Source organism: Pinus tabuliformis, chromosome 6, assembly GCF_031772625.1.
Source record: "Pinus tabuliformis cultivar Carrire ecotype Pingquan chromosome 6, CPIR1, whole genome shotgun sequence".
Classification (NCBI taxonomy): Eukaryota; Viridiplantae; Streptophyta; class Pinopsida; order Pinales; family Pinaceae; genus Pinus; species Pinus tabuliformis.
The window spans coordinates 120026556-120601861 of NC_142292.1; the positions used below are offsets into that span (position 1 = coordinate 120026556).

The window sequence follows — 575306 nt, forward strand, 5'->3', positions numbered from 1 at the left end:
AAAAGTATAAGAGGAGGCTTGAGGGTCACTTGGAGAACACACCAAGTTGATCAAGATTTCGATTTTCTGGGGCAGGGTTTGCTAAGGAAGTTGAAAGAGTGATCATAGATTGCAGCGAAGGGGCAATGAATACAGAAGCAGAGAGGCAAAGATAATACTGGGAGGATCAGCGCAGAAGCCGAGAGAGAGAGATGCAGAGCCAGCCAAAGGTTCACACAGAGCCATCCAGGGCTCACGCAGAGCCAGCCAGGAGCTGTGCAGCGCCTCGGAGAGCTAGCGTGGTTGACGTAGAGGCTCTAAGGGCTAACGCAGGGCAAGACAGGGTGACATTGGGCCAGAAAGGGCTGACGCAGTCCCTAGAGGCTAACGCTGGGGGTTTCCGTGGGGCAGATTGGCACTGGCAGCAATCAGAGTGTTTATCCGGGGTTTCAGCTGGAATATCTACTTCTGAGTAGAGAGGTACTACTGCCGAGATTATTCTCTGTTGGGTGAGCTAGTTTTGGCACCCAGATTGTAATCAGAAACTGCATAATAATAAAACCCTCAGATAGTTGCACCGGATTTCCTGCATTGGGTTTTTCCGGGGACATTGGTCCAAAAACAACAGTCACTTGTGTGCTTGTTTTTGTTTCCTTCAATTGATGATTTGTAATGTTTTGAGCATGTACTTGTATTTATTTTTGGTATTTACATGGTAATTAACATGTTAATTAATCAGAACAACTAGGCATAAATAAATCAGAAAAGTACATGAAGGGTGTCTAACAGTTAGACTTAGAAATTCCAACATGGTATCAAAGTGTGGTTACAGATCACACGAGAACTAAGGATATCAGCCGAGCAGAGCAGCAGCAGCAGCAAAAAACAGTTATCCTGAGTGACAGAAGTTGTTCCTAGCAAAGAAGCAGCAAGGAAGGGGTGACGCAGTGCCTACGTCATCAAGGTTGAGCCAAGAAGAGGATCACTGCAGTGGCAAAGGGGAGCAGATTCGACCTAAGCAGTGCACGGTCATCTTTCTCAGTCAGGAAGGATTGACGCCTGTGGCCAGGAGGTGCATATTTTGCTGGTGTCAAGATTGCGCAGAGCCTAGAAGCTCTAACCTTCAGTTTGTTGGAGCTTAGGAGGCTGTGGGTAAGTTGCAGAGTGAAGTTGGTGGGGTACTGTAGTCATAATAGTACCTAACAGGGCAAGACCAAGGAGGAGGGAGTTTCTACCGAGGATTTCTAGCCAAGAAGTCTGGATCAGTGGTGCAGTTGCACTAATGACCGGAGTGGGGGCATCTCGACATTGGCAGAAGGGTTTCCAGGAGGGAAATCGAGGCTCAAAGGGAGTCACACCAAGAACTTCCAGGAGGGAAGTAGAGGAGCAGCGAGATGGCAGTGAACGAGGTAAGAGACTAGGACAGACTGCACGAAGCCTCAAACTTCGTAGTCTGGAAGACCAGAATCTTATCCGTTCTAGACAAGAACCATCTCAAGCAATTTGCCTTGAGGACAATAGAGGTCCCAGTTGACCCGACTGATAACGATAACTACGACCATGTAGTACCACACATTGCCGAGAAGAATATGACAATTGAGATGTGGAAGGCCCTAAAGAAGTTGTATCAGCATACTTCCATGCAGAGGAAGATGCTACTAGAAATTAGTTGTGGTCATACCAGATGCAGAAGGGAGAATAGATTGACACCTTCCTCGGTCGATTGAAGGAGATCCGGGATCAGCTGACTTCCATAGGGGCCACGCCGGATCAAGAATTGATGGTGAGAATAGCCCTGAACGCAGTCTCAAAAGACTGGGAGGTGTTTGTCCAGAGCATACTGGGCAGGGCAACCATTCCATATTGGGAGGAAATGTGGGCGGCTCTTCACCAAGAAGAGATCAGAAGGCTAAGCAAGGCGAGAAGCAGCGGAAAGGGGGTCAGAATCAAGAAGGAGGAGGAGGTGGATGTTGCCCTAGCATCTGAGGGAAAGCAGGCGACACAGAAGAAGAAGGACCTCTCCAAGGTCAAATGCTTCCACTGTGAGGAACTAGGCCATTATGCGACCTAGTGTCCAAGGAAGAAGAGCAAGGGAGAGGCTTCCGAGACCAAGGCGGCACCAACAAAGCGAAAAAGGAACTAGAGACAGATGATGATTGTGCCATGAGTGCTCACATGCCACTTAAGCAGAAGTGGGGAGACATCGAGTTGTAGTCAGACGGACTGCAGGCGTTGAATGGCAGGATCCTTGAGGTACCCAACCTCTTGGATTATAACTTGCTACGGGAGCTCCGAAGAGGAGTAGTAGGACTGGCGGATGTTGGTAGAGACGGATGCGGATGTAGCAACAGAGGGAGCTACAGTGCAAGAGTCCTAGGACAGCATGAGGCAGCAGTGCAAGATGCATAGAGTTGATGCAACAACGCAGAGGTCAAAGAGAGAGCACTTGTCAGTGATAGAGGGAGCTTCAGCATTGGGAGTGTTTCTAGCCTGACGGAGATGTCAAAGTTGGGAGATCAGTTACTTACTTCTCAGTAACAGAGTTGCAGTGCAGCAGTTAGCAGTGGTAGTGCTATGGGCAGCATGATGAGAGGGGTTGCAGTGCAAATGCAACAGTGGCAGTGGCAGGGCCATGGGCAGTAGCACGGATGTAGAGGGAGTTGCCGTACAGATGCAACAGTGGCAGTGGCAGGGCCAATACATGATGCAGCAGTGCAGAGGATGTTGTGTAGTAGGCCTAGCATCAGCGCCAAGACCGATGCCAAATGATCAGGGTGATACTCAATGAGGAGTATTACTAGAGCACAGTCCTCGCTAAGAGGGAGTGATGATTTGGGGTAGCATCGAATGTGCTCTAGCCACGGAAATTAGTGGAGAGGCTAAAGCACATGAGATCTCCAATACCCAGAAATGGTTTGGGCAGATTCTAAACAGTTTGGGAGATATTAAAATAATTAATATTTTAATGGAGTCCCTAAGTCTAAACTTAGGGAAAAGAAAATATTAATGTGAATTAATATAAAACTGTGCTAGAAGGGTCCAAAAGTCATTGATCAAGGCAGATCTAATCTTAACCGTTGGTTATGAACTTAATCTCGGTCGTTGAATTGTCAATGAGAAAAGTATAAGAGGAGGCTTGAGGGTCACTTGGAGAACACACTGAGTTGATCAAGATTTCGATTTTCTGGGGCAGGGTTTGCTGAAGAAGTCGAAAGAGTGATCATAGATTGCAGCTGAGGAGCAGTGAATACAAAAGCAGAGAGGCAAAGATAATACCGGGAGGATCAGTGCAGAAGTCGAGAGAGGGGAGCGTAGAGCCAGCTAGAGGTTCACGCAGAGCTAGCTAGGAGCTCCGCAGTGCCTCGGAGAGCTAGCGTGGGTGACGCAGAGGCTCTAAGGGCTCACGCAAAGCAGGCCAGGGTGATGCTAGGCAGACGCTAGGCCAGAAAGGGCTGACACATTCCCTAGAGGCTGACGCTAGGGTTTTCGTGGGGTAGATTGGAGCTGGGAGCTGTCGGAGTGTTTATCTGGGGTTTTAGCAGGAATATCTGCTTCCAAGTAGAGAGGTACTACTACCGAGATTATTCTCTGTTGGGTGAGCCGGTTTTGGCACCTAGATTGTATTCAGAAACTGCATAATAATAAAACCCTCAAATAGCTGTGCCGGTTTTCCCGCATGGAGTTTTTCCAAGGACAATGGTCCAAAAACAACAGCATCACTTGTGTGCTTATTTTTGTTTCCTTCAGTTGATGATCTATAATGTGTTGAGCATGTACTTGTATTTATTTTCAATATTTACATGGTAAATAACTTGTTAATTAATCACAAGAAGTAGGCAAAAATAAATCAGAAAAGTACATGAAGGGTTTCTAACAGTTAGACTTAGAAATTCCAACAATATAGTGGTTTGTCTGAATATGTAAGCCAACAAGAATTTATGAACCGGTGTGTCTCCATAATGTGAGTCAACATGAGTCCCTTCATTTATCTTGAAGCTGACATAGGAAGAGGAGGATTGTGCTCGTCTTTGGAGGGCTATTTTACTAGGATACATTTGACATGACATTGACTCTTTGACAAATCCTAAGGCTCTCAATGGGAGCCATCTAAAATAAACCTCTTGCTCATGAAACCCATGAAGCAAGGCATTACAAAAATAATTTTATTTACTTCTTTTCATCATTTACAAAGATCATAATTACATGTCAATATGAAGACCGAACCTAGTTACATTTTACAACAGTTTGTACTAGTAAATAGACGGGCTTTATTTGTTGAGCATCCTTCTTGACTAGCCATTTTACTGACTTAGGACCTCCTTGCAGTTGTTAGACTGCGATTGAAGTAAGCCGCTCTAACACCAATTTATATTTATGTTTGGAAATCACTGAGGGGGAGAGTGAATTAGTAATTTAAAAACTTTACTTTTTGCTCAACTTAATTTTCTTCTTATGCAGTTGATGGTTTATGTATATGCTCTATTATTATTGGACTCCTTTTGCAGGTGTTAGAGAGATAAATTTGCAGATATACTTATCCAGAATTCAAGAACATTCACACAACATTCAAGAACCAACTAATGAAGACACACGATATAAGTGGAGACCTCAAAAGGAGAAAAACGCGAATTTTAGTCTGAAAGTGATGTGAAGGCAAGTTGCTACTCTTTATTACATCATATTTTTGTAAGCTCCAACCTACAAGAGGCTCCTACCTCAAAGGAAGCTCCAACTCTCACAAATTTTCTGCAAGCTACAACCCACAGGAGGCTCCTACCTCAACAGGCTACAACCTACAAGAGGCTCCTACCTCAACAAGCTACTGCATGTTCTTTATCAAGCTATAATATAGAAAGGGACAACAATCTCTCAATCACGATATCAAGTCAAAAACGTTGGACACCTAATATACAATTTTGTTATCAGGTCTTCTGCAAATCTTCACTGCTTCTCCTTTTCACCTTTGTGCCTATTCTGTTGTTGTTCATCAACTTTCTCATGCAGACTGTGTTAGCGCTTGAGATTTCACCCTAGGCTGAGGAAGGTAAACCTTCAAGGCAACATCAAACCATTTCACCTCGTAGCTAGCCCTACGGGGTATGAGAAGGCTCTCTCGGGTCAGATTCGGTAGATATTTCAATATGATAAGCTGACCAATTAGGAATATTGATATTAGGCTAGTAAACTGATAAGGAAGTTTGATTTGGGGTTTTTAATTAAATGACGAGGCTTTTCTGGGCTGCATGGGCAAAATCACAGCTTGAACAGAGAAATATAATGACTACACAGATTATCAACTAAGGCAAGGTAGGCAAGCAATTTAACACCAAATCTAGATTTTAAATGAGATGGCAAGACTGGTGAGGAGCTGACAAGGGCAAACAATAACTTTGAATCCTTGTCAAACAGAGGAAAACATTGAACATGAGCAAATTTATAGGAGGAGCATACAATACTATGAATTCCTACCTAATCACTTCATTTGCTCAAATAGATATGATCATGAGGTGAATGAAACATAACAGTTTACATATGAGACAAAGGGAAAAACTTATGCTAAATCAACATACCACATGAATCTCAGCAAACAGAGCTGTGAAATCCATTAAATTCTCTGCCAAAAACTGTACAATGAAAGCTCTGTTCCAGCACTCAGCACTCAGAAAAAATCTCTCTCTTTCTCTCTCCTTACAAATGACATTTTTAATACAATAAAAATAAAACTGCTGCCCAAAACAGGGGCGCTGTTTTAACTAACATCACAAAAATATGAAACAAAATACAGCTGGGGGAAAACCAATCAACCCCAAGACCTTTGCGCTATTTCCACTACAATTATTAAAATTAGAAAGGAGAGTTACATCATCCTAAAATAATGCAGCGTCCCTCTTCCTCTAAATCTGCTGATGATTGGCCAAAATTGGAGCGCAGATCTCCATAGGACCAAGATTGGAATCAAATCGCATTCTCTGGCTGTAATGGATAATCTTCACTTTAGTTTGGTTTTCCACGTTGCATAACCTTCAAGCTAATAGTCCACCGATTCAGCTTATGGTGACAACTAAACCGAGAGCAGTTTACATGGCTGCATTCAAAAGCTCCACCTTCTAAGCGCCACATCGCCCTCGATCCCACAAAATCTCCAAAGATCGCACCGTGATCTGGAACCTGTGCACTGCAAAGCCATGCCGAAGGAATGAACTACCAGCTCCACATATAGTGAACAGTCCATCAATGAAATTTGTTTTCGTATCTGGAATGTTGAAAGGATTCCAACGCAATTGTGTTGGTGTTGATGAGCTTGATGACTGATTGAACTCACTTATCAGATAATCATGTGATGGAACCCGAGGATGAAAAGGTTCATGTGTTATTGATGGCTTGATACGGTATAGCCAATTTTTGAGCAGCCGGCCATAGTCATCGTTTTCTCCATAGGGACATGATTCAACATCCCAACTTAAGTAAAATGGTTTATACATCAACTATACACTGCAACTGCAACTTATTATATCTAGTGGTCCTCTACAGCACAGTAGTTTTTATACACACGGAATAGAAATTGAGTTTACAAACAATGCGCACAACTCCTCAAAACGACACTTTAATTCCCAATGATGCCATGACCTGAGAGATAAATTGTGGGTGTGCAGGCCAAGCTGCTGCTGTCACTAAATTCCATCTCTAAACACGTAGTTATAGTTTCTGGCTCTAACCATTCATCGCCAGAAAGCAATACATCAAGCTTTACAGCTGGATACGCAGTACATGTTTTCTCTTTCAATATACCTGCACCAACAAGAATCAATTGCCCACGACAGATAGAAGCAATGGGCTTATTTGAATCAGAAAACCGCTTGACCAATTTAAGAACAGATTCATTTAGAGCTAGGTACTCGGGTGCCCTTTGTCTCAACCATTCGGCACTCTTCTTCGTCGGATCGCGCCCTGTGCAAACACCCACAGGATAAGGGCCGCCCGCTTTTGCATCTTTTTTCTCAAACAGCACCTCCCAAGGCTTTGCATTTGCTGTAGACACAGACAGCTCATTATTCTCGACATCTATAGCTTCTGCGTTTACTTTTACTGTAAAAAACAGAGGAGATCTCACAGAAGACCTCCGGCTACCATGGATATTAATTGAAGGAATGCTAAGAAAGCCTAAAGAGGAGGAAGCCATCGCCATTGCCAATGGTAGTCCGTAGAGTTCTACAGCTTGATTATGAGACCTTCAATTGTTATGATGACTTGTGAGCAATTGAATTTGAACAATAACGTGGTGAGCAGACGGGGGATTGAGCTATACACTATATTTTCCAATGCCGAAGAGTGGGCAAAGGTTTGTTTTTGCTATTTCAATTTGTCTGTGTGCGACTCCCTTCGTGCTGTAGTCATGATCATCATCATGTGTGTTCGTTGTGGTTGCTGGACGTTGGTAACTTGTAATCAATGATTTATGGGGCCAGAGGCTGCCCCCAAACCAGTTCTAAGACAGAACGTATACTTGTCCAAGGCCCTTCCGGGCTACACCCAACCATCAAACCAATTTCACCATTGCCATATCTATTCAGAGAGTCCACTGTCAGACTCTTATCTCATTCCCGGCATCATTTGCACAATTTTTCTTTAACGGTTGTAAGCCAAATGTATCACACTTTTTAGAGCTTAGGTGAACTTTCATCCATGGCATGATCATAAATATGTGAGGGAGGCATACCCTGAAAGATCCACGAGCAAATTCGAAGAATTGGCGAAGTTTGGGTGAGTTTTGGTTAACACAGGACGAGTGGTCGCGCCCCTCGATGGAGTGGTCGCGCACCCTTGGAATGGTCGCGCGCGAGCAATTTAACACAGGATTTTGGCGCTGGAGTGGTCGCGCCCCTCCCAGGTGGTCGCGCACCCTTGTGGAGTGGTCGCGCACCCTCCAAAAGACTGAAACTGCTGCAAATTTGCTAAAATCGCCTTTCAATCTCTCTTACTCGTATTCTCTTGCCTTTAAATGCATTATGATGACCTCCAAGGAGGGAATTTACCTTTATAAGCTCATATTTAAACAAATTTAACTCAAAAACTCACTTTATAATGTCTTGACTTTTGCATTCTCTTTTAACACTGTTTTGGAGTCTTTTGTCCTGAAATTAACTTTTTGATGCTTTTGACTCCGTTCTTTTTGCAGGTTGACCATCTGATGGACTGTGGCGAAGGAACCAGGGCTGTTGCCGGCACTTTTGCAAACTTTTGAAAATTTCTTTATTTTTACAAATTTGACATGACCTTGGACTTAAAAACAGGGTTTTTAAATCCAAGGCATAAAATGAGTTGTAGCTGATGAAAATAATAATGAAACATATGTACATACCTCCTTCTGGCTTGCTGGACACTCACTGACTTTGAACTCATGACCTTGCAGAGATTTTGACTCAGAATCCTAGACCTAAGACCTGGGACCTCAAGACAAAAAATAAAAACAAACATGACTCAATTTCATTGTGGTATGACCTGATCCAGCAAAGCCAAGAAGGGAACAAAGACTAGCCCTCCATTCAGTTTTATGGCATGCCTAGCGGGATGCAAAACTGACACTAATGAGACACCTACCTATGCATATGCAAAGAGCTATTGATCACCGATGGAGGGCTCAAGACCGACACTAACAGACTGCTTCACTTCAAAAGTTTTGCTTTCATTCCACATTGTATATTTTTTATAAGCAAGCCTTATTGGTTGTTTGTATTCTTTGCAGAAATATGAAATGAGGCATTGTCTCTTGGTCTTCTAAAATTGTTCACACCCTGTCTCTTCATTTTCAGATCTAAAACATTGAATTTGTAATAAAAATAGAATTGAAATAAAATAGCCCAACCACAATGATTACAAGAGACAAATCAGATTTGTATTATCTACATTTTTCTATTCAACGAAAGCATATATTTTACAGCTTTTGTTTCAATATTTTATGATCCATTTTAATAATGTTCAGCCTTCACATTTAATATCATAGCCATTGCACTTCACATCACTTTCAACCTTTGTATTTCAAGCACTCTTGCAACAATGGCATACACCATGAATTAATGTCAATACATCCACCAGTTATGATAATTTGACATCAATGCCAACATTACCAACAATAGCTGCCACTGGGAAGGCCGAAAATTTCAAACCTGTGGTAGAGGCCGAAATTCTGAAGTTGGGGATCGAATTTGTGTTGTTGGAAGAGATTTGACTTGGTTTGACTTGGACAAAGGAAGCACATCATCCGAAAGGGTTGGACTTGGTCTTGAAGGGTATTGGTCTTGATCTAGAGGTCTTGGAATTCGTCAATTGAATAATCTATGAGAGAAGAGATTTGCGGGTTTTCCTCTCAAGTGGAGAGGTTTTGGCTCTGGCTTGCAACGTACATTTTGTGTTCTTGTTTACTATTGCTCTTCTTATTTTGGTAGTTGTTTGATGATACACAAACATAATAATAAGTGAAGAAGCTAATAACAAAAAGTAGAAAGATATCACAAGCAGTTATCAAGAAAAGGGAAATCATCCTAACTATTGCCCTATAGATTTTCAGCGTGGTATCAAAGCTAAGGTTGGCTAAGGGCATAATGAAGATCTCCTCTACATTGAAGAATTCCTAAAGAAGCATTCAAAGGTGGCAAGTCAACTCAAGAAGGGCATCTAAGAAGTATGGGATATCCTATTTTTCTCTAAGAAGAAAGTGACCAAGACATCTACAAAGGATGAAGAATTATTCTCAACACTCATTGGCACATTTGAAGATGAGAATATTTGGGTAATCGACAATGGAGCATCAAGGCATATGAATAATCAACATAAGCAATTGAAAACATTATCAAAAGGGAAGTCCTCTTACTCCGTAGAACTTGGTGATAATAAAAGCTACCCTGTGAGAGGAATTGGATCAACTTCGATTGAGCTGGAAAATGGAGGAAACATTCATCTCAACAATATCTTATTTGTTCCAGGTTTGCACAAAAATTTACTTTCCATTTCATGCTTAGAAGACAAGGGTGATCGAGTTGCATTCATTGATGGAAAGGTTGTAGTATGGGGTAAAAACTCAAACATAGAAGATGCTACAATGATTGGGATTTGTGATGGAAGACTCTATAGATTGATAACTCCCCTCGCTCAAGCTTTGGTTCAAATTGAAGTTAGCCCATGTGAACTTTGGCATAGAATATTTGGTCATCCCCATTACAAAATCCTTCCAACCATAAATACCATAGTAAATGGCATCCTTGAATTGAAAGAAGATCATGAAGGAGTTTGCAAGGGATGTGCATTGGGTAAGAACACCAAACGAACATTTGGAAGCAGTGCTCCAAGGTCAAAGAAATCTTGGATCTTATCCAATCCGATCTTTGTGGTCCTATGACTCCAAAATCTCTTCGAGGTCATCTATACTATGTCACATTCATAGATGATCATTCAAGGAAAACTTGGGTTTACTTAATGAAATCCAAGGATGAAGTCTTTACCAAATTTCAAGAATTCAAAGTTGAAGTAGAGAACCTTATAGAAAGGAGAATCAAGATATTAAGATCTGATAATGGATGGGAATATACTTCGATAGAACTTATAGCCTTCTGTAAGGAGTCTGGGATTAAGAGGGAGTTGACAATCCCATATAATCCCGAGCAAAATGGAGTTGTAGAATGAAAGAATCGGTCCATTGTGTGAAAGAAATGCTACATGATCAAGATTTGCTGAAATTCCTATGGGGTGAAGCAACAAAAGCAGTTGTATACATACAAAATCAAAGTCCCAACTTGGTCACTAAGTAACTTGACTCTTGATGAAGTATACGCAGGGAAGAAACCAAGCGGTAGATCATCTCCGAATTTTTGGTTGTCATGTTTATATTCATATACCAAAGGATAAGAGAAAGAAGTTGAATCCATCAGGCATGAAGGGAACTTTCCTTGTCTGCAGTAATTATTCTAAGGCCTATAGGATCTACATAAAAGGAGGACACTGAATAGAAGTCAGTCGAGATGTAATATTTAATGAAAATATTACATTCAAGAATTCAAAGGATCTCCCTATGGACTCTAATGATGAAGAACTTCTGATATTTGAAGAATAAGTCACTAGGGAGGAAGAAGAATCAAACCATGAAGATCAAGGTCCCAGTGAACATACACAACATGTGGTAATCCTCAAGACTAGAAAGAGACCTAACTAGTTAAAATCTACTCTATTGGATGCTGAGGGACATGGATCTGCTAAGCGCACATTCAAGGAAAGCAAGAAACCAAAGAGGTATTCAGTGTATGTAGTGTTGATTTTGGGTAGCATCGGATGTGTTCTAGCTCCGAAATTTTGTGGAGGGGCTAGAACACATGAGATCTTCAAGACCCAGAAATAGTTTGGTGAAATTCCACCCGGATTATAATTTATTAAAATAATTAATATTTTTAATGGGGTTCCTAAGTCTAAACTTAGGAAAATAAAAATATTAATCGGTATTAATGAAAATATGGGTGAGAAGCTTCTAAGAGACGAAGATCAAGTCTAATTTAATCTTAGTCGTTGATTAGAGACATAATCTCGGCCATTGATTAGAGACTTAATCTCGGTCATTGATTCATCAACAGGAAAAGTATAAGAGGAGGCTTGAGAGTCAGTTAGAGATACACCAGGAAAATACTCAGTAACCCAAGGGAAATCGATTCTCAAGGAGTAAGAATTTGATTTCAGAGGGAGAGTTGCAGGGTGAAGGAAGAGGAGGGCATTAGCATCAATCAGAGACTGAGGAGGAGGTGACGCAGTGTATCAAGGAGACAATGCAAAGGAAGAGCTCCGAGGGACAGTGCAGCGAGGGACGCAGTCCTCATGCAGAGATGATGCAGAGGTGACACAGTGAAGGCTGGAGGGTCTCTGGGGTGTCAAAATTTCTCCGAAGTGAGGAGGAAAATTATCTCAGGTGTTTTCTCAGAAGTTTCTCTTTGTTCTGCAGAATCATTCCTTGTAAAGAGATTGTTGCTGAAGAATAATAAATAAACCCTCATCTGCTGCACCGGTTTTCTCGCATTGGGTTTCGTAGGACGATTGTCCAAAAATAATTGTGTTGATGTGATTGATTCTTGTGTTGGTATTTCTCTGTTCTTTTCTCTATGCTATTATGTGACAACTACAATAGAATTTACTTTGATGTTTACTGAAGGGTTTTTGTAAATAACTTATTGTGGAAAATAAGTAGGAGAAATAAATCAGTTACTGCAGTACAATTTCGTGTTTGGAATTTTCACATGGTATTAAAGCTGAGATTGGGCAATAGGATTAGAGAATCTACAATGAGTCAGGAGCATGATGATAGAGCAGCAACTCAAAAGGACTCACGCAGTTCTCCTGGGAAAGAGGAAAGCATGAAGATATGGATCACGACTATTCTAATGTTAGCTTCAAGACTAGAAAAAGAAGTTGCTTGCTTGGCAAGTTCTGCTTCCTCTAAGGTTTGGTATATTGATAGTGGAGCTTCTGGCACATGACAGGAATAAGAGAATGTTTCTCGAGCTATCAAGAAGAATAGATGAATTTCCAAAACACCATGGGAAATAAGTCAAAATGTACCCCCATAGGAAGAGGTACAATAGATTTTCAAATAGAAGCAGGGGATCGGCTTCAAGCTACTAATGTGCTGCATGTGCCTGGATTGGGGATGAACTTACTCTTTGTATCTCAGTTACAAAACAAAGGCTATCCTGTTTTCTTCATTGGGAAGAAAGTATATGTCAAACATTCGAGTTGGAAGAAGGAGGCCCAAATTGGAGTCAGAAGTAACAGACTGTATAAGTTACCGCTAAATCTCCAATGGCACTAATAGGCAGCAGTGGAGAAAAAGATTTGAATGAACTATGGCACAAGAGGATGGGGCACTTACACCATGGGGCCATAAAAATTCTCAAAAGAACCGTCACAAGAGTTCCAAAATTAAAAACCAAACGAGACGATGAACGCAGAGGGTGCATCCTAGGCAAGTATGCCAAAGCAGCTTATTCCAGAAGTAACAGTAGGGCTAAGAGTGTTCTGGGATTGATAGACTCAGATATCTACGGACCCATGTCCACAAAAGCTCTTAGTGGTGCCGAATACTTTGTTTTCTAAAAACCAAGGATGAGGTTTTGATCGATTCAAGGAGTTTAAGGCTCTAGTTGAGAATCTGACAGGGAAGAGGATAAAAGTGTTGCACTCAAACAATGGTGGAGATTACATTGATAAGGACTTCACTAATTTCTGCGCAAGGGAAGGCATTAGAAGAGAATGGACAGGTCCAAATAATCCAGAGCAAAATGGAGTAGCAGAGAGGAAGAACAGAACTATTGTTGAAGCAGCAAGGATAATGTTGTATGATTAGGATATGCCCAAATTTCTATGGGCAGAAGCATGTAGCACAGCAATATATGTCCAGAACATGACTCCTCACAAGGCATTAGATAAGATTACTCCAGAGTGTCTTCACTGGTAAGAAGCTTGAGGTGCGTCATTTCAGAAAATTTGGGAGTTTAGCGTACTGCAATATACCAAAGAAAAGAGAAAGATGTTGGATCAAACTGCAGAAAAAGGATATCTTGTGGGATATAGCGAGAATGTTAAGGCATATAGAATCTATCTTCCGGGAAATAGGAAGATCGTAGTACGAAGGGATGTAAAGCTCATGGAGGACAGAGCTTTTAGGAAATATTGAGAAATGCCTTCTGAAGAGCAGCGAAAAGATGATCCATTGGTCCAGCCACTTCGACCAACAGAAATCAACACCAGTATTTCAACAAAAGACAAGAATCTAGAGGTATGTCAACAGGTGGAGTCTCAGGAGGAGGAGCAAATAGATCTACCCACTACCATTGGATGAACAAGGCAGGAACTTTGATAGATACTACGGGATGCAGAGCATTTCGTTGGAGCTCCTAGGAATGAGAAAAGGGAGCGCAGAAAACTAGATAGACACCAAGCTTTGGTGGCTCAGGTTGGAGAACCCTCTAGTTTTTAGGAGGTCGTTCAGCATCAAGTATGGGTAGATGCTATGGTGGAGGAATACAGTTCCATAATGGTCAATGATGTCTAAGAAGTGGTGCCTAGACCTCAAGACAAATCAGCTGTAGGTTCAAGATGGATCTACAAGGTCAAATATGTTGTAAATAGCAATGTGGAAATATGCAAAGTCAGGTTCGTGGCTAAGGGGTATGCTCAGAGGGAAGGAATAGGCTACGAAGAAACCTTCGCCCCAGTAGCCAGGTATACTTCTATTAGATCTGTGATATCCCTTGCAGCACAGATGGGGTGGGAGATGATGGAATTTCTAATTCTATCTGTTAGAAACCCTTCATGTACTTTTCTGATTTATTTCTACCTACTTGTTCTGATTAATTAACAGGTTATTTACCATGTAAATACTAAAAATAAATAAAAGTACATGCTCAACACATTATAAATCAACTGAAGGAAACAAAACAAGCACACAAGTGACATAATTGATTTTGGACCAATGTCCTGGAAAAAACCAATGCGGGAAAACCAGTGCAGCTATCTTAGGGTTTTAATTATTAAGCAGTTTCAGAATACAATCTGGGTGCCAAAACTGGCTCACCCAACAGAGAATAATCTCGGCAGTAGTACCTCTCAATCGAAGACAGATGTTCCGGCTGAAACCCCGAATAAACAGTCTGATAGCTCCAAACTCCAATCTGCCCCATGAAAACCCCAGCATCAGACTCTAGGGACTGCGTCAGCGCTTTTTGGCCCATCGTCACCCTAGCTTGCCCTGCATCAGCGTCTGGAGGCACTGCATCATCCCTTAGAGCCTCTGCATCACCCACGCTAGCTCTCCAAGGCACTGTGCAGCTCTTGGCTGCCTCTACGTGAGCCCTAGCTGGCTCTGTGTGAAACTCTGGCTGGCTCTGCGTCCCTCTCTCCCGACTTCTGTGTTGATCCTCCTGGTACTATCTTTGCCTCTCTGCTTCTGTATTCACTGGCCCTTAACTACAACTCTGATCACTCTTTCGACTTCCTTAGCAAACCCTGCCCCAGAAAATCGAAATCTTGATCAACTTGGTGTATTCTCCAAGTGACCCTCAAGCCTCCTCTTATACTTTTCTCGTTGATAATTCAACAGCCGAGATTAAGTCCCTAATCAACGGCTAAGATTAATGTTGGCTTGATCCATGACTTTTGGACCCTTCTAACACAATTTTATATCAATTCACATTAATATTTTATTTTCCCTAAGTTTAGACTTAGGGACTCCATTAAAAATATTAATTATTTTAATATCTCCCAAACTGTTTAGAATCTGCCCAAACCATTTCTGAGTATTGGAGATCTCATGTGCTTTAGCCTCTCCACCAATTTTCGTGGCTAGAGCACATCATATGCTACCCCAAATCAACACTTCCTCTTAGCGAGGATTGTGCTCTAGTAATACTCCTCACTGAGCATCACCCTGATCATCCGGCACCGGTCCCTGTTTTGATGCTAAGCTAGCTGCCCAACATCCACTACGCTACTGCATCATGTACTGCTACCCATGGCCTTGCAACTGCCACTATTGCATTTGTACAACAACTCCCTCTACATTTGTGCTGCTGCCCATGGCCCTGCCACTGTCATTGTTGCATCTGCACTGCAACCCCTCTCATCATGTTGCATCGTGCTGCCCATAGCACTGCCACTGCTAACTACTGCACTGCAACCCAGTTACTGAGAAGTAAGTAACTGATCTCCCAACTCTGACATCTCCGTCAGGCTAGAAACACTCTCGATGCTGAAGCTCCCTCTGTCACTAACAAGTGCTCCCTCTCTAACCTCTGCGCTGTTGCAACAACTTTGTGCATCTCGCATTCCTACCTCACGTTGTTTTGGGACTCCTGCACTGTAGCTCCCTCTATTGCTCCATCTGCATCCATCTCTACTGACATCTGCCAATACTGCTACTCCTCTTCGGGGCTCCCGTAGCCAGGTATAATCCGAGAGGTTGGGTACCTCAAGGATCCTGCCCCTCATCGCCTGTAGTCCATCTAACCACAGCTCGATGTCTCCCCACTTCCACTTAAGTGGCATGTGAGCACTCATGGTAGAGTCATCATCTGTCTCCACTTCCTTCTTCGCCCTTGTTGGCACTGCCTTGGTCTCAGAAGTCTCTCCTTTGCTCTTCTTCCTCGGACACTGGCTCGCATAGTGACCCAGTCACCACAATTGAAGCATTTGACCTTGGAGAGGTCCTTCTTCTTCCCTTTCTCTTTCTTTCCCTCAAACGCTAGGGCGGTATCCTCCTCTTCCTCCTTGATTATGATCCCCTTGTCATTGCTTCCCGCCTTGCTTAGCCTTCTAATCTCTTCTTGGTGAAGAGCAGCCCACATTTCCTCCCAATCAGGAAGGGTCCCCCTGCCCAGTATCCTCTGGACAAACACCTCCCAGTCTTCTGAGACTGCGTTCAATGTTGTTCTCACCATCAATTCTTGATGTGACGTGGCCCCTATGGAAGTCAGTTGATCCCGGATCTCCTTCAATCAACTGAGGAAGGTGTCGATCTATTCTCCCTTCTGCATCTGGTATGACCGCAACTGATTTTCTAGCAGCATCTTCCTCTACACGAAAGTATGCTAATACAACTTCTTTAGGGCCTCCCACATCTCATTTTCCATATTCTTCTTCGCAATGTGTGGTACTACATGGTCCTTGACCCCGTCAAGGATGATGCTCTTGGCCCTCACCATTGGATCCTCGTACTTATCGTTATCAGCCAGGTCAACTAGGACTGCTATTTTCCTCAAGTCGAAGTGCTTGAGACGTTTCCTGTCTAGAACAGATAAGATTCTAGCCTTCCAGACTACGAAGTTAGAGCATCTAAGCTCTACGCGATCCCGGCACCAACAAAATCCGCACCTCCTTGCCACGGGCGTCAATCCTTCCTGATTGAGAAAGATGACCGGGCACTGCATAGGTCGAGTCTGCTCCCCTCTACCACTGCGTTGATCCTCTTCTCGGCTCAAACTTGATGACGCAGGCACTGCGTCACCCCTTCCTCGCTGCTTCTCTACTAGGAACAACTTCTGTCACTTGGGACAACTCTTTTCTGCTACTGCTACTCTGCTTGGCTGATGTCCTCAGTTCTCCTGTGATCTACAACCACGCTCTGATACCATGTTCAAATTTCTAATTCTATCTGTTAGAAACCCTTCATGTACTTTTCTGATTTATTTCTGCCTACTTGTTATGATTAATTAACAAGTTATTTACCATGTAAATACTAAAAATAAATACAAATACATGCTTAACACATTACAGATCATCAACTGAAGGAAACAGAACAAGCACACAAGTGACACCGTTGTTTTTGGACCAATGTCCCCAGAAAAACCCAATGCAGGGAAACCAGTGCATCTATCTGAGGGTTTTAATTATTAAGCAGTTTCAGAATATAATCTGAGTGTCAAAACCGGCTCACCCAACAGAGAATAATCTCGGCAATAGTACCTCTCAGTCGGAGACGGATGTTCTGGCTAAAACCCCAGATAAACACTCCGACAGCTCCCAGCGCCAATCCGCCCCACGAAAACCCCAGCATCAGCCTCTAGGGACTGCGTCAACCCTTTTTGGCCCAACGTCACCCTAGCTCGCCTTGTGTCAGCCCCTAGATCCTCTGTGTCACCCACGCTGGCTCTCCGAGGCACTGCGCAGCTCCTGGCTACCTCTGCGTGAGCCCTGGTTGGCTCTGCGTGAACCTCTAGCTGGCTCTACATCCCTCTCTCCCGACTTCTACGTTGATCCTCCTGGTACTGTCTCTGCCTCTCTGCTTCTATACTCACTGCCCCTCAGCTGCAACTCTGATCACTCTTTCGACTTCCTCAGCAAACTTTGCCCTAGAAAATTGAAATCTTGATCAACTCGGTGTATTCTCCAAGTTACTCTCAAGCCTCCTCTTATACTTTTCTCGTTGACAATTCAACGGCCGAGATTAAGTCCCTAATCAACGGCTAAGATTAATTTTGGCCTGATCCATGACTTTTGGACCCTTCTAACACAATTTTATATTAATTCACATTAATATTTTATTTTCCCTAAGTTTAGACTTAGGAACTCCATTAAAAATATTAATTATTTTAATATCTCCCAAACTGTTTAGAATCTGCCCAAACCATTTCTGGGTATTGGAGATCTCATGTGCTTTAGTCTCTCCACCAATTTTCGTGGCTAGAGCACATCAGATGCTACCCGAAATCAACAGGGGATTCACCAGATGGACTTCTAGACTACGTTCTTGAATGAGGTGATAGAAGAAGAAGTATATATTGAACAACCAGAGGGTTTTGAGACACACGAGAAGAAAGCTCATGTGTGCAGGTTGAAGAAAGCCTTGTATGGGCTTAAACAAGCGCCTAGGGCATGGTACGGTCGAATGGATGGTTACTTGCAGAAGATGGGATTCGTCAAGAGTGACGCAAATCCCAACTTCTACTATCTGATTGTAGAGAATGAGCCTCTAATTCTGGTGTTATATTTGGATGACCTTTTTCTAACTGGTTCATCCAGGCTCATCAAAGATTGCAAGGAAAACCTAGCGCATTATTTTTTGGTGTTGGAGGTTTGGCAGGAGAAGGGTTGAATTTTCCTTGGACAGGGAAGATATGCTACAGAAATTTTGAAAATGTTCAAAATGCAAGACTGTAGACCTATGGCTACTCCAATGATTACTGATTGGAGGAAGATTGATTCGTCTGAAGATAAAGAAGTCGATCCAACCTTGTACAGGTAGCTCATAGGGTCCCTAATGTATCTAGTCAATACCAGGCCAGACATTTGTTACACTGTCAACACCCTCAGTCAATTCATGGTGAAACCAAAGAGGGCACACTGGGCAGCAACCAAGCATGTTCTCAGATATGTACGAGGAACAGACGAGCATGGATTAATGTACACCCAAGGCAATGGGATCAGGCTGAGTGGGTTCATTGACACAGATTGGGCTGGAAGTTCAGTTGATCAGAAAAGTACCACTGGGTATTGTTTCAACATTGGATCAGGAATGACCTCCTGGTGTGGTAGGAAATAGAAATCTGTAGTCGTGAGCTCAGCTGAAGCTGAATATATGGCAGCTAGCACAACATCGTGTGAAGTTGTATGGCTTAGAAAGTTGCTTGTGAATCTACTCAGGAGAAGGATGGAAGCGACCAATATTTTGTGCGATAATCAGAGTTGCATCAAGCTCTCTGAGAATCCAGTTTTCCATGATCGGTCGAAGCACATTGACATTAAGTGTCACTTTATCAGAGATTGTGTCCAACAAGGGGAAATACAGTTATAGTACACTTCAACAGGAGAACAGGTGGCAGACCTTCTCACCAAGGCTCTAGGAAGAACAAAGTTTGTTTATTTCAGGAAGAATATGGGGATGAATAATAATCTGTTTCAGTAGCAGAAGCGGATAGTGCAGGGTAGTTGTAGTGCAAAAATAGCAGTGGCAGTGCTATGGGCAGCATGATGCAGCGTATTGAGAGGGAGATATAGTACAGATGCAGCACTGACAGTGGCAATGTCATGGGCAGTAGTACAGGTTGCAACAACGCAGTGGATGAAGAGCAGCTGGCCGAGTATCAGCAGCGCAGAAGACCGATGCAGTGGATCAGTGTGATACTTCTACTGGGAAGTATTGCTAGAGCACATTCCTCGCTAAGAGAGTGTTGATTTTGGGTAGCATCAGATGTGCTCTAGCTCCGAAATTTTGTGGAGGGCTAGAACACATGAGATCTCCAAGACCCAGAAATCGTTTGGTGAAATTCCACCCGGATTATATTTTATAAAAATAATTAATATTTTTAATGGGGTTCCTAATTCTAAACTTAGGAAAATAAAAATATTAATGGGTATTAATGAAAATATGGGTGAGAAGCTTCTAAGAGACGAGAATCAAGTCTAATTTAATCTTAGTTGTTGATTAGAGACTTAATCTCGGTCGTTGATTCATCAACAGGAAAAGTATAAGAGCAGGCTTGAGGGTCAGTTAGAGATATACCAGGCAAATACTCAATAACCCGAGGGAAATCGATTCTCTAGGAGTAAGAATTCGATTTCAAAGGGAGAGTTGCATGGTGAAGGAAGAGGAGGGCATCAACATCAGTCAAAGACTGAGGAGGAGGTGACGCAGCGTATCAGAGAGATCACAAAGGGAGAGCTCTGAAAGACAGTGCAACTAGGGACGCAGTTCTCACGTAGTCCTCACACAGAGATGACGCAGAGGTGACGCAGTGAAGTTTGGAGGGTCTCTGGGGTGTCAGAATTTCTCCAAAGTGAGGAGGAAAATCATCCCAAGTGTTTTCTCAGAAGTTTCTCTCTGTTTTGCATAATCATTCATTGTAAAGAGATTGTTGTTGAAGAAAAATAAACAAACCCTCATCTGCTGCATCGGTTTTCCCGCATTGCGTTTTTCTATGGACGATTGTCCAAAAATAACAGTGCTGATGTGATTGACTCTTGTTCTTGTATTTCTCTGTTCTTTTCCCTATGCTATTATGTGACAACAGTAGTAGAATTTACTTTGATGTTTACTGAAGGGTTTTTGTAAATAACTTACTGTGGAAAATAAGTAGGAGAAATAAATCAGTTACTGCAGTAGAATTCCGTGTTTGGAATTTTCACATGTAGCATATATGTCAAAGTTAATAGAAGTAGAACCATTTACTTTTGAAGAAGTTGTCAATCATCAAGAATGGAAAGATGCTATGAACAAAGAATATCAATCGATAATGAAGAATGGGGTATGGGAGATCATAACTAGGCCTAAAGACAAGTTTGTGGTAACTTCCAAGTGGATGTACAAGATTAAACATGCAGTAGATGAAAGTATTAACAAGTATAAAGCAAGATTGTCGCTAGGGGCTTCTCTCAACAAGAAAGCATTGATTATGAAGAGACATTTGCTCCAACAGCAAGGTAAGAACTATTCGATCATTGGTCTCTTTAGCATCATCGATGGGATGGAATATACATCAAATGGATGTTAAAAATGCCTTCCTGAGTGGCACAATTGATGAAGAAGTCTATATAGAGCAATCCTTGGGATTTGAAGTCAAAGATAGAGAGCCATGTGTTTGCAGATTGAAGAAAGCATTCTATGGCCTTAAGCAGGAACCAAGGGCATGGTATGTAAGGATGGATGCATACCTTCAAAGATTGTGCTTCACAAAAAATTTTGTTGATCTGAACCTTTACTTCAAGGTTGTAAAGGGTGAGCATGTAATCATTCTTCTATATGTGGATGATCTTCTCTTGACAGGTGTGGAAGGTCGAATTGAAGAATGCAAGAAGCAACTAGCAGCAGAATTCGATATGAAGGATCTTAGGCTCATGCACTATTATTTGGGACTAGAAGTCTAGCAGGGACCTAATGAGATCTACCTAGGTCAAGGGAAGTATGTGATCGAGATGTTGAAGAAGTTTGACATGATGGATTGCAAACCAATGACAACCCCGATGATCACAAACTTGAAGAGACTAAGGAGTTTTGAATCTAGCCCAGTGGATCCTACCAGGTATAAACAATTGATTGGCTCACTAATGTACTTGGTGAATACTCAACCAAACATATGTTTTGCAGTGAATGTTCTCAGTTAGTTCCAAGTGGAGCCGAAGCATGATCATTGGATAGCAGCCAAGCACATACTCAGATATCTGCAAGGAACAAACCATTGCTACCTGAAATATGATAGGAGGAATGATGTCCACTTGATTGGTATATAGAGTCCAACTAGGGAGTCAGTCAGCAAGATGGAAGAAGCACTATAGGAGGATGTTTTAGGTTGGGATCCTCCATGATCTCATGGATGAGCAGAAAGCAAGATATGGTTGCTTTGAGTAGTGCTGAGGCTGAGTATATTGTAGCCTGTGAAGTAAGCAGAGAAGTTGTATGGTTGAGGAATTTGTTGTCTAACTTATTTTAAGCACCAATGGACCTTACAGTGATACATTGTGATAACACCAATTGTATAAGATTGTTTGAAGACCCAATGTTTCATGGAAAGACAAAGCATATCAACAACAAGTATCACTGCATTCGGAAGCTAGTACAAGATGATATGTTGCAGCTACCATATATCTCCACCGATGAGCAAGTAGCTGACATATTGACAAAATCTCTTCCTAATAAGAAACTTGTGTATTTGAGAGACAAGCTTCGTTTGGCTAATATATCCTCCCTTGTTGAGAGGGAGACATAGGCACATCATTCTTGTCTTCATTTGGGAGGACAAAATGGAGGATTGGGTAAGCATCTGGCATCTGATACTCTTTAAGGATGAAGTATGGCATCCAAGATAAGAATAGTCAAGGACCGATATTCTTTGAGGACTAGCTATCCAAGATAAGAATAGTCCACGGAAGGGCATACTTTGTGAACACCCAAGTGGGGTATGTACTTTGAGAGACAATGATGATGGTGTCTATAAATCATTGGTCTCACCAGCATTGTGCTCTGATCTTGTGGAGAGATAGAGTTGTTAGTCAAGGCCTTGCTATGTGACAATGTTTGTTGATATGATGCTAAACAGATGGGTTACCAATCCGACTCTTCTTATGAGATCTCTTCAGATTGAGAATGTCCATGTACCATTTATGAATACCTCCCTAGTTAAAAGGGAGTGTTGAAAAATGTGTAACTAGGTTCGGTCTTCATAAATATGAAATGTACTTTTGATTCTTGTATATTGTAAAATGAAAGAAAAAATATTATTATTATTTTTGGAGCATGGGTTTCATGCTCAAGGTCTTTTATTTAATAGGTTAAGCACCCGTCGTGTGATTCTAGGATTTGTCCTAAGTCAAGAAGTCAAAAGAGTCATTGTCATAAGTTGAAGACCCTATCGGGCACAATTGTAACTCGTAAAGAAAATTATTTTTGTCATTAAAAGTGTCAAATACCCTTCAAGACCAAGTCGACTTGGCAACTGTGAATTCAGCTTATTTTGAGGAGCCACATCCACCTTTAGAAGCCTATAAAAAGGAAGGAACTCGACCTCCTTGGAAGACATTCATTCAATCACTCATCCAAGTGAAGAAGAAGAGCAAGAAGGCAGTGAAGAAGGAAGAAGACAAAGAAAACTTGTTTCTGGGTTATTTCTCTCTCACCCTTGCAAAGGAATGCTAGGGTCTCTGCTGCTAGACTAGGGTTTTTCTTCCGCAAGTTCGATCTTGAAGAAAGAAGAGAAAGAAGGTCAGTGAAGGTCACATTAGGTCATCCTCAAGCACCAGAAGCAGGGGAAAACCAAGCAAAGGTTTGAAAAAGCCTTGGGAGGCCAGAATAAGCTCACACATGTAGCAGCAGCTGCTGCTAGGAAGGCCGAAAATTTCAAACTTGCAGTAGAGGCTGAAATTCTGAAGTTGGGGATCGAAGTTGTGCTACTAGAAGAGATTTGACTGGGTTTGACTTGGACAAAGGAAGCACATCATCCAAAAACATTGGACTTGGTCTTTGAGGGTATTGGTCTTGGTCTAGAGGTCTTGGAATTCGTCAATTGAAGAATCTATAAGAAGAGAAGAGATTTGCGGGTTTTCCTCTCAAGTGGAGAGGTTTTGGCCCTAGCTTGCAGCGTACATTTTGTGTTCTTGTCTACTATTGTTCTTCTTGTTTTGGTAGTTGTTTGATGATACACAAACATAATAATAAGTAAAGAAGCTAATATGTAAGAAAAAGTAAAAAGATATCACAAGCAGTTATCAAGAAAATAGAAATCATCCTAACTATTGCCCTATAGATTTCTCAACAGACAGCAGTGCCCCTCATAGGGATCTACTCTAGTGGCTTATATTAGCTTTCTCGTGGACTTAGTCCACTCTCTGTTGTTTGTCTCTATTACCTATCTTGTATAAAGGGAGGCAGGTGTCTTTGTATTAACAATCTAGTCACTAGATCATTTGTATCTTCTTGTTGTACTTGTCTTGTAGTTGCTTGTGTGATGCAAGAATTGTAAGGCTTAGGTAAAGAATTTGAGTGCTAGGGTTCAGTCTTTGTGTGGATAAGACCTAGGGTTTGCAGCTTGAAAACCTAGGGAAGACTTGGAGCACTTGATGCTAGTGGAGCTTGTGAATCTACTGGAAGACTTGTGTGATACTAGTGAGAGATTGAAGGGTGGACTTGCTGGTGTGATTCTAGCTTGTTGTGTAGCCTTTGCTATGGCTAGAACAGCTTGGTGAGAACCTTGCTAGGCTGTGGTACTGTTGGTTGGGTTTGTTTTAAATAGTGGATGCCTTATCTAGGGTTTGGTAGCAACTGGACTGTCCTTGCTTACATGAGCTGAAAGGACATGTACCATCTTGGAATGAGCTGAGGTATTGTATTGACTCTTCATTTATGCTGTAATCTGCACTGTTCCATTGCTGTCCAAAGTTGTGCATTGCAGATCTGAAAATCAGACTTGTGTTTTCAATGTTTATGAGTACTTTCTTGGCTGTTTCTATATTCTGATTAATCAGAACAGCTTGGCTGATATGCTATGTGATTTACCATGCTATGAAGAAACTAGAAATCAGATTTATTGCTGAAATAAATCTACTTTAACTGAAGTATTTTTCAGAGCTGGTTGATAGAGATTGTGCCCTAAGGGCTGTGAATCTTCTCTCCTTCAACTAAATATTTTCGATGTCTATTTATTGAGGTTGCCAAGTGATTTGCTTGGACAGAAGAAGTATATTGCTAATGCAATGTTTATTTGAAATTCAGCTATAATGCTGAAAGTTTTATGAAATAGATCCAAGGAACCTCATGTAAATGAGGTGAAATTTCTTGAGTGTTACAAAGTGTATATTTTAGAAATTTCCATGGAAATGTAATTGCTGGAACATTCACCTCCCCGCATAGGAATGAAATTTCTAAGTACGGAAACAGTACTCAGGCCCTTATTGGATTTTCATGTGGTAAGGTCAACGCCCGCAATTTTGACTTAATTCAAATACCTGTTTCAATTATAGAAGCTAAACTAAGCTTTCAATCATTACATGCAATCCCATATAGTACTATAGGCTTGGCATTTGAGGGATGGAACTCTCTTGCTAATCAAAATCGGTACAACGTCCCAGTTAAAGAAAACATTGCTCATTCTATCAATCATAACAAGACCTGTATAACATAATCCAGATTCAAGAGAACTCGAAAGCAGAAAACATTTAATAGGAAAGCTGATAATACTCCAGAGTCCAAACAAGAACTCATAGTACCAGCAATACTACTACAAGCTGTCTCCTACCTTCTCACTTACAGATTCCCTTGTAGCTAATCTGACCTATGAAAAAGTTTGATAGTGAAAAGACAGCATCAACAACTGACGGTTTTCCAAAAAATGTGACTTGCCTATACCTGTTCACACTGTTATACTGCCTCAGTTACCTAAGTAAATAACCTTTCTTTGAAGCTGTAAAGAATTTGGAGCCTCCTTTCACACCAACAATGTTAATAATATTAACTCGGACAGGTGCTTCTGCATAGGCTTGGTACCTTAGCATGCAGATGATGTCAGATTGCCTCTTTAGGTGTCTTCTTATGAGGAGTAAGTATTATTATGATTTCTTTCCTAAATTTTACATACGAAAAGCACATAACTGATTAAAATTGGCTATTGGGCTAAGTTTCAAAGGATAAATAATTTAATTATTTAAGTGACTTAGGTCTAATCTCTACCATTAATCTAAGTGGGTTAGGAATTAATCCTAACCATCTATCACTTTGGAGATTGAGGGTGATTTAGCCCAAGATGAAATTATAAAATAAGCCCAAGGGAGAGGTGAAGACAAATTGCAATTGAGGAAGTGATTTTCTCAAGGAGTGAGAGGCTCAAGTGACTGAAGAGAGAGGAAGGTGTGCTGCAGGTTTTTCCACAGAGAAAAAACTCTGGAGACTGAGAATCTAAGTGATCGGGACAAGACTTGTAGAAGGGGAGGCTGAAAATATGCACAGGCTGAGACTCTGAGAGAGGAGGCCAAGTTCCAGCTGATCATGAGAGGCCAACGCTTGGAGGCCAAATTTACCAGGTAGACCGAGAATTCCAGGGCACAGCTATACAGCCAGAAAGAGGCTGAGAATTGCAGTTACAGGCCAAGAATTTGCCAGGGCTGAGCTGTTCTTCAGGCAGCCAATTTCCAAAAGTCGGTTTTTCTCTAGGCCGAAAAAACACTGCGCCATTTTCAGGTTCAAACAATTGCTGTGTATTTTCGCTATGGGTCAAGGCCCTAAATTTTCCAGATTAATAAAAATGAAGGGAGATTTGTGGGCAAAATACTTCTGCTGCTCTTGTGTTGATTTTCCTATTTATTTCCACAGCATAATTTTTATTTTCTTAAGTTAAAATTACCAGTGTGATTATTTCCAGCAATTTCAGAATTATTTGAAATAAATAATTTTCTGGGCATAAAACAATTGCTGGGTTAAAAATAAATCAGATCTTGTATTTAAATTCTAACAAACAAATTACAATCCATAATAAATAATATTTATTTAGAGAGCATATCAGACAATTCCATCAATCCTGACTGTTATTAACATACTCCATAACCACATCAGGCTTGGGTTTAGCAAAAGCACTAAGACATAACCATACAAGGACACAACTAGACTCGTAGTCAGATTGCATTGACAGCAACATTAAATTTTCTATGGAAAAAACATCAGGTAATGGATATATGAAAAAAGTTTATGACAAATAACAAAGGATACCTTCTCCGGTTGAAGATCTATTCCTAAATTACCCCGTGAAAGAATAATACCATCTGCCTCTTGCAAGATCTCATCAAAATGCTGCAGACCCTGCAACACAAGTTGTATATATCAAGATTAGAATAATCAACTGCTTCTTGTGCAGTGTCCTATTTAAGATGGTTTAAACATGAAAAGAAAAGATTAAGACACAATTCATTCAGTGATACAGAAAATACCTCTATAGTCTCAATCTTAGCAAATATCTGTGTCTGTCGAAGATTCCCAAGCTCATCAAGATAAGCACGGGTCTATACAAGACAAAAGGAAGAAACACATTTGATATCAATTCGATATCAGCATCAAGCAAATGATTTTCTAGGTGGTCTTAAATACATCTAATATAGTACGTTAATCTACAGTTTAACTGTCAGTATAAAGTCCTTATCATATGTGGAGTTACGTCCCATGTCACAGAAAGAAAACAAACAATTTTTTAATGTCATTTAATAATGAAGCCTGCCGTATAAAAAGTTGCCTCATTGTTTCATTGTCAAATCAGAATGAGTTTCAGAAGTAATTATGATAATGCATTCATATTTGATGTTTATTGTAATGCATCTACTTGAAATTTGTCAAATGATAAGAAGAAACAAGCACCATAGAAACAGATCAGCCTAAAAATTAAAAGTGATACTGTTAGCATTACAAATTTGCCTCCAGAAACACAGCTTGATAGATATTTGTATAAGTGAGATCCATCATAGTAGCTAGAAGTAATAGTACAAGCTCAGAAAACAATCAAGAATGTAGTTTTTATATCATCATTCTTACTTGTCTAATGTCTTCAGCATGTCGTGTGTATGACAAAGAAAGAAAGTCAATGTTGTTGCGAACTCCCCAAGTTGCAATAACCTACAAACAACAGTAAGAAATCAAATTAGAAACCTTGTCAGAATCAAGTCACAACAAGCGAAATAAAACATAACACGAAAATAGACGAGCGCTCTTCATTTTGAAAAGTACATTAACACTTCCAGATCCAAGCTTGCACTATCTAGTAATTAAAGCCTTCGAAGTGACAAGGCTAGCACAATAAATGGTAAATGCACAAATTAGTTTATCGGTCACTTTAAATTCATGTCAGCTACAGACCGCATACTTTCAGTTTATAAGGTCTATCCTAAGGGCCTTGACGAAAGCCAATATTCTCTCCTCAGTCCTGCCACAGCTTCATGAACATTTGAGGTCAGGTGTGTATAATCCAGATCATCCATTAATATAGGCATCCATGGCCTATACTGCACAAGTCACCAGTAACCTGACATGTGTGCTGTACTTCTGTTTGATCAATATCAATTCTGAGTTGAAGGAAAAATTGAGGTAGTTGAAATTCAAATAATAAATAAAAAATCTTTTTATATAGGGGAAACTTTAACTGACCATAAATCTAGTTCAAAGATATGCTGTCCTCAATATTAATATTCATTACGTTGGGGACAAATAGAAAATTAGCACTAGGTTTCTACCTTCCAGATGTTCTCACAATTGTTTAAATCAAGCATTTCTAGTGATAACAAGCTGAAAATATTGTTAAAAAATGGGTTCTCTGAGCTTCTAGAGGCATTATGCTGTCAAAATTTGGAGATGCCCCCAGATGAGAATGAACCAGGCGAATGATACCTAAAAAAATTCCAATGGATTTAATAAACTACAAGTAAAGCTTGCGCTACATGAAACATCCATTTACAATTACAAGCATAAATAACCTAGCTAGCTGATCGAGAGACAGTGAGTAAACTTCAGCCCAATATGTCAAATATGTATGGTAAAAGTTTATTACGAAGTGATCATTTGCCACTGTTTGGGATGTGAAAAGCTAACTAGTATTCAAATCAGTAATGTCCAAGTCCTAGATGGCTAGCTTATAAAAAGAAAATCTAGTAAGAAAAGAGCAGGGTAATGTCATCCATCTGTTACTATGATAACCTCTTTAGAGAGTCCCAAAACTCTCTTTCAGTATTTTTCCTGTACCCAGATCAGTGATGTTTGGCTTTGTTTATGACAGTGTTGCGCGGAAGCGCCCCCCCCCTCGAACCCGCTCCCGAATCGCGCTCCGGGCGGGAGCGGCTCGGGAGCGCGCTCCCAAAATCGCTCCTGGACGGGAGCAATTTTCGGGAGCGCGCTCCCTTAAAAAAATTTGCGCTCCCTGGTCTATTAGGGAGCGATTCGAGCCGGGCCAGGAGCGGTTCGGCGGAAAAAAAAATCCGCCGGACCCGAAAATAAAAAAAAAAAAAAATTTAGAAATTTTTTTTAGTTTTATAAGCCCAATGGGCCAAAAAAAATTCATTATAACTTCATTGAGCTTGAGTTTGGAGCTGGAGCAAGAGCAAAGGAGCAAAGAGCAAGTGCTGAGGAGCAAGGAGCAAGTGCCAAGGAGCGAGGAGCAAGCCTGCAGAGGTAAGTAACTTAGTAATTTAGTTAGTTTAGCTGGTTAGGTAGTTAATTTAGTTAATTTAATTTAGTTGTTTGAGTTTAAAGATCATGTATTTAAATTAAATTAATTAATCCCAATAAATTAAATTAATTTGCAGATTCAAGAATCAAAACCCTACAAACATCAAACACCATGGACCTGGCTATATTTATTGGCATTTTCCTCTTCCTGGTCCCTTTTATGGTTATTATGGTGCTGGAGAGTAGGAAACGGAGGGGGCCCCAAACTGAAGAGGGGGATGAAGAAGCCGGAGAAAGTCAAATGGGTGAAAACCCCAGTGAGGAGGAGCTGGAGGAGGGTGAACATGACCCTCAAAAAACTAAACAAGACCAAACTCCATTGTGGAAATATGTTCACAGGGCTGAAACAGGGAGAGGGGGTGGAACCACTAAATTTCATTGCCCCCATTGCAACACTGATTACACAGGTTCATACACCCGTGCTAGAAGACACCTCTGCGGGAAAAGGCCATGGGATGGAGAGAAACAAATAGGAATCAAAACTTGTACAGCGGTGTCAACATCAGATAGAGCCAAATACATAAGGGAAGAGGAGGAAGCCCAATACAGAACAAAAAAATCAAGGAGTTTCTTTGAACCAAGCTCACAATCACAAAGAACTCCTTCAGCATCCTCCCAAGGCAGTGGATATGGACATGGAGGCACAGGGTCATCATCTTTAAGGCGTAGAACCATATCAGATTTCCTTGATGAGGGGTGTAGGAATGATGTGGATTCAAAAGTTTACAGGTTTCTCTATGCATGTGGGATACCATTCAATGTTCTACGCTCACCTTATTGGCACGAAATGGTTTCTGCCATAAATGATGGCCCTAAAGGATACAAGAGCCCTGGGTATGACAAGGCAAGAACCGTTGGCCTTGATCATGAAAAAGCAAAAATATCACATTCTTTGAATAAAATGACAAGTTCTTGGACTAACCATGGGGTGTCCATTGTATCTGATGGATGGACAAATGTAAAAGGCAAGCCATTGATAAGTGTTCTTGCTGTGTCTGTTAGTGGTCCCATCTTTCTAGCTGCACATGATTACTCAGACAAGTTCAAGACCGCCATCAACATTGTAGAAGCATTACTTGAAACAATTGAGCGTATTAGCCCATACAATGTCATCCAAGTCATCACTGATAATGCTCCTAATTGTAAGGCAGCGGGAGCAATTATTGAGGATAAATACCCGAACATATTTTGGTCTGGATGTTTGGTTCACACATTGAACCTTCTGTTGCATGATATTGTCAAAAACAAAAATGAACAATACCAATGGATTGGTAATTTGTACAAGAAAGGAAAACAAACGATAAAATTTATTACAAATCATAGCAATACCCATGGCCTTTTCCGCAGTCACTCGAGATTGGAGTTGCTGAAGATTGCGAGGACTAGATTTGGTAGCTATTACCTCACCTTCAGGCGCCTTTTGAAGGTAAGAGAGGCATTAGCTAGCATGGTATCAAGTCCACATTGGCAGGTGTTAAAGGAAAGGGCTACAAATGTAGCTGACATGGCAGGTTTTGAAATGGTGGAGGAGGCCGCTCTTGATGGGCAGTTTTGGACAAGTGTGAGGCAGGTATTGGATTTCACCAAGCCAATTTATCACATGATTCGGTTTGCAGATACAGACAAACCAGTGATTGGCGAGGTGTATGAGCAAATGGATACCATGTTGGGGGAAATAAAAGACATTGTTCATAATAGAGATCCCAACTTGTACAAACTAATTCATGATTGTGTGTGTGAACGGTGGAATAGGCTTAACCTTCCACTACATTGCTTGGCGTATATCCTTACGCCAAAATACTACTCTACATCTTGGTTGGGCCAACCTGCAGCAGGGGGTGGGGTTAGGACCAAACCCCATTTAGATCAAGAGGTAACTAAAGGATATTTGGAAGCATTAGAAAATTTGGTACCTGACAGGGAGGAATGTGCAGCTGTGCGCCTTGAAATAGGCAGATACTTCAATGGCACTGGTTTGTATGGTAACTTCCATGCAATGGACGACAAAGATAAATTTGAATCTCTCACATGGTGGGAAACATATGGCGGCCACGGACTTTTGCCAAAATTGGCAAAAAAAGTTCTTTCACAGGTTGTAAATTCTTCTTCTGCAGAGAGGTGTTGGAGCACCTACAGTTATATACATAATGTGAAAAGAAACAGACTCAATGAAAACCGAGCAAAAAGCTTGGTTTATGTGCACTACAACTTGAGGTTGTTGAGTCATTACTGTGATCGATCATCGGGCTAATGAGGATCCCACATATAAAATTTGGGACAATCACGCAGAGGATGACAATTTGGAGGATGGCATTGTACATATTGAAGAACTAGAAGAGGAACTTGTAAGGGATGAAAATGAAGCAGCAGCCATGCCACCTCCACCTCCACCTCCACCATCCAGTAGCAGTGCTCGAGGTCCGAGTCTTGTTCCTTTGCTGTCGCCACCTCCATCTACACCCTCGCGTGGAGGTTCTAGTTCTGGTCGTCGGTCTGTGCGGGAGACTCCTAGAAGACCACCACGACCTGCTTATACTCCTGGAGACTCTCGTGGCAAGGGCCACATGTAGATTTACAGTTTACTTGTCTTTTTTAGTTTCTATTAGACTTTAGTTTTCATAACTGTTGAGTTTTGAGTCCTTGACTCTTGACTCTTGACTCTTTCATATCACAATGATATTTTTTGTAAACATTATATCACTGTGACAATGAAAATTTGAAGTTTGAAGTTGGGCCTTGGCAATTATAACTCATTGGTAATGATTGTGAATTATGAATATGATGCTTTGTGAAAGACTAAAGTTGTTTCATTTCATCTCATTATTCATGTTTCATTTTATAAATTTTTAACATTTCATATCATGTTAACAGTTAGAAGTTAGGACTTAGAAATATCTTCGATATTACTTCTTGTAATGGTTAAACTTAGCTTACAAGTACAACTTTGGTGATCAATGATGATAAATGTTATTGAATTTTCAATTCTGAAAGCTTGAAGTTGAAACTTTAATATTGAATTTGATTAATCATGATTTATAAGACTCAATATGTTGCGGTTGTAATATGTATTTTACTAACTTGTGGACATGGTTGATGACGATTATAATTTCTAGATGATTGATGTGATATGGTTCAATGATCAATTTTTTATTTTTATTGTTTTTTATGTCGAATTCATCATTCTACATGTTTTTGTTGACACATATGTATCAAAAATTAAAAAATATAAAAAATATATATATTTTAAAAAAATCGCTCCCGGATTCGCTCCCAAACCGGGAGCTTCTGAAAATGGTCGCTCCCGCTCCCGCTCCCACGTAACATGGGTTTATGATAGAGACTTTGGGTCTCCACAATTCCATGTTTACGACAATCACCATCTGCACCACCCCCACAAAACCCCCCTGGCCAGTTCCAAGCAGCACTCAGATTATTACATTTTTCTTTCAGTCCTACCAGCTAACAGGGACACCAGCAGCACCATTCCAGCAGAGCCTAGACCCGTGAGATCCCAGGTGGGAGGGGTCTTCTGCAAAACCCCCCCCCGCCCCCATCCCCAACCCAACAACATTGTCAGATTTTAAACAAACCCAGCACCTAGTGTTTAATTCCAAGCAATAAATTACTGAACAAACACACATCTAGATTCCTAACGAAAATATTTAGTGGAAGCAATTAATGATCTGAATCACATGAATAACAAACAGATTTTTGCCCAACAAATCAATTCATCATTAAATAAACTCGGAACTTTCTTGGGATCCCATCTTGGGATAATGGCCCAACTAAGAAAATATATATTACAAAACTCAGCAGATCTGCTCTCTCTTGCAGATCTGGATTTCTAGCCCCTCTGAACTCTCTCAGACTTAGCACACACTCATTGAGATACCACTCTCAACCTTGCGCTGTTGTTGTGTCTTTGCCTCAATCCTTAAGCTCAATTTATAACTTTTCTAAGCTAAGATTGACAGCCAAAATTAGCTCGTCAAGTTTACTGAAGATAAGTTACTTAGCTTTATTTAACTTTCTTATCTTTAGCTTTCTTTACTCTAACTCAAGTACCAGTCATAAATTTAGCTTGCATTACAAGCATATCTCATGCATGTCACATGCAACTAATCCGCCTGCATGCAACTCACTTACTGCTCCTAAGCAGAAGGCAACAGAGAAGGAGTTATGCAGAGGGCCTGCGTCATCATTTCGAGCCGCCAACGCAGAGGTAGAGAGAGGCAGAAGAGGCTCACGAAGAGCCACGTCATCCTACTCAGTGAGGTAGGCTTCACACAGTTGGCCATAGGAGTGATTCAGCCTTGTCGGGATTACACAGAGCTGGAAGGCTTAGTTTCTTTCATTGTCGAGGCCTAGAGAGTTGCGGGCAGATTGTGATTGGGAAGCTGGTGGGGTGTTGTTTTTATCGCAGCAGAGCAGTACCTAATAGGACAGAACCAAGGTAAAGGGAGTCGCTTCCTTGACGAATTTCTAGCCAAGAAATCCAGATCCGAGTTGCAATTGCAAGGAGGATTGGAGAGGAGCGGTTCAACAGTTGGTGGGAAGATTTTCCGCAGGGATATCAGGACTCAGAGGGAGTCTAAGAGAAAACTTCCAAGAGGGAAGTCGAAGACTCAGAGGCAGTCCAAAAGAAGAGCAGAGATGGCGGTGAACGGACTAAGGAATCAAGACAAGTTGGACGGGGCTTCCAACTTTGTCATCTGGAAGGCTAGGATCCTATCAGTGTTGAATTGACATCGCATCAAGGGCTTTGCCTTGAGAACCTTGGCTATCCCAATCGACCCAACCGATAATGAGAAGTATGAGGATGCAATGGTGAGGGAAATGTGCATAATCCTTAATGGGGTCAAGGATCATGTTGTATCACATATTGTTGAAAAGAACACAGCAAAGGAGATGTGGGATACTTTGACGACATTGTATCATGGCACTTCCATGTAGTGGAAGATGCTATTGGAGAATCAGCTGCGGTCGTATCAGATGCAGAAGGGGGATCAGATAGATCTATACCTCCTCAGATTGCAGGAGATTTGGGAACAACTTACTTCCATAAGGGCCACTTTGAATCAGGAGTTTATGGTGAGGACCGACCTTAATGTAGTCTCCGAGGAGTGGGAGACATTTGTCTAAAGCATTTTGGCAGAGCTACTCTTCCAGGATGGGAAGAGCTGTGGGCAACTCTTCACCAAGAAGAGATTAGACGATTAACCAAGGTGGGGAGTAGTGGCAAAGGAGGTCGAATCAAGAAAGAGGAGGAGGATGCGGCTCTGGCATCTACGGGACAACAGAGGAAGAGGAAGAAGAAGGACATCTCCAAGGTAAAGTAATTCCATTGTGAGAAAATAAATCATTATGCAAACCAGTGTCCCAAGAAGAAGAATAAGGGAGAGGTTTCTGACTCCAAGGCAGCTCCGGCTAAGGCAGAGAAATAAGTCGACACTGATGACGACTATGCCATGAGTGCTCATTCACCTCTAGAGAAGAGGTGGGGTGACATCGAGCTATAGTCAGGAGGACTACAGAAGATGAGGGGCAGGATCCTTGAGGTACCCAAACGCTTGAATCATATACGACTAAGGGAGCCCCGAGTGACTGTAGAAGGATGATGGATGTCAATAAAAGCAAGATGTGATGGAGCGATAAGGCAATGCTAAAGTGCAAAGGTCTGTAGCAGCACAAAGGTGGTTGTAGCAGTGGGAGAGGCACAAAGTTGTTGCAACAGCGCAGAGGTAGCAGAGGGAGCACAGGATAGCAACAGAGGTAGCTTCAGCATTAGGAGGCTTTCGGACTAACAAGGATGTTAGTGATTGGGTAGATTAGTTACTTACTTCTCAGTAACTGAGTTGCAGTGCAGCAGTTAGCAGTGGTAGTGCTATGGGCAGCATGATGCAGCATGTTGATAGGGAGCTACAGTACAGATGTAGCAGTGGCAGTGGCAGTGGCAGAGCCATGGGCAGCAGTACAGGAAGCAGCAGTGCAGTGGATGTAGGGCAACAGGGCCAACATCAGCACAAGTACCAATGCATAAGGATCAGAGTGATATTCAATGGTCGAGCATTACTAGAGCACATTCCTCGCTAAGAGGGAGTGTTGATTTGTGGTAGCATCGGATGTGCTCTAGCCATGAAAATTGGTGGAGGCTAAAGCACATGAGATCTCCAAGATCCGAAAATGGTTTGGGGAAATTCCACCCGGTTACAGAGATAATAAAATAATTAATATTTTTAATGGGTTTCCTAAGTCTAAACTTAGGAAAATTAAAATATTAATGGGTATTAATATAAAACTAGGTGAGAATGTTCTAAATGACATGGATCAAGTCAAATCTAATCTTAGTTGTTGATTAGAGACTTAATCTCGATAGTTGAAGACTCAATAGGAAAAGTATAACAGGAGACTTGAGGGTCAGTTGGAGATACACCAAAATTGATCAATCAATTCGATTTTCTAGAGCAGGGTTCACTGAGAAAATTCGAACAAGTGATCTGTTGTAGCGAGGGGCAGTGAGTACATAGCAGAGAGGCAGAGATAGTGCCTAAGGGTCAGCGCAGTGACTAGAGAGGCTGACGCAGAGGCAACCATAGCTACGCAAAGACAACAGGAGCCACGCAGAGGCAGCTAGAGATTGCGCAGAGGCTGAGGCGTCTGTGTGGGTGACACAAAAGGCCAGAGAGCTGACGCAGAGGGTTCCAGAGCTACGTAGAGGCTAGCAGGGCTGACACAGAGCCTTGGAGAAGCGCCGAAAGGATTTCCGTGGGGCAGACTAGTGCTGAGAAGCTGAATATCTGTCTCCGAGAAGAGGTATTACCACTGTGTAGAAATCTCTATTGGGTGAGCCAGTTTGGCACCCTAGTTGTACTCAAGAAATCTGCATAATAATAAAACCCTCAAAACTGTTGCACCAGTTTTCTCGCATTGGGTTTTTCCGGGGACGTGTTGTCCAAAAATAACGGTGTCCCTTGTGTGTTTGTCTAGTATTTCAGTTGTTGATTTGTATGAGTTAACGCTGCATTGTGTTTATTTTCAGTATTTATATGTATAAATAGCTTGTTAAGGAATAAACAAGTAGGTGAAATAAAACAAATAATGCAGTAGGGATTTCAGATGTGTTAAATTCAAAAATTTCAACACTAACCCCAAAATCCTCTTCCTTTCCCTAGAAGCACACAGTACCTTACTTAGAAGGCAAGCAAGCTCCATCCTTCAATCCTTCTGGGAAAGGGCCTGCGTCACTCATATCCATTGACTTATCATTCATTAGTGACTCCATACATATTAGGCATTCTCCCATCGATGAAAGTTTGTAAATAGAAGGGAGCTTTAACTGAGGTGACAGTGGGCTAAGACTCCATTTGCTGCCCTTGGCCTAGCACTTTCCCTTTCGGGATTCCCCTTAGGTCCCATGCTAGTTTGACCGCTAACGTTTTGGTGTCGTTGTCGGGAACACGAGACGTGTTTTGTTCCTCGTACGACATATCAACTTATCATTATTAGTGACTCCATTGGAAGAACGAAGCCCTAGTTCTTCATTGAACTTTAAAGTTAATGCTTGTAGGGTGAAGCAAGCATCTATCAAGGCACTTTAATTCACCCTGGCAACTCCATTATAATATTAACCTGCAAAATCATAGAAAATGGAGATTCTCTTGGTCCTATATTTGAAAAACTCAATAACCAAGAGATTCAACAGCTGCAGAAGAAAGCATTGGAATATGCAGAAACTTTTCAAAATATGTTGGAGGACATGGATATGGAATCCATGCTCAGGTTTTACAGGTCGCAAGAAGTACAACTCGACATAGTAAGGTGTGCTTGCGAAGAGGATCCTAGTCGTCTCCTTGACCTTGCTCACATAACTTGTGTGGTGAATATTCTGGATAACCTCATCAATAACAAGGTGAAAGAGAATATTTCCTCTCAGGATGACAAAAGAATTGGATCCCATAAGCCTCCAAGTCACGCAAGAAAGAATGGATGAATTTAGTAGGTCATGCAGGGAGGTAGTAAGGGAATATAATTCTAATGAAGTTTTCTCCTACTTATATGATGAAGAAGTGAAGCTTCATAAGATGAAATGTGAATATAAAGAGAACCCCACTAATGCTCACCTCCTAGAAGCATACTACTAGAATCATGTAACAAATCCCTTAGCCATTGTTCTTCAAGAGAAGAGAGAAGAAGAGAGGTCCGTTTGGTCAACCAACCAAGATGAAGATGACCTTGAAGACATCGATGATGAGCAAGAAGATGAGTCCCCGTTGGGGCTGCAAGATGGGCAGGATGATTTTGAGAGCACGTGTTGAGGAAGGGTTATGGAAAGTGAGGCCGAGACTGACCTTACCTTTCTCAAGGATATCACCCCTGATGACTCTCCCTTTGAAAACCTTGAGGAAGGTGATCCCATGAGCTCCTTATAGAATGACATTGGAGATTATTTCCGCATTCAAAAGGAGAAATGGGAGATTATTGGGCCCCAATTTGATTGTGCTCCCATTTATGATACTGAAAAGGAAGATGAAATTGAGATTGGTTCTTCCTTTATCCCAGACATTAATTGTTATGACATATCCACCGATGCATTTGGGAACGAGAATTATTATTTTCCCTTGCATGACAAAGGACAGTTGGAAGTGATTGATTCTCCTTTTAACAAAAGCCCAATCTTTGATGCCCATAATGAGGAAAGAAATGAGGCTCCCACCTACCCACCTTATGTATTCAAAGCACTTGAGCATTTGGATTGTGGGGAGGGAAATCTCGTTGAATATGATACTTCACCCTCCGCTTTGCCTTTCCTGCTTGTTCACCACCTTGAGTCTTCCTTGTGAAAATTTCGAGACCCAAATTCCCTACTGCAGCAAATTGATATTACTTCTCCTACTTGTTAATTCATGCAAGTTATTTACTGTGTTAGACTATAAATATCGAAGTAAAAACAACCGCATCCTTCACTAATTAAATTATATGCGGAAACAAGTATTGAGCGAGAAAGAAATAGCACACACAAGTGACACCGTTTTTTTTGGACAAATGTCCCTGGACAAACCCAATGCCGGAAAACTAGTGCAACAGCTGAGGGTTTGTATTATTATGCAGTAGTTTCAAAAATACAATTCTTCGAATGCCCAAACTGGCAATCCTATACAAAGATCAAACTGGACAAAAAGATAGTGAGATGATCTCACCCTGTCACTAGAAAATCTGGCACTGATCTGCACAAGAGATGAGCCTCTGCACTGTCTTTGCGCAGTCACTATGCAGCATTGCATCACACCTACGCAACTACTGCGTCATTGCCGTCGGGACTGGGTTGCACCTCCTCTTGATCTTCTACTCACTAGAAACTTCGGCCTCACACCTTGGCTTCGGCACTTGATCCCGATTGTTCCCCAGTAGAAATACGAACACCATCTGAAGCTCTACGTTGCAACAACATAGCTCTCTGTGGCACTACATTGCCTCTCCGGACTACTCTCTGCCCTCTCTGCCTTGCATTGTCCAGATCAAGAGAACATCCTCCGGAAAAACTATCCCTACCCCTTACTGCAAGAAATCTCCTTGATGACCTCTCCTGCAACTACTGCATTGCTCTCTTGGGAAAATCGATCTTCGATCTCTCACTTGATGTGTTTTCCAGATGCTCATCGAAGTCCTTCTTATAATCTTCTCGTTGAATAATCAATGGCCCAGATTAGATTCCAATCAATGGCTCAGATCATTTTGACTTGATCATTGTCTTCTTCTAGAAGTTTCGCCCCCAGTTTAATTAATACCCTTTAATTATTTTAATTTCCTAAGTTTAGACTTAGGCATCCATTAAAAATAATTAATTCTCTTAATAAAACTGCCACCAAGTGGAATTTCCCAAAACGATTTCCGGGCATTCTGGAATACATGTGTCCTAGCCTCCCTGCAAATTTTGAGGCTTAGAGCACATCCGATGCTACCAGAAATCAACACTCCCTCTTAGCGAGGAATGTGCTCTAGTAATGCAACATGCTGAAGCATCACCCTGACTTTGTAACATCTCACTTTGCATTGTTGATGTATGACATCACTGCCCACCAACTATTGCGCAAATGTTGCATCTGTGTTGTTATTGACTCTGCATGTTGCTGCTTGTTAGTTTTTGGTAGCATCGGAAGTGCTCTAGCCTTGAAAATTGGTGGAGAGGCTAAGGCACATGAGTTCTAAAGAACCCAAAAACCGTTTGGTGAAATTCCACCTCGATCGTATTTTATTAAAATAATTAATATTTTTAACGGGGTTACTAAGTCTAGACTTAGGAAAATTAAAATATTAAGGGGTATTAATCAAAATATGGGTGAGAATGATCTAGAAGGTGGATCAAGTCATTTTTTAATCTTAACTGTTGATTAGAGACTTAATATCGGTCATTGAAGACTCAACAAGAAAAGTATAAAATGGAGGCTTGGGGTTCATTTGGAAACACATATGGAGAGAACGAATCGATCAAGAATTTGATCCCTAGAGTGGGGTTAGCTAAGGATTTCAAATTAAGTGATCATTCTGCAGCAGAAGGGCAGTGAGAATGCGGGCAAAGGACTTTCCGGAGAATACAGACAGAGAGGCGGAGAGAGACAGCAGAGCAGAAAACCTACCTATTACGTAGAAGCCGAAACTGCCAAGAACAACCGAAACTGCCAGGAACTACCGAAACAGTCGGGAACGCTGACGCAAAGGGCAGAAGCTGGAACTGCCGAAACAACAGGGAAAGTTGAAGCAGAGTGTAGAAGTTGGAACTGTCGGGAACAGCCGAAACTACTTGAACAGCAGGGAAAGCTGATGCAGAGGACAAAAACTGGAACTGTCAGGAACAAAAGGAACTGCAGGGAAATGACGGAACAGCTGACGCAGAGGGTAGAGAAGATGACGCAGGGCTAACGTAGAGCCAATGCAAAAATAGTTGGGGTTAGTGTCGGATCAGCGAAAATTTGTCGAGTGTAGTGAGGTAAAACTCACTCAGATTTTCCGCTAGTATTTTCTCTGTAAAGGATTGCTAGATGAGCATCCTAGATTTGTATTCAGATATTTCTCCTGCATAATAATAAAACTCTCAAATTTGTTGCACCAGTTTTCCCGCATTGGGTTTTTCCGAGAACTATTGTGTCCAAAAATAAGTGTGTCATATGTATCTTGTTCTTTGCTCTATTTTATGTTTCATGAGATCAAATATTTAATTAGTGTAGGCTGCAGAAGTAACTTGCTTCAGTATTCAGAAGAATAAACTGGTTAATGTATATTAAAAATCAAGTAGGTGAAGTAGATTCAGATTTGCTGCAGCAGGGGTTCCTTCAGAGTGTAGGAATCTTCACATGGTATCAGAGCATTGATTTTGAAATAAGAAGAGCAGATCCATTACTGACTAGCGAGGCCAAAAACTGCACTTGGAGGCAATTCGAATCCCCTTGAAGGGATTGCGCAGTGCTTGCCGGGACGCAGATCCGAGGAAATCTCTCTCTGAGTGAGACGACAAAGAGGTACGATTTCCAGTTCATAAGTTTGTAGAGGTAGAGGGAGTGACACAGAGCCTCAACGCAGTGCTTGAAGGGCGCAGTTTCTGCTAGGGTAGAAATTCCCTAGAAAAGAACGAAGACATGTAGAAGGGAGCTTTTCTCCTCAGAGAGATTTCCACGAGAAAGTTCAAATTTCACACTTGCTGAGCAACTGAGCAGTGCTAAGCAGTGACTAGAGGATTCAGTTCAACAGTTGGGTGAAATGGCATCGCATGGGCTGAGAGATCAAGACAGGTTGGAAGATGCTTCCAACTATGTCATATGGAAGACCATAATCTTAGTTGTTTTAGAGGAATATGATCTCGAGGCCTACGTCAAAAGTGTTGTCGTTGTTCCTGCTGACAACGATCAAAAGAAGAAGTACAAGGCCAAGTAGGGGAAGGCAAAGAGGCTCATTCTCAATGGAGTTCGAGATCATATGGTCTCACTTGCAGGGCAAGGATACAACGCGGGAGATATGGGAAGCCTTGTCTTCTCTATATGAAGGCTCTTCCGAACAGCGGAAGATGTACCTAGAGTAGAAGTTGCAGTGGCAGTCTCATGGGTAGTAGAAATGACAATGAGAGGCAGGGCGTATGGAATCCGATGATAGCAAGGGGATAGCAGCAGAACAAGGCAGAGGATGTAGATTTGATGGATGTGTGATGGTGGAGCAATAAGAGGTCACGTTTTTGCAAGTTGAGGGCAACGTTTGAGAGCCGCGGAAGAGATGAGGAGCATAGGGAGAAGTATGGCTATGCAAGGGGTGTGAGGAATGCGGATGAAGAGCTGCAACAATGCAGCGGAAAAACGCAGAAGAAAGAATATGGCAACAAATGGAAAACCACAGCAGGAGGATGCAAAATCGAGCAGCAGAGAAAAGGGAAGGGCTTAAAAAAAAATCGAAATTTTGCAGCGAAACGAAAAACCAACCAGCAGATCGAAAAACTTAGACAAATCGTAACCAAAAAACCCCAGAAATTCTGGTTAAAATGCTAAAATCCTCTGCCTCAGATTTATTAATGAAACCCTTAAAAAGTTCTGCAGATTTACAAAAAAATAAAAAATAATTAAACTCTGGATTGCAAAATCTTTTGAATAATCTCGCTACAAAATTATGCAAATAAAACCCCAGAGATCCATATCTTACCCTCTAGGGCCTAGATCTGGACTCCACATAGATTTTTTTCCTCAAATCTGTAGCTGCACGGCAACAAGAAAACACCCAAACGATATATACAATGATAAAACTAAAACCCCAAAAAAAAACCCAAGCTAGAAAACCAAAAATAATTTATAGATCTATGTACAAGAATGGCAGAGATATCAGATCTGAGGAGTGTGAGTCTAACTCCACTCCCAGATCTGATAATCTAAGGCTCTCAACAGCCACATCTACCAATTTCCCGCATAATAAAATATTTTTTTCTAATTTTAAAGGAGGTGCTTAGCTCGAAGCCCTTCATGTATCACAAATAAAAATCTTATGATAAGCTCGGGATCAAATTAAGTTGGGCTCTTCAGAAAAAACGGATCGGGAATTGGCTGGTTCAACCGAAAACTTCCCCGAACGCCCGGTTATCTAAAAATAAAGACTTTCTTGCAAAACCCAATCCAACCATCAAAATAGAGCGAGAAAATCATAATAAAATTCAAATAAATAAAGATACCTGCTATTACATTCAAATTTAAATTATCACTTAGACCCCAGCGACTGAGCAAGATACCTATACTCAAATCACTCTATAGAAGCTATCATCAATGGCTAAAAAATATTTATGCATGAAAAACGACACATCTTATAGTATTTCCATGAAGAGTAACACCGCAAAAATTAACCCCAAAGTCCTTCTTTATTATCCAAAAAATATTACAAGAGCTTTTCGCTTAGCACACGACTCAAATGTCGGATAAATGGACTAACAAATGACTTCCCATTTAAAGATAAATCCTCCAACAGCTAGTTCGAGTGATCCTCGTCAAAGCAATCTCGACCGTTGATGACGGAACTGCAGGGAAATGACGGAACAGCTGACGCAGAGGGCAGAGAAGGTGACGCAGGGCTGATGTAGAGCCAACGCAAAAATAGTTGGGGTTAGTGTCAGATCAGCCAGAATTTGTTGAGTGTAGTGAGTTAAAACTCACTCAAATTTTCCGCTAGTATTTTCTCTGTAAAGGATTGCTAGATGAGCATCCTAGATTTGTATTCAGATATTTCTCCTGCATAATAATAAAACTCTCAAATTTGTTGCACCAGTTTTCCCGCATTGGGTTTTTCCGAGAACTATTGTGTCCAAAAATAAGTGTGTCATATGTATCTTGTTCTTTGCTCTATTTTATGTTTCATGAGATCAAATATTTAATTAGTGTAGGCTGCAGAAGTAACTTGCTTCAGTATTCAGAAGAATAAATTGGTTAATGTATATTAAAAATCAAGTAGGTGAAGTAGATTCAGATTTGCTGCAGCAGGGGTTCCTTCAGAGTGTAGGAATCTTCACATGGTATCAGAGCATTGATTTTGAAATAAGAAGAGCAGATCCATTACTGACTAGCAAGGCCAAAAACTGCACTTGGAGGCAATTCGAATCCCCTTGAAGGGATTGCGCAGTGCTTGCCGGGACGCAGATCCGAGGAAATCTCTCTCTGAGTGAGACGACAAAGAGGTACGATTTCCAGTTCATAAGTTTGTAGAGGTAGAGGGAGTGACACAGAGCCTCAACGCAGTGCTTGAAGGGCGCAGTTTCTGCTAGGGTAGAAATTCCCTAGAAAAGAACGAAGACATGTAGAAGGGAAATTTTCTCCTCAGAGAGATTTCCACGAGAAAGTTCAAATTTCACACTTGCTGAGCAACTGAGCAGTGCTAAGCAGTGACTAGAGGATTTAGTTCAACAGTTGGGTGAAATGGCATCGCATGGGCTCAGAGATCAAGACAGGTTGGAAGGTGCTTCCAACTATGTCATATGGAAGACCAGAATCTTAGTTGTTTTAGAGGAATATGATCTCGAGGCCTACGTCAAAAGTGTTGTCGTTGTTCCTGCTGACAACGATCAAAAGAAGAAGTACAAGGCCAAGCAGGGGAAGGCAAAGAGGCTCATTCTCAATGGAGTTCGAGATCATATGGTCTCACTTGCAGGGCAAGGATACAACGCGGGAGATATGGGAAGCCTTGTCTTCTCTATATGAAGGCTCTTCCGAACAGCGGAACATGTACCTAGAGCAGAAGTTGCAGTGGTAGTGTCATGGGTAGCAGTACAGTAGTAGCAGCAACACAATGTTGGTGATAGCAACAGTGCAGAAAGGAGGTGCTTCAGAGACAGAGCAGCATGTAGTTGAGCATTGTTGCTAAAGCACTTTCCTCGCTAAGAGAAAGTGTTAGTTTTTGGTAGCATCGGAAATGCTCTAGCCTTGAAAATTGGTGGAGAGGCTAAGGCACATGAGTTCTAAAGAACCCAAAAACTGTTTGGTGAAATTCCACCTGGATTGTATTTTATTAAAATAATCAATATTTCTAATGGGGTTCCTAAGTCTAAAATTAGGAAATTAAAATATTAATGGGTATTAATCAAAATATGGGTGAGAATGATCTACAAGGTGGATCAAGTCATGTTTTAATTTTAGTCGTTGATTAGAGACTTAATCTCGATCATCGAAGACTCAAGAGGAAAAGTATAAAATGGAGGTTTCGGATTCATTTGGAGACACACATTGTTAAAATTGGCAATCAGGGCAAAACTTCATGTGGGTCATCTTATTCAGGGCTAATAATATTTTTATTAGATTCCTCTCGTCGAGAGGTGTAGGATTGATATAAAGATCATCCAATTCCGATAAGTATTCATGGAGATATGAATTTATTTTGATTATGGAATTATTATCAAGCCGACCTACAACTCATGTAGGCTCAGAAGCCCAACAGTCGCATCTATTCACCCACCAACGTTGTGTATAAATATAAGAGGACTTTTCCTCATTTAGACTCACTCATCTCATCACATCTCTCTCTCTCTACTGCGCAGATATGAGTCTCTTCTCTACTGCGCTGAAATGGGTCTCTCTCTCTCACACATGTTGAAGCCGGAAACTGCTGAAACTGAAGCTGCAACTGCAGAAGTAAAGATTGACTTACGTGGCCTAGAAGATCTCCTCTTTGGAACTGCGTTGTAGGTTCATTTGAACCTCCTTTGAAAGCCGCAACTTTTGGTGGTGGAATGAAGTCAATCCGACGAACGGTTTGCAAGATATCGACTGCCCTAGTTTGAAGCCGGAAACTGCTGAAACTGAAGCTGCAACTGCAAAAGTAAAGATTGACTTGCGTGGCCTAGAAGATCTCCTCTTTGGAACTGCGTTGTAGGTTCATCTGAACCTCCCTTGAAAGCCGCAACTTTTGGTGATGGAATGAAGTCAATCCGACGAACGGTTTGCAAGATATCGACTGCCCTAGTTTGAAGACGGAAACCGCTGAAACTAAAGCTGCAACAGTAGAAGTAAAGATTGACTTGTGTGGCCTAGAAGATCTCCTCATCTGAACTGCACTATAGGTTCATCTGAACCTCCTCTGAAAGCCGAAACTTTTGGTGGTGGAATGAAGTCAATCCGACTGTCGGTTTGTGAGATATGGTCTGCCCTAGTTTGATAATGAAGCGGCTAATGCTGATGCTACTGATCTAGAGTTTGCTACTGCTGATATGAATCAGATTTATTGTACTATTTCTCTCTGCTGAATTATTGAAGATAAAAGAAGATTTGATCAAAGGGTTTCCCCACACATTGTGGGGTTTGTCCCTGGCTAGCCGCCACATCTTGTGTCTCTTGTCTTGGCTTGTTTTCTGTCGATCGTTTAATGTTCTATCTGCACTTTACTTTATGTACATGTGATTGCTAATCGGTGGAATATAATAAGAAAAAGAAGTAAACTGTTATAAGCATAGAACATACCATAATTTAACATGGTATCAGAGCTGAGGTGAAGACAAAGCCCGAGCAAGAGCAAGAGCAATCATTGAAGAGAAGATTGGCAAGGCTATCCTAAAAGAACTATGGGGTCCTCAACACTCTTTCCTGCCGAAGACAAGCTCCGTGAGAAAGCTGACTATCACGGATGGAAGATGTCTATCGATCTAACCCTTGAAGATCAAGGAGTGCTGGACCATGTAAGAGGCAATATTGTTGAGCCTTCATCAAATGCATCTGCTGTTGCCTGGAACAAATGGAAAAATGGAGAAGTCAAAACAAAGAAGATCATCCGGGACTCTATCGACAAGCGCTTGGTGGCCTACATCTCTGATCTAGACACCTCCAAGGAAATCTACGACAGACTGGTGAGTTTATTTAAAATTAATGATGCAAATCAAGTTTTGTTTCTTAGAAATAAGTTGAGGGAAATCAAGAAGGGTAAAGATGAAAGTATGCAAGCATACTTCTTAAGAATCACCGAGATCAAGAACGATCTCCTATCTATTGGGGAAACCATTACTGACAGAGAAATGGCACTCACAACTCTTGAAGGATTACCATCTGAATGGTATGTGTTCAGAACTACTCTTCTGAACTATAATGTAATTCCTGGTTTCGAGGAATTAATGGCTAGATGCATTCAAGAAGAAACAAGGGAAGAAGTCTAAGAAATGCCCATGCCTAAAGGTCCTCCTGCTGCCTTTTCTTTTCATGCAAAGAAAAGAAATAATTCCGGGACTAAATCAAAAGGAAAGGCTGGACCTAAGGCTAGAAGAAAATGACGATGTTACATTTGCGATAAAGCAAGTCACTATGCAAGGGAGTGCCCAGATAGAAAGGACTCACTCTAGGACGATGATCAAAATCCCTCTGATGGCAATCAAAGGAATGACAAATTCAACAGCAAAGGTAAGAGGAAAGCTGGGAATCAAGGAAGAGGACAAGCATTCAAGAAGGCCAGAAATTCCAGGATGTATTAAAATTTTAAATACACCTGACCTCAAAAAGAACCTAGTGTCCATCTCGGAAACGGAAGACAAAGGCTACAAGGTAACCTTCAGCGATGGCAAGGTATGTATATGGAAAAATAATGTTAAAGATGCCTTTACTCTTGGGTTTAGTGTTGATTCATTATATCAGGTCGATGGAAGTCTGCTAGGTGTCATGTCTTATGACACATCTCTTCAGTCTGAACTTTGGCATTAGAGGTTTTCCCCCCTTCATTATAAAGCTATACTCGGTGTAAGACAAATGGTGATAGGGATGCCCGAATTCTGAATAGAGAATGAAGGTGTATGTCCAGGATGTGCTGAAAGAAAGCTCAAAAGAGGACCATTTCCCTCAAGCCAAAGCAAGACCTCTGATATATTACAATTGGTTCACTCAGGCATACCTGAGGTTGGCATTAAGAGGGAGACTACTACACCACATACTCCTGAGCAGAATGGTGTGGTGGGAAGGAAGAACCGCACGATGATCGAAGCTGTCTGGGCCAAGCTACATGATCAAAGACTTCCGATGTTTCTATGGGTTGAAACTACAATCACCGTCGTATATGTACAAAATTGATGCCCTCATCAAGCATTGGGTTCCAAGACTCCTAAAGAAACGTTCACCGCAAGGTGAACAATCTTTCGACTTTGAGGAGCTCTCAAGAAGCCAACACCAAGGAACCGAAAGAAAAGGATGATGAATCAATGCCTGATGTAGAAGAACCCATGGATCTGATAGATTCTCATCCACATGAGCCTTCCTCTTCTAGGAAGAGGCCTTCATGGCTTAGGGGGATACTTGATGATGCTAAAGGACATGCTGCACCCTGAGGAACCTTCCGTCAAAGTAAGAAACTTAATAGGTATTAAGGATACCTAACCATCATGAGCACGATCATACAAAATGAGCCTTCGTCATTCTCAGATGCCATCAAGCATCAAGTATGGAAGGATGCTATGACCGTAGAATATGAGTCTATTACGGAGAATGATGTCTGGGAAGTAGTTCCCAGACCCTGGACAAGACAATTGTTACTTCAAAATGGCTTTACAAGATAAAGCATGCAGCAGATGGAAGCACGGAAAAGTATAAGGCTCGTTGCTCGAGGTTTCTCCCGAAAGGAAGGTATAGACTATGATGAGATATTTGCACCTGTTGCCAGATATACGACCATCCGCTTGATCATAGCCCTTGTGGCTTCACAAGGATGGAACCTACATCAGATGGATGTTAAGACCGTGTTCTTGCATGGTTCTATCAAAGAACTATGTGGAGCAACCTGAAGGATTTGAGATTTATGATTGAAAATCTCATGTATGCAGGTTGAAGAAGGCTCTCTATGGGCTGAAGCAAGCACCCCGAGCATGGTATAAGAGGATCGATAGCTACTTGATGAAGTTGGGATTCACTAGGAGTGAAACTGATCCTAACCTTTACTTTAAGGTTGAAGATGACAAGCCTCTCATACTGGTGTTTTATGTGGATGACCTCTTTCTAACAGGTGCAAACCCTCTCATTCACAAATGTAAGAGGGAGATGGCTTCTGAATTTGAAATGAAGGACCAAGGACTTGAAGTGTGGCAGAAGCCAAGGGAAATTTTCCTATCTCAAGGAAAATATGTGGTAAATATATTGGAAAGATTCGGTATGATGGACTGCAAGCCTGTGACTACCTCGAGGATCTTAACTTTTAGAAGTTATATGGTAGTGATGTCGGACCAGACTTGGGAAATGCCTCTAAGTTTCAAAAACTCATTTGCATTGATGTTTTTGGTGAACCTCCGTCCGAACATATGTTTTGTAGTTAGCATTGTGAGCTCATATTTGTTTGAGCCTCACTGGATTGATGCCAGGAATCTTCTAAGATGTCTTCAGGACACAATCTCTCATGGATTAAGATACACTGTCGGAGATGTGAGACTACTTGGATATACTGATGTTGATTGGGCAGGCAGTGTGGTGGACCGTAAGAGCACTTCCGGGTACTGTTTCACCTTGGGATCTGCTTCGATATCCTGGATGAGCAGGAAGCAGAAGTCGGTGGCTTTGAGCACCGCCGAAGCAGGATATATTGTTGCTAGCATAACCTCGTGTGAGGCACTCTGGTTGTGAAAGCTCTTCAGTGAGCTATTTGGATTTACATTGGATACCACTGTGATTCTCTATAACAACCAGAGGTGGGATTCGATTATTGAGGAATCCCGTATTCGTCAATTGCTCCAGCAGATAGACATCATCTGGGATATGGTAAGTTGAGCAAGGAAGCTCCATCACATTAAGATGATGTACAAGTTGATACACCTTGTCAAATCCCCGAGGAAAGATCTAATCTGTGATTTTCCCAAACGACTTGGAGTCGGCAAGAAACCTTTGTACAAGGGTCCTGCATGTTACATACATTGAGCTCTGGGAGCTCTGAGGGCTGGTGGTGCACACTGGAACAAGATGATTCGCTCTCTTGTAGGACAAGATGATTCTCTCTCTTGTGGAACAGGATGATTCGCTCTCCTGTGTAGCAGGATGATTAGTTCTCCTATGAGGCCTGGATTGATGTGTTCTCCATGGCGATTGTAGCAGGATTGATGTGTTCTCCTGTGAGGCCTGGATTGATGTGTTCTCCATGGCGGCCTGGATTGATGTGTTCTCCATGGCAATTGTAGTAGGATTGATGTGTTCTCCTGTGAGGCCTGGATTGATGTGTTCTCCATGGCAATTGTAGCAGGATTGATGTGTTCTCCTGTGAGGACAGGATTGATTAGTTCTCCTGTCGAGGCATCCTACCCATGCAGTCTAGGACTCATGGGAAGTACCTCTCATCTGATCAATGAGCAGGGAAATGAAGTTAGGGACCATAGTAGTACCGATGGACGCATCGTTGTAACTACCGTACTCCCTACGCTAGGATGACCTCCATTGATCTGGGATCAATGATACTGGTCTGGGACCAGTGGTAGGAGTTGTACCATACTATGACGCTGACTTCGGGTCGGTTGAGACTGGTCTAGGATTAGTGGTACATACTCTGAGACTGACTTTGAGTCAGTGGAGGATGATATTGGTCTGGGACCATTGGAGTTGTACTCACTATGATGCTGACTTTGGGTTGGTTGAGACTGGTTTGGGACCAGTGGTACATACTCTGAGACTGACCTTGAGTCAGTATGATACATCCTCGATCATTTCTTCTTCTTCATAATTCGGACAAAAGCAGAGTAGAACAGAACAATGCAAGAGCAGAGCACAACAGAGCAAAACAGTACAGATCAGTGCAGGGCAGAACAAGACAAAGCAAAATAGGCAGAATAGAGCAGAGCAGGGCAAGGGTCAGGCTGTACAGGGCAGTGCATTTGATGGATGAATAGTAACGACCGATGGACAGATTGCAGATGAAGTTCTCCATGGTTGAGAGGGAGTGTTAAAATTGGCAACCAGGGCAAAACTTCATGTGGGTCATCTTATTCATGGCTAATAATATTTTTATTAGATTCCTCTCGTCGAGAGGCATAGGATTGATATAAAGATCATCCAATTCCGATAAGTATTCATGGAGATATGAATTTATTTTGATTATGGAATTATTATCAAGCCGACCTACAACTCATGTAGGCTCAGAAGCCCAACAGTCGCATCTATTCACCCACCAACGTTGTGTATAAATATAAGAGGACTTTTCCTCATTTAGACTCACTCACCTCATCACATCTCTCTCTCTCTACTGCGCAGATATGAGTCTCCTCTCTACTGCGCTGAAATGGGTCTCTCTCTCTCACACATGTTGAAGCCGGAAACTGCTGAAACTGAAGCTGCAACTGCAGAAGTAAAGATTGACTTGCATGGCCTAGAAGATCTCCTCTTTGGAACTGCGTTGTAGGTTCATCTGAACCTCCTTTGAAAGCCGCAATTTTTGGTGGTGGAATGAAGTCAATCCGACGAACAGTTTGCAAGATATCGACTGCCCTAGTTTGAAGCCGGAAACTGCTGAAACTGACGTTGCAACTGCAGAAGTAAAGATTGACTTGCGTGGCCTAGAAGATCTCCTCTTTGGAACTGCGCTGTAGGTTCATCTGAACCTCCTTTGAAAGCCGCAACTTTTGGTGGTGGAATGAAGTCAATCCGACAAACGGTTTGCAAGATATCGACTGCCCTAGTTTGAAGCCGGAAACTGCTGAAACTGAAGCTGCAACAGCAAAAGTAAAGATTGACTTGCGTGGCCTAGAAGATCTCCTCATCTGAACTACACTGTAGGTTCATCTGAACCTCGTCTGGAAGCCGAAACTTGTGGTGGTGGAATGAAGTCAATCCGACTGTCGGTTTGTGAGATATGGTCTGTCCTAGTTTGATAATGAAGCCGTTAATGCTGATGCTACTGATCTAGAGTTTGCTACCGCTGATATGAATCAGATTTATTGTACTATTTCTCTCTGCTGAATTATTGAAGATAAAAGAAGATTTGATCAAAGGGTTTCCCCACACATTGTGGGGTTTGTCCCTGGCTAGCCGCCACATCTTGTGTCTCTTGTCTTGGCTTGTTTTCTGTCGATCGTTTAATGTTCTATCTGCACTTTACTTTATGTACATGTGATTGCTAATCGGTGGAATATAATAAGAAAAAGAAGTAAAATGTTATAAGCATAGAACATACCATAATTTAACACACACGAAGAGAACGAATTGATCAAGAATTTGATTCCTAAGGAAAGGTTTGCTAAGGATTTCGAATTAAGTGATCATTCTGCAGTAGGAGTGAGAATCCGGGAGGACTTTCCAGAGAATACAGACAGAGAGGCGGAGAGAGCCAGCAGAGCAGAAAAGCTACCTATCACGCAGACGCCGAAACTGCCAGGAACAGCCGAAACTTTCAGGAACTGCCGGAACAGCCGGGAAAGCTGACACAGAGGGTAGAAGCCAGAACCGCTGCAACAACTGAGAGAGATGAAGCAGAGGGCAGAAGTCGGAACTGTCGAGAACAACCGGGAACTGCCGAAACTATCGGGAAGGCTAACGCGGAGGGCAGAAACCGGAACTGTCGGGAACAGCCAAAACTGTTGGGAACTGCCAGAACAACCGGTAGAGCTAACGCAAAGGGCAGAGAAAGTTTATGTAGAGCCAACGCAGAAATCGCCGGGGTTAGTGCCAGATCAGCCAGAATTCTACCAGGTGAAGTGAGGTAAAACTCACTCATATTTTCCGCCAGTATTTTCTCTATAAAGGATTGCTAGATGAGCATCCTATATGTGTATTCAGATATTTCTCCTGCATAATAATAAAACCATCATAATTGTTGCATTGGTTTTCCCGCATTGGGTTTTTCTGGGGACTATTGTGTCCAAAAATAAGTGTGTCCTATGTATCTTGTTCGTTGCTATGTTTTCTGTTTCATGAGATCAAATATTTAATTAGTGTAGGTTGCAGAAGTAATTTGCTTTAGTATTCAGAAGAATAACTTGGTTAATGTATATTAAAATCAAGCAAGTGAAGTAGATTCAGATTTGCTACAGTAGGGGTTCCTTCAGAGTGTAGGATTTTTCACACTGCTGTCAACTGCATCTACATTGCAACTCTATTGTTGTTGCAATAGAAAAACATCCAAAATATTGAACCAAAGGTGTTAAGCATGATGCATGTGTTGTTGGAGTTCTGACTATTGTTAGTCTCTGCGTCGTTGTTGACTCTACACTGTGCCAACTGCACTGCTGCCAACTCTGCTCTGCGCTGCTCAGTCTTGGTGCTCCTAGCCACTGCAATTGTCACTCTGACATCTTTTGCACCAATTGACACTAGTCCATCATGCTACTTTTGCTATGGGCTCCCGTAGCAAGGTATTGATCCATGAGGTGGACTCCTCAATGGACCCTGCCCGTCTGTAGTTCTTTCGAACTACAGTACTAGATCACCCTACCTCTCCCTTGGAGGTATCTAGGCAATCATGGCAAACTCCTCCTTGATCTTTGCGGTTGCAGCCTACGGATCATGTTTCTCATCCTTGTCCTTCTTCTTGAGAGGACATTGTGTAGCGTAGTGACCAAATTCACCACACTGGAAACATTTGACTTTAGAAACGTCCTTCTTTCGCTGCCCCTGCTGCCCCCTTGATGGAAGGGTTGCATTCTCCTCCTCCTCCTTGAGCTTCATCCCACTATTGTTGTTTCCATCAAGTTTGCACTTGACTAAGTCTCACCTCATCTCTTCCTCTTGAAGAGCAGCCCACATTCCTTCCCAATCTGGCAATTTCTCTCTGCCCAGGATACTCTAGAAAAATAATTTTCATTTTTCTAACACTGAATTTAGGGCCAACCTCACCATCTATGTAGGCTGAGGTGATGATCCTACAGCTGCCAACTGATCTCGAACTTCCTGAAGCTTTGATAAGAATAGATCAATATGTTCCCCTTTTTGCATCCTCGTTGATCTCATCTTCTCCTCCAAGTATATCTTCCACTGCTCGAAAGATCCTTGATATAACGTAGCCAAGGCATCCCACATCTCTTTGGTCATCCTTTTGGCAACAATGTGACATACAACGTGATCCCTCACTCCGTCGAGAATCAACCGCTTGGCCTTCGCCATCTCAACCTTGTACTTCTTGAGCGGATCTGCATCAGCGGGTACAACTACCACACTACCGACATAGGTCTTGAGATCATGCTCATTTAAAAGGCATGAGATCCTAGCCTTCTAGATCACATAGTCGGATGCTTTGTCTAACCGATCTTGATCTCTCAACCCATTAGCTGCCATTTCTGCCAAAAAAAAGTTGAATTGCTCCCCCTCTCCTCCACTCAACTGCTAGGCTAGCCTACACACTCCCTATTGGTGTTAGTAGATCTGCTCCTCACTACTATTGCTCAGCAACTGAGAAATATAATTCCTTGGCTCAGAATTCACTGAGGAAGAAATTCCCTCAAAAAGTGTCTTCTTCCCTCTTTTGACGTTTTTCTGCCTTAGCAACTACTGCAGAAAACTGCGTCCCACCTAAAGACTGCTCAGCGTTGGATCCGTTGTTGCGCTGCTCCCTCTGCCAGTGACAAATCATGAACAGGAAATCTTACCTCTCTGCCAACTCACTCAGAGAGAGATTTTACTCGAGAATCTTGCCCTCCTGGCTTGGACTGCACAATCCCTCTCAGCATTTGATCTATTGACTACGCAGCATTTCGATTTCCCTCCTATTCAATGCTGAGCTCTATTGGTCTACTCTCTTGCTTCATCTGCACTCTAATACCATGTGAAAATTTGGAGACCCAAATTCCCTACTGCAGCAAACTGATATTACTTCTCCTACTTGTTAATTCATGTAAAGTTATTGACTGTGTTATACTATAAATATCGAAGTAAATACCACTGCAGCCATCACTAATTAAATTATATGTGGAAACAAGTACTGAGAAAGAAAGAAATAGCACACACAAGTGACACCATTGTTTTTGGACAAATGTCCCTAGAAAAACCCAATGTGGGAAAACCAGTGCAGTAGCTGAGGGTTTGTATTATTATGTAGTAGTTTCTAAATATAATTCTTCGGATGCCCAAATTGGCAATCCTATACAAAGATCAAACTGGACAAAAAGATAGTGAGATGATCTCACCCTATCACTGGAAAACTCAGCACTGATATGCACTGGAGATGAGCCTTTGTGCTATCTCTACACAGTCATTATGCAGCATTGCTTCACACCTACACAAATACTGTGTCACTGCTGCTGAGGCTACGTTGCACCTCCTCTTGATCTTCTGCTCGCTGGAAACTTCAGCCCTCTCTCCTCCCAGGCTCTGGCACTTGATCCCAACTATTCCCCAGTAGAAATACAGAGTTCCTCTGAAGCTCTGCGCTGCCACAACGTAGTTCTGCGTGGTACTACTCTCTACCCTCTCTGCCTTGCACTCTCTGGATCAGGAAAATTTCCTCTGGAAAAACTATCCCTGCCCCTCATTGCAAGAAATCTCCTTTATGACCTATCTGCCCACTGTTGCATTGTTCTCTTAAGAAAATCAATCTCTGATATCTCACTCGATGTGTTTTCCAAATGCCCATCGAAGTCCTAATAATCTTCCCATTGAGTAATCAACGGGCTAGATTAGATTCTAATCAGTGGCTAAAATCATTTTGACTTGATCCTCGTCTTCTTCTAGAAGTTTCACCCCCAGTTTAATTAATACCCTTTAATTATTTTAATTTCATAAGTTTAGACTTAGGCATCCATTAAAAATAATTAATTATTTTAATAAAACTGTCTCCAGGTGGAATTTCCCAAAACGATTTTGGGTATTCTGGACACATGTGTCCAGCCTCCCTGCAAATTTTGAGGCTTTGAGCACATCTGATGCTACCAGATATCAACATTCCCCAAGTAATTCCCTCATCTTTTTTTTATAACCTCGAATGACCATGCCCCTTTTCCCCTTTCTGAATATGGTGTCAAGAAAGAACTCTTCATTGAATATACTTTATCCCCTTTGACCCATCCTTAGGATTATGATCACTTCGTGACCTCCCCTCTCTGATGTGACCATCACATTGAGCGACCTATTTGTTGCACTCCTTTCTCTCACCCTTTGTTCCCCTCTCATCACAACTGTATGACATCCTCAAAGCATAATATTACAAACAGTGATCGTGATGAGAAGTTCTTGAGGGTGATCATTCATTCCACCATATTGTACCTAGAAGGAAAGCACAGAACCTCTAGATTGACTGGTATTATTCCTCCTAGGACTTCCCTTTACCTTGAATGGAGATCATACTTTCACGCCTCCCACCCGCTTCATTTTCTGAGTGATTATGTCCACATTCGGTTTGGGGGTTGCTACATGAGTAGTCATAATGGCAAGCATATGTATATTGATGTGATCATATGTTGGTTGCACTAGCTTTATGATTACACTTAGTATTAGCCTTACTATAGGCATGTTAGGGTAGGATGCATTGCATGCTAATTTTTGCATTAGAAATATTGTCATATGATATTTCTCATGGTAGATTAGTTGCACTTAGACTAAAATTTGCATGTCTTTATTTTCGGTTGATTTTATGGCCTAACATGTTAGCATGTGCGATCATGAGATGTCGTGAAAGCATGTTGTCCCATGTTTTTCCATCTATTATATGTGCAGGTGACAGGTCTACGGTAACCAAGAGATTTTTGGAGTTCTCACGACCTCCCGTTCGATTTAGCTTCGCCCATGTCTTCAAGAGATCATGTCCCAGTTGGAGCTAGATGTTACCCACCATTTTATGGGTAATATCCCTAGGAGAAAAAATTTCTCCAAGATGGTCCTCAGCCGGCAACCAGTAGCCCCTTGCAACCATCAAGCTAGCTCATTGTGCCATTTCTACGCCACCTAAGCCAGCCATGTGGTCCCTCGCCCATCTGCCATGATCGTATGTTTGAAGGTGGGCCTCCTGAATCTAAAGGTATGCCTTGTCATTTTGAAATTGAGTTTTGTAGTTTGCTTATCATGGACACTTTTGGGCATGGATTAATGGGGGGATTCGGCGGAAAGAATGGGCTAGGTCTGTGCTTCTGTCCCCTAGACCCCTTTTAGGAATTAACCTTGGATTCTAGTCCCGTGGGATCTCTTATGCCGACCATTTGGTTTCAAGGACGGTACTTCACGAGAAACCCCGATTTTGGTTGCGTGGTCCTGCTCCCTTATGCGCTCATATTACCCTCTTTCCACTCATTATTATCTCATCCATCATTTTTCCCGCCTGTGTCTACATAGGGTTAGCCTGCCCCTTCCCCTTGCCCACACCTTGGGTCATGGCCTGGAATGAAGCCCGGAGGTTGATGCAGCAGAAAAGAAAGTTAAAAGCATATATGACCACATTCAACATGAAAAGTACCACAAAATGCAAAAGATGGTCGGGACAAAAACATTTTAGCACGTGTTGAATTTCCACAACCTTGGGTTTAGGTTAAAGTCTCAAAATCACTAACGCTACCAAACCAAGAATCTCAACCATAAGCCACTTTGCACAGTGGAAATATAACGCAATAAATCACATATGCACAAATATAAACGGTTTTTAACAAAATTGTACAATAATGTACAATCACTAATCTTCGTTATATTAAACCAAATCTGAATAATACAACAATTATGGTATACAAGATATAATGACAAACTTTGTTGCAGCTTCAATGTTGTATCTTGTCATGTCGGTCCTTCGCTCCCGTACTACTCACTCGTTGCCCCTTAGTCCTTCAAAGTACAACACATTGAGACTCCCGGAGGGCTGCCACCTATCACTATTGCAAGTCGCTTTTGCTTCAATGAACACGGGCTCATCAAACTACTCTCTAGGTAGGCCAAATTCTCGAGCTCCAATCTGCCTTCTAGTAGCCTCTTTTGTCCATCAAAGAGCTACTCTTTAGGCTGCAATACTTCACCCAATCACACACCAACAACGTCCTTCTTGTCTATTGCTCTAGGGCTACTTTGGGTAGCCAACACACTGCCCTCCAATCAGATCAATGGTACCCAATCACATCACTACAAGATCTGCTCCTAGTTGGAGTTTCTTCACATCCAAGACAACTCCAACGCTTGGCTCCCACAGGTTGCTAGAATGATCCAAACTGGTCAACACCTTTGACCCAACATCCTCATACTTATACTTGAGTACTGGTGCACTATTGCAGTCCTTCACTTCTGGTTAGGGCATCAACATATACCCTAACAGCCACCTCTAAACGCTGCAATAGTCGTCAATAAGAGTGTGGCTTTCCTCCCTTGTAATGTTGTTGTCCTACATTGTCTGTACCGAGGATCTGTTGTAGGAGTATGGCTTTATGGCCCTCCACAACTATCCCAAAATAGTCTTGCATACCGCTGTAATTTACCACAGAGATTTGCGGCCTACAAAATCATGAGGTAATCTATGCTGCAGGAAACATGGGGTAGGAGGGCGTTTCCGTATGGAAACAAGTACGAAACGCTGAAACGCGTTTGGTATGGCCCTGAAACGCGTTTCAAGCCGTACTGCCACGTTTCACAAAACTAAAACGTGGCCAATACGGCCTGAAACGCGTTTCAGGGCCATACGACCCATGTTTCAGCATTTACTTGTGTTTTATTTTATTTTATTTGTTTTCTAATCTATTCTTACGTTAGCCTAGTGACTTCTAGTTGCTTCCAGATGCCTGTCTAAAGTTATAAAAGTGAACTTTTGCCCTAGTGTTGATATGCAGTTCATGGTAATGTTAAATTCTTAAAGTAAAAGTGATATTCTCCTTTATTTTTCATTTTCATCCTTTTACTTAAATTTTTAACATTACCATGAAATGACTCAGAATGTTTGAGAGTGGTTTCGCCCTCATTGGATTTCATATGGAGAAAGTAGAATTTTAGATCTCACTCAAAATCCAGCAGACTTATCTGTTTTTCAAGATTTCAGGATTGGGGGGATTGCAATGTTTCCATTGGATTTTATCATGTACTAGGGTATGGAACTTGTATTTAATCGAGAGAACCAAGCCCTCTATGCAAGGGAGACTCCCAATAATCAAGAGAATGTAGGGTACTAGGGTATGAAACTTGTATTTAATCAAGAGCACTAAGGTCATTCGACTATGTAGGAGTAGATTCCCAATCAAGCACGAGACAAAAAATTAGAAATTTCTCGTGGCTGATTTTGGATATTTCTATTTTCATTATGTGATTATTCAGGAGTAAATGTGATGTAAATTTAGATACTTATAGTTTATGCATTGACAATTGACAATTTTATCATAATTTAATAAATTAGAATGTATCATATATGCTTTATGATTGCACATATTTCTTAAATGTCCATATATATATATATATATATATATATATATATATATATATATATATTTGCGTTTCCCCGTTTCCAAAATTTGGGGAGGTCGTGTTTCGTATCGCTTCCCATTTCGGAAACTCGTACCCGTTTCCCCGTTTCGTGCAACCTTGGAGGTAATCCACCCTAAACTGCACCAAAACAACCCAAAATTTACGCTAATCTATGGCCTTGTTCCCTGCTCAAATTCAGACCCAAAACAGTGAAGAATAACACCTTAAATCATGCTCAGACTTGCTTTTAGGCCTACATCCTACCTCTTGTAGCAGCTCGGCCTTATCACAAATGTATTCTTGCCCAAACGAGCCGTTAACTCCTTCGTCCTCCTTCTCTTGAGCTCGATCAAATTTCAAAGAGATATCTATGAGATGTTGCACACTTGGATACTTCAAATGACATGTCTTCACCCTCTTTTTATAGTTTAAAGAGGGGCTCCAACGAATTAGTGAAGAGACCCTTCTATTGGAGTAATTTACATCAAGCCTACATGACTTGAAAACCAATAATTAATTTTTCAACTTCAAAAATTCATTTCTCCACTTCTACAACTCAGAATTCGACGATTCTCGAAGCGTTAGATTCGTCTTTCTGCCCGCTATCGTCTCATGCAATCACATATACAAATGTGCCTTCGGAAATGTGTTATGAACATAAGTTATGTAAAAATAGATAAAATAGATAATAAATAGTTAAATAATAATTAGTTAAACAAAGAGGCATGTCTCTACAGACATGACTCTTCGTGAAAGGGTACTTACCTGGCTATATATACAGGACCCTCATTCTCATTTGAATCATCCTACATCAATTCTTAATACAATATACATTTTACAATTACTATCCTCCGATGGATGTCATTGTCTACGAAATATTTTAATATTGCCACTACATATACGACTAGTGGTTGTTACATTGGTATCAAAGGAACCATAATGAGAAACTTCTTGCACAAGTCAGAAAGTATAAAACTAAGAAGCACAAGTTAGAACAAGAAAAAGAAAGTTGTGACAAAAAATTCAACAAAAGTCTATCAAAGAAAGAAGAGGAAAATTTATGCTTAAAAGACCTTAACAAAAATTATTAGAATGGATCAAGTTTTTAAAAGACGAGAAGCTTGAAGGCCAAAATAAAGTTGACTCAAAAAATGAGGAACACTTACATCTCAAAAATCATAACCAAAATCTACTCAAACAAATTAAAAAACTTAAGGACGATAAGAAATCATTGATGAATAGGTTCAAAGAAATTGTCGCAAAAGAAGCACCAAAATCGCTAGATGTAGTAAGCCAAGTTGTTGATTTGGGGTAGCATTGGATGTGCTCTAGCCACGAAAATTGGTGGAAAGGCTAAAGCGCATGAGATCTCCAATACACATAAATGGTTTGGGAATATTCTAAACAGTTTGAGAGATATTAAAATAATTAATATTTTTAATGGAGTCCCTAAGTCTAAACTTAGGGAAAATAAAATATTAATGTGAATTAATATAAAACTGTGTTATAAGGGTCCAAAAGTCATGGATCAAAAGCCAGAATTAATCTTAGCCATTGATTAGGGACTTAATCTCGGTCATTGAATTGTCAACAAGAAAAGTATAAAGGAGGCTTGAGAGTCATTTGGAGAACACACCGAGTTGATCAAGATTTCGATTTTCTTGGGCAAGGTTTGTTGAGGAAGTCGAAAGAGTGATCAAAGTTGCAGCTGAGGGGCAGCGAATACAGAAGCAAAAAGGCAGAGATAGTACCAGGAGGATCAGTGCAAAGAGCAGGAGAGAGGGACACAGAGCCAGCGAGGAGCTGCGCAGTGCCTTAGAGAGCCAACGTGGGTGACCCAGAGCCTCTAAGGGTTGACGCAATACCTCTAGAGGCTGACGCAGGGCAAGCCAGGGTGATGTTGGGCAGACGTTGGGCCAGAAAGGGCTGACGCAGTCCCTAGAGGCTGACATTGGGGTTTTCATGGGGGCAGATTGGAGCTCGGAGCTGTCGGAGTGTTTACCGGGGTTTTAGCTGGAATATCTGCTTTCGAGTAGAGGGGTACTACTGCCGAGATTATTCTTTGTTGCGTGAGCCGGTTTTGGCACCCAGATTGTATTCTGAAACTGCTTAATAATTAAAACCCTCAGATAGCCGCATCGGTTTTCCCACATTGGGTTTTTCCGGGGACATTGTTCCAAAAACAACGATGTCACTTGTGTGCTTGTTTTGTTTCCTTTAGTTGATGATCTGTAATGTGTTGAGTATGTACTTGTATTTATTTTCAGTATTCACATGGTAAATAACTTGTTAATTAACCAGAACAAGTAGGCAGAAATAAATCAGAAAAGTACATAAGAGTTTCTAACAGTTAGACTTAGAAATTCCAACACAAGTTGGGAAGAAGAAACAAACATCGATTCCACTAATCTCACAGTTCAGGAAAATCCAAATCCTACTGAAGTAAAGACGTACTCAGAGGTTGTCGTTCAAATGACAAACATTCCAAGTGAAGATTCAATCACCAACTCAACAACAACAGCGCCTGAAGAAAATCAGGAATCAACCACTAACATGATAAGGGGAAGTCCAACCAAAAGAACTATGTACCGACATCCGAATCACAAGAGTAGACTTTCCCATCAATCTACGTACCAGTATCACTCAGAAAATAAATGACAAGTTTATGTTTCCAAGGATACTGAGGCTCTCAAAATCCAGTCCCACGATAACGATTCATCACAAAATTTGATTCCACAGAAGATCAATCTAGGATGGTCTGATCCGTTCTCAGTACAACAATTTTATATATCTCTCCAAGGATCATACCAACTTGTATCGACAAAGATAATTGTCCTGAGATGAGGAGACACTCAAAGCAAACAAAGAGAGCAAGCCCCTTTCATCTACAAGCTTTGAGGACAAAGCTTTTTGAACGGGAGGGCAATGTTATGAACATAAATTATGTAAAAATAGATAATAAATAATTAATTATTAATTAGTTAAACAAAGAGGCATGTCTCTACAGACCAGTGTTGTTAAAATCGCGATAAAATCGCGATTTTATCGGAAAATCGCGATTTTTTCCTCTGCCCGATCAAATCGCGATTTTTATCCGTAAAAATCGCCACTTTTTTTTATACCGATTTTTATCGAAAAAATCGCGATTTTTAATGAAAAAATCGGCAGAGGCGCGGGCAGCGGGCTTTTTATATGCAAAATCGATTTTTTTTTTTATTCATTGTGCTGTCCGCGCGGAGGAGGAGGAGAAGAGGTGAGGGAGAGGAGCTGAAGGGTTTCCGTCGGATTTGGGAGCGAATCCAAGCGTTTTTAGGAGGAATCCAAGCCAAGATCACCAATTTGTCCATAAAAGAGGTATGTAGATTAATTTTTTTTGGTTTTGCTTCTATAAAAACTTTGGTTTTCATTGTTTTTAAAGAATTTTTTGAAATTTTTCATTGATTTGGGATGGGTAATTTGTTATGACTATGAGAACCAATTTTTTATTTTTATTTTCTCATTTTTTTTAAACATTGTTTATTTTTTTTGAATTTTCATTGTTTTTTGGCATTTGCCATTGGCATTTGGTTGGGTAACTTGGGTTTAGAAATTGGGATTTTGGAAATAATTAACTTGTAATTTTGTAAATGCTAAATTGTAATTTGTATTATGTAATCCTAAATTCCTATTTCCTAATCCTTATTTTTCCATAGGTTTGCAAATTCAAAATTCAAAAACAAACATGCCAAGGAAATTGGATCCTTTCTGGGAATATGGTGACCCTAAAACTCCGAATGATAGACAAAACTTGTATTGCAAGTTGTGTGGAAAGGAAATATTCGGGGGGGTGTACAGGTTGAAGTTCCACCTTGCACAAATCCCTGGACATGATGTGGGGCCCTGTCTAAATACAAATGCTGAAATTATCCAAAAAGCCATGAGAGCATTGGGAGAATTAGAGCACACTAGAGAGGCCAAAGAAGAACTCAAAAGGCAACTAAAAAGGTCAGTTGAAGGAAGTGGGCCAAGTGGCACTGGTTCTACTGCAGCGTCAGTCAATCCGGTAGTTGCATCATCATATTTTGTTCCTCGAACCACACCTGGTTCACAACCAACTATTGGTTCAATGCTAAAAAGAACTGAAAAAGAACAAGCTGACAAGTTGATGACAAAATTTCTCCTCTGGAGTGATATTCCTTTCAGCATTATAAGGAATAATCCATTTTTCCAACCTACTGTTGATGCTATTGCCAGTGTTGGCCCGGGGTACAAAATCCCTTCTCTTCATGATTTCAGAGGCCGGCTTCTTCAAGATGAAAAGCGTGACTGCACCCAAAGATTGGAGGATTTTAGGGCATCATGGGCACAAACAGGATGCACTGTTATGTCAGATGGTTGGACTGACCAAAAGGGGAGAACCCTTATAAACTTCTTGGTTAGTTGTCCCAAGGGGACTATGTTTATCAAATCTGTTGATGCAACTCATCAAATCAAAGATGCAAGGACTTTATGTGATTTGCTGGATGTGTTTATTTTGGAGGTGGGTGCAGAAAATGTTGTCCAAGTCATAACGGACAATGCTGCAAATTATGTTGCTGCTGGTAGAATGCTTATGGACAGGCATCCTGCTTTATTTTGGACACCTTGTGCTGCCCATTGTATTGATTTGATGTTAGAGGACATAGGGAAAATTCCCTTTGTCAAAGAGGTTGTTGACTCATCAAAAAGCATCACAAAATTTATTTACAATCACACATCTGTGCTTAGCTTGATGAGAAAATGCACCAACAACAAAGAGTTGGTGCGCCCCGCCATTACACGGTTTGCGACGAGTTTCATATCTCTTCAATCCCTCTTGAATTCTATGTGGGATTTGAAGAGAATGTTTCTTTCAGAGGAGTGGCGTGCTTCGTCAATGAGCCGCAAACCAGAAGGAGAGGCCATCTGCAGACTAGTTTCATACCAAGAAGACTTCTGGGCGGGAGTGCAGGAGGTGTGCGCTGTTACAGAACCTTTGGTAAAGGTTCTTCGGTTGGTTGATGGTGAGAAGCCCGCAATGGGCTATTTGTATGAAGCCATGGACAGGGCCAAAGAAGCCATTCGGTCCTACTATGATGATAAGGGAGATGATGGGTTTCAGAGACAACTCCTTCTATGGGAAGTCATTGATGAGCGATGGAACAACACACTCCATCGTCCCATTCATGCTGTTGGGCTTTTCCTGAACCCTGCATTTTCTTATGCATGTGGGTTTAATTTTGATGTTGAGGTCGTGGAAGGATTATTAACCTGTGTCCAGAAGATGGTGAGATCTCCAGAAGAACGTATGGAGATCTCTAGACAAATTGAGCAATATAAGTTGTCAGGTGGCACATTTGGCTTTGAGATGGCTGTCATTGATAGGACGATTAAAATGCCAGGTATTTTTTAGTTTGTAGTATGTACTTTGTAACTTTGTTTCAAATTTCATTGTTTCTTCAAATTCCATTTTTTTCTTATGTTTATTTAAAATTTTATTTGTAATTTTGTTGTAGACGCATGGTGGAAGATGTATGGTGGCAGAGTACCCCTTTTGCAAAATCTTGCCGTACGCATCCTCAGCCAAACATGCAGCTCCTCGGGATGTGAGCGCAATTGGAGTGTATTTGAAAAAATACACAACAAGAAGCGCAATAGGTTAACACTTAAACATTTAAAATATTGCAAATTTCCAAATAAATTTTTGAATTCATTAAAGTTTTAAACAATATTTTTTTTATAATATTAATTATTAATTATTAATTTATTATTTCATGAACTTTGTACAGGTTGGAGTCCCATAGACTTAATGACATGGTCTATGTCTACTACAATCTTCGATTGTGGGTGAAACAACTAGAGAAGACACCTGATACGGAAGCCATCTCATTGGATGGGATTGACACCACTGCTGAATGGAGGGTTGAGACCGAGAGGCCTCTCATGGATCCCACTGAGGATTGGTTAGTGCAGGATGAGGGGGAGGAGGAGGGGGAGGAGGAGGAGGAGGAGGAGCAGGAGCAGGAGGAGGAGGAGTTGGAGGAGCAGGAGGAGGAGGTGACACCGCCTACCCGGGCTACCCGGGCTACCACTACCACCAGTAGAGGATGTGGTCTCCGTCCACCTCAGCCTCCTGTAGCTGCTACTACTAGTTCTTCAGCTTCTAGAGCACGTCAGACTCCACTGCCATTTCCACCAGCACAGGCACCAGCTTCTACATCTAGAGGGAAAGAGAAAGCTGTGCCATTTTCTCGCAAGAGGGGCAGAGGAAATCAATAGGATTAGACTTTCATTTTATTGTATATGACATTATGACATGATGAGATACATTATCATATTTTTTGTTGATATTTTGAGGTTGAGTTGGACTTGGGACTCAGGACTTACTATTCAGGACATGATTCAATGTTATGTGTGATTTTAGCGCTAGAAATGATATTAAACATCTTATATATTAGTTTTTTTATCATATTTATGTGTCAATGTATTTATTTTATGTTGTAGATGGTTTAGATATTAAAAAAATTGAAAAAAAATGAAAAAAAATGAATATTTTTGTGCCAAACGCTTTTTTCCCGCTTTTTTCCGCTTTTTTCCCGCTTTTGTCGATTTTTTCCGCTTTTTTCCCGGCGCCGATTAAATCCCGATCGCGCTTTGTGCAACATTGCTACAGACATGACTCTTCATGAAAGGGTACTTACCTAGCTATATATACAGGACCCTCATTCTCATTTGAATCATCCTACATCAATTCTCAATACAATATACATTTTACAATTACTATCCTACGATTGATGTCTTTGTCTACGAAGTATTTTAATATTTTCGTTGCATATACGACTAGTGATCGTTACAAATTGCCCCAAACATGATTGGGTGCAAAACCCCATAGTTGGGTTCTAAGCCCACAAGTGACCCTTGTGGCGCTTTGCCCTCCAAACCCTAAACCATAGGGCTTGGAGTACCTCCCAAGCTACACAAATCAACACTCCCTCTTAGCGAGAGAGGTACTTCCAAGACTAGGAAGTATCTCATCATGATCATTACTGCTTGCAACACTTGCCCAACTTGTGGCACTCACAATCGCAGCAAGCCCTATACAGTGAATTATGCCCTTCTCAAAAGTGTCGTTGTCACTGTTGGAAGCACCCTGCTTCTTCTTCCTATCCTGTAACGTCTTCCACTCTCTCCACGATTCCTTCTTGGCAGTTGTAGGAGCACCCTTGCTCCTCACTGACCACGCGCTCTTCTTGGACTGTAGAGTCTCCCTTTGAATCTGTAAGCTTCCTCTCGAACTAGACTCCCTTTGAGTCTCTAGAACCTGGACCTTCTCTGGAGATGTACCTTCTTCTCGAGAACCTGTACTTGCTCCTCTAAAACCTGCACTTGTACTTGCACATGCACCTTCTCTTGCTGAACCTGCACCTGCTCCACCTGCGTCTTTCCATGATCCACAGGCTTGCCCATAAACCTATAGAGACCATGCTCTCTAATTCCAAGTACAATCCCATTGGACTTAGAGCCTCAGGCTTGAGCCTTGCCCTCCCATCATGGAACAAGACCTCAAACCCCTTCCTCTCGATCATCGAGATGGAAATCACGCTATATCTGAGTCTTGGTACAAACAGTACATCCTGGACCCACATCACATGTTTTGTCTCCATCCTGAATGGCACAACTCCCAATCCTCGGATCTCCAACTAACTCTTGTCGCCCAACACCATGTGCAACGTCAAGTCCCATTTAGCTAGAGTCTCAAAAACCTCCTGTGACCCTGTCATATGCTTTGTCGCACCATTGTCCGCGTACCATCCATCCTCATTGACGGTACCCTGCGGGAAATGAGAAATCATAGCAAAGCCCTCTTACAATCTCCTGGAGAGATCATCTATCTAAGCTGAAGTGGCAACACTGATGGCCTGCTTCCCTTTCCTTTTCTCATCATCCCCCTTCTTCTTCATCGGACATCTCGACGAATACTGACCCATCTTGCCACAATTAAAACACTTGCCTTTACTCAAGTCCTTCTTTTGCTTACCCTTCATTTGTGCTGCAAGTGCCATGTCATCATCTGAAGCCTTCTTCTTCGAATGAAGATCCTCGTCTTGCAACTCTTCCTGAATGAAGTTATCCCACAGCCTATCCCAGTCTGGCAGCTTCTCCCCGGCAATGATTCCTTTGATAAAGGGCTTCCAATCCTCGGTGAACCCTTGCAAGGCAATCCTAACCATATCTCCATTTGAGCTAGACACACTAATTGTAGCAAGCTCATCTTTGACCTAAGTCAGATACGAGGTCACACTTTCACCCTTTATCATCTTGGTGGACTTCAAATTATCCTCCAATACCAATACCTGATTCTCGTTCTTATTCTGGTACAAATTCTGAAGAGCCATCCACATCTCATGTGCATTGTTCTTCCCAGACAAATTGTTGAAGAATCTAGGTCATTGATGTATAGTAGGATTCTTCTAGACTTTATAACAATTTGCGAAGCACTTTTACAATTTATCTTGTTAGCTTAATCTTCTTCTCTTCTTATTAATGCATGTGTGTTTACTTCATCAAATTGCTACCAAAAACATAAGAACAAGAACACAAGATGTTGGTTCTCTGCCAGGGCAAAACCTCTCCCAATTGATCAATGCCAAAAACTAGACCCTTGACAAGAATATCCTCCAAGCACAAGTCAAGTCCTTCCCTCTTCTTGCACTTTGTTTCCAGGCACTTCGTCCTCCTCCTTCCGGCACTTCATCCTCCTTCCTTCTTCAACTGGAGATAGACCTTGTTTATGTGAGCTCTAGAAGAGATACTTCTCTTTTATAGTTAGTGAGATCCTTCACCTATGGAGACACTTTCCTTTTCTTGACAAACCGAGTTTCTTCTTGATGTGTAGTTGTAGGCTTGATGTGACAGCACAGCAGCCCTAGTTTCTCGCACGTGTGGGTGGTTTCCTTGAATATTTGACTCCTATCTTCGCTTGGGAGAACCTCTTCTTCGCTCTAGCGAGAGGCCTTATAGGCCTAAGTTACTAGCCTAAACAATGAGAGATATGGGACTGATATGTTGTTGCTGTTATAACTTATGACTGCAGAGAGGAGGCCTCTTTTTCTCTCAGGTGTGACTGTGTTTGACCCTTAGAACAGCCCCTTAAACTTCGGTCTTGTCTTCTCCTTCTTCGTTGCACTAGAGGCTCCTTATACTCGGCTTCTTTCACTCTTTTCTCGACTTCTCTTGCTCGCTGATTTCAGAGGTGAGTTACCTTTTGTTGGAGGAGTGGACAGCCTCTATATATAGAGGATTGTCCCTCCCTTAGGCCGACTTGAGTTTTCTTCATCGTTTTTGCTCCTTTTGGTGATGTCGTTGCATGGAGAGGACTTGTCTTTGCTTGGAGGGATATTCTTTGACTCTTATACAAATATATACATGGTGTAACATGCCCTTAAGGGTCTTCAAACTTTCTGACTCTTTGACTCGCCTATAGCACTTTATCTTGTGCTAGACCTATTTCAATGAGCAAGAAACTCATTAGTAAATAGAACAAAAATAATATTTCTTTTTTTAAATAAATACAAATATCAAAAGTACATTTATGAAGACCAAACCTAGTTACACTTTCTTCAACACTCCCTCTTAACTAGGGAGGTATTCGTAAATCATTACAAGGTGTTTGGCTATTTTTCAATCTTGAAGAATTCACATAAGAGAAACTGGATTGGCAATCCATCTGTTATAGCATCATAGTAACCAACATTGTTCATAGCAAGGCCTTTGACTAACAGCGCTATCTCTCATAAGATTAGAGCACAATGTTAGCAAGACCAATGACTTATAGACACCTTAGTCATTGTCTCTCAAGGTACATACCCACCCGGGTGTTCACTGAGTGTGCCGAGAGAATCAGCGCAGAAGCCGGGACAGAGCGACGCAGATCCAGCTAAACGCCACGCAGAGGCAGTCAGGAGCTGTGCAGTGCCTCAGAGAGCCAGCGTGGGTGACGCAGAGACTCTAGAGGTTGACGCAGTGCCTCCAGAGGCTGACGCAAGGGTTATTGGCCGATGTTGGGCCAGGAAGGGCTGACGTAGTCCTTAGAGGTAAACGTCGGGGTTTTCGTGGGGCAGATTGGCGCTGGGAAATGTCAGAGTGTTTATTCGAGGTTTCAGTTGGAACATCTACTTCCAAGTAGAGAGGTACTACTACCGAGATTATTCTTTATTGGGTGAGCCGGTTTTGGCACCTAGATTGTATTCAAAAACTACATAATAATAAAACCCTCAGATAGCTGCACCGTTTTCTCGCATTGGGCTTTCCCGGGGACATTGGTCCAAAAGCAACGGTGTCATGCTTGTTTTGTTTCCTTCAGTTGATGATCTGTAATGTGTTGAGCATGTACTTGTATTTATTTTCAGTATTTACATGGTAAATAACTTGTTAATTAATCAGAACAATTAGGCAGAAATAAATCAGAGAACTACATGAAGGGTTTCTAACAGTTAGATTTAGAAATTCCAACATGGTATCAGAGCATGGTTGCAGATCCCAAGAGAACTGAGGACATCAGCCGAAGCAGAGAAGCAGCAGCAAAAAACAGTTGTCCCCAGTGACAAAAGTTGTTACTAGCAGAGAACTAGCAAGGAAGGGGTGACGCAGTGCCTGCGTTGTTGATTTGGGGTAGCATCAGATGTGTTCTAGCCTTGAAAATTGGTGGAGAGGCTAAAGCACATGAGATCTCCAAGACCTAGAAATGTTTTGGGCAGAATCTAACTAGTTTGGGAGATATTAAAATTTAAAATAATTAATATTTTTAATGGAGTTCCTAAGTCTAAACTTAGGAAAAATAAAATATTAATATGAATTAATATAAAAGTGGGTTGGAATGGTCCAAAAGTCATGGATCAAGCCAAATCCAATCTTAGTCGTTGATTAGAGAATTAATCTCGGTCGTTGATGGACCAACGAGAAAAGTATAAGAGGAGGCTTGAGGGTCAATTGGAGAACACACCAAGAGAGATCAAGAACTCAATATTTTGGGGCAGGGTTTGCTGAGGAAATAGAGTGAAGTGATCTGAATTACAGCTCAAGAGCAGTGAATACATAGCAGAGAGGCAAAGTTAGTACCGGGAGGATCAGCACAGAAGCTGGGATAGGTTGACGCAGAGCCAGCTAGAGGCCACGCAGAAGCAGCCAGAGGCCACACAGAGCCAGCCAAGAGCTGTGTAGAACTAGAGAGGGACAGCGTGTGAGACGCAGAGGCTCCAGAGGCTGACGCAAAGCCTCGAGAGGCTGATGCTGGGCCAGATAAGCTGACGCTGGGCCAGAGAGGCTGACACAGGTCCTAGAGGCAACACTGGGAAATTTTCGTGGGACAGATTGGAGTTGGAAAGCTGGATAGGGTGACACAGTCTCTATCAGGGTGACACAGAGGGGCAGAAGTTGTATTGTTGCTGAGGGATCGTTCATCCGGTGATTCAACCAGAATATCTGTCTTCGACCGAGAGGCACTACTGCCGAGGGCATTCTCTGTTGGGTGAGCCATTTCTGGCACCCTGGTTGTATTCTGAAACTACATAATAATAAAACCCTCTGAATAGTTGCACCAGTTTTCCCGCATTGGGATTTTCCGGGGACATTATTCCAAAAAAAACAGTGTCACTTGTGTGCTTGTTTCTTTCAATTGATGATCAGTATGTGTTGATATTGTACTAGTATTTATTTTCAATATTTACATGGTAAATAACTTGTTAAGTAATGGAACAAGTAGGAAGAAATAAATCAAATAGTATAAGAAGAATTTGTAACGGTTAGACTTAGAAATTCCAACATGCGTAATCTAGTTTGAGCCAAGAAGAGGATCAGCATAGTGGCAGAAGGGAGCAGACTCGACCTACGTAGTGCCCAGTCATCTTTTTCAATTAGGAATGATTAACACCTGTGGCCAGGAGGTGCAGATGTTGCTAGTGTCGGGATTGCACAGAGCCTAGAAGCTTTGACCTTCAGTTTGTTGGGGCTTAGGAGGCTGTGGGTAAGTTGCAGAGTGAAGCTGGTGGGGTACTATAGTCAGAACAGTACCTAACAGGGCAAGACCAAGGAGAAGGGAGTTGCTACCAAGGCAGATTTCCAGCCAAGGAATCTGGATCAGTGGTGCAATTGCACAGACGATCAGAGTGGGGCAACTCAATGTTGGCAGAAGGATTTCCAAGAGGGAAATCGAGGCTCAGAGGGAGTCACAGACTCACACCGAGAAATTCCAGAAGGGAAGTAGAGGAACAGCGAGATGGCATTGAATGGGGTAAGAGACCAGGACAGAAGGACAGAGCCTCAAACTTCGTAGTCTGGAAGGCCAGAATCTTATCTGTTCTAGACAGGAATCGTCTCAAGCAATTCGCCTTGAGGACAATAGCGGTCCTAGTTGACCCAATTGATAACAACAAGTACGAGGATGCAATGGCGAGGGCCAAGAGCATCATCCTTGACAAGGTCAAGGATCATGTAGTACCACACATTGCCGAGAAGAATACGGCATATGAGATGTGGGAGGCCCTAAAGAAGTTGTATCGGCATACTTCCATGCGGAGGAAGATGCTACGAGAAAATCAGTTGTGGTCATACTAGATGCAAAAGGGAGAACAGATCGACCCCTTCCTCGGTCGCTTGAAGGAGATCCGGGATCTCCGATCAACTGACTTCCATAGGAGCCACGCCGAATCAAGAATTGATGGTGAGAACAACCCAGAATGTAGTCTCAAAAGACTGGGAGGTGTTTGTCCAGAGCATACTGGGTAGGGCGACCCTTCCAAGTTGGGAGGAAATGTGGGTGGCTCTTCGCCAAGAAGAGATCAAAAGGGTAAGCCAGGCAGGAAGCAGCGGCAAGGGGATCAGAATCAAGGAGGAAGAGGAGGATGTTACCCTAGCATCTGAGGAAAAGTGGGAGAAACAGAAGAAGGACCTCTCCAAGGTCAAATGCTTCAACAATGGGGAACTGGGTCACTATGCGAGCCAGTGTCCGAGGAATAAAAGCAAAGGAGAGGCTTCCGAGACCAATGTTGCGCCAGCAAGGGCAGAGAAGGAATTGGAGACAGATGATGACTGTGCCATGAGTGCTCACACGCCACTTGAACGGAAGTGGGGAGGCATCAAGCTATAGTCAGACTAACTACAGGCGATGAGGGGCAGGATCCTTGAGGTACCCAACCTCTTGGATTATACCTGGCTACAAAGGCCCCAAAGAGGAGTAGCAATGTTGGCGAATGTCAGTAGAGATGGATGAGGATGAAGCGACAGAGGGAGCTACATTGCAGGATTCTCGGAACAGCGCGAGGCTAGCAGGCTGCAACAGTGCGAGAGGCATGGGAGTGTTGCACCAGTGCAGGATGGCACAGAGAGGTGTGCAACGATGCGAGATGCAGGAAGTTGTTGCAACAGCGCAGAGGTCAGAGAGGGAGCACTTGTCAGCAACAGAGGGAGTTTCAACTTCGTGGGTGTCTCTACCCTTAAGATGTCAGAGTTGGGAGATCAGTTACTTAGGTCAGAGAGGGATCACTTGTCAGCAACAGAGGGAGTTTCAACTTCGTGGGTGTCTCTACCCTTAAGATGTCAGAGTTGGGAGATCAGTTACTTAATTCTCAGTAACTGAGTTGCAGTGCAGCAGTTAGCAGTGGCAGTGCTATGGGCAGCACGATGCAGCATGATGGAGGGGTTGTTGTACGGATGCAGCAGTGGCAGTGGCAAGGTCATGGGTAGGAGTACATGATGCAGAAATGCAGAGGATGTTGGGTAGCAGGCCTAGCATCAGCACAGGGACCGATGCCGGATGATCAGGGTGATGCTCAATGATGAGTATTACTAGAGCACAGTCCTCGCTAAGAGGGAGTGTTGATTTGGAGTAGCATCAGATGTGCTCTAGCCACGAAAAATTGGTGGAGAGGCTAAAGCACATGAGATCTCCAATACCCAAAAATGGTTTGGGCAGATTGTAAACAGTTTGGGAGATATTAAAATAATTTATATTTTTAATGGAGTCCCTAAGTCTAGACTTTAAACTTAGGGAAAATAAAATATTAATGTGAATTGATATAAAACTATGTTAGAAGGGTCCAAAACTCATGGATCAAGCCAGAGGTAATCTTCGTCGTTGATTAGGGACTTAATCTCGGTCGTTGATTTGTCAGCGAGAAAAGTATATAAGGAGGCTTGAGGGTCACTTGGAGAACACACCGAGTTGATCAAGATTTCAATTTTCTATGGTAGGGTTTGCTAAGGAAGTTGAAAGAGTGATCAGAGTTGTAGCTAAGGGGCAATGAATACAGAAGCAGAGAGGCAGAGAGTGTACCGAGAGAATCAGCGTAGAAGCTGGGAGAGAAGGACACAGAGCCAGCTAGAGGCCACGCAGAGGCAGCTAGGGCCCATGCAGAGGCAGTCAAGAGTTGCGCAGTGCCTCAGAGAGCCAGCGTGGGTGATGCAGACGCTCTAGAGGCTGACACATGCCTCCAGTGGCTGACGTAGTGCCTCCAGAGGCTGACGCAGGAGTTATTGGGCTGACGTTGGGCCAGGAAGGGCTGACGCAATCCTTAGAGGCAGACGCTATGGTTTTCGTGGGGCGGATTCGAGCTAGGAGCTGTCGGAGTGTTTATCCGGGGTTTCAGTCGGAACATCTGCTTCCGAGTAGATAGGTACTACTGCCGAGATTATTCTCTATTGGGTGAGTCAGTTTTGGCACCCAGATTGTATTCAGAAACTGCATAATAATAAAACCCTCAGATAGTTGCACCAGTTTTCCCACATTGGGTTTTTCCGAGGACATTGGTCCCAAAAAAACGATGTCACTTGTGTGCTTATTTTGTTTCCTTCAGTTGATGATCTGTAATGTGTTGAGCATGTACTTGTATTTATTTTCAGTATTTACATGGTAAATAACTTGTTAATTAATCAGAACAAGTAGGCAAAAATAAATCAGAGAAGTACATGAAGGGTTTCTAACAGTTAGACTTAGAAATTCCAACGGTAAATGCCTTCGCGCATATCATTGGTGAAAGAGATCCTTTTATTCTTGATCATGTTTCTAGCACTTTTCCCATGACCCAACGTATATGATGATATGACTTAAACTTTGATGCATACATACCTCATCTTGATTCTGCTTTGATCATCTCGGCTTCATTTGATAGTTCTCCTCGATTGGTGCAACCTTTCTTGCTTCATCTTCTCTTGCCTGCATATCATCCTTTATTGAATCCCATAAATGGGACTCCCAATGAGACATCTGCCCTTATGTATGAACCTTCTTACGAAGATTCTATCAGAGGATCTTGAAGACCCTTATCTTACAAATGTTTCTTCCCTTGATAATGGAGGCCTTCTAAGAATTTTAATCATGATCAATTATTCTTTCATTGTGGATGAGGTCCTATAATAGGTATGCTCCTTCTATATGAATATCTTGAGCTATATCTACACCATGCTCCTATATTCTAGAAGATATCTTTAACCATGCAATCTATTCTATTTCTATATGCTCCTATACTACTCAAAACTTTGAAAGAAGACTTTAAGTAAAGAGGTTGACTTAGTCATAGTAGAGATCTGGAGGATCTTCCTTTTTCTACTTCTTGTCTTCTTCTTTCACTTCTTGAGTTACATGAGCTTCTTCCCTTTTTCTCTTGTTGTTGTTGTCCTTCTTAAGTTTAGGACAATCCCTTTTGTAGTGTCCATATTCTTGGCATCCAAAGCATTGGACTTTGGACATATCTCTATTGCTTGATCTTCGTGGACCAAATTTTCCAAATTTTCCCTTTCTCTTGGCCATGGTAGCAAATGCTTGCTCCTTTGATCCCACGTCATCTTTTGCTTTGAGTCTAGTTTCCTCTATCTTGCATAGAGACCATAGTTCACTTAGTGGGGTAGCTTCCTTCTTGGCATATATGCTTGATGTGAAGTTGCCCCAATCCTTAAGTAGAGCATTGAGTACTACAGTTGTCATTTCTCTGTCAGACATGACTTCACCTAGCTCTTAAAGTTGATCCCTCATCTCAGATATCTTCATGAAGTATGGAGCTATTCCTTCCCTTGATATCTTCATCTTGTACAAATCATTTCGTAGAGATATCACTTCTCCACCTATGCTTACCGAGAATAGCTCTATTAGCTTGTCATATATCTCTTTTGAGGTTTCAAATTTGGAGACATAAGGAATGAGAGAGTCTTTGATGGATTCTATTAGAATCCTTTGAGCTCTTGTCTCATCCTTATTGTTCTTGGCTAAGGCTTGAGTTTGTTCCTTAATGGGGATAGTGATGTTCCCTTTGATGTGATCTAGAAGTTCATTCTCTTTGAGAAGTAAATCAGTCCTTGTTTTCCATGCAAGGAATTTATTGGTCCCAACCAATTTGTTGTTTTCCTTACGAAAAGACATTAATGTATATTCAAAAATGGGACATATACTTACTTGAGAGAGTTTGAGATGTAGTGGACTTGCTTTCTTCTTGAAGAATTGATGGCTTGCCTTCCTTCGATCTTGATGTTCTTCAAGTTGCTTTCTCCAAATGGACTTGCTTGATGGTGAGATTTGCTTGATGACTTGTAGCTTGATGTAGGTCACTCTTTGTTTTTTCTTCTTGTAGGTGCCTTTATATAAGGCTTTTCTTCTTGTTTTGTAGTCTTCCTTGATGAATGATAGATGGTAGACCATTCTTGTCCTTGATGTGATTGAGACTTCTTGGCTTGATGCTTCAAGCTTGTAGATGTTCTTGAGATGTTCTTCCTTGATGAGTCACCTTATGAGTGTTCTTGAGATGCCCTTTCCTTGATATGACACCTTAGCTCCGATACCATGTTGAAGAATCTAGGGCATTGATGTATAGTAGGATTCTTCTAGAATTGATAACAATTTGTGAAGCACTTTTATCTTCTTAGCTTAATTTTCTTCTCTTCTTATTAATGCATGTGTGTTTACTTCATCAAACTGCTACCAAAAACATAAGAACAAGAACACAAGATGTTGGCTCTCTACCAGGGCAAAACTTCTCTCTCTTAGAGAGGAAAACCCTTCCGTAAATTTCTCTTATTGAAGCTTCTTATTGATCAATGCCAAACCCTAGACCCTTGACAAGAATATCCTCCAAGCACAAGTCAAGTCCTTCCTTCTTCCTGCACTTTGTTTCCTGGCACTTCGTCCTCCTTCTGCTGACACTTCGTTCCCCGGCACCTCGACTGGAGATAGACCTTGTTTATGTGAGCTATAGAAGAGATACTTGTCTTTTATACTTAGTGAGATCCTTCACCTATGGAGACACCTTCCTTTTCTTGACTAATCGAGTTTCTTCTTGATGTGTAGTTGTAGGCTTGATGTGACAGCACAGCAGTCCTAGTTCCCTTGAATATTTGACTCCTATCTTCTCTTGGGAGAGCCTCTTCTTCGCTCTAGTGGGAGGCCTTATAGGCCTAAGTTACTAGCCCAAACAATGAGAGATATGGGACTGATATGCTGCTCTTGTTATGACTGCAGAGAGGCCTCTTTTTCTCGCATGTGTGACTGTGTTTGACCCTTAGAACAACCCCTTAAACTTCGATCTTGTCTTCTCCTACTTCGCTGCACTAGAGGCTCCTTATACCCCACTTCTTTCACTCTTTTCTCAACTTCTCTTGCTTGTTGATTTCAGAGATGAGTTACTTTTCATTGGAGGAGTGGACAGCCTCTATATATAGAGGACTCTCCCTCCCTTAGGCTGACTTGAGGCCGACTTGAGAACAGTAGGCCGACTTGAGTTTTCTTCATCGTTTTTGCTCCTTTTGGTGATGTCATTGCATGAAGAGGACTTGTCTTTGCTTGGGGGGATATTCTTTGACTCCTATACAAATATATACATGGTGTAACATGCCCTTAAGGGTCTTCAAACTTTCTTTTGACTCTTTGACTCACCTATAGCACTTTAACAGGAGCTACAGCAAGTTACATCAAGGACAAAGAGCACAGAAAGGGCTGCTTGCAAAGGACAGCAGAGAGCAAGTCAAGTTGTTATGCATTTATGTTTTGTGGGCAGATGAGGGCCTGAAGGATTAGACTAATAAGAACAAGTTTTAGGCCTATATATATATCTTGTGTACAGTTATTGATTTCACTGCTGATATATTCCGCTTGTGCAAAGCTGTTCATTGTTGAGCACTGTTAGTGTCTTTATGTGCTAGTCTAATCATAGACCAGACCAAGAGTGCAAGGGAGTTTCAACACACACCTAAACAAAAGCAAAGAAAACTGTGTCAATTCACAAATAAAGCATGAAATCTTAAGTTTATAGGCCAAAGGGAGAAAAAAACTACCCTGTAATTAGTGACAATCTATGCCCATGCAAACTACAAAATTTGTATGTGCTTCATATCCACAAATTCTATACCAATTGGACTTCACACAGACAACTTTGTCAACACATACTTGGGTAACTCTTACATTTCTGAAACCTCCATGAGTGAGGCAGCCCTAACCAGTATTTATAATTATCTGACTTGAAAACCCTGAACATTAATTTTGACACAACGGCTGCCAGAAACAGTGGCAGCATTTCACCTTACACATTTGTAATTCTCTTTCCTAAACATGAAATTCCAGCTTTAAAACAATTCCGCAGTCAATCATGACCATGGACTCGCTGCCTAAAAGCATTATAATTTATAACTTTATTGGCAACTAACAAAGTAAACCCCAAGTTTGTGATTACTTACATGCTTATCTGTATCACTTAGTGTTGGAAGATCAATATGTACTTGAGAGACGTGCATTGTAAACAATGAACCAGCAAGAGTTGCACTGTTTTTGACACAACAAACTACATCTTGATCTTTAATTTCAGCAACCTGCACTCAGATCAGTTAGCACATATTTTAACAATGGAGCTCTCCATATGTCAAGATAAGATGCACAAATGTTCCTCTCCTTGAATAATCACAATTACAGTGTCAGAAGAGCCATAACCTCAAGCCAGACAGAAGTGGTCTCACTTCCTGTAAAGAGATATTGACCAACAAATATCGTATCCCCTTTCGTCACAGTCTGTTGTATAAAGAGGAAAAATACAATTCAATGTTAGTCTATCAGAAACGTTATCTCAAACCAATAAAAAAAGACAACGAAAGCAGTACATACAAACATGATACTCTAATCTCTATCTATTTGCAGCAATGGGCATACAGTGAAAAGGAAACATAATGAGAAATTGAGAATAGCTAATAGATGGTATGTATCCATCTACAGGACATATTTTTTGCAGCTATAAGAATGCAATGTTGAATGATTAACATTTCCAGTCCACATTAATTTTCTTTAACTGCAGAGTAATATAATGTATATCCTCTCAGAAAACAAGTATATTAAGTTTTAACCATGAAAACTAGACAGAGAACAAGTATGGCAATTTGTTTGTGCTTTTTTTGGGAAAAATCTGCTGTCAGACAAATTCTTCCATGTTAAACTGGATTTTGGCAGTCATTTTGCTCATCCAGACATTTTGATTGCATTTGCACCCTTGAGAATTTCATTCCAACATGCTATTAGAGGGAAAACTTGGTGTTTATTTCATGGCCATGAATTGTTTGTGGGCTGGGCAACGGTTTTCCACTGTTCTTTTCTTATCCAAAATATGTTCTGATCTTTTTCTCCAGATTTCTGCAACAAAAATAGGATTTTATTTTTGTGAATTTCTACAGTGTTTGTGGCTTTATTGTCAGAGATTTGTGCAATAGTTTTACAGTGGTTAGCTTAGTTTATAATTAAATTTCAAGCTCTGATTTTTTTTCAAACAACACATCATATGATTTGGCCCTAGGTTGCATTTATCTTCCACCAATATACCAAACCAATTGTATGCATTTTGGGCACATGGAATGTAATATTCTAGGGAAATTTGTTCTGGGTTTTATTTAGGCAACTAGGGTTTTCAACAAACTTTTCTTTTACTGTTCAAACAAACAATTCTTCCAGCCATAAATTAACCTCTAGTAAACAGCATTGCTCTTTCAACAATACACGAAACCATACAGTTTAAGATTATAATTTTGATCATCCAATAATTCAACAGTATTGAAATAGTCCAAATTTATCTATCCAGGTGAATCCAACCAGTTCCAGTGCAATTGCAAAGAATTCTAAGCTAATTCTGGATTCAACAAAACTAGATAACTGATCAATGATTTCTATCAACTGACCCGAGCTACACTGTTTTGGTTCTAACGGTTAAAAATAATAAGGGTACCAATGAGGTGTTTCCTAGTGCACTAGACTTTTTGCCTACGAAGACACTTCAATTACCTTTTTGGCATGTGAATTTATGGGCTATATTAACGTCATGGTGAAAAGTCACTTTATGTGGTACTTGTACTAGGTACTTTACATTAATGTCACTTAATGTCTTAAAGTGACTTTATGAGGAAAAGTAATAAAGTACCTTTTAATATTTTAGTTACTTTCTATTATTAATTAATTTATGTGGAAAAGAAGGTACATGGTACAAATCACTAAAGTGACTAGAAAATTCATTAAATGAGAGGGACCACATGACAGAAGGGGTCAAGTGAGGGAAATGATCTCCACCATTGATCTCATGGGCTGAGATCTAATCTCAGCCCTTGATCAATAGGATTAGGGTTTTATCTAACGAAAAACAAAAAGGGAGAAAAGGCAAGAGATCTCTCTCATTCTTCATGTGCATTTGCAGAGGAGGAGAGAAAAGCTGAAGGAGGAGAATAGCTAAGGGAGAATGGTTTCCATACCTGAGAAAACCATTGCTACAGCAGGCTTGAGTTCCAAAGTGGCTGAGTTCAAGCTCAAGGAAGACAGCACGAAATTCTAGGAGACAGCCACAGCTGTTCTGCACAAATTTCGAGGTAGGAACAGAGATCTGATTGAAGGAATTTCATGGCAGAGGCTGAGGAAAAGGCTGCACACATTTTGAGGCAGCAGTCTGCCCAATTTTCAGGGTCACTCCTGTAGCAGTCAGTGAGAAATTTGGGACAGTGGCAGCGAGACAGGGGTCACGAAAATCAAGGATATGATAGCTGGCCTGTCAGCACAGGTTTCTAGCATATCTGTGCATTAAATGAAGGTTGGCTGACATGCATTTCTTAGCAGTCAAAGTCTGTGTTAAAGCCCGAATTTCCAGGGAGAGAACAGCAGCCAGAGGTCCGAATTTCTAGTTTTTGAAAGCTGAACAGAAGTCAGATAAAAAAGCATAGTCTGTGGTTCAGAAATCAAGGAGAAAGTGGACTGACTGAGGCACTCTTCCGAAGGGAGCACTAAGTACACCTTGTTGTTACTATCTCTGTAATAATTTTCCTAAGAAGCTAATATATTCCTCTGCTTAGAAATGTTTTCCCCATTGTGGGGTTTTTCCAGGGTCATTGTTGACCAAAAATCACTGTGTAAAAAGTGTGTGAAAATCTATGTATTCTTGTGTTTATTTCTCTTCTCAGCTGGAAAGATAAACGTAGTAGAGTAGTCCTAAATGTTTCATAAGAATTAGTATTATAAGTTTACATATCAGGTAACTCTTTGGGGCTGTGGGCATTAAACATTATGCTAAAACCTTGAAACAAGGAGGGCTACAGAACTCAGAAAATTTCTACACTAGCCAGAGTAGACCACCAATACTAGCTTCAGGATGAACCCTTGTCCTGTTTCAGAGACTGTCTGCAAGGTGACTGTAACTCAGAATTGGAGTGCGAGTTATCTCAAGAAGATAGCGTAATATGATATATCTAAAGGCTTATGCAAATTCTGATATGTTCAAAATCTATCTGCGTTAGCTTCAGGGCCTTCAGCCTGCTTCATATATCCGTCCAGGCTTAGTGAGGCCTCGAACCTGTTCTTTCACTCCCATACAAATCTCAGGTGGCCACAGAAAGTTAATCATTGAACCCCATCTTACAATTCAGCCTCAGAAAAGAGGCGTTTAACTTCAGAAGGGTTTCGGCCTGCTTCAGATAATTACTCCTGCCACAAGGTGGTTTGCAAGGGAATGGACCTTAGAAAAGTTCAACCCTACTCCAAGAACACTTCGTTATCTCGGGACTACGATCTGCTCATGAATTTAGCATCGGAAGCTTCGTCTAGCTTCAGGTTATCTTGCTGCGTTAGGAACTTCAAACTGACCATGAATTAACCTCAGAGATTTCATCCAGCTTCAGGAAGCTTGATTTGACTTGCTGCTCCTTAGCCAAAGAATTCCCTATGACAAAACAAAGTAGAAAAAATAGAAAATAGAACTAACTATGGTAGAATCTTTCACTACCGAAATTAGTAAGAGAGATGGGGTCTTAAAACCCTCAAAGCTCTAGCTCAAGAAAATAGATGATTTGATCCACAATTGATGATGTTTGATTTGATCTCAACTCTTCTCTATTTATAGATCTTTCCATGGGCTCCACAATGTGAGGGATTGTGGGTGTTGTTGCCACACAATCTAGCAGGGGTCCTAGGAAGGGTACCTATGGGGCAACTACTAGACCAAGCAACAACAATGGGGCAAAGACCCACTATCACCTCACTCAGTGTCCCCTGCTCCTTACGGACTTTCACCGATGGGAGGAGTCCCGGTATGAGGGAAATCACTTGAATGATAGGATCAATGGCAAGGTATGATGTGATTTCCAAGGCCCATTCAAATGAGAGGCTCAACTAAGAGCTCAATGCTTCAAAAACAAGCTAATACCTCTCCAAGAACACCTATGAAGAGACTTGGACCTAGGGCTAATGATACTCAATGATGATAAGGATTCCTAAGGTCAAGGCTCCTAAGATGTTTAGGAACTCTCAAGAAGCTTTAGATGATGTTTATATGCCTTTAAATAGACTTTCGCTGCCATTGAGAAGCCTAGAGTGGAACCACACGAGACCTAGGATTTGTGAATAACCATGTGACGAGACCCTCCAAGGAGCTCACTAAGTCAAGGTAGTGTAGAAAAAGGGTTTTAAATGATTTATTCCACCGAATACTATGTGCAAAAACCCTCAAGAAGACCTCACACCTAAACATTCAAGTTGAGTTTCCAAGGTCTGAGCTAGGGCTTCCGGTTTCTTGCAAATGAGCCATGGAAATTTAGTAAAACCTTGAGGAATCCTAGGGGAAACACTAGTGCAATTCTTTATCCAAGTGGATGAGAAAAATTCCTCCCCTAATGAATTTCACAGGAAGCCCTAGCTAGGCCGTCTACGTTTTGGAGGCCAAAAAATTGGGAGAAAACACGAAAGAGAAGAGAAGAAAGAGTGATCACCAAATTTACTCGATCAGTGCTTGTCCTTGGGCTATGGAGTCTATGTGAATCGAAATTTGGTCGAAATCGTCTTCCAAGGACACTAGAAAATGATGCCCTAGCAAGCACTCTCTAGCATTTACCCACCCAAGATTTCTTGACTTTCATGGAAAGAAAACGAGTTCTACTCCACTAATAACATTCATCTACTTGTTATCAATGAGTAACATGCACAAATTTGCAATCTAACAATCCTTTACAATGATATTCAATAATTACAGCACAAAAGAAAGAGCTAGTTACAAAATTTCCACACACTATACATTTTTCATGCAAAAATCTTCCACAAGATTACTTACAAGACAACAAGAGATATATCCAAATGCAATATCAAGAAAATGGCTCCAAGAGTGTTGAACAGGTTGTCATTGATGTCAAAGCGGGTGTAGTTATAAGATGATTAAGCAGGTGTGCAGCAGGTCATTGATCAAAGAAGGAGCCGGTGCATGTATCAGATAGATAAGAGGTTGCAAGAACAAAACCCTAGCCCTAGGATTTGAGTTCCTTGGATTATGAAGATACCATGTCCTTGTTGCCATTTTTGGAGCAGCAGATTAATGTGCTTGCCTCAGAAATTCTCACCAGCATATTATACTCATGAAACCGACTCGAATGGTATGTGGAGCGTCTCGTGGGCCCTCCCGGTTTGTGAGATATGCTTCGTCAAACTCTGTAATCCAACTTCTGGACCAAAACCCCAAAGGGGTGCTAAGGTGGGTGCTAAGGTGGCACCATATGGTTGACTAATAATGTGGCAGCCATTGATGATGATGATGATGTGGCAAAATTGGACGATTGTTGAAAATTCTCTCAAGGATAAATATGTGGCAGCATTTTAAGAAGCAACATATATCTATGAAGGTTGGCCCAAAATCATGGGATCAAATTAAAATCCCAAAAAGAATTATTTATATGGAGGATATCTTAATGGGATAAATTTAATTATATGGTCCAAATTTAAAAGTAACATTTGTGACCCATATTAATTAATATAATCCTAAGTATCTACCTTACGCTATTTTTGGTCCAAGGCATAAAGGAGTTTTCTTTTTAGCATCAAAAATTAAAAGTAAAAATAAAGTTTTCTACAAAACCCTAAGTTAACTTTGGGATGGAATTTAAAATTTAAAAACAAATTAATTTTACCTCCAAAGCCATGGTGTCGGCCCATTCTAGAAGGATCTTCATAAGATTATATAAACACATTATTTGGATCTTTAAAGATAAGCGAGAAAAAGGTGTGAAGTCTCTCTCTACGACCAGACGTACTAAAGAAAGTGGGTGTCTTCTAAAATAAACAGATCAGATAATTTCTTGTGGCCAAAAAGGGTTTTTCATTGGATATTTTTGAAAGGTGATTTCTGTTGGTTATCTATTGAAGGAATTTTATTTTTTGGGGCTTAGAATTATGATTTGGGTCTGTGAAGCGAAGTCATTTTGTTTTCAAGAAGAAGGCTTTCTGAATTGAAGTTTTTTTTGAAACAATTCGCTCATTATTTGTGGCCAGTTTTTGCGGAAGGATGATGACAGGCCTAATCTCTCATTTCTCTCTGCGTCCTTCGTTAATCGTGTGAAATTGGAGCGAAGATCGATTGATGACAAGGTTGCACGAAACGGGGAAACGGGTACAAGTTTCCGAAACGGGAAGCGATACGAAACGCAACCTCCCCAAATTTTGGAAACGGGGAAACGCGAATATATATATAGATATATATATATATATATATATATATATTAGGACATTTAAGAAATATGTGCAATCATAAAGCATATATGATACATTCTAATTTATTACATTATGATAAAACTGTCAATTGTTAATGCATAAACTATAAGTATCTAAATTTGCATCACATTTGCTCATGTAATCACATAATGAAAATAGAAATATCCAAAATCAGCCACGAGAAATTTCTAATTTCTTGTCTCGTGCTTGATTGGGAGTCTCCTCCTACATAGTCGAACAACTTTAATGCTCTTGATTAAATACAAGTTTCATACCCTAGTACCCTACATTCTCTTGATTATTGGGAGTCTCCCCTGCATAGAGGGCTTGGTTCTCTTGATTAAATACAAGTTCCATACCCTAGTACATGATAAAATCCAATGGAAACATTGCAATCCCCCCAATCCTGAAAAACAGATAAGTCTGCTCCCCCAATCCTGAAATCCTGAAAAACAGATAAGTCTGCTGGATTTTGAGTGAGATCTAAAATTCTACTTTCTCCATATGAAATCCAATGAGGGCGAAACCACTCTCAAACATCCTGAGTCATTTCATGGTAATGTTAAAAATTTAAGTAAAAGGATGAAAATGAAAAATAAAGGAGAATATTTAAACATTACCATGAACTGCATATCAACACTAGGGCAAAACTTCACTTTTATAACTTTAGACAGGCATCTGGAAGCAACTAGAAGTCACTAGGCTAGAATAGATTAGAAAACAAATAAAATAAAATAAAACACAAGTAAATGCTGAAACGTGGGTCATACGGCCCTGAAACGTGTTTCAGGCCGTACTGGCCACGTTTCAGTTTCGTGAAATGTGGCAGTATGGCCTGAAACGCGTTTCAGGGCCGTACCAAACACGTTTTAGCGTTTCATACCTGTTTCCGTACGGAAACGCCCTTCTGCCCCACGTTTCCTGCAACACAGATTGATGATTTTGTGCGTCTGAAGCTGCAGTTAAATGTCGAGAAGATTTTGGCATAATATATTTTTGGGGTATATTGTGTTTCGTTAGGCTCTTATATCGCTTTCATTAAGACATAAACCTCTGGGGCAGATCAATACATGCAAAGATTCTCAGTGTCTCTGATCAGAGGAATACTATTGGTCCAGTCAACAAAGATCAAATGTTAGCAAAAGATTCTTTGATGAACAATCATTAGCAAATACCGTGTTGATAATAATATGCAGTTTTATGGAACACGGCCCCATGGCTCGTTACTAATTGTCGTAACTCACACTTGTTCTCTGATCCATCCGAAGTGAAAGCAATTCTGACAGGACTCACACCTTATATGGAAGCAATATATATATATATATATAGAAGACTCTGTTGATCGCTATCCTCAGAAACATGAACGACCTTGGTATATTTGTAAATGGACAAAGTTGTTACATACAGTAAGTTAAGAGGTTGATCATATACAAGTGTGTTTGTATCCTGTGTGAATAGATGCGATGGCAACCAATTGTGTTATAAATCCCAGGGTATGGAGCAGACAGTTTTGTTGTAGATGGATGTCCTGTCAGATGAGTTGTGCATTAGTGGATTCCGTTGAGCATTAATCTAGAGCAATGCTGATTACAAAACCCTTATCTCTAAGCTCTGTAGGCAACATTTGAGATACTGAAACAACAAGTGATGACCATATGATCAAGTTGAAGCAACATTGTCTGAGTTTTGGCAGCAATATACTTGTGCACAACATGATTGATAGTCAGCAGTCTTATAATGAAAATTGTTGAGGTCCAATGATAGAAGTTGATAGAAGTTAGCATATGGAGAAGATTTGTGGTTTGCAGCTTTAAGAATGTGTATTTCAGTGATTGCATGCACCTGATAATATTACTGTGAATGTTGAAAATCAGTGGAAGCCTTGATGTTATGTAGGGACAGAGCTACATATGCAGTGTACAGTGCGACTAGGAGCAGAACATGCATAATTCTTGTATGCTACAACATAACAATAGAAGCAGTGACAGTGATAATGTATATTAGTGACCTTGAGGGCTTCATTTGAATTTGTTATATTCACAGTGATATTATAGAGAGCTTGCATAGCTAGACATCCAACCTTGACCTGTGATATTGTTTTGTGAATACATGACAAATTGGTTTTGATGGGAGTAAACATTGATAATTCCTTATATGTGACAGTGACCTTATTGTATTTGAGGAACAGCAAAAAGAGCAAGGGTGGCAGCAGAAGAAGCAGTTTTGGGCAGGTTGGAGCAATAGCAGAAGCACCAGTTGCAGCAGTGTGAAGTAACAGCAGTAGAGCTTGAGTTGTAGCGGCAGCTGGTATAGCAGTACGGTAAAGGAAGTAGTTGGAGCAGAGACAAATGTGGAGCAGCAATAAGATAATTAGATTAGTGAAGGTAGTAAAGAGTGTTACAGCAGAAGTTGCAGTAATGAGTATTACCGTGGAAGCAGTAAGTAGTGGAGTAATAGATAGTACGTGCAGTAAAAGCAGCATGCCGTGGGGGCAGCATACAGAGAGGCAGCAGTGGAAATTAATGTGGCAACAACAAAAGCAATGGAAGTTGTAGTGGCAGTAGTGATTGTACTTGGGCCATTATCCCTGGCACGGGAGCCCAACTTTTTGGAAGCATTTTGCTTCTTTCCAGATTGTTGGAAACTCTTGGGAGTCTCAAACTTCCTTCCAGGTCTTCTTGGTAAAGTATTGTATGTACATTGTACACAACATAATACAGTGCTTGTTAACGCTAAATCCCTTGTACTGCTCTGCATGTGATATATTTTACAGTCTTGTAATGATGCTCTGAATTGTCTTAAATTAAGATTTAATCAGTTGCGAAAAATAATAGGAAATATTGATTCACCCCTCACAGTATTTCCAACAATTGATATCAGAGCGGATCCTTCAATGGAAGTCTAACAGCTTAAAGGAAGATCCATAGCATACATTATTTTTGACAAGATGGTTAATGATTCTAAAGAAGATGTCCAAACACTCAAAGAGAAGGTTCGAATTCTAACACGTGACTGAGATAGGTCCAGATACATGTATATGATATACTTCACAACGAACATGGAAAACTAAAGGATGAAAAGAAAAAGATTGATGATAGTGATCATTGTACCTATGCTGACAACATCTAGCTTAGAGCTCAAATCAATGAGATGCAATTGTCCGGAAAGGATAAGGAACTTGATGAAGCCAAGAAGGAAGTTGAGGATCTCAAAGGCAAACTACTAGAGGCAAACGACAGGGAAAGAACCTTGACAAACCAGCTCAAGGAAAAGGAAAAAGAAAAGTCAAACAAATGGAACAAGCAGAATAAAGAAAAGCAGATCAACTCTTTGAATTGGGAACTTGAAGAAGCCAAAAGGGTCGACGATGTCTTAAAAGGTTAGATAGAGCAGAAGGAAGAAGATTGCATAAACCATGAGCATGAAATCGTCGCCTTGAGAGCTGAAGTAAACAAGCTGAAACAGAAACTCAGAAGTTCACAGGTGTTGGAAAACATTATCAATTGCCAAAGATCTCCATTCATCAAAGACAAGTCTTGGATATATTGGTGAAACCTCACATACAAATGATAATGAGCAACCACAAGTCAAAGAATATGAAGAACAACCACAAGAAGAGAACCCTCATCCGAATGATGAAGAACAACAACATGAAGAGAAGCCTCCTCTGAATAATGAAGAACAACCCCAAGAAGAGAAGAAGTCTTTTGTAAGGAAGTCCTATCCCAAAACTGAAGAACAACCACTTGTCAAGAAGTCCTATCCCAAGAATGAAGAGAAGCCCAATGTCAAGGTCCTATACAAATCAATCAACAAAGAGAGTTGGAAGACCAATGCTTCCAATCAAGATGACGCATTCATGACACCAACTCAAGATAGAGCACTCATGTATCGAGAGCAACAAAAAAAATTTCAGGGACAAGACAACTTCAGTAGATCTTCACCCCATAGAGCCAGGTATGCAGAGACATTTCATGGTTATTGTTACACATGTTCTGACTATGGACATAGAGCTCGATATTGCAGGGGACATAGTAGGAGCATTGACAAAGGGTTTTATCAAAGACCTTGGAGTAGATTTTCTAGAAGACGAGACAAAATCCTAGACACCTATAACAGCGGCAACTACAACTTTTTTACTCCATTATTGAGATAAAATGTAGAGTGTTATTTGTGCCATAATCTTGGCCATTTTGCACGAGATTGTAAAAGTGGATTGAAACAGACCCTGCAGATGCAGGAAGGAAGGAATGTTGAATGTTATCTATGTCACAACATTAGCCATTTTGCACGAGATTGTAGAAGCGGTTTGACGTGGACCCACAAAATCATGAAGATAGGTCATTCACTGGGCAGGAAGACAAGACCTCTAGGATCTGGCAGAGAAAGCAAGTATTCCCATGATCTCTCACATGATTGATAGATACAAAAACATAGGGGTATTTTGCAAAAGCATATTGTTCAGACAGGACATCAACGCGGGATCCTATGCAACAAGAAAGCATGTTGATGGGGATAGTTTATGCAAAGGTATGTGGCACAAGTATACAATTGACAAATAGTTAACATGGATAGAATATAAGACAGATATGTAAAAATCATAACAGGTTCAGGGGGAGAAAAAGAGTTAAAGATTACAGGTCCATAGGATCAAGCATATTATCAGGGGGAGCTTGCAGAGATGATGCAGAGAGCAGGTTGTCAAGAGGACCCATATCATTTGATGTGTCGGTTACTCTTTGCCATTGATGTCAAAGGGGGAGAGAAACTTGGGGGAGTCTAGGAGGAGAGAGAGAGAGATGCAATATGCAACATACCTTGTATGCTTGGTGTGTTGGTATCAATGACAAAGGGGGAGATTGTTGAACAAGTTGTCATTGATGTCAAAGCGGGAGTAGTTGTAAGATAATTGAGTAGATGTGCAGCAAGTCATTGATGTCAAAGAAGGAGCAGGTGCATGTATCAGATAGATAAGAGGTTGCAAGAACGAAACCCTAGCCCTAGGGTTTGAGTTCCTTGGATGATGAAGATACCATGTCTTTGTTGACGTTTTTGGAGTAGCAAATTAATGTGCTTGCCTCAGAAATCCTCACCAGCATATTCTACTCATGAAACTAACTCCAGTGGTATGTGGAGCATCTCGTGGGCCCTCCCGGTTTGTGAGATATGCTTTGTCAAAATTTGTAATCCAACCTCTGGACCAAAACCCCAAAGGGGTGCTAAGGTGGCACCATATGGTTCAACTAATAATGTGGCACCCATTAATGATGATGATGATGTGGCAAAATTGGATGATTGTTGAAAATTCTCTCAATGATAAATATGTGGCAGCATTTTAAGAAGCAACATATATCTATGAAGGTTGGCCCAAATCATGGGATCAAATTAAAATCTCAAAAAAAAATATTTATATGGAGGATATCTTAATGGGATAAATTTAATTATATGGTCCAAATTTAAAAGTAACATTTGGGACCCATATTAATTAATGTAATCCTAAGTATTTGCCTTACGTTGTTTTTTGGTCCAAGGCATAAAGGAGTTTTCTTTTTAGCATCAGAAATTAAAAGTAAAAATAAAGTTTTCTACAAAACCTTAAGTTAATTTTGGGATGGAATTTAAAAATTTAAAAACAAATTAATTTTACCTCCAAAGCCATGGTGCCGGCCCATTCTAGAAGGATCTTCGTAAGATTATATAAACACATTATTTGGCTCTTTAAAGACAAGCGAGAAAAAGGTGCAAAGTCTCTCTCTACGACCAGACGTACTGAAGAAAGTGGGTGTCTTCTGAAATAAAAAGATCAAATAATTTATTGCAGCCAAGAGGGTTTTTCATTGGATATTTGTGAAAGGCGATTTCTGTTGGTTTTCGCTGGAGTTTTGTATCTATTGCAGGAAGTTATTTTTTTAGGCTTAGGATTATGATTTGGGTCTGTGAAGCAAAGTCATTGTAGGAATTTACAGGGTAAGTTCCTCAGAAAGAACACCAAAAGGACACCGCTCACAACCAGATCACAGATCAATACACCAGTATTTTTGACGTGGTTAAAACCCTCAAAGAGGGAAACAGTCCACGGCCTGCGCCAACGTGGCTACTACAGGCAATTTATTAATCAAAGAATGAAAATTTACATAAGCTTCTCTCATGCACGGATTACCCGAACAATGACCCTCCATGCGCTTTAAATAGAACTCATGGACCAATCGAGTGTCAAGCCAAGGATCAAGTGTCGGTAATACCGGGGAGAGAATGAACCGTCGAATCACTACATATCGTGACCGTCGGATTGTAAGTTACAAAATGTACAACGCTAAAGAAACACACTTTACCTAACTCTATACCTAACTCTAAACTAGACCAAGTTGTACTTAACTATTTCCTATGTGTCGGAATATCCTAACATCCCCCCTTAAGAACAACTTGGGATAGGATTGAAGGATTTACAAATATGACACAATAGGAGAAGGAAGGAGGCACTAGAGCCTATCCCCCCTTAGTGACAACTTCCTGAACTCCAAGCATATATCGAAGTTTAGTGAACTTCGCCTCTGTGAGAGCCTTTGTGAAGATGTCTGCAACCTGATCATCTGTTGAACAATATTGCACTTCAAGAACATGGTCATGAATGAGCTTTCTGATGAAGTGCATGTGTAGTTCAATGTGTTTGCTGCGCTGATGCTGGACTGGATCTTTGCATAGCTGAATGGCACTTTGATTATCACACCAAAGTGTGGTTGGATGCTGTTGCTCAAAGCCAAACTCTGATAGGATCTGACGAAGCCACAAGGCTTCCTTACTAGCTTCCACAGCACCACGATACTCTGCTTCTGCTGACGAAAAAGAAATGGCAGCCTGTTTCTTACAAGCCCATGTAATAGGTCCTGAACCAAGAGTGAAGACATAACCGGTAGTAGACTTCCGATCATCAGGGTCACCAGCCCAATCAGAATCAGTGAAACCAACTAATAGAGGAGCTGCTTTGGCACTGTAATGAATCCCAAACTGTACTGTACCTCGAACATAACGAAGTATTCTTTTAGCTGCTTTCCAATGACTTTCACGGGGGTTTTGCATAAAACGAGCAACAAGGCCAACAGCAAAGGAAAGGTCAGGACGAGTATGGGTTAAATACAAGAGTTTTCCTACAAGTTGACGGTATAAGGTAGCATCAACTTCAGGAGAAGTACAAGAGACTGAAAGTTTGACTCCAGACTGAAAGGGAGAAGGGGCTGGCTTACAGTCTTCCATGTGAAAATGACGAAGAATATCACAAGCATACTTGGACTGGGAAAGGAAAATACCCTCCTTGGATTGCAAGACTTGAAGACCGAGAAAATAGTGTAAGTGTCCTAAGTCTGTCATTTCAAATTTCTTTTTAAGGCTGGACTTCACATGGTTTATAAGGTTGGGATCACTACCAGTAAGAATAAGATCATCAACATAAAGAACAAGGATGATAAGAGAGTTGCCCACTTTCTTGGTGTAGACAGTATTGTCAGAATAACACCTAGAAAAGCCAGATTCTAAAAGAAAGCTATCCATTTTGGCATACCAAGCCCGAGGAGCTTGCTTGAGACCATAAAGGGATTTCTTAAGTCGACAAACAAGGCTGGAGTCTGTTTGTATGAAGCCAATGGGTTGTTCCATATAGATTTCTTCCTGCAAGTCCCCATGCAAGAAGGCAGATTTAACATCCATCTGATGGACTTCCCATTTTAAAGAGGCAGCAAGGGAAAGAACAAGGCGGATAGAGTTCATTTTGGCAACAGGGGAGAAGGTTTCAGTGTAGTCAATGCCTTCAACCTGTGAAAAGCCCTTAGCAACAAGACGAGCTTTATGTTTATCAACTTTCCCATCTGGTCCATACTTGGTTCTGTAAACCCATTTACATCTAACAAGTTTGCGTCCCTTTGGTAGAGGAACAAGATCCCATGTATCATTTGCCAACAATGAATGATATTCTTCATTCATAGCTGCTTCCCAATGTGGATGGCCTGAAGCTTCTGCAAAAGTGTCAGGATCATGATTTACTGGAGCTTGAGCCAGTAAAGAAGAGGCTCTTTCAAACTGAGAACGTGTACGTCGCTGATCTGTAGGATCACCGGCAAGATCACCTGCTGCATCCCGAGTAGCACGGACCCATCTTGGAAGTTGAGGATCCTGAGAAGGTGGGGGAGGATTATCATCCTCACTTTCATCATCTGAAGAAGAAATGTTTTCAAAAGTAGAAGAGATAGGAAGAGGTGGCACATCCGCCGGACTAGGCTCGCAGGCCGATTTATTTTCATCAAATTTTACATCTCTTCTAATGATAACATTTTTGGACTTAAATGGAATAAGTCTATAACCTTTTACATCTTCAGAATATCCAACAAAAGTACATTTCTCACTCTTAGGTTCTAAAGCTTTATGCTTTTCATCTGGAATATGGGCCCATGCTTCACTTCCAAAAACACGAAAGTGACTTACATCTGGTTTAATGGAACTCCAAGCTTCTTCTGGAGTGATATTCTCTAGAACCTTAGTAGGAGTGCGATTGATTATATAATTTGCACAATTAATTGCTTCAGCCCAAAAACTAAGACTGAGTCCTTTAGATTGCAGCATACAATTAGCCATTTCCTTTAAGGTGCGATTTTTCCTTTCAGCTACACCATTTTGTTGTGGAGTGTATGGAACAGTATGTTGCATTTGAATTCCATTTTCGGTGCAAAAGTTGATGAATGTGTTTTTAACATATTCTCCACCATTATCAGTTCTTAGCTTAAGAATTTGATGTCCAGATTGTTTTTCAACAAAGGCTTTGAAGGCCAAAAATGTGTTAAATACTTCGCTCTTGAGTTTTAAGAAGTATACCCAAGTGCGTCTGGAGAAATCATCAATGAAAGTTAAGAAATACTTGCAGCCAGAGAATGAAGCAACAGGAAGTGGACCACATAAATCACTGTGCACAAGCTGTAAAGGGGCTGAGGCGTGCCAAGAGGCACGTTTGTCAAAACTGTCCCGATGATGTTTTCCGAGTACACATCCGGAACAAACACCATCTCTGCAAGATACCATAGGAAGACCTGTCACCATATTTTCTTTACATAGATGCTGAAGGGAGCGATAGTTTAAGTGACCAAATCGCTCATGCCAAAGTTTGCTCACTTCATCATTATGAGCAACAAATACTGAGGGAAGATTTGATGACCCAAAGTTGTGAAACTTATACAACCTTGTGGAATCATCAGCAATACCAGTAGCTAGAATCTGTTTAGGATCTCTTAGATCCTTGATTACAACATCATGAGGTGAAAATTCAACAATTTTACCTTCACCTGAATGAGTTATCTGATATACAGATAGAAGGTTGCAGGATAAGGTTGGAACACATAATACATCATTAAACTGACCATTGTCTAGATGAACAGTTCCAGTCCCTACAACATTAAGAGATCTATCATCACCAACATATATATTTTTGGTGTTACAATTATTTAAAGAAGAAAACATGGCTTGGTTTTTGGCCATGTGATAAGAGGCTCCAGAATCAATGAGCCACTCATGAGAAGGAGAGGAAGAAGATACATTTAATGCATAACCAGACTGAGATGATTGACAAAGACATGCAGAAAGTGCCATTCCGGAAGTTGAAGTTGAAGTATGCTCCACATGGATGTTATGTTTCTTCATTGCGGCTTCCAAGGCTTCCATCTTCTTAAAGCATTTAGATTCTAAGTGGCCATCTCGATTACAAAAGTTACAATGTCTATCAGTCTTCTTCCATTTGTTTTTATTGGTCTTATCATTTTGAGGCTGAGTTGGTTTAGGACCATTCTTTTGAGGATATGACTTCTTAGGATTCTTTGAATTTGGTTGCTGCTGGGCGGCTAACGCTTTCGTGGAAGAGTTTCCAAGATTAAGAAGACCAAGGTGTAAGAGTTTTTCTTGTTCTCTTATTAAAGAATCACAAAAAGAGTCAAAGGAAGGGGCCTTGTAGTCTTTTCTTTGACAAATGAAAGCTTCCCTTGTAGAATGGAAGGTGGAAACAAATACAGAGTAGGCTGGTCCCAACTTAGTAAGGATGGAATAAATAAGGTTACTATCTTCTTTCTTAACCTTAACACCTTCCAAAAGATATCTAAGGGTCTTGAATTTGGACAAGAAATCTTCAATGCAAGAAAAATTATTAGGATCCAATGTAAGCAACTCATTTTCAAGTTGATGGGCTCTAATTTCATTTTTAATCCCAAAAACTTTAGTGAGTTTTTCCAATGCTTCATGAGGAGTCTCAAGTTCTGCAATATGGAATCTAAGATCAGGAGAAATAGACATCCCTATCAAACCACGTGCTTGATCTTGTCTATTTTCCCATTTTGCAGCCTTGTCTTCATCTTTTGGTTTCTTCTCTTGGTCTGTGGCTATTCTGTAGAGACCTTTACTTCTAAGTAAATCTTCCATGTAGGCTATCCATTGGAAGTAGTTAGTGCTGTCAAGAATGACTTGGCATGGACTTTCCATTTTAAAAAAAAAAAAAACTGAAGCTGAAGATGCTGAAAGTAAGTGTTCCAATGGATAGATCTCGAAAAATTAGGCTGTTTTAAAAAAAACGGCTCTGAAAAAGGCTTCTGGATGAAGAAGTTATGGCTTTTTGAAAAAAAATTGTTGAAGTTGCCGGCAAAGTGCGCGAATGTGCGGGAATGAAAAAATCCGCCCCCACAAAATGGAGACTTGAACCCAAGACCTCTACTCTCTTAAAATAGCTTTGAACCAATTGATCTATACAAAAAATTTGAGAGAGAGAGAGAGAGAGAGGGGGGGGGCCTTGGTTTGCGTGCTTGCCTTGAGAAAGCTCTTTTTCCCTACAAAACACAAAATACAAAACCCAACACGAATATGCAAAGAAAAACGAACCTTGCGGCTCGAAGTTAGCTTTAGCCAAAAAACTAGATATATTAAAAAAATGAACCTTGCGGCTCAAAGTTAGCTTTAGCCGAAAAACTAAATATTTTTCTCAATGTTTCTGATTTTCCGAGATCACACTAAGGTGCAGGGAAAAGAGCATACGCATGAGAAAAATCCTTCCTTTCTGTTTCTGATTTGCCCAGATCGCACAGAGTCGCAAGGCAAAGAGCATACGCAGAAATGAAAGGTATAGATCCGGTTAAAAAAAGGCTAAATAAACCGAAACCGAAATAAGCAGAGAGAAAATAACAGTAAACTGCAAATAAACACTGTATACCTCCCGATCTGAAAAATGACGCAGCTAGGGCTACCGGAAACCTTTTCGCGTGAAACGAAAGAGGTTCCTCACTGGAACAGATGCTCCGAACGCAACAGAGCAGTCCTCTCGGCCCGAAAGCAGTCAGAAACAGCAGATCTAGGAAACGACAGTCGGATGCAGTTCTACCGGCTTCAGATTTGGATCACCAACGGACGCGGCCCTCAAATAGCTCTGATACCATGTAGGAATTTACAGGGTAAGTTCCTCAGAAAGAACACCAAAAGGACACCGCTCACAACCAGATCACAGATCAATACACCAGTATTTTTGACGTGGTTAAAACCCTCAAAGAGGGAAACAGTCCACGGCCTGCGCCAACGTGGCTACTACAGGCAATTTATTAATCAAAGAATGAAAATTTACATAAGCTTCTCTCATGCACGGATTACCCGAACAATGACCCTCCATGCGCTTTAAATAGAACTCATGGACCAATCGGGTGTCAAGCCACGGATCAATTGTCGGTAATACCGAGGAGAGAATGAACCGTCGGATCACTACATGTCGTGACCATCGGATTGTAAGTTACAAAATGTACAACGGTAAAGAAACACACTTTACCTAACTCTATACCTAACTCTAAACTAGACCAAGTTGTACTTAACTATTTCCTATGTGTCGGAATATCCTAACAGTCATTTTGTTTTCAAGAAGAAGGCTTTCTGAATTGGAGTTTTTTTCTGAAACAATTCGCTCATTATTTGTGGCCAGTTTTTGCTGAAGGATGATGACAGGCCTAATCCCTCATTTCTCTCTGCGTCCTTGGTTAATCATGTGAAACTGGAGCGAAGATTGATTGATGATTTTATGCGTCTCAAGCTGCAGTTAAATGTCAAGAAGATTTTGGCATAATATATTTTTGGGGTATATTGTGTTTCGTTGGGCTCTTATATCGCTTTCATTAAGACATAAACCTCTGGGGCAGATCAATACATGTGAAGATTCTCAGTGTCTCTGATCGGAGGAATACTATTGGTTCAGTCAACGAAGATCAAATGTTAGCAAAAGATTCTTTGATAAACAATCATTAGCAAATACCGTGTTGATAATAATATGCATTTTTGTGGCACACGAGTCACGACCCAATGGCTCGTTACTAATTCCCGTAACTCACACTTGTTTTCTGATCCATCTGAAGTGAAAGCAATTCTGACGGGACTCATGCCTTGTATGGAAGCAATATCCATATATATATATATATATAGAAGACTGTCTTGATCGCTATCCTCGGAAGCATGAACAGCCTTGGTATATTTTGTAAATGGACAAAGTTGTTACATACTGTACGTTAAGAGGTTGATCATATACAAGTGTGTTTGTATCCTGTGTGAATAGATGCGATGGCAACCAATTGTGTTATAAATCCCAGCGTATGGAGTAGATAGTTTTGTTGTAGATGGATGCCCTGTCAGATGAGTTGTGCATTAGTGGATTCCGTTAAGCATTAATTTGGAGCAATGCTGATTACAAAACCCTTATCTCTAAGCTCTGTAGGCAACATTTGAGATACTGAAACAACAAGTGATGACCATATGATCAAGTTGAAGCAACCTTGTCTGAGTGTTGGCAGCAATATACTTGTGCACAACATGATTGATAGCCAACAGTCTTATAATGAAAATTGTTGAGGTTTGATGATAGAGGTTGATAGAAATTAGCATCTGGAGAAGATTTGTGGTTTGCAACAATAAGGATGTGCATTTCAGTGATTGCATGCACCTGTGAATGGATAATTGTTGATAATATCACTGTGAATGTTGAAAATCAATGGAAGCCTTGATGCTATGTAGGGACAGAGCTACATATGCAGTGTACAGTGCGACAAGGAGCAGAACATGCATAATTCCTGTGTCCTACAACATATTAATAGAAGCAGTGACAATGATAATGTATATTAGTGACCTAGAGAGCTTCATTTGAATTTGCTATATTCACAGTGATAATATAGAGAGCTTGCATAGCAAGACATCCAACCTTGACCTGTGATACGGTTGTGCGAATACATGACAAATTGGTTTTCAAGGGAGTAAACATTGATAATTCCTTATATGTGACAGTGACCTTATTGTATTTTAGTAACAACAAAAGGAGCAAGGGTGGCAGCAGAAGAAGCAGTTTTGGGCAGGTTGGAGCAATAGCAGGAGCACCAGTAACAGCAGTAGAGCTTGAGTTGTAGTGGCAGCTGGTATAGCAGTATGGTACAGGAAGTAGTTGGAGCAGAGACAAATGTGGAGCATCAATAAGCTAATTAGATAGTGAAGGCAGTAAAGAGTGTTGCAGCAGAAGTTGCAGTAATGAGTGTTACAGTGGCAGCAGTAAGTAGTGGAGAAGTAGATAGTAGGTGCAGTAGAAGCAGCATGCAATAGCGGCAGCATTCAGAGAGGCAGCAGTGGAAATTAATGTGGCAACAACAGAAGCAATGGAAGTAGTAGTGGCAGTAGTGATTGTACTTGGGCCATTATCCCTTGTACGGGAGCCCAATTTTCTAGAAGCATTTTGCTTCTTTCCAGATTGTTGGAAACTCTTGGGAGTGTCAAACTTCCTTCCAGGTCTTCCTAGTAAAGTATTGTATGTACATTGTACACAACATAATACAACACTTGTTAAAGCTAAATCCCTTGTACTGCTCTTCATGTGATATATTTTATGGTCTTGTAATGATGCTCTGAATTGTCTTATATTAAGATTTAATCAATTGCGAAAAATAATAGGAAACACTGATTCACACCCCTCTCAGTATTTTCAACAATTGATATCAGAGTGGGTCCTTCAATGGAAGTCTAACAGCTTGAAGGCAGATCCATAACATACATTATTTTTGACAAGATGGTTGATGATTCTGAAGAAGATGTCCAAACACTCAAAGTGAAGGTTCGAATTCTAACACGTGACTGGGAGAGGTCCAGATACATGTATGATATACTTTACAATGAACATGAAAAACTAAAGGATGAAAAGAAGAAGATTGATGATAGTGAGCATTTTACCTATGCTGACTATATCTAGCTTAGAGCTCAAATCAATAAGATGTAATCATCCGGAAAGGATAAGGAACTTGATGAAGCCAAGAAGGAAGTTGAGGATCTAAAAGGCAAACTACTAGAGGCAAACGACAGGAAAAGAACCTTGACAAACCAGCTCAAGGAAAAGGAAAAAGAAAAGTCAAACAAATGGAACAAGCAGAATAAAGAAAAGCAGATCACCTCTTTGAAGAGGGAACTTAAAGAAGCCAAAAGGGTCTAGGATGTCTTAAAAGGTCAGATAAAGCAGAAGGTAGAAGACTGCATAAACCATGAGCTGGAAATCGTCACCTTGAGAGCTGAAGTAAACAAACTGAAATAGAGACTCAGAAGTTCACAGGAGTTGGAAATTGTCGATTTGGGGTAGCATCGGATGTGCTCTCGCCACGAAATATGGTGGAGAGGTTAGGGCACACGAGATCTCCAATACCCAGAAAGGGTTTGGGCAGATTCTAAACAGTTTAGGAGATATTAAAATAATTAATATTTTTAATGGAATCCCTCAGTCTAAACTCGGGGAAATTAAAATATTAATGTGAATTAACATAACATTGTGTTAGACCCGGATGCGGGTGATTATCTGGCTAATTAAGTTGACAAGACGGACGGGCGGCGGATGGGCTGGCCAAATGGCCGCCTGCATCCTTCCCCAAGCCCGCCTGAGGTACATTCAAGGCACCTTGCAGGTGCCATTAAATGCGCCCCAAGGCCGAGACCACTCCACCTCCTTCATAGCAATGGAGTCTGCAGAAAATTATGGTATCCCTCCCCCCTTGCTCCACTGTGTCTGCCCCCCGCAAGCCTCTGAGCCATGCTCTCGCACTGTCACAGATTGCCACTACTGGCTGCTTTGCTGCATTGACTTAGGTAATGGATTTCATTATTCACAAACCAGGCTCTGCAACCTAGCTCTGGCTCAGCCCTCCCCAGTCCATCCTCTGCACAATCACTCCACCACCTCCCCGACTGCTAATCGTCCCTTCAATCCCGCCATGGTTCGTCATAGAATGAGAAGTAGGAGGGGAGGCACGCGAGGCGGAAGCGTCCGCCCTCCTGCAACTCCCAGCCCTGCTTCGTCTTCCCCTGATTCTTCAGCAGACAACCCCAACCCTCTCGGCTTTTTCCCTAGTCGATATCCAGACACCCGAAGCAGAAGGGGTAGAACCTGTTTTCAAGGTTCTAAACAACGGAACGCTGCAGTTCACTTAGCAAATTCCCCCCTCCCCCCGCATCCAGCACCCCATACCACTCAATTTCATTTTCGTAGCACTCTGAATCGGCCCGTCATCACCGCTACTGTCACAATTACTTTCACTAAAGACCTGGACCAGTCGGAACCTCTGGGTGCACACAGAGAAGAGCTGAATAGGGCAGCTCCAAGCGATAGAGGAGTTTGCAGCCTAGGCGAAATGCATCCTGACGTTGATAGAGCCACCATGCATGGCAAAGCACTGGCTGGCAATCAGCAAACTGTAGACAACATGCTTGGCGACACTCAGGAATCTGGTAGCCAACGAGGCGACACGTCTGGCCTGCATGCGGGCATGGGGAGCATTGAAAGGGCCCATCCAACTCAAGGAGCAAACACGTCAGCTGAAGAGGATGACTGGTACAATTATGCATGCAGGATTGAAGAGGAGTCGGCACCGGACAACCTTTAGCCTTGACACGTGGCTGCCAGGTGGCGCTTCTTTTGCCAGGTTGATACTCATGCTGACTGGGAGTTTTCGATTAATTTCATGTTTTATGATTAGATCAATGCACTGTCTGACATGTTATTTTGTTTTCTAGTCAAAACTGTCAACACATGTGGTTTTTTGGATTTCCTGGACTGGTTTCCCCTCTGTTGGAGCAGTCACAGCTAAACTAAACTATTTTGTGATGGTTGTTGCTCCGTACTTTGGAGGCTAGACCTCTCTGTAATTACTTTTTGTACTATATCAATAGATCAATCTTATTTAGAAAAAAAATATAAAACTGTGTTAGAATGGTCCAAAAAACATGAAGCAAGCCAGATCTAATCTTAGTCGTTGATTAGGGACTTAATCTCAGTCGTTGATATGTCAACGAGAAAAGTATAAGAGGAGGCTTGAGGGTCACTTGGAGAACACACCAGATGATCAGTTATTCTATTCTCTAGAGTGGGGTTTGCTAAGAGAGAAAGAATCAATGATCGAAGCTGCAGTTGAGGGGTAGTGAGTACAGAGAGACAGAGAGGCAGATATAGTGTCGGGAGATCAGCGCAGGAGCCAGAGAGAGTGACGCAGTAGAAGCTAGGGCTCACACAAGACCACGCAGAGGCAGCAAGAAACTATGTAGTGCTTTAGAGAGGCCAACGTTGCTAACGCAAAGGGCTAAAAGGCTGACACAGGGCCTCCTGAAGTTGACGAAGCCCATTCAGGGTGACACAGGGCCAACGCTGGGCAGAGAGAGGTTGACACAGTCCAGAAAGGCAGACGTTGGGGTTTCTAGGGCAGATTGGAGCTGAGGAGCTGTCGGAGGGTTTATCCGGGGTTTCAGCCGAGACATTTGTGTAATATCCCTAACCCAGAATATTCCTCAAACCCCAGCAAAACTCTAACCAAATACTTGCAAATGATATAATAACCAGGAAGCTCAAAATGACAAAATAACAGTTGTACAGCATATAATAGTGTAAACAGGAATATAAGCAGATACTCAAGAAATGCAGCGAGAAATGCTAAGCCATTTTATTATACTGGTAACTGAGCAATAAAATGAGTACATGAGGTGATCAGAAAGATGGCACCTCGACTTGCACAAGGCAAGTGAAGAAATACACTCAGAATAGCAAAGAATGGCCTCTCTCAGAACTGTGTGGATGTTGTTGGAGAACTGTCGTGCTACTGCTACTGCTAGAAAACAAATGATGATTCGGGGCTGCTCCCCTCCTCGGAAAATGTTGAAACTCTGGAGTCGGGCTCTACTCAAGAAACCCAGAAAAACCCAAAAAGCTCTCCTGGAATAGCCGACCCCCGAAAATCACCCGCCTTGGGGTTCTGTGCAGTTCCTCAAAGCTCTGCGCTGCCACTGAAGGAAACCCCTCTAAACTATGCCTGAAACTCTGCCAAAATCCTCCAATAGACAAGGGCTGGTCCCCTGCTCAATCACCCAGCATAAATCCTCCTGCAAAACCCCAATCCAACACTACTGCCAGAAAGAATTGCGTCCCTCTCAGTGCTGCGCAGTCCTCCAAAACATTGATGAAACTGTTGTTGAAATGCTAATAAAACTATTGCCGAAATGCCAATGGAAATACCTTGCTCGAGCAGGCACTCAAAGTCCCCCGTGGCTAAGGGTGAGATCTCCGAACGGAGACATTCAATGCACTAAACAGTGCTGCAGACTAGCTAAACAGCGAGCGTGCTCAGAAGTCGAAACAACTAGCTCAAAATGCACATAACTGAATGATCAAAATGAGGGGGCTCCTCTCTCTGTTACAGCCCTCGCCTCTCTCAATCCCAAGGCTCACCTCCTCATGCGTGGTTCCCCTCTTGCCACGTGTTCCTTCCCTCCTGCACAGTCTCCATATGTCTGCATGGGCTCCATTTCTGAATCCCCCTTTGGCTCCCTTGGCTCCCCTTTAAGTCACAACGTTGTGCTACTAGGAAGTGACTTTTTATTTTAAAAGTGATTTATGACCACCGTCCTCACTTTTTTTATTTACAAATAACTATAGAAGGCAAAAACTGAACAAAATTGAATATTCCAATTAGCCATGGCTAATTAGGAATATTACAGTCTCCCCCGGCAAAATGTTGCTTGTCCTCAAGCAACTGAAGTGATGGATGTTGCAAGATCTTCTCACTCTCCCAAGTGGCATCCTCATCTGGAAAATTCTTCCACCTCACCAAGAATTCCCGGACCGTCCTGTTCCGTAGTTGCCTCTCCCTGGTATTAATGATAGCCTCCGGCTGCAATACCAAATGCCCCTCGTCATCCATGGGTGGTAGCTCATCTGTCACTGTCACCTGCTGCCCCAATGCCTTTTTCAGGCATGATACATGAAAACCGTTATGAATCTTGCTGCCTTGGGGCAGCGCCAACTCACATGCAACCTGTCCAATCCTGCGTATCACCCTGTACGGCCCATAAAAGCGGGGCCTGAGCTTCTCAGCCCCCTTCTACTTTAGTGACCACTGTCGGTATGGCTGTAATCGTAGGTAGACCATGTCCCCACCTCGAACTGTCTCTCCACCCAACCCCTGTCGGCATACAGCTTCTGCTGGTTCTGTGTTGTAGCCATGTTATCCTTGAGAGCTCGGAGAATATCATGACTCTCTTGGATCCAAATCTTGGCTCTAGGAGCCTTGCTATCACCAAACATCACGTCAACAAAAGATAAAGGATGATACCCATATAAGGCATAGAATGGTGACATACCAATGGACATGTGGTGTGAAGTATTGTAGCAGTACTCCCCTAGATGCAGCCACCTCAACCATGATCGTTGCTGCCCACTGACATAGTTACGCAAGTAGCCCTCTAACCACTTGTTAACTATCTCTGTCTGCCCATCCATCTGTGGGTGATAATTGGTACTCAATGTCAACTCCATCCCCCACCAGCCGGAAAAGCTCCTGCCAAAACCCGCCCATGAAACGGTTGTCCCTATCACTGACGATGTTCTTAGGAAGACCATGTAGCCTGAAGATCTCTCTGAAGAACAGCTCGACCACTCGTGCTGTTGTATAGTGTGCGGATATGGCAAAAAAGTGTGCGTACTTCGTGAGTCGATCAACGACGACAAATATACAATCCTTGCCCTATACCATGGGCAACCCTATGATGAAGTCCATCGAAATACTCTCCCATTTCCCCTCCGGAATGGGAAGAGGCTGCAATAATCCCGCGGGATGGCTCATCTCTCCCTTGTTCCTCTAGCAAACATAGCACTCCTGGATGTGCTGGAGTACGTCCTCCTTGAGGCCCTTCCACGAGAACCTCTCCCTAATGGCCCTGTAGGTTTTGGTAAACCCCTAATGTCCTGCCAAGGGTGAATCATGTGATGCCTGGAGTATCTTCTTCTTGAGCTGAGACCCCTCAGTCAAGAAGATCTGGTCCCTGTAATAGATGATCTCATCGATCACCCTGTACCTGTCATCTGCCACCTGCCCATCCAGAACTTCACATGCAAACCTGTCCTTGGAGTACTCTACTAAGAGTCGAGCCCTTCAGTCTGTATCCAAGCTCATAAGAGACAACGTGGCTGGTCTACGTGAAAGGGCATCTGCTACCACATTGTTCTTACCCTTGACATATTCAATGTCAAAGTCATATGCTTGGATCTTGCTAATCCACTTCTGCTGCCTCTCCTGTAGCTGCTTCTGCTCCAAAAAGAACTTGAGGCTGTTGTGATCAGTCCTCACCCTGAAACTGTTACCCACCAAATACTGTCAGTACTTAACCAATGCATGCATGATGGCCAGCATCTCCTTGTCGTATATAGAATACAACCTCTCGTGCGGAAGGAGCTTCCGGCTCTCAAAGGCTATAGGGTGACCTCCCTGCATCAACACTGCGCCAATCCCCTCTCCCGACGCATCACACTCCAAAACAAATGGCTACGTAAAATCTGGCAATGCAAGCACTAGGCAGTTGCTCATAACCTCCTTGAGCCTGTCAAAGGCTCGCTGCACTGTATATGACCAACCGAATGCCCCCTTCCTCGTCAAATCTGTTAGGGGTGCAGTAAGCTGCGAGAAACCTTTGACGAACTTCCGGTAGTAAGTACAAATGCCAATGAATCCTCAAAGATTTGTCACATTTCTCGGCTCCGGCCATTCTGTGATGGCCCTGATCTTCTCCTTGTGGACCCTCACTCCATCCACTCCTATGATGTGTCCCAGATACAACATCCCCGTCAACCCAAACTCACACTTGGAGAGTTTGGAATAGAACTGCTGCTCCTGTAAGATACTCAATACCGTCTCAATGTGCTGGAGATGCTCCTCCCAAGTCCTGTTGTAAATGAGAATGTCATCGAAGAATACCAACACAAACTTCCTCAAGTGACTACGGAAGATGTGATTCATATAGGACTAAAATGTAGCGGGGGCATTGGTTAGCCCAAAAGGCATCACCAAGAACTCAAAGTACCGATAGTGACACTTGAAGGCGGTCTTGGGAATGTCCTGCTACCTCACGCAAATCTGATGGTACCCAGATCTCAAATGAATCTTTGAGAAGAATCGTGCTCCCCTCAACTCATCCATCAATTCATCGATCCTGGGTATCGGGTACCTGTTCTTTAGGGTCTTCTTGTTCAGGGCCCTATAGTCAATGCACATCCTCAATGTACCATCCTTCTTCTTCACCAACACTACAGAAGAAGTAAAAGGACTCGTGCTCAGTCAAATGTGCCCAAGAGCCAGCAACTCCTGAATAGCTCGCTCAATCTCATCCCGATAGGCCTTGGGGTGCCTATAGGGAGTTGTGACCACTGCCTATATGCCCTGCTCAAGCTCGATGGTGTGCTCAAACCCCCGATCCGGTGGCTATCCTGGTGGAATCTCCCCAAACACTATGGCATACTGATCAAGGATGGACTGTATCCCTGAATGTACCGTTTGTCTTGTAGTCCCTGCCTCTGAAGCACGCAGCTCCACTGCCCACTCTGTCTCCCTTCCGGAAGACTGCCTCCATCCAATGAGTCGACACAGTCTGAGGCGGATATGTGTGTTGTCCCCGTATCTTCTCATGCCTCCCTGTCTTCTCATCATCCCACTCCATCTCTAGGGTCTTCCAATCCGTCGTGACCTTCCCTAGAGTGATAAGCCACTGAACGCCCAGTATCATGTTGGTGTCCGGGATATCGACCATGAAAAAGTGGTCAGTCAATGTGTAGGTGCCCATCGTCACTGAAAGCTCTGGAACATAACAAGCACACGTCATGGTCTGATCTCTTGGGACCAAGACTGAAAACCCATCGAAGCTCTCTGTCTGAATACCCCTCTGCTCAACCATCTGTGCATCGATGAAGTTGTGGGTCGCCCCACTGTCAACCAAAACTGATACTCGCTGGCCATGTACTGTCCCTCGTACGCATAGCGTCAAATACTTGGGAACTCCTTGCAATGCTGCAAGGGCCCCTTCGGTAGGTGAAAAAGATGCACCACCTACTGCTGACGGTGGAGGTGGCAAAGGTCCCTGTATGGCATGGTTATCTCCCGCCTCCACATCATCCTCGTCATCCTCTTCTCCACTGCTCTCGGAGAAGACCTCAATAAAATGTGCTTTACCCGGAGCACATCTATGTACCGGTGCCCACAGCTCCTAACATGTGAAGCACAACCGCTTCTTCTTCAGCTCCCTCTTAACATCGTCCTCGATCTGTACTCGTCTTGGATTCCCCTTTGGAGGTGGAATCCTCACATCCTTCCCCTTAGACTGAAAAGGCTGTCTTTGGGGGTAAGGTGTCTGAGTCCTGGGTAAGACATCCTGTAAGTCCCACGTCCCGCTGATAGCGTCCTGGAGCGTGGTTGGTCTAGTGGATCGGACTAAACCCCAAAGTGGTTCTACTAACCCCTCAACACACATATAGACCCTCCATGCTGTGGATAGGTCTGGCACCATCACGGAGACCCTCAAGAAATCTGTAATGTAGGTCTCTGGGCTCCCTGTCTATTTGAGCCTCTTCAGCTCAACAAAATGCTGCTCTAGATCCCTCCGATCAAATCGCTCCATCAATCTCCTGGTAAACTCCGCATATGTCGTCATTGTAGAGTGCCCGAGTGTAACCATCCCGTGAAACCACCAATCCTGGGCCTCGCCATCCAAATGCAATGTTGCCACCTTGATGGCATTTGCCTCTGACATCTGGTTAAGCTGGAAATAAATGTCCAGCTTCTCCACCCAAGACTTCGCCGAACTATTTGATGAACCATCAAATGTAGGCAAGTGAAATCTACTCGCTGCACTGTGGGTGTCACCATCATGGTAATGCCGGTTTCCTCTGTGATGATTGCGGAGCCTACTATCCCACTGGCGCTGAACAAAGTCTCTGAACGGAGACACTCAATGCACTAAACAGTGTTGCAGACTAGCTAAACAGCCAGCGTGCTCAGAAGTCGAAACAACTAGCTCAAAATGCACGTAACTAAATGATCAAAATGAGGGCGCTCCTCTCTCTATTATAGCCCTCGCCTCTCTCAATCCCAAGGCTCACCTCTTCCTGCGTGGTTCCCCTATTGCCACGTGTTCCTTCCCTCCTGCGCAGTCTTTCCATGTGTCTGCGTGGGCTCCATTTCTACGTCCCCCTTTGGCCCCCTTGGTTCCCCTTTAAGTCACAACGTTGTGCTACTAGGAAGTGACTTTTTATTCTAAAAGTGAGTTATATCCCCCGTCCTCACTTTTTTATTTACAAATAACTATAGAAGGCAAAAACTAAACAAAATTGAATATTCCAATTAGCCATGGCTAATTAGGAATATTACAATTTGTCTCAGATTGAGAGGTACTACTGCGAAGGGCATTCTCTGTTGGGTAAGCCGGACTTGGCACCCAGATTGTACTCGGGAATTGCTTAATAAGAAAAGCCTCAGATCGCTACATCGGTTTTCCCGCATTGGGTTTTTCCGAGGACATTGGTCCAAAAATAACGGTGTCATTTGGTGTGATTGTTTCTGTTTCCTTCAATTGTTGATCTGTAATATGTTGAGCATGCACTAGTGTTTATTTTCAGTATTTACATTGTAAATAACTTGTTAAGTAACAGAACAAGTAGGTAGGAATAAATCAGTAAAGTGCATGGAGGGTTTCTAACTGGTAGACTTAGAAACTTCAACATGGTATCAGAAGGTGGTCGTAGATCACAAGAGAACTGAGGACATCAGCCGAGTAGAGCAATAGCAGCAGAGAACAGCTGTCCCAAGTGACAGAAGTTGTTTCTAGCAAAGCAGCAACAAGGGAAGGGTGACGCAATGCCTGCATCATCAAGGGTGAGCCAAGAAGAGGCAGCGCAGAGGCTAAGGAAGGCAAAGGGAGCCTCACGCAGAGCCACAGAAGCTAGGAGGGCTGACGCAGTTGGCTAAGGAGGTCGGGTTGCTAGTGCTAGGATTACATAGAACCTATGAGCTCTCACCTTCAGGTTGTTGGGGTTTAGAAGGTTGTGGGAACGTTGCAAAGTGGAGATATTGAGGTACTATAGTCAAACTAGTACCTAACAAGGCAAGGCCATAAGGAGGGAGTTGCTACCGAGGGTTTCTAGCCGAGAAATCCGAATCAGTGGTGCAGTTGCACAGACGATCAGAGTAAGGGGCATCTCGACATCGACAGAAGGATTTCCAGGAGGGAAATCGAGACTTAGAGGGAGTCAGATCGAGAACTTCCAAGAGGGAAGTAGAAGAGAGTCATGGCACTACACAGAGTAAGAGACCAGGACAAGCTGGACGGAGCGTCGAGCTTCGCAGTGTAGAAGGTTAGAATCTTATCCGGACTTGACAAAAATCATGTCAAGCACTTCGCCTTGAAGACGATAGTGGTCCCAATTGACCCCGCTGACAATGACATGTATGAGGAAGCAATGGCGAGGGCCAAGAGCATCATCCTTGATGGGGTCAAGGATCATGTAGTACCACACATTGCCGAGAAGGAAACGACATATGAGATGTGGGAGGCCCTCAAGAAATTGTACCAACATACTTTTGTGCAGAGAAGGATGTTACTAGAGAATCAGCTGAGGTCATATCAGATGAAGAAGGGAGAGCCGATTGATACCTTCCTCGGAGGACTGAATGAGATCCGAGATCAATTGACTACTATAGAAGCCACAACAGATCAGGAATTGATGGTGAGGACAGCCCTGAATGCAGTGTCAAAAGACTAGGAGGTATTTGTCCAGAGTATATTGGGCAGAGGGACACTTCCACCTTGGGATGAGATGTGGGCAGCTCTTCACCAAGAAGAGATCAGATGGCAATCAAATATGGGTAGCAGCAGCAAGGGGATCAGATTCAAGCAGGAGGAGGAAGATGTTGCCCTAACATCTGAGGGAAAGCAAGAAAAACGGAAGAAGGATCTCTCCAAGATCAAGTGCTTCCACTGTGGGGAGCTGGGTCATTATGCGACCCAGTGTCCAAGGAAGAAGAGTAAGGGAGAGTCTTCCGAGACTAAGGCAGCACCAGCAAGGGCAGAGAAGGAAGTGTTGATAGACGATGATTGTGCCATGAGTGCACACGCACCACTTGAGCGAAAGTGGGGAGACATCGAGTTGTAGTCAGGCAGACTACAGGCGATGAGGGGCAAGATCCTCAAGGTATCCAGCCTCTTGGATTAGACCTTGCTACGAGAGCCCCGAAAAGGAGTAGTAGGACTGGCTGATGTGGATAGAGATGGATGCAGATGAAGCAGCAGAGGGAGCTACAGTGCGGGAGTCCCAAGACAGCGTGAGGCTGCAGCAGTGCGAGAGGCACAAAACTGTTGCACCAGTGCAGGATGGCACAGAGAGGTGTGCAACGGTGTGAGATGCAGGGAGTTGTTGCAACAGCACAGAGGTCAGAGAGGGAGCACTTGTCAACGGTGGAGGGAGCTTCAGAATCAGGAGGTTCTCTGGCCCAACAGAGAGGTCAGAGTTGGGAGATCAGTTACTTAATTCTCAGTAACTGAATTGCAGTGCAGCAGTGGGCAGCATGATGCAGCATGATAAGAGGAGTTGCAGTGCGGATGCAGTGTTGGGAGAAAGGACCAACAGCCGCACAGATGTAGAGGGAGTTGTCGTACAGATGCAGCAGTGGTAGTGGCAGAACCATGGGCAGCAGTACAGGATACAGTAGTGCAGAGGATGGTGGGTAGCAGGCCTAGCATTAGCACAGGGACCGATGCTGGATGATCAGAGTAATATTCAGTGAGTAGTATTTCTAGAGCACAGTCCTCGCTAAGAGGGATTGTTGATTTGGCGTAGCATCGGTTGTGCTCTAGCCACGAAATTTGGTGGAGAGGTTAAGGCAATGAGATCTCCAATACCCAGAAAGGGTTTGGGCAGATTCTAAACAGTTTAGGAGATATTAAAATAATTAATATTTTTAATGGAGTCCTTAAGTCTAAACTTAGGGAAATTAAAATATTAATGTGGATTAATATAAAACTGTGTTAGAATGGTCCAAAAGACATGAATCAAGCAAGATATAATCTTAGTCGTTGATTAGGGGCTTAATCTCAGTCATTAATATGTCAAGGAGAAAAGTATAAGAGGAGGCTTAAGGGTCACTTGGAGAACACACCAAATAATCAGTCATTCTATTCTCTAGAGCAGGGTTTGCTAAGAGAGATAGAATCAATGATTGGAGCTGCAGCTGAGGGGCAATGAGTATAGAGAGACAGAGAGGCAGAGATAGTGTCGGGAGATCAGCGCAGGAGCCAGAGAGAGTGACGCAATAGCAGCCAAGGCTCACACACGGCCACACAGAGGCAACCAGGAGCTGTGCAGTGCTTCAGAGAAGCCAGCGTCGCTGACGTAGAGGGCCAAAAGGCTGACGCAGGGCCTCCTGAGGCTGACGCAAGGCCAGCACTGGGCAGAGAGAGGCTGACGCAGTCCAGAAAGGCAGACGTTGGGGTTTCTAGGGCAGATTGGAGCTGAGGAGCTGTCGGAGGATTTATCCGGGGTTTCAGCCAAGACATTTGTCTCAAACTGAGAGGTACCACTGCCAAGAGCATTCCTTGTTGGGTAAGCCGAATTTGGCACCTAGATTGTACTTAGAAATTGCTTAATAAGAAAACCCTCAGATAGTTGCACCGGTTTTCCCGCATTGGGTTTTTCCGGGGACACTGGTCGAAAAGTAACGGTGTCATTTGGTGTGATTGTTTTTGTTTCCTTCAGTTGTTGATCTGTAATCAGTGTTTTCAAAACCGTTTTTAAAAACCGGTTACTGGTCTAACCGGCCGGTTAGCAAGGCCGCCGATCTAAACCGGCCAAAAAACCCGGTTGGGAAGGCCATTTCGCCATTTTTTTGCCCTAACCAGTGAAAACCGGCTGGTTTAGGACAGAACCGGCCGGTTCTGTCCTAAACCGGCCGATTTTAGTCATGCCCACCGTAAAGTTAAAAAATCATATTTTTCACTGTGTTTTAGGGGTTTGGGGGGGAACTAAGTGTGTTTCAACCCTAACAATGTTAGCAATTAATGGTAATGTTAAATTCTTAAAGTAAAAGGATGAAAATGAAAATTAAAGAAAATGTCACTTCATCCTTTTACTTAAATTTTTAACATTACCATGAAATGACTCAGGATGTTTGAGAGTGGTTTCGACCTCATTGGATTTCATATGGAGAAACTAGAATTTTAGATTTCACTCAAAATTCAGCAGACTTAATGGTTTTCAGGATTTCATGGTTTGGGGCTAAACAATAAATGCAATCGAAGCTCCAAATGATGAGCAAAACTCCTGATCTAGATGCCATTGTGTTGGACGATATTGATCCAACATTAGAATGGGTGGAGGACACTGAAGAACCTGTGTTTGAGGCTGATTTTGATATCGACATGGCTATAGCGGGGGATGATGCAGATTATGTGGTGGCATCAGAACTAGGATCAATAACAACATCAAGGAAAGGCAAAGAACCAATGGAAGGCACTAGTCATGCAAGTCGACAAACTCGTGCTTCCATTAGGTCCACTTCTATTGTCATTGGTGACATTGATACTGAGGTTGCAGATCAGGCTAAGGCATCCTCAGACTCTGAACCAGATGATGTCTATGTAGCTCCTGATGATGATCCTGTGTCTAGTAGTGGTGATGAACTTGATGATTGATCATGTGTACACTGTAGACTTGTAGTAGGTCAATGGCCTCAAAGCTTGCAGCATTGTTTTTGGACTTTATAGGCCATTTAGAGCCTCATTTCTTATGTATTTTGCTATTTTGTCGATGATATGTATTGTACTCGGTGCCATTTTGATATATTCACCTTTACATGGTATATAAATGAGCAAACTTTGCATATTTTGTCTCTATTGGCTTGGAATCATGGTTTTACATCTTAAAAATAGTTTTGTTTCATTAAAAATTAATTATTTAATGTATTTTTTTAAAACCGGTTCGTTTAGACCAAACCAATCCCGGTTAGACCGGTTCCGATCGGTAAACCAGTTCATTAGGTGGACCGTTCCGGTCACCGGTTCCAGTTTTAAAAACATTGTCTGTAATATGTTGAGCATGCACTAGTGTTTATTTTCAGTATTTACATTGTAAATAACTTGTTAAGTAACGGAACATGTAGGTAGGAATAAATCAGTAAAGTGCATGGAGGGTTTCTAATTGGTATACTTAGAAACTTCAACAGAAAACATTATCAATTGCCAGAGATCTCCATTCATCAAGACAGGTCTTGGATATATTGGTGAAACCTCACATTCCAATGATAATGAGCAACCACAAGTCAAAGAATATGAAGAACAACCATAAGAAGAGAACCCTCATCCGAATGATGAAGAACAACAACATGACGAGAAGCCTCATCCGAATAATGAAGAACAACCACCAGAAGAGAAGAAGTCTTTTGTAACGAAGTCCTATCCCAAACATGAAGAACAACCACTTGTCAAGAAGTCCTATCCCAAGAATGAAGAGAAGCCCAAAGTCAAGGTCCTATACAAATCAATCGACAAAGAGAGCTGGAAGACCAATGCTTCAAATCAAGATGACGCATTCATGACACCAACTCAAGATAGAGCACTCAGGTATGGAGAGCAACAAAAACATTTCAGGGATGAGACAACTTCAGCAGATCTTCACCCCATACACACAAGTATGCAGAGACATTTCATGGTTATTGTTACACATGTTCTAACTATGGACATAGAGCTCGAGATTGCAGGAGACACAGAAAGAGCATTGACAAAGGATTTTATTAAAGACCTTGGAGTAGATTTTCTAGAAGACGAGACAAAATCCTAGACACCTATAACAGTGGGAACTACAACTTTTTTACTCCATTATTGAGATCAAATGTAGAGTGTTATTTGTGCCATAATCTTGGCCATTTTGCACGAGATTGCAAAAGTGGATAGAAACAGACCCGGCAGATGCAGGAAGGAAGGAGTGTTGAATGTTATCTATGTCAAAACATTGGCCATTTTGCACGAGATTGTAGAAGCGGTTTGATGTGGACCCCACAAAATCATGAAGGTAGGTCATTCACCGGGCAGGAAGACAAGACCACCAGGGTCTGGGAGAGAAAGCAGGTATTCCCATGATCTTTCACATGATTGATAGATTCACAAACATAGGGGGAGTTTGTAAAAGCATATTGTTCAAACGGGACATCAGCACAAGATCCTATGCAACAAGAAAGCATGTTGATGGGGGTAGTTTATGCAGAGGTATGTGGCACAAGTATACAAGTATTCCCATGATCTCTCACATGATTAATAGATGCACAAACATAGGGGGAGCTTGGAAAAGCATATTGTTCAAACGGGACATCAACACAAGATCCTATGCAACAAGAAAGCATGTTGATGGGGGTAGTTTATGCAGAGGTATGTGGCACAAGTATACAATTAACAGACAGTTAACATGGATAGAATAGCAAGACAAATATGTAAAAATCATAACAGGTTCAAGGGGAGAAGAACAGTGAAAGATTACAGGTCCACAGGATCAAGCATATTATCAGGGGGAGCTTGCAGAGAGCAGGTTGTCAGGAGGACCCATATCATTTGATGTGTCAGTCACTCTTTGCCATTGATGTCAAAGGGGGAGAGAAACTTGGAGGAGTCCAAGGAGAGAGAGAGATGCAGGATGCAACATACCTTGATTGCTTGGTTTGTTGACATCAATGAAAAAGGGAGAGATTGTTGAACAGGTTGTCATTGATGTCAAAGCGGGAGTAGTTGTAAGATGATTAAGCAGGTGTGCAGCAGGTCATTGATGTCAAAGAAGAAGCAGGTGCATGTATTAGATAGATAAGAGGTTGCAAGAACGAAACCCTAGCCCTAGGGTTTGAGTTCCTTGGAGGATGAAGATACCATGTCTTTGTTGACGTTTTTGGAGCAGCAAATTAATGTGCTTGCCTTAGAAATCCTCACCAGCGTATTTACTCATGAAACTGACTCCCGTGGTATGTGGAGCGTCTCGTGGGTCCTCCTGGTTTGTGAGATATGCTTCGTCAAACTTTGTAATCCAACTTCTAGACCAAAACCCCAAAGGGGTGCTAAGGTGGACCATATGGTTCACTAGTAATGTGGCACCCATTAATGATGATGATGATGTGGCAAAATTGGATGATTGTTGAAAATTCTCTCAAGGATAAATATGTGACAGCATTTTAAGAAGCAACATATATCTATGAAGGCTAGCCCAAAATCATGGGATCATATTAAAATCCCAAAAAGAATTATGTATATGGAGGATATCTTAATGGGATAAATTTAATTATATGGTCCAAATTTAAAAGTAACATTTGGGACCCATATTAATTAATATAATCCTAAGTATTCTCCTTACACTATTTTTGGTCCAAGGCATAAAGGAGTTCTCTTTTTAGCATCAAAAATTAAAAGTAAAAATAAAGTTTTCTACAAAACCCTAAGTTAATTTTGGGATGGAATTTAAAAATTTAAAAACAAATTAATTTTACCTCCAAAGCCATGGTGTCGGCCAATTCTAGAAGGATCTTCATAAGATTATATAAACACATTATTTGGCTCTTTAAAGACAAGCGATAAAAAGGTGCAAAGTCTCTCTCTTCGACCAGACGTACTGAGAAAAGTGGGTGTCTTCTGAAATAAACAGATCAGATAATTTCTTGCGACCAAGTGTGTTTTTCATTGGATATTTCTGAAAGACGATTTCTGTTGGTTTTCGCTTGGAGTTTTTGTATCTATTGCAGGAAGTTGTTTTTTGGGGGGCTTAGGTTTATGATTTGGGTCTGTGAAGCGAAGTCGTTTTGTTTTCAAGAAGAAGGCTTTCTGAATTGGAGTTCTTTTCTGAAACAATTCGCTCATTATTTGTGGCCAGTTTTTGCTGAAGGATGATGACAGGCCTAATCTCTCATTTCTCTCTGCATCCTTGGTTAATCGTGTGAAACTGGAGCGAAGATCGATTGATGATTTTATGCGTCTGAAGTTGCAGTTAAATGTTGAGAAGATTTTGGCATAATATATTTTTGGGGTATATTGTGTTTCGTTGGGCTCTTATATCGCTTTCATTAAGACATAAACCTCTGGGGCAGATCAATACATGCGAAGATTCTCAGTGTCTATGGTCGAAGAAATACTATTGGTTCAGTCAACGAAGATCAAATGTTAGCAAAAGATTCTTTGATGAACAATCATTACCAAATACCGTGTTGATAATAATATGCAGTTTTGTGGCACAAGACCCCATGGCTAGTTACTAATTGTCGTAACTCACACTTGCTTTTTGATCCATCCGAAGTGAAAGCAATTCTGACGAGACTCACGCATTGTATGGGAGCAATATATATATATATATATAGAAGACTGTGTTGATCGCTATCCTCCAAAGAATGAACGACCTTGGTATATTTTGTATATGGACAAAGTTGTTACATACAGTACGTTAAGAGGTTGATCATATACAAGTGTGTTTGTATCCTGTGTGAATAGATGCGATGGCAACCAATTGTGTTATAAATCCCAGGGTATTGAGCAGTCAGTTTCGTTGTAGATGGATGTCCTGTCAGATGAGTTGTGCATTAGTGGATTCCATTAAGCATTAATCTGGAGCAATGCTGATTACAAAACCCTTATCTCTAAGCTCCGTAGGCAACATTTGAGACACTGAAACAACAAGTGATGACCATATGATCAAGTTGAAGCAACATTGTCTGAGTTTTGGCAGCAATATACTTGTGCACAACATGATTGATAGCCAGCAGCCTTATAATGAAAATTGTTGAGGTCCAATGATAGAGGTTTATAAACGTTAGCATGTGGAGAAGATTTGCGGTTTGCAGCATTAAGAATGTGCATTTCAGTGATTGCATGCACCTGTGAATGGATAACTGTTGATAATATTACTGTGAATGTTCAAAATCAATCGAAGCCTTGATGCTATGTAGGGACAGAGCTACATATGCAGTGTACAGTGCGAGTAGGAGCAGAACATGCATAATTCTTGTGCTACAACATGACAATAGAAGCAGTGACAGTGATAATGTATTAGAGACCTTGAGGGCCTCATTTGAATTTGCTATATTCACAGTGATATTATAGAGAGCTTGCATAGCTAGACATTCAACCTTGACCTGTGATATGGTTGTGTGAATACACGACAAATTGGTTTTGATGGGAGTAAACATTGATAATTCCTTATATGTGACAGTGAAGCAACAAGTGATGACCATATGATCAAGTTGAAGCAACATTGTCTGAGTTTTGGCAACAATATACTTGTGCACAACATGATTGATAGCCAGCAGTCTTATAATGAAAATTGTTGAGGTCCAATGATAGAGGTTGATAGAAGTTAGCACATGGAGAAGATTTGCGGTTCGCAGCACTAAGAATGTGCATTTCAGTGATTGCATGCACCTGTGAATGGATAATTGTTGATAATATCACTGTGAATGTTGAAAATCAATAAAGCCCTGATGTTATGTAGGGACAGAGCTACATATGCAATTTACAGTGCGACTAGGAGCAGAACATGCATAATTCCTGTGTGCTACAACATGACAATAGAAGCATTGACAGTGATAATGTATGTTAGTGACCTTGAGGGCTTCATTTGAATTTGTTATATTCACAGTGATATTATAGAGAGCTTGCATAGCTAAACATCCAAACTTGACCTGTGATATGGTTGTGTGAATACATGACAAATTGGTTTTGATGGGTGTAAACATTGATAATTCCTTATATGTGCCAGAGACCTTATTGTATTTGAGTAATAGCAAAAGGAGCAAGGGTAGCAGCAGAAGAAGCAGTTTTGGGCAGGTTGGAGCAATAGCAGGAGCACCATTTGCAGCAGTGTGAAGTAACAGCAGTAGAGCTTGAGTTGTAGCGGCAACTGGTATAGCAGTGTGGTACAGGAAGTAGTTGGAGCAGAGACAAATGTGGAGCAGCAATAAGCTAATTAGATAGTGAAGGCAGTAAAGAGTGTTGCAGCAGAAGTTGCAGTAATGACTCATGAGTATTACAGTGGCAGTAGTAAGTAGTGGAGTAGTAGATAGTAGGTGCAGTAGAAGCATAATGTAGTGGGGGCAGCTTACATGTTGAAATTTCTAAGTCTAACACATTAGAAATCCCTACTGCATTATCTGGTTTATTTTCTCCTACTTGTTCTCTCCATTAACAAGTTATTTATAAATATAAATATCGAAATAAACACAAATGCAGCCTTAACACATATACAGATCAGCCACTAAAATAACTAAGACAATCACATAAGGGACACCGTTATTTTTGGACAATTGTCCCAGGAAAAACCCAATACAGGAAAATCGGTGCAGCAGATATGAGGGTTTTATTATTATGCAGTTTCTAAATACAACTAGGTTGCCAGAAATGGCTCACCCAACAGAGAATGCCCTAGACAGAAGTACCTCCTTCGGAGACAGATATTTTGGTTGATCAATAACCGAATGATGAGCCCCACAGTGATTGTTCCTTAGCTAGACAGCGAAAGCTGCTCCAAGTTTCCCTCTAGAACTGTGACACTCACTAGAGTCTGCGTCACCCTCCTGCGGCTCTGCTTCGACTAACCAGCACTCAGTCTGCCCCACAAAAATCACCCACCATAGCCTCTTGGCCCTGCGTCAGCTCTACTAGCCTCTGCATAGCTATTGTTGCCTCTGCATCAACCACTTGGCTCTCTGCATCAGCCCTCTGGTCCTCTGCGTCACCCACGCTGGCCTTCTCAGCGTTTGTGTCAGCCTTCCCAGGCTTTGCGCTGTGTCTCTGGCAATATCTCTGCCTCTCTACTATGTATTCTCGGCTTTCTGCCCCTCGCTGCAATAGATAACTGATTCGACTCTCTCAGCAAACCCCACTCTAGAAAATTGAACTGACTGACTAATTTGGTGTGTCTCCAACTAACCCTCAAGCCTCCTCTTATACTTTTCTTGTTGAGTCTTCAATAGTCGAGATTAACTCCCTAATCAACGGCTAAAATTAGATTTGGCTTGATCCTCGTCCCTCGGAACCTTCTAACCCAAAATTATATTAATACACATTAATATTTTAATGTTCCTAAGTTTATACTTAAGACCCCATTAAAAATATTGATTATTTTAATATCTCCTCATCCGGGTAGAATTTCTCCAAACAATTTCCAGGTTTTGGAGATCTCATATTCTTTAGCCTCTCAACCAATTTTCATGTCTAGAGCACATTTGATGCTACCACAAATCAACACTCCCTCTTAGCGAGGAATGTGCTCTAGTAATGCTTCACCATGGAACCATCACACTGATCCTCCACACCGGTACCTGTGTTGATGCTTGGCCTGCTGCTTCACATCGTCTGCACTGTTGCTTCATGTACTGCTGCCCATGACACTACCACTGCCACTACTACATCTGTACTGCAGCTCCCTCTCAATATGTTGCCCATGCTACCCCTAGCACTGCCACTGCTAACTGCAACTTAGTTACTGAGAAGTAACTGACTTCTCCCAAATACCGACATCTCGGTCAGTCTGGAAGCCTCGTGATGTTGGAGCTACCTCTGCTGCTCTCTTGTGCTCCCTCTGCTGCTAATGCGCTGCTGCATACACCTTTGTGCCTCTTGCACTGCTACAACCTCCACTGCGCTGCCTCAGATTTCTGCACCCAAGCATTGCCTTATTTCTTCACTACACTTTGCTCCACTCGACCCCTGTCATCATGCTACTGTCATTAAGGGTTCTCGTAGTCGGATATGATCCAAGAGTTTGGGCACCTCAAGGATCCTACCCCTAGTATGTAGTCCTCTTGACTACAACTCGATGTCTCCCCACCTCCTCTCTAAAGGTGCATGAGCACTCATGGCACAATCGTCATCAGTCTCGACCTCTTTCTCTGCCTTAGCTAGAGCTGCCTTTGAATCAGAATCCTCTCCCTTGTTTTTCTCCCTTGGACACTAGGATGCATAATGTCTCTCTTCCCACAATGGAAGCACTTCAACTTGGAGATGTCCTTCTTCTTCCTCTTCCCTTGTTGTCCTGCAGATGCTAGAACCGCATCCTCCTCCTCCTCTTTCTTGATTCGACTTCCCTTGCCACTACTCGTAGCCTTGGTCAATGTCCTGATCTCTTCTTGGCAAAGAGCTCCCCACATCTCCTCCCATCCTGGAAGAGTAGCCCTGCCCAAAATACTTTGGACAAATGTTTCCCACTCCTTGGATACTGCATTCAGGGCAGTCCTGACCATAAATTTTGGATCCAGTGTAGAACCCATGAAAGTAAGTTGGTCGCGAACTCCTGCAACCTGAGAAGGAATAGATCTATCTGCTCTCCCTTCTGCATCTGATACGACCGCAGCTGATTCTCCAATAACATCTTTCGCTGCATGGAAGAGCCCTGGTATAAGTTGGTCAGGGTGTCCCACATCTCTTTTGCTCTGTTCTTTTCAGCAATATGTGGTATGACAGGACTGTCAGGATCTTGGCCTTCCAAATGACAAAGTTGGAAGCCTCGTCCAACCTGTCTTGATCCCTCAGTCCATTCACTGCCATTTTAGCTCCTCTTCTGGACTCCCTCTAAGTCTCGACTTCCCTTCTAGAAATCTCCCTCTTATTCCTGATTTCCCTCCTGGAAATCCTCTGGCCAGCTGTCGAATTGCTCCTCTCCAATCCTCCTTGCAACTACAACTTAGATCTGGATTTCTTACCTAGAAATCCATCAAGGTAGCGACTCCCTCTACCTTGGTTCCATCTCCTTAGACAATGTTCTACTCCGGCAGAAACAGCATCCCACCAGCTCCTCAAGTCACAATCTACCCACAGCTCCCCAAGCCCCAGCGACCGAAGAAACTGAGCCTTTCAGGCTCTGCACAATCCCAACAACGGTTGAATCTACACCTCCTGGCCATAGCGTCGATCCTTCCTAGCTGAGAAAGATGATCAGGCACTGCATAGGTCTAATTTGCCCCTCTTTGCCTCTGCGTTGACCCTCCTCCTGGCTCAAAATGATGACATAGGCTCTGCGTCACTTCCTCTCTAGCTGCTTCTCTGGAACAACGTTGTTTCTTGGGACCGCTGCTACTGCTGCAAATCCTTCAGATTACTGTCAGTGCCTTTAGTTCTCCTGTGATCTGCAATCCTCTGATACCATGTTGAAATTTCTAAGTCTGACACATCAGAAATCCCTACTGCATTATCTGGTTTATTTTCTCCTACTTATTCTTTCCATTAACAAGTTATTTATAAATATAAATATCGAAATAAACATAAATGCAACCTTAACACATATACAGATCAGCAACTGAAATAACTGAGACAATCACACAAGGGACACCATTATTTTTGGACAATCGTCCCTGGAAAAACGCAATGCGGGAAAATCGATGCAGCAAATATGAGGGTTTTATTATTATGCAGTTTCTGAATACATCTAGGGTGCCAGAAATGCCTCACCCAATAGAGAATGCCCTCGGCAGTAATACCTCTCTTTGGAGACAGATATTCGAGCTAATTAGCAACCTGATGATGAGCCCCACAGTGATTGCTCCTTAGCTGGACAGTGAAAGCTGCTCCTTAGCTGAACAATGAAAGTTACTCCAAGCTTCCCTCTGGAACTGCGTCACCCTCCTACAGCTCTATGTCATCTCACCAGCACTCAGTCTGCCCCACGAAAATCACCCAGCACAACCTCTTGGCCCTGCGTCAGCTCTGCTAGCCTCTGTGCAGCTATTGTTACATCTGCGTCACCCACGCTGGCCTTCTCAGCCTCTGCGTCAATCCCAGCTACCTCTGCGTCAGCCTTCCCAAGCTCTGTGTTGTCTCTTTGGAACTATCTCTGCATCTATGCTATGTATTCTCGACCTTCTGCCCCTCGCTGCAACAAATCACTGATTCGATTCTCTTAGCAAACCCGCTCCAGAAAATCAAACTGACTGATCAATTTGATGTGTCTCCAACTAACCCTCAAGCCTCCTCTTATACCTTTCCTATTGAGTCTTCAACAGACGAGATTAAGTCCCTAATCAATGGTTAAGAATATATTTGACTTGCTCCTCGTCTCTTGGAACCTTCTAACCCAAAATTATATTAATACACATTAATATTTTTATTTTCCTAAGTTTATACTTAGGACCATGTTGACCACTATGTGTCAACGACCCATAGCAATACACCCCTTCTTTTCGCAAAAGGGATAGCGCCTGATTGATGTGTCTGTGTCGTCCAACTATCATCATCAGTCTGACATCCATGATGTTATGTAAACCCTTTTTGCATGTGTATAATGTAAATGATCTCAGCAGATCCATGTCATGTATGTAACGACCTAGGTAAACCTACTTTTCTATTGACGAACTCCATTCTGGGAGGTTTTTTGTCTCACCAATCCATTCTCGAATGGTCAGCAGAGTTTTCCTCCAGTCTTACCCCAAAGCTGGAATGGATTTTGTCGCTAGGATCTTTGGCGAGTCCTAGTGTTCTAGATCGAATCTAGGTAAAAGTAATTTGGAAATAATCCTAACTATTTGGTTAGTTTATTTTATTAAAAATTGATTGGTTTGATACATTATATTTGTGTCGCAGAAATGGGTAATCTATGAGAGTCTATTACAAATGGGTTTCCCCTTTATGATGTCAAAATATGAAAATCATGATGTAAAGTGTCTTGATGGTTGGAAAAATAATTTATCCCATCAAAGTTTAATTAATTAAATTTTCTGGCCAAAAATTAATTAAAATCCTAAGCCAGAAATTTAATTAGTTCTAAATCCTAGGTAAATTTAAATTCTCCAAAGGCAAAATTCGTCAGTCCTAAAAAATTAAATTTTAAAAAGTCCCAAGACTAAGGTAAACTAATTATTTTGATAAATTGTAAACCTTTGATCCTTGGGGTTATGTCAAAGTCAATTTTTTTGGAAAATTAATTGAAAAATTTAGTTTTTGAGTTAATTAAAATGCTTTTAATTGAAAAATTTGAATTTCCTCAAGAATTAAATATTTTAATCTTCATCAACGGTCGAGATTTCTTTAGGCAAGAGGGAGAAATGCGACAGGAGATTAGGGTTAGGGTTTGGGATCAAACGACCCCTAGCGGACCTGCTCCTTGTTAGGGTGCAGGGGATCTCGTACCCACCTGCAGAAACACAGACCAATACAACGACAGATCAACTTAGGGAAGAAGGCTCCGAGAACAGGCTAGTCTGGGAGAAAAATGACTGACGCGAGCAAGGGGGGAGAGATCCCCTCCTACAAGGATATAACAGCAGGAGAATCAAGCCGAAACGGAGCGAACGGTGGGTCTGGGAAACGCAGCAAGGACGCGCCGATTATGGGAGCAATATGGCAAGCAAGGACGGGGAACAAATGTCTACCACAGGCAACAAAAAAACCCAGGTTTGTCATTCCAAATAATAAACTTGAGGAGTACAGAGGATATATGAAAGACCATGCACTCATTTGCAAGTTTGTAGGAACATGGCCGTCTGAGAAAGACCTAACGAAATGGATACAACAGAGGTGGAAGCCCAAAGGGCATATAGATCTTAAATTGGGGGCAAAAGGTTTCTTCACAGTAATATTTGAAAACCTAGAGGATAAGGAGAGGATCTTTGAAGAGGGTCCATACTTCTTCAATAACGCAGGGCTCTTCATGAGGCAATGGGAAGAATGCTATAATCCAAACAAAGAAAAAATGCTAGCAGCACCAGTTTGGGTCAAATTGTTTGGGCTTCCGATAGAGTTCTGGGATCCAGAGATTCTAGAAGGAATTGGGAACTCAATCGGGACCTTTGTGAAGGTAGCAGAAACTACCAAGAGAGGCAGATATACATCATATGCCAGAATTTGTGTCTACATGAATATCACAGAACCGCTGCCGGATCATATTGAAATAGAATATCATGACGAGGTCTGGCAACACCCAGTTTATTACGAACACATTCCTTTCAGATGTAGACGTTGCCATGAGTATGGTCATCTGTTCAAATGTTGCCCGATGAATGAAGATGATACACCAACAGATCAGGGGGGTGGAAAGGGAAGTTCTGATTAGGAGGGGAGGACTAACGAAGGAAACAGAGGAAGGTTTACAGAAGTACTAAGAAGAAGAAAACCCCAAAAAGGAAAAACCAAACAAAACCCCTCATCCAAAAAGCACTCAGAAAAGCCAAAACCAGTTTGAGGTTCTACGTGAATTAGAAATGGAAGCGGAAGGTGAAGAGGATGAAGATGAAATAGTGGAGAACTAGAAGGAAAATAAAAAGGGAAATAAGGAGCCAAATAATATGGAAATGGAAAAAGAGGGGGAGAAGGGAGATCGGCTACAAGAACAGATCCAAATGGAAATAGATCCTCAATAGGAACAAGAAGGAGAAGAGGAACAGGTCATGAGGAAACTTTTGTAGGAATGGAAGCATCTGGATGAAAGATTCATACCAGATGACCAGAAACAACTTTATAAAGATATGTTCCAAAGATACAAAGAAAAACGAGGGACAATAATAGCAAAGCAGCCAGAGCAACTTGGAACGCAAGGGAATCAAAACACGGAAATAGGGACTATAAGGGAGGAAGGAAAAGAGGAATGAGACCTATGAGTGAGACCATCCAAATGGTGGGAGACATGTTGGTGAATTCAGGAATAGTAGTGCCATTGTCGGAGGTTATCCAACAACCCCTCAAATTATTGAAATGATCATCACAACCTGGAATATTAGAGGGTTGAACAGTAAGGGGAAACAAAGATATCTGAAAGAGAGACTCAAAAGAGATAAACCAAATATAATGCTAATCCAAGAAACAAAATTACGAGAAAGCAAACTAAAAGAAGTGATGAGTAATTTCAAGCCGCATTATGAGATCATTGGTCAAGATGCGGCAGGCAACGCAGGAGTGGCAATCCTCTGGAACCCAGAGGAAGTCCAATTTGAAGACTAGATCAGTATACCTCGAATCCTCTCAGGAAGATTCAGAATTATAGGTTCTCAAGAATGGATCCTCTTATCCAATGTATATGGACCCCATATATAGAGCGATCGTATGAATTTCCTTCAGAATCTAGCAATTATGTGGTCCATGCATCCAACCTCTCCTTGGATAGTAGGAGGAGATTTCAATATGATTACATCAATAAATGAAAAAAAGGGTGGGCTCAGAAGAACAGAGGCAGACATGGAATCCTTTGGAGACTGAATAGCAGATCAAAGGCTGGTAGATATACAGACTACAAACGAGATCTACAGATGGCATAACAGAAGGGGAGGTAGATACCAGATCGCTTCCAGACTAGATAGATTCTTAATGTCAGAACAGATTATAAATTGGGATATTTTCATTGAAGCAACGATTCTTCCAGGAATGGGATCGGACCACTGGCCGATCAAAATAGAACTTGACATTAAAGCCAATCCCAAGAGAACGCCCTTTAGGTTCGAAGCCTTCCGGCTCAAGGATAAAAATATCATGAAGAAAGTAGAAGAATGGTGAAAGCAAAGTCGTCAGAAAGGAAGAAACAGAATGCAGACATTTCAGCTGAAATTAAAAGCACTGAAAGGAAACATCAAGAAATGGAATAAAGAGGAATTTGGACACATACTCAAAGATCAGCAGCTGCTAGAACAGAAGATGAAGCAAATCCAACAAGAAAACATTACCACAGGTAGAAGTGATGACCTGGCCAGAGAAGAAGGGATCCTGATAGGACAAATGGAAAAAAGACGGAAACAAGAAGAGATCTTGTGGAGGCACAAATCCAGGGTAAATTGGTTAAGAGAAGGGGAGAGGAATACAAAGTTCTTCCACCAAGCAATGATCTAGACAAGGCAGAGAAATAGAATTTTTTCTATAAAAAATGAAGCAGGGACACGAGTTACACAGCATGAGGAAATAGAACAAGTCTTAGTGAATCATTTCAAAGAACTCCTCATGGAACCCAATGTAGACCGAGGAGAAGCTACTGAAAGAATCTACAAAGAGATCCCAAGTATGATTACTAGAGATCAAAATGTAGCCCTGATGAGGGCAGCCACCTTGGAAGAGGTAGAAGAGATAGTAAAAGGGATGAAAAAGAATAAAGCCCCTAGCCTTGACGGATTCATAGTGGAATTCTATCAAGCAGGTTGGGACTTCTTGGGCCAAGACATCCTGGACGTGGTGGAAGAATCAAGAAGAAACCAGAAGGTAAGTACAGGCTTAAACTCAACCCTCTTATCTCTGCTTCCTAAAGAAACTAAGTCTGAAGCCCCCCAGGGCTTTAGACCCATTGCCCTTTGTAATGTTATATATAAGATAATAGCTACTCTAATGGCTAAAAGACTTAAGCTAGGTTGGGACTTCTTGGGCCAAGACATCCTGGACGTGGTGGAAGAATCAAGAAGAAACCAGAAGGTAAGTCCAAGCTTAAACTCAACCCTCTTATCTCTGCTTCCTAAAGAAACTAAGTCTGAAGCCCCCCAGGGCTTTAGACCCATTGCCCTTTGTAATGTTATATATAAGATAATAGCTACTCTAATGGCTAAAAGACTTAAGCCTATTTTATCTAGTATTATCTCCCTGGAACAAACAGGTTTCGTTGAGGGTCGGCAAATCCTGGATGGACTGGTGGTCTCCCAAGAAGTAGTGCATTCTCTGAAAGTAAAAAAGGAAGCAGGTATGATGATTAAACTTGACCTCTCCAAAGCTTATGACCGTTTGAATTGGAAATATTTGAAAGAAGTTTTAAGGGCCTTTGGTTTCTGCAATAGATGAATTGAATGGATCTCTACTATGATTTCCTCAGCCAATTTCTCCATCCTGGTGAATGGAACCCCTTCCCAGCGTTTTAAAGCGTCCAGAGGACTCCGACAGGGAAACCCACTGTCCCCTTTCTTGTTCATCATAGTTGTAGAAGGCTTAGGACGATACATCAAAAAAGAAGTAAGAGAAAGAAAGCTTAAAGGAATCCAAATATGGGGCAATAACCTTCCTATTACTCACCAGCAATTCGTAGATGACATTATGTTGTTTTGCACTATGTCCCTCAGAGAAGCTCGCAGAATAAAAGAAATTCTATAACTTTTTATGACAGCTTCAAGCATGCAAATTAATAAAGACAAATCCTGCACTTATTTTTTCAACACAGCTGGAAACATCAAAAAAATTTAACAAGAACACTTGGAATTCGATCAGGAGAACTCCCAACAAGATATCTAGGAACGTCGTTAGCCTTGAATCCTCTAAGTTTATCGAATTGGCAACAAACCACTGAGAAAATTGCTAGAAAACTAGCCAACTGGTCTTTCAAAACTTTGAATTTTGCTGGCAGAGCTGTTTTAGTTAAGGCAGTCCTTCAATCGATCCCAATATACCAACTATTGGCAATGGCGGCCCCTAAAGGAGCGTGTGCAAAGATGGTAGAGATTTTTAAAAAATTCATTTGGGGAGGACTGAAGGAACAAAGAAAATGGTCTCTAGTATCCTGGAAAGACTTGGTGAAAATCAAGACTGAGGGAGGGTTAGGCCTTAGAGATCCTTACATTCTGAATCAAGTAATGGGTGCTAAACTTTGGTGGCGCTGGATGAATGGAGGAAACAACCTATGGAAAAGAATATGGACAAAAAAACATAATACGCCAACAAAACCAGAGGAGATCTTAAGAATAAGGGATACCGCGAAAGGGTCGACAATTTGGAATCTAGCCAGTCAAAACAAGGAAATTATAATTAAACATGCTTTTTGGGAAATTAGGGATGGCAGCTCCGCCAAGTTTTGGGAAGAAGCCTGGCAGCAAAGAGAAAGACTGAACGGACTTCAAGCTTTAAGCGATATATGCCAAAAGGCAGCTGAGGAAGGAATGAATTTTGTAAGGGACTTTTGGAAGGAGGGAAGTCAAGACGAAGTATGGAGAATCTGGAAGAGTCCGGAAGAATGGATGGACCAAGTTGACGAAGAACAAAGAGAAATATATCAAAAGGAAATGCAAACAAAGAGAATACCTATAAGACCAAGACCAGACATACTGAGATGGGGTTACACAATAAAAGGAAATTTCAAGATTAAAGAGGCATATCATCTCCTTACTCCTAGAGAACCAGAGGATATGGCAGTAAATTGGAAACAAATATGGACCAGTAATTGGTGGCAGAAAGTGGTCCACTTCCTGTGGCTGGTAAGCAAAGGTCGCATCCTAACCTGAGACCAACTCTAAAAGCGAAGCATACATGGCTCCCCCAAATGTAATCTTTGTAAACAAGAACAGGAAATGCAGGAACACCTCCTGAACTCATGTAAAGGAGCTCAGTGACAATGGGAAGAGGTTAGGAAACTCTTTGGAAGGACACACAGAGGTCAACAGAGTATTAGAAACACAATTAAAATATGGGGAGGTGGCCAATTCACAAGCCTGGTGGTAAGACGAGCCTGGAGTCTAGTAGTAGGGATGAATATGTGGATGATCTGGAAAGAAAGAAATAGAAGAACCTTCCAAAACAAAGAGATGACAAAAGACCAAATCTGGGGAAAAACCTTGAGTCATATTCGAGAGACCATCTTAGCAGATACCTGGAACGTAGAACACTGGGAAGCGACGCCGGAAGAAGATCAGATTTTAAGGAAGCTAAACCTGCATCAAGGGATGGTAGCTCCACAGATGTGGAAAAAACCCAATATGAGATATAACAGTACCATGCACTTCTCTCGCCCCTCGGCTGGATTTATAAAGCTAAATTTCGATGGAGCATCCAAAGGAAATCCAGGCCCGGCAGGGATTGGAGGCCTCTTTCGAGATGATCAAGGCAAAAAAAATGGATTTACTCAAACAATGGTGGCATCATGAGCAACAATGAAGATGAATTGATGGCAGTACGTCAAGGACTGAAGATAGCAATCAGAAATAGATACAATAACCTGGAAGTGGAAGGGGACTCCCAAATGGTCATACACGTAATCAAAAAACTTAATAACGGGACCTCATGGGACAAGGTTACTCAGAGTTGGAGAACGGCCAGCCTAATTCAAGAGTTGGAAATTATCCTAAAAAAATTTGAATATATGATCATTAAGCATGTTAGAAGAGGGGGTTAACAGAGCAACAGATTTTCTTGCAAACTGGGGAAGCCAGGAACAAGGAAGGAAGCTGGATAACATATGGACTCTGCATTCTGAGGACTCAGAATTGGAGCCACTGAGAATGATTTTAAACCATGATAATCATGAAGACACGATTCAAAGACAATAGAGACAGATGGCCCCCGATCGGGGTGTGGAGAAAAGTAGGTGAGGGCGGCAGGAGGAATTATGATCATGGAAGGATAGAGGGGCTAATTCAGATATATGATGTCGTCCTTTCAGCCAGAGCAGTGTACCGCATGTCAGCGCACTTCTCAAAAAACTGGAGTGGGGAGGTGGAGTGAAAGCAGTAAGCAGTAGTGGCGGCAGTAGTGGAAGAGGGAGAGGGACACATGTTTTGTATTAAATTAAGGTGGTGAAGGATAGAAAGAAGGGTAAACTAAGCTGGGAGGAAGAGGAGCAGTGCGCAGCGCAAACAGAAGGAGCATCCAAGGCGACTAGAGATTCCGGGTATGTTAACTCTTAGACCCCTTCAGTACTTTTCTCTGTCATGAATGGTATAATGGATGATTTTAATACATTTGAAGCCTCTGAGGAAGAAAAGGGTTGGCGTGAAGTCGCTCTTCACTCATCAATGCATTATGAGGGTGAAATGGGTCAGAACCAGGGAAGGGTTCTAGACGGGCGGAGGAATTGTTGCCATGCGAATAGTCCGGGAAGAAACTTGGGGGGCCAAATCACCCAACCCACTGCAAAGGAAAAGCGGGAGACTGAAGGGAGTGATACGAAAACCTTGTACCTAGCCCAACAATTGATCCGAATGACTGAAGGCCTTCTTAAATTCTTGCATCTTGAAAACGACAAGCATTGTAACACCCAAACAAATGGCAGTGACTGTAGCAGGAGAAGAGGGATAAACACCAAGAAAATTGAGGAGGAAGACAGTTATGCTAAACTTCAAAATCTGACCTCTGTGAATGAAAATTGTCAACAGGATAAGGTAAAAAGAAGGATGGCACGCCCGGGTCGTGGCAGGGAGCGTGGAAGTAGAGGTTGTTTGAGACAGGGGAATCAAGAGGATCGACCAATAAATGCTCCAAGTAGCCAACACAGAGGGAGAAGATCTACTTTGACAGCAATCAAGGATGCTGCCAGAGCTTATAGGGAAGGCACAGATGAAGATATTCGTCAGGTCATTCAAGAAATGGAAGCCAGTGTGATGGAGGAACAGTCTAATTTTGAGATAGAAGAGTGGGCAGATGTTATCAGAGATCCGAGGAATACTCGAGGAAGGTTGACGCTATATGCAAAGACTTTGGAGCAGGTGGCGGGGGAAATGGCCGAAATTGCAAGAGGCATGCCAAACTTGCAAAAAGAAATGAGAAATTTCCAGGTTATCGTGATAATGCAAATGCATCAGAAGCTATCTCAGATGGCTCATACGACTCCAAGCCAGGCTGAACCAATGGATATTCCCATTGATATGGACCCGAATACTAGTGATAGAAAGGAATGATGCTTTAGTGTCTCTTATGTGTTCAGTGAACTTTCTTGCTTTCACTGTTTTATGCATGCTAGTAGCTTACTAAGTAATTTTAGTTGTATAGTGCATATCGCCAGGATGGAAAGACTTGTTAAATTTTGTTTTTGGAATGCATATAGCAAACTAAGGTGGCCAACAGACATGGTTTCCCTTCGACGCAGGTTGAGGCCACCACCAAGATGTATCTAGTCTCTTTGGTTATTATAAATAGAAAAGGAAGGCACTACCTACACTTACAAAAAAACGATCGAGATTGCTTTGACGAGGATCACTCGAACTAGCCATTGGAGGACTTATCTTTAAATAGGAGGTTGTTTGTCAATTGATCCATCCGACCTGAGTCGTGTGCTTAGCAAAAAGCTCTTGTGTAATCTTTTTCCTGGATAGTAAAGAAAGACTTTGGGGTTAGGTTTTTTGGTGTTACTTTTCATGGGAATATTGTAAGATGTGTTGTTTGCATGCATAAATTTTTTCTAAACCCATTGATAATAGCTTCTAAAGAGTGATTTGAGTACAGGTATCTTGCTCAGTTGCTGAGGTTTGAATAATAATCTAAATTTTGAACGTAATAGCAGGTATCTCTATTTGTCTGAAATTTATTATTATTTTTTCGCTCTAGTTTTAATGGTTGGATTGAGATTTGCAGAAAAATCTTGATTTTAGATCATCGGGCGTTAGGGAAGTTTTCAGTTGGACCAGCCAACTCCCGATTCATGTTTTCTGAGGATGTTAATTTTAGGTATGTTCTATGCTAAAGCAATTTATTTCAATTTCTTTTCCACATTAGCAATCACATCAGCATAAAGTAAACTGCAGATAGAACATAAATATAAATCGCAGAAGACAAGCCAAGACAAGAGGACACAAGATGTGGCGCTAGCCAGGGACAAACCCCAATGTGGGGAAACCCTTGATCAATTATTCTTTTATGTTCTTCAAAATTCAATAGAGAAAGTGAGAGAGATAGTACATGTACAATAGAAGTCAATCACTTTGACTTTTGATATCGACATGAGATCAATTGAAGACATATTGCTTCAATTGATTCTCTAAGGTGGCCCGTTCACCTATCATAGTGTTGCATCCCGTCTATTTGCAGCACATTACCATGTGACACCTTGTTGTACTGTCACATGTGTTGAACCTTGATGACTGAGCTGCTCTCATCTTCATGTTGCTCATCATGCTGCATCTTCCACGGTCTTATTCATCATCAAGCTGCCCATGCTCATGATCTCATTCATCATTATGCTGCCCATGCTCATATCATCATGCATCATTTTGCCGCCCATGCTCATATCATCATGTTGCTTATTATGCTACCCATGATCTCATACATCAAGTTGTCTTCCTTCGGAGATAGATGCTCCCGTTGTTTCGGTAGTTCCCGGTAGTTTCGGCTTTTCCGGCTTTTCCGGTATTTCCGGCAATTCCAGTTTTTCCGGCTTTTCCAACAATTCCGGCTTTTCCTTAGGATCTGTCCTCCTACTAAAACCCAAAGACAAGTAGAGAGAGGAAGAGATCCAAGTGTGTATAGAAATGACTTGAAGTCCTCTTCTATTTATACTAAAACATAGAGATTGAATAGACATGACTGTTGGGCTTCTAAGCCTACATAAGTTGCTGGCTGACTTAACAATTTGTCCATAACATAAATAAATTCATAACTTCATAAATACTTATCAGAATCGGATGATCTTTAGATCAATCCTACACCTCTCAATGAGAGGGATCAAAATAAAAATATCAGCTGCCATAAATAATATGACCAACATGGAGTTTGGCCCTAGTTGCCAATTTTAACACTCCCTCTAACCTAGGGAGAACTCCATCCGCTGATCCATATGTCCAACTATACTATCTCTGCCATTAGTGCCCTGCACTGCTCTACTAGCTCTGCTCATCTCTGTTGGCTTTGCTCAACTCTACTCAGCTCTGTTGGCTTTGCTCTGCTCTGCTTAGCTTTGTTGACTCTGCTAGCTCTGCTTTGCTTTGCTCAGTTTTGTTGGCTCTGCTCAGCTCTGTTGGCTCTGCTCTGCCCTGCTTTGCTGGCTCTACTCTGCTCAGCTCTGTTGGGCCTCTTCTGTTCAACTTAGCTCTGCTGAACCATAAAGAAGAAGAATTGATCGAGAATGTGTCATACCATTCTCCACTGACCTGAAGTCAGTCTCAGAGTGCATACCACTAGTCCCAAACCAGTCTCAACCGACCCAAAGTCAGCATCATAGTGGGTACCACTCCTACTACTAGTCCCAGACTAGTATCATCAGTCTCAGAGAATGTACCACTGGTCCTAGACCAGTCTCAACCAACCCGAAGTCAGCGTCATAGTATGTACCACTCTCACTGATCCCAGACCAGTCCTCCACTGACCTGAAGTCGGTCTCAGAGTATGTACCACTGGTCCCAGACCAATCTCAACCGACCTGAAGTCAGCGTCATAGTAGGTACAACTCCTACAGTTGGTCCCAAAGCAGTATCATTGATCCTAGATCAATGAAGGTCACGAGGATGTATCATACCATCCTCCACTGACTCAAAGTCAATCTCAGAGTATGTACCACTGGTCCCAGACCAGTCCTCAATCGATCCGAAGTCAGTGTCATAGTGGGTACAACTCCTACCACTGGTCCCAGACCAATATCATTGATCCCAGGTCAATGAAGGTCATCCTAGCATAGGGAGTACAGTAGATACAGAGATGCGTCCATCGGTACTACTATGGTCCCTATCCTCATTTCCCTGCTCATTGATCAGATGAGAGGTACTTCCCATGAGTCACAGACTGCATGGGTAGGATGCCTTGACAGGAGAACTTAATCAATCCTATCCTCACATGAGAACTAATCATCCTGCTACACAATCGCCATGGAGAACACATCATCCATGTCTCACAGGAGAACTAATCATCCTGCTACACAATCGCCATAGAGAACACATCATCTAGGCCTCACAAGAGAACTAATCATCCTGCTACACAATCGTCATGGAGAACACATCATCCAGACCTCACAGGAGAACTAATCATCCTGCTACACAATCGTCATGGAGAACACATCATCCAGACCTCACAGGAGAACTAATCATCCTGCTACACAATCGTCATGGAGAACACATCATCCAGACCTCACAGGAGAATTAACCATCCTGTCCCACAAGAGAGCGAATCATCTTGTCCCACAAGAGAGCGAATCATCTTGTGCACAGGAGATCGAATCATCCTATCCACAAGAGAGCGAATCATCTTGTCCCACAAGAGAGCGAATCATCTTGTCCACAGGAGAGTGAATCATCCTGTCCACAGGACAGAGAATCATCCTGTCCTAGTGCGCACCACCAGGGGAGGGTCAGTCACCCTGTGGTCGTATGTTGCTCCAGTAAGAACCACAACCCCCCAGAGCTCCTAGAGCTCAATGTATGCAACATGCAAGACCTTTTTACAAGGTCTCTCGACAACTCCAAGTCGTTCGGGAAAATCACAAATTTGATCTTTCCCGGGGGCTCTGACAAAGTGTAGCGACCTGTACATCATCTCAGTGCGATGGAGCCTCCTTGCTCATCGACTTACCATATCCCAGATAAGGCAGTATCTAATGTCTATCTGTTGGAGCAATCATTGAATATGGGATTCCTAAATAATCGAATCCCGCCTCTGGTTGTCACAGAGAATCACAGTGGTATTCATCATGTGTACTCACTGAAGAGTTTCCACAACCAGGCAACTTCATACGAGGTCATACTCATAGTTATGTATCCAGTCTCGGCAGTACTTATAACAACCGATTTCTACTTCCTACTCATCCATGATATCAAAGCAGAATCCAAAGAGAACGAGCACTGAGAAGTGCTCTAGTGATCCTCCACACTGCCTGCCCAGTCAGCATTCGAATAATCATGCAGTTTTCGTATTTCCGGCAGTGTATCTCAATCCATGAGAAATTGTGCCCCAAAGATATCTCAGAAGATTCTTGGCACCAATCCAGTGAGGCTCAACCAAATATGAGCTCACCATCTAACTGCAAAACATATGTCCAGAATCCAACTACCTCTTACTTCTGCAAATGAGAGGGTCTGCACCTGTCAGACATAGGTGCCGGTATGAGAGGTCTGTCATCCACAACCTTCAGATTTGGATCAATTTCACTCCTAGTGAATCTCAGCTTCATCAGACAGTTGTTGATCCTCTCATACTATGTCCGAGGTGTTTTGCTTCAAGCCATAGAGGGCTTTCCACCACCTGCATACGTGAAATTCTCGATCATGAATCTCAAACTCCTCGGGTTGTTCCAAACCTGTGGCATGAGGGGAGAATGGTCCCCTTATAAGATTTTCCTTCGGTACATCTCAGACATGTACCTTCATGCTCTTTTTGAATTCAGGCATACTTCTCACCATTTGACTCACAGACCTTCGGTCCTGTGTCACTAGACATGGTCCCCACTGGACTTCCTGCAACTTGATACAACCCAGAACTCAAAAAAACATCTTCGAAAAATCTATTTTCAAACGCGTACCTTTCCATCGATAAGTGCCACCCTGAACCTTTGATTTCCATTGCTGAAATGGACACGAGGTTCTTCTTGCGATCAGGTACATAAAAGAGATTCTGGGGTTCCTTGCTTTCTTTGAAGAGTCGACCATTTCCTTGATGACCTGCATTACTAGTCATTCCTTTAATCATTGAAGACCCTGGAATGATTGTTATCTTCATCAAGAGATGTGTCCCTGTCGGACACTCTTTTGCATGATGGCCGAACTTATTGCAACCAAGGCATCTGCCTTTCCTTCCACCCTTAGATCTGAACTTCCCAATGAAGTGATCTTCCGTTGTGCCATTCTGATAATATTCTTTGCTTCCACTTCACCATTAGCGAACTTAGAAGAGAGATGTGGAACTCATCGATCCTTTTGTCTTGTCCCTATTGTTTTTGGTGATTGCTCTTTCACTCGCTTGGGCATTGTCTTCACCTCAACTCCGATAACATGTTAATTTTAGGTATGTTCTATGCTAGAGCAATTTATTTCAACTTCTTTTCCACATTAGCAATCACATCAGCATAAAGTAAACTGCAGATAGAACATAAATATAAATCGCAGAAGACAAGCCAAGACAAGAGGACACAAGATGTGGCGCTAGCCAGGGACAAACCCCAATGTGGGGAAACCCTTGATCAATTCTTCTTTTATGTTCTTCAAAGTTCAACAGAGAAAGTGAGAGAGATAGTACATTTACAATAGAAGTCAATCACTTTGACTTTTGATATTGGCATGAGATCAATTGAAGACATATTGCTTCAATTGATTCTCTAAGGTGGCTCGTTCACCTATCATAGTGTTGCATCTCATCTATTTGCTGCACATTACCGTGTGACACCTTGCTATACTGTCACATGTGTTGAACCTTGATGACTTAACTGCTCTCATCTTCATGCTGCTCATCATGTTGCATCTTCCATGGTCTTATTCATCATCAAGTTGCCCATGCTCATGATCTCATTCATCATTATACTGCCCATGCTCATATCATCATGTTGCTTATTATGCTGCGCATGATCTCATACATCATGCTATCTTCCTTCGGAGATAGATGCTCCGGATATTTCGACAGTTCCCGATAGTTCAGGCTTTTCTGGCAGTTCTGGCTTTTCCGACAGTTCCGGCGTTGCTGGCATTTTCGGCTTTTCCGGATTTTCTAGCTTTTCCGGTATTTCCAGCTTTTCCAGTAGTTCCGGCTTTTCTGGCAGTTCCGACTTTTCCGACTTTTCCGGCAGTTCCAGCTTTTCTGGCAGTTCCGGCTTTTTTGACTTTTCCTTAGGATCTCTCCTCCTACTAAAACCCAAAGACATAGAGAGAGGAAGAGATCCAAGTGTGTATAGAAATGATTTGAAGTCCTCTTCTATTTATACTAAAACATAGAGGTTGAATAGACATGACTGTTGGGCTTTTGAGCCTACACAAGTTGTTGGCCGACTTAACAATTTGTCCATAACATAAATAAATTCGTAACTTCATAAATACTTATCGGAATCAGATGATCTTTAGATCAATCCTACACCTCTCAATGAGAGGGATCCAATAAAAATATCAGTGGCCATAAATAATATGACCAACATGGAGTTTGGCCCTAGTTGCCAATTTTAACAGAGGAGCCCAGTGAAATTAATCCCGGGCTTATCATAAGATTTTTTCTTGGTGATGCACAAAGGGTTTCAAGTTAGCACCTCTTAAAATTTAAAAATTTAAATTTTTTGTGCGATATAATGACAGATCTAGCTGAATAGAGCCTGTAGTTTGTAAATTTTGTAATTATTTTTCTAACGTGGGTTTTTCTGGGTTTTTGTTTTTATCATCATACATATTGTTTGGGTGTTTTCTTGTTGTCGTGCAACTATAGATCTGAGGAGGAAATTTGTGTAGAGTTCAAATCTAGGCTCTGGAGGATAAGATCTGGATCTCTGGGGGTTTATCAACATAATTTTACAGGGATATCATTAAAAATTTTGTAGTCCAAGGGTTGTGAAATTTTTAGTTCTGGAAACTTTCATGAGGGTTTCAGGAACAAACCTGAAGCAAAAGGATTTAACATTTTAATCAGAATTTCTGGAAGCATCTTAAGGGATTTTTTGGCTACCATTCATCTGAGTTTTCCGATCTGCTAGCTGGGTTTTCTCCTTTCTCAAATTTTCGATTTTTCTCTCTCTGCTGCCCGGGGTTTTCTTGGTTTTCAACCTTCAGCAAATTTCAAAATTGTTTTTGTTTGTTGCACTGTCACAGCTCCTCAAAACCCTACCTGTCATCATCACTACATTCTGCCTAGCACAGTCTCCTCCCTCAGTCTCGAATTTCCCTCACTATTCCGCCCTTAAAAACCCTCATCATTGCTCCCTTCCTTCACGTCCCTTACCCTTCTCCTCTGCTCGCTGCTCCACTTCCCACCACTGTCGTCATTTCTCCCTATCCTCCTGCGGTTTTACCATCCGCTGCTCCCTCTCATCCTGTGGCCCTCTCTATCACGGCCTTTTTCTTCACACAACTGCTCAACCCTCATTTCTATGCCATCTATCTTCCCATCTGCGTGCTGCATTTTTCCCATCAAACCTATGTCCTCATCCGCAGCTGTTACAACCCTCGTTCCAGCTCTCCTCCCCACGATCCTAGCTCGACCTTCTCCCATCATGCCTACAAGCCATACCCCTGTGTGCATCTCATTCCCTTCTCTTCTTCGTTACCCGCTCCTCCGTCGCCCGCTCCTCCTCCGTCGAACTCCATCCTTGCCGCCATCGTTGTTTTCTTTTCATTTCGTCGAACTGCACACACATAACATAACTCTCATTCGACTTTTTAAATTTTATTTCATTTGTATTGTATATACATTACGTTAGTTTCATTTTTCATTTTTTTTATTATTTGTATATGCATTAGGGGTTAGGGTTAGTATATTTTTTTTTATTTTCATTTGAAATTTGATTTGGTCGTGATTTTTATTTTTCATTTCGATTTGTTTTAATTTGATTTTTGTCTTGGTTGACTTTCGATTTGGTTTTATTAAGTTTGACTTGATTTTTATTTGATTTGTTTTTGTTTTATATCTTTTTATTTTTATTTATGATTTAAAAATGTGTTTTGATTTTTCTTTTCTATTTTCATTTAAATAACATCAAAAAACAAAAATAAAACATTAAAAAATCTATAAAAAATAAAAATAAAAATCTAAAACATTTAAAAAATCTAAAAATAAAAAATAAATTTTGGTGACTTTAGAATGGCTAAGGAATTAAATTAAAAGAGGATTTGCGTTTTCACATTAAAACTTCTAATGTCGCCTCTGAACCATTAAAATTTCAATTCATTAACCCTTTTGATTTACTTTTGTCATATTAAAAATTTAATTCCTTCATTTACCACATTAAATTATTTGCCTAAGGGATAATTAAAATTCAAAGTTAAAGTTACTTGGCGTCATTGGTGTTAAATGTAAAATTTTAATTTTTGTGGTATTGATTTCTCTATTGGAAAGCGCGATTAATGTTTTAGAAAATTATATTGCCTATTCGAAAATAATTCTGGATCTGAGTTCTTAATGAAAATTATTTTAAATCTGGAATCTCTTGCATGATAAAGTTTGAAGCATTCGCATTTGATCGTTCATGATCGTCGCAATTCGTCACATTATAAATTGCTCTGGGTAACTTGTTCTCATTTAGTTTATGGTTAATTGAATATTAAGGCACTGGTCTATAATCATTTCTATCTGGTGGTTGTGTCTTGGTTGTGTTAGTGTTTGATCTATTCATCTCAGTTAACCAAGACTCATTTATATTCGTCAAGTTGTCCATCTCTAAGTCTCCTAGAGCCTGCGTTCCACATGTTATTCTCATTCATTCACCTTAGAGACTACCCTCCTTGACTTGTCTAGGAGAGAGTCTAAATGGAGTGAGTAAGGATTAGAGTGACAACCCTTACTTTGAGCATTGTCGCGGTGCCTAGACACTTTGTGCGACAACAAACCCCATTAAAAATATTAATTATTTTAATATCTCCTCATCCGAGTAGAATTTTTCCAAACGATTTCTGGATTTTGGAGATCTCATGTGCTTTAGCCTCTCCACCAATTTTCATGGCTAGAGCACATCCGATGCTACCACAAATCAACAATACAGAGAGGCAGCAGTGGAAATTAATGTGGCAACTACAGAAGCAGTGGAAGTTGTAGTGCCAATAGTGATTGTACTTGGGCCATTATCCCTAGGACGGGAGCCCAACTTTCTGGAAGCATTTTGCTCCTTTCCAGTTTGCTGGAAACTCTTGGGAGTCTCACACTTCCTTCCAGGTCTTCCTGGTATAGTATTGTATGTACATTGTACACAACATAATACAACGCTTGTTAAAGCTAAATCCCTTGTACTGCTCTTCATGTGATATATTTTATGGTCTTGTAATGATGCTCTGAATTGTCTTAAATTAAGACTTAATCAATTGCGAAAAATAATAGGAAATGTGGATTCACCCCCTCTCAGTATTTCCAACAAAGAGAACGAAAATATCAGCTCCAAAGATATTGAAATGCATTAAGATATCTCCAATAGACAACCAAGAGAAAGGTGTGAAATTCTCTTCAAGAGAGCTAATCCAAGAATGTGACGATGGTCCAATACAAAATGAGGCCTCTCTTATTTATATGAGTTTCTTCAAGTTCAATTTAGCCTAATCTAGCCCCTAATAATATTTTAATGTACAAAATAACATGTCTTTGGTGACAAGCCCACCAAATAGCTCATGAAGTGAAAGATAAGCCATCCAAAGCTAGCCGAAATGATAAAATAATGATAAGAGGGTCGTTGGAAGGCCTGAATGAGTCCTCAAAGTGCCATGATGAAGAGGAGGGCTCCATAAATGATGATCAAGGGGGTGGCCCCTTGATTTCCAAGCAAAACATCATGTGGTGCTCCCAAGTGGCTATGGGGCACAAGCAATGGTCTCATGGGTCTCCAAGTGGCTCAATAACAAGTCGATGCTCCATCAATGAGGGCTAGAAGATGACACATGCCCTCCCATGTCTCCCCAGAAGAGACAAAACCTCATTTGGGCCCTGGATCAGCTGCCAAGTGTCGAGTGCAAATGTGTGGCCGGCTGGGCAACATGGTCCAAGTGCATCATCATCTCTATATGGTTGGGGCACAAACAAGCAATGTGGTGGTGCTGAAGAAGCCCATGGTGTGGCAAACAATGCTCTGCAATGTCAGAGGCCCATAGCTCTCAACACTCACCCTACAAGTGCCATTATGACCCTTTGGAGGGCTTGGATCTCGTATAGGGAGACCAAGTCCAAGATGAAGACCCACCTGCAATCCTGTATAAGATCCAATGTGTCTCCTCACCTTCCAATACAATTAATCATTAGTGCAATTGAGTAAATAAGCTTGCTAATCAAGGGCAGAAGTGGACACTTCATAGTGGCATGCAATGTTCCACCAAGTCTCCGGGGCGGCGAGACGCAAGTGCGAGGAGACGCACAAGGGGGACATGTGGGAGTACCCTCAAATTTTAGGGAAATTTAGGGGGGACAGGGGACGTCGGGGTATATAATTTTTTTCCTTTTTAATATATATATATATATATATATATATATATATTGCAAATTCATATTCAATAATGAAAGCATAAATAGAATGATACATACATAATTGAATATAATGAAATACATTGATCCATACTCATCATCCTTACTAATACATATATGATTCATCCATAAACCATGAGATTCAATACTGAAATACTCTGATTCATATTCAGTATTCATTATTCACCATTCTCGAATCTACATTGATTTAAAAATTAAATTCATCATTCATCATTCTAGATTCTAAATTGATTTAAAATTAAAATTCATCATTTATCATTCTAGAATCTAATTAATACTAAGCAAAATAGACTATAATAGACACTGAAATCTAAAGACTGGAATAGTAAATTGATATAACTAAAACTCAAAAACAACGGAGTGATGAGTCTAAAAGTCACTCTAAAGTACACAAAGGGCTTGGTGCTCTTGATTAAATACTAATTCCATACCCTTGTACATGACAAAATGCAATGGAAACATTGCACTCCATCGAATCCTAAATTCCTGATTAATTGATCTAAAGACTAGAATAGTAAATTGATATAATTAAAACTCAAAAACAATGGAGTGATGAGTCTAAAAGTCACTCTAAAGTACACAGAGGGCTTGGTGCTCTTGATTAAATACCAATTCCATACCCTTGTACATGACAAAATGCAATGGAAACATTGCACTCCATCGAATCCTGAATTCCTGAAAAACTGTTAAGTCTGCTGGATTTTGAGTGAGATCTAAAATTCTACTTTCTCCATATGAAATCCAATGAGGTCAAAACCACTCTCAAACATCCTGAGTCATTTCATGGTAATGTTAAAAATTTAAGTAAAAGGATGAAAATGAAAGATAAATGAGAATGTCACTTTTACTTTAAGAATTTAACTAACATTACCATGAATAGCATAGCATTAATAGGGAAACATGGTCAAATACTACGTTTTCCCTGTCATAAATCATTGTTTACAAGCAAATTTAAGGGGGGACACAGAGCCCATTTTGAGGGGGGGACACCCAGGCATCCCCCTTTTGGGTAGTCACGTCCCCCACACTGGGGAAACGTCCCCCCCTACATCTCCCCGCGTCTCCGCAAAAGGGGGACGTGGGGAAATGTTTCCCTAGACGTCCCCCAGTCCCGGGTGCGTGGGATGCGATGGGTGCATGCACCCGACCCTGGGGGACGCGTCCCCGTGGAACACTGGTGGCATGCCCTTCCAAATGGGCTTTAAACATGTACAGATGTTACCTTTCTCGACAAGAGAGGTTAATGAAGGACCCTATTAGGTGGTTTCAACCTCTAAGGGAGTGACAAGTCCATGGAACATCCATTAAATGGTAAGTGTCATGCGAAATAATGTTGCAACAGAGTGGGGACAAGAGGGAAGGCTCCAAGCCACATGCCATGGTACAAGGGTAGATATGATTTAAGGAAGCCCACACATTAGATATATGAATGTAGGAGGGAGAAATCGTGGTACATGAGTTACCTCGGCCTTTGTTTTTCCAACCTTCTTCATATGTTTTTTTCATTTTATTGATTTTTCTTGATTTTACTGCTCGAGACTCAAGGGGATGAGAGCATGATGCGTAATATGTAACAGTGAATACCCCCTTAAGGTGAGGCAAATCATCACCCACCAGGGGTTGGGACAATCATGGATTCCTTAATGATGCAAGGGGCACTCATATGGGCCCTAGGAACCAGGGTGACGGGCATAATGATAGGGAGTAGAGCTCATGTTTGGCTTTTGACCACGCAGCAAGTGCTAAATTCTTTTGTATAGGCCATCTTTTGCATTTTGTGAAACATTTCCTGTTGCATGTGGCCCTATTATGCTTTTATCTTTCTTTTTAGCTGCATCAACCTTTAGGGCATCGTTCCAGAACCAACCCAAGGTGTGGGCTAAGGGAAAGGGAGGTTAACACCTTGTAGACCCAATGGAAAAATGTGGACCCAGATGAGGAAAAATGTGAAAGGGGTTGTAGTGAGCAGAGGGGAGTGAAATATATGGTATTGGGAAATGGGCCACACAATCAAAATCAGGGTTTCGCATGTAGTGCCACTCCTAAATCTAGTAGCTAACAGAAGAGATCTCACAGGACGAAGGTACAAGATTAACTCCCAAGTTGAGGTAAGGGAAAAAGAGTACAATGAAAGCCCATTCTTTCTGTTGAATCCCCCTCCTAAGCCATGCCCAAATGTGCCCAAGAAAAGCAAGCATAAACACCCAATCACATAATGAAAAATCATACCTTCGAGGTTGGAAGGACCACCTTCAAACATATAATCATGATAGATGAGCAGGGGCACACAATGGCTAGTTCAGGTGGCGAAGAATAGTTGCACATCGAGCTATCAAGTGGCTGCAAGGGGTTGTTGGCTGTCGGTTGCAGACAAATCTAAGAGAAAATTTCTCCTATAAGGGTCACACACTGGTGGTGTGTAACATGTGAAACCCTCAATTTTGGGTTTTTTTAGCCCTAGCCGACCCAACTTTTGCCCAATGTTGCCCCGACATAGGAAAAATTGGGTTTTTACCCCTTTTTTAAGACTATAGCCTACAAGGTCAGATAGGCTATTTCGTCATCCATTAATCCATGAATTTGGAGAGGACATTACATGGAGGACCACTTGATGGGAGCCATTACAAGGTCATATACGAGATTTGTTCAAAGCTTCTGTTCTAGAAGATTTACCATTTAAATTGCCAACTTGGAAGAATCTTCACTACTGATAGGGTTGTGGGAAGGTGCTTTTTGTCAAGTGGCATACTCTACAGCATTACAGTTACTGGAAATCATTTTTCTATCCTATGTAGATTATTTGTCTTCAGAAAATAATTACGGAAAATAACAAACAAAATCACTACTGCAATTTTCAGCAATAATAAAAGGAACTGAGAAAATAATGCACACACATAACATTTAGACACCAATGGTTTTGGACAATAATCCCTGTAAACCCTAAAGGGAAAACTAGCGCAGCAGATGATGATTTTATTATTATTCTTCAGCAAAAACTCTGTGATTGCAAATTACAACTACTTGTCGTAAACTGGGAAAGCTCCGGTAATTATTTTTCTCTAGCCACCAGCACATTAAGTCACCTGGAAGGAACTCGACCTCCCTCTACAATACTGTTGATTTGGAGTAGCATTGGATGTGCTCTAACCATGAAAATTGGTGGACAGGCTAAAGCACATGAGATATCCAAGACCCAGAAATGGTTTGGATAGATTGTACCCGGTTTGGGAGATATTAAAATAATTAATATTTTTAATGGAATTCCTAAATATAAACTTAGGGAAAATAAAATATTAATGGGTATTAATATAAAACTGGGTTAGAAGGTTCCAAAAGTCATGGATCAAGCCAAATCTAATCTTAGCCGTTGATTAGAGATTTAATCTCGATCGTTGAAGGACCAATGAGAAAAGTATAAGAGGAGGCTTGAGGGTCAGTTGGAGAACACACCAGAGTGATCAGTCATTCATTTTGCTAGAGCGGGGTTGCTAAGCAAAGTTGAATCAGTGATCAGCAGCGAGGGGCAGTGAGTATGAGGCAGAGAGGCAGAGACAGTACTAAGAGACCAGCGCAGAAGCAGAGAGAGCGAGAGCAGCAGCCAGTCCAGGCTACGCAGAGCCCAACAGAGACAGCGCAAAGGCCAGAGGGACTACGTCATCCACGCAGAGGCTGTTGGAGTGATGCAGAGGGTCCCAGAGGCTGCGCAGTGCCTCAGAGAGCTAACGCAGAGGGTCCTGGGGCTAACGCAGGTCAGCAAAAGGCTAACGCAGAGGCCAAAAGGGCCAGCGCTGAGCTTCAGTTGTGCCGGAGAGGGTTTCATGGGATAGGTTTTTTGAATACCTGTTTCCGAATATAGAGGTATTGTTGCAGTGTATTTTTCTCTGTCGGGTGAGTCGATAGGCACCCTGTTGTACTCAGAAAGACTACATAATAATATAACCCTCAGAATAACTACACCAGTTTTCCCACATTTGGTTTTTCCGGGGACATTTGTCCAAAAATAACGGTGTCACTTGTGTGCCTATTTTCTTTCAGTTGATGATCTGTAGATGTTGTGACTGTATTGTGTTTATTTCGGTATTTAAATGTTTTAAATAACTTGTTCAAAATTTACAAGTAGAAGCAATAAACCAGCAGAATACAGTTTAATTTTCTAACGGATAGACTTAGAAAATTCAACATGGTATCAGAGCGTGGTTGCAGATCACAGGAGAGCTGAAGGCATCAGCTGAGCAGAGCATTTGCAATAGAATCAACTATCCCGAGTGCCAGTAGTTGATCCTTGCAGAAGGAACAGAGGAAGGGTTGACGCAGAGGGACTACATCATCAATCTAGGCCAATGTTGCACGAAGCGGGAGCAAAGCGGAAGCGCGGAAGCGGAAGCGGAAGCGCGGAAGCGGAAGCGGAAGCGCGGAAGCGGAAGCGGAAGCGCGGAAGCGTCATTTTCCAAAAATCTAGGAAGCGAAGCGTCCGCGGAAGCGTCTGCTATATATATATATATATATATTTTTTATATTTTTTTGCATTTATACTCAAAACAAACATCCCAAATACCAAATTAATTGTAGAAGACATGAAAACATGCATATTTTTGCATAAATCAAGATAGATATGGCATCCATGATTCCATTGTAGTTACTAGTATGTACAACAATCATCTATATTCTAGCTATTACAAACATACATCAAATTTTTAAGCATATTATAAAACATAAAACATTTAAGCATATTATAAAACATAAAACATAGAGCATATTATGATTTATCTAGCAAGTGAGCAACTGTCAACATTTGTCATGTCCAAAATTCAAATAATAATGTTTACAAAATATGTCACTTGGTCACCGCCAAGCCAAAAAGGTTCAAAATTCAAATTCACAAGTCTACAAGTCTAATGAGTAATCTATGACAAAAAGTAGTAGATTGTGAATATATCTACTAATCTCTCCTCCTTCCACCACGAATAGAACGTGGTGGCGGGCCTCCACGTGGTGGCAATGAAGAAGATGGTGCCTCTGGAAGTCGTGGCACTGAAACTGATGAAGAAGAACCCCCTGCTGTTGGTGTTGAACCATGGAACCTAGGAACCAAGGGACCAGATGAGGGAGCATCTGCTATATTTATATTTTTTTTTGCTTTCATTTGTCACCCTAACCCAAGGTGGACCCACCCCCAACAAGCAAACTCACCTAAAATTTAAAAAAAAATTGAAAAAAAAACGATTTTCTAAATGCTTTTCCGGAAGCTTTTCTGGAAGCGTCTTGGAAGCGTCTGGGAAGCGTCTGGGAAGTGCCTGGGAAGCGCCTGGGAAGCGTCTGGGAAGCGCCTGGGAAGCGCCTGGGAAGCGTCTGGGAAGCGCCGTACGAAGCGCGCTTCGGCGCTTCCAAATTTCCAGGAAGCGTCTAAAAATTTCGGAAGCGCGCTTCCGGGGGCGCTTCCTGGGCGCTTCCGTACGGGGTGCGCTTCGGGCCTAGGATCCGGGGGGGGGGGCGCTTCCTGCAACATTGATCTGGGCCAAAGAGAGGCTAACGCAGAGGCTAAGGAGGGCAGAGAGAGGCTCACGCAGAGCCACGCAGAGGCCAGGAGGGCTGACGCAGTTGGTTGAGGGAGTTGTTTTGCCGGTGCCAGGATTGCGCAAAGCCAAGAGGCTCAATCCTTTAGTTGCTGGGGCGAAGGAAGCTATGGGCAGTTTGCGGGAGTGAAGCTGGTGGGGTACTATGGTTAGAACAGTACCTAACAGGGCAAGACCAAGGTAGAGGAAGTTGTTGCCGAGGCGGATTTCTAGCCAAGGAATCTGGATAAGTGTTGCAGTTGTACAGATGATTGGAGAGAGGCAACTTGACGGTTGGCAAAAGGATTTCCAGGAGGGAAATCGGAACTCAGAGGGAGTCCAAAAGAGAAATTCCAAATGGGAAGTAGAGAGACTCGAATAAGTCGAACCGAGAACTTCCAGACGGGAAGTAGAGAGACTCAGCAAGAGTTGAACCGAGAACTTCCAAGCGAGAAGTAGAGAGACTCGGAGGAGTCGACCGAAGAGCAGCGATATGGCTGTGAATGGGCTGAGAGATTAGGACAGGCTCGACGGAGCGTCCAACTTTGTGGTCTGGAAGGCCAACATCTTGTCCATTCTAGACAGACATTGTATCAAGGGCTTCGCCTTGAGTGTGATGACTATCCCAGTTGACCCGATAGCTAATGAAAGGTACGAGGAGACAATGGCTAAGGCAAAGTGTATCATCCTTGATGGAGTCACTCCTTCGTTTGTCGCCTTCTGCAACGATCAGCTCTGTCTCTCAGGACAGCGAATTTCTGTTGTTGCTCTGCTCGAATCAGTGTTTTACAACTCGGCCGAGTTGAAACCGAAACGGCCGTTTCGGACCGAGTCAAACCCCAAAACACTGACCCGGCCAGCAACCCGGCTCGGCTGACCGAGTCATAGCTGACTCGGTCAACCCGGCCGGGTCCGTATTGACTCGGCCGAGTCATTAAAAGCACGGCTGGGCAGCGTATTTTATGAATTAAATTCACTTTTTTGTTGTTTTTTTGGTAAAGTTAAGTAGGGTTTGTGGATTCCAAAGGGTAATGGTAGATTGTTAAATGCTTTTGGGGTCCATTTCCCCCTCCCAAACTCTATTTAAGACAGCCAAATGCTCTCATTTCACTCACAGCAGTCTTATGCATTTGAGTGAGAGTCTTCTTTGAGAGTTAGTGAGCAGTTCTTGAGCTTGTTTTGGAGCAGCAGTGAGGAGTCTTGGAGGAGCATTGTAGCTGGAGTGAGGAGCTTCTTGGGCAGCCATTTGGAGCAGCATTGAGGAGCTGATTCTTGGAGCAAGCTTGAGGAGGCAGTTTGTGCCTGGAGGTATTTTTTTCCACCTCTATAAATCTGTTTTTACTTAGTAAATTTTAGGTGCATATCAAAATAGCTTACAGAGTGTTTTTAGTCAAATAAATGAACATTGAATCAATTTTTTTTTTTTTTTCATTTTCAGATTGTTTTCCTAGTCAAAAAATGGCACCTAGAGCAAAAGATCCTGCTTGGGCATATGTTGAAATGGTTGATAGTGAGATGTGTTGCAAGTTTTGCCATAGGAAAATTAAGTCAGGTCCTGGGGGGATTCATAGGCTGAAACAACACTTGGCAGGGATTAAAGGCAATATTACTGCATGTCCCTCTGATCAAATTGGGGAGATTAGAAAGAATTTGGTGGAAAGCTTTGAAAAATTTAAAGAAGAAAAGACTAGGCAAAAAGAGATACAGGCTGAAATTGGGAGGAAGAGGGAGATACAAAGAATGATGGCTGCCAACCCCCACTATGAGTTTGAGGGTTCTTCCTCTATCCCTCAAACTGATGCATCAAACCCTTTCCGTTATGTTCCTCCCTCTTTTGCTTCTGTTCAAGATAAGGGAAAGGGTAGAATGAAGGGTGATGGGACTATCAAAAGTTTTTTCACTCACTCAGGCTCCTCTCCATCAGATGCACATGGTCCTGAAGTTAGTATTAGTAAAGGTCTTGCTCAGCCCACTTTAGATGACCATTGGAAGAAAGAATTGAGGGAGACTGCTTGTGACTACATAGCTAGATGGTGGTATGATGCTGATATCCCCTTTAATGCTGCTCGTTCACCATATTATGAGCCTATGTTTGAGGCCATACATGCTGCTGGAAAAGGCTTCAAAGGCCCTACTATGCAAGAACTAAGGGGGTTTCGTTTGCAGAAAGAAATTCAATCAATTAATGAGTATTTGCAAGATTTCAAGGAATCATGGGCAAGAACAGGGTGTACCATCATGTCAGATGGATGGACTGATCAAAGAAACCGTACCATCATAAACTTTCTTGTCTTCTGCCCACAGGGAACCATGTTTTTAAAATCAGTTGATGCATCTGATAAGGTAAAAGATGGCCACTTGTTGTTTCAGCTATTGGATGAGGTTATTAAGGATGTGGGGGTGGCTAATGTTGTTCAAATCATCACAGACAATGCCTCTAACTATGTTCTTGCTGGTAGACTGTTAGAGGAAAAACACAAGACCATCTTTTGGACCCCATGCGCTGCACATTGCATAGACCTCATGCTTGAGGATATTGGAAAATTAGATTGGGTCAGAAACACTGTAGATAATGCCAAAAGCATAACAAAATTTATCTACAATCATACACTGGTTTTGAGTCTCATGAGGAAACACACTGGAGGCAAGGATATTATTAGGCCTGCCATCACTAGATTTGCTACACATTTTTTGACATTGCAATCTATGCTTTCCCAACATAGAAACTTGCAAAAGATGTTTTCCAGTGATGAATGGAATCAAAGCAGTTGGTCTAACAAACCAGAAGGCAGAGAATTGAAAAGGAAAGTCCATGATGAAACTTTTTGGAGAAAGGCAGCAGAGATTGTGAAGCTTGCTGAGCCACTAGTTAAGGTGTTGCGGTTGGTGGATGGGGAAAGGTTGGCTATGGGCTTCATTTATGAGGCTATGGATCAAGCAAAGGAGCAAATAAAGACAGCATACAAGGATAGAGTGGCAAAGTATGGGCCCATTTGGGCAATCATTGATGAAAGATGGAACAATCAACTCCATCGCCCTATACATGCAGCTGGGTATTTTTTGAACCCACGGTATCATTATAAAGCTAAGGAGTCAGGAGCTTTGAGGGGGGAGGTCAGAGATGGACTGGTTGATTGCATTGAGCGCATGGTCCAATCGGAGTCTGATCAGCTGTTGATACATCAGCAGGTCACATCCTTCAGCAATGCAACAGGTACCTTTGGGAAGAACCTAGCAAAGATTGCAAGAGAAGCAGATGAGCCAGGTAAACAAAAATTTCAATTTTCAATTTCTTAATGGTTTTACTTTTTTTATTAAAGTTTGTTAAATCATTTATAATTTGAAAGTTAGATATAATTTGTAATTTTGTTGAGCTTCAGCCTTCATCTAACTCATAATTCATTACACTCCTATGTTTTTTGCAGCACAATCGTGGGAGGCCTTTGGTGGCCAGTGCCCTGAATTGCAAAGGTTTGCAATTCGTATTTTGAGTCAAACTTGCAGTGCATCTGGGTGTGAGCGCAATTGGTCTGTCTTTGAGAGGATTCACACAAAGAAGAGAAACCGTTTGGAGCAAAAACGGTTGAATGATCTAGTTTTTGTCCAATACAACCTTCGGCTCAGACGGAACCAATTGCTGAACAAAAGACCTGATTCAGATCCCATTGTGTTGGAAGACATTGATCCAACATCAGATTGGGTAGTGGAGAGTCGTCTACCAGAGTTTGATCCTGATGAGGATCTTGAGATTGATCAACTTGATGTTGAACATCCACTGCAGCCCGTTCAGTTGAATGCAGATCCCCATCCACCAGCCTCAGTCTCACAGCCAGCTAGTAGGACTCCAGTTGTAGGTGCTTCGCCTTCCTCTGCTCAGCCACGACAGAAGCGCAGCCGCATTTGTACTCTATCTCAGCTTGCATCTGCTGCACAGCCTAGTGGTACTGGCACCACCTCTACAGTTGCAGTTGGAGACGATGATGATGAGGAGGAGCCATGGGGCCCCTTGTCTGACTCTGATGATGATGATCCAGAGATTGGTCGAGATGATCTTGGCTCCTCTGGCAGTAGCTACTAGCCTCCTTGGTTATTTGTATTTTGTTTTGACTCTTGAGTCTTTGATCATGTATGACAGACTACAGTAACCAGTTGACTATGTATTTACTATTGCCATTGGGTACCATTTTGATATAATGGATTGGTTCATGAGCCTACTTTGATCATATGTTGTCTTCCATGTATATTATAATGTTGTGTGTTTGGAAACTTGAATGAAAATCTTTAAAATTATGTTTAAAATATTTAAAATTATGTTTTTTTATAAAAAAAATAAATATTTAATGTATTTTTTACAACGACCGAGTCATTGAAATCGAGCCGGCCGAGTCATTACCGAGTCGGAGTCGGAGTCGGAGTCGATCCTCGGCCGAGTCGGAGTCCGAGTCCGAGTTGTAAAACATTGGCTCGAATGATGTCCTCAGTTCTCCTATGATCTGCAACCACCCTCTGATACCATGTTGGAATTTCTAAGTCTAACCCATTAGAAACCCTTCATGTACTTTCTGATTTATTCCTAACTACTTGTTCTGTTAATTAACAAGTTATTTACAATGTAAATATTGGAAATAAATACAAGTACATGCTCAACACATTACATATCATCAACTGAAGGAAAAAAAACAAGCACACAAGTGACACTGTTGTTTTTGGACCAATGTCCCTGGAAAAACCCAATGCGGGAAAATCGGTGCAGCTATCTGAGGGTTTTATTATTATCCAGTTTCTGAATACAATCTGGGATTCTGGGTACCAAAATCGGCTCACCCAACAAAGAATAATCTCGACAGTAGTACCTCTTCTTCGGAGACTGATGCTCGGTTTGAAACCCCGGATAAACACTTCGATAGCTCCTTAGCTCCAATCTACCCCACGAAAAACCCCAACGTCAGCCTTTAGGCATTGTGTCAACCTTTTCTACCCTCTGCGTCAGCTTTCCCGACAGTTCCCAGCAGTTCCAACTCCTGCCCTCTGCATCAGCTTTCCCGGCTCTTCCGGCAGTTCCGTTGTTCCCGGCAGTTCCGACTATTCCCAAAAGTTCCAGCTTCTGTCCTCTGCGTTAGCTTTCCCGACTATTCCAGCAGTTTCGGCTGTTCCCGGCAGTTCCAGCTTTTGCCCTCTGCGTCTGCTTTCCCGGCTGTTTCGGCAATTCTGGCTTCTGCGCTAATCATCCCAGCACTATCTTTGCCTCTCTGCTTCTGTATTCACTGCCCCTCAGCTACAACTCTAATCACTCCCTTAACTCTCTCAACAAACCCAGCCCTAGAAAGTTGAATCTTGATCTCTTGGTGTGTTCTCCAAGTGACTCTCAGGCCTCCTCTTATACTTTTCTCGTTGACAAATCAACAGCCGAGAGTAAGTCCCTAATCAACGGCTAAGATTAGATCTGACTTGATCCATGACTTTTGGACCATTCTAATACAATTTTATATTAATTCACACTAATATTTTATTTTCCCTGAGTTTAGACTTAGGGACTCCATTAAAAATATTAATTATTTTAATATCTCCCAAACTGTTTAGAATCTGCCCAAACCCTTTTTGGGTATTGGAAATCGCATGTGCCTTAGCCTCTCCACCAAATTTCGTGGCTAGAGCACATTCGATGCTACCCCAAATCAACATCATGTCGGCTTGAAGAGGAGGGACAAACCTCTATTTATAGAGGTTGTCCACTCCTCAAAAGGAAAAGGAACGTCACTCTGAAATCCGCAAGAAAGAAGAGGGCTAAAAAGAACGAAGAGAAGACAAGGAAGAGGGCTACAAGGGCAGCGTAATAAGAAGACAGAACAACGAAGGAAAGGAGGACATTTCTGAAGCAAAACAATCACATGTGCGAGGTCAAGGAAGGTCTGACTGTGGCCATTGCAGCAGAAAAGTATAGGTCAACATATCTCATTGTTTTGGGTGCAAACAAAGGTCTACCAGGCCTCTCTCTACCAGCGAAGGAGGAGATCTCATAAACAAAGGAAGAAGGACCAAGATCAAAGTTGAAGGGACTATTTTCTAGGGCAGAAAACAGTCACACGTGCGAGAATCAGAATTATGTATGCAGTCATAATAGCCCTACATCCAAATTAGTTTATTGGTGGAAAGAAAATTATGTATGCAGTCATAATAGCCCTACATCCAAGTTAGTTTATTGGTGGAAAGAAGAAAGGAATCTTCATAAGAAGAAGGGTTTCATCAATAGTGTCTTCTCTAGAGAAAGTATAACAAGGTTGAAAGAAGAACAAAGTGCAAGAAGAAGGAGAACAAAGTGCCAGAAGACAGAAGTTTATGTGTCGGAAGTTGCAACGTAGAAAGAGGAAGAATTTGACTTATGCTTGGAGGATATCCTAGTCAAGGGTCTAGGGTTTGGCAGTGATTCAAATAAGAAGCTTCAATAAGAGAAAACTTACAAAGGGTTTTCCTCTCAAGAGTGGAGAGGTTTTGTCCCTGGTAGAGAGCCAAGCTTTGTGTTCTTGTTATTTTGTTTTGGTAGCAGTTTGATGAAGTACACACATATACACTAATAAAAAGAAGAAGAAGCATAGCTAACAAGAAAAGTAAAAAGACTCCACAAATTGCTATCAAGGAACGAAGAATCATCACAACACTACTTTGCCCTAGATTCTTCAACAAAATAAAACTTCTATGCTAGACTGGTGCCTCTCCAAATTGCCAAGCCAATCACATAAGAACAAGCTTTTTTCTCCACAAATCTACTCAATCTTTCTTAGAGGTACTATGGCTCAATTTTATGGCTAGTTTAGACTCTGCCCTCGGCCCTTTTAATCTCTGCTCACTTGGTCAAGGATCCTGAGGTCCTCGGCCTTCATCCTTTAAGCCTCGACCTCCATTACCAACTTGATTTTTGAGCACACGTTATGACCAATCAATCCTAGAGGCCCTCGATTTCCTTCTACTCACCTCAGCCCTCAAATCTAGGGCTTGATTCATCTTTGCGACTTCTTCTCTTAGTTATAGTTGAATGCAACCTCATTGTACATAAATTGGCACCTTTCAACCCCCCTCAACCTTTATAGAACAAGAGTATCTCCGCCTTCCTAGGGCTCTCTTAGCACAAGAGCAATTACATCTTCTCTTGCACTTCATGTCTCATGAAACTCATCTGAGTTTCCTTAAATACTTTTCTTTGGGTCACTTAGGAAACCTTCTAAATCTAGGGTTTTCATGTATTTCACCCTTAGAATAAATTATTATTTCTTTCTTGGTCCTAAACCCCTTACTTGGGTCCAAAACCCCATTTCAGGTAAATCACCCAACAAACAACTTATTTATGGGTTGTCGTCTCTCGGAAATACCTTCCAAGCTACCCAAAATCTAACATAAGTTTCTTGGAGTTAGGTGTGTTAGGGTGTTGAAATTTCTAAATGTGACACATTAGAAATCCCTACTACATCTTTTGCTTTAAATTCTCCTACTTGTTTATTACATTAACAAGTTATTTATAAATATAAACACTGAAAATAAACACAGATGCAGCCTTAACTCATATACAGATCAGCAACTGAAATCACTGAGACAAACACACAAGGGACACCGTTATTTTTGGACAATTGTCCCCAGAAAAACCCAATGTGGGAAAACCGGTGCAGCAGTTCTGAGGGTTTTATTATTAAGCAAATTCTTGAGTACAACTAGGGTGCCAGAAATGGCTCACCCAACAGAGATTGTCACAGCAGTAATACCTCTTCTCAGAGACAAATATTCAGCTTCCCAGCTCTAGTCAGACCCATGAAAATCAGTCTGGTGCTTCCTCTTGGCTCTGCGTCAACCCTGCTAGCTTCAACGCAACTCCTAAAGCCTCTGCGTCAGCCTCCTAGCTCTCTGTGTCGTCTCTTGGCCCTTCTGCATCACCCATGCAGGCCTCTCTGCCTCTGCGCAATCCCCAGTTGGCTCTGTGTAGCTCCTCCTACCTCTTCATAGCTCTAACAACCTCTGCATTAGCCTCTTCGGTCTCTGCGCTGCCCCTCTGGCACTATCCTTGCCTCTCTACTATGTACTCACTGCCCCTCACTGCAACAGATCACTTGTTCGAATTTCTCAGCAAACCCCACTCCAGAAATCGAACTGACTGATCTCACTTGGTGTATCTCCAACTGACCCTCAAGCCTCCTCTTATACTTTTCCTGCTGAGTCTTCAACGGCTAAGATTAGATTTGGCTTGATCCTCATCATTTAGAACCTTCTCACCCAATTTTATATTAATACCCATTAATATTTTAATTTTCCTAAGTTTAGACTTAGGAACCCCATTAAAAATATTAATTATTTTAATATCTCTCCAACCGAGTGGAATTTCCCAGAACGATCTCATCTTACGTGCCTTAGCTTCTCCACCAATTTTCATGGTTAGAGCACATTCGATGCTACCACAAATCAACATAGGGCAGTTGCCAATCTTACCCATGTTGGGAAATAGTTAGAGTTTCTTACGAGGCAGCAAAAGAAGCCTACTTTGGAGTTGCAGAGCAGTCCTCTTCAACAGTGGTATAGTACATAGACAAAGTTTGCAGTACCATGAATCCACATTTGCATAGTGGGGAGGTGATTTGGTATGAGGAAGAAGGAGCCAACTCTTTCCAGTTGCTTTTATAGGTTGACTAGGATCATGAGATAGAACTCTAATATATAAGCACTGCAGTTGAAATCAGAGTAGTGCAACATCAGCATGGTGAGAATATTCCTTGTGTTGGCATTTATACACAAGGTCTTTTTCAGGGTGTGTTGATAAATAAGATGATGGAAGACACATTCCGTGGAAGGTTATGGACTCTAAAAATAATATCAATCTTGTTAATACTTCCTATTTTAGAAGTTTATTTCAGTTGGTATTGAGAGAGATTATGAGTTGGTATCCCACTAAGTTAGTGATGCTTGGAAAGATACTTCTAGCTAAAGGTATAGTGCAGCAGGAGCCCTCTTATATTTGGTATGACAGATCCCAAATGGGAAACGGGATCCAAGTGGATCATGTCATCATGTGGCATAGCTTGAAGGGATGTCAAGAATTCATTTGATGCAGCAATGATTTCTCAAATTCAGTCAAGGTGAGATATCACCTGCAGTAGGATCATATAGATCTTTTGACAGAATGGTGGGGCGCATTATTGAGTTTATGGAGAGCATGGATGACATTGTTACAGGTATTTTATCTGGGAGACCAGCAGCGTGCAGAGATTGGGTATTCCACTTGGGGATGGAGCATTCAAATAATAGGTTTGCCTCTAAGTCGAGGGTTGGACACCTCCAGGATGATGGGTATACAATAGAGGACGACATCATCTGCTAGTCCCTAAGTCCACATTCAAGGGCAAGACAGTGAGAATGGTCCATGCTTCACTAATGGTAGTGCATCTTGGAGATTGCCACATTTATAATCAGGTCAAAGAGAGGTTCTATAGGAAGGGCTTCGAAGGTGTTATATCAAGTGATGAGATGGAATGTATGACTTGTCAAAAGGGCAAATTGAGGCATGGTTGTTTGGCAGACTTATTGCAGAACTTGCTTAATCTAGATTTGGAATTGGTGAGTGTATCTGTGGACCTTATAATAGGCCTACCAAGGTTGCAAGGTTGTGATTACATTGATAGAGTATTTGACTGGGTGACCAAGTTCGCACGTCCTTTCATGATTCCATCAGAGTATAGGTAAGCCCGAGGGGTAGGATTGTTTGGCAATGAAGTGTGCAAACCCCATGGGATGTCTAGGTATACTCTCAGCGACCAGGATAGTTGGATCTCCAGTGTGCATTGGCAAGATCTTTTCAGGTGGGATGGCATTGGTATGACACAGTGTCAGGCATGGTATGGTGAGGATGCTCTCCATTTGGTGGATTGGGTTCCAAGGGAGCAAATGATTAGCACAACAATGACACCCCCACTGGCACATGAGGAGATATGCCCTTCAGATTTACTAGGAAGGATTCTAAGGGATGGTTCACACTATAGTGGATCCACTTGTGGCCGGATGATACAGTGGTATATTTGGGACCCAGGTATCAAAGGATTTATTGATGGTTGGATAGTATAGTGGTATGGAGTGACATAGTGGTACATTTGGGACCTGGGTATTGATATGCAGGTTATGGCATTGCTTGAGGACAAGCAATCTTGAGGGAGGACTGTCATGTCCCCTTCAAAATGATTATTACAGGGGAAATGATTGATTTAATTAGATTAAAATGTGGCTATGAGAACAAGGAAGACTTTATAAAGTCACATTATTATGTATTTACATGCCCACAGAATTGGCACGCATGGAATACTTACCCATGGTATTGGGATGGCCAAAAATTATAAAAGGGAGCTCAAGATCATTCTTTAGGTGGGGTGGATGGATGATTTTCCTTATTTGATTTTGAGCCCTTGTGGTTTAAGGAAGGGGTAAAACCTTATCCGTAAGGAAAACTGGAAAATTGGTTTCAAAGTTGAAACTTGAAACTATACACCCTAACCAATCTAAGAAGAATCACTATGGATTCTTCATTGGAGCATATTGATTGGCAAGATAGGTTTGCCAGAATGTTGAGGTTTTAATTTTGTCAAGAGATTTCATTTGTTTTGCAGGGCATATTTTATTCATGAGGAGATCTCCATTTTGTATGCAGTGCCAAAGCTGATTTGAAAAAAAGAATATTATAGTGAGGGCCATGGTTTTCATTAATCCATGAGACAAGTTCATTAGAGCAAACGGTTTTATCTTTGAGATTAATTATAAAAATGAGGGATTCATAAATTGTGAGTACAGCATCATTAGTGCAAGGAAGGCCAAGCCTATTAATTTCTGGGCATTAAATCTGTCATATGATAGAGGCTAAGGTGCCATATTTTGAAGGAGGTAGCGCTGGTTATCTTGGAGATCAATTTACTAAAAGGGTAACTTCTGTAATGCAAGGAAAATCACTCCTGGATAGCAGATTTCTCTCTGTGAGCAGACTTACTAAATAGCAGCATTCTCTGTATTAAAATTACAGCCACCTTGTGCCATAGCCACGACAAGACAAATATATGTTTAAGCAGCCCAAAATTCACATAATCCACCAGGCCGAGTTGCTTTGTTTGCTGGGCAGTGGAATGGTTTATCATTGGCAACAGGGTAATAAAAAGACTTCAAGGAATTGGAGGCAGAATACCTCAGCTCTGAGGGCCAAATCTTCTTGTGCAGAGACAGCAATCAAACTCAGTAATCCCTATTTTCTACAGGCAAACATTCTCAGGTTTCCATGATATTTTGTAACCAGATTTGACATGAGAATCTTTCCTTCAGTTTTTAATAAATAAGTGGTGAGTTGCACATGCTTAATATGCTGTGCATATGATGCTGAGGTTTTCTATTTAACTTGCATGCAAAATATTTGTCAAAATAGTGCTGCCCTTTTATCTATAGGCAAACTGTTTGAATAATCTGTTTGTCAAAATGGCTGTTAATAAACTGTTTGATGAATTGTTTCAATGAGTTAATGGACCATGTAGTGGTTGGATGTATGATAAGTGTTTGACAGAAGGCTTCAATGAGCATTTTGATTATTGCAAAAGTTTAATTTGGCACATTTAGGAATTATTATAGTGGCTGATTGGGCAATCCCAAGGGGTATTAATTATTGTCCATTGTTGCTGCTGTTTTATCATATTTCATAACATCCCTGAGGTTGAAAATTCAGAGTGTTAAAATCCAGGTAACCTCTAGCACAGAGGTGAAATTACTGAAGTTGCATTAATTGCCCTAGATCAGGAGATTTCCACAAAGAGAAACCTTGAAACGGTCCCTAAACTGTACTTTTGAAAAACCTAAAAACATTGTCTTTCTTAGCCATATTTTACGAGGATCAATTTGAGAGATAGCAGCATAAATTATTGTTTGGATTCAACTACGAGGGTCGAAATTCAAAATAAAGAATCACCGGTAAGAATGGTATAAGTGTTCAAGTTAATGGCATAGGTACCACTCAAGTTAATAACGGGGTCCTTGATAATGTCTTAAATCTGGATAATATGAGAGGAAACCTCTTCTTGTTTATAAATGTGCATGAAGGAGTTATAAACTTCAGTTCATGTCAGTACAAATATTGGTGATAACTATAAGACAATTGCTCCAAGGAAAGCTGATCATAATGCAGGTTTATGTAAGTTCCTTGTTTCCTCTTAATCCAAGTCTCATTCATATTATGCTTTTGGGGCTCAGACTGAAAATAATAGTTGGTTGTGTCATGCCAGATTGTGACACATGAATTATGGAAAATTACAGTGAATGTACAGGTTAAATACTGTAAAAGGTTTGCCTACTATATCAACCACTAAAGGTGTATGTGAAGGATGTGCATTAGGAAAGAACCACATGGAGAAAATCAATATAGGGAAAGCCTGGAGCATAGAGCTCTCACTGCAGCAGGTCCATAGTGATATTTTTGGCCCAATCAATAATCCTACAATTAAAGGATCCAAATACTTGCTAAACTGGACATCATCCTCTCTCTCTCTCTCTCTCTCTCTCAGCTCTGAGATGTCAAGTCTTCAAGCCTCAGACTCACTCCTTGTATCACTGAACCTATGATACTGTGTGTGTATATATAATCTATGATACTGTCTGTGTATATATAACCTATGACACTCTGTGTGTGTGTGTGTATACACAGTATCATAGGTGCACCTAGAATACTTATCTAGTGATTAGCTTAGATTAGCTTAGGTAGACCTAGTGATTAGCTTAGCTAAATACTTATCTAGGCTGCACCATTTCTTTTGATTTCTTTATCATGCTCTCAGCATTTCCTAGGAGTTGTATTTGCACTCTACATTCCATTCATAATGGATGTATTTTCTAGTCCCATTGACCTAGCTTTGTGGCCATTTGTTGGAAATTAATAAAATTATCTTATCTTATTGAATTGATGATTGGACAAGAAAGCTATGGTCTATTTCTTTAAAAAATAAAACTGAAATATTTGAGATGTTTAAAGAGTTTAATGCTTTGGTTGAGAATGAAAGTGAAAAGAGGGTAATATGTTTGAGTAAATAATGGAGGTGAATATACTAGGAACAAAATTGAGAAATTATGGTGCTAAATATGGAATAAAATTTGAAAGAATTGTTCCAAAGACAATGGCAAAATGAGGTCACTGAAAGAATGAATAGAGCTTTGTCAGAAATGGTAAGGTCCATGTCGCATTCAAAGGGCTTAAAATATAATTTTTGGCGCAATTGCATGTGCTACACACGTTTTAAGTAGGGCTTCCACTAGAGCATAAGGGATGTAAAGCCACAGGAAAAATTAAGTTGTCAAAAGCCTACACCTACATAATTCAGAGCAATCGGTAGTTTTTGTTGGGCATAGTTATGTGCTACACATGTTTTGAGTAGGGCTTCCACTAGAGCATGAGGGATGTAAACCACAGGAAAAATTAAGTTGTCAAAAGCCTACACCTACATATTTGAGAGCAATTGGTAGTGTTTGTTCATGGGAAAAGAGTTAAATCTTGAACCTAAGAGAGAAATGCATCATTGTTGGTTCTAGTGAGAAGTGCAAAACCACCAGGTTGTAAGATCCAGATATCAATGATGTGTTTGAATCAAGGGACATGAGGTTTGATGAAGATTCATGTCCTTATAACTTTCATATCTCTGTAAATACTCCTTCAGTTGAGTTGACTGAATTTGTATATGATGATGATTTGCTTGCTTCTAATGGTAATGATGGCATGGATTCTAATAATTCTACATAACCTAATTCAAATTCTAGTCATGAATTAGTTGATCATCCCTCTTCTAGATGAGGATGTCGATATTTCTTCTTCTACTTCTAGTAATGAATTAGTTGATTAGTGCTCTTCTATAAAAGGATGTGGATAATTCATCTTCAAATGATGACAGCCTCATGTTGATACATCTAATGTTGGCACTAATGACACAAATAACAGCAATAATTTGTCCAAATGAGTTGCAGAGACTGTTGAGGCTAAAGATGATGGAGGTAGTCCTTATAAACCAGAAGAACCAAATGGAAAAGGAATCATAATCCCATCGCTAAGGTAATAGCTGCAAAAGATCCAACGAATTATCAAGAGGCTCAAGGTAAAGAAGAATAGGAAAACACTATGAAAGAAAAGTATAATGCGTTACTTAAAAATAGAACTTTGAAGTTGGTGCAACTTCCAACATGTAAAAATATGATTGGTTGCAGAAGGAAGTCAAAAACTAAATATAATTCTAAAAAGCCAGTTGATAACATAAAGCAAGACTAGTTGCTAAAGGTTTCTCACAAAATGAAGGCATTGATTATGAAGAGATGCTCACTCCAGTTCCAAACATGAACACCATAGAAATATTATTTTCCTTGGCAAGAAGTTTAAAATGACAAATTTATCAAATGGATGTAAAAATGCAATCTTGTATGGTGATATTCATGAGTAAATATATGCAGCTACCACCTAATTTTGTTGATGAAAAGAATCCTAAATATGTTTGCAAGTGGATAAATCTCTATATGGTTTGAAACAGAGACCTAGAGTGTGGAATGATAAAGTTGAGGATTGGTGTGAAAAAATGTAGATCAGATCCAAACCATTATTTAATGAGGGAAAAGAATAAAATATTAGTTATGATTTTTTATGCAGATGATTTGGAGATAATTTGAAGAAAACATTGTTGAAGAATGTAACTATTGTCGGTCTTCATAATTGTATTTGAGTCATGAAAAAGAAAAACTATTTATAAAAGAAATTTTTATTAAGGCATGGGTTTCATGCTTGGGTCAATGGTCAATAGGTCAAAGCACTCATTGAGTGCTCTAGGATTCTTTTGTTGAGTCAAAATCAAAGTTATTATGTAAGAGACCCTTCTTAGGGCTCATTGTGTCAAAGAAAGAACAATTGTTTTATTGTCAAAATTAAGTCTTATTCCTCCATCAAGTCGACCTCATGATCAGACTCGTCCACTTTGCAAAGACCATATATATAGAGCATTCGACCTTGTGAAGTGACACCGAATTTTTCATCATCTTTGATCTGCAATTTCAACAGAAAGAGGAGTTCGATATAGAAGGATGTTTCTTATGATTACAGGACCGAAATTTCTTATGATTACAGGACCGAAAGTTTCTTATGATTACAGGATCAAAGCTTGTCAAAAGAATTGCAAGACCAAAGTTATTTATGGTTGCAGGAGCCGAAGGTACAAGAGAATAAAGAGGGTCGAGTATCCTAAAGAATTATTTGATGTAGACTTATGAAGAAATGAATGAGCAGATGGTTTACTTCTTGAAAGGCTGACTTGATGGATGGAGGATGTTCTTAGTCTAAGTCAAAAGGGTCTTGGTCATCTCAACTTGATATTACTAGTAGAAGAGTTTGACTGGGTTTTGCCCCTTGTTGGGGGTTTTGCCCTGGCTGAGTGCCTACATCTTGTGTTCCTTTTCTTGTGTTCCTAATCTTCATTTGTTTTGGCATTTGTCTTGACGATGGAAAGAATAATAATATAATGAAAAGAACTAAAAGACATCACAAGAACTTGTCAAGTTAAGGAAAATTATTTAAAGAACCCTAATCTAAATGATGCCCTAGATTTCTCAACAAACATTTGATATGACTGATCTTGGTCTACCTCATAATTTTATTGGGATATATATTGGGTGACTTAATGATGGCATTTTTCAATCTCTATCAAAACATGCTCTTGATGTACTTCAGAAAATTAGAATGAGTTATTGTAAAAGTGCTCCTCTTCTTTATAATCTCGTGTGAAGTTGTCAATAGTTTTTCATTCCAAAGAAGTTGATTCTACTGTGTATGGACAGCTTATTGGAAGTCTGTTTTAACTTTTATTTGATTCATTTTAGGCCAAATATATGCTTTGTAGTTGATTTAGTTGCTAGATATATGCAGAATCCAAAGGAAAGCCATTGGAAGGTGACTAAGATAATTTTGCAATATATCAAAGGGGCAGTGGGATTCAATATTCATACGGAGGGGAAATTTTGTTTCTTGGTTATACATAGCAGATTTGGGTCGTGATCCTAATGATAAAATGTTTACCGCAGGTTATATGTCTCCACTGGGTACAGTTCCAATTAATTGGTCAAGTACAAAGCAAAATGTGACCTCTCCATCTTCTTGTGAGTCTAAATATAGAAAAGCAAAAGATGCTAGGAAGGAAGCAGTGTGGATCGGGAATCTCTTATATGAGCTCTGGACTTGTTCAAAGGATGGCTACAAAAATCAGATGTGACCACGACGATGCAACTCACTTGGCAAAAAATCCAATTTTTAATATGAAGAATCAAGACTAAACATGTAGAGCTAGAAATTCAATACCTCGGAATCTTGTGGAGGATAGCATTGTTAAAAGTGTGTTTTGTACAAGTCAAAAACAAGCAGCAGATAACTTCACCGAATGTTTGATAGAGGCAGAGTTAATGAAGTTAAGATATATGATAATTTAACGCCACCTTCCTTGTCTTCTTCTTGATACTTCTTGATGTATATTTACTGTTCCCTGGTTAATATTAAGGGGAGGTGTTAGGATTTGAAATATCGCCTAGTGGCAACTTAGATGATGCAATTTTGTATGCAAGCCTTAACGGCACCTTTGGGGAGTTGTTTGAGCAATTATTACCCATAGTGGTCATGTCATATGGCCTCATGGGAGTTTTATTGAAAGTTAGCTATGTTGGCCTGGAATGCTTTATTGTATTTTCGGGTAGACCCATCGGGTTTATTAATATTTTAGTGGATGCCTCTAAAAAGCTAATGAGAATGAGTAGAGGACTTATATCACTCCTTTGTACACATATATGGAGAAATAAATGAGAATATTATCATGTACAATTGCTATTTTCGAGCTTAGTGATAAATCTTAGAGAACGAGATCCACCTTTGAATCTGTTGTATAAGTTTTGCTTTTGTTTCCTTTGCTAAATTATCATTTATGCTTGTAGAGTGAAGACTCAATTATGATGATCTTTTGTTCATCATTTTTGCACTGATCATGTAATGATGTGTATAATAATAGCCCCAAGGGTTAGCTCAATTGGTTGAACCATCTGCCCAAGGCATTTTGCCGACGACGAGCGCTTAGCTCATAGGTCCAAACCCAGTTTAGTCCCTCAATAGTGGCTGGTCGTTGAGCCACTCTGCATCCAGACATTTGTAACGTCCTAGGGTAATTTTTTCCCTTAGGGTTCTAATTTTGTCTAGGGATTTTCCAAATAAATCAGAAAAGATTATACAACAATAGTACACATTCATTCATCCATTTAACAGTAAACATCACTGAATAGCATAAAGATTTCCAACAGCACTATGATTCTTCAGCAACCCAAATAGTTAGGGATGACTGCCCACAGAACAGTAGATCTACAAAAATCCACCAATACACTTTGTTAGGGCTATTACACCCTAACCGTATCAATCACTTCAACACTAACAATATAGTTGCAATTTACAAATTAACCCTAGCACTGTAAATCAATACAATCTTCAATCAGCAACTGGTCCCCTACAAATTTCAATCAACTTACAGCACAGTTAAGAACTCTGCTATAATACTGATGCCCTACTGATCTGACCTGCTGTTCAATGCAGACCTAGTCTCCCAGTCGTTCACTGCCCGGATCAGTGTGGCAGTTTTCCCAAACCTTCTCCGCCGTTACATAACTCTCCTTGCAGTTGGAGTTCACCCTATTGCTTGTCATGTGGACCAAACCTCGCGTGAAATGGCTCTTACTGCACCCACTTGTTGACTGGAAGTGAAACAAACCCTTTTTTTCCTCTGGTTTGGATGCCACAGGGAGTAGTTCGGGATCGGGACCCATTTACATTCTTTCTCTCATACATGAATCATGTCAAAACTACTGCGGGATGCCCTAACTCACCTGTTCTTCAGTCACCAGAACACCTAACAAGCCTGCTCTTCAATAGCAGAGAATGGCTCAGGTTAGTGTGTAAATGGATAAGGAAAATGAGGGGGGCACAGATCTGACTCAGGGTTTCTATAGCCTTCGCTCTTCCTGAGGTAATCAACCCCAGATTTTGCCCTAGCCAAGCCACAGAATAATCTGACCTGCTCAGAACTTAGAAGTAGTTGTCCGTAACCCTAGAAGAGGGCCGCTGACCTCAGGGGGCACAAGCGGACCCCAGATTTGCCTTTTATGCCTTTAATCAGTCTCCAGGCAATTACAGGACTACAAACCATTCTATAATTTGTGCCCTAGAAACCTCTGTTGCCACTGGTACTCCAAAATCGTACTCCAAATTCTTAGCACTGATCTCACAGTGACTTGGGAAGAGTTTCCCGTGTTGCTACATGCCCTTAATGCACCTGGTTAACACAGGAAATAATTTACTGTGCCCCAGGACCCTTGACATCTGCTCAGATGCAATTTGAGAGGATTCCTTCAAAATAATCATTCGCTGGCTTGAGACAAATATTGCTGTTGAACATAGCCACAGAGACTTCTCCCTTACTAACCAGGACAGAACCGAGTTGCTTCAAGTAGATATGCTTTACCAGAACAGAGAAAAGAAGTGACTAGCTAGGGTGGGATCAACTCCACCGAAACTAGAGAGGGGATTAGCTAGGGTGCGATCACCTCCAACGAAACTAATAAAGAAAGGGTCTTAAAACCCTCAGAGCCTTGGGCTCAAGAAGAACAGAGACAACTCAATCCAATTTGATGATGACAAAATGATTCCAACTCTCCTTTATTTATAGATTTCCTCATGGGGTTTTCTCCTCCTTAATCTAATGTGAGGGGTTCATGTGCAACCCCCAATTTGGGCTTTTTGCCCCAGCTACCCCAAAATTTACCCAATGTTGCCCCAAAATATTGAATAATGGGTTTCCCCCTTTATCAAAGACTATAGCCAACAGGGTTGGATAGGCTATTCCGTCCTCAGGCAATTAATCCATAGGGGACATTGCAATATTCTCGAGAAGATTTTCCTTGGAAAAAAACAATGTGTATAGACGATAACTCTATTAGTCTGTGTGTGTGTGTTCTCATGCATTACTCATGCACACTGACTACAAAACCAACCTACTATTTAGTTATACATGTGACCCCCTATATATTTAGGATTAATTTTTTAATATAAAAATTGCATCTGTACATGATAAATACATACACGTCTGTCTATATATCTCTGATTGTTCCCCCCTACCCTGAAATTTTGAAAGTTCTATTTCCAAAATCCTGAAAGTTCTATTTCCAAAATCCATACCATTTCGAAAGCTTAACCATTTCCCCATCCTAGGTAACATAGAATCAAAAAACTTCTCTAGAGAAACAAAGAGAACATGTTCAAACATAGTTGTAAGAAGCAGCTCAAGATAGAATGATTATCCACTCAATTACAACATTAACAATGAGTTATTGCAGTCTGGCATTTGTATGTCAACAGATATTAAATGGAAAATGAGATACATACCTTGGCTAGCCCAGCATAATTTATTGGCAAGACTTCGGATGATGCTTCTTTGGTCTGATCTGGTGTCAGAGTCACGAATGCATCAATCTCAAGCACAATAGGTTCCTCACTCTTGTTAAAAACTTGCAACTCTGGACCAACTGTATCCAGCATGATCTGTTATGTGTAGTATAGTTAATTTCGTATCTAGGGAGCACTAAGATGCACATTAGAATTGAATAATAACCCATTAACACTAAAAATACATTCAAGATGAAGACAATTCTTACAGTGCTATATAAGAAAACTACTGAACGCATCAATAGATAATGAATATTAGTTCCAATTTAGGCACCAAAGTAATGCTGGGATTTGCGAAACATAACTAGTGAGAAAACATGGAGAAAAGAGAACAAAAAAATCCAAAATCAACAGAAGAATAACAAAAAGCAATTATAGAACAGAAGATATTCTCATTAGATCAACCATAATAAAGTAAAATAAGAAGGAAATGTGTTCCTAGAGACAAGATTAAATCTCTAAATTACTGAATCTAGATAGTATGTAATATAATATCCCTTTGGGAAAAACTTGAATCGATGTAACAGTGAATGAGTAACTTTTATAGCTAAGATAGTACCAACAAACTTGAAGGTCCTGCTAAAAATAGGCTTTGGTTATTCCCTTCTTTGTGATTTCCTTATAAAAAGTAAAACAGTGGCCTCGAAAAATAGAATGACAAGCTTTCTGAAGAAAATAACTTTTAGTTCAACTACATGTTGCACCCTAAAATCCATGGGAGGAAATAAAATTGTCAATATGCATGCATTTATGAATTGTGAGAAACTAGCACATTTTATCAGCCATTACTTCTCTCTATAGGTAATGAAGCAATTGCATTTGTCCTAATGGACAACAGTTAGAAGAACAAAATGAACTTACAGCACAAAGTTTTTTAATTCCTTTCACAGCAATCTTCAGATTTTCAAGAGTTTCTTGGTGATAGTCATTGTCTCCCCCAGAAAAGTCAAAACGAGCAACTGCCAAAGAATGCAAACATTATACGGGTCATGTTTAGCGAGCACATACCAGGCCCCATATAAACAGAGAACTATTCAACTAAACATCTGCTGCAATTCCATCCAATCTCAGAAAGCTACAAAACAATCAGCAACTTGAACATGGTAAAACAGGCACAGATCAAAAAGAACGTTTTGATGGAAAACGCACCAGACATCCCAGCCTTAAGGCACCCCTCAATCTCCTCAACAGATCGTGACTTTGGACCAAGAGTACCAATAATTTTTGTCATTGCAGGAAAGAAATTCTGCAAGATACCAAACGCTGAAGTTATGTTCAATATTAGGATTCAATCAAACATTATCTACAAAATTCTAACAGCTTGCTAATACAATACTAAATTATGCAAGCAAACTTTCTAAAACAAAACTACAATCTCGAAGGGGTAAAGGATAAGTCCCATTCTAGTTTCAGAAGCCAAGCCCAAAACCCAAACAAAGACATTATTGAAGGTTTAGCAACTATATTCTGCACAGATTTTACCTAAGAGCCAAACTCTTCTCAAAGATCAGTCAGGTGAAAATTTCAATTGTGCAAGCAAAAGGACACATGTGGGAGTCAAAGAAGCAGTTATGGCTTGCAGTTATCATTATAGAGTAGACCAAAGAACCAAATATTTGAATAAGAGTTGAGGACCTTGTATATAAGAATGCTTAATAATACTTTCACAGAACAAAATCGATTTTAGGCATGAAGGCACCTCTCCACCTGTGTAAGAACCCTCACAGCTTGCTTCTAGACAGGCTGAACCTGATTCTGGAGTTGAAAGAATTCCAGCTAAGGGCTTCAGAAGCAGGCTCTAGCCAGTTCCCTTTGCAGATCTTACAGTGGTGTTGTTGCCAACCTATATACTCCATGGGATGTCTCTGATAGATGCCAGATGTAGATTCAAGTTTCAACATACTCACTCCTGCTTTAGTAGCCTTTATGTTCCATTGGTTCAATAAACACCTATTGAACTTCAGGCAAAAAATCCATATGTTTACATGTGGAATGGCACCCACAAACCGTGAATGGGTAGTGTTTGGTGGTTGTCAATAGTTTTGAAACTCTGTTTGGACTACAGATAAGCCTCGCAGTTAGGATCTCAACAAAACTACATTGTGATATAATTTGCAACTAGTGCTTCATCATTCGCACTTTGCAGAACTTCCAATAAGTAGAACTGAGTTCTTGCTATTTCTCTGATTCTTACTCCTAGAGACTTCTTTGGACATAGATGCAGCTAAGATTTCATACAATCCACTGTTATTCCCAACAACTTTCAGACAGTTTCTGTGGATCCCTCAATCTTCTCTAGGTGTAGGTATATGGTTATCAGCCTGGCTGATATGTGCAGAGATGGATCAAGGTGAGAAGCTGAGTAGACTACTATAGTGAACATCACACATACTCAACCATGCTCAAGTACACAGAAAATTTGTATTGAAAACTCCTTGCACATGGAAAATGGATTCCTTTCATAAAGAAAGGGCTTTCTCCACAATTGCCACATTACACCTCTAAGGTGACACTAATATTATATGCAAACAACAGATATACCAACATTGTCACCAAACATACTCTACATGGTAAAAGATATACTAAGTTAACTACAAAATATGATGAGGTCATGTTAATATTAGTAAAATATTAAGAACTTTTGAAAGTGCCCATCGTTTCCTCCATGCTTAGCAGAGAGTTGTCCCCAAGTACTGCTTACGGAAACAGCTTTTCAAATGTAAACTGTGAAATCCACTTTAATTGTAAGGGCAAGCATTCTTTATTGCCAATTAGAAATTTTGTGACTTGCTTCTTTTTTATGTATGTCTTGGTGTCAATAAGTGCCCAATCTGTAACTGGAGGTTTCAAGTTTGATATGGCATCCTATGGATGTAAAATTGCTGAAAACCACATTACTTGCAAGTGCAAGAAATGTTTTTAACCAATTAGAAACGTTGTGATTTCCTTCTTCCTTATGATGTAAGTCTTTGTATCAAGAACTCTGGAAAAAAGTCTTGATGTCAAGAAGTGTACAATCTGTAAGTGGAGGTTTAATGGCATCCTATAGATGTAGAATCTGCACCTCCTTTTATAATTGTGGCAGTTTATACATTAAAAGAACTTTTGAAAGTGCCCATTGTTTCCTCCCTGATTAGCAGGGAGTTGTCCCTGAGTTCTGATTAGGGAAACAGCTTTTCAAATGTAGACTGTGAAATCTACTTTAATTGCAAGTGCAAGCATTCTTTATTGCCAATAGAAACATTGTGACTTGCTTCTCTGTGATGTATGTCTTGGTGTCGATAAGTACCCAATCTGTAACTGGAGGTTGGAAGTTTGGAATGGCATCATATGGATGTAAAATCTGCTGAAATCCACATTACTTGCAAGTGCAAGAATTGTTTTTAAATTTTAACCAATTAGAAACGTTGTGATTTGCTTCTTCCTTGTGATGTAAGTCTTAGTGTCAAAAACTCTGGAAAAAGGTCTTGATGTCAAGGAGTGTACAATATTAAGTGGAGGTTTAATGGCATCCCACAGATGTAGAATCTGGACCTTCTTTTATAATTGTGGCAGTTTATAAATTAAATTGTTGACATGGGCTACATTGCCAATACCAAAATAAGCCAATAAATCAAGGTAGAAAGCATCTGGTCTAACAACTTACTAAATAGGATAAGGAACCTCTCTAATATGTTTGAGTTTGTGAGGATCTGATTATAAAGCAGTGTTAGATCCTTTGTTTACCTTGTTGGCCTATATAATTGGCCAGGGAGTTGAAGTATGACTCAGACTTGAAATGAATTTGTGCTAAGTACTCTATAAAAGTGGTCAATTTTTGTTGCTCCTTGCCTGTCTAAATGGAGCAATACTATGTGTCCAACACAAAATTGGTGTTATATCCTTTGTTTACCTTGTTGGCCCATATAATTGGCCCGGGTGTTGAGGTATGTCTCAGACTTGAAATGCGTTTGTGCTAAGTACTCTATAAAGGTGGTCACTTTTTGTTTCTCCTGTCTCTCAACAGATGTGTCTTGAGATCAAATGGAAACAGGAAGCTCCTAAGATGCATGGGTTGAAATCCACAACAAATATCAAATGGTGAATGACCCAAGTGCCATGTTAAATTGTTTAGAGATGTCTGTTCCACTCATGGTTAGACTGATGATAGGTGTGAGAGCATATACAAGGGTCCAATTCACAACATCGTTTTAGCTGTTAGTTTAGGCTGAAATCCACAGCAAATATCAAATGGTTAATGATCCAAGTGCATGGAGTTCCCTGTAGTAGCTATGTAAAATTGTTTGGAGATATTTTTTCCACTCATGGTTAGACTAATGATAAGTGTAGAGAGCATATACAAGGGTCCTGTCACCCACCAAAAGTGGATGACCCCATAGGATAATCTTTTCTCCCATCTCTTCCAGCCAGCCAGCCAACAGCCCCGGACAACCACTAGTAGCTAATAATGATGTGTCATTCGTATCTCTACCATCTGCATCAGTTGTTGGAATTTCTAAGTCTAACACGTTAAAAACCCTTCATGCACTTTACTGATTTATTCCTACCTACTTGTTCTATTAATTAACAAGTTATTTACCATGTAAATACGGGAAATAAATACAAGTACATGCTCAACACATTACAAATCATCAACTGAAGGAAATAGAAACAAGCACACAAGTGACAGCATTGTTTTTGGACTAATGTCCCCGGAAAAAAACCAATGCGGGAAAACCAGTGCAGCTATCTAAGGGTTTGATTTATTAAGCAGTTTCAGAATACAATCTGGGTGCCAAATCCGGCTCACCCGACAGAGAAAAATCTCGGCAGTAGTACCTCTCTACTCGGAAGCATATATTTTGGCTGAAACCCCGAATAAACACTCTGACAGCTCTACAGCTCCAATCTGCCCCACGAAACCCCAGCGTCAGCCTCTAGGGATTGCACCAACCTCTCTGGCCCAGCATTAGCCTAGTGTCACTCTAGCTTGGCCTACGTCAGCCTCTGGAGGCAATGCGTCAGTCCTCTAGCCCTCTATGTCACCCACGCTGGCCCTCTGAGGCACTGCGCAACTCCTAGATGCCTCTGCGTGAGCCCTGGCTGGCTCTACGTGAACCCTTGACTGCTTTTGCGTCCCTCTCTCCGGCTACTGTGTTGATCCTCCCAGTGCTATCTCTGCCTCTCTGCTTCTGTATTCACTGCCCCTCAATTGCAACTCTGATCACTCTCTCAACTTTCTCATCAAACCTAGCCCCAAAAAGTCGAAATCTTGATCTCTTGGTGTGTTCTCCAAGTGACCCTCAAGCCTCCTCTTATACTTTTCTCGTTGACAAATCAACGGCCGAGATTAAGTCCCTAATCAACGGCTAAGATTAGATCTGGCTTGATCCATGACTTTTGGACCATTCTAACACAGTTTTATATTAATTCACATTAATATTTTATTTTCCCTAAGTTTAGACTTAGGGACTCCATTAAAATATTAATTAATTTAATATCTCCCAAACTGTTTAGAATCTGCCCAAACCCTTTCTGGGTATTGGATATCTCATGTGCCTTAGCCTCTCCACCAATTTTTGTGGCTAGACTCTAGAGCACATCCGATGCTACCACAAATCAACATAAACCATATGTTTCCTCGCCCATTTGGCAAGAGCACATGTTGGAAGATGGGCTTCCAATCAAAAGGTACTTCATTCATTTTGCAATCGAGTGCTTATGCATGCTTATGCTTGTTTGCATCTTGGGCATTTGACATGGATTATCAGGTAACCTAAAAGGAAGAGGGGTTTTGACCGTGATCTTATTCCCTCACCTTAAATGGGGGGTTAATCTTGTTGGGCATTGGATAATCCACCGTTCCTCGTGTGTTTCACGACATATGCTTAATTGCCTTTCAAGGATCCGTTAACTCTAGCGATACATCTGTTTACTAACACTTGCGGGTTTTGGTGTAACGACAATTGTGATTCCAACAAGTGGTATCAGAGCTAGGGGGGAGATTGTTGGGTATTGGATAATCCAGCGCTCCTCATGTGTTTCACAACCTGTGCTTAATTGCTTCTCAAGGATTCGTTAACTCTGGCGATGTGTCAGTTTACTAACACCTGCGAGTTTTGGTGTAATGGCAATTGTGATTCCAATAAATCTTCCATCCTAATCCAATGGGACCTCCCCTAATGGCCCAATGGGTATAAGAGGGGCACTACTTGGGAAACCCTGATTGAGATAGCACAGTCCCATCTCTCCCTATTTCATACTTACCATTTTCTACCTTACATTATAAACCCTATATTCGACCTCCCTTCTTTGGGTTCAACTAACCATTGGTTCTCTAGGATTTGGCACCATACATCGTCATACCTGAGTATGGGTCAAACTTGGCTCTAGGAGGTTGATGCAACTAAAAGAACAAGACAAAGTGTATGATGGCCACAAGAAAAAACAAAAGAAGATCAAAATGCAAAAGATGGTCGGGACATTCACATTAGCACATGGACAAAAGCCTAACATGAGCTCTACCTCACTCATTATGGCCATCACCTGATTCCTGAGCACATGTTGCTCTTCATATTATGAGAAGGAACCCTTGCATGTCCCAACCCCTGGTGGGAAATGAGTTGCCTCATCATTAATACAGTAATAACTGTTATACATCATACAAACCAAACTCTAACCCTTCGAGCTATGAGTATAAATACAAAGAAAAATCAAGAAAAAGTAAAAGGCACACAAGAGGGGTGGAAAAACAAAGGCCGAGTTGGTATCTCATGCATCCACAATTGCTCCCTCCCACATCTATAAACTCAAGATGAGGAGCCCATCATAGTTGGTCCCTTTGACCATGGCACTTGGCCATGAAATCTTCGCTCCTATGTTCCATCATTATTCACATGACACCTATTAATTGAAGGGTGGACCAAGGACATGTCACTTCCCCTTGGGGGTTGGAAACACCTAATAGGGTGGTCTATTAGCCACTCCTACCTAGGGAGGTAACACCATTGCAAGTTCAAAGCCTTAATTTTGGAAGGGAAGCCTTATTTGAAGTGTCAAATTGCCCATTTCTTTCAAGTTTGGTTCACTTAGATGCAAAAGCGATTGAATGTACCTAATGATGTAATTGCCAACACTGGATATTCTATGTAATTATCAGGTGGTTCCACAACCATGGCTTGGGCAACTTAACTGGGACCCAAGTCCTTTAGAGGAGCATATTGACACCCACAAGTGGAGTGTTGAGAGCCATGGGACTCCAAGTAGTAACAAAGCATCATACATATCTATGGGCACCTCCAACACCCACAACATTCCAACACTTTGCCCTACATTGATGACTTTTATGGGATGATGCACCAAGACCCAACATGCCCTAATCGGCTTAACACTATTAGAGGGAGGGCAATTGATCCAAGGCCTAGAGCAGGATGGTCTCAAACCTTGAGACATAGGAGGGCTAGCACCACCTTGAAAGTGTTGAAGAATGTAACTAGGTTTGGTCTTCATAATTGTACTTGACGTCAAAATGTAATATATTTGTCAAAAGAAAGCAAAAAGATTTTTATTATTATTAAATTGACTTGTTAAAGCATGGGTTTCATGCTTGGGTCAATTGTCATAGGTCAAGCCTCCATTGTAGGCTTTAGGATTATTTACTTGAGTCAAAAAATCAAAGTTTGTTTGGTCAAAGACTCCTCCATCAAGTCTCCTTCAAGACGACCTCAAAAGAATCATCATCAAGTCGGCCTAACCTTAAAATGGAGACACAACTGCTCAAGCTATCATGTCGGCTTATTTCTCATGGAGACAACTATATATACAAGCATAAGCACTTCGCTCAACTCAAAGATAACAAGTTGGATCTTTTCCAAAATGGTTTCGTATCATTTTCAATGATGGCACAGTCTTAACATTTTCGATGAAGGCATAGTCTTATCATTTCGGTGAAGGCGCAGTCTTAGCACTTCATGAAGGCACAGTATTAACATTTCGATGAAGCCACAATGAAGCTTTAACTTCGCTATATATTTCAAAGCTGGCTTAGGTGCTACCACAGTGACAGGGTCTCGGTACAATAACACAATCTCGGTGCAATCACTGTTGATGTCACATGATAAAGGGTTCGCAACAATCTGGTGCAATCACATGATAAAGGGTTCGATGCCACCATAGTTTGAAGGTTTCGGTGTCATCACAGTAAGGAGGTCTCGGTGCATCACAGTGACAAGAACTCAATGCTAACACAGTGACATGGATTTTTGGAATGCAAACACAGTGAAAGGAAGAACAAACAAGGATGACTTGATGGAGGTAGTCTTGAGTCTAGGTTGTAAGGGTCTTAGTCGTCTCATCTTAAATCTACTGAAGGAATAATTTTGACTGGGTTTTCCCCTGGCAGCATGCCTACATCTTGTGTTCTCTTCTATTTGTTGCTTGGCATTAGTCTTGATGATAAGAAAGATAATTCTAAAAGAACAAATAATAATAATGAAAAACATCACAAGATAATGTCATATTAAGAGAAATCATTTAACTACCACACTTTGTATTTCTCGACATGGCATATGAGCTATGGTCATGGTCAAAGGCAGTTTGAAGAAGGGTAGTTCTGGGCTAATGGAACTAAGATTACAGTGAACATATTAAAGACACCAAGAAGGAGGAGGTTCGGATGTCTCAATGAAAACAGTGGAATCATTCCAGAGAATGAGCTTGTAGAATTTCGGTGAATACACAGTACATCAAAGGAGTAACTTCACTATAAATTGCAGAAAGATTCTTGGCATATAAGTGTGGACTGATAGTGAAAACAAGAGACAGAATTTCGGTTTATTATAGTGAAGAAAACTCAAACCATGAACTGAGTCATCACAAGACCAAAGGTTTGTGTATGGATAATCATTGCTTGGGCTATATCTACAACACCATACTACAATGCCATTACTAAAGGACTGGGTTACTATCTCTATAATGATGAAGACAGGGATGACACTACAAGTATATAAATATAACTTTGTCATAAGTTATCGAATAGAACCAAAGTATGAAGCATTTGTCTAAACTGTGTCATCACATCTAAAGTCTGTCCTATGGAAAATGAAACTCAAGCCTTGAGGATCTGAATTGATAAGTCTAAGCACAAGGAAACAGCCCAAGGAAATCAAGTAAGTATTAAGATGCACTTGCAACAAGTTTAATGAAATCAGAGGTATGTAATTCACAAGGTATGTATGTTCATAAGTGTTTAAATTTCTATTATCTCTAATGGTTCATATAATCCTTATTTATAACTAGGACTAGGATAAAGAGTGTACTCTTTAGATAACATATTAAAACGTTAATCCTCTTCCTCTAGGATTTACAAGTAATCTAGGATTCCAAGCAAAAATCCTTGATTAAAAGAAGGAAGAACTTTTCATAGGATTCCATCCTTCACGATTATGTAGGAGATCTAACTTGAGAAATTGAATCATGTTCTTGGTATCACATGTTGTGCTTGTTAGTATGTAATACAGGTATAAAAGATGATGGCTTAATACAAAGAGAACACTTCAAGGAATCCTTACAAGGTTTGCCAAGGAACATCTCCAGATATGTCTTAAACTATACACCTTACAAGATTCTCTTAAAAGTATGATCATCTTATTTTTTTTATATTTGCATTATATCACTAACATCGTTATGTCTAGTTGTCTCGAATCATAAAGATTCTTGTTTAGGGTGATTCATCATTTGATAAATCTACCCTCCCTATATCCTTGATTGTTCTTATAGAACCCTAGACAAGTTCTCTAGAAAACCCCAACCTAAGGGTATGTTCACAATGAATGAAACCCTAATCTACTTAGGTTTATTAATGGAGTCTAAAGAAACTACTATTATGTTTGTTATACTGATGATGTCATGTTTGGGGTTTCGGTATGATCATGAAAAATGATGTTGATTGAAATCCCAAACCTTTGAAGTTCTGGTGAAGTAGGGTTTGCTATGTTATGAATTGAAACCTTAGATCCTTAGGGTTTGGTTGGGTCTATAAGCAAAACCCTTGTTATGTATTTAAAGTCCTAGGAATGAAAAACTAGGTATGTGTTACAATTGGCAACTAAGGCCAAACTCCATGTGGGTCATCTTATTTATGGCAGCTGATATTTTTCTTGGACTCCTCTCGTCTAGAGGTGTAGGATTGATCTAAAGATCATCCAATTCCGATAAGTATTCATGAAGATATGAATTTATTTGTGTTATGGGACAATTCGTCAAGGTCGGCCAGCAACCAAATAACCCCCACATGTGCTCAACGTTTTAGTATAAAAGGAGATGACTTGAGAGTCATTTCACACACACTTCACTCTTGATTTCTCTCCACTTGCTTTGGATTTTAGTGGAAGAGAAATCTAGGAGAGGAAGCCCTAGACGCAGGAGGAAAGGAGGTTGCCCTAGCCGCAGTAAGGAAGACAAGCCAGCGAGGGTTTGAAGGGACGTTGGAGGTCAGCTTTAGGTGACCGAGTGTTGGAAGGAGGGTTTATCCACGCTGCTAGGAGAAGCCTTCTATAGGTTGTCTAAGGCAAACTTATACATTGTTTAGAGGAGGTCTCTACAAGCCCTAGCCGCAATCCAACAAGTGCCACAAGCTGGTGTTCTAACATGCCCTAAACGCAGTCAAGGAGGAGGCCAATACAAGCCCTAACCGCAAATAGAAAGGGTCAAGGAACAGTGTGGAAGGTCTGCTACAGGAGGCCGAGTTTGGTGACTGTCTTAAGGCTGAAATCTAGGGCCAAGAGGGCAGGCTGCTAGGCCGAGTAGAGGAGAAGCTAAACGCTAGAATTTGAGTGACTGTTTGGGCACGTTGAGGAGGCTGAAAGCTACAGCAAGCTAGGCCGCAGGCCATAGCAAGTTGTTGGAGTTATTCCAGGGTTGCGTTGAGGTGGACAGACCCTTAAGAGGATAACGTGGCATGGGAGGAGCCTCTTCAAGGTTGGCCGTAGCACTAGAGGGCTAGTCTCGTTGTGTGTTGGGTTAAGGGCAGTGGCACATGCCCTAACTAGAAGTATAGACATAACAATGCTAACAGTGGGACAACAACAAATGGTGCTTGGTGGAGCATGGTAAATGGGACAGCAAGGACATGGTGCTTCGAGGAGCATGGTAAATGGGACAGCAAGGACATGGTGCTTCGTGGAGCATGGTAATTGGGACAACAAGGACATGTTGCTTGGTGGAGCATGGTACATGGGACAGCAAACAATCATGGTGCAGCAATGAGATGTGACAACAATGTGATAAGGTGCAGCATGATGTGGAATGCTGCTGCATAATAATGGGCATCATAATGAAGTGAAGTGTAGCATGTTGTGTGCAGCACTTGCAAAGAGCAGTACAATGATATTAAAGGCTACAATGAGATGCAACATGATGGGCACCGTGAGTTATAGGATGAGACAACACTGGTACGCACAACAAGATGATAAGGTACAACGAGATGTTGCAGTACCGGAAGGTGCAACATAAGGTGCAGCAGTATGATGTGTGCAGCATGGTAATGAGGTCCAACATAGTGATGATAGGTGCATCGTGGTGCAGCATAGTGAGGTGCAGGATGATGACGAGGTGCAACACTATGATGGGTGATGGAGTCACCATGGAGAATCAGTTGAAGCAACATGTCTTCAATTGAGTTCAGCGACCTCATGTATCATCTTCTTAGAGATGAGCTATGCTCTTATTTAGATAAATCAAAATGTTGACTTCTATTGTATATGTACTATCTCTCTCTCTGTTGAACTATTGAAGAACATATAAGAAGAATTGATCAAGGGTTTCTCCACATTGGGGTTTGTCCCTGGCTAGCGCCACATCTTGTTTCCTCTTGTCTTGGCTTGTTTTCTGCGATTTACGTTTATGTTTTATCTGCAATTTACTATTATGCTGATGTGATTACTAATCTGGAAAAGATATTGAGCTAACTGTGAAAATTGAAATAAACTGCTTTAAGCATAGAACATACCTAAACTTAACAGTTCATTTGGTTGAAACGCTAGCCTGGTCTAGGTCGGTATATGTCTAATGTATTAATATTGCCTGACATATGATGTGCTTATGATACGTTGATGAACTCCTAGATATATGTGTTGACATACGTGTTAATAGTCATGAGTCCTAGGGTTTGGAAACAAGCCCTAGTCAAAGTTTGATGGTCTAGGATTATGTTGCTTGGAAAACCTAAGGGTTTTGCAGTTATACCCTAGTAATAATTAAAATTCTCTAGTATGTGTGATATGACAATCTAGAATCTATGAATCTATATAGTCATTGCTGAGAATTTGTAGTTGGAAATCTAGGGTTTACATCAAACCCTAGTAGATGCTAGTCATGATGTTGATGAAGTTGTGATTGGTTTTGATTATTGGAGCTTATGTATAAAATCTAGGGTTTACATGAAATCCTAGTAGGAAGTCTAACATATGAAATTTGAAAATTGTTAGATGCATTAATCTGATTTGATTCGAGGGTTTGTTATATGAAAGATCATGTCATGTCATTAAAAGAATATTGAAACCCTAACATAATGATTTTGATATCTTGATGAGTTGTGGATATAATTTAGGGTTTGTGACAAAACCTAGGCAAGAAGTTGAAGTATTGAAGTATAGTCTCTTGTTGATTATGTTTGAAAAGTCTAATGCTTCCGTTATTATAATATTTTGATATGGCTAACTTCATGCTTCTATAGTTTTGATTGTACTTGCTATCTACGTGTGCAGGTACATCATCTTCAAAATGGTGAAGATGTTTGTAAAAGTAAAATTGATGTGATAAGCATGATGTGAATGGTGATGGTAATGATAACTCCGATGAGATGAATGGAAGCCACGAAAGATTATTTGATGTCGAAAAGAAGAAGCTGATCTCCCTAGGTTAAGAGGAAGCCCGAATAAAAGAGATCTTCGTGACATTAAGAGGGAGCCTAGATAGAGGAAAGCTTCTCGATTGAGAGGAAGGGCATAACATTGTTTTTATTGGAGAATGCATTTTGAAGGATATGTTACTAAGTGTTGCCGCACAGAATGTCTAGGCACCACAACAACGGCTCAGATCGGGGGCTGTCACTGTGATCCCCAATCTCTCCATTTAAGTTGTCTCCCTACAGCAGGCTAAGGGAGGTAGACCCTAGGGAAAAATGGAATGAAGAAGAACTAGTTGGGAACCAACCGGTTCGGGAGACACAGTGAAGCGATCAAGTACTTGATTAAGATTTAGAAAGACCTATATGATTTGATTAGATTTTAAACGATTGATACCAGTGCCTTATGGAGTCAACAATATTGCTAGGGAAATTAAGACCAAGTAATCAATTAGCAACTGTTGCTTAGATGAATGACTATCTTATATGAAATGCAAATTCTAAAGCTAATGTGAGATGCAAGAATCTTGGCTAATTTTAGTTAAATTCCTACTTAAATGTGAATCCTTTGATCCTTTCTGTGTTGAGCCTGATTTCTTAGTAATTGGTAGAAAGAAGATAAGACGTAGCACACTAAGATGTGATTAACGATACCTCTCCTGAAAATCTAACATAACCGGTGCCTCTGGCGCTATAGATAGCTATGGCTCTGACGACTGCAAGGTCACCGTTTTAAGTACTATTAAAAGCAGGCTTCTCAAGCAAAGATGGATGGATACCTATCTCTCTATCGACCAAGCTTATGCTTGGAAGTAAATTTTATTTATGCAAAGCTAACTTATATGCGAATGCACTAGATGATGGGATGAAGTTAGACTCGAGGATTAGAAACACTTGTGTCGCAAAAGCCCTCAATCACCAAAATTAAATGTTCGCTTTATTGGATGAAGACTTAAAATTAAACTCCTGAAAATATTACAATTAAACCACAAGCTTATTTCAAATCTTTCTGATACAATTATAGCTCAAAGAGAACAAAAACTTCTTTGCAATTTAATATCAATGTCAACAGATGTTCACAAATACTCAGCTTAGGAAACAAAGATATGCAATCTATTATAATTCCACGACAGAGCACTTTAACAATTACTTGAAAATATTCGCAATATATCTAACATGTAACACACATCAAATAATTCAAGCAATGACGATCAATTTCAATAGATGCAAGATATTTTAGCATTTAAGTTTCTAGAGATCCAAATACTTTAAAAAAACATGAAATTTAAATGCTAATTAATTCACAATCCTAGAATTAAAATGATTTATGCTTAGTGACCCAAATATAGGAAAATTTATCACTTTCCTATGGTCAATCTTTAGATAAAGAAAATTTAAGCGCGTTTAACTATAGAGAAATGAAAAATGTTAATACCATAAAAGTTCTCTTTTAGATTTTACCCTTAGCCTGAAAAGACACCAAGAAGGAATTTTAAATTGGCAATTTAATTAGTCCTTAGGAAAAAAATAAGATGGCTAAGTTTTATGAAGCAAGACTAAATGCAGTAAATGATTTATGTGACCAAAACAAATCAAAAGGATTTAATAATTTTCAAATTTTTTATTGGGCCAGAGGCCACATGGATAATAAAAAAAAAAAACTTTTAACGCGAAAAAATTTACTTTTGATTAAAAAAGAATTAGACGGTCTCAAAGTCACATGAAAAATGAAGCCCTTTTTTATTTTTAGGTTTTTTTATTTTTTTAGAAATTTTTATATTTTTAAATCAAAATCATAAAAATAAAAATATGAAATATAAAAATGTGACACTAACTAGAATGGAATGAAAAATCAAAAAAATGAATGCCAAAACCAAAATCGAAAGTTAAAAATAAAAATAAAGAGACTCTAAAGTTTTATTTGAATGAAATCGAAAATTAAAAGAAAAGAAAGAATTAAATCTAATCTACTAACCCTACTAACACACAAGCAAAGCGAAAATGAAATCACGATTTTTTTTATGAGTGCAGGTCGACGGCGGGGAGCAAGGTTCGATGGAGGAAAGTTGTTAGATGACAGCGAAGGATGAGGGAGGATGAGGAGACTTGACGGCGGATGTGGATGGAGCTGTGATGCAGGTTCGACAGCGGTGAAAAGGATGCAGGTCCGACTAGAATGAAAGATGCCGATCTAGAGGAGCGAGGGCAGTGGAAAGGCAAGGTTGTAGGTCAAGGCCGATGGGAATCACGCCAAGAAAGAGGTGCAAGCTGACGCAAATCGATGGATGAAGGCAGGACGAAGCTACAGATAGGAAGGAAAGAGAACACGAGCTATCAGGGTGATGAAGGCAGCATTTGAGAATTGCAAGATGGAAAAACAGTGCGGAGCTGGAGTTGTAGCTGTGAGCTAGGGCAAGAAGCAGGAGTAGCAGCAGAGAGGGAATAGGCTGCGGAAATGGAGAAGAGAAAAATGCAAGAAGGCAGCAGCGACGAGGGAGACTATGATGCAGGAGCATCCAGCACCCTTAGTCAAAAGGAGGAATTCAAAGCGGAAGAAGAGGAAGACGTGGACCAGGGGAGAAAAACAGGGAAAAATCTGTTTTAAAACAGATTTAAAGGATGAATGGATAAGTCTCTCGAAGACTTATTAATGTAATCTGCCATGTGTATACGGGTTGTTGAGCAAATCAAGGAGGGGATGTGATCGGATCCCTCATAGTGATCTGATCCAATGTTTCCATGTTATCTGCCACATATGCATGCATTATCAAGCTTTAAGGGCTTTTTGTTGGAGGATTGATCGGATCCTTCCGTGATCCGATCCAACAATGTTTCCTTATATATATATGTGTTGAACCTGCATGTTCAAGGTAGTAGAGGAGAGACGGAGAATTAGATAGAAATTGTGAATTAGAGTGTTTACAATGTAGCCAGAGGAGAACCCGTTCTAAGGGTCCGATGCCTTAGTTCTGTAATTACGTTGTGTATACTATATAGTGTGCTTAAGCGTTGATTTGTGCCTGTGTCTTTTATTCCTTGAATAGTCTAAGTATGCGGATTTGATTGACCATCGATCACGGTTGGATCGATGGCGATCCACTAATTAATGGATTGTTGTTGTATATGAATGTTCGTGCATAAATGGAATGATGACGTGCTTAACCGGAATGTTTCCAAATTATGGCAGAACTGCGTTTACCGCAGTAATCCCCCAAAAAGGCAACCGGGATTAAGTTAAAGAGGAAGCGGCGAGAATGCACAGCGACCGTTGGATCAGAATGATCATCGATCCTGATCATATCGCATCGGCGGAAGCCTTAGAGTGTTATTGGACCCGACCATCATCGCAAAGCGATCAGCAATAAGGCGATGGATCCTGAACAGTCAGATCGTGAGCCAGATCGACAGCCTAGATGTGATCGGCGATCGCATATCGGAGCGGCAAAGGACTTGGACAGTGGAATAGTAAAGGGCTGATACGCCGATAGCGATCATGCACTGATCAGCGATCGAAGGTGTCGGCAGTCAGGCGGCATCGAAACAGCGCTGAGGGAAGGCAATAATGGAACCGTCGATAGTTATGAATGTCGGTGCATAAGATTTGAGATTCCAAGATTTGAGATCCGCCTTATGTGTGCTTGAGCGGGTTTCCCATGTATTCTTTGTATTGTGTAAAGTGTTGCGGCCGAAGGGTTAAGGCTTAATGCCGATATGTGTAATTCTCCCAATAGATGTGAAAAGGCCAATAGTGTGGTGGCTCCGATTTTAATGAAAGTCCATGGTTTTAAGGCTTAAAAGCCTAAAGAATGCTTCTGATAGGCTTTGTGGGCCATAACCCACAAGCCTCAAGGTCGATTTCTTTAAGGGAAAGGGATTTTGATTAACCCCCAGAATCTCAATTCCATCATTTGGTATCAGAGCAGACGAAGAATCTGCGTGCAAGGGAAGGTTAAAGGATTCCAGAGAGAAAGAAGGAGTAGGAGGTACAGTTGTTTAAAGCTGGAGAGTTTGTGGTCTTACTGTCGCACAGAGAATGACAGCAGAAAGTGAGAAGATTGCAGCAAACCTAGAGCATGGAGTGCTCATATGGTTCCAGAGGAGAGAACCTGAAGGATGCCAAAAGACTGAGTGAGGAGAGCTTGGTGAGGTATCATGTAGTAGAAGAAGACTGTTACTACAAAGGTTTGGTTGCAGCTCACAAAAGATCATGAAGGAAGTTCCACTGAAGAAATGCAGTGGGTAGAATTGCTAAGGACAAGGAGAAGCATATGACCAGGAGGTCATAAATTTTTGTGCCTCGAGAGTCTGATGCTAGAGCATCCAGCACCCTTAGTCAAAGGGAGGAATCCAAAGCGAAAGAAGAGGAAGACGTGGACCAAGGGAGAAAAACAGGGAAAAATCTGTTTTAAAACAGATTTAAAGGATGAATGAATAAGTCTCTCGAAGACTTATTAATGTAATCTGCCATGTGTATACAAGTTGTTGAGCAAATCAAGGAGGGGATGTGATCGGATCCCTCATAGTGATCTGATCCAATGTTTCCATGTTATCTGCCGCATATGCATGCATTATCAAGCTTAAAGGGATTTTTCTTGGAGGCTTGATCGGATCCTTCCTTGATCCGATCCAAAAATGTTTCCTTATATATGTGTTGAACCTGCGTGTTCAAGGTAGTAAAGGAGAGAAAGAGAATTAGATAGAAATTGTGAATTAGAGTGTTTACAATGTAGCCAAAGGAGAACCTGTTCTAAGGCTGCGATGCCTTAGTTCTGTAATTATGTTGTGTATAATACATAGTGTGCTTAAGCGTTGATTTGTGCCTGTGTCTTTTATTCCTTGAACAGTCTGAGTATCCGGGTTTGATCGACCATCAATCACGGTTGGATCAATGGTGATCCACTAATTAATGGATTGTTGTTGTATATGAGTGTTCGTGCATAAATGGAATGATGGCGTGCTTAACCGAAATGTTTCCAGACTATGGCAAAACTATGTTTAACGCAGAAATCCCCCCAAAAAGGCAACTGGGACTAGGTTAAAGAGGAAGCGGCGAGAATGCACAACGACCGTTGGATCTGAATGATCAACGGTCCTGATCATATCGCATCGGTGGAAGCCTTCGGGTGTTATCGGACCAGGCCATCATCGCAGAGTGATCAGCGATAAGGCGATGGATCCTGAACCGTCGGATCCTGAGCCAGATCGACAGCCCAGATGCGATCGACAATCGCATATCGGAGCAGCAAAGGATTTGGACAGTAGAATAGTAAAGGGCCGATACGCCGATAACAATCATGTGCTGATCAGCGATCGGAGGTGTCGGCAGTCAGGCGACATCGGAACAGTGCTGAGGGAAGGCGGTAATGGAACCGCCGATAGTTATGAATGCCAGTGCAAAAGATTTGAGATCACCTTATATGTGCTCAAGCGGGTTTCCCGTGTATTCTTTGTATTGTGTAAAGTGTTGCGGCTGAAGGGTTAAGGCTTAATGCCAATATATGTAATGCTCTCAATAGATGTGAAAAGGCCAATGTGTGGTGGCTCCGATTTTAATGTAAGTCCATGGTTTTAAGTCTTAAAAGCCTAAAGAACGCTTCCGATAGGCTTTGTAAGCCATAACCCACAGGCGTCAAAGTCGATTTCTTTAAGGGAAAGGGATTTTGATTAACCCCTAGAATCTCAATTCCATCAGAATACAGCAGCGAATGGCGAATAAACAATTTCGAAATCTCCTAGAGACTAGAAAAACGCAGCAAGAGCAAAACGATTTCGAAAAATTCCTTTTGGAAAACCCCAAGCAGCAAACAAATCTGAAAACCTCAGGAAGCAGAGAAACTATAGCCCAAACTCAACATAAACCCAAGAAACAACCAAAAAAAAAAACGAATTTCACACTTATGCTTCAGATTTATCAATGAAACCCTCGTAAAATTAATTTCAGATTTAACAAAAAAAAAAAACCTTGGATTGCAAAACTCTGGATACACTCCCTGCAAAAATCATCTCGATGATCTAAAAATCAAGACTTTCCTACAAGACTCAATCCAACCATTAAAATAGCGCGAGAAAATGAGAATAAAATTCAGATAAATAGAGATCCTTACTATTACATTCAAAATTTAGATTATCACTTAAACCTAAACCGCCGAGCAAGATACCTGTACTCAAATCACTCTTCAGAAGCTATCATCAATGGCTAAAAGGAAATTTATGCATGAAAAACAATGCATCTTACAATGTTTGCATGAAGAATAACACCGACAAAAATTAACCCCAAAGTCTTTCTTTATTATTCAAAAAAGATTACACGAGAGTTTTAGCTTATAGCACACGACTCAAAAATCAGATGAATCAACTAACAAATGACCTCCTATTTAAAGATAAAACTTCAAACGGCTAGTTCAAGTGATCCTCGTCAAAGCGATCTCGACCATTGATGAAGATTAAAATTTCTTTTAATTTCATCCATCGAAATATTAAATTCTTGAGGAAATTCGAATTTTTCAATTAAATGCATTTTAATTCACTAAAAAATAAAATAAAAAATAAAAAAATAAAAAAAATTGAGTTAATTTCCTCAAAAATTTGACTTTGACTTAAACCCCAGAGACCAAGGGCTTAAAATTTAGCAAAATAATTAATTTAACTTAGTCCCGAGACCTTTTAAAATTTGAATTTTAAAGGACCAACGAATTTTGCCTTTGGAGAATTTAAATTTACCTAGGACATAGAATTAATTAAATTTATGGTTTAAGATTTTAATTAATTTTTTGGCCAAAAAAATTAATTAATTAACCTATGAGGGGATAAATTACTTTTTCAACCCTCAAGACACTTTACATCATAATTTTCATATATTTTCCATCATAAAGGGGAAAACCCGTCTGAAATAGACCCTCATAAACTATCCATTTCTGCGACACAAATATAATCCAGCAGACCAAGAAATTTGTAATAAAATAACCTAACCAAATAGTTAGGATTATTCCTAAATCACTTTTACATGGACTCGATCTATAACACTAGGACTCGCCTAAGATCCTAGTGACAAAATACATTCCGGCTTTGGGGTAAGACTGAAAGAAAACTCTACCGACCATCCGAGAATGGATCGGTGAGACAAACAACCTCCCAAAATGTAGGTCGTCACCAAAAAATTAAGTTTGCCTAGGCAATTACATACATGACACAGATCTACTGAGATTATTTACATCATATGCATGCATGGGTTTACATTATAACATGAAGATCAGATTGATGATGATAGCTGGACGGCACAAAATCATCGATCAGGCGTAATCCCTTTTGCAAAAAAAGGGGGTGTACTGCTATGGGTTGTTAACACGTAATGGTCAACAATAAGGAAAGTGTATGATTGAGGAATCTTCTGTCAAAGATTTGGTTGATAGCCCTACTGTGTTGAAAAGCAACATCAAGACCCCGAAGGTTTGTGTTTGATTATGTACATGTGAGTATATTCTTGATTGGGGTTATGTTTGTACAGGTAAATCTCTCGAAGGTTTGATAGCATGTTGGTTACCGATTAGTTTAATCGAGAGAGATTTTTTGTCCTTGATATGCTGGATCAAGGAGTGTTGAGGCTTTGTGAGTGAAGCATTGCCTGGGAGGACATTTGGTCAGCACTTTGTGTTGATGTCTAGGTCCCGAAGTTGGAAAGGTGGTGTTGGTCATAGAGCTCTGACCTCAGATACACACCTAGATCCCTGGGTTGATGGTTAGCAAGTAAGCCAAATGATACCTAGAAAGGCTGAAAGCTTGAGTCCATCTTAGTCCCACCTGATAGATTGCCCTGGTCAGGAATCTAGTCTGTGGCATTGTGGTGCCTAAATTGTTGAGAGACCAATGGATAGAATGCCCTGGTCAGGAATCTAGTCCATGGCATTGCGGTGCCTAAACTTCTTTATAGATGATGTGTTGAGATCTTCCATGTACCTTTATGGTTGTATGTAAATATGAATACCTCCCTAGTTAAAAGGGAGTGTTGAAGAATGTAACTAGGTTCGGTCTTCATAATTGTACTTGAAGTCAAAATGTAATATATTTGTCAAAAGAAAGCAAAAAGAATTTGATTATGATGATGAACCTTGATAGAGGTTTGAAACGCGTCGACCCTAAGAATTCTATGTGATTTCTCCAGAAGATCTTTGCTTAAATTTTATTATTATTAAATTGACTTGTTAAAGCATGGGTTTCATGCTTGGGTCAATTGTCATAGGTCAAGCCTCCATTATAGGCTTTAGGATTATTTACTTGAGTCAAAAAGTCAAAGTTTGTTTGTCAAAGACTCCTCCATCAAGTCTCCTTCAAGACGGCCTCAAAAGAATCATCATCAAGTCGACTTTCCCCAAGGAACTCCAATCGGCCTAACCTTAAAATGGAGACACAAGTGCTCAAGCTATCATGTCGGCTTATTTCTCATGGAGACAACTATATATACAAGCATAAGCTTCGCTCAACACAAAGATGACAAGTTCGGATCTTTTCGAGAATGGGTTCGTAGCATTTTCGGTGATGGCACAGTCTTAACATTTTTGGTGAAAGCACAGTGTTATCATTTTGGTGAAGGCACAGTGTTATCATTTTGGTGAAGGCACAATCTTAGCACTTCGTGAAGGCACAGTATTAACATTTCGGTGAAGGCACAATGAAGATATAACTTCGCTATATATTTTAGAGATGCCTTAGGTGCTACCACAATGACAAGGTCTCGGTGCAATCACTATTAATGTTACATGATAAAGGGTTCCCAACAGTGTGGTGCAATCACATGATAAAGCGTTCGGTGCCACCACAGTGTGAAGGTTTCGGTGTCATCACAGTAAAGAGGTCTCGGTGCATCACAGTGACAAGAATTCAATGCTAACATAGTGACATGGATTTTTGGAATGCAAACACAGTGAAAGGAAGAACAAACAAGGATGACTTGATGGAGGTAGTCTTGAGTCTAAGTTGTAAGGGTCTTGGTTGTCTCATCTTAAATCTACTGAAGGAAGAATTTTGACTGGGTTTTCCCCTACAGAGGGGTTTTGCCCTGGCAGCGTGCCTACATCTTGTGTTCTCTTCTATTTGTTGCTTGGCATTAATCTTGATGATAAGAAAAGATAATTCTAAAAGAAAAAATAATAATAATGAAAAACATCAGAAGATAATGTCATATTAAGATAAATCATTTCACTGCCACACTTTGGATTTCTCAACAGAAAGGCCCCACGTTGGAGCAAAGACAGGCATTTTGACCACCCGGAGACCCATGAGACCACTTTTGTGCCCCAAAATGAAAATTGGGGTGCACAGAGGATAACTAACAAAGACCTAAGGACCAAACCTTAGGACGTGATTTTAGAGGGTTTCTACTCACATCTTGGCACCAAGAAGCCTCAAAGCTAGCCCTAGAAGGGTTCACACATGCATGATGTCATCACTCTCTCTATTATGGCTCACACGTGTGGGCAAGAATTATGTTTTATCATTGACTACTAGGTGTGAAAGTTTCATCTATTGCAACAACTGGAAATTATTCTCCTAACTGTAAATTAAATTATGCAATTTATTTGCTACGGCAAACAATGAATAAAATCACAACTGCAATTTTCACCAAAATCATACTACGAAAATAAAATACTGGAGATTGAGAAATTCTAGCACACACATAGGAATTTTGACACAGTTATTTTTGAACAATTGTCCCCGAAAAAAACTAATGTGGGAAAAATCGGTGTAGCAAATGAGGGTTTTATTATCATTCTTCAACAGTAATTCTGAGTACAATAATTTAGATGCTCCACTGGTAATCTAATCTGAAGAAAATACTAGCAAAATTATTGTGAGAATTTTCTCTCACCCCATAGTTGATTTCTGCCACCAAAATTGCCTCCCTAGCCACACATTGAACCTTTTGTGTCACCCTCTGCACAGTGCTTACGCAAAGCCTCTGGGGATTTCGACCTTCCTCTCACTGCCTCTTCCCGGGACTGGAATATTTCCTCCTGGAATGTTGTTAACCTCCTCTACCACTTGTTACTCACCTGCTGGCTCTATCTTCTCTATTGAATCTTTGCCACTGAGAAAATCGAACTGCTTGGGCAACTGTGTATCCGCACTGGTATATTCTCCATCACCACATCGATCACTTCTTCTATCTTCCTGTTGGGACTCCAATGGCCAAGATTAAATCTTAATCGATGGCTCAGATCATTTCTGGATCGATCTGTGTGAGCTTCTAGATGATTCTCACCTTATCTCAATTAATACTGAATAATTAATCATATTCCCTAAGTTTAAACTTTAGAAATATTTAAAAAACGGCTAATAATCTAATTGAGAAACTTCTAGGTGGAATTTGCAAAAGCGATTTATGAGTTTTGGACTTTGGAGATCTCATGTATTCTAGCCTCTCCACCAAATTTTGTGGCTAGAACACATCCAATGCTACAAAAACTAACACTAGGTCGGCTTGCGACCTTGCTTGTTAGTAGCACATTATTTTATTATTTTAGGGGGCATTAGGCTAAAATAGACTTTATGACTCCTCGTATAAATAGAGGAGAGATTATTTTAGGGGGCATTAGGCTAAAATAGACTTTGACTCCTAATATAAATAGAGGAGAGATCACTGGTATCAAAGGTGTTGAAAAATGTAACTAGTATCGGTTTTCATAATTGTATCTGAGTCATGATGTAATGTGTAGGAAATACTAAGAGGGGGTTGAATCAATATTTCCTAGCAATTAGCACTTTTTAATCTTTTTCATAGCATTAGTTAATCTTCATTTATTATTATTGTTCTTCTTCAAATAATCATAAACAATAATCAACAATAGACAACACCATACAACAATGCAAAAAGATAAAATAGTGGACATAAAAAAAAATTGGTGGAAACCCCCTCTGGATCAAAATCCACCGAATGCTTCTTAGTAATTGTCTTCTTCTCTCATTTTAAAAGAATATAATTACATCAAGTTTTCAGCTCCAACCATAGTATTCAAAACCGGCCCAGCTAACTGGTTATCGGTCTAACCAGCCGGTTAGCAGGCCCACCAGTTGGAACCGGTCAAAAAAGCCAGTCAGACACCCTGTTTGGCCAAAAATTGGAGCTAACTAGTCCTAACCGGCTGGTTTAGGACGGAACTGGCTAGTTTGTGGTCAAACCGGCCGGTTTTGTCCTACACCAGCCCGTTTATTGCTAGGGCAAGTATAACCCCCACAAAATGCATTTTTGTGAGTTTTGAAGCTGCTTTGAGGGAAATTTGGGGTTGTTTTCCTCCAAAAATAGTCCCTCCAAGAAAAACATGCCTACCCTCTCATTTTCCTGACACATTTCAACCCTAACAATGTTAGCAATTAATGGTAATGTTAAATTCTTAAAGTAAAAGTGACATTTCCTTTAATTTTCATTTTCATCCTTTTACTTAAATTTTTAACATTACCATGAAATGACTCAGGATGTTTGAGAGTGGTTTCGACCTAATTAGATTTCATATGGAGAAACTAGAATTTTAGATTTCACTCAAAATTCAGTAGACTTAATGGTTTTCAGGATTTCATGGTTTGAGGGTAAACAATAAATGCAATCAGAGCTCCAAATGATGAGCAAAACTCCTGATCTAGATCCCATTGTGTTGGACGATATTGATCCAACATCATAATGGGTGGAGGAGACTGAAGAACTTGTGTTTGAGGCTGATTTTGATATCGACATGTCTTTAGTAGGGGATGAAGCAGATTATGTGGTGGCATCAGAACCAGGATCAGTAGCAGCATCAAGGAAAGGCAAAGAACCAATGGAAGGCACTAGTCATGCAGGTCGACAAACTTGTGCTTCCATTAGGTTCACTTCTATTGTTATTGGTGGCATTGATACTGAGGTTGCAGATCAGGTTGAGGCATCCTCAGACTCTGAACCAGATGATGTCTATGTAGCTCCTGATGATGATCTTGTGGCTAGTAGTGGTGATGAACTTGATGATTGATCATGTGTACACTGTAGACTTGTAGTAGGCCAATGGCCTCATAGCTTGCAGCATTGTTTTTGGACTTTATAGGCCATTTAGAGCCTCATTGCTTATGTATTTTGCTATTTTGTCGATGATATGTATTGCACTCAGTGCCATTTTGATATATTCACCTTTACATGGTATATAAATGAGCAAACTTTGCATATTTTGTCTCTATTGGCTTGGAATCATGGTTTTAAATCTTAAAAATAGTTTTGTTTCATTAAAAATTAATTATTTAATGTATTTTTCTAAAACCGGTTTGTTTAGACCAAACCAGTCCCAGCTAGACCAGTTCCGGTCGGTAAACGGGTTCATTAGGTGGACCGGTCCGGTCACCGGTTCTAGTTTTAAAAACTATGGCTCCAACTAAAGGAGGCTCCAACCCCCTGATTTACAGAGTCCAACTTGTAGGATGCTTCTACACCCTCTTAACCTGTTGTAACCGAAGGACCCCCCGACACCCTGTGAGTCAAGCCACAACCTGACAAGCGCCCCAACACCCTATTTTCCAGCAGTTGTCAGAAGGATGCTTCATCGCCCTGTAATTTATCAGCCCCAACTAAAAGCGTGCCGCAATGCCCTGTGCAAGCTACGACCTACCCTAGCACCACCTGACCACCCTGAAGTGTTCTCAGGCCACAACCTGAAGTTGACTCCAATCACCTACCCTCCACCACCCTGCTACCCTAATCAACAGGCGGACCATGTTTCACAATTTTCACACTGGATCCCCCTGTGCTCTGAATCAATATAAGAAAGTTGTAATGAGATAATGTTGCTCTGCATATATTGCACAAAATTGCTCAAACTGACCACTACACAAATCAAGCCAATGAACAAGTTGCACATCAAATGTTGTCACTTCAACTGTCAACTACTCAAACTGACCACTGACCATTGTATTGCTCAAATTGATCACTACATACATTGTCACTGCACTACATTGCTCACGAATGAATAAGCGTTCAAGAGCTCACGAGGCAGTCTAACCACATCACTATACTAAACGTTTAATGTTGTTGCAAGTGTCGGGCACAAATATTTGATGATGGCACAATCCAAGATGCCTCAAATCATCCCTATGACCTACTTGCAATGCTCTCAAAAACTGCCCGAGTAGAGCCACTAGCATATCTTATCATTGTTGCTGTTGATCACAAGTCATACATTGTTGTCCATGTCTCTTGTCAATAAGTTGTACAAAAAATTTATTATCATGTCAAGAATCTTGTCAATGTGTGTTAAGTCTTTGTGACAGGTCACTAAATATGTCAAGTCACTAACATGTACATAAGTCAACTAAGATTGCTATAATCTATAGGTCAGGTATTATAGGTCAAGGTTGTATGTTACATGTCGTTGATAGCCAATTCCACTAACTGCTAAGAGTCTCATTAACAATATCATTGTCAAGTTTCTATGTCAATATATCAAGGTCACTGTTATATCTTTTACTACTTGTCAAGTCAAGGATCAAACCCCAATAGTCACTCTCTTATTGACATGCCAAATATTACAGTGGTTAACTTTTACCAATTAATCACAACCCAATGTTACAGATTCACTCTGAAGTCTTTACACTATTGTTATCAACTTAAGCATCTCATCAAATCACACAAGAGTCATTGTTTCACTATTAGATTCTCAATCATATGTCAAGAGAAGTGTACAATATTTTTAAACTATTGTCAAGGTTACATAAGATAAGTGTTATGTCACAATGTTACTATACTAAATGTCATTTGTCAATATCATATCGTATTCAAGTCATATGTCCAGACTATATATCAAGTTACTGTTAATATGCTATTGTCACATCACATGTGACTATCACCAAGTCAACACAACATTGTCAACATGCTTGACTGTTGTAGATGATCATATCACTGGTAAAGATCAAGTTAGACCTTTCAATCTGACTAAAATTGACTTGTCTACAGAGTAATTAGTCTTTGGAAAGCATTAGTCTAAGCTTGGTAGGGTTTTTGTTTCACTTTTCGAACAAAAGTAGCCCGAATGCACTTTCTGGTATGAGACAAAGTGACCTAGCGCACCTGTCCCTCTCTGTAAGTGCGATGCATCACACTTGTGTCTATGTCTAGCCTGTGATGGTTCCTGTAGGATGCAAAAATTGCATTTCTATGCCTTGCTTCATTTTTTACTTTCGTCACTAAATTTTTTGAGCCTCTGTAATAGTCATTGTCTTTGCAAAAGCCATTAGTGTGTTTACATTTGTGTTGATTGCCTTTTGATGAGGATTTGTTTGGTTTTTCTTCCTTCTTGTTAATTACGGTTTGTGAACATTGAGCTTGATTGTTGATATGATAAAAAGAATTTTGAGATTGCAATTGCAATCTGTGTGAGTTAATTTGGTCAATGATCTAGCTTCATTTTCATTTCCATTTTCATTGCGTTTGAAATTGAAAAGGAAAAGAAAAGAAAAAAAAATTAGTTTCTTAACAATTTTTGAGTGTTTTTGTTTCCATTTTTGCAACAACAAAAAATCCCCCCCAATTGTGTATGAGAGTGTTAATCGCCTTTGAGTGTCATCTTTTTTTATCTTTGGAATTTTCACCCAATTTCAGTTTGAGTCCTCTATTAATGAAATCTCATATTACATTTAATTTCATTGGGAATTTCTTTTACTTACACTTGATTGCTTATTTCATTGCATTAATGAGGGAAGGTATTGTTGTTCATAAATAGTCTTGTTATATTATTCTTTCGCTCATTTGGATTCATCTTGTGTTTGTTTTGAAGAATTCCCTTGCATAAATTACATTTGCATGGTTAGAATTCTCATTTTCACAACACAAAAGGAAATTGTGCACAAATTACATTTGCATAATTTTCAGAGGAATTGTGCATAGATTACACTGCATGGTTTGACATCATATGAGGGCTTTGAATTGAATTGGAATAGTTGCATTGAAAGATCTAGTTAGGAAGCATCTTTGATTGTTGCATCATTGTTTGTTTCTTCCTTCCCGTAGATATATCTTCATTGAAAAGTGAAAGAGTTCTTATTATCATGCTAGTTGCATCATTGGGAGTTCAAGTGAAATCGTACCGTGAGCCTTGAAATTGAGACATAATTGAAGATCAACTTTAAATTGATTCAATTAACCTAAGGAGCATTTGAAACATTAACGACACACATAGAGGTCTAGGCTAGAGACGTATTTTGACGTCTTTAAACGTAGGAGTTGTTGTTATTTGTCTGCGTTACATTATGGGGGTAGTCGGTATTCCATGTACGTAAGTATATCGGATCGTTCTCCATGTACCCTTGGGTATATCGGATGGCACTCCACATATGAAAAGCATATTAGAATACTTCCTATCATACAAGACACATTAGATAGCACTACTCCGGAGTGCACTTCCACATACCTCCAGGTATATTTTGGATGTCCCCATTAGGTTGCTATCCTGCCATAGGTAACCAAGTCAGCCACCTTGTTAACTGTGATACACCGAACACAACATTCGAGGAGATTGTCCACACGAATTGGAAACAGTATTCCGCAATTCACAGTGACTTGTTAATCCTTAGCTGCCTAGTTACCCCTTTTTTGTGTCTTTAATTTCTAAAATCAATTAATTGATCACGGAACAACATCCTCGTCGTGGAACAACTCCTTAGTAGATCTTAGGTTGAGATTAATGGCAACAATTCCTGAGTCCACCAGTCAAGGAAACCCCTTTGATGGGAATCTTGGTCCTTGTTATAGCACCATTTACCACTCTTGGTATATGTGATGCTTTGTTTATGGCCTAGGGCAACCCCTCCTTCCAGACTTGGTCCAAATATATAAAAAAACTGTGTTTTATTCCCTGTACGCTACTTTTCCCTGAGCTAAAAGCGTGTACACATGGGTTAGTCAATACCCAACCCGTGTATATGTAGTAAAACACTTAAAAAAATTAAATTTCCTTAATTTTGGGTGGAGTTCAAGGGTTTTACTTGTTGATTACCTCCTATTGCCCATGCCCCAACTGTTTCCCAACTAAAAAACTAATTGGGAGAGGTATAAATAGACCTCTATGGGAAGGCCTTAAGGAAGAGAAGAGATAGAGTTATTATACTGAGATTATCCCTGACTGAGTCTAATGAATCCCTGTGCCTCATGCACTTCCCCAAGCTTCAAAAAACCCTTGTTTCCTTGATTATAAATGTTCTTCCTTTTGCTTGAGATATCATGGTGTTGGTGATGGAAGAAGATTGTTTAAGGCTGGGATAGGACGAATCCGAAGGACAGTTCTGCTTGGAGCCAAAGAAAGACTCGAGTGAATTCTCTCCATGTTATTTATAGCTTACTGCAATAAAAGAAATGTTGTCTTGTTTCTGAAATTAACTATTTTTATGCATCAAATTATGTTTTAATTCATATATGAATGTCGTTTTGATGTATGATCAATCATTTTTTTATATGATATAAAGTCAATTTCGTGAATATACTTTACTTCTATACTGCTATGTATGTTCGAATTGAATGATTTTCAAGTTTGAAGAACATCGGGAGTTGCAGAGGGTCTGAACCCTACGGGACCTACTCAAATGAAGGAAATCTGGGTATGAACACTCTTACGTAGTTTGATAATATAAGCATCTTGCCTGAGCTGTATGAGTATTTCTTGTTGTAGTTTGCTTCTGCTCTGTTGGGGTTCTAACCCAAAGCCCTAGGGTGCTTTCACCCAAAACAGTGATTTTCCTTCTTTTGGAAATATTGGTGCTCCTTATATGGCAACGTTGTCCCTTCCCGAATTTACCATTGGTTTACCAGTTTGGTTGTTTTCGACCTCCTTGGTTCCAAATGTCCAAACTGCTTCTCAACCAAGTAGTCCTCCACCTAAACAACATCAACCTCAAGTTGATCCTAAAGTTGACCCTTTGCCTTCTTCACCTATTGTTTCTTCATCCCTTTCTTCCTCCTCGCCTAGTGAAAGTCTTGATTCTAGTAACCAGGAAGCTAAGAAGAAGAAGAAAAAGATGAAGAAGAAGCAAAATAAGCAGGGAACCAAGCAAACATTGCTATGAATGCAACTGATGTTGAGAAACCTTCCAACAAGCCCCGTAAAGTTAAATTCCCTTGCATGCTTTGTAAGGGTGATCACCTTATTAGAGATTGTCCTGGTATTCCACAAGTATTAGAAGTGTGGTCCTCAGGCTCACATCAGCGCTTGTCGTCAGTCTCTAGAGACCATGCTGATGACAAACCATCAATTAGTGATAGTAAGGTCCACGAGAAAAAAGGGTAAAGTTAAGTTTCCCTATAGGTTATGTGAAGGGAATCATCCTATTCACCTTTGTCCTTACATGGATGAAGCCTCAAAAGTGTTGGAAAACCTTAATGCTTCTCAACAGCGACTTCTAGCTAGTTATCAGAAACTTTCCCCTAATCATCCCTTAGTTGATGAAGTGATTAATCCTAATCCATCTTCAGTCAATCCCACTCTCTCTGAACATGAATCTCATGAGTCCATTCCCAACCAACCATTGGTTGAAAAAATGGGTGACTCGATTCCACCTTCAGGTGACAGCACTTTTCCCGTAGAGAGTGAAGTTCATACCACTTGGGTTCTTCTTATTTCTTCAAATCTTGTTGAACAAGGGGACATTTCTCCTATTGTCACAGAACCCCCTCCAAGTAATGACTCACTTAGTCAAATTATTCAACAGGTACAAGTAAGTCAACCCATTTATAACATGCCACAGGTGCCAATTAGTCAGCCTGTTCTAGGAATGACATAAATTCCATCAAGGAAATTGTTACAAGGAATACCCCAAGCTCTTGTTGGTCAGACAACAACCATGCAACAGCCTTATTCAGGCCAATATTTCCAAGGTCAACCTTTTCAACAATATCAAGGCTTTCCTGGGACTAGACAACCTGGTATGGGTTATCTTAATTATCAAAACAATTGTATCAAGGTGGGATGCAAATGTCAGTAGCCCAATCCATCCTATCCTATCCTGGATATCCCTCACTAGCAGTTAACCTTCCCCCACAAGGTTACTGAGCTACCTAAGGTCTCGAAGCAAAGTTCATTTTCTTATGTCAAGCTCCTTAAAAAATGAAACAAGGTTCCCGAGCAGAGTTCCTTGTCTTGTGTCAAGCTGGTTAAAAAAATGAAACAAGGTCCCTTGAGCATAGTTCTTTTACTGTGTCAAGCTCATTAAAAAATGAAACAAATCCCCCTCTAATTCAAGTCTTTGATTAGATCTCGTAGATGTCGAGTCGAGTCTTTCACTTGACCTCGTAAATAAACCTTCATTCCATCCGCCTATTAGTAACAAGTAGTCTACTTAGATGAATGAAATGAAGCTTGGGGGGCATGCACCTAGAATTGCGTCATTATGTTGGGGGCATGAAAACCAATTTCAAGCATAGTTTTCCTTTGTTTCAAGATTGTGTAAAAATGAAACCAATTTCAAACATAGTTTCCCATGTTTCAAGCTTATGTAAAAATGAAACCATTCTCATTTTATCGCGCGTGATTGCCATTTTTATCAACCTGTTTCTACCATATGAGCCTTGGTTTTCTCATTCCATCATCACCATTTGCTTGATCAATCATACGCTTTCACTTGGTTGTTTTTACCCTTTCCTGAGGAACCGCTGTGATGAGTGGTCTTATTAGCCAGCCTCTTGACCTTTGCGTGTTTTGAGCAGTTCCATCATGACAAGAACCAGTGGTTACCCTTTATACCACTCATTCCTCTGGGAGGAGTCCTCTTTCAGCGCTTTTCAAACTCACAAAACATGAAAATATTGTCGAGCACTTGTCTTTTTGAACTCGTTAAAGTAAATGAAAAGATGTATGCCCAGTATAAGTTTAACCCTTTTCCAAACTAGGATAGACTATTTACGATGAAGGAATACTTTAGTCAAACATGACTAAAAGGTTCTCCTGAGTATCATTTTATGATTTTTCGAACTCAAAAAACTAAATTTACGAAAAGGAACCTTTGGAGTTCTCTTTTTCGCCTCTCTTTTAAACTCTCTAACCATGAAAAAGAAGTTGAGTTACACCTTTGCTAGACTCGTAAAATTATCAAACAGCATTGGACTCATCGAACATGACGAGACCAAACCATTCCTTCTCAGGGTTGGTTAAAAATACTAATAAGGATTTATCCAAATGATGAACTTATAGATCAAATCCATGTTATCCTCCCCAAGCTTGTCAAAAATAAAGAGGCACTGGCCAGAAATGGTTGGGAAATTGGGAAAATAGGTGTCTTTAACTATTAATGGTAGCAAGTCGCTCTTGAACATGACACTCTCTCACTTCATCTTCGTGACTATTGGGTTGGGAAATCTGCTTCTCTCTTTGGTTAATCACACCATATCAAAAGCCTTCATAATCAGTTTTGAGTCAATGCTACCAACTCTGTAAAGTGTCACCGATATATTCAAGAGAAGTCCTTCAGTTAACATCTACTACAATACCCTTAAGCCTTATTTCATGTTTGTTGCTCCTGAAGCAGTTTTGCATCACTATATTCTGTCTCAAAATCCTGATACCCGTTTCATGTCGTTAATGGGGGATACATCAAGGACTTCCTATGATTGGTCACTTCTTGTCGACATCAGCATATTATACTAGAAGTTGACTTAGAAACTCCCTTCAGTGCCTTGGAACTTGCATACCTCAATGGCAAGTTTCTCGCTTTCGGCGACAAGTTCTCCTCATTGGCATTCGACTAAGAGATTCTGTATGATGTTCAACTTCAGCTCATTTATTAACGCTGCATAGATTGTATTGTAGTACCTTGAGATTCATTATCATTCTTGGTGGTTTCTCTCACATATGTTAACAGCTTACATCATTGGTCGGTAATTAGATGTGTCTACCATGTTTGACTCCAACTCATTTATTCGCATGGTTAGACTCGTACTATCGAGTGAATGAGGTAGAAGACCCTGGATCTAGTTTCATCCATTCGCGCTGCAATTTCAAAATTCATACCAGATCACAAAGTATGATGGCTATGATCTTTTCAAAAAGTCATCCAAGCATGGGTCCACTATCTGACATCAATGGACATGACTTTGATTGTTGTACATGTAATATTGGCATATAGGTTGAGTATGTGTATGCCTACCTCAGTGATGATATCATGATGATTATGTACTGTAACAGATGATCTCGACCAACCATTGCTTGATCCGGACTTGTCACAACATAAAGCACTTCAATCCTCAGCCATTTCTTCTTGTTGAAGAATCTAGGGCAGCCAAGGTTAATGAGATTCTTCTAGTCATGATAACTATTTGTGAGGTGTTTTTAATTTTTCTTATTAGCACAATCTTTTTTTTTTTGTAAGCTGGGGTGGGACTCTCTGATTTACATGTCCATTATGTACCCCTCTACGGGGGAGGGGTAGCCCAAGATTTGAACCCAAGACTTCCGGTTCGGTGAGACTTCATTTCCACGGCCCTTGCCGCTTGAGCTACCCCATGTGGACTTAAAATCCTTATTAGCACAATCTTTAATATTAGAGTGTATCTTCTTAGTTCATCAAATAGCTACCAAAACAAAGAGACAAGAACACAAGATGTTGGATTTTTGTCAGGGCCAAAGCCTCTCACTCTTTGAGAGGAAAACCCACATGTGAGGTCCTCATTTACAATATATATATATATATATATATATATATATATATATATCCTAATAGTTGTTGATTTGGGGTAGCATCGGATGTGCTCTAGCCACGAAATTTGGTGGAGAGGTTGGGGCACATGAGATCTCCAATACCCAGAAAGGGTTTGGGCAGATTCTAAATAGTTCAGAAGATATTAAAATAATTAATATTTTTAATGGAGTCCCTAAGTCTAAACTTAGGGAAATTAAAATATTAATGTGTATTAATATGAAACTGTGTTAAAATGGTCCAAAAGACATGGATCAAACTAGATCTAATCTTAGCCGTTGATTAGGGACTTAATCTCGGCCGTTGATATGTCAACAGGAAAAGTATAAGAGGAGGCTTGAGGGTCACTTGGAGAATACACCAGAGTGATTAGGCATTCTATTCTCTAGAGCAGGGTTTGCTAAGAGATAGAATTAGTGATCGGGAGTTGCAGCTGAGGGGCACTGAGTACAGAGAGACAAAGAGGCAAATATAGTATCGGGAGAGCAGCGCAGTAGCCAGGGAGAGTAATGCAGAGCCAGCCAGGGATCACACAGAGGCAGCAGGGAGCTGCGCAGAGCCTCAGAGAGGCCAGTGTTGCTGACGCAGAGGGCCAGAAGGCTGACGCATGGCCTCCTAAGGCTGATGCAGACCCATCCGGGTTGACACAAGGCCAGCATTGGGCTAAGAGGGGCTAACACAGTCCAGAAAGGGCTGACGCTGGGGTTTCTGGGGCAGATTGGTGCTGAGGAGCTGCCGGAAGGATTATCCGGGGTTTCAGCGAGGGGATTTGTCTCAGACTGAGAGGTATTACTGCCAAGGAAATTCTCTGTTGGGTAGGCCAATTTCGGCACCCAGATTGTACTCTGGTATTGCTTAATAAGAAAACCCTCAAATAGTTGCACCAATATTCCCACATTGGGTTTTTCCGGGGACATTGGTCCAAAAATAATGGTGTCATATGGTGTGATTGTTTCTGTTTCCTTTAGTTGTTGATCTGTAATATGTTGAGCATGCACTAGTGTTTATTTTCAGTGTTTACATTGTAAATAACTTGTTAAGTAACATAACAAATAGGTAGGAATAAATCAGATAAAGTGCATGGAGGGTTTCTAACTAAGTAGACTTATATCAACATCTTTGATTTACCTTGAGTTATCATGAACCAGACATAGAATTTGGAAAATTAAGTGTAGAGGAATACCTGGAAATTAGCTTGAAGACGATCCCAATCTGCTCCTGCCCCTGTTACCAAAAGACCAAAACCTCCCAGCCAAGCTGAGCACAACCTTGGCATTCAGCGCCAAAATACTTCCCAATTAGAGTATTTCGGTCCCCCGTGCCCAAAAGCTTCAAGAATAATGTAATTCCAACTCTGATTTAGATCTCCAATTCTCATTCCCACCCTCCTCTTTCAGCCCCAAAAATCCTCCCCTCTGCCTCTGCGTGCTTGGAATAAGTAACCCTCTTAGGTGGTCACCACCTTCTTCCACCGCCCTCCTTAGATTTGATTTGGCAAATTGACTTTTACATGTAGAGTGAGGTGAGGATAAGAATATAAATCTTATATTATTTTATCTTTTATAAACTTTAATTATAATAACAAATTTAATAGTTATCAATGTTTATGATACTAATTAGAAAAAAACTTTGACTTATATAAATAGATGTTTATATCCATATATATTAACAATATTTAACTTTTAACTTTAAACCTTATAATGATCAATATTTATCTTAAAATTATTGGAATTTATTAATTTTATTTAACACCTTATAAGTACAAAGTGTTTGATATGTAGCTTTTGAATGTCAGATTTTAGTTAATACCTCTCTTCTTAATAATTTAGGTATTTTAGTCCCTTTTCATTTATTTAACTTTTTCATAATTATTTAATAAGTATACTAGTGCAAGAGATGCGATGTGTGCATATGTAACTATCATATGCATACATCGTATGCATGCTAATACTCTTTTGCTTAAAGATTGAAATGAGTCATTACACAGCACAAAATTCTTCTTATAGAGATTCCAATTGACGAATACCAAGACCATGAACCTAAACCTATTTAGCCACTCCAAGACCAAAACACCAATCCTCTTCTTTGTCACTACTGAGATCATCATCTTTGCTGCACCAATGAAGCCATCACTACTACATCACCGAGATCTTCATTACTGCTACAACACCATTACTATACCTTCACTGAGATCTTTATCAACAAGATCTCCATATTGAGATATTTATATATATGAATGAGATTTGCACCTAGATCCACTGAGATCATGACTGTCTCACCATAGTTGTACCTTCACCGAGATCATAACCTTGTGACTATGTCTCCATCAAGATCAAGACCATAACTATGCTAGGATCATGACTACACCTTGAAGAGTGTGTCACTATGAGATCTATTCATCATAGTTATACCGAGACAATGTGTGCTACTGTGGGATCTCTGAGATCATCTTCATCACCGAGACTATGACTATGTTTTCTTCCTGCACTGAGATCTTCACCGCCACTGTGATTGTGTTCTCCTTGCACAGAGATCTTCCTTGTCGCAACTATGCCGAGACTGTCCCTCTATGGTACCCATCCGAATGTGTCTCACTATTTTTGTCATCCGAAATTTTAGAGGTATATAAGCGAAGATCTCAGACTTATACAACGAAAATCACAGAGAATCTAAGTTCTTGTTTTGTCCTTTTGCGCAAACCCTAGCTGGGTATTTATAGTGGTTTCGTCTCATAATAGCCAACTTGTGTTCATGAAGAGATGTGTCATTTCAAGTGAGCCAACATGAGTGTATTTATTTCAATTTGTTGGCCGACTTCTTCAAGAGGGATTGTGCTTGTCTTTAGAGGGCTTCTAGAATTTCCTATAGACTTGTATATCTTAAACATAGTCTCAAGAAGAGCTTCTTCATACATGACATTGACTCTTTGACTTAATAATAAATCCTACGGCTCCCAATGGGAGCCACTACCAAATAAACCTCTTGCTCATAAAACGCATGCAGCACGGCATATAAAAATAATTTTCTTTCTTTCATTTCATCATTTACAAAGATCATGTCATTATGAACACTGAACCTAGTTACACTTACACTCCCTCTTAACTAGGGTGGTATTCATAATAGTACTTGGTCATTGTCAATCTGAAAAAATTCTCAAAAGAAGAATCATATTGATAACCCATCTGTATAGCACCATAGTAACCAAAATTGTTTCCATAGCAAGGCCTTGACTGACAGCCCTATCTCTCATCAAATTAGAGCACAATGTTTGCGAAACCAATGACTATAGACACCTTCATCATTGTCTCTCAAGGTACATATCCACCTAGGTGTTCACTGAGTATGACCTTCTAGGACTATTCTTATCTTGGGTTCCCAGCCCTCAAATAATATCGGTCCTCTTGCCTACTCTTATCTTGGATGCCCTACACATCCTCAAAGAGCATCGGAAGACAGATGATTACCCAATCTTCCATTCTTTCTTCCCAAGTGAAGACAAGAATGTTGTGTCTATCTCTCCCTCTCAACTAGAGAAGGTATGCCCATTCCTATAAAGGAATGTACCCAAGTTCCCTCTGACGAGAAACTTGCCCAAGCTCCCTCTCAATTAAGGACTTGTCAGAGCTCCCTCTTAATTAGGGGCTCTCTTTTTCATCAGTAGCTTCTTTGTGGGTCCTTCAGCTGCTTGATCAATTTCCTTCCTTGATGTCATGAAATTCAGTCAAGCTTCTTTCATGTAGGGCATTAGCCATCCATCACTTTCCTTCTTGGTTTGTCATGTCATTCCTTTCTTCATGGAAAGTGGCCTTCTTGATACATATCTGGAACCTTTATCGTATGACTACTTCTTCCTCATCATGTTTCTTTCTCGAATTTCCATTCACCACATGTATACTAGTTGTACTTGTACTTACAACTCTTGTTCCAATAGCCCTGCATGAACTCATCCAGATATTACTCAAGAAATAAAAACATAACATTAAATCAAATAATACCTTACGAGATGGCTCTTCATCATGACATCTTCCTATAGGTATCGCATCCTACATACATGTTGACATATCTCCCAAAGATATACATTGTCAAGGGTCTCCATCTTTTCAAGACTTTCATAAGAGTCTTCATATCTTTCCAAGAGATTTCCTAGTCAAATCTTCTTGGTCTTTTGGATGTTGATCGCCTTCATCATGGTTGCATATCTCACGATCTCTTCCTTCCTCGCACATTCCATTCCTAGGAACTTTCAATCATAGTTTCTTAATTGTAGTCTACCACCTCATACTTCATATGAGGACATATTATGTTGATTTCATCTAGTGTGACTTATGCCTTCCTGCATCCTTTTAGAGGAGGAGCTTATTTTTCTCTTGATCATGCTTTTCAAGATAGAAGTAATGATCCATGTTACCTGCAACGGTACGACATGAAATTATAATATTAAACACAAGCATGCATCCCTCAGTTTACCTTTAGGTCATCTAGGCTTCTTCCAGCAGCTTCCTTGATTGAAAAGATCTTCAACCCCTTGATCTGCTTCATCTCTCATGTCATCATACCATCATCCCATGAACTCCACAAGTTGGAGTTTTTGATGAAACACTTGCTTCCTCTCTAGATTAGTGAACCCTCCAATGCGGATTCCATCAGAGAATTTTGAGGATGTTGTATATCCCCATCTAGCAAATGTTTCATTTTTGACTTAATGTATGATAAGCCTTGTCCTAGATGAATTCGTCATTTCCTTCTATTGACCACTACGTGCCAACGACCCATAGCAGTACACCCCCTTTTTCCGCAAAGGGGATAGCGCCCGATCAATGTGTCTGTGCCATTTAGCTATCATCATTAGCCTGATTTCCAAGATGTTATAATGTAAACCCATTCTGCATGTATATGATGTAAATAATCTCAGCAGATCCATGTCATGTATATAATGACCTATGTAAACCTACTTTTCTGGTGACGATCTACATTCTGGGAGGTTTTTTGTCTCACCGATCCATTCTCGGATGGTCAGCAGAGTTTTCCTTTGGTCTTACCCCAAAGCTGGAATGGATTTTGTTGTTGGGATCTTAGGCAAGTCCTAGTGTTCTAGATCAAGTCTATGTAAAAGTGATTTGGGAGTAATCCTAACTATTTGGTTAGGTTATTTTATTACAAATTGTTTGATCTGCTGGATTATATTTTGGTCGCAAAATGGGTAGTCTATGAAGGTCTATTACAAATGGGTTTGCCCTCTTATAATCTAGAAAATATGAAAATCATGAGGTAAAATGTCTTGAGGGTTGGAAAATAATTTATCCCCTCATAGGTTAATTAATTAAATTTTCTGACCAAAAATTAATTAAAATCCTAAGCTATAAATTTAATTAATTCTAGGTCCTAAGTAAACTTAAATTCTCCAAAGGCAAAATTAGTTGGTCTTAAAAAACTAAATTTTAAGAGGTCCAGGGACTAAGGTAAATTAATTATTTTGATCAATTTTAAACCTTTGATCCCTGAGGGTTAAGTCAAAGTCAAATTTTTGGGGAAATTAAGTCAAAAAAATTATTCTTGAGTTAATTAAAATGCATTTAATTAAAAATTTCGAATTTCCCCAAATATTTAAATATTTCGACAGGTGAGATTAAAAGAAATTTTAATCTTCATCAACGGTCGAAATTACTTTGACGAGGATCACTCAAACTAGCCGTTGAAGGATTTATCTTTAAATAGGAAGTCATTTGTCAGTCGATCTATCTGATCTCTTAGTCGTGTGCTAAGGAAAAAGCTCGTGTAATCTTTTTTCTGGATAATAAAGAAAGACTTTGGGGTTAATTTCTATTGGTGTTACTCTTCATGGGAATATTGTAAGATGTTTTATTTTCATGCATAAATTTTTTAAAGCCATTGATGATAGCTTCTGAAGAGTGATTTGAGTACAGGTATCTTGCTCAGTCATTGGGGTTTAAATAATAATTTAAATTTTGAATGTAATAGCAGGTATCTTTATTTGTCTAAATTTTATTATTATTTTCTCGCTCTATTTTGATGGTTGGATTGAGTTTTACAAGGAAAACTTGATTTTTAGATCCTCATGTGTTAGGGGAAGCTTTTAGTTGGACCAGCCAACTCCCGATCCATGTTTCCTGAAGAGCCCAACTAAATTAGCTCTGGTATTATCATAAGATTTTATTGATGATACACGAAGGGTTTTGAGTTAGCACCTCCTTTAAAATTTAAAAATTTTAATTTTTGTGTGGAAAATTGATAGATATCGCTGTTGAGAGCCTTAGGTTATCATCTCTAGGAACGGAGTTGGACTGATACTCCTCAAATCTGAAAGATCTACCATTCTTGTGCATAGATTTGTAAATTTTTTATTTTCTAACTTGGATTTCTGGGGTTTTGTTTATTTTTGTATATCTGGGTTTTGGGTGCTTTTGTTTTCGTTTGTCTTGCAGGTACAGGGTGCATATATGAAAGAGAAGTTTAATTTGAAGCTAGATCTAGGCCTTGGAGGGTAAGATCTTGCATCAATACCATTTTGTAGGGGCATTATTTTACAGTTCGAAGGTTTGCATTTTTTTTAAATCTGGAAATTTTATAAGTGTTTCAAGGAAATCTGAAGCAAAAGGAGTCAATATTTTAATGAAAATTTCTGGAAATTTTTTAAAGGGTTTTCTGGCTACCATTTATCTGTTGACTGAATTTTCCAAGCTGTTGCCTGGGGTTTTTTTATTTTTTGCTGCAAATTTCGATTTTTTTTTAAACCCTTATCCCTCCATTTTTGCCATCCCTCGGCTCGCAATCCTTCCTAACCTGCATTCTTCTCTTGTTGTGTTTTTCCATTTGCTGCTATACCCTCGCGTCCATAGCATACTCCCTCTTCTGCGTTTTTTGTTGCACTGTTGCAGCTCCTTCAACCTATAAAACGCAGTGCTGTTCCATCGTTGCCATATCTTATTCCCTGCCTAACATCATCATTTCCCTTCATTGTCCTCTTGGCTCCTTCGAATCTACAAACCCTTCACGATCTCTTTCCCCACGTGATCCTCCCATTGCAGCTCCATTGCCCCTCCATCAAGCTGTCGCTGCCAATTGCTTGTTGCCCCCTTCATGAGTCCCTCTTGCCATCCGCTCGAGTTTTTCTGCCAAATGCTGCCTGTCGCTCCTCCTTTGTCATATTGTCGCTGCCATCGAAGCCCTTCTTGCCCTCACCACAGTTCTACCATCCATCGCAAACTTGCAATCTCACTCGAGCTTGAAGCTCTTTCCGCCGCCACCCCTGCGTACACAAACACTTCAAAACAATTCGATTTCATTTTTATTTTGTTTTGTCTTCGCGTTAGGTTTAATCCTTCTTTTTAAATAAAAAATCCGATTTCATTTTTAACTAAACTTTGGTTAGATTTGTTTTAAAATTTCGATTTTTTTTGTTTTGGCTATTGTTTTTAGATTTTTTTATTTTTTTCATTTGAAAAACATTTAAAAAAACATTAAAAATCTAAAAAATTTAAAAATTGTTTGGTGACTTTAGAAGCGCAAATGAAATAAATCGAATGGGGGAATTTGAGCTTTACATTTAAGATATTGTTATTTTTATGTGGACTAGGGCCCATAAAAATTTAATTTTGACTAAGTCCTTTTGATTTGATTTTTAGTCACATTAAAAATTTTAATTTCTTTATTGTCAAGTGCGATTAATGTTTTAAACATCATATTAACTATAGGAGAAAGATAAATTCTTCTAGATCTGGGATTTAATTGCTAAAACTCTTGCATGATAAAGTTTTGGGCATTCACATTTAATTGTTCATGATCGTCACTTTGCCACATTTTTAAATTTGCTCTGGATAACTTGTTTTTATTTAGTCTATGGTTAGTTCAATATAAAGGCACTGGTCTATAATCATTTTTATCTTATGGTTGTGTCTTATTTTATAGATCTATCCACTCAGTTAATCAGGACTCGTTTACACTCATCAAGTTGTCCATATAAGTCTCCTAGAGCCTGTGTTTCACAGGCTATTCTCATCCATTCACCTTAGGGACTACCCCCTTGACTTGTCTAGGAGAGAGTCTAAACGAAGTGAGCAAGAATTAGAGTTACAACCCTTACTCTGAGCATTGTAGCGATGCCTAGACACTTTGTGCAACAACATTTTTTGGCATCGTTGCTAGGGACAGAGTTTTTTGTCCTTGGTCTTCTCAATCTCTTCTCATCATTTGATCCTTTCATCTTCACCCATTCATCTTCATCTCATTTTCATCATATCATCTTCTGTGTCTAAGTTAGATTTATGTCCGAGTGGCGACTCCACTTCCTTCATCTTCTACAAGGGCGTGTACTAGGAGGAACCCAAGCAGCTTGGCTAATCTTGCTCCGGATCCTGAAAGGGCTCTCAGAGCTAGATTACACAAGCTCTCTTCTTGTACACTCCTTGACAATCTCGGCCAGGTTGCTATCTGTGACATCCATTCACTCTACTTGAATCCTCCCGTTCTAGACATCATGGATATCTATGAGCCTCTTAACTTTGCTAACATCCAGGGTTATCCCCATAACCTTCCTAATAATGGTCTAGACAAGCTACCCGCTTTCCAAGGAAATAATGCAATCACTGTTAAAAATCATTTATATGCTTTTCAGACTTGGTGGGCTAAATTCACTCAGGCTCAAAATTATGAGGATGTGCAAATGAAATGCTTCGTCTTGACCCTTGAGCAAGATGTTATGGATTGGTTTAGGGATAGGCCTGATCATAGCATTGATTCATATGATTCCCTCCTTAATGCTTTTAGAGAGAAATTTTGTGATAAGAAAGAAGATCGATTTCTAGCAAAAGCCATTAGCGTCATTAAAAAGAAAGAAAATAAGACGAGTGAAGAATTTAATAAAAGATTTAATGGTATGCTTAAAGAAATATCTACTAATTACAAACCAATTGAGAAAATGCTTCTAGAATATTATCTCGATGCTTTCAATCCTGACACTTCTTATGAACTAAGAAGGTCCAAGCCTAGTGACTACAAGGCTTGTCAAATCACAGCTGAAGAGCTAGAAAAAGATAAGAAGGCTTCTGGCAAATCTGAAATTCTTGGGTTTGATAGATCTGTTGTTAAATTAAAAGAACCTAAAGGAAAAGAAAAGGAATCTGAAGAAGAACCTATGCAAAAATTGCTTAAGAAGTTAGAAAATATGGAGTTAAATCAAGCTAGGATGATTGTTGATCATGCTAAGGAGATAACTACATTACAGTCTAGGTTGATTCAAATGGAACGAGCTCAAATGCATCAACCTAGGGGTCAGAATAATAATAATAATAATAATCATCGAAATAATTGGCAGAAGAAAGGTCAATCTAGTGAGCAGAGGCCTCCTCACCCTCTTGAAACGAATAATCTTGTGGAGGAGACCCCGCCTTATTGTAGAGCATGTGATGAGCTTCATGAAGAAGCCACTTGTCCTATTATCAAGAGAATCATGCATCATGAGATGCTTGGGACAAGCAACCAGATAAATGTGGTTGGTAAAGAATATCGTTTGTCGCAAGAAAATTGGGAAGAGGTCAAGGGAAATAGTCAATCTGTCAGACCTTTTACATCTTCATATAGTATCAATAATTTTGGTCATGAAACTGATGTCTTAGTTAAGCTCTTTGGTGAGAAACCTCCGCCTGAGCGAGTCCTTGAAATCGCTAAGGACAAGGGGTTAACTTATCAAAGGAGAAATCAAAATGATAATCCGGTTAATTCTCGAAGTCTTAACTTTGGATCAACTTCTGGAATTAAACTGAGTTAGGAGGCTGGTTTAGTAACTCTAAAGTTTTGGTCCCTGTCACCGAAAAAGTAAAGATTCCCTCCCAAAGGACTAAGTTATTGAATGTTATTAGTAGCACCCAGGTTAATGCAACTCAGGAGGAACCTCTTGAGGCTTTCTATCAAGATGCTCCCATATACTTACAAAGTATGGATTCTAATAATAAAGAACACTCTTCGTTCTTCATTACTTTGCTTGTGAACAATTATCGCTTATATAATTGCATGCTTGACTCTGGTGCTTCCGCTTATGTGATGACTAAGAGAGTCATGGAGCAACTTAATTTAAGGATATCTATGTCGTACTATAACATATGAGACATGGATTCAAAGAAAATTGAATTTCATGGGTTGATTAAGGACTTACAAGTCCATCTGTCTGTCTACCCCAATATCATGATTGTCATGGACATAGTTGTGGTTGATGTGCCTGATGCTTAGGGTATGTTGTTGTCTAGGAAATGGGCCTATGATTTAGGAGGAAGCATACAAATGAACTGGTCATATGCTATGATTCCTTCCCCTAATGGTCAAAAATATCTTAAGTTAAACAGAGAGCTTGAAAGGAGATTCCATGTGTAAGATCCTAAAAGTCCCCACAATGAAATCATAAGTGAACAACCTAGCCTACGGAATCATGCTATCCTGTCTAATTCTATCATTCCCTTGGCGGCCAAGGTTGAAGAAAGGTGGGTAATTTAAAAGATAAGGTTTCATCTTTATACTTTGATGATGCAGCATCTAGACATGGTAAAGGTGCGGGGATTGTCTTAAAATTTGTTGGACACCTAATCCTCTAAGGGTTGGTGTGGAAGCTAAACAGCCAAAGGGAGTCCAACAGACCACTTGGAATATGAATCCAAGGGTCACACCATGTACTATAAATGTATATCATGTCAATAATATATGTACTCTCATGCTTATCATTCATACTCTATTGCTGCCATGTATGTGTTTAACATGGTATCAGAGCGGGCATACTCCTGCCCTGCTCCAATTTGAGCCACTGGTATTGTGGCCTTTCTCTACATGTCAGTTTTGTCTATCAGAACTGCACCTAAGTGCTCTGCCATTCCTCCACAGAAAATTTTGGGCAAGCCAGACCTGGGCATTTTTAGCGTGTCAGCTCTGCCTCATTGCTAAAGCCTGTCAGCGCTACATCTTCCATCTCTCCTGCTCTTATTTCGGAGATTCGTCTTGTTTTTTATACAAATTCAAGGCATCATCGGCATGATTATTTCTCTTACCTAACCTCACCGTGCCCTGCAAGATTATTCACACCTGCGATTATGGACGTTACTCTGCCTGTTATTCTCTGGTTTGAAAATTAAATTTTGTGCCAATTTTCTGCCATTCTGCCTGCTCATCAAAATCACAAATCTTCCTTTCAAGCTCAGAGAGGTATCAGGCAGGGATGCCCTCTCTCTCCCTTCTTGTACATCCTCATGGCGAACTCCCTCATTAGAAAACTAGCAACTGAAAAAACCGTTGGCTCCCTCCCGGGTCTCAAACCTTCTAATGTAGCAACTCCCCTGAATCACGCCCTCTTCGCGGACGATTCTCTGCTCCTTGGAGGCATTTCCACCAGAATTGTGAAAGCCTTCGACTCTGTGCTGAGAAGTTATTGCAGGGTGTCTGGCACTCTAATCAATGAGAGTAAAAGCGAAATCTTCAGTTGGAACACTGAGCAGCAAGAGATCACTAATATTTCGAAGATCCTCGGGTTCAAAGGACATGCTCAATGGGACAGTTTCAGATATCTTGGTCTTCCCATTTCCTCAGGGGTGAACAAGAGGTCCCTCTGGACTCACATCATCAGCAAAATCAAATCTAAAATTGTTGCCTGGGGAGGATACTGGTTAACAAAAGGCGGTAAAACCATTCTAATTAAATCTCAGCTGTCAGCTCTGCCCATTTATCAGGCAGCGTTTCTTCTGGCCCCCAGACATGTAACGGATCAGATCGCTACCCTCCTCAGGGATTTCCTATGGCAAGGTGGGAAAGGCAATGATAAAAAGATGCACTTAGTCAATTGGGACACGGTTAAGAGGCCGATTGCTAAGGGCGGACTGCAAATTCGAGACCCCTCCCTTGTCAACAAAGCGATGGGCGGTAAACTCTTGTGGAAAATGATCCATGAACCCACTCATCCCGCCAGCGTAATTTTACAATCAAAATATGCAGACAATGACGCTCTCAGCAAAATGCAATTGCAGACTACAACATCTTGTTCGCAGGTATGGAGGCTTTGTTGTAAAAGTAGCGATTTTTTCAAAAAACTCATGTACAGAATTCTCAGTAATGGTAAGCGCACCCACCTGTGGAAATATCGAATAATGAGAAGTGACCCTCTGGCAGAAAGCGAAGAAATCGCTGATCTCAGAAACTGGCTTGAAAGAGCGGGAGTAAACAGTGTTTATGATCTGGTAATTTGGGACAACCGTGGTGATTGGGTAAGATGGGATTTCCATGGAGTCCCCGCGCGCCTAAGAGGCCAACTAATCCTGTTGGAGGACCTGCTCGAAGATGCCACTCCTGTCAACAGATTCATGAAAGACAGATGGGGATGGGGCCAGACTGGAGTTTATACATCAGCAGAGGGATATAGGGCTCTTCAGGGATCTAAGAACAGCAACCAAACTCCCACCTTCTGGAAACAGGTCTGGGAGCCGTTAGCCCTCCCAAAAGTTAATTTTTTTTTCTGGACCTTGGCACACAATAAACTTTTAACAGGAGACAATCTGGTAAAAAGGAAGATCGAAGGGCCTCATAGATGTGCGCTCTGCAGATGTAATCTAGAAACTGCCCAGCACCTGTTTTTGGACTGCCTATTTGCCAAGGAGGTGTGGGGGCTTCTACTCCAAGATTTTCAGATCTCTATCCCTCAGCAAATCTCTATTCCGGATCTTTTTGAGTCATGGAGTACCTGCTACCCCCGAAGTATTCCTCATAAGTCCTTTTGGCGCAAAGTATGGATAGCGCTTCCCAAATTTGTTTGCTGGCAGCTATGGTTAGCTCAAAATCAGCAGATTTTCAATGATACACAGCACTCTCCGACTCAAGTAGCAGCAAAAGCTAAGGCTCTTCTCTTGGAAGCGGCTCAGCAGTAGTATTTCAAAGAAGACCCTTTTCTCAGGCCGAAAGAAAAGAGGTGGCTGGCCCTTGAGCCACATCCCCGAAAGTACCTCCTTACACCCCTGAAAGCAAATCCGGAATGGAGAAAAAGAGAGCCAGATGACATCTTTCAAAGCTGGTGGAGGGCCCAAAAACTAACTACCATATTCTTTGATGGGGCGTCCAAAGGGAACCCCGGAGCCGCAGGTGCTGGTGGGATCATCTACTCTTCGGAAGGGTCCTTTAGTGATTCTTTTGCTTGGGGCCTTGGTCTGAAAACAAACAATCAAGCGGAGATTCTTGGGCTGCTCAAAGCTTGCCTTATTGCCAGAGAGAAAGGTGCTAAAGATATCCAAGTCTTCGGAGACTCAGAAATTTTAATCAAAAAACTAATCAAGGAGGATTTTTTCAACAATGCTGGACTCAACAAAATCATGGACAGATTAAAGAGAGTCCTTCTAGGCTTTGATTCGTACAAGTTTTATCACATCCTCAGAAATTCCAACAAGGAAGCAGATTGGATGGCGAATTTAGGTTGCACTCTCATGAAAGGGATCTTAATTGTAAATGGGGAAAGCTTTTTCCAAAATTAGTGAAACTGCCACATTCCAAAGGCGGCAAAAGAAGGATTACAGCCATGTATGCGGGGTCGCTATGGCAAAGACCCACTCTTCTTTCAGCATATAAATAAAATTCATAACCGTTTTAGTTAAAAAAAAAAAATCACAATCTTCCTGCATTTCCTTGCTATACGTTACCATGGCATGTCTCTGTTGGTGTCATTCTTTACCGTTTTAAGTTCCGTGGATTTGGTGATGCCATTATTTTGGCTGACTGTGTCATTCTTAGCAGCATTTGACATTCTGAGGATCAAAAATCCCTGCGAGGCATAGCGGAGAAGCGAAGGATACCACTTCATCCTTGAGATCATGGACATCGGCAGCAAATTTTCCCTCTAGAATTCAATAGAAAAAAATGGTCAAAACTTTCTCTGGCTTCAATTTCAAGTATATACCTGTTAGCATTGCACCTGCCTCACTCCACACAGTGTATACCTCACGGCCTCATCCCTCGTTTAATAGTTGCGTACTATGTTGTCAGGCCCGGATAACATAACTCCTGGTCAACATTCCTCCCGGTTTTTAATACAGGAATTTTCTTATATAATGCAGGTCTGACATGTTTTAATACATGTGCTTTTTAACTCCATTTTTAACGTGTTGTGGGTTCATAACTCCGCCAAATATACCTTCCTAGCCACGCTAGCCTCTTCCCATAGTAACGACTCCTTTTGTCTGTCAAACTTGTCTTCATACTCACAGAACGTTACACTCCTTTTCCAGTACATACGTGAGAGAGCACCTTGGCATTGTTAATGTGATTGGCATCATTTGCGACTTCTCAAGCATCATTGAATCTGAATCGGGCTTTCCAAATGTAGTGCAGGAGATGAGATCCCTCCATGGACTGCGTTGGGTGTTCAGTGCCTCACCAGTTTCCCTTACGCATTTGAAGTAGCCAATTTTCCATGGCATAGCATGTTGAATTGCTCGACTGCAAAAGTAGCTTAGCATTTCCTGCTTTCCTAGATTAGCATTTCCTGCTTTCATAGATTAGCATTTCCTGCTTTCCTAGATTAACTTTCCAATTCCGCAATTTCATTTGAGTAATATAGTTAGTTGTAGATCACTTTGTTTCAGTTTTGCAGGTACCAAAGAAAAAAACAAAAGCACTCAAAAAAAGAAAAGTCCTTTCCATTTCATGCCTAGTAGGAACCGAGATAAATCAGGCAAATTCCTACCCAACACCCCCACCGCATCACTAAGTCACCCTTCTCTCTTCTTTGGTGACAGTGACCCAGAGGAACCTATAGGTGAACATCCTGAGATATACCAAGACCCTATAGAAGAAGAAGAGTTAGAAACCACTCCATCTGAAGCCATGGCTGATAATAGGAGAGAAGATGAGAGAATAGAAGGAGCTTTCCCCATCCGAGAGACCAATGGAGATATGAAAATGAAAAACATTAGCCCCTCCACCTTGCCTCACTTCCATGGACTGACCACTGAGGATCCTGATACCTTCTTGTTTGAGTTTGCTGTCCTTTGTAGAACCTATGACTATACTGAAGATGAGCAAAAGCTGAAGCTTTTCCCTTCCACTCTTAAGGATGCAGCACTACGCTGGTTCATGGGATTACCTGGGAATAGCATCGCTACTTGGGCTCAGATGCAGCAAGCCTTCAATACCAAGTATAGGGATTATTGTAGGTCCAAGGAAACCAAGGGAGAGATCTTTCGAATGACCATGGGGAATGATGAGTCTTTAGAGGATTATGAGGAGAGGTTCCAACTTAGCTATAAACGGGCCAGGTGCACACTTGACCCTGAATCCCTCAAGTTGGTTCTACTCCGAGGAGTCCCTGAAGATCTCTTAGACACCCTTCACATGTTAGCTGGGGGGGACATTTACCAATTGCCTTATGAGGAAATCAAGACTGTGTTTCGAAATCATTCCAGGGCAGCTAGAAAACGAGGTAGAGGAAATCTCCTCTCCACTGGTGTCCCTTTCTCCAAACATGAGTTTACAAACCAATTAGAAGATCTTAAGAGTGAGGTGAGACAGACCATTGCCATGCAGCTGGACACATTCAGGATCCAGCAGAAGAAAGAAGAAGCTGAGAGAGCCTTGGCTGTCTTCTGTCCTAGGTGCACCAGAAGACACCCTAAGAACGAATGTCCATTGCATTCGGTTGAAGTGTGTTTCGTTTGTGAGGAGGACCACCCAACAAATCAGTGTCCAACCTTACCTGGGTTTAAAGCCATGTACCAAGGAACCGAAGCCCCCACTGAACCTCTCTACTTCATCAACCAAAGGAGGCCTCAAGGATCTAGACCTTATCAGCAGGGGATGCAAGGGGCATCTCAAGCTTATTACAACCCCAACCACTCGACTCCCATGCCTTCCTGGGGTCCCCCTGCTCATCCTTCTTGGTCCATGCCTCCTCCATGGTCTTATCCACCTTAGTACCCTACTCAACCTACTTCTCATCCATATCACTCACATACCCAGTCGCAGCCTCAATGGAGTGCTCCTCAGTCGGGGTGGAGGCCCCAATACAACACTCCTCCTGCCATTTTGCCTCCACCACCAGCTCAACCTCAACCTTTACCTCCTGCTCCTCCAAGGCAACCTCAAATGCCTGCTCAACCGAACCCGAACCCCAACAATAGACAGGCCCAGCAGGTATACACTGGGGAAACATCATGTCCTACCTATGCTGTGGAGATCCAGGAGATCAACCTTCGATCTGGAAAGACTCTACCAGATCGCCAACCTCCTCCCCCTGAGGATGAGGAAGATCTACAGGAAAGTGAACCAAAAGCTATTCCACCCTTTCCTGAGAGATTAACAGCCACCACACAACCTAACCCCGAAGAAGATGAGCTGTTGGGTGAGCTCAAGCAGTTGTGTGTAAAAATCCCTCTTCTCCAAGCCATCAAGGATGTGCCAATATATAACAAGCTGGTTAAGGAGAAGTGTTTCAAACACCCAGGCAGACGGAAGAAAGATGCCTCAACTATCAATGTCATAGGACAACTGTCTGACCTTATGCTAGGACAAGTCATCTGCCCAAAGTACCTAGATCCTGGAAGTCCTGTAGTAGATGTTCACATCAATGGCACCATTATCCCCCACACCTTGATTGATCTGGGGGCGGCCATCAATGTGATGACCAGGGATACCATGCAAAAACTCAATCTCCAGGGTTCTTTGAGGAAGACCTCTACAGTACTGCAATTAGCAGATCGCTCCACCGTGACTCCCGAAGGGATTGTGGAGGATGTCCTGGTCTCTATTGACTCTTGGGAATACCCTGCAGACTTCCTGGTTCTGCAACCAAAGGCAAAGCTTACTGGATACCCTCTCATTTTGGGAAGGCCTTGGTTAGCTACTGCAGATGCTTACATAAGTTGTAGGGCAGGAAATATGACCATCAAAAATGGTCCCATGTCCAAGCAGCTAGTCCTATACCCTCCTGCCCAACCCTCCTTAGAGCATGACTTACCACTTTGGCTAGAAGAAGGAGAGGAAGACGAGGTGTACTCTGCACCTCTGTGCACCCTAGATACCACTAGAAGAGACCCTCCTACCGAGGATGATTTGATTGAGACCCTGATCCAGAATCCACCTTCCAGTGCACTATCTCTAGAGAAGTTGGTGGAGGATGCCCAAGCTAGCACCTTAGTGGACCTTTGTACAACCAGCCCTGTCACTCCCAGAGTCAAAAGTGTGGAGTTCGGCCCTGAGAGAGCATTAAAGATCAGCTCCTCCCTATCTCCTTCCCAGGAGAAGGAGTTGTGTAGCCTATTGGCCAGCCACTTAGATGCTTTTGCTTGGAGCTATAAGGAGATGAAAGGAGTCCATCCCTCGGTCTGTACCCATCATATATACATCAAAGAGGATTGTAAACCAATTAGGCAACCCCAGAGGAGAATGAATCCAGCCCTTAAGGACATTGTCAAGGAAGAATTGCAGAAACTGTTGGATGCTGGATTCATCTACCCCATCTCAGATAGTGAATGGGTGTCCCCTCTGGTTTTGGTTCCCAAGAAAAATGGGAAATGGAGAATCTGTGTAGACTACCGAGAGCTGAACAAAGCTACCAAGAAAGACCATTTCCCTCTGCCTTTCATAGATCAAGTGTTGGATGGACTGGCAGGAAAGAAGTTCTTCTCTTTCCTGGATGGGTTTAGCGGGTACAACCAAATTCAAATCAGCCCGGAAGACCAAGATAAGACCACCTTCACTTGTCCTTGGGGTACCTTTGCCTACCGTGTCCTTCCCTTTGGGCTATGGAATGCTCCTGCTACCTTCCAGAGAGCTGTCTTGAGCATCTTCTCGGAGTTGGTCCATGATGCAGTAGAAATCTATATGGATGACTTTACTCCTTATGGGGCTAACTTCCAGGAAGCATTGTCCAACTTGGGAAAGGTCCTAACCAAGTGCATCGAGATGAACTTGTCCCTTAGCCCTGAAAAATGTGAATTCCTAATGACTGAAGGGACTGTGCTAGGCCATACCATCTCTCGCCAAGGGTTACAGGTGGATCCTAACAAAATCGCTCTAATCAAAAAGGTTCCACCTCCACAAAAGGTAAGGGATGTTAGGAGTTTCTTGGGATTAGCAGGATATTATCGAAGATTCATTAAAGATTTCAGCAAGCTAGCCTCGCCATTGTTCGGTCTGTTGGCAAAAGATGTGGAGTTTAATTGGACTGACGATTGTCAGAAGAGTTTGAATGAATTAAAAGACAAGTTAGTGTCAGCTCCAATCCTGAGAGGTCCAAACTGGGCCCTACCTTTCCACATCCACACTGATGCCTCGAACAAAGCCATAGGTGCAGCCTTTGGACAAGTTGAGCAAAAACTTCCATATGCCATTTACTTCGTTAGCAAAAACTTGTCCAAAGCAGAGCTGAATTACACTGTAACCGAGAAGGAATTCTTAGCTGTGGTCCATGCACTGAACAAGTTCCGACATTATATTACTGGTTACCAGACTTTTGTACATACTAACCATGCTGCTATTAGATATTTGATGAATAAACCAGATGTGAATGCTCGTATTATTAGATGGTTACTTTTATTGCAGCAGTTTGATCTAACCATTGTTGATAAACCAGGGAGAGAAAATGTTGTTGCTGACTTCTTGTCTAGATTGGATTTGTCTGCAGATGAAGATGGGACGGTGGATGACCAGATGCCTGATGAGCATCTGTTTGCTATCTCAGTACTCTCTCCATGGTTTGCTGATATAGCAAACTACCTTGTTTCAGCTCAATTCCCTCCGCACCTCTCTTCAAAAGAGAAGAGCAAAATCATCAGAAAGAGTGCCTCATTTACATGGATTGGGGGCAATCTGTTCAAGCTTGGCCCAGATCAGATCTTAAGGCGTTGTGTAAGGGAGGAGGAAGTCTTTGACATCCTCCTCACCTGTCATGATGGGCCTTGTGGAGGACATTTTGCAGCAAAGAGAACTGCCTTCAAGATCCTGCAGGCAGGCTACTATTGGCCCACACTTCATCAAGATGTCAGAAGATATGTCAGCCAGTGTGACCAATGCCAAAGAATGGGGAAACCGACCCAAAGGGATGAGATGCCTCTCCAACCTCAAGTGACTCTTGAGCCATTTGAGAAGTGGGGCATGGACTTTGTGGGTCCAATCAATCCCTCTTCGAGGCAAAGATCCTACATCATTGTGTGCACTGACTACCTGACGAAGTGGGCAGAGACCAAAGCAATCAAAGCAGCAACAGAAGAAAAAGTGGTCGAGTTCCTAAGAGAGAACATCTTCTATAAGTTTGGCTATCCAAGAGAGCTGGTCACCGATCAAGGGAGCCAGTTCACCTCCCACCTGGTTGAAGATCTCCTAGCTCATCACAAGATCAAGCATAGAACTTCCACTCCCTATCATCCTCAAGCAAATGGGCAGGTGGAAGTCACCAATAGAGCATTAGAAGGGATCTTGACTAAAGTGGTGAGCAGCAGCAGAAAGGACTGGGCAGATCGCCTGGTTGAAGCCACATGGGCTTACAACACCACTTGGAAGACCACCACCGGCTTCACACCTTATGAGCTGGTCTATGGGAAGAAAGCTTTGCTGTCCATTGAGTTTGAGTATAACACTTTGAGGATGGCAGCTCAGCTGGATCTAGATCTCAGCCATGCACAACAAGAAAGGCTATTGCAGCTGAATGGACTGGATGAGCACCGCATGCAGGCCCTCCTTCACTCAGAAGTGGTTCAACTTCAGAGGAAGGTGTGGCATGACCAGCATCTCCATGACAAGCAATTTCAGCCGGGAGATTGGGCTTTGTTGTATGATTCCAGATACAAAGATTTCAAGGGGAAGCTGAGAACCAGATGGCTAGGGCCATATTCAGTGGAAAAATGTCATGACAATGGATCTGTTCTTATCCGGACCATTGATGAGGAAGCCATCCCCATGCTTGTCAACGGGCATCGATTGAAGATCTACAGGAGGCCTCCCTCCAGACAAGAGTTCATCAAAACTATGGAGAAAGCAGTATTGGTCACAGAGAAGGGTCCTGCCCCTGCTTTGGGCACACCCTGAAGAATCTAAAAAAAAAAAAAAAAAAAAAAATAATAAAGATCCTTGGGTGAAAACCTCTCTGAGGCGCCCAAGGCAGGTGGTAGGGGTGAAAACCTCATCTGAGGCACCCCTGCTATCTTCCAAAAAAAAGAAAAAAGAAAAAGAAATAAAGATCCTTGAGTGAAAACCTCTCTGAGGCGCTTAAGGCAGGTGGTAAGGGTGAAAACCTCATTGAGGCGCCCCTGCTATCTCTCAAAAAAAAAAGAAAAAAAACAAGATCAATAAGCTATTATGTGAAATTTGCATGCAGATTGCAGGTGTTCTATGGAGGAGAGGAAGCCTCTCAAGTCAAAGTCAAAGGTCCTTCTCATGCAGCCAGGACACCTCACAAGCTCCTCCTCCAAGAATGCTTATGTTTTTCAAGGTATGTGCAATTTTATCATGGTTTGAATCTTCTACAGGAAACTGCTGTCTTTCTACAGGAAGGCACAGTTTTTCTACAGGAGGGCGCAGTCTTTCTACAGGAAGGCGCGGATTCTCTACAGGAAAGTGCAGACTCTCTACAGGAAGGCCGAACTTTCTACAGGAAGCTCTGTGTCTACAGGAAACTTCCTGTAGGAGTTTTGGGCGGCCAGAATTCGTCGAAAAAGGAGATTTCGCGACCATGGCTTGGTTTGGATGCATGCAAGCCTCTGTTAAGCATCCTTGCACGTTGCTGTCACCATGCTCCACCACCTGTGTCGACATGCGGCCAAGTCCCTGCACAAACAAAGGAAATCGATGAGTTCTCGTGAGAAAGCCATTTCCAAATAGAAAAATGATGGGATCTCATACCACAGGCATCAAGAGCTCCGGGATCGTGATCAGAACCGCCATCGTGCAGCATGCACCCAAGGAGAAAGGACTGTTACGAGACCCCTCGCGGGGATCCTGTAACAGTTCAACCTGCTCAAGTGGATGCCATTCACAGCACCGTCATCTGAGATGAAACGCGGGCGCATGCAAGCAAATCTGTCCACTCCAGCGTTGGCATCCGGTTACCACGAGCTTCCGGGTCTGTGTACGCCGCATGCAGCAGGTAGATCCGCTTCATTACTGAACAAATCTAGTTCATCTTCACTGCCCGATGTTTCATCTCCTCAACTTCTGTAAGAGGGAAAAGCTCAGAGGCCGGTTGGATGCTCTTGTGTTGTTGTCCAGGACAAAGGCAAAGAAATCCTGAACTATAATCCTCGTCGAGTCTTTGTGCCACCTGTTCTTCTCAACATTGCACTGATCAAAGCTTAAGCACTTGCCTCCTGCATCCAACACGTCTATGAATTACTGCTCATATGGAAGAATAACGGCCAGCGCCATGCACACTCCTACACTCTGAGAAGTCTGTTCAAGTAAACCATGAAGAAAATAAACTGAGAAGAAGCCTATCAGAAAATCAGCCACCAAAGCCTACTTCTTCGACCACCGGATTCAGCGACAACGAATGGATGAAAAAGGCACAGCCTTCTATTCTAATTATTCTCTTGTATGAAACAAGAGGTAAAAAGGATGTGGATAGCAAGCAATGCTAGAATTATATTGAGCTTGTATACCCTCTCAGGCATTGGGAATCACACCATTTTGAGAGATTCACCCATAGGGTATATATTAATGTTTTAAATTTTATACCCAAATAATATATACCAACGAAACAACAGTAAGTTTGCATGAAAGTTATTACAAGTCTCATAATTTTCGCAGGAGTGAATTATCACACACTTATGCTTGGTTGCAAACAAATATACATGGTAAGGCAAATTGTCTTGGTTTTTTCGAAACCTCATGCAATTTCACTTACTGTTGGCGACCGAAACAAAGTACCCTACAAATGATTCTTAAAACATGCTATTGTGTATCGAATATCATCCTCTGAGATTTGATGATGTGTGACAAATCTGAATCTGGTATGACCATTAGGAATTGCAAGAACACCTTCATGCTTCATGGTTTCACAAAGCTCTTCTGCCCTAGGGATTGAATCAGCAGTTATATTGACAAAGATAATAATTGTATGAACGACATCAAGATCCACATGAAGCCCATCAATGCCATTCAAACCTTCAGCTCAAATACGACACTTATGATGTATTCAACCTGAACCCCGACTACCAGAGTTTGAATTCCCTCACGGCACAAGAAGTTAGACAGGTCGTTTCATAGTGCAAAAGACTGCCTTGCAAACCCTAGCCTATCACCCAACCAGATCCAATGAAAGCCTCAAGGCATTTGTATATTCTGACAATGGCAAGTGAAGTCACTTCATAGGGCAAAGTGCTAATTATGTCTCTTGGACTGGTGAGAGAGTGTTTTTAGGGCGCTGATGTTGGACAAAATTGCACTAGTTAAAGAGTTTATGTCAAGCCTCCTGTATCTGAACATAGAAAATAGGGTGGAATTGCAAGAAAATTTTAAGTTTTTAAATGGATCAAATTGACAATGTATTAGAGTTATTGAAAACTCTAATCATGTCTACTGTTGAAAACACCGTTAAAATCAACAAGGACACTATTTCTGATATTCAAATTTGTCTTCAATGTGCACAAGAAAAGATTGATTTTTTGCAGCTTGAATCTCAACTGCAACAGGAAGAATTACAGCAGTGGAGTCATCATTCTGAACCTGTTTTTGTTCAAAACATTGAAACAGACTCCCATAAACAACAAGTCAATAATGTTACAGTTGATTCAGATCCAGTGCCCAATGAAGCAGCAGAGTTACATGCAGAAGCAAAAAGCCATCCAACACTTCCCAAGCCAATCATCAGACCTTGGGAAGAGCTTGTTAGCAACAAGCACAGAACATGTCTTGGATATGATGAGGAGGTTTCCTTTCATATTCCAGATGACTCAAAACCCATTTAGTTTCAGAGCGCTGGATTCCTTCATGACAGTTCACCTTCAATTGTTCCAGATTTTGCTGCTCTTCCACAGCAACAACAACAGATTGTGAAATGCCAACACTGTGACTAAGTTGGCCATATGAAAGATCATTGTTTTGATCTTCACCCATGTAAGCATTGTCATAAAACCAGTCATTCTTCAAACAGATGCTTCAAAAACAAGCCTCCTACAAGAACAAAGATTCATCTTGGATGGATCGCTTCTTGGCAATGGGCATCAACAGCCAAGAAGATATTTTAGTCATATGTCCGAACTTGTTCTAGAGTATTGAACAGTCTTGCAATTGAGTTTTCTCCATCATCTCACCTTGTATCTGACAGGGGGGAAGTGATGGTCATCTACAAGCTTCAAAGCCACATCAAGCGAGCCTGAGCCACAACCTGCCATACCAGATTCAGAGTTGTAGCCAGAGACAAAGATGCCCCTGAGCATGCCTTCAGTTAGTGATGCCTCTTCAAAGAATTGGCGACACTTCCTCTAGCAGAAGACTTTAGCTTCTTGCCAGTTTTGGAAGAGTTCCAAGAATTGCATTAAGCATTCCAGAGTTGGTGGTAATCCTTAAACCATCACAGGTTGAGGTTCTCCCTTTTATGCGGGGTGAGACCTCCCTTTCATGGTTGAAGGTTTCCCTCTTCAAAACATCAGGAGCACTTCCTCTAGCAGAAGACCTCAACTTCATGCCAGATTTGGAAGAGTTTTGGGAACTGCACTAAGCATTCGAGTGTTGGTGGTCATCCTTAAACCACCTCCCTTATACCAACATTTCAGAGAGCACATTTAGCCTAGTGCTGCCATGCATTTTTGCACATTTTGTATTACAGCTCTCTTCTTGGACTCATACATACCCCTTCGGATTAAGGGGGGAATGTTGGACACCTAATCCTCTAAGGGTTGGTGTGGAAGCTAAACAGCCAAAGGGAGTCCAAGAGACCACTTGGAATATGAATCCAAGGGTCACACCATGTACTATAAATGTATATCATGTCAATAATAGATGTACTCTCATGCTTATGATTCATACTCTGTCGTTGCCATGTATGTGTTTAACGAAATCTCCCTTTGGTCATATTTTCAAATTTTCCTATCGGTTAGAATTTAAAGCGACCAACAATGTCGCTGAATATAAAGCCTTGTTGTTGGGTATTGAATTGGCCAAAGCTTTAAAAGTTAAATTGAAAGTATCAAGGGTGATTCATATTTAGTTATCATGCAAATTAAAAATATATTCACATGTAAAAATCAGAGATTAAAAAATTATAGGAATGTTGTGTGGGATACCATGGAGTATTTTGATCCCATTAACCTTGAAGCTATCCCAAGGGAGCAAAATAGTTTGGCCGATGAGTTAGTTGTTGCTGCTTCCACCATGCAATTATCTGATAATTTAATTGAAGATAAAATTAAGATGGAAATTGTTTTAGACCTTTTGTCCTAGATAATTCTGAGCATTGCCAAGTCTTTGATGATGAAAGATAGATTATTCGCTTCTTAGACAATTTGGATGAGTTTCAGGGTTTTCAAGTAAATTATAAGGAGGATGGACCTGATATCAATGAAGATATTTTAAATCCTACTCCTCGGAATGTTGTTGCTCTTGAGCAACACTTTGATCGGCATGATGTTGTTAAGAAGAAAGAGGAAAATAAAATTGATCCTAGAGAGTTTGTTGAAGTAAACATTAGTACATCTAAAGATCCTAGAATCATTAAAGTTGGTAAGGGTACTAATGAAGATGAAAGAAAGAAATTTATAAATTTACTTCACACTTATAGGGATGTTTTAGCTTTTTCTTACGATGAACTAAAAGGATATAGGAAAGATGTTATGGAACATACTATTCCCTTAAAGGATGAAAATGCTAAGCCATTTCGTCAGAAACTTAGACAAATAAATCCTAAATTGGCCCCATTAGTCCAAAAGGAGCTCACAAAGATGATGGCTACTGGCATTATTGCTCAAACTAGGCATTCAACATGGTGCTCAAATTTGGTGATCGTTAGGAAAAAGAACAATACAATCAAATTGTGTGTCGATTTCAGAAACCTTAATTTGGCTTGTAAAAAGGATAATTACCCTTTGCCTAATATGGAGACCACGTTGCAAAGAGTGACGAGATCCAGGATGATGTCATTGTTAGATGATTTTTCCGGATATAATCAAGTTTGGGTAAAAAAGGAGAATCGACATAAAACGACTTTCACCACACCATGGGGGAACATTTGAATACATAAGAATGCCTTTCGGTTTAACAAATGCTGGGGCTACTTTCCAAAGGGCCATGGACAATGCTTTTAAAGGTTCAATTGGAAAATTCATTGAAATATATCAAGATGACTTTACTGTTTTTTCTAAGAATTGTATTGATCATATAAGTCATCTTAGGCAAGTTTTTTACAAATGCAGGGAGTTTGGCATTTCTCTAAATCCTGCTAAATCAATCTTTGGGGCAACTGAGGGGAAGTTACTTGGTCGCATAATTTCAAAGGATGGGATCAAGATTGATCCTGAAAGGGTTGAGGCAATTCAAAAGATTCCTCTGCCCCATAATCTAAAATCCCTCCAGTCCTTCTTAGGAAAAATAAATTTCCTTAGAAGATTTATTCCGAATTACGCAAAATTAGCAAAGCCTATTCAAAGTCTTTTGAAAAAGGACGCAAATTTTATGTGGAAAGAAGACAGTAGAAAGGCTTTTCAAGAAATAAAGAATGTTATAGCCAAAGCTCCTATTTTAATCAGTCCCGATTATTCCAAGGATTTCATGATTTTCTCTTTTGCTTCTGAGGATACCATTGTTGGTGTCTTACTTCAGAAAAATAAGGATGGGCAAGAACAGCCTATTGCTTTCATGAGTAGAGCGCTTCAGAATTCTGAGTTCAATTACACTACCATGGAAAAGCAAGCTTATGCCTTAGTTAAATCTCTTAAGCATTTCAAGACATGTGGGATATTCCAAAGTCATAGCTTACGTCCCACATTCTGCTATCAAAGATATATTAACTCAAACTAATTGCTTAGGGACCCGTGCTAAGCGGGTAACAAAGATTCAAGAATATGATTTGGAAATTAAAACCACAAAGTTGGTCAAGGATTAGGGTTTAGCATAGATGTTAACTGAAAATAACGAGCAAGCTCTTGGTTTGATTTGTATTAACGATTCATCTTCACCTGAGCTGCAAAGATTAGGAGAGCATGAATGGTACAAGGATATTATGTATTACCTATTGAATCTTACATGTCCTAGCCATTTAGTTGCTCATAAAAGAAGGGTTCTTAGATTAAAGGCTTCTAAGTATTGCCTCATGAAGGATGGCCTTGGGTGGCGAAATCCAGAGGGCATTATACTTAGATGTGTTGATGAAATTGAGTCTAAAAAGTTGATTTCTGAGTTTCACTCTGGATTTTGTGGAGGGCATTATGCTGCTAGAACTACCACCCACAAAATCCTTAGAGTTGGATATTATTGGCCTTCAATTTTTACTGATGTGCACAAATTTGTCAGAAGTTGCCAGTCTTGTCAACTATTCACTGGGAAGCAGAAGCTAGCTTCCTTGCCCCTTCAACCTGTGGTTGTTGAGGCTCCTTTTCAACATTGGGGTCTGGATTTCATAGGGAAATTCCATGAAAATTCTAGCAATGGTTACTCATGGATTTTGATCGCTACTGATTATTTTACAAAATGGGTAGAAGCCATTCCAGCTAAGAATGCCACTGAAAAGGTTATTATGGATTTTCTTGAAAATCAAATAATTACTAGATTTGGTGTCCCTGCCAAGATCACTATTGACAATGCTAAGGCTTTCAGTTCTATGGAACTTTCATCTTTTTGTTTTAAGTACAACATTGTGTTATCTCATTCATCTAACTATTATCCTCAAGGTAATGGCCTGGCTGAATCGAGTAATAAAAATCTTATAACCATTATCAAGAAAATAGTGGGAGATAACAAGCGATCTTGGGACAGTAAAATCAAGTATGCTTTGTGGGCAGATAGGATAACAAAAAAGAAAGCTACTAGTAAAAGTCCCTTTGAATTAGTCTATGGCCTGGATGCAACTTTGCCAGTGCACCTTAAATTGCCAGCTTACCAACTCCTTCAGCTCTTTACTAACGATAAAACTGTTGTCCAAAATAGAATTAATCAGCTTGTAGAGTTGGATGAAACTCGTAGGAAGGCTTTTGATAGTATGTATAAGAATCAATCTAACATCAAGAAAATCTTTGACAAAAAATCTCGTCCTAGATCTTTGCATGTTGGAGATATGGTCTTGTTGTGGGATCGAAAGTATGAAGACCCAGGAAAGGATAACAAAATTGACAGTTTTTGGCTGGGACCATACATCATTCGAGGCATTGCTGAACCCAACTCATTCCATTTGAGCACGTTGGAAGGAGAAGCACTGGATTTACCTGTGAATGGCCAAATGCTCAAATTGTACTTCAGAGAGGACATCTGATGCCATTGGGCATCCTTTGTATTGTATTCCTAACCCTACACCCTTTCATTTCAACATTTCATTTTGTAATTATGTCAGATTTATGTTTTTCATGTTATTAGGATAGTTAATAAATGAAGAGCTTATATCTTTCCTGTGCTTAATATTGTATGATGATTTTTTGGATGGATGTTACTTATGTTATCTTGTGTGTTGCGTGATGCAGATTCTGGATTCTCACATTCCTCTGATGCAACAACGTGTCCCCAAGTAGAGCCAGATGTTGACCACTACGTGTCAACGACCCATAGCAGTACACCCCCTTTTTTCGCAAAAGGGATAGCCCCTGATCGATGTGTCTGTGCCATTCAGTTATCATCATCAACCTGATTTCCAAGATGTTATAATGTAAACCCATTCTGCATGTATATGATGTATAATCTCAAAAGATCTGTGTCATGTATGTAATGACCTAGATAAACCTACTTTTCTAATGACGATCTACATTCTGGGAGGTTTTTTGTTTCACCGATCCATTCTCAAATGGTCGGCAGAATTTTCCTTCAATCTTACCCCAAAGCTGGAATGGATTTTGTCATTGGGATCTTAGACAAGTCCAAGTGTTCTAGATCGAGTCTATGTAAAAGTGATTTGGGAATAATCCTAACTATTTGGTTAGGTTATTTTATTACAAATTGTTTGGTCTCCTGGATTATATTTGTATCGCAGAAATGGGTGGTCTGTGAGGGTCCATTACAGATGGTTTTTCCCCCTTATGATGTAAAAAATATGAAAATCATGATGTAAAGTGTCTTGAGGGTTGAAAAAATAACGTATCCTCTCATTCGTTAATTAATTAAATTTTCTGGCCAAAAATTAATTAAAATCCTAAGCCAAAAATTTAATTAATTCTAGATCCTAAGTAAATCTAAATTCTCCAAAGAAAAAATTCATCAGTCCTAAAAACCATATTTTAAGAGGTCTAGGGACTAAGGTAAATTAATTATTTTGATAAATTATAAACCTTTGATCCCTGGGGGTTAATTCAAAGTCAAATTTTTGGGGAAATTAATTCAAAAAATTTATTTTTGAGTTAATTAAAATGTATTTAATTAAAAATTTCGAATTTCCCCAAATATTTAAATATTTCGATGGATGAGATTAAAAGAAATTTTAATCTTCATCAATGGTCGAGATTGTTTTGACTAAGATCACTCGAACTAGCCATTGGAGGATTTATCTTTAAATAGGAAGTCATTTGTCAGTCGATCTATTCGATCTCTAAGTCATGTGCTAAGCAAAAAGCTCTTGTGTAATCTTTTTTCTAGATAATAAAGAAAGACTTTGGGGTTAATTTCTGCTGGTGTTACTCTTTATGGGATATTGTAAAATGTTTTATTTTCATGCATAAATTTTTTAAAGCCATTGATGATAGTTTCTGAAGAGTGACTTGAGTACAGGAATCTTGCTCAACCGTTGGGGTTTAAATAATAATTTAAATTTTGAATGTAATAGCAGGTATCTTTATTTGTCTAAATTTTATAATTATTTTCTCACTCTATTTTGATGGCTGGATTGAATTTTGCAGGGAAATCTTGATTTTTAGATCCTCAGGCATTAGGGGAAGTTTTCTGTTGGACCGGCCAATTCTCGATCCGCGTTTTCTGAAGAGCCCAGCTAAATTAGCTTTGGGCTTATCATATGATTTCATTGGTGATACACGAAGGGTTTTGAATTAACACCTCTTTTAAATTTTAAAAAACTTAATTTTTGTGTGGGAAATTGATAGATCTGGCTGTTGAGAGCCTTTTATTATCAGATCCAGGAGCGGAGTTGGACTCATACTCCTCATATCTTATAGATCTACTATTCTTGTGCATAGATCTATAATTTTTTTGTTTTCTGACTTGAGTTTCTAGGGTTTTATTTATTTTTGTATCTCTGGGTTCTGGGTGTTTTTGTTTTCGTTTGTCTTGCAGATACAGAGTGTAGATCTAAAAGAGAAGTTTAATTTGAAGTCAGATCTAGGCCCTACAGCGTAAGATCTAGCCTCAATACCATTTTGCAGGGGCATTATTTTACAGTTTGAGGGTTTGAAATTTGTTTTAAATCTGGAAATTTTATAAGGGTTTCAAGGAAATCTGAAGCAAAAGGATTCAACATTTTAATCAAAATTTCTGGAATTTTTTTTAAATGGTTTTCTGGCTACCATTTATCTGTTCACTGAGTTTTCCATGCTGCTGCCTAGGGGTTTTTTATTCTTTGCTACAAATTTTGAATTTTTTTGAAACCCCTTATCCCTCCATTGCTACCATACCTCTGCTCGCAGTCCACCCTAACCTACATTCTTCTCTTGCTGTGTTTTTCCATTTGTTGCCATACCCCCGCATCCATAGCATACTCCCTATTATGTGTTTTCTGCTGCACTGTTGCAGCTCCTTCAACCTATAAAACACAATGTTATTCCATCGTTGCCATATCTTGTTCCCTGCCTAAACATCATCGTTTCCCTTCGTTGTCCTCTTGGCTCCTTTGAATCTGCAAAACCTTCACATTGTCTTCCCAAAGTTCTCCTCCTGCTGCAGCTCCACTACCCCTCCGTCAAGTTGTTGTTGCCATCTGCGCACTGCCTCCTACGTGAGTCCCTCTTGCCATCTGCTCAAGTTTTTCTGCCAAACGTTGTCTATCGCTCCTCCTTTGTCATATTGCCACTGCCATCGAACCCTTCTTGCCCTCACCAAAGCTCTACCATCCATCGCAAACCTGCAATCTCACTCGAGCTCAAAGCTCTTTCTGCCACCACAACTGCATACACAAACACTTCAAAACAATTAGATTTCATTTTTATTTTGTGTTGTCTTCGCGTTAGGGTTAGTCCTTTTTAAATATAAAAAATTGATCTCATTTTTAACTAAACTTTGGTTAGATTCGTTTTAAAATTTCAATTTTTTTTGTTTCAGTTGTTTTTTTTCAAAATTTTATTTTTTTTTATCTTTTTTTTAACTTATGATTTTGATTTTTTTATTTTCATTTGAAAAACATTTTAAAAAAACATTAAAAATCTAAAAATTTAAAAATTGTTTGGGACTTTAGAAGCGCGAATGAAATAAATCGAAAGGGGAAATTTGAGTTTTACATTTAAGAAATTGTTATTTTTATGTGGCCTAGGGCCCATAAAAATTTAATTTTGACTAAGCCCTTTTGATTTGATTTTTAGTCACATTAAAAATTTTAATTTCTCTATTGTCAAGTGTGATTAATGTTTTAAACATCATATCGACTATAAGAGAAAGATAATCCTTCTAGATCTGGGATTTAATTGCTAGAAACTCTTGCATGATAAAGTTTTGAGCATTCACATTTAATTGTTCATGATCGTCGCTTTGTCACATTTATAAATTTGCTCTGGATAACTTGTTTTTATTTAGTTTATGGTTAATTCAATATAAAGGCGTTGGTCTATAATCATTTTTATCTTGTGGTTGTGTCTTATTTTATTAGATTTATCCATCTCAGTTAACCAAGACTCATTTACACTCATCAAGTTGTCCATCTTTAAGTCTCTTAGAGCATGTCTTTCACATGTTATTCTCATTCATTCACCTCAGGGACTACCCCCCTTGACTTGTCTAAGAGAGAGTCTAAACAGAGTGAGTAAGGATTAGAGTGACAACCCTTACTCTAAGCATTGTCGCGGTGCCTAGACACTTTGTGCGACAACACCTTCAATGTTCAATGAGGTTCCCAAGAGCTATATCCTTCATGTTTGACTGCCATGGATTTTGTCCTTCATGATTCCCATGGTGATGTCACGAGCTCTTGTTTCTAATGCTTCCATGATGCCACGATGCATCTTATTGTCATGGCCATATCAAAAGATTGAGGAGCTTATGATAAGACCCTTTTGTGAGGGATACCATCTCAATCATAGTAGAGATCTGTTACTCCCTCTTTCCTTGGCCCTTTTCTTCAGCTTCCTCCATCTTTCTGATGATATGAGCTTTCTTTTCATAATCTTTCTATAGCATTGAATCTTAGCTATATTGTTTTGTCTTGTTTTGAGGACCAAACTTCCCTTTCCTTTTTGCAAATGTTTGAGTCTTTTAACCTTCAACACTTTTGCCCTCAACTTGCCTTTTTCTATCTAGCATAGAGACCACAAGTTGAATGAGGTAACTTTCTTGTCATTTGTTACCTTGCTTATCAATTAGAACAATGATGATTATCTTCTTATCATTTCTCCTAGATCTCCCAATTGAGATCTCATGAAGATATTCCTTCATTCTTTGATACCTTCAATTTTGTGTAGATCAGGTCTAAGTGATATGACCTTCTTTACTGCATTTTCAGAGAATATATCTTCTAGTATTTCATATATCTCTTTTATGTCTCCTCTCTTGCTACATAGGGATGAGAGGACCTTTGATTGATTTCATAAGAATCCTATGAGTCCCTTGATTCTTTTTCCATGCATTCAAACAATGCTTGATCTTTAGAGACTTTTCCATAGATATCAATGACTTCTCTTTTGGGGACTATATTCATCCTCCTTTCTTATGCAAGGAATTTCGATGACCCAACCAATTTATAGATCTCCTTGCAAACACGAAGTCATTTAACCAAACTTGATTATAAAATGAAAGATACTTACTTGACAAGTGAAGATGAACTCTTCTACTTGATCATTTTGATGATGGTTGAAGAATATGTATTAGGGCTTCTTCTTGGATGATCTTCTTTCAAATGAGAAAGCCTTTCCTCAATAGAAAAGGTTGCTCCTTTTGATGAGGATGATTTGTTGCTTCCTCGGATGATCTTCTTCTAGGGCAAGGAGATGATCCTTGCTTGTTTTTATAACCTTGAAGATGACAATGCCTTCTTGCCTTCAATATGCTTTGCCTTCTTTTGTAGTGTAGATCAAGACTGCTTCTAGGGTTTCAACTTGATGAGAGTCTTGGTGGCCTTTTGATGATGACTATGGAGACAAAAGTTCTTGTTGTTGTAGACTGCTTCTTTGATCTAGGGTTTGATCCTTCAATGTAGATCTTGATCCTTTTGATATTCTTCAACTTGCTTTGATGCCCTTCTTGAAACTTAATCCTTGAATGTCTCTTTTATGCCCTTCCTTTGACATCAGCATCTTAGCTTTGATACCATGTTGAAGAATCTAGGGCAATCAATGTTAATGAGATTCTTCTAGTCATGATAACTATTTGTGAGGTGTTTTTAATTTTTCTTATTAGCACAATATTTAATATTAGAGTGTGTCTTCTTAGTTCATCAAATAGCTACCAAAACAAAGAGACAAGAACACAAGATGTTGACTTTTTGCCAGGGCCAAAACCTCTCACTCTTTGAGAGTAAAAGCCGCACAAAATTCTTCTTATAGAGATTCCAATTGACGAATGCCAAGACCATGACCCTTGAACTATTTAGCCACTCCAAGACACCAATCCTCTTCTTTGTCACTGCTGAGATCATCATCTTTGCTGCACCACTGAGGCCATCACTACTGCATCACCGAGAAATTCATTTCTGCTACAACACCATTACTATACCTTCACCGAGATCTTTATCAACGAGATCTCCATATTGAGATATGTATATATATGAATGAGAGTTGCACCTAGATCCACTGAGATCATGACTATCTCACCATAGTTGTACCTTCACCGAGATCATAACCTTGTGACTATGTCTCCATCAAGATCAAGAACATAACTATGCTAAGATCATGAATGCACCTTGAAAAGTGTGTAGCTATGAGATCTTTTCATCATAATTATGCCGAGATAGTGTGTGCTACTGTGGGATCTCTAAGATCATCTTCATAGCCGAGACTATGACTGTGTTTTCTTCCTGCACTGAGATCTTCACCGAGACTGTGATTGTGTTCTCCTTGCACCGAGATCTTCCTTGTCGCAACTATGCAGAGACTGTCCCTCTGTGGTGTTGAAGGAAATGTAACTAGGCTAGGTGTAACTAGGCTAGGTCTTCATAAATGTAATTTTGATATTTGTACTTATTCAAGAAAAGAGAAATTATTTTTCTGTTATTTGTCAATGAGTTTCTTGCTCATTGAAAATAGGTCAAGCACATTTTGAAGTGCTTCTAGAGAGTCAAAGTCAAAATGTAATTATGATAAGACCCTTTGAGGGCATGTTACATCATGTAAGTCATCATACAAGGTCATGGGAACACCTCCAAGACAAGTCAAGTCCTCTACTAGCATTAACGAAGTCTCCAAGCAACAAATAATGAATAAAAATGAATTAAAGGGCAATCTGTCAAGTCAGCCTAAATGATAGTCCTGTCGACTTGAATAGGAGGGACAGACCTCTATTTATATAGGTTGTCCACTCCTCAAAAGGACAATGAATCCACTCTGAAATCTGCGAAGGAGTAAGGTGAGAAGAAGACAAGGGAAGAAGCCTCCAAATCAGTGTGAAGAAGAAGGAAGAGACACCGAAGGTTTAAGGACTATTGTAGGGCTAAAGGACAGTCACACGTGTGAAGAAGGAAAGGGTCTACCTGCTGTTGTAATAGCTCTCTACCACATATATACAAACTGCATTGTTTGGGTATAGATCATAGGCTTAAAGAACCTCCTACTCAAGCGAGAAAGAAAGGGAAGAAAACAAAGTGAATAGGGCTAATCTGAAGCATATAACAGCCACACGTGCGAGAAAAGAAGGACAACCTGCGGTCATCACAGCAACACTGTCACAGTCATATATATCTCTTTGTTGAAGGCTCAAACTAGGCCTACAAAGCCTCTCTCTCAAGCGTGGAAGAAGGGAATACAAGCAAGGAAAGTCTAACATAGTTTTGGAGGAGAAAACACTCTCACGTGTGAAGGATTAGGGCTTCACTGCTGCTACCCTAAGTCTGCAACAATTGCTGGAAGAAGTGTTGGAGGGAAGAAGACAAAAGTGTTGCAAGAAGAATCTATCTTGAAAAGACTTGACTTGTGCTTGGAGGATCTCATTGTCAGGGGTCTAGGGTTTGGCATTGATCAATAAGAAGCTTCAATAAGAGAAGACTTACCAAGGGTTTTCCTCTCAAGAGTGGAGAGGGTTTGTCCCTGGCAGAGAGCCAAATTTTGTGTTCTTGTTATTTTGTTTTGGTAGCAGTTTGATGAAGAACAGACATATGCACTAATAAGAAGAAGAAGAAGTATAAGCTAATAAGAAAAGTAAAAAGACTTCCCAAATTGTTATCAAGTCATAGAGAATCATTACAACATTACTTTACCCTAGATTCTCTAACATGTGGTACCCATCCGAAAGTGTCCCATTGTTTTCGCCATCCGAAATTTCAGAGGTGTATATGCGAAGATCTCAGACTTGTACCCATCCAAAAAACACAGAGAATTTGAGTTCTTGTTTTGTCCTTTTGCACAGACCCTAGTTGGGTATTTATAGTGGTTTCGTCTCCATAATAAGTCAACTTGTATTCATAAAGAGATGTGTCATTTCAAGTGAGCCAACATGAGTGTATTTAATTTGATTTGTTGGTTGACTTCTTCAAGAGGGACCATGCTTGTCTTTGGAGGGCTTCTAGACTTTCCTATAGATTTGGATATCTTAAACATAGGCTCAAGAAGAGCTTCTTCATACATGACATTGACTCTTCGACTTAATAATAAATTCTAAGGCTCTCAATGGGAGCCACTACCAAATGAACCTCTTGCTCATGAAACCCATGCAACAAGGCATATAAAAATAATTTTGTTTCTTTCATTTCATCATTTACAAAGATCATGTCATTATGAAGACCGAACCTAGTTACACTTTCTTCAACACTCCCTCTTAACTAGAGAGGTATTCATAATGGTACTTGGTCATTCTCAATCTGAAGAATTTCTCATAAGAAAAATCGGATTGGTAACCCATTTGTATAGCATCATAGTAACCAACATTGTTTCCACAACAAGGCTTTGACAGACAGCTCTATCTCTCATCAGATCAGAGCACAATGTTGGCGAGACCAATGACTATAGACACCTTCATCATTGTCTCTCAAGGTACATACCCACTCGGGTGTTCACTAAGTATGACCTTCTATGACTATTCTTATCTTGGGTTCCCATTGCCCAGCCCTCAAAGAATATCGGTCCTCTTGCCTACTCTTATCTTGGATGCCCTACACATTCTCAAAGATCATTGGATGCCAAATGATTGCCCAATCCTCCATTCTTTCTTCCCAAGTGAAGACAAGAATGTTGTGTCTATCTCTCCCTCTCATCTAGGGAAGATATGCCCATTCCTATAAAGGAATGTACACAAGTTCGCTCTGATGAGGAACTTGCCCAAGCTCCCTCTCAATTAAGAACTTGTCAGATCTCCCTCTTAACTAGGGGCTCTCATTCTCATCAGCAGCATCTTCTTCGTGGGTCCTTCATCTGCTTGATCAATTTCCTTCCTTGATGTCATGAAATTCAGTCGAGCTTCTTTCTTGTAGGGCATTAGCCATCCATCACTTTCCTTCTTCGTCTATCATGTCATTCCTTTCTTCATGGAAATTGGCCTTCTTGATACATATCTAGAACCTTTGTCATATGACTACTTCTTCCTCATTATGTTTTTTTCAAGAATTTCCATTCACCACATGAATGTTAGTTGTACTTGTACTTACAACTCTTGTTCCAGTAGCCCTGCATGAACTCATCCAGATATTATTCAAGAAATCAAAACATAACATTAAATCAAATAGTACCTTACGAGATGGCTCTTCATCGTGACATCTTCCTGTAGGTATCAGCATCCTGCATACATGTTGACATATCTCCCAAAGATATCCATTGTCAAGGGTCTCCACCTTTTCTAGACTTTCATCAGTCTTCATATCTTTCTGGGAGATTTCCTAGTCAAATCTTCTTGGTCTTCTGGATGTTGATCGCCTCCATCATGGTTGCATATCTGACGATCTCTTCCTTCCTCACACATTCCATTCCTAGAAGCTTTCAATCAAAGTTTCTTAATTGTATTCAACCACCTCATACTTCATATGAGGACATATTATGTTGATAATCTAGTGTGACTTATGCCTTCCTACATCCTTTCAGAGGAAGAGATCCTTTTTCTCTTGATCATGCTTCTCAAGATAGAAGTAACGATCCATGTTACCTGCAACCATACGACATGATATTATAATATTAAACACAAGCATACATCCCTCATTTTACCTTTAGGTCATCTAGTCTTCTTCCAACAGCTTTCTTGAGTGAAAAGATCTTCAACCCCTTGATCTGCTTCATCTCTCATGTCTATTGAAATTTCTAAGTCTATCCGTTAGAAATTTTATCTGTATTCTTCTGGTTTATTTCTTCTACTTGTTAATTTCGAACAAGTTATTTAAAACATATAAATAACGAAATAAACACAATACAATCTCAACATCTACAAATCAACAGTTGAAAGAAAACAAACACACAAGTGACACCGTTATTTTCGGACTACTCGTCCCCGGAAAAACCCAATGTGGGAAAATCGATGCAACAATTTGAGGGTTTATTATTATGCAATATTTCCTTGAGTACAACTTGGTGCCAAATTGGCTCACCCGACAAAGAAAAACAACCGGCAGTAATACCTCTCTATTCAAAAATAGGTATTCAGAAAACTTGTCCCACGAAACCCTCTCCATTCACTCTGAAGTACTGCGTCAGCCTTCTGCTACTCTGCGTTAGCGCTCTGAGGCACTGCGCCACCTTTGGGACCCTCAGCGTCACTCCTGCTACCCTCTGCATGGATGCTGCAGACCCTCTGGCCTCTGCGTTGTCTCTTTTGGGCTCTGTGTGGCCTACTCTGGCTTCTGCTTCTCGCTCTTTGCCTCTACGCTGGTCTCTCAGCACTATCTTTGCCTCTCTGTCCAGTACTCACAGCCCCTCGTTGTTGATCACTGATTCGACTTTGCTTAGCAACCCCGCTCTAGCAAATCGAATGACTGATCACCCTGGTGTATCTTCCAACTGACCCTCAAGCCTCCTCTTATACTTTTCTTGTTGGTCCTTCAACAGCCGAGATTACATCTCTAATCAACGGCTAAAGATTAGATTTGGCTTGATCCATAACTTTTGGAATCTTCCAACCCAATTTTATATTAATACCCATTAATATTTTATTTTCTCCTAAGTTTAGACTTAGGAACTCAATTAAAAATATTAATTATTTTAATATCTCCCAAACCAGTTAGAATCTGCCCAAACCATTTCTGGGTCTTGGAGATCTCATGTGCTTTAGCCTCTCCCCCAATTTTCATGGCTAGAACACATCCGATGCTACCCCAAATCAACACTCCCTCTTAGCGGGGACTGTGCTCTAGTAATACTCCTCACTGAGCATTTCTTTGATTATACGACACTGGTACCTGTGCTGATGTTAGGCCTCCCCGCCCAACATCCTCTGCACTGCTGCAAACTGTATTAGTGCCCATGGCCCTGCCACTACCACTGTTGCATCCATACAGCAACTCCCTCTGCATCCGTGTTGTTGCTAGTCCTTTCTCCCAACATTGCATCTGCACTACAACCCCCTCTCATCATGCTGCATATTGTTACTGCACTGCAACTAAGTTACTGAGAAGTAAGTAACTGATCCACCCAACTTCTGACATCCCTGTCAGGCTAGAAACACTCCTGATGTTGAAGCTCTCTCTGTTGCTAACAAGTGCTCCCTCTACTGACTTTTGCGTTGTTGAAACAACTCCTTGCATCTCGCACCACTGCAAACCTCTCTCTGCCATCCTGCACTGTTGCAACACTCTCCGTGCCTCTCGCACTATTGCAGCCCGCTAGCCTCACGCTATCCGGGGACTCCTACACTATAGCACTCTCTGTCGCTTCATCCGCATCCGTCTCTACCAACATCAGCCAGTCCTACTACTCACTTCGGGGCTCCCACAGCAAGAATCTAATCCAAGAGTTTGGGTACCTCAAGGATCCTGCCCCTCATCGCCTGTAGTCCCCCTGACTACAGCTCGTTGTCTCCCCACCTCTTCTGTAGAGGTACATGAGAACTCATGGCATAATCGTCATCCTCCTCGACCTCTTCTCTGCCTTCGTTGGCACTACCTTAGAGTCAGACGCCTCTCCCTTACTCTTCTTCCTCAGACACTGGTTCGCATAATGACCCAGTGCCCCACATTGGAAGCATTTGACCTTGGAGAGGTCCTTTTTCTTCTCTTCTCCTGCTTTCCCGCAAATGCCAGAGCTGCATCCTCTTCCTCTTCCTTCTTGATCTGGACTCCTTTGCTGCTACTTCCCATCTTGCTCAGCCTTCTAATCTCTTCTTGGCGAAGAGTCACCCACAATTCTTCCCAATCTGGAAGATCCGCCCTACCCAGTATGCTTTGGACAAATGTCTCCCATTCCTCGGAGACTGCATTAAGTGCAGTCCTTACCAACATCTCCTCATCCAGCGTGGCCCCTATGGAAGTCAGTTGGTCTGAATCTCCTTCAACCCACCGAGGAAGTGATATATCTCCTCCTCCTTCTGCATTTGGTATGACGACAGCTGATTCTCAAGTAACATCTTCCTTTGCACAGAAGTATGACGTTACAATTTCTTCAAGGCTTCCCACATTTCATTTGTCGTTTCCTTCTCGGCAATATGTTGGACCACATGATCCTTGACCCCATCAAGGATGATGCATTTTGCCCTGGCCATTGCCTCCTCGTACTTCTCATTTTCAGCCGAGTCAATTGGGATCGCCACTGTTCTCAAGGCGAAGGCCTTCATGCGATGTTTATCTAGAATGGACAGGATCCTGGCCTTCCAAACCACAAAGTTGAACGCCCCGTCCAGCCTGTACCAATCCCTCAGCCCATTCATGGCAATCTCTCTGCTCTTCTCGTCGACTCCTTCGAGTCTCTCTACTTCCCTCTAGAAGTTCTCCTTTCGACTCCTGCTGAGTCTCTCTACTTCCTGCCTGGAAGTTCTCTGCAAGACTCCCTCTGAGTCTCGATTCCCCTCTTGGAAATCCTTCTACAAATCGTTAAGTCACCCCTCTCCAATCGTCTGTGCACCTGCAACACTGATCTGGATTCCTTGGCTAGAAATTCGCCTCATTAGCAACTCCCTCTACCTTGGTTTTGCCTTGTTAGGTATTGTTCTGCCCACAGTACCCCACCAGCTTCACTCCCGCAAACTGCCCACAGCTTCCTATGTCCCAGCAACTGAAGGACTGAGCCTCTAGGCTCTGCGCAATCCCGGCACTGGCCCCGCTAGCCTCTCTCTGGCCCTGACTGATGACGCAGTCCCTCTGCGTCAACCCTTCTTCTGTCTTTCTGCAAGGATCAACTTTTGTCACTCGGGACAACTGATTCTGTTGCAAATGCTCTGCTTAGTTGATGCCTTCAGCTCTCCTGTGATCTGCAACCACGCTCTGATACCATGTTGAAATTTCCAAGTCTATCCGTTAGAAATTTTATTTGTATTCTTCTGGTTTACTTCTTCTACTTGTTAATTTCGAACAAGTTATTTAAAACATATAAATAACGAAATAAACACAATACAGTCTCAACATCTACAGATCAACAGCTGAAAGAAAATAAACACACAAGTGACACCGTTATTTTTGGACAACTCGTCCCCGGAAAAACCCAATGCGGGAAAACCGGTGCAGCAATTCTGGGGGTTTATTATTATGCAATATTTCCTTGAGTACAACTGGGTGCCAAACTAGCTCACCCGAGAGAGAAAAAACATCGGCAGTAATACCTCTCTATTCGGAAACAAGAATTCAAAAAACCTATCCCACGAAACCCTCTCCAGCAACACTGAAGCACTGCGTCAGCCTTCTGTTGCTCTGCGTCAAACTCAAAACCCTCTGTGTTAGCCCTCTGAGGCAATGCACAGCGTCTGGGACCCTCTGCGTCCCTCCTACTGCCCTCTGCATGGATGACAGAGGCCCTCTAGCCTCTACGTTGTCTCTGCTGGGCTTTGTGTGGCTTGCTCTCTGCCTCTGTGCTGGTCTCTAGGCACTATCTTTGCCTCTCTGTCCAGTAGTCATTGCCCCTCGATGTTGATCACTTGTTCGACTTTGCTTAGCAACCCCCCTCTAGCAAATTGAATGACTGATCACCCTAGTGTATCTTCCAACTGACCCTCAAGCCTCCTCTTATACTTTTCTTGTTGGTCCTTCAATGACCAATATTACATCTCTAATCAACGACTAAGATTAGATTTGGCTTGATCCATGACTTTTGGAACCTTCTAACCCAATTTTATATTAAAACCAATGTTTTAAAACTCCGACTCCGACTCCGACTCGGCCAAGGGTCGACTCCAACTCTGACTCCAACTCCAACCCGATATCAACTCAGCTGGCTCGATTTCAATGACTCAATCGTTGTAAAAAATACATTAAATATTTAATTTTTTTATAAAAAAACATAATTTTAAAGATTTTCATTCATGTTTCCAAACACGCAACATTAGAATATGGATAGAAGACAACATATGATCAAAGAAGGCTCATGAATATATCCATTATATTAAAATGGCACCCAGTGCACTGTCCAATACATACATGATGGTGATATAGAGATCAAAACAATAACACATAACCAAGGAGGCTAGAAATGGCCTCTACAACAAAAGTAAATTGTGACCAGTACTACTGGCTACCGCTAGAGGAGCCAAGATCATCTGGCTCAACCTTTGGATCATAGTCAGACAGGCCAATCCATGGGTCCTCATCATCATCTCCAACTGCAATTGTAGAAGTGGTAGCACTAGCAGGCTATGCAGCAACTGCAAGCTGAGATAAACGAGATATGCACTTCTGTCGTGGCTGAGCAGAAGAAGCGCTTGCAACTGGAGGACTTGGGGTTGGCCCTGAGGCTAGTACAAATGGATCAGGATCTACATTCAACTGAACATCATGTTCGAGTGATGCCACTGTCTATAAATCATAATCAATATCCTCATCAGAATCAAACTCTGTTGGATGACTCTCCACTACCCAATCTAATGTTGGATCAATGTCTTCCAACACAATGGGATCTGAATCAGGGCTTTTGTTCAACAACTGGTTGCATCTGAGCCGGAGGTTGTATTGGACATAGAGTAGATCATTTAACCATTTTTTATCCAAACAGTTTCTCTTCTTTGTGTGAATCCTCTCAAAGACAGACGAATTGCGCTCACACCCAATAGCACTGCAAGTTTGACTCAAAATACGAATTGCAAACTTCTGCAATTCAGGACAATGGTTACCAAAAGTCTCCCACCATTGTGCTGCAAAAAACATAGGAGTGTAATGAGTTAGCTCAACAAAATTACAAATTATATCCAACTTTCAAATTATAAACAATTTAACAAAATAAGTATTAAGAATTTGAGAATTGAAATTTTTGTTTACCTGGCTCATCTGCTTCCCTTGCGATCTTTGCTAGGTTCTTCCCAAAGGTACCTATGGCTTTGTTGAAGGTTGTGACTTGTCGGTGTATCTCCAACTGATCACACTCCAATGGGATCATGCAATCAATGCAGTCAATTAATCCATCTCTAACCTCCCCCTTCAAAAGCTCATGTCGCCTTAGCTTTATAACGATACCGTGGGTTCAAAAAATACCCAGCTGCATGTATAAAGCGATGGAGTTGATTGTGTCATCTTTCATCAATGATTGCCCAAATGGGCCCATACTTAGCCACTTTATCCTTGTATGCCCTCTTTATTTGCTCCTTTGCTTGATCCATGGCCTCATAAATGAAGCCCATAGCCAATCTTTCCCCATCCACCAATCACAACACCTTAACCAGTGGCTCAGCAAGCTTCACAATCTTTGTTGCCTTTCTCCAAAATATTTCTTCATTAACTTTCTTTTTCAATTCTTTGCCTTCCTGTTTGTGAGACCACTGGCTTTGATTCAATTCTTCACTGGAAAATATATTTTGCAAGTTTCTATGTTGTGAAAGCATAGATTGCAATGTAAAAAAATGAGTAGCAAATCTAGTGATAGCAGGCCTAATAATATCCCTACCCCATGTCTCCTCATAAGGCTCAAACTCCACGAATGATTGTAGATAAATTTTGTTATGCTTTTGGCATGATTTACAGTGTTTTTGACCCAATCTAATTTGCCAATATCCTCAAGCATGAGGTCTATGCAATGTGCAGCACATGGGGTCCAAAAGATGGTTCTGTGTTTTCCCTCTAACAGTTTACCAGCAAGAACATAGTTAGAGGCACTATCTGTGATGACTTGAACAACATTAGCCACCCCCACCTCCTCAACAACCTCATCCAATAGTTGAAACAACAATTGTCCATCTTTAACTTATCAAATGCATCAACTGATTTTAGAAACATGGTTCCCTGTGGGCAGAAGATAAGAAAGTTTATGATGGTACGGTTCCTTTGATCAGTCCATCCATCTGACATGATGGTACATCCTATTCTTGCCCATGAGTCCTTGAAATCTTTCAAATACTTATTAATGGAGGCAATTTCTTTCTGCAAATGATACCCCCTTATCTCTTGCATAGTAGGGCCTTTGAAGCCTTTTCCAGCAACATGTATGGCATCAAACATAGGCTCATAATATGGCGAACGGGAAGCATTGAAGGGGATATCAGCATCATACCACCATCTACATATGTAATCACAAGCAGTCTCCCTCAATTCTTTCTTCCAATGATCATCTAAAGTGGGTTGCAAAGTTCTACTAGATTGAGGACCATGTGCATCTGATGGAGAGGAGGGTGTGACCGTGAAATAACTTTTGATATTCATATCACCCTTCTTTTTCATTTTACCCTTACCCTTTTCTTGAATAGACTTCAAAGAGGGAGGAACATATCGAAAGGGGTTGGATGCATCAATACAAGGGATAGAGCAAGAACCCTCAAAATCAAAATGGGGGTTGGTAGCCAGCATTTTTTATATACTCATCTTCCTCCCAATTTCAGCCTCTAACTCTTTTTGCCTAGCCTTTTCTTCTTTAAACTTCTCAAAGTTGGCTAATGAATCCTTCCTCATCTCCCCAATTTCTGGTGATTCACATGGAGTAATTTGGCCTCTAATCCCCGCCAAGTGTTGTTTCAGCCTATTAATGCCCCCAGGACCTTCCTTAATTTTTCTATGGAAAAATTTGCAATGCATTTGACTATCAACCATGTCAACATATGCCCAAGCAGCATCTTTCACTCTAAGTGCCATTTTTTCACTTGAAAATCAAAGGAAAAAAAAAAAACGAAAAAAAAAAAATTAGCATTGCTTCAATGTTCATTTCTTTCACAAAAAACACTCTTTTCGATTTCCGGATTTGCACAAAAAAAAAATAAGCAAAATCAGAATTTTACAAGTGAAAAAAATACCTCTAGGCACAAACTGTCTCCTCGAGGTTGCTCTAACAAACCAGCTCCTCAATGTTTCTCCAATGGCAACCCAAGAAGCTCCTCACTCCTGCTACAATGCTCACTGAAGACTCCTCACTACTGCTCCAAAAACAAACTCCACAACTCCTCACAAACTCTCACTCAAATTCTCACTCAAATGCAATGAGATGGTTATGAGGAAATGAGAGGGGTTGGGTGGGTTTTATAGGGTTTTGGAGAGGGGAATGGACCCCAAAGAACCTAAAGGCAAATTAGAAATGGGTTTGGGGTCCCCAAAAAACAATTTTCAAAAAAAAATCGCATTGTTCTAGCTTTTTTGGGCTGCTGTCACCGAGCCGGCCGAGTAGGCTCGAACTCGGCCGAGCCAGCCGAGTTATTACCGATCCGGCCGAGTCGTTAGACAACTTGGTCGGCTCAGTGATAACCCGGCCGGCCGTTCCGGTTCGAAGGCCAAGTTGACCCGGTGGGGGCATGACTTGGACCAACTCGGCCGAGTTGGTTTCGAACTAACCGTTTTTCAAAACAGTGATTAATACCCATTAATATTTTGTTTTTCCTAAATTTAGACTTACGAACTCCATTAAAAATATTAATTATTTTAATATCTCCCAAACCAGTTAAAATCTGCCCAAACCATTTTGGGGTCTTGGACATCTCATGTGCTTTAGCCTCTCCACCAATTTTCATGGCTAAAGCACATCTAATGCTACCCCAAATCAACAATGCATCATACCATCATTCCATGAACTCCACAAGTTGGAGTTTTTGATGAAACACTTGCTTCCTCTCTAGATTAGTGAACCCTCCGATGAGGATTCCATCAGAGAATCTTGAGGATCTTGTATATCCCCATCTGGCAGATGTTTCCTTTTTGACTTGATGTATGATGAGCCTTGTCCTAGATGACTTCATCCTTTCCTTCAATGTTCAATGAGGTTCCCAAGAGCTATATCCTTCATGTTTGACTGCCATGGATTTTGTCCTTCATGATTCCCATGGTGATGTCACAAGCTCTTATTTCTAATGCTTTCATGATGCCACGATGCATCTTATTGTCATGGCCATATCAAAAGATTGAGGAGCATATGATAAGACCCTTTTGTGAGAGAAACCAACTCAATCACAGTAGAGATATGTTGATGAGGATGATTTGCTGCTTCCTCAAATGATCTTCTTCTAGGGCAAGGAGATGATCCTTGCTTGTTTTTATAACCTTGAAGATGACATGCCTTCTTGCCTTCAATATGCTTTGCCTTCTTTTGTAGTGTAGATCAGGACTGCTTCTAGGGTTTCAACTTGATGAGAATCTTGGTGGCCTTTTGATGATGACTATGGAGACAAAAGTTCTTGATCCAAGTGGATCCTAGAAAACCCTCTAAGTCTTCAAAGTCTTCTAAACATTCAAGACTATTGCAAAAGAAGAGCCTTTTAAAAAGTCGGATTACACTATCGGGAGGCAAAAACATAGAGAAAACATTGAAAAACAAAGTATCGGCGGCTTAAAACTACTTTGCATATGAGCCGTCGGATCTGGCCGATCAACGGTCCAAATCCGATCGGCAAATCGCAATCGACAATGCAGGTAAAGGCTATTGGCAGAGACCACATGGTATATGCGACCGCAATCAGCGGGGTCAACGAGAACTGTCAATCAAGCGCGCAGATCGACGGCCCAAGTTGAATCGCAATATCGCAATCGACGATTGCAGAGGAGCGCTTACAAACGGCATGGGGGTATGTGCGATATGTGATTACGATATTGCAATATCGCATCGAAGCAACACAGAGGAGCAGAGTCGATTCATGCGACTGCGATAGCCGGACCTGCGAGATTATAAATAAAAAAATATATATTTTGAGTTCCGTAAAACAACATTTTCCTTTGTATTTGTGTTTTTTGTTAAATAAACGAAATACGAAGGAAAAGCGTCGATGCGATGAAATCGGACCCAAAAGGGTTTATGAATGCATATGCATAATATTTCAAGTCCGTCTAAAGCCATTTTACGAGGGTTTTCAGTGTTTAATGTATTTTTTTAATACAAAGGAAACAAGCGGGATTTCGTGCGGCCATAGGCGGTAAGTGGTTTTGGCCAGGCTTCACCCAAACCCATACACTGACTACCACGTGGCCAGGACCTAGAGAGAGAAAACCACCCTTTTCGGGCAGTTAACCCCTGTACGAATGAGCCGCCCGAAATGAACCACAATCGTTGGATCTAGATCTCCCAGATCAACGGTGAAGATGCGATAAGCGACATAAAGGCAGACCCGATAGGAGTTATAAGGGGGATTTATAGTATTTCAAATCTGATAAACAGTAGTTTGGCGAATTTCCTGTGTTTTTAGTGTATTTCTCTATGAACACAGAGAACGTTGTTTCTGGGGATTTCAAAGGCCCGATGGCCCATTCTGTTACAAAACAGGTGGCCACCATCCCTGAAAGCGTTAGCAATCATGATTACTAACGCTCAGAGGGGGATTTGAGCGGACAGACGTTGGGAAGCCAAAGAGCCCGAGAAGGAGAAACAAACAAACAGCGTCGATTGGCTTTAAATCCACAGATTGACAGAAAATAGAGCAAGCAATGCTGAAACAGAGAGCAAATAGGGACAGAGAGTCAGTGAGGAGAGTCCGTGTACTCACAAAGACTTGGGGGATCCAAGTAAAGCCTTGTTGTTTTGTATCTGTTGCGTGAGACTCAAATTGAGCTCACTTTTGTAAAAAACTCTGCTTCTGAAGACAATAGAGAGGTCACCACTGAAGGCTAGACCAGGAGACGTAGCCTAGGAATGTTGGGTGAACTCCTTATTAAACTTGCTATGTTTATGTGTGTTTGTCTATTATGTTCTTTAACTGTTTCATTGTCTATGTATTTAGCAATCTTATCAATCCATTGCATAAAGTAACATAGGCAAATCCATGCACATGAGCCTATAATACCTTAATAATTGTCTAAGATCTCATTATCAAATCAAGTGGTATCAGAGCATTAGCTTTGTTAAGGTTAGACAAGCTTGTGTTGGATTGTTGAATGCTAACTAAGTTAAAGCCCAAATTAGGAGAAGGAGAACTGGTTGAGGCTAACCAGAAATTGGAAGAGTCTATCCTAGGAGGAAAATGGCAGAAGAAATTCCCTTGAAATCAAACTCTCAATTCATGGACAGTTTCATGACCATGAGAGCCATGGTAGAAGAGATGTATCGAGAATTTAAGAAAGGTCGAGGTGAAAGTACTTCAACCTCCAAACAAGACAAAGGAACAGAGGAACCTCTTCTAGATGGCCATTCAGAAGGCAAAGGGAAAAGGGAGGAGCCTCCTCCATCAACACCTCCTTTTAGCCCTGAAAATAAAAAGAACAAAACATCTTTGATTAAATTAAATGTAAAATTTGATTTTCCAATATATGATGGAGAATTAAATGCAGAAAAACTAGATAACTGGATTAGACAAATTGATGTATATTGCAAAGTGCAGAACATCGATTCAGAAAGGAGAAAGATTCAGCTGGCCAGCCTTCGCCTTGGAGGAACTGCCCTAGTGTGGTGGGAAGGCAGGACACAAGCTGATTTGAAGAAGCATGGTAAAATTCTTTCTACCTGGAGTGAATTTGTTTCTACCATTAAAAAACAATTCTATCCACTAGCTTATATGCAGCAAGCAATGATGAGTTGGCAAACTCTTCGCCAATTAAAGGGACAAAGTGTACAAAGCTATACCCAGGAATTTAGAAAAAGAGCTTTAATTCTAGGCATTTCTCTAGACTCACCTAAAACTTTGCTTAAGTATATAAGTGGTCTGCATAGCTATTTGAGGCACACCATTCTCATGTTTAACCCTACTAGCATAGATGAGGTATCAGTTCAAACTACACATCTAAAGGCTAGAGGCAAGAATGTGAACCCAGAGATTGGGGGATCATCAAAACCCACTGCAAGCAAGAACAAAGAAAAGAAGAAGCAAAAATGGAAGGAGAGGAAGACAAACACTGTACAGAAAGACAAGCCTTCATGCACTCACTGCAAGAAGGATGGGCATGATGATGAACACTGTTGGTCTTTGCATCCGGAGCTGAAACCCAAGAAGTTCGGTGGTAAGAAGAAGAAGACTACTGTTGTTATTCAGAAAGATTTGGGGTCAGACTCAGGCGATGAAACAACCGTCACAGCCACAGGTATAAAAGGTAGAAATTTTGAAGCATCTAGTAGTAATTCTGCACAATCTATTGATAATGAAGACAATGAGAGGAAAATGCATGAGCTTTTTCATATTAGAGTTATTTCTAAGCATCAAAAGATTGATACTTTATTTGATAGTGGTTCACAAGTAAACTTGATTTATGAAACAATTGTAAAGAGGTTGGGCTTACTAACAACACCTCACAAGAAGCCATATCCATTAGGTTGGGTATGTGATAAAGCAAAGCTACAAGTGACTAAACAATGTAAACTTAGGTTTGCTTTTGGGTCAACATTTGTAGATGAGGTTGAGTTAGATATAGTTCCCTTGGATATATGTGGTATTGTTTTTGGAAGTCCTTACTTGTATGATAGAAAAGCCATTTTCTATAGAACTGAAAATAAGTATCAACTCACAAAAGATGAAATAGAATATATTGTAAGAGCTCATCAACTCAAAAATAACTACTCTCATAAACTCAGGGCAGATGAAAAGAATTGTAAATTCACGCAAATAATTTTTACTAGTGGTTTTAAAGGAAAAGACCCATGATAAAACCAATGTATTTGAAGGTTGTGATGCTAAACAGAAAGCTGATTTAGAAAAAGTTGTTTTAGAATATGATATCCTATTTCAAGAACCTAAAGGTCTGCCACCCAAAAGGGAAATAGTACATGATATTCATTTGCAGCAAGATGCTCCATTGCCTAACATCAGAATGTACAGGTTATCCGCTTTAGAGAATGTAGAGATCAAGAAGCAGGTACAGGAGATGTTCGATAAAGGGTTCATAAGACCAAACACATCACCATGCGGATCTCCAATCATGTTGGTGAGAAATAAAGATGGTTCGTGGACGATTTGCATTGATTACAAAGCACTGAATAAAATAACGATTAAGAATCGTTATCCTCTTCCTCGCATAGATGATCTATTAGATCATTTGATTACTTTTCCAAGTTGGACTTGCGTAGTGGCTACCACTAGGTCAGAGTTGCAGAACAAGATGCATAGAAGACTGCTTTCAAAACAAAGCAAGGGTTGTATGAATGGCTAGTTATGCCTTTTGGCTTAACTAATGCTCCTGCCACTTTCATGAGAGTTATGAATGATGTACTCTGCCCTTTTATTGATGATTTTGTAATTGTATATTTAGATGACATTCTTGTTTTCAGTAAAACATGGGAAGAACATTTAAAGCATGTAAAGCAGACTCTAGATGTTTTGAAAAGAGAAAATCTCTATGTTAAGTTATCAAAATGTGAATTTGGCAAAACATCTTTGAATTATTTGGGTCATATTGTAAGGGGTGGTGAATTGAAAATAAATCCCTCTAAGGTGGAAGTCATTGTGAACTGGCCTAAACCCAAATCTGCTACAGAAGTTAGGAGCTTCCTAGGAGCAGCACAATATTGGAGAAAATTTATTGTTAACTTTTCCTTGATTGCAGCTCCCTTACATACTTTAACCGGATTGAACAAGGTGTTTCAATGGGGAGGCAAACAGCAGAAAGCTTTCGACACCTTAAAAGAAAAGATTAATACAGCACCAGTACTAGCATTGCCAGATCTTTAAAGACCATTTGAGATTGAAAAAGATGCCAGTGACTATGCCATGGGAGCAGTGTTGATGCAACATGGTAAACTCTTATGTTATCATTCTGAGACATTTAATTCTGCAGTAGTTAATTATCCCACATATGATAAAGAATTGTATGCATTAGTGCAAAGTATGAAAAAGTGGAAACATTACCTAATGGGCAAAGAAACAGTTATACATACTGCATCAACCACTTCAATATTTACACTCACAAACTAAGTTGCAGCAATCAAGACACTATAGGTAGATGGGTTTTCTACAATAGTTTCATCTTGTCATCAAATATAATGATCCAGGTGGATCTTCAGATACAATGGCATGGAAAAACTCAGAAATCAAAATGATCGGAATGAAGTCAACCCAGGACCAGAGTAGAGATCTTGTCTTTCTGATTCCAACGGCGCAAACGGTACTTCAATCCGAGTCCGGATGATGAAGTTATTGCAAAAAGAAGGGTTCTTCAATCCTTAAGAAAAAGAGGAATTTCCTTTAGAAATGGGTCTTAAAGCCTTAAAGGCAAATCGAAATCGGAGGTCGCATGAGGGTGGACTTAAGCATTGGGCCATGGAACCGCCGATCTCTGATAAAATCAGATTGGTGGATCAGAGGCAATCACAATCGGCGGTCATATACATACATAGATATATATATATATAGATAGATAGATAGATAGATAAGCTTATATCAGCGATCAGGCAGTCGGATCGACGATACACAGATCGGCGGAACCATTATCGGGGCATCAAAGCATTATATATGAGCGGGACCGATGCGATCGGTTGACGCCAATATCAACGATCGGCAATCGGCGGTCAGCCCTTCCCTGTGAACAGGACCTATGGACCAGCAAAATGCCGAATGCGACTTCAGCACAGACCCGATAGGAAAAATAAGCCCGATTTCATGATTTTGAGGTCCGGGTATATGGTTTTGAGGCCATTTTTTTAGTGTTTTCTTTGGGATTTTAAGCCTTTATCCATGCAATGATAAAAGGGCCCTTTTAAGAAGTGGTTGCGCTTGCCGATGCTTCCACTCTACCAACCTCTCTTATTAACCAGGCAAGCCCCGATTTAAAGGGGATCTTGTCCGAAAATCCATTATAAAAGGAATCAATGGAAGAGCACGGGGGAGGCAATCTTTATGGTTGCAGCACGCTGTTCGCAGGAGGCTGAGAGCAATCACTGATCTGTTTTGAACAGTTTAAAGACTCCAGCCCTTGTTATTACTGCGGGAAGCTTTGGTGTTGCATACCACTCCATTTCAGGCATTCATTTCATTAGATCAAGTAGATTGGAGGTATAAGCCTCTTTATGGACAGATTGATGAATGTAATTATGTTTATTCATGCCATTTAATAAGGAAGGCCTCCCCATTGTTGAGATGGGCCTGGAGACGTAGTCCAAATTAGACAAACTCCATTATCAAGCCTTGGTGTTCCCTTTTGTGCCTTTTATGTGTTTTCTTCTTCTTTTCATATGTGCACATTTATGTGTTAAGCTGCAATTTTATATGCAATTCTTTTCTATACATCTATAAGCGAAAACATCCTAGATCATATAAAAAGGGCATACACAATAAAGTTGCAGATATGCTATCAAGACCAATCATAAATGCATCTATTGTACTTAAGCATAACTCAGTACTGCATGAAAGCTACATTGAACAATATGCTCAAGATATGGATTTTAAAGATGTATATGCAATTTTAAGTCATGGCAAACAAGTAGAAGAATTGGATTATCATGTTAAGAACCAACTCTTGTATCATTTGGGAAAGTTATGCATTCCTCAAACTGAAAGAGTTAACAAAATCCGAGAAGCGCATACTTCTCTAATATCAGGTCATTTTTGTGTAAGTAAAACAATTGCACAGCTACAAAGGTTCTGTTATTGGCCAAGAATGCATAAAATAGTTTCTAGATATATTAGAGGGTGTACCATGTGTGCTAAAAGCAAGCTCAGCAATAGAAAACTAGGCTTGTACACTCCACTTCCAGATCCTTCTCATCCTTGGCAAAGTGTTTCCATGGACTTTGTTGGAGGATTGCCAAAATCTAGAAAATGTCATGATTACTTATATGTTATTGTGGACAGGTTCAGCAAAATGTGTATTTTAATACCTTGTAATAAGCAGATTACAGCTGAACAAATAGCAAAGTTGTTCTTTCAACGTGTATGGGTTCATTTTGGGTTACCCACTTCTATTATCTCTGATCGAGATTCTCGATTTGTTGGGAAGTTTTGGTCAAGTCGATGGGAGTTAATGGACACTAGATTGAAGAGCACAGCATTTCATCCACAAACGGATGGCTAAACAGAGGTGGTCAACAGGACAGTGATCCAGTTGCTCAAGGGATATTGCAGCAAGCATCCCAAGCGTTGGAATGAACATTTATGTTATGTGCAACATGCTTACAATCGTGCTAAACACTCTTCTACACAAAGATCTCCTTTTGAGACTTGTTTTGGTTTTACACCAAGGTCTCCCTTGGATTTTGTCTTTAGTAAAGACATAGCAGTTGATGGACACAGTGATGTGGACAAAGAAACCAAGTTCATTGAACAGATCTAAGAAATTCACCAGGGAGTGCAAGAACAGCTGGAAAAGAGCCAAACCAAGTACAAGGCAAGGCAATAAGCATCAAATTGAGCATAGCTTCCAAGTTGGTGATCAAGTCTAGTTGTACATCAGCAAACACAGAATGCAAGGTGAAGGTAAGAAGCTGAAGCCAATAAGGTATGGGCCTTTCAAGATATTTGAGAAAATTGGTGAGAATGCTTTTCGCCTTGATTTGCTAACTTACATGCACATCTATTCAGTAGTTAATGCAGAGAACTTGAGACTATTTGAACCTTCATTGATTGAAGATCTCGAAGAGCAAAGTCAATTGTCTTCTATTGATGATCTGTTGCCTGAATATCTCAATGAGTTGCAGGAAGATACAGTTCTGGACAGGAAGGTGAGAACTACGCGCAGAGGGGATGGTGAGTACCTAAGAATTGGACTCAAGGGTTCAAAACCAAGCAGTGCAAGATAGATAGAGATTGGACAAGTGAGGAAGTTGTATCCTCACTTGATTGATGCTTAAAAACCAACTTTTGGTGGTCCAAAAGCCTTTTCAGTGGGAAGTCGTGATGCAAAATGGATCCTAGAAAACCCTCTAAGTCTTCAAAGTCTTCTAAACATTCAAGACTATCGCAAAAGAAGAGCCTTTTAAAAAGTCGGATTACACTATCGGGAGGCAAAAACATAGAGAAAACATTGAAAAACAGAGTATCGACGGCTTAAAACTACTTTGCATGGGAGCCGTTGGATCTGGCCGATCAACAGTCCAGATCCAATCAGCAAATTGTAATCGGCGGTGGCAGGCGTAGGCTATCGGCGGAGACCACATGGTATATGCAACAGCAATCAGCGAGGTCAACGGGGACTGCCGATCAAGCGCGCAGATCGACGGTCCAAGTTGAATCGCAATATCGCAATTGGTGATTACAGAGGAACGCTTACAAACGGCCCGGGGGTATGTGCGATATGCTATTGCGATATCGCAATATCGCATCAGAGCAACACAGAGGAACGGGGCCAATTCATGCGACTACGATAGCCACACCCGACGAGATTATAAATAAAAACATATATATTTTGAGTTTCGTAAAACAACATTTTCCTTTATATTTGCATTTTTCGTTAAATAAACAAAATATGAAGGAAAAGTGCCGATGCGATGAAACCGGACCCGAAAGGGTTTATGAATGCATATGCATAATATTTCAAGTCCGTCTAAAGCCATTTTACAGGGTTTTTCAGTGTTACATATTTTTTTAATACAAAGGAAACAAGAGGGATTTCGAGCAGCCATAGGCGGTAAGTGGTTTTGGCCAGGCTCCGCCCGAGCCCATACACTGACTGCCACGTGGCCAGGCCCTGGAGAGAGAAAACCACCTTTTTCAGGCAGTTAACCCCCGTACGAATGAGCCGCCCGGAATGAACCACATTCATTGGATCTAGATCTCCCAGATCAATAGTGGAGATGCAATAAGCGACATAAAGGCGGGCCCGATAGGAGTTATAAGGGGGATTTAAAGTATTTCAAATCCGATAAACAGTAGTTTGGCAAATTTCCTGTGTTTTTAATGTATTTCTCTGTGAACACAGAGAATGTTGTTTTTGGGGATTTCAAAGGCCCAATGACCCATTCCATTACAAAACAGGTGGCCACCATCCCTGAAAGCGTTTAGCAATGATTGCTAACGCTCAGAGGGGGATCTGAGCAGACAGAGGCCGGGAAGCCAGAGAGCCTGAGAAGGAGAAACGAACAGACAACGCCGATTGGCTTTAAAGCCATAGATTGACAAAAAACAGAGCAAGCAGTGTTGAGACAGAGAGCAAACAGAGACAGAGAGTCAGTGAGGAGAGTTTGTGTACTCACAAAGACTTGGGGATCCAAGTAAAGCCTTGTTGTTTTGTATCTGTTGTGTGAGACTCAAATTGAGCTCATTTTTGTAAAAAACTCTGCTTCTGAAGACATAATAGAGAGGTCACCATTGAAGGCTGGACCAGGAGACGTAGCCCAGGAGTGTTGGGTGAACTCCTTATTAAACTTGTTGTGTTTATGTGTGTTTGTCTATTATGTTCTTTAACTGCTTCATTGTCTATGTATTTCACAATCTTATCGATCCATTGCACAAAGTAACATAAGAAAATCCATGCACATGAGTCTGTAATACCTTAATAATTGTCTAAGATCTCATTATCAAATCAATTCTTCTTGTTGTAAACTGCTTCTTTGATCTAGGGTTTGAATCTTCAATGTAGATCTTGATCCTTTTGATATTCTTCAACTTGCTTTGATGCCCTTCTTGAAACTTGATCCTTGAATGTCTCTTTTCTGCCCTTCCTCTGACTTCAGCACCTTAGCTCTGATACCATGTTGAAGAATCTAGGGCAATCAAAGTTAATAAGATTCTTCAAGTCATGATAACTATTTGTGAGGAGTTTTTAATGTTGGCTTTTTGCCAGGGCCAAAACCTCTCACTCTTTGAGAGGAAAACCCGCACAAAATTCTTCTTATAGAGATTCCAACTGACAAATACCAAGACCATGACCTTGACCTATTTAGCCACTCCAAGACCAAGATACCAATCCTCTTCTTTATCACTGATGGGATCATCATCTTTGCTGCACCACTGAGGTCATCACTACTGCATCACCGAGATCTTCATTACTATTGCAACACCATTATTGTACCTTCACCGAGATATTTATCAACGAGATCTCCATATTGAGATATGTATATATACAAATGAGAGTTGCACCTAGATCCACTAAGATCATGACTGTCTCACCATAGTTGTACCTTCACTGAGATCATAACCTTGTGACTATGTCTCCATCAAGATCGAGACCATAACTATGCGTGGATCATGACTACCCCTTGAATAGTGAGTCACTATGAGATCTTTTCATCATAATTATGCCGAGACAGTGTGTGCTACTGTGGGATCTCTGAGATCATCTTCATCACCGAGACTATGACTGTGTTTTCTTCCTGCACTGAGATCTTCACCGAGACTGTGACTGTGTTCTCCTTGCACCGAGATCTTCCTTGTCACAACTATGTCGAGATTGTCCCTCTATGGTACCCATTTGAAAGTGTCTCACTGTTTTTGCCATCCGAAATTTCAAAGGTGTATATGTGAAGATCTTAGATCTATACCCATCCGAAAATCACAGAGAATCCGAGTTCTTGTTCTGTCTTTTTGTGCAGAACCTAGCTGGGTATTTACGCTGGTTTCGTCTCCATAATAAGCCAACTTGTGTTCATGAAGAGAAATGTCATTTCAAGTGAGCCGACATGAATGTATTGAATTCGATTTGTTGGTCGACTTCTTCAAGAGGGATTGTGCTTGTCTTTGGAGGGCTTCTAGACTTTCCTATAGACTTGTATATCTTAAACATATGCTCAAGAAGAGCTTCTTCATACATGACATTGACTCTTTGACTTATTAATAAATCCTAAGGCTCTCAATGGGAGCCACTACCAAATAAACCTCTTGCTCATGAAACCCATGCAGCAAGGCATATAAAAATAATTTTATTTCTTTCATTTCATCATTTACAAAGATCATGTCATTATGAAGACCGAACCTAGTTACACTTTCTTCAACACTTCTGACTTTGCACTTTAGGGGACAATCTGCTACAGGTCATTTTATCACATCTAATCAAATGGCTTGAAAACCGAGATCAATCAACATCCTTAACACTTTGTCATTATCTCTTTATAAAGCCCTAAGCATCATTTCCCCAAAAAGTCAGAGTTTTTGGGTCAATCAACTCAAAAACCATGTTTTTGGCCCAAGCGCATCCTATCCTTTAGTCCACTTGGGATGGTCGCATGTTGCATAACTGAGCAGTCACACTGAATAGCGGAAGTTGCTCTCCTTTGCAAGTGCGATGGTTCTAGAATTTCGGGAAAAATAAAAAATATTTACGAAACTTCTCCTTCCAGAAGCTTCTAAGGTGGTTTTAACCATTTACCATTCATAGAGATCTCGAATTCCTACCCTAGAGGTTTTATTTCTTATCCTTAGAGCTTATCCTCCTTCATATGTGGATCTCAAGCCTAGATTGGTAAATCCTAAACTACCACTTTTACCCTATAAATTCACTGCCTCCCATAGAGTCTGGGTTGGCTTTTGGAGATTATTAGTGCCCTCATGTTGCTACTTTAAGCTTAAGGAACCATCATCCATTGATGCATTAGGGTGGAGGTTGAAGGTTTGCTTTGTGGCAAGGAAGGACAAGACAATTGAGGAGACATCTACAAAGTCAAACATCTATAAATGGTTGTAACTCTCTCCTTCATTTATTAATACAAAAAGCACTATGTTTTCCTATACTTGTATCATTTTGATGCATATGTATTTCAATGCCTACTTGACTCACTGAATAGATATATTAGTTTATGCTATGGATGTCTTGTAGTTCTCTTGTTTGTTGTGATTGTCTTGCAGGTTCCATTTATAATAATTGGAGTTAGATCTAAAGTCTACAAGCCAAGAGAAGATGAAGACTTGCAATGGACTCCAAGTAGGCCTTTCCTCCATTTATTAATTTCTCTAAGGAAAACACTGTCCTTTTTGGTTTCTGTTGTTTCTAGATCAGCCACTAGATCTAAGATGTTGAAATTTCATGACTAAAAACAAGTTTCCTGCAATCCCAACCCGATTTTAATTTCACCTTATCACTCCCATTTGGTTAAATGCCCTTTCCCATAAAACATACATTCAACATATAGAATTCTAGAAATGAAATTTTCAGATTAAAACACGTGAGACTATCAACACACGCTGAAAATAAATATGGACATAACCCAACCGCAACACACATAAAAATACACACAATTTTTTTGATCAACTTAGACCCAGGCAAAACCCCTTCAATCTTCTCTTGGGAAAACCTGTTAAAGAGCTCTTCAAATTTATTATCTTTCAAGTTCAGGAAAAATACATTTGCAGACAAAACAAAACAGTAAAATACAACTTATCTCTTCAGCCCAAAACTCTTTGAAAACCGTGCCCACTTTGTCTCGATTTTCGTGCCCACTTGAAGCTAAAAATATGTATTGTACAGATACCACTGTACGAACTCCATACGAACTGTACGTCTTTTTTTCAAAAAAATCCGAAAACTTCTCTCGAACGGCATGCAGCTCACAACATTCAATGTTGTTCATATTGTACCTTTTGTTGTCTTCTATGCCTTGATTTCCATGCCCAGCGTTGCCCAAAAATCACTCCTTCAGCTTGTTGCAACAAATTTCTGCCTCAGAACTTTTCTCCAGCGTTCAGCGTCCTTTCTCCAATCTGCTCATGAAGAATGAACGTAGTCTCTCTTTTCTTTTCCCCCTTTTGATTCCCTAACTGACTTTTGAGCAACCCTAAGATCTAATGGCTCAGATTCATTTAGATCAAGGGATGAGAATAAATGTGCATTTAATTCTCACTTTCTACTTTTTAACTCACCAATTAAATAGAATACCCACATTGTACTTTATGTCTAAAGTCACTTTTCACTTTATAATTTAACATTGATTTTACCACTTATAAAGTCATTTTCACTTTATAAATTCACACTTAGGAAAAGAATTATTTTGAACACTTTTCCGTAGGTAGAGACTAACCCATGGGAAACCACTTGTCCAAGGTACATTAAAAATCAACATAAGAGATTCACTTATGTCTGCAGAAGAGAATTTTTCATAAAACACCAACATTCAATGGGTTCGATATAATGTTTTTCAACTATATAAAACCTCTCATCAAGGTATACATGGCATCGTCAACATTGAACTTTAGAAGACTTGTGAGGACTCCACCTTGGAAATAGAGATCCAAGTAATTCATCTACAACATGTTATTCTCACCATATAATCTCTTGTTGAATTGGATACATTGTTGATCATCAGATTGTGCACAACTCGACATGGTTACAACCCATCATATTTTATTGCTAAGAAAAATCAACTTCTCCATTGAGCAAAATGAATCTTGCATCATCAAATGCAGCAATTTTGTCCTCATCTCTTACAATGATTGGTACATAAAGGTTTTATTGTTGAAGGAAATGGCAAGGATATGCATCACACTATTCACATTAAGTCCTATGCTTTTTCACTTGTAGTTTGGCTCTAGGTAAAACGTTAATTATATGTACTTTAGATAACAAGGTTGATATTTAAAATTAGTTTACAGATCTAAAGAGGACCTGCGAAATGTATTAAATATGATTGATCTAACTGCTCATGATTATCTTATATATTATACAAACATACAAGCTACCTTTCAAATAACGTCAAAGTTGAGAAAACATTCCATTTCACAACAAACAACTTGCTTATACTCGCTCTCATTGCCCTCTATTTGTCTGAGTTTTACTAAGTTCTCTTTCCTTTGAAATACCATAATAGGTATTCAAAAACAAATAAAAAAATTAAGAGTCATATATGCCTTCTTGCTGACTAGGAATAAATATTCATGAGTCGTAGATCAAGGCTGACAGTGCAGTAAGAAGTAGATAAAAGATGAGTGCCGTAGTTTCGTACAAAGGAAATCAAAGGAATTACAGACTAGTAATGATTTAAAGGACGTTTCCAAAGATATGAAAGCGTGCAGGAATAAATGTATGGAATGAACGTTGCAACAGTGTATACAAAAATCAAAGAAAAACAGAAAACCAAAAGTGTTGAGACTTACGCTACATATGACCATGGGTTTATGCTTCTAAATTTTGGAAGGGGTTACAAAAGAATTTAGGCACTAACTCTAAAATGGAGCCAAAATTGACTTTATAACTGTACCTATAAGGATTGCCCAATATGTAGGCTCTAATACGGTATACCAAGTGATATGTATATAGAAGCAGGTTAAAAGGAGAGATCACAAACTTCTATCACCAAAATCAAAGACATTCGACTTGTTCACAAGCACTAGCAATTCATATTCAAAACTGTGAATGCTTCTGCATGGGAAACAGACGAGATAAGGCAATTTTATTAATGCCCAGCAAAAGAGCACAAAAGTAGGTCAAAGGATCTAAAATAGTACATCCAGTGTCAATATAAAGTGGGATTGATGGGGCATCTCCTAGAACAATTCTAAAAGCAGAAAAAATAATGATGTCTAAAAGACACGTTGATACTATCATCACAGATAATTTACATGAAAAGAGATATACTAAGTTACTAACATAATGCAAGACAGGTTGACCACATAAAAAGCCCCCCTTATCACCTGGCTTAAGTCACACGTGTTTCATGTCTGTGTTTGAATTGAACAAGAAAACTCACAAAAAAATTACCAGTGAAAAAAAAATTCTAATAAAATTCACCATTAAGTTCGGCAAAGAGAATTAAGCGTGAGCAATTACATTAAGATTTGTGGCAAATAACTTCAGAATTAAGAACAGCTAAAATTTTCCATTGCCCCTTATTTCAAAACCCTAATACAAGAGAAATATATCTTAGATATAAAGGAACTCTTTTTAAATATCAGATTGAAATCCTCTTATAAGAGAATTCTGCATATGAACCAGATTCGTGGTGATTAGATTTGCCAAATATGGCAATTTAATTTAATCGTCAATGCTTGATATTCCCTGGATCTCATTTAATTGTTTTCCCGAAAAAAAAACAGTAACTAAGCAGCTACCAATGCATACAGTGGTGCATAGCAGTTCGACATTGAATGTCTATAATCTTTACATCTATGGTAGGTTATCATCCTATGTTGCATTTGTTAGTCAACTTTTTGTGGGGGTTGTTAGAATTAGTGCAGCCAAAGTTGCATGGAATAGCCTCGTCCCATACTGACACCTTCAAAATTTTACCATTTCGATGCAGGTGATTCGTCTCAGCTTCCGAGATAAGGTATTGCTGAGAAATTTTTGTTATTTGGCAGTCCTACCTCAACCTTAGTATTATTGTTCTAAAAAATGTCACTATCAATTCTACAACAAACATAAAATAGTAAACAAACGGTCCAAATTAAGTGTCAAAGAGATACCAAAGATGAGTAGTAGAAGCTTATTACACGCAAATAAATGAAATTAGGTCCGATTCAGACGAATCGGGTTTCTAATTAATTAGAATGGATAATGTTTTTCTTAATCTATGCTCTGCCCATTATTTCTAGCAATATCAAGCGATCACTGGAAGCGTCAAAAGCTAATCCCCATTGTCTCATGCACATCCTCGGCTATTGTCATGGGCTTTAATGGGGCTTAGGGATCGAAATCAAGGCCACTGGTTGGTCAATGCCACCGATCCATTGAACTAAGCTTGTTTTGCAGGGAAAAAGCATCTTCTTCCTGGGATTGTGAATGGCGTCAAACATGAATTTTCGTTAAAGAAAACTTACAGCCTTGGAAGGCTCGAGAATGGATGCCATGCGGATGGGCTCCTCCAGCAATAAGTTGGCTCCCTGCATTGTTACTGTAATATGGCTCCCGTTCCTCTTCTTCCTCTTGTACACCGGAGCCTCTCAAGGTGCAAATATTTACGAGCAGCAGTAGAGCAATTATTTGGGAAACCTTTGGACTGAGAAATATGTGCCTATTTTCTCAGCTTGGGGAATTTTGACTTTTCATCTAACCAGTTTGGTAGCACACTTTCAGCGAACACAAAGCGCGGTGTCCCAGATCAAGGCCACCCTAGATATGAGGGTAATGGCTCCTACCAAACAAAGGCAACTTTAGATATTAGGGTAATGGATCCAACCATTGCGACTGATACCATTAAATTTTATTAAGATAAACACAAATTGGGGTCATTGACTCATTGTGACAATAGCATAAGGACTCGCGACTTTTCATGTGGTCTGAATTGACAGCACGTGAAATAAAGTGAATAATATTCTTCGATATAATAATATTCGTCGATCTAGAATATCTATTTTCCCAAATAAAAAGGCCTCTAAACTCAGGTTTAACCACAAAGGTTGAGATATTTGCCATAGTTGGCATTTCTGACATCGAGAAACATGAGAGCCCGCTGTAATAGACCGTCGATTTGGTCCTTATGGTGAATGGCGCTTACCTCAAAGAACATGAGTACGATTCTCATTGGTGTAATTGATGTTTCCTATTTATTGCGATTTTTTGAAAAGTTAATTAATCTTCGTTGTAATAGTGATTGTTTAAGCTTTTATTGATGTTTCCTGTTTGTTTATTGCGATTTTTTGAAATAGGTGAATTGGTTGTTTGTAATAGTTATTAAGGTTTTATTGATGTTTCCCATTTATTTTGATTTTTTTGAAATAGGTGAATTGGTTAATTAATTTTGGTTGCAATAGCGATTGTTAAGGTTTTATTCATGTATTGAGATTTTTTGAAATAGATGAATTGGTTAATTAATCTCGGTGTAATAGTGATAGTTTAAGGTTTTTGTATGTTATGTAATATTTTTATATATAGTTAATTTAAGTTTATTATTAATTTTTGTTTAGCTTAATTAATGGATAAAATGTTAAAATGTTTTTTTGGGTTAGAATTAATAATATAATTTTTTAGTAAGATTGTGATTTATTATTATTTAAAATGTATGGTTGAATTTATAAATGGATTCAACAATATAAAAAAATTTTGAAGCATTTTATTTTTGCAACCTAAACAATTTAAACTTGTAGTTTTTAAAAATCTCTATTGGATTTTGGATAAAATTGATGGGGAAAAGTGTTGGAAAAAATGGTCACTTAGTCTATTAGTTAGACTAAGTGATAAATTTCTAAGTAGGATTCTAATAATCGATTTGCTTATTGACTAGCATACATCCATCTTAACTATGGATCTAACATGAGCTGAGAGGGATCAAGTTTCTTCACGTGCAAACTTCTTTACAGAGTATGGACCAAATAAACGTTTTAACCATATAAAACCTTAATTTTTCATGACATATACATTAAAAGAAAAAGAAAAAATATGATATATAATATATATGCAATTACATTAAAATATTTTACATAACATGTACATCGAAACATTTTATGACCCAAATTAAAATGGTTTTTTATTATTAAGATATTGTTAAGTATATATCATATTACTTAGTATTAAAATATTTTATCAGTAACTAAATTATAAGATTTAAACATCTTACTCACACATTTGTTTTTACTTCTAATTTCTTTACTCTATATATATATATATATATATATATATATATATATATATATATATATTATTTTTATTATAGTCAACAATATTTTTCTATTTAAAAGAGAATTTTTAATGTTAGATTTTAGGCTTTTGTGATCCATAATGTAATAAGAATGTCTTTCGGATTAATCACATCATTATTATTTGGTTGACGTTTTGAACCAACTAATATGGTTCATCCTCAAGACAAAGGTGAAAAAATCCATGCATTACAGTCCATAATTATTAATTAATAAAATAATATTTATTAATTTCTACTTAAAAACTAACGTTATAAATTACCCGTTAATTGTTTATATAAATATGAAATTATTTATTAATAATATTAAATTATTATTTATATATTATTTATTATAATAACAAATTTATTTATAAAAGGACCAGAGTTAATAAAATTATAAACATATTATAATTAAATAATACAAATTAACCTTTTTTCTCTTTCATAAATAAATAAATAGAATAATAAAAATAATAATATATAAATATAATATAATGTTTATTAATTGTTTATACATATATGAAATTATTCATTAATAATAATGTTGTTATTTATATATTATCTATTATTTTATTATAATAACATAAATATAAAAAAAAATATAAAATCATAAGGGGTTACATTTTTTTTAAATTACTTTTATTAATTAAAAAAAAAAAACAGGGACCCGGATGCGGGTGATCCTTCTAGCTATCAATGATTAAGCCCATCGGACGGACAGTTGGCCTCATGGATGGCAGGCCGGCGGACGGTTTGGTACAGGCAGTAGGTGGATTTAACAGGTTCAAGGCGAGCGAGTTAATTCGGCTGCAGACTCGGAGTTGGCTCGAATTCATTTCGAGCATGGCGACCTTGATTGCTGTCTGGTTTTGGACTATGGATAAGCGCGATGACATTAATGCTGCAGGGGTTTATGAGGCTAAGTCGCCTCAGATCGGGCGCATTGTCATTTGGGTTTGGTTGTTTGAGCGGCACTGGAGACGCTCTGAGATTTTCAGAGCTCTCCCCTCTCCTGGTCAATTTCATTTCTTTTGCTTTCCCGGGCTCTCTGACATTGCAAACATGTTGCGTAGAAGAGGCATCCCTCGTAGGGGAAGTAACTCTGGTAATAGAGGAGGTCGTGCTCGGCCAGGGCCTCAGATGGTTGCTCCTATTACATCTGCTCTGCCCTCATCTCCGATATCGGAACCGGATAGGTCTCGTCCGAACGCTTCATTTCAGACCTCCAGCTTCTCCTTCCAGAGTGAGCTCAATAGACCCATTGTGACAATCAATTTCACAGTTTCTGTTTCTGAAGAGGAGGGTAATTCTTCTAGTTCGGCTACGTCTGGTCTCGCTCCTGCACAAGACGACAGCATCTTGCTCGGGGACCTCTCAGGACGCGTTTATCATATGGACCACAGGCAGGAAGTAGCCCCTGCTCCGGATCAGACTCAGCAACAGAATCCCGCTGAGGAAGACGTTCTGCTTTATGGACCCTCTCAACGAAATTCCGGAGTTCTACACCTGGTTACTCATTCGGATGGCGAGCCTGTTCTGGATGAAGATGGTTTTGTTACCTGGTTAACCTCCCCCAGCCCGGATAAGGAGGACACGCCACCTTTGCCTGGACATGTCGATTGAGCACAATAACTTCTTGCCGGAAGGCTCCCTTGCTCATATGTTATGTTTTTTTGTTCTTATGATTTTGAGATGGAAATCAGTGGGTGATGACTGGTCTACTCCTACTTATGATTATGTCGTAGGTTTGTTTTTACTGGCCGTCAATGTAGGCCAAGCAAAGTATAGGAATGTTAAATCTAGTCAGCAGGACTACATTGTATTTTTGACTGAAGGGCCAAAATGTAATATCCCTGGTTTTCTGGTTGAGGACTGGCCTAGGCCTCCTCTGAGGACTTAACTTTTTGTACATATTTTTTCACTTTTAATAGAATTAGCATTTACTGAGAAAAAAAAAAAACAGGGGGAAATGAAGACGAAAGAGTTAGAATCCAGCTCTTACTCAATTTTCACCCATCATCCTATTGAGATTGCTAACATGTTTCTCAATTTCAATAGCCTCTCTTAGCTTCCTATGGTGGAAGTGATCAACCCTGGCAATGACCTTAGCATTCTTAATGAATATATGGTGCTTATATTTCTTTGCATGCTCTGCAAGAGCTGATGAGCGAGATCGGTTGTGCCTGATGTTAGTTGCATACTCTTGGATTCTCTATTTAATAGAGGTCTCCCCAAATGTAGGGAACCCCACAGGAACATGGGATGGAGTAGACTCCTTTCATGTCCTTGGGGTCAATAGGGTATCTGAGAGAATTTCTAATGGTATTAAGGGGATTCTAATGGTATTAAGGGGCTTAAAAGTAGAGGAAACATTACCTATTTTTCCCAAATAGAAATAAAATATATGTATAAACCATTAATAAACATTATAGTATATTATATTTATATATTTTTCTTTTTATTATTCTATTTATTCATTTATTTATTTATGAAGTAGAAAGAAGATTAACTTGTATTAGCTAATAATAATATCTTTATGATTTTATTGACTCTAGTCTTTTTATAAATAAATTTGTTATTATAATAAATAATAATTTCATATTTATATAAATAATTAACGGTTAATTTATAAGCCAATCTATAATTATAAATTAATATATATTATTTTATTAATTAAATAACTAATTCCTAACGGCTAATTCTGGACTATGATGCATTATTGTTCTTTATTAATTAGGATTTATGGATTTTTTCACCAATTACTGTTTGTTCATCATTGACTAATGTAAATTGTAATATTTTTTTTTTTTAAATATTTATTTTTTTTAAATCCATTTTTCGAACATTTGATTCGTCTATAATTTAAAGATCTTATTACAATTTTTGCATAATACAATGCCAGGTGGATGGATGCCTACAGAGTTTCTGCCCTAATTTATAGATAAAATTACAATATTCATGCCATGATTTTAGATATTTGTGCACTGTTTTTTATTGTTAAGCTTTGCAGGAAAACCATCCAAAATAATCCTTGAAAATAGGTCATACTTATGTAAGTAACACATTTACCATCAGTTACCATCATTTAAGAAGTCTTTGCATCAAAAATGGATAGGAGTATGATGTAAATAAATATACTTAACATAGTTACTACCCACCATTATTTGTGTTCCCTAGCAGTGTAATATGTAGGAGTAAAAATGTACTTATTAGTGGTTACTACCCACCAAAATTTATGCAAGTCTTTACGCCTAAGTGGGCAATTAATTTCTCCATTTCATATATCAATTTATTAGTCCCTACCTATTACTTGCTACACCATGATTTAACACTTATCCATTTCAATTTGCCAGACTTCCTAATACCCATTTCCCATGTATCCATTTCAAATTTTCATGATTTTCTAATACCCATTTCCCCTAACTCTATCAAAATCCTAATAATTATATTGTTATGCTCTTAACCTGCAAAAAGATACCCAAATACAAAATATGCGAAGAAAGATATCCAGAACATAGAATAGTGAGAGACAACAGCAAATATTTTATTATTCAGAAAGCAATGTTCACTGGCCTCTTCGAGGGGGCAACCTCCAATAGAGCAGTGCTCAATTCAAAAATAAGACACGATGCTCCTCGTCGGGAGTCTCTATCCTTTATATATGACTCATTCATGCAATACCATGGGTTTTATTAATACCATATATCTAATACCATGGCCCATTTGCAACTAACTGTAACTAACTGTGGTCCCGACATTAATTGCGGGTTAACCACTTACAATTATTAATATGGGCTTTATTGACTCTTTACTATGACTCGATCCCACTACATAAATAAGGGGGTTAGGGTGGGACCCTAACATGCCCTCCCCCTTAAGAATAGCCTTGTCCTCAAGGCTGAAGCTGCGGAAATTGTTGAAGAATAGTGGTTGGTTCCCAAGTTGCATCTTCTGGAGAGGTGTCTTTCCACTTGACGAGGACTTCCCTAATCATGCGGCCACGCAGATGCCTTTCTCGTGTGTCTAGGACCCATTCAGGTTGGAGCCAGATTGACCCTTCCTCGTCCAATTCAGGTAGACTGGATTGAATTCTGCAATTGTTCCCAATCACTTTCTTGAGGCATGAGACATGGAAAACAGGATGGATTTTTGCAGTAGGTGGCAAAGCCAGCTTGTAGGCTACTTCTCCAATGCGCTGCAGTACTTGATATGGTCCGTAGAATTTTGGAGATAGTTTCTGACAACCCTTGTCTTTGAATGATGTTTGCTTATATGGTTGCAGCCTTAAAAAGACCTGATCCCCTTCTTGAAATTGGTGCTCTGAGCGATGCTGGTCTACCTGTTGCTTCATGCGGTTTTGAGCTTGATGAAGATTCTCTCTAAGATGGGCAAGCATGGAAGCACGGTTTTGTAGGAGCTGATCCACTACTTGTACTTTGAGCCCCCCTTGATATAAGAAGTAGGGGAAGGAGGGAATTGACCATATACTGCTTCATAGGGAGTCATTTTGGTGGTGGCATGATAGTTGGTGTTATACCACCATTCAGCCAGAGGTAACCACTGTACCCAAAGATGTTGCTTTTCTGAAGTGAAACACCTAAGGTAGGTTTCCAGACATTTGTTGACGGCTTCCGTTTGACCATCCGTTTGAGGATGATAAGAAGTACTGAGTTTTAGTTGGGTGCCTTGTAGCCTGAAGAGTTCCTGCCAAAAATTACTAGTGAAGATCGGATCGCGATCGGACACAATAGAAGTGGGCATGCCATGCAATTTGAAGATCTGATCCATGAAAGATTGAGCGACCAAAGTTGGTGTAAACGGGTGGGGTAGGGCGCAGAAATGAGCATACTTCGAAAGTCTGTCTACAACCACCATGATGACTGACTTGTTTCCTAACTTTGGAAGACCTGTAATGAAATCCATAGAAACCTCTGTCCATATTGCTGCTGGGATGGGCAACGGTTGTAATGTGTCTGGTGCTTTGACGGTCTCCCCTTTGTGGCGTTGACAGACATCGCATTCTGCCACAAAAGTGAGGATGTGCTTTTTCATGCCTGTCCAAAAAAATGATCTTCTGCTGTGAGCATATTTCTTCTGAAAGCCTGAATGTCCTGCAATGGGGGATGAGTGCAATTCTGCCAAAATGCGACTTTTGAGGGTGGATGTTGGTGATATTACGACTCTGTCCCTGTAGCGAAGAATCTCATCCTGCCACGAGTAGCCCTTGGTGGAATTTGGATCCGCCTGCAATTGAGAAATGAGTTGGGAGAGCCCGGGATGTGAAAACCATTCCCTGCGAACCTCTTCAATCCATTCTGGAATGGAAAGGGAAATTGCTAGCAAGGTACTTCCCTCCTCAAATTGGCGAGATAATGCATCTACTACATTATTTTCTTGTCCTTTCTTGTAAATGATCTCATAATCATATCCCAGCATTTTGGCGAGCCATTTATTTTGTTGTGGGGAGGATAGGCGTTGCTCCAAAAAATATTTAAGACTGTGATGGTCTGTGTGGATTTGGAAACGTCGCCCCAATAAGTAAGGTCGCCAAGTCTCTACTGCATGTAAAATGGCCATCATTTCCTTCTCATAGGTAGATTGGCCCAGGTTCTTCCCACTTAGTTGTTGGCTTGTGAAGGCCAAAGGTCGCCCTTCCTGCATTAAGACCGCCCCAATACCCGTACCCGAAGCATCACATTCAATGACAAAAGATTTGGTGAAGTCAGGTAGTGCTAAGACTGGAGTGGAACACATGGCATTTTTTAGAGCTGTAAATGCCTATTGTGCGTCCTCATTCCAGAAGAATGAATTTTTCTTTAGGATTTGAGTGAGGGGCTTCGCTATGCGACCATAATTGCGGACAAATTTGCGATAATAGCCTGTGAGACCCAAAAATCCTCGCAGACTCTTCAAGGTCTTAGGTTGAGGCCAATCCTGCATTGCCTGGATCTTTTTGGGGTCCACCTTGACACCTTCACGCCCCACAATGTGGCCCAAATACTCAACTTCTTCCATGCCAAACGAACACTTGGACATCTTAACAAATAATTTATGCTTGCGGAGCAATTGCAAGAGTAGATCTACATGCTGAAGATGTGCGGCCCAAGTGCAACTATAGATGAGGATGTCATCGAAGAAGACAAGGACAAATTTCCTGAGATATGGTTTGAGAAGGTGGTTCATAAGGCTCTGAAAAGTAGATGGGGCATTACAAAGACCGAATGGCATGACCAGGAACTCATAATGGCCTTCATGAGTTCGGAAAGCAGTCTTTGGAATGTCGACTTCCTTCATGCGAATTTGGTGGTAGCCTGAGCGAAGATCCAGCTTAGTGAAGAATTGAGCCCCATTGAGTTCATCCAGCAAATCATCAACCACCGGGATGGGAAATTTATCTTTGACTGTCAACTTATTGAGGGCCCTGAAGTCTGGACACATCCGCCACTCCCCATCTTTCTTGAGCACCATGACCACCGGTGATGAATAAGGACTAATGCTAGGATGAATGACACCTGCTTCCTTAGGAATACTGCAGTCGCCGAATCCTCAAAATGTCAATGCTGCCAAAAGTCCTGCGAAAATCATGCCCTGGTATAGGAACCCCACACAACTACTCAGATCAGGTGGATCTGAGAGATCTGAATGGCGGATCGGATAGCTCTGAGCGGCGGAACAGATTGTTGCTGCAGATCTGATGGATCTAATAGATCGGAATGGCTGGTCTTCTAACTCGGAACTGCGGGACTAATGTCTGCTGCTGCTACACCCCTTTGCGCGAGTGGATCTGGCAGAGATGATGCGTTATCCCAAGATAAAAAAGGAAACTATGGTCTCGAGGAGTGCCAGGTGCTACAAATCGAAATATACATAAGGGTCTAATAGTAGTACTCGGCCCAATGTTTCAGGGCTCTAACTAAGGAGGACCAACCGTACCCTTAGCCGTACAACCCGACTACCCTATCATACGGGTGAGTAATCTCTCCGAGTGTTGTTCTCGGTGTACTGTAGCAGCAAGACGGCCGATGGTTTATCTATGGCTAGGTTGCAGAGGCGCTAAGGGGCCTCTGATATACCCAGAAGGTACTTGGAAGACAGTCCATACGCGGTTCTGTCTAATGCGCTACTACTCGAAGGGGTACCCACAGGGGTTACAAGGGAGTCCAACAAGCGTGACCACCTCTTGTATTTCCTGCGTACATGCCTCCCCAAATCCGCGGGTTTATGCACTCAACGACAGATCCCGTGGTTTAAAGACGCTGGAACACGTCTCTAGCCAAAAAAAAAATTGCTAAGAAATGGAGATCCCACCAGCCCTGGAAAGTGCTCTGATACCACTTGTTATGCTCTTAACCTGCAAAAAGATACCCAAATACAAAATATGAGAAGAAAGATACACAGAACATAGAATAGTGAGAGACAACAGCAAATATTTTATTATTCAGAAAGCAATGTTCACTGGCCTCTTCGAGGGGGCAACCTCCAATAGAGCAGAGCTCGATTCAAAAATAAGACACGATGCTCTTCACAGGGGGTCTCTATCCTTTATATATGACTCATACATGCAATACCATGGATCAATACCATGGGTTTTCTTAATACCATCTATCTAATACCATGGCCCATTTGCAACTAACTGTGGTCCCGACATTAATTGCGGGTTAACCACTTACAATTATTAATATGGGCTTTATTGACTCTTTACTATGACTCGATCCCACTACATAAATAAGGGGGTTAGGGTGGGACCCTAACATATATCTCAACCTTAAATCTCTCAAACCCGTAATTTGGACACAATGATCTTATATGCAATTTACTTGAGTTGTAGGGACTAAGCTACCTATATCATATGTTATTATATAAGGTTCCACTCAAAGAGAGGTTATTAAAAATGAGAGAGAGAAGAGATTTTAAGGACATCTAATATGAAATAAATCATTTTTTATTATACTTATATGTATCTAGACAACATATCATGTAACAAAGTTTGAGTAAGCATGTGTATTCATCTTGTAGACATTAAACCATTGTGTTGGAACGACAATTACTATTTCTATGGATGCCCCATTAGCATGAGTATTATGTTATGTTGGGATTTAGATGATGTCACAAACCATGCCTCGTAACTAATATGAGACATCACACAAGAGGAGAGGAGTTTTTTTAAGTTGTATAACATCCACACATGCAACCATATAGCACATCCTATGTAGGAGGAGTAGGAGGCTAAGCAACCACATGTATTCATCCTATAATCAATCAACTAGTATGTAAGTTGGAGGGCCACTACCTCCATCGATACAATAATCGACATGGGGATTATGGTATGTTGGGACGGATATGTTGTCGTGAGCCATACCTCTCAACCAATGTGAGATAAGACACAAGAGGGGATGAGATTTTAAAGCCATGTAACAATCCAACATGCCAAACATAGCATATCAAATTATTTGTAATTCATGTAAGCACCCATGTAACGCATCCCATGGAGGAGGGAGGCCAAGCCAACATGCATCTTCATCTTGCAACTAATGACCATTATGTTAATAGGAGGACCACTACCTATTTAAACACCCCCATTGTGAAAGGATTATTGTATGGTAGGCCTTATATGTTGTTGCAGATTGGTCATGTTAGGGTTCTAGCCACCAGAATGACTAATGGATAGATTAATATATTGTTATGTAAGAAAGGTGAGTATCAGTAAATAAGGTCAATAATATGTGAACACAACTTTTGTAAGAGGGATTACCATAAAGGTTTGCCTACTAGAAAATTCCTCCTTAAAAGAATAGAAAATAGTATATACAAAGGTAGAAGCATCGTAAAAAACATATTGGAGAACTATTGTACTTGTGGTCTACTATGTTGAAGGTTGCCCCCTCAATGAGGCAAGTGAACATCGTGCCTTGGTGATTAAAGTATCATCTTCTCTTCTTTTATAATTGTGCTCTCAATTTTTATTTGAGTCAATTAAATATTTGTATGCTATTTGCACTTATTTTTGAAAATCTATGTTAGGTGCATTACAAGTGATATCAAAGCAACCTTCATTTGACCTATTTTTCATAAAAAATAAAATAAATAAATAAATAACTATAAAATAAAAATATTTAGAAATATTTGTAGGTTAGAGTCGTATTTTAGTGTCTATAAAAAACCACAGTGATTTGTCATTAGACACGTAAATTTGAGGTCAAGGACAAATACACACAACAAACGACACCTACACACATAATCTCACTTCCACATACACTTGAGTATATTGAAACTCTTATAGACAACCTGAAACTAGCTCAAGATCAATTACTCAACTGCTTAACTACTATAGTGCCACTAAGAATAGCTCTTGGGAAGAATACTCTCACATACTTGGGTAATCGAGTAGTGTAACTAATGGTACGGTTATCCCTCCTTAGTTAGAGCCGTGAGGAATTAGGTTGAGTAATATTTTTGGACCCCACAAGTATATTGCAAAGTTATAGCACAGGGAAACCATGTTGATTTTCCATGATACTGGAGTCTAGGATAGAATCTTAAATCATTGACACTACCAAATCCAAGTATCACAACAAACTACTTTTCAACAACAGAACAATATACATCAATAAATCTACTAATGGAAGATATATACAACTTTTTCCAAATTTATACAACAACCAATCTCCATTATACTAATCAACTGATAATACAACAATCTAGGGCTCTCATACCAGGGATAATGGCCCTCATACATCCATTGATACAAGATAACAATAACTAGCGCTTGGTGTTTATCATGATGATCACCAATCTACCCTAAACAAGATACACTAACCATCTAGCTGATGTAGCGCACTCTCTCAACTCTTCTTGATCATACCCTGAACACACTTGCCCAGTCCTTTGGCTTTCGATCTACAACAACACAACTTTTCCTCTATCTATGAACTAGCTCCATTAGGTCATTGAACATGACTCCAACTGTTATCTAGTTGATCGTTAGTCCTTCAACGCATCAACACATCGAGACTCTTGTCGAGTTGTTCACAACTTTGTTTGTGAACAACTCTCAACTGCCCACAGCTACTCCTCAGCTCTATTGGGACTTTTCTTCCACTAGTGCCTCCTTGAGTTGCCTGATGAATAAACACTTAGGGTCGGAGGGATTCCCACTATCATATTGAATTTCACTTCTCCAACCATGAACTTAGGGCATGGAGGATTGCCCAAATTATGTTATAGATGTCTTTCTCGACAAGGCAAGTATATGGCTACAAACTACTCCTGGATTATCATACTTATGAGCTCTTCTTATGCCACTTCTAATTATCCCTTAGTTATTCAAGAGAATTGTTTCTTAGGGCTTGAAGCAAGCCTCTATAATCCTCCACAAGTCGTTCTTTTGACTACTCTGACTCTCCACTTCTAGCAGGCCTAAAGTCCTTCTAGGTCACTGCACTTAGGACTTAGATTTGGTCCACTCTCAAGTTGCCCTCCAATAGTCCACGAGTGTCCAATACAAAACCAACCAAACATCAATAATACATAGACATTGTTGTAGCAGCTTCTCCTTGGTTAGGGCATCTAACCACTTTGATTACTCTTCCTCTTCACTGCTAACAGCCCTCCACAAATAGTCCTCTTCTAGGACCGTACATCCACTAGAAAATCATCAACTCAAGAAGATGACCAATTGTCCAGCAACCTCTTATTGCTCCTTTTGACATACATGTAATTGTTGTTGATGAATTTGCTTGTAGGAGGTGCCAATCACCGTCCAAACTAGGACCTCCTATCCACTAGCAAAATATCACAACAAGAGAACAACCATACCTTGTAATTGTTATCCTTCTTGTCCTTAGTTTCTATACTTTCTTCTGCAACTTCAATCCTATGATTAGGCTTGACTGTAACTACATTCACAACCCCTCAAACTAGGGTGAAATGGCTCCCAAAAAATTTGGTCTAGCTCCTCCTTCCATTTTGCATTACTCATTGCCCCTTCAACCTTTTTTGCAACCCATTGTTGGCCTTTTCGACCCTTAAAAAGACCACCTACAAGACCGTCCTACAACTAGAGTGCACTTGAGAAATTATAGACTAGATTTCAAAGAAAGTCATCCTCCAATTTAGCACAAAATTTCTCCTCTTCCTTGTTGGGTTTTCCTGCTCCAACTTGGCCTAGTCATTAAGAGAAAACAATCCCAAAAAACACCTCTTTCTCACCTTCGATAGGCATTCTAGGATCTACAGTTGTCTTAGAGGTAATACTGTTATATTTCACACTTGAATGGATGACAAATAAGCCTTCAAACAACTCTTATTTATATGTTTTATGGTTGGCACAACTAGCCCTCTCTAGGGTTGTCCTAAACCAAGGTCAACCTGATTTTTGTGCCAAATTACCCACACACAACATTCAAAAATCCATATCTCCATTTCTACAAGGACTCTTCCAGTGCTTCAAGTTGCCCCAAGTTCCTTTAGGGGCGACCTATGACCTCTAAATTCCAAGTGACCAACCAACATCACGGTTTCACACCCACATGCTTGGGTGCAAAGCCCATAGGCTTGGGTTCTTAGCCCACAAGTCACTTTTGTGTGCCAATGCCTCCACAACCCTTTAGCCTAGGGTTTGGAGTACCTCCCAAGATACAAATCTCAACAAATCAGTGTCCTTAAGACCCTTCAATCCCTAATATTTACTACTTCAATTCTTGGAAAACGAGTTTACTACATGAGGTTGCAAAACTCCTACAGATTTGTTAATATTCAAAATTTGAGCATTCTAGCAATACAATATTATTTAGTTCAAAGTATAAATCCGCCAGAGTATATGTGTGTGTGTGTTTGTGTATAAAGCGGACCCAAAAATACATTTATTTGGGACTTATTTCAACAAATTCCTGGTGTCATGCTAATCATAGTGGTACCCCTCTTTATTAAGCCATTTTTTTGTGTGTACCCACCTACCCTATCACTGCTCACCTATCTTCCCCACTCAAGAACATTATGTTGACCACTTTTGTATAACTTTCCATTAAGCCTTTTTTGTGGACCCACTCATCGCCTTTCCCTACTCCCTCATAACTAGCCTCACCCTCCCATCACCCACTCTCGATGGCATCCCAAAACTACTAGATTGCTCCCTTGGAAGAATCCTATACAAATTTTCAAAACCAATACGTCATTACTCAAGCTCAAAAAACAAACAAACTTTTCATGGCATTACTTCCACATTAGCTACCTTTAATTATAAGATCAATCAACTTGATCAAAACAAGGGACCTAATTCCCCTAAGCAAACACTACACTGCAAGGGCATTGAAGCATCACATTCAAACTCTTTTTCTTGCAATCTTTGCCTTCCTAAAGTAGATCTAAACAAACTTGATGGCTTTAATCCCACTAGTTGTGTCACTCGAATAGAATATTATTTCTCACTATGGAAAATGACATCCTAAAACTTTATGTGGGTGTCCTCTAATTAGTCCTAGAGTACTGGTAGTGTTGGCAATTGCATAAGAATTCCCATTGTGGATATATTGCTTGGATGCAATTTCTTGATAATCTTTATGAATGCTTTAGCATCGATAGTAATAATTTGGGCCATTTGACCTAGCTTAAATAATCGAGTATAGTTGAATATTACATTGTTGATTTCGAGCAATTGGCTTTCCGCAACACAGGCATGTCAAACACCTTCTTCAGTCAATGCTTTATCAGTGATCTCAAGGATGGCATCCATGCTCATGTTTTCACGGCCCACCCTTAGACTTGGCTTGGAGCTACTAATCGAGCTAAATAAGCAAAATAGGTGGCCAAGTCTCCTCTCAAAAATCCATCCCTTATTCCTCGTCCCTACCCCACCAATAGCCCTCCTCCATCTCATCCACTCAATATTCTCAAGTTAACCAAGACCGAAATGGTCGAACAACAACTTTAAAGTCTTCATTACACATGTGATGAAATTTAATTTCCAAGGCACAAATGTAAGGAACATAAAGTGACTCTTCCCCACCAGCCTCATCGCCTTAATAAAAAGAAACATTCCTCTAATTGGTCACCCTAAGGTGGAACCACAAATATCTCTGCATGCTTTAACTAGCATTTCATCCCCCCAAGCTCTGAAATTAATTAGCCACATCAAGCATCGAAAAGTAATCATCCTTATTGATAATGGAAGTTCACACAATTTTATTCATTGCAAGGTAACCCAAGGGACCCATTGTTATATCCATATCATCAATAATTTTCCAAATTATGATCACTAATGGCATGTCCATGAAATGTAGTGGTCATTGTGAAAATGTTTGTCTTCATGTTGGGGATTATTCTCTCAAATCTTATATGTTTTCTATTGAAAAGGGGGGTTGTGACATTATGTCAGGCATAAAATGGTTGTGCACACTAGGCCCCATCACTATGGATTTCAAGGAATTATACACAAGTTTCCAGCAAGAGGGGAATTGTTATACTTTCCATGGCATCACAAATAACTAACTAGAAATTATTGGTTCAGATCGCATGGAAAAACTTCTAAAAAGGGCCATTATGGTATCATTTCCTAATTCCATGCTACTCAAGCCTTTGAGATTCCTTCCCAACCAATTCATCCACACATTCAACTTATCTTGTGCTGCCACCAATCAATTTTTGAAGACCCTCAAGGCCTCCCATTTCTCCATGGTTCCCATGATCATGCCATTCCACTCATTTCTAGTAGCCATCCCCCCAATGCTTATTCTTGTTACCACCCATTTGCTCAGAAAAATGAAATTGAGAAAATTGTTCAAGAATTGTTAGTTGTCAACATCATCCTCCTAAGTACAAGCTCTTATTCCTCTCTCATGATCATGGTCCTAAAAAAATACATCACTTGGCGTATTTGTCTTGATTTTAGTGCCCTCAACAAAATTACCATCAAGGAAAAATTTCCTACCAACCTTGATCTTGCTTTGTTCATCACCAAATTTGTACAAAGGAGGTTAATATTTTAAAAACTAACCTGAAGACTCATGAAGGTCATTATTAATTCTTGCTCGTGACTTTTTGCTTATGTAATGCCCCATCCACTTTCCAAAGCCTTGTGAACCACATCTTTCAACCTTTTTAATTCCATTTTGTCCTAGTCTTCTTTGATGACATCCTCATTTACAACAAGTCATGCAAGGCCACCCCATGCATGTGGAAAAGATCTTACAGTTATTGTCTCATCATCAAAATTTTGTTAAAAGGTCTAAATGTGATTTCCAGGTCTCGGAAGTGGAATATTTAGGCCATATTATTAACAAGTATGGTGTATGAGTGGACCCAAAGAAAATAGAAACCATGAAGTACTAGGCGTGACCTAAGACCCTTAAAATCTTACATGGCCTCCTAGGCCAGACAAGATACTATAGAAGGTTTGTCCACAACTATGGAAAAACTACAACCCCACTTACAAGTTTACTTAAGAAAAATACTTTCAATTAGATTGAAACCATTTATCTTGCCTTTCAAGCTTTAAAAGAAGCTATGTTCACTTCTCTAGTCTTAGCCTTGTTTGATTTCATTAAGACTTTTGCCTTGGAATGTAATTCCTCTGACAAAGGCATTGGTGTAGTTCTTATGTAAGAAGGTCGTCGCACCTTAGCCTTTACTAGAAAACAACTTTTGGAGCAACATTTGGGAAAATACACTTATGAAAAAGAATTGGTTGGTATTTTGCATGTTTTCAACATTCGACACCCACTTGCTTGGGCAATATTTTTCATACTAAAACAAATCATCGAAGTCTCAAACATTTTTTGGAGTAGCAGCTTTAGTCACAAGAGCAACAAAAATGGGTCACAAAAATGGTGGATATCATAATGAGATAATATATAAAATTGGCAAAGAGAATGTAGTTGTCAACACTCTTTCCAAAAAATATGATGGGGACAAGCCCCTTTTTCCCCTCTCCTTCTTTGTATTGAAATGGTTGATAGCAATTTGCTAGGAATGGTTCCAAGATTCAAAGACTTCAAAATTAATCCACCAATTGCAACAAGATTCTCAAGCATTTCCTTTGAAAATTGAGGAGATCCACTTTAAAGTTCATATATACTTACTCCCATAGTATAATCTTAAATCCATGATGCTTCACCACTAGCAAGCCATTCGGGTTCTTCATATAACATATGAGAGGATCAAGCTCATGGACCTATACTTATCCCACTCACTGTTGATGAGCCCCAAATTTGGTAACATTTTGGGCTCATTTGGCCTACTTACCCTTGCTCAACCCTTCATTTTTCATCACTTATGCATCATTTTTTAGTATATTCATGTTATTTGTACGAAGGAGGGCAGTCACTATTCCTAGGTGGCTAACACATGTTTATTTCAGGTTTTTTTGACATTTAATGGAGCAAAACCACGCAGATGAAGGCTAGGAGACAGCCAAGATGGGATTGCGGTTTTGTAGGAAGGCTGTCCACAACATTGAATGGCCTTCCTCGTGATCTCCACCCCAACTCCGAGCTCCAACCACCACCGAGCTAGAAGGCAGCCAAACGGATTGAAAGGAAACAGCAGATTACTCTTAGTTTGGGCAGCCAAACCCCACTAATTTAGGAGGCCAGCTTGGCCCTTGTAATGTATAAATGATGAGGTTGTAGCCTTCGATGGGGACTTTTGAAACTTTGTTGTTTATTCTGGACTACGAGCTGATAGCTCTGTTTTGCTCTTTGTAAGCCATTTTTGGCATGTTGTTAGACTTATGACTATTATCTTTTAATAAAAGGCAGGCAGATTTGAGTTCAGTTTTGAGTTCTTAGAGGAGCTATAGCTCTCAGGGTTGGGCCCAACCTGAGAGCAATAGACCTCCTTTCCTTGTATTGATATTTTTCTTTCAGCGTTGTACTTCTTTTCCTTCACATGCATTTGGAAACACAGTTTTCTGAGTTGAACTTCTTGGTGTGATTAAGTAGGTTAGTTTTATGAACAAAGTTGCTTTCAGTGGTTTAGATTAGAGTAAGGAGATTAGAGTTAATCGGAGCTCCAAAAAGGGTTGATTGCACACTCACTTCCACCTCTGTTTAGAGATTGGGATTGCAGCCCGTGCCACCCACCAAAAACACAGTTTTACATGTTCATACAAGCTTTAATGCAATGTTCTTGGTTGTAGCAACATCCATGCATTCAGATCTTGTGGAATGAATCTTTGTTTCAGTACCATGCAAGAGTTTCCTTACAAAATCACGTTGTCGTTCTATGGTTTTATGAAAACAGTTAGAATAGGTTGATCTCGGTTTTGTGCAAGACACAGATGATTTGTTTCATTTACATTGTGCAGTATCACTCTCTCACTCCCGTATCCTTCTAAGCCGTGCCTAGGCCATCCACTCATCCCTCAGTTAGACCACTTACCTCCTAAACTCTTCTATCACCCACGTGATTATACCTTTTCGGCCTTCCATCTCCCCTAACCTCCTCTAGACCAACCAGCTTTGCACACCCCTTCTCCATCTCATCTCTCTGTCCATAAGTCATCACCAGCTCCCCTCCTACCTCCCTGTCCATCCACATAGCCTCTTCCACTCATCCCTCACCCAAAAATCCTATTGCAGAACATCCTGTAGAAATTAGCAGACTTCCTGTAGAAATCCTGAACATCCTGTAGAACCCCTGCAGACTTCCTGTAGAAGCTTGTAAACACGGTTGCCAAGCATCTGAACTTTATGAACTTCTCTGAAAGGATGCTAGGGATCCCTTAGACCCTCTCTGAGCCTTCCTGACCTCTTCCAAGCATTTCCCTCCTTGACCTATCCCTGCACAGTCAAAGACCCAGATAGAAGCACACACATAATAATTCCAACAACTTGAACAAAAATACAAAAATACGTTTTATTTAGATCAAAGTAGTCTAGACACATGCATCTCACCTTCCTAGAAGTAATGGCACCTCTTTCAGTAGTTTGCATTCCCACCTTTGCATCAGTAGGACTAGCTGGTAGAATTAGGGTTTGCTAGGGTTTTTCATTTCTTGTTGGCTTTCAGTTTCTTCCTGCAGTAGGTTAATTTCCTTTGAGATAGCTTTCATTCATCAGTTAAAAAGCTTCTTCTGAGAACTCATAGAAGTTGGCTTGAGCCCTAGCGGACTTGTGCAAGCTGACCAAGTGACAGTTGCGACAAGAGCTAGTACTTGTGCATACAGCACCGTCGCTTCCAAGTTTGTTACGAACTACCGGGTTGATAAAATTAGAGAAGGAAGCTCCAGGAGTTGTAGCATTATTGCTACAATACTGGATCCCACCATCTTTTTGGCGCCGTTGCCGGGGAAGCGTTAGAGTATTAGTAATTGTTGCTTTTCTTCTATTTTCCTACTCTCAGCTTCTGCCAAGTAGTTTATTTCATTTCCATTCTGCAAAAGTAGCATAGACATTTCCTGCTTTCATAGATTAACATTTCAATTCCGCAATTTCATTTTTGCAAGCATAGATTAGCATTTCAATTCTGCAAGCGTAGACTAGCATTTCCATTCCTGCAATTTCATTTGAGCAAAGCAGATTAGTTCTTTCCTGCTTTCATTTCAATTCTGCATTTTCATTTCAGCAAGATAGTTAGTTGTAGATCAATCTGTTTCAGTTTTTGCAGGTACCAAAGAAAAAAACACAAAAGCAATCAAAAGTCTTTCCATTTCATGCCTCGTAGGAATCGAGATAAAACAGGCAAATTCTTACCCAACACCCCCACTACATCACTGAGTCACCCTTCTCTCTTCTTCGGTGACAGTGATCCAGAAGAACCTATAGGTGAACCTCCGGAGATATACGAAGATCCTATAGCAGAAGAAGAGTTAGAGACCATTCCATCTGAAGCTATGGCTGACAATAGGGGGGAAGATGAGAGAATAGAAGGTGCCTTCCCCATCCGAGAGACCAATGGAGACATGAAAATGAAGAACATTAGCCCCTCTGCTTTACCTCACTTCCATGGACTGACTACTGAAGATCCGGATACCTTCCTGTTTGAGTTTGCTGTCCTTTGTCGAACCTATGACTATACTGAAGATGAGCAGAAGCTGAAACTCTTCCCCTCAACCCTTAAGGATGCAGCATTACGCTGGTTCATGGGCTTACCTGGGAACAATATCACCACTTGGGCTCAGATGCAGCAAGCTTTCAATACCAAGTACCGGGACTACTGTAGGTCCAAGGAAACCAAGGGAGAAATCTTCCGGATGACCATGGGAAATGATGAGTCCTTAGAGGATTATGAGGAAAGGTTCCAACTTAGCTATAAACGGGCCAGGTGCACACTTGACCCTGAATCCCTCAAGTTGGTCCTGCTTCGAGGAGTCCCTGAAGACCTCTTAGATACCCTTCACATGTTAGTTGGAGGAGATATTTACCAACTGCCTTATGAGGACATAAAGACTGTGTTTAGAAACCACTCTAGGGCAGCCCGGAAACGAGGTAGAGGAAACCTCCTCTCAGCTGGTATTCCTTTCTCCAAACATGAGTTTGCAAATCAATTAGAGGATCTCAAAAGTGAGGTGAGACAGACCATTGCCATGCAACTTGATACATTCAGGATCCAGCAGAAGAAGGAAGAAGCTGAGAGGGCCTTGGCTATCTTCTGCCCTAGGTGTACAAGGAGACACCCTAAGAATGAATGCCCATTACATTCGGTTGAGGTATGTTTCGTTTGTGAGGAGGACCATCCCACAAATCAATGTCCAACCTTACCTGGGCTTAAAGCCATGTATCAAGGGACAGAAGCCCCCACCGAACCTCTCTATTTCCTCAACCAAAGGAGGCCACAAGGACCTAGACCTTACCAGCAAGGGATGCAAGGGGCACCCCAAGCTTATTACAGCCCCAACCAAACTACTCCTATGCCTTCCTGGGGTCCCCCTGCTCATCCTTCCTGGTCTGTGCCTCCTCCATGGTCTTATCCACCTCAGTATCATACTCAACCCACTACTCATTCGTATCACTCACATGCCCAGCCACAGCCTCAGTGGAATGCACCTCAGTCGGGGTGGAGGCCCCAGTACAACACTCCTCCCGCCATTTTGCCTCCACCACCAGTTCAACCTCAACCATTACCTCCTGCTCCTCCAAGGCAACCTCAAATGCCTGCTCAACTGAACCCGAACCCCAACAACAGACAGGCCCAGCAGGTATACACTGGGGAAACATCATGCCCTACCTATGCTGTGGAGATCCAGGAGATCAATCTGCGATCTGGAAAGACTCTTCCGGATCGCCAACCTCCTCCCCCAGAGGACGAGGAAGACAAACAGGAAATTGAACCAAAGGCTATTCCACCCTTTCCTGAGAGACTAACAGCCACCACACAACCCAACCCAGAGGAGGATGAGCTTCTGGGAGAGCTCAAGCAGTTGTGTGTGAAAATACCACTTCTCCAAGCCATCAAGGATGTGCCAATATACAACAAACTGGTTAAGGAAAAGTGTTTCAAACACCCAGGCAGGCGAAAGAGGGATGCTTCAACCATCAATGTCATAGGACAACTGTCTGACCTTATGTTGGGACAAGTCATCTGCCCAAAGTACCTAGATCCTGGGAGTCCTGTAGTAGATGTCCACATCAATGGCACCATCATACCTCACACCTTGATTGATCTGGGGGCTGCCATTAATGTGATGACCAGGGATACCATGCTCAAACTCAACCTTCAGGGTTCCTTGAGGAAGACCTCGACAGTCCTACAATTAGCAGATCGCTCCACCGTGACTCCCGAGGGGATTGTGGAGGATGTCTTGGTCTCTGTTGACTCTTGGGAATATCCTGCAAATTTCTTGGTGCTGCAACCAAAGGCAAAGCTCACTGGATATCCTCTTATTTTGGGAAGGCCTTGGTTAGCCACTGCAGATGCTTACATAAGTTGTCGTGCAGGAAACATGACCATAAAAAATGGTCCTATGTCCAAGTAGCTAGTCCTATACCCTCCTGCCCAACCCTCATTAGAGCATGACTTACCACTTTGGTTGGAGGAAGGAGAAGAGGATGAGGTGTACTCAGCACCTTTGTGCACCCTAGACACCACTAGGGGAGATCCCCCAACCGAGGATGATTTGATTGAGACCTTGATCCAAAATCCACCTCCCAGTGCGCTGACCTTAGAAGAATTGGTGGAGGATGCCCAAGCCAGCACCTTAGTGGACCTCTGTGCGACCAACCCTGTCACTCCCAGAGTCAAGAATGTGGAGTTCGGCCCTGAGAGAACGTTAAAGATCAGCTCCTCCCTATCTCCTTCCCAGGAAAAGGAGCTGTGTAGTCTGTTGGCCAGTCATCTAGATGCTTTTGCTTGGAGCTATAAGGAGATGAAAGGAGTCCATCCTTCGGTCTGTACCCATCACATGTACATCAAAGAGGATTGTAAACTGGTTAGGCAACCCCAGAGGAGGATGAATCCATCCCTTAAGGACATTGTCAAGGAAGAATTGCAAAAACTGTTGGATGCCGGATTCATTTACCCCATCTCAGATAGTGAATGGGTGTCCCCTCTGGTGTTGGTTCCCAAGAAAAATGGGAAGTGGAGAATCTGTGTGGACTACCGAGAACTGAACAAAGGTACCAAGAAAGACCATTTCCCTCTACCTTTCATAGATCAAGTGTTGGATGGATTGGCAAGAAAGAAGTTTTTCTCTTTCCTAGATGGGTTTAGCGGGTACAACCGAATCCAAATCAGCTCGGAAGACCAAGATAAGACCACCTTCACTTGTCCTTGGGGTACCTTTGCCTACCGAGTTCTTCCCTTTGGGCTATGCAATGCTCCTACTACCTTCCAGAGAGCTGTCTTGAGCATCTTTTCTGAGCTGGTCCATGATGCGGTGGAAATCTATATGGATGACTTCACTCCTTATGGGTCCAACTTCCAGGAAGCATTGTCCAATCTGGGAAAAGTCCTAACGAAATGCATTGAGATGAACCTGTCCCTTAGTCCTGAAAAATGTGAATTCTTGATGACTGAAGGGACCGTGCTAGGCCATACCATTTCTTGCCAAGGGTTACAGGTGGATCCTAACAAAATTGCTCTCATCAAGAAGGTTCCACCTCCCCAAAAGGTAAGGGATGTGTGGAGTTTCTTAGGATTAGCAGGGTATTACAGAAGATTCATTAAAGACTTCATCAAGCTAGCCTCACCATTGTTTGGCCTGTTGGCAAAAGATGTGGAGTTTAATTGGACTGACGATTGTCAGAGGGCTTTGAATGAATTAAAGGACAAGTTGGTGTCTGCCCCAATCTTGAGAGGTCCAAACTAGGCCCTACCTTTCCACATCCACACTGATGCCTTGAACAAAGCCATAGGGGCAGCCTTAGGACAAGTCGAACAAAAACTTCCGTATGCCATTTACTTTGTCAGCAAAAACTTATCCAAAGAAGAACTGAATTACACTGTAACTGAGAAAGAATTCTTAGCTGTGGTCCATGCACTGAACAAGTTCCGACATTATATCACTGGCTATCAAACATTTGTACATACTGATCATGCTGTAATTAGATATTTAATGAATAAACCAGATGTGAATGCTCGTATTATTAGATGGTTACTTTTGTTGCAGCAGTTCGATTTGACTATCATTGACAAACCAGGTAAAGAAAATGTTGTTGCTGACTTTTTATCTAGATTGGATTTATCTGCAGATGAGGATGGAACAGTGGATGACCAGATGCCCGATGAATATCTGTTTGCTATTTTAGTACTCTCTCCATGGTTTGCTGATATAGCAAACTACCTTGTTTCAGCACAGTTCCCTCCGCACCTATCCTCAAGAGAGAAGAGCAGGATCATCAGAAAAAGTGCCTCATTTACTTGGATCGGGGGCAACCTGTTCAAGCTTGGCGCTGATCAGATCTTAAGGCGTTGTGTAAGGGAGGAGGAAGTCTTTGATATCCTCCTCACCTGTCATGATGGGCCTTGTGGAGGACATTTTGCAGCAAAGAGGACTGCCTTCAAAATCCTGTAGGCAGGCTACTATTGGCCCACACTTCATCAAGATGTAAGAAGGTATATCAGCCAATGTGACCGATGCCGAAGAATGGGGAAACCGATTCAAAGGGATGAGATGCCTCCCCAACCTCAAGTGACTCTTGAGCCATTTGAGAAGTGGGGTATGGACTTTGTGGGTCCAATCAACCCTCCTTCGAGGCAAAGGTCTTACATCATTGTGTGCACTGACTACCTGACAAAGTGGGCAGAAACTAAGGCAATCAAAGCAGCAACAGAAGAAAAGGTGGTTGAGTTCTTAAGAGAAAACATCTTCTACAAATTTGGCTACCCAAGAGAGCTAGTCACCGATCAAGGAAGCCAGTTCACATCCAACTTAATTGAAGACCTACTAGCTCATCACAAAATCAAGCATAGGACTTCCACCCCCTATCATCCTCAGGCAAATGGGCAAGTGGAAGTCACCAACAGAGCATTGGAAGGGATTTTGACTAAGGTGGTGAGCAGCAGTAGGAAAGATTGGGCAGATCGCCTGGTTGAGGCCACATGGGCTTACAACACCACTTGGAAGACCACAACCGGCTTCACACCTTATGAGCTGGTCTATGGGAAGAAAGCTTTGCTGTCAATTGAATTTGAATACAACACTTTGAGGATGGCAGCTCAGCTGGACCTAGATCTCAGCCATGCCCAACAAGAAAGGTTATTGCAGCTGAATGGACTGGACGAGCACCGAATGCAGGCCCTCCTTCACTCAGAAGTGGTTCAACTTCAGAGAAAGGTGTGGCATGACCAACACCTCAATGACAAGCAATTCCAGCCAGGAGATTGGGCGCTGTTGTATGATTCCAGGCATAAAGATTTCAAGGGGAAGCTGAGAACCAGATGGCTGGGACCATATGCAGTGGAAAAATGTCATGACAATGGATCTGTTCTTATTCGGACCATTGATGAGGAGGCCATCCCCATGCTTGTCAATGGGCATCGACTGAAGATCTACAGGAAACCTCTCTCAAGACAAGAGTTTATCAAAACTGTGGAGAAATCAGTGTTGGTCATAGAGAAGGGTTCTGCCTCTGTTTTGGGCATACCCTGAAAGTTCAAAAAAAAAAAAAAAAAAAAAGATCCTTGGGTGAAAACCTTTCTGAGGCTCCCAAGGCAGGTGGTAGGGGTGAAAACCTCATTTAGGCGCCCCTATTGCCTTTCAAAAAAAAAAGGGGGGGATTTGAAAAAGATCCTTGAGTGAAAACCTCTCTGAGGCGCTTAAGGCAGATGGCAAGGGTGAAAACCTCATTGAGGCGCCCCTGCTATCTTTCAAAAAAAAAGAGAAGAAAAAAAAAGAAAAAACAATAAGCAAAAAAAGACAGGGACAACAAGTTTATAATGTGGCAATGCATGCAGGTTGCAGGTATTCTATGAAGGAGAGGAGGTCTCTCAACTCAAAGCCAAGGATCCTTATCATGCTGCCAAGAGACCTCACTAGGACCTCCTCCAAGAACACTCATCTTCTCCAAGGTATGGGCACGATTTCATCACAGCTTAGTCTTCTACAGGAAGGTGCAGACTTTCTACAGGAAGTTCTGTATTTCTACAGGAAACTTCCTGTAGAAGTTCGGGACGGCCCAGAATTCATTATGTGGGGAGATCTAACGGCCAAGGGTCGACACGGAGGCATGCAAGCTACTATTTCCTCCATCACACACTGCTGTCACCTTCTGCTACCACCCCAGTTGACATGCAATAAAAGTACCTGCACAATCAAAACAAATCATTGAGTTATCAAGAGGAAGTGATGTTTAAATGAAAAAAGATGCTGAAGTGCCATGTAATACCCATCACAGCTATCCAAGGGCCCTGTGAGCGTGATCGTGATGCCACGGTCTTCATCGTTCAACATGCACCCGAGGAGGAGAAACTGCTACAGGACATCCTGCAGGAGTCCCGTAGCAGTTAAGCCAACTAGAGTGTACGCCATTCCATCGCCTGCAACATGCAAGGATAACGCAGGCACATGCAGCTGAATCATAAGCTTCATCGTCAGCAGCCTGTGAAGAGGAACCTCCGGGCCTGTGCAATCAAGCAGCAGCAAACAGATCTGGTCATCGTCGTTCAAGAGCCTGAAGAATCATGTCGCGGCCGCATAGGTAAGTGCCTCGCCCTTTCTTCCGTCGAATTACATGAATTTTACTTTGAAATGTTTGCAAGTGTGAAGTGAATGGGTTGAGCGGTCGTATGGCCATTCGACTGGCCACGTCGACCAGTCAGATGGTCTAGTCGGATGTGTAACCGGTGGTCGTGGCAAAAGGAACGGGTAGTGCACACGTGAGAGCCATCCAGTCGGGGAGAAGCGCGTTTTAACAGAAATGGCGGCGGCGGATCTGCGGGGAATGATGCGGCAGTCAGGGAACTTGCAGTAGAATGATTAAGTGACGTCGCCCAACGGTCCGGCAGGGACAGCTCACCCCCGCGCCACGGATTCCGCCGGATTCAAATCTATCGGCTAGATTGCCACCCCACGCATTTATCATCAGCCGTTTGAAAGTCGAGTGAGCATCCGGATTCCTCTGAAGCTCGACACTCCAAGTCTTCGGCCGTTCGAACGTCTGTTAAGCAGCACAGAGAGCGCAGAACCACTGCAGTGTTCTCCAGAACCCGTGCGCTGTTTCTACAGGAAAGCTGCTTCTACAGGAAGCTCGCTGTCACGGGAAAATTGGGCTCTTCACGTCAAAGGTGGTGAATTAAAAAGGTAAGCCTGAACCTTGCCTCCCATGCAATTGGTTTCGAGGGTGGCGGAGTCGACGTTCTACAGTCTGCTCATAAAGGAATGCAAGTATTGTCTGCCGTTTGCATGAATTGTCGTCGGGTTGTATGTAAAGTCTCCTACAGGATATAATTTGTAATTAAAGCTCTGTTAACACTCATCTAGAGATAGTTTCGTGAATTGTATGCGTGGCTCTGTCCCAAAAGGCTAGTTTGTTGCATCCGCCACCTCCAGCCAACGTAGCAGTTTTTCACCATGCCGGGTGGGTTCATCAGAAAGGAACCAACCGACTCTAAGAAACTACGAGAGAACCCTGAGGTGGTGGATCTGTTCACCCGTGCGCAATGGATGTCGTTCTGCGACAAATTGCAGGGGTATGATGATGAGGTGGCAGAGGAGTTCTTGCGGGCTCTGAAGCCGAAATCAAAGACATTAGCCACCGTCAATTTCAGGGGTTTGAGTCTCAGACTCACCCCACAGTTCATCAGCCGAGTTACCGAGCTCCCAATGGGAGTACCATGGGACAAAGAAGAGAGGAAATTAGGCCAACAGGCTAAGAAAGAATTCTTTCCACCAGAGGAGCAGTTCTCAGAAGATAAGAACGGGGTTCGCAGGACTAGCTTACTGCCACTGTGGAGCGAAGTCAGCCTCCAAATCATGAAATACATCACCTGCGAAGGTTGGTTTAGTATTGTGTATGGGTACCATTTTCGGTCACTCACAGAATTAAGGCATCAGATGGACCTACCTGTAGAGAACAAATTAAGCATTCCCTACTTTCTATTGCAGTCTATGACTGAATGTGACAACAAGTTGAGGGAAGGCACACCAGACCAGGTAGCTCATCACGGGCTCATTAAGCTCCTCGTGGAGGATGCACTCCACACATACAAAGTCCCTCTCTCATGGGAAGCCTTCCGAAATCTGACCAAGGATGGCAATATAAAAATGTTGACTGAAGAGCTTGGTTCCTCCAGCAACGAGGAAAAGGAGTCAGTACCCACAGGGAAGAAAGAAAAAGGCCAGAGACCCACGGCCAAAACACCAAAGACAGAGAAAAAGGAGAAATGAGAGAAAAAGAGTGCCAAGGAGAAAGAGGAAGCACCCATATTAACACCCCGAGAGAAGAGATTACAAAGCAGGGTGGACAAGACTGAGCAGGTCCACATCAGCAAAGGCACCTCGACAGCAGCCTCGACCAAGTCAAAAAGTAAAACACCCTCAGCAAAGCAACCTAAAGTGGTGCCACCTGTTCCTACAGGAAAACCGAAACCGGCTTCTACAGGAAGCCCGAAATCAGCTGAAAAAGGGCCTTCTACAGGAAGCCCTGAGAAAAGAAAACCAAGGGAAAAGAAAGCCGATGTTCTTGCAAGGGAGGCAGCAGCTGTGCTGGCCGCCCTCAGTACACCTCCTAAGCCCAAGGAAAAGAGAAAGAGGGAGGCCCCTCTATATTTTAAAGCTAGGAGAAGTGTGAGAATAAAGACGGGCAAGCCACAGCCTCCATCCAGCAGCCCAATCACTATAGATGATGCCCCTACTTCGCCCAAGGAGAGGTCCCCCTCAAAGATATCAGTCACCTATGAGAGGGGGAGCCCGAAAACAACTACTTGGAAAGAAAGATTAGACCAATTGGCTTCAAAAGCCCGGCTACAGGATGCTGAAGCTGCTCTACAGGAAACCTTAGCCCGGCTTAAGGAAACAGAGAGAATGGAAGGAGAAGCACCCTCATCACCACCGAGGGAGGGCGAAGTAGAGCCACCAAGAGAAGAAGAAAAAGAGCACATTCCGGAGCCTAGCCCTCAGCCAAGTCTGAGCTCATACTATAACTTCTTGGAAGCTGGTAAAATTATACCACAGAAATTCACTGTGCCACTGTTCTTTGCATTGGAGGAAGAGAGAGTACGATCACACACGTGGATGAAAATAGCCAAATCAAAAGGTGTGGCAGACATAGGCCCCTTGGAAGAGCAACTCAAGGAGGCCAGAAGGGAATTAGCTATGGCTAAACACGTGGCAAATTGCCAACGGGTGTTCCTACAGGAAGAAAACGAAAAACTTAAGTTGCAGCTACAGGAGCTGAGGAGAGGAACAAGCACATCCTCCGGGGACATCACAGCAGAACAGCAAGGCAAAAAGGAACTGCACATCGGTCTTGGGGAGCCAACCACGCATCTACAGGAAGCAAAGCTGCAAGCACAAATTGAGGTGCAAGCTCTCAAACAATAGTTGCAACAGACAGCCAGCCAAATCCTATGGCCTGTACCTGAGAGACCAATGGCTACAATTTCAAATCAACACCTTGGCGCAAAGGGGTATCTCTTAGCTCCAAGACCCGCAGCAGTTCACTGAATTATGCAATACCAGTTCATCTGAGGATAAGGCCAAACTATCAGAGTTCTACCTCCATAATTTGGCCCTTCCTAATGTGGTTTCATGGGATCCCAACACGGTCTTAGGGGATATGCAGTTAATGGCGCTTGCCTCATGGTTGAACCATGAAGACAAAAGAGCAGCAGAAGCCAAAGCGGTCATGAACCGAGAGCTGAATGAGCCATTACTAATTAGACCAGAACCAGGGGATCCAACTGCACTAATATCAGCACACCAACACTTATCCACCGACCCTCAAGCTTCATTGAAATTTATGGATCAGCAGGCCCAGGCCATAGCGGATTTTGAGGATATGGAGAGACTGTTAGGAGATAACTGTATTCAAGCTTGTACCCGCCGATGGAATACATTGGCCCACAGTCTAAAAATCAGAGAGTATCATACTCCAACTCGCATGAGGGAAGCTCTAGTACGGGTGCCCCTTTATAAGAAATCTATGCAGAACCTCCAGACCAGCTGGATTGGCCTCAAACTAAGCCCACCTCTGCTGTTAGGATTGATGGAAGGCAGCACAGAGAAAGATGAGCATGAACAGTGGGAAGAGGTGGAAAGAAAGGCTGGGTTCCATGTCAGAAAGGAGGACACTACTGCAGAAGCTTGGGATGTGAGGGTGGCAGTAAAGGCAATGAAGGATGAGGAGCTGGACTAGTTGCTCAAGGATGAGCAATCACTTTAGCTGGGGGGTGATGATGAGCCCCAAATTTGGTAACATTTTGGGCTCATTTGGCCTACTTACCCTTGCTCAACCCTTCATTTTTCATCACTTATGCATCATTTTTTAGTATATTCATGTTATTTGTACGAAGGAGGGCAGTCACTATTCCTAGGTGGCTAACACATGTTTATTTCAGGTTTTTTTGACATTTAATGGAGCAAAACCACGCAGATGAAGGCTAGGAGACAGCCAAGATGGGATTGCGATTTTGTAGGAAGGATGTCCATAGCATTGAATGGCCTTCCTCGTGATCTCCACCCCAACTCCGAGCTCCAACCACCACCGAGCTAGAAGGCAGCCAAACGGATTGAAAGGAAACATCAGATTACTCTTAGTTTGGGCAGCCAAACCCCACTAATTTAGGAGGCCAGCTTGGCCCTTGTAATGTATAAATGATGAGGCTGTAGCCTTCGATGGGGACTTTTGAAACTTTGTTGTTTATTCTGGACTACGAGCTGATAGCTCTGTTTTGCTCTTTGTAAGCCATTTTTGGCATGTTGTTAGACTTATGACTATTATCTTTTAATAAAAGGCAGGCAGATTTGAGTTCAGTTCTGAGTTCTTAGAGGAGCTATAGCTCTTAGGGTTGGGCCCAACCTGAGAGCAATAGACCTCCTTTCCTTGTATTGATATTTTTCTTTCAGCATTGTACTTCTTTTCCTTCACATGCATTTGGAAACGTAGTTTGTTGAGTTGAACTTCTTGGTGTGATTAAGTAGGTTACTTTTATGAACAAAGTTGCTTTCAGTGGTTTAGATTAGAGTAAGGAGATTAGAGTTAATCAGAGCTCCAAAAAGGGTTGATTGCACACTCACTTCCACCTCTGTTTAGAGATTGGGATTGCCTATAGGGTGTTTTCCTACGATTGGTTACTATGGTTATCTTTGTCCCATAGGGGTGGGCGAGTCTTAAGCTTCTTGGTGATCAACCATCGCACAGGATTCCCTGTCGCAGGTTGGGTAGCCCCAAGGAGAACCTCATAGACAATGACCTAGCCTAACCCCCTATTAATTGGGTTTTTTACGCACTCTAACTTTGGACGTGGGATGGTGAAGGATTTTAAGCTCCCTAATATGTAAACTTGTATGTCTCAATGTAAGTGATCGATGGGTGTTATTGGAAGCCTATCCCACCAATACTACATCTAACTACAAAGATTGTTGGGCCCTAGTGCCCAAGTGGGCTTTATCTATGTGTGTTAAATTATTAAGGTGTAGCGTTTCAAGTCTTCCCCTGATAGTGTTAACCAAGTTCACGTTCGCTTAGGGTGTGTGTGTGTGAAAATTATGTGTCAAGTGGATGAGTTAATTGAGAATGTTTTATGATGTCATGTGCTCTTGAAAACTAAGTGCTGAAAAAATGTAAATAATATTGAAAATGGATAGTAAAATGAACAACAAATCCAAGCACACAAACCCCCACCCAAGAAGGTTATCAGGCAACTAAGAAAGAGGTGGCAAACAAGCTACTCAAAGACACATTTTATGGCCAAAGGGTCCAATGTCTAAGGGACTGTGATTTAAAGGCACTAATATGCTATAAATGGTGCTAACAAACAACAAAAATTAGAGGTGAAAAATGTTGCAAAGGATAGACAAGAAGCTCCAAAAAACTAGGACACGCAAGGGGATCTTTGTTGGGTGTGGAGCCTGATTATCTTCTATATTCAAAGGTATCGCCACATAGGACCCCAGTTCGAAATGGGGGCGGAAACACTGCCCGTAAAATATTCGCTGCAGGGGGTGTCCAGGGGGGGCGGATGCGACCTTTGGGAGCCCCCCTTGGCGGGGGTTTTCGGGGGCAGCGCCCCCGAAGCTAAAAACAACTGTAAAATTGCCTTGTAAAAGTATAGTAATTTATAGTCAATCTGGGCCGTTCATTAGGTAGATGATCTGACGGTAGAACTTATGTTTAGTTTAGGTTTTTTTGCCCTAGAAGGCAACCCCTCTCTTTGTATGAGGGTATTGTATTTGAGGCTGTGTGATAGATGTGTATTCGGTGAGCGAGAAACAGAGAGGTGAGACTGTGAGAGAAAACAGAGGATATTACAGCGGATTTGTTGTAGGTTGTGTCTCTTCATTTTGCTGGATAATAGAAAGGAAGGACTGGCTGTTAGGGGTGGACGTAGCCCAAACTGGGTGAACCATGTATATCTGTGTCTCTCTTGTTTTGTGCGTTTTCTGTGTTTATATTTCTGCAATATTTTATGTGTTCCATTGCTCCGTAATATATAATTTTCTAACAATCTTAAGGGGGAAAGGAAACACCAAAATCTAAAGGGAGTAAAATGATGAAGAAACCTATCTAAGAGGGTTGTAAAACAGTGGACAAAACCCTAGAAATCAAAGGTTGAAAGTGTTGTACCCTAGACTCCTCAACTCAACAAATCTCTTCCTAAATGATGGAGGTGTACTCTAAACCCTAGGGGGATTTTTTCTTCCTCAATGAGAAATTACTAAGAGAATCTAGGCCTAGGGGTGGCTTAGGAAAGAACATAAACCCTTCCCAGTACACACGCAACACAGTCGACAAATCTGAAAAATTCTAAAAACAATTCTGAAAAATGACAGAGTGCAAATTCTGACATGAAAAGTGTGTTGAAATGCAGAAAATGGGCCAAAAAATGTGTTCCAGAATGTAGATAATGTGCCAAAAAGTGTGTTTGCTCCCGCAAGCCTCACTCGATTGATTTCACCCAAATTTTTTCGTCTCATGCTTAATTGGTACTTGTGACATGTGAAAAGATGCAGAAAACCAACATAAACCAAAAACTTTTCCAGAAAACAAAGTGGATCTAAAAATAGAAATTGAGAGGCTAAAAATAGCTGGAAAAACACTGAAGAACATTGAAACGATAGTCACCAAGGATCTAAATTACTACACTAGTGGAGTCGTCATTTGTTAGTATGAAAATTCTTAATATGTGTACCAAAAATGCTTCACTTAAGTCACTGGTGACAAGTGACCCTAACAACAAAATGTGGTTGTTTACGCTTCAAATCTGCAATGACAAAATAAGAAAACCTTGCATTAAAAAGATCATATGCAACCCAAAACATAGAACAACAATAAATAACCAATGTAATAACCCAATAGAAGCTTTGAATGAATAATATTTTTATTAGAAAACACCTAGTGAAGAGGATTTTACAACATGGATCTGCAAAATCCCCCTCTGTGGGATGGGTCCTTTGATGTCCTTATGCTTCAACGATTCGTTTCTCTCTCTCAATATGCAGAAAAACCCAAAAGAAAGATGGAACTCAAGTGGGAGCTCAAATGTGGGAAGATGATAGCGGTGATGATGATAATGATCACGATGAAGAATGAATGGAAAACCCTCTTATTTATAACAAAGTATTGGGCTCAATTAGGAATTGGAAAATAATAAAATATTATTGACCAAATCAAAATCTAACCGTTAGGAATACTTTATTATATTTTTTGGAGAGGGAAAAGATATTCAAAATGGTCAAATATCTTTATTTAGAAAATGGTTGAAGTAATTAACAAATAAAATGATTTATTAATCACTTTGTGAGGATTAAGAAAAGTGTGAATTTGAAATAATTATTAAATAATGGTTTAATAGTTATTCCAAAAATATATTTAAGGAATAACAAATAAATAGTGTTTTATTTAATTATTCCAAGGTGATTTAGTCAAATGTGATCATAAATAATTATCAAATAATGATTTAATAATTATTTCTAAAGAAAATTAAATGAATAATGATTTATTCAATTATTCCCATGGGTTTTTTTATTCTCATAGGTGATCATTTTTTAGGTGACAACATCCCATGAATGAGAAGTTTAAAAAGGTTGAAGGTTTAATGACATCTATGTCGCTATGGGTGTTTATGGGTTTGTTTGTTGAGTATGCATTGACAAGATGTTCAATGACACTAAATGGAAGAGGAACACGTTGAATACATCATTTTTTATTATTAATGCACTAATGGGGGATGAGAAATCATCTTGTGTAATTCCATTTGTGACTATGTTTGCTTTGGTCCTTTTATGGTTGGGACTTTTTGTGTCATTGGTCTTTGTTAGAAGTCTGTTAATGGTTCTTCAGGCCTTATGTTTCTAGATGTAGTACATGTTTGTAAGACAGACAGGGCATGGTGAAGTTTTATATGCCCTTCTAACCGTGCATTTAACAATTAGGGGTGCCCACGGTGATCGGGCTATCTTTGTTGACCATCTCAAAGCATACTTATGGCCGTGACAAAAGATCCCTAATGATGTCAAGGTAATGTCATGGTGTGTCTATCGAAAAACAACAATGGAAATCACAATTGCGAAACTTGGGTACTTGAAGGAAACATTTACAACATCTCATTGGATGGTGAGAATTTACAAAGATAAGCCACCAAACTTCTGCAAGGCAAATCAACAAGCAAAATATTTCAAACATGTGGTTATGGGTCAACCGCATAAAACCTTTTTCCAACGAAGTCCATTTTCTAGGCCACACACTACCAGCATCACAATAGGCCCACAAGCATTATAGGGTATCTCTATCCTCAACTCTTCATTCATCATGGTTAAGGGTTAACCACATAAAACCCTTGCTATCGAAGTCCATTTGCTCGGACGCACATTGCCAATATCATAGTTGGCTCACAAGCATTATAGGGTATCTCTATCCTTGGATCTTCATGGATCATGGTTATGGGTCATCCAAAAACCCTCGGTCATAAAACCCTTGGTTTTGGGCGATACACAAGCCCACAACTCATCTTCAACAAAGGCTTCTTCAGAGGGGACTTCACAAAATGGGGACCATTGATTCCTAAGGGGGGAGGATTGATCCAAATGAAAAATGGCACTCACCCATGGTGTCTACCCATGGTGTGTACCCATGGTTTTTACTGATGGTATCCAACCATGGTATTCTCCCGTGGAATTTACCCATGGTATTGTAATTCAAGAGGGTTATAAACAACGAGCCTCATTTTGTAAAAAAAGGGGGACAAGGGAGTCCATCTCAATCTAGCTACAATGGTTCGATTTATTTTAATAAAAGAAAGTTTATTTGTGTGTTTTATGGGTTTTATGGGTTTTCTACTTCTCTCTCGGTGTTATCAGATCTTGGCCCCCAAGATTCGGATCAATGAACAACTCTAGCCAACACTTAGCCAATTCTTTGCTCATTGTTCATGGCGCTAAAAGTCCGTCAACCAAGGGGTCTCCCCGATGTGAAATCCAAATTAAACCTTACGTCATTTGGAATAGGAGCCTCATCTGGAGTATTGGCCCAGTTGCCATGTATTCTTACATATTTTCGTTGACTCTAACTATCAACAAGAGAGAGTAGTGCAAATGTGCCTTCAAAAAGCAAGGGCATGTGCCTAGTGAGTGTTTAGTTGTATGTGTGACAAATTTCTTTTACTACGGAGGGGGAAAATAAGTGAACCTATAAGAGAGAGGTAATAGTTCCATTCTAGTAGAGACACACATAAACAAGAAAAATCCATTCAACATCCAGCGGAATAGTCCACAAAGATGCGATGGTCATTGCAACTAATACAACAAGAAAGATATGTCTAATATATAGCGGAATAGTCCACGACGATGCGACAATGACAATAACCATTACAATACATTATCAATATGATAAGTACGAAAATAACTGAAATAGTTCAACTACTTTAGCACCGATGAAAGCAAACATGAATTACAAACATTCAGAGAACAATCTTACAAATATTCATAATCCATGCACGAAGAATGTGTTGGCCATAAGTCTTATGATATTAAGTAAAAGTTCCAAGACACATGTATACAATGAACTCCTTGCTCCTTAAAAGAACTATTTGGTCTCTCTAATGCCTTGTGATAGGAGCCAAGGTGAAAATTCCTTTGCTTATACAATGAGGGTGTATATATAACCAATGAGGTGATGCTTCACCTTCCCTGTGACTCTTTGACTACCCACATGACTATTTATGTTCCTATGACTTTTTGACTTTTACATGAATCTTCATATTCTGAATGGGTTCTTTGGACTTCCAATTTACAATACATTTTGAATAGATAATTACCTAATCCACAATAATGATGTGCATATGATGACTTTTGACAGGAAATGACATGACACTGATGACATGGACTGCATGATGATGTGGTAGTGTCAAGATTTTCTTTTGCTGCTTTGTTCTTTCCTCTTCAATAAGAGATGTATCCAATGCTTAATTTTCATGAGAGATATGATTTTTTCTTCATATATACCCTCCAAAGGGTTCTGAATTGGATGGAGTCTTCATGCGGTCCCAATCTTTGGTCCTCTGTTGTAATTTTGTGTTCCTTCATCTTCTTGTCTGATGATCATCTTATATTTTCAGCTCCATATGTGTCTTCTAGCATGTCCTCCTTATCCATCTCCCTCTTCATCATCTTCCCATAGCATGATAGAGTTCCTACATCTATAATCCACTCGTGACAAGATGACATCAATTTGATAAACCCCTATCTCAGATATTGCATGATGATCCATTGACTGAACCATAACTAGTTGGTAGGATGAGGGAGAGGCTCAATGACTGTGCAATTGCATAACTTAGGTAGTCGAGGGGCAAGCTTGAGCCTTGAGACTATGCAATGTGCAGTTCAGGCTTGGATTGAGCAAAAAGATTGCGCAATTGGGGAGCTCAGGGAGCCAAGCTGAGGGCTTGAACACTAATTTTTCCCATTGCACAATTCTAAAAGACAGAGGAGCCCGGGTGATTGAGAAATTGTGAAGTTCAAGAGCTTAGGGCTGAGATTTGAGCCTTGAGATTGCACAATGTGTAGTGTAGGTTGGATTTTGCAAGCAGATTACGTAATTTTGATTCTCGGTGAGTCAGACTACAAGGTTTTACATTGTTTTAGTCAACTGCGCAATTTTGAGAGGAAGAGAAGACCTGGTGATTACGCATTTCAAGAGCTCGGGGTTTGGGCTTGAGCTTAAAGACTACACAATGCGTAGTTGGGGGTATGCTAGAGGGCTACATTGTGCAATTCTGGTGGTCAAGGTTCAGGCTTGAGCACTGGAACTGCGCAATGCATAGTCCTGGGAGAAAGGAACTCTGCGTTGCGCAATGTCAAGGAACAAGGTTGCAGCTTGAGGTTTGGAACTGCACAATGCACAGTTGAGGAAGGCCATATGAGGCTAGGTTGCAAGGAAGTTTTCAAAAAATGGCTAAGTCTGGGATCAATGAGACTGATGTGAACAATGATATAACTTTATTGAGATCACTTGCTTAGAACACTTGGCGACATAACAACATACATCATCTAGAACATTTTAACAACATATTTACCTTAATGCAACGACTTTACAACAAGTGTGACACTAAAGATACACTTTGCAACGACTATGACAACACTTGTGCAACAATGCTTAAAACTTTGGAAATGAGTGTGACAGGTGTTTACATGGTAAGATCAACTCATTTTCATGAAGATAAACCCTTGAAGCCACAAAAATTATCTTATACACATTGTGCAACATCTAACGTGTGTGAAGACAACATTTACTACTTGAAGAGAAAAGGGAGAGTGACACTTGCGATATGCGAACGATATTGAAAGCGACACATGCCATAGTGAAGATAAAAAGAAAATGACATGAATTAAAGTGAAAGCAAGCAAGAGCGACATTCGAAAGCATGAAAATGACACTCACGAAAATGAAGGTGCACAAAAGCAACAGTTTGAAAAACTCACCAAAATAGAAGTACAAACACAACCAAAAGTGAGGGATTGTCAATGATAGTGCGCACTGAATGTCAACATGGGTTGAACATTGCACATACATTGTCTTGACGAACTATGCTTATGCTTGTTCAAGCTTGTGTGGAAGAATGTGTTCATGAACTCGTTACAAACTGAGCATGCGTGAGCAAGTGACTTCGATCAATCAAGAAGTGACCACGGAACGACCGATCACAAGATCCACAGTAGGCTCCAAAATCTAAGTATAGGAAAAATTTTGGAGGGTGTTTATCGCAACGACAAGACTTGGCGACACACTAGTTGAACTCCAACTTCTCTGCCTTGGTCAATTCTTTCGTGCAGGGTCTAGTTCTTTCGAAAGTATTGATTCATCGTTCAAATTACCATGGCTTCCCCACTTACCCCGTGCATAAACATAGCCCCCTTCATTCCTTTACTCAATTAAATACAAACATAAGATTAGGAATCACACAATCTTTCAAATCGGGATAGGGTAATGAAGTTTGTGAGTTTTAGATTTTCATAGTATAGCTTTTCATCTCTAGTGTTGCTCTGTTTCCAGCAGCCCTGGATAATACCCTAATAGAGTCACTTTAGGAACAAAAACATTGCTTCGCTACCAGTGAGCCTGGAAAGTACCCGACGGAGTTTCTTGCTTCACCTCTCTACACAAGAAGCCTTTCTCTCCTTTTGCCTTTATTTATTTATTTTATATAGGATTGTGCATTGACACTTATTTATTTCATGGGCGGAAGAGGGATCACGATTTATTGAGAGCATAAGAGGTTGTCCCTTCAGAGAAGCATATATAAGACCTCTGATATTGGTTTGCTTGTTTATATTTTCCCCTTGTCCTTCTTTACTTGATTGGATCAACCTAAAAACACTGAAACATAAAAACCCGAGTGTAGGCATGAGGTTTCCATAATAGACATGGAGATCATGGTTTGACACAAGGGTTTCTTAACGCAATGATCATATTTTTTGTTAGAACATCATTGACCAAAAGATGTAACCAAGATAAGGAAGAAGGACAAAGAGTTAGCCAAATGTTGCAGTGTCCACATCCCTTCTGAGCCAACAAATCATCTTCATGCAAGGTCTCACAAAATGAAAGGAAAGACAACACACAACAACAAAACAAAACTAGAAGACAAGACGAATAGTGGATAAACGAAAACATGATCCGAAATCAAAACCAAAAAAAACAAGACAGACTATAGGAAATGAATGTGCGGGTAAAATAATATGCAACTAGACCTATTCCTAACCTAATCATCTAGAAGGTTGGGGTCACGTATAATGAAATTTTCAATGAAGCCACCGTAACTGCTTTTGACCTACATTCACAAAGATATAGGAAATTAAAATTGAAATAAAGCAATGTGCAACAAAACAAATAAGAACTTGAATAACTTACACAAAAATTTGAAGGTCTTGCATGTCAGCAGAAAGATAGGCCATAGCCACTACTTCTAACTAGTTCACATTCTTACCTTTTTTTATGAAAACCATCATTCAACAAACCTCAAAAGCTTCTTGTGAATGTGTCTTCAACTACACTGAACTCCTTAGCAAGCATGTAGAAAGATCGAAACTTGTTATTTGTGACGGAGGCTTCCAAGTAAGATTGCTCCAACCATTCAACGATTGGATCATAAAATTCGTGACAATCCTCTTGAAAACCTTGAAATCTTTGAAAATATGAAATTTCAATTAGAGGCACGGGATTACGATCAGAATATTGGGAGGGAAAATAGACCTGATCATATTTAGCAGACATGTCAATACAATGAGGATTTGACATAACCATCAGCGAGTGCTGAAGTGCCTCAACCGCTTAACAAGTACCATGGTAATAAGATGTTAAACCATGAAGATCAAAGGGTGTAAAACAACTGTCATTGGATGTGTTGATGGGAAAATAGTAAGTTGAATGACAGTCATCAGAGACAGAATCATGATCAGATGGGTTGATTAAAGCATGAGATTCCCAGTTTGTAATTACCAAAGATAAATCAACTTGAACAAGTTTGGAAATGATCAACATACATATTTTTGACACTTTAAATTTTCTTATGTCTTAAGTATGCACAATTTTTTTTTAACGTTGATTATTTAACCATTTTTTAAGTTGTCTTATTCCTCTTCTTATTTTTTGTCTTAACATATTTGTTTTTAATGGTTTTCCAAACATGTGATTTTTGTTTTTCTTTGCAATGTTTTTTATAATGATTTTTTTCTGCAAAATAAATTAAAAAATAACATTAATATTTTGAGGTTAGGATTTTTTTATATATTTATATATCGTTAATTAATACTTCAATACACATAAAATAATTGTCACTAAAAAATAATAATTTTAAAAATTGCACAGAAAATATGATTCCCGATCTTAATCTTTTTTTTATTTGTTTATATGACTTTTTTATTATTAATCATTTTCTTAATCTTTTTTTTTTTTTTTTTATAACTATTTTTAATTTGTTTTTTTTTAAAATCTTTTTCATTTATTTTAATGAATTATTTGTTTATTTTAATGTTCTTTTTTTCTTTTCTTTTTTTAATTATCCTATATTTTTTTGTTTAGTTAATTTTATATTATTTTTGATTAGTTAATTTTTTAATTTTTTTTTAAACGAATTTATTTATTTATTTTTATTTTTTTATGTTTGATTTTTTTGTATTTTTTTATATTTGTCTTTGTTTTGCCATATTTTTAATTTTTAATTTATTTATGTTTTAACATATATTTTTATTTATTTATTTGTGTGTGTTTTTTTTCAATGTTTAATTTTTCGTGGGTCAAGTTTTCTAAAAAAAATTTATGTTTTATTAAGAAGAGTCTTTTCAGTAGAAATCACATAGGAGAAATTTTTGCGGACGTTATTTACTTATTATTATTTTTTAAACTTTTTGTGTTTTTGTTTCTTTTCGTTTTTTTCAATATTTTAATTTTTATTTAATTTTGTATTTTTCATTTTTATTTATTTATTATTTTATATTTTTTATATTTTTTTGCATGGTCCGTGTCGATCCTTGACTAGCAACCCAATCCTATTATGTGTCAATTTGATAGTTGATTTTAAAGTTTTCGTTATAATGGATCGAGTATGCCTCCAAAATGTGTCAATTTGATGGTTGGACTTTAAGTTTTCATTACAATGGGTCAAGTTTGCCTACACTACATGTCAATTTGATGGTTGATTTTTACATTTTTGTTGCAATGCGTTAAGTTGTCTTAGGCTAAGATTTTAAAGGCGTTATACTTTTATCATTTAAAAAAGAAACTATGCTTGGTATAATTACTCCTTTATTCAAGTGTTCATTTTAAAAGTTTTTTTAGTCATAATTTGTTTTCATAATGCCATGGTTGAATTTTGTTGAAAACTTGAGGTTTTTTGTAGTCATGGTCTTTGGTTTTAATTCCATGGTTGAAAAAAATGTTAAAATTTTAAGGTTTTTTTGAGTCATGATATTTTATCTTTAATGTTATGGTTGAAAGTAACATATTTTTATCTTTAACAACATGGGAGAAAATTGTTGGAATTTTAAGGTTTTTCAAAGACGTGATATTTTATCTATAATGCCATGTCTGAAAATCGTTGGAATTTTAAGGTTTTTCAAAGTCATGATATTTAGCCTTAACATCATTGCTAAAAAATGTTGAAAATTTACCTCGAAAAAAAACAACATTTTTCCAGCATTAACACTTTTTGTTTTCAGGGTGGATTTTGCAAAAAAAAAAAAAAAAAAAAAAAAAAAATATTGGCTTTTACTGCCATTTTTAAAAAATGTTGAAAATTAATTAATTAATTAGAGAAAAAGTTAATTTAGCATCAACACTTTTTGTTTTTTGGTTGTTTTTCATGTTTTTTTGGCTATAGTTCTCGTTTTGAGTTTACAATTCTTGTTTCAAAATTTACATTGTTTGAAGATATTGTTGATTTTCATAATGATTATCAGGCTCCCACGATCTGAGTATTTGGCTATGAGAACTCCCCCATCATAAGGTCTGGTAGCTTGCCCATAGCATGTACAATTTGAGGATCCTTTCTTCTTTTACCAGGTTTCCTTAGACACAATTCCCTTGCCACTTTTGAGTAAACATGAACATCTTTGATTTCTTGGAACAATGATATGCAAACAAACATGTTTTTAAGCTCACCCAAGAAAACAAATTTAGGTTAGATAGTCTGTGTCGCTAGGTCAAATCTTTATGGGTAAGGAGGAAGTTGTGGTTCTTGGAAAACTTGCTCTATTCTTGAGGTCTCAGGATATTGGATTAGTTATGGTTCTTCATTTAGAACTTCCTCGTTGAGGTCTTACACATGTATAAGAGGATGTTCTTCATTTAAGGTCTTTCTTGATCTTAAGTGGATATCATGACAATCTAGGGAAGATATGGAGTAATTTGAGTAAGTTGGGTAAATATCAAGCTCAACAACTTGGGCTAGTTGAGTTGCCTTATTGTTATTGGGGTTAGGAATGGGCTATGCAGGTAGTTGTAGTTGAGGAGGGGTTGATGTGGCTAGTTGTGTTGGTGTTTAAAATTGTGGAGAGGGAAGCAGTTACAATGGTAATTGCATTAAGACCCACTAAGGGCCTCCAAAAGTCAGATTTTTCCATCCATGTTGCAAAACTTGATTTGGGGTAGGAGAAGCCATCCATGGCTGAGTAGGTATGCATCATGTTGGAGAATAATATTACACAAAAGGGTTGGTCTAGTATGCCATGAGGTTGTTGGAATTTTAAGGTTTTTCAGAGACGTGATATTTTATCTATAATGCCATATTTGAAAATCGTTGGAATTTTAGGGTTTTTCAAAGTCATGATATTTATCCTTAACATCATTGCTAAAAAATGTTGAAAATTTACCTAAAAAAAAAACATTATTCTAGCATCAACAGTTTTTGTTTTAAGGGTGTTTTTTGCACAAAAAAATAGTTTTTATTGGATTTTAATATCATTTTAAAAAAATGTTGAAAATAAATAAATAAATTAATTAATTAATTAAAGAAAAAGTTAATTTAGCATCATTGTTTTTCATGTTTTTTTTTGCTATAGTTCTCGTTTTGAGTTTATAGTTCTTGTTTCAAAGTTTACATTGTTTGCGGATATGGTTGATTTTCGTAATGACTATCAGGCTCCCAGGATCTGAGTATTTGGCTATGAGAACTCCCCCCATCATAAGGTCTGGTATCTTGCCCATAACATGTACAGTTTGAGGATCCTTTCTTCTTTTACTAGGTTTCCTTAGACACAATTCCCTTGCCACTTTTGAGCAAACATGAACATCTTTGATTTCTTGGAACAACAATATGCAAACAAACATGTTTTTAAGCTCACCCAAGAAAACAAATTTAGGTTAGATAGTCGATGTCTCTAGGTCAAACCTTTATGGGTAAGGAGGAAGTTATGGTTCTTGGAAAACTTGCTCTATTCTTGAGGTCTCAGGAAATTGGATTAGTTATGGTTCTTTATTTAGAACGTCCTCGTTGAGTTCTTACACATGTATAGGAGGATGTTCTTCATTTAAGGTCTTTCTTGATCTTAAGTGGATATCATGACAATCTAGGGAAGATATGGAGTAATTTGAGTAAGTTGGGTAAATATCAAACTCAACAACTTGGGCTAGTTGATTTGCCTTATTGTTATTGGGGTTAGGAATGGGCTATGCAGGTAGTTGTAGTTGAGGAGGGGATGATGTGGCTAGTTGTGTTGGTGGTTACAATTGTGGAGAGGGAAGTAGTTACAATGGTAATTGCATTAAGACCTATTAAGGGCCTCCAAAAGTCATATTTTTCCACCCATGTTGCAAAAGTTGATTTGGGGTAGGAGAAACCATCCATAGCTGAGTAGGCATGGATCATGTTAGAGAATAATACTACACAAAAGGGTTGGTCCAATATGAATTAATATATTATGATTGGTCTAAAACCATACCTTGAAGCTTTAGCTTCCATGGTTCTTTCTAAGAGATGAAACATAATTGCTTTGGTTCCTCAGCTTCTTAGCAGACAACTTTCACAGCATGGATGGACACTTGCTAGTAGCAAAGTCCTCATTGTATATTGCACATGTCTCAATTTGGTCCAACAAACATTCCTTCGGCAAGTGCTTCCTTTTTCACTTTGGATTGAAAATTGTCAAAGCTAACTTTGTTGCCCCTTACTTTTTGTTCATATTCAATGTATCTAATTGGGAGATTAATAAAATGACTATATTAGTTTTAAAATCTTCTAAGATATTCAAAATTTCTACTCTTGTAACCCCATTTCTAGCAATCTTGCCAACTCTTGTCAATACATCTCTAGGTCCTCTATTGGTTTTTGAAATACCCCTAGAATATCTTCAGCATAGCTCAATGATGACATCATATGATTGTTGAGAGGCATCTCCTCCACCCATCAAGTTGAGAGTTTTAATGAAATCATCTCAGATCCTTCTTAATAGTAAGATACCCAATTCCTCAATAGCCAAACTTTCTTACCTTGCTCTATAGACTATAGTTGAATCTTTCAACATTTCAATTCCTCAATAGCCAAACTTTCTTACCTTGCTCTATAGACTATAGTTGAATCTTTCAACATTTCAATTCCTCAATAGCCAAACTTTCTTACCTTGCTCTATAGATTATAGTTGAATCTTTCAACATAATCTACAAGACTCTCGTCTTCATTTTTTCATTTTGAAGACTTCCACATCTTTGTCTTTGGTATTTCTCTAGGAATTTGTGTTTCATTTGATTCCAAGTGTGGATGTTGCCCCTTCCAAGGTCCATGAACCAGCGTAGTGAAACATTCTTGAGTGTGGAAGGGAAAAGTTTCAAGTTATTAGCATCTGACACAAAATCATAACTCCTAGAGAGTACACCAAATTCAAAGAGGAATGCCCTAGAGTCTTCCTTGGATAGACCATGAAAGTTTGACAAAACTAAGTGAGAGTTATTATTCATTTTGGTTTCCTCGTTTGATTCTTGAGTAGGGAGTCTAAAGGTGGGCGTTTCTTCCTTAACTTCACTGGCCATCTCCTCTCAAGGCTTGTATTCTTATTCTTCTTTTGAAAGTGCTTTAGGAGATTCAAGAAAAAATAACTCTCCAAAGTGCAACTGCTCACTTATCAGATCTTTAAGAAACATAATTTTCATCGACACAAAGGATGAAGCTAGTGCAAATTTGGATTCCTAACCAAAGATTTCAGGTTTCTTCTTAGCAAGAGAACTTGTTGTGGGAGTCAAGTAGTTGTCATCTATATGCCCTTTTTCCTCTTGAGATGGTCTGCATTGTTAGTTTTACGGGGATTTTTGGTGGAACTACCAAATATACCTTGTTGATTTCTAATTTTGGGCATGAAAAATTAAAAATACATTTTATCTAAAAATAGGCTATTGAAAGGAAGAACTTGAAAGAAGCAAATCACAAAAACAAAAACAAAAAACAAAAACAAAAACAAAAAAACAAAAAAAAAACCTTCTTAACTAAATGAAACAACAAAATAACGACTATACCATTTACAGTTCCCCAGCTAAATCAAACATCAAAACAACAATTATATCATTGATATTTCCCCACAATGGTGTCAAAATTGATGGGTTGTTTAATTACCTCCTAATTATTCAACAAACAATTGAAGAGTTGTATATTTAATAATCAATTCAAGGTTCATGTGGAACTTGCAAACTATTGTGCATCATATATGCCAGTATAATATTTGAAATTGTTGATGAGGTTGTAGTAATTTAAATGTGTCAAAGGGAAATATATTAAGATGCTTTCCCAAGTCGCCAAGAAAACCACACCATGTGCAATCAAACCACACTTGTAGGTAAAGGGCACACTTCTACCTAGTGGGCTTAGAGAGACTAATGTTGTAACCCCCAACACAAGTAGAATTAGTAATTTAAGTTGCAAGAAAGTAAATGTCACTACTCTACCTAATGGGTTTAGGAAGACTAATGCTCTAACCCCCAACATAGGTAGAAACACCATATAGGCAGAAAGTAAATTGCACTAGCATTAAAGGGTGACTTGTTCAAGTATTTATATGATCTTGAATTCTGTAACACGAATACGCATGAAATGCAATGGTTAGAAATTGCACTAAACCACAAGCTATAAGAGATTCAAACTAAAATATGTTATAAACAATTACACCATGAATTGAATTAATAATTACAGTTTATGGAAGATAGAGTAAAGTAGAAATCAATCTCATAAAAGAGTAATTAGTTGAACCCGTAAAACATAACACTGTAATGTTAAATGCAGGGTTGTAGCAATAACCTAAATTATGAGTTACAATTTTGATCACACACAAATTGCTGTAATAGTCAGTTCGCGAGTTATAATGGTATTAATTAACAAGTTGTATCAATGTATATGATGGATAGTTGCAACACTAGGTAAATAACAGAGCTGCAACAATATAATACAGAGTTGTAACAGAGTAAATGTTGAAATAAAAAGATTATAAATGAAACAACAACTACATTAAAAAGTTACATATAATACCTATCTAAGGAGGTGGGCCTACCTCCTTATGCAAGGCACTAGTTAAGAAAACATTAAGGTGTTAATCAATCAACGCACCATCAACTCGAATTGGAGCATAATGAAAACTTGTATTGCATAAACTTAAATTACAATCATAGTTTTTCTTATTTTAGTTGATTCTTTAATTGTTAACTCTCCCATATGGAATAGAGCACTGACTTTTATACACTATGTCAAATGCCTAAATTAACCCAAGGATTTGATAGGAAACCGTGAGAATATGGCTATTCCATCTAATTACAATGATTCCACTAAAAGAGAAAAATTGGGCAAGTGCTAACTCGTTTAATTTTGTGACAAGTGGTAGTTGGGTCAGTATTTACTTGTTGAGTGACCAATTACCTTTGCCACTTTATTGGTTAGGAGATTGATTGCTTGACTACTTTGGGCAATCTGTTGGTGATAATTATGCATTTGAGATGATGAAATGTATCATCTATCTTAGAGTTGCAACACACTTCCCTAATGGTTAACTGTACGAGAGGTGCAACGCCAGTTTTAGAGTGAGTTACAACAACAATGTTGTGCGAATTGCAACAAAGAGGAGTTGCAACATGAGTGGTAGCACTTCGGAGTTACAACATCTCTACTGGAACAATGAGTTGCAACAATCAACAACAGGGAATTGCAAGCCTTGCATATTGCTTTTGTTTGAAAGTATGTGTTGCCTTCTAAATACCACTGATTAGCATAGAAAGGTAATTATCTCCCTAAATGCATAAGAATGAGCATTAAAATGGCACATTAAGAATATAATTTTACATTGACTAAAAATGCATCTTCATGGACAAAAGGAGTGTTGGGATAAAATGTAAATGGGAAAAATATGTACAAAAAGGTATTAAACGGGTGCTAAAAAGATGCCAAATTGGGCACCCATCAAATAGAATTTCAATTTGCAAAAAAAAGGGTTCCATGTTTAATGTTCCCATTAATTAGGTGAAACTATAACTTCGAACAAAATTCCTACTAAATTTAGAAACAAAAAAATTCCCATAAAATGATTGAGTTTGTCCACCTTTCAACTTACTTTGTTTTGAAGCTTTATTCTAAAGTATTCACTAAGGAGATGGAGATTAAACTTTTATAGAATATTCACTCCTTATGCTAATGGGGATGTACACAAAGGTGGTGACACTCCTACTAATATAATATTAATTGGTTATAAGATGAATATGCATGCTTGCTTGACCACCTCTTCCTCATTTGTGGAGCATGTTATGTGCGTAAGTGTGTGATTAATAAATGGTAAAATACATTGTATTTAAGATCCTGGATATTACTTCAAAATTTCCTCTCCTCTTGTATGTTATCCCACATTGTTTCTAATGATCAGTAATGCACCTAACAAAAATATTCATGACATAAGTGCAAATAACATCCAAATATTTAACCAATAAAAAAAAAAACAAACAAAGAGCACAATGATAAAGGAGCCAAATATGCTACTTTTATTATCAGGGGGACAATGTTCAATTGCCTCTTCAAAGGGGCAACCTCCAACAAAGCATAGCTGAAGTACAATAATTCTCCAAGACATCTTTTACAATGCTTCTACCTTTATATATATTGTTTTCTATTCTTCTAGAACATTCCAGTAGGTAGAACCCTCTAGTAATCCCTCTTAAAAAATTGTGTTCACACTATTACCAACCTTATTTATTAATAATGACATTTCTTACATAATCTATCTATTATTTGTTGCATCAATTAGGACCCTAGCATGAGCCACCCCCCCTCCAAAGAGAACCAAGGCTTGAGATGTGGAAATTACTTCAAAATTTCGATGAGTTCTTAGGTAGCATCCATGAGTAATATATCCTTCCATTGGACGAGAACTTCTTGAATTGTGTGTTAGTGGAGATGTCTCTCACGATGATCAAGCATAGCTATGGGTTGCAACCAACTGGAACCTTCTTCATCCAATTATGGCAGACTGGTTTGAAAATTGGAATTAGATCCAATCACTTCCTTTAAGTAAGAAACAAGAAAAGTTGGATAGATCTTTGAGTGGTTGGGAAGCTACAATTAGTAAGGAATAGGTCCATTACACTAGAGAATTATATAGGGCTCGTAGAATTTTGGAGCAAGCTTGTAGCAATGGTCAACTTTAAAAGAAGTTTGCTTATACGTTTGTAGATGAAGAAACACATGATCCATCTTAGAAACTAGCATTTGGAGTGATTTTGATCATATTGTTACTTCATTTGGTATTGAGCCATGTCTAAATTATCTTTTAGAGTACAGAGAATGTTGGCCCAAACTGTAAGAGTTTTTTCCACCTCTTCTACCTTTAAGACACTCAGGAGATAAGATAACACTGATGGTGGCATTTGAACATAAACCGCCTCAAAGGGAGTCATATGTGTGGCACCATGATAAGTTGTATTGTACCACCATTCAACTAGTGGTAGACACTAAACCCATTGAGACTATCTTTTAGAAGTAAAACATATAGCTTCAAAGCATTTGTTGACAACTTCCACTTGACCATTAGTTTTGGGATGATAAGCAGTTGCAAGATGCAATTGGGTGCCTTGGAGTCGGAATAATTCTTTCTATAAGTTACCAGTAAAAATAAAATCACGGTTAGTGACAATTGATTATGGCATTCCTTGTAGTTTGAAGACATTGTCAATGGAAATTCAAACCATTATAGAAGCTTTAAAAGTATGTTGTAGGGCATATAAATAGGCCCATGTGGAAAGTCTATCAACCACAACCATGATAACTATTTTATTACTAGTTTTAGGACGTCGTATAATAAATTCCATAGATATATCGGTCCATACAGTTGGTGGGCTCCAGTATTGTAGCAATAATGCTACAACTCCTGGAGCTTCCTTCTCTAATTTTATCAACCCGGTAGTTCGTAACAAACTTGGAAGCGACGGTGTTGTATGCACAAGTACTAGCTCTTGTCGCAGCTGTCACTTGGTCAGCTGGCACAAGTCCGCTAGGGCTCAAGCCAACTTCTATGAGTTCTCAGAAGAAGCTTTTTAACTGATGAATGAAAGCTATCTCAAAGGAAATTAACCTACTGCAGGAAGAAACTGAAAGCCAACAAGAAATGAAAACCCTAGCAAACCCTAATTCTACCAGCTAGTCCTACTGATGCAAAGGTGGGAATGCAAACTACTGAAAGAGGTGCCATTACTTCTAGGAAGGTGAGATGCATGTGTCTAGACTACTTTGATCTAAATAAAACGTATTTTTGTATTTTGGTTCAAGTTGTTGGAATTATTATGTGTGTGCTTCTATCTGGGTCTTTGACTGTGCAGGGATAGGTCAAGGAGGGAAATGCTTGGAAGAGGTCAGGAAGGCTTAGAGAGGGTCTAAGGGATCCCTAGAATCCTTTCAGAGAATTTCATAAAGTTCAGATGCTTGGCAACCATGTTTACAAGCTTCTACAGGAAGTCTGTAGGGGTTCTACAGGATGTTCAGGATTTCTACAGGAAGTCTGCTAATTTCTACAGGATGTTCTGCAATAGGATTTTTGGGTGAGGGATGAGTGGAAGAGGCTATGTGGATGGACAGGGAGGTAGGAGGGGAGCTGGTGATGACTTATGGACAGAGAGATGAGATGGAGAGGGGGTGTGCAAAGCTGGTTGGTCTAGAGGAGGTTAGGGGAGATGGAAGGCCGAAAAGGTAGAATCACGTGGGTGATAGAAGAGTTTAGGAGGTAAGTGGTCTAACTGAGGGATGAGTGGATGGCCTAGGCACGGCTTAGAAGGATACGGGAGTGAGAGAGTAATACTTCACAGTGTAAATGAAACAAATCATCCGTGTCTTGCACAAAACCGAGATTTCATCAACCTATTCTAACTGTTTTCATAAAACCATAGAACAGCAACGTGATTTTGTAAGGAAACTCTTGCATGGTACTGAAACAAAGATTCATTCCACAAGATCTGAATGCATGGATGCTGCTACAACCAAGAACATTGCATTAAAGCTTGTATGAACATGTAAAACTGTGTTTTTGGTGGGTGGCACGGTGGCTATGGGTAGTAATTGGTTCTCTACTCCACCTTTATCTGGACAACACTATTTGTGGAAATTGGATTCTGTCAAGTAAGAAGTCTTTTGGAAGGCCATCGAAAATAATATATTTATGACTTGTTTGAGGATTTAGATCGTCTACAGGCTAGAGGTCATTTTTCTTTGATAGGATGTATTTGCTTGAATTAGGGTAGCATATTAATTTAGTTAGTTTACACTTGGAACCACAACACTAGGTGGTTGCTTTTTGTTTGTTGCTATTTTTCTCCAATCATCCTCTTTTAGTCTATCAAGTCATGTTTTTCTTGACATCATTGCACCCTTAGGTGTTTTTCATGGAGACTTCGTGGCCTTGGCCCCTAGTTCCCTTTAGGACATCTTACTCTTTGCCGAGTTAGAGTTCATCCTCCTAGTCCTCCATTGAGTCCTCATCCTGACTCTAGTTATGTTGATTCTTCCAAATATTGCTTTACTTCCTCATCTTCCCAACCCTATATTGCCACCATGTCAGGCACTAACATGGGTGTGGGAAAACAAGGTAACCCCATAAGAGGAACCTTTATTGGTATGGTCATTGATCCTCCATTTATTCCCTATATGGCTCATTTGAGCCTCCCTAATTTTAGCTAGCTCATCAACGATCCTCTTATCCATGACCCCAGTTGGCCTACTATGCCTACCAAGCTTCCTTCTGACATCCCCAAGTTTGAAGAAAATCTTGGAGAAGGTCCCACAAATCATGTTCGCTCATTTCATACGTGGTGTTCATCTAATTCCATCACTGAAGACTCCATTCATCTTATTTTGTTCTGGCGCTCCATCACTGGAGCTGCTGCTAAGTGGCATGTGGACCAACTCCATGTCTCCCATTCCACCTTCGCAACTCTCGTCAAAGATTTAATGTCATACTTCCAGTTACCCCTTTGATATGAAACTAGTACCGAACTCTTTACCTCCTTTTGTCAAACTTTTTCCACCCGCCTATTTGACCATGTTCAAGAATGGCACAGAAGAAGGAGCATGTGTGGGGATCCTGAATTTGAAGACCATGTCTATGTGGATTGGTTCCTTAGAATGATTTTGGCCCCCATTGGTAGAGATGTCGCCTCCCACTTCCCCCTGTTTAAAGAAGAAGCGCTCAAATGGCTTTGAAATATGACCTGATTTATTTATAGCCAAGATATGTTTATACTATCCTTCCTGATCTTCCTCAACCTAGTGCTACTAATGCACTGGGGGCATCTCGTGTTGCTGACAGTATCATTGGATCTATATCATACCCTCAACCTCCACCCTCTCCTCAACCTCATATGGGTTATGGTCAACCCCAGGGGGGACCAATTCCACTTACGTCTATCCCCCTCTTGATTCTTCCCATGGCAACACTTACCAAGGTTCAAGCATGTCACGCAAATCCCCATTCGCATCAGTTGATGCTAGGGCCAATTGTCGCTTCACTTGGTTATCCCAATTTTACTGCTAATCCTTTCTATCCTTATGCACCGACCAACGCTCCAACTCCTCTGGCACCAACTTTTTAGACCCTTTGGCACCAATGCCCCAGCCTCCCATCCCTTCTCCACCTCTGCAACGACAACAACCACCTCCTCAAGGTAAAGTGTATGCTTAGAAAAGTGCAACCAATCCCCCCAACCCCAAGTGAAATAGTAAGGGGAAGGGTAACCGGAACTAGCCATCTCAAGGTAACCAAGGAAACCAAGGTCCATCACCCAATTACCTTAGGGTGACTGGTTGACTCATGTGTCAATTTTTATCATGAGTAACCATTACTTACTCATGTTTTTATGGTCCCTTTAGGCTTCTCCTATGTGGCAACATCGCGGAGTCACCCTTGTTCATAGCATCAGAGATGAGTCACCTGTGCATCCATGGAGTTTGTTCATAATCTCATTTAGTCCTATTATAGTGTATCATCCACCTTTGTGTCGCATTCATCCCATTGTGCTCATATTTGGACTCCAGTTATATTGCTCTGTCTTTGAAAAACCTTTGTTTGAGTAATTGGCCATCCCCTCTGGAATCAAGTCAGTTGCTGCCAAGTCAACCATGCATATCATGCTCTGATAAAGGAATTCGTTAGTTACCCTTTCATCTTGTACCCTTCCATCATCATCCCTAGTGTCAGTCCATCAGTCACATTGTTATGACCCTTGTGCCTTTGTTGAGGAATCCTCATTGCCTCACCTCTAGCAGGCCCTCTTCTATCGACTTCAACACATTTATTCCAGGAGAGTGGTCTAGAGGGTGGTGTACCTTTGTTCTAACTTTCATCATTGTTCGACGCCTCAGATCAAGCAAAAGGAATCATCATTTCCCTTTGATTTGGTTGTTTATCGCGTGCTCGATTGCAACTCATTATCACACGATCGAGAATTGTACACTTGATGGTCCGGTGATCCAACAAATTGTACCAGTATTTTTTAGGTGTGTGTGAGATGTTCCAGACCTCATGAGGGGGTCACCCTTTAGGGAGCCCCCCACATGTCTGAATGACAAAAAATTATGATCCAACCTCAGATGTAATTTTGTAGATTTGACTGGCTCGATTCCTGCTACTTGTAGTGCCCACAACATGCATGCCTCTGTCAGATGATCCATTCAGATCTTCAGATCCCTTTCCTATTCAATAAGGTTTCTTTGGTTGTGATTCCCCATCACCATGTCAACTCGAGGGACATTATGTATAATGTACTTAGATGTTATTATATTCAGTCCTCGCCTCTGTTTTCCAGGCACATTATGTATATGGGACTCATTGTATTATTGTATCACATTTTGGTCCATTGATGCCAGCATATCATGTATCATGTACTTTGTAGCTCAGCCCCACATTGTTGGGCACCATGATTGTTTGTAATCAGTTATCTCGACGAGTATGGGTATGCCTCCCCTGCCTCATTTGAGATCATGTACTGCAAAATAAAAGGATACTCATATCATATTAGTATGTCTCGTCCCCTCCATTTCTCTGTCCTTCCTTGCATTGCTTTAGCTATCTCTCACACTCTCTCTCTAACTCCTCTTCGGTGTCCCATGGAAGTGTAACCTACTACATATTCCAGTCATACGATTTGCTCCTCACGCTCGTACGTTGGGGGCAATATGTTGTCACCTAAAAAATGATCACCTAACCATTTCTAATTAGGTGGATCGAAATACACCATGTAGTATTAATTTTACCATATTACAATCACTTTCACCATAGGAAATAATTTAGTAAAGCATTTTTATTAAATTATTTTTGTTTAAAATCAAAAAACACCATGAGAATAATTGAATAGATCATTATTCATTTAATTTTCTCTAGAAATAATTATTAAGTCATTATTTGATAGTTATTTCTTAACACATTTGACTAAATCACCATGGAATAATTAAATAAATCATTATTTATTAATTTTATTTTTGGAATAACTATTAAACCATTATTTGATAACTATCTTAAATTCACACTTTTCTTAATCCTTTCAAAGTGATTATTAAATCATTTTATTTGTTAATTACTTCAACCATTTTTTAAAATAAAGATATTTGACCATTTTGAATATCTTTTCCCTCTCCAAAAAATATAATAAAGTATTCCTAATAGTTACATTTTGATTTGGTCAATAATATTTTATTATTTTCGAATTCCTAATTGAGCCCAATACTTTGTTTTAAATAAGAGGGTTTTCTATTCATTCTTCACCATGATCATTATCATCATTACCACTACTGTATTCCCACATTTGAGCTCCCACTTGAGTTCCATCTTGCTTTTGGGCTTTTTTGCATATTGAGTGATCCATATCTCTTCAACTACTAGAATTAACTAATATCTTTTACTTCTGTGATGTTAGCAAAATTGCACATGAAAGAGTATGAAAAACCACATGTGCATGCTTTAAAGAATATGAAACATAACGACAACCCTCAAATCCAAGAACATAAGACACATTGATAACAGAGTTCACCTAGTGTGGGTTACATTTCCGAGCCTGGTGTCAAGAGTGGGGAGCCCACTTCATTAATGCTGCAAAATGGTGACTAGTACATGGTACATTCTTTGTCATTATAAGGATAAACTTCCTCAATCTAAGTGGTGTGTCTCTCTAAGAGATGTTCTCCCTATAGGAACTCTCACTCATATGGGCCCTCCTTCAGCATGACAAGCTAATAAATTCTCACATGGCGTGGCATACAAGTATCTTTCCACATAATAGTAACAAGGATCTCAACAACAAAATCATCATCTCAACAAATCAAACAAAAAAGTTGGCATCATTGCATCATATACCTCCACTTTCAAGGAAGGCCTAAAAATGCGAAGTTCTGCTGACGAAATGGACTACATTGTTGAATTCGTGGCGGCGAAACCATGTCAAATGAATATAAACTTGGCCCCTTTATGACATCGTCAAATTCTGGACCCTCGGGAACCTAGAAGATTCCCCCAAAGATTTCTTCCTGGAGATGGTTGAAAAATCCACTATTAGGATGAAAATTCTGAGCCCATCATTATGCTCCTTAAAAAATTCTGTGAAAAATGACTAGAAAGTCGTCATCATTCCTCTGTAAAAAGTCAGCCTCCAAGGGAATCTTTTTCATTCCATAAGATTTTGAAAATATTCCTTGTTGTTGGACACTTGAATTTTTGTTGCTCAGATGGGGCAATGGACCACACCATCATGTTCCCTGCGAAATTCTGGTTCTTTTGAGTATAAAGTTGGGATATTGCTATCGCTGTGAAAAATTGCCCTCTGGGAATCTTTTAGGTTTCTCACTGGATCAGAGAATATTCTTGCAAAGATTTTGTATTGAAAAATGTGTCAGGCATGGTTCCGCCTCGACATCCATGTCAAGGTTCTGCCTCTGTCCTCTATTCAGCCACCGCTACTCCGCTTGACTCTCCTTCCCCTTGTCAAATGAACAAGCTTGGGTTTAAAGGTAATTTTTTGGGCAGGATTACCCAAGATGACTCTGTTGACACATTGGTTAATTATGGCGATTGGTTGGAGGGTGGCTCAGGTTCCAACCCGTGTCCCACAAACTAGTTTAAAAATGTTGTATTTTTTACGTGGGGTTGTTTGTTGATACCCGACGATGATGGCGTTGTTTTGTTGAAATGGCGTGGAGTGGAGTGTTTTGGGGCTGTGTGGTTTTATGGGGCCACTGACAGTGGGCTGACCCACCGCCCGGTGTGGGTTCGACACCTGTCAGCCCCGCCATGTGTGGTTCTATTGTAGCAACCTTTGGGTCATTTTTTTATATAATGTAGTGTCGTTGGGCGGCGAGCCCACTAATGGCGGCCCACTCCCACTATAATATTTATATTATATATGGTGCGGTGGGGTGGCAGGGGTGGTGGCCCGCCACCTCCTTTATATATATATATATATATAATTTTGACCAGATTTTGGGGTTTACAGGTAAAATTAATGAGGCGACAAAAACGCCCTTTCTAACTATCATTTTTCATGGGCCATGCCTTTGCTAAATTGTTGCCTTGTTAGTGACTACCACTTGGCCTAGTTTGCCCAAAAATTTGACTGCAAATATCTTGAGCATACAAACTCATATTTGTGTCTCATTCACACTGTTGGAATCAGGGTGACAAGCACTACGATCTACTCCTGGTTTCACTTCATTTCGAGGAATTTTATTTTTGAGCTATTCTTAGCCACTTTTGAATCCTGAGCGTTTCTAGAGCCACCTGGATCATTCCTTCCCATTGAGGAGCTTTTGGTCCTCCAAAAGCATGCACATGATCTGCAACTGTTGTGTTACATTTTCTGCACCACAAGTGTTCTTCGAAGCCATAAGTGATGAACTGACACCTGCATCCTCTGCAAATATGTAGTATAATTATTGAAAACAAGATGTTTAATTACATGACCAATCATGACCCAAGCATCCCCATACTTGCCAAGAGTTTGTAACATACACTCTTTAGGCAAGTTTAGATCATAATAGAAATCAATATCCCAGCTAACAAATAAAAGGCCAAAACATCATCATTGCTTTAATAAGCGATGGAAATCAAATTATCATTTTTACATTTAAATTGCAACACATGATTTGCAACACATGTTGGGTCCCTATAATACTAGTGATTACCCCATTACTATTGTAGTTATACCCCTTATTTATATTGTTGTGCCCCTATTACCCCCATATTGTTATTTCTGTGCCCCATAGAATCCCTCTATTGTTATTTTTGTGGCTTTATATTATTATTGTTAGGTCGGCTGGATTATATTGTGACTCCTTAGACTCCTATATATAGAAAGGAGGTTTTGTCATTTGTATCATCCAAGAATTGTTCATTTATGTAATGTAAAGGAGGTTGCCCCCTCGAAGAGGCTGAATTCTAAGGCGTTGATCTATCTTTTCTATCTTTTCTTGAGCTGGTTTCATAACATTTGGTATCAGAGCTTTGGATTCTAGGGTTTCGCTGCTCCAAACAGGTCATCGTGGCATTTTCGCTATAACTTTTTTTCTGTGACGTTTCAGAAGTCGCAAAAAAAAACCCATTTGAGAAGAAATCGCGCTGAACCTTGGGTCCGAATTTCAGAGCTTTTCGCGCAATATTTGCGGAGATATGATCTGAGGAAGTTGGTCTTTTTGCAGACTCCTGAATTACATTCAAAACAGGTGACCTGGGGAAAATCGTCATAACTTTCTCTCTGGGGATCGGATTGAAATTTCGTAAGAAGGTACAGAAAGAGGACGGACTGTAGTTTCTTGTGTGTGTGTTTCAGATTCAAAGGTTGAAACAGTGACTCGTGGCACGTCGTACAAGTTCGCTCTACTGAACTAGTCTAAAAGCAAGTCACTGTGGGAGATTTCACATAACTCTTCCTTGGAGAATCCAATTTGGCTCAGACTTGTGGCATTGGAAAGAGGACGCAGAAGGCTACTACAGGTAGCAATTTCAGAACTGGATGATCTGAAATTACAGAGATACATCAGATTCAATATCAGGCTTCTATAAAGTGAAAAAAGGTGTGTAGTTTTTTTTTAAATTTTTGTGTAAGCTTGGTTTAACGGAATTCAAAGGGCATAGTAAAGCATTATTATCGGTAACTGATGCCCCGAGGAAAGAAAATGCAAACACCTAGTAAGGAACCTGAAAGCTCTAGCATGACTCATGAAGAAGAGGAAGAAATGCTACATGATATATCAAAATTACAAGAACAAGTGCAACAAATGTCACGCTCACAAAAGCTAACAGAAGCTAAGATAAGTGGCGTGGAATCTAAGATAAATGGCGTGGAATCTAAGATAAAGGGCATGGAAGCTAAGATGGATGATTTGAAGATAGATTTGAAGAGAGACATGGAAGAATTGAAGAAGTTGCTACAAGAAAGGGTCACTAATGGTGAAAAGGTAGTAAAGGAAACTCATGATGAGAACAAAAGAAATGTTAATCATGATTCCATAGACGCTAATGTTGGATCGAAGAATCACCATATTCCAAAAATCGATATGAGGAAGTTTGATGGCAAGGATCCCGCCACATGGATATTACAGATGGAGCAATTCTTCGATCTCAATAATGTGCAAAACACACAAAAGGTACGTATGGCAACTGTATATTTGGAACCAAATCAGTTTGTATGGTATCAATGGCTTTGCTCTCGTAAACAATTTATCACTTGGGCAATTTTTACGGAAGAATTGATAGCACATTATGAGGATACAAAAAGCAACACTTTTTTTAGCCAATTGATAAGTCTCAAACAAAAGGGTTCAATAATGGAGCACATTGAGGAGTTCCAAAAATTGAACATAAGGGTAAAAGATATTCCAGAGGAGCATAGGATTGATGTGTTCATAGGGTCTTTAAAGGATAATATCCAACATGATGTTCGCCTTTGGGAACCTGATTCATTAGAGAAGGCATTCAGGTTAGCAAGAAAAATGGAAAGCAAAATTATGGCAACCAGGAAGCATACCACTCACAACTATAAAGACGGAAGTGTTGTTGCCCCTAGTCTTCCACAACCTATAAGGTTGACACCACAACAATTGGAAGAAAAAAGAGCAAAAGGGCTTTGTTACAGTTGTGATAGCAAATACACTAAAGGTCATAAGTGTGCTGAGAAGAAATTATTCTACATAGATTGTGAAGAGGAAGAAGAAAAGGAGCAAGAAAGGTCAAAAGAAGAGGATATACTCCAGGAACAAAGCCTAGATGAAGAACAAATAAATCCGACCATATCTTGTAATGCATTGGCGGGAATTACCACTCCTCAAACCATCAAGATAGAAGGACAAATCAAGAAGAAAAAGGTAATAGTGTTGATTGATTCAGGAAGCACCCACAATTTTATTCATTGTAGGGTAGCAAAAGAATTGAATTGCTTCCTATATCCAGCACCAGAGTGTCAAGTGATGATTGCAAATGGAGGAACAATAAATTGCTCTGGAAAGTGCCATAATATCAAGCTATCCATGGGAGAATATGTATTGACTAGCCCAATGCTTTCCATTCCAATGGGAGGTGCTGATGTTGTACTAGGAGTCCAATGGCTACAATCCTTGGGTACAATAGCTTTTAATTTTCAAGAACTTTTCATCAAATTTTCTACGGAAGGAAAGGAAGTTGAATTAAGGGGTATTGCAGGGAAACCAGGAAAGATAATCAGCTCTAATGGCATGACAAAGCTTCTAAAAAAGGAGCAAAGAGGTGTAATTGCACAATTATGTTCGCTAGATGTTTCCACATTGGAATCATCTATTTCTCCAGATCTCCAAAAAGTCCTGGACAATCATTCCAAGGTATTTGAGACTCCCAAAGGTCTCCCACCTATGCGTGATCATGATCATGCTATTCATCTGATTCCAGGAAGTGTTCCTCCAAACATCAGGCCGTACAGATATCCCTATGTCCAAAAAAGTGAAATTGAACGTATGGTTGCAGAAATGCTAGAGGCTGGTATAATTCAACCGAGTCAAAGTTCTTTCTCAGCTCCAGTAGTATTGGTGCACAAGAAGGATGGATCATGGCGCATGTGTCCGGATTATAGGGAGCTCAACAAGCTCACTATTAAAGATAAGTTCCCCATTCCTGTCATTGATGAATTACTGGATGAATTGCATGGATCAATTTACTTCACCAAGTTGGATCTTCGTTCGGGATATCATCAAATCAGAATGAAGATTGAAGACATTCCGAAAACGGCATTTAGAACTCATGAGGGTCATTATGAATTTTTGGTCATGCCTTTTGGCCTTACCAATGCACCTTCAACATTTCAAGGTTTGATGAATTCAATTTTCAAACCATTCCTTAGAAAATTTGTGTTAGTATTTTTTGATGATATACTAATCTACAGCAAGTCTTGGAAGGATCATGTTGAACATGTTGACAGGGTGCTACAACTATTGGAGGAGAAACAATTATATGCAAAAAGATCCAAATGTTTCTTTGGAGTCCAGGAGGTGGAATATTTGGGTCATATTGTATCTCATGAAGGAGTTAAGGTAGACCCTAGCAAAATTAAAGCCATTAAGGAATGGAAAATCCCCACATCCATAAAGCATCTGCGAGGATTTCTTGGGTTGACAGGGTATTATCGCAAGTTTGTTAAGAATTATGGGAGAATAGCAGCACCTCTAACAACATTATTGAAGAAAGATTCATTTTCATGGACTCCGGAAGCAACAAAGGCCTTTGAACATCTTAAAGAGGCAATGTGCCAAGCACCGGTCTTAGCTACACCGGACTTCACAAAAACCTTTATTGTGGAATGTGATGCTTCAGGAAATGGAATTGGTGCTGTTCTAATGCAAGATGAAAGACCCATTGCTTTTGAAAGTCGTCCAATCAAGGGAAAGTTTTTAAGCAAAGCTATTTATGAGAAGGAAATGTTGGCAATACTCCATGCACTTAAGAAATGGCGACCCTACCTAATGGGAAGACACTTCAAGGTAAAAACGGATCATGATAGCCTTAAATACTTTTTAGAACAAAGATTATCCTCTGAAGAGCAACAAAAGTGGGTCACAAAGATGTTGGGTTATGACTTTGAAATCATCTACAAAAAAGGGAAGCAAAATGTGGTGGCAGATGCACTCTCAAGAAAGGATGAGGATGTGGAAGCATTGTTGTGTGCCATTTCTATTATCCAACCAGATTGGATAAACGAAGCAAGGGAGGAATGGAAGAATGACGAAGAAGTGTGGGCACTTATTCGAAAGCTACAACAAGATTCCAGTACTTCTGATACATTTAGCTGGCAAAATGATTCGTTATGGTACAAAGATCGCTTATACCTCTGTAAGAATTCCCAGCTAAAACAAAAGATTCTTATGGAATTGCACACTTCTCCCTTAGGAGGGCACTCAGGATTTTTAAAAACTTACCACAGGGTTAAGAAGGAATTTTTTTGGGATGGCCTTAAATCAGATATTCAAAAGTTTGTGGCGGAATGTTTGGTTTGCCAACAAAATAAAGTTGAAACAATTAAGACACCGGGTCTATTACAACCTTTATCCATTCCAAGCCAACGTTGGGAGGAGGTTTCAATGGATTTTATCACAGGTTTACCCAAGTCTGAGGGAAAGAGTGTCATCATGGTGGTAGTTGACAGACTTACCAAGTATGCACACTTTTGTGCATTATCACATCCATTTAAAGCCAGTACAGTTTCTACTGCATTTATGGAAACAGTTCAAAAGCTACATGGAAACCCAAAGATTATTGTAAGTGACAGAGATCCCATTTTCACTGGAAATTTTTGGACAGAATTATTTTCTTGTCTTGGTACTCAGTTAGCTCATAGCTCATCTTATCATCCTCAATCTGATGGGCAAACTGAGATAGTAAACAAATGTTTGGAAGGATATCTTCGTTGCTTTGTATCTGATAAACAGACACAATGGGTCAAATGGTTGCCTCTGGCTGAATGGTGGTATAACACTTCCTTCCATACAGCAACAAAAATGACCCCATTTATGGCACTTTATGGGTATCAACCACCATCCATCACATCATATTTAAGAGAAAATTCTAAGGTTCAGGCAGTGGAACATCACATCGAACATCAACAACAAGTCCTCCAACTCTTAAAGGATAACCTCGTGTTGGCACAAAATAGAATGAAACAACAGGCAGATCAACATCGCAGTGAAAGAAGTTTTGATGTAGGTGATTGGGTATTCCTACGGCTACAACCATATAAGCAAATGTCCCTAAAGCAAGCTAAGAAGGATAATAAATTATCACCAAAGTATTATGGTCCGTACAAGGTGTTGCAAAAGATTGGTACTATGGCATACAAATTGGAGCTTCCTGCAGCTTCTCGATTGCACCCAGTTTTCCATGTTTCATGTTTAAAGAAGGTTATAGGTGACAAGCTCCCAATTCAAACAATATTGCCAGAACTTGACGAGGAAGGAAAAATTATATTGGAACCGGAAGCAGTCACAGAAACAAGAACTCGACAGCTACGAAATCGATCAATTTCAGAGTATCTTATCAAGTGGAAGAACTTATCCGCTGAAGATTCCACATGGGAGGATGAGAATTTTATGCAGAAGTATCCAGAACTACTCAAGCGTTGAGGACAACACTTTTTTGAAGGAGAGGGGCATGTTGGGTCCCTATAATACTAGTGATTACCCCATTACTATTGTAGTTATACCCCTTATTTATATTGTTGTGCCCCTATTACCCCCATATTGTTATTTCTGTGCCCCATAGAATCCCTCTATTGTTATTTTTGTGGCTTTATATTATTATTGTTAGGTCGGCTGGATATTGTGACTCCTTAGACTCCTATATATAGAAAGGAGGTTTTGTCATTTGTATCATCCAAGAATTGTTCATTTATGTAATGTAAAGGAGGTTGCCCCCTCGAAGAGGCTGAATTCTAAGGTGTTGATCTATCTTTTCTATCTTTTCTTGAGCTGGTTCCATAACACGAGCCCACTAATGGCGGCCCACCCCCACTATAATATTTATATTATATATGGTGCATTGGGGTGGCAGGGGTGGTGGCCCGCCACCTCCTTTATATATATAATTTTGACCAGATTTTGGGGTTTACAGGTAAAATTAATGAGGCGACAAAAACGCCCTTTCTAACTGTCATTTTTCATGGGCCATGCCTTTGCTAAATTGTTGCCTTGTTAGTGACTACCACTTGGCCTAGTTTGACCAAAACTTTGACCACAAATATCTTGAGCATACAAACTCATATTTGTGTCTCATTCACACTGTTGGAATCAGGGTGACAAGCACTACGATCTACTCCTGGTTTCACTTCAATCCGAGGAATTTTATTTTTGAGCTATTCTTAGCCACTTTTGAATCCTGAGCGTTTCTGGAGCCACCTGGATCATTCCTTCCCATTGAGGAGCTTTTGGTCCTCCAAAAGCATGCACATGATCTGCAACTGTTGTGTTACATTTTCTGCACCACAAGTGTTCTTTGAAGCCATAAGTGATGAACCGACACCTGCATCCTCTGCAAATATGTAGTACAATTATTGAAAACAAGATGTTCAAATACATGACCAATCATGACCCAAGCATCCCCATACTTTGCCAAGAGTTTGTAACATACACTCTTTGGGCAAGTTTAGATCATAATAGAAATCAATACCCCAGCTATCAAATAAAAGGCCAAAACATCATCATTGCTTTAATAAGCGATGGAAATCAAATTATCATTTTTACATTTAAATTGCAACACATGATTTACAAAATGTGGCCATGACAAGCTAGCATATCTAATAAAGCCATCTCTCACCCATCAAGGTGAATGGGTCCTCTCCCTGTGGCACCGAATTCACTTGTTGAATAGCTTCACTAGTTGGTTCCTGCATTGGTGCTTTGTCCTTAAGACACTACTCTGGATGGAGCCCCCAACATGTGGCTATTTGATGTCCACTTATGTTGCAATGAATAAAAAAAATCTTCTTCCTCCATACCTGCTTAACCTTCTTCCTTTTGTGATGTGGAGATGAATTTTCACGCCTCATCCTCTTTCTTGCTTCCATTCTCTTCCAGCACTCAACAACCACATGGTTATGCAAACCACACAAACTACATGATTTCTATTCATCATTAATAATATGTTTGTAATCAAAATGAGCTCTAGAATATTGAGACTGATTATACTTCTCTTGGCTGTCTCTAGTGCAAACCTGGCGTTGAGAGCTTACTTTAGCTCTTCCTCTGTAATGTGCATTGTCATGGGAGGATAGTGATGTGTGTAACACCTCGTCCTCCCAGGTCCACCCAAGTAACCAACCATCTAGGGTAAACATGTGACGAGAGAGGCTACTATAATGGATTCAACTTCCTTGGTGACCTTAAGGAAATGGAACTGACATAACATATCAAACAAACCCATCCCCATTAGTGACAACACCCTTAGGAGACATGTCATCCACTTAGACATCTTGTCCTTGAGTCCCACTAATGATTTAACTCTTTTAACCCTTGGTCACTCTCATGCTATAGGCAAGACAATGACCGAAAGCCAAAGTCACTCTCACAGGCCTGTGTGCTAGCGTCTTTGGACTTTGTCCAGCAGACTTGTGCCAACGTCCCTGAGATTTAAGCCACTTTTCTAACCCAGAATCCCGACCTCTACCCAGAACTTGTTATAACCTTTAGAATCCATCAAAGACACGATGAAAATATAAACAAATAAAAAATCAACCTTAGGACTAGGCTTGAGCATCCCCAATCGGGATTGACATTCTGTCAAACACTTGGCATCAATGCAACCTATAGGTATAGGATACAAGGCAGAGCATATATGACTGAAAGAACTTATGAAACATAACCAAAAGGATCACCTCCTTCTCCATTGAATTATTATATCATCAATTAGGTCTTGCATCCATGCATTCAACAATTACAAGTAATTACATGAAATAACCATGACATGAACCAGTCATTTAACCATTCTTATAACCATTCTTATAACCAACATAAAACCATATAAATATCAGAGATATGACAACCATTAAATTCACATATAAACCAATGCAAAAGTAAGAGAACTTAGCTTTTATTAATCATAGGAAAATCCGACCAGGTGCGGGACTTCCATGTGCCACCTGACCATAGACATGACTGAATGAAATACCTCTTTCAGCCAGTCACGCCCGTGTCATATTCCAAGCATGCATGTGGATCTCATAGAACAACCAATCCATGAACAACCAAGAGAATCCAGAGATTAAACCACATCCACCCTCATCAAACCGTGACCACACCAAATCGGTGCTTTGATCACAATCAAATTGAACTTCCGAAATCCATCGCTATCCTTGAGAAATTTTCTATCTCTTTGTCTCCCCGGCTTCACCACAATCCAATCTCGGATTACTAGGCCCTAAACCGAGACCAATCTATGAAGATTTACCACAATCCAAACCCGGATCACTGGGCCCTAAACTAAGACTTCTCCCTCAGGCTCTACCGTGTATCCTGCCAAAGCCATTCAAGGGATTCCTAGACCTTTGGGAATGAACCTTGAGACCACCTCCACCCCGGATTCTGAAATCTATCCGACAAGCCAAAGCTCAAAACCGAGATAAACATCCAACATACCGTGGCATTCAGAAAAAGGAAAGGCTAGGTTAAAAATGACTGTCATAACCCGGAAAAACCATGCCACTCACAACAAGAGAACCATACACCAACATGCAAAGCCATGCATTTCCAAACCAACTAGGAAATCACACATGAAAAAGGTTAGCTACAAGTATTCCTATTGAAGATACTTGATCCTGCGCTTCTTCCTTGATCCTTGCTTTTCCTTTGCTTGCTTTTCCTTCCTTGAGGCAAAGCTAGAGTGCTCCAAGAAAAATCTAAGTGACCAAGAGTGACAGAGAGAGAGAGAGTAATGAGAGAGCTCCAAAATTGAACTGAAAAAAGGTTTTTAACTGATTCTCAGGAGTCTTTTTATGAATGAGGCCTCTAATTTCTTCATTTTTCATTATTTTCCTTCAATTTCCTCCTCACATGCAACCTGTGATCTTTCACCTTACTTTTCTCCTTATTTCCTTTATTTCATAAATAAATGCGGCAAAAATACCTTTTTTTCCCTTTTAATGCATTTGCCTTAGCCTTTGGCAATTTTCCTTAGCCAAAACACACATCCAATGATGCCCACTAGGATATATTTGCTCGACATTCAGCTTGGAATAAGTGTCCCTTAATTGTGGCCTTATTTTGCCTTTATTAACTTTTATTACATGAAATTTTCACTAGGGCTATTATAGAACCCTCCCCCTTGGGGAACACTGTCCTCGATGTTAAACCACACCATGACCTCAACAAAACCACTAAAAAGCAAACATATTTCCCATGGAGCTTTATAACTTAGCTCGTTGTAGTATTTACAATGAAAGACCTGCTCAAAAGCAAAACATCATGACAACATGACAATATAACAACCATAATAACATGACACCCATACCGCTTATTGGAGCTTTATAACTTAGCTATTGGCGATATTTACATATAAATACATATACCAAAACATAAACATATGCCAACATGTACAAACATCAAACCAAAACTGCTTTGCCTCAACCGGCAAAGAATGAAGGATACAGGGCCTGCATCTGATATGCCATCTCCCATGTAGCTTCTTTAGGCCCAAAGTGCTTCCACTTCACTTCAACTTTCTCTATGGATTTTTTCATGAACATGAGATGTTTCCACTCCAATATGCACTGAGGCTCCGGCTGGAACTCTCCTTCTTTTGCCACATGCAATACAGACCAATCAATAACATGATCAACATCCTTTATATACTTCTTAAGCAATGACATATGGAAAACATCATGGAATTTCACTGTTGGAGGAAGTGCAAGTCGATATTCCATTGGTCCAATCCTCTCAAGGATCTCGAAAGGCCCACAATACCGTGGTGCCAACTTGGCATGTGAACTAATCCTCAAAGATATTTTCTTGGGCTTGATGCAAAATGCACATGCTCCCCAACGTGGAACTCCTTTAATACCCTGTGCTGATCCACATAACTCTTCTATCTATCTTGTGTTGCCTTTATATTCTTCTTTATAACCTGCATTTATTGCTCCATATCTGCCAACATATCTGGTCCAATAAGTACCTTATTCACTAGATCACTCCAACTTATGGGAGTGTTACAACTCCGTTCATACAATGCCTCGAAAGGACTCATCCTTAATGACTCCCGATAATAATTATTGTATGCAAACTCAACCAATGGAAGATACTCCTCCCATTTCTTTTGCTGGTGCATCACATACCTCCTCAACATGATCCAGGTGGATGTTGGTGGCCACCCAGCTATCCCACTTGGACCCCCACAACTGTCTCTTTCAGTTTTTTAGTTTCTGTAATTGTAGCACAATTTACTATTTTTAGTAGCTTTTCAGGACCTGAACTTCCGAAGTTGTTTTGAGGCCCCAAACGACGTTTTTTTTGGAAATCTGGGAGCAACATGGGTCCATGGACCGATGTTGCTCTTCCTAAAGTTGTAGTGCTCGGATAGATCTTTTTAATGAGCTATTGTATGTGTCAAACGGAGATTGGGTGCCAAAGTTACGACCCCGGGAAGTTGATGTACCAACTTACCCAAAACAGGGCCCACAATTTGGTGTTTCATCTTCTAGGGTTAGGTTTAGGGATGTTAAGGGTTTTCAATTATTTCTCAACAACAAATAGGCCTTTGAGCCTCATTGTAACATAGTTGAGAGGCATGTAGCCGCCACATCTCTTCTCAGAGATAAGCTACCATCGCCCTAGCTGGTTTATTTCCATTTCTGTTTGTAAGTATATTTCAGTATGTTACATTAATGAAATGAAGTATTATTTCCACTGCATATTTGTATTTATGGTTATCTTTGTAATCTGTTGCGTTCCTGTTTAAATCCGGATCACAACATATCCTCCAAGATCCTGTTGACCCTCTCTATCTGTCCATCTGTCTGCAGATGATAAGTTGTACTGAAGGCCAACTTTGTAACCAAGCCTGAAAATAGACCCTTCCAGAACTTGGAAGTGAACTTTGCATCCATGTCTGACACAATCTTTTTTGGAACACCATGCAATCTCATTATCTCTCTAATGAATACCTGTGCTACCTCACTTGATGAATATGTAGTCTTTACTGGAATGAAGTGAGCTACCTTGCTCAACCTGTTGACCACAACCATAATATAATCATGTTGCCTCACTTTCCTCAGAAGAGTTGTATTGAAATCCATGGAAATGACCTCCAATTTCCATTCTGAAATCGCTATAGGTTGTGATAAACCACCTGGATGCTTACATTCCACCTTGATCTGATGGAAATCTAAACATCTAGCCACAAACTCTGCCACTTCCTTCTTCATATTCAGCTAATAGTAGAACTTCTTCACCACCGTCAATGTCTTCTGATATCCTGGATGACCTGAGTATGGCTTCACATGAAACTCCCTCAAGATAAACTTCTTGTGTTCACTGCAATTCAACACATAGACCATGTCTCTAAATCTCACCAAACCATCTTTTGTGAGACAATAATATGCATCCCGATCACCTGCACCTGTACCTGTACATGTACTATGCGGTAACCTATGCATAATCTCCATGTATTTTTCATCCCGCTATCCTACCTGCAAGATACTATCCTGTAACTTTGTCCCATAAGCTCATATATTCTATATGATTTACCTGTACCTTCCTACTAAGAGCATCTGCAACCTTGTTCTCCTTCCCTTTGATGTATCTGATTTCGAAGTCGAACTCACTAACGGTAGCCAACCATCTAGCTTGCCTGGCATTTAGATTCAGATGGTCAAACAAATACCTTAACCCACTTTAATCACTCATTAATGTAAACATCCTACTCAGAAGTGTTAGACTCAGTGTTGTCAGTCCTCTGTCAGAGCCATATTCACCAAGGTTCATTTCTCGTCATTTGCAGTCATCAAATGCCAATTTGGTCAAAAAGAGTCATTTTAATTCTTGAGTCCAGGGTTTTGTCTCCAAAAGTGTGAAATAACGCTTGCAGGCCAGAGGGAGGTTCAATAAGTCTCTTACTTCAAAGAGTTTCATCATCAGTAATGCTTGAAAATGATTCTTCTCCAAAACTCTGTTTTGGAGAAGAAATCGTCAAATTTGTTTTTGTAATAAATTTGCATTTTAAAGTCTTCCATCATGGAGTACTTCGAATGCAGGCCCTGGTCATCTTGCTAGGTTTAGCAGCTCCTATCTCTGCAAAACAATCCACAGAAGAACCATCATTTCAGCTAAAGAAGGTCAGAGAAGAAAATGAAAGACAGAGTTTGTCAAAATGCCAAAGTTCTACATACTGAACAAAGTGGGTTATTACAAAGCAAAAATCAAAATTCATGGTTCAATGAGATATTGTCCACTTTTAAATTTCATTTGCACTCAATGAGATATCAAAAGCTTAAGAGAGAAGTCGAGTGTGAAGATTGGAAGAACAAAGCTGTGATATTAAAGCCGTGACTGTGTGAAGATGGCGTGCGGCGCACACAACAGGTGGCGCGACGCACTGGAGGAGCGCGGCGCACTGGGCGCTTTTACACAGTGCAAATATACACTGGCGCGGCGCACTCACCAGGCGCGACGCACTGGGTATGCTGCGCGACGCACAGGGTAGACAATCAAATTTTTTATCTTTTCTCTGCAAAAATGCAAATCACTCAGCGTTTCTAGCTCTATGTTGGTTTAAGTAATAGCTGTCTGCTGGTATATTGATAAATGCTGATCCTAAATTGGCGTGTGAACTCAGAGTCAAAGCAAGAGAATTCAGACGCAGTTCTGAAGCTTCGATGGCACAATAGATAAATAAATCTCCCATGCTTTGATGGAAGAAGGATCCTATGACTTTCGATGGGTATAACAGTGTCATGCAAAGCCTGATTTCAACACTCTGTCTTGGTAGCCTGAAATCCACGCAAATGTTGTCTCGGCATCTATGTCTCAATGCTCTATCTCTGCAGATGCTCTGTCTCCTCCGTCTCCTCCATAATGATAATAATCTCAGGACCAAAGTCGCTACATACCCCAGTCAACATCTCTTGAAAAAGTGGAACAACAGACCTCTTTTGGATGCAAGCTTGGCAATCAATCACAACGTGGCATACGCAGGCGCTGCCTAGATTTTGAGGCCTCACAAGCTCAAAGGAAAACCATGAGTAACAGTTCCTGGAAGTCTACAAGTCTAATGCCTGAAACCGATCCATTGTTAAATTCAATTCATGATTCAGAGACAAATACTTCATCATCAGTTGCTTGTGAAAAAGGTGCGACTACTGACTGCAAAGAAAATTGTTCCGTTAAAGAGAGAAATAGGTGCAAGCATTGAAAGAATTTCTCAGCCTACATCTAACGCTTTGAAAAATGGAAGAAACACCAAAAGGGAAGTCTAGCAGCATCGTAAGAACAATTTCAGACCAAATGGAAGAAGTTGCCAAGGAAGTACTAGCTCCAGCCAAAAGAAAAGCGATTGCAAGATCTACCTCGGAGCTGTTGGTGGATCAAACCACTAAAGAGGTTTTGATAACGAGAAAATCCAGTCTAGCCAGCCTAGGTAGAATTACCTCAGACAACATTGACAATGCTACCATTGCCACTACTCCAGGTGCAAGAAAGCCTCCCTTAGCTCAGAAGATGCAATCGCCCAGAGTCAGTGGACACATACCCAAGTGGAAAAGTGGTCAACTGCGGATAGAAGATGAACTGACAAATGCTTTTATTGAAGAAGTGGCTTTGAGCAGAGCTTCAAGTGCTACTAGTCATGGCCTTTCATTTTCAATAGCAGGACCGGTTGTGGCTCCAGCTGGAGACTTGGGACTCATCAATGACTTGCAAGAAGCAAGGTTGCATGCAAGCATGGCCCTAAAGAAGAAAGAAACTGAGTCCAAGGACATTGAAATAAATCTAGAAACTGAATTACCACACAGAGATCCTCCTTTTCCAATTTGTCTGAAGTTCCTCGAAGTCCAATACAAAGTAATTTTGCAAGGGAAACCCACTAGCATATTGAGGAGCTCCTGGACTGAACCGATATTCTTTGAGAAAGATATCCTACATGGTGTCAGTGGTTCCATAGCCCCTGGAGAAATGCTGGCTATGATGGGTCCTTCAGGGAGTGGAAAAACTACGCTTATTAATCTGTTAGCTGGAAGAATCCAACAGAATGTCTCCGGTAGCATCACCTACAATGACCAGCCTTACTCAAAGGCCTTGAAACGCAGGATTGGATTTGTCACGCAGGACGATGTTTTGTTCCCCCATCTCACAGTTCGGGAGACTCTGACATACACTGCTCTTTTGAGACTTCCCAGGACATTATCAAAGCATCAGAGGGAACAACGAGCTCAGGAAGTGATTCATGAACTAGGCCTTGAAAGAGGCCAGGATACGATAATAGGAGGAAGCTTTGTTAGGGGCATTTCTGGAGGTGAAAGAAAGAGAGTTTGTATTGGATGTGAAATTCTGATTGATCCTTCTTTATTATTTCTAGATGAACCTACTTCTGGTCTGGATTCCACCACAGCACTACGAATTGTTCAGATGTTGCATGATATAGCCCGGGCGGGCCGAACAGTTGTGAGCACAATTCATCAGCCTTCGAGTAGGCTGTTCCATAAATTTGATAAGCTGATACTTCTGGGAAAAGGGCATTCTGTCTACTTCGGAAAAGCATCAGATGCCATGGAGCATTTTGCATCCGTCGGTTTCTCCCCCTTTCTAGCCATGAATCCAGCTGACTTCTTGCTTGATCTGGCAAATGGCAACATTCATGATATCTCAGTTCCTGCAGAATTGGTGAATACATCTCATGCAGAGGGCGGGGATAGTCATGGTGATCAGTTTCCAGGGAGTCTATCTTCTCATGATGTGCTTGAGTATCTGGTAGAAGCCTATGAGACCAACGTTGCACCTATAGAAAAGGCAAAACTGATGGCACTGAATGAAGTAACCGAGGATTTGAAATCATCTGTATCTGCAAAACGTGAATGGAGTGCAACATGGTGGGATCAGTTCTCGATTTTGTTTGTCCGTGGTCTGAAGGAAAGGCGCCACGAATACTTGAGTTTTTTGAGAATTGCACAGGTCATCTTAAAAGCTCTTATTCTCGGTTTGCTCTGGTGGCAATCAAAGATAGATACTGCCAAAGGACTTCAAGATCAGATAGGGTTGGTATTTTTTATTGCTGTTTTTTGGGGATTCTTCCCGGTCTTTACAGCAATTTTTACTTTCCCTCAAGAACGAGCAATGCTGGCTAAGGAGCGAGCTGCTGATATGTACAGATTGAGTGCTTATTTCATGGCTCGCATCTTAAGTGATCTGCCCCTAGATCTCTTCCTCCCCATTGGATTTTTGATTATTGTTTACTTCATGGTGCACCTTCGCATGACTGTTGCAGCCTTTTTTCTCACCATGCTTACGACATTCCTCAGCATTGTTGCTTCTCAGGGTCTTGGACTGGCCATCGGTGCTGCCTTTATGGATCTCAAGAAGGCAACAACTCTGGCTTCTATTACCATGATGGCATTTATGCTTACTGGTGGTTTCTTTGTGCAGAGAGTTCATCCGTTCATCAAATGGATCAGGGCTTCAAAAATAAATAAAACAAAGACACCTGTCAGAGGAATAGAAACAGATGGTCTAGTCTGTCTCCAGCCATGATTTCATGGAACCCACGCTGCAGTTTTTTCATTTTAATTGGTCATCGGAGAAATCAAAATGTAACGCTGCTTCAGTTACTGATTGTTGGCTGTTCATTTCTGTCAATAATGATTAAACAATCCCCACTTTGGGTCGATCCATTTCCTAATGGCAGAGATTATTTATTGTATGAAAGATCATTTGTAAAAGAGAGAGTTCTGAGTTTCTGAGAAAAAGCGTGGTAGGAAAAAATCCAGCATTACCACTGTACAGTTTTGACAGAGAAATAATTCAATGGTGCAGCTCTAATTTATAAGATTCTTGCAGTATGAGTTTTGGCATGTGTTTTTCTCTTTGTTTCATATGTATCATGTGTTGTTTTGTAGTCCATTCCTAATCGTTTCCAGCTGAATACTTTCAAGTGAGAAAGGTAGAATTCAGTCATTGCTCTGCCTTGAGGAAGTGTTCAGATTTTATGTATTTTCTTCTGCCTAGAAAGGATTCATACATTAATGCCCTTTTCAGCTTTCTTAAACAGTCTTTTCATCCCATTTAAACTCAATTCGATTGCTAAAACCTCATGCTTATCTCGCCTTATGAAATATCCTGTGCCTTTGATTAAATCTCTGCTCATGCTGTCCTTGTCCCATACAGCCCAACAACTTAGTCATTTATGAAAATACCCTCTCTTATCTATTTACTAGCCTAAAATCAGTTCCCATTGTAAGTCATCTCGGACTCTATTTATCATTTTATTGAGATTGACTGGAGAGAGCCCTCTCCTGTCCTCGTAGGGCTAGCTACGAGGCTGAGCTTGGTTTGATGTTGCCTCGAGTTTTGCCTTCTTCAGCCTAAGGCAGATTCGAGCGCTAACAAGAAGACAGTGCTTCCACATGTTCAGTGCATGTATAATCACTACTAGCTCAAGATCATGCGTCAGATAGTTCTGCTCGTGCTCATTCAGTTTTTGTGATTCATAGCACACTACTTGTCCTTCTTGCATGAGAACTCCACCAATTCCTCTCTTGCAAGCATCTTTACACCCTACAAACTCCTTATTTGGATCCACAATCTTTAGCACTGGTGCATGTGTCGACAACTCCTTAAGCTACTCAGAACTAGCCTCACATTCTTCTATCCATTCGAACTTATTACCTTTCCGTTGCAATGATGTGAGAGGATACACGATGCAGGAGAAGTTACTGATGAACCTCTTATAGTAACCTGCTAATCCCATAAATGATCTCAATCATCCACGTTCTTAGGAGCTTCCCATTCCATGATGGCCCTTATCTTTTCTCGATCCACTGCTATGCCTTCCTTGGAGACAACATGTCCCATGTAAATGTACCTTAGTCTGAAAGAAGTTGCATTTGCTAAGCTTAGCATACAACTGATGTTCTCTTAACAATCTCAACACTACTGCTAAATGCTTGGCATGTTCTTCCTCATTTTTAGAATATACCAGTATGTCATCAATGAATACAATAACAAACTTGTCTAGATAGCGATGCAACACACTATTAATCAAACACATAAATGTAGTTGGAGTATTATTCAAACTGAAAGGAACAACAACAAACTCATAATGCCCATACTTGATCCTAAACAAAATCTCGAAGATATCCTCTTCCTTGATGCGTACTTGATGGTATCTCGATCTCAAGCTGATCTTAGAGAACATTGCTTCTCCCTTCAACTGATTAAACAAATAATCTATCCTCGGCAAAGGGTATCTGTTCTTGATCGTTACTTTGTTCAGCTACCTGTAATCAATGCATAATCTAAGAGTACCATCTTTCTTCTTTATGAACAACACTGGCGCACCCCAAGGCGATACACTTGGCCTAATGTAACCCTTGTCCGACATTTCCTTAAGATGCAACTTTAACTCAACCAACACAGGTGTGCTCATCCTGTGAGGTGCTTTTGATGTTGGAGCTACCCCTGGCACCATCTCAATAGAAATTTCTACTTCCCTATGAGTTGGAAACTTTGTGATTTCCTTGAGAAATACATCATGAAACTATTGCAAAACTGGGTACTTGCTCAATACACCAACATCCTCAACCTTCTTACCCTTGTCACTAGAAATGTGTATTGCAAACATCAAACAACCTTTGCTGCAACTACGCTTAACTTGCATAGCGGTAACCATTCTCACTGATGTAGGCTTCTTCTTCCCCTGCAAAGTCCTCTTTTCCTCGCTATTGTCCGCACACTCAATGGCCTTGTGAAGCATCACCTCTGCTCTGCACCAATTATCACATTACTAGACCTGCAACAAGCATTTGAGATTGAGACAGATGCCTCCGACTATGCTATTGGTGCGATTCTTATTCAACATGGGCATCCAATGGCTTACCACAGTGAGACACTTTCAGAGACAGTTTGAAAGTATCCCACTTAGGACAAAGAAATGTATTCCATTGTGTAGGCATGCCATCAATGGAAGCATTACATTATGGGGAAGGAAATGGTCATCTACATAGACCACCGACCCCTACAGTTCATACAAACACAAGGGAAGTTGCAGAATGATTGCCATTAGAAATGGTCCACCTACCTGCAACAATTGCATTTGGATATTAAGTATAATAAGGGCAACACCAATTATGTCATTAATTGCCTCAGCCGACCACTAGTCATGGCGCCAATCATTATGATCGACTCTTGTGGGCATGAGACTTTGGGGTGGCTGCATCTTTTCAAGAGAAATACAGAATTCGACAACACATATCAGATAGTCCTAGAAAGGAAGCAAGTTCCAAATTTTCACCTTCAGGATGCACTATTATGCCACCTAAGACACATCTGTGTTCCTTCAAGTGAGCGTGCCAAGATGATTTGGGAGGCACACTATAGTTGGGTCGTTGGACATTTCAGAGTAGAGAAAACAATTACGGTATTGCAGAAGTATTTTTATTGGTCGAAACTTCGTCAGGATGTTGGGAAGTACATTAGATCCTGCACCGCCACGCCATTGCCAAACCAACCATCAAGAAGCAAGGCTTGTATACTCCTTTACCTACTCCTAGTCGGCCTTGGGAATCTATCTCCATGGATTACATGTCAGGCCTTCCTTCTACTAAGCAAGGCAATGATTACGTTTTCGTGGTCATCAACAGATTCTCCAAGATGGCCAACATGGCAGCCCACAAGAAGAGTATAACAACAGAGGCCACTGTTAATCTCTTCTTTGAGCGAGTGTGGGTACACTTTGGGATCCCACAGTCCATTGTTTCATATCAAGACAACAAATTCTTGAGTGCATTTTGGTCCAGTCTTTGGTTGATGCTGGATACAAAACTTATTAAGTCCACAACTTTCTATTCCCAAACTGATGGCCAAACAAAGGTTGTCAACAAGATTATCATACACATTCTATGCATGTACAACTTGAAGCATCCACGCACGTGGGATGAAAGTCTCCCTTATGTTCAACACATCAACAACAAATATCTCCACAACTCAATAAGCGACAACCCCTTTCAAGTAGGGTTTGGATTTTAGCCATTATGTCTAGTTGATGTGGCCATACCATTTGCAGCCACTCAGGCGGATTTGACTCAAGTCCAGTCTGAATCCAAAGGGCTAACAACTTCATTGGGTGCATTCAACACATCCTCCAGCATGTACATGATATATTGTATAGATCCAATGCTAAGTACAAGCAGCACCATGATCAACATCGAGTGCCACACAAGTTCCAAGTGGGCGACAGAGTTTGACTTATTTACAGAAGGAGCGCCTTGCTGGACCCCACCGCAAGCTTCGCCCGCTCTGATATGGACCATACACCATCACCAAGGTGATTGGTGACAATGCCTTTGAGTTTAACATCCCACCGTTCCTTGGTCTGCATCCAATGCGCAATGTAGACCGCCTTTGGCCATACTTTCCACCATTGTTGGACACATTTGACATTGCAGAATAACTCACACCAACAGAGCTCAACTCGAACTGCATGGAATAGGCCACAACTGATTAGATCATGGACACACAGATCAAGAACACTCGCCAACAAAGGATACAACTATATCGAGTTGTCAAAGCAGGCCAACTCCTTCACCAGGGCAAGTGGTTCACCAGGGACTAGATTCAACAGAAATTTCCTCACCTCATGGAGGCTCTGCACACAATGGGGAACATTGCTTCCTAAGGGGGGAGGAATGATCCAGGTGGATATTGGTGGCCACCTGCCTATTCCACCTAGACCCTCCACTCAGTTTCATATGTTTCCTTGTTTATTTCAGCATTTACTATTTTTAGTAGTTTTTTCGGGTCGTGAACTTTTTGAGCAGTTTCGACCCCCTAAACGACATTTTTTTGAGGTCTGCTACAAGCCCATGGCCATAGGAAAGGGCTTGCCATGAAACCTGTAGTACTGGGAGAGACCTTTATAACAAGGTATCGTACACACCAAACAAAGATAATATGACCAAGTTACGACCCGGGAAGTTGACTGCCCAACTAACCCCAATGGGGGCCTACAAACTCTTGGTGTTACATCTCCTGGGGTTAGGGTTTTGGTTGTTTAGGGATTTCTCATGTTTTTCAATAATAAATAGGCCCTTGAGCCTCATTGTAACATAGTTCAGTTGGCATGTATCCACCACATCTCTTCTCAGAGATAAGCTACCATCGCCTTGAGCTATCTTATTTCCATTTTGTTTGTAAGCATAGTTCAATATTTTTCTATTAATGAAATGAAGTGTTTTTCTGCTGCATCCTTGTATTTATGATTATATTTGTAATTTGTTTCATTCATGTTTAAGTTTGGGTCACCAACACTGCAATGGTTCCCTACCATCGCCTCTAGCTTGCTGCTCTCCACGTCCTCTCTCAGTTGTATTGAATCTCTTGTAAAAAACTACATTTTATTTCTCACTTGCATCTTGAGGTATTTATCTATTTGGTGGCCATTTTCCTTTAGCTTTCTCATTTCTTTTCAAGTCATGCTCAGGCTCAACTTTGCACTTCGACTGCTCATAACAATGCTTCAACTTTCGGATGGCCTTCTCTAACGATCTAGGATCATCGAACTCAATTCAGTCTCCGTATGCAACTGGAAGTCCACTGATGAATCTCTGAACCTTGGCCTTCTCCTCCTTGAGGTAAGGCACATATCTCAACAACTCCAAAAATCTGCTAGTATACTCATCATCTGTCATAGAACCCATCTGCAACTCATAAAACTCCTTAACTCTATCATCATAGTACCTCTCAGACAAGTACTTCTTCTTGAAGAGCCTTTCAAATGCATGCCAAGTCAAATATTCCTCATGTATACCTTTGACATTCTTCACATCTTCCCACCAAATATCCGCTTTACCTTTGAGACTGAAAGTGGCTATCTTTGCTTTCATGTTTTCTGAATAATCATGCAACCAGAAGAATTCTTCATACCAAGCAACCATGCCTGTACATCCTGCGATTTGTTCATATCTCCATCAAAGATAGGTGGCTTCGCCTTCTTAAACTCATATGGAAATTATCCCTTATCACTCCTCCTATAAGGATGATAACGATGGCGATCATGATGCCTGTCAGAACTAGAACTATAATAGTACTTGTGTCGATCACCTGTCCTATCTGGAGTGTCTAACAACCTGCCATCTCTGATCATGTTAGATATATCTGACCTGTGTCTACTAGGATACTTACTACCATATGCCCCATTAGTTATGTCCTTATTTCCATGGCTGATCCGAATTGGTCCCTGTCACTACAAATTTGACAAACTCTGAAGTAGTATCACATTCACCTCTGCTTGTTTCTCTTGTGCATGCATGATTTTGTCATTGTCTGCTTTGCAACTCCTTATTTCTTCCTTCAGGGTTCTCAATGTGTCTGTTAAGTTAGAAGAGTGCCCCACACCATGCTACCCATATGATGCATAGGGAGATTCTATGTAGTCTACCACCTTGCTAGCCATTTGATCTCTTTCCTGCAAGGCATACTATGTCAGCTAAACCAAATCACAATAAACCAACGTACCTTAGCATAATTCGGGGAGGATACCTTGTCTGCAAGATCATCAAATCAATGTGATACATATAACAACATATAGAGATATATCAAATAAGTGTATCAATGCATAAACATCATTCTAGCTAGGGTCTAGTCACCAATGCAAGGCCATATCAACAATGCATTTTATGACCTCATTCATGACAACGACCATTACTCCATTATACGCATTGCCACATGCAACTATCAACATGTATAAGCAGTGCCTAATCAACTACACATACTTATGAACACATGTAGTCGATCATAAGCGACTAATTCTTGTAATCAACCTACAAGACTGATACATGTAATCAAAACCTTCAAGAATGCACCTGTCATACAAGGATGTAGTCAAGCGACATATAATCAACATGTAATCAACATATAACCATATGTAACCAGTCATATAATTCTGATGATGCATCTCACTGTTGGAAATAATACTGAGAGGGGGGGTGAATCAGTATTATCTAACAATTTTAATAAATCTTCCTTATTTGATCTTTGAATTATTTTTGCATGTCAGTACCATAAAATAATGAGCATGAACAAAGAAAAACAGATAGTCACACAAAAGAACACAAGATGTAAGGTGGAAACCCAATGTGGGTGAAAACCACCTGCTGCAATATGTCTCTATCTTCTTTCAAATTAGAAACTCCTTTTACAATGATTTTGTACTGGTGCAGTCCTTTACCAGTACGCAGGCTGCAACCTGCAGAGAGCTACAACTCTCTCTCGTTTTCCAGTCTTCTCCTGGAAGGGAGCTACAACCCCCTACTTCTTTTCATAAAGCATCAAATGATCATCAAGTACATAACACTTACAGTCCACTACAGTTATCAGATCAGTAATAACAGAACTAACCCAGAACACCTTATCAACAGAGAAATTCAATCAACAGTACATCTTAAGATAAAGACGCAATTTTCCCTTCTGTGGCCTGCGTCGAGACACAGTTCACCTTCTGCTCTCCTGCGTCCACCAGCAGAGACCCTTCTGTTGCGCTGCGTGCCCACGCACTGTTCCTTCAACTGCTCTGCGTCCTGTTGCTGCAGGGACGCACCCCAAAACACTATCGCGCCGCGTCCTTTTACTGCAGGGACGCACCTGAACCTTATTCTGCTCTGCGTCCCCACGCAGTTCGCCTGTTACTGCACTGCGTCACGGACGCACCTGAATCTCACTCTGCCCTGCGTCCCCACGCAGGTCTCCTCCTACTGTACTGCGTCCCGACGCACTTTCCTTTCACTGTACCTGCGTACCTTCGGGTATGAATGATTTCAAGACTTTAAGAGTAACCCAAACAGTCAGATCTATAGATCTGATCATGCGCCAAAGAGATCTCAGTCCTTCACAGATTCGCCTTCTTTTGATCTAGACCAGATCTAGCCCTCATAAGATATTCGACCAAAGACATACACAAACCAAATGATCTCCTTTGCTTTATATAGGCAAGCTCCTCCTCAAATCATGGAACAATACCACGAGCCGACACCATAATAACACAATACCGTCGGCTAGATACCAAGAGTAAAACACAAGAAACCCCCACGTGTGCTTTTCTCTGCCTTAAAATGTGTGCACTGGGTGGACGCACCTCCTGAACGGCTGGCCTGCGTCTCTGGACGCGGCTTATGCATGGTGTACCTGCGGGTACGCATCTTCTGAACTGATTTCCTGCGTCCTTCTTTATTTTCAATAAAGAGAGAGCCTTGCCATGGGAGTTGCCATCAAGTACAACATCTGTAACATATATAGCCATTCCTGAAACATAATGCCAACAATATCCCCCTTTGGACTTGATGGCAACCTCACAAACTTTGCTTCATTCTCCCCCTTTGACATCAAGGGCAAAGGGTATGCTCCCCCTAAGATCATGCTCCCCCTGAACCAGATCTGCAACAAAGAACCATAATCCTCCATGAAAGAGATAGAGACATATTGCAGCTATTTCCAAGATCTCCTTCTGACCATCCTCCATAATGCCAACAATGCATTGTATGCTCCCCCTGAACCTGTACCATCAATCAGAAAAGATTCAACAATAAGATGATGCATCAACAACCCCCAGCTTTTGCCTGAGGTATTCAAAAGTGTCCCTGGGCAATGGTTTGGTGAGAATATCAGCAACTTGTTCCTTAGAAGGAACATACTCCAACTTGACCTTCTGTTCAAGCACTTGTTCCCGGAGAAAATGATACTTGATTGGTATGTGCTTGGTTTTTGAATGCATAACTGGATTCTTTGAGATGCTGATTGCACTTGTGTTATCACATAAGATGGGGATAGGTGGTGTACAAGTGATTTGAAAATCCTGCAAAGTCTGCATCATCCAAAGGAGTTGGGTGCAACAAGATGCAGCAGCAACATATTCCGCTTCAGCTGTAGACAAGGCAATCGAACTTTGTTTCTTGCTGAACCAAGATACCAGTCTGGAACCCATAAAGAATGCACCACCACTTGTGATTTTCCTGTCATCCACGCTTCCGGCCCAATCTGCATCTGTATAAGCATGAAGTGTAAGATCTATATCTCTAGGATACCATAAGCCATAATTTTGAGTCCCTTGAAGATATTTGAAAATTCTCTTCACTGCCTGAAGATGAGTCTCCTTCGGATTTGCCTGAAATCTTCCAACTATTCCAACTGCATGCATGATGTCCGGTCGGGTACCTGTCAAATAAAGTAAACTTCCAATCATAGATCTGTAGGTTGGTTGATGTACTGCTGCAGATTCATCATTTGCACTGAGACTACATCCTGTGACCATGGGTGTACATACTGGTTTTGCATCTTCCATGCCATATTTCTTCAAAATCTGTTTGAGATAAAAAGATTCCTCCTTCCTTTTGTTGGATTTGCAAACCAAGGAAATATGTCAGTTCTCCTAGTAAGGACATTTCAAATTCTTTCTGCATGACCGAGGCAAAGCTTTGACTCATAGCTTCTTCATTGCTGCCAAAAATAATGTCATCTACATACACAACAAGTATTAGCAATTTGTCATTTTCAACTTTTATATAAAGATTGCTATCTGCTGAACCTTTTGAAAAACCTTGTTGATGAAGATATTTGTCCAAGCGGTAGTACCAAGCCCTTGGAGCTTGTTTGAGACCATAGAGGGCCTTTTTCAATCTGCATACAAGGTTTGGATCATTTCCAAGAATGAACCCATCTGGCTGTTCAATGTATACTTCTTCTTCCAAGTCTCCATTCAGAAAGGCTGATTTCACGTCCATTTGAAATACTTTGAAGTTTTGAAAACTTGAGAGAGCAAGAAACATTCGGATGGCCTCAAGTCTTGCAACAGGAGCAAAGGTTTCTTCAAAGTCTATTCCTTCTTGCTGCGCATACCCTTTACAAACAAGTCTGGCTTTGTTTCTAATTACTTCTCCATTTTCATTCAATTTGTTTTTGAAGACCCATTTTGTGCCGATAACATTCTTATCTTTTGGTCTAGGAACCAGCTCCCAAGTGTTGTTCTTTTCGATCTTCTCAAGTTCTTCATCCATTGCTTTCACCCAACATTCATCTTTGCATGCCTCTTTCACATTTTGTGGTTCAGTTGAGGAGAGTAATGCTAAATAGCTTGAAGCTTCTGCAACTGTTCTTCGAGTTTGTACACCTGCTTCTTTCTGTCCCATAATCTGAGATTCTGGATGGTTCTTCTGAACATATCTGGATGGAGTTTTTTCTTCTATTCTTGTTTGCTCCTCTGGTTCTTCTTGAGGTTCTTCTTGAGATTCTTCTTCTTCATCATTCTGTCTTTGAGGGTAGCCTTCATCTTCTTCGATGTCTTCACGATGTACTTGCCTAGGAATGTATCCCTTCTCATCAACTACTACATCAATGCTGTCAACAATTCTGCCAAGTCTTTTATTGTAGCATTTGTATGCTTTGCTATATGGAGAATAACCAAGAAGAATGCCTTCATCTGCTCTAGGTTCAAGTTTGCCAAGCTGCTCATCAGTATTCTTGATATAGCATTTGCTCCCAAAGATTTTGAAGTGCTTTACCGAAGGAGTCCTACCATTCCAAAGCTCATGAGGAGTTTGAGTGCTGTTCACCCGGACATTCGTTTTGTTGAGAATAACAACCGCAGCATGTGCAGCTTCACCCCAGAAAGTAGCGGGAGTTCCTGATTCATCAAGCATAGCACGAGCCATTTGTTGGATTGTTCTGTTCATTCTTTCCACAACTCCATTTTGCTGGGGAGTTCTTGCTGTAGAGAATTCTCTTCTTATCCCATGTTCTTCACAGAAATCGAAAAATTTATTTGAAGTAAATTCCCCACCTCTGTCGGATCTGAGGCACTTAATTTTGTGACCTGATTCATTTTCCACCAAGGCTTTGAAGGATTTGAATTTTTCGAATGCTTCATCTTTGTGCTTCATAAGTCCTAACCAGACAAACCTGGAGAAATCGTCAATGAATAATATCAAGTATTCTTCTCCTCGAGGTGTTCTTTTTCTGAAGGGACCGCATGTATCTGTATGTACTAGCTCAAGAGGCATGCTAGCTGATCCTTCTTTCTCTGGAAAGTTAGTTCTGGTTTGTTTTCCAAACTGACATGATTTGCATATGGTGTTGTCAGGAATTTTGATATCTGGAAGATCGCGAACTGCCTGATATTTGCATGCTTTCCTTATTTGTGAGAAGCTTAGATGTCCCAACCTTCGATGCCATAACCAGTGCTCTTCATCCTTGCTCAGATAGCATTGTTGTTGTCCTTCTTCAAATATGTACAGATTATTTGGAGTTCTTTTGCCTTTGAGCACTGTTTTACCTGTATCAAGATCACGAACAAGACATCCATTCGATCTGAATATAACCTCGGTTCTTTGATCACACATCTGGCTGACACTTAGAAGATTATGCTTCAATCCATCAACATACAAAACATTTCCAGCCTTGACCTTTTCTTTTAACTGAGCAATGCCTTTTCCTTTTATAGTTGCAGGAGTATCATTTCCAAAAGATACTTTCTTTCCCTTTTCTAGAGCAGAATAAGATTCAAGTTTTTCTTTATCACCTGTCATATGCTTTGAACATCCAGCGTCAATGTACCATAGATTTTCCTGTCCCTCTGCATAAAATGCTATCCCACATCTTTCTGTTTGAGGTTCCTTTATTCTCCATGTTTTGGTGCTTGAGGCTTGTTCCTTTTTCTGCTGAAACCTGCTCCTGCATTCAGATTCTTCATGACCAAAGTTATTGCAAATAGAACATTCGACTTCATTTTCAAGAACCGAAAAGTTGTTATAGGTCCTTTTTGTAATCCCTGTCATACTTCTTTGTTTTTGAGCTTCCCTAGTCATGATTGTTTTATATGCAACACATTGAGCTGCTTTGTGACCAAAGTTATGACAAGAAAAGCATTGTCCATTGAAGAAACTTCTGCAGTTATCGAATCTACCAGCCAACTGATTGTAATTTCTATTTTCATCTATTCTTGAACCAAATTGAGAAGATTTTACCTGTGGCTGGTTCACCCTTAAGATGGATTGCCCCTGATAGTTTCTGTTTGTAATTCGTCCCTGCTTTACCTGATGATCTTCATTGTTCTTTTGCTCATTTCTTCTTGCTGCATCAAGATAACTCTTTGAGGTGGATGCTTGAGAGGTTTCTCCATTGTAGCCCAGACCTGTCTTGTTTAGAGGAGACCGCTGCACATTGATAATCTTATCCAAAGTTTCAGATCCTTTGACAAACTTAAGATTAATAGCTTTTGTTTTCTCAATCTCTTTTCTAAGACCAACAATTTCTCCTTCTAGTTTTTCAAGATGTTTTTCCTTTTCATCAATTTGAAATTGTAGAGTATCAATGATCACATTCTTTTCTTCTATACATCTCTTGAGTCTAGTAATTTCATCATAAAGGTTATCCACATCTATAGCATCCATATAATCATCATCTTCAAATGCCATTAACAACTTATATTCATTACCTCGTTCATCTTCATCACTGTTCGATAGACCATCACTATCTTCATGGGTGTAGTAGCTTTTCTTATTTGCACTTTGTTTCTTGTTTCATCTAACAGGTTCCTTTCCTTTATCCTTATAAGGACATTTTGCAGCATAATGACCTACTCTTCCACAAGCAAAGCATTTAAAAGGTAACTTACCTCTGAACCTTCCAAAACCTCTTTGAAGTTTTCTGACAAAATTTGATTCTTCTTCCTCTTCTTCTGGGACGTGGCTTGCTTCATAATAATCTTCTTTACCTGATGCCTTGAAAGCAGCTTCTCTTCTGTCTGATGGACCTCCCTTTCTCATTTCATAAGCAGTTAGAATTCCATGTAGCTGAGACATAGTGAGAATTCGTAGATTTTCCTTTTCTTCTATAGCAGATACTTTAGATTCAAACTTGGGAGACAATGATCTTAGAACCTTTTCAACCACTATAGCCTCTCTTATTTCTTCACCCAAATTTTTCATACAATTAACAATCTCATCTACCCGAAGAAAATAGTTAGCCACACTTTCATCATTATACATCTTGAGAGTCTCATACTGAATCCTGAGAGTTTGAAGTTTAGCACGCTTTACCTGTTCATCTCCTTCATAGCTTGTGACAATTTTGTCCCATATTTCTTTTGCGGATTTGTAGTGCATTACCTTCATGAATTCCGTTTGGGATATACATCCTAACAGAGTACTGACTGCTTTTGCATTTGTTTCATACTTCTTTTTCTCAGCTGGATCTGTAGGAGTAGCTGAAGGAAAAGCATAGCCTGTTTCTACAATGTCCCAAACTTCTGTACCAAGAGATTGAAGATATGCAGTAACTCTTACCTTCCAATAATTGAAGTTTGTCCCATCAAAAACCGGTGGCCTGATTGATGCTTCTCTCTCGTAGTTGCTCATGATGAACAATCTACCTTCAAGCGATCAAGCTTCTCTGAAGGACCTGCTCTGATACCAATTGTTGGAAATAATACTGAGAGGGGGGGTGAATCAGTATTATCTAACAATTTTAATAAATCTTCCTTATTTGATCTTTGAATTATTTTTGCATGTCAGTACCATAAAATAATGAGCATGAACAAAGAAAAACAGATAGTCACACAAAGAACACAAGATGTAAGGTGGAAACCCAATGTGGGTGAAAACCACCTGCTGCAATATGTCTCTATCTTCTTTCAAATTAGAAACTCCTTTTACAATGATTTTGTACTGGTGCAGTCCTTTACCAGTACGCAGGCTGCAACCTGCAGAGAGCTACAACTCTCTCTCGTTTTCCAGTCTTCTCCTGGAAGGGAGCTACAACCCCCTACTTCTTTTCATAAAGCATCAAATGATCATCAAGTGCATAACAGTTACAGTCCACTACAGTTATCAGATCAGTAATAACAGAACTAACCCAGAACACCTTATCAACAGAGAAATTCAATCAACAGTACATCTTAAGATAAAGACGCAATTTTCCCTTCTGTGGCCTGCGTCGAGACACAGTTCACCTTCTGCTCTCCTGCGTCCACCAGCAGAGACCCTTCTGCTGCGCTGCGTGCCCACGCACTGTTCCTTCAACTGCTCTGCGTCCTGTTGCTGCAGGGACGCACCCCAAAACACTATCGCGCCGCGTCCTTTTACTGCAGGGACGCACCTGAACCTTATTCTGCTCTGCGTCCCCACGCAGTTCGCCTGTTACTGCACTGCGTCCCGGATGCACCTGAATCTCACTCTGCCCTGCGTCCCCACGCAGGTATCCTCCTACTGTACTGCGTCCCGGCGCACTTTCCTTCCACTGTACCTGCGTACCTTCGGGTATGAATGATTTCAAGACTTTAAGAGTAACCCAAACAGTCAGATCTACAGATCTGATCATGCGCCAAAGAGATCTCAGTCCTTCACAGATTCGCCTTCTTTTGATCTAGACCAGATCTAGCCCTCATAAGATATTCAACCAAAGACATACACAAACCAAATGATCTCCTTTGCTTTATATAGGCAAGCTCCTCCTCAAATCATGGAACAATACCACGAGCCGACACCATAATAACACAATACCGTCGGCTAGATACCAAGAGTAAAACACAAGAAACCCCCACGTGTGCTTTTCTCTGCCTTAAAATGTGTGCACTGGGTGGACGCACCTCCTGAATGGCTGGCCTGCGTCTCTGGACGCGGCTTATGCATGGTGTACCTGCGGGTACGCATCTTCTGAACTGATTTCCTGCGTCCTTCTTTATTTTCAATAAAGAGAGAGCCTTGCCATGGGAGTTGCCATCAAGTACAACATCTGTAACATATATAGCCATTCCTGAAACATAATGCCAACAATCTCCCCCTTTGGACTTGATGGCAACCTCACAAACTTTGCTTCATTCTCCCCCTTTGACATCAAGGGCAAAGGGTATGCTCCCCCTAAGATCATGCTCCCCCTGAACCAGATCTGCAACAAAGAACCATAATCCTCCATGAAAGAGATAGAGACATATTGCAGCTATTTCCAAGATCTCCTTCTGACCATCCCCCATAATGCCAACAATGCATTATATGCTCCCCCTGAACCTGTACCATCAATCAGAAAAGATTCAACAATAAGATGATGCATCAACAACCCCCAGCTTTTGCCTGAGGTATTCAAAAGTGTCCCTGGGCAATGGTTTGGTGAGAATATCAGCAACTTGTTCCTTAGAAGGAACATACTCCAACTTGACCTTCTGTTCAAGCACTTGTTCCCGGAGAAAATGATACTTGATTGGTATGTGCTTGGTTTTTGAATGCATAACTGGATTCTTTGAGATGCTGATTGCACTTGTGTTATCACATAAGATGGGGATAGGTGGTGTACAAGTGATTTGAAAATCCTGCAAAGTCTGCATCATCCAAAGGAGTTGGGTGCAACAAGATGCAGCAGCAACATATTCCGCTTCAGCTGTAGACAAGGCAATCGAACTCTGTTTCTTGCTGAACCAAGATACCAGTCTGGAACCCATAAAGAACGCACCACCACTTGTGCTTTTCCTGTCATCCACGCTTCCGGCCCAATCTGCATCTGTATAAGCATGAAGTGTAAGATCTGTATCTCTAGGATACCATAAGCCATAATTTTGAGTCCCTTGAAGATATTTGAAAATTCTCTTCACTGCCTGAAGATGAGTCTCCTTCGGATTTGCCTGAAATCTTCCAACTATTCCAACTGCATGCATGATGTCCGGTCGGGTACCTGTCAAATAAAGTAAACTTCCAATCATAGATCTGTAGGTTGGTTGATGTACTGCTGCAGATTCATCATTTGCACTGAGACTACATCCTGTGACCATGGGTGTACATACTGGTTTTGCATCTTCCATGCCATATTTCTTCAAAATCTGTTTGAGATAAAAAGATTCCTCCTTCCTTTTGTTGGATTTGCAAACCAAGGAAATATGTCAGTTCTCCTAGCAAGGACATTTCAAATTCTTTCTGCATGACCGAGGCAAAGCTTTGACTCATAGCTTCTTCATTGCTGCCAAAAATAATGTCATCTACATACACAACAAGTATTAGCAATTTGTCATTTTCAACTTTTATATAAAGATTGCTATCTGCTGAACCTTTTGAAAAACCTTGTTGATGAAGATATTTGTCCAAACGGTAGTACCAAGCCCTTGGAGCTTGTTTGAGACCATAGAGAGCCTTTTTCAATCTGCATACAAGATTTGGATCATTTCCAAGAATGAACCCATCTGGCTGTTCAATGTATACTTCTTCTTCCAAGTCTCCATTCAGAAAGGCTGATTTCACGTCCATTTGAAATACTTTGAAGTTTTGAAAACTTGAGAGAGCAAGGAACATTCGGATGGCCTCAAGTCTTGCAACAGGAGCAAAGGTTTCTTCAAAGTCTATTCCTTCTTGCTGCGCATACCCTTTACAAACAAGTCTGGCTTTGTTTCTAATTACTTCTCCATTTTCATTCAATTTGTTTTTGAAGACCCATTTTGTTCCGATAACATTCTTATCTTTTGGTCTAGGAACCAGCTCCCAAGTGTTGTTCTTTTCGATCTTCTCAAGTTCTTCATCCATTGCTTTCACCCAACATTCATCTTTGCATGCCTCTTTCACATTTTGTGGTTCAGTAGAGGAGAGTAATGCCAAATAGCTTGAAGCTTCTGCAACTGTTCTTCTTGTTTGTACACCTGCTTCTTTCTGCCCCATAATCTGAGATTCTGGATGGTTCTTCTGAACATATCTGGATGGAGTTTTTTCTTCTATTCTTGTTTGCTCCTCTGGTTCTTCTTGAGGTTCTTCTTGAGATTCTTCTTCTTCATCATTCTGTCTTTGAGGGTAGCCTTCATCTTCTTCGATGTCTTCATGATGTACTTGCCTAGGAATGTATCCCTTCTCATCAACCACTACATCAATGCTGTCAACAATTCTGCCAAGTCTTTTATTGTAGCATTTGTATGCTTTGCTATATGGAGAGTAACCAAGAAGAATGCCTTCATCTGCTCTAGGTTCAAGTTTGCCAAGCTGCTCATCAGTATTCTTGATATAGCATTTGCTCCCAAAGATTTTGAAGTGCTTTACCGAAGGAGTCCTACCACTCCAAAGCTCATGAGGAGTTTGAGTGCTGTTCACCCGGACATTTGTTTTGTTGAGAATAACAACCGCAGCATGTGCAGCTTCACCCCAGAAAGTTGCGGGAGTTCCTGATTCATCAAGCATAGCACGAGCCATTTGTTGGATTGTTCTGTTCATTCTTTCCACAACTCCATTTTGCTGAGGAGTTCTTGCTGTAGAGAATTCTCTTCTTATCCCATGTTCTTCACAGAAATCGAAAAATTCATTTGAAGTAAATTCCCCACCTCTGTCGGATCTGAGGCACTTAATTTTGTGACCTGATTCATTTTCAACCAAGGCTTTGAAGGATTTGAATTTTTCGAATGCTTCATCTTTGTGCTTCATAAGTCCTAACCAGACAAACCTGGAGAAATCGTCAATGAATAATATCAAGTATTCTTCTCCTCGAGGTGTTCTTTTTCTGAAGGGACCGCATGTATCTGTATGTACTAGCTCAAGAGGCATGCTAGCTGATCCTTCTTTCTCTGGAAAGTTAGTTCTGGTTTGTTTTCCAAACTGACATGATTTGCATATGGTGTTGTCAGGAATTTTGATATCTGGAAGATCGCGAACTGCCTGATATTTGCATGCTTTCCTTATTTGTGAGAAGCTTAGATGTCCCAACCTTCGATGCCATAACCAGTGCTCTTCATCCTTGCTCAGATAGCATTGTTGTTGTCCTTCTTCAAATATGTACAGATTATTTGGAGTTCTTTTGCCTTTGAGCACTGTTTTACCTGTATCAAGATCACGAACAAGACATCCATTCGATCTGAATATAACCTCGGTTCTTTGATCACACATCTGGCTGACACTTAGAAGATTATGCTTCAATCCATCAACATACAAAACATTTCCAGCCTTGACCTTTTCTTTTAACTGAGCAATGCCTTTTCCTTTTATAGTTGCAGGAGTATCATTTCCAAAAGAGACTTTCTTTCCCTTTTCTAGAGCAGAATAAGATTCAAGTTTTTCTTTATCACCTGTCATATGCTTCGAACATCCACTGTCAATGTACCATAGATTTTCCTGTCCCTCTGCATAAAATGCTATCCCACATCTTTCTGTTTGAGGTTCCTTTATTCTCCATGTTTTGGTGCTTGAGGCTTGTTCCTTTTTCTGCTGAAACCTGCTCCTGCATTCAGAGTCTTCATGACCAAAGTTATTGCAAATAGAACATTCAACTTCATTTTCAAGAACCGAAAAGTTGTTATAGGTCCTTTTTGTAATCCCTGTCATACTTCTTTGTTTTTGAGCTTCCCTAGTCATGATTGTTTTATATGCAACACATTGAGCTGCTTTGTGACCAAAGTTATGGCAAGAAAAGCATTGTCCATTGAAGAAACTTCTGCGGTTATCGAATCTACCAGCCAACTGATTGTAATTTCTATTTTCATCTATTCTTGAACCAAATTGAGAAGATTTTACCTGTGGCTGGTTCACCCTTAAGATGGATTGCCCCTGATAGTTTCTGTTTGTAATTCGTCCCTGCTTTACCTGATGATCTTCATTGTTCTTTTGCTCATTTCTTCTTGCTGCATCAAGATAACTTTTTGAGGTGGATGCTTGAGAGGTTTCTCCATTATAGCCCAGACCTGTCTTGTTTAGAGGAGACCGCTGCACATTGATAATCTCATCCAAAGTTTCAGATCCTTTGACAAACTTAAGATTAATAGCTTTTGTTTTCTCAATCTCTTTTCTAAGACCAACAATTTCACCTTCTAGTTTTTCAAGATGTTTTTCCTTTTCATCAATTTGAAATTGTAGAGTATCAATGATCACATTCTTTTCTTCTATACATCTCTTGAGTCTAGTAATTTCATCATAAAGGTTATCCACATCTATAGCATCCATATAATCATCATCTTCAAATGCCATTAACAACTTATATTCATTACCTTGTTCATCTTCATCACTGTTTGATAGACCATCACTATCTTCATGGGTGTAGTAGCTTTTCTTATTTGCACTTTGTTTCTTGTTCCATCTAGCAGGTTCCTTTCCTTTATCCTTATAAGGACATTTTGCAGCATAATGACCTACTCTTCCACAAGCAAAGCATTTAAAAGGTAACTTACCTCTGAACCTTCCAGAACCCCTTTGAAGATTTCTGACAAAATTTGATTCTTCTTCCTCTTCTTCTGGGACGTGGCTTGCTTCATAATAATCTTCTTTGCCTGATGCCTTGAAAGCAGCTTCTCTTCTGTCTGATGGACCTCCCTTTCTCATTTCATAAGCAGTTAGAATTCCATGTAGCTGAGACATAGTGAGAATTCGTAGATTTTCCTTTTCTTCTATTGCAGATACTTTAGATTCAAACTTGGGGGACAATGATCTTAGAACCTTTTCAACCACTATAGCCTCTTTATTTCTTCACCCAAATTTTTCATACAATTAACAATCTCATCTACCCGAAGAAAATAGTTAGCCACACTTTCATCATTATACATCTTGAGAGTCTCATACTGAATCCTGAGAGTTTGAAGTTTAGCACGCTTTACCTGTTCATCTCCTTCATAGCTTGTGACAATTTTGTCCCATATTTCTTTTGCGGATTTGTAGTGCATTACCTTCATGAATTCCGTTTGGGATATACATCCTAATAGAGTACTGACTGCTTTTGCATTTGTTTCATACTTCTTTTTCTCAGCTGGATCTGTAGGAGTAGCTGAAGGAAAAGCATAGCCTGTTTCTACAATGTCCCAAACTTCTGTACCAAGAGATTGAAGATATGCAGTAACTCTTACCTTCCAATAATTGAAGTTTGTCCCATCAAAAACCGGTGGCCTGATTGATGCTTCTCTCTCGTAGTTGCTCATGATGAACGATCTACCTTCAAGCGATCAAGCTTCTCTGAAGGACCTGCTCTGATACCAATTGTTGGAAATAATACTGAGAGGGGGGGTGAATCAGTATTATCTAACAATTTTAATAAATCTTCCTTATTTGATCTTTGAATTATTTTTGCATGTCAGTACCATAAAATAATGAGCATGAACAAAGAAAAACAGATAGTCACACCAAAGAACACAAGATGTAAGGTGGAAACCCAATGTGGGTGAAAACCACCTGCTGCAATATGTCTCTATCTTCTTTCAAATTAGAAACTCCTTTTACAATGATTTTGTACTGGTGCAGTCCTTTACCAGTACGCAGGCTGCAACCTGCAGAGAGCTACAACTCTCTCTCGTTTTCCAGTCTTCTCCTGGAAGGGAGCTACAACCCCCTACTTCTTTTCATAAAGCATCAAATGATCATCAAGTACATAACAGTTACAGTCCACTACAGTTATCAGATCAGTAATAACAGAACTAACCCAGAACACCTTATCAACAGAGAAATTCAATCAACAGAACATCTTAAGACAGAGACGCAATTTTCCCTTCTGTGGCCTGCGTCGAGACGCAGTTCACCTTCTGCTCTCCTGCGTCCACCCGCAGAGATCCTTCTGCTGCGCTGCGTGCCCACGCACTGTTCCTTCAACTGCTCTGCGTCCTGTTGCTGCAGGGACGCACCCCAAAACACTATCGCGCCGCGTCCTTTTACTGCAGGGACGCACCTGAACCTTATTCTGCTCTGCGTCCCCACGCAGTTCGCCTGTTACTGCACTGCGTCCCGGACGCACCTGAATCTCACTCTGCCCTGCGTCCCCACGCAGGTCTCCTCCTACTGTACTGCGTCCCGACGCACTTTCCTTTCACTGTACCTGCGTACCTTCGGGTATGAATGATTTCAAGACTTTAAGAGTAACCCAAACAGTCAGATCTACAGATCTGATCATGCGCCAAAGAGATCTCAGTCCTTCACAGATTCGCCTTCTTTTGATCTAGACCAGATCTAGCCCTCATAAGATATTCAACCAAAGACATACACAAACCAAATGATCTCCTTTGCTTTATATAGGCAAGCTCCTCCTCAAATCATGGAACAATACCACGAGCCGACACCATAATAACACAATACCGTCGGCTAGATACCAAGAGTAAAACACAAGAAACCCCCACGTGTGCTTTTCTCTGCCTTAAAATGTGTGCACTGGGTGGACGCACCTCCTGAACGGCTGGCCTGCGTCTCTGGACGCGGCTTCTGCATGGTGTACCTGCGGGTACGCATCTTCTGAACTGATTTCCTGCGTCCTTCTTTATTTTCAATAAAAAGAGAGCCTTGCCATGGGAGTTGCCATCAAGTACAACATCTGTAACATATATAGCCATTCCTGAAACATAATGCCAACAATCTCCCCCTTTGGACTTGATGGCAACCTCACAAACTTTGCTTCATTCTCCCCCTTTGACATCAAGGGCAAAGGGTATGCTCCCCCTAAGATCATGCTCCCCCTGAACCAGATCTGCAACAAAGAACCATAATCCTCCATGAAAGAGATAGAGACATATTGCAGCTATTTCCAAGATCTCCTTCTGACCATCCTCCATAATGCCAACAATGCATTGTATGCTCCCCCTGAACCTGTACCATCAATCAGAAAAGATTCAACAATAAGATGATGCATCAACAACCCCCAGCTTTTGCCTGAGGTATTCAAAAGTGTCCCTGGGCAATGGTTTGGTGAGAATATCAGCAACTTGTTCCTTAGAAGGAACATACTCCAACTTGACCTTCTGTTCAAGCACTTGTTCCCGGAGAAAATGATACTTGATTGGTATGTGCTTGGTTTTTGAATGCATAACTAGATTCTTTGAGATGCTGATTGCACTTGTGTTATCACATAAGATGGGGATAGGTGGTGTACAAGTGATTTGAAAATCCTGCAAAGTCTGCATCATCCAAAGGAGTTGGGTGCAACAAGATGCAGCAGCAACATATTCCGCTTCAGCTGTAGACAAGGCAATCGAACTTTGTTTCTTGCTGAACCAAGATACCAGTCTGGAACCCATAAAGAATGCACCACCACTTGTGATTTTCCTGTCATCCACGCTTCCGGCCCAATCTGCATCTGTATAAGCATGAAGTGTAAGATCTGTATCTCTAGGATACCATAAGCCATAATTTTGAGTCCCTTGAAGATATTTGAAAATTCTCTTCACTGCCTGAAGATGAGTCTCCTTCGGATTTGCCTGAAATCTTCCAACTATTCCAACTGCATGCATGATGTCCGGTCGGGTACCTGTCAAATAAAGTAAACTTCCAATCATAGATCTGTAGGTTGGTTGATGTACTGCTGCAGATTCATCATTTGCACTGAGACTACATCCTGTGACCATGGGTGTACATACTGGTTTTGCATCTTCCATGCCATATTTCTTCAAAATCTGTTTGAGATAAAAAGATTCCTCCTTCCTTTTGTTGGATTTGCAAACCAAGGAAATATGTCAGTTCTCCTAGTAAGGACATTTCAAATTCTTTCTGCATGACCGAGGCAAAGCTTTGACTCATAGCTTCTTCATTGCTGCCAAAAATAATGTCATCTACATACACAACAAGTATTAGCAATTTGTCATTTTCAACTTTTATATAAAGATTGCTATCTGCTGAACCTTTTGAAAAACCTTGTTGATGAAGATATTTGTCCAAGCGGTAGTACCAAGCCCTTGGAGCTTGTTTGAGACCATAGAGGGCCTTTTTCAATCTGCATACAAGGTTTGGATCATTTCCAAGAATGAACCCATCTGGCTGTTCAATGTATACTTCTTCTTCCAAGTCTCCATTCAGAAAGGCTGATTTCACGTCCATCTGAAATACTTTGAAGTTTTGAAAACTTGAGAGAGCAAGAAACATTCGGATGGCCTCAAGTCTTGCAACAGGAGCAAAGGTTTCTTCAAAGTCTATTCCTTCTTGCTGCGCATACCCTTTACAAACAAGTCTGGCTTTGTTTCTAATTACTTCTCCATTTTCATTCAATTTGTTTTTGAAGACCCATTTTGTGCCGATAACATTCTTATCTTTTGGTCTAGGAACCAGCTCCCAAGTGTTGTTCTTTTCGATCTTCTCAAGTTCTTCATCCATTGCTTTCACCCAACATTCATCTTTGCATGCCTCTTTCACATTTTGTGGTTCAGTTGAGGAGAGTAATGCTAAATAGCTTGAAGCTTCTGCAACTGTTCTTCGAGTTTGTACACCTGCTTCTTTCTGTCCCATAATCTGAGATTCTGGATGGTTCTTCTGAACATATCTGGATGGAGTTTTTTCTTCTATTCTTGTTTGCTCCTCTGGTTCTTCTTGAGGTTCTTCTTGAGATTCTTCTTCTTCATCATTCTGTCTTTGAGGGTAGCCTTCATCTTCTTCGATGTCTTCACGATGTACTTGCCTAGGAATGTATCCCTTCTCATCAACTACTACATCAATGCTGTCAACAATTCTGCCAAGTCTTTTATTGTAGCATTTGTATGCTTTGCTATATGGAGAATAACCAAGAAGAATGCCTTCATCTGCTCTAGGTTCAAGTTTGCCAAGCTGCTCATCAGTATTCTTGATATAGCATTTGCTCCCAAAGATTTTGAAGTGCTTTACCGAAGGAGTCCTACCATTCCAAAGCTCATGAGGAGTTTGAGTGCTGTTCACCCGGACATTCGTTTTGTTGAGAATAACAACCGCAGCATGTGCAGCTTCACCCCAGAAAGTAGCGGGAGTTCCTGATTCATCAAGCATAGCACGAGCCATTTGTTGGATTGTTCTGTTCATTCTTTCCACGACTCCATTTTGCTGGGGAGTTCTTGCTGTAGAGAATTCTCTTCTTATCCCATGTTCTTCACAAAAATCGAAAAATTTATTTGAAGTAAATTCCCCACCTCTGTCGGATCTGAGGCACTTAATTTTGTGACCTGATTCATTTCCCACCAAGGCTTTGAAGGATTTGAATTTTTCGAATGCTTCATCTTTGTGCTTCATAAGTCCTAACGAGACAAACCTGGAGAAATCGTCAATGAATAATATCAAGTATTCTTCTCCTCGAGGTGTTCTTTTTCTGAAGGGACCGCATGTATCTGTATGTACTAGCTCAAGAGGCATGCTAGCTGATCCTTCTTTCTCTGGAAAGTTAGTTCTGGTTTGTTTTCCAAACTGACATGATTTGCATATGGTGTTGTCAGGAATTTTGATATCTGGAAGATCGCGAACTGCCTGATATTTGCATGCTTTCCTTATTTGTGAGAAGCTTAGATGTCCCAACCTTCGATGCCATAACCAGTGCTCTTCATCCTTGCTCAGATAGCATTGTTGTTGTCCTTCTTCAAATATGTACAGATTATTTGGAGTTCTTTTGCCTTTGAGCACTGTTTTACCTGTATCAAGATCACGAACAAGACATCCATTCGATCTGAATATAACCTCGGTTCTTTGATCACACATCTGGCTGACACTTAGAAGATTATGCTTCAATCCATCAACATACAAAACATTTCCAGCCTTGACCTTTTCTTTTAACTGAGCAATGCCTTTTCCTTTTATAGTTGCAGGAGTATCATTTCCAAAAGATACTTTCTTTCCCTTTTCTAGAGCAGAATAAGATTCAAGTTTTTCTTTATCACCTGTCATATGCTTTGAACATCCACTGTCAATGTACCATAGATTTTCCTGTCCCTCTGCATAAAATGCTATCCCACATCTTTCTGTTTGAGGTTCCTTTATTCTCCATGTTTTGGTGCTTGAGGCTTGTTCCTTTTTCTGCTGAAACCTGCTCCTGCATTCAGATTCTTCATGACCAAAGTTATTGCAAATAGAACATTCGACTTCATTTTCAAGAACCGAAAAGTTGTTATAGGTCCTTTTTGTAATCCCTGTCATACTTCTTTGTTTTTGAGCTTCCCTAGTCATGATTGTTTTATATGCAACACATTGAGCTGCTTTGTGACCAAAGTTATGACAAGAAAAGCATTGTCCATTGAAGAAACTTCTGCAGTTATCGAATCTACCAGCCAACTGATTGTAATTTCTATTTTCATCTATTCTTGAACCAAATTGAGAAGATTTTACCTGTGGCTGGTTCACCCTTAAGATGGATTGCCCCTGATAGTTTCTGTTTGTAATTCGTCCCTGCTTTACCTGATGATCTTCATTGTTCTTTTGCTCATTTCTTCTTGCTGCATCAAGATAACTCTTTGAGGTGGATGCTTGAGAGGTTTCTCCATTGTAGCCCAGACCTGTCTTGTTTAGAGGAGACCGCTGCACATTGATAATCTTATCCAAAGTTTCAGATCCTTTGACAAACTTAAGATTAATAGCTTTTGTTTTCTCAATCTCTTTTCTAAGACCAACAATTTCTCCTTCTAGTTTTTCAAGATGTTTTTCCTTTTCATCAATTTGAAATTGTAGAGTATCAATGATCACATTCTTTTCTTCTATACATCTCTTGAGTCTAGTAATTTCATCATAAAGGTTATCCACATCTATAGCATCCATATAATCATCATCTTCAAATGCCATTAACAACTTATATTCATTACCTCGTTCATCTTCATCACTGTTCGATAGACCATCACTATCTTCATGGGTGTAGTAGCTTTTCTTATTTGCACTTTGTTTCTTGTTTCATCTAACAGGTTCCTTTCCTTTATCCTTATAAGGACATTTTGCAGCATAATGACCTACTCTTCCACAAGCAAAGCATTTAAAAGGTAACTTACCGCTGAACCTTCCAAAACCTCTTTGAAGTTTTCTGACAAAATTTGATTCTTCTTCCTCTTCTTCTGGGACGTGGCTTGCTTCATAATAATCTTCTTTACCTGATGCCTTGAAAGCAGCTTCTCTTCTGTCTGATGGACCTCCCTTTCTCATTTCATAAGCAGTTAGAATTCCATGTAGCTGAGACATAGTGAGAATTCGTAGATTTTCCTTTTCTTCTATAGCAGATACTTTAGATTCAAACTTGGGAGACAATGATCTTAGAACCTTTTCAACCACTATAGCCTCTCTTATTTCTTCACCCAAATTTTTCATACAATTAACAATCTCATCTACCCGAAGAAAATAGTTAGCCACACTTTCATCATTATACATCTTGAGAGTCTCATACTGAATCCTGAGAGTTTGAAGTTTAGCACGCTTTACCTGTTCATCTCCTTCATAGCTTGTGACAATTTTGTCCCATATTTCTTTTGCGGATTTGTAGTGCATTACCTTCATGAATTCCGTTTGGGATATACATCCTAACAGAGTACTGACTGCTTTTGCATTTGTTTCATACTTCTTTTTCTCAGCTGGATCTGTAGGAGTAGCTGAAGGAAAAGCATAGCCTGTTTCTACAATGTCCCAAACTTCTGTACCAAGAGATTGAAGATATGCAGTAACTCTTACCTTCCAATAATTGAAGTTTGTCCCATCAAAAACCGGTGGCCTGATTGATGCTTCTCTCTCGTAGTTGCTCATGATGAACAATCTACCTTCAAGCGATCAAGCTTCTCTGAAGGACCTGCTCTGATACCAATTGTTGGAAATAATACTGAGAGGGGGGGTGAATCAGTATTATCTAACAATTTTAATAAATCTTCCTTATTTGATCTTTGAATTATTTTTGCATGTCAGTACCATAAAATAATGAGCATGAACAAAGAAAAACAGATAGTCACACAAAAGAACACAAGATGTAAGGTGGAAACCCAATGTGGGTGAAAACCACCTGCTGCAATATGTCTCTATCTTCTTTCAAATTAGAAACTCCTTTTACAATGATTTTGTACTGGTGCAGTCCTTTACCAGTACGCAGGCTGCAACCTGCAGAGAGCTACAACTCTCTCTCGTTTTCCAGTCTTCTCCTGGAAGGGAGCTACAACCCCCTACTTCTTTTCATAAAGCATCAAATGATCATCAAGTGCATAACAGTTACAGTCCACTACAGTTATCAGATCAGTAATAACAGAACTAACCCAGAACACCTTATCAACAGAGAAATTCAATCAACAGTACATCTTAAGATAAAGACGCAATTTTCCCTTCTGTGGCCTGCGTCGAGACACAGTTCACCTTCTGCTCTCCTGCGTCCACCAGCAGAGACCCTTCTGCTGCGCTGCGTGCCCACGCACTGTTCCTTCAACTGCTCTGCGTCCTGTTGCTGCAGGGACGCACCCCAAAACACTATCGCGCCGCGTCCTTTTACTGCAGGGACGCACCTGAACCTTATTCTGCTCTGCGTCCCCACGCAGTTCGCCTGTTACTGCACTGCGTCCCGGACGCACCTGAATCTCACTCTGCCCTGCGTCCCCACGCAGGTATCCTCCTACTGTACTGCGTCCCGGCGCACTTTCCTTCCACTGTACCTGCGTACCTTCGGGTATGAATGATTTCAAGACTTTAAGAGTAACCCAAACAGTCAGATCTATAGATCTGATCATGCGCCAAAGAGATCTCAGTCCTTCACAGATTCGCCTTCCTTTGATCTAGACCAGATCTAGCCCTCATAAGATATTCAACCAAAGACATACACAAACCAAATGATCTCCTTTGCTTTATATAGGCAAGCTCCTCCTCAAATCATGGAACAATACCACGAGCCGACACCATAATAACACAATACCGTCGGCTAGATACCAAGAGTAAAACACAAGAAACCCCCACGTGTGCTTTTCTCTGCCTTAAAATGTGTGCACTGGGTGGACGCACCTCCTGAATGGCTGGCCTGCGTCTCTGGACGCGGCTTATGCATGGTGTACCTGCGGGTACGCATCTTCTGAACTGATTTCCTGCGTCCTTCTTTATTTTCAATAAAGAGAGAGCCTTGCCATGGGAGTTGCCATCAAGTACAACATCTGTAACATATATAGCCATTCCTGAAACATAATGCCAACACTCACAAAATCACATCAAGTTCCTCAGGAAAACCTTACTACAATCATGATCAACATGATGCAATGAAACAAGCACATGGAATGCAAGTGTAAGAGACACACATGGAACTGACATGCGTGCATGACCAACACGTTCACCCAAGGAGAGCGCAACCACACTCTGATACTAATCTATAACAGCCCCTCCTCCCAGGTCCACCCAAGCAACCGACCAACTAGGGTAAACATGTGACGAGAGAGGCTACTATAAGGGATTCAACTTCCTTGGTGACCTTAAGGAAATGGAACTAACGAAACATATCAAACAAACCCATCCACAACAATGAAAACACCTTCAAGAGACATGTTAACCACTAAGACATCTTGTCCGTAAGTCACAATGATGATTTAATCATTTTAACCCTTGGTCGCTCTCATGCTATAGGTAAGACATCGACCATAAGCCAAAATCGCTCTCCTAGGCCTGTGTGCCAGTGTCCCTGGACTTTTTCCAGTAGACTTATGCCAACGTCCCTGAGATTTGATCCACTTTTCTAGCCCAGAATCTCAGTCTCTTCCCAGAACTTTTTATAACCTTCAAAATCCAATCATGATCAACATGATGCAATGGAACAAGCACATGGAATGCAAGTGTAAGAGACACACATGGAACTGACATGCGTGCATGACCAACACGTTCACCCAAGGATAGCGCAACCACACTCTGATACCAATCTATAACAGCCCCTCCTCCCAGGTCCACCCAAGCAACCGACCAACTAGGGTAAACATGTGACGAGAGAGGCTACTATAAGGGATTCAACTTCCTTGGTGACCTTAAGGAAATGGAACTAACGAAACATATCAAACAAACACATCCACAACAATGAAAACACCTTCAAGAGACATGTTAACCACTAAGACATCTTGTCCCTAAGTCACAATGATGATTTAATCATTTTAACCCCTGGTCGCTCTCATGCTATAGGCAAGACATCGACCATAAGCCAAAATCGCTCTCCTAGGCCTGTGTGCCAGTGTCCCTGGACTTTTTCCAGTAGACTTGTGCCAACGTCCCTGAGATTTGATCCACTTTTCTAGCCCAGAATCTCAGTCTCTTCCCAGAACTTTTTATAACCTTCAAAATCCATCAAAGACATGATGACAATATAAACAAATAAAAAATCAACCTCGAGACTAGGCCTGATCATCCCCAACTGGGACTGACATTCTGTCAAACACTTGGCATCAATGCAACCTATAGGTCTAGGGTAGAAGACAGAGCATAAATTATTGAAATAGCTTATGAAACATAACCAGAAGGATCACTTATTTCTCCATTGAACTATAATATCATTAATTAGGTCTTGCATCAATCCATTCAACAACTACAAGTAATTACATGAAATAACCATGACATGAACCAATAATTTAACCATGCTTATAACCAGCATAGAACCATATAAATATAAGAAATATGACAACCATTAAATCCACATATAAACCAATGCAAAAGTAAGAGAACGTAACTTTTATTAATCACAGGAAAATCTAACTAGGTTCGGGACTTCCACGTACCACCCGACCATAGACATGGCTGAACCAATTCTCTCTTTCATCCAGTCAACCCCATGCCATATTCCAAGCATGAATGTGGGATCTCGTAGAACAACCAATCCATGAACAATCAAGGGAATCAAGAGGTTAAACCGCCTCCACACTCATTAAACCGTGATCACACCAAACCAGTGCTCCGATCACAACAAAACTGAACATGGAATGCCATTCGAAATCCATCACTATCCTTGAGGAATTTTTTGTCTCCTTATCTCTTAGGATTTACCACAATCCAATCCCAAATCACTAGTCCCTAAACAAAGACTAGTCTCTCAGGCTTTACTGCAATCCAAACCCGGATCACTATGCCCTAAACCAAGACTTCTCCCTCAAATTTACCGTGTATCTTCCCAAAACCGGTCAATGGATTCCTAGGCCTTTGGGAATGAACCTTGAGACCACCTTTGCCCTAAATTCTGAAATCCATCTGACAAACCAAAGCTAAAAATTGAGATAATTGTACAACATACCATGGCATTTGAAAAAAGGCAAGGATAGGTTGAAAACCACTATCATAACCTGAAAAACCATGCCACCAACTGCAAGAGAACCATACACCCTCATGCAAATCCATGCATGTCCAAACCAGCTAGGAAATCACACATGGAAAAGGTTACCTGCAAGTATTCTTGCTAAAGTTGCTTGATCATGCTCTTCTTCCTTGATCCTTTCTTTCCTTCCTTTCCCTTTTCTTGCCTTTCCTTCCTTGATCCAAAGCTAGAGTGCTCCAAGAGAAATCCAAGTGACCAAGAGTGAGAGAGAGAGAGAGAGGAATGAGAGAGATCCAAACTTAAACTAACAAAAGGTTATCAACTAATCCTTAGAAGCCTTTTTATGAATGAGGCCTCTAATTTCTTCATTTTCCATTATTTTCCTTTAATTTCCTCCCCACATGCAACCTGTTACCTTTCACCTTACTTTTCTCCTAAGTTCCTTTATTTCATAAATAAATGTGCCAAAAATTCCTTTTTGCCCTTTTAATTCCTTTGCCTTAGCCTTTGCCAATTTTCCTTCGCCAAAACACACATCCAGTGATGCCCACTAGGATATATTTGTCCAACATTCAACTTGGAAGAAGTGTCCCTTAATGGTGGTCTTATTTTGACTTTATTAACTTTTATTACATGAAATTTTCACTAGGGCTATTACAATGTGTTTCAATCATCCTCTTTCTCCAGTGGCTTTGACAATTCCTTGGAAGCTTTCGATACCTTTTAGCACTCTCCTTCATTGTACCCTAAACGTGCAATTTGAGGTCTTTGTACAACCTCAAATGGCCGAGTCATTCCTTGGCCATTAACACCTATTCCTCCTCCTTTATACCCCATCTTGGTAAGGATTCTCATGCTAGTTCTTGAAATGGGTACCTCCATGTTTGCAACAGAAATATTGTTACGTGAAAATGAAACTAAAGAACTATCAACATTGTTTACCTTAATTGTCGATTCTGAAGCAGGTGATGATGGCTTCACTAAGCCCTCGTTGCGCTTCAATTTTTCCAAGGTCATTTATGTGGATCATAACTGAAGTTGCAGTCTCTACTTCTCCTGTTTTTATTCTTGTAGAAGTCTCCTTAATTCAACATTATCTTCTTGAAGGCTCTGATTGATCTCCTCATCTAAATGACGAGAAGATGATGAAGAAGATGAATAATCACTGGAAGATGGAGTTAGAGCATTGCCCACTGCACTTTCTTTCTCTCATTCCTCTCTTTCCATCTCCTCCTCATAATCTTCACACATTATGTCCATCATGTGTGCCATCCTAAGGAGGTCCTCATAGAGATCTCTATTTCTCTCCATTTCTGCTTCTTGTTGCATGTTCAATCTCTGGTTATAATTCAAATTTGCAATTCACATCGGCGAGAAGACCGCTCTGATACCAAACTTGATCCAGATCTCTTTAGCTACTAAAATTAACCAAGATCTTTTACTTCAGTGATGTTAGTAGAATTTCATATGAAAGAGTATGAAAAGCCACATGTGCATGTTTAAAAAAAAATGAAACATAACGACAACCATCAAATCAAAGAACACAAGACACTTTGATAACAAAGTTCACCTAGTGTGGGTTACATCTCTAGGCCCGTTGTCAAGAGTGGGGAGGTTGCTTCATTAAATGTTGCAAAATGATGATTATTACATGGTAAATCCTTTGTCATTACAAGGATAAACTCCCTCAATCAGAGTGGTGTGTCTCTCCATGAGACGTTCTCCCTATAGGAACTCTCACTTATATGGGCCCTCCTTCAGCATTACAAGCTAATAAATTCTCACATGATGTGACATACAAGTATCCTTCCACATAATAGTAACAAGGATCTCAACAACAAAATCGTCATATCATAAAATCAAAAGAAAAACATGGCACAAGTGCATCATATACCTCCACTTTCAAGGATGGCCTGAAAATGCGAAGCTTTGTTGATGAAATGGATTGCACCGTTGATTTTGTGGTGCGAAATCGTGTCAAACGACTATAAACTTGGCCCCTTTTTGACACCATCAAATTCTGGACCCTTAGGAATCTTGAAGATTCCCCCAAAGATTTCTTCCTGGAGATGGCCAAAAAATCTGTTGCTCGGATGGAAATTCTGAGCTTACCACTGTGCTCCTTACAAAATTCTGTCAAAAATTAGCTTCCAAGGGAATATTTTTTATTCCACAAGGTTCTACAAAGATTCCTTGCTACTGGTCACCTGAATTTATACTTCTCAGATGGGGAAATGGACCACACATCACGTTCCCTGCAAAATTCTGGTTCTTTTGAGTATAAATTTGGCATATTTCTGTCACTGTGAAAATTTTCCCTCTGGGGAACCTTTTAGATTTCTCATTGCATCAAAGAATATTCCTGCAAAGATTTTATCTCAAAAAATGTGTTAGGCATGGTTCTGCCTCAGCATCTGTGTCAAGGTTCCAACTTTGTCCTCTGTCCGACGTCCGCTCCTTTGCTCAACCTTCCTTCCCCCTGTCAAATGAACAAGTTTAGGTTTAAAGGTATCTTTCTGGGTGGAATTACACAAGATGACACTGCTGGCACATTGGTCAATTATGGCGATTGGTTGGAGGGTGGCTCTTTTGTTGAAATGACGTGGAGGGGAGTGTTTTGGGGGTGTGTGGTTTGATGGGGCCACCGCAGGTTTGACACCCGCCGACCCCGTTGTGTGTGGTTCCATTATAATGGCCTTCAAGACATATTTTAATATAATTTGGTGTCGTTAGGCAGCGGGTCCACCAATGGTGCCCCATCCCCACTATAATATTTATATTATATATGGTGTGGTCGGGTGGCGGGGATGGTGGCTTGCCACCTCCTTTTCATGTATATATTATTTTAAAACCAATTATTCAAATAGTTTTGACCAGATTTTGGGGTTTACCGCTGAATTTAACGAGCTGACAAATTCGCCCTTTCTGAGAGCCATTTTCAGTGCGCCATCCCTTCACCAAATTATTGCCTCGTTAGTGACTAACACTTGGTCTAGTTTGACCAAAACTTTGACCATGAATATCTTGAGCATACAAACTCATATTTGAGTGTCATTCACACTGTTAGAATCATGGTGACGAGCACTACGATCTGGTCCTAGTTTCACTTCAACCCAAGGACTTTGATTTTTGAGCTATTCTGAGCCACTTTTGAATCTTGAGTGTTTCTAGAGCCACCTAAATCATTGAGAGAGAGAAATAGATTGTTGAAGCGCAATGACATTAAAGGACCCATCCCACAGAGGGAGATTTTGGAGACCCATGTTGTAAAATCCTCTTCACGAGGTTTCTTCTAATAAAAATATTATTTATTCAAAGCTTCTATTGGGTTATTACATTGGTTTATTCTTGTTGTTCTGTGTTTTGGGTTGCATATGATCTTTTTACCCCAGAGTTTTCTTATTTTGTCATTACAGATTTGAAAGATAAACAATCACATCGTGTTGTTAGGGTCATTGTCACCAGTGAATTAAGTGAAGCATTTTTGGTATGCATACTAAGAATTTTCATACTAACATGGGAGTAAGATCAAAATCTTCTGTAAATTTTGTTGATGCATGCGGAGCCATGCGCCACCGCCTCTTCCACAACCCCTGTGATTATTACCAGAATGTACAAGGGAAACATTAACATGTTGAGGTCTTCTTAGTTGACTCGATGTTGGTTAAAGTAGCAACATGGTTGTGTCAAGACTCTTTGAGGCTGTGAATAAATTGAAATAAATGTTTCAATGGATGGACCATACGTTGTCCCTAACGTTATACATTTTCTCTTGTTGCTTGTCAAAACTTGATGCACTGGACCCTTGTACTTGCCATTGCTCCATATCTGTGTCATGTCTCCAAGATTGACAACCAGAGTATTTGATATAGGTGTGACAAGAACCCATCGATCCACTTCATCTTGCATTAGAATGGTGATGTTGTTGGGGTCCAAGTGACCTACTAAACCAAGGACCAATTTTGGATTCTGGTAAGCTGGGTATAAATTGCATGACATGAGCTGAGAGTGATCCCCAAATAAATCATTCATGTATTCAACACTTAGTCTCAAGCCTCTGATATTACTCCCAATGACGACACCCCCATGCTCGACACCTCCAACTCTGACTTCGCATGAAAATGCATTTCTGAAATATCCCCCCACCCAGCATCAAATCCACTCATCACCTCCGGCACTCGAAAATCCAACAGTCTCGTGATCCGACCAATCTCCTAGGAACTGTAAAATGGATATGGTATGTATAACATTGGAAACAACAACCATCATTTTAGGCACTAGCTTCAATTGCAAAAGCTTAGATATCTCTCTAACTAGGGCCTTGTATACCTCTCATTGGCTTTGAGATCAATTCAAATGACGTTCGAAGACGAGGGTTTGGAAGCCAGCATCAATGGTTGTCATAGAGGCCTTAGGGAAAATCTTTTATTCCACTAACGTACTTCACAAGATTTGAAATATGCACCTAGAGAGGGAAAAGCTTCTTAATATTATGACTAAACTAGACACACTGGAGAGATTTCCACTGGTGTGGACTGACACTGACTCTTGCTTTGGTCAGAACATAATATGTAGCCCACGGGTATCGATCCGTATTTTTTGCCACATAATGGACCACAAGGTTCGCAAAGGGGTTGGCAAGAGAGGCCAGCTGACTGGTGCCAAATTTGCAAAATAGAAGATGATGAGAAGATGTGAGAAATTTCGAAAACCCTGATTTCCAAGGAGTCATAACCCACTTTGATACCACTAATCCGAATCTTGGGCGCCAAGATCTAAAAACACTGAGAAAGAAGTAGAAAACCCATAAAACACACAAATAAACTTTCATTTATTAAAATAAATGGAACCATTGCAACTATATTGTGATGGACTCCTTCGTCCCCTTTTTTTTTTCATTATATAAAATGAGTCCTTCTATTTATAGCCATCTTGAATTACAATACCATGGGTAAATTGCATAGGAGAATACCATGGTTGGATACCATTGATAAATTCCATGGGTAGAAACCATGGGTGAGTGCCATTTTCATTTGGATCATTCATTGAGTAGAGAAAACAATTATTCTTTTGCAGGTTGAGCTCAGCGCTGGAGCTAGCAATTGTAGTAGTTTCTCTCTTCATTTGATTAATTCAAAAAGGCTTGAGGGAATTTTCCCAGTTGGCTTCCCCTAGAAGTCACTGTGTATTTGTGGTTTTTTCAGTGCATGTATATGTATGTTGTTCTAAATTGTCATTTACATTCCACAGATCAGTAGAGTAGAATTGTGTCTCTTGATTTTAGTTTAATTTATTGAGCAGTTGCAATTTTATCAAAATTTCTACATGGTATCATAGTTGTGAAATCAAATTATAACTAGTATTTCAAACTTTTCTCTCAGGAATTTTGAAGAAGCGGCTTCTCTGCAACGATTTTTCTTCAAGTTTGGGAGGGTTTATTTAAACAAACTGAGATTGGAGTATGCCCCAGAGGGTAGCTCGAATTTCATAGCCTAGAAGGATCGAATGGAGGTAGTGCTTGATGACAATGTTGTGTTAGAATATGTGAAAAATGATATTGAAAAACCCCAACAATCTGATGCACAACAATTAGCCCAGTGGAAGAATGATGCTCCAAAGGTGAGAATAATCATTCTGGAAGGTGCGAGAGACCATGTGGTATTCAATCTCCATGGAAAAGAGACACCATTTGATATGTGGAAGAAACTGACTGAGCTATTCGAAAGTGGAAGTTACCATAGAAAATTGGCCCTAAAAGACAAACTTTGAAACATCAGGATGCACAAGAATGAAAGTATTATGCAATATCTCTCCAGGTTTACAAAAGTCCGTGATGATCTTGGAGGGGTTGGAGTGAATGTAGCAGAATATGACCTGGTGAGCATGTGGTACAGGTAAATTCTTAGTGTAGACACAAACAATTCCTCTAGCCCGAGAGAGTGGGTCTAGCCACAAACAAACAATATATGGAAAATCTCCTTAAGCTAGAATTGATTAAGAGGGCCTACATCTTAGAATGTATTCCGCTTGGTGATGATCCTGCTTCCTCACTCCAGCTATCTTTCGTTTCCTTCCTTCGAATACCTGAAACAAGCAAACAACAATGGCAACAAACGTGATAACATACAATATTGTATTCAGTCTACTTAATAGGTCAAGGAACATTAAGCCATAAAGATGTAAAATGACACTTCATGTAGGAAATTAATCAATAGTTGCACTTATATAAATCAGAAAAAGATTACCACCGGTGCCTTGACGATGTTGGTCTCCTTCGACATATCTGGGTTCCTAGACTTTTGCTAGCACTTCATGGATAGCCCCAAAAATGGAAGTTTTAAGGCCTCTTTCCCCGAGGTCTCAAACCAAACCAAAAACACACTATTTTCCCTCAAACATACACTAGAAAGCTACAAACTATAGATGACTTGCTGATCATTCAAACTCACTCCAAAACTAGTTTAGCTTGGGAAAAGAGAGGTTTATATAGCTTGGATGGATGGGAGATGGTTCCTCTCATCATGGGAGAAGGTCTTATCTCTTGAGTTTGTTCCATCCTAATAAGGGAAAGGAGCCCAAACTGAATTCCTCGGCTCCATCCATCTCAACCATCTACCACACTTCCGTTACAAAGCTTCTAGAGTTGGAAGCTTCGACACCATATATAAAAAACTTGTCAAAAGAGGATCGACACGACTAGAAAAGGGCTCAGTCACTGCTTATGGCACTAGGGCTAGTTTTAATCTCTGTAAATCGACGCGAGGAGGAAACTTGTCAGTAGCACCGGTCTTGTAAACTGGGATAAAAGGAAGTTTGTTGGGAAATGATGCAAAGGGGAATTATTCTACTCATGGAGGGACATATTGGGAGTTTCTTCATGATGGGAAAGTATGTCGGGTTCACCATAGAGGTCCTCCAGGATCATGGATAGGGAGTACAGGAAGAATAACAAAATGTTGTGTAATAGATGCCCCCTAAAGCATGAAGGCCAAACTAGAGTGAGGGGTGAAATGCTTTACAAGTGGAAGCAGGGAACCGGAGTCCATCATTGGAAAATCTGCAAGCAAGCATAGATACATATACATCACTAAAAACTATGAATAACGATACATGAATTGTCGTAGGGATGCAGCCATCCAGAGAATGATCATGTAAATGGATCCAATGCATGGGCGCATCCATCCAATAGAAAGGATCATAACGAAACCAAGGTATGGTTGCAACCATCCAATAATGATAAGGATCACATATATGGTCACAACCATCCACTTGAAAGAGACATGTATATCAACATGATCATGTCACATCACCTCGCAACCTAGACTTGGGTAATCTTAGCCCAGGGTCTTGTGCTCCAAACGACCTGATTAAAGTACAAATCCTAACCTGTGAATAAATGTGTTGAAGTCGAACATGCTAGAAAATCACTTGATTACTGGTTAATGATGTGAACCGTTAACAAGCGTGAGAGAAACCACCAATAATGACAATGGCTTTGAAGGTACTGAAAGCACAGTTCACGGAATGTGAATAAAGGAACTAATGTCGAACACCCATGAAATCACCCGATCGAAAGCCGATGATGTGAGCTTGTCATCGAGTGTGAAGAAATTTCCATTAGGGCATGAAAGCTCTAAGGTACTGGAAGGGAGTCGCTCAGCCAACTTCTTGGATGATGAGATGAAGTCGACAGGAAGCGACCGTGTCGAAGGAGTGCCATGATGTATCCCACATCATCGACATGAGACAAAGGGATGCAAATGATTTCAGATGATACAGAGAATCAGGAGTAAGTGTAACTACAGAAGGACTAACTCTTGAACATATCGACAACACGATTATGGAGTTTGACATCTTTTGGATCTATGGGATCGGTGGTCATGATGATGTGGCAGAGATCAAATGGAAGGAAAAAATGAATGGCCCAACCCAGGAAGGTCAATGATGAAAAGGAGGATATCCCAACCCGACATGAAGCAGAAAGTGTCATCCTCAAGAGCAAGTTCCGACACGACTGATAGAATTTCCAATTTCCCCCCACCATTTCTGGCAGGTGCCCCAATTATTTTTTATCGCAAGCTTGAAAGGGATAGCATGTGCTTGCACTATAAGTTCATCATTCAGAAAAATCCGACCTAGTAAGTTTAATGAGCCCTAGGAAGGAGAAGCTCACGTTTGTCAGGGTGATGAATCCATTGTCGTTTAATGTTTTAACGAGTCCGAAAAAGGTGTAACTCAGTATCTTTTTCATGTTTAGAGAGTTTGAAGAAGACATGGAAAAGAAAACTCCACATGGGCCCTTTTCGTACATTTTTGTCTCTCGAGCCCGAAAAGGTAGAAAACGATACTTGAGAGAACCGCTTGACCATTTCAGTTAAGGAGTACCTTTTTCGTAAATAGTCCATCCCAGCCTGAAAGAGGAGTAAAAGTATACTAGGTGAACGACGTTAAGAGCTCGACAATCTTTTCGTGTTTAAGGAGTCGGAAAAGAGCTTGAAAGCGGACCCCCCATTTTTATTCTCTTTTACAAGTCAAAAAGGGAAAAATACTCGACGATCTTTTCATTTGAGTTTTACGAGTCGAGAAAAGAGCTGAAACGTGACTCCAGTACCATCATCGATAATCCATCACCTGTTGCTGCACAAAAAGGTAAATGCATTATCTAGTTTCTGAGGAAAAATAGGTCAAAACAACTTTAAAACCCTAATATTTCATGAAAAAAGAATAAAAGGAGGAAAAAGTAATTATTTTTTACCATTTACCATTTTAGCTTTGTGTGAAGAGCTTTTTACCCATTTGTGCCCTAATTTTTCTGGAGCAGATTGTGGGAGATCGGGAGGCCATTCACTGAGTCGCCAATTGTAGGTAAGAGCCAAGACCTGAAGCTCCATTTTCATACTTATTTCACCTGTTTTTAACCATTTTTTGGATTTCATGAGGAGGTTTTGTAAAAAAAAATTGCTCTCGGTCAATGCGATTTCCGGGCATGGAATCGCACCAATCAGGGGCTATGAAGACTGTTAAGCGCGCCATTGCCGCTACTGTTTTTAAACAGTTGCATCGACGCCGTGAACAATTTTTTTTCATGTTTTTGCTCAATTTTTCCGTTTGAATCCAAATTTCTCTGGCCAAAGATGTTTATTGACTTGATTATATGGTTTTTGCAGGGAAAAAGTCGTGAAAAATGGTGGATTGGAAGAAACACGAGAATGAGGATATTGACACTCAAGCAATGGCTGACCCAAATTGCTTGGGAACTATGGGCTCCTCAAATTCTTCCTTACAACAGGTCTATGGGTTCAACTCGAATTGTTACGTATTTGATCAGTCTCTGGGATGCGAATCGGGAAATTTTCATGATTGGTGACCAAGAGCTGGAGTTAGAAACTTCAACCATTTATTTCATCACCGGAATATCTCAGAGAGGGGAACCAGTCAATATATATGGGTCAAGGCCAATTGGGGCAAGTGTGACCATGCTACTTGCAGAACATTGCCCGGAAGCACTCAAATCAAAAAGTGGCAAGATCAAGATTATGACTGTTTGGGATCTTGTGCTGAGAGTGTTACTGCTGACCATCAATAGTGTGGCTGGGGCCCAAGGAAAATGAGACCAACAAGTCAAAGTTTTAGTATGTTATCGACAGCACGATGCCCACTATCTTTAACTCGGTGAAAGCTATGAAGGTTAACATGAAACGCTAGATATCAAAAGCTAAGGCGGGAAACCTGAAGCAGTTTTGCTATGGGTTTGTTCTAGTGACCTTCTTCCTGGAGCAGATTTCGCTGTTCCATTATCAACTGGCTAAGGTGGAACCGCGATTGCCACGAGACCCATGGATGGTCCGTTGGAGTGCGTTGATGCCCGGGATTACCGGGGGCCAACAAATGTCCTGTAAGCCCGCCTTTTTCTCATGGCTACGACGACAAATAATCATAGTGGAGGATTGGCCTTACACCGGTATTGACTTCCGCGGTGATCTGGATATGCCGCTCCTAGAGGGGGAGGATTATGATGATGGAGGCAAAAAATAAACAATTTTAATTTTTGATGTTTTTTATTATTCTTGAGATATATGTGTTCATCAAATTTTGATTTTATGAATGCAGATGTTGGAACAGAATGCCTTGCCGAGATGTCCCCCAGTGCCAAGCGCGTTTCGCGGCAGTCTGAGGACGCTCCTTATTAGGAGGGAAGCGAAAATGAGGAGGAGATCACGCGGAATCTCAAGGGATTGACCCATGGGATCCTAGAGTATGCCTGAATGGGTGATGTCCCACGCCAGTATCAAAGGCATACGGTGGGGGTATCTGATTGTATCCGCCGATTGCTAACTTGCATAGTTCAAGCAGTTACATGCTACCATGAGCATCATGTTGTTTAGTGCATAGGTCTAGCATTCTGCAATTTTGAGGCCTGCGAGCCACGGATGTATTTTGAACACACATATTATTTTTTTGGGGTTTTTAAGTATATAGGCTATAATTCCTTGCTTACTATGGTACAAATGTTTTGTATTTTGAGTTTTTACATGTTTCACAAATGTCTATCCAACACATAATTAGCTAATGCATTCATGTGTCTAGGAATATGATGATATGTAATGTAATCAAAATTTCTTTCCAGTAAACGAATACGTAGATACATTCTCAATATCTGAGGGTTTTTGACGAAATATTTCCTGTTGAGTTGAAGGATGACAAGCTGTGAATCAAGGTTGACAACCAATTCTTGGATGCTAAGAGCGATAGCTTCTGACAACAATTCGATAATTGTGCTATACTCAACAATGTTATTAGTTGTTCGACCTAGACATATACCTTGAAGATCAATCAACTCACCATGGGGGTCATAAATGGCCCATGCCGCGGATGATAGATTCCGGGTACTACAACAAGCACCATCAATGAAACTGATGTGAGGAGACACCGACATCTGTAAAATAGGTAGAAACATAATACGTAAGAAAGCATCTTGCAAAACAACACACCAAACCACACTGTACAAAAATGAATAACACACTATTGTACAAAAGTAACCATGCAAGATGACCTAAGCATAGTACTTTTTGAGATAAAGCTCGTTCTGGGGCTTGTCTAAGGGATTTCCCTCATAGTCAATAAGCTCATAGGCCCCTTTATGTAACACACGTTTAACAGTGTAGGGCCCATGCCACATGGGTTCAAACTTGCCTACCCCCATCTTATCATTAGCCTAATCATACAGAAGAACCAAATCACCCTAAAAAAAAACTCGAGGAGAGACAGACTGATCAAAATGGGACTTGACCCACTTTTTTTGTGCTTCGATGACCAAAGTAGCGAGACGACGAGTCTCGTACAGTCATTCTAAATACAAGATACACTCTTCCTGAGGTGAGGTCTTGGGGAGAAGTTCGACAACCAGCTTGAGGGATGGAATTTCACACTCAATCGGTAAATTTGCTTCCAGACCGTAGACTAGCTGGAACGGTGTGAATCCAGTTGCGTCCTTGGTTAAGGTTCTATAAGCCCACAGAGCTGAAAAAAGCATGAGATGCCAATTTGACTTGTGCATCCCAATGGTGCGCTGAAGCATTGTAACCAAAACTTTGTTCACAACTTCAACTTGGCCATTGGCCTGAGGGTAGTACGGGGTTGAGCCATCATGGCGCAAGCCCAATGTAGAAGTCAACTCAACCATCATGTAATCTCGAAAATGGGAGCCATGGTCGGTGACAATGGCCTGAGGCACTCCAAACCTGGAAATAACATGATTGAATAGAAATTGAGCCATCATTTTACCATCCGCAAAGTATGTAGGCATCGCTTCGGCCCATTTGGTGAAATAGTCCACAACAACGATAATATACCCATGCCCCCTGGCCGAATGAGGGTTACATGTCATATAGTCAATGCCCCATTTGGCAAAAGGACCAACGGTAATAACGGGGTGTAGGTGAGCAGGTGGGGCGCGCATCTTACGCTGATAAATTTGGCACTCATGGCACTTGCGAATGACAAGGATGCAATCCTTGAAGATAGAGGGCCAAAAATAACCAGCGCAAAGGATTTTTTGAGCAGTAGCATATCCAGACAGGTGACCGCCACATGTGCCAGAATGGCAGTCATTCAAGACTCTCTTAGCCTCCTTGAGAGTGAGATAATGACAAAGAATTGAATCGACACCAATGTGGTATAAAGTATCTCTAATGATACGGTAAGGTTGAGATTGATGTCGAATGCATCAGTAATCATCCTTGGTCAACGCAGACCGGAAGGTGGATGTCTAGAGATATACGATGATATCACCGTACCCCGGGTCGAGAGTGCTAATTAAGAAAAGAGTCTCATCAGGAAGCTGCTCATTGATACCAATAGGGAGAGAAGCGGAGGGAAGGGAGCAAATCAACTCAACGAAGACCAATGATTTCTTAGATTTGGTAGTATTGAATACCAAATCGAAATCTTGGCGGATAACAATTCGATTCGAATACTCCCCCCCCAACAACTGACGAGTAAGGATGTATGTCATGGGGTTTCATTCCGAACTCACAGTGGTAGTGCGGAGTAGAATGTAATGCTGAAAACACTGAACAACCTGTACGAAAGCCAAAGCCAGCTTCTCAACATGAGCATAATGCGTTTCAGTGTCGAGGAGGTTGTGACAAAGGTAGTAAATAGCATGTTTGTTGCCTTTGTTATCGTCCTGTACCAACACCATAGCGATGGTACTAGAGGTTGCAGCTAGATAAAGGAAGTAATCGCGATGATAGTTTGGGGGATGCAACAAAGGAGCATTTATGAGGACAATTTTTAGGTCATTGAAATACTTTTGAGCAGCCTCATCCCAAACAAACGGGGTTCCTTGCTTGAGCAATCGGGTGAACCCTGAAGCTAGCTCAACATAGTCCAGTACGAAATGATGGAGGAAATTTGCATTTCCCTGCAGACTCTGCAGTTGATGCAAGGAAGATGGAGGGGGTAAATTAACTATGACCTCGACTTTAATAGGATCAAGGCGAATGCCTTCTTTCAGAATGATAAAGCCAAGGAGTCGTCCGGATTTGATGTAGAAGATACATTTATGAGGATTCAGCCAAATGTTGTAGTGTCTACAGCGAAGAAAAAATTGCCGGAGATGATTAGGGTGATCATGGCATTTAAGAGCATGAGCGGGGAGATCATCCAAGTAAGGTTGAACAATGTTTCGAATGTCATGAAACACATAAGACATTGTTCTCTGAAATGTGGTCCCAACATTCTTAAGGCCAAAAGGGAGATTTTTATATGTTAAGCTCCCTCATGGACAGATAAAGGTTGTCTTATCTTGATTAACTGGCACAATGTTTATCTGGTTGTAGCTAGAAAAACTGTCCATAAAGAAAAATAATTCACTCCTAGCACATTCATCAATGATCTGGTCAATGAAGGGAGTGGGGTAATTATCCTTAGGATAGGCATGATTGGGATCACAATAATCAACGCAAACGTGAATAGTGCCTTGTTTCTTTGTCACTGGTACAATATTCGACACCCAATCTGTAAGAGGGATCAGATAAATAAATCCATCTTTCAGAAGTTTTTCAACTTCAACCTTGACGGCGGTCGCTTTTCTAGGGTGTACTGGACGAAGCCGTTGACGAACGGGCTTCGCATGAGGATAAGTTGGAATCTCATGCATGACTATACTTGGGTCAATTCCAGACATTTCTTCATATGACCATGCAAAAACATCCTGGAACTCTTGGAACAGACAAGTATAGAGCTTGATCTCTTATGGAGAACAAGTTACCCCGATATGGACATTTTCAATGACACTAGGTTTGACAAAAATATCAATTAGCATCAATTGGGTAATGTTACCCATGTTTCCTTCCGACCAAACTTCATTAGTCATCATCAAAATTTGAAGTGGTTGGGATGGGAACTGAGAAGAGAACTCCTCGAGACAAGTAGACATGGCCGCTGGGCCAGGAAAGAACGAGGAACGATGATGAGTTTCTTTCCAAGGTACTTCCTCCAGAGACATTAATTCCATTATACTTTCGTAAGAAAGAAAAGTCTCTGCTAAGGGATGAGGAGATGTCAAAGAACCAAGCCATGAGGATTGAGAATACGCATCGAGAGATGTTCTCCGAACAAGATGATCAGAGGATACCGAAGGTGAAGCCGAAACAATTTCAACGTAATCAATTTCGGTGGGACTTAACGACATAACCTCACCCCATGTATCAACAAGATCCGGCAAAGGAATGGCTGAAGGATCAAACTTGACTGAAATCATGTTGACAAAGGCAACATGAGGAGGTGGGAGCAGAAAGATGCCCATCAAGGCAGGATCTTTAAAGAGTCCTACCCCCACACTCTCATAAGGAGCATCGGTGTGCTTGACATATGAAACATTGCCATCTGAGGAGGAAGAGGCAAAGAAGGACAGTTGGTCGACTGTGACTATCTTCCCTTGATGAGGAAAATGAATCACACAGAAAAGGGAGGAGGCTACAACATGCATGGCATGGGTCCAACTCCGTATGAGTAGAATATTGTAGTTAAGATTAGCGTCAATGATCTCTACTTCAACATGTACCGTATTTCCCTCCAAAGTAATGGAAAGGTTGGGAAGGACACTGAATGGTCACGAATCGCACATGTCAAAAGCTTCCAGAGTGTTAGGGGATTGGTTCAGAGTAGGAGAACCAATTACCTTCCAACAAGCGACAGACATGATGCAAGTAGAAGCACCTTCATTGATGACGGTCCTGTGAATGGTTTTCTCATTTATGATCACCTGAATGAGAAAGGAAATTTGATGAGGTAAATGCAAAATGTGGTTTTCCAGGTGAAAATTGATTGTATTAGATTCAGCTGGATCAATACCCCCAAAAGCTGACATTAACGTTTTCTGCTAAGAAGGATAACTTTGAAGGACCTCAAGAGTAGACATAGCTGATGGCGCTTGAGCCAAATCTTCAACAATGTTATAATGTTGAGTGGCTCAAACGTTCAGATTATACGAGGACTTTCGAAGCACACCTCGAGAAAGTGGTCAAATGGAGGAATCAAGATTAGGTCTCTCTATATGGAGAGGACCAAAACTGGATGGGGTGGAAGAAGAAGAGGTATCTTGTTTCTCTTTCCCTGCTGACGGGGCAGGAGTTTGATCATCTTTTGACCTGGTAGCCACGTTAATCGGGGTACTCACAATGAACACTTATGAACCTGTGGAAGCGGATGACTGAGGCTAGTCTACCATTTGAGTCTGCTTGGACGAAAAGGGCTCTTTCAGGACAGCTGGGGTCCCTTTGAGTGAATGACTAACTTTGGACTGTCTAGGACAATCCTTAGTATAGTGATCCTCCTCACAGATGAGGCATGGATACTTGGGATTCTGTTGGGAAGCATCACCAGCGGATGACTTAAGAGGACCCTGTTTTGGGGCATCGACTTTACCCTTGCCTTTGCCTTTCTTCCTACCGTTAGAGGATTTATCTGTTGTGGTAGACTAGACAATGTGAACCTCTGAGGTTTTACTAGGGCTGGATGAATTGCGAGAGGAATCATTGGGAGAAGTGTTGGAGACCGACTTCTGTTTGGAAGAAGGTTTTGCAGGGGTCTGAGTCATTGAACCAATTACTCCATCAACAGGAGGTGTATCCGAAGACTTAGATGTCGTCATATCACATGATGGGTCTGCGCGCAGCGGGTAACACATCATATAATGTGCTAGTTTGTGAATAGACAAGGTCTAGATATTGGGCACGTGCTATGGCTTGCTCCTCAGTGACGCATCCACCCATAGCAATGTCCTCAACAATTTTGTTGACAAATGATTTGGTGAACCACTCGGTCAACAACAGATTAGCAATTTCAAACTTAATCAAACGGCACCTACATCTGCATTCATGGATGTGATCGGAGATGTGGGTCACAGTGTCTTGCTTGAGCGACGTTATCAGATGGGTGCTAGTTTCATAGTGAACCGACAGCTGGAAATGTGTGAGAAAGGCCATGGCGAGAGTGTTAAAGTCATGATAAGTATTTTGAGACAACTGAATATACCACTTGGTGGCAACACCTATGAGAGTTCGTTGGAAAAGTTGAAGACGAATGGAATCATCAACGTAGGAATTCCAGGAGCACTAGAGATGATATGTCACCATGTGGGCTTGAGGATCGTCTTTCGCTTTTCCTTCAAACTTTGGACAATTGCTTGGAATCTTGGATGGAACTAGAGGCCAGTATGGTGAATGAAGAATCGGGTCATTTGTGAATGTAGACACATATGGCAATTCTAGTGTAGCCAAGAATGATAATTAGGTATTGAAAGGTATTTGAGGTTGATAAGGGGGCCCAACTAGCGGGGCCCATTCCTACTAGTAAGGATTTTGTCCATAAGGCATTTGATTTTGCCCCCATTGTAGGTGACCTTGCCCGTAGGGAGGATTCTGACCTTGAAAGCCTTGAAAGTATCTTGCCAGAGGCTGTTGATAAGCAACATACGGGTAAAAAGGTTGTTGAGCCTGCTGGCATTAGACATATGGGTTTTGCACCTGATGTCCCTGAGCATAAGGGTTTTGGACATGTTTCCCTTGGACGAAAGGGTTTTGGACTTACTGCCCTTGGACAAAAGGAGGCTGAACCTATTGCCCTTGGACATAAGGATTTTGCGCCTGCTGCTGCAGGACTTGACCCTGACCTTGCCCTTGCAAAGGTTGACCCTGTTGATATGAGTATAAGGGTTTCTGCTACCCAGGTTGACCTTGTTGCTGCAAGGGTTGACCTTGCGGTTGTAAAGGTTGTCCCTGCAGCTGTAGAGGTTGACCTTGCGATGGCATAGGCTGGGAGGATTGCGATGCATACTACACTTGCGGCTACATGGTTTGCTACAATCGTTGTGAGGGTTTCCTCTGCAATTGCTGCAGTTGTCCTTACTGCGGAATCATCTACCCTTGCTGCTGCATGGATGGCCCTTCTTGCAATGAAGGTTTCCCTTGTTGCTCAAAAATTTTCCTTGCTACTACAAGGGTACTTGAACAGTTCCTGAAATGACACCTTGAAAGTTCCCAAACTGTATCTAGCCATATCCACTTGGCGCGGCGGATGGATGAGGCTAAACATAAGGTCCAGGATAAGGGATGTATGGCGGATTAGCCATCGTTTGTGAATCATATGGAACATAAGGAGGTTGGTACTAACCTTGAGCCATATTGGGTTGCTGGTATTGGACATGGCTTGACCCAGACGGACCAACATTGGGCTATTGGTACTGGACATTACTTGATCCAGCAGGACCAACAGGATTTGAAATGGCACCCAAAGAGGGTTGGTTCATCCCAACCATGTGAGGTTGTGAGCCACTCACATTGGTTGTGCCATACATCATAGAAACATTCGGACTCTTCCCCCTAGGCAATGGCATAGCCTGCCCACTTACTGGAGGGATTGAAGAACTGACAGAGACATGACTCGACATCATCGGTTGAATTAGACGGGTTACTTGAACTGACGAAACTAGAGGATTTGGAATGGTGGTTCGCACCAGGACTGATGTAACTACAAAAATCATCATCTATTGTGAGGTCGAGTTTTGAATGAACGAACCTATGGTAGGCATAGCGCCAAATGCCCACATAGGGTTGTGATATAGTGATGAGGCAATAAGCATACCTAGAACCAACTGAGCTAAAGTCACGTAATTACGCGGTAACTCAGGATGAACACTGGTTGGGATGCTTCCCGTGTAAGGGAAACCTTCAAGAAGGAAAGGATATTCCCGCTCCTCGACTGTGCATGGAGTGGAAATCTCTGAGTGACCTAGAGAGGAGACTGGAATTTCGCCTTCTGATTCCATGGGTGAAAACAGGTGACGATGATGTTCGAGGGGATAATTCCAAAGGAATACTCGGCTGATCATACGGACTGTATGGATGTTGTGGTGATATCACAACAGGATCAAACAAAGTATTTAGAGGATAAACAACCAATCCAAGTTGACCTTCAGAAGTCGGCAGACTCTTAGGAGTCTGGATAGGATTATCCAGATATTCCGGGCCAATCTCAGAAAGTGACCCAGTATCTGAAGGAGGAGGAAGACATGACAAAGGTTGAATACTCAGAACAATTCCAAGCTCAACACCTTGGTCCTCAAGTGACTGCAGTAATTCAGGAAAAGGCTCCCCAGACAATCTTTCAGACAGAGGAGAGAAAGAGGAACTAGGTGAACAGTTGGTTCAACCAGGATGATTTTGTCTCAAATAACTAGAAAAGAGATTGTTTTCAAGGGAATTAAAATGTATTTAAAGGTATACTCACGATGTGGTATAAAAAATACTAACATGAATGTGATAAGATCGCGGGCAACAATTTTTTAAGACTTAAAAACAAACTAGTTCTCTTTCATGTTTTAAGAGTCGAGAAAGAAGCAAAGGTGACTCTATCACTTTCGGTTTGAAACGAGCTCGAAAGGACAAGCGGTCGGGTGATCTTTTATATTTAGGGAGTCAAAAAGATCAAAATGACTAATTAGGATGATTTAGGCAAAAGGATTACTAGGCAACCGTGAACTGCAGAATACCTCCCGATGAACCAAGAAGTACGGGCAAACAATATCCCCGAATACTGTGTTCAGTGTGTCATGTTTACAAGGCAGCAGATTCGGCTCCCTACGAATAAAGGATTGAAACCTAGCGGGGTCTCCCTTTATATACTCGGTGGTACGGGGAGCACAAGTCCGTACTAATGCTGTCTAGTGCCGAAGCGAATGACAACAGCTAGGTTTAAAGACGTCGGAACACATCTCTAGCCTAGACCTTTTAAAAGGTGATCGTTAGATTTCAAATGTGCCTTAGGTTAGTTGAGTACATTTTAGAGTTGATCTTGAAATTATGTCTCAATTTTCAGGCCTTGTCGATGTGCCTCAAAAACACCTATATGTAGCTAAATGAGACAATACCCTTTCAATTAGATGAATTTTCTACATTAATGAGATTAGGAAACACACTCAAATGCAACAAAACAAGCAATCGAAAGCAAAAATGACCTTTTCACTATTTCTCTTTTTGAAAACAAAATGATGAAAAACTCTTTCCAATTCCTAACTTTCCTATCAAACAAACTTCAAGTAGTCCTTTCACTAATAAATAGAATTCATTTATTTTCCAATGCACATGAGGATGCAACTCTAATTCTTAATGATGCTAACTAACGTAACATATTGATTCAACAAACTAGAGTTATGCATTTTTCAATGAAATGAGAAAATGAATCTTTCACTAACACTTCAATGCAATACTTCCAATACAATCAACCTCAAGCAAATGCAAAGCACATAAGAGAATTCCTTTCAGACTAATGAAGCAAATACTGAACCAAAAACAAGATGAGCAATATGATCTATGCTCGAAAAGAGACGCTCAAACAACAAATGAAACTTTTCAAACTTGTTAAATGGAGATCAAAGCAACAAAAGGAATAACGAATGAAATGCAAAGAGAAACTTTGACTATTGACTTGACTTGCTGAGCACACAAATAAGTGAATGGATGACGACCTAGATGCCCTAGGGTTACTAACCATCCAAGAACTCAAGAAACCAAGTGAAGAAAATGCAAATCAAACAAGCATACAAACTAAGCTAAAAGAGATTTCTAGCTGGGGAGAACACAGTGAAAACAAGCTGAGAGATAGAAATCAGAAGGGCAAGACATGGGCTACAATCTAGGGTAAACCCTAATCTTTAGCTACAAGAATCGGCGTGATTGCCTAACTAACAACAAGAGCCAAAAGGGGGTCGGCGTGACTATTTTTGAGAGACTTGCATTGATCAATGCGACTGTTAGAAAAATAAATGCATTGACCGAGGATTCAAGGACAAAATAAAAATTTTCAAAGGCTAAGACGAGACTTGCCACTGTAAATTTCAAGCTCAAAGCAGTAAACCGGGCAAAGCAGAGAACACTAAATGGAAATGGTGATACTATAAAAGTTCACACAAAACCATAAAATGACAATCAATCAAACAAAGGATTGGTTCCCCAGTATGGTCGCCAATTTGTGGTACAGGTAAATTCTCAGTGTAGACACAAACAATTCCTCTAGCCCGAGAGAGTGGGTCTAGCCACAAACAAACAATCTATGGAAAATCTCCTTAAGCTAGAATCAATTAAGAGGGCCTACCTCTTAGAATGCTATTCCACTTGGTGATGATCCTGCTTCCTCACTCCAGCTATCTTTCGTTTCCTTCCTTCGAATACCTGAAACAAGCAAACAACAATGCCAACAAATGTGATAACATACAATATTGTATTCAACCTACTTAATAGGTCAAGGAACATTAAGCCATAAAGATGTAAAATGACACTTCATGTAGGAAATCAATCAATAGTTGCATTTATATAAATCAGAAAGAGATTACAACCGGTGCCTTGATGTTGCTGGTCTCCTTTGACGTATCCAGGTTCCCACACTTCTGCTAGCACTTCATGGATAGCCCCAACAATGGAATTTTTAAGGCCTCTTTCCCTCTAGTCTCACACCAAACCAAACCAAAAACTCACTATTCTCCCTCAAACGTACACTATAAAGCTAAAAGTTATAGATGACTTGCTGATCATTCAAACTCACTCCAAAACTAGTTTAGCTTAGGAAAAGAAAGGTTTATATAGCTTGGATGGATGGGAGATGGTTCGTCTCATCATGGGAGAAGGTATTATCTCTTGAGTTTGTTCCATCCTAATAGGGGAAAGGAGCCCAAACTGACTTCCTCGGTTCCATCTAGCCCAACCATCTACCAGAATTCTGTTACAAAGCTTCTAGAGCTGGAAGCTTCGACAACATATTTAAAAAACTCGCCAAAAGAGGATCGGCATGATTGAAAAAGGGATCAGTCGTTCCGTATGGTGCTAGGGTTTTTTTTAATCTCTAGAAATCGGCGCGAGTAGGAAACTGGTCAGTAGCGCCGGTCTTGTAAACTGGGATAAAAGGAAGATTCTTATAAAATGATGCAAAGGAGAATTATTTTGCTCATGAAGAGGGACATACTGGGAGTTTCTTCATGATGGTAAAGTATGTTGGGTTCACTGTAGAGGTCATCAAGGATCATGGACGGGGAGTACAGGGACAGTGAAAAAATGCTGTGTAACAGAGCCAAGCTCTTATAGGCCTTCCAAAATCCTAGCACAACTACTAGGACTCTGTGAATGGAAGGGAAAAATTACAGAATTGGGAAAGGTTGTGGTCCGATTTGGTTCAAGATGAGTTTAGGAGAAATAACAGAGATGGGACTTCATCTAAAGTTGAGGATGAAGATAATTTTTCACTAGTTGGAAAGGGGAATAAGGGAAAATGGAAGAATACCCAGAGAAAATCTGAATCAAGACAAAAAAATGGCAAGAAGAAAGACTTTAGCAAGATAAAATGCTTCCACTGCCATGTATTCGGCACTATGTAAAAAAATTTCTGCACAAGAAGTCTACCAAGAAGCCATTAAGAGGAGAAGCAGGTGAAGCACTAGCTTCACAATTCAAATTAGACTTCAACATAATAACATGCATGGCCAACGCTATTATGGGGAGTGTGTAGTACATTGATTCTGGTGCCTCATTCCATATTACAGGGTGCAAGGAGTTTTTTAGTAGCTTGGAGGAGAAGGTTCTCTAGATGCATATCAAAATGGGGGATGATGGGAGGTATAGTGCTACAGGAATTGGTACTTCCATCTTTGAGAGGGAGAAATCCTCTCCTCTTTGCCTCAAAGATGTTATGTATGTACCTGGGCTGAAGAAGAACCTGTTAGTGTCAGTCTTCCCAGCCTTCCTCCAGTGATCAAATATGCTCTTACAAAGTGATTTTGAAGTGTCAAGGTCAAATTTTGTCATTTCAAAGAGTTTTCAAGCAAAATTTGGTAACTAGGCATTAGGTCTAGGGTTTGCCCAAATGTCAGTCCATGTCATCATTCAGCTGAGCCTATCATCATTTAGAGGGTTGTCATTATCATGTCAGTGTCAAATGAGTCATTTTACACCTTATTCATGCTTCAGTTGTGCCTAGGTAAGGTCATTTCCCTCTCCTAGGGTTTTGAAAGCTAATATCTCTTGGACGGTCAAATCATCGACAAAACTTGTATCCTGATGTTCATACACCTTACCCTATCCTTAAAGTACCTTATAAAACACTTCCCATCCCTTAGATCCGCCAAATTCCTCATTTTTGCACAAACCCTAGTTTCTAGCTACAACCTAGCAATTTTCTAGGTTTGGCCTGTGTTTTGCCCTTTTGGACCCCTTCCCCTCACTCAATATCTGATATTCCACTTTCCCCTACTTCCTAACATCCCTCCCTACTCCCCAAAATTTCCCCAAGAATTTAGAAGCCCCTTATCCCCTTAATTTCGCTTCATTTCGACAAAATTCCTTGTTTCACACATCGGGACAAGTTTCACTCAAATGATGTTTCAGAGCAATCAAAAATGAATTTTGAAAAACTGAGAGAGGTTTTTGTCCAAAACATGCCAAGGAAGAAAAACCTCCTTCACTTTTTTCACAGGTGTCATGGTTTGAGAGAAATGTCAAAGAATACCGTTGCCTCAGGAGAATCAAAGGCACTTCTGAAGTGACCTTGGGAAAATCAAGTTTTCTCTTAGCTTGGTTGGCCAAATGATTTGCTTTATGGGTAAAATGATAACTAGACACAAATATCTTTCCAATGAGCTATCATGAGCTCAATTTTGGGTTGAGGAAGGCATTCAAAAGTTGACTGAAACAACACTCTTCCTTGAGGCAGCCTCATTTGGCACTTTTTGACCAGTCTTGGAAGATTTGATTTTTGACAGGTCCAATCAACTCCAAATTGAAAAATTCTAGTTGGGTTAGAACGTAGACTCACATTCCTTTCCAACGAGCTATCATGCGCCCAATTCTAAAACCGGGAAGGCCTCCAAAAGCCTCCTGCAAAAGCGCGACCCGTTGGGTGGTGCGCGACTCGTTGAGAGCCGTTCTGCAGTTCAGAAAATCAACGTGTGCGACCCGTTGGGAGGGGTGTGACCCGTTGGGGATTTCTCCACAGAAATTTGCCAGTAAGCTGCCAAATGACCCCAAATCTCTTCAAGGTTTCAGGTAGGCCTCTGATCATCAAAGTATTTTGCTTGATAGAGAAAAATGAGCATGGGAAATGTGTTTTAATGCCATCAAGTCGAAATGAGAAGTTCATGTATATTTGCTTTAAAAATGTCAAAATGCAAGTAGAGATAGGGTTTTGTTTTGCTGCTATCAAGGTTATCCCTTTCACCCCCTGAGGTTGTTCATGAGGAGGGAAGGCCATCACAGTAGCATGATATTCTTGAGACCCGACATGTCAGCTCCACTCCTTTGGTCACTTATCAGAAAGGCCCAAGGGCCTTATTTGCAGCAGCTAGGCGAGTACTATCTCCACATCAGGTGGAAGGGGTCTCGCCTTCATCTTCAGCTCAGCGAGTGTTATCTCCACATCAGGTGGAAGGGGCCTCGCTTTCTTCACCAGCACAGGTACTGCAGAGGGGCAAAGAGCCCATGGTTCATGAGGATCCGGTGATTGATCTTGAGGCCAGTTCTCCTAGCCAAGAGGCGAAGGAGGTCATTCAGCATCTCAGGGCTGAAAATGATGTTTTACAGAGGAGACTTGAGGGTGCCCAATGGACTATTACTTACCTGGAGCAGCGGAACAAACAGTTAGAGGAGGAGAAAGCACTTGATGAGCTATGGAGGATTCGTAGCGACCGAGTCTTGAACCGTAGAAGACCCGGTGATCCATTGCCTGTTGACCGAGAGTCAATGCTCATTCAGGAGAATGCTCACTTGGAGAGGCTGTTGGCTAAGGCCAACCAAGAGAAAAAGCTGCTGAGAAACATGAAGAATCACTATTGGGCAAGAATGCATGTATGCAAGGCCAAAATGAAAATGTTCCAAAGGAGGTTATCCGAGGCTCTTAAGCGGAGGAAGAAAACCAATCCACTCCGTATCTTGGCTGAGGCATCCCTCAAAGATCATGGCACTCACTAGCATCAGCTACAGCACAAATCCCAATTTTTTTTGAGAATTTTGGGTAATTTTGGAATTTTTTGGAAATTTACAGGTTTTGGCTTCTCAACGGGTCTCACCCCCGGTGAGACCCTTTGTCATCGTAGCTCCGTTTTGCAAAAACTCAGCATTTTTAGATTTTTCATGCAAAATTACATATGCCCATGGATGGACTTGAGTTTTTATGGGGTTTTGGGCCTCCAGAAGGTCAAAATACATGCAAAATTTGACTTTCTGCCCCTTTTTTGAGTTGCAGAAGCAGTCTTGGGAGAATTGAGTTTTGACTGGGCAAATGAACTCCAAATTCAAAAATTCTAGTTGGGTTGGAAAGTAGACTCGCATATCTTTCCAACGAGCTATCCTACATCTAATTCTGATACCGGGAAGGCCTCCTAACAGAGCTCCAAAGTGCGCGACCCGTTGAGAAAAGGGGCGCGACCCGTTGAGGAAATGTTGCCAGATTTGACCAGTTCAGCCCAGAAATTGCAGATTTGACCCTTTTCGACTTTCTGAGGTTAATGATGATCTTGATGGATGTAATTGTGACAATTTTTGGATACTTTTACTCTTGTTTAACATTTCTAGAAGATTTATGCATGTAAAGGGTAAAAATTGAATGTATGAATTGGTTTCCTAGCTTATAGAGGCAAGTTGTTTTGACTGCCTAGATTTTAGTGCTCAGTTTAGAATTAGTTGAAACAGCTCCTAGAAGGATGAGCTCGAACCCTAAAGGCAAGGGAAGAGGTTGGCTTGCCTATATTATGTATTTTCTTAATCATTTTCAAGGCTTGGAAGGTTGGACTCTTGAGGGAGAAGCTATCATTGTATTATCACTTGTATCTCTGCAATTTTTGGCTAAGGAAGACCAGGGTTTTGCAGTCATCTTTGGGATTCTTGTGGACTCATGTGTTGATGGTGTGTTTCTTCATGTTCTTGTAAGCTTTGTTATGTGATTCATTTCCTTTCTTTACTGCTGCACATTAAACAAATGAAGTGTTAAAGTAAGAATTCATGCTTGCCATGCTCTGCTTTTAAGTTTGTTTAATTTTGATGTTTTCTACTATCTAAAGAGAATTCAAATTCATTGTTTGCTCTCTTTAGCCTTCTTATCTTTCATTCCTAACCATCCACTTCAGTCAAAGACATCAGCACTGTCTCCTACCTCGCCCCAAGGAACCCCCTGCAGAAACTGTGTCCAATCCCCGCACCCTAAATTGCAGATCCTCAATTTGCCACCAAAAATCTCAAAAACCCCCAAATCAACCTTCAAATCAGTTTACTAGCCTAATATCAGTGTTACCCATTTGGTCATCTCATCAATTGAAGATCTACCGAGATTGACCGGAGAGAGCCTTCTCCTGCCCCGTAGGGCTAGCTACGAGGCTGAATGGTTTGATGTAGCCTTGAGGTTTACCTTTCTCAGCCTGAGGTGAAATTTCAAGCGCTAACATACTGGCGACCATACTGGGGAGAAAAAATTGTTTGTTCATTGACGTGTTATCTCATAAGTCTTAGACGGAGCCTGAAGTTATGCCAGGTAGCCTTCGAAAACGCTCTTGTTTTACATCAGCGTTAGTAGATAAACGCTGCTTCAGTCAATCTCCGTGAGCTTGTGATTATAGCACTTCATTTGTATTTTACCCCAGTACATGTATCAAGTTCAGATCTGATTGTTGATGGTGGACAACGATCAGACACTTGACAGGCTGAAATCATTCACTTGGCGACTCTAAATCAGTTTTGAGATCAGATCCAAAGACTCCACTGGAGGATGATCCCGACCAGCAAAAACATGAAAGGAGAATATGGACAGATCAGGTACTCAAGTTGGAATTTCATCCAAGATATTTTGTTCTTTGTTCTAAATTATTTCTCCTCTTTTCCTGAGAATGTAAAAAGGGCTTTGCAAAGTATACTGTATTTGAGAAGAGATCCTCGACCTACAGTTAATCCTTTTCCTTCGAAGATTGTGAATACCAAAGATTTGAATACCTTTGAGCTTGATCAAGACCTTTCTTCTAAATTTTGTGACGACCATCTTCAGATTGATGAACCCCAAGAGACCAAGACTGATTCTATACCTGCTGTACATACCCCTACACCTTGTAAAATCCCAGATCGGTATAAACCTCTTGTTTTACCTCCTGTTCTTCATGCTTTCCCCAAAAACTATGATCTATACTTGCCGAGGTTCGATGGTGAATATAAGAATGTCAATGCCGAGAAACATGTGCAGAATTTTGAGAATTTTCTAGATCTTTTTGAAGTTGATGATGAAGATGTCAGTATTAGGCTTTTTGCTCTTTCTTTGCAAGCCAAAGTGAAGAGTTGGTTCAAAACCCTGCCTGATGCAAGCATTTCAGATTTTCAGCAGTTTGTCAAAGTTTTTCTCGATAGGTGGATGATCGGGCAAAACCTTTTCTTGATTGTAGAAGAGTATAACCAGCTGAAAAGATTGCCAGGGGAGACAGTACAACAGTTTTCAGCCAGATTTAACCAAGTTTATTATTCGATGCCAGTTGATATAAGACCTTCTCCTAGATCTGCTCTCTTGCACTATCTGGGTGCCTTTGATCCGGAGATGGAGTTTCAGCTGAGAGAAAGGGATATTGCAACGCTTCATGAGATGCAAAACAGTGCAATAAATGTAGAGGCTCATCTGCTGATCCGAAGGGCAAGGTTGAAGGAAGAAGAGATGAAAAACATAGATCCAGAAAAATCAACATCTCTAGAGGTGAAGCTTGACAATTTGGTAAGTGCAGTGGAAAAGATGATGAACAAGATCACCGCAAGGAATGATTATGATGTTCAAACTCATGGCTCGCTGATTGAAGAAGAACAAGTTGCTGACCCAAAACATTTTGTTTCTGATCCCAGTTGTCATAGTGATTGTTTTATAGATCATTGTGAAGAAGAAAGAACTGTTGATATGACCTGCATGCTGGATGATGTGTTTTATAGTGATGATTTGCCTCATTTTGATCAGTATGATGATGATTATGTTCTCCAAACAAAAGCTAATCTTATAGACAAATCAACAACGAGTTTGTGGGAGGAAGAAGTTCATTTTCAGCAGCTTGAATACAATGTTCAACCATCACATATCAGCTATGACATCGATGAGGAAAGTGCAGAAAATTGGGAAGTAAGTGAAGGATCTTTGCCTCTTTGTTTTGATTCATTTCAGTTCATCAGAGACAACTTCCATGAAATTAGGAATCAGCTGTCAACAAGTCTTGATCTAGACCATCTTGAAGGCAATAAAAACCTTGTTCAAGACTTCTCATATTCAGATTTGCAGCCCCCAAATGCCATTGGTTTTCAAGTTGCAGATGAAAGCATGGAAGCTGACATATTTGATCAAATGATACAAGAAGGTTCCCTACCTTTTTGTTTCGAATCATTTCAGTTTTTGAAGGGTAGGTTGTATAGTAAATCTTTAAATGGACAGCCTATAACAAATCAGCAATCTCTCAGTGTTAATGTTGAGGACGAGACAAATAACAAAATTCTTGAGCAGCCTGTAGCATCAGATTTGCAGCCACCAAATGAAATTGAAGGGCAGATTACAGATGAAGCTGTGGAAGATGATTTGATGATGCCGGAAGATTCTATACCCTTTTGTTTCGAAGCATTTCAGTTTATAAGGCAGAATTCTCATAAAATCTCTCAAGAAAAAGATGAACAACTAGAAGGATGTCATACATTTTCAATGGATACATTGCAGCAGTCTTTTCAAGTTTTTCATGATCCAATAGCTGATGTTTTGGATGAGGTTTGCAGTCAAAGTCTTTCTCCATTAACTACATGTGAGCTTGAAACATGTGCTGATATGAATTTGATCCGGCAGCCAGTTTCTTTGTCATTTTTAGCAGAGGTCTCGTCACAAGACTCAGATCAAAGTTTGCATTCATGGTATGAGGAAACGAGAAGTAATCTATTAGATGAGCTAAGTTCCAGTGTGCTTGAATTTCATGATCCTTATGCAGTGTTTTTGGAGGCGGATAGAGAATTTATATCATTCAATGGATCTGTTTCTAAGTTGTCATGGGAGTTGCCTTTCAGTAGTTCTCTCTTGTTGGTCATAAGTGAGAACTTTTGGAGATTTCAAACAGCAGATGAGATACTTACTTGGTTGCATTGGTTTTTTCATTTCACTTGATCAGGTGATGAATGAAACTATTAGAGTAGGTTGTGATGAATAAGCTCCCTTTTGAGCATCTTTCTAGTTTTTCGGTTGTGTTTAAGTATTGAGTCAGTTTTTAGTTGAGAGAGAGTCAATTTGTGTTGTCAAGTCATCAGTTTTCAGTCATGCATTTCAGCTTGAGTTTTTGACTCCATTGCCCAATGGTTGAAAGCACTGGTCTGCTCTCCCAGAGGTCTGAGGTTCTTGGCACCTCCAAGGAGCTACCATCCCCATTGGAGCCAATGTTAGTGTCAGTCTTCCCAGCCTTCCTCCAGTGATCAAATATGCTCTTACAAAGTGATTTTGAAGTGTCAAGGTCAAATTTTGTCATTTCAAAGAGTTTTCAAGCAAAATTTGGTCACTAGGCATTAGGTCTAGGGTTTGCCCAAATGTCAGTCCATGTCATCATTCAGCTGAGCCTATCATCATTCAGAGGGTTTTCATTATCATGTCAGTGTCAAATGAGTCATTTTACACCTTATTCATGCTTCAGTTGTGCCTAGGTAAGGTCATTTCCCTCTCCTAGGGTTTTGAAAGCTATTATCTCTTGGACGGTCAAATCATCGACAAAACTTGTATCCTGATGTTCATACACCTTCCCCTATCCTTAAAGTACCTTATAAAACACTTCCCATCCCTTAGATCCGCCAAATTCCTCATTTTTGCACAAACCCTAGTTTCTAGCTATAACTTGGCAATTTTCTAGGTTTGGCCTGTGTTTTGCCCTTTTGGACTCCTTCCCCTCACTCAATCTTTGATATTCCACTTTCCCCTACTTCCTAACATCCCTCCCTACTCCCCAAAATTTCCCCAAGAATTTAGAAGCCCCTTATCCCCTTCATTTCGCTTCATTTCGACAAAATTCCTTGTTTCACACATCGGGACAAGTTTCACTCAAATGATGTTTCAGAGCAATCAAAAATGAATTTTGGAAAAAGGAGAGAGGTTTTTGTCCAAAACATGCAAAGGAAGAAAAACCTCCTTCACTTTTTTCACAGGTGTCATGGTTTGAGAGAAATGTCAAAGAATACCGTTGCCTCAGGAGAATCAAAGGCACTTCTGAAGTGACCTTGGGAAAATCAATTTTTCTCCTACCTTGGTTGGCCAAATGATTTTCTTGATGGTTAAAATGATAACTAGACACAAAGATCTTTCCAATGAGCTATCATGAGCTCAATTTGGGGTTGAGGAAGGCATTCAAAAGTTGACTGAAACAACACTCTTCCTTGAGGCAGCCTCATTTGGCACTTTTTGACCAGTCTTGGGAGATTTGATTTTTGACAGGTCAAATCAACTCCAAATTGAAAAATTCCAGTTGGTTTGGAAATTAGACTCAAAGACCTTTCCAACTAGCTATCATGCACCCAATTCCGACACCGGGAAGGCCTCCAAAATCCTCCTGCAAAAGCGCGACCCGTTGGGTGGTGCGCGACCCGTTGAGAGCCCTTCTGCAGTTCAGAAAATCAACGTGCGCGACCCGTTGGGAGGGGCGCGACCCGTTGGGGATTTCTCCACAGAAATTTGCCAGTAAGCTACCAAATGACCCCAAATCTCTTCAAGGTTGTAGGTAGGCCTCTGATCATCAAAGTATTTTGCTTGATAGAGAAAAATGAGCATGGGAAATGTGTTTTAATGCCATCAAGTCGAAATGAGAAGTTCATATATATTTGCTTTAAAAATGTCAAAATGCAAGTAGAGATAGGGTTTTGTTTTGCTGCTCTCAAGGTTATCCCTTTCACCCCCTGAGGTTGTTCATGAGGAGGGAAGGCCATCACAGTAGCATGATATTCTTGAGACCCGACATGTCAGCTCCACTCTTTTGGTCACTTATCAGAAAGGCCCAAGGGCCTTATTTGCAGCAGCTAGGCGAGTACTATCTCCACATCAGGTGGAAGGGGTCTCGCCTTCGTCTTCAGCTCAGTGAGTGTTATCTCCACATCAGGTGGAAGGGGCCTCGCTTTCTTCACCAGCACAGGTACTGCAGAGGGGCAAAGAGCCCATGGTTCATGAGGATCCGGTGATTGATCTTGAGGCCAGTTCTCCTAGCCAAGAGGCGAAGGAGGTCATTCAGCATCTCAGGGCTGAAAATGATATTTTACAGAGGAGACTTGAGGGTGCCCAATGGACTATTACTTACCTGGAGCAGCGGAACAAACAGTTAGAGGAGGAGAAAGCACTTGATGAGCTATGGAGGATTCGTAGCGACCGAGTCTTGAACCGTAGAAGACCCGGTGATCCATTGCCTGCTGACCGAGAGTCAATGCTCATTCAGGAGAATGCTCACTTGGAGAGGCTGTTGGCTAAGGCCAACCAAGAGAAAAAGCTGCTGAGAAACATGAAGAATCACTATTGGGCAAGAATGCATGTATGCAAGGCCAAAATGAAAATGTTCCAAAGGAGGTTATCCGAGGCTCTTAAGCGGAGGAAGAAAACCAATCCACTCTGTATCTTGGCTGAGGCATCCCTCAAAGATCATGGCACTCACTAGCATCAGCTACAGCACAAATCCCAAATTTTTTTGAGAATTTTGGGTAATTTTGGAATTTTTTGGAAATTTACAGGTTTTGGCTTCTCAACGGGTCTCACCCCCGGTGAGACCCTTTGTCATCGTAGCTCCGTTTTGCAAAAACTCAGCATTTTTAGATTTTTCATGCAAAATTACATATGCCCATGGATGGACTTGAGTTTTTATGGGGTTTTGGGCCTCCAGAAGGTCAAAATACATGCAAAATTTGACTTTCTGCCCCTTTTTTGAGTTGCAGAAGCAGTCTTGGGAGAATTGAGTTTTGATTGGGCAAATGAACTCCAAATTCAAAAATTCTAGTTGGGTTGGAAAGTAGACTCATAGACCTTTCCAACGAGCTATCTTGCACCCAATTCTGATACCGGGAAGGCCTCCAAACAGAGCTCCAAAGTGCGCAACCCGTTGAGAAAAGGGGCGCGACCCGTTGAGGAAATGTTGCCAGATTTGACCAGTTCAGCCCAGAAATTGCAGATTTGACCCTTTTCGACTTTCTGAGGTTAATGATGATCTTGATGGATGTAATTGTGACACTTTTTGGATACTTTTACTCTTGTTTAACATTTCTAGAAGATTTATGCATGTAAAGGGTAAAAATTGAATGTATGAATTGGTTTCCTAGCTTATAGAGGCAAGTTGTTTTGATTGCCTAGATTTTAGTGCTCAGTTTAGAATTAGTTGAAACAGCTCCTAGAAGGATGAGCTCGACCCCTAGAGGCAAGGGAAGAGGTTGGCTTGCCTATATTATGTATTTTCTTAATCATTTTCAAGGGTTGGAAGGTTGGACTCTTGAGGGAGAAGCTATCATTGTATTATCACTTGTATCTCTGCAATTTTTGGCTAAGGAAGACCAGGGTTTTGTAGTCATCTTTGGGATTCTTGTCGACTCATGTGTTGATGGTGTGTTTCTTCATGTTCTTGTAAGCTTTGTTATGTGATTCATTTCCTTTCTTTACTGCTGCACATTAAACAAATGAAGTGTTAAAGTAAGAATTCATGCTTGCCATGCTCTGCTTTTAAGTTTGTTTAATTTTGATGTTTTCTACTATCTAAAGAGAATTCAAATTCATTGTTTGCTCTCTTTAGCCTTCTTATCTTTCATTCCTAACCATCCACTTCAGTCAAAGACATCAGCACTGTCTCCTACCTCGCCCCAAGGAACCCCCTGCAGAAACTGTGTCCAATCCCCGCACCCTAAATTGCAGATCTTCAATTTGCCACCAAAAATCTCAAAAACCCCCAAATCAACCTTCAAATCAGTTTACTAGCCTAATATCAGTGTTACCCATTTGGTCATCTCATCAATTGAAGATCTAGCGAGATTGACCGGAGAGAGCCTTCTCCTGCCCCGTAGGGCTAGCTACGAGGCTGAATGGTTTGATGTAGCCTTGAGGTTTACCTTTCTCAGCCTAAGGTGAAATTTCAAGCGCTAACAGAACCTAATCTCTATAGTAGTATTACAGGATCATGGCTATGATGTTATTTTTAGTAAATGGAAAGCCTTTCTGAGACACATAGCTACTAGGAACGTGAAGCATATCGGAGTTCGAGTTAAGAACCTATACAAACTAGAGGTGGGAGACTGCACTGCATTGAGTAGTAACGCTGACAAGGTTTCAAGTCACGATGTTAGAGAAGTATAGCACATGATATTGGGTCATATACACCATGGTGCCTTAAAAATCACACATCATATTACCAATGGTCTCCCTAGAGGATCCCTTGACTAGCAGGATGTCTGCAAGGACTGCAAATTGGGGAATTATATCAAATCCACTTCCCATGACCGAGATAACAGAGCAGATGAAATCTTGGAGCGAGTCCACTCTAATGTTTGTGGACCCTTTTTTACAACCTCCACTGATCCAAACTTAAAGAGGAACGCAACAAATTACAGAGATAACCATAAATACAGATATGCAGTGGAAATAATACTTCATGTCATTAATGTAAAATACTGAAATATGCTTACAAACGGTAATGGAAATGAACCAGCTAGGGCGATGGTAGCTTATCTCTAAGAAGAGATGTGGTGGCTACATGCCTCTAAACTGTTCTAAATTGTGTTACAATGAGGCTCAAAGGCCTATTTATTATTGAGAAACAATGGAAAACCCTTCACATCCCAAAACCTAACCCTAGAAGATGAAACACCAAATTGTGGGCCCCGTTTGGGTTGAGTTGGACAGCCAACTTCCCGGGGTCGCGAATTGGTCGTATTATCTCCGTTTGACGCGCATGATAGCCCGTTGGAAAGATCTCTCCGAGGAATACAACGGAAAAGACAATTTTTTGAGAAAAAAATCGTTGGTGGTAGATTTCCCAAAAAACGTCGTTTAGGGCCTCAAAACGACTCCAGAAGTTTAGGACCCGAAAAACTGCTAAAAATAGTAAATTGCGCTATAATTAAGGAAACTGAAAAACTGAAAGAGATAGTTGTGGGGGTCCAAATGGGATAGGTGGGTGGCCACCAACATCCACCTAGATCATCCACAATAAAACATAAGTACTGTGTTATTTTTATTGATGATTTCTCTAGAAAATGTTGAATCTTCTTCATACAGAAGAAGGATGAAGTTTTCTCAAAATTTGTCGAGTTCAAGGCATTAGTTGAGAAGGATACTGGGAAGAAGGTGAAGGCTCTCAAGAATGACATTGGAGGTGAATTTGTTTTGCATGGCTTCAAATATTTATGTGGAAAAGAAGGTATTTGAAGGGAATTGACAACACCCCATAACCCACAACAAAATGGGGTAGCTAAGAGGAAGAATAAGAGAATAGTGGGAGAAATAAGGGCCATGTTTCATGATAAGGGGTTTTCATTACATCTATAGGTAGAAGCATGCAACACCATAGGGAAGAGATCTTGATGTGTCTCATTTAATCATTTTTGGAGCTTCAATTTATTCTCATGTCTCCAAGGATTTAAGGAAGAAACTTGTGCCTACAAAAGAGTTGGGAATTTTTGTAGGATACACCAAAACTCCACACAATTATGAGGTGTATTTTCCTTCACTAAGAATGAAAGTTATAAGGAGAGATGTCAAGTTTGATGAGTACAAGGCTATGCGATGTTCTTTGGAATGAAAGTTGAGTATCCCACAAGAGAAGGAGCTTCTAGCTCTAAAGGAGGAGCCTCAGGATGAGCTTCAGGAGGCTATGGAGCAACAACATGCAGAGGAGCAGACAAGAGGCAGAGTGGAGGCACCCACTCAACCAAAATCATATAGAGAGGGGAGAAATAGAACTAGAGAAGTTGATAGATTGGTGGAGGATGTTAGGGATAATGTGGGAGCCCCTACATCACAATGCAGAAAGAGGAAGTCACATGACAGGTACACTAGCTACATGGTTCTCATGACAGATCTCAATGAGATAAATCCTTCTTCATTTGAGGAAGCAATTCTCAAAATGTCTAGGTTGATGCCATGGTGGAAGAATATGAATCCATAATGAAGAATAATGTATGGTGGTGATCTAGGTGGATATTGGTGGCCACCCACCTATTCCACCTAGACCTCCAATCGGTTTCGTTTGTTTCCTTGTTTATTTCAACATTTACTATTTTTAGCAGTTTTTTGGGTCTTGAACTTCGGAGCACCTCCACCATATTCCACAGGTCCTTCAAACCCTGCAAGAACACAAGCTGTGTGCAAATTTGGAGAAATGAACTTTTGGCATGACCTAGGTTCAATATCTGGGGTACATCATTAATGAGTAGGGTGTGCATGTGGAACCAACCAAGATACAAGTCATTTGGGATTGGCCAACCCCAACCACTCTAACAGAGCTCCGTAGTTTTTTGGGTATTTCCAATTTTTACCATTGGTTCATGTTAGGGTTCTCTCATATCACTTGGCCTTTAAGTCAAGTCACCAAGAGCAGAGTGATTTTTTTTTTCAAAACCCAACATAAGGCATTTGTCGAGTTGAAGCATCGCCTTTGTTCTGCATGATTGCTCACATTACTGGACCTGCAACAACCATTTGAGATTGAAACATATGCCTCCGACTATGCTATTGGTGTAGATTCTTACTTAGTAGGGGCATCCAATGGCTTACCATAGTGAGACACTTTCAGACATAGTCCGAAAGTATCCCACTTATGATAGAGAAATGTATTCCATTGTGTAGGTCTGCTGTCAATGGAAGCATTGCATTATGGGGAAGGAAACGATTACCCACACAAAACGACAACCCCTGTAGTTCATATAGACTCAAGGAAAGTTGTAGAATGATTGCCATCATAAATGGTCCACATACCTGCAACAATTCCATTTTAGCTTTAAGTACAAGAAGGGAATCACTAATAATGTTGCAGACTGCCTCAACCGACCACCAGTCATGGCGCTGGTCACTGTGCTCGACTCCTGTGGGCACGAGACTTCACGGTGGCTACACCTTTACAAGAGTGATCCATAATTTGACAGCACATACCAGACTCTCCTGGAAGGTAAGAAAGTTCCAAATTTTCACCTCCACAATGCACTGTTATGCCACTTAGGACACATCTGTGTTCCTTCAAGTGAGCATGCAAAGATAATTTTGGAGGCGCACTACAGTTGGGTTGTTGGACATTTCGTGGTTTAGAAAACAATGGCAATACTTTTGAAGTATTTTTATTGGCCGAAACTTCATTAGGATGTTGGGAAGTACATTAGGTCTTGTACCGCTTGTGCCATTTCCAAACCAACCATCAAGAAGAAAGGCCTATATACTCCTCTTCCTACTCCTAGTCGACCTTGGGAATCTATCTCCATGTATTACATGTGGGGACTTCCTTCTACTAAGCACGACAACGACTACGTTTTCATGGTCGTCGACATATTCTCTAAGATGGGCATCATGGTGACTTGCAAGAAGAGTATCACAACAGAGCCCACTACTAAGATCTTCTTTGAGCGAGTGTGGGTACACTTTGCGATCACACAGTCCATTATCTCAGATTGGGATAAAAGTTTCTTGAGTGCATTTTGGTCAAGTATTTGTCAATGTTGGATACCAAACTTACTAAGTCCACGACGTTCCACCCCTAAACCAATGGCCAAACAGAGGTTGAAAATAGGATGATCGTACACATTTTGCACATGTACAACTTGAAGAATCCACACACATGGGATGAAAGCCTCCCCTATGTCCAGAACAACTACAACAAAGCTCTCCATAGCTCAATGGGCCATAACCCCTTTCAAGTAGGGCTAGGATTTCAGCCATTATGTCCCATTGATGTAGCCATACCATTTGTAGCTACTCAGACAGATTCAACTCACATCTAGTTCGAAGATGATAAGGCTAACAACTTCATTAAGCACATTCAACACATCTGCCAATAGGTCCATGATATATTGGACAGAGCCAATGCTAAGTAAAACTAGTGCCATGATCAACATCGAGTGTCACACAAGTTCTAGGTGGGCAACGAAGTTTGGTACATTTGCAAAAGGAGTGCCTCGCTGAACCCCACAACAAGATTCACCGACTTTGATATAGGCCATGCACCATCACCAAGGTTGTAGGGGACAATGCCTTCAAGATCAGAATCCCACCATTCCTTGGTCTGCACCCAATGTTCAATATAGACCACCTTCGGCCATATGTTCCACCATTGCTCGACACATCTGTCATTGTAGAACAAATCACACTAATAGATCTAAACCTGAACTACATGGAACATGACAAAATTGAGGACACCCAGATCAAGAACACTCACCAACAGAGGATCCAACTATATCGAGTTGTCAAAGCAGGTCAACTCCTTCACCAGAGCAAGTGGTTCAACAGAAATTTCCTCACCTCATGGAGGCTCTGCACGCAATGGGGACCATTTTTTCCTAAGGAAGGAGGAATGATTTAGGTAGATATTGGTGGCCACCCTCCTATTCCACCTACACCTCCATTCGGTTTCATCTGTTTCTTTATTTATTTCAATATTTACTATTTTTAGCAATTTTTTTGGGTCCTGAATTTTTGGAGAAGTTTTGACCCCCTAAAAGACGTTTTTTGAGGTCCGATGCAAGGCTAGTGCCACAGGAAAGGGTACACCACAAACTTGTAATGCTTGGAAAATCCTTTCCAACAACGTATCATACGCACCAAATGGAGATAACATGACCAAGTTACGACCCTGAGAAGTTGGCTGCCCAACTAACCCCAACATGGCCCACAAATTCTTGGCGTTCCATCTCCTGGGGTTAGGGTTTTGGTTGTTTAGGGTTTTACCTTATTGTTCAAAAATAAATATTCCCTTGAGCCTCATTGTAACATAGTTCAGAGGCATGTAATCGTAACATCTCTTATCAGAAATAAGCTACCATCGCCCGAGCTGGTTTATTTCCATTCTGTTTGTAGGCATATTTCAGTATTTTGATATTAATGAAATGAAGTGTTATTTATCCTGCATCTCTATATTTATGGTTATATCTATAATTTGTTGCGTTCCTATTTAAGTTCAAATCAGGTGGTGTTGAGACCAGAAGGGAAATTCGTGGTTGGTTCTAGATGGATCTACAAAGTGAAGCATGCAGCTGACAGGAGCATCAAAAAGTACAAGACCATATTTGTGGCCAAAAGATTATGTCAAATAGAGGGAATGGACTATGAGGAAAAATTTTCACCAATTGCAAGGTATTCCTCAATCAAATCCATTATAGAATTGGATGTGCAAATGGTTTGGAAAATCCATCAGATGGATGTGAAGACTGCCTTTCTCAATGGTGTAGTTGAGGAGGAAATTTACATAGAGCAACTAGAAGGAATTGAGACACATGATTGGGAGTCATATGTGTGTAGACTCAGGAGAGCATTGTGTGGTCTCAAATAGCTACCCCGAGAATGGTACACTCAGATCGACAATTATATAAATGGATTGGGCTTCCCCAAAAGTGAAGAAAATGCGAACCTCAATCACATTGTGGTATATGGTAAGTTGATTATTATTGTTTTGTGTGTCGATGATTTAATATTGACATGTGATGAGCTGGTGATATTCTATTGCAAAGATGATATTGCAAGGGAATTTGAGATGAAAGACATGGGCCTCATGCATTACTTCCTTGGGTTGGAAGTATGGCAAGGTGATGGTGAATTGTTTGTGTCGTAGGGGAAGCATGCCTCTGAAATACTTTAGAGATTTTACATGGAGAGTTGTAAGCCCATGGACATACCTCTATTTATAAAATGGAGGAAGGAGAATGCCACTTCAGGTGAAGAGGTTGATGCTACTATTTACAAATAGCTTTGGGGTTCACTTATGTATCTTATGAACACATGACCCAACATGTGTTATACATTCAACCAAATCAGTCAAGAAATGGTGAGGTCTGTCAAATTATATTGGAAGGCAACAAATCATGTGTTACGGTACCTCAAAGTCACTACTCAATATGGATTATGGTACAAACAGATAGAGGGAGTCAAATTGCAAGGCTTCACAGATGCAGTTTGGGCAGGGAGTCCATCTGACATGAAAATTACATCAGGTGCTATCTTCAGTGTTGGGTCCACAACTATTTCCTGGTACAATAGGAAGCAGAGGTTTGTGGCGCTCAACTCAGTAGAGGATGAATACATGGTTGCGAGTCAAGCAACATGTGAAGAAATATGGATGAGGAAAATACTTTTGGGACTATTTAATGAGGACATGTATTCGACAGTGATATATTGTTATAATAAGAGTTAAATTAAGCTCTCCGAGAATTCGGTATTTCATGACAGGTCCAAGCACATTGATATTCGATATCATCATTTGCAGGACTGTGTGCAGAGGAGAATTATGTTGCTACAGTACATTCCAACTGAGGATCAAGATGTTGACATTTTAAAAAGGCATTGTCAAGAGGTAAATTCAAATTCCACAGGTGCATGATAGGGGCGGTGGAAAATCCCTTTCTTGCTAAGAGGGAGTGTTATAAAAATGTAGCAAGAAAGGCTCAATTTGACTTTAACCTTAGCCAAATTTATTAAATCAAATTTCCACATCAACACGACAACTTGGAGGCAATTAACTAGTGTGACATGGCTCTTGTCACTCAATTATCTCAATAAATTTGAGTTAGAGGGCTTGGAGTTCAGTTATGCATGTGTGATTGCTAAATTTTAGTAATCCAATTCAGTTATTTTTAGTTGTATTCAGTTAACTAACCTCTAACTATTGTTGGAGTGAATTGAAGGTTAGTCATGTAGTGGGACAACAATCTAACAAAAATATTTGTTAGTTAACTGATCAATCAACCAAAAATAGCTAGTGCATGCAAGGAATTTGAGTTCCTCAGCTGAGGTGGAGATGACAAGTCAATGTAACATTAATTGTAAACTAGTTATGAGTGTAGAGGTGTTGCATGCAATCAATGATAAATCCTTGGGAATCACACAATCAATTTGGAGGAAATTCCTAAATAATAAGAGCTAATTTTTGCAGGATTTGTGCAAGGAAATAGGGGCCTTGGTGAGCAAAGAATTGACTAAGTGTTGGCCAAAGTTGTTCATTGAGCAAAGAGAACAATTATTCTTTTGCAAGTTGAGCTCAGAGCTGCAAAAATTGTAATAGTTTCTTTATTCATCTGATTAATGCCAAAAGGCTTGAAGGCCTTTTCCTAGTTGGGTTCCCTATAAATTATTGTGTATTTGTGGTTTTGCTCATTGCATGTGTATTCATGTTGTTCTAAATTTTGATTTACATTCCGTAGATCATCAGAGTAGAATTATGTCTCTTGATTTTAGTTCAATTTCTTGAGAAATTGCAATTGATCCAGGTGGATATTGGTGGCCACCCAACAAGTCCACTTGGACCCCCACCATTGTTCCTTTCAGCTTTTCAGTTTCCTTAATTGTCACACAATTTACTATTTTTAGCAGTTTTTCGGGTCTTGAACTTCTGGAGCCATTTTGAGGCCCTAAACAATGGTTTTTGGGAAAACTGGGAGCAACATGTGTCCATGGACCTATGTTTCTCTTCCCAAAGTTGTAGTTCTCAGATAGATCTTTCTAACGAGATATTGTACGCGTCAAACGGAGATTGTATTCCAAATTTATGACCCCGGAAAGTTGATGTACCAATTTACCCAAACGGGGCCCACAGTTTGGTGTTTCATCTTCTAGGGTTAGGTTTTTGGCTGTTTAGGGTTTTCCATTGTTTCTAAATAATAAATAATACTTCGAGCCTCATTGTAACATAGTTCAGAGGCATGTAACCACCACATCTCTTCTCAGAGATAAGCTACCATCGCCCTAGCTGGTTTATTTCCATTTCTATTTGTAAGCATATCTCAATATTTTACATTAATGAAATGAAGTATTATTTCCACTACATCTCTGTGTTTATGGTTATCTCTGTAATTTGTTGCATTCCCGTTTAAATCCGGATCAGTGGTATCATTGCGGACTGCTTTCTCTCTATTTTTCTTTGCATGTCCCCAACAAGGTCGGGATATAAGGAGTTAGGGCTTGAACTGGTCGAACCTTTGCAAGACCAGCCTCGCAAATCCCAACAACCTTCCATGGTAGATGAGAAGAAAGATGAGGGGGCAGGAGATCCTATCAAAATCTTGCTTGAAGAAGCCCTCGAGCGACAAAGGAACGCGATGATGGACAACTTTGCCCAGATCCTTTAGCGGCTACCCAAAGGTGACGCATCGGCTTCCAGCAGCTACTCTGGAAACACCACGCCCTTTAAGGTACAAGTTAATTTTGAAATCCCCATATTCTAGGGTCAGATAGACGCAGATGCCGTAGATAAATGGTTAAATCTGCTAGAGGGTTATTTTTCTGTTCATGAATTTTCGAGTCGGGAAAATATTGTTTTCACTCTTCTCAAAGCAGCCCCCCACATCAAGGACTGGTGAGAAACCTACTGCGAGCAGAAGGATGAAAATACCGGCCCATTATTTTTAGCCACACCCACCTGGAATTCATTCCGGGATGCTACCAAGGAGCAGTACTACCCTGTCGGAAACTATGAGGGTCAATACATAAAGTGGACCACGCTGCGGCAAGGAAGGCACCAAGGCGTGCCAGAGTTTACCAATCTTTTCCATACCCTTTGCACAAAATTGGGTATCAAGGATTCAGAGCAGCATTTGATACTCAAATACCGCGGCTGCCTGCACAAGTACATCCAAGAAGAAATAGAATTCCTGAACATCTCCTCGCTTGGAATAGCATACAACATACCGATATGTCGTCAGGGTCGAGCATAATTTTAAACAGAAGAAGTGAGACTTTGGATTTGTGAATCTGAAGCAAGGGAAAGGTGCCCCCAAACCACAAAACAAAGGATAAATCCAAGGCGGGGCAGCCCAAGACAGCTTGCCAAAGCTGCAAGCAAAGAACAACGCCGCGAAGCCGAAAAAGGACACGGAAAAATGGTGTGAGTTCCATAAGAGCTCCACTCACAACACAAGTGAGTGTCGGGCCAACCAGTCACTGGTGGCTGAGCTAAAGGTTTGAGAATCAGATGCATGTTCCGCCTATGAGTCAGAACCCGACAAGGGGAATGACAAAGGGAAGCAGATTATCAATGTGAAGCCCAACACCACCGTTGCCACCATGAAGATCCAGAAGGAGGAACATGAAGATCCAGAGGAGGAGGAGTGTCTCTTCCAGTCCCAGATGTGGGTAAAGGGAACCCTGCTACAGTTCATTGTCGACAACGAGAGCCAAAAGAACCTCATTTCGACAGAGGTCGTGAAGCGGTTTGGCTTACCGACCACAACACATCCACAACTGTACACCATCGGGTGGCTTCACCAAGGACGGGATCTTCGCGTGAGCCAGCAGTGTCGCCATCCATACAACATCAAGCCCTTCACAAATGAGGTATTGTGTGACATTGATCCCCTTGAAGTTTGTGATGTATTATTAGGACAACCATACTTGTGGAAGCGACACGTTGTGTATGAATCAAGGCCCCGTGTTGTTATTATTACTTTGGGAAATAAGTTGTATAGGAAACCGGAGGTAGCACCACCTACTGCCATCTCTTTGGTTACTACAAAACAACGCAGTAAGCTCATTTCCAAAACCATGAAATTTGTTTTCCTGATGATAAGCCCTCAAGGAAAGAAGAAGACAGTGGCCACGACCTCCAGATAGGGCCCCTCCACACGACAACTATAGATGGACAAGGTCGTGGAGGAGTACAAGGACATCTTCACCGCCCCCGCAAGGGTTCCTCTGCACTGTTAGGTCAAACACTCCATTGATCTGACCCTAGGTGCGCTGCTACCCAATGGACCAATCTATCAGTGCTCCATTTTGGAGAATGATGAAATCAAGAGGCAGATTTAGGAGCTGCTGCAGATAGGTCACATCCATCCGAATTCATCACCTTGTGGGAGCCCGATCGTGTTGGTACAGAAGAAGGATGGAACTTGGAGACTCTGTATTGACTATCGGGTGCTGAACAAGATCACCGTCCATAATAGGTACCCGATCCCACAGATTGATGGCCTCCTAGACCAACTGAAGGGGGAAAAATATTTCAGCAAGATTGATTTGAAGTCAGGATATCACCAGGTACCAATCAAACTCTCCGGTGTGTGGAAGACTGCCTTCAAAGCCAAGGAGGGCCTTTTCGAATGGTTGGTTATGCCTTTCGGATTGACGAATGCTCCTGCAACCTTCATGAGGCTAATGGATGACATCTTGCGGCCATTCATCAACTCATTTGTATTGGTATACTTGGATGACATCTTGATATTTAGCCAGAGTTGGGAAGAGCACCTCCACCACATCCGACAAGTTCTCCAAACATTGCAGCAACACGATTTATGTGCCAATTTGGAGAAATGCACTTTTGGCATGACCCAGGTTTAGTATCTGGAGTACATTATTGATGAACAAGGAGTGCATGTGGATCCAGCCAAGATTCAAATCATTCTGGATTGGCCCTCTCCAACCACTCTAACAGGGCTCCGCAACTTTCTAGGTCTTGCCAACTTCTACCGCAGGTTCGTGTTGGGATTTTCTCATATCACTTGGCCCTTGAGTCAAGTCACCAAGGGAGGAGCGAAAGCAAAATTATTTTGGTCTGAATCTTAACAGAAAGCATTCACAGATTTGAAAGATCACCTCTGCTCGACACCAGTGCTCGCATTGCCAGACTTGCAACAACCATTTGAGGTCAAGACAAATGCCTCTGACTATGCTATTGGGGCAGTCCTTACTCAACACAGGCATCCAGTGGCATATCATAGTGAGACACTTTCAGACACAGTCCGAAAGTATCCCACTTATGACAAAGAGATGTATTCCATTGTGCAAGCCTACCGACAATGGAAACATTACATTTTGGGGAAGGAAACAGTCATCCACACAGACCACCGACCCCTCCAGTTCATACAGACCCAAGGGAAGTTGTAGAATGATCGCCATAAGAAGTGGTCCACATACCTGCAATGTTTCCATTTGAATATGAAGTATAAGAAGGGCAAGACTAATAATGTTGCAGATTGCCTCAGTCAACCACCAATCATGGCATTAACCACCGTGCTCAACACTTGTGGGCACGAGGCTTCTGATTGGCCACTTCTCTACAAAAGCAACCTAGAATTCGGCCACACATACCAGACACTCTTGGAGGGTCAGCATGCTCCATATTTTCACCTCTAAGATGCCCTGTTATGCCATCGGGGTCACCTTTGTTTTCCTTCAAGGCAGCGTGCCAAGATGATTTTGGAAGCACACTACAGTGGGGCTGTTGGGCATTTCGCGGTCGAGAAAACAATGGCAGTACTACAAAAGTATTTGTATTGGCCGAATCTGCGACAGGATGTCGGGAAGTACATCAGATCATGCACTGCCTGCGCCATTGCCAAACCGACCGTCAAGAAGCAAGGCCTCTATACCCTGCTGCCTACCCCTGGTCGACCTTGGGAATCCATCTCCATGGATTACATGTCAGGCCTTCCTTCCACTAAGCATGGAAACGATTGTGTTTTTGTGGTCGTCGACAGGTTCTTGAAGATGGACATTATGGCGACCTGTAAGAAGAATATCACAGCAAAAGCCACTACTAAACTCTTCTTTGAATGAGTGTGGGTACACTTTGGGATCCCACAGTCTATCATCTCACATTGGGACAACAGGTTCCTCAGTACATTTTGGTCCAGTCTCTGGTCGATGCTGGACACCAAACTCACTAAGTCCACATCCTTCCATCCTCAAACTGATGGCCAGACAGATTTTCTCAACAGGATGATTGTACACATTCTGCACATGTATAACTCAAAGCATGCATGCACATGGGACGAGATCCTTCCCTACGTTTAGCACAGCTACAATCGGGATCTCCACGGCTCGACTGGCCACAATCCTTTTCAGGTGGGATTGGGATTCCAGCTACTATGTCCCGTTGATGTGGCCATGCCATTTGCAGCTACTCACGCAGATTTGGCTCATGTCCAGTCTGGAACAGATAAGGCAAACAACTTCATTGAGCAAATCCAACATATTCACCAACAGGTCCATGACATTCTGGAGAAATCAAATGCAAAGTACAAGCAGCGACATGATCAACATCAGGTGCCACACAAGTTTCAGGTGGGCGACAAAGTCTGGTTCCATTTGCAAAAGGAACGCCTTAGCAGAGCCTATTGGAAACTCAAACCACTCCGATATGGTCCTTACACCATTACCAAGGCTGTGGGAGACAATGAATTTGAGCTCAGCATTCCCCCATTCCTTAGCCTGCACCCAGTGTTCAATGTGGACTGCCTTCGGCCATACTTTCCACCATTACTAGACACATCCGACATTGCAGAACAACTCACACCCACAGAATTAAATCTAGAATGCATGGAACAAGCTGCAACTGATTGGATCATGGACACGCAGATCAAGCACACTCGCCAACAGAATATCCAACTGTATCGAGTTGTCAAAGCATGCCAAATCCTTCACCAGGGAAAGTGGCTCACCAGGGACCAAATTCAGCAAAAGTTTCCTCATCTCATGGAGGAACTCAACGCAATGGGGACCATTGCTTCTTAAGGGGGGAGGAATGATCTAGGTGGATATTGGTGACCACCCACCAAGTCCACTTGGAACCCCACCATTTTTCCTTTCAGCTTTTCAGTTTCCTTAATTGTCGCACAATTTACTATTTTTAGTAGTTTTTCGGGTCTTGAACTTTCGGAGCCGTTTTAAGGCCCTAAACGACGTTTTTTGGGAAAAATAGGAGCAACATGGGTCCATGGACTGATGTTTCTCTTCCCAAAGTTGTATTTTGTCGAATAGATCTTTCTAACGATATATTGTATGTGTCAAACGAAGATCATATGCCAAAGTTACGACCTCGGGAAGTTGATGTACCAATTTACCCAAACAGGGCCCACAGTTTCGCGTTTCATCTTCTAGGGTTAGGTTTTTGGATGTTTAGGGTTTTCCATTGTTTCTCAACAATAAATAGGCCTTCGAGCCTTATTGTAACACAGTTCAGAGGCATGTGGCCGCCACATCTCTTCTCAGAGATAAGCTACCATTGCCCTAGCTGGTTTATTTCCATTGTTGTTTGTAAGCATATTTTAGTATTTTACATGAATGAAATGAAGTATTATTTCCACTGCATCTCTTTGTTTATGGTTATCTCTGTAATTTTTTGCGTTCCTGTTTAAATTTGGATCAGCAACTCTATCAAAATTTCTACGTTGGTCATTCAATTTTTAGATGAATTTTTCTCTAAATTCGATTGTCCAAGGAAGACCATAATAGACAATGCACAAGCATTCAAATCACATAAAATGGTCAAATTCTACAAGCAATATCAGGTTACCTTAGGGAATTCTACAACTTATTATCCTCAGGGTAATGGCTTGGCTGAATCGTCCAACAAAACCTTGGTTAGAATTATTAAAAATTTGTTGGAAGATAAAAAAAAGGCCCGACATACAAAGCTGAAATTCACTTTATGGGCTGATAGAATTAGCACCAAAAAATCAATTGGCACTTCACCATTGTAGCTGGTATATAGTACATAGGTATTTTTTCTTGTTTCTTTGAGTTTATTGGTGACGAGACTTTTATAGGAGCATGAAGAAGAAGCTAATGATTTTCAGAGAAGGGTAAATCAACTCATTGAGGTTCAGGAGTTGAGGGAGAAAGCACACAATCAAAATCAGTTGTTCCAAGATAAATTAAAACAAATTCTGATAGGAAAGTGAAAGAGGATGATTTCAAGGTACTCGATTTGGTACTAAAACATGATGCCAAAATTGAGGATAAGGGGAAACATAAGAAGTTTGATCACTTGTTGAAAGGACCTTACATAATTGCAACTTTCCATGGTAAGAATACTTTTATTTTGGAGGAATTAAATGGGGAGATGATATGTGGAGGTCCAATAAATGGATGTTTTGTAAACCATTTTTTGACTAAAAAAGTAGTTTTCACAGTTCATTGTATATAGTCATTTTATTTAAGATTTTTGTAGGCTTGGACAACAATTTGAAGGATTTGAAGCTTGAAGTGAAGGCCCCAAGATTCAAATAGGTGATTGTCATAGTTAGAAAAGATTTCAGTCTCATTTAGTTGAGTTAAGTTGTTTATTTTCAGAATATGTCTATTTTTCAATAAAACAACAAAGATATTCCAACATTTTGAATCAGTTTTTAAAAGCAGATATTCTGCCTAGTGGATCAGGAACATGGTCAACGAGTTCTTTGCTACCTCACAGGGAGGACAACATCCATGTTGGAACCAATGTTATCACTCTATAAATTTCGAAATAAATTTATAGGCTAGGTGCGTTAGGGAGTCAATTTGTTAGTCAAAATGGTTGATTTATTTAGCCTTGGTGTTGTTGCTTTCAACAAAACAATCATTACTTTAAAATGTCCTGCATGAGTCCTAGACAACCTACGTCCAGTTTCAATTTTTCAGAGTCAAAATTGATTATGGTTAGAATATCATACTTCTTAGGTGCTAATTCAAGGCACTACGAGATACTAAACCCTAATGCCTAAGTCTTATGTTATATCCTATAGTCTTATTCATTGCAAGCGAGCGTGACTTTTTGCTAAAAATAGCAACAAGAAAATCCTAATTTAATTTGTCCTTGAATTAAATTTTAATTCTATTCCCATAACAACTTGTGGTAGTTAACTAAGTTAAGTTGACTTAGTTGGCTCAGTAAATTCGAGTTGGAAGTCTATCTAGAGTCATGTAGAGTGATCCCTAAATTTTAGGGGCCCAGGTTGAGTTCTTATTGAGTTGTAATTATTTAATTCAGTTTAATCGAGTTAAACTAGTTCTAACTGTTGGAGGAACTAGTGAGAGGTCAAGCGAATTAAATTGGATTTAATTCAGAAGTAGAGGTCAATCAGATAACTGATAATTCACTCAAAAAGAACACATGTATATCAGTTCAGAGGAAGACCCAGTTGAGATTAGAGTTTAGGGATAGTATACTATAAGTTGTAAAATCATCTAAATTAGAGCGATGGTGCATAAAATAAGAAGAATTCCTATGGATGGATTGCACAGTTAAGAGTGAGAAATTTCCAAATTAAATATGGGCTACTTCCCAAGGGAACAACGGAAGGAAGTAGGGGCTTTGAAATAAAAATATTTGGTTAACTATTGGCTTGAGCTGGTTTATGAAGTGATGAGCAACAATATTGCAATAAGAATGCTGCAACCCCTGGGGCTACCAACTTTACTACATCAACTCAGGGTTTGTATAAACTTGGAGGTGACAATGTTGTATACACAAGTAGATGCAATGGGTCCACTCTTTGTCACTGCTGAGCTAGCGATATACCACTAGGGTTTCTCAAACCAACCTTCTATTAATTTAGAAGAAGTTTGATTACCAATGGAGAAAGGGGAAATTTACCCTAATTGAGAGAATTGAGACATTACCTACTGTAGTAGTGAAAGACTAAAATATATGCTTAAAACACACCACTCATCTAGCCATTTTTTAAGATATCTTGCTTCAGAAGAATTCTAAGCTAACACATGTGGAACCTGAACTATCCTAAGCATGCAATATGATCTAATCAGACACTTTACTATTGTGCATATGAATGAACATAACAACCTTTTTCTTTTTTTCCTTTTTTGTGAAAACACGAATGCTAATTCTTCTTGATTGTATGGCAGATGGGTTAGGTGTGGAGGGTGTTAGGTCCCTATAATACTAGGATTACCCTATTACTATGGTAGTTGTATCCCTTATTAATATTGTTGTGCCTCTATTGTCCCCATATTGTTATTACTGTGCCCCATATATCCCTCTATTGTTATTTTTGTGCCTTTATATTATTTTATTTTTTTAACAGAAACGGTTAGAGAGATGTATTACTTTCTGGCCAAAATGCCATAATTCTGATTACAATGTGCAGAGCAATATTCAGAGAGCTCTTTGTTCAGGTCCGAGATCTCTTTTTCTATGCTACGCCAGAAATTTTTACAAGTTGATTTCCGGGCAACCGCCTCTATTTTTCCAAAAATAAAGATGCAAACAAACTGCTTCAGCAAGAGACAGTAAAACATAATCACCAGGAGTTTAAGGAATGGGGTCCCAGCTTTCTTCTCCTTCTCTAAGGATGACTCCGAGGGGAAGAAGGGCTGCTTTATTAGCTTCAGCGTCAGCCTCTTTGTTATTTTCTCTCTTGACATGATAGAACTTCAAACTCTGAAAGGAGTTTGATAGGATTCTTGTTCTGGTGATCAATCTGGACAGTCTTAGATCTGATGGGGTAGAGCTGTCTATGAAATTTTTTATGATAGTCTGCGAGTCTCCCATCACTATTGCATCATTGATTCCAAGGGATATAAGTTGTTTCAGTCCTTGGTAAAGGGCCAGAGCTTCAGCTTGCATGCTGGTGTTTAAGCCCACTCCCCAGGCAAATCTGAGAGCAATTTTGCCATCCGCTCTCTTAACAACTCCACCTGCACCGGATCTGCCCGGGTTGCCTTTGGCAGCCCCATCAAAGAAGAGGGAAATGTGAACCTGCTTTGAACAAAAAGCCAAGAAATCTGAGGCATTGAGACGAATTTGCCAGTCTTTAGGGAGAACGGGGGGCTTGACAATTTCATTGAAGCGGAGGTCCAGGGAGTCACTCCAAACTGTATCGAGGTCGCTCAGTCCTGCCCCATCCAACTGATCCCCAACGCATTCCTTTAACTGAGATTTTATTTTAATCCAGACAGTTTTATAATCTCTCTTCCTATCCCTGAAGATCCTCTGATTTCTTTCCAACCAGGTGAACCAACAGATTAATTTGGGGAGGATACACCAGGCGGTTTTGAGGTGACCATTTTGGAGAGAGCCTCCAGGGTACGACGTCCTCCAGTTCGAAAACAGCTCAGGAATATTGTTGGGAAGAATGATGTCCGCCTGCCAAGAGCCTAAAGCCGCGTTCCAGAGATTGCCCACGAAATTGCAGTGCAACATCAAATGCACAGCGGATTCTGACTGTTTGCCACACAAGGAGCAGCGAGAAGGGCCATGATAACCTCTTTTGTGGAGTCTATCATCCGTCAATATGCGCTGGTGATAGAGAAGCCAACAAAAATAGTCAATTTTTGGTAGCGAACTTTGATGCCAGACTCCTTTCCAAGGTTTCGGGTCTGAGGGAACATGAGGATGCGCTAACAGCTGCCTGTATCCCTGAGCCACAGAGTAGCGCCCAGTCGACGAGCCCCAACCACGAATGTCTTGCTTTCTGCTTCTCGTAGGGGCCTTACCATTGAGGAAGTCTAAGAAAATAGCCAGATCTTTGGTTAGGGACTGGGGAGTCACAAAATTTATCCAGCTGAGCCAGTATCCATTCTCCCATTTAGATATGTCCCACAGAGTATTGAATCCCGAGTTATGCATCCAATCCTTCAGCGCTGTCAGGGATCTATCATCAGACAGAGGGTCGCAGCCCATAATACGATCCTCCCAAATTCTGATTTGCTTACCATTTCCAGGGATCCAATGCGCGTGATCATTGATAAGGGAGAAGGATTTTGCACAGAGCTTTTGAATAGGCGAGCCAGTATTTGCTCTGGGATGGTCAAGACACCTTTTCCTCTGCCCACGGAAGAACTTTTTCCACAAGGCGATCTGAGCCCACCCCGGCTTTGGGGCTATAATCCTCCAGATCAATTTTGCACCCAACGCCAAGTTTTGCATGCTGATGTTCTTGAAGTTCAGTCCGCCTTCCAATCTGGGCATGGAGATTTTATTCCAGCTTAATAGAGGGATTTTCTTTTCGTTGGCTTTCCCGCCTTTCCAAAAGAATTTTCTGATATGATCCTCCATTTTCTTCATAATACCTGCAGGGGCCAGCATCACTGCAAATTGATAAATGGGGAGGCTGTTAAGGACAGCTTTTATTAGAACTGACTTACCTGCCAGATTAAGCCAGTTAAAGCCCCAGGAATGTATCTTAGACTCAAACTTTTCTAACAGGGGCAACCAATCTCTGTTGACAGCGCGATGTAAAAATATAGGGAGACCTAGATACTTGAAGGAGGACCAAGATGAGGAAGCTGCGAAACCAAAGCAATTGGAAATGGCCTGCAATGTGGAGGCAGGGGTATTCCAGCAGTAGATATGGCATTTATTTTTGTTCAACTTACTTCCTGATTCTTCACAGTAATCTTCAACCACTTCTTTGAAGATTTTAGCTGAGGACATAGAAGCAGCGCCTAGCAAGAGGGAGTTGTCCATGAATAACGTGTGATTTATGTTTTTAAAACCTCTCGCAATGTTCAGACCCAATAGATCTTGTTCTTGTTGCTTTTTGATTAGAAGAAAGATGAGGACGGAGGCTTGAAGGACCAAGAGAAGAGGGGATAATGGACACCCTTGCCTCAAACCACGAGAGGCTTTGAAGAAATCTAGGGCCCTCCCATTCACCAGAGGGGCTATCCAGGGCTCACTGATACAGGCCTTAACCCAATTGACAAATTTGGAACCAAACCCGAATTTGTGCAGGACCTCAAATAGAAAACTGTGTCTCACTCTGTCAAAGGCACTTTCTAGATCTAGCTTGACAGCCATACCTTTCTCTTTGCGAGCCATACTGGAGTGGATTGCCTCTTGGACCAGGACAAAGTTGTCCACAATCTGTCTTCCCTTGATAAATCCTCCCTGGTTCGCAGGTATGATATTCGGAAGGATGGTTTTTAATCTGTTGGCAATAACTTTCGTGATCAGCTTATAACCTATATTGCATAGAGATATAGGGCGAAATCGGCTGAAGGAGTTGGCTCCTTTCTCCTTGGGGATGAGGGCCAGGAAGGCCGAATTGGTGCTTCCCCCAATTTTCTGGCACTCTTTGGATTTCCTTATCATTCTGCATAGATCTTTCTCCACTATCTGCCAACAGGTTTGAATGAATCCGGCAGTGAAACCGTCAGGGCCTGGGGCCTTGTCCGGTTCCATAGCGAAGAGAGAGGCCTTTATTTCATTATTAGTGATCTCAACATCCAGGAAATGATTATTTCTTTCAGTTATCAGGGAGGGCACCTCATTCACGATGGAAGGAGGGTAATCGACGGCTTCTTCTTCACTGTAGAGATTTTTGAAATGGGTGTAGGCAGCGTTTTTTATGCTTCTGATGTCTCTATGAATGGTGGTCTCAACTTTGATTTCTGAGATGGAGTTGAAGCATTTTCGGGCCTGTGCTTGCTTGTGGAAGAAAGATGAGTTTCTATCTCCCGCCTTGAGCCAGGGGCTGCGGGATTTTTGTCTCCAAAATTCTTCCTCTGCCAAGCTGGCCTTAAGGAACATGCGCTGAAGGTTAGCCTCCCTGTCAAGTAGTTCTTTAGTGATCTCAGCGTTTTCCGATGCTAAGTGATGCGATTCAAGGCACTCCTGGATCATTTTCCTTTCCACAGCAGGGTTTGGTAAAGATTTTACCCAGGACTTTAGAGCATATTTAACTCTCTTGAGTTTCTCTTCCCAGACAAAGAATGCAGAGCCTTTGACAGGGAGCTTCCAGATTTCTTTTATCAGAGGCAAGAAGGACGGCTCCTTGACCCAGTGAGTGTTGAACTTGAAAGGAATGGGACCTTGATCCAGATGAGCCAACAGCTCGAGTTTGATGGGGCGGTGATCGGAAACACTGCAAGGGAGGATATGCATTCTAGATTCTAGACCAAGAAGGAGAAAAGAGCTTTGGACGAGAAAACGATCTAACCTTGCAGCGATGTGGCCAGGCCCGATTCTTTTGTTAGTCCATGTGTACTTCCCAGCCGAAGGATTGATGTCGATCATATCCCAATCGAGCAGCAAGTCCTCAACCCATTCCCACGCGGGTCCCTGACGATGTTTCCTCCGCGTTTTTCAGCCACTGATAATGTTAAATTGAGATCTCCTGCGATGATGATGTTGGCTAAGTCTTCAGTAACTGCCAGATTCCTAATGGAATCCCAACAGTGCTTTTTCTCTGCTGAGCTGACGGGAGCATACACATTGAAGAGGGAGTATGTCATATCTGAATCTATATGATGGATTTTTGTGAACAACCAATGAGTATTTTTAACTTCTCTGAGCTTTGTGATCTTATTTGCATTCCAGATAGAGCCCAGTCCACCGGAAGCACCTCGAGCTGATACTGCTAGACCTTCGCTTTGTTTCCACAGCTTCTTGCCGATCTGGAGGAAGGCATAGTCCTCCATTTTAGTCTCCTGGATGAGGAGTAGGTCGGGAAGTTCTGTTCTTATCAGACTTCTTATAGCTTCTTCTTTTTTTCTGCCCCCCATACCCCTGCAGTTCCAGGAGACGATCTTCATCACTTGCATTTTGAAGGATGAGCTCCCCTAGAGCTCGGAGGCTGATTTCTGTTCTTCTTCGGAGTATTTTCCAAGAGCTTCTCAAGAGTTGGTTGACTGCCCTGGAGCTTGTCTTTGTAGGTCTCTTGTTCTCTTTTTTCCCGCGCAGATTTTCGACCTCTCAATGATCTTCTGGCCGAGTGTTATAGACATTTTTGTGCCTTACAGCTCTAAGCATGAAATGTCCATAATCCAAGGGATCTAAAGTCCCTAAAAGTTTTGTTCCTGCTCCTAAAGAAACAAGGTCAACCAATGACAGCTTCTCCCAGAAGTTCTCCACCAAAAACTACTCAGAACTAGTCAAATCAGTCTAATTCAGATGCTCCACTAGCTGCCTGCGTTGCAAAGCACCCAAATACACTGTCTAGGTGCGTTGCAACGCACTTGAATGCACTAGCCAGGTGCGTTGAGTGGGAAATGACAAGTGGCAGAGTCATTCAACGAGGTGGAGAGACAATGGAAGCTTCCAGAATCTTCTCCAATGACACTTGCCTCACTGAATTCGACCAGTGATGAGTAAGAGGCTCTCAGTCTCCAAGTGGAAGCAAGAACTGACAGAGAGAAGCCACAAGTCAAAACATAAGCTGACTCATCCTCTCTGCTTACATCTATATATGGATCCCTCATCCCAGAGATCAGGAGGCTGGAATTTTGTACTTTGCAGAGAATTGCTGTTGGTTTGAGATTGAGATTAGTACATTGGGTGATTTATGCTTTGTTGGAGGTGAGGAAGGGATTCCTTTGCTGGGAGGTAGATGCTGGATCAGAACTCACTTGGTTGTATCTCCTCCTGGATCTTTTTATTGCATTAATAAAACTATTTGAGTTTCTTCTACATGCTTGTATATCAGTGATGTTTTGTTATATTTGCATGTTTAGCTTAATCTGATCCTAAGCTTTTTATGAATGTAAATCTATATCTTCGTGTAGTTTCTCTCTTCTGTGATATTGCAGGAATTTGGTGAAGCTGGGCCGGCAAGGGAGCAGGGAGCTATTGAAGAGAGGAGCGATTGGATCAACAAACTAGCGCAAGACACAGGTTAGTTTATCCTTCGTCTTCGTTTACATTTCATAAAGAAGAATACACAAGTAGTTTTCCTTGTTTGTTGCTAAGGCACTGTCACACCTTAGAGTGGGATAGGGGCATTCTGAATAGATACTTTTTCCAACAACAAAATGGCGACTCCACTGGGGATCGTGTCTAGTTAGTTTATTTGTGTTTCTTTTGTTGTTTGCTTCATAAACACAGAAGTAGTAATCGAACTGCATTTGCCATTATAAAATGCAAAGTAGCTGCTACTTCAATCCACTCACTGGATTTGTTTATGATTTGAACAGCTGATCCACAAATGCTCTAATTGCCCTTTGTGATAGTTCTTAGTCCTCCTTTAAATCATCCCTCTAATTGTACCTTACTGATAGCTTTTACTCGGCCAAAATCCATAGATTAAACTGCAAACCGTGACCCAGAACCCGGATAGAAGTCTCGTTTCTGCCCCAGCGCGGGCTCTGTGAATAGGTTCTGCATTTCAACGCAGGTCCCGAGAGGGCTACCTACGCTGCAATTCAGTTTCTCTGTGCAACAGGTGCGCTGATCAACCCTTGCCCTGTGCAGCTGAGGTTCTTTGTATCCTTGTGTTCAGTTTTATCTCTGATTTTTGCAGCCTGTTATCAGTGTGTGTACCTATCTAAAAACCCCTTTTCTCTGCCTTAATTCTGCCTCCTTTGTACAAAAAGACTGTAGGTGTTCTTTGTGTATTTGTTACATCATTTACAATTTTCCATTGAAAAGTAAAATAGTCATACTGTCGTCCTTAGATTTAGATCTGTCGTAAGTGTCGATTTTGATCTTAGGAGAAAGTTTCTTTGCTGTTGACAGTTGATTATACTGTTTAATTTTGCTTTGGTTTGAATTTGTCTCTTTCTAGTGTCGAAACGAGTGTTTACTTCAAAATCATAAAGTGTCGTAATCTTCTCTACCTTTTTGATTTCGAAAAAGAAGCTTGTTTGTGTTGTTCACTTGAAAGCAAATTCAAATTTGTACATCAACTTTCTTTTTAGGCATCAATATTAAGAAAGTGAAAACAAATACATGCATTTGTGCATTTTCATATTGATAGTTTGTATGGTTTGATTTAGGAAAAGTGCATTTACAGTGTGCTATTTTCTCTTTGAGAAAAGATTGTGTCTTTCTTTTCCCCTTGTAGCTAGGATTTTCATTGTTGAAAAGAGATAAAGCTTGCTTATCATCTTTAGATTGCATTTAGGAATTATATCTACATCTCGTGGTGATCCAAAAAGGCAAACTTCTAAGAAATATCAACTTAAAATAAATTGAATGAATCTAACAACGCTTTGGAACTTAACGCACAACATAGAGGTCTAGGCTAGAGACGTGTTCCGGCGTCGTAAAGCCTGGTAACAGTTGTCCTCACTGATGGTTGGGTGATTCCTCCACTGTGAGACGATAAGTGCCAGTACGGATTTTGCTCCCACGTACCGTCGAGTATATATTGGGAGACCCCTATAGGCATAAAACCTTTATCCATAGGAAGCCGTGTCGGCCGCCCTACTGATCGCAATGCACTGAACACAACATTCGGGAAGATTGACCGCCCGTACCTTAAAAAGTATTCTGCGGTTTTGTGATTGGTTTGGCACACCCTCTACCTAGATCTCCAGAGAAGTCCCTTTCGTTCCTTTTCAGACTCCTTAACGGAAAAGGTCCATCTGAGCACTTGTCACTTCAGGCTCATTAAAAATCGAAGGAGACTAGAGTCATCTTTTGTTTTTTCTCGACTATTTAAAATTGAAAAAACAAGTTGTGTCCAAGCGTCGTAAAATTTATTTTAAATGGAATATTCATACCCTTTTCCTACGTTGGTCTTAGGTTGAGAAAATGGAGTCTACCAACCAAGGAATTCCCCTTGGTGGAAATCCTAGTCCCTTCTCCTCTTGGGGAGATGTTGGTGCACCCCATATGGCCACATTGTCGCTTCCAGGACTGACAATTGGCTTGCCAGTCTGGCTCTTCTCAACCAATGTCATTCAGAACACCACTATTCCTGAACAATCAAATTAGCAGTTAGACCAGTCTAGAGTTACCCACCAACCTTCTACTTCCTCTAATTCTTCCTCTCCTCCTTCCTCTTCGCTTGATGGGGCTGGAAAAGCCAAAAGTCAAGTTCCTAAGGAGAAGAAGGAAAAGAAGAAGAAAGAGAAGAAGAAGAAGGAGCCAAAAGCGGCTGGGGGCAAACGAGTGTCGTCTAACGAAAATCCACATACTGCATTGACCAGGCCTAAATCGCCATGTGTCATTTGCAAGGGAGACCACTTTCACAGAGATTGTCCCTGCATCCCTCGGATACTAAGGGATTGGTCTCCCCGTTTGCACAATCCAGTGGCGTCAACCTCTGATTGCCATGTTGAAAGCACACCGTCAACTAGCGAAAGTGAAGTCCCAGGACAAAAAGGGAGAGCTAGATCTCCCTGTAAACTGTGCGAAGGCAATCACGCCATACACCGTTGTCCCTTCTTAGACGAAGCTAAAAGAGTTTTGGATGATCGTCCGGTTTCACCGTTACGACTTCCTCCTGGATATAAAAAACTCTCGCCGAGTCCTTCGTTAGTTGAGAATCCAGCTGGCCCGCTCAAGTGGTCAGCTGAAGTGCCTGTCATTGAAGATGAACCGGCTGAATCCATACCCGACGAAAGTCAAAAGGTCGAGGCGGCAGTTGACCCGGTCTTGCCTTCAGAGGATTTATCTTCGAATGACACAATCACTGAAGAGAACAAGGATGACACCGTCCAAATTCTCTTCATCAACACAGACTCCGACGAACACGGGGGCAACCTACCCATTCCTTTATCGCAGGAAGGAAGTTCGTCAGAGCCATACCCGGCCGTCTACTCGGTCCCACCACCAAGCAACCTAGTTGTATCCTTCGACTGGAAGCAACTAGGCAGACCCCGTTTGCCAGCAAGCATACCATTCCGAATTATCGTTCAAATATACAGAATGGTCATGGCTGGCACCATCTTTGATGAGGGATCATCTGTGTGTATCCTTTCCTCTATTGCTTGGAAAGCGCTTGGTTCGCCATCGCTTTTGCCTGAAATGAGAAATCTGACAGGCTTCGATAAAGGAACCAGTCGACCTTTAGGGATCCTCCACAATGTGCCCATAACATTGAAAGGGAAGACCATTCAAATGAACGTGATGGTTGTTCAAGGACCCTTGGATTATAACCTACTCCTTGGACGAGACTATATATATTGCATGGGAGCCATCGTCTCCTCACTCTTTAGAGTAATGTGTTTTCCGCACGAAGGAAGAGTGGTCAAGCTCGTAGACCAGCTTTCATTTCCCGGATCACGCATCGCAAATAGTCATATACCATCCCTAAATGGTCTCTTCACGCAAGAAATGTCTCAACCCACGGTCCGTCCTCCCGATGAGCGCGAGTAATTCGGAGGGATATGACTGGAACCCAGGGGGCATGCATCCTGGTCTGCTTCGGCAGGAAAACTTCGGGTATAGAATAGGTTTCCGCGGGAGAATATGACTAGTCTGTACCCCGTCCGTGATTGGAAGAGGGGTTATTCTAGAATAAGATTCTTTTGTCAAAGTTATGTAAGTTGGGTCGGCGCCGCTTACCTTTGTTTATCTCGGTAGACATCGTCGAAGAAGTGTTTTGTTTGCACCGCGAATAAAACAGCCTTTGAATAACCTGAAAGAGGTAGGCCTTTCCTGATAGAACAAATGTTTTGTCTGCAAATTGAGGGGTAACCTTGAAATCGTATTTTATACCTGGGGGCATGCAAACCTTTTGGAGTGCAAGCAAGGGGCGGCTATTTATTTTTTAAATTTTTAGGTCCTCCCTTTAAACCTGTAGGCTAACCCTTTAAACTCGTAGGATTAGTTGTTTCCAAACTTGCATAACGAAAGGATGCGGGGCATAGCTTTGTAAGGTGCAAGCTCCATAAAAAATGGCATCTTATATGAGACATTCTTATCATATGACTGGATTATCGAGCAGTTTTAGCACATAGTTCATGCTCGTTAAAAAATAAACATAAGACCGAGCAAGTGTTTCAATCCGCGTTTAAGCTCGTTAAAAAATGAACTATCCTCCGGTAAATAACCACCGTGAATGTAGCATTATCAGCCATTAAAGCCTTGGTCGTGTTTTCACCGTCACCTCCACTTTTCCATTGGCCGATCATTCACCTCCATTTGATTGTTTACCCATTTTGAGGAACAGCTGCGAAGAGTGATTTCACTAGCCATCCTTGTGACACTGCCGTGCTTGGAAAATTCCAACCCTTACCTGGAATCAGCTGCTACCCATTTTATCACTCGTTCCTCAAAAGACGAGTCTTCTTTAAGCTCTTTTCATCTGACTCGTAAAATATGAAAAGATTGCCGAGTTTTGGCCTTCCAGCTCGTTAAAGCGACCGGAAGTGCTATCCCTCCTCTAGATTTTAATCTTTTTGGACCTGAGGGATTATTGCATAAAAAGATCGAGCGCTTGTTTTGTTCGGCTCGTTAAAACAATCGAAAATTTATCCCTTCTGTATTGTTTTATACATTTTCGGACTTAAGGGATTAGATGACGAAAAAGGAATTCCGGAGTTAACTTTACGTACCTTTTCAGACTCTCTAAAAATGAAAAGGACCGAGTTATCTTTGTCGTTAGACTCGTTAAAAAGATTAATAGCGACAAACTTGTCTTTAGACGAGAACGAGTTTCACTATCGCTAGGCTCGTTAAAACATAGCGATGGGTTTGCCCGAAAAGCAAATTATAGAACAAGCATATGTTATCCTCCTCAAGCTTGACAAAAATAAAGAGGTACTGGTCAGCAATGACTGGGGAAAAATTGGGAAGAAACTCAAAAGAACCTTTATTGGTAGCAAGTCGCTCTTGAACATGACACTTCCACTCCGTGCCTGAGTCGGGTTGGGTTGTTTCATTCACCGGTCACATCACCATGGTCTTGCCATACCATCCACATTTGGGGTAAATGCTACCGATCCATCACATAAGTGTCGCCGACATGTTCAAGAGAAGTCATCCAGAGAAGTCAACCGTGTCCCATCCACTGCCATACATTATACTTCATTCTTTCATGACCGCCACCCTGAACCATATATCATCAGATTGTTTTCACCTCCATCAAAATCATTTGCTCCGTTCCGTGTCATTGATGTGGGATTCATCAAGGCCCTCCTTTGACGGATCGCTTCTTGTCGACATCAGCTCATTATCCAAGAAGTTGATCTAGGAACACCCCATTCAGTACTTTGAAGCTTGCATGCCTCAATGGCAAGTTTCTCACTTCCGGCGACAGGTATACATCAATGACCTTCGACCGAAAGATTTTGCGTGGTGTTCGACGCCAAGTCCTTTATTCACACCACGTGAATTGTACTGCAGTACCTTGAGGGTCATCATCCTTATCGGTGTTTCCTCTCGCGCTTGTTAACAATTTACATCATTGACTGGTAATCAAGCGATGTCTTTCCATGTTCGACTTCAAAACATTTCTCACATAGATCGACTTGTACTTCGAGTGAAGATCAGACGAGATTGAAGACCCCGGATCTAGTTTCATCCATCCGGGCTGCGATATATATTCAGGAAAAATAAAGACATTGACATGTACAACATTACAACACAGATGATCATCCTACCAAAAGGATGATGACTTCATCAGAATCATCAGTCTACCATCAGACGATTGTCTGTCTTATGTACATAAAAATGAATTTATAAAGCTGAGCATGGGAATGCCCGCCTCAGCTAGATCATGAAAAAAGTATGAAAATAATGTATTGTATTGTATCTTATTACAGGTCTCCTCCCAGCATTGAAAGAACTTCAGATCCTCCTAATAAAGCATTTCACCCGATAAACGGCCTCATACTTTAGGGGGCAACTATTATAGACATTTTTGTGCCTTACAGCTCTAAGCATGAAATGTCCATAATCCAAGGGATCCAAAGTCCCTAAAAGTGTTGTTCCTGCTCCTAAAGAAACAAGGTCAACCAATGACAGCTTCTCCCAGAAGTTCTCCACCAAAAACTACTCAGAACTAGTCAAATCAGGATCAATTCAGATGCTCCACTAGCTGCCTGCGTTGCAAAGCACCCAAATACACTGTCTAGGTGCGTTGCAACGCACTTGAATGCACTAGCTAGGTGCATTGAGCGGGAAATGACAAGTGGCAGAGTCATTCAACGAGGTGGAGAGACAATGGAAGCTTCCAGAATCTTTTCCAATGACACTTGCCTCACTGAATTCGACCAGTGATGAGTAAGAGGCTCTCAGTCTCCAAGTGGAAGCAAGAACTGACAGAGAGAAGCCACAAGTCAAAACATAAGCTGACTCATCCTCTCTGCTTACATCTATATATGGATCCCTCATCCCAGAGATCAGGAGGCTGGAATTTTGTACTTTGCAGAGAATTGCTGTTGGTTTGAGATTGAGATTAGTACATTGGGTGATTTATGCTTTGTTGGAGGTGAGGAAGGGATTCCTTTGCTGGGAGGTAGATGCTGGATCGGAAATCACTTGGTTGTATCTCCTCCTGGATCTTCTTATTGCATTAATAAAACTATTTGAGTTTCTTCTACATGCTTGTATATCAGTGATGTTTTGTTATATTTGCATGTTTAGCTTAATCTGATCCTAAGCTTTTTATGAATGTAAATCTATATCTTCGTGTAGTTTCTCTCTTCTGTGATCTTGCAGGAATTTGGTGAAGCTGGGCCGGTAAGGGAGCAAGGAGCTGGGAGCTATTGAAGAGAGGAGCGATTGGATCAACAAACTAGCGCAAGACACAGGTTAGTTTATCCTTCCTCTTCGTTTACATTTCATAAAGAAGAATACACAAGTAGTTTTCCTTGTTTGTTGCTAAGGCACTGTCACACCTTAGAGTGGGATAGGGGCGTTCTGAATAGATACTTTTCCCAACAACACCGAGGTTTGCGAAGTTTCTATTTCGCCTTCTTCTTCTGATTCCTTCAAACTTTGCACCTCCTCTGTCTCTATAATGGGAGTCTCTTTTGGTCTATCTTCGTTACTTTCCACCTGTATTGATTCCATGGGGGGCTCTTTGGGGATCGATCCTTCTTTCTACAGCTCTAGTTCTAGGGAACCTTCCGTAGCTGGGCTTAACAGAATATATTTGTTTCCTTGTTCTTCCATGACAGGGGTTTGGTTGCTAGGGGCAACCTGTGAACCATTGCCTTTCATATTGCCTGGTTGATTGGCTTTGTGGGTATTTTTGGATCTTTTAACCTGGGTCCAGCCTTCATCCTTGCCTTTCTCCATTTCAGTATTCTTTGGGCAGTTCCGAGTGAAGTGGCCATAGACCTGACATTTCCTGCACTTGAACGGGAGCTGCTCATAGTCCAGCTTCTGGACATGGGACCAGCTTCCAACCCTGATCTTTACTGCCTTGGGCAAGCCAACTTCTAGGTCAACTTCAACGCAGATTCTTGCACAGTCGAATTGATCTTTGTTATTTGCACGATCAATGAATTTGCCCAAGGTGTTACCAATGTGCTTTAGGGATTCCCAGTTCCAACAATGCATAGGCAGATTGGGAAGCCTAACCCACACAGGAACGACTGTGGGAATGTCAACTGAAGGGTCAAAATTAGGCGTCCACTTGTTAAGATACAACCCTTGAGGACCCATGAAGTAAGGCCCATTGTGGAATATCAGATCCTTATCCTCTTTATCAGTAAATTCAAACATGAAGAATCCCCTCCCCAAAAAATACGAGGTGACTCCATTCTTAATCAAAGGAGCCCAATTTCTAGCAATCCAGCTCTCCGTAGATTTGGGGGAGGGCCAGAGGCCCGTAAACTGGCCTACCAGAGCTCTCTCAGCCAGCGAAAGGGCGACCTTGATTGGACCCTCCGGGGGAGCGAGATCTCTGGAATGTCATCCAAACGTTTAACGAATTTCGTAGCCTCTGAGGCTTTCTTCTTTGGCAGGGATTCCAGGAGCTTAAGAAAGGCTTCTGCATCGGGAGAGGGAGGCGGAGGGGGCGGATCCATTGAGGCAGCAACCACAGTGACCTTGATCAAACCCCACAAGCCATCTCAGAAACAAGCTGGGGAGCTCCAACAGAGTCTCAGCGCGCAGGACACCGCGATGGGGAGCGCCTCTCAGAGGGAAGGGCCCGCAGGAGACCAACGGCAGTAGCCCGAGGGCCGAGCCAGACAGGGGCGCAGAAGAGTGGCATCTAGGTCTCAGAGTAGCAATATCGATTATGCCAAACTATATCTGCCTTTATATTATTATTGTTAGGTCGGCTGGGTTATATTGTGACTCCTTAGACTCCTATATATAGAAAGGAGGTTTTGTCATTTGGATCATCAAAGAATCATTCATTTGTGTAATGTAAAGGAGGTTACCACCTCGAAGAGGCTGAATTCTAAGGCGTTGATCTATATTTTCTATCTTTTTGTGAGTTGGTTTCATAACATTTGGTATCAGAGCTTTGGATTCTAGGGTTTTGCTGCTCCAAATAGGTCATCGTGGAATTTTCGCTAGAACTTTTTTTCTACAACATTTCAAACACGAAAAAAAACCCATTTGAGATGAAATTGCACTCAACCTCGGGTCCGAATTTTAGAGCTTTTTGCGCTATATTTGCGGAGATATTATCTGAGGAAGTTGGTCTTTTTGCAGACTCCTGAATTACATTCCAAACAGGTGACCTGGGAAAATCATCATAACTTTCTATTTGAGCATCAGATTGAAATTTCATAAGGAGATACAGAAAGAGGACAGATTGTAGTTTCTTGTATATATTTTTCAGAGCCAAAGGTCAAAACAGGGACATGTGGCATGTCGTACAAGTTTGCTCTAATTAACGAGTCTATAATCAGGTCACTATGGGAGATTTGGAATAAATCTTCCTTAGAGAATCCAATTTGGATCAGACAGGTTGCGTTGGAAAGAGGATATAGAGGGCTACTACAGGTCACAATTTCAGAACTGGATGATCCGCAATTACAGAGATACATCAGAGGCAATATCGAGCTCCTACAAAGTGAAAAAATGTGTAGATTTTTTAAAATTTTTGCTTAAGCTTGGTTTGAAAAAGTATTTTGAAGGAATTAAAAGGGCATAGTAGAGCATTATTATTGGTAACTGATGCCCCGAGGAAAGAAAATGCAAACACCTAGTAAGCAACCTGAAAGCTCTAGCATGACTCATGAAGAAGAGGAAGAAATGCTACATGATATATCAAAATTACAAGACCAAGTGCAACAAATGTCACTCTCACAAAAGCTAACAGAAGCTAAGATAAATGGAATGGAATCTAAGATAAAGGGCGTGGAAGCTAAGATGGACGATTTGAAGATAAATTTGAAGACAGATTTGAAGACAGGCATGGCAGATTTGAAGACAGATTTGACAAATTTTCTACAAGAAATACTTACTAATGGTGAAAGGATAGTAAAGGAAACTCATGATGCGAACAAAAGAAATGTTAATCATGATTTCATAGACTCTAATGTTGGATCAAAGACCCACCATATTCCAAAAATCGATATGAGGAAGTTTGATGGCAAGGATCCCGCAAAATGGATATTACAGATGGAGCAATTTTTCGATCTCAATAATGTGAAAAACACATAAAAGGTATGTATTGCAACTTTATATTTGGAACCATATCAATTTGTATGGTATAAATGGCTTTGATCTCGTTAACAAATTATCACTTGGGCAATTTTTATGGAAGAATTGACAGCACATTATGAGGATACAAAAAGAAACACTTTTTTTAGCCAATTGATAAGTCTCAAACAAAAGGGTTCAATAATGGAGCACATTGAGGAGTTCCAAAAATTGAACATAAGGGTAAAAGATATTCCAGAGGAGCATAGGATTGATGTGTTCATAGGGACTTTAAAGAATAATATCCAACATGATGTTCACCTTTGGGAACCTGATTCATTAGAGAAGGCATTCAGGTTAGCAAGAAAAATGGAAAGCGAAATTATGGCAACCAGGAAGCATACCACTCACAACTATAAAGATGGAAGTGTTGTTGCCCGTAGCCTTCCACAACCTATAAGGTTGAAACCATAAAAATTGGAAGAAAAAAGAGCAAAAGGGCTTTGTTACATTTGTGATAGCAAATACACTAAAGGACATAAGTGTGCTGAGAAGAAATTATTCTACATAGATTGTGAAGAGGAAGAAGAAAAGGAGCAAGAAAGGTCAAAAGAAGAGGATATACTCTAGGAATCAAGCCTAGATAAAGAAGAAATGAATCCAACCATATCTTGTAATGCATTGTCTGGAATTACCACTCCTCAAACTATCAAGATAGAAGGACAAATCAAGAAGAAAAATGTAATAGTGTTGATTGATTCAGGAAGTACCCACAATTTTATTCATTGTAAGATAGCAAAAGAATTGAATTGCTTCCTATATCCAGCACCAGAGTGTCAAGTGATGATTGCAAATGGAGGAACGATAAATTGCTCTGGAAAGTGCCATAATATCAAGCTATCCATGGGAGAATATGTATTGACTAGCCCAATGCTTTCCATTCCAATGGGAGGTGCTGATGTTGTACTAGGAGTCCAATGGCTACAATCCTTGGGTACAATAGCTTTTAGTTTTCAAGAACTTTTCATGAATTTTTTTTGCGGAAGGAAAGGAAGTTGAATTAAGGGGTATTGCAGGGAAACCGGGAAAGATAACCAGCTCTAATGGTATGACAAAGCTTCTAAAAAAGGAACAAAGAGGTGTAATTGCACAATTATGTTCTCTAGATGTTTCCACATCGAAATCATTTATTTCTCTAGATCTCCAAAAAGTCTTGGGCAATCATTCCAAGGTATTTGAGACTCCCAAAGGTCTCCCACCTATTCGTGATCATGATCATGCTATTCATCTGATTCTAGGAAGTGTTGCTCCGAACATCGGGCTGTACATATATCCCTATGCTCAAAAGGGTGAAATTGAACGTATGGTTGCAAAAATGCTAGAGGCTGGTATAATTCAACCGAGTCAAAGTTCTTTCTATGCTCCAATAGTATTGGTGCATGAGAAGGATGGATCATGATGCATGTGTCCAGATTATAGGGAGCTCAACAAGCTGACTATTAAAGATAAGTTTCCTATTCCTGTCATTGATGAATTACTGGATGAATTGCATGGATCAATTTACTTCACCAAGTTGGATCTTCTTTTAGGATTTCATCAAATTAGAATGAAGAGTGAAGACATTCTGAAAATAGCATTTAGAACTCATGAGGGTCATTATGAATTTTTGGTCATGCCTTTTGGCCTTACCAATGCACCTTCTACATTCAAGGTTTGATGAATTCCATTTTCAAACCATTCCTTAGAAAATTTGTGTTAGTATTTTTTGATGATATAATAATCTACAACAAGGCTTGGAAGGATCATGTTGAACATGTTGACAGGGTGCTACAACTATTGGAGGAGAAACAATTATATGCAAAAAGATCCAAATGTTTCTTTGGAGTACAAGAGGTGGAATATCTGGGTCATATTGTATCTCATGAAGGAGTTAAGGTAGACCCTAGCAAAATTAAAGCCATTAAGGAATGGCAAATCCCCACATCCATAAAGCATCTGTGATGATTTCTTGGGTTGACAGGGTATTATCGCAAGTTTGCTAAGAATTATGGGAGAATAGCAGCGCCTCTAACAACATTATTGAAGAAAGATGCATTTTCATGGATTCCAGAAGCAACAAAGGCCTTCGAACATCTTAAAGAAGCAATGTGCCAAGCATCGGTCTTAGCTACACCCGACTTGACAAAAACCTTTATTGTGGAATGTGATACTTCAGGAAATGGAATTGGTGCTGTTTTAATGCAAGATGAAAGACCCATTGCTTTTGAAAGTCATCCAATCAAGGGAGAGTTTTTACACAAAGCTATTTATGAGAAGGAAATGTTGGAAATACTACATGCACTTAAGAAATGGCGACCCTACCTAATGGGAAGACACTTCAAGGTAAAAACGGATCATGATAGCCTTAAATACTTTTTAGAACAAAGATTATCCTCTGAAGAGCAACAAAAGTGGGTCACAAAGATGTTGGGTTATGACTTTGAAATCATCTACAAAAAAGGAAAGCAAAATGTGGTGGCAGATGCACTATCAAGAAAGGATGAGGATGTGGAAGCATTGTTGTGTGCCATTTCTATTATCCAACCAGATTGGATAAATGAAGCAAGGGAGGAATGGAAGAATGATGAAGAAGTGTGGGCACTTATTCGAAAGTTACAACAAGATCCTAGTACATCTGATACATTTAGCTAGGAAAATGATTCGTTATGGTACAAAGATTGCTTATACCTCTGTAAGAATTCCCAACTCAAACAAAAGATTCTTATGTAGTTGCACACTTATCCTTTAGGAGGGCACTCAAGATTTTTAAAAACTTACCACAAGGTTAAGAAGGGATTTTTTTGGGATGGCCTTAAATCAGATATTCAAAAGTTTGCGGGGGAATGTTTGGTTTGCCAACAAAATAAAGTTGAAACAATTAAGACCCCGGGTCTATTACAACCTTTATCCATTCCAAGCCAACGTTGGGAGGAGGTTTCAATGGATTTTATCACAGGTTTACCCAAGTTTGAGGGAAAGAGTGTCATCATGGTGGTAGTTGACTGACTTACCAAGTATGCACACTTTTGTGCATTATCACATCCATTTAAAGCCAGTACAGTTTCTACTGCATTTATGGAAACAATTCAAAAGCTACATGGAAACCCAAAGATTATTGTAAGTGACAGAGATCCCATTTTCACTAGAAATTTTTGGACAGAATTATTTTTTTGTGTTGGTACTCAGTTAGCTCATAGCTCATCTTATCATCCTCAATCTGATGGGAAAAGTGAGATAGTAAACAAATGTTTGGAAGGATATCTTCATTGCTTTGTATTTGATAAACAGACACAATGGGTCAAATGGTTGCCTCTGGCTGAATGGTGGTATAACACTTCCTTCCATACAGCAACAAAAATTACCCCATTTATGACACTTTATGGATATCAGCCACCATCCATCACATCATATTTAAGAGAAAATTCTAAGGTTCAAACAGTGGAACATCAAATCAAGCATCAACAACAAGTCCTCCAACTCTTAAAGGATAACCTCGTGTTGGTGTAGAATAGAATGAAACAAAATGTAGATCAACATCGCAACGAAAGAAGTTTTGATGTAGGTGATTGGGTATTCCTATGGCTATAACCATATAAACAAATGTCCCTCAAGCAAGCTAAGAGGGATAATAAATTATCACCAAAGTATTATGGTCCATATAAGGTGTTGCAAAAGATTGGTACTATGGCATACAAATTGGAGCTTCCTGCAGCTTCTCGGGTGCACCCAGTTTTCCATGTTTCATGTTTAAAGAAGGTTATAGGCAACAAGCTCCCAGTTCAAACAATATTTCCAGAACTTGACGAGGAAGGAAAAATTATATTGGAACCAGAAGCGGTCACATAAACAAGAACTCGATAGCTACGAAATCGATCAATTTTGGAGTATCTCATCAAGTGGAAGAACTTATCTGCTGAAGATTCTACATGGTAGGATGAGAATTTTATACAGAAGCATTCAGAACTACTCAAGTGTTGAGGACAACACTTTTTTGAAGGAGAGGGGCACGTTAGGTCCCTATAATACTAGGATTATCCCATTACTATGGTAGTTGTATCCCTTATTAATATTGTTGTGCCCCTATTGTCCCCATATTGTTATTACTGTGCCCCATAGAATCCCTCTATTGTTATTTTTGTGCCTTTATATTATTATTGTTAGGTCGGCTGGGTTATATTGTGACTCCTTAGACTCCTATATAGAAAGGAGGTTTTTTCATTTTGATCATCAAAGAATCATTCATTTGTGTAATGTAAAGGAGGTTGCCCCCTCGAAGAGGCTGAATTCTAAGGCGTTGATCTATCTTTTCTATCTTTTCGTGAGCTGGTTTCATAATAGAGAGAGATGGTTGTGAAGGGTTAGATGGATTGAGAGGCAAGCAGGGACCTTCTCCTATCTTTCGTGATGCATTTCTCACAAGTCGGCCACAAACCAGACCACTACAGGTCATCGTACAAGATGTCCTAATTCACCTACACGATCCCCTGTATTCCTATAGGTATAGGTCGAAAGCATAAGGAGTGATTTGGATAGTCGTATAGGGCTTAGGGAAGGTGAGTGATGGAAGGAATAAGGCAAGGAACTGGCTAAGACTTCCTCAGAACTCAAACCCAAGTTTGTATGATGGTTGGATTTGCTGAACAAGCATGGCAAGTTGTTCTTATGAAATGATAACTCAGTTTATGGACTTAGTGGCTTTTGGCAATCATGGATGGGTGAGGTTAGGTTGAGGATGTTGATATGAGGTATTCTTGCACTATTGAAACTCCTACAATACACACATCACTGGCATTTACCCATAAATTATTTCAAAACAAGAAAGATTTCCAATAACATAAGAAAACATAATTTTATCATTTATTTGCCTAGTTCATGCATGTAAATGCTTGCAGCCTATTGTGAAACACCATGAAATATAATACAGAGTTGGAGATATCAGAAATAACAGCTGCAACCTATCCTTGAAAACTGAAAGATGATGGCCTAATTAGTAGAAAACTCTAAATTTCATAAGAAATCAGAGTTCTGTCTTTTTGGGGCTGAATGGGAGTTTTCCCTCAAACCATAGTCCCTAAAGGGAGGAGTGAGGCCAGATCCACCTGTTATCAGCCTTTTTGGTATTCCTTTATCTCTCTAAAGCTACTGCTAAATATATACACAAATGGAAGCAAATTAATCAAATTCACTGAATACTTGCAATGAAACAATGCCAAAATAAATTTAACAAGTAATCTATGAAATAACTTAAGCATACAAGTACAATAAGAGGAAACTTTGTTGCTAGGGTTGGGCCGTAACCCAAGAGCTTCAGCCCTTTGAGTCAACTCAGTGCTGGATCAAGGAAATGCTCATTTTCATTCACATACAAAAAAATACATAACAATGTTTTGCTACAATCCTTCAACTCGAAAGTGCTTAGTTATCTTGCATAAAAAATCTGAATCCTAATGAGGATCTAGGCCCCCTTATTTATGCAACTGAAGTTTCCAACAAATTCCTTAAATCTAGGGAGTCTTGGCTCCCAATATCAAATTGAACTGGTTCTTAACTATCACTGGCTCGACTGCCAATGATCTTCATGACTTGGCTACCTGCAACTCCGAGCTAGTGTGATTTTATTGAGGGATATTCAAATGAGTGAGAATTTAATCAGGAAGATCCATCTCCTATAATCGCTCATTCTTGTCTCATTTGAGTTCCTGCACCTCAATTAGCCGTAATTGCCATAATTTGCTCCCAAAAACTTGCAATCAATTCACATTAGACCACTAGACACAACATCTTACTTTTACTCATCTCATTAAGCAAAATATAATTAAAACATGCAAGGAATTATGAGAAGAGTTTATTTTAGTAAGCTTGGAGGTATATTAAGGTCCATATATTTACCCAATGATGAGCCTCATCATCACCCCCTATTGAAAGTGTTGTTCATCCTTTGAGAAACTTAATCTATGTCCATGTCCTTCATTGCTCTGGTGGCTTCCCTGACATCCCATGCTTCTGTTGTAGTCTCCTCTTCCTATGAATAAAATCCTGCCTTCCTCTCTATCTCTTCCCACTGCTTTCTTTCTTCTTCTTCTTTCCTTCCTTCCAACATTCCTAAAAGCAATGGTGGAATGAGCCTCAAGCCAATCCAATTGACTTTGAGTGTTTGTAGATCCTGCTTATACATGGGGGTTCTATTTAATGCCTCTCTCATTCTGTCAGGAGAATGATATTCTCTGATTTTCATGCTATAAGGCAAGGTGTTCCATCTCCTTTGGCAAGCTTGCATGTTTTCATCTCCTATCAATCTAAACATGTCTTCAAAGTGTGTGACTGCTTGTTCTTGTGCAGCAAGGTACCTAGGTGCAAGCTTGGGATCATTTGCAATGATGTTGTGGGTGCTGATGACAACCATTGGGTTAGATTGTTCAGCTCTAATCATAAGGGGTTTTGTCTCTTATTTTGCCATTACCTTTTTCATATTTGTAGCTTTTGCCTCCTCATGATTCATCCATGATGCTAAATCCATAAATTGTAAGTCCCCTAGCTTGGGATTTGGGTCCCATACATTTAAATCTGTCAAGGCCAAATTGTGTAGGTAAAACTCAGATATTTTTTCTCTATCTTCCAAGGTGATTTGATCACAGAGATCAATGAATTGTCTGTAGTCTTGGAAGGGCATAGTTCCTCTTTGTGCTAGGGTCTTTATTTGGAATTGTAGCCATTGTTCCTTGAGATACAAGGCATAAGACTTTGCTGGAATCCTGCACTGGATTGCCTCCAAGGATAAATTGGCCATAGTTGCCAATTGGCTTTCCCTTTCTTGTAGTTGTCCCCTTATCCATGTATTCTTTGCTTCTAACTGAGATTTCATCATTGCTTCTCTGTCCCTTATGCTGCTTAGTTCTCTACCCATCTCCTTCAATTTCTCCTCCATGTGGCCTACATCCTCCACCCCTTTTGATTTGGAAATTTACATCCACCTGTGTGTCCTTGCCCTCTCTTTTTCAAGTTCAAAGAATAGGGGAATGGAAAACTTCTGTGGGATTACCCTACCTCCTTCAATGAACCTATAGTAGGAGCTGAGGTTTGGTTGTGGACTAGGTTCTCTCATTTCTTGGTCTTCTTTCTTTGTTTCTTGTTGAGTGATACCTTCCTGGTCCCTTTTCTGTGTTTCTTGTGTAGAATTTTTCTACAAATCAGCTAGTCTAATACCATGTAGAAGTTCCCACATGTAGATCACCTGATAATGCAATATAGTAAAGAAAAATACTTGATCTACTTCTACAACCAATTTAGCGAAAGCTTAATCGAACATGAGCAACATCAATAAGAACACATATAAATGATAGGGAGAAATCAATCACACATAACATAGAATAATTTACCCGGGGAAAGCCTCAGCCTAAAATCCAAACTCTCTGTATTATCATACATAGGATTTATACAAAGCCTTAACTCTCACATAGCTAGCCAGCTCTCAGTAAAATCCTCACAGATGAAGGTGGAAATACATTAGGATTACACAAAACCTTAGCTCTCATAGCTAGCCAGCTCTCAGTGCAATCCTCCTGAATGCTCACAAGAAATCAAGACTTCTCCTAAGCCTTCTCCTCTACCCTCCAAGCCTCCTATTTCCTTGCGCAATTTTTCCTGGGTGATACTCCTGTTACCAAGTGTAACACTGACTTCTCACATTGATCTTACACCCTGTAAAATTGCACAATCCTCAAGGAACCTTCATCCTTCTGCTTGGATGATTTTCCTTTATAGGAAAAATCCATCCATCTGATAGTACACTGTCCCTCCTCTGATCTCAACTAGGTCTTTCTCTGAAATGACATGCATGAGTTATTTATGAGAGAATATTCAGTTATCTGAAGTGCAACAATTACATGCATGCAAGCAATAACTAACTGAACTCACATTAATTTAAACAAACTGTTTAAATCAAATATAACTGGACTTGACTCAGTTAACTGAGCCAACTAATTACTACTCAATATAGAACTCATCCTTATCTCTTTAAGTGATGGATAAATTCCTCAATTAATAGATAAACTGTTGCATGTCCTCACATAGACTTCATGTTTGATTTTTCACAACTAATTAACTCACGTGAATTAATTAATTTATTTTCAAACAGCTGTTAATTTCATATTTGAATTTTACTTCCTATTTTAGTCCAGGGACTGACTAAAAATAGGAATCTATCCTGAACTGCTAAAAATATACTGCTATTTTTAGCACTTCCATTTTTCATTCCCTGTTGCCTAATCTAGCACTCGTACCCAAACTTCTATTTATAGCAGTGCTATTTTTAGCACTTTAATTTATTTTCAAATAGTTGTTAAGTTCAAATTTGAATTTTACTTCCTATTTAGTCCAGGGACTGACTAAAAATAGGAATCCATCCTGAACTGCTAAAAATAGAATGGTATTATTAGCACTTCCATTTTTCATTCCCTGTTACCCAATCTAGCACTAGTACCCAAACTGCTATTTCTAGTAGTGCTATTTTTAGCACTTCTATTTTTAGCATTTCTTGTTTCCATTTTCAACATCCTGTAGGTTTGACAGAGTTTCCTGTAGGATGGCCTTTGCTTCCTATAGATCTGTCTATGTCTCCTGTAGGAGACCTTTTCCCTTTGATGAGGCTGACCTTGTGACATGCCTCTTAACATAAGTGATCTGAGACTTGGGAGAGGCTTGTTGTGATGATCCTTCTCCTTGATTTTTCTCTATAGGGGTTGCCTTTTCCCGCTGCTTTGGTGAACCCTCAATGACAATTGGAGTTTTGGCGGGGGTTTGAGGTCTCCGTTGTCTAATCCCAGTGCTCCTTTTCATCTTAAAATATAGTGGGGTTTGTCTTTTCCTCTTCCCCTTTGATTTGATAGGTGTACTTAGGGAAGTAAGAGAAGCTACTGCCTCTTTCTCTGTGGGCTCTCGAGATACCCTTGGTGATTCTTCTCCTTCTCTTCCTTGAGCTGTAGACCTTTGCTCATCCTTTTGTCCTGTTTCCTCTTTTCCATTTTCCTTCTCAGTTTCTTCTCCCTTCTCATTAGCAATGGTGATCTGGATTTAAATAGGAACGCAACAAATTACAGAGATAACCATAAACATAGAGTTGCAGCGGAAATAATACTTCATTTCATTAATGTAAAATATTGAACTATGCTTACAAACGGGAATGGAAATAACCAACTAGGGCAATGGTAGCTTATCTATGAGAAGAGATGTGGTGGCTACATGCCTCTGAACTACCTTACAATGAGGCTCAAGGGCCTTTTTATTATTGAACAATAAGAGCAAACCATAAACAACAAAAACCCTAACCCGAGGAGATGTAACACCAAGAGTTTATGGGCCCCGTTGGGGTGAGTTGGACAGCCAACTTCCCGGGGTCGCGACTTGGTCATATTATCTCCGTTTGACACACATGATAGCCTATTGGAAAGATCTCTACGAGGACTATGATGGAAAAGATGTTTTTAGGTGCCAAATCGCTAGCGGTAGATTTCCAAAAAACGTCGTTTAGGACCCGAAAAACGGCTAAAAATACTAAACTGTGCCATAATTAAGGAAACTGAAAAACTGAAAGAAGCAATGGTGGGGGTCCAAGTGGATTTGGTAGGTGGCCACCAATATCCACCTGGATCATTCCTCCCCCCTTAGGAAGCAATGGTCCCCATTGCGTTGATTTCCTCCATGAGATGAGGGAACTTCTGCTGAACTTGGTCCCTAGTGAGCCACTTTCCCTAGTGAAGGAATTGGCCTGCTTTGACAACTCGATACAGTTGGATATTCTAATGGTGAGTGTGCTTGATTTGTGTGTCCATGATCCGATCAGTTGTAGCTTGTTCCATGCAATCTGGATTTAACTCTGTGGGTGTGAGTTGTTCTGTAATGTCGGATGTGTCTAGTAATGGTGGAAAGTATGGCCGAAGGCGGTTCACATTAAACACTGGGTGCAGGCCAAGGAATGGGGGAATGCTGAGCTCAAATGCATTATCTCCCATAGCCTTGGTAATGGTGTAAGGACCATATCAGAGTGGTCTGAGTTTCCAATAGGCTATGGTAAGGCGTTCCTTTTGCAAATGCAACTAGACTTTGTCGCCCACCTGAAACTTGTGTGGCACCTGATGTTGATCATGTCGCTGCTTGTACTTGGCATTTGATTTCTCTAGAATGTCATGGACCTGCTGGCGAATATGTTGGATGTGCTCAATGAAGCTGTTTTCCTTATCTGTTTTGGACTAGACATGAGCTGAATCTGCGTGAGTAGCTGCAAATGGCATGGCCACATCAATGGGACATAGTGGCTGGAATCCCAAGCCCACCTGAAAAGGGATGTGGCCAGTCGAGTTGTGGAGAGCTCGGTTGTAGCTGTGCTGAACATAGGGGAGGCTCTTGTCCCATGTGCGTGGATGCTTTGAGTTGTACATGCGCAAAATGTGTACGATCATCTTGTTGACAACCTCTGTTTGGCCATCAGTTTGAGGATGGAAGGTTGTGGACTTAGTGAGTTGGGTGTCCAGCATCGACCAAAGACTAGACCAAAATGTACTGAGGAATCTGCTATCCCGATGTGAGATGATAGACTGTGGGATCCCAAAGTGTACCCACACTCATTCAAATAAGAGTTTAACAGTGGCTTCTGATATGATATTCTTCTTGTAGGCCCCCATAATGGCCATCTTCGAGAACCTGTCGATGACCACAAAAACACACTCATTTCCATGCTTAGTGGAAGGAAGGCCTGACATGTAATCCATGGAGATTGATTCCCAAGGTCGATTAGGGGTACGCAGTGGGGTATAGAGGCCTTGCTTCTTGATGGTCGGTTTGGAAATGGCGCAGGTAGTGCATGATCTGATGTACTTCCTGAGATCCTGTCGAAGATTCGACCAATAGAAATACTTCTGTAGTACAACCACCATTTTCTCGACCTCGAAATACCCAGCAACCCGACTGTAGTATGCTTCCCAAATCATCTTGGCACACTCGCTTGAAGGAACACAAAAGTGACCCAAGTGGCATAACAGGGCATCCTAGAGGTGAAAATATGGAACATGCTGACCCTCCAAGAGTGTCTGTTATGTGTGGCCAAATTCTGGGTCGCTTTTGTAGAGAAGTGGCCAATCAGAAGTCTCGTGCCCACAAGAGTTGAGCACCGTGGTTAACGCCATGATCAGTGGTCAACTGAGGCAATCCGCAACATTGTTGGTGCTGCCCTTCTTATACTTGATATTCAAATGGAACTGTTGCAAGTACGTGGACCTCTTCTGATGGCGATCATTCTATAATTTCCCTTGGGTCTATATGAACTGCAGGGGTCGGTGGTCTATGTGGATGATCGTTTCCTTCCCCAAATTGTAATGCTTCCGTTGTTGGTAGGCCTGCACAATGGAATAAATCTCTTTGTCATAAATGGGATACTTCCAAATTGTGCCTGAAAGTGTCTCACTGTGATATGTCACTAGATGCCCGTTTTGAGTAAGGACTGTCCCAATAGCATAGTCAGAGGCATCTGTCTCAACCTAAAATGGTTGTTGTAAGTCTCGTAATGCAAGAATTGGTGCCAATAAGAGGCGATCTTTCAACTCTGTGAATTCCTTCTGTTGAGATTCGAACCAAAAGAATTTTTCTTTCAATCCTCCCTTGGTGACTTGACTCAAGGGCCAAGTGATATGAGAAAATCCCAACACGAACCTGCGGTAGAAGTTGGCAAGATCTAGAAAGCTGCGAAGCTTTGTCAGAGTGGTTGGAGATGGCCAATCCCGAATGACTTGGATCTTGGCTGGATCCATATAAACCCCCTGTTCATCAACAATGTATCCCAGATATTGAACCTGAGTCATGCCAAAAGTGCATTTCTCCAAATTGGCACATAACTTGTGTTGCCGTAGTGTTTGGAGAACCTATTGAATGTGGTGGAGGTGCTCTTCCTAACTCTGGCTGAAGATCAAGATGTCATCGAAGTATACCACTACAAATGAGTTGGTGAATGGTCACAAGATGTCATCCATTAGCCTCATGAAGGTTGCAAGAGCATTCGTCAATCTGAAAGGCATAACCAACCATTTGAAAAGGCCCTCCTTGGCTTTGAAGGCAGTCTTCCACACATCAGGGGGTTCGATTGGTACCTGGTGATATCCTGACTTCAAACTGATCTTGCTAAAATATTTTCCCCCCTTCAATTGGTCCAGGAGGTCATCAATATGTGGGATCAGGTGCCTATTACAGACAGTGATCTTGTTTAGCGCTCACTAGTCAATATAGAGTCTCCAAGTCCCATCCTTCTTCTGTACCAACACGATCGAGCTCCCACAGGGCGATGAACTTGGATGGATGTGACCTTTTTGCAGCAGCTCCTGAACATCTCTCTTGATTTCATCGTTCTCCAGAACGGAGTGTCGATAGATTGGTCCATTGGGCAGCGGCACACCTGGGGTCAGATCGATGGAGTGCTTGACCTGACAATGCATAAGAACCCCTGCGGGGAAGGTAAAGATGTCCTCATACTCCTCCACGACCTTGTACATCTTTAGTTGTCGTGTAGAGGGGCCCTATCTAGATGTCGTGGCCACTGTCTTCTTCTTTCCTTGAGGGCGTATCATCAGGAAAAAAAATTTCCTAGTTTTGGAAATGAGCTTACTACATTGTTTTGCAGTAACCAAAGAGATGGCGGTAGGCGGTGCTACCTGTGGTATCCTCTACAGCTTATTTCCCAAATGAACAATAACAGCGCAGGGCCTTGATTCATACACAACATGTCGCTTCCACAAGTATGGTTGTCCTAATAATATGTCACAAACTTCAAGGGGAGCAATGTCACACAATACCTCATCTGTGAAGGGCTTGATGTTGTACGGAAGGAAACATTGCTGGCTCACATGAAGATCCCGTCCATGGTGAAGCCACCTGATGGATTATGGTTGTGGATGTGCTATGGTTGGTAAGCCCAGCCGTTTCACGACCTCTGCCGAAATGAGGTTCTTTTGGCTCCTGCTGTCAAAAATGAACTGTAGTGGGGAGCCCTTTACCCACATCTGGGAGTGGAAGAGACGCTCCTCCTCCTTTGGATCTTCAGGTTCCTCCTTCTAGATCTTCGTGGTGGCAACGGTAGCGTTGGGCTCTGCATTGATAATATGTTTCCCTTTGTCATTCCCCTTATTGGGTTCTGACTCAGAGTCGGAACATGCATCTGATTATGAAACCTTTAGCTCAGCCACTAATGACTGCTTGGCCCGACACTCACTTGTGTTGTGAGTGGAGCTCTTATGGAAGTCACACCACTTTCTCATGTCCTTTTTCAGCTTCACGGTGCTGTTCTTTGCTTGTAGCTTTGACAGGTTGTCTTGGGCCAACCCGCCTTGGCTTTGTCCTTTGTTTTGCATTTTGGGGGCACCTTTCCCTTGCTTCAAATTTGCAGAGCCAAAGTCTTGCTTCTTCTGTTTAAACTTTTGCTTGACCTTGACAACATATTGGTATGCCATGCTGAGTGAGGAGATGTTCAGGAATTTTATTTCCTCCTGGATGTACTTGTGTAGGCAGCTGCAGTATTTGAGTACCAAGTGCTGCTTCGTATCCTTGATACCCAACTTTGTGCGAAGGGTATGGAAAATATTGGTAAACTTCGGCATGTCTTGGTCCCTTCCGCAGCGTGGTCCACTTTATGTATTGATCATCATAGCTTCTGATAGGGTAGTACTGCTCCTTGATGGCATCTTGGAATGAATTCCAAGTGGGTGCGGCTGAAAATAGTGAGCCTGTACTTTGATCCTTCTGCTCGCAATAGGTTTCCCACCAATCCTTGATGTGGGGGGCTGATTTGAGAAGAGTGAAAATAATCTTTTCCCCACTGGAAAGAGCATGAATAGAAAAATAACCCTATATCACATTTAACCATTTATTGATGACATCTGCATCTATCTGACACTCAAATACAGGGATTTCAAAATTAACTTGTACCTTAAACGGTGTGGCGTTTCCAGAGTAGCTATTGGACGCTGATGCATTGCCCCTGGGTACCCGCTGAAGGATCTGGGTAAAGTTGTCCATCATCACGTTCCTTTGTTGCTTGAGGGCTTCTTCGAGCAAGATTTTGATAGGATATCCTGCCCCCTCATCTTTCTTTTCATCCACCATGGGAGGCCATTGGGATTTGCGAGGTTAGTCTTGCAAAGGTTCGACCAGTTCAAGCCCTAACTCCTTATATCTCAACCTCGTTGGGGACATGCAAATAAAAACAGAAAAGAAAAGCAGACCGCTCTGATACCACTGATCCATATTTAAACAGGAATGCAACAAATTACAGAGATAACCATAAACATAGAGATGCAACGGAAATAATATTTCATTTCATTAATGTAAAATACTGAAATATGCTTACAAACAAGAATGGAAATAACTATCTAGGGCGATGGTAGCTTATCTCTGAGAAGAAATGTGGTGTCTACATGCCTCTGAACTACCTTACAATGAGGCTCAAGGGCCTTTTTATTATTGAACAATAAGAGCAAACACTAAACAACCAAAACCCTAACCCGAGGAGATGTAACAACAAGAGTTTATGGGCCTCGTTGGGGTGAGTTGGACAACCAACATCCTGGGGTTGCGACTTGGTCATATTATCTCCATTTGATGTGCATGATAGCCCATTGGAAAGATCTCTTTGAGGAATATGAGTAAAAAGATGATTTTTGACAAAAATTTGCTGACGGTAGATTTCCAAAAAAACATCGTTTAGGGCCTCAAAACAGCTCCTGAAGTTTAGGACCCGAAAAACCGCTAAAAATAGTAAACTGTACCATAATTAAGGAAACTGAAAATCTAAAAGAAGCAATGGGGGAGGTCCAGGTGGAATTGGCCAATATCCACCTAGATCAAGTGGGGCTTTTGTCATATTCTAAATCTTGAATTGCTCCTTCCGCCTGCATGTCTTTAAAGGTTGTCCATGCAATAGGGAGTTTTAGGTTTTGTAGAGCTTCTTCAAGGATGAGTTTGATTAACCCATGATGGGCTAGTTGTTGATGTTTTCCTTCCTGCACTTTGATGCTCATGTCTATCATTGATTGTAGAAGAAAATAGGGTATACTCAATCTGTTTTGAGGAGGTGTGTTCTCTCCAAATCTTAGTTCTTGGAGGAGTCTGAAGTGGTATCCATACACCACACTGTACCTCCCTTCACATGATATTTATTTAATGAGGTGGTTACTGAATTCATTCCACAGGTATGGAATTCTTTCCCTTATAACCCCATTTTTGTCCTCCATTGGCTCCTCTTCTTCCAAAAATAATCTTTTCTTTTCAAGGGTGATGTTACCCTTGTCTTCTTTTCTCCATGGTAACCCTAAAGGGAGTGTAGTGATTCTGCTTATAACTTCAGGGGTAATTACTACTGATAAGCCCTTCACCACAGTAGTGGCATTGGTCCTAGTGAGGGGTATGAGTGAGAGGGAAAATTTTCTGGCCACATCATCATCATATCCTCTCATCCTCTCAAAGAACCCCATCCATTGGTGCCTTGTGAAAATTTCCACTACAGGAGGATGTTGGTGGATCCTTGTTGTGTTTGTGGGTTCTCTCTTGTTGAAACCTCCTGTCATCTTTCCCTGGTAATTGTGGAGGCTTGTGTGGATACAATTCAAGAATTCTGGTAGGTGAGGGAGGTTTGAATGTTAACTTTTAGTGACATGCAATACAACTCTCATATACTGCAATTTCCTTAATCAAATTGAGGATTTTTTTCTTCTTTCCAATGGAAAATATGTAATGTATAGCTCTTACCTCACTTTTCTAGGTTTTAGAGAGGATTACCCTCGATTTCACCTCCCTTAGTTCCCACTAATAGTCCTGTACGCTGATTCCTCTGTATATTGTAGGCTTCCTGTAGGTTTCCTACGCTGTAGATGTTGATAGTTTCCTGTAGGTGCTGCTGCAGGAAGGATGAGAGCAACTTCTTCGTTCGATGACTCTTCGAAGTTGCTTATGCTCTCTTTGTACGGTAGTCAATGTTTTGTTTCCATATATGGATGATCATGTGGGGTGGTGTGTTAGCTGTCTAAGTACGGGAACCTCCTTTTGGACCGTTGGTCCCACTATCAGTCCATCATTCCACCTTACCTCGTAATAATCTCCCACTCTTTCGTACATAACTTAAACAATTTTGGCTTTATTCCCTTTTCCTCTTGATTTGACTTTTGCCATGTGTGGAGTGGTCTAACTGTTTTCTTCTCATCGACTAGCCGAAGGTGGCCAAGTTAATTGGCCACCTTTACATATAAAATCAACTCTCACATAATCCTACAATTTTGATCATATCATACTAACGAGAGAGAATGAGTAAGATGAAATACCTGCGGGTAAGATGCTTTGATGATGATGCATGCTGTAGAGTGATGCCTCTTTGCTATGTTTTTGCTGCATATTCTTATGTGTATTTGCCTCTTTTGATGCTTATTTCTTTTGATGTGCAGGTGCTGGAGAGTGATGTTGGTGATATTTTTGCTACTGCTGAGCTATGGAGGAGCTTCTTCATCCTTGGAGTCCTTGTTATGAAGATAGCTGCAAACTTTGTGGTTTCCTTTATGAGATAGGCTTCTATAGGATTTCCTACAGGATACATACAGGATGTCCTGTAGCTGCCTCTCCCCTAAATCTTCATACTTTTTCTCAACTCTGAAGCATAAGGGATGTTGAAATGAGTGGACAAGGGTGATAAGGAATGGTAGGTGAGAGATGTTTTCTCTAGGTATTGTTCCTCTTTCCCTCTTCTCTCTCTCTTCTACTTGTTTTTTTTTTCTTTTTTCTTTTTGTAATCTATATTTTTTTGAATTGGTTTCTTTGATGGATGCAGGGGTGACATGGTGATGAAAGGAATGGCTATGATGTGGTGGAGTAAATGTTTTTTCATCCAGACACAAGATTGTGTCATCCCCTTTCTCTCAGACTACCTTTCTTGTGATTTTCAAGGTCACTGTAATTCCTACAGGAAACTCCTGTAGGTTTACAAGGAATCCTGTAGAATTACAGGGAATCCTGTAGAAAACACAGAGTTTGTGTAAGATGAGCTAGAGGGGTTTATAAGTGGAAGAATAGGTGAATAGTGGAAGATATGAGATGGGTGGATTGAAACATGGCCCTTGTATGTCCTTCTATCCCTCTCATGCTGTGCTTATCCTCCTCTTGTTGACCTGCAAAACAAAATTTCCAATTTTTTTTTGTATCCTTTCTCTTTTTTCCTTTTTTTGGTACAACAACTAGTTTGCCTCCAAGGAGGTTTTCATCCTAGTTGCTTGCCCTGGGTGCCTCAAAAGAGGTTTTCACCCAGAGATATTTTTATTTTTCCTCTTTTTTAAAACACCATTGGGTCGCCTCAAGAGGTTTTCAACCCAATAGTGGGACTCAGGTGCCTCATGGAGGTTTTCACCTAAGTCTCTTTATTTTTTTGTTTTTTGTTTTTATGTTTTTGTTTTTGTTTTTTATTCTTCAAGGATTTGGTGAGGTGGAAGTTGAGACTTGCTATACCACCATCACTGTCTTGCTGATGCTATTGATGAATTCTTGCTTTGACAAGGGCTTCTTGTAGATCTTTAATCTATACCCATTGACAAGCAAAGGGATAGCCTCTGCATCAATGGTTCTTATTTATACAACACCATTATCATGACACTTTTATATTACATAAGGCCCTAACCATATAGTCCTTAACTTGCCTTTAAAATCCTTGTACCGAGAATCATACAACAAAGCCCAATCACCTTCTTGAAACTTTTTTTCTTTTATATTATTGTCATGCAAGATTTTCCTCTGAGCTTGAGTCACCTCTATGTGCAGGAGGGTCCTCATCCTAAATTCATCTAACTCTTTCAGTTGGAGCAATATTTCTTGTTGTGCCCTGGTGAGATGTAGATCTAGTTGTGCTACCATTCTTAAGGTGTTGTATTCAAATTCAATGGACAATAGGTATTTCTTCCCATAGACCAACTCATAAGGAGTGAACCCAGTGGTGGTCTTCCAGGTGGTTTTGTAGGCCCAAGTGGCCTCAGCTAATTTGTCTACCCAATCCTTTCTGATGCTGCTAATCAATTTGGTCAGAATGCCTTCCAGTGCTCTATTGGTTACCTTCACTTGCCCATTAGCTTGTGGGTGGTAAGAGTGGATGTTATCTGCTTGATATTGTGTTGGCTTAACAAATTTTCAATCATGTGAGATGTAAATTGACTACCTTGATTGGTGACCAATTCTCTAGGGTACCCAAACTTATAAAACACATTTTCCCTTAAGAATTAAACCACCTTTTCTTTTGTTTCTACTTTGATGGCTTTGGCTTCAGCCCACTTGGTTAAGTAGTCAGTGCACACAATGATGTACTGCTTCTGTTTGGATGGAGGGTTAATGGGCCCGATGAAATCCATGCCTCACTTGTCAAATGGCTCAAAAGTCACTTGAGGTTGCAAAGGCATTTCATCCCTTGGGGTAGGTTTTCCCATCCTTCGGCATCGATCACACTGACTGGTATACCTCCTCACACCTTGGTGAAGAGTCGGCCAGTAATAACCATCTTGTAGTACCTTGAATGTTGTTCTTTTGGCTGCAAAGTGACCTCCACAACGCCCATCATGACAGGTTAGAAGGATTTCAAAGACTTCCTCCTCCCTGACCCATCTTCTTAGAATTTGATCTAGGCCTAGCTTGAAGAGATTGTCCCCAATCCAAGTGAATGGGGTGCTCTTCCTTACGATCTTTCTCTTTTCCTTGAAGGACAAGTTTGGTGGAAACCGTGCAAACACCAAGTAGTTTTCTATGTCAGCAAACCATGGAGAGAGAATTGAAATGGAGAATAAGTGTTCATTTGGTATTTGATCATCAACCATTCCTTCCTCCCCTGCAGGCAAAGTCAATTTGGATAAAAAATTTGCAACAACATTCTCCTTGCCAGTCTTATCAATAATAGTTAAATCAAATTGTTGCAATAAAAGTAACCATCTAATAATCTCGGCATTTACATCATGTTTATTCATCAAGTATTTAATTTCAACATGGTCAGTATGTACGAATATTTGGAAACCAATAATGTAATGCCTAAATTTATTTAATGAGTTCACAACAGTTAGGAGCTCTTTTTTAGTCATTGGGTAGTTCATCTTGACTTTTGACAGATTCTTACTGATGAAGTAAATGGCATAAGGTAGCTTGTCATCTATCTAGGCTAAATATTCTCCTATGGATTTGTGGGAGGCATCAACATGTATATGAAAAGGAAGAGCCCAATTTGGGCCTCAAAGAATAGGCACAATAGTCAACTTGTCCTTTAGGGAATCCAAGGCTTCTTGACAACTTTTTGACCATAAAAATTCATAGTCTTTGGCAAATAATCCAAATAAAGGAAAAGCTAACTTGCTGAAATATTTTATAAATCTCCTATAGAATCCAGATAAACCTAAAAATATTCTGACATCCCTCTATTTTTGTGGAGTCAAGAACCTTTTGATGATGGCTAGGATATTGAGTGACCTAGAACAACCGCTACAGTCATCAAGAACTCGCATTTTTTAGGACTAAGGGATAAGTTCATTTCAATGCATTTGTTCAGCCCCTTACCGAGGATAGAGAGAGCCTCCTTGAAATCACACCCATAGGGTGTAAAGTCATCCATATAAATTTCTACTGCATCATGGACTAGCTCGACAAAGATACTCAAGACTGCCCTCTGGAAAGTGGTAGGGGAATTGCATAGACCAAAAGGAAGGACCCTATAAGAGAAAGTACCCCAAGGATAGGTGAAGGTGGTTTTATCCTAGTCCTCTGGGCTAATATGGATTTGATTGTACCCGCTAAACCCATCTAAGAAAGAGAACAAATTTTTCCCTATGAGGCCATCTAACACTTGGTCAATGAAATGTAGAGGGAAATGGTTCTTCTTTTTTGCTTTGTTTAACTATCTGCAATCAACACAAATCCTCCACATCCCATTTTTCTTTGGAACCTGTTATGCTCCTATACCAATAGGTGTCATATTTCATGATTGACTTGATTAGCTTTGCAATATGTTCGTACTTTTTCTTATTATAAAAGGTCTTCCATATTTTGAAAAATAAAAAATTTAAAAAATGAAAAGAGGGCATACCCTAAAATAAAAATCAAAGGGTGAAAAGATAAATGGTCAAGAGAAAAAATGAAAAGAAATGAACCCCAAAGGAAAAGGACCAGGAAAGTGTGCAAGTCAAAATGCTACTGTTATTTCATTTTCTGTAAACAAAGCATCATATACACCTTGTTGAACTTTTTTTACCACAATTAATGAATGGCCAAATAGTTTAATCTTGGCCAGTTCATGTTTGAATTTTCTGTTTTAGAGATAGAGAATACAAATATGTCCAAACTGTTTAAACTTGGCAGATAAGTAGATAGGTAGAGAAGCAAAGGAGCTCAACAGTTTAATCTGAGCCCTTGGAAGAAATAAGTGCAGATCTAGATAGGCTTATCATGTAAACAAAAGAAAATTGATCAGGGTTTGCCAGTCCAAGTGCACCCAAAGAAAAGAAGAAAAAATGTTAGGTACAGTAGGCTGGGTAGGCAGTTTTGGTGTTGCAGAAGCATACTTGTGATTGATTTTGTTTTTCAAATGCTTCATCTTATTGTTATCACAAGTACCATGGCAGTTTTATATTTTGGAGCAACTCAAGCAGAGCATCACTAATCTCCCTTCATACTATTTCCCTAAATCATTTACTGATTCCCCCCAGAGATATTGAGATCTGCTTAATATCACCAAATCACTCCATCCCATTTCATAAAAAGCCTAAGTAAAACCCTTTTTACTTAGGAAATTGTACACAATCACATGGAAACCTTTTTTCCTTAGGCCTAAGTTGTTAAACTTTATAACTTAGCACTTGTTTTTATATCATTTCTCATATTAACAGAATAACTATAGTATTTAAATCCCATATAATTCTTCCCCTTCCCCTTATTATGTATAAATATAATAATCCCCAAATATTAATATCCTGCCCCAGTTTTATTATAAACCTTAGCACTGTACAAATCGGGAACTAGAGGTTTATCTGAAACCTTTTAAATAACCCTTACTGTCGCGCCATTTAAAGGATTAATTAACATTTGGTTGATTAATAACTTAACCCAAAACACCACGAACCAATCAAATTGCGCCTGATATCATTAATTAACGTTAATTTGATGGGCCCCCACTTATTAACCATCTATCACATCCGTTAAGCGCCAACCGTCAGATCAACGACCTCAGATCCGACAGCTGTAGATCATTTTGCGACCCCCTCCGCCGTTGCACTTTAACGTCCGGGGAATTGGCGGTATCGCCGCCCGTACCAGGACGCGTGTCACACGCCCGAGCTGCTTGCGCCCCTTTTGTCCGAAACCACTCTAAACTATAAGTAGTCCAGGGTAAACCACTTACCGCCCTCTCGCTCACCTCTCGCTGACGTCACTGCCACGTCACCTTCCTGTACCCTTCGCTACGCAACAAGTTGTCCCGTCATGCTGATGTCATCTGCTCAATAAATGCCTAAAATTACCCGCCAAACTGAATTTCGTTAAAAAGCGACGAAAATATCATTTTCGCTGTAATCTCTCTGTTCACGCTCCCATGCAAAACCACGAAGGGAGCCGCTATACCAGCTTTTCAACCGCCACCCAGCCAAAGAGACCATAACAACGCGCTCTACCCTCCGTCATTCGACCTACAGTTACTTAATTTGCCTCCATAGTCTAGGTATTTATCCATTTTACTGGTAACCCTGTAAATTCTGCTTTTTAACTAAAAGTTCTACCTGTGAAAACCAAATTCGAGTCAAGAACAGTCTGTTTAGCCCATAAAAAGACTCCTAGACCTGCTGTTCAGTCCAATTTTCCACAACAATCCCAAATTCTAGTTTGAAAACACAAGAACCAAACATGGAAGAACCAAACATGGAAGCCCCCGTAGCCCTGAATGTCGTGCCTGTAAATGCACCTCACAAAGACTTGAATTATCTGCCTCTTGCAGACAAAGATTTTCAAATAAAGGACTTAACCACTGATTATAATCATCTTCAGGCCTTCTGCCAAATTAGGGATAGTTATCTAAGCAATTCTGATATTTTTGGACTGTGGGAATCAAACCTTCCCATGTACTTCCTCCCCTCAGTCCATGTTTTCCCAGACATCATTCACCAATGTTGTGCCAGCTATGACCCTGTCCACAGAGCAGTTATGTCACCTTCACAAACTGTCATTTTTTCCATAACTGTTGAATCCATCAACGAGATGATACATTTCCATTCCACTGAGCCTCTTGCTCCTCTTTCCATGGGATTTTTGCTGGAAAAAGCTTCTCAATTGCCTAGCTCAGAGATAACCCGTATTGCTCAGATGTTCATGTCACCAAAGCACCAACCTAAAGGCCCCCCTCCTTATCTGCAGGCTTTTTTCACTAAAATTGGTAAACTCATTCTTGATATGATATCCTCGGTCTTGGGATTTAGGTCCAGTGAATATGTGGATGATATCACCCTGGTTCTATTATCTATCTTTACTCTAGGATAGCCCCTTGCTGTCAAGTATGACTATGCCACTTTCATTGCCAACAAGATCCATGCTCAATTTATGAATTTGGAGATGGAAGGAGTCTTCAAATACACATCTTTTATATACCATCTGTTGTTATATTATCAGCCAGACAACTTTCCATTTCCCTTCAGGAAATTAGATTCAAAAGGAAATCGGAGGTTTGTGATCTTTTGGAGCTCAATCTTCCATGATACTTATGAGTGCCCTTATACTTATAGTGAATTCATTGACTTGTTTGTACACCTAGCCTCCACTCTGTTGATAGGAGCCCCTCCTCCTAGGATCACTGGTGACATGAGGAAGATTTTGCAGCTTTCCAAAAACTACAGAATAGGTGACTGGTACCTCTACCAGAATCACACAGAGATCAAAATGTATGGGTGTGAACTTTGCCCTTTTAAATTGCCTAAATATGTTCCCATGAGGTTATTTGAATCAAAGTATTTCAGGCAGATCATCCATGCAGATTTAACCCACTTTTGTAATGTAAAGAAGAAAGCTCAACTGAGAATCAAAAACCAGCTAGGCCCTTATGTTATCCATGATAGGGATGCGTGGAAGGATGCTGAAAAGATCTTAGAAGACCACCTTAGATTAAAGAAGAGTTTTTGTTGGGTGCCATATGACCCATGTAGTTTCATAAGTGACAAAAGGGTAAGGTATAGGCTATCAGTGTATGTACATCATAGGATCCCAGAAATTGAACAGTATGAAAATTAGAAAGAATGGGTAGAAGGGACCTTAATAGAAGAAATTAGTGAGCAAGAAAAGATGGAAAAGGCTATGAAAGATCTTGAAAAAACCGTTGACCTGGACTCTTTTGGACATGTATCTTTCAAGCTGCCTCAACAGTCAGGATTTGGAACATCCTCTGTTGGAACTTCTTAGCAGCCTGCAAAAAGAACCAGCGCATCAGTCACAGGGACCTCAAAGGGCAAAGAAGTAGAAACTACAGAGCAGCCAATCATGACTGATCAGCCAGGGGGGTCCAAAGAACAGGAACAAGTACAAATTCCTCCTACCCAATCTAAAGCAGCAGAAATCCCAGCGTTGCAAACTCCTCTAAATGAGGAAAAAAGCAAGAAAAGAGACAAAGAAGAGGCCACACCTATTAGTGGACCTGTAGAACAACCAGGTGCAAAGAGGCAAAGATTGGATCCTTTGTCAGAAGAGGAAATCATTGAAGAAACAATAGACAACCTAAGAGGTGAGAGGTTAGTCAGCCAACAGACTTCCCTAGTGGTAGATACATCGGGTAGCTCACGTAGGCAGGAGCTAGAAAGGCAGCAGAGTGTTGAAGTGTCATCTACGAGGCCACAAAGCAAACAACCCTCTGACATCAAATGGACTTTTACAGAAATTAAGGCAAAAAATGATCCTGTGAGAATTCAAATGTACAATCAATACTTGAAGATGCCCCCCTCAAACCAACAAAGGTTAATGTCTGCCTATGACATTAAAGAAGGCAAAATGATTATGAGTTATTTTAAGCCAAAGATACAACAACCCCGGTCTGTCGTAGATTACATCAGAACAAACTTAGAGGTCCTAGCCAAAGACATTCATCCAATAGACGCAGACTGGAGAAATGGTTTATTCTACACTGGTTGACAAAGCAATGTTGGCCCACTAGTTACAAAGTTACTTAGACAACACAACAACTCAGTTAGATTGGGAAAAAAGCTTCTTCTCTCGCCAAAGATAATAGAATCAAATCATTGGAAGATATCATTATGGAACTGGGACATGACCCCAAAGATGCTAAAGGCATAAAGGCACTAATCAAGAAAAAGGAAGAGGACATTGCTGCCTTGAGGAAACAGTTGAAGCTACCTCCTTCAAGGCATCCTTAGACTGCAAAAGTTATAGAGCAGAAATCAGAAGAAAACATGATGGACCTGCTCATGAAACTCAATGAAAGATTAACTGATAGAGAGCAGGCACTTGAAAAAGCATTAAAAGAGAAGCAGGGAGAATCAATCTCCCAGCCACCTGAGGTAATCCCTACAGTTACAAGTGAAGTCCACTCAACAACTAGAAAAACATCAGCCCCGAATGTACCAACAGTCACAACAATAGTGATTACAGGTACAGAAACCACAACAGCAACACCAGACAACATTACAAGTATGAGCATAGAAGAATTGATAAAAGCCATGGGAGAATTAAGACTCCAAATATCAGAGCTAAAACAAGTAAAGGAAAAATTGGTAAAAGTAGAAAAGAATTATGACAAATCCAAGATGAATGTTGCAGAGAAGATAAGAGAGGTTAAAACATTAGAGAGCAAAGTCACAACATTAGAGAAGGATCTCACTATGGACAAGCCTCTAGCAGAAATCAAAGGAATCCTTTGGACCAACATCAATCAATCCCTAAGTAATGTTTGGCCATCCATCCAAGCTATTTATGAGTAGATTGACTTAGTGAATGCAGCACACGGAGAAATTCAAAAAGCAAGAGCTCTATTAGGACAAATGCCTGATCAAGCCAGCTGGCTCATACATTTTTTGAATTACAGAAATAGAGAACAATTGGAACAATTTGGCATCCTAGACAGGACAGGCACCATTTTGGATATCAAAAGAGTTCTAACCAAGAAAACTTTGATGCAGAATTTGGAAAAAAGATGCCAGGATATGCAAGTAGAAATTAATTCTTTCATGCAAAGGTTTACAATTTTGTAGGATAAAGGGCTGCTTAGTCTTTTAGGAAATAACCGGCTTATGAAACACGCAGATTATGTACATAAGTTGAACACATATGCTCTTGATCAAGCTGGTTCATCAGCAAGTACTGCAGGAGTAAAAGCACTCCCTACAAGCCAAAGTATCTATGATAATTTGGAGAACTTATTTTATATTGAACATGAGGTAAAACATCTGTTTCAGCTCCAGCCTAATTTTGTCAGATATACAGAAGCTGATGAAACCCTAAGGAAACTTCAGAGACATAAGTTACCAGATCAATAATGGTGGGAAGATATGTTGGGGATTTTGTAAAATCGCTCCTGAGTAGAGCGTAAATTTTGAGTTATTTTTCCGCGATAAGATAAACAGAGTTGAACGAAGATAAAATGGGTCAAAATGTATTGAAACAGGATTGAAGAATATCCAACAAAGGCGAAGCAACCAGCACAGAGTTCCAGCGGAAAACAGCTGTAAACCGACTTGCAGAGCCTGCATCCAGTACATCCGATAAGGATGGAACAGCTAGCACAACATCAATTTATTGTTTCCTTGTTTTCGAGACTGTTTGTCTCTATCTTTTGTAAAGAAGGCATTATTCATCACTAGATATTATCTCCATTAGATATTTTGTAAGATATTTTGATATTTTGTATAAATACCCCCCAAAACAAAGTATTTGGGGTTGGTGAGTATTCTCAGACTTTGCTGTAATACAGAATTTTGGAATAAAAAAGGCTGTTGGAATCATCTGTTGTCTGGCCTACTGGATGAGGAATTGGTGTTGAGGACTTGTTATAGAATTCTTGAATCAACTTATGGATCAATAAGTCTTTTCTAACTGGTGTTTTACAGTTTCTACGTTTATTATATCATCTATGTTTCATGGTCTCAATAATAGAGAAAATGAATAATTCAGAACTTGCTTGACTGCACTCTGTTTTCAGTCTTTATTATTTTATGTGTTTTCTTCAGAATTAGAACAAACAATGAATTCTTAATTGCTCCTGTTTCCCCTGATTCTTTTCTGTTTAATATTTGCTAAGGAACTCTTAATTTCTCCTTAACAGTAATAATCCATTTTCGCTCTGTCAATATGATGAAGGATTCTTAACTACCCTTCACCCATTTGATCCCATTCCACCAAATTCCAGCCTTTAAAATTGTTCCATATTTGACTACCTTGCTCTGTGATACCATCCTCTGTAAAGAAACATAATCTAGGAAGCTACCTCCTTCGACTCCATCATGCCCAATGGACTGAACTATTCAGTATGTCTCACTGTTCTATTGAATCTCACCATCCAAAACCAAAACAAAACCCTTGAACTTCATAACTAGCCTAACACCTTTCAAAACAAAGCTAAATCATAAAGAGAGAGCCCTCTCTGGATGTAGATTGGCTAGAATCTGTATCCGAAAGATTGGTTTGTGGTTACCCCGACCATATTCCCTTTCTTACAACTTTGGGGAACAACCTGAGTGATAACATCATTGGCGACTCCATTAGGGACCTGAATAATTGTTTCTTACTATTGTTTATTTCATAAGCTACAGATGGAGCCTAAAGTTTGCCAGGTAGCCTCTGAAATTCCTCTGCTTTGCAATTGCAGAAGTAAATAAATGCTTCTTCAGTCTATCTCTAGTCTAGTTTATGTATTAAACATTGTCTCAAATTCTTGATCAGTTCCTTTCTACAAAAGTCTTTAGGAAATTTTAAAAGTTCCCATATCTAAAAATTCCTATAAGATACTGTCAAAGTTGTATTGTTAAAACATTCCAAGAAAAAACCAAAATATAACCTAGAAACTGGCTCCAAAGAAAAAGGTCCGTTACACCAGATCAAATCCTGATCCAAATCTCCCACCTATCTTTGAAAATCCTAATCTGATTCCAAAGATCCTTAGAAGCCGGGAGAGCCAAGAACATTCCGCTTGTTCACACCTTGACAAACATTTACAGAACCCTATCCAATCTGAGCTTACCTCTGGGAAAGCAGGAAATCTTTCTGTCATTGCTGTAGCATCTTCAAGTTCTCCATCAACACTTCAAACTATCCTTCCCACTCCTCCATCTACAACATACATTTCCACTGTTATTCCTTCTCTTCCAGTTGTCACACTTATCTCTGCAATTATGGAAAACCGATATGCTCCCCTGCAATTACTTATGAATCCAGGGGCCATGCCTCAAAATGATCAAAGCAAAATCACCTATTTTGATGGTACTGACACTTACACAGCTTAGCAACATACCAAGAAAATGACAGATTATTTTGAAAACTATGAGATTAATGATGATGATGTCAGAATGAAAGTCTTTGTTCAAAGTTTAACTGGGGATGTTAGAACCTGGTTTAGAGCACTCCTTGAAAACACTATCAACGACCCAGAAGCTCTTTATTAGACCTTCTTGAACAGATAGGAAAAGAAGAAAGATCCTCTCCACATATTATCAGAATATGAAAACTTGAAAAGAGGTACACAAGAAACTGTCCAAGATTACTGTACCAGATTTAATAATGTATACAATGCTATTCCTCAGAATCTTAGACCTCCTCCAGATTTGGCCTTGATCAAATTCCCTAATGCATTTGACTCAGATATGGCCTACCAACTTAAGGAAAGAGCTCCTCGAAACTTAGAAGAGATGCAGAGTATAGCTGTCAGTGTTGAGGTCAACCTGATCTCTAAACGAGCTCGAGCTAGAGCTGAAAGGAGAACACCTTTCAAAGAAGAACCTTCTGCATTTGAATAGAAATTAGACGTTATTATTAAAGGAATGGATAGACTTGGTGACAGAGTAGAAACAATTGAGAGGAAATCCCCTTGGGATGGTCAACCAAGTAACACTGGAAGAAATCCAAATTTTGCAAAAAATTAGAACCCTAATACTGGAAACGCTGAGCCTGACCAAAACATTAGACCTCCATTCCAGGAAAATTATGCTGAAGCTTCAACTTCCAGTGAACCAACAGAAGATACTCAAATTAACTTAATGGGCCAAAATAGTGAACAACAAATTTTCTTGACCCAAGAAGACCAATAAGCTCACACTCTTAATCAATTCCAAACTCAATCAGGTGAATCATTTGATTTTAGGGAGGGATATGATACAGCCATCTATGAAGTTCACAAGCAATACAATATGAGGAGTAGAAGGATAGATGTCCCTGAAACCAATAAACAGAAAGAAACCAAGCAACCTAACAAAGCTAAGATCAAGAACCCCCTTGTACAAACCCTCCCTAGAATAGGTCCTAACCCAAATAATCCAACAGTTGAAGATGTATCAGACAATCAACAACCTAACAGACAACCTTCCACTTCCATTCCTCCCAAAGGAAATGTGGAAGAACCTCCAGAAATTGACTTGGAACCAACTTCAGCCTATAACACCATGCCTGAAAAAGAAAAAGGCACTGAAAATACAACAGAAAAAGACAATCTCATGGTCCCAAATACAAAATTTCAAACTGAAAAACCTTTCAATCTTGAGACTGAAATAGGCAAATTAAAGATAGCCATTCCATTAATAGAATTGGCTAAACATGATGTCTACAGAGATCAAATTAGCAAAACTCTTCAAATTTCGGTGAACAAAGATTCAGTAAATCTCTTCGATGACCAGCCTGAATTAATTTTTGGCCCCGAGGTAAACGGAAAGTCAGTAGATGGAGGGGTTCCTCCTTTCTATGTAAGTCTGAACATTCATGATAAAATACTTCATAATGCCATGTTTGATTCTGGTGTTTCTCATAACTTAATGCCTAAATCTGTAATGGAGAAGTTGGACCTAGATATTACCAGGCCATACAAAGACTTATTCTCTTTTGACTCAAGCCAGGTCAGATGTCTAGGATTGATCAAAGATTTATGTGTATCATTAGTTCAATACCTTGCCAAGACCATTTTAATGGACGTAGTGGTAGCTGATATTCCACCAAAATATGGCATGTTGTTTTCTAGATCTTGGGGTGCAAAGCTCCAAGGATCTTTACAGTTGGACATGTCCTATGCTACTATTTCAGTATTTGGTCAGCCAAAGAGACTGTATCGAGAAACTTTAATGAAATATGTCGTAAGCAGTCAGGAGAAACCCCAGAATTTTCCCATCTACTCCATGCATTCTGACATGGACTCCTTCATCCTCTACAATGTTGAAAATGATCCTTCAACAGATGTCAAGGATTTAGCACTTGAACAAGAAAAAATCATAAATGAAAACTCTTGCATTCAAATTCAAGAAATTGCTGAGAACAATGATATATCAGACACTCAAGAGAAACTAGATGAAACTAAAAAGCCAGATTTCCCTAGCAAACAAATTTCTGAAACTCCTGATACCAATTATCAACATGAAATTCTCTGGTACTTGGAATTTGATGGTTCAGTTAATAAATTAGGGGCAGGAGTAGGGATTTGGGTACACAATCTAGAAAATGATCATGCTGAAGGGCATGCTTACATATTAAACTTTAGATGTACCAATAATGTGGCTGAATATGAAACCCTCTTGCTAGGACTTAAATTGATCAAAAGTTTAGGGGCAACTAGGGTATTAGTTTTAGGAGACTCTGATTTAGTCATTCAAAATATAAAAGGGAACTTCCTCACAAATGATCCCAGATTAAGATCTTATAGAGGGGCATCAATTGAGATCCTCAATACATTTCTAAAAACACAGCTGGCCAAAATTCCAAGAAAACATAATTTGCATGCTCACAGTTTGGCAACATTTGCCAGCACTTGTAAATTGCCATTTGAACCCAATCATCAGTTTACAACTGAGATTAAACAGAAGCCAACCATACCGGACAATGTAAAGAACTAGCAAGTGTTTGACAATGATATTCAGATTAACAATTTCTTGATCCTGAAAGAAAAATTTTCTAGCACTAATATAGACATGGACACTGTTAGTGAGGTTGATCAAATAGATAAAATTGAAATAGACATTTTAGCAGAAATTGCAACTCAAATACTTCACCCAAAAAAATTTATCAAGGAAAAGTTGCAAGATCTTAAAGAAGTAGACATTGATGAGATTAGTGGAGGGGAATTTGAAGTCATTAATTTAAAGGACAATTATTTGCCCACAGGATTAACTCCTTTGGAAGATTTCTTTGATTCTAATGATATCCCAAAGAAACCCAAGATGCAACCTCTAAATGCAGACACTGAACACTGTAACATAGGGACTGAAGAAAATCCTAAAATGATAAAACTATCCAAAACTTTACCCCGTGATCAAAAGCTTAAATATGTTGAACTGTTCAAAGAATTCCAGGATGTCTTTGCCTGGAACTATGAAGATCTGAAATCTTACGACACCTCTGTAATTCAACATACAATACCCCTCAAGGAAAATCAAAAAACTTTCAAGCAAAATCTCAAAAGGGTCAACCCTGTACTACTCCCCTTAATTGAAAAGGAAATCAAAAGAATGTATGAAGCTAGCATAATTGCTCAGATCAGGTTCTCAGAATGGGTGTCTAATTTAGTGCTCACTAGGAAGAAAACATGAGAAATCAGATTGTGTGTTGACTTAAGGAATGTAAATAAGGTTTCTTTGAAAGACCACTACCCGTTACCTAAGATGGACCACATTTTACAAAGGGTAGTAGGTGCCTCTAGGATTTCACTGCTGGATGGGTTTTCAGGCTTTAACTAGATTCTAGTCCATCTTGATGACTAGGAAAAGACTGCTTTCACAACACTGTGGGAAACTTTCAAATATGTCAAAATGCCATTTGGACTTAAGAATGCAAGGGAAACCTTCCAACGAGCAATGGACATAGCTTTTGCAAAAGAAATTCACGATTTTCTAGTCATATATCTAGATGATCTTACTGTGTTTTCTAAATCAGATCAGCAACATTTAGATCATTTGAGACAAGTCTTTTTAAAATGTAGACAGTATGGTATTTCCTTAAATCCTAAGAAGTCGTTGTTTGGTCTTGAGGAGGGCAAACTGCTAGGCCATATAATCTCTCAAGATGGCATCAAAATCGATCCTGATAGAATAGAAGCCATTTTACAAATACCCCACCCCAGAAATGTCAAAGAACTTCAAGCCTTCCTAGGAAAAATTAACTTTTTAAGAATATTCATTCCTAATTTGGCTGAATTAATCAGATTGCTGAATAATATGTTGAGAAAAGATTCCAAGGTTAAATGGACATTAGAAGCTAAACAAGCATTTGAAGAAATCAAAATGGCTTTGACCAGAACACCAGTCCTTACAAGCCCAAAGTTTGATAGAGACTTCATAATATTTTCATTTGCATCAGAACACACTATTGCTACTATTTTACTACAGAAAGATGATCAAGGATGTGAAAAACCCATAGCCTTCTTTAGTAAAGCACTCAGAGATGCACCACTAAAATACCCAATCATGGAAAAACAGGCTTATGCACTTGTGAAAGCTATCAAAGACTTCAGAGTCTACATATTATACTCCCATATAATAGCCTATGTACCAAACACTGTTGTCAAAGATATCCTGACCCAAGAGGGGATTGAAGGCAAGAGAGGTAAATGGATTGCTACTATATTGGAGTATGATATTGAAATAAAACCTACAAAGCTTATAAAAGGACAGAGATTGGCTAAACTCATGACTAAAACTAATTGCCAAGCCCTGGATATCAATGAACTGGATAATGAACAGGAGATGGCGACTCCAAAAATCAGCCAGGCCTTCTTAGAATCACCTTGGTATGCTGATATAACTCATGTATTATTAAACTTGCAGGCTCCTCCAGGGTTATCGAGAACAAAAAAAAGGTTTTTAAAGATGAAAGATTCGAAATTCTGTATTTTAGATGGTGCTCTTTTTTGGAAAAATCATGAAGGTATTCTATTGAACTGCTTAATAAAAGATGAAGCTGATATTTTTCTCAGTAATGGGGAATAGGACCGAAACATGCCACTGAAAAACTCTACAGAGACAAAGAAAGATGGGCTGTCAAGAACGTAGAGAAGGTAGAGTGGGTAGTTATTTGACTGGCCAACCTTGTTTGCTAATGTCAAGAAATTTGTCACTGCTTGCCATAAATGCCAAATTTTTGAAGGCAAGAGGAAACTTCTACCTCTACCCCTTAGACCAATTTCCACTGAAAGACCATTTCAACAATGGGGTTTAGACTTCATTGGGGAAATCCATCCTCCCTCTTCTGGCCAACATAAATGGATCCTCACTACCACAGATTATTTCACCAAATGGATAGAAGCTATCCCTTGTAGACAAGCCAATGATTCAGTGATCATAGGATTCCTAGAGACCAACATCTTGTCTAGATTTGGCTGTCCTGAAAAGATCATAACTGACAATGCTGCTGCTTTCAAATCCAAGAGAATGATCAGTTTCTGTAACAAGTACCACATCACCTTAGGCCATTCCACAGCCTATTACCCTCAAGGTAATGGTCTAGCTGAGTCCTCCAATAAAAGCCTGATCAACATTATCAAGAAAGTGCTGGAAGAAAACAAGAAAAATTGGCATAAGAAACTTATCAATGCACTATGGGCAGACATATTAACTACCAAGAGATCCATTGGGACTAGCCCTTATGAATTAGTCTATGGTATGGAGGTTGTATTCCCTTCATCTTTAGGAGTCCCTATAATGAAATTATTGCAAGAAGCTCAGGTACAGCCCAATGATATTAAGAAAAGAGTAAATTAGACCATCCATTTGCAGCAGACCAGAGAAGAGGTGTACCAAAGATCCCAAGTGTTACAAGAAAAACTCAAGAAAATTTTTGATAAAAGGACCAAGGCAGAAGATTTTTATTTAGGGGACAAAGTTTTAAAATGGGATTCCAAAAGAGAAGATAAAGGAAAACATGGGAAGTTTGACTTCCTATGGAAGGGACCTTTTATTATTCAGGCTTCACAAGGGAACAATGCTTACTTTCTGAAAAGCATCGATGGTACAAAAGCAGAAGATGGACCAGTGAACGGTCGAATGCTGAAACATTATTTTGATCCAGTTTGTTGATATATCCTGACTCTAAAATGTACATAAGGGAGTTCAGTTTCTACAGTTTGAAAATAGTAATCAACAATTTTTTACAGCAATAAGAATAAGGAGAAAAGTGCAATTTTTTTTGAAAAACAGTGAAAGAATTTTACCATTTTTTGCTTTGCTCAAGAAAATATGTATATTTTACATCATCTGTTTGTACAGTTTGCTACTATCAGCAAAGGAAGACTTCAGAGCACAACAAGAATTATTCATAAGGCCATCTAACCTACTGTTCTTGACTTTCCACCAGGGAAAGCCATCCCCAAGTGGATCCAGTGTTATGTTCCTATACCAATAGGTGTCATATTTCATGATTGACTTGATTAGCTCTGCAATATGTTTGTACTTTTTCTTATTATAAAGGTCTTCCATGTTTTGAAAAATCAAAAATTTAAAAAATGAAAAGAGGGTATACCCTAAAAGAAAAATCAAAGGGTGAAAAGATAAATGGTCAAGAGAAAAAATGAAAAGAAATGAACCCCAAAGGAAAAGGACCAGGAAAGTGTGCAAGTCAAAATGCCACTGCTATTTCATTTTCTATAAACAAAGCATCATATACACCTTGTTGAACTTTTTTTACCACAATTAATGAATGGCCAAATAGTTTAATCTTGGCCATTTCATGTTTGAATTTCCTGTTTTAGAGATAGAGAATAAAAATCTGTCCAAACTGTTTAAACTTGGCAGATAAGTAGATAGGTAGAGAAGCAAAGGAGCTCAACAGTTTAATCTGAGACCTTAGAAGAAATAAGTGCAGATCTAGATAGGCTTAACATGTAAACAAAAGAAAATTGATGAGGGTTTGCCAGTCCAAGTGCACCCAAAGAAAAGAAGAAAAAATGTTAGGTACAGTAGGCTGGGTAGGCAGTTTTGGTGTTGCAGAAGCATACTTGTGATTGATTTTGTTTCTCAAAGGCTTCATCTTATTGTTATCACAAGTACCATGGCAGTTTTATATTTTGGAGCAACTCAAGCATAGCATCACTAATCTCCCTTCATACTATTTCCCTAAATCATTTACTGATTCCCCCCAGAGATATTGAGATCTGCTTAATATCACCAAATCACTCCATCCCATTTCATAAAAAGCCTAAGTAAAACCCTTTTTACTTAGGAAATTGTACACAATCACATGGAAACCTTTTTTCCCTAAGCCTAAGTTGTTAAACTTTATAACTTACTTCTTGTTTTTATATCATTTCTCATATTAATAGAATAACTATAGTATTTAAATCCCATATAATTCTTCCCCTTCCCCTTATTATGTATATATATAGTAATCCCCAAATATTAATATCCTGCCCCGGTTTTATTATAAACCTTAGCACTGTACAAATCGGGAATTAGAGGTTTATCTGAAACCTTTTAAATAACCCTTACTGCCGTGCCATTTAAAGGATTAATTAACATTTGGTTGATTAATAACTTAACCCAAAACCCCGCGAACCAATCAAATTGCGCCCGATATCATTAATTAACGTTAATTTGATGGGCCCTCGCTTATTAACCATCTATCACATCTGTTAAGCGCCAACTGTCAGATCAACGTCCCCAGATCCGATGGCTGTAGATCATTTCGCGACCCCCTCCGCCGCTGCACTTTAACGTCCGGGGAATTGGCGGTATCGCCGCCCGTACCAGGACGCATGTCACACGCCCGCGCTGCTCTCACCCCTTCTGTCCGAAACCACTCTAACCTATAAGCAGTCCGGGGTAAACCACTTACCGCCCTCCCGCTCACCTCTCGCTGACGTCACTGCCACGTCACCTTCCCGTACCATCCGCTATGCAATAAGTTGTCCCGTCATGCTGATGTCATCTGCTCAATAAATGCCGAAAATTACCTGCCAAACCGAATTTCGTTAAAAAGTGATGAAAATATCATTTTCGCTGTAATCTCTCTGTTCACGCTCCCATGCAAAACCACGACCGGAGCCGCTGTACCAACTTTTCAACCACCACCCAGCCGAAGAGACTACAACAACGCGCTCTACCCTCCGTCATTCGACCTACAGTTACTTAACCTGCCTCCATAGTCTTGGTATTTATCCATTTTACTGGTAACCCTGTAAATTCCGCTTTTTCACTAAAAGTTCTACCTGTGAAAACCAAATTCGAGTTAAGAACAGTCTGTTTAGCCCATAAAAAGACTCCTAGACCTGCTGTTCAGTCCAATTTTCCACAACAATCCCAAATTCTAGTTTGAAAACACAAGAACCAAACATGGAAGCCCCCGCAGCCCTGAATGTCGCGCCTGTAAATGCACCTCACAAAGACTTGAATTATCTGCCTCTTGCAGACAAAGATTTTCAAATAAAGGACTTAACCACTGATTATAATCATCTTCAAGCCTTCTACCAAATTAGGGATAGTTATCTAAGCAATTCTGATATTTTTGGACTGTGGGAATCAAACCTTCCCATGTACTTCCTCCCCTCAGTCCATGTTTTCCCAGACATCATTCACCAATGTTGTGCCAGCTATGACCCTGTCCACAGAGCAGTTATGTCACCTTCACAAACTGTCCTTTTTTCCATAACTGTTGAATCCATCAACGAGATGATCCATTTCCATTCCACTGAGCCTCTTACTACTCTTTCCATGGGATTTTTGATGGAAAAAGCTTCTCAATTTCCTAGCTCAGAGATAACCCGTATTGCTCAGATGTTCATGTCACCAAAGCACCAACCTAAAGGCCCCCTCCTTATCTGCAAGATTTTTTCACTGAAACTGGTAAACTCATTCTTGATATGATATTCTTGGTCTTGGGATTTAGGTCTAGTGAATATGTGGATGATATCACCCTGGTTCTATTATCTATCTTTACTCTAGGATAGTCCCCTGCTGTCAAGTATGACTATGCCACTTTCATTGCCAACAAGATCCATGCTCAATTTATGAATTTGGAGAGGGAAGGAGTCTTCAAATACACATCTTTTATATACCATCTGTTGTTATATTATCAGCCAGACAACTTTCCATTTCCCATCAGGAAATTAGATTCAAAAGGAAATCGGAGGTCTGTGATCTTTTGGAGCTCAGTCTTCCATGATACTTATGAGTGCCCTTATACTTATAGTGAATTCATTGACTTGTTTGTACACCCAGCCTCCACTCTGTTGATAGGAGCCCCTCCTCCTAGGATCACTGGTGACATGAGGAAGATTTTGCAGCTTTCCAAAAACTACAAAATAGGTGACTGGTACCTCTACCAGAATCACACAGAGATCAGAATGTATGGGTGTGAACTTTGCGCTTTTAAATTGCCTAAATATGTGCCCATAAGGTTATTTGCATCAGAATATTTCAAGCAGATCATCCATGCAGATTTTACCCACTTTTGTAATGTAAAGAAGAAAGCTCAACTGAGAATCAAAAACTAGCTAGGCCCTTATGTTATCCATGATAGGGATGCTTGGAAGGATGCTGAAAAGATCTTAGAAGACCACCTTAGATTAAAGAAGAGTTTTTATTGGGTGCCATATGACCCATGTAGTTTCATAAGTGACAGAAGGGTAAGGTACAGGCTATCAGTGTATGTACATCATAGGATCCCAAAAATTGAACAGTATGCAAATCAAGAAGAATGGGTAGAAGGGACCTTAATAGAAGAAATTAGTGAGCAAGAAAAGATGGAAAAGGCTATGAAAGATCTTGAAAAAACCCTTGACCTGGACTCTTTTGGACAGGTATCTTTCAAGCTGCCTCAACAGTCAGGAGTTGGAACATCCTCTGCTGGAACTTCTCAGCAGCCTGCACAAAGAACCAGTGCATCAGTCACAGGGACCTCAAAGGGAAAAGAAGTAGAAACTATGGAGCAACCAATCATGACTGATCAGCCAGGGGGTCCAAAGAACAGGAACAAGTACAAATTCCTCCTGCCCAATTTAAAGCAGCAGAAATCCCAGCGTTGCAAACTCCTCTAAATGAGGAAAAAAGCAAGAAAAGAGACAGAGAAGAGGCCACACCTATTAGTGGACCGCCAGAACAACCAGGTGCAAAGAGGCAAAGATTGGATCCTCTGTTAGAAGAGGAAATCATTGAAGAAACAACAGATAGCCTAAAAGGTGATAGGTTAGTCAGCCAACAGACTTCCCTAGTGGTAGATACATCGGGTAACTCACATAGGCAGGAGCTAGAAAGGCAGCAGAGTGTTGAAGTGTCATCTACCAGGCCACAAAGCAAACAACCCTCTGACATCAAACAAAATTTTATAGAAATTAAGGCAAAAAAATGATCTTGTGAGAATTCAAATGTACAATCAATACTTGAAGATGGCCCCCTCAAACCAGCAAAGGTTAATGTCTGCCTATGACATTAAAGAAGGCAAAATGATTATGAGTTATTTTAAGCCAAAGGTACAATAACCCCAGTCTGCCGCAGATTACATCAGAACAAACTTAGAGGTCATAGCCAAAGACATTCATCCAATGGACCAGATTGAACTCCACAAGTAGATTGGAGAAATGGTTTATTCTACATTGGTTGACAAAGCAATGTTGGCCCACCAGTTACAAAGTTCCTTAGACAACACAACAGCTCAATTAGATTGGGAAAAATCTTCTTCTCTGGCCAAAGATAATAGAATCAAATCATTGGAAGATATCATCATGGAACTGGGACATGACCCCAAAGATGCTAAAGGCACTAATGAAGATAAAGGAAGAGAACATTGCTTCCTTGAGGAAATAGTTCAAGCTACCTCCTTCAAGGCACCCTCAGACTGCAGAAGTTATATAGCAGAAATCAGAAGAAGACATGATGGACCTGCTCATGAAACTCAATGAAAGATTAACTGATACAGAGCATGCACTTGAAAAAGCATTAAAAGAGAAGTAGGGAGAGTCGACCTCCCAGCCACCTGAGATAATCCCTACAGTTACAAGTGCAGTCCCCTCAACAACTGGAACAACATCAGCCCCGAATGTACCAGCAGTCACAATAGCAGTAATTACAGGTACAAAAACCACAGCAGCAGCACGAGGTAGCATTACAAGTATGAGCACAAAAGAATTGATAAAAGCCATGGAAGAATTAAGACTCCAAATATCAGAGCTGAAACAAGTAAAGAAAAATTGGCAAAACTAGAAAAGAATTATGACAAATCCAAGATGAATGTTGCAGAGAAGATAAGAGAGGTTAAAACATTAGAGAACAAAGTCAGAGCTTTAGAGTAGGATCTCACTATGGACAAGCCTCTAGCAGAAATCAAAGGAATCCTTTGGACCAACACCAATCAATCCCTAAGTAATGTTTAGCCATCCATCCAAGCTATTTATGAGAAGATTGACTTAGTGAATGCAGCACACGGAGAAATTCAAAAAGAAAGAGCTCTATTAGGACAAATGCCTGATCAAGCCAACCAGCTCATACATTTTTTGAATTACAGAAATAGAGAACAACTGGAACAACTTGGCATCCCAGACAGGACATGCACCATTTTGGATATCAAAAGAGTTCTAACCAAGAAAACTTTGATGCAGAATTTGGAAAAAATATGTCAGGATATGCAAGTAGAAATTAATTCTTTCATGCAAAGGTTTACAATTTTGCAGGATAAAGGGCGACCTAGTCTTTTAGGAAATAATAACTAGCTTATGAAACACACAGATTATGTACATAAGTTGAACACATATGCTCTTGATCAAGTTGGTTCATCAGCAAGTACTGCAGGAGTAAAAGCACTCCTACAGGCCAAAGTCTCTATGATAATTTGGAGAACTTATTTTATATTGAACATGAGGTAAAACATCTGTTTCAGCTCCAACCTAATTTTGTCAGATAAACAGAAGCTGATAAAACCCTGAGGAAACTTCAGAGACATAAGTTACCAGATCAACAATGGTGGGAAGATATGTTGGGGATTTTGTAAAATCGCTCCTAAGTAGAGCGTAAATTTTGAGTTATTTTTCCGCGATAAGATAAACAGAGTTGAACGAAGATCAAATGGGTCAAAATGTATTGAAATAGGATTGAAGAATATCCAACAAAGGCGGAGGAGCCAACGCAAAGTGCCAGTGAAAAACAACTGTAAACCGACTCACAGAGCCTACATCCAGTACATCCGATAAAGATGGAACAGCCAGCACAACATCAATTTATTGTTTCCTTGTTTTCGAGATTGCTTGTCTCTATCTTTTGTAAAGAAGGCATTAGTCATCACTAGATATTATCTCCATCAGATATTTTGTAATATATTTTGATATTTTGTATAAATACCCCCCAAAACAAAGTATTTGGGGTTGGTGAGTATTCTCAGACTTTGCTGTAATACAGAATTTTGGAATAAAAAAGGCTGTTGGAATCATCTGTTGTCTGGCCTACTGGATGAGGAATTGGTGCTGAGGACTTGTTACAGAATTCTTGAATCAAATTATGGATCAATAAGTATTTTCTAACTTGTGTTTTACAGTTTCTACATTTATTATATCATCTATGTTTCATGATCTCAATAATAGAGAAAATGAATAATTCAGAACTTGCTTGACTGCACTCTGTTTTCAGTCTTTATTATTTTATGTGTTTTCTTCAGAATTAGAACAAACAATGAATTCTTAATTGATCTTGTTTCCCCTGATTCTTTCCTATTGAATATTTGTTAAGGAACTCTTAATTTCTCCTTAACAGTAATAATCCATTTTCCCTCTGTCAATATGATGAAGGATTCTTAACTACCCTTCACCCATTTGATCCCATTCCACCTAATTCTAGCCTTTAAAATTGTTCCATATTTGACTACCTTGCTCTGTGATACCATCCTCTGTAAAGAAACATAATCCAGGAAGCTACCTTCTTTGACTCCATCATGCCCAATGGACTGAACTATTCAGTATGTCTCAATGTTCTATTGAATTTCACCATCCAAAACCAAAACAAAACCCTTGAACTTCATAACTAGCCTAACACCTTTCAAAACAAAGCTAAATCATAAAGAGAGAGCCCTCTCTGGATGCAGATTGGCTAGAATCTGTATCCGAAAGATTGGTCTATGGTTACTGTTTGGTCAGTTTAGTGTGTTCTAAATTGCTATTTAAAATGTCAATCCGGGATTCGTAAACTGATGAAGTGAAGTGTACTGTATGTACAAGATAACCATTTTCTTAGTCTTTTGTCATTTTTGAGTTTTTTAGTTTGTTTTTGGATTTATCTTTTATGGATTCCCTAGTGTCTGATGGCGAAAATGAAAGTTAAGTATGGATGGTAATGGTGAGTTCTACAATGATTTTCCAAACTTAAAATTGTTAAAAAAGAAAGCTTTAAAATAACTGTAATGAAATCAATTCTTAAGAGGAAGTAAATGTATCAAACAATGAACTAATGACAATGGCCCAGTGTCCTTACTACTGTATGAAAAAGAAAGTAAAAACTGAACTTAAAGCAACTCAAAGACTGAATGCAAAGCAACTAATTCACACTACTTCAACTCTTCTGATCCTTTACCCTTCAACTCAATCTGCCTTATGGGAAGCAATCATGAACAAGTTAAGCAATATGATATCTAAATTGCAAGAAATTAAATTGCATAAAGGAAACTAATCACACTACTTCAACTCTTCTGATCCTTTACCCTTCAGCTCAATCTACCTTATGGGAAACAATCATGAACAAGTTAAGCAATATGATATCTAAATTGCAAGAAATTAAATTTCATAAAGGAAACTAATCACACTACTTCAACTCTTCTGATCCTTTACCCTTCAACTCAATCTACCTTATGGGAAGCAATCATGAACAAGTTAAGCAATATGATATCTAAATTGCAAGAAAGCAAACTAAATCACACTACAATAAGTAATATTCTGATTCCTTACTAATAGAGTCACTTGACTATAGAAAGAAACCATAAACAAATGAGTAGTATGATGTCTAAATAGCAGAAAAATAAATAAGCAAAACACAATTTGAAAAATGACAGTGCTGGAATTAAACTTCAGAAAATGAAAATTAGCAGGAAGGACAAGATGATCTCATATGTCAGTAGTTATCAAAAGATGAAAATTTGCACGGGCTGCCTAAGAAAACCTGTAGAAAAGCACTGATCAGTTGACAGCTATAAGAAAACATAAATGAAAATGTAAACAATAGTGAATTAAAAACATCAAAACAACATGTTATATACAAGCTAATAATTATGAAAGTAGAAACATAATAAAATCAAATGAGAACTATACAAAGCTTTAGTGTGCAGGGGCCCTCTGCCACCTCAGCCAGTCAACGAACAGTAAAAAAAACGAGCTCAGGAAAGTAGTCTTCTCATGTATTAAAGCAATAGAAAAACATGTAAAACAGAGTACAGTGGGGTGATAACAACAGTTCAAAAATTATATCTCCCAAAAGCTTCTTACCAGCGTTTATCAACGCGTTATTTATAATGAAAAGTGCTGTAACTAACTCCTAAATCCTATGCTGTTAACTGCGTTTCCAGAGACACGTAGATCTCCTCAGCCGAGATCTAGCGTAATGGTCATCATGTCCATTAAATCTTCGGAGTGGTAGCTGCTGGATTCAGGTTACAGGGTTAATATCTAGGTGTGCCGATATCTCCGTGAGCTGAGGACTGTGCCACGTAAACCTTCACGTGCTCAAAACAGAGACGTGCCACCGCTAAATTCCTTGGTTGGCTTTGCCTTTGACCCTTGTTGACCGTGACCATTTATGGATGATTTGGCTGATCTGAAGGGACACGTTCCATGTACACGTCACCTGTAGCTTTCCCATGTGGCTCGTTTCTTCATAGGACACCTATAGCATAGCCTTTAACAAAATGGCTGCAGAAACCTGTGCTGGCTGCGGAAACCTGTGCTGGCTGCGGAAACTGACAAGTTTCCGCAGCTGCCTGAACAAAAATCTAAACCAAACAACAGTCATAAGCATAGTTAGAAAACCATGTCAGAAGCTCTTTTTATACTATAATGCAATGATTTCATAGCTTGGTGGATGAAGTAAGTGGAAAAAGAAGGCTGAGAGGGTGTATAGGAAGGTGCAGGTTTGAGGCTCAACATACCCCCACTGTGAAGGTGTTGCATGTCCTCATGCAACCAAATTTAATCATTTCCCTCTAATCCATATGTTCTGAGGCTTCTTCTAGGACATCTAACCCTCTTTTCTTCTTCTTTGGTGCTAACATCATCCTGGGTTTCTTGACTAGACATTTGAACTTGAGATTAATCAATGCTCTGCTTAACTTTTTGCACTTTTTCTTCAGTTTCTTGTTTTTCTTTTGCCACAGTCCTAAATGGAGCATAGTGTTATCATGGATAATCTTATCTACATTGCTCTGCTCTTTGAGTGCTTCATTTTCCTGCTTGATATGCCTATTTAGGACTTCTAATTCAAATACCTCCTGTTTCAAGGACTGAACTTGTGCATCTAGTGGCAGAGTGGTACTCGGACCTGCAGCTGATTGTTCTAAGGATTCCAGGTAGTTATATACCTCTTGTTGATTGGGATCTACCTCAGGTGTCTTTCTCGGACTAAGCTCAAAATCTGGTGGAGGAGGAGGAATACTCTCTATTTTTGGCCGAAAAGGGCTTCCATCATGTGGAGGACTTGATTCAATGCTTGGCTGAGCTGGAGATTTCTCAAGTGTCTCTTCACCTAAATCAATAAAGTGAGGCTGTTTTTCTTGGGTTTTACTCCATTTTCCTCTTAGCCTAGTGCTCCTCCTTAAGTATGGACTAGTACTCTTTTCTTGTGTACTCTGTTTTCCTTTTTGCTTTTTCTTTGCTATAGCAGCAGCCTGAAGATGTACTAATCTTTTTGACAGTGGTTGATAATCCTCCTCTATGGATTGCTCAGGGGATGGATAGACTTCTTGGATGGTTCTTTTGCCTTTTTCTTTCTTCTGTTTCTTGTCTTTAGCTCTATCTTCTTCTTCTTTTTGGTCAGTTTCTTGAGTTTCTATAGTAGAGGAGTCTTGGACTGTAGTGTTCTTTTCTCTCCTCCTACTTTTCCTTGGAATCTTTGGTGGACTACTTCCAGAGGCCTCAGATGGCTCTTGGAAGTAGTTTCTTATCAAGAATTTCTCCCAAGTATCTTTAGTTTTCTTCAGCTGGTCCTCAATAAGAATTTTTATGAGTCCATGACGGTATAGATGAGGTTCAATGTTGCCTATGTGTTTTTGAAATGTAATAATCATCTTTTTCAAACTCAATAGCAGAAAATGAGGCAAATTAAGAGTGTGACCCTCTAAGAAATTCATCATCAGTCTAGCATGATACATATACATAGAACCAAAACGTCCTTCACTGTGATAAATTTTTGGATAACTAATAATAGACTAGACCATTCCTCTTTTAGTGCATGAACATGGATGCCTCTTGTAAACACGGTGGTATCCATACCTTGGTTTTGTAGCATAATTCTCCATATCTAATCGTCCACACTTCTATTTTTAAACCACCTCTCACCTTCCTGAGGTAGGCCTGTGGCAGCTGCTACTGTGGCCTCAGTCATCGTGAACTTCAAGTCTCCAATCTCCACTGTTTGACCATCAAAAGACCATGCAAAAGATTTGGTCACCTCCTTGTTATGGCCTTTAAACTTTTGGATAAATCGTAACCATCTAGCTTTCTTCAGCAATTCTTTAGTTTGAGGATAACCTTCCAAGTATTTCGGTCCTTCTGGCTCTGCTCTCAGTAATTTTCCCATCCTCTGTTTTAAATTTCAACTGAGAGCTCTTCTGCGTGTGAGGGTTCAGAGAAAAAAAAAATGGCTCGGTTACAGGGTTTAGGATAGACTGTAGTGGCTGCAATCGGGGTTTAGGATAACTGTAGTGGCTGCAATCGAAAATGGAGAACAGGGAATGGAAATACCTGAATTATAGGAGGAACAGAGGGTGAGCAGCAGTAAACAAGTTCATAAAATAAAATGCGGATGCATGCGAGGAGTATGGTATTAATGGAGTGGTAAACGAATGGAGTAACGTCGGGATTCTTTTGAATCGGATGACTGTGTATGAAATGTTACACGTCTCAATGGACGGCTGCGGAAAATACGGCTAAGAAGAACCGTAACAAAATAGGTCACGTCTCATGAGTACGGGTAATAAATGAAAGTGCAGTCAATCTTGAGTTTAAACTCGAAATAATCATGAGACCGTTGGAGAAATGAATGCAAGGTGTGGAGTGAAATCATGGAATAGGAGTGGTTTAATGGAGCCATCGTATCAAATCATTGCATGTAGTAGAACTTTTTATGGTTTGATAACTATGCGTAATTATGACTTGAATTGTTATTTGATAAAAAATTTTGCTCATACCTTTGGAAACTTTGTCATTTCTTGCTCAAGGCTTCTAACCAATTGCTCTTCCTTGATGTCTTGGAGATGCCCCATGTCTTTAGCTCAATTACACTTGCATTTCATGATTATTGCACTAACAGTTGACTGTAAATTTGAAAAACAGAGTGATGGTGGCTGCGGAAATCGTTTCTGGCTGCGAAAACTACTTCTGGCTGCGGAAACGGCTTCCAGCTGTGGAAACTAAGACAACACCCACTTAGCTGAACAAAGATAGTTAGAGAAGAACTAACTGAATGAAAATATACCTGAAAGGGACTTTTATTGATGAAATGAAATGGAATGAGTGGAATGAAATGAAAATGAAGTGGAGTGAAGTGAAATGGAAATGAGAATGAGATGGAGGTGAAGTGAAATGGCAAATGAGATGGAGTGAAGATGGAAAGAGAAGGAGAGGAGATTTTTTTTTTTTTTTTAGAAAATATAGTGTCAAGTGTCCTTGATTTTCACTCCATATTTTCTGTATAAGACTGCCAATCTATGATTGGTTTTCAGGCTTATACAATTTCAATTTTTTTTTTTTTTTTTTTAACTGAAAGAATAAAAGGCTAGGCTGGTGGGGGAGAAGGATTCTTCTCCACCAGCCTTATTGCAGAATTCTCTTGGAACATTTTGACAAATTCCTCTTTTGAGAGTGGCTTATGATAAATTTTCAATTGGTGGCCATTCACAATGAGAGGAGTTAGAAATTCATCAATGGTCTTGATTCTTACCGCTCCATTGTTAAAGACTTTGTCAATCTCATATGGCCCAAGACAATGAGTCTGAAATTTTCCTTTGAAGTCTTTAAACTTGGAATCAAACAGTAACGCCCAATCTCCCTCTTGAAACTTTCTCTCTTTGATGTATCTGTCATGCCACTTAGCTCTTTGATGTTGAACTAGATCAGTCCTTAAAATTGCTTCTTGTCTGATCTCATCTAGCTCATTCAGCTGCTCCATTCTATGCTTTTGGGCTTCTGATAGATTCATCCCCAACTGGACTGCCATTTTGAAAATCTTGACTTGAAACTCAATGGGGAGCAAGACTTCTTTTCCATAAACAAGTTCATAGGGAGAATGTCCTGTTGTGTTCCTCCATGTAGTTCTGTAGGCCCATAAGGCTTCAGGAAGCCTTTCTGCCCAATCTTTTCTGTGTAGATGAACAGTTTTGGTGATGATGCTTTCAAGAACTTTGTTTGTAGACTCCACTTGGCCATTTGCTTGCGGATGGTAAGGAGTAGATTTTCTATGCTTGATTTTGTATTCTTCCATCAGCTTCTCCATCAAGTTAGATGTAAATTGACTTCCCTGATCTGTCACAAATTCTCTTGGGACACCAAAATGAGTAAAAATATCCTCAAAAAGAAATTGAACAACTGAATTTTCAGTGGCAAAAGGCAATGCTTTAGCTTCTACCCATTTAGTGACATAATCAATGCATACCAATATATACTTCTTTTGTCTAGATGGTGGATTAATGGGTCCAATGAAATCTAAAGCCCATTTTTCAAAGGGTTCGATGAGTACCTGTGGTTGTAATGGCATTTCATTTGAAAGAGTCGGTTTCCCAACTCTTTGGCAGCTGTCACACCTTCTGACATATTGTTTTGTATCTGTGAAAAGGGAAGGCCAATAATATCCTAAAAAAAGGATTTTATAGGCCGTCCTTTTGTCAGCAAAGTGTCCACCATATGGTTCATCATGACATGCCTTGAGGATGTCAGGCATTTCATCTTCTCGAACACATCTTATGATCACAAAATCTAGCCCTGCTTTAAACAATTCATTAGAAATCCATGAATAATTCAAACTCTCCTGAATAATTCTTCTCTTTTCATTAGGAAATAAATGTGGAGGTAGCTTCCCTGTAACCAAATAGTTAGCAATATCTGCATACCAAGGAGTCTTAGTAGTTACTGCAAACAAATATTCTGGAAACTTATCCTCTACAGGAGAATCTTCATTAGTATTTTGGATTCTAGACAAGAAATCAGCTACTGTATTTTGTTTCCCTGGTCTATCCAACACAGTAATATTGAATTCTTGTAAAAGTAAGAGCCATCTTGTAACTCTGCCGTTAGTAACAGGTTTATTCATGAGATATCTAACTGCAGAATGATCAATATGGACAAAAGTTTCATAGCCAGTTATATAGTGTCTAAACTTATTGATTGCATGAACAACAACTAAGAACTCTTTCTCAGTCACAGTATAGTTTAACTCAGTGGGAGTCAAATTTTTACTGGTGTAGTAAATGGCATAAGGAACTAAATCCTTTTGTCCCAACACAGCTCCTAGAGCTGTATCTGAAGCATCTGTGGAAATATGGAAAGGAAATTTCCAATTCGGCCCTCTCAAAATGGGTGCTTCAGATATTCTTGTTTTCAAAGTTTCAAATGCAGATTGACAATCAGGATCCCATTTGAATTCACAGTCTTTTGTAAGTAATTTGAAGAGTAGAGATGCTATTTTGGTGAAGTTTTCAATAAATCTTCTATAGTATCCAGTAAATCCAAGAAAACTTCTAACATCTTTTTGACAATTTGGAATAGGAAACTTGGAGATGACTTCAACTTTTGATCTATCAACTTTAATCCCATCTCCTGAAATATGATGTCCTAAAACAATCCCTTCAGTAAACATCATAAAACATTTTTCATGACTTAATGATAGGTTTGTTTCTTTACATCTTATAAGGACTTTTTCCAAATTCTCTAATGCCTCTTCAAACGAATTACCATAAACTGTAAAATCATCCATATAAACCTCTACACAATTATGGATTAGATCGGAAAAGATTCCTAGTATGCCCTTTGAAATGTTGCGGGTGCATTACATAATCCAAAAGGAAGTACTCGATAAGCAAAAGTTCCCCATGGACAGGTAAATGTGGTCTTGTCCTGATCTTCAGGTGCTACCTGAATTTGATTGTAACCACTAAAACCATCCAAAAATGAAAAATACTTTTTGCCTGCTAAAATATCTAATACCTGATCGATAAAGGGCAAAGGAAAGTGATCCTTCAAATTTGCTTTGTTTAATTCCATGTAATCAATGCATACCCTCCATTTACCATTCTTTTTAGGTACTATAACCAAAGGAGAAACCCATCGACTATCTGAAATTGGATAAATGAAGTTTACATTAAGTAACTTTTGGAGCTCTTCTTTCACTATCTCCCTAAGGTTTGGATTCATCCTTCTCTGAGGTTGTTTGATTGGTCTACTGTTTTCCTCAATGTAGATGTGATGAATGCAAGTCTTAGGGTCAATACCTTTCATATCAGTATATTCCCATGCAAATGCAGTAGAATGTTTTTGCAAGATTTTGGTTAGTTCTTCCTGTTGTGATCTTTCCAAATTTTTGTTGATATTCAATGTTTTTCCTGGAAAGATCTCAATGGCGGAACTACCAAACTCTTCCATAGAGAAAAGAGACATTTGTCTAGATGATAAATACTCAATGTCGGAATCTAACTGAAATTGTGTGTGGTCATATTCTGAAGATGTTTCAAAGTTTTCTAATGTGTTTAGAATTTGACTATCTTCACTAACTTCAGAAATAGTAAAGACAAGTTGTATAGTATATTCATAATCAATCCACTCATTATCTCCTATTTTTGTAATTTCTTTTGCTAGAGGATATAGATTGAATTTCTTTGTCGAATTACCATCAGAAATATACATATCCCCAGACCTACAACTGATGAAAGCATCAGCTGTGGCTAGCCAAGGTCTTCCTAAGATGAGAGGGTGTCCTCCTAAATTACTCTTGGGGGTTAAAATCATAAAATCTACTGGATATTCCCAAGAGACTAAGGAGACTAAAATGTATTCTAATACACCATCTGGTTTAATAATTGATCGATCTGCAAGTTGCAGTAAAGTAGGTGTAAAGAGAAGATTAGGAAGTTTTAGCTGTTCCATAGTCTGTCTACTCATAATGTTGATAGCAGCCCCTAAATCAATCAAAGTATTTGGAATTTCTACCCCATTGATATGTGTTTTGACAATTGGATTACCGGGATCTACATACTTCTGCATAGTAATTTTTCCCATCATGATGTCTGCAATTTTCCCTACCAGGTGGATTCTTCTTGTATCTCTAGGTTTCCTTCCTGGTCTTTTAAGACTCAACTCCTTTATTGTTTTTGCTAGAATAGGAATCTCTCTAATGGCTTGTAACAAGGGAATCTTGATACAGACATTCTTCAATTCATCTAGAAAATCATAGTCAGGCAACAAGATTTGTTTTTCCACCCCTTTGTCAATTTGTAATCTTTCAGGAAAAGGAGGTGTGGATGAAGATGCAGGTTGCTCAACTATAGGAGTTGTGGGGGTTAGTTCTTTTTCTTTTTCTTTCTGAGTGTTTGGGTTTTGAAGAGATGCTTTAGAACCCTTATGGGCTTCAAGAGATTCTTCCTCAGAAATGCTTTGATTTTGGGCATCTATAGAAGGTTTATCTAGACCTCTACCAGATCTGAGTTGTACATCATTGAGAGGAACAATCATATAGGTAGGAAATTGTTGACCTTCTACCATGTAAGCATTTTGATGGTTTTTATTGTTGGGGTTTGGCAATGGCTGGGAAGGAAGTTGATTTGACTTCTGTTGGAATGGAAGCAAGAGTTGAGAATTTGGATTCTGTTGAGAAGGTTGTTGTTGTTGTGGAAATGGCAATGATAATTGTGGATTTTGATTTGGAAGTTGTGGAGCTTGTTGATTTTGAAAAGATGGAGGATATTGATAAAATTGAGCAAATCTCCCATAAGGATTTTGCATACCTTGTACCCATGATTGAAAAGGATTTTGAGGTTGGGACCAAGGTTGTTGCCAAGGATTCCAATTTGGTGGGGTTTGAAAGTTCATAGAGTCATTAAACCCTTGGTTTTTTTGCCCCTGCCAAGGTCTCCTTGCAACAAAACAGAGAGACTCAATTGTATTTGGATCTTCTTGAAAGACATCTTTGAGCCCAGGAATTGAAGGACAATCCTTGGTCTCATGATTTACTGAACAAATCGCACATGTTTCTACAACTTTTGCATCCAAGGGACATTCCCTGAGAGCATGTTTTTTTCTACATTTTGGGCAAAAGATGGCTAAAGCTTCAGCTTCTTCTTTCTGCTTATTGTGGATCTTAAGAGTGTCTAGTTGCTCACTAAGACTCCCTAAGATATCAGTTTTGAATTCATCAAGCATGTTGCCAATCTCATCCCTACTTACTGATCCAGTTGTAGATTTGTTTGCTCTAATGAGAGAAGAATCTCTAGGCCCTTTTCCAGTTTTAGACTTTCCTCTTGAGAGATGGACACACAGTTCTGCTATATCATGAAGTGTAAGTTGAGATATGTCTCCTTTTCCCATCATGTTCAAAATATCTATCCATTCATCTCTAATGGCTTTTAATAGAAGGGATTTCAAGGTTTCCTCATCTAAGTTACTCATTTTTGCTCTTTTCAGATTGTATTGGAATCTTTCAAGTAAATCCTCCAAGTTTTCATCTTCTCTTTGTACCATTTTAAATACTTCATCCTTGTGGTTGGTAGGCATACAATAATCCATGTACCTATCCAGAAATGTTTGTTTCATATCATTCCAAGTCCTAATGGATTGAGTGAGTAATACCATGAACCATTTCAAAGCAGCTCCTTTCAATGTTGAAGGAAACAGTTTGAGTTTTTAAGAGTCTTCCAGATAATTATAGGTTCGACACACGACCTCAAACTCAAATAGAAATGTTTCAGGATCTTCATTTCTTAACCCATGAAAGTTTGGGAGGACAGATGGTGAAATATTTTTCATTGTTGCTCGAGAATCCTCATCGACTATAGGAAATCCAAATGAGTTATCTCCATCCATATTTCCCCCATTGTTACCTCTACCTTCTCCATTATTTCCTCCTCCCCCTCCTCTACCTCTACCTCTACCAAATCCGTTAACTCCCTCTTCTGTCCTGGTAGTTTTCTCAGAGATTTCAGAGTCCTCTAGTTCCTCTACTATGGCGAATGAGGAGGAATTTCTCCCTCTTCTTCCTCAGATGATTCTACTTCTTCAATTACAATGTGTCTCCCTGTAGAAGAAAAGAAAGGATCTTTTCTTAATTCAAATTCGATGGATGGTGAGGAAGAGTCTCCTAACTCAACTACTGTCTCTTGAATTCCAGGAATCCTAGGGCTAGGAGTGTAGGTTGGAGATGATGTAGGTGTCTCTTGTCTATTCCTTGAGGTAGAAGGAGTTGTGAAAATCAAACTCTTGGCTCTAGCTAAAAACCTTCCCCTAGAATCTCTTGCTCTATGCATATCATTTTTATTTTTCTTCAAGTCAGGCTAATAATTCTCTTTCTGATCTTCCAGGTCACTCTAGGTGCAAGAAGAGAGCATACTCAAGAAACTATTAAACCAATAACTTTGTCTTTTCTGATCCTCCAGATCACACTAAGTGCAAGAGGAGAGCATACTTTGAGAGGTTATCAATTTTCCTTCCTTGATTTTTTTTTTTTTTTTTAAGAAATTGGCTACCTAGTTTCACTTCCCCGGCAACGGCGCCAAAATGTTTGGTCAATTTAGTGTGTTCTAAATTGCTATTTAAAATTTCAATTCGGGATTCGTAAACTGATGAAGTGAAGTGTACTGTATGTACAAGATAACCATTTTCTTAGTCTTTTGTCGTTTTTGAGTTTGTTTTTGGATTTATCTTTTATGGATTCCCTAGTGTGTGATGGCGAAAATGAAAGTTAAGTATGGATGGTAATGGTGAGTTCTACAGTGATTTTCCAAACTTAAAAGTGTTCAAAAAGAAAGCTTTAAAATAACTGTAATGAAATCAATTCTTAAGAGGAAGTAAATGTATCAAACAATGAACTAATGACAATGGCCCAGTATCCTTACTGCTGTATGAAAAAGAAAGTAAAAAATGAACTTAAAGCAACTCAAAGACTGAAAGCAAAGCAACTAATTCACACTACTTCAACTCTTCTGATCCTTTACCCTTCAACTCAATCTGCCTTATGGGAAGCAATCATGAACAAGTTAAGCAATATGATATCTAAATTGTAAGAAATTAAATTGCATAAAGGAAACTGATCACACTACTTCAACTCTTCTGATCCTTTACCCTTCAGCTCAATCTACCTTATGGGAAGCAATCATGAACAAGTTAAGCAATATGATATCTAAATTGCAAGAAATTAAATTGCATAAAGGAAACTAATCACACTACTTCAACTCTTCTGATCCTTTACCCTTCAGCTCAATCTACCTTATGGGAAGCAATCATGAACAAGTTAAGCAATATGATATCTAAATTGCAAGAAAGCAAACTAAATCACACTACAATAAGTAATATTCTGATTCCTTACTAATAGAGTCACTTGACTATAGAAAGAAACCATAAACAAATGAGTAGTATGATGTCTAAGTAGAATAAAAATAAATAAGCAAAACACAATTTGAAAAATGACAGTGCTGGAATTAAACTTCAGAAAATGAAAATTAGCAGGAAGGACAAGATGATCTCATATGTCAGTAGTTATCAAAAGATGAAAATTTGCCCGGGCTGCCTAAGAAAACCTGTAGAAAAGCACTGATCAGTTGACAACTATAAGAAAACATAAATGAAAATGTAAACAACAGTGAATTAAAAACATCAAAACAACATGTTATATACAAGCTAATAATTATGAAAGTAGAAACATAATAAAATCAAATGAGAACTATACAAAGCTTTGGTGCGCAGGGGCCCTCTACCACCTCAGCCAGTCAACGAACAGTCACAAAAACGAGCTCAGGAAAGTAGTCTTCTCATGTATTAAAGCAACAACAAAACATGTAAAACAGAGTACAGTGGGGTGATAACAACAGTTCAAAAATTATATCTCCCAAAAGCTTCTTACCAGCGTTTATCAACGCGTTATTTATAATGAAAAGTGTTGTAACTAACTCCTAAATCCTATGCTGTTAACTGCGTTGCCAGAGACACGTAGATCTCCTCAGCCCGAGATCTAGCGTAATGGTCATCATGTCCATTAAATCTTCGGAGTGGTAGTTGCTGGATTCAGGTTACGGGGTTGATCTCCAGGTGTGCCGATATCTCCGTGAGCTGAGGACTGTGCCACGTAAACCTTCACGTGCTCAAAACAGAGACATGCCACCGCTAAATTCCTTGGTTGGCTTTGCCTTTGACCCTTGTTGACCATGACCGTTTATGGATGATTTGGCTGATCTGAAGGGACACGTTCCATGTACACGTCACCTGTAGCTTGCCCATGTGGCTTGTTTCTTCATAGGACACCTGTAGCATAGCCTTTAACAAAATGGTTGCGGAAACCTGTGCTGGCTGCGGAAACCTGTGCTAGCTACGGAAACTGACAAGTTTCCGCAGCTGCCTGAACAAAAATCTAAACCAAACAACAGTCATAAGCATAGTTAGAAAACCATGTCAGAAGCTCTTTTTAGACTATAATGCAATGATTTAACAACTTGGTGGATGAAGTAAGTGGAAAAAGAAGGCTGAGAGGGTGTATAGGAAGGTGCAGGTTTGAGGCTCAACAGTTACCTTGGCCGTATTCCCTTTATTACAACTTTGGGGAACAACCTGAGTGATAACAAAACCAACACCAAAGGAGACACTGATTCACTGTCCGAGATAGGGTAAATGAATCCTACATCCAACAACTTTTTCAATTCTTCTTTGACTATATCCTTGAGAGCTAGATTCATTCTCCTTTGGGGTTGTCAGACTGGTTTGCAACCTTCCTTGATATAAATGTGGTGAGTACACATCGAGGGGTGCACTTCCTTCATCTCTTTGTAATTCCAAGCAAAGGCATCCAAATGCTTCATTAGCATGTTACATAACTCTACTTCTAGGTGTACAAAAAGAGGGGTTGATTTTTAGAGTTCGTTTAGGGCCGAAGTATATTGTCTTGACACGAGTAGGATTTGAGTAAGATAAGCATAGATCAAACCGATGGTTGTTCTTGGTTTCCTTCACTACTTCCTCTAGAGACAAGGTGTTGGGAATTGGATTTTGGAGGATGTGTTCAATCAAATCATCTTCATTAGGTTGTCCTCCTCCCATGGGAGTTTCTAAGGTATAGAGTTGGGTGGAGTAGACTTCATATTCTTCCTCATATTCTAGCCATAAAGGTAAATCATGTTCTAAAGATGGCTAAGTAGGAGGGTACAAGACCAACTGCTTGGATAGACGACCATTTTTTATAGTCATGTTTCCAGCCTTACAGCTGATGTAAGCATCAACGATGGCTAACCAAGGCCTCCCAAGTATGAGAGGATAACAATTAAACTTGGTCTTAGGCTGGAGAAGTAGGAAGTCTAGAGGGTACTCCCAGGAGTCAATAGAGACCAACAAATCCTCAACAATCCCCTTAGGGGCTACTGTGGATCGGTCTGCAAGCTGCAAGACTGTCGTGGTCTTTCTTGATGAACCTTGGAGATTCAGCTTGAGCATGGTGTCCTTGGTCATTACATTAATGGCAACCCCAAGATCAATCAAGGCATGTGGGGCAATGGTTCCATTGATGTGCACATATACTACAAGGCTTCCAGGGTCTAAATACTTTGGGCAAATTACCTGCCCCAAAATTAAGTCGGACAACTATCCAATGACATTAGTGGTAGGGGTGTCTCTTTTCCACCTCCCTGGATGTTTAAAACACTTCGCTTTAATCAGTTTGTTGTAAATATGTACATCCTTAATGGCTTGGAGAAGTTGAATTTTGACACATATATTTTTCAATTCACTTAGAAGTTCATTCTCTTATGGGGTAGACTGGACTGGATGAGTTAATATTTCAGGAAAGGGTGGTGGATTCACTCTAGGAATACTTTCCTCTCTTTCCTCCTCATTCTCCCTGGGTGGAGATGGAGGTTGGTTATCCGGGAGTACTCTCCCAGACCTCAGGTTGATTTCCTAAATTTCCATAGCATAAGTAGGGTAGGATGTCTCTCCACTGTAGACCTGCAATGTCTTCCTGTTGTTCGGGTTCAGATTTGGTTGGGAAAGAATCTAAGGTTCTTTAGGTGGAGTAGGGTGTAAAAGTTGTGGTTGAGTAGGAGGTGAATGCAATAAAGCTGGAGCATTGTTGCATGGGGGCCTCCACCCCTAGGGTGGTGAATTCCACTAAGGTTGTGGAGGAGTATATGGCTGAAATGGCTAGTGTCGGCTGGGAATGGTACTAAGGTGCAAAATACCAGGGAGAAGGTGTAAACCAGGAGTGATGAGCAGGGGGCCCCCAAGAGGGAATGGACGTGTTTTGGTTAGGGTGGTAATATGCATAGGATGACCCTTGCATGCCCTGCTGGTATGGTTGAGGCCTATGAGGCCTCCTATGATTTATGTTGCAGAGCTATTCAGTCACCTCTTGTTATAGACATATTTGGGCACTGCAACCCCAATCACATATGTCAATAAACCAAGGGCTCTTAAGCCCCTAAAAGTGTTGTTTCATACCCTAAAAGATCAAGGTCAACTGATTACATCATTTCCAAGAATTTCCACCTAAAAAACTACTCAGAACTGGTCAAAATTGACCCATATAGACTGCTCTTTGGCCAAGATGCGATGCATCTCACCTATTACACACGGGGGGTGCGATGCATACTGAAAAGGCCTTCTGTAGGGTGCGATGGGTGAGAGTAGACAAATGGCAGAGGTAGTTGGCTAAGTGGAAACCCAGAGAATCTTCTAGAAACTGCTCATATGATACTTGCCTCTCTGAATTCGCCCAGGGATGAGTAAGAGATCATGAAATCTCCAAGTGGAACCAAGAACTATCAGTGAAATGATACTAATAAAAAACCCAGAAGCTGACTCACTCCCCTGCAAATATCTATATATGGATCCCTCATCCTAGAGATCCAGAGGCTGGAATTTTGTAATCTGTAAGGAAGTGTTGTTGGTTTTTCTTTGAGACATTGTATTGTTGGGTGATCTTTCTTTTCATGAGGTGAAGAGGGCTTTCATGCTGGGAGGATGATGCTAGATCAGACAGCTGGGTTGTAATCCTCTCTTCTACTTCTACTATCAATAAAGTTATTTGAGTTTTCCTCCATATACTTGTGTGTTTATGAATCTTGTATTTGTGTATACATTTATATGGTTAATGTACTTCTGATTCTACATTGTTTATGGTATCATAGAGTGAGCCAAGCGAAAGATTAAGGTTGGTGCTCTCTGCTTCTCTCTTATCTATCATCCATAAAGGAAAACACAAGTTACTTTGAATTGTTTGTTTCTAAGATAGCTACCCGTCTTAGTGGGACTAGAAGATCTGAATAGACACTAGTTTTCCCGGAAACACCCCTTCAGTTCCCTGATACCCAACTTTTAGTCTAGGTAGAGAAGGGAACTTATCTCTGGAGTGGTTTTCTTCACAGACCGAGAAAATTTCTATCAGGTTTAATGGACATTCATTCCTAGGGTGCCTCCTTGTGCATCTAGGGTAGAAGATGGCTAATGCTGTCTCTACTTCCTCCTTTTTCCTCTTGATTTTCATAGTGTCCATCTGTAGGGCAAGGGTTTGCATAATTTCACTCTTAAAATCTTCCAACATGTTTCCAATTTCACCTTTGATAGATGTGTTGGAAGAGGATGAGCTGGCCACTGTTTGACTACCCCTACCCTTTTTCCTAGCTACCCTAGAATGGTTCTTAAATATGGTCTTGATATCTTCATAAGGTAGATGGTAGATGTCCCCTCTTGAAAGAAAGTTTAGGGTATCGAGAAGATCTTCCCTGACCCCCCTGAGAAGGACTAGCTTAAGTGACTTAGGATCAAGTATGCACCTAGCCCTTTTGTAGCTAAGCTAGAATATTTCCTCATAATCCTCTAAGGACTCATCATGCCCCAAGGTCATTCTAAAAATTTCCTCTTTAGTGTCTTTGGACCTACAGTAGTTCCTATACTTGTTGTTGAAAGTTTGCTGCATCTTAGCCCAGGTGGTGATACTATCCCCAGGTAAACCCATGAACCAGCACAGAGCTACATCCTTGAGAGTGGATGGGAATAATTTCAACTTCTAATCATCAGTGGTGTAATCATAAGTTCTGCATATGACAACAAATTCAAACAAGAAAGTATCTGGATCTTCTGAGGTCAGGCCATGGAAGTGAGGAAGAGCAGAGGGGCTTATTTTTTTCATCTTAGCATCCCCATTGGTTTCTCTTGTTAGAGCCTAGATTGACCTCAGGCTGAAGGGAGGCAATCCTAGGCTCTAACATAGTGGCAACTCCACTAGGGAAGAAAGAGAAATCACTCCAGTACAATTGAGAAGTTCTGAACTTTTGGATGATAAAGTTTAGAATTCAGTAGGCTGAAAAGTGGAAAGTTGTAAAGCAATATCAAACTCTTGAGAACTTTGAACACACTGGCTTCAAGAAGATACACCAGGTCCAATCCTGATCCTGATCCTCCTCCTGTATTTGAAAATCCCAATCTTATCCCATGGATACTCAGACAAGAAAGTGTATCAAGTCTTAGACTGGTTTTCAGATCTCATTCATGCCCGATAGAGTGGTTGTTCCTTGAAGATCTTCCTTTTGACGAATACTTTGGTCTCTCCCTGTTTAGAACCACATCTGATAGTGAATTTCTGGACATAGCCGTAGACCTAGAATTCACTGGAGAACTTGAAATCCAATGAGCCAACTTGATAAGTAACCGAAATCTTCAGAATTCCCCTCATTCATCTCTCACCGCTAATAGAATCCCTGAGCCATCTGAGTCGGCTTCAACATCTTTTGCATCCTCATCATTTCCTCATATTTCAGAGAATCATCTGTTGACTCCATTCATACCATCACTCCCTCATCAGCTTATCGTTATCCCTCAAACACCCATCACCTCTGTCATATCAACTTCCCTTGTTTCCCCAACTGCCCGTGTCATATCACCTCGAATCATGGCTGTCAGATATGCACCTCTCGTTCTGCCTCAGAATTTGGATGATATGCCTGATGATTACCAAATTAAGATACCTCTGTTCAATGCCACTCAAAGTATCACAATGCAACAACATGTTGATAGGATGAACGACTTCTTTGATCTTCATGAGGTAGATGCCGAAAATGTGTCCATGAGGTTATTTGTGCAGAGTTTTGGAGGTGAGGTTCGAAAGTGGTTCAGAGCATTACCAGTGGGATCTATCAATACTTTGCCAGTTCTTCATAGACAATTCTTGGACCGATGGGAGGTAAAGAAAAATCCTCTCCAAATTCTATCCGAGTATGAAAATATTAAAAGGAATGTAGGTGAAAGTGTCCAAGATTACTGCGTAAGGTTCAATACAGTTTATAATTCTATTCCAGCTGACATTAAGCCACCAATGGGGTTAGCATTGATCAAATTTCTTGACAGTTTAGATGCTGATATGGCAGATCAGTTGAGAGAAATAGATCCTACCACACTTGAGCATATGAAAAAGAACACAGAGAGTGTAGAGGAAAATCTGCTGGCCAAAAAAGCAAGGATGAAAACTGAAAAGAAGGTGACTATAAAGGAAGAAGCATCATCCTTAGATGTTAAGGCAGATCATATACTCCGCAAAATTCAGATGTTTGACCGGTTAACAATTGCAGACAAGCCTGAAACCACAATCAGAAATCCAAACTTTAGAGGACAGCAGCAAGCTCAGTTCGGGATTAAACAAAGGGAGTAGAAGGCACAAGATCAATCATCGCAGCAACAAGTCAAAACTCCTTTGCATCAAAACTATGTACATGGAATCGAGAGTGAAGATGATGATGATCCGGTGGTTGAGGTGAACCATTTCTTTACTACTGATATTTTGCCTATCTATCTCACGGAAGATGAAGAATATTCAGCGATCCCTGATGTGCAAAAGGATAATGTTAGTATCAGTGCCTCCACAATGCCATCAATGATCAAAATTCACTCTTTTGCATTCATATTAGGAGTCCCATTTTCAATGAGTTGCATTCCATTAGGTCATGGATCAACTGATGTTAGTCACATTTTAGTTTTTCCCTCATGACACTTATCTGCTGACCTCTTGTCATGTGTGATTTAGTCAATGGTTCAGGTCCAGGTTCATTTTCAGTCTATTTTATCAAATAGGTCTTAGGTCTTAGGGCTTCAGTTTCATTAGGTATTAGGGCTTCACCATGTCAAATTTTCAGTAACCATTGACCAATAAGGGTCAGCAAACATATGAGGATGGAAATAATCATTAGGAAAGCTTTAAAATCATAATTTGTAAGTTTAATAAGTTTTTCATCTCAAAACCAGTTTGAGGTGAAAACAAAGCTTTGGTTTTTATTTGTAAATTTCATCATTTCTCATATGTAATTAATAAGTCTCATGCTGCTTCTGGTCATTTTCTGATATTTCCAAATACATGCCACTACAAAAGCAAAAGATCATCAAGCATTAGTTCACCTATTTTAAGCAAAAAGTCAAGCATCCAAAAAACAGAGTATTTGAGCAAGCCAAAAGACATTATAAAGTGGGTTTTGGAGAGTGAAAAATCAAAAGTTCCCAAGCCATATAAAGGTCATTTATTTCTCAACTTAATTCATTGTTTTAATTGAAGTTGATGAGCAAAATCACGATTCTAAGGGATCATTGAGGAAATGGAAGAAACTACTGTGTTTTTAGAGGAAATTACCCGGCGCTACGCACCAAAACTTGGCACTATGCACTGGAGTTGCGATACGCACCTGGGTATTTTCTCCTTTGTTATTTTGAACTAGCTCTATGCATAGGAGCTGCGCTATGCACGTGGGAAGTGTGCTACGCACCTGGCATTTGAGCCACAAATTGCTGCAAAATTCATCAAATCGCATCAAAACCCCAAATTTCTCCATTTGCAAGTAAGTAACATCACTTTTTCTTGCATACGCGAATTGATTCGTTGGTTGTTTTGAGTTGTGTTCTCCCTCCAAAACATCAAACCCTAATTGTCACTAAACTATCCCATATTGTAAAAAATACTGTCCTAACTGCTGTCCCATTACTGCTATCCCATAAAACTCATCCTCCCATACATAATTCCCTCCCTAAAGATTTTCCCTACATCCCAAACCCTATACCCTTACATCCCAAAACCTATACCCATACATCCCAAACCCTACAATACTCCTAAACCCTACACTATTCATTAACCCCACTCACTTCCTACATCCCTTCCATTCTAGTTTACCCTCAGTTGTTTTCTTGTTTAAATCTCTTCATACTCATAATATCCTCATTCACCAATCCACCACTCTTCATTTACCATAAAAAAACCGTACAACATTGGCGAGGGACAATGAGTATGAAATGGAGGAAGAAACACATATTGACAGTTCCAGGGAGAAAGACACTCAGGGCAGAAGAACTTATAAGGATGAGGAAACTTAAGGCAAGGTTGAGGAAGGCCTTAAGGAGCAAAAAGGAGCATGACAAGCTAAAAATATTGGCTGAGGCCTCACTAGCCCATCAAAGAAATTAATGAGAATGCCTTGTGCCAAATCTGGGCAAGTTTTGGTGAGTTTTTGTCATTTTGAAATTTTGAAATTTTCAATCACAGAAAATTGCATTAGGTGCTTAGCGCCACCGGCGCTACGCTTTTGAATGGGAGAATTTTTGGAGAAATGGTTTGCATATTCAGATTCATCATGATGAGAACATCATTCCCTAAAAGTTTCAGAATTTTTGGAACAAATCTTGGTCACCTAAAGGTAAAAAAAACCATCAAAAAATGCCCTCTTTGCCTCTTTTTGGACACACAGGAAGCAACCTTGGGAGATTCCACCTTTTAGGGGGAAAATGACCTCCAAATGAAAAAATTCAAGATGTTCCAGAAACTAGATAGGAAGACATTTCCAACGAGCTATCTTGGGCTCAATTTGGCTAAGGGGAAGGCCTCCAAAATTAGTTGAGAAGTGGCGCTATGCACAGGACAGGTGGCGCTACACATAGAACCAATTTGCTCAAAAATCCAAATTTCGCCTAGCTTTTCTACAAGTTAACTTTTTCTCTCATCTTGGATGAATTTATGATTGTAAATGATGCTATGCTATGTAAATGTAAGTGTAAAATGACCTTAGAGAGTATATTCATCATGGTTAAGTGGTTTGGGGGTCAATGAATCAATTTCCACGGTTTTAGAGGCAAGCTGTTCCACCGCCTATATTCTTGTTCCTAGTTTAGATATGGTTGAAATAGTCCCTTATCTCTTGGATTCGACCCCTGATGGCTAGCATAGGTGGTTTTCATGTCTATATTATGTATTTTTTCAGTCATTAGCAAAGGTTGGACTCTTGTGGATGCTTTGAGCTACATTGTACATCTCTATAGCAGTTTGGCAAGGAAATATACCAGGATTTGCAGCTATTTTTTTGGGATTCTTGTGGTAATGTGTTTTTGCATTGTTTCTCCTTCTGTCATTAGTTTTTCTCACGTGTTATATGTGCCAAAATCTCTTTCATTCGTCTTAACTAAATGAAATCAAGATAGATAGGTGGAATACATTGGTAACACTGCTCTGCCTTGGGAATACATTTAGTTTTTGATGTTTTCAGCTGTCTGAAGAGGACTCATGATATTTTCATGCCCTCCTCAGTTCCTCACCAGTCTTAGATCTACCATCTTACTCAATTCCAAGTGCTTAAACACCTACCTACCTCGCCCCACAGAACACCCTGAAATTCTGACTTGATTTCCCGGACCCAAAGCTGCCTGATCCATTTGATCCAGTAACAAAACCATCAAAATCAACCAAAAACCATAGAGCTATTATACCTAGCCTAAAATCCATATTTAATTCAGTCATCTCAACTGAAATTGACAAGGAGAGAGCCCTCTCCCAACCTGGTAGGGCTAGCTACCAGGTTAAGCTTGGTTTATGGTTATCTTAGGATTGCCTCCCTTCAGCCTGAGGTCAATCTAGGCTCTAACATAGTGGCAAATCCATTGGGAAATGTCGTTTTATGTTCCTTAGCAAAAGGTATCAAGTTTAGATCTGATTGTCGATGGTGGACAACGATCAGACACCGGAAGGCTGAAATCATTCACCTGGCAACTCCAGTGTCGAAAAATCCCAAGGTTCAAAATTTTTATGGCAACTCTACTCTTCAAGAACCAATAACCTGAAGAATTTCTTGGTGAATTCATTGTTATGAAAATGGATTTGTTTGCTCGAAGGTATTCTCCCATGAGCCGAGATCACCTTTCAGGTTTCCCAAATAAAATTCCTAAGGTAGATTGGCAAAGGAATTTGCCTATGTTTAAAGATGATGATAGGAATGATGCTGCTTTAAATCTGGTTAGATTTCACATGCATATTCACAAGTTGAAGGTTGATTTTCCTGAAGACTATTTGATGAAGATAGTCATGGCCACTCTGGAAGGTGAAGCCCGATCTTGGTATGAAAGTTTACCGCCTACTTGTATTTACCGTTTAAAGTATTCATACCATGTTCTTTAAAAGATATAAAGAATCTTATCCATCCTTAATATTAGTTCAGAACTGTTGCACACATGTTTATAGTTTTATTGAAAATCTTGAGAAAATTTATGAAGATAATGACTTCATGGACAATGAGATCATGGAAGTCCTGTATGAAAATCCATATTTGATTCAGTCATATCAACTGAAATTGACAAGGAGAGAGGCCTCTCTCGACCTGGTAGGGCTAGCTACCAGGTTAAGCTTGGTTTGTGGTTATCCTAGGATTGCCTCCCTTCAGCCAGAGGTCAATCTAGGCTCTAACATCTCTGATGGGAAAAGCACCCTCAATTCTTTCTCTATCTCCCCTTTCATTTATATTTTCAGCCATTATGTCAGTTGGAATGGGTTCTTCTTCTCCTTCCCCTATAGGCTCTTCAAAAATCTCTAGTTGTTCGCCTAAGGGGTCCTCTAATTCACAGCCACCGAAGAAGAGGGAAGGTTGGCTGTTTGAAGTGGTGGGGGTATTTGGCATAAATTTTCCTAAGTTATCCCTATTCCTATGAGGCATGAAAGAAGTGTTTTTGTTTTGTTTTATTTTTCAAGCTTTAAGACTAATTGAATAATTGAAAAGACAAACTAAATTGAAGCTAACTATTGACTGAACTCACTTGCAGAATGGAAAGGAAAGAAAACCAACTTACAACTAGTTTTTCAAAAATGAAGCTAATAGAAGAATAAGAGAGATAAGAAATGGAAGAAAGAAAACAGAAATCACATCTACTGAGAAACCTCCCTGGCAATGATGTCAATAAGTGATGAGTACCAGTATTGTAGCAATAATGTTGCAACTCCTGGGGCTACCAACTTTACTTCATCAACCCGGGGTTCGTACAAACTTGGAGGTGATAGTGCTGTATACACAAATAGATGCAATGGGTCCACTCTTTTTCACTGCTGAGCTGGCAATAGACCACTAGGGTTTCTCAAACCAACCTTCTATTGATTTAGATGAAGTTTGATTACCAATGGAAAAAGGGGAAATTTACCCTAATTGAGAGAATTGAGAAATTATCTACTGTAGTAATAAAACACTGAAATATATGATTAAAACACACCACTCATCTAGCTATTTGTTAAGATATCCCGCTTCAGAAGAATTCTAAGCTAACACATGTGGAACCCTAAGTATCCTAAGCATGCAATCTAATCTAATCAGACACTTTACTGCTGTGCGTATGACTGAAAATAACAACCTTTTTCTTTTTGTCGTTTTTGTGAAAACAAGAATGCTAATTATTCTTGATTGTATGGTAGGTGGGTTAGGTGTGGAGAGAGATTGTCGTGGAGGTTCAGATGGCTTGAGAGGCAAGCAGGGGCCTTCTCCTATCTTTCGTGATGCATTTCTCACAAGTAGGCCTCAAAACATGCCACTATAGGTCGTCCTATAGGATGTCTACAGGATGTCCTAATTCACCTACAGGATCCCTTGTATTCCTATAGGAATAGGCCGAAAGCATAAGGAGTGATTTGGACAGTGGTATAGGGCTTAGGGAAGGTGAGTGATGGAAGGAATAAGGTAAGGAAGTGGCTAGGACTTCCTCAGAACTCAAACCCAAGTTTGTATGATGGTTGGATTTGCTCAACAAGCATGGCAAGTTGTTCTTATGAAATGATAACTCAATTTATGGAATTAGTGGCTTTTGGTGATCACATATGGGTGAAGTTAGGCTAGGGATACTGATATGAGGTCTTCCCACATTATTGAAACTCTTGCAATACACACATCACTGGCATTTACCCATAAATTATGTCAAAACAAGAAAGATTTCCAACAACATAAGAAAACATAATTTCATCATTCATTTGCCTAATTCATGCATGGAAATTCTTGCAGCCTATTGTGAAACACCATGAAATCTAATACAAAGCTGGAGATATCAGAAATAAAAACTGCAACCTATCCTTGAAAACTAAAATATGCTGGCCTAATTAGCAGAAAACCCTAAATTTCATAAGAAATCAAAATTCTGCCTTTTTGGGGTTGAATGGGAGTTTTCCCCCAAACCATAGTCCCTGAAGTGAGGAGTGAGGCAATATCCACCTGCTATCATCCTTTTAGGTATTCCTTTATCTCTCTAAAGCTATCGCTAAATCTATGCACAAATGGAAGCAAACTAATCAAATTCACTAATACTTGCAATGAAACAATGCCAAAATCAATTCAACAAGTAATCTATGAAATAACCTAAGCATACAAGTACAATAAAAGGAACTTCTGCTACTAGGGTTGGGTCGTAACCGAAGATCTTTAGCCCTCTAAGTCAACTCAATGCTTGATCAAGGAAATCCTCATTTTCATTAACATATAAAAAAAATACATAGCAATGTTTTTCCACAATCCTTTAACTCAAAAATTCTTAGTTATCTTGCATAAAAAATCTGAATCCTAATGAGGCTCTAGGCCTCCTTATTGATACAACTGAAGTTTCCAACAACTTCCTTAAATCTAGGGAGGCTTGGCTCCCAATTTCAACATGAGCTGGTTCTTAACTATCACTGGCTCGACTACCAATGATCTTCATGACTTGGCTGCCTGCAACTCCGATCTTCATGACTTGACTTCTTGCAACTCCGAGCTAGTGTGATTTGCTTGAGGGATATTCAAATGAGTGAGGATTTAATGAGGAAGATCAATCTCCTATAATATCTCCTTCTTGTCTCATTTGAGTTCCTACACCTTAATTAGCCATAATTGCCATAATTTTCTCCCAAAAACATGCAATCAATGCACATTAGACCACTAGACATAACATCTTACTTTTACTCATCTCGTTAAGAAAAATACATTTAAAACATGTAAGGAATCATGATAAGATTTGATTTTAGTAAGATTGGAGGTGTATGAAGGTGCATATATTTACCCAATGATGAATCTCATCATGAAGCAATGAGATAGATTGTACTTGTGCAAAGATTGTTCGAGGAGAACAAACATTGTATTTTCTTCTTAGATCTTCTGGTTAGTGCAATATACAGATATCAAGTTTTTTTAGTTGAGGCTTTCCCCATAAAACTATTGTGTTATGTGTGATTGAAATTATTCCTTTTCTGCTTCGTGATTTCATCGATCAATTTTTATTTTCGCTGATGGGTGAGTAGATTCAAGTCAATTGTTTTAGCATATCACAATCTGCAATTTGAATCTACAATAAAAATATACACTTTTCAGTCCAAATGTATGTATCACATTTTGAACACATAATGATTACATGTCATATCTTAAATCTCGAGATAAGGTGACTTAAGTGGGTGCTTTTCCGGTGCTACGAGAATCATTCAAAGTACAACATATTACGAAAAGCATTCAAACTATAACATGCCTAATAATTCAAAGAAATATTGAGGTCAACCACATCTCCAACAATTATTATTTTCATAATTATCTGTTAAGACAACTCGAGGAGGTATCATTTTAAATAGAGGCATGATTAAAGGGATATGTGTCTTGTTTTCTTGTTATGTAGCGTACTAAAGGTTCATTGACTTTGCTAGCAGACGAACCCCTTGTTTCCAGGGATATGTTTCAATTTTTTTCCTGAGATCTCTACACTCATGGGTAAGAGTGGCCATGCAAAGAGGATAGAGCCAGAGGGGCCAGAGCTTATGCAATTTCACCCTATTGTATTGTAGATATTTCGTGATGCTAGTTGGGAGAAATTAATCTACCTTTTTGTTGAACACAATGTCGACCACACTCTCCAATTTGTTCAAATTTTCAATGGTGAAAATGCAGAGATTGAAGGTATAAGTTGTTTCAGAAGCCATTCAAGTTCCAATCACTGGAGAAAAGTGGTTTAAGAATAAGATCATTAAAGGTGTTGCTTTAAATTTCTTTCTTAAACCTGACTGCCAGGGTCTTGAGTGGAGTATAAGTGTGGATAGGAACATGTTGACAGATGAATGGAACAATGTAGTAAGAGTGGTACAAGCCTTCTTCACTTGTGAAGGTAGGTATTTTAAAGTCTACCTATACCGCATGTAATTTTTAATTCAAAATTTTGGAGAAAATTGTATGAATCTTCCATTCTATTTTCATCAAAGTCTCCTTAAGATGGTCAAAAGAGCTAGGGAAAAAGATTTATCTTTAAGATCTATCTATCATCAGGGTTTCATAAGAATCTTGTATTATCATGCCTTAAGAAAATATTCACAAGCCCCTCGTCGCTCCATAAGAGACAGATTGCATCCTTTTGCCTCAAAGAATAAGAGACAAAGGATTGCAGGGTAGGGTCAGTTCTCAGGGACTAAAGAGACAAGAAAAGATGAAAACCTGGTCTCTTCCTCCACTCCTACAGAGCCTCAAGCAAAGGGGAAAGATCCCATAGCTTATGTTATAATATTTTCAAGGTTAAGGGAAGAAATGTAGTAAGAGAAACCAACAATGTCCATTCAAACCACTCAGATAGAAGTAGGCGATATGAAACAACTTTCCAGAGCTCGTCTATAGGTGCTATGAAACAAAGCCAAACTATAGGCACTATGAAACAAAGGAAATCTAAAACAAACCATGAGGAACCCAAGGAGAAGGTGTCATACGTGAGGAAAAGAAATACAAGGTCCATAAATAGACCGACGCTTAACTTTAAAGGACAATTGGATCCCTCACTGTTGGAACCCCAAGCTAAAGCTGCCAAGCAAGGGTCATCCAAGAAATCATCTATGAAATAGAGAAAGGAAGAAGAGTTTCAAGAAACATACCAGGTACTCAGTAAACATAATAAACAAACTATCATATCTATGTCAAAGAGAAATAGTCTATCCCTGCTGGTTGAAAAAAATACAACTAATATGAAAGACGTAAAATAATTTTTGTATTCATCAATTCTGCTCATTTTTTAGAAGATAATGTATACGCTCAGCTAGAGAATAACGCTTGATCTACTATGAAGAGTTTTTTCTTGTTTTGACCTATTAAAACTTGCATATATCTTTTGGGCCACCTCATGAAGATCTCATAACACTCATTGAAGATAGGCTATTTTTTTGAAACGAAGCTTCAGAGTAAATATTTACAAGAAAAATTTGTTTATTCTAGATGAATGAGACATGTGACATTGACCTAGATTAGTAGCATCAATTTCTCCATCATTCTAGGGTTTGTTTGGCCAAATATGCCTAAACTTCTAGAATTCGTAGCGCCTTCAAGGAGCCAGTTTGGAATCAGTTTTTTAACTCTGTTTTTCAGCAATATTACAAGGAGAAGTGCACCTCAATGTTTCCAGTTGTAATGAGAATAACCTACCACATCCATTCTTATCTCGTTATTTTGTAATAGTTAGTTTTGATTATGTACTTTCCTAAAAAGAACTCATGTAATACGTATCTAGGATCTATGTTGTATATTTTTCTTATAAATAGAGCTCTCTTGGAGGAGAAGAGGGTTGGAATTAGAGAGAAAGAAACTATTGTGCCTGTAATTTGCACTGTTCAGAAGTGGATCAATGTAGAAGTACATGATTTTCTATGCCTGGGATTCATGTGTTAAAATATTGAAGTTGTGTTTTCTCTTGTGTTTATATTCCCTTGTTTCAGTTCATCATTTTCAATACAAATTTATTCAATGCTTAATTGGATAAAAGTAATCCAGAATTCATCTTGTGATGCTCTGTGTTAGAACAGTTAAAATCTCCTACATCTTCTTCTAAAGTTAAACATAAAATTCATCCATGTTTGATGCTTTATGTTTATGGATTGTTAACTATATTTCTTCCACCATCCTACAATGTCATTTCATGACTGAAAGATATTAGTTGCCTTGCCTTAGTTACCTAACCATTCGTCCACCAATTATTTATTCTTCTAGCTGAAAATTTTAGCTTGACTCCATGTCCAGTGGTACTCATGAACCTTCCATTATCTAAAGAGATCCATACCTATTTCGATTTAGCCATCGAGCCTAAGAACACAACCTTTTGTTTTGATTTAGTTGTTAATGAGAGACCCCCCTCTGAGTTTAGAAGGGCTAGATTCAGACTCTAAAGTTGTTTTGGGTTACCTCAATATTACCCTTCACAACTAGAGTTAAATGTAAGTGCTAACACCAGGGATGTATTCATAATGACTAACAAGATAATCTCAGGTTGAAAAAATTCTCTTAGGAAAGTTTTAAGATAAGCATCATCATCAATATCATTACTAGCATCAACCACATAGCCATAAACTAGTCAATACCCCTGACGTATGTTTCACAAGCTCACTCTAGAAAGATATAAGAGCACAATGCTAGGAGGCTACAACCTCTATGACCATTCTCTCTAATCAGGTCAAAGTGACACATGGATAACCTCCCTAATCATGTCACTATACAATGGCATTGAGAGAATGATTGACCTATGATGGATCATTTTCCTATACAGGTCAAAGTGACACCGAGACTACAGTCGTAATAAGATCACTATACAATGACACAGGAAAATGTCTGTCAATAGGAGCATTCTCCCTAATAAGGTAAAAGTGACATAATGAATACAACCCTAATGATCTAGGTGGATATTGATGGCCACCTGTTTATTCTATTGGGTGTGGAGCTTGATTATCTTTTGTATTCAAAGGTTTCAACTGGATGTATACCCCAAGAAGATTGTACACCTTTCCACATGGGGGTCCGGGGGCCAGCGGTCCCCCGACGGGGGTTCAGGGGCAGTGCCCCCGAAGCTAAAAACAAATGTAAAATTGCCTTGTAAAAGTATACTAATTTCTAGTCAATATGGGCCGTTCATTAGGCGGATGATCTGATAGTAGAAGTTATGTTTAATTTAGGGTTTTTTGCCCTAGAAGGAAACTCCTCACTATATATGAGGGAATTGTATTACATCTATACAGATCTGTATTCTGAGTGAGGAAGAGAGAGGAGATTGAGAGAGAAGAGGGAGTTACAGCGGATCTGCTGTAGGTTGTATCTATTCAATTTGCTCGATGATATAATAAAAGAAGGACTGGCTGTTTCTCCATGGACGTAGCCCAAATTGGGTGAACCACGTATATCTGTGTCTCTCTTGTTTTATGCGTTTTCTGTGTTTATATTTCTGCAATATTTTATGAGTTTCATTGCTTTGTAATATATATTTTTCTAACAACTGGTATCAGAGCCGAAGGCCTATTTGGTTGATAAACTTGCAGGAGAGAAGGGTTCTTGGTTCGAGTGGGAGCAATGGCGGAAGATGGTAGGTTTAGGGTCGAAAAATTCAACAGCCAAAACTACCAGCTATGGAAGATGTAGATGGAAGATTATCTGTATCAGAGAGATCTGTACCTATGTTATGAAACCAGCTCACAAAAAGATAGAAAAGAGAGATCCACGCCTTAGAATTCAGCCTCTTCGAGGGGGCAACCTCCTTTACATTACATAAATGAACAATTCTTGGATGATACAAATGAAAATACCTCCTTTCTATATATAGGAGTCTAAGTGGTCCCAATACAACCAAAGCCTACATAACAATAATATTGTAGGGCACAACAATAACAATAGTGGGCTTCTATGTGGCACAATAGTAACAATATGGGCACTACATGGGTACATCAATATAAATAAGGGGTATAACTACAATAGTAATGGGGTAATCACTAGTATTATAGGGACCCAACATGCCCCTCTCCTTCAAAAAAGTGTTGTCCTCAACGCTTGAGTAGTTCAGGATACTTCTGCATAAAATTCTCATCCTCCCATGTGGAATCTTCAGCGGATAAGTTCTTCCACTTGATAAGTACTCTGAAATTGATCGATTTCGTAGCTGTCGAGTTCTTGTTTCTATAACTGCTTCCGGTTCCAATATAATTTTTCCTTCTTCATCAAGTTCTGGCAATATTGTTTGAACTGGGAGCTTGTCGCCTATAACCTTCTTTAAGCATGAAACATGGAAAACTGGGTGCAATCGAGAAGCTGCAGGAAGCTCCAATTTGTATGCCATAGTACCAATCTTTTGCAACACCTTGTACGGACCATAATACTTTGGTGATAATTTATTATCCTTCTTAGCTTGCTTGAGGGACATTTGCTTATATGGTTGTAGCCGTAGGAATACCCAATCACCTACATCAAAACTTCTTTCACTGCGATGTTGATCTGCCTGTTGTTTCATTCTATTCTGTGCCAACACAAGGTTATCCTTTAAGAGTTGGAGGACTTGTTGTTGATGTTCGATGTGATGTTCCACTGCCTGAACCTTAGAATTTTCTCTTAAATATGATGTGATGGATGGTGGTTGATACCCATAAAGTGCCATAAATGGGGTCATTTTTGTTGCTGTATGAAAGGAAGTGTTATACCACCATTCAGCCAGAGGCAACCATTTGACCCATTGTGTCTGTTTATCAGATACAAAGCAACGAAGATATCCTTCCAAACATTTGTTTACTATCTCAGTTTGCCCATCAGATTGAGGATGATAAGATGAGCTATGAGCTAACTGAGTACCAAGACAAGAAAATAATTCTGTCCAAAAATTTCCAGTGAAAATGGGATCTCTGTCACTTACAATAATCTTTGGGTTTCCATGTAGCTTTTGAATTGTTTCCATAAATGCAGTAGAAACTGTACTGGCTTTAAATGGATGTGATAATGCACAAAAGTGTGCATACTTGGTAAGTCTGTCAACTACCACCATGATGACACTCTTTCCCTCAGACTTGGGTAAACCTGTGATAAAATCCATTGATACCTCCTCCCAACGTTGGCTTGGAATGGATAAAGGTTGTAATAGACCCGGTGTCTTAATTGTTTCAACTTTATTTTGCTGGCAAACCAAACATTCTGCCACAAACTTTTGAATATCTGATTTAAGGCCATCCCAAAAAAATTCCTTCTTAACCCTGTGGTAAGTTTTTAAAAATCCTGAGTGCCCTCCTAAGGGAGAAGTGTGCAATTCCATAAGAATCTTTTGTTTTAGCTGGGAATTCTTACAGAGGTATAAGCGATCTTTGTACCATAACGAATCATTTTTCCAGCTAAATGTATCAGACGTACTGGAATCTTGTTGTAGCTTTCGAATAAGTGCCCACACTTCTTCGTCATTCTTCCATTCCTCCCTTGCTTCATTTATCCAATCTGGTTGGATAATAGAAATAGCGCACAACAATGCTTCCACATCCTCATCCTTTCTTGAGAGTGCATCTGCCACCACATTTTGCTTCCCCTTTTTGTAGATGATTTCAAAGTCATAACCCAACATCTTTGTGACCCACTTTTGTTGCTCTTCAGAGGATAATCTTTGTTCTAAAAAGTATTTAAGGCTATCATGATCTGTTTTTACCTTGAAGTGTCTTCCCATTAGGTAGGGTCGCCATTTCTTAAGTGCATGGAGTATTGCCAACATTTCCTTCTCATAAATAGCTTTTCTTAAAAACTTTCCCTTGATTGGACGACTTTCAAAAGCAATGGGTCTTTCATCTTGCATTAGAACAGCACCAATTCCATTTCCTGAAGCATCACATTCCACAATAAAGGTTTTTGTGAAGTCCGGTGTAGCTAAGACCGGTGCTTGGCACATTGCCTCTTTAAGATGTTCAAAGGCCTTTGTTGCTTCCGGAGTCCATGAAAATGCATCTTTCTTCAATAATGTTGTTAGAGGTGCTGCTATTCTCCCATAATTCTTAACAAACTTGCGATAATACCCTGTCAACCCAAGAAATCCTCGCAAATGCTTTATGGATGTGGGGATTTTCCATTCCTTAATGGCTTTAATTTTGCTAGGGTCTACCTTAACTCCTTCATGAGATACAATATGACCCAAATATTCCACCTCCTGGACTCCAAAGAAACATTTGGATCTTTTGCATATAATTGTTTCTCCTCCAATAGTTGTAGCACCCTGTCAACATGTTCAACATGATCCTTCCAAGACTTGCTGTAGATAAGTATATCATCAAAAAATACTAACACAAATTTTCTAAGGAATGGTTTGAAAATTGAATTCATCAAACCTTGAAATGTTGAAGGTGCATTGGTAAGGCCAAAAGGCATGACCAAAAATTCATAATGACCCTCATGAGTTCTAAATGCCGTTTTCGGAATGTCTTCAATCTTCATTCTGATTTGATGATATCCTGAACGAAGATCCAACTTGGTGAAGTAAATTGATCCATGCAATTCATCCAGTAATTCATCAATGACAGGAATGGGGAACTTATCTTTAATAGTGAGCTTGTTGAGCTCCCTATAATCCGGACACATGCGCCATGATCCATCCTTCTTGTGCACCAATACTACTGGAGCAGAGAAAGAACTTTGACTCGGTTGAATTATACCAGCCTCTAGCATTTCTGCAACCATACGTTCAATTTCACTTTTTTGGACATAGGGATATCTGTACGGCCTGATGTTTGGAGGAACACTTCCTGGAATCAGATGAATAGCATGATCATGATCACGCATAGGTGGGAGACCTTTGGGAGTCTCAAATACCTTGGAATGATTGTCCAGGACTTTTTGGAGATCTGGAGAAATAGATGATTCTAATGTGGAAACATCTAGCGAACATAATTGTGCAATTACACCCCTTTGCTCCTTTTTTAGAAGCTTTGTCATACCATTAGAGCTGATTATCTTTCCTGGTTTCCCTGCAATACCCCTTAATTCAACTTCCTTTCCTTCCACAGAAAATTTCATGAAAAGTTCTTGAAAATTAAAAGCTATTGTACCCAAGGATTGTAGCCATTGGACTCCTAGTACAACATCAGCACCTCCCATTGGAATGGAAAGCATTGGGCTAGTCAATACATATTCTCCCATGGATAGCTTGATATTATGGCACTTTCCAGAGCAATTTATTGTTCCTCCATTTGCAATCATCACTTGACACTCTGGTGCTGGATATAGGAAGCAATTCAATTCTTTTGCTACCCTACAATGAATAAAATTGTGGGTGCTTCCTGAATCAATCAACACTATTACCTTTTTCTTCTTGATTTGTCCTTCTATCTTGATGGTTTGAGGAGTGGTAATTCCCGCCAATGCATTACAAGATATGGTCGGATTTATTTGTTCTTCATCTAGGCTTTGTTCCTGGAATATATCCTCTTCTTTTGACCTTTCTTGCTCCTTTTCTTCTTCCTCTTCACAATCTATGTAGAATAATTTCTTCTCAGCACACTTATGACCTTTTGTGTATTTGCTATCACAATTGTAACAAAGCCCTTTTGCTCTTTTTTCTTCCAATTGTTGTGGTGTCAACCTTGTAGGTTGTGGAAGACTATGGGCAACAACACTTCCATCTTTATAGTTGTGAATGGTATGCTTCCTAGTTGCCATAATTTTGCTTTCCATTTTTCTTGCTAACCTGAATGCCTTCTCTAATGAATCAGGTTCCCAAAGGCGCACATCGAATCAGGTTCCCAAAGGCGCACATCGTGTTGGATATTATCCTTTAAAGACCCTATGAACACATCAATCCTATGCTCCTCTGGAATATCTTTTACCCTTATGTTCAATTTTTGGAACTCCTCAATGTGCTCCATTATTGAACCCTTTTGTTTGAGACTTATCAATTGGCTAAAAAAAGTGTTGCTTTTTGTATCCTCATAATGTGCTATCAATTCTTCCGTAAAAATTGCCCAAGTGATAAATTGTTTACGAGAACAAAGCCATTGATACCATACAAACTGATTTGGTTCCAAATATAAAGTTGCCATACGTACCTTTTGTGTGTTTTGCACATTATTGAGATCGAAGAATTGCTCCATCTGTAATATCCATGTGGCGGGATCCTTGCCATCAAACTTCCTCATATCGATTTTTGGAACATGGTGAGTCTTCGATCCAACATTAGAGTCTATGGAATCATGATTAACATTTCTTTTGTTCTCATCATGAGTTTCCTTTACTACCTTTTCACCATTAGTGACCCTTTCTTGTAGCAACTTCTTCAATTCATCCATCTTATCATCCATGCCATCAAATTTAGCGTCAATCTTAGCTTCCATGCCATCCATCTTAGCTTCCATGCCATCCATCTTAGCTTCCATGCCCTTTATCTTAGATTCCATGCCATTTACCTTAGATTCCACGCCATTTATCTTAGATTCCACGCCACTTATCTTAGCTTCTGTTAGCTTTTGTGAGCGTGACATTTGTTGCACTTGTTCTTGTAATTTTGATATATCATGTAGCATTTCTTCCTCTTCTTCATGAGTCATGCTAGAGCTTTCAGGTTCCTTACTAGGTGTTTGCATTTTCTTTCCTCGGGGCATCAGTTACCGATAATAATGCTTTACTATGCCCTTTGAATTCCGTTAAACCAAGCTTACACAAAAATTAAAAAAAAAACTACACACCTTTTTTCACTTTATAGAAGCCTGATATTGAATCTGATGTATCTCTGTGATTTCGGATCATCCAGTTCTGAAATTGCTATCTGTAGTAGCCTTCTGTGTCCTCTTTCCAATGCCACAAGTCTGAGCCAAATTGGATTCTCCAAGGAAGAGTTATGTGAAATCTCCCACAGTGACTTGCTTTTAGACTGGTTCAGTAGAGCGAACTTGTACGACGTGCCACGAGTCACTGTTTCAACCTTTGAATCTGAAACTCACCCACAAGAAACTACAGTCCGTCCTCTTTCTGTACCTTTTTACGAAATTTCAATCCGATCCTCAGAGAGAGAGTTATGACGATTTTCCCCAGGTCACCTGTTTTGAATGTAATTCAGGAGTCTGCAAAAAGACCAACTTCCTCAGATCATATCTCCGAAAATATCGCGAAAAAAGTTCTGAAATTTGGACCCAAGGTTCAGCGCCAATTCTTCTCAAATGGATTTTTTTTGCGACTTCTGAAACATCACAGAAAAAAAGTTATAGCGAAAATTCCACGATGACCTGTTTGGAGCAGCGAAACCCTAGAATCCAAAGCTCTGATACCAAATGTTATGAAACCAGCTCACAAAAAGATAGAAAAGAGAGATCCACGACTTAGAATTCAGCCTCTTCGAGGGGGCAACCTCCTTTACATTACATAAATGAACAATTCTTGGATGATACAAATGAAAATACCTCCTTTCTATATATAGGAGTCTAAGTGGTCCCAATACAACCAAAGCCTACATAACAATAATATTGTAGGGCACAACAATAACAATAGTGGGCTTCTATGTGGCACAATAGTAACAATATGGGCACTACATGGGTACATCAATATAAATAAGGGGTATAACTACAATAGTAATGGGGTAATCACTAGTATTATAGGGACCCAACAACCTACCATTGAGCGGAAAGACAAAGAAGTCGACGAGTATGACAGACACAAATGGGATATTCTCGACAGAAAAGCACTTGGAATAATATGATTGTTCCTAGCTGCATCGGTAGCGTTTAATATTTCAAAGGAAACGACAACAGATGGTTTAATGTTGGCATTAGCTAAACTATATGAAAAACCCTCGGCCTCAAATAAGGTATTTCTTATGAAGCGTTTATTTAATATGAAGATGTCAGAAGGTGGATCTGTTGCAGACCATTTAAATGATTTTAATACAGTTACAAGTTAGTTAAGTTTTGTAGGGGTAAATTTTGATGATGAAGTTAGGGCTTTGTTATTTCCGTGCTCATTGCCAGAAAGTTGGAATGGTTTAGTTATGGCCATTAGTAACTCTGTCTCTGGATCTAGTGCTTTAAAGTTTGATGATGTTGTTGGTGCAATCCTTAGCGAGGAAATGCGACAGAAAAGCTCCGGTGAGACATCAGGTAATGCTTTGATTGCAGAGAATAGGGGAAGAAAAATGGAAAGAGGAAAGAGGCCAAGATATCGTAGTAAGTCAAGAAAAGGCAGAGCCAAGTCCAGATTGGGGATAGTGTGCTGGAAATGCGGGAAGAAAGGACACCTGAAGAAAGACTACAAGTCTTGGAAGGGAAAAGAAGGAGACGCGCAACAAGAAAACAATCATGAAGCGAATGTAACAGGTGATGTGTTGCAAGATGCTTTGATTCTTTCATTAGAAAATATTATTGATGCCTGGGTGGTAGATTCAGGGGCCTCATTTCATGCCACACCTGATAGGAAACATTTTCATGGTTGTGTTCAAGGAGATTTTGGACAGGTTCGATTGGGTGATGATAAACCCTGTAAAGTCGTTGGAATGGGTACAATTTTCATAAAACAAAAAAATGGAAATCAATGGCTATTGAAGGAGGTAAGGCATGTTCCAGGTCTGAAGAAAAATCTGATTTCAACAGGGCAGTTAGGAAGTGAAGGTAGCGTAACTACTTTCACAGATAAAACCTGGAAGGTCACTAAAGGATCCCTAGTAATAGCGAAATGAGGTAATAGGAAAGGTTGTACATTATATTTATGCAATGGTATTTCTAATTCTGTTAACGCTTTAACCTTTACAAGAGAAGATACGACATTGTGGCATCATCGGTTCGGGCACATGAGTGAGAAGGGGATGCAGATTCTTCACTCAAGAAATTTGTTGCCAGGTTTGAAGCACGTTGATTTAAAATTCTGCGATAATTGTGTTTATGGAAAATAAAAGAGAGTTAGATTCCTTAGAGTTGGGAAAGAAAATAAGAGTGAAAAATTAGAGCTTGTGAATACAGATGTATGGGGATTTGCTCAGGTATCATCTCTTGGTGGCTCTTGTTATTATGTTACTTTTATTGATGATGCAACCAGAAAAACCTGGATTTATTGTATTCAAAATAAATCTGACGTATTTGATACTTTCAAGAAATGGAAAGCTTTGGTTGAAAATGAGACACGAAAAGGGTTGAAGTGTCTCAGATCAGACAATGGAGGTGAATATTGCAGCAAAGAGTTTGATAGGTACTGTTCTGAGAATGGAATTCGCAGAGAGAAGACAGTTCCAGGAACACCACAAGAAAATGGTGTGTCAGAAAGGATGAACAGGACAATCATGGAGCGTGCAAGGTGCATGAGATTGCATGCAGGATTGCCTTTACAATTTTGGGCAGATGCTGTAGATACTGCTGTTTATCTAATAAATAGAGGGCCTTCAAGTTCCTTGGATGGTGGTATTCCAGAGGAGGCATGGACAGGTAAAAAGGTAAACTACTCTTTTTTAAAGACTTTTGGTTGTGAAGCCTTTGTCCACATTAACAAAGAAAATAGAAAAAAGCTTGAGGCGAAATCAATGAAATGTACCTTTATTAGATATGGTGTTAATGATTTTGGTTATCGCTTTTATGATTATGAAAAACATAAAATCATTAGGAGTAGAGATGTCATATTCAATGAAAAGGTTTTGTATAAGGATCAGCTGCAGGAAAAGAAACAGGAAAAAGAAAACAGAGAATACACAGTGCTTGACGAGATCATAGAAAAAGTGACGGTGCCTGAAAATCATAATGATCAATAGCCATAACAATAACCACAACAACAACAAGCACTTCAAACACCTAAAAGTGGTGTTAGAAGATCTACTAGGATAAGTAGACCCCCTGAACGATACTCTCCTTCATTATATTATGTATTGTTGACTGATTCTGGTGAACCAGAATGTTATGAAGAAGCAGTGTAGGTAGAAACCAAGAAGAAGTGGGAGCAAGCCATGAAAGAAGAGATGGACTCCTTAGCACATAACCAGACTTGGGACTTAGTCAGGTTGCCTGCAAGTAAAACAAAATTACAGAATAAATGGGTTTACAGGCTGAAGGAAGAAGATGGAGGTAGAGAAAGGTACAATTCTAGACTTGTGGTGAAGGGGTTTGCATAGAAGAAAGGTATTAATTTTGATGAAATATTTTCTCCTATTGTTAAAATGACTTCAATCAGAACTATTTTAAGTGTAGTAGCAATTGAAGATTGTAAAGACAACTTTTTTCCATGGGGATTTGGAGGAAGAGATATATATGAAACAACCACAAGGATATGAGGTAAAAGGGAAGGAGAAATTAGTGTGCAGGTTGAAGAAGAGCTTATATGGCTTAAAACAAGCTCCAAGGAAGTGGTATCTAAAATTTGACAGGTTTATGTCTGAACAAGGTTATACTAGATGTCACTCTGATCATTGTGTTTATCTCAAAAGGCAAAATGATGGCAACTATATTATATCGTTATTATATTTAGATGACATGCTTGTTGAAGGTTCTAACATGTAGGAAATAAATGTGCTCAAAAAGAAATTGGCAAACTCATTTGCAGTGAAGGATTTGGGTGTTGCAAAACAAATCCTTGGTATGAGAATAACTAGAGACAGGAAGAATCGCAAATTAACATTGTCTCAAAGTGAGTACATAGAAAAGCTGTTGAAAAGGTTTAATATGTAGAATGCAAAACCAGTTAGTATACCTTTTGCTAGCCATTTTAAACTTGGTAAGGAGATGTGCCCAAAGACCCAAGAAGACATGGATTACATGTCTAAAGTTCCATATGCATCAGCAGTTGGAAGCTTAATGTATGCAATGGTTTGCAGAAGGCCTGATATTGCACATGCAGTGGGAGTTGTAAGCAGGTACATGAACAATCCAAGAAAAGAACATTGGATGGCGGCGAAGTGGATTCTTAGATATTTGAAAGGTACCACAAATCAAGCATTATGCTTTGGTGGTTCAAACATTTCTCTACAGGGATATGTTGATGCAGATATGGCAGGTGACAAAGATAACAGGAGGAGCACTATAGGATATGTATTTACTGTTGGTGGAATAGCTGTCTGTTGGGTTTCAAAAATCCAAAGTGTTGTTGCACTTTCAACAATAGAAGCAGAGTATGTTGCTGCTACAGAGGCTAGTAAAGAAATGATTTGGTTACAAAGGTTTCTGGATGAATTGGGTAAGAAGCAGGAGTTGGGCATGTTATGTAGTGACAACCATGTTGTGTGTGGAGCATGATTGTTCATAGGTCTTTGTTTCAGCCGGATGTATACCCCAGGAAGTTTGTACACCCCTCCACGCGGGGGGGTGTGGGGGGGACTTGTCCGGGCCAACGGTCCCTCGATGGGGGCTCGGGGATAGCACCCTCGAAGCTAAAAACAGATGTAAAATTGCCTTGTAAAAGTACAGTAATTTCTAGTCAATTTGGGTTGTTCATTAGGCAGATGATCTGACGGTAGAACTTATGTTTAGTTTAGGGTTTTTAGCCCTAGAAGGAAACCCCTCTCTTTGTATGAGGGCATTGTATTAATTCTGTGTAATATATGTGTATTCTCCGAGCGTGAAGCAGAGAGGTGAGACTGTGAGAGAAAACAAAGGATATTACAACGGATCTGCTGTAGGTTGTGTCTCTTCATTTTGTTGGATAATAGAAAGGAAGGACTGGCTATTTGGGGTGGACGTAGCCCAAACTGGGTGAACCACGTGTATCTGTGTCTCTCTTGTTTTATGTGCTTTTCGTGTGTTACACAGTAATTTGTCACTGTCTTCATCCCAGTCTTCCTACTGTGTCATGTGTCCAAAGTCATTCATACTCATGTTAGACAAATGCTCTATGATGTTGCCAAATGACCCACTTTTCCAAAGGTTTCTGCATCATCACATCTATTGGCTAAATAAACGCGTAGAAGGGCACTCCAAAACAGCCCAGAAGTGCTGCGATCGCGGAAGTACACCTGATTCCCGTGATGGTCCAATTTTATGTGCTAGTGTGAGGTCTCTTATAATCCTGAGCGATGATTTGACTAGTTACGTTATTCAATAGCGATGTTAGTGCGGAAGGCCAGTTATGTGCCCGCGATGATCTAGATTGGGTGAATTTGTTCCACTAGTCGGCCTTCCAGATGACTCCAGACCTGGCTGTTGGCATAGTTTATGTCGCCCTCCTTTCTCTGGCGTGGCTGTTCCGTCATTTGTGCTACCTTCCTTGGAGATAAGCTCACTCTTCCACCTTTCATGGAGACTCCTTCTCCTATTTAAACTCTCACCATTGCTATGTGCTGCTAGTTCTTAGTTTTGGGGAATGGTTGTTGATAGTGTTGTTAGTGTTTGTGAGTTTGCTAGATAGCTGGTGTGAGTGTGACAAGTGTGGGATTGTTGATAGCTTGGGGAAGGTTGTGAAGTGCCCTTGATCTTGTGTAAAACTTGTGAGTGAGAGAGACTTGTGTATTGGGAGATCCATATTCAAAGAGTGAATGCTTGAGGAACATGCTGGTTGGACCTTTCTTAGAAGGCTTGTGACATCAAGACTTTGGTTGTAAGCTTACTCTTATTTCATAATTAATGCAATCAATGATGTTTTCCTATGTCTCGTATGTAATGTACTTGATAGCTCATGACTTCTTGACTTTGTGAGTAACTAGATCATTGTTGTTCTAGTTACGTGCTTTGTTGTATTTCCTTTCCATTGTTTCAGGTTGATTACTCATTAGGAGAAGGAAGCGGAAGTTGGAGCAGCGCAACTGAACTCCATCGACCACCGGTTGAGGTAGGCCTCCAACTATGACTGTTTAAGGAAAGCAATTGTTGATCTGTCCTTGTTTGTGACTAGACCCACTCTAGGGCTAGAGTGGTTGCCTCTGTCCGCAGAGGGAACACTTTCCTGCATCACAAATTGGCGACTCCACTAGGGAGCTTTGGCCTTTGTTATTTTCTTGTTTACTCTTGTCTTGGTTTTTGTTTTGGTCTCTTTTGAAGTGTTGGGATTAGTTACCAGTCTTCTGAGTTTCCTGGCCTGATCTGGGAGATGCCCTTATTTCATTAAAGATTGATTGTCTTTGATTTGGGAGTTTTTGGTTCGCCTGTTACTGTTTTTAACATCATCGCAGATTTTAATTTAACAGTCGCGCTGTCATCGCGTCACCCCTTTTGTAGTATCATGTTCATCGCGTAATTACACTTAACAGTCGCGATGGTTCTGTAAATTGGACCATCGCGGAAAAGTCGTGTACTTCCACGCTAACATCGCTTTGTTGCTGTGGTGTGCTCTTTATCAGCGCTTGTTGCTTGTGTATCACCCGCGCTGATTGCTGTAGAATTGATTTTTTCAATTCTGCCTCCTGAATCCATCAGTCTTGCTAGTCCCTTGCTGTTCTCACTTGTTTGATAACTTCTTTTCACTGTTTATAGGTTGAGGCACTCTCTTGTGAGCTTTGTGGAATGAATCTTGTTTTTCTTGCTTTGTAACCTGGTTTCATTGTTTCAAGTCTTTTGGATCAATTTCTCTTGGTTGCTTGGTTTCTCAAAGATTTGTTTGCAGTTTGCTGTTGTTTTGATTGAGCCTTCCCCTTTGCTTACTTTTGGTTGATTGTTTAGTGATTGTTATTGGACCGATCTTGGCCTTGATTCGATTTCTCTTCACTACCCGGACATAGATTACAATTGTTTGGATCAACCGTTTTTCCACATTTGTTTATTGCTTATTGGTTTCTTTTAGACATCAAAATCAAAAGGATTTCATTCATTTAGTCTACGAAAGTGAAAGTGAATTTGCATTTCAAGTTGCATATTGAAAAGCGAATGATTAAATCTTTCATTAGAAGTATCCGTGCACTTTAGGAATTGATGTCTGTTTGCATTGAGTGACTACTTTGTTGTCTTGGTTTTCTTGGTTTGGGAATGATCTCTCTACCCTCCCATAGGTAGGTGTTCATCGAAAAAAAGGATATTTCATTCATTCTAGCTGCATCCTAGGATTTGTTATATACATACGGTAAGGCCTGAAAACTGAAACTTAATCCAAGATCAACTCTAAAATGAACTGAATAAATCTAACAATGCATTGGAACATAACGCACACATTTAGAGGTCTAGGCTAGAGACGTGCTCCGGCGTCATTAAACCTAGTCACTTTTGTTTCCACTCAAGGTTGGGTGATTCCTCCTTCTGTGACTCAATAGTGGTCTAGCATGGAATTGTGCTCCCTTGTACTGTCGAGTATATGTTGGGAGACCCCACTAGGTTATCATCCTTTATCCACAGGAAGCCATGTCTGTTGCCTTACAAGCCGTAACGCATCGAACACATCATTCGGGAAGATTGACTGCCGTACGGAAAGTCCTTGGTTTTCATATGACTGCCAAGGTGTTTATGTAGTTTTATGGATTTGTCTAGTAAACCTTTTGCCTAGTTCTCCAGAGTAGTCACTTTCGTTCCTTTTCGGACTCCTTAAAAGAAAAGGTCCATCTAAGCACTTGTCCTTTCAGGCTCATTAAACCTCGAAAGAGATAGAGTCATATTTTCGTCCTTTTCTCGACTCTTTAAAGATGAAAAGGTCAAGTTTTGTTCCTGCGTCATAAAATTTATTTGCCCACGAAATATTCCTCGTAACAATTAGAGTTCTTCATTACAGTTTGAGTGTTTTTAGGCCCGTTCCTGATGGCAACATTCATCGAGTCTACCGGCCAAGGTCTTTCCCCAGATGGGAATCCCAGTCCATTTCATCCTTTTGGAAATGCTGGTGCTTCGTATATGGCAACATTGTCTTTTCCTGGGTTAACCATCGGTTTACCCATTTGGTTGTTTTCAACCTTGGTGGTCCCGAGTGTCATGACTCCTGTTCCACCGTCTCCTTCGTCCGAACCATGACATGTTGATTCCAAGGTTGAGCCTACGCCTTCTTCCCCTGTTTCTTCCTCCTCCTCTCCACCTCTGCCTGGTGAAAGTTTCACATCTAGTAACTAGGAGGCTAAGAAGAAGAAGAAGAACATGAAGAAGAAGAAGTCCGAAAAATGAGAGGCCACCTGTGCAGCTATTGCTCCGAGTACATCTCAGGTCAGACCACCTTCTACTCCTCCATGGAAGGTTAAGTTTCCTTGTAAATTGTGCAAGGGTGACCATCTTCTTCGTGATTGTCCTGGTATTCCTAGGATCTTAGACGTATGGTCTCACGATCTGACTCATCCCTCATCATCCTATGAAACTCATGACGATGCCACCCTATCAACTGGCAGTGATAAGAAGAAAGGGTAGATTCGATTCCCCTGTAGGCTATGTGAAGGCAACCATCCCCTTCACCTTTGTCCGCTCATGGATAAATCTTCTGCCGTTTTGGAAAGTCTTACAGCTTCTTCACCCCAAATTCCTGTTGGTTATCAGAGGCTCTCTTCCGACCCTCTCCCAATTGACAAAGAGATTGAATTACATTCTTCTCTTGTCTGTCCTCCTCCTTCTGAGCCTGGCTGTGATAAGCTTGTTCCAGACCAACCATTGGTCGGGGAGTGTGTCAACTTAGGTTCACCACCTGTTGATCACTCTGTTTCAGAAGAGTGTCATGCTCATGTTCTCCTTGTCTCATTAGATTCTCCAGAGTCCGAGAACAACCCTCTTATCCTCATTGATTAAGATAGTCCTTCATCAGTTCTTGTAGAGCAGGGGGGCGATCATACGATTCCCCCACCAAGTAGTTCGGTCGTTTCCTTCGACTGGAGTCATTTGACTACATTCTGCCTTCCATCCCATGTGCCTTTCCAGATTACAGTACATGCCTATGATAAGGTAGTACCTGGCACTGTCTTGGATGAGGGTGCATCTGTCAGTCTTATGCCTTCCACTACTTGGCAAGCTTTGGGCTCCCCACAGCTTGTGCCAGTCATGCAGAATCTGTTGGCGTTTGACGGAGGAACCAGTCAACCTTTAGGGATCCTCCCAAAGCTTCTTGTTACTTTGGGGGGCAAAACCGTCTATATAGACGTCATGGTTGTCCAAGGTGCTTTAGATTTTAGTCTTCTCCTTGGCCGTGACTATGTTTATGCCATGGGGGCCCTTGTTTCTTCACTTTTCCGTGTGGTTTGTTTTCCAGACGATGGAAGAATGGTGACTACTGATCAATTATCATTCTTTAGTCCCACTTGCACAACTGTCATCCCCTCTCGGTTCTTGCTCTCAAGCAGTAATTTCCTTGCCATAGGTCAATTATGTGGCTACCCGTTCCATCTCCGCATCTACTGCTGATCATGCAGATGGTCTTGTACATCATGTACTGGGGGCATTGGAACCCGATCTGTCATTGGTGCATCATGACATGTATTCCTCCCAGAGTGCGTTTCTTCCATCCCGCGAAGACCTCTTGGGAGCCATGGTCTCGTATGGCCCATGAGCAGGTGTCATGAGCATAGTTCCTAACCTTGCGTCAAGCTCATTAAAAAATGAAACAAGGAGTCCCGAGGATAGTTCTGATCTTGTGTCTTCCTCGTTAAAAAATGAAACAAGGTGTACGAGGATAGTTTGTTCCTGTGTCAACCTCATTTAAAAATGAACTACAGAGTGACAAGGATAGTTTGTTCCTGTATCAACCTCGTTAAAAAATGAAACTAGAAGTCTCGAGCATAGTTCCTGATCTTGTGTCAAGCTCGTTAAGAAATGAAACAAAGGTTATGAGGATAGTTCCTTTACTGTGTCAACCTCATTAAAAATGAAACAACTCCTCCCTTTCCAAATCGAGTCTTTGATTAAGATCTCGTAAAATCCAAGTTGAGTCTTTCCAAGATCTTGAGAGTGAACCTTCATTCCATCCACCTCGTTGAATGCAATGAAGCTTGGGGGCATGTACCTCGATTTGCGTCATTATGCTGGGGGCATGCGAACTTATAACAAGCATAGTTTGTCGTTTCAAGCTTGTGTAAACATGAAACCAAATCCAAGCAGAGTTCTCCATGGTTCAAGCTTGTGTAAAAATGAACCCATACCTGATTTACACCTCGTGATTACCGTTTTTATCTGCTAAATTTTGCTAGATGAGCCTTGGTTGTTTCATTCCATTGCCACCATCTCTTTGGCCGATCATATGCTTTCACGTGGTTGTTTTTCCGCTTTCCTGAGGAACCGTAGCGATGAGTGGTTTTATTACCAGCTTCTTGACCATTACATGTTTTGAGCAGTTCCACCATTGCTGGAACCAGTTGCTACCCTTTATACCACTCGTTCCTCTAGGACGAGTCACCTTTAAGCTCTTTTTTGACTCGTAAAATATGAAAAGATTGCCAAGTTTTCCCTTTTAACTCGTTAAATGAAGTAAGAGGCGGTCGCCTTTAAGCTCTTTTCCGATCGTTTAAACACAAAAACATCGCCGGGCCTTTGCCGTTTCAAGCTCATTACCGGTTACGAAACGATGTGCTTCCGACCACTTTTTTACTTTTTCGGGTCGAAGTCACTAGTTACAAAAAGTATTCTTCGATCGTAATGGTCGGGCAGTTCTTTCGAGTATCATTTTATACTTTTTTCGGGCTCGAGAGACACAAATTTATGAAAAAGGACCCCCCTGGAGTTTTCTTTTCTGTGTCTTTTTCAAACTCTCTAAACATGAAAAAGACTCCAAGTTTCACCTATGTCGGACTCATTAAAACCCTGACGACATTGGACTCATCACCATGACGAGACTTAAGCTTCTCCTTCCTAGGGCTCGTTAAACTATTACTAGGTTGGACTCAACAACAGGTTTATCATTGATTGTCTATGGTAGCTAGTCACTCTTGAACATCGACACTTTTGCTTCTTGTTGGGTTGGGACATCCATACATCGTCATTTGGCCTTCCGCAGGTTTGGGTCATCATTCTAGCCTCATTCCATCTGATTCATGTCGTCTCCATTGAACCTCTGATCCCTTGGTGCCTGAATGCTGCCACCCCCCCCTTCGGAGTCGTGTCACTGACATGTTCAAGAGTATAATCCTTTTGTAGTTTACACCCTTGTCTTCTCTTCTCATACTCTATTTCACCCTCTTGTTCCTTATCTCGTGTTGTTGATGGGGGAAACATTATAGCCCTCCTGCGATGGGTTATCTCCTGTCAACATCAACTCATTATCTAGGAGATTGATCTAGAGATCCCCTTTGGTACCTTAGAGCTTGCATGCCTCAATGGAAAGTTCTTCACACCTGACGGTCGACTGTCATCATTGGTCGTCGATTGGGTGATTCCACAAGTGTTCGACTTCAGCTCCTTTTTCACACTTTGTGGATTGTGCTAGACAATACCTTGAGAGCCATTGGCATTATTGGTGGTTTCTCTCATCCTTGTTAATGGTTTTCATCATTGACCGGTAATCAAGCGACTTTCTATCATGCTCGACCTCAACACATCTATTCGCATGTTAGGATTTGTACTATGATCAGATGGGTTCAAGACACCGAATTCAGATTACACATGTTCGTGCTGCGTGGATTGGTTTATGATTACATGACTCATTGATGGATGGCTGCAACCATACCCGAGTCTTCATGGATGGCTGCGACGATACCTTTATCATTATTATGGTCTCATTAGCTGGATGGCTGTGTCCATACCACAAATCTAGTTCGTATGTCTTTTGGATGGCTGCGCCCATGCCTAGAATACATGTATCATCAGAGATATCAGTTGTACTTGCGTGCAGGTTCTTCCAAATGGTGTTACAGCTCAGTCAGTTTCCTAAAGCATTTCACCCCTCTCACTCTCTCGGGCTTCATACTTAGGGGGCATCTATTACACAGTAATTTGTCACTATCTTCATCCCAGTCTTCCTAGTATGTCATGTGTCCAAAGTCATTCATTCTCATGTTAGAAAAATTCTCTCTGATGTTGCCAAATGACCCACTTTTCCAAAGGTTTCTGTATCATCACGTCTGTTGGCTAAATAAACACGTTGAAGGGCACTCCAAAATAGCCCAAGAGCGATGCGATCACGGAAGTACACCTGATTCCCGCGATGGTCCGATTTTATGTGCCAGCACGAGGTCTCTTGAAATCCTGAGCAATGATCTGACTAGCTACCTTATTCAATAGCAATGTCAGTGCGAAAGGCCAGTTATGTGCCCGCGATGATCCAGATTGGGCGAATTTGTTCCAACAGTCGGCCTTCCAGATGACTCCAGACCTGGTTGTTGGCATAGTTTATGTCACCCTCCTTTCTTTGGCGTGGCTGTTTCGTCATTTGTGCTACTTTCCTTGGAGATAAGCTCACTCTTCCACCTTTCATGGAGACTCCTTCTCCTATTTAAAATCTCACCATTTCTATGTGCTGCTAGTTCTTAGTTTTGGGGAATGGTTGCTGATAGTGTTGTTAGTGTTTTTGAGTTTGCCAGATAGCTGGTGTGAGTGTGACAAGTGTGGGATTGTTGATAGCTTGAGGAAGGTTGTGAAGTGCCCTTGATCTTGTGTAAAACTTGTGAGTGAGAAAGACTTGTGTATTGGGAGATCCATCTTCAAAGATTGAATGCTTGAGGAACATGCTAGCTGGACCTTTCTTAGAAGGCTTGTGACGTCAAGACTTTGGTTGTAAGCTTACTCTTATTTCATAATTAATGCAATCAATGATGTTTTCCTGTGTCTCATATGTAATGTACTTGATAGCTCATGACTTCTTGACTTTGTGAGTAAATAGATCATTGTTGTTCTGGTTACGTGCTTTGTTGTATTTCCTTTGCATTGTTTCAAGTTGATTACTCATTAGGAGAAGGAAGCGGAAGCTGGAGCAGCGCATAGAACTCCATCGACCACCAGTTGAGGTAGGCCTCCAACTATGACTGTTTAAGGAAAGCGATTGTTGATCTGTCCTGGTTTGTGACTAGACCCACTCTAGGGCTAGAGGGGTTTCCTATATCCGCAGAGGGAACACTTTCCTGCATTACACCATGTTTATATTTCTGCAATATTTTATGTGTTCCATTGCTCCGTAATATATAATTTTCTAACAACTGGTATCAGAGCCGAAGGTCTATTTGGCTGATAAACTCGCAGGAAAGAAGGGTTCCTCGTTCGAGTGGGAGCAATGGTGGAAGATGGTAAGTTTAGGGTCGAGAAATTTAACAGCGAAAACTTCTCGCTGTGGAAGATGTAGATGGAAGATTATTTGTATCAGAAAGATCTATACCTAGCATTGGGCGGAAAAGCAAAGATGCCGATGGGTATGACAGATGAAGAATGGAACCTTCTCGATAGAAAGGCACTCAGAACATTACGGTTGTGCCTCGTAGCGTCGGTCGCCTTCAACATTTCGAAGGAAACAACGATAGGGGGTTTGATTAAGGCGTTGGAGAAACTTTATGAAAAGCCCTCGGCCTCAAATAAGGTATTTCTTATGAAACAGTCATTTAATATGAAGATGTCGGAAGGTGGATCTGTTGTAGACCATTTAAATGATTTTAATACTGTTACAAGTTAGTTATGTTCTGTAGGGGTAAACTTTGATGATGAAGTTAGAGCTATGTTATTCTTGTGCTCATTACCAGAAAGTTGGAATGGTTTAGTAATGGCCATTAGTAACTCTTATCCTGGATCTAGTACTTTAAAGTTTGATGATGTTGTTGGTGCTATCCTTAGCGAGGAAATGCGATGGAAAAGCTCTAGTGAGACATCGGGTAATGCTTTGAGTGCAGAGTCTAGGGGAAGAAAAATGGAAAGAGGAAAGAGCTCAGGATATCGCAGTAAATCAAGGAAAGGCAGATCCAAGTCCAGATCGAGGATATTGTGCTGGAAATGAGGAAAGAAAGGACACCTAAAGAAAGACTGTAGATCTCGGAAGGGAAAAGAAGGAGATGCATAGCAAGAAAACAATCATGAAGCAAATGTGACAGGTGAGGTGTTACAAGATGCTTTGATTCTTTCTTTCGAAAATATTACTGATTCCTGGTTGGTAGATTCAGGGGCCTCATTCCATGCCACACTTGATAAGAAATACTTTCATGACTATGTTCAAGGAGATTTTGGACAAGTTCGTTTGGGTGATGATAAACCCTATAAAATTGTTGGAATGCGTAAGGTTCTTGTAAAACAACAAAATGGAAACCAATGGCTACTAAAGGAGGTAAGGCATGTTCTAGATCTAAAGAAAAATCTGATTTCAACCGGGCAGTTAGGTGGTGAAGGTTGTGTGACAACTTTCACAGATAAAGCTTGGAAGGTCACCAAAGGAGCCCTGGTAATAGAAAAAGGCGAAAAGGTTGGTACATTGTATTTATGCAATGGTATTTCTAACTCTGTTAATGCTTTAACTTCCAAAGGAGCAGATGCAGCATTATGGCATCATAGGCTCGGACACAAGAGTGAAAAGGGGATGAAGATTCTTCACTCAAGGAATTTTGTTGCCGGGTTTGAAGAATGTTGATTTGGATTTCTATGAGAATTGCATTTATGGAAAATAGAAGAAGTGAAAAGTTAGTGCTTGTGCATACAAATGTATGGGGACTTGCTCAGGTATCATCTCTTGGCGGCTCTCATTATTATGTTACTTTTATTGATGATGCAACTAGAAAAACTTGGATTTATTGTATTAAGAATAAATTTGATGTATTTGGTACTTTCAAGAAATGGAAAGCTTTGGTTGAGATTGAGACAGGAAAGAAATTGAAGTGTCTTAGATCAGACAATGGAGGTGAATATTGCAGCAAAGAGTTTGATAGGTACTGTTCAGAGCATGGAATTCGCAGAGAGAAGACAGTTCCAAGAACACCACAAGAAAATGGTGTGTCAGAAAGGATGAACGGAACAATCATGGAGCGTGCAAGGTGCATGAGATTACATGTAGGATTGCCTTTACAGTTTTGGGTAGATGCTGTAGATATTGCTGTTTATCTAATAAACAGAGGGCCTTCAAGTTCCTTGGATGGTGGTGTTCCAGAGGAAGCATGGATAGGTAAAAAGGTAAATTACTCTTTTTTAAAGCCTTTTGGTTGTGAGGCCTTTGTCCATATTGATAAAGAAAATAGAACAAAGCTTGAAGCAAAGTCAAAGAAATGTACCTTTATTGGATATGGTGTTAATGAGTTTGGTTATCGCTTATATGATTACGAAAATCACAAAATCATTAGGAGCAGAGATGTAATATTCAATGAAAAGGTCTTGTATAAGAATCAGTTGCAGGAGAAGGAACAGGAAAAAGAAAACAAGGAGTATGCAGTTCTTGATGAAATCACTGAAAAAGTAAAGGTGCCTGAAAATAATAATAATCAACAACCACAACAACAACAACCACCACAATAGCAACAGGCACCCCAAACACCTGAAAGTGGTGTTAGAAGATCTACCAGGATAAGTAGACCCCCTGAACGATACTCTCTTTCATAATATTATTTATTGTTGACTGATTTTGCTGAACCCGAATGTTATGAAGAAGTAATGCAGGTTGAAAGCAGGAAGAAGTGGGAGGTAGCCATGGAAGAAGAGATGGACTCCTTAATGCATAACCAGACTTGGGACTTAGTCAGGTTGCCTGCAAGAAAAACTACATTGAAGAATAAATGGGTTTACAGGATGAAGGAAGAAGATGGAGGAAAATAGAGGTACAAATCTAGACTTGTGGTGAAGGGGTTTGCACAGAAGAAAGGTATTGATTTTGATGAAATATTTTCTCCTGTTGTTAAAATGACTTCAATAAGAACTATTTTAAGTCTAGTAGCAATTGAAGATTTACATCTTGAGCAGTTAGATGTAAAGACAACCTTTCTCTATGGGGATTTGGAGGAAGAGATATATATGCAGCAACCACAAGGATATGAAGTGAAAGGGAAGGAGAAACTAGTGTGCAGGTTGAAGAAGAGCTTGTATGGCTTAAAACAGGCTCCAAGGCAGTGGTATCTAAAATTTGACAAGTTTATGTCTGAAAATGGTTATGCTAGATGTCACTCTGATCATTGTGTTTATCTGAAAAAGCAAAATGATGGCAGCTGTTAGCGTTTGAATTTGCCTCAGGCTGAGGAAGGCAAAACTCGAGGCAACATCAAACCAAGCTCAGCCTCGTAGCTAGCCCTACGAGGACAGGAGAGGGCTCTCTCCGGTCAATCTCGGCAAAAGGTAATCAAAGAGGCTCGAGATGACTGAATTGATGACTAATTTTAGGCTAGGTATGAAGTACAAGGACTATGAAATTTATTTTTTGAAGTTTTGTTGAATTCAAGGGAAAGGCAATTTTGGGTGCGGGGATGAGGCACAGCTTTTGCAGAGGTCTACTTGGGGCAAGATAGGTGATTGTTTTGATGCCTTTAAAGTGATTGAATGAATAGAACTGACAGGTGAGGAGCTAAGGAGAGCAAGGAAGTTTCAAGGATTCTCCTTAAACTGAAGAAAACATGGAAAATCAAACAAACTTAAAGGCAGAGCATAGCAAATTTATGGATTCTATCTTAACACTTCATTTGTTTAATTACAGAAGATTAAATAAGGAAAGTGGTACACATACACAACTTACAAGTACTGAGAGAAACACACCATCAACACATAAGGCCACATGAATCCCAAATAGTGCTGCAAAACCCTGGTCTATCCTTTGCCAAAATTGCAGATAAAATATGTACAATAGTGTATCAAGCTATTCCCAAGAGTCCAACCCTGAAAATGACTAAGAAAATACATAATATAGGCAAGCTAACACATTCCCTTGCCTCTAGGGGTCGAGCTCATCATCCTAGGAGCTGTTTCAACCAATTCTAAACAAAGCACTACAATCTAGGCAGTCAAAACAACTTGCCTCTATAAGCTAGGAAACCAATTCATTCATTAAATTTTTGCTATTTTATGAATGAATCATCTAGAATAAGTAAATAAATGTCAAGTCAACATAAAGTTCCATTAATTACATCAAGGAGGGTGAAAAATCCCATCACAAGTCAAAACTGGTCAAACTGGCTTCGTTTCCTGAGCTGAAGATGAAAACTTTGCAAAAAATCCTGATGCGTAGCACGCCTGAGCCCTATGCGTAGCGCGCCTTTCCACCTGCTTTTTAGGCACTTTTCGGCATCCAAATTGAGCTCAGGTTGGCTTGTTGGCAATCCCTGGATGTCTACTTTCCAACCCAAGTGGAATTTTCCAATTTGGTGTCCATTTGCTCCTCCAAAAGTTCATTCTCCCAAGATTGCTTCCTGCGTGTCCAAAAAGGGGCAGTGAGGTCATTTTTTGCATGTTTTTTGACCTTTTGGGGACCCAAACCTTGATGAAATGCTTTGGAAATAGCTGACCATGTATATTTCATCATGAAAAATCCAAAACTACAAACCATTTGTGATTTGTACCTCCCAATCGTATGGGTCGCGCGCGGCGCGCTACGCGTTGAGCCAAAAAACCTGTTTTTTAACCAAAAATTTCACAATTGACAAAATTTTCTCCAAACTTGTTGAAATTTTGGCTAGGGGTCCCCAATCAAGTACCATGCTCAGCCAAAGAAGCCTTGGCTAAAACTCGAAGTGGATATAGCCTCTTTCGCCGTTTTAGTGCTTTGCTCAACCTCCTTGGATCTAGCGATTGTATTTTTGACATTTCTCTAAAACCATGGCACCTGTTTAAAAAGTGAAGGAGGTTTTTCTTCCTTGGCATGTTGTGGACAAAAAAATCTCTTAGTTTTTCCAAATTCATCTTTGCTTGCTCTGAAACATCTTTTTAGTGAAACTTATCCCGATGTGTGAAACAAGGAATTTTGTGGAAATGAAGCGAAATGAAGGGGATGAGGGGCTTGTAAATTCTTGGAGAAATTTTGGGAAGTAGGGAGGGATGTTAGGAAGCAGGGAAAAGTGGAATCTCAGAGATTGAGTGAGGGGAAGGGGTCCAAAAGGGCAAAACACAGGCCCAACCTAGAAAATTGCCAGGTTGTGGCAAGAAACTAGGGTTTGCGCGAAAATGAGGAATTTGGGGGATCTCAGTGATGGGAAGCATTTGATAAGGTACTTTAAGGATAGGGGAAGGTGTATGAACATCAGGATACAAGTTTTGCCGATGATTTGACCGTCCAAGAGAAATTAGTTTCAAAACCCTAGGAGAGGGAAATGACCTTGCCTAGGTGCAACTGAAGCATGAACAAGGTGTAAAATGACCCAATGGAACCTGACATGATGAGGACAACCCTATGAATGATGATAGACTCAGCTGAATGATGACATGGACCGACATTTGGACAACTTTAGAAGGAGTGAAAGCAAACCTTAGACCTAATGCCTAGTGACCAAATTTTGCTTGAAGACTCTTTGAAATGACAAAATTTGACCTTGACACTCTGAGAGCACTTTGTAAGAGCATATTTGATCACTGGAGGAAGGCTAGAAAGACTGACACTAATAGTAGCTATATTATATTGTTATTGTATGTAGATGACATGCTTGTTGTAGGGTCTAACATGCAGGAAATAAATGTGCTCATAAGAAAATTAGCAAATTCATTTGCAATGAAGGATTTGGGAGCTGCAAAACAAATCCTTGGTATGAGAATCACTAGAGACAGGAAAAATCACAAATTAAAATTGTCTCAGAACGAGTACATACAAAAGGTGTTGAAAAGATTTAACATGCACAATGTAAAACCAGTTAGTACACCTTTTGCTAGCCATTTCAAACTTAGAAAGGAAATGTGCCCAAAGACCTAAGAAGAGAAGGATTATATGTCTAAAGTTCCATATGCATCAGCAGTTGGAAGCTTAATGTATGCAATGGTCTGCACAAGGCCTGATATTGCACATGCAGTGGGAGTTGTAAGCAGGTACATGAACAATCCAGGAAAGGAACATTGGATGGCAGTGAAATGGATTCTCAGCTATTTGAAAGGTACCACAAATCAAGCATTATGCTTTGGTGGTTCAAACATTTATCTACAGGGATATGTTGATACAGATATGGAAGGTGACAGAGATAACAGGAGGAGCACTACGGGATATGTATTTACTGTTGGTGGAATAGCTGTCAGTTGGGTTTCAAAAATCCAAAGTGTTGTTGCACTTTCAACAACAGAAGCAGAGTATGTTGCTGCTACAGAGGCTAGTAAAGAAATGATTTGGTTACAACGGTTTATGGGTGAATTGGGTAAAGAGCATGATATGGGCACGTTATACAGTGATAGCCAAAGTGCCATTCATCTTGCAAAGAATTCAACATTTCATTCCAGGACTAAACACATACAACTCAAGTACCATTTCATACGATCAGTGTTGGAAGATGGAGAGTTGAAGTTAGAAAAGATACACACTAGCTAGAATCCTGCAGATATGCTAACAAAAGTTGTAACCAGGGAGAAAATGAGAATATGCTCAATTTCAATTGGTCTTCAAGGATGACGATGAAGATGAGAAACAACCAGGTCCAAAGAGGAGTCATTGTCCAGCAAATGAAGCAGCGGTGGAGTTGCTACAATCATTCTCCAAGTGGGAGATTGTTGTGTGTGGAGCATGATTGTTCAGAGGTCTTTGTTTCAGCTGGATGTATACCCCAGCAAGTTTGTACACCCCTCCAAGAGGGGTGGACTTGTCCCCCCCGATTGGGGGGTCCGGGGGCCAGCGGTATCCCGGCGGGGCTTGGGGGCAGCGCCCCCGAAGTTAAAAATAGATGTAAAATTGCCTTGTAAAAGTATAGTAATATCTAGTCAATCTAGGCCGTTCATTAGGCAGATGATCTGACGGTAGAACTTATGTTTAGTTTAGGGTATTTTTCCCTAGAAGGCAACCCCTCTCTTTGTATGAGGGCATTGTATTAATTCTATGTAATATATGTGTATTCTCCGAGCGAGAAGCAGAGAGGTGAGACTGTGAGAGAAAACATAGGATATTACAACGGATCTGCTATAGGTTGTGTCTCTTCATTTTGCTGGATAATAAAAAGGAAGGACTGGCTGTTCGGGGTGGACGTAGCCCAAACTGGGTGAACCACGTATATCTGTGTCTCTCTTGTTTTATGTGCTTTCTGTGTTTATATTTCTGCAATATTTTATGTGTTCCATTGCTCTGTAATATATAATTTTGCAACAAGCCAAAGTGCCATACATCTTGCAAAGAACTTTGCATTTCATTCCAAGACTAAGCATATACAGCTCAAGTACCATTTCATACGGTCAACGTTGGAAGATGGACAGTTGAAGCTAGAAAATATACACACTAGCTAGAATCCTGCAGATATGTTAACAAAATTTGTAACCAGGGAGAAACTGAGAATTTGCTCAGTTTCAATTGGTATTCAAGTATTATGAAGAAGATGAGAAACAACCAGGTCCAAAGTGGAGTCATTGTCTAGCAAATGAAGCAGCAGTGGAGTTGCTATAATTAGTCTCCAAGTGGGAGATTGTTGGGTGTGGAGCCCGATTATCTTCTGTATTGAAAGGTTTCAGCTGGATGTATACCCCAGGAAGATGGTACACCCCTCCACGCGGGGGGACTAATCCCCCTTGGCTGGGGAGTCTGGGGACCAGCGGTCCCCCGGCGGGGGTTCGGGAGCAGCGCCCCGAAGCTAAAAACAGATGTAAAATTGCCTTGTAAAAGTATAGTAATTTCCAATCAATCTGGGCCGTTCATTAGGCGGATGATCTGACGGTAGAAGTTATGTTTAATTTAGGGTTTTTTTCCCTAGAAGGCAACCCCTCACTATATATGAGGGAATTGTGTTACATCTATATAGATTTGTATTCTGAGTGAGGAAGAGAGAGGAGATTGAGAGAGAAGAGGGACTTACAACGGACCTGCTGTAGGTTGTATCTCTTCAGTTTGCTGGATGATATAGTAAAAGAAGGATTGGCTTTTTCTCTGTGGACATAGCCCAAACTAGGTGAACCACGTATATCTGTGTCTCTCTTGTTTTATGCGTTTTCTGTGTTTATATTTCTGCAATATTTTATGTGTTCCATTGCTCTATAATATATAATTTTCTAACATATTCCACTTGGACCACCACCATTATTTCTTTCAGTTTCCTTAATTGTAGCACAATTTACTATTTTTGACAGTTTTTCGAGTCCTCAACTTCCGAAGTCGTTTTGAGGCCCTAAACGACGCTTTTTGGGAAAACGGACAAACACTAAGATCATTGCATGGGTTTGCAGTTGAATGTTGTATTCCTCGGATAGACATTTATAACATGGTATCGTACATGTGAAATAGAGATCATATGCCAAAGTTACGACCCTAAGAAGTTGATGTACCAATTTACCCCAACGGGGCTTATAAAATTTTGTCGTTTTATCTCCTAGGGTTAAGTTTTTGAATGTTTAGGGTTTTAAATTGTTTCTCAATACTAAATAGGCCTTCAAGCCTCATTGTAACATAGTTTAGAAGACATATAACTGCCACATCTCTTCTCTGAGTTAAGCTACCATCGTCTGAGCTAGTTTATTTCCATTTTGCATGTAAATAGTTTTCAATAATTTGTATTTAATGAATTGAAGTTTTTTTTTTATCATTGTATCTTTGTGTTTCTGCTCTTTCTCTGTTTTTTTGTGCATGCCCACAACAAGGTCAGGGTATAAGGAGTTGGGACTTGAACTGGTTGAGCCTTTGCAAGACTGTCCTTGCCGACATTGATGACCTCCCATGGCAGAAGAAAATAAGGAAGAGGGAGCGACAAAGGAATGAGATGATGGACAACTTTACCCAGATCCTTCGACAGATGCCCACTAAAGACACATCTTCATCCAATAGTCACTTCAGACACACCGACCCCTTTAAGGTACAAGCGAAGTTTGATATCCCTATTTTCAAAGGTAAAATAGATGCACATGTTGTAGATAAATGGTTGAATCTATTGGAAGGTTATTTTTCGGTCCATAGTTTCTCCAATAGGGAGAAGATTACTTTTGCACTGCTTAAAGTTGCCCCCCATGTCAAATATTGGTGGGAAACTTATTGTGAGAAAAGGGACGAGGAACCCTCTCTATTTATAGCCGCCCCTCTTGGAAATATTTTTGAGATGCTATCAAGGAAAAATATTACCCCTGGGAAGATACGAGGGCAAGTACATACAGTGGACCACACTACGACAGTAAATGGACCAAGATGTGCATGAGCTCACAAAATATTTTTCGTACTCTGCACACAAAGTTGTGTATCAAACACTCTAAGCAACACATGGTGCTCAAGGACTGTGGATGTTTGTACAAATACGTTCAGGAAGAAATGGAGTTCTTGGACATCTCCTCGCTTGGTGCAATATACCAATATGCTACCAAGATTGAATAAAAATTTAAACAAAAGAAGCGTGACTTTGGATATGTAAATTAGAAGCAGGGAAAGAATGCCCCCAAACCACAATACAAAGGATAAAGCCAAGGTAGAGTGACCCATGGAAACCCATCGAAGCCACAAGAAAAGAATGACACCACGAAGACAAAGAAGGACACAAGAAAGTGGTGTGAGTTCCAACAAGCCCCACTCACAACACAACTAAGTGTCACACCAAGCAGTCATTAGTGGTCGAGATGAAAGCTTCAGAGTCTAATGCATGTTTTGATTCTGAGCCAAAACCTGACAAGGGAAATGACAAGGGGAAGCAGATTATTGACGCAGAACCCAATGCTACCATTGACCACAAAGGTCCAAAAGATTGAGATCGACGATCCAAAGGAGGTGGAGTGTATCTTCCAATAACATATGTGGGTGAAGGGTTCTCCATTGCAGTTCATTATCAACAACGAGAGCCAAAATAACCTCATTTCAATAGAGGTCATGATGCGGTTGGGTCTACAGACCACACCACACATGCATCCGTACACCATCGGGTGGCTTCACCAAGGATGAGATCTCCACATTGGCCAATAATGTCGCCTTCCCTACAACATCAAGCCCTTCACGAATGAGGTACTATATGATGTTTCTCCTCTTGAAGTTTGTGACGTATTATTAAGCCTACCATATTTGTGGAAGCATCGTGTTGTGCATGGTCTAAGCCTCACACAGCTATTATTACTTTGGGAAATAAGTTATACATGATACTAGAGGTAGCACTGCCTACCGCTATCTCTTTGATATCTACTAAGCAATGCAATAAGATCATTTCCCAGACCGGGAAATTTGTTTTCTTTTTTATTCTCTCTCAAAGTAAGGGTAAAATCATGGCCCCTAGGAAAGGTTCCTCCATGCAACAGAAGCAGGTGGATAAGGTTATGGAATAATACGGGGACATCTTCTCCTCACCCATAGAAGTTCCCTTACACTATCAGGTCAAGCATTTGATCGATATGACCCAAGGATGACCTCTACCTAAGGGGCCCAATATACCACCACTCCATTATAAGAAATGAAGAGATCAAGCGGAAGATCCAGGAGCTGATACAAAAAGGGCACATCTGACCAAGTGCCTCACCTTGTGGGAGCTACATTATACTTGTATAGAAGAAAGATGGGACCTAGAGGCTCTGCATTGATTATCAGGAACTGAGCAAAATCACTCTCAAGAACAAGCATCCAATCCCGTAGATTGATGACCTTCTTGACCAACTCAAGGGGGCCAAGTATTTTAGCAAGATCAATATGAAGTCTGGCTATCACCAGGTTCCAATAGATCCCACATATATATGGAAGACCGCCTTCAAATCCGAGGAGGGCCTTTTTGAATGGTTGGTCATGCCTTTCGGGTTGAAAAATGCCCCTGCAATGTTTATGAGGCTGATGGATGAAGTCTTGTGAACCTTCACCAACTCGTTCGTGGATTTATATCTAAACAACATTCTTATCTTCAACAAGATTTGGGAAGAGCACTTGCAACATGTTGTAGCTCTTTTATTTTTGATAAGTTAGCCATTAGATGAAAAAATCAAAATTCCATAGAGAAAATGATAAGTTAGGATATGGACCAAAAAAACAACATGGAAAATAAAAAATGTTAGGATTTGCTATTATTTCAGGTCCATATCATAAAAAATGATAGGGTAGTTGCTCTAAAAAAATAAGGCAAGGGATAAAATGTTAGATAAACAATAAAGAAGAAAAATGTTTTCTTTAGAAAATAAAAGTAAGGTTGCTAAGTTTAAACGCGCCTTTGAAATTAATTTTTTACATTAAGCAGTGCTTAAAATCCTTAATCCGGGTTTAATTATTGTTTAAAAGCTTGATCACTTTGTTAATAAACATGATTTGGTCATACAATAAAAAACGACAAAATGTCATGTCAAGCGCCGATAACAACCATACACCTTTTGACGTATATCATTCACTGTGCCTGAATCAACGACAAAGGAAGCTTTTTGGCCCCCCTTCAGTTGTTTCCCACTAACGCGGGGAGGGGTTCAAAAAGCAATTTTAATGGCTGCCATTTTCTACGATGTGGTGCTCCCTCAACATTTCGGGCCGCAAAAGCTCAAAACCATAAACCATTGCACACCCCCCCCGAAATCTGCCAAGAATTTTCCTCCATCCAACTGTTGAGCTTTCTCCTGTGCCATGTCATAGATAAGTTATCTGCTCCTCCATATAGAACCCACCACCTCACTAGTCCATTATCTCTTACCCATTCACCAACTGCCACGTCATAAGGCCGTTGCGCCATATGCTCCAAAGCCGCTGCTATCCTCTGTTAATCGTTTAATCTCTTGTTAGACATTAATTCTCGCTCCTCTGCAAATTAATTGCCTATGGTTAGATTTAAACGACCAATTAGCCCCAATTTCATTTATAAATACCCCATGGATCTACATTTTACCACTTTTATGCTTCCGTCCTATCACCTAAATCCATTTTCGCGCTCTATGTATTTTACCCTGTCATCCGTCTTTCAATTGAAACAGTTTCCAAATCCCTCACCTGCAGAAAGATGGCTCCTAAAGATAAAATGCAGAAGACTATCGAAGAATGGAATCCGTCTACAACATCGCTTGATTTAGATCACCTTCCCCTGGTGGACTCCCTTTTTAAGATCACTGACTGTGAATGCGAATTTGATTTTCATGAATTGCATTCATGGTTAAAACATAAATATACTGATAAAGAGGACCCCATTCACTTCTGGGAGACACTTTTTTCATTATACTCTTTTCCCAAAACTCATCAATTCCCTGATTTGATCACTTGGTGTCAAGCTAGGCATGATCCTGTGTAAAGAATAGTGATGACTCGGGATGGAAAAATCTCGATCATCATTACTGCTCAAAGCATAAATGATCTAAAAATGGGGCTCTTAGGCTTCTTGTCTAACTTACAAAAACCTCTCCCACTTCTAAAGCTTTAAATTTTCCCAAGTCTTAACGATTAACCAATGCAGAATTAAGAAATGCTTGAAAATATAGGTGTATGCTTGTATTTTTTTTTGACTGTTGAGCGCTTATGTTTATTTGCTTATGCTGATGTGAAACACAAATAAAAGTAAATAAAACAACAATTCAACAAACCCATAAGACAACGATATAATATGGAGTTCACCCTGATATCTTGGGCTACATCTCCTTGAGCTCTAATCAACTCGATTAGGTTCTCTCGGATTATGGCTTCAGTTCTTTTACAAGTGCTACACTTAACTCAATTGGTTTACAGCTGAACCAATGGGCTTAGAATGCCATCTTACCCCTGGTTGTTCTTGTTCTGTAGACAGGTCTAGGCTTCTCTAGACTTGACTCCTTCAGTTAGTACTTTGAGCTTCCTGAGCTTTTGGCTTCTCTGACTCCCTCAGAATTATGCATTTGTCTATGGAACGCCTTCTCCTATCTTCGACACACCTCAGAAAACCAGCCACAGCTTGATCATTTGATCTCATGCTATGCTGCAACTTCACTACAGCCTTATGGCTCTTTAGAAGTCTATTAGAGCTCTCTAGCTTTGCGCTCTGCCTCCAACCTCTGGTGACTTTGCCTATTACAGTGAGCCCAATTTGAGTCTCACACAATAGATACAATCAGTAGGGTTGTACTTGGATCCCCCAAGTCTCTCTAGAGTACTCAGACTCTCTGGAGTACACAGACTCTCCTACTCTGGCTTAACCCTGGCTCGCTTGTTGCCTTTTCTTCTTCAGGTCAGCTCGACCCTAGTTTCTCTGCTTCCAGGTATTCTTACTACTTCCTTCAGCTCTCATTTTTTCCTCTTTGTCAGTCTGTGGCTTTAAAGCCAATCTGCTTCCTGACTATTCATTTCCGCTTCTCTGCTTTTTGGTTCCCTGCCTCTGTCCATTTGAATCCCTTCTTTTGATGGTTACAGTATCTGCATAACACCTTATAGAGAGGTGCCCACCTATTCCTTTAATGGATGAGCTTGTTAGGTTCTCTGGAAACACTCGATCATTTGAAACGACCGTTATTTCTGTTTACTCCAAGAATGCCCGCGAAACACAAATCTCTGCCAACTCATCATCCACGTCGGACTTCAAAATCCCACACAATCTATTTTATAACTTCGCCAAATCCGGTCATCCATCGGGTTGCATCTCCACCATTGATCTAGACCCTCCAGATCCTATGGTCATCACACATATCGGGCGGATAACTTGCTCGACGTTTACCTGTCCGATGTGAGCGGTTTTCTCTCTCTTCCCCCGGACGTGTGTCACTCGCTGTGTGGCATCGGGATAGACTCGGTCTAAACCGCTTACTGCTTGAAGCCCTTTCGATATCCTGCCGGGTTCTGTGGAATCCCGCCTCGGATGGAACCGAAACACTTTCCGTTGCATTTCATGATTTTTTGGGTTCGGGCGCATGTGCCTCTCCTTCTTCGAGGGGTTTTCCTAGCGATATGCGATTAATGACTTGTCGCTAATCACATATTAGATTCCTACCCCGTTGACTCAAACCATCGCTAACTTTCCTAATTCACGACAATGTGCGTTTACATGGTTCGCCGCTCTGCGCGCTTGATTGACGGCCTTCATTGATCAGCACTGATCGCAATTAGTAACTGTCATGAGGATTCCTTTGATAAGCTTGATCTTCACAATATTTTTAATCTTTGGCATAAATTATAGAGAGTTCATGAAGAATTAAAGAGTTTCAGGATCCATTTTGGATCAATAAACCAAATTCTAATGATACCTCCATTTGACTCCCTCAACCGTTTCTCACTAGCAGCTGTAGGAATTTACAGGGTAAGTTCCTCAGAAAGAATACCAAAAGGACACCGCTCACAACCATATCACATATCAATACACCAGTATTTTTGACGTGGTTAAAACCCTCAAAGAGGGAAACAGTCCATGGCCTGTCCCAACGTGGGTACTACAGGCAATTTATTAATCAAAGAATGAAAATTTACATAAGCTTCTCTCATGCACGGATTACCCGAACAATGACCCTCCATGCGCTTTAAATAGAACTCATGGACCAATCGGGTGTCAAGCCACGGATCAAGTGTCGGTAATACCGAGGAGAGAATGAACCGTCGGATCACTACATATCGTGACCGTCAGATTGTAAGTTACAAAATGTACAACGGTAAAGAAACACACTTTACCTAACTCTATACCTAACTCTACACTAGACCAAGTTGAACTTAACTATATCCTATGTGTCGGAATATCCTAACATCCCCCCTTAAGAACAACTTGGGATAGGATTGAAGGATTTACAAATATGACACAATAGGAGAAGGAAGGAGGCACTAGAGCCTATCCCCCCTTAGTGACAACTTCCTGAACTCCAAGCATATATCGAAGTTTAGTGAACTTCGCCTCTGTGAGAGCCTTTGTGAAGATGTCTGCAACTTGATCATCTGTTGGACAATATTGCACTTCAAGAACATGGTCATGAATGAGCTTTCTGATGAAGTGCATGTGTAGTTCAATGTGTTTGCTGCGCTGATGCTGGACTGGATATTTGCATAGCTGAATGGCACTTTGATTATCACACCAAAGTGTGGTTGGATGCTGTTGCTCAAAGCCAAACTCTGATAGGATCTGACGAAGCCACAAGGCTTCCTTACTAGCTTCCACGGCACCATGATACTCTGCTTCTGCTGACGAAAGAGAAATGGCAGCCTGTTTCTTACAAGCCCATGTAATAGGTCCTGAACCAAGAGTGAAGACATAACCGGCAGTAGACTTCCGATCATCAGGGTCACCAGCCCAATCAGAATCAGTGAAACCAACTAACAGAGGAGTTGCTTTGGCACTGTAATGAATCCCAAACTGTACTGTACCTCGAACATAACGAAGTATTCTTTTAGCTGCTTTCCAATGACTTTCACGGGGGTTTTGCATAAAACGAGCAACAAGGCCAACAGCAAAGGAAAGATCAGGACGAGTATGGGTTAAATACAAGAGTTTTCCTACAAGTTGACGGTATAAGGTAGCATCAACTTCAGGAGAAGTACAAGAGACTGAAAGTTTGAATCTAGACTGAAAGGGAGAAGGGGCTGGCTTACAGTCTTCCATGTGAAAATGACGAAGAATATCACAAGCATACTTGGACTGGGAAAGGAAAATACCCTCCTTGGATTGCAAGACTTGAAGACCGAGAAAATAGTGTAAGTGTCCTAAGTCTGTCATTTCAAATTTCTTTTTAAGGCCGGACTTCACATGGTTTATAAGGTTGGGATCACTACCAGTAAGAATAAGATCATCAACATAAAGAACAAGGATGATAAGAGAGTTGCCCACTTTCTTGGTGTAGACAGTATTGTCAGAATGACACCTAGAAAAGCCAGATTCTAAAAGAAAGCTATCCATTTTGGCATACCAAGCCTGAGGAGCTTGCTTGAGGCCATAAAGGGATTTCTTAAGTCGACAAACAAGGCTGGAGTCTGTTTGTATGAAGCCAATGGGTTGTTCCATATAGATTTCTTCCTGCAAGTCCCCATGCAAGAAGGCAGATTTAACATCCATCTGATGGACTTCCCATTTTAAAGAGGCAGCAAGGGAAAGAACAAGGCGGATAGAGTTCATTTTGGCAACAGGGGAGAAGGTTTCAGTGTAGTCAATGCCTTCAACCTGTGAAAAGCCCTTAGCAACGAGACGAGCTTTATGTTTATCAACTTTCCCATCTGGTCCATACTTGGTCCTGTAAACCCATTTACATCTAACAAGTTTGCGTCCCTTTGGTAGAGGAACAAGATCCCTTGTATCATTTGTCATCAATGAATGATATTCTTCATTCATAGCTGCTTCCCAATGTGGATGGCCTGAAGCTTCTGCAAAAGTGTCAGGATCATGATTTACTGGAGCTTGAGCCAGTAAAGAAGAGGCTCTTTCAAACTGAGAACGTGTACGTCGCTGATCTGTAGGATCACCGGCAAGATCACCTGCTGCATCCCGAGTAGCACGGACCCATCTTGGAAGTTGAGGATCCTGAGAAGGTGGGGGAGGATTATCATCCTCTCTTTCATCATCTGAAGAAGAAATGTTTTCAAAAGTAGAAGAGATAGGAAGAGGTGGCACATCCGCCGGACTAGGCTCGCAGGCCGATTTATTTTCATCAAATTTTACATCTCTTCTAATGATAACATTTTTGGACTTAAATGGAATAAGTCTATAACCTTTTACATCTTCAGAATATCCAACAAAAGTACATTTCTCACTCTTAGGTTCTAAAGCTTTATGCTTTTCATCTGGAATATGGGCCCATGCTTCACTTCCAAACACACGAAAGTGACTTACATCTGGTTTAATGGAACTCCAAGCTTCTTCTGGAGTGATATTCTCTAGAACCTTAGTAGGAGTGCGATTGATTATATAATTTGCACAATTAATTGCTTCGTCCCAAAAACTAAGACTGAGTCCTTTAGATTGCAGCATACAATTAGCCATTTCCTTTAAGGTTCGATTTTTCCTTTCAGCTACACCATTTTGTTGTGGAGTGTATGGAACAGTATGTTGCATTTGAATTCCATTTTCGGTGCAAAAGTTGATGAATGTGTTTTTAACATATTCTCCACCATTATCAGTTCTTAGCTTAAGAATTTGATGTCCAGATTGTTTTTCAACAAAGGCTTTGAAGGCCAAAAATGTGTTAAATACTTCGCTCTTGAGTTTTAAGAAGTATACCCAAGTGCGTCTGGAGAAATCATCAATGAAAGTTAAGAAGTACTTGCAGCCAGAGAATGAAGCAATAGGAAGAGGACCACATAAATCACTGTGCACAAGCTGTAAAGGGGCTGAGGCGTGCCAAGAGGCACGTTTGTCAAAACTGTCCCGATGATGTTTTCCGAGTACACATCCGGAACAAACACCATCTCTGCAAGATACCATAGGAAGACCTGTCACCATATTTTCTTTACATAGATGCTGAAGGGAGCGATAGTTTAAGTGACCAAATCGCTCATGCCAAAGTTTGCTCACTTCATCATTATGAGCAACAAATACTGAGGGAGGATTTGATGACCCAAAGTTGTGAAACTTATACAACCTTGTGGAATCATCAGCAAGACCAGTAGCTAGAATATGTTTAGGATCTTTTAGATCCTTGATTACAACATCATGAGGTGAAAATTCAACAATTTTACCTTCACCTGAATGAGTTATCTGATAGACAGATAGAAGGTTGCAGGATAAGGTTGGAACACATAATACATCATTAAACTGACCATTGTCTAGATGAACAGTTCCAGTCCCTACAACATTAAGAGATCTATCATCACCAACATATATATTTTTGGTGTTACAATCATTTAAAGAAGAAAACATGGCTTGGTTTTTGGCCATGTGATAAGAGGCTCCAGAATCAATGAGCCACTCATGAGAATGAGAAGAAGAAGATACATTTAATGCATAACCAGACTGAGATGATTGACAACGACATGCAGAAAGTGCCATTCCGGAAGTTCTCATGGACCTTTACAATAAACTTACCTTCCCACAGAGAGCCCTTATCTTTGAACTTTTTCTACTAGAAGATGCTGAATTACCCAAGAGAAACCCACCATATTCATATTCTATGTTCCCTAAAGACACTAGACATATCATCTCCCTACTATCATACCTCCTAGGCTATGAAAATGACCAATTTGTTTGTGAACCCATCCTTGGATTCTTTTCCATTTTCAACAAAGAATATCAACCCACTTTCATGTATAATTATAGCTAATTTCTGGCTGATAATATACATGAACAATTTATGAATTTGACCACACAAGGAGTTTTTAGATACAACTCAGTCATAATCCATTTATTTTTGTTTCAACAGGGAGATTTATTGCCCATTCAGTTTAACAGGCAAGATGAGTAGGGAGTGAATCAATCAGTGATTCACTGGATAGAGTTAGTAAAAGCAGGATCATCCAAGTTTACATTTTCTCAGTTCATAGATTCTTTTGTACATCTAGTTCTTCAATTTCTCAATAGCTAGGTAGAGCCCATAATTGGAGCAGAGATCAAGAAGACATTGCACCTATCAGAAGAGACCAAGAATGGTGATTGGTATCTGTAGTAGAATTACTTTGAGATTAGAATATATGGCAGTGAGTTGGCTCCATACAAACTTCCTAAGTATGTGCCAATGAAGATATTATCACTAGAATACATCAGGCAAATGATAAATATGGATGAAGTCCATTTTGTCTCAAGCAAAAAGAAGTCACAGTTCAAACTCAAAGCCAAGGTAGGGACATTCATTTGTAACACTAGGTCTGTAGGTACAGAGGCAGACAAATTATTGAAGAGCATGAAGCTCCAACCAAGCTTCACTTGGTATTATGATCCATTTGGGATCATTTTAGCCCTAAGAGTTCAATTAAAGGAAACACCTTACAACCATACTCCCAGGCCAAAATTGGAGAATTTCATGAACCAGGAGCAGTGGTCTGAAGGAACTCTCACAGAAGCAGATGAACAGGTTATATCCACTCCACAGGTAAAGACTCTAGCTACTCAGAGTACTCAACACAAAAGAGCCAGAGAGGAAACTTAGTCATCTTCAGAATTAGTTAAAGAGTACTCTATACTACAAAATAAGTTGAACACTAGATTGTCCATATCATCAAGGAGAAAGTCACCAAAAATAATTGATCTTGGAGAATTGGAATATATTTCATCAGCAGGGACCACTAATCCCTAACCTCCTTCTGCTTCTTCAACTCCTTCATCAACTCAACCTATGGATATTATTCAGTCAAATGAGACCAACTCAACAGAAGACACTAATATCCTCTCAACAATTTTGGAAATCAAGCAAAAGAATGAAAGTCTTAAATCACAAGTGGACAATCAGTTTTGGAAACAAACATCCACTTCTTAGCACATACTTCTCTCTGCCTTTGTCAGTGAAAGAGGAAGGATGCAAATGGCATTTTTGCAAGCTCAAATTCCATTTCCCAAATCCACAACAAACTACAAGAAGACCATCTTCTCATTTGATGTAAACCAGATACATCCTATTGATTAAATGGATTTGCATAGGCAATCAGGTGAGATGTTATTTTCAACAATGAGTACAACTTCCATGTCTCTTTCCAAGCTCAAAACTGCTTTGTCAAATGTGCAGTCACAACTTAAGATTGAAAAACTATCATCCTTATCTAAAGATAACAAATTAAAGTCTCTAGAAGATATTATTATCAAAATTGGATATGATCCCTAGGACTATAAAGAAATTGAATAAATACTCTAGAAGAAGAATGTAGAGATTACAACCTTACAGAAATAGTTGAAACTGCCTTCAATTGAGGATCCAAAAATCAAAGAGATGGCAGAAAATGAACATCACAAGGAGCAGATGTTGAAGCTCATTATTGAGCAAAACATACAAATCAAGAAAATGGAAGAGAAAATAGAGTAACTGCTCAAGGAAAAAGAGGCAGCACAACTTGCTATGATCTCAGTGACAACAATTCCCATAATAGGTACAGATCTAAGCTCAGTTCCTACTGACATTTCTTCATCTTCAACAACAGTTGAAACAACAAGGTTATCACAGGAGCTACAAGCACATAAACAACAAAATGAAAAGTTACTCCAGAAGTTCCAAACCTTGGAGTCACAGAAGGTAAAGAATGATACCTTGTATGTAGAGGAAATGCAAAAGTCACATAGGTTAGAGCTCAAGGTTAAACAATTAGAGAGTAAGACTCTAATGGCAGACACTTTGGCCCAAGCCAAAGAAGACATCTAGTTAGATATCAACCACTCCATAACAGAAGTATGGCCATCCATACAAATCATTTTTGAGTAGCAAGAATTGATTACTAGATGTAGGGCAGAGATAGAGAATCAGAAGGCAGCATTGGGCACAAAACCCAAAGAAGCAGCAGGGATGATCAAAGTACTAAACTCTAAGACTAGTCAGCAGTTACAAGAGATAAATATTCCAGATAGGACAACTACTATTTTGGAGATTAAGAAAGTCCTAATGAAGAAGAATCTGTTAACTTAGCTCAAAACAAAGTGTGAATCTTTGAACACTACAGTCAGAAGGTTTCATTCTAAATTCAGTATGTTGCATAAGAAAGGTTTACCAGAGATAGTGTCATCAAACGATCAACTAGTAAAATTGGAGGATTACTGTGAGAGACTATATACTATTGTAGTAGACAACAGTCAATTTGCAGGGATAAAAAGACAGATTACTGGCAAAGAGTTTTTGGAAGCTTTGAGCTCTGACCTCACAATCTCACCAAACCCAATTTTGAAAGATACATTGAGGTTGATGAGATATTTAGAAGAATGGTAAATCTGGATATACCAAGTGAGAAGAGGTGGGATCAATTGTGTGAGACAATTGATTAAATTTCCATTCCAACAAGAAGACAACACAACATATTTTGAAGGAACAGTCATCAACAACCTCCTATCTAATAGGGACACGTAATTCAACAATTTTCCTTTCCTACTTTCTTTGAGACTATTTTTGTAATTAGTTTAGGATATTTTGTTTATTGTCCAAACTAGTATAAATAACTCTCTTCTATGAGTTATTAAAGGTGGTACCTTTCCATAAGCAATTTTGTAAAGCCAGATGTACAAGAATTTTCTAGATCACTCATAATAAAGGAAAGGATTCTGAATTTGGTATCATACAGTTTCATTTTCTTTTGTAAGTCTTTCATATGTTTCATTCATTCTGTTAATTCTGCATATGTTTAAGTTTTATAGAGATATCAGGTGAGAATAAATGTGTTACAGTTATTCTTAAAATTCCTTCTGAAGTTATTATCATAAAGAGATTGAGATATTGGACTATCTGTCTGAAAGGCTCCCTCTAAATCACAAAATTGTCAGTATCTTGTGTAATTTTAAGCATATTTCGTTTAACTTTTGAACATTGGTCAGAGGTTTTCCCACTTATGATGATTTATCTTTCTATCTGAAATTTAAAGTAATCATATCTTCTTACTATTCTTTTTGCACACCTTATAAATTCAAATCACTGTGTGAAGTTAAATAGCAGCCCTCTGGTTATTTATTAGTACTATCTAAAAGAGTTTAATACATCATTCTTACAATTTGTTTTATGTATTGGTCCTCCATAAAAACCAAAACCAAAACCCCAAAACATATATCTTAGATGCTCTGGCATGATCAATTGACCATTATCATCTTAGAGGTACAACATCAAACTAGCGCCGTCACCGGGGATCTCGAATTTGATTAGTTTTCCTGGGACAAAGATATAAATCCTATTCCTTTAAAGGTGACTAAAGGTCTAGATAGGTCAAAATTCTTCACTTGGCGACTCCACTGTGTCAAACTGGCACCATTGCTGATGATCTCGAATTTGATTAGTTTACCTCGGACAACGATATAAATCATATTCCTTTAAAGGAGACTAAAGGTCTAGATAGGTCAAAATTATTCACCTGGCGACTCCACTGTGCTAAACTGGCACCTTTTAAACACACTAGATCCCATTCTGAATTTGACACAGTTAGTCCTTTATTAGATCTAGAAAAACTTGTGAGAAGGGCCAATTCCAAAAGAAGACTTCAACCATCTTCTTCTTCTTCAGCTTTGTAATCTAAAGATATATTATCATTAGATCCCTTTAGCAACATTCCATCCAATCTAGATTGGACACAATTATCACCTAGGGTTTCTGAACTTTTATATAGGGGAGTTGATTTTAAATTAGCTTTCCTTATTCACTCACATGAAACATGTCAAGCACCCCCACTACCATTAGGATCACCTAAATCTGAGTCTGACTTGGGTGTTCATTTACCTGAATACAAACCTATAGATTTCATATCCCCCACTACTTATTCATTCCCTTTTACTTCTGATCAACCTGAAGGGACCTTCTCTATATACTCAAATCCACTCTTTGAAAGAAAAGAGGATATTCAGTCACAAGTCTAGAAGTTAGTTATTAAGACTCCCTTAAAGTCATATAGGAGATCTCCTCCTTCTTCACCTCCACACAGATATACACCTTCCTTATCACCATCTTCCTCTTTTTCTTCTTCGTCATCTACACAAACATATCATACACCATCTTCTACTATGGCATTCCAACCTATTGTATAGGCTAGATATGCAACTTTAGTTTTACCTCAAAACCTCGATGCATTCCCTCCTGGATATTTAAAACACCTTCCTAAGTATAATGGAGAAACTGGTTCGTCAGCTAAGAACCATCTTCAAGCATTTATAGATTTTGCAGATAATATGAACATAGAACAAGAAAATGTTTATATTGTAGGTTTTAACCCTGTATAGAAATTAACTGCGTATGAATTCTAAAACACATAAAATAAACAATGCGAGAGCATAACACATAAAACACATATACACAGAGATTTTCCCCTGGATCCCAAAACCGAGACTACCAGCTTGATTTTTCATTATTTTCCTTTCAATGTTATAATACATATTTATACATGCCCAAGCATCCAATACCATGGACCGAAAAGCCATCGCATCCAATACCATGGATCGAATACCATCGCATCCAAAAAACATGTGCGAAAATCATGCACAAAACCATAGGTGGGTTCGCCCAACCTAACATAGGGTCCAAAACCAAAATTTTCTGGGGCACTACCCCAGACCTCATAAAGTGGGGTTATGGTTACACCTCAAACCCCCTGTGACCCCCCCCCTCTAACCCCCGGTTAACTACATGGGCTAGTCGTGGAAAGAATATAACACAACCCAACATTCTCCCAATTGTTGTTTTCTTTCCACAGGGGGCCACAAGAGAGCTTAGTCATTTATCCAACCCTGCAATGCCCATTGTTTCTCTACACCAGGAGAACTTCTCAGAGCTCATAGATTTTGTCAATGCATCTGTAGTATTCTTCAAAGTGTCCACCTTTACCAGAAACACCTTTTTGTCTTCTATCATATCCCTCACAATGTGATACTGAACATCAATGTGCTTTGTCTTTGAATGATAAGGAGGGTTCTTTGCCAAGAAAATTGCACTTTGGCTGTCACAGTCTACCGTTATAGCTCCCTGTACTAGCCCCATACTTGAACACAATCTCTGCAACCAAAATGCTTCCTTGCTTGCATGAGTGGCTGCCATGTATTTTGCCTCTGTAGTTGATAGTACCACTACATATTGTTTCTTACTCATCCAACTGACTGCACCTCCAAATAGGTTAAACACATACCCACTTGTAGATCTTCTTTGATCCAGATCTCCAACCCAGTCTGCATCAACAAAGCCACAAATATCCAACACTCTGTCCAATCCTAGTCTTCCTTGGTAGCAAAAACCATAATCACTAGTGCCACGCAAATACCTGAAAACCTGCTTCACTGTTGTCCAGTGCTCCTTCCTTGGTTTTGACATAAACCTACTCAATACTCCCACTGCATGTGCAATGTCTGGTCTAGTATAGACCATTGCATACATCAAGCTACCGACTGCACTTGCATATGGAACACGGGACATGTCCTCTTCCTCTTCTTGTGTCTTGGGACACTGTTCAGCAGATAACCTCACACCTACAGGGATAGGAACCTTCATCGGTTTACTATCCTGCATATTAAACCTCTGCAGTATTGTCTCGACATACTTCCTCTAGTTTAACCAGAGCTTCCTCTTTGCCCGATTTCTTTTAATTTCCATGCCCAAAATATAGTTTGCAGCACTAATATCTTTCATGTCAAATTTGGAGGAAAATTGGGTCTTCAAATCATGGATAATTTCTTTGTAATTTCGAACCAGCAACATATCATCCACATACAAGACCAGATAAATAACACAGTCACCAATTAATTTAAAATACACATAATGATCTGCTTTGCTTCTGGTGAAGCCAAGTCCCTGTATAAATGTATCAAATTTCTGATACCACATCCTTGGTGACTGTTTTAACCCATACAAAGACTTCTTTAACTTGCATACCAGTTCTTTATTACCGTTCACCACAAAGCCTTTAGGTTGCTTCATGTATATTTCCTCTTCCAGATCCCCGTGAAGAAATGTTGTCTTCACATCCATCTGTTCTACCTCAAAATCAAAAGTAGTAGCAATAGATAAAAGTAATCTAATAGAAGTTACCTTGGCAATAGGAGAAAAAATATCACCAAAATCAATTCCCGGCACCTGGGAATAACCTTTTGCTACCAACCGAGCTTTGTATTTCTCCACCTTTCCTTCTGCAGTTGTCTTCTTCTCGAACACCCATTTGCTGCCAATGGGTTTCCTTCCAGCCGACAACTCCTCCAGATCCCAAGCCGCATTTTTGTGCAAAGATGCTAGATGCCATTTCATCAACCATGGCCTCTTTCCAGAGTTTTCCATCCTCTGAATCTACTGCTTCCTTCACAGTTCTAGGACCATCATCAGTAATAGATAAAGCAAAATTTGAACAGAAAGCAAATGGACTATACCTTTTTGGCTGCCTTCTTTCTCGAACTGATGTTCTCACACCCGGAGTTCATGGCTCTTCATCTTCTGATTCCTCCTCTGCTGTAGAGTCTGATTCTCCTCCTTTAGCTCAAACTCTATCTTCTCAGGTTCCTTTCGTTGGACTTCATGTTTAATAACATATTTCACCTCTCTGAACACCACATCTCGGCTGTACACAACCTTCCTTCTTGTTGGGTTCCAAAGCTTATAACCCTTTAAACCATCCTTATACCCAATAAACATGCACTTTTGAGATTTACTATCCAACTTGGTTCATTTCTCCTTTGGAACATGTACATATGCATCACATCCAAATGCCCTCAGATGTGAAAGAGAGGGTTTCTTACTAGTCCATACCTCTTGTGGAGTTTTATCCTCCAACGCTAATGTAGGTGATCTGTTGACCAAGTAACATGCTGTCTCCACCGCCTCTGCCCAGAATTTCTGTCCTAACCCGGCACCACTGAGCATGCTTCTTGCCCTTTCCATCAACGTCTTGTTCATTCTTTCTGCAACTCCATTTTGCTGAGGTGTATATGGAGCAGTCTTCTGCCGTGCTATACCACACTTCTTACAGAATTCTTCAAATTCCTTATTGCAAAACTCTCCACCGTTATCTGTCCTCGGCACCTTTATCTTCTTCTCTGTATGGTTTTCCACCAGAGCCTTAAATTCTTTAAACTTGTCAAAGACTTCAAATTTCTTCTTAAGGAAATATATCCATGTATTCCTTGAGAAGTCATCTATAAATGATACATAGTACACAAACTCACCCAATGATGGAACCTTCACAGTTCCAAACACATCACTGTGCACAAGCTCTAATATCTGTTTCGCCCTCTTACCACCAGAGGGGAAACTCACCCGATTCTATTTCCCGTATACACAATTTTCACAGAAATCAAAATCCAGAGAGCTATTACTCATACCTTCTACCATACCTTTACCATGAAGTATTTGAAGGCCCTTCTCTCCAATATGTCCAAGCCTTTGATGCCATAGCATGGTCTTCACTCCATAGACCACTAGATTTTCAGTTTCACTTTCAGGAACCACAGAACTGTTGCACCCATCAACAACAGTGCTACCTTGCAGCTTGTATAGATTTCCAGTCTGAACTCCCCGCATCAATACCAATGCTCCCCGAACCATCTTGCAGGTATCCTTCTCGAACACTGTTTTTACACCTGCATCATCCAACTTGCTTACAGAAATCAGATTTCTAGCCAATGCAGGAATATGCAAAACAACCGGAAGTGTTCTAACCCTTGCACCTTGCAACTTCAACTTTATTTTTCCTTGACCAATGATTCTAGCCTTCCTGTCATCCCCCAAGAAGACATCACCACCATCATATTTCTCATACTCGCAGAACCACTCTCTGTGGGGAGTGAAGTGAAAGGATGCACCTAATTCAATCAACCATGCCTCATGATCTACATGTGTACTTGAAGAAGCCAAGTACACATCCCCACCTTCATCTGAGGTGGTTTTCGCCTCTAAAGAAGGAGCATCATCAGATCCCTTTCCTTTATCAAGAGCTTTAGATTTACAATCCCTTTTGATGTGCCCTTCCTTTCCGCATTTCCAGCACACCACCTTTACAGGTTTTCCTGGAGATTTAGATCTCCCACTTGATGACTTATTTTTGTTTCTGTTCTGGGACCGTTCTCCTACAGACAAGGCATCACCATTCTGTCTCTCCATATTTTTCCGTCTCATCTCCTCCGTCAGCAAGGATGAGACTATTTCATTAAACTGTAAGGCAGTTGTATTGCTACCTATTGCAATAACCAGACTATCCCACGAATCTGGTAGAGAACACAACAAACTGATGCACTTATCTTCATCTGAGATTTTAATATTAACAGATGCTAATTGACTTACCACAATATTAAATGCATTCAGATGCTCTGTCACTGAGTCTCCATCTTTCGTCGTCAGGTTATATAGCTTTTTCCACAGGAACAGTTTATTCACCAGAGACTTAGATTGGTACAAAGTCCCTAACTTGTCCCACAAAGCCTTCGCCGTAGCTTCCCCTGATACATTCAAAAATACTGAATCTGAGACACACAATCATATTGTGCTCTTTGCCTTCCGATCCAACTTCTTCCATTCTTCATCGGACACTCCCGTTGGTTTAGTGCCCGGATCTACCATGATCCACTGATCTTTATCCACCAATAGATCCTCCATCTTGAGTTTCCACAACTCAAAACTCTGACCATTAAATATCTTGATCTCTATCTTTCCACTACTCGCCATCTTCTTTTACCACCAGAATCGATCTCATAGATCTCCCACTGAATAAGGTCTACCACAGGCCCGAGCGAAGCCCCTCAGCAACAAAGGCATCCCCTTGAAGCCAAAACAACTCTGATACCAAATGTAGGTTTTAACCCCGTACAGAAATTACTTTCATACGAATTCTAAAACACATAAAATAAACAATGCGAGAGCATAACACATAAAACACATATACATAGAGATTTCCCCTCTGGATCCTAAAACTGGGACTACCTGCTTGATTTTTCATTATTTTCCTTTCAATGTCATAATACATATTTATACATGCCGAAGCATCCAATACCATGGACCGAAAAACCATCGCGCCCAATACCATGGAACGAATACCATCACATCCAAAAAACATGTGTGAAAATCATCCACAAAACCATAGGTGGGTCCGCCCAACCTAACATAGGGTCCAAAACCAAAATTTTTTGGGGTGCTGCCCTGGACCCCATAAAGTGGGGTTATGGGTACACCTCAAACCCCCTTGTGACCCCCCCTCTAACCCCCGGTTGACTACATGGGCTAGTCGTGGAAAGAATATAACACAACCCAACATATATGAGGTTGTTTGTCCAATCTCTTGAGGGAAACATGAGAACCTGGTTTAGGCAGTTACTTGCAAATTCCATTAGGTCTTGGGAGGAATTAACAAATATATTCAAAAACCAATGGGGTGTGAAGAAATATACTCTTTAATTTTCAACTGAGTTTGAAGAACTAAAACTAAACTTTGGAGAACCTGTAGTTGATTTTATCAAAAGGTTCAACAAACTTTACCATAAGATGCCCCCTGATTGCAAACCCCCTGTAGCAGTAGCCAAATCTAGGTTTTCAAAAGCCTTTGAAGATGATTTTGTTGTAATGTTAAGAGAAAGAACTTCTAGGACTCTTGAAGACATGCAAACTAATGCTATAGAGGTGGAAGAAAATAGGGTTGCCTCAACCACTTTAAAAGCTAAAGAGGAAAAGGCCCAAAGAAAGCTTAAATCTAGTCAAGAGGCCTCTACTTCTTCAAAAACTAAAACTGAAGATTCCAAAATTGATGAAATCACTTCACTTCTTAGAAATATGTCCAATAGAATTTCCAAGATTGAAACTCAACCCAGAACAGTTCAACAAATGGTCACTCGACCTCAAAATCAGAATCAAGGTCAATACAAAAGAACTCCACAATTACAAATTCTTCAAAGACCTAGTAATGATCAGTAGGTTCCAACTCATTTGTTGATAGATGATCAACAACCTGATGACAATACCATGACTATCACTGAAGACATTAACAATATGGATACCTCTTCTGGTCAGACCACTATTGTTCCTCTTTCACAAAATAAACAAGTTCAAGAAGATCAAGAATCCTCACAGGTTTCCAAATACCATGCCTTCTCTAAATTTCTAATTGCCGAGTTAAACAAAAGATATGATCTTAGACCTAGACCTGGTCCTGGAAGACCTCCTAAGGAACCTCCAACAATTGAACCTCATACCAGAGCTGTTGAAACTTAGACAACTACTATTTGATCATTAAACAAGCCAACTGATACAACTCAAATTGATAAAATTGTCTTAACTACATTTAATATTGAAAAGGAGCTAGAAAGAGTTAAGATTCCTATACCACTTTTAGAACTTTGAAAAAACCCTGGATATAAAAATCAAGTTTGCAAATGGATACAAAACACCTCTGTTGATGCTGAAAGTGGTGTTATTAGCCTTCAAGATGAAAAACCAGTAGTTGTCTTTGGTCCTAGATTAGACATGATAGATGAAATAGTACCCCCTTTCTATGTGACACTAGAGACAAATGACTCCATGTTATACAATTGTATGCTTGATTCTGGAGCATCACATAATCTCATGCTAAAAACCATCATGGATCATTTAAATCTTGACATAACTAGATCCTATTATGATTTGTACACCTTTGATTCAAAGAGGGTACCTTGTCTAGGATTGATTAAGGATTTAGTAGTCACTCTTGCCCAAATCCCAGTAAAGAGCATATTATTAGATATAGTTGTCACTGATATCCCTCCCAAATTTGGAATGCTCCTTTCAAGGTCTTACTGTTCCAAATTAGGGGGAACTCTTCAGATGGACATGCCTTATGCCACTATTCCAGTTTATGGGTAAGAACAACTTAGGTTGTATAAAGAAGTTAGATTTGTGCACACTATATGAAAAAAAAATCAACCAAAGAACCACCCCATCTATGCTATTGATCAAGATTTTGGCTACTTTCAACTCTCTTCAAATCAAATACATGAATCTCAAGTAAAAATTGAAGATGTAGTTGAAAACCCTATATCAAATCAAACTGATGTGTGGAAGCTATTCTTTGATGGTTCTTATACAAAGGATGGAGTAGGGGAAAGGGTAGTATTAATCTCACCAGAAAAAGAAAACATCACACAATCATGTAAACTTGATTTTGAAGTTACCAACAATGTAGTAGAATATGAGGCTTTCCTTTTAGGACTATAGTTAGCCAAGAGTTTAAAGGTACACAACCTGAGTGTTTTCACTGACTCCGAACTCATTGTAAGACAAGTTAGAAATATTTACCAAACAAAGCATCCTAGGCTTAGGTCTTATCGAAATGAGGTTTGGGATTCCATTGAAAATTTCTTTGATGCCTTCAACATAACTTATGTCCCTAGAAATGAAAACATACATGTAGATTCTTTGGCTGTCTCTGCAAGCTCATTTAAGATTCCTGATCAAACACAAGTGTTATACCAAATCCAGGTCAAATACAGGCCATCTATACCAGATAACCAAAAGCATTGGCAAGTGTTTGAGGACGATGAACAACTAAAATATTTCCTTCAAGCTGTAGGTGAATTTTCTCTTCTACAAATTGATGAAGACAATATTGACATGGTTAATCCTCAAGCTAATGATAATCTAGATCTAAACTCCAGGATTGCAAATCATGACATATTTTAGGTTCCTATACCAATAGGAGTCATAATTTTGAATGGCTAAGGTTAAGCTTTGTAATATGTACATACCTTTGCTTTCTGCAAATGTTTTCCATATTGAAAAATAAAAAAATGAAAAGAGGGTATGTCCTAAAAGAAAAATCAAAGGACAAAAGAATAAGAAAAGGTCCAAAAAGGTGAAAAATATGAACCCCAAAAATAAAAGACCATGAAAGTGTGCAAGTCAAAATGCCACTACTATTTACTTTTATCCATAATAATGATTGTGTGCAGTTTGTTATTCATGCCACAATCTTGGGTAATCAAACTGTTTAATCTTGATTATGCCATGCTTTAAATTTCATGTTGATAGTTAGAGAATAAAATCTGACCAAACAGTTTAATCTTGGTAGATCATTAGATTAGCTAGAGTAAAATAAAAGGAGCTCATCAGTTTAATTTGAGTCCTTGGATGTAATAAGGTTAGATTTAGTTGGTTTACTATTGTAAAGAAAAGAAAAATATTTGATAAGGGTTTGCTAGCTCAAATGCACCCCAATAAAGTGAAGAAAAAAAATGGTAGGATGAGTAGATGGGTAAGTAGAAGAAAAGTATGATGATTGATTAGACAAAAGCACATTTATCATCTTTCAACATGTATTTCAAATGTGAATGGGCAATTAAGCATGCAAATGGATTTCAAAGTCAATTAATTAAATTCCTCCATTCATCTCACATTTTACTTAACTAATTTCTCATAATAAAGTTCAAAGTGCTAAAAAACCTTTAAGTTAAAAAGGCTCAGAGCATTTCTCTGACTTTTGGAGGGACCAAACCCTCGGCTCAATGAATTATGGATACTAAGTACCAAATTCCCCTCATAAAACTTCATCCCCCCTTCATTTCATTCATTTCCTTGATAAAACCCCTTTTCCTAAGGTTAAAACACTATTGGCCTAGGGAAAGTAATCACCCCCATGTAAAACCCTTTTTTCCCAAAAACCCACAAAAACATTTTAGCCTAAGTTATAGTGCATATATGTGAAAAGCAAACAAATCATAGAAAATACATTATGCTTAGCGCAATTCATTTCCACCGTTTTCATATTAACTTCTAACTTTTATATATTAATTCCTGAAAACCCACTATCCCATATATATTTAACTCCTCTATATAAAATAACCCCACCCATTAGTTTAGTTATAAACTATATTACTACCCCTTATCCCTAAAAAAATATTAAAATCCTGCCCTCAGTCATTAATCCCACCTTAAATCCATCATTAACCCCGATACTGCCACACTTAAGTGCCCGTCGGGCCCCTCATTAACCTTCATGTGCAATCGCGCCCCGACCACCGTCCGATCTGCAGGCCCAAATCCAACGCCCTAGAAACCATTTCGGGCGGGATCATCCGCTAGACGATGCACGCTCAAAAAAGTTGTTTTCCACGAGACCACCCTGGCAACGTGTCAGTCACTGAATGGAATTGGGTGCCCCCTTCCAAAAATCACTTGACGCCCATAAGCGGTGCGAAATTAACCGCTTACCGCCTCCCCGCTACACGACAAAATGACCACTGTTCACCCCGTACCCACCAAAACTGACTTTTTGCGCATAAAGCCAAAAAGCCCCAAATCATTTGTTTTCACTGGAATTTCAACTATAAACCTCTATATGCATGCATGCCACCTGTAAACGTCGAAGCCATCAACCCACGTCCAATTGCACTCCAAAGACACCGCAGACCACCCATTCAACCATGCAGCTTCCACAAGCACCCTACGACTAATTGCAGCTACCGGTTATCCTGCTCAGAGTCCATTTGCCTCAGTTTCAGGTACTTAAACCTGAATTCACCAAGTGCCCTGTCAATTTCAAGTTAGACCAGTCATTGAGTATTTTATTAAACTTAAAACTTAATTAAAATTACTCCAATAGACTCCATACTGCACCTTGCTGGATACTCAAACCCTGAAACTGCCAAACTACCTCTGAAAACCCCAATTCAACCTTGAGCAAGCCTAATTCGAATCCACAAGAACCGAATTATGGCTACCCCTACTGCATTGAACGTGAGACTCGTCTCCATGCCCCATTTGGACCTGGACCACCTTCCCTTAGTTGATATAGATTTCCAGATAAAAGATACCTCTGTCATAGAGCTCTTGCTCAAGGTACATTGCCAAAGTAGAGATAGGTTCTTGAACCATGCTGATGAGATTGGCCTTTGGGAGTCAAATTTTCCCAAATACCAGTTCCCCCAAGTCCACATTTTTCCTGAGATTGTACATATGTGCTATGCTTGCTACGTCCCCAATCACAGAACCATCATGTCTCATGACTAGAAAGTCCTTTTCACCATAACTTCTGAGTCCTTCAATGACATGTTGCAGCTCCAACAAGGGCCAAACCTAACTCCCCTCTCAATTGGAGACCTGTTGGACTTATATCCCAAACTCAACTATGCAAGATTGGCCCAATTGATCCAAACCTTCATCATAGAAGAGAAGTATACCCCCAAAGACCACCCTCCATATGTAGCAAATATATTTTCTACTTGGGGCCAAAATATTGTTTCCATGATATCTTGTATTTTGTGTTACTCCACAAGTGAGTACATTGATGAAATCATCCTGACTTTCATGTCCATCTATACCCCAGGACAACCTCCTACAACCATTTATGACTTTGCCATATTCATAGCTGACATAATGCATAAGCAGTTCACAAGAATGGGAAATGAAATGGTTTTTAAGTATTCCTCAATACTACACCACATGTTCCTTTACTTCCAAGCAGATAAATTCCCACTTACCTTACAAAAGTTGGACACCAAGGGCCAACTGAGATCAGTCATCTTGTGGACCCCATTGATTCATCAATATTCCTCCCCCTATTCATACAATGAATTCATAGATTCCTTTGTCCATCCTATGATGACCATGCTCAGTGGAACCCCTCCATCAAGAATCAGTCCTGAGATCAGGAGAGTCCTTCATCTAAACATCAATAATTAGGTGGGAGATTGGTACTTGTACCAAAACCACATTGAAATCAAGATTTATGGGTGCCATATTGCACCATACAAACTACCTAAATACCTCCCAATGAGATTGTTTTCCCTGGAGTACTATAGGTAGATAATAAATTCAGATGAAGTAAACCTTGTCAAAGCCAAAAAGAAAGCCCAGCTCAATATCAAAGACCAATTGGGTCCTTTTATTTGTAATAGCAGAGAGGATGGAAAGGAGGCAGACCTGATCCTTCAGAGACTAAAATTAAAACAAAGCTTCATATGGAGATATGATCCCTTGGATTTCATCTGCAAAAGAAGGCAAAAAAACAAGATGGCTCCCTATATCCATCACCGTATCCCTGAGATATAAAAGTATGCCAACCAATTGAAATGGGTGGAAAAAAATTTAGAGGATATGGAAAATATTGAAGTTGATGTGGAAAACACATTATTAGATCTAGAAAAACAACTTGATGACAATTCATTTCTGCAGGTACCACCTCAGGAAGGGACAATGAGCACTCCCCCTATCATGAAGACTCCTCTGAATGAGGAGAAAAATCCCAAAAGGGGTAGGGAGGAAGGATAAAGTTCAGGGACAAAAGCCTTCAATGTTCAATATGAAAGGGGCCAAAGCAAAAGACCTAGGCTCAATCTTGAGTCAGAACAGGAAGACACTGATGGCTTAGTTGAAATAACTGATTCTGAGCCAGAAAGGAGTAAAGGTACTGCTCCTTCAGAGGAAACACAACCCCCATCCTCAAGAACCCAGATGAGTGTAGAGGCCTCATCTTTCAGCAAGCCAATAGACCAGGATAAAAGTATCAAAGACAGATTCAAAGAAACAAAAATGAGGAAGGAAAGGTTGAAAAATGAAACATATGCTCAACTTTTCAAACTTTCTACTCCACGTTAGAATAGATTGATGTCATCCTTTGACATCGAAGAGGGGAAGATGTAGGTGTCCTTCATTCAACCAACTGTGCAGCAACCAAAGGCACCCACTGACTATAATAAATTTGATTTTGAGGTGTTGGCTAGGGATATTCACCCTGTGGACCAAATAGAGTTTCACAAGCAGGCTGGAGAAATGATCTACTCCACCCTAACAGGGAAGTCCATAGCTGTTCATCAACTGCAAAGTTCCCTGAACAACATCTCAGCTCAGTATCAGCTTGAACATGCTTCATCACAAGCCAAGGATAACATAATCAAGTCTTTGGAAGACTTGATCATAGAGATGGGACATGATCCCAAAGATATCAAAGCAACAGAGGAGTTAATAAAACAGAAGAACAAGGACATTGCTTCACTGAAGAAGCAACTAAAGATACCCTCCTTGCATCATCCACAAACACAGGAGGTGTTACAGTCTCAAACTTAGCATGAGGACTTAATGGATTTAGTCCTCAAGTTGAATGATCAGTTGAGGAGCACATAGAAGGAATTGGATGCCTTAATCCAATTGAAGCAAGGTGAAGTAGGGACCACACCAAAAACTGTAATCCCTACAATGACTATTGCAGTACCATCTACATTGGTAGCCACATTGGCTCCAAAAACTCCTATAGTCACTGCCTTGCTCATCACCATTGCAACATCTATATCAACAGCTTCTACGACAATAGCAGGTACAAAAACATATGAAGTAGCAAAGCTTGTTCATGCCATGGAAGAAATGTCTATTCAGACAAATGAGATAAACAAGCTAAAGGAACAGGTGGCAAGCTTAGAAATAGACTATAAGCTTGCCAAGATTATGTAGAAAGAGGAGGAATAGAAGGCTGCCAGGATAAAGCAAAAGATCAAGTTAATGGAAAGAGACTTGACATTAAAGGAGCCACTTGCAGAAGCCAAGGAAAAACTGTGGGCCAATATAATTGACTTTGTCAATGATATTTTTCCATCCATATAGGTCATCTTCGAGTAGATTGATCTCATAAGATTAATAACAGGTAGAATTAGGCAACAAGCCTAGAGATGCTACCAGACTCATCCTGTTCTTAAATTCAAAGAACAAGCAACAACTATAGGAACTGGAAATTGAAGACAGGACTGCCACTATTTTGGAAGTTAAGAAAGTCCTCACCAAGAGGGACCTCATGCATAAGTTAGAGGAAAAGAGCAAGGAAATGCAAGTAGTCGTTGACATGTTCATGGCCAAGTTTGATAAGCTAAAGGAAAAGGGATTAACTAATCCCTTAGTCATTCATGATAAAATTATGGAACAAGGAGATTACAACGATAAACTCAGGGATGTAGAAAGACAACAAGTGGCTACTTCACAGGTGTCAGGAGTACCAACAGGAAAGGTATTGTACAGTGCTTTCGAAAATCTATTTTACCTCCAACATGAGGTAAAACATCTGTTTGTAAATAAGCCTTCATTTTCAAAATACACTGAAGTAGATGAAATTTACCAGAGAATGCTGAGTATCTAGTTACCAACAGATCAAGAATGGGAAAAATTGACTGACTTACTATAGAAGAACATAGTTAAAGGTCAATCATGCAGTCACTGAGGTAAAAGAGCACCAGGGTAAAATAGTAACAGGGTCAAAGAGTATCTGTGTCAAAGAGTATCAGTATAGAAGATAGCAGCCTTTGGCCAGCACAAAGCATTAGCAACCATAAACTTCTAGCTAAACCACAATAAAAGGTACAACAAGAAAACAATTCAACAACTGTCACTATCTTCCTGCGAGAAGATCTTTTGAATTTCCTAGATTGATTCCCAAGTTTGTTTGGGATATTTTGTAAAAACATTTTGTATAAATAATTCATAAATCGAAGTATGTAGGGTGGATTCTTATACTTTCAATAGAATTTTGTTCAAAGATTGTAAGAGCTTTTGTATCACTGACTGGGCCAGCATGCTAGATTGATGAATAAAGATCAGATATTTCAAAGGATCCATGTGTAAAGCGGAGTACAAATGAGTAATTCTCTTGTGTTATTTTATCTCTCTTGAAGTTGTTTCATAATCTTAAATGTTTCAAAAGTCTGAATGTTTTAACTTGGATATTATTTCAGAATTTGCTCAACTGCACTCTGTCTTACTGTTATACATTCTTAATGTTTTCTCTTAAACTATCTTAGCTAGGGAATTCTTAACTACTCCTTAGCTTCCGTAGTTTCTCCTCTGGTCTATAGTAAAGGATTCTTAATTGCCCCTTACTCAGGATTCACTGTTGTTCCCCCATCTTAGCCTCGGTTTGAGAATTCTTGATTGCCCTCTCACCTCCGTTAAGACTCATTTCACCATTTAGTCCAAGGATTTGTACTTCACATTGCTATCTTGCCCCTTGAACATTCCCTTCAGTGAGTTAACACCAGCTTTGCTGCCCCTTCTTTGACTCCATTTCTTGTTTTAAGGATTCCACCACCAAATCTTCATGCAAATAAAAAAACACCCCCTGAACTCTAGAACTAGCCTAATATCTAAGCAAACATAGCTAAATTATAGAGAGAGCCCTCTCTAAGCAATAGGTTGGCTAGAGCCTATACTTAAAAGTTGGTTTGTGGTTACCTCAAAGCCTTCCCTTCTTCCAAAACTTCTAAGGAAAAGTTTTGAGTGATAACAACCAAATCCAGGTCAAATAAAGGCCATCTATACCAGATAACAAAAAGCATTGGCAGGTGATTGAGAATGATGAAAAACTAAAATCATTCCTTCATGCTGTAGGTGAATTTTCTCTTCTACAAATTGATGAAGACAATCTTGACATGGTTAATCCTCAAGCTAATGATAATCTAAATCTAAACTCCAAGAATGCAGATCATGACATCATACAATTATCAAACAACTTCATTCCTAAAGGGTTAATTCCTTTAGAGAAGTTGTTTGATTATAATGATGTCCCTTGAAACCCTCCATCCACTTCTCTTGAAGAAGGCATTGAAGAATATTGGAACCCAAGAACAAGTGCAAAATATAAAAGTATCTACATCTTTAGCCTGGGAAGTTAAAAATGAATATCTTAAGTTACTTAAAAAGTACAAAGATGTTTTTGCTTGGTCTTATGTCTATCTTAAAACCTATGACACATCCCTCATTGAACATAAGATCTCATTAAAAAATGAAGCTAAACCCTACTAGCAAAAACTCATAAGAATTAATCCAATTCTTCTACCAATTATTGAGAAAGAGATTAAGAAAATGTTAGATGCACATATTATTCTTCCACTTAGATATTCTAATTGGATTGCCAACCTAGTACCTGTCAAGAAAAAGAATGGTGAAATTAGACTCTATGTTGATTTTAGAAACTTAAATAAAGCATCACTAAAGGATAACCACCCATTACCTAAGATGGATAAGTTACTTCAACAAGTTTCTAGAGCTAGCAAACTTTCTATGTTATATGGTTTTTCTGGTTATAATCATATTATGGTTGACAAAGAGGATAGGGAAAAGACTACCTTCACAACACCTTGGGGTACTTTTACGTATGTTAGGATGCCTTTTGGTTTGACAAATGCAGGAGATACATTCCAAAGAACTATGGATATATCTTTGGTAGGCCAGGTAAATAAATTTCATGTTATTTATCTTGATGACCTTACAGTCTTTTCTAATTCTGATAAAAAACATTTAAAGCACTTGATGAAGGTTTTTGAAAGATGCAGGAAGTTTAGAATATCATTGAATCCAAAAAAATCTCTATTTTCTATCACTGAAGGGAAATTGCTTGGTCATATAATTTCTAAAAGTGGAGTACTCATTGATCCAAATAGAGTATCAACCATTCAAACATTATCATTACCAAGAAATAAAAAGGAAGTTTAGGATTTTCTTGGTAAAATCAACTTTTTAAGAAGATTCATACCCAATTATGCTGAAATTGTCAAAGATATAACTGATATGCTTAAGAAAGGTCATGAAGTTAAATAGATTGTCTCTTCCAAACATGCATTTGTTCAAATCAAGAAAGCTATTTCTGAAGCTCCAACCTTGGCCAGTCTTGATTATACCAAACCATTCAGTATCTTTTCCTTTTCCTCTGAAACAACCCTTGCTGCTGTTTTACTACAAAAGAATGAAGATTCCCATGACCAACCTATAGCTTTTTTTATCAAAGTCATGAGAGATGCTGAGCTCAAATATGACTTAATTGAGAAGCAGGATTATGCCCTAGTCCAGTCCTTGAAATATTTTAGGATGTATGTTTTACATTCAACCATCATAGCCTATGTCCCCAATAGTGTTGTTAAAATTGTTGTCACTCAACTAGATACTGATGGGAGGAGAGGTAGATGGATCACCCAAATCTTGGAGTATGATCTAACTATCAAAACCACAAAGCTAGTAAAGGGTCAAGGATTAGCTAAGATTCTAGCTAAATCCAACTGTAAAGTGCTAGGCATCAAATATATTTTGGAAATACTAGGGGAGAGTCCACAAGAACCTTCCCAAAATTCAAATGAGAAGAATCCACAAGAACCTTCTGTCTATACAGAAGGGGAGAATCCACAAGAACCTTCCCAACATCCCGAAGAAAAGAATCCATAAGAACCTTTACCTTCATATCAGACCATTTCTGTACACATTGATGAGAAATTTCTTTTATCAAAGTGGTATCAAGATATTGTAAATTTCTTGATTCATTTTGAATGCCCTGCATCATTCTCTAAAAGTCAATGTAAAACTCTCAAATTGAAAGCAGTCAAGTACTGTATCATAAATGAAAATCTATACTAGAAAGACCCACTCAATATCTTGTTATTATGTTTAACAGAATTAGAGACTGAAGGGATCATTGATCAGTTCCATGATGGATTTTGTGGAGGAAATTATGCTTGGAGAGCAACAACATATAAGATATTAAGGACAAGATTTTATTGGCCAACATTGTTCTTACAAGTAGAAGCAACGGTCAGAAGTTGTGTCCCTTGTCAGATGTTTGCTAGTAAGAAAAAACTAGTAGCTCTTCCACTGATCCCAACAATTGTCTCAACACATTTTCTCCAATGGGGATTATATTTTATTGGAGAGATCCATCCTACTTCAAGAAATCAGCATAGATGGATCCTCACTACAACAGACTACTTTACTAAATGGGTGGAATCAATTCCACTAAGAAATGCTATTGATTCAGTAGTGATCAAATTCATTGGAGAAAACATTTTATCCAGATTTGGTTGGCCAAGCCAGATTGTAACTGACAATGCTACAACATTTTCTAGTGTTAAAATGATTGAGTTTTTCCAGAAATATCAGATTTTGTTACACCATTCAACTCCATATTATCCACAAGGTAATGGTCTTGCAGAATCATCTAATAAAAGTCTGGTAAAGGTTATTAGAAAAACTTTAGCAGATCATAAAAAGAGTTGGGACACTCATCCAATTTATGCAGTATGGGCAAACAGGATTAGTCCAAAGAGATCTACTGGAAAAGATCCTTTTTCAGTTGGTTTATGGGAAAGATTCAATTTTCCCTACCAACTTGGCTTTCCCTATTTTAAAGTTTCTTCAAGATTCAACTGACGAACTTGTTAATTTTTCAAGGAGGATAAATCAAATCATTGAACTAAATGAGAACAGAGATGAAGTGCAATACAAATTGAAAAAATATCAGAATAAAACGAAAAGTCTGTTTGATAAAAGAGCCAGCGAAAGGAACTTCAAGGAGGGAGATCTAGTTCTAAGATGGGATTCCATAAGAGAAGACAAAGCAAAACATGGAAAGTTTGACAACCTATGGTTTGGACCTCTGGCTATTGCTGAAGTAAAAGGAAACAACACTTTTGTGTTACAAAATCTAGAGGGATAATATTCCACATATCTTATCAATGGAAGATTTCTGAAGCATTATATTCAGTATTGAGAAGTTGAAGTAAATTTTACTACCATCATTGTAAAAAGTCTGTTTTATTTTACTTTTTCAATTGCCAGTTGATTTTTATAGCAAAGACTCCAGAGCTCGAGGAGAAGGCACATGGATTTGCAAGTTCTCTTCATTCTATAGGAGAAAGTAGTCCCCAGTTGGAGCTGATGTTGTAGCTCTTTTATTTTTGATAAGTTATCCATTAGATGAAAAAATAAAATGCCATAGAGAAAATGATAAGTTAGGATATGGACCAAAAAAACAACGTGGAAAATAAAAAATGTTAGGATTTGCTATTATTTCAGGTCCATATCATAAAAAATGATAGGGTAGTTGCTATAAAAAAATAAGGCAAGGGACAAAATGTTAGATAAGCAATAAAGAAGAAAAATATTTGCTTTAGAAAATAAATTAAGGTTTCTAAGTTTAAATGCACCTTTGAAAATATTTTTTTACATTAAGTAGTGCTTAAAATCCTTAATCAGCGTTTAATTATTGTTTAAAAGCTTGATCACGTTGTTAATAAACATGATTTGGTCATACAAGTAGAAACAACAAAAATTCATGTCAAGCGCCGATAACCACTGGAAACCTTTCGATGGATATCATTCACTTCATCCGGATCAATTGCGGAGGAATCTTTTCATCCCCCCTTCAGTCGTTTCCTGTTAACGCGAGGGGAGGGGGGGTTCGAAAAGCAATTTTAATGGTTTCCATTTTCTATGACGTGGCGCTCCCTCAGCGTTTCAGGCCCCTAAAGCTCGAAACCCTAAACCATTGCACCCCCCCAAAATCTGCTGACACTTTTCCTCCATCCAACCATTGACCTTGCTCCCGCGCCATGTCATAGATCCATTATCCGATCCTCCATACGAAACCCGCCATGTCACTAGTCTATTATCTCTTACCCATTCACTAACCGCCACGTCACAAGGCCGTTGCGCCATACGCTCCAAAGACATTGCTAACTTCTGTTAACCATTTAATCTCCCGTTAGACATTAATTCTTGCTCCTCTGCAAATTAATTGCCTACGGTTAGATTTAAATAGCCAATTAGTCCTGATTTCATTTATAAATACCCCATGGATCTACATTTTACCACTTTTCTGCTTCCGTCCTATCACCTAAAGCCATTTTCGTGCTCTGTGTATTTTACCTTGTCATCCGTCTTTCAATTGAAGCAGTTTCCAAATCCCTCACTTGTAGAAAGATGGCTCCTGTTAGAGTCGGTCTGGTCAGTCCTTCGTTAGAGATCAAAACTCTTTATGCATTTCATTTTTAGGTGTCCTGCTCCATTCACCCAGCTGCATTCCACTAGGGGCATGCCATAATCTGACGGAAAAGGTCATGCTAGTCATTTCCCCTCATGTCTGGCTCCTACTGGATTTGGTATTTTGTCAATGATCACCAAAGTCCATGACAGTCAAGGTCTAGTCCTTTAATGGACAAAGGTCATTTTCAATCATTAGGTTTAGGGTTTTATCAGTTTGGTCTTTAAATATGTCTAGTAAAGCCATGCAGGCTAGAGAGAGGCCCTTACAAAGTAATGATTCACAGAGTTTCATCGTCATATTGATAAACTTTGACTGTTCTTCAAATCTTTGTTTTGAAGAAAAGTCAAACAATGTCATTGGTGATAAAATTTTCAAAGAGATCGACAGTTGATTTCTCCATGCGTAGTCATGGTTTCCGTGGCCAAATGCCCTGTCATGCAATCCCTACAAAGTGTGCCGAAAATTTCATCATTTGAGCTAAAATTTCAGAGGGAAAGTGAAAATCAGTGTTGCCGTAAGTCAGTGAAAAGGTGTCAAAGCATAACATTAGAAAATGGGTTTTTAAGTATTTAAATATAATTTTCCACCAAAATCGAAGTCATTGTGCAAATCAGTGCTTAGGGAAGCATTGCAAAGTCGTGGAGTGTGCATTGTGCGTGTTAGAGCAAGATTGGAGGCGATTTCAGGGTGCGACGCATATAAACAGGAGCGCGGCGCACACAGAGGGCGCGGCACACACAGAGCTGGCCCACAGTGCATTTTTCCAACGGGCGCGGCGCACACCCAGGGTGCGGCGCACTGGGTTTTGCGCGCGGCGCACACAGACAGAGCGCCAAAACACTGCCAAACTTCCTCAAAATTTTTGTGAAGCCCATCAAATTGGCAGGTAGGCTCTGTAACATCACTTGTTCATCAAATTTTATGAGTGATATGGTGGTTTATGCCCATGATTGAATGCAACAAATTTCATAAAACCAACCACAAGAAAATGCCAAAAAGTCATTGTTTCTAGGGTTGTATAAGTGTGGTGTTGATGCCAAGGTTCCATTTTCCTTCCTTACCATCCCCCCTATGCCATTGTTTCCTATTCTCGCTACCCTAAAATACTACCAAACTCATACTCCTTATCCCCTCCACTATTTGGTTAATACAAACCCCAAACCCTACCTTGTCAAACTCCAAAACCCTACCCTATTAAATACCCCAAAACCCTTACATATCCCTAAACAAACTTCTCCCATAACCCCTATTCCCATCACATTACTCCCTTCCTAATACCCCCTTTGTTTCATTGTTCCCCTTGGTGGCAGATATCACAAAAAATAATACCTAGCTTCACACCATCATCAAAGAGTAGCCTAAGTATAGTACATAAACAACAGTCATGGCATCTGAGGGTTCATCAGAGTATGAGGTGGAAACTCACAGTGATACAACTTCAGGAGAACAGGTTCCTAGGAGACATCACAAGAGTGGCAAACATGTCAGGGATGATCCAAACACCCTCACTCAATTGCAGGCATGCCCTCTTGCTATGTCATGTTTCTAGCGCCTAGCATGTTTTGAATTTTGTCAAAGGGTGGCTAATGTTAGAGTTCATCTTGAGTTGGCCCGTCTTTTTGTGCTTCACCTACATGGAGGTCAGTCTATCTTGGCCGGGGTCACCTTCACATTGACACCTGAAACTCTCTCAGTGGCAACAGGCATACCAAATGTTGGAGAACAGTGGCATAAGAAGAAGAAGGTGGATAGGCAATACTATGAGCCTTACATTAAGGCCAGTTGTTTGAGGCATCTCACAAGAGTCTTCCCATTCGGATATTTGAAAGATGAATATGCTCCGCTCATGAAATTGATCATGAAGTACTTCAGTTGTGAGGGGAGGTTCTCTCGCCTATATGCCTATCACATCAGATTGCTCATGCACTTTACCAGGGTGTGGATGATGAACCTCCCATTTTTCATTTGCAGGAACATAGAGAGGATGAACAATTTCATGCAGCATAAGACCCCTCAGCAGTAGCTTAACAATGTTTATCACTTTGCTCTTATCCGGATTTTGGTGGATCATCAGTTGGGATTGTAGGGCATTACTTGGGAGGACTTCATTTCCCGGGACTTCTTCAACACTCCACAGGTATTATCAGAGGTAGAGCATGAGATAGGTGGTCCTTCTCATCAGTATGAGCGCCATGAGGCCGCTACTATGCAAGTATTCATCACTTATCAGAGAGGCAGTAGACATTTGTTTGCAGCGGCAAAGCGAGTGTTATCTCCACCCGGGGTGGAAGGGGCCTCGCTTCCTACATCGACGACACAGGAACAGGATAGAGGTAAGGAGCCAATGCATGATGAGGGGCCTTCAGGTGAGCGAGAGACTGTTGGGTCCCTATAATACTAGTGATTACCCCATTACTATTGTAGTTATACCCCTTATTTATATTGATGTACCCATGTAGTGCCCATATTGTTACTATTGTGCCACATAGAAGCCCACTATTGTTATTGTTGTGCCCTACAATATTATTGTTATGTAGGCTCTGATTGTATTGGGACCACTTAGACTCCTATATATAGAAAGGAGGTATTTTCATTTGTATCATCCAAGAATTGTTCATTTATGTAATGTAAAGGAGGTTGCCCCCTCGAAGAGGCTGAATTATAAGGTGTGGATCTCTCTTTTCTATCTTTTTGTGAGCTGGTTTCATAACATTTGGTATCAGAGCTTTGGATTCTAGGGTTTCGCTGCTCCAAACAGGTCATCGTGGCATTTTCGCTATAACTTTTTTTCTGGGATGTTTCAGAAGTCGCAAAAAAAACCCATTTGAGAAGAATTGGCGCTGAACCTTGGGTCCGAATTTCAGAGCTTTTCTCGCGATAGTTTCGGATATATGATCTGAGGAAGTTGGTCTTTTGGCAGACTCCTGAATTACATTCAAAACAGGTGACCTGGGGAAAATCGTCATAACTCTCTCTCTGAGGATCGGATTGAAATTTCGTAAAAAGGTACAGAACGAGGACGGACTGTAGTTTCTTTTGCGTGTGTTTCAGATTCAAAGGTGGAAACAGTGACTCGTGGCACGTCGTACAAGTTCGCTCTACTGAACCAGTCTAAAAGCAAGTAACTGTGGGAGATTTCACATAACTCTTCCTTGGAGAATCCAATTTGGCTCAGACTTGTGGCATTGGAAAGAGGACGCAGAAGGCTACTACAGGTAGCAATTTCAGAATTGGAGGATCTGAAATTACAGAGATACATCAGATTCAATATCAGGCTTCTATAAAGTGAAAAAAGGTGTGTAGTTTTTTTTTTTAATTTTTGTGTAAGCTTGGTTTAACGGAATTCAAAGGGCATAGTAAAACTTTATTATCGGTAACTGATGCCCCGAGGAAAAAAAATGAAAACACCTAGTAAGGAACCTGAAAGCTCTAGCATGACTCATGAAGAAGAGGAAGAAATGCTACATGATATATCAAAATTACAAGAACAAGTGCAACAAATGTCACGCTCACAAAAGCTAACAGAAGCTAAGATAAGTGGCGTGGAATCTAAGGTAAATGGCGTGGAATCTAAGATAAAGGGAATGGAAGCTAAGATGGATGGCATGGAAGCTAAGATGGATGGCATGGAAGCTAAGATTGATGCTAAATTTGATGGCATGGATGATAAGATGGATGAATTGAAGAAGTTGCTACAAGAAAGGGTCACTAATGGTGAAAAGGTAGTAAAGGAAACTCATGATGAGAACAAAAGAAATGTTAATCATGATACCATAGATGCTAATGTTGGATCGAAGACTCACCATGTTCCAAAAATCGATATGAGGAAGTTTGATGGCAAGGATCCCGCCACATGGATATTACAGATGGAGCAATTCTTCGATCTCAATAATGTGCAAAACACACAAAAGGTACGTATGGCAACTTTATATTTGGAACCAAATCAGTTTGTATGGTATCAATGGCTTTGTTCTCGTAAACAATTTATCACTTGGGCAATTTTTACGGAAGAATTGATAGCACATTATGAGGATACAAAAAGCAACACTTTTTTTAGCCAATTGATAATCTCAAACAAAAGGGTTCAATAATGGAGCACATTGAGGAGTTCCAAAAATTGAACATAAGGGTAAAAGATATTCCAGAGGAGCATAGGATTGATGTGTTCATAGGGTCTTTAAAGGATAATATCCAACATGATGTGCGCCTTTGGGAACCTGATTCATTAGAGAAGGCATTCAGGTTAGCAAGAAAAATGGAAAGCAAAATTATGGCAACTAGGAAGCATACCATTCACAACTATAAAGAAGGAAGTGTTGTTGCCCATAGTCTTCCACAACCTACAAGGTTGACACCACAACAATTGGAAGAAAAAAGAGCAAAAGGGCTTTGTTACAATTGTGATAGCAAATACACAAAAGGTCATAAGTGTGCTGAGAAGAAATTATTCTACATAGATTGTGAAGAGGAAGAAGAAAAGGAGCAAGAAAGGTCAAAAGAAGAGGATATATTCCAGGAACAAAGCCTAGATGAAGAACAAATAAATCCGACCATATCTTGTAATGCATTGGCGGGAATTACCACTCCTCAAACCATCAAGATAGAAGGACAAATCAAGAAGAAAAAGGTAATAGTGTTGATTGATTCAGGAAGCACCCACAATTTTATTCATTGTAGGGTAGCAAAAGAATTGAATTGCTTCCTATATCCAGCACCAGAGTGTCAAGTGATGATTGCAAATGGAGGAACAATAAATTGTTCTGGAAAGTGCCATAATATCAAGCTATCCATGGGAGAATATGTATTGACTAGCCCAATGCTTTCCATTCCAATGGGAGGTGCTGATGTTGTACTAGGAGTCCAATGGCTACAATCCTTGGGTACAATAGCTTTTAATTTTCAAGAACTTTTCATGAAATTTTCTGTGGAAGGAAAGGAAGTTGAATTAAGGGGTATTGCAGGGAAACCAGGAAAGATAATCAGCTCTAATGGAATGACAAAGCTTCTAAAAAAGGAGCAAAGAGGTGTAATTGCACAATTATGTTCGCTAGATGTTTCCACATTGGAATCATCTATTTCTCCAGATCTCCAAAAAGTCCTGGACAATCATTCCAAGGTATTTGAGACTCCCAAAGGTCTCCCACCTATGCGTGATCATGATCATGCTATTCATCTGATTCCAGGAAGTGTTCCTCCAAACATCAGGCCGTACAGATATCCATATGTCCAAAAAAGTGAAATTGAACGTATGGTTGCAGAAATGCTAGAGGCTGGTATAATTCAACCGAGTCAAAGTTCTTTCTCAGCTCCAGTAGTATTGGTGCACAAGAAGGATGGATCATGGCGCATGTGTCCAGATTATAGGGAGCTCAACAAGCTCACTATTAAAGATAAGTTCCCCATTCCTGTTATTGATGAATTACTGGATGAATTGCATGGATCAATTTACTTCACCAAGTTGGATCTTCGTTCGGGATATCATCAAATCAGAATGAAGATTGAAGACATTCCGAAAACAGCATTTAGAACTCATGAGGGTCATTATGAATTTTTGGTCATGCCTTTTGGCCTTACCAATGCACCTTCAACATTTCAAGGTTTGATGAATTCAATTTTCAAACCATTCCTTAGAAAATTTGTGTTAGTATTTTTTGATGATATACTAATCTACAGCAAGTCTTGGAAGGATCATGTTGAACATGTTGACAGGGTGCTACAACTATTGGAGGAGAAACAATTATATGCAAAAAGATCCAAATGTTTCTTTGGAGTCCAGGAGGTGGAATATTTGGGTCATATTGTATCTCATGAAGGAGTTAAGGTAGACCCTAGCAAAATTAAAGCCATTAAGGAATGGAAAATCCCCACATCCATAAAGCATCTGCGAGGATTTCTTGGGTTGACAGGGTATTATCGCAAGTTTGTTAAGAATTATGGGAGAATAGCAGCACCTCTAACAACATTATTGAAGAAAGATTCATTTTCATGGAATTCGGAAGCAACAAAGGCCTTTGAACATCTTAAAGAGGCAATGTGCCAAGCACCGGTCTTAGCTACGCCGGACTTCACAAAAACCTTTATTGTGGAATGTGATGCTTCAGGAAATGGAATTGGTGCTGTTCTAATGCAAGATGAAAGACCCATTGCTTTTGAAAGTCGTCCAATCAAGGGAAAGTTTTTAAGAAAAGCTATTTATGAGAAGGAAATGTTGGCAATACTCCATGCACTTAAGAAATGGCGACCCTACCTAATGGGAAGACACTTCAAGGTAAAAACGGATCATGATAGCCTTAAATACTTTTTAGAACAAAGATTATCCTCTGAAGAGCAACAAAAGTGGGTCACAAAGATGTTGGGTTATGACTTTGAAATCATCTACAAAAAAGGGAAGCAAAATGTGGTGGCAGATGCACTCTCAAGAAAGGATGAGGATGTGGAAGCATTGTTGTGTGCCATTTCTATTATCCAACCAGATTGGATAAACGAAGCAAGGGAGGAATGGAAGAATGACGAAGAAGTGTGGGCACTTATTCAAAAGCTACAACAAGATTCCAGTACTTCTGATACATTTAGCTGGAAAAATGATTCGTTATGGTACAAAGATCGCTTATACCTCTGTAAGAATTCCCAGCTAAAACAAAAGATTCTTATGGAATTGCACACTTCTCCCTTAGGAGGGCACTCAGGATTTTTAAAAACTTACCACAGGGTTAAGAAGGAATTTTTTTGGGATGGCCTTAAATCAGATATTCAAAAGTTTGTGGCGGAATGTTTGGTTTGCCAGCAAAATAAAGTTGAAACAATTAAGACACCGGGTCTATTACAACCTTTATCCATTCCAAGCCAACGTTGGGAGGAGGTTTCAATGGATTTTATCACAGGTTTACCCAAGTCTGAGGGAAAGAGTGTCATCATGGTGGTAGTTGACAGACTTACCAAGTATGCACACTTTTGTGCATTATCACATCCATTTAAAGCCAGTACAGTTTCTACTGCATTTATGGAAACAGTTCAAAAGCTACATGGAAACCCAAAGATTATTGTAAGTGACAGAGATCCCATTTTCACTGGAAATTTTTGGACAGAATTATTTTCTTGTCTTGGTACTCAGTTAGCTCATAGCTCATCTTATCATCCTCAATCTGATGGGCAAACTGAGATAGTAAACAAATGTTTGGAAGGATATCTTCGTTGCTTTGTATCTGATAAACAGACACAATGGGTCAAATGGTTGCCTCTGGCTGAATGGTGGTATAACACTTCCTTTCATACAGCAACAAAAATGACCCCATTTATGGCACTTTATGGGTATCAACCACCATCCATCACATCATATTTAAGAGAAAATTCTAAGGTTCAGGCAGTGGAACATCACATCGAACATCAACAACAAGTCCTCCAACTCTTAAAGGATAACCTTGTGTTGGCACAGAATAGAATGAAACAACAGGCAGATCAACATCGCAGTGAAAGAAGTTTTGATGTAGGTGATTGGGTATTCCTACGGCTACAACCATATAAGCAAATGTCCCTCAAGCAAGCTAAGAAGGATAATAAATTATCACCAAAGTATTATGGTCCGTACAAGGTGTTGCAAAAGATTGGTACTATGGCATACAAATTGGAGCTTCCTGCAGCTTCTCGATTGCACCCAGTTTTCCATGTTTCATGCTTAAAGAAGGTTATAGGCGACAAGCTCCCAGTTCAAACAATATTGCCAGAACTTGACGAAGAAGGAAAAATTATATTGGAACCAGAAGCAGTTATAGAAACAAGAACTCGACAGCTACGAAATCGATCAATTTCAGAGTACCTTATCAAGTGGAAGAACTTATCCGCTGAAGATTCCACATGGGAGGATGAGAATTTTATGCAGAAGTATCCTGAACTACTCAAGCGTTGAGGACAACACTTTTTTGAAGGAGAGGGGCATGTTGGGTCCCTATAATACTAGTGATTACCCCATTACTATTGTAGTTATACCCCTTATTTATATTGATGTACCCATGTAGTGCCCATATTGTTACTATTGTGCCACATAGAAGCCCACTATTGTTATTGTTGTGCCCTACAATATTATTGTTATGTAGGCTCTGATTGTATTGGGACCACTTAGACTCCTATATATAGAAAGGAGGTATTTTCATTTGTATCATCCAAGAATTGTTCATTTATGTAATGTAAAGGAGGTTGCCCCCTCGAAGAGGCTGAATTATAAGGTGTGGATCTCTCTTTTCTATCTTTTTGTGAGCTGGTTTCATAACAGAGACAAAATTCGTTCTCCTTCATGATGGTGAGACATATACAGAACCAACGAATGCATAGCTTAGAGAGATCATCCAGGAGCAACAATTAGAGATTGAGGCCTTATCCCTTGACTTGGAGAGGGCTAAGTGGAACATGAAATACCTGGAGCAGAGGAACAAACAGCTGGAGGATCAGCGAGCGATTATGGAGCTACAAAACATTCGTGAGCATCGCCAAGCTGCACAAAGGAGAAGAGTTGAGCTCACATCATTGGAGCAAGAGATCAATGAGGATCGGGAGGCCAATCTAGAGAGAGTTAACATGCACTTGGAGAGGCTGCTGGACAAGGCCGACAAGGACCATGCCTTACTGAGACACATGGCTTCCATTACAGGGCACAAAATATGAGTGCAAAGGCCCAGATAAAGAGCTTGAAGGCAAAATTGAGCAAAGCAACAAAAGAGGCAAAAGAGGCAAAAGAGAAAGATCAGCTTTGAATCTTGGCTGAAGCTTCCTTGGCACAACATAGCACTTCATAGAGGACCTCCAGCCCAAATTTCAAGAAATTTGGGGAAATTTTGGTCACATGACAAATTTTTGGGCAAAACACAGGTTTTTTCTCCTAATGGCGCGGTGCTAAAAATTGGGAGCTCCAAATGAAGAATGGTTTGCATTTTTGGATTTAGCATGAAAAATCACGACTACTGGTGCTTGGAAAATAAATTTGGGCAAGATCTGAGTCTCCATGAGGTCAAAAACACCCAAAAAATGACCTCTTTGCCCTTATTTTGACACACAGGAAGCCGTCTTGGGAGAATGAAGATTTGGAGGGGAAAATGAGCACCAAATTCAGAAATTCCACTTGGGTTAGAAAGTAGACAGGACAAGATTTCCAACAAGCACACTTGGGCACATTTTGGACTCCTGCAAGTGCCTCAAAACAGGCTCCAAAGTGGCGCGGCGCACACAAAAAATGGCGCGGCGCATACAGGAAAAAAGCCCAATTTTACCTCCGTTTCGCGAAATTTCGATTTGCGACTTATCCAAGTGGGCCTGCTCATCTAAATTTTAGTTTTTTGGCACCTAAAGCGGCATTTAAAGTATTTTCACTCCAGATTGGTTTCTATCCAAGTGGCAAAGGAAGGCAAATGGTCACCCAAGCCATTTGTCATGTTTGTAACGCTGCACCTGTAGCTAATGGTTGGCTTTCCACCTCCATTTTGTAATGATTCGAGTAACTCCCCAACCCTTGGGTGTTCTATCTCTTCATGGCACATTCTATATATTGTATGCAAACTATTTTCAAAGGGTTGGTTGGCTTGTAACTTCTGGGAGACTGTGGGAAAGAAACTCTGTTTCTTCACTGTATATTTTTGACAGAGAATTAATGAAAGGCAGCGGCTCTGTTTCATGAGATTCATGTGGTTGTGAGTGTAGTAAATGTTTCTCTTATGTTTCATATGTATTTTGTAATGTTCATAGTTCAATTCATATTCATTTCCAGTGAAATTTTCTGAGTTAGATAAGGTAGAATTCAATTTTATTGCTCTGCCAGTGGGAAAATTTCATGTTCTTCTTCTTCTGTTGAAAAGGATTCATGTACTTATGCCCTTTTCACTCTCCTAAGCAATCTCTCCATTTTGCGTTATTTCGAACTAAATTGCTACACTTTCCGCCTGTCTTGCCTCACAGAGTAATCTGTGCCGTTGTATTAAATTCTCTGTTAATTACTGTCCGTTGGTCCCATAACATCCCAGAAGCTCAGTCATTCATAAAAATTGTTTCTTGTATCCATATTCACTTACTAGCCTAAGATAAATATTTCACTGTAAGTCATCTCAGACCGTCTCGTTTATCCATTCACTGAGCGTGACTCGGAGAGAGCCCTCTCCTGTTCTGGTAGGGCTAGCTACCAGACTGAGCGTGGTTTGTGGTTGCCCTGAATTTTTCCTTCCTTCAGCCTAGGGCAGATTTAGGTGCTAATAGCTCCTAAAGATAAAATGCAAAAGACTATCAAAGAATGGAATCCGTCTACAACATCGCTTGATTTAGATCACCTTCCCCTGCTAGACTCCCTTTTTAAGATCACTGACTGTGAATGAGAGTTCAATTTCCATGAATTACATTCATGGTTAAAATAGAAATATAATGATAAAGAGGACCCCATTTGCTTCTCGTAGACATTTTTTCCATTATACTCTTTTCCCAAAACTCATCAATTCCTTTATTTGATCACTTGGTGTCAAGCCAGGTGTTATCCTGTGCAAAGAACAATGATGACTCAGGATGGAAAAATCCAAATCACCATTACCGCTCAGAGCATAAACCAAATGCTAATGATACCTCCATCTAACTCCCTCATCCATTTCTCACCAGCAGCTCTCATGGACCTTTACAATAAACTTACCTTCCCACAAAGAGCCCTTATATTTGAAATTTTTGTACCAGAAAATGTTGAATTACCGAAGAGAAACCCACTATATTCAGCTTCTATGTTCCCTAAAGCCACTAGACATATCATCTCCCTACTGTCATACCTCCTAGGCTATGAAAATGACCAATCTGTTGATGAACCCATCCTTGGATTCTTTTCCATTTTCAACAAAGAATATCAACCTACTTTCATGTATAATTATAACCAATTTCTGGCTGATAATATACAAGAACAATTTATGAATTTGACCACACAGGGAGTTTTCAAATATAGGTTGGTCATAATCCATGTAATTTTGTTTCAACAAGGAGATTTATTGCCCATTCAATTTAATAGGCAAGATGAGCAGGGAGTGAATCAATTAGTGATTCACTGGACAGAGTTAGTAAAAGTAGGATCATCCAAGTTTACATTTTCTCAGTTCATAGATTCTTTTGTACATCCAGTTCTTCAATTGCTCAATAGCCAGGTAGAGCCTAGAATTGGAGAAGAGATCAAGAAGACATTGCACCTATCAGAACAGACCAAGACTGGTGACTGGTATCTGTACCAGAATTACATTGAGATTAGAATATATGGCAGTGAGTTGGCTCCATACAAACTGCCTAAGTATGTGCCAATGAGGATATTCTCACTGGAATACATCAGGAAAATGATAAATATGGATGAAGTCCATTTTGTCTCAAGCAAAAAGAAGTCACAGTTCAAACTCAAAGCCAAGGTAGGGACATTCATTTGCAACACTAGGTCTGCAGGTATAGAGGGAGACAAATTATTGAAGAGCATGAAGCTCCAACCAAGCTTCACTTGGTCTTATGATCCATTTGGGATCATTTCAGCCCTAAGAGTTCAATTAAAGGCAACACCTTACAACCATACTCCCAGGCCAGAATTGGAGAAGTTCATGAACCAGGAGCAGTGGTCTAAAGGAACTCTCATAGAAGCAGATGAACAAGTTATATCCACTCCATAGGTAAAGACTCCAGCTACTCAGAGTACTCAACACAAAAGAGCCAGAGAGGAAACTCAGTCAGCTTCAGAATTAGTTAAAGAGTACTCTATACTACAAAAGAAGTTGAACACCGGATTGTCCATATCATTAGGGAGCAAGCCACTAGAAATAATTGATCTTGGAGAATTGGAAGATATTTCATCAACAGGGACCACTGATCCCAAACCTCCTTCTACTTCTTCAACTCCTTCTTCAACTAAACCTATGGAGATTATTCAGTCAACTGAGATCAGCTCAGCAGAAGATACTAATATCTTCTCAACATTTTTGGAAATAAAGCAAAAGAATGAAAGTCTTAAATCACAAGTGTATAGTCAGTTTTGGAAACATACATCCACTTCTCAACATATCTCTCTGCCTTTGAAAATGAAAGAGGAAGGTTGCAAATGGAATTTTTGCAATCTGAAATTCCATTTCCCAAATCCACAACAGACTACAAGAAGACCATCTTCTCATTTGATGTAAACCAAATACATCCTATTGATCAAATGGATTTGCATAGGCAATAAGGTGAGATGTGCTTTGTCAAATGTACAGTCACAACTTAAGATTGGAAAACAGTCATCCTTATCTAAAGATAACAAATTAAAGTCTCTAGAAGATATTATTATCAAAATTGGATATGATCCCCAGGACTATAAAGAAATTGAAGAAATACTCTAGAAGAAGAATGTAGAGATTATAACCTTGAAGAAACAGTTGAAACTGCCTTCAACTGAGGATCCACAAACCAAAGAGATGGCATAAAATGAACAGCACAGGGAGGAGATGTTGAAACTCATTATTGAGCAAAACATACAAATCAAGAAAATGGAAGAGCAAATAGAACAACTGCTCAAGGAAAAAGAGGCAACACAACTTGTTGTGACCTCAGTGACAACAATTCCCATAACAGGTATAGATCTAAGCTCAGTTCCTACTAACATTGCTTCATCTTCAACAATAGTTGAAACAACAAGGTTATCACAGGAGCTACAAGCACAGAAACAACAAAATGAAAAGTTACTCCAGAAGTTCCAAACCCTGGAGTCACAAAAGGTAAAGAATGATACCTTGTATGTAGAGGAAATGCAAAAGTCACATAGGTTAGAGCTCAAGGTTAAACAATTAGAGAGTAAGACTCTAATGGCAGACACTTTGGCCCAAGCCAAAGAAGACGTCTGGTTAGATATCACCCATTCCATACAGAAGTATGGCCATCCATACAAATCATTTTTGAGCAACAAGAATTGATTACTAGATGCGAGAATCAGAAGCTAGCATTGGGCACAAAACCCAAAGAAGCAACATAAATGATCAAAGTACTGACCTCTAAGACTAGTCGGCAGTTACAAGAGATAAATATTCCAGATAGGAAAAATACTATTTTGGAGATTAAGAAAGTCCTAATGAAGAAGAATTTGTTAACTCAGCTCAAAACAAAGTGTGAAGCTTTGAACACTACAGTCAAAAGGTTTCATTCTAAATTCAGTATGTTGCATAAGAAAGGTTTACCAGAGATAGTGTCATCAAACGATCAACTAGTAAAATTGGAGGATTACTGTGAGAGACTATATACTATTGCAGCAGACAACAGTCAATTTGCAGGGATAAAAAGACAAATTACTGGCAAAGAGTTTTTGGAAGCTTTGAGCCCTGACCTCACAATCAAATATGAAATTGGGCATCTTTTTCTCACCAAACCCAATTTTGAAAGATACACCGAGGTTGATGAGATATTTAGAAGAATGGTAAATCTGGATATACCAAGTGAGAAGAGGTGGGATCAATTGTGTGAGACAATTGATTAACTTTCCATTCCAACAAGAAGACAACACAACATATTTTGAAGGAACAATCATCAACAACTTCCTATCTAATAGGGACACATCATTCAACAGTTTTCCTTTCCTACTTTCTTTCAGACTATTTTTGTAATCAGTTTAGGATATTTTGTTTACTATCCAAACTAGTATAAATAACTCTCTTCTATGAGTTATTAAAGGTGGTACCTTTCCATAAGCAATTTTGTAAAGCCAGATGTACAAGCTTTTTCTAGATCACTCCTAATAAAGCAAAGGATTCTGAATTTGGTACCATACAGTTTCATTTTCTTCTGTAAGTCTTTCATGTGTTTCATTCATTTTGTTAATTCTACATATTTTTAAGTTTTATAGAGTTATCAAGTGAGAATAAATGTGTTACAGTTATTCTTAAAATTCCTTCCGAAGTTTGTAACAAATAAAATATATATAAATAATGTAAAATAATGTAAATGATAATAAGCATAAATAATTATTAGTTAACTAGTAATTAAGCTGAAGAGGCTTATCTAAATGAGACACGACTCTTCATGAAGAGACACTTGCCTGATATATATGTAGGAATTTACAGGGTAAGTTCCTCAGAAAGAACACCAAAAGGACACCGCTCACAACCAGATCTCAAATCAATACACCAGTATTTTTGACGTGGTTAAAACCCTCAAAGAGGGAAATAGTCCACGGCCTGAGCCAACGTGGCCACTTCAGGCAATTTATTAATCAAAAAATGAAAATTTACATAAGCTTTCTCTCATAGACGGATTACCCGAACAATGACCCTCCATGCGCTTTAAATAGAACTCATGGACCAATCGGGTGTCAAGCCACGGATCAAGTGTCGGTAATACCGAGGAGAGAGTGAACCGTCGGATCACTACATATCGTGACCGTCGGATTGTAAGTTACAAAATGTACAACGGTAAAGAAACACACTTTACCTAACTCTATACCTAACTCTATACTAGACCAAGTTGAACTTAACTATTTCCTATGTGTCGGAATATCCTAACATCCCCCCTTAAGAACAACTTGGAATAGGATTGAAGGATTTACAAATATGACACAATAGGAGAAGGAAGGAGGCACTAGAGCCTATCCCCCCTTAGTGACAACTTCCTGAACTCCAAGCATATATCGAAGTTTAGTGAACTTCGCCTCTGTGAGAGCCTTTGTGAAGATGTCTGCAACCTGATCATCTGTTGAACAATATTGCACTTCAAGAACATGGTCATGAATGAGCTTTCTGATGAAGTGCATGTGTAGTTCAATGTGTTTGTTGCGCTGATGCTGGACTGGATCTTTGCATAGCTGAATGGCACTTTGATTATCACACCAAAGTGTGGTTGGATGCTGCTGCTCAAAGCCAAACTCTGATAGGATCTGACGAATCCACAAGGCTTCCTTACTAGCTTCTGCTGACGAAAGAGAAATGGCAGCCTGTTTCTTACAAGCCCATGTAATAGGTCCTGAACCAAGAGTGAAGACATAACCGACAGTAGACTTCCGATCATCAGGGTCACCAGCCCAATCAGAATCAGTGAAACCAACTAATAGAGGAGCTGCTTTGGCACTGTAATGAATCCCAAACTGTACTGTACCTCGAACATAACGAAGTATTCTTTTAGCTGCTTTCCAATGACTTTCACGGGGGTTTTGCATAAAACGAGCAACAAGGCCAACAACAAAGGAAAGGTCAGGACGAGTATGGGTTAAATACAAGAGTTTTCCTACAAGTTGACGGTATAAGGTAGCATCAACTTCAGGAGAAGTACAAGAGACTGAAAGTTTGACTCCAGACTGAAAGGGAGAAGGGGTTGGCTTACAGTCTTCCATGTGAAAATGACGAAGAATATCACAAGCATACTTGGACTGGGAAAGGGAAATACCCTCCTTGGATTGCAAGACTTGAAGACCGAGAAAATAGTGTAAGTGTCCTAAGTCTGTCATTTCAAATTTCTTTTTAAGGCTGGACTTCACATGGTTTATAAGGTTGGGATCACTACCAGTAAGAATAAGATCATCAACATAAAGAACAAGGATGATAAGAGAGTTGCCCACTTTCTTGGTGTAGACAGTATTGTCAGAATAACACCTAGAAAAGCCAGATTCTAAAAGAAAGCTATCCATTTTGGCATACCAAGCCCGAGGAGCTTGCTTGAGACCATAAAGGGATTTCTTAAGTCGACATACAAGGCTGGAGTCTGTTTGGATGAAGCCAATGGGTTGTTCCATATAGATTTCTTCATGCAAGTCCCCATGCAAGAAGGTAGATTTAACATCCATCTGATGGACTTCCCATTTTAAATAGGCAGCAAGGGAAAGAACAAGGCGGATAGAGTTCATTTTGGCAACAGGGGAGAAGGTTTCAGTGTAGTCAATGCCTTCAACCTGTGAAAAGACCTTAGCAACAAGACGAGCTTTATGTTTATCTACTTTCCCTTCTGGTCCATACTTGGTTCTGTAAACCCATTTACATCTAACAAGTTTGCGTCCCTTTGGTAGAGGAACAAGATCCCATGTATCATTTGCCAACAATGAATCCCCTGGTGGCCACCTCGATTACAAAAGTTACAATGTCTATCAGTATTCTTCCATTTGTTTTTATTGGTCCTATCATTTTGCTGAAATGATCTTTCATTTTGAGGCTGAGTTTGCTTAGGACCCTTGTTTGGTTTAGGACCATTCTTTTTAGGATATGAATTCTTAGGATTCTTTGAATTTGGTTGCTGCTGGGCGGCTAACGCTTTTTTGGAAGAGTTTCCAAGATTAAGAAGACCAAGGTGTAAGAGTTTTTCTTGTTCTCTTATTAAAGAATCACAAAAAGAGTCAAAGGAAGGGGCCTTGTAGTCTTTTCCTTGACAAATGAAAGCTTCCCTTGTAGAATGGAAGGTGGAAACAAATACAGAGTAGGCTAGTCCCAACTTAGTAAGGATGGAATAAATAAGGTTACTATCTTCTTTCTTAACCTTAACACCTTCCAAGAGATATCTAAGGGTCTTGAATTTGGACAAGAAATCTTCAATGCAAGAAAAATTATTAGGATCCAATGTAAGCAACTCATTTTTAAGTTGATGGGTTCTAATTTCATTTTTAATCCCAAAAACTTTAGTGATTGTTCCAATGCTTCATGAGGAGTATCAAGTTCTGCAATATGGAATCTAAGATCAGGAGAAATAGACATCCCTATCAAACCACGTGCTTGATCTTGTCTATTTTCTCATTTTGCAGCCTTGTCTTCATCTTTTGGTTTCTTCTCTTGGCCTGTGGCTATTCTGTAGAGACCTTTACTTCTAAGTAAATCTTCCATGTAGGCTATCCATTGGAAGTAGTTAGTGCTGTCAAGAATGACTTGGCATGGACTTTCCATTTTTTTTTAAACTGAAGCTGAAGATGCTGAAAGTAAGTGTTCCAATGGATAGATCTCGAAAAATTAGGCTGTTTTAAAAAAAACGGCTCTGAAAAAGGCTTCCGGATGAAGAAGTTATGGCTTTTTGAAAAAAATTTGTTGAAGTTGTCGGCAAAGTGTGCGAATGTGCGGGAATGAAAAAAAACGCCCCCACAAAATGGAGATTTGAACCCAAGACCTCTACTCTCTTAAAATAGCTTTGAACCAATTGAGCTATACAAAAAATTTGAGAGAGAGAGAGAGAGAGGGGGGGGGGGCCTTGGGTTGCGTGCTTGCCTTGAGAAAGCTCTTTTTTTCCTACAAAACAAAAACAAAAAACCCAACACGAATATGCAAAGAAAAACGAACCTTACGGCTCAAAGTTAGCTTTAGCCGGAAACTAAATATTTTTCTCAATGTTTCTGATTTTCCAAGATCACACTAAGGTGCAGGGAAAAGAGCATACGCATGAGAAAAAAAACTTCCTTTCTGTTTCTGATTTACCCAGATCGCACAGATTCGCAGGGCAAAGAGCATACGCAGAAATGAAAGGTATAGATCCGGTAATAAAAAAGCTAAATAAACAGAAACCGAAATAACCAGAGAGAAAATAACAGTAAACTGCAGATAAACATTGTATACCTCCAGATCTTAAAAATGACGCAGATAGGGCTACCGGAAACCTTTTCGCGTGAAACGAAAGGGGTTCCTCACTGGAACAGATGCTCCGAACACAACAGAGCAGTCCTCTCGGCCCGAAAGCAGTCAGAAATAGTAGATCTAGGAAACAACAGCCGCATGCAGTTCTACCGGCTTCAGATTTGGATCACCAACGGACGCGGCCCTCAAATAGCTCCGATACCATGTAGGAATTTACAGGGTAAGTTCCTCAGAAAGAACACCAAAAGGACACCGCTCACAACCAGATCTCAAATCAATACACCAGTATTTTTGACGTGGTTAAAACCCTCAAAGAGGGAAACAGTCCACGACCTGAGCCAACATGGCCACTTCAGGCAATTTATTCATCAAAAAATGAAAATTTACATAAGCTTTCTCTCATAGACGGATTACCCGAACAATGACCCTCCATGCGCTTTAAATAGAACTCATGGACCAATCGGGTGTCAAGCCACGGATCAAGTGTCGGTAATACCGAGGAGAGAGTGAACCGTCGGATCACTACATATCGTGACCGTTGGATTGTAAGTTACAAAATGTACAACGGTAAAGAAACACACTTTACCTAACTCTATACCTAACTCTATACTAGACCAAGTTGAACTTAACTATTTCCTATGTGTCGGAATATCCTAACAATATAAGCAAGCCTCTCGTTCTCATTTGTAAATTCATTATCATTCTTATTCTGATTCTTATTAATATTTAATATAATATTTATATCCTCATGGATATTGTGATATTCCAAGTCTTCTGGAGTAATTAATTTGTAGAAGGAACTTTGTTCGCTTTAATTGGTATCAGAGCAGTTTGGTCCTCTAGGTTGCTTAACCGGTGCACAGAGCTTGTTCTCCGATCCAGGTCCTTGGCTATCGAAATTCGTCAACCGTGTTGCCGTACAATTGAAGCATTTTGCTTAGAATTTGGGAGTTTCTCCTTTTCTCCATTTTTCTAGGCCTTTGGCCATTAAAATTAAAATTAAAAGAAAATTCACTAGTTGGAGGGTCTCCAATTCGCTAGTTGACCTTTGGCCATAAAAAAAATTAAACAATATATATATATATATATAGATATAGATATAGATATAGATATAGATATAGATATAGATATAGATATATATATATATATATATATATATATATATATATATATATATATATATATAGAAGTAAATAAATTAAAAAAAGAAGAAGAAGAAAAAGTAAAAAAATAAAAATAAAAGAACATAAAAAAATCAAATTATATAAAAAAAAAAGATTTAAAATCACCTGGTAGAAGCCCGTGGTTTTAGAAACAACCCATGGTAATTGCCCATGGTATTTTAAAAGTAAAAGAAAAAACAAAAGGGATACAAAATCTCATACCAAGTGATATTTAAAACTTTTTACGTGGAGAAGCCCGTGGTTTTAGAAACAACCCATGGTATTTTAAAAGTAAAAGAAAAAAACAAAAGGGATACAAATTCTCTTTGTGTGAAAGGTAAGTTTTGCCTTTTACTTAAAAAGTTTGGGTGAACATCGTGACCTTGTCATATGAAAAGACGTGACCTTTATATTTATTAAGTGTGGTGATATCATAAAAGTTTATATTAAGTGTGGTGACATCATAAAAATTAATATCAAAAGTCAGGAAGTGCCACATTCAAGTCAGAAGAGGTGAGATATATAGTATATATATTAATTTAATATAAATTTTATATATACTTAAAAGGATTATTAAATCAATAAAAAAAAGGGGGAAGATAAAAAAAGTGAAAAAAATGGAATTTCTAAGTAATGAACAAAAACAATTCCAAAGAGAGGTAAAACAAGAAATCACAATACTTAAGCGACAATATGCTGAATTTGTGGATATGCATCACAAAGAAATAATGGAAAAGGATGAAGAAAATTCTCGTCTCAAGGACCATGTCGAAAGATTACTTGCGCAAGTGAAGAAGACTAAGGTCACAAAGAAAGAACTCAAGAAGCACTTATCAGAACAAGAAGAGGAAACTTTGCGTTTAAAGAACCTTAATAAAAATTTATTAGAACAAATCAAAGATCTAAAATATGAAAATCTTAAAATTCAAAACACTAAAAATAAGGTTGATAAATCATAAATCAAAGAACTTTTACGACTGAAAAACCATAATCAAAGTCTACTCACTCAAATTAAAAAGCTTAAGGATGATAAGAAAGTATTAAAAGATAAGTTGGAACAATTCACTCAAGAAGAAGCATCAGAATCTCCAGTCGTAACAGTCTAAGTTGAAAATAAGGGAACGAACACCAATCCAGTGAATATGATAACTCATGAAGACAAGTCATTTGAAGAAACTACACACTTAGATGTTGTAGTTTAGACAATGGACATCCCAAGCGAATGTTCCATAACCAATTCAACAACATCTTCACCAGAAGAAAATCTAAAACTCCATATCGACATCCGAATCACGAGAGTAGACCAATCAACCATGCTACGTATCAGTACCCTTCAGACCAGAAACAACAAACTGATGTTCCAGATAATAGTGATGTAATCTCACTCCAGTCTTATGCTAACAAGTCGTTACAAAATTCCAGTGATCGGAATATTCCACAGAAGATTAATTTGGGATGGTTTGATCCCTTCTCAATGCGACGATTCTGTTTGTCACTAAGAAGATCATATCAACTTGTATCGATGATGATGACTATCCCGAGAGAGAAAGACGTTCGAAGCCGAAAAAGAGATCAAGCCTTTTTCATCGACAAGCTTTGAGGACAAAGCTTTTTGAGGAAGGAGGCAATGTAACAAATAAAATATATATAAATAATGTAAAATAATGTAAATGATAATAAGCATAAATAATTATTAGTTAACTAGTAATTAGGCTGTAGAGGCATATCTAAATGAGACACGACTCTTCATGAAGAGACACTTGCCTGATATATAAGCAAGTCTCTCGTTCTCATTTGTAAATTCATTATCATTCTTATCCTCATTCTCATTCTCATTCATATTTAATATAATATTTATATCCTCATGGATATCGTGATATTCCAAGTCTTCTGGAAAGGCTCAAAGTTCAAAGTTGTTTAATCTCAACAACATTAGCATCAAGTTGTAGTGCTCATCATTACAAACCTAATGACACAAATGAAAAGTCAATTGGAGTGTGTATGACCATTTTATGACCATCAAAAGGTTTCAAGTCGTAAGGGAATGTGTGACTCGCTTTGCTTATGTGGCGACGAAATGAACAATGAGCCTTTGACACATGGCATGCCAACACTAGCCTCCTAGCCTTGCACAAAAGACAAAAAAAATAAAAAAATAATAATAATATAATAACCAAAAATCAAATAAGAAAACAAAAAGGGTTATTATATATGACATAATGGTTATTATGACCAACTAAACCTAAGTTTGGATGTCAAATGGAAACCAACGAATATCTATGAAATGTTGGTAAGCCATATTAAAAATGGCATAACAAATATTTTGTTACATATGCCACTAACGAAAATTAAGTAGGTTCATTATAACATATGGTTAACAACCATTACATTACGACAAATTCGTTGGTGGAATAAACTTTGATTAGATGATATACCATATGTGAATAACCAATGGTGAGACCGTTACAACCATGGTGTGGTTAACCAAAGGATGTGGTCAACAAAGGAGACACAACTATTATGGTTATGTCGCAGTTCCAAAAACATTACAACGACGGTAATAGTGTCAGACATGACATAATGGTTATTATGATAATAACCACCTACACCTAGGTTTGGAGGTCAAATGGAAACCAACGAATATCCATGAAATGTTGGTAAACCATATTAAAAATGGCATAACAAATATTTTGTTACATATGGTACCAACGAAAATTAAGTAGGGTCATTATAACACATGACCAACAACCATTGTATTAAGACAAATTCGTTGGTGGAATAAAATTTGATTAGATGATATACCATATGTAAATAACCAATGGTGATACCGTTACATCAATGGCGTGGTAAACCAAAGGACGTAGTCAACAAAGGAGACTCAACTTTACGGTTATGTCGTGGTTCCAAAAAAATTACAACGATGGTAATAGTGTCAGACATGTTTATATAGCACGATGATTACACAAAAATCCAAGCTCAATAGGATTGAACCCATGAACCTCCTAATTCCATTGCTCTAACAATGATACGACATCCATGATGCTAGGGCAAACAACTATGTAATATCTGCGAGAGATTTAATATTTAAGTCATAATCAGTGCTGCGATGGAGATGAATGGAGGTGGAGAGGGACGAGCGTGAAAAACCCAGAGCCGAGGAGGACCATGCCGAGGCGGGGCACAAATTTCAAGGAAGAATATTCCCATGCAGAGTCAGTGAGAAATCTTGGAGATTCACTAGAGGCCAAGTTTTGAAGGTGTCAGAATCATGTTGACTTTATACTCATTTGAACCATAATTTATCAAGGAGCATGATGGAATATTCAGTTTCTTCATCTGAGAAGCCAAATTTCAGTCAGCCCATAGAAGATAATCTTTAAAGAATCTTTGAGATTCTTGAGGAGCCCAAATTTTACTGAGTCAGAAAGGGGTCAAGTTTACAATCATATTTCACAAATTTTCACTAGGAATTCATCCCTGTTATCCATTTCTTCAACAAAGTTGTGCATTTTTAGGCCATCCCTGGAAGTGGAGGTATAAGATGCATTGATGCCATGCCTTCTTTTGATTTTTGCTAAGATGATGATTTGATGTTGAGATCTTTGTTTGCCATTTTGTTGGATGATCCTTGTATGCCACTTCATGCGAGAGTTTGATATTTTTTTCATGCTGAAGGAGAGCTTATATGAGTGAGAGTTCTTATAGGAGAACACTCATGGAGAGACACGCCACTCTAGTTAAGGTAATTCTTCCTTGTATTGAAAAAGAATACATCAAGTACTCATCATCATCTTGCAACATTTAATGAATGACCTTCCCACTCTTGACATCAGGCTTGGAGACATAATCCACACTAGATGAACTCCATTATCAAGTTGTGTGTGTTATTTGATTTGATGGTTTCCTTTATGTTTCCTCTTATTTAAAGTATGCATATGTGGTTTTTCATACTCTTTCACATGAAATTTTGCTAACATCACATAAGTAAAATATTTTGGTTAATTCTTGTTTGCTGAGAGAATCTAGATCAAGTTTGGTACTGTAGCGGTCTTCTTGCTAATGTGAATTGTGAGTGTGAATACTAGAGATTGAACGTGCAACAAGAAAAGAAAATGTAGGATCACATAAATATCTACGAGGCATTCTACATGATGGAAAACATGGTAGATATAATGTATGCAGATTATGACGAGAAAATGGCAAAATAGGAAAGTGAGAAAGGGAGAGCAGAGGACGATGCTCCATATCCATCTTCAAGTGAATATAATTCTTCATCTTCTTCTCATCATTCAAATGAAGAGAATGCTGAATTGATGAGAAACCTACAAGAAGCATAGGAGGATAAACAAAGGTTGCAACATCAGTTACAAGCCAAGGAAGAGGACTTGGAAAAGTTGCAACATAACAAGCTTGAGGTAAAAAGTGATTCTTCAATTTCAAGTTCTTCTTATGATGATGATTTCATTTCTTTTGAGAAACATACTACATGAATTGGATCAAATTATTGAAGAAGATGGGGTATCAAGGAAAGGGCCTTGGAATTAATGGCCAAGGCATTGTGAATCCCATCAAAGTGGAGTAATTGCATCATTATGTAGGACTTGGGGTATACTAAAGGAGAATACTCGAAGGCAATAGAAGTAAGGGGCTAATTAGGCAAAGAATCCAAGCCATTGCCCAAATCATTAAGGAAAGAGAATGGTGGGAACACATCACAATATTCTCATGACATTGCACATTGCAGAGAAATAGCTAAGGCAAGCTCTCATTGCCAAACATGTACCAGAGGCAATGAAGCGAGATATAAAAAGTCTCAGTATGCTAATGTTCCTTTTGATTACAGGAAAATTGCAAATTATGAGCAAAGTTTATTACATAGAAAACCATGTGGTTTTTGTGGCTTGTATAACAATGTTGTTGCCAAGTGTTGGAAAAGGATGGCAGCAAGAAAGAAGACAAGATGTGAAAGGCCTTATCCACATTAGGGAAGAAAGAAGCTTAAACAAGTTTGGAGGAAAAAGCATTATTGCAGCCATTGTAACAAGCATGGACATCAGACAACTACAAGTTGGGAGCTCCATCCAAAGCAACATCTCAAGAAGGACAAAGCACTTGCTAAGGAACCAGACAGTAAAGTTGTTCAATAAGCAAATCAACGCCAGAATGATGAGCCATTGACTTTGATGAGTGAGAGGTGGTTTTATTAGATATAGTAGCGTGTTTTGGCGACATTTTTGTGAATCACATGTTGTGACATGATTGTAAAAGTGATGAAGTGTTTTCCATCACTTATGTAAGCAACATGATGATGTTTTTTTGGCCTTTTCTTGATAGCTTGGGTATTGGTTTCTATTACGATTCTAATGAAAACTTGGCCAATGAGTGTGTTATAAACTCTTGGCAAGTACGGAGTTTTCTTGGGTCATGATCGATATCGTAATAGGAAGATGTATTTTGCAAGTTGTACTACATGTTTACATAGAATATAGGTGTCGGTTCATCGCTTATGACTCCTAAGTACAAAGGTGAAGGAGAAGGAAGTGTGGCCTATTAGGGCACTGGTTGTGCAAATGAGGGAGTACAATAGATTGCAGATTGTGTTCATGCTTTTGGAGGACCAAAATCTCATAAGTGGGGAGGAATGATCTAGGTGGCTCTAGAAAGGCTCAAATGTAAAAGTCCCTGAATCTTAGCAACATTGGCATCAAGTTGCAGTGGTTGTCATTACAAACCCAACGACATGAATGACGCCTCAATTGGAGTTCGTATGACCATTTTCTGACCATCATAAGGTTGCAAGTCATAAGGGAATGTGGGACCCGCTTTGCTTATGTGGCGATGAAATGACCAATAAGCCTTTGACACATGCCATGCCAGCATTGGCTTCCTAGCCTTGCACAAAAGACAATTTTTTTTTTATAAAATAATAATAATATAACCAAAAATCAAATAAGAAAACCAAAAGGGTTATTATATATGACATGATGGTTATTATGACAATAACAACCTAAACCTAATTTTGGAGGTCAAATGTAAACCAACGAATATCTATGAAATGTTGGTAAGCCATATTAAAAATGGCATAAAAAATATTTTGTTACATATGGTAGCGATGAAAATTAAGTAGGGTCATTATAACGTATGGACAACAACCATTGTATTACGACAAAGTCATTGGTGGAATAAAATTTTATTAGATGATATACCATATGTGAATAACCAATGGTGAG

General features: G+C 40.2%; 2 protein-coding genes and 1 pseudogene across 3 annotated transcripts; 2 read left to right on the forward strand and 1 right to left on the reverse strand.

Annotated features, from left to right (window-relative positions):
• Positions 1-26626: 26626 nt before the first annotated feature.
• LOC149257633 (pyruvate kinase 1, cytosolic-like) lies at positions 26627-258056 on the reverse strand. The gene is made up of 9 exons (XM_089381434.1): positions 257697-258056; positions 164837-164933; positions 164549-164646; positions 163628-163783; positions 77435-77512; positions 77185-77316; positions 27503-27583; positions 26908-26979; positions 26627-26779 (listed from the first exon to the last, which is right to left on the reverse strand). Exons 1-9 carry the CDS (start codon positions 257763-257765, stop codon positions 26627-26629), a joined length of 936 nt encoding a protein of 311 aa, XP_089237560.1. The 5' UTR covers positions 257766-258056.
• LOC149257634 (uncharacterized) lies at positions 63371-64421 on the forward strand. The gene is made up of 2 exons (XM_089433883.1): positions 63371-64131; positions 64263-64421. Exon 1 carries the CDS (start codon positions 63371-63373, stop codon positions 63884-63886), a length of 516 nt encoding a protein of 171 aa, XP_089290009.1. The 3' UTR covers positions 63887-64131; positions 64263-64421.
• A 68884-nt stretch (positions 258057-326940) lies between the features above and the next one.
• On the forward strand, positions 326941-329239 carry LOC149257635 (ABC transporter G family member 22 pseudogene; annotated as a pseudogene). The gene is made up of 2 exons (XR_016248415.1): positions 326941-328746; positions 328861-329239. The product of XR_016248415.1 is annotated as an ABC transporter G family member 22 pseudogene (transcript).
• The last annotated feature ends 246067 nt before the right edge of the window (positions 329240-575306 follow it).

Bases quoted from the DNA above. Each gene is read 5' to 3' on its own strand.
- LOC149257633 (XM_089381434.1), bottom strand. From the start codon at position 257,765: ATGCAGGGAGCCAACTTATTGCTGGAGGAGCCCATCCGCATGGCATCC. The intron at 163,784-164,548 runs GTAAGTTCATTT...TACACATAACAG, and splicing joins GAATTAAAAAACTTTGTGCT to ATCATGCTGGATACAGTTGG. The intron at 77,317-77,434 runs GTTATGGCTCTT...ATCTGAGTGCAG, and splicing joins CCACTTCTGTCTGGCTTGAG to GTTGCTGAAATTAAAGATCA.
- LOC149257634 (XM_089433883.1), top strand. From the start codon at position 63,371: ATGAGCCGCAAACCAGAAGGAGAGGCCATCTGCAGACTAGTTTCATAC.